This window comes from Copadichromis virginalis, linkage group LG14 (genome assembly GCF_057382275.1).
Source record: "Copadichromis virginalis isolate Kocher_CV1m ecotype Utaka linkage group LG14, C_Virginalis_male_GT1.1, whole genome shotgun sequence".
NCBI classification, from domain to species: domain Eukaryota; kingdom Metazoa; phylum Chordata; class Actinopteri; order Cichliformes; family Cichlidae; genus Copadichromis; species Copadichromis virginalis.
This window is the reverse complement of record NC_140631.1, coordinates 16938641-17455940: the sequence shown is the minus strand read 5'-3', so window position 1 is coordinate 17455940 and position 517300 is coordinate 16938641. Positions and strand designations below refer to the sequence as shown.

Below are 517300 nucleotides of genomic sequence, written 5' to 3'. Positions count from 1 at the left end.
AAGCACTCTATAAAGGCCGCTCAACAACCATTTTTACAATTTTTAACCTGGTATTATTTTGTTTTCCTGAGCTATTATATTCTTAATTTGTCATTTGCCACACATAGATGCCATCTAACTATGTGAAGCACGTTTGGACAGCTGCTGACAATGACCAGAGAACCTAGCTCTCCGCACTTGAAGACATTTGTGCTGTCTGTGGAAAAGTAACACAGTTGTGAGGGCAACTGGTGGGGAGCTGTATCAAATGACCAGAGGGGTTGGGGCTTATAAGCATAAAGGATGCTTCAGGCCCATGTTGGAAATAAAGTATTTCAACTGTCACCTGACAAGAAGTTTGGACAGTCAGTGCACTGCTGTGAAAGCAGCTGCGACGAGCGATGGCCAAAATCTGATCTGGTATGTAGTCAGCTCATAACTTTGCAGCCTGCAGTACTTCACCGAAAGCAGTTTCATATTTATACCGAACACAGATTCCATCTTGATCATTTAACAACAAAAGGGCTTTTCGCAGTCTTAGAGATAGTACGTGAATAAAGAAAGCTCAGCTGCTAGCGCCAAGTTTTAAGATCCATAAACAGAAAATATATCTCGAGAGACGCGTGTGTGGAGGGTGAAAAGCCTCACACTTGGTGCTCTTGGCTTTAAGTCTCTTTCAAGTCGGGTGTCAGATGTGTTGTTTACGATGCTCATGAAATAGATATCAAGATGTCAGAAAAGTGTGGAAAGTATGCAGCGTGGTGTCATTACAGCGGTGTGTCTGTTGTTTGCAGATGATTCTCATAAGACTGTGAAATAAGCTGGAGCGATTGGTTCGTCTCCAAAGTTCCCGATCAGGTTTGGAGTGTGGAACCAAAGCAAAGGAGTGGTGGCTACAGTAAAAAAGGCCTGTAAAACTGTTTAGACCTGTAAAAGGTGAACTGTACACTTTAACCAAGCAGAGAGTTCACCTTTGTGGGCAACATATTAAAAAGGGGCAACCTCAGACAAGGCCCAGACTAGAGTCTCTTGATATGGTCCTGAGTTCATCACTAAAATCAGCTTACGACTAAGTGACGGCTGGTTGGTCTTGTCTACTTCCAAAGACATGAGAAATGTTTGAATCAAGGCTTAAATCAGGAATGGGTAAACCTTGATTTATTTAACTTGTGTGTGTACTGCAGGCTATGGTGTGCACAAGCACCATATGTCGAGTGATCAGACGTGGCTGGAGAACATATGTGAGATAACAGGAATTCTTCTTGGATACACTGTGTGTCTAAACGACTTCATATAAAAGCCAGGATCAAAGCTGCAGGATCGCTGCTGCAGACTGGCTGTCTGATTCAACTACAGTTACCGACCATTTCGAAATCTGTTAAAGGCCCAATTTTTTACCTCGAGTTTGTGTCCCGGCCCGTCACTTCTTAGAAATTGTTTGTAAATATTTTTTGGTTTCCTGTCCCTTGTTTTATGTATGTTTTATGTCTATTATGAATTATTGAGGTGGGTGTAGCTCAAGAGGTAGAGCAGGCCATCTACTAATCTAGAAGCCTGGTGGTTAAATCCCTGGCTCCTCCAGCCTGCCTGCCACAATATCCTTGAACAAGTACAATATATTGAACCCTGGGCTGTTCCCAGTACATTCATCGGAGTCTCACTGTTCGATAGAAATCATTTAGAAAAAAAGTGAATGGGTGAACAAGGCATGTTGTGTAAAGCGCTGCTCAACATAGAGTAGAAAAGCATTTTTTAGCATCATACTTGTAAATGCTTCAGTCTCACACAACAAATATTCCTTAGTAGCACTAATTTGTGGACATTTTTATCTGACCTAAGCCTCCACATTGTTTTTAGCACATAGGAAGCTGTATGTTTTTTGGCCTGACAGACTTTAAAGAGTTGTCATGCTTTCTATACTGGGCTATATTGGCTTTGTGTTTATGCAGCAGGCAGCAGTCCTGTAAAAAAAACAACTAAGTGCATCCCGGGTAAGTAGCAAGGATGTGCTACTAATCAATTGTATTTGATTAGCTGGTCATCAGAAAGTGTGAGCACCTCTATGAAAGCACAGGTCTTGGCAGTGTGCTTGTCTAGAGCGATAAGGTGTATGTAAACATGATGTCACGATCTTCCAAGGAGTGAATTTTCCCGCAGATTCATCCAAATGGATGCTTAGAGAAACTGCAAGAAACGCCAAGAGCTGCATGTCATACGCTACAGAACTCAGTTACCATGTTAAAGTGCGTAAAGCTACAATCGAAAAAGACTGAAAATTTATGGCATCTTCTTTTTATAAAGGAGCGGCTTAATAATGGATTGCATTTATATAGCGCTTTTCTAGGCACCCAAAGTGCTTTACAATTCCACTATTCATTCACTCTCACATTCACACACTCTCACATTGGTGCAGGCAAAGCACAGTTGTAGCCACAGCTGCCCTGGGGCAGACTGACAGCTTCTTAATAAAAAGAAAAGCTTATCATGCTCAGGTTTTCAAAGTTGCATCTGAGCAAACCACAAGACTTGAATAATCCTTTTGACATAGGAGACCAAAGTGGAATTTTATGTCTTTTCATTTTTATTTTCCATCTTATTTCTTGTCTTAAAACTTTAGATTACGTGTTGCAGGATTGTACAGAATTTAACCATAATGCACAGCACCAAGTTTGGAGAAAACCAAACAACTCATCAGCACAAACACTTCATGCCAACTGTCAAGCACGGTGGTGGAGGGGTGATGACTTGGGTTTGTTTTGCAACCCCTGCAGTCTCTGAGTCAATCATGAACTCCTCAAAACACCAAAGTATTTTAGGGTCAGATGTGAGGTTGTATGACTGGCAATGATGCCAAGCACAGCAACTCTACAACAGAAACGCTGAAAAAGAAAAGAATTAAGGTTTTACAATGATCCAAAGTCCAGACCTCAACCTAATTGAAATGCAGAACCATAAGAGAGCTGTGAATAAACGAATGCCTGCAAACCTCAAAGAACTGAAGCAGCATTGTAAAGAAGAGTGGGACAAAACTCCTCCACAACAATGTGAGAGGCTGATAAAGTCATGCAGAAAATGATTACTTCAAGTTATTCCTGCTGAAAATGTTTCTACAAGCTATTGAAACATGGGGTGTTTTTTTTAAACTCCCAGTGTACATGGAGCATAAAAAATGGCGTACCTTGTTTTTTATATAATATTTTAGATCATGACACTTTGTTAAACTTGCTAGACTATAACATGAAGGATCTGAGCATAATTGTTTTAAAGCATTTTGTAAAATAAACCCATTAAAATGTTTGTAATTTGTTTCTTCTTCCCTCAGGTTCAAACCTTTTGCCAGGGTTGCACAGCTAGCTCCGCATCCGCCTGTTTGTCCATCCAGCCTGTCTGCATTTCTGTCCACGCAAGATCAAAGACATTCCCTCCAAATGAAATCCAGGTTCTGTTACATGCAACTGCCGTGCACCGTTTGCATTCACATTTGTGAGGTCTGCATATTAAACACCACTGGTAGCTAACATCCGTGTCGAAAAGGAAGAGTGTGCCGAGGCTACTAATGGCGTGGTAATAAAAAACACATTTGCATGATACGGCATGTGTGTATCTATCATGCAAAAATATGGAAGCACTTTTCTGGTGTAATCACATGTTCAGCATTGACATATTTGCACAGGATCGTACAAATGCGTGAGTATTTGTGTGCGACTACTTGAGGCAGCGCCCAGGTCTCGTGAGGAAAAGCGCTGTGCATGTGGATGTGTAGGAAGAGCGTATAAACAAGCTAGTGAATCAGAGGCTCAGTGAGGAGTGGAAGAGGTGAATGTTGTGTGAGGACTTGTGAGCGTGTGTTTACGTGTGTGAACCGCAGTGCTAAGGAAATCTGAAATCCCTCCAAGTCACCTCTGTCCTCCTCCTCCTGCACTGAATCCAGTCCGCCCCATCTCTCTCTCTTTCGCACACATTAACAGACATGCTTGCAGTCCCGTGTTAACACGGGACTGTTAGTGTGGAAAGAGGTCGGTCACGTCTCCTTTTTGTTTTCTCCATCCTGTGACGCAATGGCTCTCCCTGGGCATGTTGATAATACAGCTGGCAGTCAGGGAGCCTCCAAGCACACACAAATACACACACACACATGCATTCATGCATGCATGCAGACAAAGGCACGCTAAGCAGGAGGCCATGAAGCTGATGGCGTGAAGGACAGACACCAGCGTCTGATATTAGAAAAGCAGGGAGCCTTGCTGACATGCACTGGGAACCATTGTCAGGATAACAATGGCTTGTTTTACTATTAGTGTCTGTGTGGATAGGTTTAGGCACTATAATATGACAGTATCATGTTCCAGAGTGTGCATATGTGAAGGTATATTTTTTTAATAATTGGTCATTAGCCAAATCTATCCCGAGAAATTGTCTCGTAGGCTTGACATAGCTGTATACCCGCAGATTATTGCTCACGTTAACACAGCAGTATTGGGCAGCAGTGACAGCTACAGTCTCTATTTTATTTTTCTCATCAAAATAAAAACACTGGAGTGAAAAAGTAAGGTAGAAACTGTAAGCAATCTGTTCTAGAGCAAGTTTCATTGTTAGCTCATATGGCTATCGAGACCAAGAGAGCAGACACATTATTTTGTGGGTCTACAAATTGTGCTAAAAATACCCAGAACATGAGTACATACAACCACTGGATGGCAAGGCATCACTTATTAGGCTAACATGAGTAATGCTATAATTAGCAGACTGATACTATTACTCACTCCTTTGTCCCATGTGGAAGCATCCAAAGGTTATTATTAGCTAAAACTAAACAAAAAACTACACGTGGAAAAACATTTCAGTAACTAAAGTAAAAATAAAAACCTTAAGAATTAAATGAATTAATCAAAACTCACTGAAACAATTTTGTGAACATGGAATATGTTATTATAATTTATTCATTTCTGTACAGAAATTGGTATATAAATTTGCTAGTGTGGTCAGAATGTTATTACAGCTTGCCTCTGTGTCAACTGCTTTCAAACATATCTCAGTTTTTATACTTGATTTTCCTCAATCTGACATTTGCCTTCCGTAACATAATAATTACAAAGACTAAAAATAAATCTGAAAACTAATAAAAATTTAACTAAAACTGAACATTTTCAGATGTAAAAACAAAACTGAAAATGAAGATAAAAGTGAAACATAAATGAAAACCTATAATATAATAAATGATATAATAATCTGGCAAACCGTCAGACGTCTCAGGAGGGGAAAGCGGTGCTCTACCTGCACTGTGTATAGTGCTGGCGGAGCGCTGCTGACGTCGACTGAGAAAATTGTCAGGCGGTGGAAGGAATACTTCGAGGACCTCCTTAATCCCACTGACACGTCTTCCGAGGAGGAAGCAGAGTCTGGGGATGAGGGGAATGACCCGCCAATTTCCGGGGGCGAGGTCACTGAGGCAGTTAAACAACTCCTTGGTGGCAGAGCCCCTGGTGTTGATGAGGTCCGCCCCGAGTTCCTGAAGGCTCTGGACGTTGTAGGGCTGTCCTGGTTGACACGCCTCTGCAATGTTGCGTGGAGATCAGGGGCAGTACCTGTGGACTGGCAGACCGGGGTGGTGGTCCCCATCTTTAAGAAAGGGGACCGGAGGGTGTGTTCCAACTACAGGGGGATCACACTCCTCAGCCTCCCTGGGAAAGTCTATGCCAGGGTGCTGGAAAGGAGAGTTCGTCCGTTAGTCGAACCTCGGATACAGGAGGAACAATGCGGTTTCCGTCCTGGTCGCGGAACACTGGACCAGCTCTTTATCCTCTCCAGGATACTTGAGGGTGCATGGGAGTTTGCCCAACCAGTCTACATGTGTTTTGTGGACTTGGAGAAGGCATTCGACCGTGTCCCTCGGGGTGTCCTGTGGGAGGTGTTGCGGGAATATGGGGTGTCTGGCCCATTGCTACGGGCCATTCGATCCCTATACAACCGTTGCAAGAGCTTGGTTCGCATTGCCGGCAATAAGTCGGACTCGTTCCCGGTGGGTGATGGGCTCCGCCAGGGCTGCCCTTTGTCACCGGTTCTGTTCATAATTTTTATGGACAGGATTTCTAGGCGCAGCCAAGTGGCGGAGGGCTTTCGCTTTGGTGGCCTCAGAATCTCATCTCTGATTTTTGCAGATGATGTGGTTCTGTTGGCTTCATCGGGTGAGGGCCTCCAGCTCGCACTGGAACGGTTCGCAGCCGAATGTGAAGCAGCGGGAATGAGGATCAGCACCTCCAAATCTGAGGCCATGGTTCTCAGCCGGAAAAGGGTGGAGTGCCCACTCCGGGTCGGGGATGAGTTCCTGCCCCAAGTGGAGGAGTTCAAGTATCTCGGGGTCTTGTTCGCAAGTGATGGGAGAAGGGAGCCGGAGATCGACAGACGGATTGGGGCTGCAGCTGCAGTAATGCGGACGCTGCACCGGTCCGTCGTGGTGAAGAGGGAGCTGAGTGTAAAAGCGAAGCTCTCAATTTACCGGTCGGTCTACGTCCCTACCCTCACCTATGGCCACGAGCTGTGGGTAGTGACCGAAAGAACGAGATCGCGGATACAAGCGGCAGAAATGAGCTTCCTCTGAAGGGTGGCTGGCCTCTCCCTTAGAGATAGGGTGAGAAGTTCGGCCATCCGGGAGGGGCTCAGAGTAGAGCAGCTGCTGCTCCACATCGAAAGGAGCCAGCTGAGGTGGTTCGGGCATCTGACAAGGATGCCCCCTGGGCGCCTCCTGGGTGAGGTGTTCCAGGCATGTCCCACCGGGAGGAGGCCCCGGGGCAGACCCAGGACACGCTGGAGAGATTATATCTCTCGGCTGGCCTGGGAACGCCTTGGTATTCCCCCGGATAAGCTGGAGGAGGTGGCTGGGGAGAGGGAGGTCTGGGCCTCTTTGCTTAGGCTGCTGCCCCCGCGACCCGGCCCCGGACAAAGCGGATGAGGATGGATGGATGGATGGATAATCTGGTCCAGATGAATGTTCTCACCATCTTGGTGTTTTCAAACGAACGTGGGAGGCTAGTGGCAGAGCTGAATGTGAAACCACACTTCCTTGGCTCACCAATGAGCAAAATTGACAAAAAACAAATTACTGTTTCGTTTAGTATGAACTGAAAGCAACTGAGTCCATAAACTCATAGGACAAGTGTTTACAGAGCTAAAACCAGAGGGACATTTTTTAATAGGATCATAAGTGTCTTTGGTAGCCATGTTGGTTTCATGTTTCAGACATGGAAGATATGTCCAACTCTAATGCTTTACATCAGGGATGCCAAATTTTCAATTCATTTTAAATTGTGGACCAACCAATTTTTTATTTTTCTGTCAGTGTACAGACGTGTATCTAAACTATGGATGTTCCTGATGACTAATTTTTTAGTCGATTCACTGTGTAAAAAAATGTGACTAAATGCATCATTATAAATGATTCACGCTGTTTGAAATTTCTGAAGTCAGGTCAGGCAGGGAGAGCAGCAAGGAAGCCCAAACCTCCCTCTCACCACCTCCTCCAGCTTTTCTCAGGAAACATCAAGTCTTTTCCAGGCCGGCCGATAGATTTAATCTCTCCAGTCTGGCCTGCCAGAACATTTTACCAAGGAGCCTTAGCTGTCTCTTTTCCCACATGACTGAACTCCTCACCCTATCGCTAAAGGAGAGTCCATCAACCTTTAAGAGAAACCTGATTTCCGCCACTTGTATCGCTAAGTCGTTCTCATAGTATTAACATAATGATCAGACCAAGATTAACAAATTTGACGTTTCTCAACAATGATGCGCCATCTGGTGGCAGATGGCTGCATAACATTTAGGACACAATAATTTACCAGCACTGGGCATGAAATAACATTTTAACAATTAGATTAGATGACTAGTAAGTCTGATACTGACTAGTGGCAACAGCAACGATTAGTGAGATGTTTAGTAAGAAGTGCAATATTAACAATATTTTCTATTTCAAACTTTACAGAAATGGTTCTGGCAGCTGATCACCCAGACTCACCAGAGTGTATGTATAAAACATAATTTTGATTAATTGATTATCTTTCTTTCCAACACTGTGAACCCTCTATAAAAACTAGAAATTTCTATATTAGATATTGAAAAACAGGAACTGCTCTGTCATTAATTGTTTATATATTACTTAACTAGTTTGATTTTATATGAATGGGAATGGGGGACGTCTTGATCAGAAGGAAAAGCTTTAAAACGTATGAAAATATGTTTAAAAGTTCAAAATCTATGCCTCCCTATACATTTTCCAAAGCCTTCCAGTGGGCTGGACTGCAGTCTTTGCCAGGCCAATTCTGGGCCCCAGGCCTTATGTCTGACATCCCTGCTGTGTATGAACACGCTACTTTAAATTACAGTAATAAAGCATGAATAAAATGTGCCTTTCTCGTCAAAGTTAGCATGCTGAGCAGGTAAACAGGATTAGTCTGGGATAGCATTGCAATTACACAAGCGCTAGCAAATGGATGGGTAATGCTAAGTGGCAGCATGTGTGACCATCTCTCTTAAAATACCCAGTTTTAGTCACAGCCTTTAAACACGATATTATGTAAGTAGCTACCATGCTAAGACTCTCAGATGACACAACAGTTGCCTGAGTCAGAAACTTGGAGGAGGCCAACTGCTGTTATTTTTAGCTAATGTTTTAGCTCAGTTAGCTAGCTTAACTTGACATAATTTTCTTTGTTTTTATCACTGTTGCGTTTAGTTTTTTCTCCATTGTCTCACATTACAAGTCTTTTGTTATGGGCCTGTCGTACCTTTACTTTTACATTGTTGCTTTTATTATTGATTTTAGTATTTTTATTCTTTACCCTGCTGCTGCAACACGCAGTGTTTGAATTTTATCTGACAAAAGCGATAGCCATTAGCAAGAAATTTGTTCTTGGAAATTATTAAGAACTTCAGGCATATCAATACTGTGCAAGTAGAGAAAGCCTGGTGAACCATTCAAGTAACTGAGTGCGGATTTGTCATCTCTCAGTTTACAACACAAATGCTGGTTCGTGAATATTAGAAAAATCAGCAGCCCAGTAATAATAATTTATATTTCCTGTCAGGCCTTTAAATATTAGTCAGGTTGGTTTCCTGTGAACTGATCTAGTGTATTTACTGTAGATGACTGGTGTGAGATGGTTGTCTGAGATAAATCCTTTTTCTCAAGAAAGCTTAAAACCTTTTGCATGTGGTGGCTTTTTTTTCCACACGTAGCTGCACAGACGCTCACATGTGCGCAGGCACGTGTACACAAACGCACACACGCACACACATATGCAGTATACGTGCATCTGTGTTCCAGATGGGTCAGCACTCCTCTAGTGAATCATACAACCTCTATGACTTAACCATTGCACAAAGACAGTAGTAAGGAGCACATTTTCCATATTACCACCTCCTCCCCTTTGCTTCTTTCCTTCCCACCACTATCTGTGTTTTAGTTTTGCTCTCTAATGTTTGCTCCCCTCTATCTGCCTGACTGTTTAATACTTTCTTTGTCTTCCTCCCTATCTTTCTCTGGTTTCTATTAGTCTCCTCAGTGTTTTTTTTCTATCCCACTGTGCGCTGTGTTTATCTTTCCAGTGATGTGTCATCCTTTTACTTCAACAGCCAAAACTTTTGGGTACTTTATTTCTAATTTGTCCTTTTCCCCCCTCACTGATGTTAAGACAATTTTCATTTACTGTAATCCCCTTCTCTTGTCTGAAGTTGGAGCCAAGGTGTGGGAGCATCAGTAAACATATACCCTGTTAGTGCAAAAAGGGAAGAAAATGCACGTATTAGTGTGTTTAAATGTAACTTTTTTGAAACAGTAATAAGCACATTAATTCCTATTTGCATGCAAAGGTTGTTGTTTTACATGACGGATCAGGAAATGTCCTTAACCCTCTCAAGCATTCTTTCAGTAGATCTCATGCGGGACAGCTGAGCAATTTTCAATATCTGCAAAAAGACATTTTTAAGGAGAACCTAGTCGTCCCAAAATCTGAGCACAGATGAGCTTTTTGTGCTCAGATTGTGATCTTAGTGTTCTTAGAAAGTACAGGCCCTTTTGTTCTTTCTTGATGACCCTCCATGTCACGGTCCTGGGTCTCCTGACCCAGCGTTTTTAGTTCTTTGTGATTTTTGTATTATTGTACTTGTGTGTGATTTATTCTATGGCTTCTAGTTTTGATCCCTTGCCCTTCATGTCTCTCTGTGTCCCCTCTGTTCTGTGTAATTGTGTGTCTTTGCATGTTTGAGTTTCTTGTTTCTGTCACTCTGCATTGTGCATTATGTTCTCATGGTTGGTTTTTTGTTACTCTCTCTAGTCTAGTCTCTTGTGTTCCCAGCTGAGTATTTCCCTGTGTATTTTGGTTCTTAGACCTCTGCCTTATGGTTTATGTCTCTGTATTTCTTAGTTGCTGTCTCCACTGTGTCAAGTTCGCGTCTCTGTGTGATACTTCCTGTTTTACTTTGATGGTCCGTGTCTCATGTGAATGCGTCCTGCTTTGCTTGTCTCGTCAGTCCTGATTTCTCCCAGCTGTGCCCTCCTTCTGTGTCTCATTCCCCTCGTTACTTCCCAGTGTATTTAAACCCTGTGTTTCTCTGAGTCAGTGTCGCGTCGTCCCTCATGCTGTGTGTGGATCTCCCTGTGTCTCCCTGTGAGTTCTTAGTTTATGGTTTCCCAGTTTAGTCTAGTTTTGTATGTTTGTTCTACCAGCAAATAAAGCTGTGTTTTGAGTTCACCTCCCCGAGTCTGTGAGTCCTGCATTTTGGGTCCAAGTCCTGCATTTTGGGTCCAACTCCTGCCTGCCGCACAGCGATTCATGACAGTACGACGCGACCAGACATGGACCCAGCAGGCTCCTCCCGGGAAAGCGATTTGGCCCGCATCTTCAGCCTGTGGGAGCGAGTTTCCCATGCCTCGGACATTAAAGCAATGTCCATTGGGATAAACGCCATTGAGGCAATTCTCAAGGGGAATCCCCATCTTCGCGAGCTCTCAGGATTTTCGGGCCTACTGTCCAATCTGCAGAAAGCCAAGGAGACAGTACAAGCTCGCGAGCTCGTCATACCGCAACAGCGACCGCCACAATCGGGAAACGTTTCCACGCCGCTGCCACTGGACTCCTCTCCATCCACCCTCCACTCTGACTGTCACTCACCCGCTGCTTTTCTCGCAGCAATGTGGTCGGAGGATGAGGAGCCGGCCGTGATCTCTCCGTCGTTGCCAGTTTCCTCCATCACCGCACCTCCGGCTTCCCGAAGAAAACGGCATTCACGCCGCCGACACCCACCGCCACAGCCAGACCCCGAGACGTCTGAGTTGCCAGCTGTGGTGAGTGGAAGGGACAATCAAGAGTTTCCTGACTTTGGGACTGTTTATTCCGGGGCTGTGTTTTTTTTCACTTAGCTGCCCAGCCAGAAGCGCTAGCTCCATCTCCTGTGTCCCCGCTAGCACAGCCATTAACTCCACCACACGCTCCATTTTCACCTCTACCATCGCTTCAGTCATCAGTTCGGTCTGCCACTCAGTCGCCCTTAGTTCCGTCATCCACACTACCACCTGTTTCCCTTCCACCACCACCATCACTACACCCAGCCATTCAGGCTGCTACTCAGTCAGACATTCAACCCATAGCCCTGCCGTTAATATGCTCTATAGCTGAGCCACTAGCCGCCCGACCCGCAGCCACTTCAGCCACTCCTCCACCCGTCACACCTCCACTACAACCATCACTGCAATCCCCAGTGCAGTCTCCAGTGTCCCCAGTGCAGCCTCCTGCAGCCCTGCTTTCCCCAGTGCAGTCTCCAGTGTCCCCAGTGCAGTCTCCAGTGTCCCCAGTGCAGTCTCCAGTGTCCCCAGTGCAGCATCCCTTAGCACAGTCATCCACTCAATCACCAGCTCCACTTTCCCCTCAACTATCACTACCACCTCTAGCTCAGTCTCCTGTGCACTCACCTCTGGTTCATTCTCCTGTGAAGTCATCAACTCCCCTGCCTACTCCGCTCTCACCACCTCCGTTACAACAGACATCAGTTCAGTCCCCTGTGCCAGTGCAGACGCCCTCAGTTCAGTCTCCCGTGCAGTTATCTACTTCACCACCATCAGTAGCTCAGCTCCCACTCTCACCCGTGTCGCCAGTAGCTCAGCTCCCACTCTCACCCGTGTCGCCAGTAGCTCAGCTCCCACTCTCACCCGTGTCGCCAGTAGCTCAGCTCCCACTCTCACCCGTGTCGCCAGTAGCTCAGCTCCCACTCTCACCCGTGTCGCCAGTAGCTCAGTTAGCTGCCCAGCAGCCTCTCTCTGCTCAGTCTCCTGTGTCGCCAGTTTTGCTCATTCACTCCATGCAGAGAGGTAACTTGATTTCTACTCAGGGTACTTTTCATGGTTTAGCCGCCGTTGGCACAGTTGGCCACTCCAGGGCTTCCCCAGAGGCTAGGTCTCAGTCCCCAGCTGATTCTGGACCCCTGAAGTTTAAGCAGCCCCCTAAGAACTGCACCATGTTCGCATTGCCTGGGCAGAGTCAGTGCTCAGTGCAGCGCCAGTTGTCCTCATGTCCGCCAGAGGACTTCATGCCTGTTGGCTTTGTTTTAGCCTCCGCTGGAGGGTCCGAGGGGCCCGTTCAGCCTCCCGTCTCCGCTGGAGGGTCCGAGGGGCCCGTTCAGCCTCCCGTCTCCGCTGGAGGGTCCGAGGGACCCGTTCAGCCTCACGCCGCATCAGCTGGAGGGCCCGAGGAGCCTGTCCAGCCGCCACCTGCGACCGCCTCGTCGTCGCCTGGTCCGGCTGCATCTGCCTGTGCTTCTGCTCCGCCTGGTCCGGTCTCAGCCTCTGCAGTTCCGCCTGGTCCAGCCTCAGAGTCTGCGTCCTCGTCTGGCCCGGCCTCAGAGTCTTCGTCCTCGTCTGGCCCGGCCTCAGAGTCTTCGTCCTCGTCTGGCCCGGCCTCAGAGTCTTCGTCCTCGTCTGGCCCGGCCTCAGAGTCTTCGTCCTCGTCTGGCCCGGCCTCAGAGTCTTCGTCCTCGTCTGGCCCGGCCTCAGAGTCTTCGTCCTCGGCTTCTGTTTCGCTTGCTGCAGCCCCGTCGTCGCCTGGTCCTGCCTCGACTGGTCCTGTGCCCACCGGGCCATGGCCAGCACGCCTAACACTGGAGAGCCGCCGCTGCCTTCCGCGCGGTCGGCCTCCTGAACTGCTCCGTTGTCTCCTTCGCCGCCGCCGTTGCCTTGCGCACGGCCGGCCTCCTGAACTGTTTCCACGTCGCCGCCGTTGCCTTGCGCACGGCCGGCCTCCTGAACTGTTTCCACGTCGCCGCCGTTGCCTTGCGCACGGCCGGCCCCCTGAACTGCTCTGTGTTTGGGTTGTTTTCTTGGGCTCCGGTGTTTGCTGTGCTCTTTTGTTTTCTGTTCCGAGCCCTCCGTCCTGGGCCCCTGCCGCCCGCCCTGGGTTGTTTTCTGTTTGGTTTTGTTTTTCTGTGTTTGGGCTGTCTGGAGCCAGCCCTTGAGGGGGGGGGTACTGTCACGGTCCTGGGTCTCCTGACCCAGCGTTTTTAGTTCTTTGTGATTTTTTTTGTATTATTGTACTTGTGTGTGATTTATTCTATGGCTTCTAGTTTTGATCCCTTGCCCTTCATGTCTCTCTGTGTCCCCTCTGTTCTGTGTAATTGTGTGTCTTTGCATGTTTGAGTTTCTTGTTTCTGTCACTCTGCATTGTGCATTATGTTCTCATGGTTGGTTTTTTGTTACTCTCTCTAGTCTAGTCTCTTGTGTTCCCAGCTGAGTATTTCCCTGTGTATTTTGGTTCTTAGACCTCTGCCTTATGGTTTATGTCTCTGTATTTCTTAGTTGCTGTCTCCACTGTGTCAAGTTCGCATCTCTGTGTGATACTTCCTGTTTTACTTTGATGGTCCGTGTCTCATGTGAATGCGTCCTGCTTTGCTTGTCTCGTCAGTCCTGATTTCTCCCAGCTGTGCCCTCCTTCTGTGTCTCATTCCCCTCGTTACTTCCCAGTGTATTTAAACCCTGTGTTTCTCTGAGTCAGTGTCGCGTCGTCCCTCATGCTGTGTGTGGATCTCCCTGTGAGTTCTTAGTTTATGGTTTCCCAGTTTAGTCTAGTTTTGTATGTTTGTTCTACCAGCAAATAAAGCTGTGTTTTGAGTTCACCTCCCCGAGTCTGTGAGTCCTGCATTTTGGGTCCAACTCCTGCCTGCCGCACAGCGATTCATGACACTCCATGAGCTGATGGAATGAGAAATCGTCTATTACCCTCAGGAAAATGAAGCTTCTGTAGGCCACAACATGTTCTCCTCAACTGAGAAAGACAGTCCTCATATTGTAGTGGTCAAAGTCTGCCAGCGCCAATACAAAGCATCTTCCAGGTAGGATGTTCATCTGTTGGGTAGCATCTGGTGATATACAGACAGAAGCTACAATGTCCGTTGTAAACTCCCTGGAGTTATGAAGGGATCTGGACCTTATCATCTGAATTTTCAATGAAGTATAGCAGTGACTGGCAACAACAGTAACACAGTACACCAAGGTTAACTTACATACTAGAGACCAGTTATTGGCCGATGTTAGCTGTTTGCATTGGCATTTATAGCAGTTGATAAAATGGTTAGCAGCATGTTTGTGATACATACAATAATCTGTACTGGTTTTAAAAACTCTGTATCTGTCAGGCTCTGCCATATATATTTACACTGCCTAGTAGAAATTTTCTATATGCTCATTTTGTTGTTGTTTCTCGTTTTTGTTTTGATTTTAAAGTTTTGCTTTTCCAGCCAGCCGCTGATGTGTCATCTTTTGTGTGAGCTATGTTTAAACCAAAATTCCACCAGTTCTTGATGTCCACTGGAATTTTCCAGCTGTATGAAGTATTCCCATTGGTGATCCAACAGAAAATTTATCAACCAGGTAATTTAAATGAATCATTCTTCTAGCCTTGGGAGGATATTCTGTATAGAAACTGTTGCACATTTGTTTATATACTACATTTCATTACATGTAAACTCAATGGGCATTGCGTAAGAAATCAGCTTGCCTTGATTTTATCATACTCGTGTAAAGAAAGTGAATAGGCATTTTTTCCAAAACTTGTTTCCAAAACAAGACACATACACCATCTGCACAGGTGTATGTGTCTCTATGTGAACAAAGAGAATTAAAGAGGCCATCACAATACCTGCACAGATATGTGCACTGTTGATGGCAAAGCTGGGTTTAGATGCAAAAGTCTGGACATTCATATGATTTTTGTCTGGTATTTGGACATTTTACATGTAAAATAAATCTAATAAAGTTATTAGATTGCATATGTAGTATTGATCTTGAAAGTGTCAGATATGGGATAGTGTTCTTAGATCAGACATTAGAAGAGCCATCTGTGTAATGTTTTGCTCGTGTTTAGTCTGCTGCAGCAAATGAGTGTGAGATATCTGTAATGAGAAACCCCATGCACATGAATGTTATAGGAAATGGGATTTGTTCCAGACAGAATATCATTATGAATATCTATAATTTCAACTGTGAACAGGTAACATTTGACTGATGATACCTGACTAGGAAGAATTATATCACAGCAATGTGCAAAATCCATCTAGTCCATTTTAAAAATGTTAACAGCTTGCACAGACTCCAACCTTTGATTTCCTGTTACGACAGACATTGTTCACACAGAGATCGAGTCATAATGTCACTAAGAAGACTCCTTTCTTAAGCCCTCTTTGCTTTTTCAGTGTAAGGCATAATGTTTAAAACAGAAGAATCTGTGTCTATCGCCTGTTCCACCATGTTGGCTTTAGTTCTCGCAGGGACCGTGATTTTGCTCCGTAAAAATGTGCTACCTTAAATCTGGACTGAAAATGCACTCCCATTTTGTCTCTACCTTTCACAGAAAACTTTGAACAGGCAGTGTGGAAAAAAAAAAGTAGAAGATGGGGCCAACCCCTGAGGCCTTCAGGCTGGGAGGACTGAGCGGCCTCATAGCCACGTTTCAGCTAAACGTTTGTAAGGCATTTTTAAAAGCTGATCCTTCCTTAACAGTAACTGAGTCACCTAAATCAGGTTTGTTTGTTTTTTTCATTTTCCTTCTTCCTGCCCTGGCATGCAGTGTGTGTATGAAAACAGCAGTCCAGGAGGTGGAGCTAAAGTCTTCATATTTTATTATTTGTTTTGTTTTTTTTATTAGGAGACAAATTAGTTTTGTCATATTATTCACAAAGTGGATTTGGTAGTTAGTGACGCCCTGTGAAGAGACTGTTACAAGGTCTGCTTCCTTTAAAGGAAAGGGTTAGACATAGAGCACGTCCTCTAGAGACCTGGTAGGGATTGAGCTTGTTGCTCAAGGACACTTCAGCAGGGAGTGTGCTTATCCTCAGAAAGTCATGAACTGTGGACAGAGGACAACTTGTTGTTCATTACACCACCTGTTGCAAACACTTCCTGGACTTTTTCACACAAAAAATTGTTTCTGTGTTTTTCCTGTGTATTTTTCAACTCATCCTCTCACTACTCCTCTCCTCTCCTCTCGTGCCACACTGCCCTCTTGCCAGGAAATGAGGTGATTGATTCAGTTTCAAAACCTGCCGCAAAACAAAGGCAACTGCTGCACATATGCTTCCTGTGTAAAATGCACAGGGGATAAAGTTCAGGCCCTGTATGACTCAGTTGTCCTCCAGCGAACACCCACATCCACCAGTGGACTTTCAATTACAGTGCTCCCTTAAAAAAAGCCCCCCCCCCCCCCCCCCAAACAACCCAAACATGTACACACATGCACGTACGACACACACCAACCTTTCACCTTTTACTCAATTACCCACAGCTCATCTCTTACACTTATTGCTGGTACTTGTTGCACAACTGTTAACTGTGGTTGACGTGCAAGCTCGAACACACACAATGTACAGAACATAGCGCATGCGTGTTTGTGTGTGTGTGTGTGCACGCTGTGGAGCTCGCTCGGGGACAGAGGGGAAGCAATAACTGAATACTCCCTCCTTGGCAACAGCTGTTTTCCTGTCAACACTGCTGTATCTGTGCATCAGTGTATGAGCGTCTAACTGACCATTCTGCCAAACTGTTTTTCCATTCAGGAAATGGTGGAGTGTCATTCCTCTATCATCCTCCACCACCCCTCCGGTGAATTTTAACACAAGCTGAGAGCTATCTACCTCTCTTATTCATGTGTTTTCCCCCTACTGCTTCTCTTTTTATTCCTCTGATGTCTTTGTGTAGCTGTCATTGGGGTAATGAAGAGCCGGTGAGGGAGGAGGAAAAGGAAACATAATATGACAGTAAAAGCAGAAGGTAGGAGTGCAGATTAGTAAGAGAGTGAGGAAACAGGAGAAAGGTTAGAACTGAGAAAAGAAATCCTTCTCTTTTTTAAAAAAAAAAAATCTCTGTAACTGAGCAGTGAGTGGGAATTTAAATGGGATGTTGTAGAACAAAGATCAAGGATGCTAAAAATTTCAGAGCCTGCAATGCTTATCCCATCTTATATAATGATATCATCATAAGCGAATGCGCAATCGGCTCTTTGGATCGATTTATAGATCCACCTTGGGAGCTCAAATGTGTCCAGTCATGTTCGCTGTAATTTAATCATAGATTATGGGATATGTTGCTGTGAAAAGCCGATGTTATGGCATTACCTAAAAGAGTCCAAAGTAGAAGATTTCTTAGATGAGACCATGAGCAGGAAGATGAGTAGGTCAGGAAAATCACTGGGAATGACGCTTTGGGGTGTTTGTGCAGTAGGCTTTTCATTTCTTTCTCAGGAACAACATTTCTCGGGAGCGCAGGGATAGACAGATGGACCAAATGATTAATACTGAAACCCTGAGTCTAACGGTCACATAAATAAACATTGAGATTCTGAGGAACATAAACATGTCTGAGGGAGAAAAAAAGACCAAAAGCTTCCTCTTTTCTAACTGATTTCATGTCATATAGATAAGCAAATATATTCATTTTACAGTTAGTGGTTACTACTACAAGTAGAATGTGGCGAATACCGCAGTTAAAACAACTACGACCATAGTGTTGAAAAAAATGCAAGAAAAGCAGTTGTAGCCACTTCCTAAAAAGAATTTGATGTGTATGTTCTCATTTTCTGACTGTTGACTGAAGCCTCGGGTTTCGGTGCTTGAATCCTATATGCCGGGGGTGGCACCAGGCGGTCACTGTGTCAAAAAAATGGCACTGCACAGTCCTTGTTTAACAGGTGCAGCAGTGTTTCAGGCACAGGCATGGCGGAGACTACTGACAGTGAGGCAGACATCAGGACAGATTCAGAGAGAGGTTGGTATTAATGTCCAAAGCTGTTATCTTAAGCTGCGTTTGACCCAGTCTGCAGATGAGTCTGTGCAGGCGATGATCACATTTAAGGGAAGTAGAAAAATCAAATGCTAATAGCGATCCTGTGAGCTGGCAATGATAATATATACAAAGACATAGGGGAAAGGCTTAATGAAGGAAAGAAGTTGTGCACAAGCATTTGAGAATTGAGTAAATAAAGTGATAAATTTGAATAATTCTGCCTCGAAGGTGATCAGATATCATTCGCTATTCGCAACTCAAGTGGTATGGCAGTGAGTAATATACAAAACAAGCTACAGATAAGCTTAGGACTAAAGCAGAGGCAGAGAATGAAAAGCAAAACTAACCCTCCACCCCACGCTGAAACAGTCACGTGCACAAGAGCCAGTAACGCTACAGCAGGCCCAGGGACTGATTAGAGGGAGACGGCGTCCAGAGGCTTCGGCTTGTGAAACTGAAGGTGGGGTCTAGCAGAGAAAGGAAAACGGGAGTCACACCATTCTGCCACGGTGTGACTCACACATCACACACGGGGTTAAAGGTAAGATTGGGATATTTACTGAACTGTGAAAAGGGAAAGGTAACACGAGCTCTCGTAAACAGAAACTCAGAGTAATCATTACCCATCTCTGGGTTTCAAAACATGCAGAGCCACAAAAAAGACAAGCACCATCATAAAGGGTAACCGCACGTTCTGAAAAACATGCTGTTGCTGCAAATAATGTGTCTGATATTTAACTTAAGAAGAGGCAGGGGTCCTTCTCTCCTGTGCGAGGAAGAAGTCGAAGAGGAAGACAAGGGAACTATCTGTGGCATTCAACCCCTCCAGACCTGCTGGGCTGGTTTCTGGGTCATTAAAATTCCTCCTCTCCTCACTTCTCCTCTCCGAAGCCACAGTTTGTGCCCCAAGCGACAAGTTGGCTCATGTCCACCTGCTCGGCCTTGCCTTCCTCTCCTCTACCTCTCTCTTTCTCTCTCTCTGTTATCTCACTGCTGCAGACCACACTGCTTTGTCTGTGAGTCAGGAAGACGTTTCTCCAGAAATTTTCTTTGGCTTTCTCTCTGGCTGTCTCGTGCTTCCGTCTCTGTCACTCTTTCTCCCCTTGCTTTTTCTTTTCCGTACCCCGACGTGATCGCAACAAATCCACCTAGACGGCACAGATCTAGAAAGTCATCCCTCATCTTTGTCTTCTTTCGCTTCCTTCCAAATTCCCCCCTCGTTACCTCACCTTTCTCTCTTCGGTGCCTGCTCCCTCTCTCTCCAGCGAAGCGTGTAAGGCGGTATTCTCTGGAGTGTCACTTCTGCTCAAATCTGAGATGATGAAGCAAACAAAGTAAACGCCAGACCTGCCCAGACTCCTTACCACTAGTGTAAGTATCCCCTGCAACAACAACCGCCACAAAAACAGCCATGACCTGACTAAAATATGTCATGGTAACTTGAGCTTCCCAGCACTTCCAAATGTCACCTACACGGGAAAGAACATGATGACAACAAGTCTTGCAGAAACAGCGATGGCTCGACTAGAGAGGCTTTACGTGATTAAATTAAATTGGAAAACATTCTGTGTGTCTGACGCTGACTGAGGACTGCTGTTTATCTGTCATAAAACAGGCTCGTTGTCCCTGCATACCAAGTGCAGATACCAAAGTAGCTATGCTTTTTAATCCAAGTCATATGGGTTGCCATATATGAGATACTTTGTTGTAGTTGCCTTCAAGCTATTTGAAGTTTCCATATAGAGAACTAAACAGCATATAAGCGGATGTCTTAATTTTGAATGCTTGCGACAGTATGGATCTATATACTCGGTCATACTTTTTTTTATCCTCTTGCATGTAAGGAAGCAAATGCAAGGCATCCTTGTATACAAGGCTGCAAAGACTATTTAGATTAACTTTTAGATTAAGCGTGATCTTAAAAGTTGAGATAGTGTCTGTCTCCCGAATTCAAACTGAAAACTGGGTCAACAGAACAGAGGCCTAGAGGCTAACAGCACTGCCTTTAAATACTCTAGGAACCACAAGTCCAAGAGCAAAGTGCTCTAATGGGGTGATATGATACGATCAGGTCGTTAAGATAAGATGCGGCCTGATTATTCAAGACCTTGTATGTGATTAGCAGGAATTTAAATTTGATTCTGGATTTAACAGGGAGCTGATGAAGAGAAGTCAGTATGGGAGAAATATATTGATTTTTTTCTAGTCCTTGTCATTGATCTCCCTGCACTAGTTTGGGATCACCTGAAGGCTTTTCGGGGTGTTTTAAGACATCCTGATAATAGTGAATTACAATAATCCAGTCTAGAAGTAATAAATGCATCAACTAGTTTTTCAGCGTCATATGTGCGAGTGTGTGTCTTTTATCACGTCTTCCTCCAATCATAACAAACCGGTGGTGGCAGATTTCTGCCCCTCCCCTGCCAGAGTTGTCTTCCTGTTAAAAGGGAGTTTTTCCTTCCCATCATTGCCAAGTGCTTGCTCATAGTTGGTTATCTAATTGTTGTTGGTTTCTCTGTAATTTTGTAGGGTGTTTATTTTACAATATAAAATAGCTTGGAGTGACTGTTGTTGTGATTTGGCGCTATATAAATAAAACTGAATTGAAATGAATTGATGGGTGCATCACTATGAACACTGTTTCCATTTACTTGTTTCCTGTAAATAGACACATTTTCAGAAACAGAATCCATCACGATTAGCATGTCCCTCAACAGATTTTTGGTAAGCTTTTTCAGCTGCTTCTCTATTCACAGTGTGTCACCACAGCCAGTAACTGCACATGTTTATTTTGGCAGACTTCTTATACACCACATGCTATTCCTGATGCAACACCTAAGGGATTTGTGTCCCCTCCTGGGATCAAGCTGGGGATCTTTTTGCTTGTTAGGTGAAGGTGTAAACTGCTACACTGTGGAGCTACTACCCTACACTGTATTTTACATGCCTTTAATCATTTAAGGAAGTTTCAGAGGAGAATAATTTCCTTCACAGTCAAACAGTAATTATTTTCTCTGGCTCTAGTGTAGCCGCTCCAAGTCTGACTCAAAAATAACCCTGATAATGCCACAATGACGTTGTTTGTATTATCAGGGTCTGGAGTTTATGAGTGAGCTCATTCAGTCATCACAACAGACACTCTGTGTTTCACCAAATAGTGAGCAAGCAAATGGGAATCGTCATTAACTGACACAAAATTCAGTTTTGTATCTACAAGATACATATACATTATTTCATGAATGTACCAACCAAAACCTGTGAAACAACCCAACTGGAAAGATATTTATAAATCTTATAAAGTTTGTATCTGTCTTGTGTGAAACTTGAATGAAAAGCATACACGAGTGAAAACAGATATAAGTGAATATAAATGAAACTTGTGTGTTTTGGATACTTACTAAAACAATATATGAAAGTCATGAGAAAGTGGCCACTTTCATGAGTAAATCACATAAGCCTTATATGATTCACTATATGAAGTAGGCCACATCTGATGCAAGTCTTTTGTAAGTTTTTTCTATTTCTTTTCCATATGGGAAAGTGGATCCTGAAATGCAATGTAAACCACCTGGTGGAAATTTCGGAGATAAAAGAAAACTATATGGACAAAAGTACTGGGTTACCTACAGCTTATCAGCCATGGAAACCCATGCAGTGAACCTCCCAGCATACAGTTTATGAGCTGATGTTAATGCCAGAGGAGCTTTGAAACGCTGCAGTTACAGAGTCAGCAGTGTTGGGCATATATGTGCCTCAGCACTCGCTTACATTTGATACAGCACCACCCTCAAATTCAGTAAGAGCTTTAGAGCGACCCATCCTTTCACAAATGTTTGTAAAGGCAGACTGCAAGGTGGGGTGTTTACCTGTGCCAATGAGACTGAAGATATTTGCCCATGTGGTGTATGTGAGCTATCTTTGAGTCAGCTGCTGGAATTTCTGTCATTTTTAAAAATCCGTCTCTTCTTGCCGACTTCCATTTATGAAATACTAAGAAGTCCAGCAGTTGAGGGAGAATAGCATTTATCACTTGCCACCTGTGTTAACTGAAAATAGTTATAATTGTAATGACTCACTTTCCGTGCCAGTCCTTTTGTGATATGATGGCACTTTGACCAGCAAGCCAAAGACCGAAACGTTCAATAAAGCTCTGCTTTATAACAATATGTGGACTCGACAAGTCGGCAAGGTGTTGGCCTCAGGCAACAAATCACATTTGTTGTCATTACACTTTCTTTCTCTCTCTCTCTCTTTTTTAAATAAATGTATTTATTTAATAACACAAGGCACCTCAGTTTTCAGTCAAATGCGGAGTAAAATAGGGTTTGACCTTTAACCTGGGGGTGGAGCAATGCTTTCAAGAACCAAATCCACATGGGACACAGTGCTAGCTAGTGCTAAAAAAATCTGTTTGCATGTACATGCATATCTGAAGAAGGGTTGTTGATTGTTTTGTATGCATCTGGGCAACTTTTCTAAGGTGAATAATGGTTAACCAATGCCTCTAAACTCTGGTCCTTGAGACTGATTGTTTAAGGCTTTCAGGTTTTTGCTATACCCAGCTGATCATTTAAATCGAGTGTGTTGGAGCAGAGATTGAGGTCTCATTTTGAGAGCATTGACTGGTGGGATGTATAACCAATCAAACCACACACTAATAGGAACTTGCACTTCACTTACAGGAAATTGGAACAAAAGGTTTTATGGGAGGAAGACATGCCATTGGACAGTTGCAGATCAGGGGTCAGTTAAGGACCACGTATGATATGTGAAGGTAGGAAATAGTGTGTGCATGCAAATTATGATGTGCGTACACGTGTGTGTGTGTGTGCTATTCGCTTGGAGAGAGCTTTGTGAAGGGAGATGTAAGGTACCAAGATGCAACGGTGCTGCAAAAGTCAGATGACAGAAATGTGATCTCCGCGTGTGATGTATGACGTTCCACAGATTCAGATACACAGAAACATGTGCGATTGGACCTACGTGCTAACCCACGGGCATGAACACACACAGTTATTTGACTGATATTTGACTTATATGAAAATTAACTTGATACTTATTAAAAGAAAAAAAGGATAAACAGCTTTTTAACTCCTGTACACACAGAAAACCGTGACATTTTGGTACCCTTATAGGACATTGTTGCCCTGAGAAAGTGAACCAATTCCTGCTGAGTGGGGGTGGGTGGGGGACTAATTTATCGATTAGTCCCCAAAAAGTAGGTGAAAATATTTTTTTTTCTCCCAAAAAAAAAAAATTCACCCATAGAGGGCTAAGTAAAATTGAATGTGTGACTGATCGCTGTATTTTTTATGGCAGTCACATTGCTTTCTAACATTGTGTATCTATCACTAAACTATTCTGTAACTGCCAAAGAAAAAAATGTTCCTTCCTTCCTTACTTGAGTGTTCTTTATGTGTAATCATAAAAGCTGCCCACCACTCTACACTTTGATGAATGGCACACTGTTTTTTTGGGAAATAACCTAAGACCTGCTGACCCACACATTACCACACACACAGTACTCCCTCCTGGGCTAATCTCCTACACTGCTCCCCGACCCTCCAGCTCCGTCCCCGGGAGCCAGAGCTTGCCTTTGATCAACACACATTGTCAAAGAGCACTAGGTGACCTGTGTGTGTGTGTGTGTGTGTGTGTGTGTGTGTGTGTGTGTGTGTGTGTGTGTGTGTGTGTGTGTTCATGCGTGCGTGCATCTGTTTGAGGGAGAAATACTTCAGACCGGTGGGGCTGGGAGGTCCTAACCTGAAGTGCTGGATATTGTTCCGCTACTTCCTGCCCTTAAGCCTTGACCCGGAGAACCCGAGCCGAAGGGCCTTTTGTTTGACTGACCCTGAACCTCTCCTGTGCTCCTCCCTGAACAGCTCACGTCCTCCTTCTTTCTTCTTGTCTTCTCTACCCCCTCTCTCTCTCTCCTTGAACCTCAAACGTACACTAATGCCAAACTCTTGGAATCGATCATCAAAGAGACCACCAGAGCGCCCTCATACAAACACACACATACATTCCTGTTATGTTGCCATAGCAGCAGAGAGCCCTGATAGCCTGGTGCTTTGAACCTGTGTGCGAGTAGGTCATTCTCACCTTTAGGGGTCTGCTGAGACAGATTGGATATGACACTGAGAAAGGTTAATGTACGGTTAGAAGCCTCAAATGTCTAAGGAGAAGATATCATGTATTATACACTGTCACGATCAGCACTGAGAGAATAGACACAGCGATGTGGGAAAAACACATGGACACATTAGCATGGCAACCACCTGCCATTTCACTGAGTCCGTGTTGACCAGATCTGAGGCAGATTGAGCCACCATGCAAGCAAAAATGAAGTCTTTTGTTATCCCGTGGAGAGCCTACAGCTCATTGACGTAAGAAAGGTAATACATTCATGGTGATAGACTTGCATGTGTAGAGGAATTGTAAGCACAAGATGCACACGCATAAAAACATTAAAGCTAGATGGTATTTTAGGAGCTTAGTCCACTTAAACTAACATGCTTGCCATAGCTGTGCTATTTTGGATTACATACAGCTGCCAGACAGAAAGAGAGAGCAAGGAAGACATTTACAGGTAGCCTGACTGGTTAGATCACAAAGAGAGGGATGTCTTTGTGTTTTGTAGCTCAACGTGAGAGGATAATGCGAGTTAACGTAACACAATTAGCATGCAGTACAATCTTGATCCCCGTTGAAAGACGGTTCAAAAGATGAGAGAAATTTCCTTCATGCTTCAGCAGGGAAGGAAACCTTGTGATAGGTCACAGCAGCACAGGGTTTCCCTCAGCACCTTTGGTCATTAGTTGCCCCATTCAGCCTCTCCCAGTTACATCATCTGGTATATGGACTGCTTCTTATATAGTGCTTTTCTACTCTACTGGAGCACACAGAGATCTTTATACAACATAGCAACATTCACACACATTCATCTATCGGAAAGCAACCTGGTGTTCAATATTTTGCCCAGACTGCAGACTGGAGCAGCAAGGACCTGAACTACCAGCCCTCCAATTAGTAGATGACCTGCTCTACCTGCTGAGCTACAGCCACTCTCTACTCAGAAAAACGCACACATCTCTGACAGATGATCATGTATCAAAGCCTTCCTGCAAATAAGATATTATCAGTGCATCTTTTTAACATGAGAGGAAAACCAAGAAGCAATATTTTAGCGCGGATCAGCTGTGCGCGTGGGTGGATGCAGGCTGCAGGTAGCTCGCTGGTGACACTACCCTCCTCTCTTACAGGCTGGTTGCATTTAAAAATCATCAGTTCACTTTGTTTGACAGGTTGTTGACTAGATATGGTTCACGGAGCAGGCAGACACAAGGCAGATGTTTCATGCAGATGATAAAAATGAATTAATTTCAGATGGAAGTATCATGTGGGCATTATTTTTTTTCTATCGCTTAGACCTGTAATAACCTCACTGTGACTTTTACACACCTTTCATTTTCTTGTTGGCACTAAACACAATTTGCTGTCTGCCGTGTTGTGTCTTTGGCTGGATTAAAAGACTAGCTAATAAAAAATAGGTTACACTATACACAACATATGTAGAAGTACTGACAAGATATTCCAAGTATCTTTAAGTGCAGTTAAAAACCCACCCACAACCTCGTCTGTCGCAAGAAAACAATTAGACATATGAAACAGAGATCAGGTAGTATCAGACACGCAAAACCAGTTTCAGTCTGAAAGAATGGCATAAGCTGAGTCACTGAATCAAAAAAATAAGGCACCTGTTTTGGGCGTTGGAGGTCAGAAATATGTGGAACTTTACTCATATAGAGCACAAACAGTCCTGAGTTCCTCGTCTCTGTCACATCATAGAAACTTATCAGGGTGTAGGAATTATTCAGATCCCCAAGAATAAAGCCAGAACAGCTCATTAAGAGTCCCGCGTTGAGGAGCTTTGTTTCAGCAAAAGTAATGAGCAACAGAACTGGAATAACTCATTATGCAGACGTGTAAAATCACTAAAAAGTGATCCATTGTGATTCACATGAAAGACACCGAATTACTGCCCGTAATCACAGCGATTACAAAGTGAGACTTTCATCGTTGTTTATGGCTCCCATTGGTTCCACTGCCAGTCAAATTGCCTCAATAAAATGGATTTCTGCGTTTCCATGACACGAAACAGGCGTGTCGAGGCTGAGACGCTGGCCCCAGTGTTAACTGATCTGCCTCCAGTAATCGTGTTGTGTGCAGGCATGTGAACAGATAAGACTAAGGGTGGAGGGTGAAACATCACCTGTACCCTGTTTGTATGTAGAATTTCTTTTTTTTCCTACACTTTATTTCAGACAGAGTGTTTAGCCACCACAGGTTTTAAAACAGATTCAGGTCTGTGTTGTTGCTCCTGACAGACTCCAAACTGCAGCTATGACCTTTCACCTCATTTTTCAGGGAGCCGAGTGTACGTGTATTTATCCGCAGGGACTGATCAAGAGTCAGAGCAGGAACAATTTCACTTCAAGTCAGAAAGACACTGTACACGTGAACGTAGCCAAATCTGTTTTTTTCCCATACAGTACTCTGTGGTACATTGTGTTATTCTTTTAATCCATGATTATATAACATGCCTGCAATGTTTCTTTAGGCTATTGAGTTATTTCTTAAGAGCATTGCTTCCCAGATGTATTAAACGACCCTCCCTGTGTTTGTTGTTGCATTTGTTCAGTTCACTTGCTGACTTTCTTGAGACAACAAGCAAGACGGATTAGGCAAGCAGGTATCTCCTTTATAGGGCGTCCTCAGAGGCAAGTCGGTACTTGAACAACAGGCCGTCGTTGCGCATGTCAGCCAAGGAGGAATGCTCAAGATCTGTCGGTATGCAGCCAGGCAATTATTCTCATATACGTCAGTTGTTAAGTGCCTTCAGAGACAAGCCTATAATTTCCCAATTACTAACCCTCATTGGAATTACTTCGACACATCTGTGTTTATCCTGAAGCTGTTGATCTCTTTTTGAACCACAACCTGTGGGACACACACATAACCTCATGGAAAAATCAATAATTGAACAACTTTCCAGGAAGGGTTGACCTTTGACATTTAAGTTCAGGAAGTTAATAAAGGAAGAAGATGAAAGATAAGCAGGTTTGAATGTTGTTGAGTGAGTCATTAATAGTTAATTTCAAAAAGAGCTCCTAAAGGGGATATGATGCTTCATTTACTATTATTTAGAGCAATTAAAAAAACAGATGTGTGAGACGTAATGTTCCACCTCACTGTTACTGTCAGTGAGGCGAAACATGGCGGAGCATTTAGATTTATGGAAATGATCACCCTCTCCATTGTCTGCATTCTGACACGCACAGATACGTTGGCAGTTTGAATTTTGTGGTTATTGAATAGCTCCTATTGAGAAATGCACCCTTTAGAAACCAAAGACGGTTTGGCTGAGCAAGCTGGAAGGATGAAACTGAGGCAGGAAGGCAGTGTCACACAGCAGGTTCCTAAAAAACTACTTCTGGTAAAACAGCACAGAGAGGGAAGCTGACTCAATGCACAGTCAGTAAACATTACACTCCCTTATGGAAACATGACAGATTAGCCACACAGGGTGGCCAAATTTTTCCTGCAATACTTAAAGGGAAACAATATATTCTAGGTAATCATAAAAAAGTGACTCACCCTTCATATGCGGGTGAATTACATATGCCTCAGCAGGTTTCACACTTAGTCTCATGCGAAAGAAGACAGGATGATAAAATATTTACATAAGACAGGCCTGACAAAATATTGACTTAGCAAATTTCTTGTATGTAAAATCGATTACCATTCAGGCAGTGTTCTTAAAGCATGTAATCTTTACTGACTGCGTCATTTATGCAGCTGTCATGTGGCTGCTTCTTCTTCATTTTCATATGTGGCAGCATTGTGCATCTTTACTGTATTACTTTTTTTGGCAGTCCGTCCAACACATATCAGGAACACGCTAAACCCAGGTTCACTGTGTCTCAGTGTGTTTATATGATACTACTTCACGTCCTTTACTTTCTAATCTTTTGGACTTCTTGTGCATTTTCACTGTTCCTCTGTCTAGTTTTAAGATCATCTCTAACAGTCATTACACTGCTGTAAGTTGTCACATTTGCATGTTTCACATCATCACACAATATTAAACAGAGATGACCCGAGCGGTTAAACACTTTATTTGGAAAACTGAGTTCAGTTTCACTAACCACATCAAGGCCTGATTACTAGCAGACCTGTTGAATCAAGAACTCTCTGAACCTGAATCAGATAAAGTGAAGTAGGCTAAAAGATCTCAAAAATTAGCACATCATGCCCTGATTAAAAAAAAAAGAAAAGAAAAAGAAATGAGAAACAAATTAATTGAAATCTATCACTTTGGAAAATGTTACAAAGGTTTGTTTAAGGCTTTGGGTCTCCAGTGAACCACGGTGAGAACTAGAGCTGGGCGATATATCGAGTTTTTAAAACATATCGATATATTTTTATACGAGATATAAGATGTGACAATATCCTTTATATCGATATAGTCTATGTTACGTTATAATTATAGTTGTGGAGCCACAAGTTTGCCTCTCTTTCGTCCACTTTTGTCTCTACGCAACGTTACTCCGCCTCGCCTTCACTGAAGACAACTCCCCCTCCTACCCCATCGCTTCACGTGCAGGCAGCGACAAGACGGACACGGCAAATCTCCGTTAACGAGTTACTGCGCATCGCCCCATGCGTGGGGCTGGACGGCGTCAACGTGCTAACGAGCTAAACATGCTAACGAGCTAACCGCGCTAACGAGCTAACAGCGCTAACCCTAAAATCCTTTCATTCTCTCAAAAGTTGATAGCGCGCCTTATGTATGAATTCTGGTTGTGCTTGGTGGCCGCGAACCGATTTTATGTGGTACACGGCGTTCAGCAATCTGTCAAAAATGTTTGAGTACGACTTTGGTAAGCTACGGAGCTGCACCGCTTGATAGGTTGTCGGCGCATTACGGCTACCGAGGAGCTTCGCGGAGTGATACGTACTGTGCATCAACGTAATATTACCGTATTGTGTGTGTATAAGGACCATAAATGGCACCTGTAAGAGACGTGGTTATGAAGCGGATTTCAAACTCCAGGCTATCAGTCACACAGTAAAACTTGGGAACAGAGCAGCTGTAAAATCTGTCTGTCTTTGTTATTACGCTCAGCGTCTTTTAGTTTACATTTTGACTGCACAATTGTGAGCTCTTTGTTTAGCACAAAAACAACCTTGTTTTCTTTTATTTATGGAGCATTATTATTTAATGAATGCTCATAATTTAATTTTGAGTAATTTTTCATGTACATCTGTGCTGTATGTTAATAAAAGTGCCTGTGTGACATCTGGGACACAGCTTTGACTAAGAACTCTTTTTGTTCTTACTTTATGGCTTAAAAAAATATCGAGATATACATCTTATATCGCCATCCAGCTAAAAAATATCGAGATATGAATTTTGGGTCATATCGCCCAGCCCTAGTGAGAACCATTATACACAAATAAAGAAAAATCAGAACAGTGGTGAACCTCTTCAAGAGTGTCTGGCTGACCAAAATCACTCCAAGAGCGCATCAACAACTCTTCCAGAAGGTCACAAAAGAACTCAGAACAACATCTAAAGACCCGCAGGCCTCACTTGTCTCAGTTTCTGTTATGTAAAATTGATTACTATTCTAGTGCATGTCAGTTATGAAATGAGTAGGCTGTGTTCTCTCAGCCAGTGTTGTTAAAGCATGTAATCTTTACTGACTGTGTCCTTTATAAAGCCATCGTGTGGCTTCTTCTTCTTCAATTTATGTTGATCTCTTCTTAAACCACAAGATTTCCATCATCTAAAGACCTTAAGACTTCACTTACCTCAGTTAAGGTCAGAGTTCAAGATTTAATAATAAGAAAGAGACTGGACAAAAATGGTATCCATGGGAGAGGTCCGAGGAAAAATTCACCGCTGACCAAAAAGAACACAAGGGGAACCATCATGATGTTTGCCAACAAACATATTGATGGTTCCCAAGACTTTTGGACCTACTCTGTGGACGGATGAGACACAAACTGAAGTTTCTGGAAGGTTGAGTCCCATTTCATCTGTTGTAAAACTGTATCATATCATCAGTCAAACATGGTTCTGGTAGTGTGATGGTCTGGGGCTGCCATAGTTGAAGGAACTATGAATTCTGCTCTCCAGAAAATCCTGAAAGAGAATCTCTGCTCATCGGTTCACACCTTGAAACTCAAGTACACTTGGGTTATTTAGCAGGACAATGATTCAAAACAGCAACACAGCAGTCCATCTCTGAATATTTTTTTTAAAAAGGGGAAGGGGGAGGGGGGTGAGTGGCCCATTACGATGCTTTCGCACTTACTCAAACGGGCTGTTCATGCTCAAAAACCCTCCAATGAGTCTGATCAATTCTACAAAGATGAGTGGGCCAAAAAGATGTGAAAGACTCATTGCCAGTTATCACAGTTCTTGCTGTGAAAGTTATTGCTGACACAACCAGTTATTAGGTTTATGGGGCCAGGTTAGTTTGGATACCTTTTTTTCTCTTAATAAATTTGTTTGTTGATCTAAAACATGTAAGGGTGATAAATGTGAAGAAAAGAGACAGACAAGACAGACAGAAAGACACACACTGTAAGAAAGAATGAAATCAGTGAAATCAGCAAGAGGGAGAATACTATTTCACAGCTGTGGTAATTAAAACAACCGCAAAATAAGGAGAAATAGAAATGTTTTGGTTTGTGGGTTTAGAATATAGCTCCAAAACTCACTACAGCAACCTACCAAAGCACTTTTCATATAGTATATAGTTTTTTTTTTTACCTAAACCATTAATCTACTAGTTTTACTTGGAATGGATACATCTAAATTATTTAATTATTTTTCCATCAAAGAGCTGCAATTAACTTTAACAGTATGTTAATGCTTGTTTGTTTTTAGAAACCTACTTCCGGGGTCGCTGAGGTTTCCCCACACTCTCATGCTGCGTTTCCGGCCCCGCCTCCCTTCGAGCCGAAGCCCAGCCTTCCTTTGAGGAGACCCCGCCTCTGACAGGTTACGGGGGCGGGGCCAGGTTGTGCAAAGATGGGAGAGAGGGCAGTCAGTTAGAGCGTCTCTCGCCACAGCTGTGCGTTCCTCTCTTCTGTTCTCAGTCGTCTTTTCCTATCCGGCAGAAGGATACAAAGAAAGGGAGACACCATGAAATAGAGACGTAGTATGAACGCGTCGGGGACAACAGAAGGACGAGAGCAACCGAACCGGACAACAGTCTAGCCCCGGACACGGATACTATTATCCCCGGAGCTTCTCCGATGAGTGCACTGGATTTTACCCACCAAAGAGCGTCGAGACCGGGGGGGAGTGGGGCGGACATTATCGCGCAGGTAGGGTTTTGTCGCCTCGGTGTGAGAGACCCGGGGCTCTGCGGGCTGTCCTGTGGGGAAGCTGGGCATGCTGCAGTGCTTCTCTGTGTGTTTCTCTCACACGGACAGCCCGCAGAGCCCCTGGTCTGCTGATCAAGTGTTTCTGCTTAAAGAACGACGAGAGCTGCCGTTTGTGTAGCGGAGCGCTGAAACAAGTCTCCGGGGTGTCCCGCTTGTCTTTTGTCGCTGCTCGGCATTTGCGGTGCCGTGTGTGTCTCTGTGTGTATATATGGGACTGTGTGTGTATTTGTCAGCTGTAAAGCGTACGTGCAAAGTTGCTCGAGCAGCGACGTGTGAGCGGCACGTAGACGGCAGGGGCCGCGTATCGGACTCCCGTGATCAAAATACACCGTCCCGGGAGAGGGAGGTTTTGTTACAATTGATGATTTTATCGCTCCCGTTCGGATACGCAGCTGTAATTGCAGGAATGACGTTAGCAGCACACCAAAGAAAGGCACAAGAAGGAGGAGGAGGAAAAAGCATAAGACACTGCAATTATATGTTCTCGTTTTTTTTTTATGATTAATCTGAGGCTGGAGCCCAAGTTCCCTGCTGTAGGATTAGGTAATATTTTTCCGCTTCAGTTGGCCTGTTGACTGCACTAAGCTGCTTCACTAACGAGACTCTGTATAACAGGCTGTTGCTGTAATATTCCTATAAGGACGGGTTTATAATGACCGCAGATGATGATGATGATGGTGGTGTAACATGTGCTGGGTCATTCTGGGACCAGAGCAGTTTTGGTCTGCGGAGGGAGGGGGGTGAACTGGTTTCGTTTCGGTATATAGAGGGTGAGGGTTTTCCTTTCCAGGAAAGAAAAGATGAGTTTATGATATGGGCTAATACCTCGTCCGAGCGACACAGACTATTAATCATTTCTTTATGCGCTTGCTAGGATGACTTCACCTTGGAAACTAGGCTTAAAGGATTATAGGTGTTGTCTTTGATGACTACCTCTTTCTCTTCTCTTTCTCCTTCTCCCAGGACTGACGGGCTTTCACAGAAGCTCATGGACAAAACTTTGCACATTCTCCAGAAATCCACAGATGGTGTGCCGACCGGGATCACCCTGGATGTGAGTTTGAATATGGACGAAGGGGAAGATTTCACGGAGCAACAGATTGTGGGGCTCTCGGACAAAATATCTCTGGTGAAACCTTATTTCAAGAAGAAACAAAGGAAATTGGATGCCAAATGCCTCCACCGAGCCCTGGAGGATCCTATACTGACTACTTTGCTGAGCACAGATACGCTGGTCTCCGGGGATGGGGTGTTTGTTCCCCGGAACCAGCCGGGCCGGACTCCGGGGAATTTGTGCGCAGCGGCTGTAGTGAAACAGAACTGCCTGGGCCAGGTGTGCCTCAAAGACCGGGGCACCGCTGACAATGCCACCGCTGGGGCCGGTGTGCCTGGGTTGATCACCCAGGACGTTGATGTGGAAATAGCCGATACTACTACGGAGCTGGATGAGACTGTTCGGCGAGGGGAGCAACCTAAGATCAGCGATTCTTCCCCCAACTGCTTCCAGCTGAAACCGGGCCTCAGGGAGTCTGGTAGCGCGGTGACAATAACAGCTCCCAGCAGGGATATACCTCCCATAGTTGCACCCCAGGTTCCTCCACACCAGGAGGGGGCAATCAAAAGCAACGACCTCCTAACCTCTGGGGCAACAAATCCTCCAGTCAAAGACTGCACTGGAATCTCGGACCCCCTCCTCCTGCAGCCTGACAAAGGAGTGCTATTTCAGGACAAAAGTGAAGAGGCCTCACTGGATCTGGTTTTTGAGCTGCTCACTCAGCTCCAATATCACACACACCAGTCAGACTCAGTGGACATTTGTGTGGATTTCCTCCAGGGACTGTGCGTTTATGGCAATGACTGTGCCCACCACCACACCGTCCTGCCCTACCACTGGCAGATCCGCAAGAGCAGCAGCCAGACCTGGCAGAGCATAGCAGATGACTCCCAGGAACAGCTGGAGAGACTGTACTGCAACCCTGACAATGAGCAAGTCAGGCTAAAGTATCAGTAAGTATCCCGCTGTAGTGCAACCTGTACTCTGTGTTAATCAGTAGCATGTGTGCTACAAACTCCCTGGTTAGATACAGGACCCCTGCTACAGAGGGAAGCAGCATCAAAGTATTTCTGTTTTGTTTTTGGTTTTTTTTGGTTGGATCTTTGCCATCTGTGTCTGTGGGTGATGGGACAATTCACTTTGCATTCAGTCAATTGAAAGTAGGAAGTGAAACCACAATTCATGCCCCAAGAGTATCACCCTTCAGCATTTCTCTTTATTCCTGACAATTGTTTTCATATAAATTATAATATTTCCAATATAAGTGGACAATTAAACCGTTTCAAGTTTTAACCCAAATCCTCATTCTGTATAAGCGGGGCTGAAATTGGAGAATACTGCCACCACCCCAGTCCATTTGGTGTTGAACATGCTGCTGAAAGGACTGTTTGTTAGATCGATGGGTATTTGTGACATAGCAACAATGGTGCAGTAATCTGATAGGCTGCATGCAAGTGATAGTCTAAGCCACTTCTGGTTCAGAGTGTTGGAAACTGTAGACCTGAGTTTCCTCTTTGGTTTTGCCACCGGTGACAAACTGAAAACACTGCACAGCTGTTCTGTACATGCGTGGATGATGGACTGCAGACAAGTGACTGCTCCTCCCAATGCTGACTGTTGCTTTCACAGCTTTATAATGCACATGGTCCGTGTGTCCTTCTAGTTAATGTGTCACCTGCATTTACTGTATCTCTTTATTTGAACAGCTATCACGCCCTTGTGTAGGCATGGCCCTGATATCGGTTATCTATTTCCTGCACTTCCCTTCTTCCAAACCCAGATCTGTGATTGGCCAGAAAGCCGTCAAAAGCGAGGCTTTTTCTTTTCTTTCTTTCTTTTTTTTTTTTATAGCACTCGTTGCAGAAAGCCGTGAACTTGCGTGACCCCCAGCGGCCTTGTGCGGTCAGTGACACAAACGCACTTGGCAGCTCTCTTCTTCCCTCGGTCATAAGCGTGCGTGTCACTGTGTACACTCGCACCCACACTCACACACGCACTGCTTGGCACGCAAACACACTCGCACGAATAAACTGCACAGGGAAGCAAAGTGACTCGCAGTGCTCTCACGCTCGCCTTTTAGCAGACGGAGATAAACGTCTTTTTCTCCCTCGCCCCCATTGGGGTGACACAAAGGAGCATCTACTGCTTCCTGTGAAACTGTACTGTATGCAAGTACATTCACACTGTCACACACACAAAGGGTACTTGTACACATGTTTGACCCTAAGCTTTCAATCTCTTCTGCAGTGTTTGCGAGTTAGAGGCCTCCCCTCATTTTCATGTCATTATGTGGATCTAATTACAAGTGCACTTTATGTCAGTATAGTGTAATCTTAAGGCATTAACCCTATCCACACCCCCACTCACATTTAAAGCCCTTTAAGCACCTATGTGTTTGAGGTGTGCACCAACTTTTGTGTGTGTGTGTTTGACTTGTTGACTCATGTTTTCAGCTGAAACTATGCAAAGAGCATATTGCTCCACAAACAGGATATGCACCTGGTGGTGTCAACCCAGATTCTTCAGAGGCCTTTTGAGTGTGTCTCATACAGTAAGACAGGACCATCTGGCTCACTTGACTGAAACTGCAGTGGAAACCAGAAACGACAGAAACTTTTTACCAGCACATTTTCAATGTGTATATGTGGAAATTCTGTATCATATGAATAATCCTGTAATGACTGTTTTTGTTTTTCTTTACATAAAAAAAAAAAACTTTGAGGCATTTCAGTCAGTTTTCTTTTTTAGTCTGATGCTGGTGTATCTTCTGATGACTGGAGTTTTGTTAAAAGCTAATTTATTAATATATCTTTGCCATTTTTTAAGTGAATATACCCAAGTAGCAGAGGATACATTTTTAGTTTGGCTAAAAAGGAATTCTCCAACCCTGACCCTTAAAACAGGTTTGACTGTTTGTGGATGGTTGAATGAAAACACAACGTAAAACATTTTCACATGATCCCAGATAAGTCATTTTCTTGCGTGTTTAGCTTTTTATCGGCAAGAAGTAAACAGTGGCCAGTTTCTGGGTTTTTGGTTTTTTGGGGTTTTTTTTGTTTTGTTTTGATCTTTTTATTTTTCTAAGGTGGGCCATTATAGATTTTATTTACACCACAGGTAAGGACCGTAAATAAGCTCGTCTCTGGCAGATTCGATTATGTGCACTATGGGCAAACTTTAATATCGGTCGGGGGCTCTGAAAGCGGAGCAGCCTGCCGAGTGATGACACACAAACTGGGGGAAAGTCGGTTAGCCGTGCAGCGTCGACACAAATCAGCTCATTCAGCCAACTGCTCAAAGCTTTGTGTAGCATTGGGTGTGTGTGAGAGCTCTTTTGATCGTCTTTCTTTAGAGATGCAACCCAGCTTGTCTTTTCATGCACGCAAGCAGCCACACGCACACACAGGGTGGAAGGCGTCACCGTGGTTACGGCAGCCAAATGATAACATCGTTAGCAGTATAAAGAGGAGCAGATGACTTAACAAGCTCTGCCGTCGGTATGGAGACACAGGCCCGTTCGGCCTTTGGCCGCGCGCGCGTGTGTGTGGCAGGAAAGAAAATGCACGACTGCTTTTGTATATCTCCATCTGATTATGTTTTGCATGGCCTACTACAGGGCGTGTGAGTGTGTGTTCTGTGCTGAGCTGTTCCCGTGTGTGTGTGTGTGTGTGTGTGTGTGTGTGTGTGTGTGTGATCCATAACACAGGTTAATCCCATCCATATGATAAGCAGGAATGGAAGTCCGGTTAATCCGTTTTAGTCATGAACTCAGCAGTGAGGAGGAATGTCACAGTCATCGCTTCTAAAACTTATACTGTAATAATCCTGCACCGTACAGTTGTTCATTTGTGCTGCCGTGTGTGTGTGTGTGTGAGAGAGAGTGAGGAATAGTGTTCACTTTACAAGCTGATTGTGTGACAACTGTTACTTACAACAAAATACAAACTTTTTCCTGTAATATCTGTTTAAGGAGGAACTTTAGCACTTGACATCTTGCTGTGTGTGTGTGTGTGTGTGTGTGTGTGCGCGTCAGTCATGAAGACAGGCCTTTTTTTGATTAACCATGTGATAAAAGCTTTGCTTGTCATTAACTGGCATAAAGAGTCACTGAGCGCCAAGGACAGAGCAACCTGACACCAAGGTGTGTGTGAGTGTGTCTTTGTGTTTCTATCACAGGGGATTCTGTGTTACCTAGATGTGTTTCATGAATCTCAGAAAATCAAGGATGATTGTGTCTAAGTGAGCTGTGTTTGTTTGTGAGAGTAGAGGCAGTATCAAGATAGTCAGACTGGATGTGTGTTTGTGTGGATATAATGTGTCAGACAGATCACGCCATGAATCAGAGGGGCGAGGTCTGTGTCACTCTGCCTCTCATTACTCAAGAGTCTGCCTCCATTTTTTTTTTTTTTTAAATTCCAGCTCCACCTCCTTTTATTTAATTTAATTATTTTTTGTTCATAATAATTCCACACCAGATTTAATTTTTTTGTCTTCTACATTTCCTTGACGTGCCCATTTTCTTCCCTTTTATTCCTCTGTCTCGCTCCTTTTCTTTATTCCTTACTTTTCCCTGAAGGGCCCCAAAGAGGTGGGAGAGATGTCCCAGTGCTCTCAAGCAGAATCCTTTTCCCCGTGATTTCAAACAGTTTTTCTTTCTCTGGTCTTCTCTCCTCCCTCAAGTGTTAATTAAGTGTTGATTTAAATTCCAAACTCATTTGCTTATCTTCCCCCTTTTTCATCTTTTTTTAAAGCCTCACATTCTTTATAGGCTGGGCACCTTTAATATTTTCAAAAGAGAGGCTTAAAGGACTGAGAGAGGACACCCTGAGCTATGAGCTCAATTATGTGGACAGATACACTCATACTGGAAAAATCCAGGACGTGCAGGTGACGCGAGTGTGCACTTCTTCCTGTTCTGTGTGTGCGTGTGTGTGACTTTGTTGTGTGTTCACTGCCTGTAAAGCTAAAAAACAGGAACAAATGAAGCCTATTTAAATAGATAACTGGATTGTGAATACAAGGAAATAACACTAGTACGTGACATCAAGGGTGTGTGTGTGTGTGTGTGTGTGTGTGTGTGTGTGTGTGTGTGTGTGTGTGTGTGTGTGTGTGTGTGTGTGTGAAAGAAGTGTTCGTCAGCAGATTTGCTTGACTGACTGAGTTATCTGGGCGTGACTGGATGAAGTTTTGCGTGTACGTACATGAATCTGTCCAAAGAATGTGTGTGTGTGTACGTACATAGACGAGTGTTCCTCCAGTGTGTGATGTTCACAATAGCATGACTGATGTTGGAATGTGGGTCCTTTGGTGTGTAGTCATGAGAAAGTTTGAAGGTGTGTGTGCTATAGGCATATTCCTTAGGAGCCGCTGTCCTTTTTCCATCGCCTTGCCTGCTTGTAGTGTTGGGAGCTGCTCGGTACAAGTTCCTTTCCTTTTGGGTGCACCTTGGGAGAAAAGTGGGAGAAGCCCCGCATTTCCAGCATGGTCTTTGACTCTGCTAGAGTGGGCGTGCTTTGGGTCACTATCCAACTCTTGATTGGCCATCTTACCAAATCTCAGTTCACTTAATTTAACTGCTGGAATTTTATTTTTAAAATGGGGCAAACTAGATGGGGAGGAAGGGGCTATATGAAAGGAATTGGAAATAATCAACTCCGGAGACTCCAGTATTTGTCTGAATGTGCAGCGGGGAGGGAGAGAGTAGGATGTGTGAGAGGTAGATACAGAGGCTACATCCTTTTTTAAAATTTCCAATCACTGTTTTATGTTGAAATGATAAGGTTGAAAAAGCAAGGCTGAGGTGGTTTGTGGAGATGGTGGAAATACTGGTCGGAGGAGGAAAATAAGACCTCACAGGAGGTTCATGGATGTAGTGAAGTAGGACACATGGTTGGAAGGGGTAGAGTGAGATGGAGGCAGAACTGGGTCAGAGGCTTTTCAAACAGTCTTTTTAGAGGTCCTACTAGACCAGAGTAGAGCAGACCTGAGGCGTAAATATAACAAGCATGCTTTTAAATGAAAACATATCGGTAACGACACTGTGGTAATGAGTGAGGTAGGATGGAAAGCTCAAGTTCATTTTCTCATAACACTTGTGCATGGTTTGTTAGTCAGCCACACACACACACACACACACGTGTCATCATTACATACCGTCACAGGCGAAAAACATTCTGTTCCGATACCATGAAAACATGTCACAGGAGAGCGCACAGGTGCAGGACAGAGTGAAACTAAAGATCAGCATCAGTGAAAATCAGATTTATTTATTTTTGTATCATCACTCCCTTGCACCTTTTTTCATTGTTGTTCTGTTTTTCTCTTCCATTTCTGCCTTTCATTTTCACATTAATACAGCTATTCATTTTTTTTGTTTTGTTTTTTTCCCATTTTAAACTGAAATGCGTCTGCGTTAGTTGAGAAGAATTCAGAAAGTCGCAGGGATTATCTGCACCTTCTCTCTGTGTGTTTCTGGTAATCAGGTGATCTGATTATCAGTGACTCACTCTTCAGTTACTGTTTTGTTTTTGCACGTGCTCTCTAAATGAACTCTCATTTCACTTCCTATTCCAGAGATGTGTTCGCGGTATGACTTTGCAGAAATACAGATGTAAATTTAGGGTATGTAACTACCATTTGAGTCAGTGTTTATGCGAGTTTTCAAAAAACGAGACGGGACCTCTCATTATCACCTTCCTGTGAGACACTGGTGTGTTTGCCAGTAACCCCAGCAGCCAGTACCTGCACTTAGTGGATGAAACTGAAGACTTGTTTTCTCTTCGGCCATTATAATACGAGGTTTCACCGCTTCAGGCTGTTGAACTTATAAGGAGGTTTCAGCGCTACTGCTGCTGCTGCTGCTCCACTTCTCTGTTTTTCAGTGGGAAACCTCTAAACTGTGTAGTGTACTTTTTTTAAAGTAACACACACACAGTCTAACATTTTCACGTTACATTCACTTAGCTTCTCACTAATATCAATGAGACCATTAACATCATCATGCAATGTGCCCGCTTCTATGGCTGTAGTGTCATGTGCATGTTTAGTGTGTTAAATATTTGTATAGATCGTGTATATGTGTGTCCTTGCCATAGCACGCCAGTGTGTTTGGCCACATTTATGTAAGTGGTATGTCTGACCCAGAAAGGATTTGCCGGAGGCTCGAGGGAGGACTAATGCAGCGCGACTGATGCACATGCACACACTCAGACATGCACGCAACAGTGTTTTTGACCCGCGTGTGTTGGGACAGAGAGGGGTTAAGGCGAGGTTGTATGGGCGTGAAAAGATTATGTGTTTCCCCTATTTATTTTTTTGGCAGATGGTAACTCTACTGTACTATGCTGAAGTGCATTCGCTGACCACCTACAGCTACTAGATCATTATTCTGTAGGTTAACCTGATTGTTTGCTACTCGAAATAGCAAGGCTTTAGAGCAGGGGCTGGAGTATTATCATTATTATCATCATGTCTAGATTATTGTAATTCATTGTTCACTTGTCAAAGCAAAAACTCCCCGAATCGTCTGCAGCTGCACTAACTCCCCACTGAATGCAGAATTCATTTTAAGACTGTGGTTCTGACTTTTAGAGCTGTAGATGGACAAGCACCAGCTTACATCAGTGAACTTTTACATTCTTATGTCCCCAGCAGGTCCCTGAGGTCATGTGATCAGGGCCTGCTGGCTGCTTATCATATGAGGCTGAAAAGGACACAGCTTTTTCAACATTGGCTCTCAGACTCTGTAGCTCTCTCCCTCTGAGAGAGCTACAGAGTCTGAGAGCCTTAGATCTGTGGACTCGGTGATCTCTTTAAAAAACACACACACACAGAACAAAACAACTAAAAACTCACATTTTTTAATTTGTTTGGTTAACTTTTTTTTTTTTTAATGTTCTGGTATTTTCTTTGTTGATGTTTACTGATGTTTTGATTTGGAAGGGCTAACCTATCTTTTTATATAATATAAAATTTGCTAGGCAGCTATTTGGTTACTTACTGTAAAGATTTGAGAGCAATGTCAGCCATCGTTGTACATAATGAGAGAGCTGTTCCCATGAGCTGGTTCCATGGGGAAGTCAAAGTAAAGTTAATCCTAGTAACTTGCTCAAGGGCACTTTGAAGCACAGTTGTCATGTATGGCTTTCTGTTTTTCATTTGTAAGTCATTTACTTTAAATTTACACCCTATGCAGCTCAGTATAAGTGACTAAGTAGAGGTTTGATCATCCTGCTCCAGGGCTCACGGATTAAGTTAACGTTCCATCAACAGCTTCGTGCTTTGTAGCACAGCTTCTAATGGAAATATAAACTGTGACTATTTAACAACAAGGTCATCACTCCACAGCCCTGCGTGCTAGCCGTCCGGGTTAATGTGCATTGCTGACTGCAGCGCTTAGCTACGTAGTTATTCTAATGACTTCAAACCTTGTGTTGCAGGGGTCGAGTGTTTGCCCTAGACTTTGGGACGATGCGAGTGTGCGACCTCGAGTTTGACTGCGTCCGACGACTGAGCACCCCCCCCAGCCCTCTACCCCTGCCTGCGATGAACCCAAACCCCACCCCCAGCTGTCACACAGTGTGGAAGTACTACTGCAGAGACAATTTTGGCTGGAGGGAATACTCCGAGGTGAGCCATTCGGTGCATTTATTTGTGTGTGTTCGGGTGCATTCAGGCTCTGCGAACAAGATGCCAGACACATTAGCTTCGCCCACATTAATCAATTGTCCAGTGATGGGGTGGATTTAGAAAAACAGCTCTCATGTACACAAACTACTTGCTTTTGTAACACAGCTTTTTATCCATGTGTGACCTTTTATTTATCGTCTTTGCAATGGCCACATTTGATTTACAGGTAAAATGGAAAAATGCAGAAGTTACCTGCAGAAAATGGTAAACAAATGTGTTTTCCCTCCCTTTCCTTCTGCTCCACAGCCTGTGGTTAAGCTCATAGAGGAGGCGAGTTCGAGAGGTCTTAAGGAGGTGAGGTTCATTACGCTCCAGAACCAGTATATCCTCAACATCAGGGAGGGCTTCCAGCAGAACGCAGTCTTCGGGTTCCGACGTCAGATCAAGAAGCGGCCCATGTTCATGTCCTCCGTGATTCTCACACCACACCTACAGTAAGTAAACATGGCTGATATTAGATCTTTGCTTTTGTGGTTAGGAGGTGAGCACTAATAGAGCTAAAGCTGGATCCAGAGGTTGAGGTTTTGGCCATGGTGAAGACATGGCTCGAGTAGATAAACAACAACACAGCTGAGATGTCTCCACAGTGACTTAGTGGATTTGCTCTCAGAGCATCGCTTGCAGTAATGTAAGCAGAGACTCGTTTTTGTGAACGTGTTACTGTATTCATAGGAACTGTATTGTACTCTGCGCGGGCATTAGGCTTAGTTTAGATTGGGCGGAGTGATACACCCAGTATGGTGGCTGTTCTGAACTACCTAATGTGACGGTTGTTGTGATGCAGACTTTAAATAAAGGACTGCATCTGAGGCCAAAGCTGTTAATCACATAATGACTATTGCCAAGATACACCCAGCCTTATAGTAAGTAATGCCAGAAAACGACTTTTTCCAGAGCTTAGTATTGGTACTAATTAACAGTAGCAGTTCTCGTTTGAAAGGTAGCAGTCATTAACTAGATTAATAGCCTTGCTTTTCTGTTTTTCCCTGCTGGCTTGCCTTTGTACTTTCCAGCAGAGCTGTCTAAATCGTTTAGCACTTAGATCAGAGAACATTTAGTATTTTTGCACATGAAGCAACACTGATTTCTAGAACAAAGTTCTGCATTCAACACAAAAAAAGTCCCTGGCAACATGTGCAAAGTCACTCGCACACAAAGTTGATTCTTGAGTATCTGACACGCCATCTTCTTGTGGCTCTCTGTGTTCTCTGAGCATCCTGAATTTGTAGTTTGGAGACGCTGCAGGCACACAGAGGTCGGTACATGATGTTAATGTCACAGTCAGCGTTGAATACTGAACACTGTATTCACATTTTATCTTTTCTGCTGCACACTGGCAGCCTGAGCTAAACTCAAACCCCATCTTTACCACGGCACAGATTTTTGGCACGTCAAACAGAGTCACTGGGACACGGGGAGATGTCCTGTGCAGAGCGAAGCAGATGGACGGGAAAATGAGATAAAGGAGGCAAACGAGAACAGACGAGTCAAGTCGAGAGACGGGGCAGAGGCAGAAATCAAGGAAAGGGTGAAAAGAAGCAAAACATTAGCGCTCCAGATCTAGCGAACCTTTTCTAATGCGTTTCTTTCCCCTCTTTTCTTTTTAAAAAAAAAATAAATTCTTTCTTTAGCTCAGTCAACTTCCTGTCCTTATAGCAGTGAAGTGATCTGGCTTGCAGCACTCGGGTCTTATTTTTGAAACAAGTAATACCAGATTGGAAACAAGTGGAGTCATTTCACCCCATTTGCAGAATCTTTCACTTCCTTTGCCGAGCAGGCTGCTGTAGCGGTGTCCTGCCAGTTTCCCACACAGAGCGAACGCTAGAACGAGCTGTTCCTACCGGGGCCCTGACAGGCAGGGGAAGACAAAATGGAGAGCAGGAGATGGAGGGAGAAAAGGAGAGAAGGAAAAGAGAGAGAGAGGGAGAAGGAGGGAGACGCAGAGCACAGCTGAGGAAGTGAATGAGGTCTAAATGGTTTCCAGACTGGGTGCACAGCAGAGTGGAGTTGGTGAGTGAAGGAGTGTGAAATGTTCCTGTGGGGAGCTGGAATTTGGATTGAGTGACTTGTTATGGGACGTTGTCATCCATTTGGTGTGTGTGTGAGCTTCAGTTAATTACTTTATCTGATCACAGTCACACAATGGGCACCAAAAAAGAAAAAAAAAAAGCTTCTAGCCAGGCGATCCAATAAAATGGGAATTTTATTTGTGCAAAGGAATGGCTGTCAGTCCGTCCGGTGTCCTTTCGAGTGACCTGAAACAGTTTGTTGGCGTGTGTGTGTGTCTGTGTGTGTGTCTATCAGGAACAATCTGTGCTTGGGCTTGGAGGTTGAGGTCATTAGCTTGATTGGCACTCTCCCCCCTCACTCCCCTCCCCACCGCTCTCCCCCCGCCTTCCTTCTGTCATCTCTTTCTGCTCTGCCGGTGTTATTTTCAGCCATCTCCTCCCCTCTCTCCCCCCCTTGTTATCTGCCCCTAATCTTCCTCCTTTTCTTTTTTTCCTCACTCTTTTCTCTCCCCCAAGTCCATCATTCTCGTGTTATCTGTCCCTTTTCATTTCACACTTGTTTTCTGCAGCAGGCTGTCTGTGATCTCTTCAAAGCACACAGGGAATAGAGACATCGATTTCAGGGAGGAGGGGGGAGAGATCGAGACCGGACAGACAAGATAAGCGAGAGAGAGAGAGAGAAAGGAGATGAGAAAAACTGTCGCACCGACTTAGAGTCACTCTGATCACAGTCTCCTGACAACGCGCGCACACACACACACACTCACTTTCTTATGGCTGATAGCACTAACAGCATTTACACTTGGAGGGCGATAACTTGACAGCCAAACTACTGTTACCGACTCAAATGCCAGACGTAATAGTTTTCTTTTTTTGTCACTTTTTGACAGCTCCACAATGGGCATTTTATTTCCCCCCCCTCGTGTCTTGTTCTCGCTCCTGTCTCTGCTTCACTTCGCCTCCCTGTTGTCTTGTTTGGTGTCTGGGTTTCATTTTCGCGCAGTCCTGTTGTTTTGTTTGGTCGGTGATGGCTGACGGCTGCTGAGGAGCTGCTCCGCTCCCCTGTGCGGTGATGTCATTGTTGACAGTCAGTGGCAGATGATTTTTAGAGAGCGCGCTCGTGGAAATGCTAGTCCACTGCGGCAGGCAGGCGGGCAGTTTTGTTTCACTCTTGGGGATTTTTGGGTGTGTGTATGGGGGGAGGGGGGGGGGGGTATTGATTGTAGGCATATGGGAGCACAGCTATAGGAAGGTGGAGAGATGGGGAGTGTGCTGGGGTGCCATTAGGTGATGGTTTGGTTGCTGTAAATTCCTCCAAAGCTGCTCTCACTGACCTTCAGCAGGCATGGATAAAGGCAGATGAAAAGAGATGAGGTTTCAATAAAGGGCAGCAGCTATCATCCCTCTGTGAAGCACACTTGATCAGAGTAATCGGCGCTTCTGATCCAGTCACAGTTGTCCGGTCTTTCTGAGCATCGTGTGGAGGCCTTTTCATAATGCGGATTCTCAACTATGAGCAGTTTATTGATATTTTTTGTTGTCTTTTTTTTTTTGTAAACAGACCATACTTCAAAACAATTGAAGTTGGTGAGAGCCCCTCCTGTGTCACACATTCCTCAGTGGCTTAGGGGCTAAGTTACCTCTCACTCTGTCCCTTGTATGTTGAAGGTCGAGGGTTCAAGTACAGTGTGGGGTGTTTTTCAGGGTGACACTTTTTTTGTCTATATTATGTAATCCTCATCAACACACTTTTCAGAAATCATTTTTATATTTTATTTTTTTTAACTGTAAATATTTTCCCACGCACAAAATAATTGTGTACTGCGGAGGGACAGCTTTACTACAGCAAGGTAAATGTCCCTGAACAGTGAGGGTGACTACACTTTGAATACAAAACCAGTATGGCAGAAATTATTATGATCACTCAGAGTAATCCCATTATGTACCAGGTAGCTGCTATCTCAGGTACAGTACACTTGTGTTTATGAGCCATCTCTCTTCAACTCTGTTAGCCAACCCCTTTATCTCTGGCTTTTTAGCTGCACTGAAGTCAAGCTACAGATTGAGTCCACTCATAGCAACAATCCCACCACAGTTTCTCCAGAAATTGCGTAGTCTAGTTATTTATAAGATTGCATGCGAGTAAGATCATCTCACTGCCCTCTAATTAGACGTAACTTACATAATACTTCCTAGTACCATTTTTAATGACTTTATATTGCATGTAAAATGAAATGAATCATACTTTATTCAAGGTGACAGAATTAGCACACAGCTACAGCTGCTTTCTTATATGTGATTGGTCGGTAGTACTCAGGCTACAAACCGAAAACGTCCCTTTGCCTGCAGATCTGAGTATAGAAATTCGAGCTGCACTGAATATTTTTCATGTAAACCTCATCACAACTTCCCAGAACCAAAACTGATGTGTATAAATGTTTGTTTTGTCTGATCAAGCAACTTGCAAATTCATAAAATGTCTTTTATCCCATTCAGTTTGATAATCAAACAGCCTATTGTCAGTAGCTTGGTTTGTCCTGAATATAAATATATTTGTCTATATAATGTGCAGTATATGCCCTAAATATGCTATTAACATAGGAAATAAGTAACCATTAATGATATTTCTTACACTACTGTCAGAAATCTAACGCTTCATTTTCTTTCTTTCGTTTTAGGACTTTGAGCGGCCTCTCTCTATCTCCTCTCAGCTGTTCGTCGTCCTCTTCCTCATCCTGCTCATCATCCTCTTCCTCCTCCTCATTATCATCATCCTCCTCCTCTTTGTCCATGGACCTTCCTGCGTCATATCCCCTCTCGCCAACTACCACCAACCCACCCAGCCTTTTTCCTGAAACGTGGTTGCCAATGACCATGAGCCAGGACTTCCTTCAGGTGCCGGTTTCCCGCGAAGACCGCAGCTACAGGACGGTGTACAGCCTGTTCCACAAGACGGTTTCGGAGACCAAGTTCAGGATCATCAAGATCCTACGTGTGCAGAACCCCTTCCTATGGGAGAAGTATAAGAGGTGAGAGGAGAAGCAGATTATTATAGAGATGTCTTTTAATCATGTATAATTCCTACAAACTTTAACCATGACACCAGGAAACTTTTCTGTCAGTAAGTGTGCTGGCAGGGTTGCATGTATTAATTTCTTTTGCATGTAGCTTCTTTTTTTTCATGCTTTGTGGGAAAGCTGTGGCATTCGAATTTGATGCATGTGTGGTTGTGTTGTCAAGCACAGCTCTGCTGAAATAATCAACATCTACGATGTCATGAGAAAGGCACGAGTTTCAAAACTTGTTTTGACAGTCGAGAGATTTGACCTCACTTGAGGACGTAAAATAAGTATTGATGTTAACAGCAACGATCTGTGTTTTATATAATGAACCCATAGTGTTGCTGAAGTTGCACCAGAGTACGGTGGTAGTTTCACAGACTTTGCTGTTGCGGTGCAGACTGGGTGTTAATCCTTTTTATTCAGATATCTGTTATTGAAGTCTAAAACGTTTAAGACTGAAACGATAATCAAAAAAAGGTTTAATGTAAAAAAATGTAAAGAGTGGGGAGGTAAGAAAGAAAGAAAGAAAATAGGCCAAATGGGAGCAGCTGTGTGGGACTTCGTGAGAACGAGTCAGCAGTGGTGTGTGAAAACAGCAGATGGAGAGATGTTTGGTGATGATGATGTTCCTGTCTTCAACACACAGGGCTAACCGCTGTGATTAGTGCAGGGCAAGGCCTATCAGCTGTGACAGTTATACTCTCCCACACGGGTACCACACGGTTTCAAAATGACTGAAGGTGTGTGTTTCTGTGCGTGCGTGTCACTGAATTTGAAAGTGTTGCCCCCCCCCTCTGAATGTCGGTAGAGTTCCTCTTCCCACACTCTGGTTATGACAGGAAACCCATAACTGCTTGTTTGCTTGTCTGTTTGTCCGTGTGTGTGTATTTGCACGCAAATGACTTGTGAAATGTTCATGTGAAAAGAAAGCGTTTATCACCTCTTTTCTAAATTTGGAAATTAAGTGTGTGTGTGTGTGTGTGTGTGTGTGTGTGTGTGTGTGTGTGTGTGTGTGTGTGTGTGTGTGTGTGTGTGTGTGTGTCACTAACAAGCTGAGAGATCATGGGAGGTCATGCCAGGGTCACAGCCTTTCTGGCCTGAAACACTTTCAAAATGAGCAGCGCGTTACAGTGTCACTGTACCGATCGTTGCGCAAGAACCAGATTCAGGGCTGCGTTTTTCCACAGTTTCAGTGTACGCAAGGTTGTGGTCACAGTTAGTGTTAAGTCGTATTTTCTCATCAATACAGTCTGTGTGTTATTTTCTGAAATGAATGAATCGCTGACAAATCCCCTTTCGCCTCCTCTGCTCCAACAGGAAGAAGGAGTACATGTCGCGGCGCATGTCGGAGAGGGACCGGCAGCTGAGCGAGCGTCACCTCTTCCACGGCACCTCGGCCGACGTGGTGGAGGGCATCTGCAAGCACAACTTCGACCCCCGAGTCTGTGGCAAACACGCCACCATGTTCGGACAGGGATCCTACTTTGCCCGTAAAGCTGTCTACTCGCACAACTTCTCCAAACGCTCGCCGAAAGGAGTCCACTGCATGTTCCTGGCCAAAGTCCTCACTGGAAGGTAGGTGTGTGCGTGCATGCTTGTGTGGACACTGATAAGGAAACATCTCCAGTTATGGGTGGAGTTTTATTTATCTGGAGGGGGAAAAATAACATGTCATTTGGGTTAAATTGCTGGGAATATATTGGCTTAATCGTGTGATTTGTGTGCCTCTAAAGCAATGGCCCCCACTTATACCACTCACAGTGCTTTGCTTTGTTTAATTGTTCCCCGTTTACATCTTAGCTAGATGTAAATCTGCTTTGGTTTAGAGGAGGTCGGAAAGAACATAGTTTGGTAAATGCTAAATCAAGGCCTTATGTGTCCTGGGTTTATCGCTGGCTTGCGCGGTTTAGCGTCCCTAATGAACCGTTTGCAGTGTTTGACAAGTATGTTCCCTCCAGTGCACGGCTCTGCATAAACAACTTTTCCTTTTTGACCCCCGTCTCTCGCAAACGCTCGAGTACTTCTACATTTCGATTTACAGAACACATCGGCATCAATCTGGATCGTGAGAAACCGGAGGTTCTTTTCCATAAACCATCTTTCATGTCATACTATCGTCATGCTACACAAATTCCTTTTAAAATGCAAGTCAAATGTAGAGCCACACATGTAAAACAGCTGATTTGGCTGTGCCCATCATACGTTGCCGGCTTTGTTTTGCTGCAGCAGAGTGTGTGGTGCACCCAGGGGATTGTGTGGCGGTTTAGGAACAACACTCTGTCTGTAAACCTGGGTCCAATCTGTTCCACGGCATAAGCGTCAGACCCGAACAGCAACACAGACTCCACGTCTCTACCCGCTGCCTTTGTCTTATTTATGATCCCCGAATAAGCAGCACAGAGACTGATGGATGACGGGTCTTTGGGGATTGACATGAATATTTAAGCGAGGAAAAACAACCCGCCTACAGTGCACAGTTTCATTTCATACAGTCGCTACATGCTGTATTATATGAAGTGTGGCGAAAGATACGGCAGTCTTGTAATCTTGAAATTTAGATTTCTGTGTGGTAAATTATTATCTTGTATCTCCAGAGTCCCAGCTCCTTAACTGAGCTTTTCTGTTTTCCTCTTTGTTTTCACACAGGTATACTGTAGGAAATCCCTCTATGCGACGGCCTCCACCTATCAACCCTCGTGACGCCTCTAGCGACCTCTATGACTCCTGCGTGGACAACTGGATGGACCCCCAGATCTTTGTCATCTTCAATGATGACCAGAGCTACCCTTACTTCATCATTCACTATGAGGAGGTGCCCAGTACAGTCGCTGTCTGAGCCAAGATTGCAACGCGGTGTCTGTATTTGCAAACACTTAATGTGCAGAGTCTGTTCAGGTTGTAGATGAGTGGATCTACTCATCTACAGCCACTTTAAAATAACAATTAAGACGAATTAAAAAGAAAGTATATGTCCACTTTGGTTTAACAGACTCTATTGTAATCGGTTTGTTACACTAAATTTAATCCAACTGAAGGTGAAACCAGTCGAAACAGACTAAAAAATGTTTGCAAATACTCGGTGTTCCCGGTCTGTAGTCAGCTGGATCCACCTAGCCTGGACTGCATCAAGGAATAACAGACCGGATTCATCTGGACGAAACTGGACTAGCAAAGGACACACCTGTTTTAATCTACTGTTCAGAGGTGGATGACAACTGAAAACAGCTGCAACAGACTTGAGTGGACTCGTATAGCACACTTTGTCTGCTGTGGACAAGTGATTATCGTCACTTTGGAAAAAGACGAAATGTACTTATTTGGAGCAGATGCAGGTAAAACCCAATCTAGCCCGCACCCCCACACTTAGCCTAGCCTGGCTGCCCCTCCTTGAGCCTGCTTCTGATGGAGGTCCCTTCCTGTTAAAAGGGAGTTCTTCCACCCCGCTGTTGCCAAGTGCTTGCTGACGAGAGCCTGTTGGGTTTCTCTCTGTAATACTGTGGGGTCCTTACCTTACATTATAAAGCGCCTTTGGGATGACTGTTGTTCTGAACCTGCGCTTATATAAATAAATAAATTTAATTGGGTAATTTTGACTTGTACATGATCGTGGTTCCCACTGGACAAACGCTGTAGTAGACAGTTGGCGTCCTCTCAGTACTGTGAATGACCACCTGGCCACATTATTATTTTGAGGAAGCTGCAACAGACCAATCAGAGGCTTCCACAGAGAAGCTGTTGGAAACCCTGACCCTCCTGTTAAAGTGTTTACCCAGCCTCCGGCCCATTTTCAAGTATATGTGCTGCGTGTATGAATCTTTTAAGTTTAACAGACATTTATTTTGTGGCCTCTTCTTACCAGAGGTGGATGTGAGTTTCAGAGGGACTTTCCACATACTGTTAACCTCATGGCAGAGGATTCACGTGAAGCTAGTGCTGCTCCCGGATGCCGTTTTAGCTGTTGTGCCCACCGCTTAGGCTCCTTTGAGGGGCTGAGGCGTGTACGTCATGCTGAGACATAATGCTGCTGCAACGGCGGCAGCGCTGTAGCGTTCTGTCAACAAACCCCCTTGAAACTCATCTCTCTCGGATTGCTCTGTCGCTCAGAGACGGTAGAATTTCTTTTTGTTTTTGAGACAAGGTGTACAGGCGTTCTTTGTTTATATTTGAACTGTGTGCCTTTTGTTCATAAAAATGTTTATTTATGTTAGTTTAATGTAACATTGGTTAAATAAAAGAATCTAAAAGAGAAAATGACTGACTGGTCAACCTGTGCTTTATTCAAATCGCATCATTCATTAGTAACTTGTGCTAATGGTGTTTTTATTGGATATTTCTGTATATCAGTTTTAACAAGCGCTCCAACACCCCTGACAGAAATGTAGCCCCAAACCATGACAGAGCCTCCACCGTGTTTTACAGATGGCTCTATCGCTGTCCTGACCTCCGCCCTACATATTGAGGATAAAACCCCAAAGTTTCACATTTAAAGGCATCATTGCATCACATCTTTTGCTACTGATTTTCAGTCCAGTCCAGTTCCAGTTTTTCATAGATTCAACTAAAGAAATGGGGGAGAAATGATGTTTGTGTGACAGCTGCTAGTAACAAAGTGTCTCAAGATATCATTTAAAACTGGTTCTTTGCGAAGTTACACCTAACTCAACATTCTTCTAAAAATGTCTAAACTGCTCTTCTGGGAGCGATGGGAACGTCGCTCGATCAGTTCAGCTCAGAAGACGACTGCTGACACTTTCACCAAACTCAGATCTATTCTAAAGTCTAAAGAAAAGAAAATAAGATACAAAGACAGTCAAGTGCAGTTGCTGGATTTACTATAAATACACTAAAATCCAGTAAACAAAGTGTGGCTCATTAATAGTGCGCTGTATCTTAAGTCAGAATGCATTGCTTTATATCCACGATGCTTCAGCTTCTTTTCAGTTCAGTGAAGTCAACAATAATCCTTCTAACTGCCACGGAGAAACACTGGCTTGATGTATTGAGACAAAAGCATTTGTTTTATCTTCTAAAGATACAACATGGCCTGTGCAGCTTTTATTCTGTTATATTTATACAGTTGTACGCTGGTGGATGCGCTTTTAAACATGGCAACAATTTGAAGTAATCCCTGTGAGCCACAAGCTAACTGTTTAGTTTCAGACCATTATTTTTCTACTGTCGGCTCGATAAAATATGAATGTAGTTATGTTCATCTGGTCAGTGGCGGTCCTAGCCAGTTTGGCGCCCTGGGCGAACACTCCCTCTGGCGCCCTCACCCCACACACACACACAAAGCATATTAAGGATTGTACATTAACATAAAATTGTTGTACACACACACACACACACACACACACACACACACACACACACATATGAAGAGAGAGAGAGTATGCATAGTATGCAAACGGCTACCAAACAACCATCATAATTCGTCATACAATGAGAACAGTACGAATCAACAACTGACAATGACTAATTAATATTAAAATCTGTAACATAATGTATTGTTTGGAGTTTAGTCTGTTACTGTTGCTATTTTTACCATTTCTTCTGTAACTCACATAATTTCCTTAGGGATTAATAAAGTATTCTGATTCTGATTGTTTCAGGATGACCTGCCATTATCCAATGACACATCTGCTTACCTGCATCTTTTGCTCGTTTCTCCTCCTCTTCTTTTCTCTTTTTCTAAACTTCTGTAGTCTGTATCATAATGTCTGGTGTTTTCGTGTTTGTTGGTTTATTTTTATTTTGTTTTACTTTGCGAGTTGGTTATTAGATGCTGCCCCCGCCGCCCCGCCCTCTCCTCTCTGCGCCGCAATCAGCAGGCGCACCTCGCAAACGAAGGGCGTCCTTACTCCCAGCAAATGGGCGATAGAAAACCGATCGGTGCCAATGCCATTCCCAATATGCGCTGGCTGACGTCCGGGCAGCATGAGTACAAGCTTTTTTTTTTTTTTTTTTTTTTTTTTTTTGCTGATGCCCGTGATGCCGCCCCCCACCACGATGCCGCCCCGGGCAACCGCCCGTGTCGCCCGTATCTAAAACCGCTACTGCATCTGGTCCACAGCATCCACATCTATTTGCTTTTCAAACCTGCCAATGAGGGGCAGCCGATCACAAAAGAGGAGGAGCTGGAACAGCTTGCTTCAGTCAGACAAGTAGCAAAGGCTCTGCACAAAGGTGCCCTATAAGATCAATAAGGTTTGTTTTGAACTTGGAACCACAGCTAATCTAGCAAATAAAAATATGGAGCTGGAAATGAACATAATTAGTCCTCCTTAAGGGCACGTCTACTTGAGATTGTAGCTGAAGCAGACTGCCAAGTGTTTTCTATTATGCAACTGGTCAGAAGTCTGCATTAAAGTTTAACCGACAGTGTATGAACTCCAGGTGAAAAATTTAATTGGCCACTATCATTAAATTATAGATGAACATTTAATTGTGTAGTTGTAAATCATTTATTATAAACCGCAGAGGCGGTTTATAATAAAGTAAGTCAGAGTTTTCAGTGTCCTCAATGGTGGATTCTGTTGGTGCAGTAACTCAGAAAACAAAAATCTCCTATGCTCAGGTCTCTCTGTCTCCACCTTCCCTGAATCTCCTTCCCCTCATCCCCACAAGTGTATTATCTAAGCACCATGTCTAATGCAGTCCAGAAGGAGGTTGGCAGAGGCGAGGATCAATCCCCTAGAAATCGCTCACAGAATATCTCTCCATATCTATTTATCTCATCTGTTGGTGTTTCGGACTTGTTTGTGAGTTGTATTTGTTTCCAGTGCTACCATTTAGGCCATTGGTGGACATTTATACTGTATATATATCCAGTGTCTTTCTGTTCAGCACATTAAACCTGAAGAGTGTTTGAAAGTGTGTGTTTCAACATATAGCAAACACAATCAGTGCTGGTATTTTGCCAGTCAGGATCTAGATACGATCTCTGGGTAATATGGGGCAGGACGGTGGTGCAGAGGTCAGTAATCAGAAGTCCTGGGTTTGAATCCAGCATCCTCCCAGGCCCTTTCTGTGTGGAGTTAGGTTAATTGGTGCCAGATTGGCAACCTGTCCAGGATGCACCCTGCCTCTCGTCGTGTGACAGCTGGGATAGGCTCCCATCTATCTGTCAGTAACATTTGATACGCAGTAATTGACAGGCTATCTGCAAGCGTCCCAGCTATCCTGATGTGGCTATCCTCATCTATCAGCAGCAACCTTTACCTTTCATCTGCTTTGTCTCTCTCTAAATGCATCCTTCTGTCTCGGGTTCAGGCAGCTCATGTAAGACTGTCGTGCTGGGCTTCACTTTTTGGCAGAAGAGAGATCAATTGGAGAGACTGAGTGAAAGGAGGGGACGTGGAGAGAGAGAGGTGGGGGGAGGAGGAGAAGGACTTCTTTTACGCGCTCTCTTCGAGCCTCCTCGCTGAGCTGCGTGCCCGCTCTTCTCATGTGCATGCGAGATCGCGCAGGTTGCCCTCCATTTGCCCCCATCTCCCACTCTCTCTACGTGTCTTTCCTCTCCCACTCTTAATCTCCCTTACCGCCTTTTGCACTCTCAACACTTTTTTTTTTTACCCCCAATCTCCTTCTGTTCCCTCTCATCGCCTCTTAACAGCTTCATATCTTTTTGCTCTCTCATCTTAATGATTCTACCCCTTTCCTCTCGCTCTGTCTCTGTATCTCTGTGAGTCATGCAGTGGGCACTGCCTGGGTTTGTTTGCCTGACTGCCCTCCAGGAATTGCTGCTGGCACACAGAGAGCACTACTCTGTAGACCTGCTGGCTGCTGGGGTTAGGAGAGGACAGACGAAAGGAGGGGGAGTGCAGGAGTAGATGAAGATAGGGGATGAGAGGAGAGACGAGATGAGAGAGACAAGGGATGTGTGAGAGCAGAATAAAAAAAAATGGAAGAGGGACAGAGGAGAGATGAGGCTGCGGAAACACAAACAGGACTCGGTCTGTGTGAGAGAAAGATAAAGTATAGCCATCATAAGAACAACGACAGAACTTTGAATTATTCAAAGGAGTGTGTTGCTTCATGCTGTGTGTGTGTTTATGTCTTAATGTTGCTTGCTCATTTAAAGTAAGACTCTGAATGGAGACTGGGCTTCTAAAACAGATCCAAATCAATTTGGATGGATTTATAATTCATTTGGGTCTCATTGTACATTAGCTTCAAATGTGCACCTACACACACACACACAAGCAGACATACACAAAGACACACACACACATGCATCAGTTTGATTCCAGCTCATTAAATTTTCCAGTCTAAATTATTCAGTGGGCAAAAAGGGCTTTTCTTTGTAAAGAAATGAGACAGTAAACACTCCCAAACTGATTTGTAACATGTAGCAGTGTGCATGTAAAATTGCCTTTGCTGGTTTTACAGTCGGGGCTTGCATTTTACTCGTTGTGTTATTTTATCATCTTACAGACGACAATGTAACCAAGACAAGCAGCAGAACAATGGCACGTTTGATCTGCTGCGGGCTGTGTAACAAAGCAGGCAGTTATTTCTTCGTGTGAGATGCAGTTTCACACATAACATCTGCATTTGACTCAAGAATTTTAGAGCTGAAACTCTGTATTTTGCTTTCTCGCAGCACTCAATAACTGTCACAGCCATTTTTTATTCTATTCAGTTTTATTTATATAGTGTCATAGTACAAGAACAGTTGTCTCTGGTAGCTTTATACTGTAAAGTAAAGACCGTACAGTAAGACAGAGCAAATAAAGAAAACCCAAACAGCCAGATGATGATATGAGCACGAGCTGGTCCAACTAAACACAAACTGGATGTGACCGCAGGATGCTGTGGTAACCATAGTATGCCTTCAATATGCCTTCAATTTTGAATAAATTCCAAACAGGTCACCAGCAAAGCACCCCTACACCATCACAGGTCCATGCTTCAAGGTGGAAACCATGCATGTAGAGACCATCCGTTCACCTTTTCTGCATCACACAAAGACACGGTGGGTGGAACCAAAGATCTCAAATTTGGACTAATCTAACCAAAGCACAGATTCCCACTGGTCTATTCCTTGTGTTTCTTGGCCCAAATAAATCTCTTCTGTTTGTTGTTTTTCCTTAATAGTGGTTTCTTAGCAGCTATTTGACCATAAAGGTGTGATTCACACACTCTCCTCTGAACAGTTGATGTAGAGATGTGTCTGCTACTCGGGCTCTGTGTGGTATTTTTCCTGGGCTCTAATCTGAGGTGGTGTTAACTTGTGATTTCTGAGGCTGGTGACTCAGATGAATTTATCCTCAGCAGCAGAGGTGACTCTTGGTCTTCCAGTTTCTCCCACTGAAAACACTACGTTCAGATGAACAGAATCAGCTTTTGGGGATTTACTTACCTGGATGATTGAGCATGCTTCCAGTTTTGTCGTGGCTTGATGGTTTTTAACATGTTTTTCTGAAAACCTTCAAAGTTTTAGCAATTTTCTGGACTGACTGACCTTCAGTTCTTAAAGTAATGATGGACTGTCGTATCTTTTTACTTATCTGATTGGTTCTTGCCATAATATGAATTCTGACAGTTGATAAATAGGGCTGTCAGCTTTGTACCAACCTGACTTCTGCACAACACAACTGATGGTTCCAATCTGTGAAGTGAAAACCATTTCAAGTGACTACATCATGAAGCTCATTGAGAGAAGGCAGCACTGTCAACAAAGCAAAGGGTGGCTACTTTCAGGAATATAAAATATGATATATTTAGAGTTATCTATCTTTTTTTTCTTTGCTACATAATTCCATATATGTCGCTTCATATATTTGATATCTTCTGTGTGTACCTACAATGTAGAAAGTAGTAAAATTAAAGAAAAAACACTGAATGACAAAAGTGGTCTAAAATGATCAGTGATCGAGTCACTGGTGAGGTCAAAACAACACTCGGGTGGGTAAAGCGTTACTATGCCTATAAGAGTCCCTTTGTCTCTTGTCTAGCTTTCTGGTATCCACAGCAAAAACCATGGACCTGTAACCTCATACTTCTGGCTTAAGCTTTGTTATATTGCTCTAATATCTCAGTCATCCGCACACATGCTGCCATGCGTGCAGACACGCAGCCATGTTTCTTTCACACAGACTGTATGTATTTGCAAAAGTCTACTTTTCGCGCCGTATTAGCACGATATCTCATAACTCTTCTTTCACACGCATGCTGCACAAACATGCTGACATGCGTGCGCATATGTATGCACACAGATCTGCAGACGCACAGACGTGCACGCTCTCACTTCCTGCTTTAAACCCAGGTTCATATTGCTCCAGCGATGCCCAGCTGCAACCAATGAACATTCCAGCTTTCCAGATTTTTTTTCTTCCTCCTCCCTCCCTCTCTATCATTTCAAATTTCACTTCTAAGCCTTTAAGAGAGCGAGCAGCCAAATATGGTCGAGCCTGTGTCATGAACTTTGTGCGACCTTCGAGAGCAGCATAGAGATCGTGACCTTTATGGCCCAGCCTGAGGCTGAGCTTTAGGCAGCATTTTACACGACCGCAGAAAGAATTTGGATGTGCATGTGTAGATGTATGCTGTCGTGGTTAAATCAGAGGGGGAGTTCATTGACTCAGTAATCATTTCTGTCTTTTTAGTGCCTCTTTTTCTCTGTTTTAAGCGTTTTTATAATTATCTCCACCACTTGTTTTCTTTGCTCATTTTTTCTCTGTTATGTTACTTCCTTTTAGTGTACAACATTTAATAAGTGGAGCTGCTATACAAACCATCTTCTCTCATAAGAGTGAAGATGAAACTTTCTCAAAGACTCAAAAACAAAACAAGAAGTAGCAGTAAACACTTTTGATTATGCCGAGAAGTGGCCTTTTAGGTATATGCTATAATGTCAGCCGTCTTTCCTGTGCGAATTGACGATGATGCACAAAAGGGCCAAACAAATGCAAAAAAAGCCACCTGACCTAAATAAAGTTACTGCCTCTTCAGCTTCTTCGCTGTTAATCAGAGCAGATACAACATCAAGGCTTGCTCCTTTTCTGTCCGACTCTATCTGCCTTTTCCCTTTTCCTTCTTTTATCATCCTCCGCCGTATCTCACTGGCTCCACCAGTCCTGCTGTCAGCTCCCGTTTATCTAATTGGGGTTCAGTCCAGCGAGGAGGAGGGGCAGGAGGCGACATGTGGGCTCCAGGAACAAGCCCTTTTTAGGAACCCGAGCAGGCGGGAAGACTCACATTGAAGTGATCTAATTTTGCTCCGGAGCTCTGAAGTGCACTTCTCAGAGAGCTTGGACACGGAGGACAAAGACTGACTACAGCCTGGTTCATAGTTTACACAGATCAATCAAGTTGCTAATGTTAATTTCCTCACTCGCTGTTCTTTAGATGTGACTGATACCACTACAAATATACTATTTTATGCAACTAAATGTGCTCTCTTTAGAGTGTTTTGCTAAAAATGTTCCAAGGTTAAACAGGTAGAGTGGGTAAAGCATCTATCCTCACTACATTATGCCTGCTTTGCTCATTCACAGAGGCCTCTACTCTCCCTCTCTCTCTCGCCGCTATGCTTTAGCGTTAAAATTTAAGAAACATGACAAAACTTTTATTTGTTGATACTATTAGTTTTAGTGCTATTAATGCTTTTAATTCAGGGGAAACTGTTTGGAGTTATACCACATTTACAGTATTATGCCTTTCTTTTGCTCAGCCAAAGCGCGCCTGACATGCACAACTACTAACTGTAAAACTTACATGTTTTTCATTAATTGTGCATGATTTTCTTCCTTTACCAAGGAGGGACTTTAGATGAGCTATTACCACTGCCATGCTAGCTCTGAATGGAACAGAGCTCCTCGCTACTGTCCGGGACATTGTGCCCTATTTCACTGAAATAACGCCAGTTGTGTAATGGGTCAGACGTGCAGTGGATCCGTTGAAATACCAGTTTAAACCCTATAAATCAAGGAAAACTCAGGAGACTCAAACTCAACAGGAGAGCAACAGTGCATTTACAGGCTGTAACTGTGTGCAACCAAGTGTGTTGTTACGATGTGTTTTAGCGACTTTTTTGCCTTCATAAATTGTGCTTCTATGAAAAACTTACAATGAAACAATTATTGAAATGTTAAATGCAACGGGCCTCGGGTGTAGTCCGCATTAGTTTAATTTTGTTACACTGTTTCTAAAAGTGGTGCAAATTTTGCAACAATGTATATGATGAAAAGGTTAATTCCTTCAAAGACATCCTGTCAGGTGCGCCACAAGCTTTGAAGAGGTGATTGAAAGCACAGAAAAAAAGGTCAGTGCCACTCCCAAGAACACGTCAGTCTTTTGTCTCTGCAGCAGCGCATGCGTCTTTATATTTATATAAGTCTATAGGAGAATTAGGTAGCTTCTGCTCTCTTATTAGGAGAACGTATCCGAGACCCAGTTCTCACACAAGGTTGCATGCCTAAGGATGTTCATTTATGACCATGTGGGCCTGTCTGCCTCTTTCTGTTGAAGGTTCAAAAGGTTAATCGTGCCATATGGAGCGTGCGTGCGTGCATGCACGTGTGCGTATGTATGCCAGCATGCACGCAAACCAAGCTCGTCTGTGCCGAGTTCAAAAGGTTATTCATGTCACAGTGCTGTGGATCCTTCCTTAGTTATTGAGGCTTAACAACATCGCGATTCTCCCCTCACAAACAGTCGTGGCTCAGACATGAGAGCAAGTAAAAGAGCTTGTTTGTCCAAGCTGTATTATTCACCAGTTCATGTGTCCGATGTGAACCCGGAGTGGGCCTCTGTCGTGTCATTACTGGGCACTTTTTGTGATTTTACTGTCTGTTTTGTGTACTTTGTATAGATCTTTATAACTGCCAGAGAGGTACCTTATTGGACCAATTCACTCAGAAAAATGAAAACACCTAATGTACAGTCATATTAATCACAAACTGTCTGCGTGGATGACAAACTGCTGTATTAAAGGCAAAGGCGAAGGTAGATATGAAAGCATAATCACTTTACATTGAAGGATTGTGTTTAAAAAGGTTGCACAGGAACAAACATACCCACTCATTTATTAGTCATCCACAAAAAAACAAAAACATTAATATTATTACATCTTCTTTCAGAGAGAAGGTGTTATATTTCTCATGCTGAGCTCACTTCCAGTGCATGATTACATGATTTTTATCAGCAAGTGTTCATATCATGATTAATGGAGCACCTGATTACTGTATAGTCTGCTTAACAGTGATTCACCAACCTGCAGTCTGAGACTCAGACAGACTTAAGAAGGAGCCTTGGCAGTATTAACACTTCAAATCTCTCCAGTTCTTTTTTTAGGAAGTGACCATATTAGGTATGATTAGATATAATGATATCGTCAAAGTATTTTGTCCTCACTGGACTATATCCACTAAATAATCTTAAAGAGAATCAATCTAGACATATCCTAAAAGGTGTGTGACACCCAAAACCTTATTCCTGATTTTCCCTGCATTTGTGCCAAACTCACTTCAGGTTAAAATAGTTGTAGGTGTTTCACCCCTTCTTGTGTCTTCTTTGTGGCACATTAGGCATCTGAAAAGGCCTTTAAAGTTCCCATTACCTGAGAAAAAGGAGTCCACATTTTACCAATTACACTTCTGAAGACATAACCATCCAAATGTGAGGGAAAGTATCCAAAAGAGACCTGCCCAGTCCTCGTTTTCATCAAAATGAAAAGATTACTTGGCAGCTGAGTGTTTGTGTTTGTGTGTGTGTGTTTGTTGTGGCGAACAAAAGTAGTTTTTGACACTGATATGAAGACATTTTAGCATGTGTGTGCTTAAGATCAGGGCCTCAAAGGTCAAGGTGATGGTTAAGATCAGGGTTGGGGTTAGGCATTTACACGTGATGGTTAAGTTTAAAGTAAGCGGCTCTGCAAAACCCCTAGTCCTCATAAACATAGCTATTTAAACGTGTGTGTGTGTGTGTGTATGAGGGGGCACTGCAGATACACACAATCCAAATGTTCACAGCTGGCAAAACCTCAGCTCTGTGAGCCTCACGCACTGTGCCAGTGCCCATTCCCATGGCAACATTATCAAAAGTTCAGCAGCCATGTGGCAGCTGTCGTATGTGTTCCAGCAAAAATGGCTATTCAGATGTTGATTTGAATAAATATGCTCATCCTATCCATTCAAACTAGGGTAGAGCTGTGGCTGAGAACACAGTGTGCAGCGAGGAACAATGTGGATCAGGAGAGTGCAGACCGGGGAATTTCAGTTAGGGAGGGAGGGAGGCGGCAAGAGCAAGAGCTCACTCCCAGTGTATACAGGTGGAATTAATGGGAAGCTACAGGAAAAGACTGAATGTGTCTGCACCTTCCTAAGGCCTGAAGGATTACGGCTTGTGTGTACACGCTTACACACACACACACACGCCAGTCGACTGAGTTTTGCATCTGTCATTCACTCAGACGTGTGCACTCCTTTAATAATCGAAGTACACACTGACTTAACTTAGTGGTTGCCAAACAAGGACAGGTTATGAATCAGCATACCCATCCCATTTTCATGTTCAGTGCTGCAGTGTTTGTTAATAGGATGGGCTGGGACGCTAGCTGCTCCAGACATGATAGATGAACTTGCATTTGTCGTTCATTCATTCAAGTCTGCGACTAAGGCTAAAGGTATTAGTGCCTATTTTTGTCTCGGTTCCTCATATGAAAGACTGATTGTGTTCATGTTGACAATTTTACTTCAAGGACATTAAAAACAATAACTGCTTTTTTGACATGTTGCTGTTTCCTTGATATCCTAACAGCTATCTGTCCGGTTTATTTATATAGCGCCAAATCACAACAGCAGTCACCTCAAGATGCTTTACATTGTAAAATAAAGACCTACAATAATACAGAGGAAATCCCAACATTTAGATGACTTCTAAACAAGCACTTGGTGACAATGGGAAGGAAAATCTCCGTTTTAACACGAAGAAACCTCTTGGACAAGACCATGTAACCAGCATTAGAGCTCATTATTCATCAGACTTTAAAGCTTAGACCTAAACGTCACAGCGTCTCGTGGAAGATAACCGTGACAATTCAAGTTTGGTGAGCTCACTGCTGTTTAACAAGAGAAATATGTTTTCTATGTGAGCGCAAAGTTATGATTGGTTTTAATTTGTCCTCACCTTTGCCTCTCACTGCAGATACTCGCGTGATTGCTGCCTCTGTGATTGCTCACCCTACCCTAACGTCTTCCCTCTTGCTGTGTTTTCCCCCTCGCTCTTTGCTCGTATTCATACCGTGTATAAAAGACTGCAGCTGTATTTCTCCCATGTGCCTGACCTCGTCTTTTTTTCAGTATTTCTTTTTTCTTTCTTTCTTTCTTTGTCCGATTGACCTCCTGTTTCTGATCTGGGTGCTGTAAAACTCCTGTGGTAGTTCAGCTTATCGTCTGTGCGCAAGAATAATTAGACGTTGCAGAAAATCCATCATGTGGATGATAAATTGAACCAGAGACATTTTGATGTGACCCATTTGTTAAGAAGGATGATCAAAACCCAGCGTTCATTATTCCTTGTTGGAGTGTTTCCTTTAAATGTCCATTACACATGGATTAGTATGAATTCATAAGTTCTTTAGTTTCTTGTCCCAGCTGCTGCTGTACTCTGTTATCAAGTGGCTCGGTGATGGAGAAGAGGATGCAAGCAGGAAAGAAAGAAAGAAAGAAAGAAAGAAAGAAAGAAAGAAAGAAAGAAAGAAAGAAAGAAAGAAAGAAAGAAAGAAAGTCACCATTTCCTGTTCTAGGGAGTGTGCTGGAGGAAGAGTGGGCACTAGTGTGGGCGGCGGGACTTGTGGTGGGTGCGTGTTTGAGCTTTGCGAGTCGTGCGTACGTGCAGCATGGTGTGTGAGCCTCGATGGAGGTGGGGATGAAAGAACAGGATGCACAGCCCTTGAGGAATTTGTGCAGCCTGGTGGCAGGTCTGCAAAACTCATCCCTCCTCGCCTTCTCGCAGTCTCCTCTCCGCTGTCCCTTCCCTCTCTGTCCGGGACATCAGTCACACAGGGGGAGATCCGTAAACTCAGATAGTGAGGAAAATTAGAGGAGAGAGGATGAGAATGAAAGAGCTTGTGAGTGGCAGAGTGGAGAGAAAGGACCCTTGGGATATGGGACTTGGCTTTGAAAGGGGAGAGAGAGAAGTGGAAGCAAATGCAATGAAAGGGACAAAATACATTATCCCAAAGCCCCTGCAGTGACTCAGGGTGGGCGATTCCACAGTTTAGTAAGTCACGTCTTGCTGCCACAGCGTGAGTCACGTATACCCTGGGATATCCGGGGAGCTCTGAACGACTGCAGCTTGCAGCTCACGATTCGTGACGTGTCGACCTTTCGGCCCGGCTCTCCTCACAGTGCGCAGACACAAGAATCCCTGAAAGTGTAAAAGTCATGTAAATTCTCTTTAAAAGAAACCACAGCCATTAAACGTCTGACTGTAGGTTACACTTTTACTTTTACCTCCTATATCGCTTCTGCTCCAATGTGCCAGGCCCGATCCTCTTTTTCTTTTTTTTTCCTTCCAAGTAGCCTCGGGCATGTTCTCTTCCCATTCATTTCATCCACATTCTTTTCCCATGTAAAATCTCGGCGCTTTGTCTTTTTGCTCTCGTACACCCCTTCTCTGCACTGCCACCCCCTTCTCAAAAAAGCAGCTGCTCTCCATTTGCCCTGATTATCCTGGAGACCAGAACAGAACACACCATGTAGCAGAAAGGCGCAGAGTGCACTTTATTCGCTGTGCTGCACGCTGCTTAGCTCTGGATGGCTAACTAGCCACAGCAGGCCTGCATTCCAGGCCTCTGCTGTCAGCCTGCAAACTCTGAACCATCTGCAGCTCGTGACTAAATTGGCTCACCTTTCACAGATCCAACCACGGATTGTGCCTGGGTTTTCAGCTAAATTACCTACTGACCAACAGAATAGCAAACTTATAATCACTGCTTAAAGCAGGGATGTTAGTCATTTTACATCGTGGGACACATACGGCACACTTTGATCTTAAGTTTGTTGGACCGGACCAATAAAATGATGTGATAAATGTGTGAAATTATAGAAAACCTTTCTTTTGATTATAAAATATACATTTTTAATTTCTTTAATTCACACAAAATTCAAGAAACGGTGGACTCACTGATAAAAAAAAAAATGCATGACTAAAAATAAACAGACATTTTTATAGCAGATGGAAAAAAAAACTTTTTTAAGCAGGTTTCTCAGAGCTTTTATGTTTGCTTTGTGCTGTCGGCTTTGTGGTCATCCTGAAGGGAAGAGATCATATGTGTCTCCTCGTTAGGCTAGGGATTTGTGTTTGTGTGTGCGACTGTGAGACAATGTGTTTAAGGTCATCTCAACACTGATCACAACAAAGAGGGGAAACAGCTCCAAAATGCACAAACATTTGACCTCACAGCATGCAGTTCATTTGCATGGATGTAATGTCTTTGACATCTTGATTAGTGATGGTGATGACTCTCAAAGCGGAACCAATGAAAACCCAATGAGAATTGATAATTCATATTTCTAACAATCGACCGGTCCAGGGTGCACCTGGCCTGTTGACTTACCTGGGGGAGGCTCTAAACATGAGTATTTTTTTGGTATGCCGTGGTAATATAATCAATATAGTTGGGTCTGAGGCTCAGACAAAGTACAAGAATGGAATTTGCATTAAGATCTGTCATTGAATTTATTTTTCTACTTACAGCATTTTCTCCTGGCAATAAGGACTGTGATAGCGGGTGATATTTTGCATTCAGGCCTTTCTCTTTAAATTATTTGGAGTTTCAATTTCTTAGCTCAGCTGGGCTTAGGCAACAAAATAGGTTTAGGTCTTACAGTAGCCTGAGGTAAACTAGACCCTTTTAAAATGTTAACCACCTCTTACTAATTCTATTAATGCTTTAATAGAAAGTACTAAAGACAGTCTTCTCCCATGAGCCACGCATTCACAACAGTGCTGACCTTAAATGACATTAGATCCAGGTGCAGTGCTCTCCGATTGGTGCAGGGAAATGGAAACTGTTTAGAGTGGAAGCAGTGCCAAGCTGGCGATATAAATGGAGATGACATTTCTGTCTGATTTGAGATAAGCAAGTTGGAAGACAAGTTTGCACTGTGCACATGGGATTTTTTTAGTACTGAAAGAGAAAAAAAAAAAGATATGCATAACGCAGGATGCATCGTTCAACCAGGACGATCAGCACAGGTGAACGTGAGTTTGTAAACACAGGAAAATCTGTGTCACACTGACGTAGTTCATATTCAAACTTCAATGGAAAACTTCACTGCCCTACAAAAATAGTAACAATATACATTCAAGAGTGTTTCATTACACAAAACAGGCTGTTTGGCATCACTTTATGTTCAGCTAATTGTCTTCAATGTAAATGTAGCAGATGGACATAATATTCCATGAAAACACGGTTTATTTCAGATTAAAATAATCAATGGAAGACCTTAAAATTTCCACAGTGTGTGTAGTTAGTATGATCAACGCTGTGAGTGCAGTCTATGACGTAGCAGTTTAGTGGACGAAAACAAACCAACAGGGTGTTCATGGAGGAGAACCACACAGCAACTAAGCTCTAAGGGCTTTTGTAGAGCTGCGGCGCACTGGGCACAGGTGTTGCCAGTGCTGCTGATTGGAAACAAGCCACGCCTCCTCCTCCCAGATGCCTGCGGAAAAGAACTGCCATACAAACAGAATGAAAGGCGGGCAGGGTGGAGTGGGTCGTCGCACTTTGAACAAAAAAAAGTGTGTTACTGTAACTCACAGAGGCTACGGTGTAGATGTGTCATTTGTCTGTAATGTGTTTGGTAAATGTTTGTTGTTATCTTTCCTTCGGTATCCCCGGCAACAAGCCTTGGGGGCGTCATGGTCCCCAATCATCTGAAATTGTTTTGGCAGTCACAATGTCCTGCTTGATTAAACTGCACATATGTGTGTGCAGACACACACACACAGTTTGACAAGGTGCTGAAGGGGGGCTGCAGGGTATTGGTGGCTCAGAGCTATGGGGTCTGGTCCTCTGGTAAATATCCTACACACACACTAAACAACGGGGATGGTGAAAGAGAAACAGCAGACCTCGAGGAACAGATCCTCGTATTCACAGGGCCTGGCGGGTTTACCTGTTCTGCTCTGTTTCTGTTCCAAACTCGGTACATTTGTGTTGTGGAGGACGCTGGGTGTTTCGGGTCGTTTTCACTGACTCAATCTTTAAGCTGTTTGAACTTACTAGCCAGCTAATGTTTACTGCCAAACACAGCTGCTCGCTGAGATAGGGACTGTGAACCACAGTGCAAAGTAGCGTAAATGGTAGGATTGATATCTTCGTTAGTATCTAATCTAGTTATATTGTTGGACTGCGTGACAACGAAACTGAATGAAAACAGCTTTTCATGTTACGTTCATGGGAACTCTGCTGAGGGAAATGCATCTGAAAGCAAGGGCTCAACATTTTTGGAAATAAGCCCATTTCCATTCCTAATATTAATATCACTCCCCACACCTGTGCAGTAGATGTAAGGCTCAAACCAAATCATTTATACTTATCTAAGTTTAAAGACTGGAAACAGTTAGCTGACTAGTTTCCAGAACGGAAATAATGTCTTAGTCTAATGTCTTAGTATTTGCGGACAACAGTCAATATTTAGGATAGCTGGGACAAGATTTCTTATTCTGTGTGCATATATTTACTTATGAATGCTGACAATTTTTTAACAATCTATAAAAAGAAAAAAGATCCTGTTATCCCTCTTAAATGTTTAACTGTTAGCCTGTTGTTAGATATATTTAGAACACCAAAGCAATGAAGTATGATTGGTCTGTACTATTTGGCCTAAAAGTGGACTACAGACATAAACAGTACCAAAAACAGATTGTATCCAGATACCTGTTGGCCTGGCTGTGTGTTAAGGTATCACAAGTGCATTAAATTTGCCAGGAAAGCAACAGAAACTCATAACCAACCAGTCTGGAGTGATGCTGCAACTTATGATTCCTAAATGTTTGTGTTTGCATAGCATAGCTGTTTAAAATTGTAATAATATTAACACTTAGCAACAAATTAGGAATGAAAACAGAAATGTAAAAATAAAATATGTAGCTATATTTTTACATTTTTAGCCCTTGAGTCACCTTAGATTCCACAACTATTTACTTGAAGGCTGTAAAACTTTGTGAACAGAGCAAGTTGATGAGTCATTCAAGCTCACTTCTGTCTGATGTCAGTGATACTGAGGTGAGCTGTTGACGATTTCAAAAACAGTAAGCACTGCTGTTTTTGCCACTGTTAGCTGCTATTAGCTACTATTACTGAAACTTTCCCTGAAGTTAATCTCAGACACTTGTGTCAGCTGTCCAGAAATGAGAGATTCACTTGTCTGGTATGCTAAAAATCAATAACTGCCACAATATTTGGAAGAAATATGCATGTTTACGTACGTATTTGTATAGCGCTTTACTTAGTCCCTAAGGACCCTAAAGTGCTTTACACTACATTCAGTCATTCACCCATTCACACACACATTCACACACTGGTGATGGCCAGCTACGTTGTAGCCACAGCTGCTCTGGGGCGCACTGACAGAGGTGATATGATATGTCTAAAGATGGAAGAAAGAGAGATTCTGGGTTCATGCGGTTCACACCAGCAAGCAGCAACAGGGACAATCTGGTTTAAACCTGTATCATGGCCACTTTCATTTCAGGATGTCTGTGGGCAGTTTGAGTTCTTGCTGGCCAAACCAGTATCAAGGCAAAGCATGCAACAGACCCGACGATCCACTGTGTCCATTCCATGCTTTGCCTCTCAAAAGTGTCTCACCATGTATCATTGCGTATCATATCATTGTATATTCAGTACCAGTGTGTGTTTTGCGCTGCAAATGCCCTTGTTGCCAAATGCCATGTTCTGGTCCGATCTGTTTATCTGCACGCAAAAACCTGATTTGAGCATGTTCCAGAAAAGTAAATGCTGCAAATTCATTCTGCAAAGAGAGAATGGCTACATCAGGTATATTTTTAAAGCATGAATTTTGTCTGGCCTTTAGAGCCCGGACTTATGGAGATGTGAGGCCTGAGGTGAGCAGGAAGAAGGTGAGGTAGAGGAGCGAGAGCAGCGGTGGTGGAGGCAGATTTAGAAGAGGAAGAGGACAAAGACATAATGAGAAATAGATGATGAAATGTACAAATCTTAAAGCTAGAGCTATTTGTGAAAACTAACAAATACCTGACACTTTACAACAATTTTCAGCTATATTTAGGTGTTTATAATGTTCATTAGATTTCCCCTTTCTTTCAAAATTCTTTGAATTTCTAATAGATTTCTACTGGGGTATAGAGGGTTATCCTAAGCTAAGCTAACCAGGGGCTGGCTGCATTCTTCTAGTCAACGGACAGATAAAAGAGCGGTGTTTATCTTCTCATCCAACTCTTGGCAAGAAAGTGGCTAAAGCTGGATACAAGACGTGACCTCAATGCTGACCCTCACAGATGAGACATGTTTCTCTCTTCCCTCCCTGTAGACATATCAACACGATCGGCCTACATTTGCTGCTTGACAGGTGAGAGCAGGTGGGAGAGCCGTGGGTGTTGTTAACTCAGAGGTGAAAAGAAAGGCCCGGACTGATGTCGTTCTCCGTCCTCCCTCTGTTCTGATTTCTGCTCCTGCGTTGGCGTGAGTCTGCTCTCGGCTCCAAGGGCAAACAAAAAGGGAAACGGCAGCAGGTTGTCACGGCAACACAGGAGCTACTCATACACACAGGTGAAGTGTTTGCGTGTGTGTGTGGATAGCTGAGACGTGTGGTAAATACGTCATCATTCTGCAGCGTGAGGAAGAGCGTCAGTGAGCTGGAGCTGAGGAACCTTTCACGACTTCAGCTGATGAGTGGGCATCTAAACATGGGAGCATGTCACGAGCTTTATTTATAGCGGGCTGTATCTTTAGTAGCTGGTGGCCTATTTTAACACAGACAGTGATCTATAAGTCTCAGCATGCACCACAACATGCAAAAAATAGAACTTAGAGATTGTACTATTAAATCAACCTCGTTCCTGAAAAGCATGAATGACGTACAACATAGAAATTAAAACAGGTTGTATTTATTTGCAAAGCATTTAAATATAACACTGGTTTTGAATGCAGTATCTCGAGAACAAGGCAACATAGGATTTTCAAATTCATCCTATAGATGCATCTACCAAAAATCACAAGTTCAAATCCTGGGGATCTGGACTTCAAGGTCAGAGGTCATCACATTTATACCAAAAGCACATCTACTAGGCGGCTGGGGCATAGCAGTGGCAACTGCCAGTATTTTTTGCATTTGCTGTCAGGAACATGCAGGCTGCTGATGGTAATGTAACGATGTGGGGAATATTTTAATAAGCCTCTAGTACCTAGAGAGAGAGAGCTGAATAGGTCTATAGCTTTTTGTCAAACTCGGGGACCACAATGCTGGTTTTTGTGTAGCCATTTCCCTCATTGCAGAATTTCAAAGATGGTGGTTTTGATTTTTGTGAAGGAGTCGCTCTCATGACTCGTCAAGTGATGCCATTGACTGGCCAGTCGGTGCCATGCAGTCTTTTGATGTCCCATTGACTCAGCTTGCTTGGAACCGCCAGACAGGTCCTACCTGATACAAGATGCTACCATGAAAAAGCCAAAAACCCAAGTCCAGCCAAGTATTGACTAGTGAAAAAGGTCAGTGCCCGAGTATTGTTATACAACTTATCTGAAGTTTGTTCTTATGGTCTCATGTTATTATCTTTATATACTCCTGCATTCTCTGTTGTTTCATCTGCTCTTCTGTCTGCTAACAGCCTTTGAGTTTCAGTAAGGATGCACCCATAGATTGGCAAACCTTTTTTGAGGCATATCTGACAACCTTTGCTTTGCATTTTTACTCAGTTATGACGCATGCTTACTGTGTTTCTTCACACCACATATTCTCTAATGTGAATCTCAAAAATACCTCCAGCCCCCCCAAAACAAAGAAAAAAACACTATTTCTTAGAAAACACTGCCACTTCATCTTCTTTCTTGTAGTTTACATCACTAATATGTGCAAAGCTTATGACTTTTTGGTTACCTTTAATCTAGGTGTCTAATATCTATTTAAATGTAAATGTGCTAGTAATATCTGTTTAAATGTTTTCCTGTGATTATTTTCATGTTCGCTTCAAATAAAATATCTTCCTCTGCTGGTACTTCTGCATGTGTGTACATTCTACGTTTTGGAGAGGCGAAGCATGAAGTGGACACGGTGGACCGGCGTGTCTATTACACGCCTTGGGGTGATATCGCGTTGAAATGTGGGACATTGCCTAAAGATGTGGAATAGAGAGACAAGAGACAAAAAATGCCCATTTAAAGAAGGATATCTGATTACCCTTGGTGGAACGGGAGATTTGCATCACAGGTGTGCAGCAAACCAATCAGCATGATCTGCACTCATTATGGCAATATGGATCAAAATCTCAGAGAATGTTTCCAGTACCTGTTTTTATTCGGAGCAACACATCCTGCCATCAACGCAATGGCTTTTCGTTTCAGGGAAGTGTTTCTTGTGTCAGGAAGACAATTACTGCCGAACACACATATTCTAAAAGCATGGCACTGTAGAAAAAGAGTCCAGCTCAGGCTGGAAACCTCAAACTGCTGAGCATCTAAAAATCATGTAAGAATCTGCTTGTTAAGTAAATATCAGCACTATTAGTTTATATATCTTCAACTAAAAACACAACTTCCAAATGGTCAGAATCAACTTTCTCAATATTTACCCTGCTTGTGGCTCAAGCATCTATTCTGTTGATTGAGTATGTCGCCTTTTGCATTTGTAATGCTTTGTGTTTTCTTTTACCTAATAGAAACAAGTCACCCAGAAATAATCAGTGCTTACCCTCAGCCTCTCTGACGTTTTGTCAGCACCAGTTATTATGGGTAGCACATCTTTAAGCTAAACTCACAGTGTAACTACAACCCATGTGCACACAGTGTCCTTGACACCAGATATTTGGAGCTTAGGAAAAGATCACTGTGGAAATTAAGGTTTGGATCAGGACTTTTTCCTAGCAAGTAATCCCAACTAGGCAGCATATTAATGACTAACTTTATGCTGTGCTGTTGTTTGATAATCTCACATTTTTTGGCTGAAGTTGGGTCCATTTACGGCCTCTCGTTTCTGCCTATCAGGACTCTCATCATGAACTTTACTTGAGAACAGTATAAACTTCATCTTACATCTGTTTTGTGCTAATGCGTTTATATTCGCCTAACCATACTGCTATGGCTAGCCACCAGGTAGCACATCAGTAGGGATGGGTATCGTTTAGGTTTTATCCGATACCGGTGCCAAATCGGTACTTTTGAAACGGTGCCGGTGCTTAAACGGTGCTCGAACCGGTGCTTAAAGAATGGAGAACACAAACTTTGTCCAAAAACCTCTCATGTTCAGCTGTTTTTTTTTGTAAAAAGATAACAATGTGTGCCTTTTCTGCATCTATGTGGCATATATGGCATCACTCTTGGCTGGAAGCAGTGCTTAAACAATGGAAAAAACACAAACTTTGTCCAAAACCTCTCATGTTTAGCTGTTTCCCACTTTTTCTTTGGTCATTTTAGCCTTTTTGGCCAGGGTGAAGGGAGTATCTGCCATCAAACAAGAAGACAGCCGCATGTAGCTATGATGATGTTTGCTAGTTCACCTTACATGCATTAATGTAATAACGTGGTTAGCCTACTCAACGTAAATTACACACGAACAACATGAAGCTACTCATGCAGAGAAGAATGGCTGCTGCTGCCATCATCATCCGTCATCATTTCTGCTACACTGGCAGGGCTAGGGGCCAGGACTCTATTCTTTGGGTTTTTGGGGGATGTTGCTCCGGGTCCGATAACTGGCAACCCACCCGACGTGCACGGTGTGAGGTCTCGCAGCAAGCTATCAAATACGGCGCATTTCTCGGCTTTTAAAAAAAACGCTATGCGTCGCCAGCTGTTTAATCGGATTCTTGGTGTTACCTCCTTTGACAGTATCACAGTATCAGCTTAAAGCACTTGTTGCAGGCTGCTGAGTTTGCATATTTTGCTGTGAAGTACAGCCAGACTTTTGACCGCTTCGCCTTGGACATTTTTAATCTGTAGCTCTGCTCTAACCTGGCCCCGCCTACTATCCTCGGAAACGTAAAATGATTGGCTAGAAGTGTATCACAGCTCAGGAAAAAAAAGCACCGAAATAAAGCACCGAAATGTGAGCTGCTTTTCGGTCTGGTTACTACCGTTTATGTCAGAACCGGTGCCATCATGGCACCGGACACCGGTACCCATCCCTACACATCAGTATATTTCAATTACCTTCCAGACATTACTGCTATTTTGTTTTGCTTTCTTTTTTCTTTTTTTATTGTTTTTTTAATTGTTTGTCTATGTCCAAAGTGATTGCAGAGACATATGTTTTAGTTTAGTTTAGTTTCTTTAGAAACATCTTTACGTAGAAACTAGCGTGCTAACGTCTTGCTAACCTCTAGCTTGGCTAAACCATTAAACTGTCCTTTTTTTGTGGCCACCTTGACGTTAAACATTATTGTAACCTTGACGGGAAAGCCACAGCTTTCGTTTTATTAAAACTGAAAGAATTTTTACAGTTTTCAACTCTCAGTGATGCCGCAGTGTTTGATTATGGGAACTGAAGGAGCGTTTGGACCCAGAAATGGCTAATGGTGTCAGACTTACCAGAATTGCAACAGATTTTGCTTTCGACACCACAACAGTACATTTTCTCAGTTCCCTAATGCTTTAGGAGTAACATTAAAAGAGGTGATGATGCAGTACAGTGGTAAAAATGACCATGTCCTAACATTTTTGAAAGCTGTTGCTGACATAATGTAAATTAATGTGAATTATATATAGGCTTCAGATGATTTGGAAATCATTTTATTCTGTTTTTAATTACATTTTACAGTCCCAACTGTATGCTCCCTGTTTGTTCATGCAGATTACTAGTATGTGTTATTCCATAAATGCTTCTCCTGCTTCCCATTAAGACAACAAGACATTTATCATTAGGATGCTCCTCCTCTTAACCACTCACGAATGTGGCTTTGATAATCTGCCATCTCTCTAGTTTCTTCTTTCTGTCTCGCTTTCTCATGTGTCATTCATGTGTCATTCTCCCCAAGAGCCCAGAGATAGTTTTAATGGCTGGGCGTGTCCATGCTTCACATGCAAATGTGGGTAAAGTAACGACCAGGCAAAATTAAGAGAAAAAAAAAATTCAAAACAAATGCCTAATTAGTAGCTGGGGATTCAAATGGAGCCAAAAGCACCGCAGCCAATATAGCAAACACTTTTGAGAGGGGGAGTAAAGGGGGGGAGGTGATGTAAATGTCAGGTTTAAAGATGTGTTAATGTGCACTTTCTGGTACAGAGAAAGCATTCATTGGCTGGCTTAGGGGGCTTTGTGTGTGGAAGCAAATGCTCATATCAATGTGTGCCGTGTCAGCTCCTTCTTATGTGTGTCTAGCAGTATGTGTTAATTAAAAACGAAATGCAGAAAGCATTACCAAAGGGGAAAAGGATGTGGAATGGCTTAAATGCAAACACCTTGCTTAGCCATGCAAAAGATCAGACTGACACTGTCAAGTTCAGCTTTCACTGGTAGAATTCATGATCAAAGGATTATAATCTGATCCTGGATCGCAGCCTGGCATGAATTACAGATTAATTTGCCCAACGTTAGATACAAAGAATGAATTGGCGAGGTATAGCTGTGCAAACATACAGAAACAGAGGGATGTGCTTAAACTCAGCCCAGAACAGCTTCTTACACTTTCCAGCGCTGTGCCGAGAACGGAAATTCTATGCCTGCATGTTGGTAGCCCCACCAAAGTCAGTAACAAAACAATATGAGAAGCAAAATTAAAATGGGTGTTTTTTTTCTCCTTTTTTTTTTTTTTTACGTAAGCAGGGGGCAAATCCCTGAATGCCTTCCAAGATCCCAGTCCTAATAAACTCTCCTCCGGTCCATGCCAAGTCTAATTTGTCCTCTGCTTGTGTTTCTGTACAGCAGGATCTTGATTAGGACACACACACCCCTCCACGGGGCCACACCAACCTTATCTTACAGCACGGAAGTGAGGAAGGAACCGTCAACACTGACATAATGGGTGGGCCACTTGCAACAAGCACTTTTCCATTAGCTGTGAGGTTTAAAGACTTTGTTTTATTTATGTATTTGGAGAATAGACATTACAACACTGATACAAATTTAGCTAGTGAGAGAGGGATGGTATTAAAACTACTTCTGTCTTAAGACTGTACAAAAGACTGTGAATGTGGGCATCGATTGTAGTGTCACCCAGTGGTTTGTGTTGGACCATTTTCATTTGGTCATCGCCATCTCAGCCAGAAGTGGATATCTGGATAATTCTATTCAATCAAATTAAATTTTATTTAAATAACACCAAATCACAGCAACGGTCACTTTAACTCACTTTATTTGTTAAGGTAATGAGCAAACTTCAACTATCAGCAAGCACTTGGCGACAGTGGGAAGGAAAAAGACAATTTTTAACAGAAATAAACGTGCAGGAAAACCAGGCTCAGGGAGGGGCAGACATCTGCCGCGACCGGCTGTGGGTGAGGGGAGGGAGACGGGACAAAAGACAGACTGTGGAAGAGATAAGAGTGTGTAACTGGTGTGTGTCACTGATTTGAGACACATGCCTCTATTTGAGGCCTTATATCTACCATTAGCATGCTGATCAGACAAACTGAATTCATTCAATAAAAACATAACAATGTGTGGAAAAAGTAAATAGTAGCTATGAGAGGAATTGGTGCTTTTTGAATGGGAGCATATTGGAGGCAGAGTGGGGAAACAGCCTGCTCAGTCCACTGGTAAAACAAAATGTTTTATAGTTCATCAGATTAAATAAAGAAGATAACGTGTTAATCAGCAAGCTTCCCCTTGTTTTGAGTCGTTATCTTACACTAAACTAACTTCCCCTGGCTTTAACTGTGGCATGTGAGAATATTATCAGGCTTCTCATCAGTGGCTGAAGACTTCAAGAGAATGGGTCAGGTGTAATCGAGTGATGAAGGAGAAATAAGAGGTAGGAGGATGTGGGCAGAAGGATGTAAAACGTGTGGAGGATGAGAAGTGCTCCTCTGCTGCATGCCTCTTCCTTTCAGCAGGGGTGGTCCTCCTGGTTAGATAACCCCGGGCAGACAGCCGTGGATGATAGAGATCAGATTGAGATGACAGACTGGAGTGCTGCCTAGATACACACACACAGATGCACACAAAGTAATGAGGTGAAAGTTAAAAAGACATTGTGCAGGAAGAAAAAGTGTGCTCTATTAATGTTTTTTGAGTAAAATTGAGGAAATGAGTTTTCTTTTCTGTCCTCCAGTGCAGGAGCCTTTACCCGCTTTCATTGCTTTCCACTGCGAGTTGAGAAAACATAAGCAAATCAAGAAAAACACTTTTTTAATGCTGTCACAATCGCAGCACCAATGCCAAAGGATACATTGTGTCTATGTATAAGGCACCATCAGCTACGACAAAATGAAACTCAAATTATAGAAGTTCTTTTGTCCTTTTTTGCATAATCTGGCTTTTCTCCAAGGGGAAGCTGACTCTGCTCTGGCATAAAATCCAGTGGAGTGCTGCTGTGTTTGGTGTCCTTGAAGTTTCTCCCATCTCAGTAGCTCAGTCAGTGTCATGGTTCTGGGCCATGTTGGCCCAGTATTCTTAGTTTTCATGTATTTTTGTATTTTGTTCCTTATTTAGGCCATGCTTCCTGGGTTGCTCTGTTACGTTGTTCCTTATGTGTTTTCCCCTTGTGACTCTTACCCCCTGTGTGCCCCTCTGTGTATCTGTGAGCCCTCGTCTCTCCTTGTGTTTTATTCCATGTTTTCCCCAGCCCGTTATGTCTGTGTTCTCCCCGTGCTCTCTCTCCTCCTGTCTGAACCTCTGTGTACTTCCTGTTTTACTTTGACAGTCTCCCGTCAGTGTTGCATTTACTCCTGCTGTGTCTTGTTATGATTATCAGTGTCACCTGTGTTCCCCGTGTGTTCCCACTTCCCTCGTTAACCCTCTGTGTATTTATGTCTGCGTCTCCCTCAGTTTGGTGTCGTGTTCTCCCTCATGACGGTGTGCGCCTCCGTGTGTTTCCTCGTAAGTCAGTTCCTTAGTACTTCCCAGTTTAGTTTCATGTTATTTTATATTGCTGTTATCTTTTGTCAGCAATAAAGCTGTATTTTGAGTTCAGTCCTGTTTTCCCGTGAGTTTGCGTTTGGGTCCTATTTCCTGCCTGCCACACAGCCTGATCATGACAGTCAGAGTAACAATCCATCCATCCATCTTAGTCATCTCTTACTAGACGGGCTAGTTGTTGCTTTTGGGTGGTTGATCAGGAAAAGTGTTGATTGTTTTTCATTTTTTTGCCAATAATGTACTCGTGGTGACCCTTCAGCCCCGATCTAATTGATTTTTACTGCAGCTGAACTCCACTCAAAAATGTGCAAAAGAAAAGAGAGGCAGATGGGTTAAATTTCAAGTAATGCAGCAAAGGTTCTAAAAAGTTATATAAACGAGATTTTTTTCTTTAATGGATTTGTAAAAACATTCTGAAGAAACTTAAACTTGTTGATTATGTGGCGATCCCTTATGAGAAGATATTGCTAGTTAACTAACCACAGTGATCTATCTGGATACATGGTGGTGTTTTTAATATATCTGTAGTTTTACATGCTTCACCTGTTGTAAAATTGGTCAATTTATGTTTTGTTTTGTTTTTTACAACTTCCTTTTCATGCTGTGCATTTATTTATAGACATATAAAGTAGACAGAAACCAAAATGAATGGTTCATATTATAGAACATTCAGGTGTAATTTTGTAGAACAGACGTTGTTGTTTTCCTTGTTCTTTGCTGACTAGAAAAAGAACATCCCGGTGCCCCTCAGGGCTCCATCTTGGGACCCTTTCTTTTCTGCCTGTACATGTTGCATATTTGGTTTAAGTAACACCAGATGCTGGAATTCACAATTTGATGTGAATTTTTGTCTAGCTTTTGCATACCCATGACTTAAGAATGGATCTCTGCTTTTTCAAACTGTGTATAAAGAATAATAATGTGAAGCTCACTGTAGATGTTATGATTTGAAAACTGTGACATAACTCAATCTGTGAAGTTTGATTTTTATTGCAGGCTCACTGTCAAACTAGATTTACTTCATATTCATTTAAAAACCACATTTATGTCAAAACAGTACTCCATCTGTTAAAATGTACGTTAGGTGTGTGGATGACAGGTTCCGTTAATCTAAATAGTCATCACAGTGGCCTAACATCTTTTTGTTGCTTCACTGATACTTGAACTTTTGTATTCCTCAGGGGTTTGTGAGCTGACACAAGTGACAACAGACTAAAAAAATGTATTGTTCCGACTGGAATTTAGAAGCCATTTAAAATGTTAAGTAGTAAAAAAAAACAAAAAAACATGGTATTTAACTCAAGCAGGATAGCTACACATTTGTAGTGTAATGTGTGAGTGCCTCTCTCTCCCAGAGGTCATTGTCTCTGGGCTCCGAGGGCTCGGACTCGGCTTCTCAGTGTGTCTTCACTAATCTGTGTTAATTGTGTCTCGCCGCCAGCTCACTCACAGCCACATATACATGCATACACTCCTCATCTCCCCTACTTGCTCTCTGTTTTCTCAGGCGACCATAATCGTAGCCGCCTCAGGGTTGCTGGCTGTGCATGTGTGTTACACGGTGTTACCCATGCTGCTGAGAAAGAGCTCCAAGGACTCCCTTTACAGCTACAGCGCAAACAAAAAAAACGTCTTCGTGACTTGCAGCAAAAGGGTTTTCCAAAGCGAGAGCCATCTGCCACACTCATCACACACTTCTCCCAGTTCTACAACTATGACACATATCTTCCTCGTGTTTCATCTGTCGTCACACGTCAGGGTCTGCAGCGATGAATCCTGAATCCACACTACTTGAACAGGCTCGTAGCGGTTTAGTTTAAAGGTATGGCTGGTCGATTTAACCTTGATCCTTTTTTCTTTTTTTTTCTTCTTCTTCTTCTTCTTTTGTAGTACGCATTTGGCAACAGTGGGAAGGAAAAACTCCCTTTTAACAGGAAAAACCTCCAGCAGAATTAGGCTCAGGGAGGGAGGAGCAGCCATCTGCTGACCAGTTGGGGGTCAGGAGAGGGATAAAATCTTACATTGCCAAAGCACACTCCATCCATGCATCTTTCCATCCATTTTATGTGGCTTATCTGAGTGCTGCCTGTCCTCATGTCTTCATGAAACATAGCCTTATGCCACTCCTTTGGCCCAAAAATGACTTGACAGTACATGAAACACTTATTTTTGGTTAAGCTTCAAAATAAGCATTTTTCACAGCACTGTAAATCTAAAGTAGTAACAGTACCACACGGGCAAAAACTGTAATCACAAAGCACGTTAGTGCACATTTATATGGAGCTTTTCCCACAGCTGCAATGCATGGTAAACAACAGTTATGTCACACACACACGACAACCTCAAAAGAAAACTGTCAGCACAGTGGTTCGTTCTTGTGGTAGATTTAAAAATGTCCACTGCAGACTTGTAAGCAGTCATAGGTAGATATGGCATTCACCTTAAATATGTACAGTGGGGCAAAAAAGTATTTAGTCAGCCACCGATTGTGCAAGTTCCCCCACTTAAAATGATGACAGAGGTCAGTAATTTGCACCAGAGGTACACTTCAACTGTGAGAGACAGAATGTGAAAAAAAAATCCATGAATTCACATGGTAGGATTTGTAAAGAATTTATTCGTAAATCAGGGTGGAAAATAAGTATTTGGTCACCTTAAACATGGAAAATCTCTGGCTCTCACAGACCTGTAACGTCTTCTGTAAGAAGCTTTTCTGTCCCCCACTCGTTACCTGTATGAATGGCACCTGTTTGAACTCATCATCTGTATAAAAGACACCTGTCCACAGCCTCAAACAGTCAGACTCCAAACTCCGCCATGGCCAAGACCAAAGAGCTTTCGAAGGACACCAGGAAAAGTATTGTAGACCTGCACCAGACTGGGAAGAGTGAATCTACAATAGGCAAGCAGCTTGGTGTGAAAAAATCAACTGTGGGAGCAATCATCAGAAAATGGAAGACATACAAGACCACTGATAATCTCCCTCGATCTGGGGCTCCACGCAAGATCTCATCCCGTGGGGTCAAAATGATCATGAGAACGGTGAGCAAAGATCCCAGAACCACACGGGGGGACCTGGTGAATGACCTGCAGAGAGCTGGGACCAAAGTAACAAAGGTCACCATCAGTAACACACTACAACGGCAGGGAATCAAATCCCGCAGTGCCAGACGTGTTCCGCTGCTGAAGCCAGTGCATGTCCAGGCCCGTCTGAAGTTTGCCAGAGAGCACATGGATGATACAGCAGAGGATTGGGAGAATGTCATGTGGTCAGATGAAACCAAAGTAGAACTTTTTGGTATAAACTCAACTCGTCGTGTTTGGAGGACGAAGAATACTGAGTTGCATCCCAAGAACACCATACCTACTGTGAAGCATGGGGGTGGAAACATCATGCTATGGGGCTGTTTTTCTGCCAAGGGGACAGGACGACTGATCCGTGTTAAGGACAGAATGAATGGGGCCATGTATCGAGAGATTTTGAGCCAAAACCTCCTTCCATCAGTGAGAACTTTGAAGATAAAACGAGGCTGGGTCTTCCAACATGACAATGATCCAAAACACACTGCCCGGGCAACAAAGGAGTGGCTCCGTAAGAAGCATTTGAAAGTCCTGGAGTGGCCTAGCCAGTCTCCAGGCCTCAACCCCATAGAAAATCTGTGGCGGGAGTTGAAAGTCCGTGTTGCTCGGCGACAGCCCCAAAACATCACTGCTCTCGAGAAGATCTGCATGGAGGAATGGGCCAAAATACCAGCTACTGTGTGTGCAAACCTGGTAAAGACCTATAGTAAACGTTTGACCTCTGTTATTGCCAACAAAGGTTATGTTACAAAGTATTGAGTTGTATTTTTGTTATTGACCAAATACTTATTTTCCACCCTGATTTACGAATAAATTCTTTACAAATCCTACCATGTGGATTCATGGATTTTTTTTTTTTTTTCACATTCTGTCTCTCACAGTTGAAGTGTACCTCTGGTGCAAATTACTGACCTCTGTCATCATTTTAAGTGGGGGAACTTGCACAATCGGTGGCTGACTAAATACTTTTTTGCCCCACTGTACCTTAGGTTGGCTATTTTTTAAGTGCACTAGAATAGATGGTGTTTGTATCGGTGTGGGCGCTGCATTGCACTCTGTTCATTGTCACTCACTAGAAACGTCTACTCCAGAAAATAATCTCCTACAGACATGACAATTTTTTTTTTTTTTTTTTTTTTTTATAAAAATAAACTTTATTTCCTTTTGTCTTTTCAAGCTTATTAAGAAAATCAATTTAACATGCGTTTTTAAAGACTGTAGATGATGGTTATAAAATATGCAGTAGCTGTTGGAAATACACAAGAAAATGAAAGGAAATATCAATCTGAATGACCGAATGGGAGCAGGAAGCAAATGAAACAGGCGTAAAAACGAACCTTTTGTTTAAGCAAACAATCCAAAAATAATTAACTTAATTAAGATCCAGTGTTTAGCTGCCCCCGCCTGCACCCTCTAAAATAACACGTCTATTTTAAATCTCAGGCATCACGACTAAGTGTTTTAAATGACAATTGTGGTCAGTAGTCATTATAATTGCAGTGATGTATGTCAAAGTGAACTCTGTTTAACCCCACAATGGCGTTCATTTATTCAGAAGGCAGGCTGGCCTTACAGGATGAACCTGTTCCTGCCGAAAGGAACTCCGTGGAGTGTTTTGGCCCGTGTGTCACTCTGTGCAAACCCCACTGAGCTCATTAAACTGTTAATATCTGTCTTCCTCCTCACGAAACCTCAAACCTCACAAGATACTGTGCACCACCCTGGACACACACACACACACACACACACACACACACACACACACACACACACACACACATATACAGAAGCACTCACTCCTACTCACATACAAAGCCCAGCAAAGCCTTTTCTGGTTAAATGCGTGCCTGGCTGTTTGCTTCAACGCACACACACTCACACACAGAGACGCAAACATGCACGACTGCAGCACAGGCGCTCTTATTTAAACTCATGTGAGTGCTGTCACGACATCCGACCAGTCCTATTTGTTCCACACAAGCCTTGGCGTGAGAGAGCAGGGTCACCCTACTGGCTCGCATGCAAATCCATTCAGCACACACGCAGACACACACACATACAGTGAGACGGTCACTTAATAGATCCACAAATAAGCAAAAAGACAGAGAGAAAGACAGGCAAGCTACCAGAAATTCAAGCAGAAAGGGAGCAGTAGAGAACCCATTAGGGTGAGAAAGAGCGAGAAACATGCAGGAAGGGCCAAAGACAGACAGACACAGAGGCAAATCAGAATCACACACAGTGAAACTGGTAGATATATAGCTGGACAGATATGTCTACAGCAAACAATGGCTGAGGTAGTCCTTAAAAGATATCCCAAGCTGCTTCTCTCACTGGTGGCTTCAAATGGTAGGATGAGGTACTGCAAGCATCTTTATTAGACTCCTGTGACTTTCAGGAAACTGCCTCGTGACCCGTGCAGGTTGAGTTGGGTAAAAGGTTCAGCCATTTTTGTCAAAGATATGCTCATGCATGTGTGCCAGTGATGAACCATATCTGAAAGCAAAAGTGTTTATTGTTCTAAGTGGCCAAAAACTCACTCTAGGTGACTTGTGACTATAATATAAATATGGGTAAACGGATATTCACCTTTGGCCAATCTCTCACAAAAGGTGTTCACAGTGTTGTCATTTAAATGTTTGAATAAGTGAAAAAGGACAGTTTTCTAATAAAGTTCATATCCGTGCGCCAAAGCGGAACATGGGAGCCATGGAACCTGAACAGTTTGCCATATGGACAGACACATAGAGCGATACCTGCATTTAAATTTAGATGGAGGTGACTCGTTATGTCTCATATGGATTGCAAATGGTGCCGGGTGCAAAGATGTTGGAGTCAATTATGGAATAAATAAGGAATGGATTACTAATTACTATATATACAGTATATACATGATGTTAGACTATAAATATATATAAATATAGGGTATAAGGATTTGTACAACAGAACAGTATAAGGAGCATGCTTTGATTCAACATACCTCTCTGAGTTTTAAAGACTGTGTGTGTGTGTGTGTGTGTGTGTGTGTGTGTGTGTGTGTGTGTGTGTGTGTGTGTGAGTGAGAGAGAGAGAGAGAGAGAGAGAGAGAGAGACTGACTCTAGGCCTATATCTGGGCCAGCATCTGTCAAGGTTTTGGGATTTTAAGGGACATCATCACCAAATATGAAACTGGTATACAATGTAATATCACCTGAGTTATAAACAGCAAGTCAACCAAATGTGAGCCTCTGACTGACAATGGAAGCATCAACTGCCTTAGCTTACAGTAACGCCACAGCAAAGACAAAACTATACCCATCTAACAAAGAAGATGATTTGTTTTCTCTATTACTTTTTGGTAATGTTTTAGTATGATGTTCGCCCACTCAGAGTGGGCTTGCTAAAGGAAGATTATTTAAATCAAAACTGGGCTTTAACTACGATTTTCTTTCCGGGTCTCCTATGTGGGAAAGTTAACAAATAAGTATTCTGCAGATCTTTCGTGAATCACACATGGGGGTTTCTTCTCTTACTCAAAGAGGAAACAAGTGAGTGGATGGTTGACAAAACTGGGCAGGAGAGCCAGCCACAATGACGCAAGATAACAGGTGGACATGTCTTATGTTTGCACGGAGCTGACAATGCGTGATGAGGAGGAACAAAAAAAACCCAAAACAAACAAAGCTGCTCACGTATCCACTGAAAAAAGTGTCTGGGATGGGAATGTTTGGCTTATTTCACAAAAGTTATATCCCAAAACATGAAAATAAAAGCCTGTGGTTATGTCTGTGGCACATTTGGCCATTTGGCAAGGTCTTTTGGTGAGTTCCACCTGCGTATTTGGCCTCGACATTTAATTTAATTTATTTATTTATTTGTTGCTGCCTAGCCTAAATATGTCAGGCGTGACAATATTAGTCATTTCGTGCCAAAAAAAGAAGAGTGGGTCATATTCACCCCTCCTCCCTTCTTTACTTGCACGCACAGATAGACGCACACACACGCACTTTCTCCTGTAGCCCCTCCCCTCTCCTTCCTCCCTCACTGCACACACACACACACACACACACACACGTACGCACGCAAGCAAGCAGACACTCAGCATGCTTCGTTATACACTTGCCCACACAGCATAGCGTGCCGGAAACAGACTCAATAGACGCCAAGCTCCCGGTCCCTGCAGGCTCAGAGCCCCTAAAAACACTGGAAGCACCTTACCGAAGTAGGTTAATTTGCCACAGAGACCGCCTCAAATGCGGTTCAAGGGTAAGCCAGGCAGTTATGACAGGGAATGATTATTAGTCTTATTGTTAATATATTATAAATTACAGCTCTGGCCAGTTAACTTTGGCTGGGTTCAGAATCAGAATCAGAATACTTTATTAATCCCGAAGGAAATTAGGGGTTCAATTAGCAGATCAGCTCCTGTAGATGGACAGTTATGGCAGAGTTTAAATATACGTGAAGCAATAACTCGTGACGTGACAAAGGACTCAGCTGTGGTCACTTTGTGCTCTTGTGCTTATTTTCATGCCCTTGCCATGGGGGGGGGGGGATTTGGGGATTTGGTCAGTAGCAGAGACAAAGAGGAGGTGCGTCTTCTGTCTCCTCATTTTTGTTACGGTAGGGTGAGAGGTTTATTGTCTCTGCTTGAGTGCATCCTTTCCCGCTTTTGTCACGATCACCACTCGCCCCCCCGCCCACTTTCTTTCTGCTGCCGAGGCAGATAAACAGGCACGGAAGGGAGGTAGGCTAGACTTAAGTGGGCGAATGCAATTTGCATCAGAGCGACTGAGTCTGCACGATTCATTGATGGGTCCATAAATAGTGCGGCACGCATCCCAAATAAAATCAGACCAGAGATCTCACCCTGCCTCACGCTCTCAATCTCTATTAGGAAAGACGGCATTCACAATTTTCCATCAGTCACGGGGAAAAATACAAAGATGACAGCAATGATGTCACAGGATAAGGCGCAAATGTAGGTCCAATGACATTTGTTAACCATTTACTACTATGAAACAATGTGTCCTGTAAAAGCCGACCCCCTGCGGGAATGTCTGGCCGCTATTTCGCATTAGTTCTGAGGCAATGAACTACATGCACACATCCCAAACAGCGCATGGAGTGTGTGACCTGTGCATGCGAGCAGGAAAAGCTCGGATAATGTGACTTCACGGCACTGTGCGTGTCGCTGTTTTACACACAACTCAAGTATGTCCTTTAAAAGTGACCCATTACTTCTATGGTCTCAGATTAGGCCTACATGAGGGGATCAACGCCAGTGTCGCCTTCCTGTGTGGTGCTAATGAGTGAAGGCAGCTTCGTGTGGTAACTAGGTTAAAGTTTGTAATTGAATCACACAGAGTATCAGTAGTTTTGCTTCTTTTCTTTTTTTCTTTTTTTGCCAAACTTGCCCATGTGAAACATGACACAGCTGGTCTGTTTATGCATTTAATATTTGTGGTTTTTTTTTTATTGTAGTCATACTTGCTTTAGTAATAAACTTATGTATTATGCTGATATTATTTTATTTCAAAATATACCCATGTATACATAATAAGTATGGTTATGGTTAAAACTAACTTAAAGTACCCTATGTGCCTTCAGCACACTCCAGCTGCCCAAAACATGGAATAAGCAGTTGTCTTAAGTGTTGCTCAAGAGGTTAAAACAAAGCTGCTATAGCAACAAAGCAAACGGTTTCACAAATAAGTAACCGCTTTAAACGTGGTAGTGCGTGTCAAATGAAACAAAGGTCTCCAAGGTGGCTGCTTTTATTTTGGTAGACAATCAAGTATCCGGTGCTCGCGCTGGCTAACGTCGTGGTGATCTTTGGACGTTCTACGTGTAGTTACGTCGTAGCCATAGCAACAGCCAGCGCGTGGCTCGCGCAAGTTAAACTTGTTAATGCCTTGTTGTTATTTTTACCTATTTTTCAGGCCAGATAATGGGTAGGTAGCAGTTTGTTCTTTACTTCTTTACATAGTCGACACATAAAAAAGTAACAAGGCTGTACATTCGTTTAACCCCAGTTAACTAGACCGAAGAAGAAGCGCACTGATTTGTTTCTAGTGTTAAGAGTTTATTTTTCTTTTTTTTAATATTAGCCTTAGTTAGTTATTCTCTTTGACTCGTGTCCTTATGTTTTGTTTTGTTTTTAATTACACTTTGTGACATACTGAAATTAAAAAGTAGCTGGCTGCATTCTGTACACAGCGGCTAAACACATCGCTAAGCTGATCCAGCGTTTAGATATGTGTCTGCCTTCATTGGTAATGCATGCTCAGTGCTGTCCAGTTTTTAATATTTTATTCAGATTCATTATATTATAGACGTTTCTTCGCGCCAGCTGCTGCAGGAATACAACATGGTGTTGTGTTTTGGAGGGTGGTCGTGGGAAAGCTGCAGAAAGTTTTAGGTCTATGAAAACCTCTGAAATCTCATTCAAAACCTTCTCACACCTCTGCAGATTTGGATGTTTTTCAATCATGTACACATGCAGTTTGACGCTGTATTTATTTACCAGACAGTACGGGCATATATTTGTCATACAGGGAGTGCAGAATTATTAGGCAAATGAGTATTTTGTCCACATCATCCTCTTCATGCATGTTGTCTTACTCCAAGCTGTATAGGCTCCAAAGCCTACTACCAATTAAGCATATTAGGTGATGTGCATCTCTGTAATGAGAAGGGGTGTGGTCTAATGACATCAACACCCTATATCAGGTGTGCATAATTATTAGGCAACGTCCTTTCCTTTGGCAAAATGGGTCAAAAGAAGGACTTGACAGGCTCAGAAAAGTCAAAAATAGTGAGATATCTTACAGAGGGATGCAGCAGTCTCAAAATTGCAAAGCTTCTGAAGCGTGATCATCGAACAATCAAGCGTTTCATTCAAAATAGTCAACAGGGTCGCAAGAAGCATGTGGAAAAACCAAAGCGCAAAATAACTGCCCATGAACTGAGAAAAGTCAAGCGTGCAGTTGCCAAGATGCCACTTGCCACCAGTTTGGCCATATTTCAGAGCTGCAACATCACTGGAGTGCCCAAAAGCACAAGGTGTGCAATACTCAGAGACATGGGCAAGGTAAGAAAGGCTGAAAGACGACCACCACTGAACAAGACACACAAGCTGAAACGTCAAGACTGGGCCAAGAAATATCTCAAGACTGGTTTTTCTAAGGTTTTATGGACTGATGAAATGAGAGTGAGTCTTGATGGGCCAGATGGATGGGCCCGTGGCTGGATTGGTAAAGGGCAGAGAGCTCCAGTCCCACTCAGACGCCAGCAAGGTGGAGGTGGAGTACTGGTTTGGGCTGGTATCATCAAAGATGAGCTTGTGGGGCCTTTTCGGGTTGAGGATGGAGTCAAGCTCAACTCCCAGTCCTACTGCCAGTTTCTGGAAGACACCTTCTTCAAGCAGTGGCACAGGAAGAAGTCTGCATCCTTCAAGAAAAACATGATTTTCATGCAGGACAATGCTCCATCACACGCGTCCAAGTACTCCACAGCGTGGCTGGCAAGAAAGGGTATAAAAGAAGAAAAACTAATGACATGGCCACCTTGTTCACCTGATCTGAACCCCATCATGTGGTCCATCATCAAATGTGAGATTTACAAGGAAGGAAAACAGTACACCTCTCTGAACAGTGTCTGGGAGGCTGTGGTTGCTGCTGCACGCAATGTTGATGGTGAACAGATCAAAACACTGACAGAATCCATGGATGGCAGGCTTTTGAGTGTCCTTGCAAAGAAAGGTGGCTATATTGGTCGCTGATTTGTTTTTGTTTTGTTTTTGAATGTCAGAAATGTATATTTGTGAATGTGGAGATGTTATATTGGTTTCACTGGTAAAAATAAATAATTGAAATGGGTATATATTGTTTTTTGTTAAGTTGCCTAATAATTATGCACAGTAATAGTCACCTGCACACACAGATATCCCCCTAAAATAGCTAAAACTAAGAACAAACTAAAAACTACTTCCAAAAACATTCAGCTTTGATATTAATGAGTTTTTTGGGTTCATTGAGAACATGGTTGTTGTTCAATAATAAAATTATTCCTCAAAAATACAACTTGCCTAATAATTCTGCACTCCCTGTATATTGTACAACTATTACAGACTTCATGCTGCTATACTTCTTAAGCAGACAGTAGTCTTGGTGGATTATTAAAACACAGTTATATAATCTGACTGTGCATCCTTCATGATGATGATGGCTGAAGGCAAATTTTCTTTCGCAGTAAAATCCTTTTTTTTAATGGCCTTCGATGCTTATCTTTGTGTTATTTAAGCCCCCTGTGAGCCCTGTTGACTTTTTGTGTTGTTGTGTATGTTTCCTCTCACGATTCAAGGCTTACACCCGTGCTGAATAGATGAGTTTATGAACAGCTTGCCTCTCTCACATTAGATTGATTAATAGTCCAATCAGGGCTAAAGCAGGCAAAATGTCACAGGGGAACGGTTGTCATGCAAAATCGGCCTTTTATATCTGTGTCCACGAAAAAGGGTAGGCTGGCTTAATGCTGTCACAGGGCGTCACTAATTTATCTGTGTTGTGTGAGCCAGTGATTGAGGATCTCTGCTGTGTTTTAAATGCAAAGCCTAAAGCCAGTAGGGGGGCAATCAGGATATTAGCGTGCGTGAGCATGAAGCCTGGTCTTTGATTGGATTGGGTTTATGTGTCTGCATTGCCGTGAGAGTGTGAAAGACACAGAGGGAGTACTCGTGCTTGTTTACATGCGAATTCTTGAAGGTTTTAGCGGGTGCATTGGGGCCAAACTGCCTGTCTTTGCATGACTTCATGGATTACTTGCAGTTGTTGATGTTTGTCTGTCTGTTTGCATTGTGCTGCTGGCCAAATCCTTTGTGTCTGTGCTGTACGTTTTCCCATACGTCTTCTCATTCAATATCTGCCAATGACCCGCAAAGTGCATTTAATGTGTGGCACATAGCAGGTCATCTGATGGGAGTGACCTCTGGGTCTGAGTTAGCCAGAGGTATCTAATTTGAGGTCAAGTGTTGGATTGGTGTGTTCCGTTCCCCTCACTAATGGCAAGCCGATAGATAAATGCCCTAAAAGCGTGCACTCGCACATAGACAGAGGCCTGGTTACGCTTGTGTTGCTGTTCTCCTCATGCGACCTTCTGCATCCATTCCCGCATGACTGACTTTATCTCAGGGAAAAGACCTTATCTGGGACTGTAGCAATTACACAAACTGAGAGCACAAGGCAGACAAATAATTGTTCTCTTGCATTACACCTATATATCACCTTCATCCTTAATAAACCATGACACACAGCACAGAAAGTTATTAGAGCCTTGCTTTTTTGCAAAGTCCCCAGGCTTGAAAATTGAAACAGTTTGCAGTCGAGGACAGGCAAGTGTTTGGCTGTGAAGTCAAAATACCTCCAGCAGCAAAAAGCTGCTACGGTCTCTTAGCTTAATGCTGTAATCTGAACTGATTAATCTACTGAATAGAGTGTACCACAAATGGGTTTAATATGGTGGACATCACGCTAAGGGATTTGCCCTTACATTAACCTTAGAGGCAAAGTGCTATTCATCAGTTTAAAAGTACCACCCACTTTTATGCTGAAAACAGCAGCCAAAATGCAGAAGCAGTGTATGAAAAACTAACTACACCCCATGATTCAGTGACTTTTAGAACCACTTTTATCAGCAATACCTTAAAATACTTTTTTTCTGTATGATTTTCTCACTTTCTCACAGCTTTGTGCAGAAATTTTGGTCCACTTTTCTGTATAACATTGCTTCAGTTAATTGTTCATCTGAGGTTGTACTCACCTAATTTTAAGACCTGATTTTTATGCCCCAATACATAAAAAACAGAAGTGAAAGAAGGTGTACTTTCTTTTCACTTTGCCTGCAATAGCCCCATAAAAAAAACTCCAAAAAACTATCTTTCCATTAAAAGCTTTACCTGACCAACAAAATTGCTCACAAACAATTTTTAAAATCTATTAGTCATTCAGAAATGTATTCTTATGTACCAATTTGCTGCTGTTCTCTGTTGAATCTCAGCTTGCATTGATTATTTTGGACGGCTGGTCAAAAGAAGCAATTTCAAAATGCCATCTATCCGATGTTATATAAATGGTTTGATTACTTTATTCTCTTGAAAGTGAAAGACTAACTAAGCTAATTCTGCTTGTTTCTAGGAGACCAGGAGGTGGAGGAGAAAGACATAAGCGCGGACCTTCACAGTCCTCTGATCTACCCTTTGCCTGAAGAGATTCAAAAGGTTAGCACTACTTTGAAAGTTCCTGATTATTTTGGTTAGAATTATATCTGAACACATAGATTCTAGTCTTAACAAAGCAAAATTAAGTCATTTTCATTCTATACATGTGTTTGGACCGTACTGTACCTTTTAAAGCACCATGTTAATGAAACACCATCTTGAAACCACATATGTTGTTAACAAACGTGCTTCTTTTTACAACTCAAAAATGTAAATGTGTTGAAATTACATTTGTTGCAATGTGAGGTGTGCTTCGTCGCTGCACCCACTCCATATGCTGCACTAATCCATATAATTTGAATAAGAAATGGAACAATGCTTCCTCTTGTAATCTTCCATCTGTTTTAACGTAAAGCTCGCTCTCAGTAACACGGCAACGGCAGCGTGTTGCTTTGTCTCCGTGTCAATGTGAGGTAGCGGTTGCATTTTCCCATATGATATGCCATATGGTATGAATATTAATGATCAGGGAATCTTGCTTGTTTTTCCTTTTTAACCACGAATCACATTACAGTGGGGGAAATAATTATTTGACCCGCTGCTGAATTTGTGAATTCTGCAGGGGAAAGAAATGAAAGAAATCTCTTCCAAAGAAATCAAGAGTTTCTAAATTCTATGGCACTTTCATTTTAATGGAGAGAGACAGAATATCAAACAAAGATTTGGAAAAAAACCCAAACATCAAAGTTATAAAGTGATTAGCATGTCATTTAGAGAAAAGTGTATTTGATACCCAAGTAAAAAAAAACTTAGTACTTGATGGAGAAACCCTTGTTGGCAAGCACAGTGGTAAGATTTTCCTTGTTGTTGGTCACCAGGTTTGCACATGTCTCAGGAGGGATTTTAGGTTTCTTGGCTACTGCTTGGCAACTCGAAACTTCAGCTCCTTCCACAGATTTTCTATAGGATTGAGGTCTGGAGACTGCTAGGCCACTCCATGACCTTGATGTGCTTCTTCTTTAGCCACTCCTTTGTTGCCTCAGATCATTGTCATACCGGAAGACACATCCACGACTCCACGACATGTCTTCAATGTTTTGGTTGAGGGAAGGAGGATTTCAACCAAGATTTTATGTACACGGCCCCATCCATTGGCCCAGATGCAGGGAGGTCATCCTGTACCCGTAGCAGAAAAACAGCCTCAAAGCATAACGTTTCCACCTCCGTGCTTGACTGTGGGGATGGTGTTCTTTTGGTCACACTCAGGATTTCTCTTCTTTCTCCCAATCCTTTTCTGATCCTATAACCTCATCATTTAGATGTTCACTGGCAAACTTAAGACAGGCCTGTACTTGTGCCTTATCTAGAAGGGGACCTTGTGGGTCGATGCGTCTCTAACAGCATTACCATCAACACAGGAGCATCACAGGGATGTGTCCTCTCGCCACTGCTCTACTCCCTCTACACTTCAGACTGTGTGGCCACCCATGGCTCCAACACCATTGTGAAGTTTGCTGACGACACAGTGGTGTTGGGCGCCATCTCCGACAACGATGAGGCGGCCTACATGGATGAAGTGAAGAATCTGGCATCATGATGCCAGGACAACCACCTCCAGCTGAACGTTGGCAAGACCAAGGAGCTGGTGGTGGACTTCAGAAGGAGTCAGCACAGAGACTACAAGCCCATCATCATCAATGGAGCTCCAGTGGAGAGGGTGCAGTCCTTCAAGTATCTTGATGTCCACATCTCCTCAGACCTGACATGGGCTGCCCACATTCAGGTCCAGACCAAAAAGGCTAGGCAGCGCCTGTACTACCTACGACAACTGAGGAAGTTCAGGGTCTCTCCAGAGATCCTCAGGATTTTCTATAGAGGCGCTGTGGAGAGCATCCTCACACAGAACATCACATCCTGGTTTGGGAACAGCTGTGTTAAGGACCAAAAAGCCCTTCAGAGATTGATCCATACAGCAGAACGCTGCTGCAGGATTGCTCTCCCCCTGCTTCAGGACACCTACACCAGGAGATGCCGGACTACTGTAGAGCAGCGCAGATACTGAAGGACCCGTCCCATCCTGGCAACAAACTGTTCCAACTTCTGCAATCTGGTAGAAGGTTCCGCATCATCCGGGCAAGGACAGAGAGACTCAAGAGGGGCTTCTATCCCCAAGCCATCCGGGCCCAAAACCAAACATTTCACTGTGTGTTATACTTGTATAACTATGCATGTGATGAATAAAGAACCTTGAACCTTGAACACCATGAGGCAAGTCTTGTATGAAGCCAAATTTTCCAGTGACAATAGTATCGTTAGTATCCTTACAGCCAGCAGGTGGTTAATAATGATGGGGACCTTTGAAACTGTCTTTCTGTATCTGTAGATCTCAAAAGGCTATGGAGCTTGACAATACACCCTTGTCTTTGCCTGTCTGCGTGTGTACTATACCCTTGCTTTCGCTGCCTAGGGTTGGGTGTATAATCTTAAGACACTATCATGATTTTGATTAAAACTGTCATGATCCTGGGTCCTTTTGACCCAGCGTTTTGTGTTTTCTCTTCGCGATTTTGGTTCTGTTCTCTAATTGGTGTTTACCCTGTTCCCCCCCGTGTGTTCCTGTTTTATTGTGAAGGTCTGCGTCTTATGTGAGTGTTTTCAGTTTGCCTCCCTGGTCTCGTCATGTTAATCACTCCCAGCTGTGTCTCCCACCTGTGTGTAATCTCCCTGTGTTCTCTGAGTGTATTTAAGTTGTATTTTCTGTCTTGGTAATCGCTGGTTCGTCTGTGTTGTTTCCCCTCGCTCTCCCTGTATGTATTTCTCCGGACCTCCCTGCATCCTCATTCTGGTTTGTCTTATTAGTTTATCCAGTTTAGGTTTCCGGTTTCATGTTTTGTCGCCACCGCTGTTTGTACTCACACCCCTGTAAATAAACACTCATCTGCACCAGAGCTGCCGCATTTTGGGTCCTATTTCATATTCCACACGGCTTGCCCCGGCAAACCGTGACAGTACGAACCAGCCACCATGGACCCAGCGGCAGTGAATCCGTCCGAGGAGCTCCAGGACGACATTGCGTACAATGTGGAGATTCTCCTCGGGCTATGGCTGGAGAACCCTCCAGAGGAGCTTCGTCGTGCCGTGGAAAGTCGGCTACAACGGCTCTTTTCTGGCCTGCCATGGCTTCTGCAGTCGCTTCCTCCGACCATGCAGGCTTTTCTCCGGCTCACACCGCACCTTCTCTCAGCCACTCCTGCCTCGCTGCCCGACTCGCCGGATCTGATCTTGCCCGGCCCGTCGGAGCCGTCTGCGGGGAGGAAACGCCGATCGCGCCGCAAGCGCGCCACCCCACAGCCGGACGTTCGGGCTTCTAAATCACCGGCTGTGGTGAGTGAGGACTCTTTTTCATTTTCGGACTGCATGACTGTTCATTCAGGGGCTGCGTTTTGTGTGGCGGATGTCAACGCGAGCTGCTTATCGCCTGTGCAGCTACCGGCAGCTAAGTTAGCTCCCCCGCAGCCACTCTCAGCTCGGTTAGCTCCCCCGCAGCCACTCTCAGCTCGGTTAGCTCCCCCGCAGCCACTCTCAGCTCGGTTAGCTCCCCCGCAGCCAGTGCTCCTCTCAGCTCAGTCTCCTGTGCCTCCTTCAGTTCAGTCTCCAGTGTCCCCTTCGGTTCAGTCTCCAGTGTCCCCTTCGGTTCAGTCTCCAGTGTCCCCTTCAGTTCAGTCTCCAGTGCCACCCTCAGTTCAGTCTCCAGTGCCACCCTCAGTTCAGTCTCCAGTGCCGCCTGTAGCGCAGGCCCCAGTAGCTCCAGTGCCGCCTGTAGCGCAGGCCCCAGTAGCTCCAGTGCCGCCTGTAGCGCAGGCCCCAGTAGCTCCAGTGCCGCCTGTAGCGCCTCGCCTGGTCCAGCCTCAGAGCCTTCAGCCTCGCCTGGTCCGGCCTCTGCCTGTGCTTCGCCTGGTCCGGCCTCTGCCTGTGCTTCGCCTGGTCCGGCTTCAGCCTGTGCTTCGCCTGGTCCGGCTTCAGCCTGTGCTTCGCCTAGTCCGGCCTCTGCTGCCTCACCTGGTCCGGATCGCCATCGCCTGAGTCGCCGCCGTTGCCTTCCACGCGGTCGGCCCCCTGAACTGCTCCGTCGTCTCCCTCGTCGCCGCCGTTGCCTTCCGCACGGCCGGCCCCCGGACCCTCTTCGCCTGAGTGGCCGCCATTGCCTTCTGCACGGCCGGCCCCCGGACCGCCATCGCCTGAGTGGCCGCCGTTGCCTTCCGCACGGCCAGCCCCCGGACCGCCATCGCCTGAATGGCCGCCGTTGCCTTCCGCACGGCCGGCCCCCCCGAACTGTGTCCACGTCGCCGCCGTTGCCGTCCGCACGGTCGGCCCCCTGAACTGTTTTGGACTCCTGTGCTGTCGGCCCCCTGGCCGGCCCCCTGAACTGTTTTGGACTCCTGTGCTGTCGGCCCCCTGAACTCTTCTGTTTTGGACTCTGTTTTTTCCTGTGTTCTGGTGTGCTTCGTTTCTTTTGGTTTTGGACTCGTTTTTTGTTTTTGTCTTTTGGCCTTCTGGTGCTCCGGTTTTGTTTTGCTTCGAGCCCTCCTTCCTGGGCCCCCGCCGCCCGCCCTGGTCGGGTTGTTTTCTGTTTTTTCTGGCTGTTTTGTTTCTTGTTGGGCTGTCTGGGGCCAGCCTTTGAGGGGTGGGTACTGTCATGATCCTGGGTCCTGGGTCCACACGGCTTGCCCCGGCAAACCGTGACAAAAACTGTATTCCTGGCATATAAGGTTTTTCTTTTTCCCATTTGCATTTGTATCCATTGAATGCATTAATTATCACTTCATCAAACAGATTCTGATGTGACTCATCATGCGAACGGTTTAGTTAGGTGATGGTGGGGTACGTGGGATGTTGCGCCTCTGCTCTTTCTCTCTGAAATAACTGAGACACTCAGTTTTTTTAGGTAATACTTCCACATTAAACTTAACAGTGCAGTTTCATATTTGGGGATGTGGACTATTTTTGTTAATGTTGTTTTTAATATGAAACTTTAAACACACACTAAAACTTAAAAGGTGCCATATGATATGCTTCATCCCTGTTTGTTTTTCTTATTATCTCACACTCTTGTTGCAATAAATCTGGATTATCTTTCAGTATGTTACATTTGTCATTTATGACCCATTTATGTAGGCTGATCCAGTGTGGCAAGCGCAAAGTAGTAAAAAGTCCCTGTGTGTGTGCACTTCTCTCTGCTGTTGCTTTGCTTCTTCTTTGCTGTTGCACTTCCTCTGTCTGCTGCTGTCTAGTAATTACTGGAATATGCTATGGCTTAGAACAATACACTCCCTGGTTTAATGTAATGGTGGCCGTTCCATCCCCGAGTTCATAAAAAGGTCCCATAGTCTCCCCCAGCAGACTCCCATAAACACCTTCATTCATTCACATCCCCCGTCTATCTCTCTGCTTGCTGAGAGTCAAATGGGAATCCGTTCTGTTATTGATTTCTGTGGCAGGTACCTACCATCCATTTCTGTCCTTCTGTGTATGATTTGTCACAGGGGGCATGTGATAACCAGACATGGAGCAAAGGCCTGAAAGAAAGGGGCATTAACATAATCTAATGCATGACTGGAGAAGGAGACTCATTTTTGCCCCTTTGATTTAGTCAGGGTCTGTCTTCCTCCTTTCCTGTGTTCCTGCCTCTGTCATGTACTCAGATTCTAATAGATCTGTGAAATAGAGGACATTCTGGGCTTAGCCCCCCACCCCGCACACCCTCCGATGGGTGCACTTCAGTACCATTTATTGGAGGCTTAGGCAGCCAGGGTCGAGCGAAGAGCACAAAAACCACAGAGGTCGTGTGTGTTGCATGAGCAAAGCTGTGGGCAGCACCATGTGTACTGGTTGGCGTGGGAGGCAAAGAGGAGGTGGTGTACTAACAGGAACATTTAAGTGCTGTTAATCCTGGTGTGCTGGGAGAGGGCTGGCTGTGAGCTTTAATGGTGGGCTGCTGTTTTACAAACACACACACACACACCTACGTCATGCCTCTCACCCACGCACTCAGGCACTGAAACAAATACTTTCACTTAACTTTCATGCCAACAGTATGTTTATTGTGAGGGATGCAGGTGATTAACTGCAGCCACAGGATCACAGTCATTAACAAAAAGCCTCACATTTCAGGACAGGACATAGTGCAACATCACCAACTATCAATACAGTTTTCATGCACATGTAGGCTTTCTCCTGCTCTCTTATTTTATTATTTTTTATTTAAGCTGTTCATTCTTTTAACTTTGTGCTTTCCTCTGTATTGATTATTTTAGTGAGCCTCATTGAATACCAAGGCAACAGTACCAGCCATCCTTTAAACAAAGCAGAACCTTTGTTAACCGATTTATGTCTCTGCGGTTGGCAGTTTTTTTTCAAGAGAAACTAAAATTTGGTATTTGTACTTTCACTCAAACATGCTGAGAACGCATGCTGCTGCTTTGCAGTTTCACCCTGTGTCATGTGAAAGCAGTCACACTTCCCTTCAGTCTCGTTCTTTGTCTTTCTCAAGGACACATCAGTAATCATTATTCATGGAGCAGATAACACTGCCCCCTTTTTCCATTGCTGGTCATAGAATTGAAAATCAATTCACACCTAACTGTCTAAGCTGATGATCAGACTGCTGGCATGTTTCTACAGGTACCAGTGAAAACATTATTCAATTTGAGGACTCAGATGGTAAAACTCTAAAATGCAATGGTATCATCCTTTTAGTCTGTCATAAGATATATACATTTCTGACCAAAATTATATTTTTTGCAAATTAAAAAAACAACCAAAAAAGTAAAAAACAAATAAGCAAACTACCACGCCTTACTGTGCAGTTCTTTAAATGAGTGCTTGAGGCTGACACTATAAACTATGATAGAGGAAAACAATGATTATATGCTATATAAATGCATATAATCATGCATTTATATAGCAAAATGGTTATGCCACAGTCGCACTGAACAAACAGTGGCTGGAGATCACAGCAAGGCCAAAATTAGTGTCACTGTGTGCAATGGATTTTGTGACGCTTACCTATGAAGTGTTTTTGCCAACTTATTACTGTGATGCCTGTATATAAGTTGGGAAAAATGCAAACATGTTGCTGCTTGCACACACAGAAATTTATATAAAGAACAATTGCAATCACAAATCTCCCTGCTTTCCTGGGTGTTCTGTCCTTCACATCTTCCCTGCCACCAGCGTCTAGACCCTGGGAAGTCCTGTCCTAAATCCTATCACCGCTTGGAGTCTAATTGCCTGATACATTAATTGATTTCTCTATCTCAATAAGACATGTCCATTTCTTCCAAATGATTAACCCTCATCGAATTATTTACAAAAGTCCAGCTGGAACCTGATTTGAAATAGAAATTCAGAAAGTCCCCCGCAAATAGTGGCATCATTGCTGCAGGATGGCAGCTTAACTCTATAATGACATAGGTGCTCAGCAACCTTACTATTATATAGAAATATAACTAGAATGCAACTATTTGGTAGCCAGTTGACTTGAGTCCCTGTTGCAAAGAAATGTGTCGTAGATGAGTTCCTCTCTTCATCGCAGACTGACTCAGATCGATTACAACATGTTGGCAATCTGTCTGTGTTTTTAAATTTAAAGCAATTATTTGCAAACCTTCACAAATCTGTCTGAGAGTGATTGCAATCACTCTGAGACACATTGTTGCTGTTTAGAGACAGGTTGCCTCTAGAGCTGGGTGATATAAGATTTTTTCATATCACGATACGTTTTTTTCATTTCAGGCGATAACGATATCTATCATGATATAAGCCAAATAACTATATTTGTGAGATTTAAATGCGCCGTTGCTCACAAGTAAAATGTGAAATAATCAGCAGTTTGTTTTTATTTAAATATTTATTTCCCATAATAAGTTCAACAGGGTAGATGTACTTAAGGAACATGAGACTTTTTCAGATAAATAAAGGCAAATATTGCAAACTACACAAAAGGCAGCCGCTAAAGTGTTTAAGTTTCAAAATAGAACAAACAAAACAGACTAAATTGTCAATTCCACTTAGAAACAAAATATTAATTCTAAAAATAAATCTTAGTTTGTTTTACAGAAGAACAGACAAAACTGACTAACTTTTGTCAATATCAAATAAACTGAGAACTAAAAGGAAATTCTCAATCTCTCCTTGTTGTATAGCTGAGCTTTTCAAACACTTTTAACAGTTACTTTAGTCTGACAAAAGCCGAATGACGAATTAGCGCTTCCAGTCAGAGACTGAGGCTACGTCCTAACGTACACGGGTATTTTTGAAAACGGAGATTTTCCATTTTCGTTTTAAAAAATAATCCCGTCCACACAATAAAGGCAGAAATGAAGGAAAACGCTGCTATGAACATGCCAAAGCAGCAGGTGGCGCTAGATTCCTAACCGTGCAGAAATGTTGGCCAATCAGAAGTCTAGAAGCCTCGGTGGGAAAAAGTAAACAAAGCTGGGGCATAGAAGCAGAACAGAGTCGTATGTGTGGAGGGACAGTAACTGTGTGTATATGTAAGCATTTAAACACTGCAGAGAGTAGAATTAACAGTAACAGTATTGTAGAAATTCATTTCACCGAAACAATAACGTGGCGCACAGTGTGACGTCAAAAAATGCTTTGACGCTGCGTTTTCTCCGTTTTTCTAGTTCACACGTAAATGCAAAAACGCAGTTTTCAAAAATCTTCGTTTTCAGTGACCAAAAACGCCGTTTACGTGTGGACGAAAGGTGCAAGCAAACGCATAGAAAAATCTGCGTTTTCAAAAATACCCGGGTACGTGTGGACGTAGCGCATGCACCAGTTTATTGTATTTCCAGACTTGCTTTCGGCACAATTTACAGTGCACGCTACTCTGTTTTTTGTCAGACTTGAAATAGCCGAAATACCTTCACACTACGGAACTTCTATGGCTCTTCTGTTCGACAATCTCTCCGGCATTGGAACCATCATCTGTTTTCTCTTCGGTAACCTTCGGTCACGCTCGGTTGATTTTTCTAGTCGGCACACTCATTTCCTTCATTACCCGGGCGGAACGGTGGCTGGCTGCTTCCCAAACAAATACACATGTGCGGCTTGGCACTTGTGCTGTACGTAACAAGTAACGTGACGTGACGCTGCGGCTGTGATTGGTTCGGCTTTGCGCTACGTAATTTGGATTGGCTGTTCTTTTTTTTCTTTTTTTTAAGAGCGGCGAGGTCTATCGCGATAGTTTAATTTTTCTATCGAGAAAAAGTTATATCGCGATACATATCGTTATCGTTCTATCGCCCAGCTCTAGTTGCCTCCCACAAGGCAATCATCTATCAACTGAAAATCAGCACCCAGAGGCTAACGCCCAACACTCTCTATGTGTTTTCAAGATGGCGGCGCACGTAGTTGCAGCAGCTCAGTGTTCTACCGATCGATGCTATGTTTGGATAATTTTGTACGCCTTATGTTTGTTTTTGTGTTCTACCAGCCAAGCGAATAACATCTATAGCCGACATGATCTCCTCAAGATTGGAGTAAGCTACCGCGAGAGCGTGACTAGCAAATTTGTCCGCTTACACAAGATACCGGTGGAAATAGCGAGGAGTCCGGGCTCCCCATGGATTGTTATCCCTTCGGGGTGGAGGCGCAGGCGGCGTCGAGAGAGAAGGAGACGGCGAGGCTGCAGGGCCGGCGCGCTAGCCAGGCTACGGAGGCAGCCACTCAAACCACCGCTCCCCAGCCTATTCATCACAAATGCCAGATCCCTCGCGAACAAGTTGGACGAATTGAGATTGCAAATAGCAGCGAATAACTTCATCAAAGACTCATGCATCCTTCTTATCACTGAATCCTGGCTACATCAATCCATTCCAGACTCTGCTATTGAGCTAGCAGGCTATACCACACAGCGACATGACCGAACAGTGGACTCCGGTAAGCGCAAAGGAGGGGGGCTCTGTATGTATGTGAACAACAGCTGGTGTACCAACACAGTGATAATAGACCGTCACTGTTCACCGGACATTGAATATCTGACTGTTAAATGCAGGCCCATCTACCTACCTAGGGAGTTCACCGTTGTCATAATAACAGCTGTTTACATACCACCAGATGCTAATGCTAACTCTGCGATCGCACTCCTGCATACAAACATCAATAATAAACAGAGCACTTACCCTGACGCTGTACATATCGTAGCAGGGGACTTCAATCACGCAGACTTAAAAAGAGCAATCCCCAAATTCCACCAGCACGTCAAGTGTGCCACTAGGGGTGACAAGATTCTGGACAAAGTTTATTCCAACATCAAAATGGGCTACAGGGCCAGACCTTTGCCACATCTGGGTCAGTCTGACCACTTGTCACTGTTTCTAATCCCTGCATATGCCCCCCTCAAGAAAACTGCTCTTACCATCACAAAGAATATTACCATATGGCCAGAGGGTGCCTCTCAGCAGCTGCAGGACTGTTTTGACAGGACTAACTGGGATATCTTTGAACATCAGGACTTGGAAATGTTCACAGACGGTGTCCTCTGCTATATAAAACACTGCATAGACACTGTTACAGCAGTCAAACGGATCCGGGCTTATCCCAACCAAAAGCCCTGGATGACCCGGGAGGTCAGGCAGCTGCTGAAGGAGAGGAACATTGCGTTCAGGTCTGGCAACAGGGATTACTACACCACAGCCCGATCCAACCTGAAGAGAGGCATCAGAGAGGCAAAGGGGGACTATAGGAGGAGGATCGAGGACCATTTGAAGAGTAATACCAGCCGGCAGGTGTGGCAAGGCATCCAGCACCTAACCAACTATAAGATCAATCTCGGAGCTGCGGACGGTGACCTGGAGCTGGCAGAGGAGCTGAATATCTTCTTTGCCCGCTTTGAGACCAGGGTACCGGAGGTATTGGAGCCACAGCAGCAACACGCCACCCATAGCAGCACCACCCTCACCCTGGAAGAGCACGAGGTGAGGCGCATGCTGCAGGCTGTTAACCCGAGGAAGGCGGCGGGTCCTGATGGTGTGCCAGGTCGAATATTGAGGGATTGTGCAGGACAGCTGGCTGGGATCTTCACCAGGATTTTCAACAAATCCCTCGCACAGGCGACTGTCCCACTCTGCCTGAAGTCCTCCACCATAGTCCCCTTGCCTAAGAAGCCCCACATCACCGGCCTGAATGACTACAGACCGGTGGCACTCACCCCAGTGGTAATGAAATGCTTTGAGAAGCTGGTCCGCAGACACATCACAGCAGCCCTGCCCCGCAGCCTGGATCCACACCAGTTTGCCTACAGAGCAAACCGATCCACGGAAGACGCTGTAGCCACAGCACTCCATGCTGCATTAACTCACCTGGAAGAGCATGGTAGCTATGTGCGGATGCTCTTCATGGATTACTGCTCAGCTTTTAACACCATCCTTCCACACAAACTGGTGGCCAAGCTACAAGACCTGGGGCTTCCATACAGCACCTGCATGTGGATCAATAGCTTCCTCTCGGGCCGTAGACAGAGAGTCAGAGTTGGCCATCACACATCCTCAGCCCTGAGTCTCAGCACTGGCTCACCCCAGGGCTGTGTGCTCAGTCCACTGCTCTACTCTCTCTACACACACGACTGCACTCCTCGCCACCACAGCAACATCTTTGTGAAATTTGCAGATGACACCACAGTGGTGGGGCTCATTTCCAAGGGAGACGAGTCTACGTACAGAGACGAGGTGGAGCAGCTGACGTCATGGTGTAAGGCCAATAACCTCCTCCTCAACACTTCAAAAACCAAAGAACTCATAATAGACTTCAGAAGGAAAAAGGCAGAGATCCAACCACTATTCATAAATGGGGATTGTGTAGAAAGGGTGGCAAGCTTCCGCTTCCTGGGAGTCAATATAGAGGAGAACCTTTCCTGGAGTGTGAACACCTCCGAGCTGCTGAAAAAGGCCCAACAGAGACTGTACTTCCTGAGAATTCTCAGGAGGAATAACATCACACAGAGACTGCTGGTGTCCTTCTACAGAGCCACCATTGAGAGTGTTCTAACTTACTGCATATGCATCTGGTACACTAGCTGCACAGGGGCTCAGAGGAAAGCACTCCAAGGGATCATTAACACCGCCCAAAAGATCACTGGCTGCCCTCTCCCCACACTGGAAGTTCTACACAACGCCCACTGTTTTAAAAAGGCCCAAAACATCATAAAAGACACCTCACATCCTGGCCACTCCCTGTTCGAACTGTTGCCCTCAGGCAGATGGTACAGGGCAATCAGAGCAAGGACTAATAGACTCAAACACAGCTGTTATCCAACTGCAATAACACATCTGAATACTACAAAAAAAATGTCCATCACGCCACTCTTGTGTTAATCTATGCACGGTCTGAAGCATGTGTGTGGGAATGTATGTGAATGTTTTACTGTTATATCTTATTAGTATTTTAAGTATTCTATCTATTTTATTTATTGAATTTTATTGATTTATTTATATTTTGATATTGCTAGGGATGATGCAATGATCGGGGACCATTCTTAATTTCGTTGTTCTCATGACAATGACAATAAAGTTTCTGATGATCTGATGATGAACAGTGTTGTACGATGAACTTGTGGGGGACCAGCTGCTTACAGCCACTAATTAAAATCAGTTATGAATTTTAAAAAAATCAGTTCAATCACTAATCATCAGTTTTCTTAGTTTATCTTATTTTTAGTTCAGTGTGCCATTAACTAGCTTCTTTAACTTCTTCATGACCAATGATGGTTTTTTTTTAAATAAGTTGCTTTTTTAAATTGTATTAAGACTTAAAGTTATAAGGGGGAGGAACTCTGAGAGGTGGATGGTGACATATGCAGCTATAGTTGATAGCTATCTGTAAGCTAATTTGAGCCACTGAACCGGACCTCTGAACAGCATTTGCCACATTTTCGTTGTTATTATCTCTTAAATGTCATGGATTGTCGTGTGGTTAAATGCCACAGACTGTGCCCAAGTCTTATTAAAGTAAATTCTAGTATAAGTATTAATTACAGCTGACAGATCTGTACCATGCACCCATATTATGAATGGTTGTTGTGTTAGCTGATGACTCAGCACTTTACTCTCTTGTCTAATTGCAGTTGCTTCTTGACTGCAGCCAAAATGCTTAAAACTGGGTTAAAAATGGCATATGGGTATTTTATAGACAGTCTTTATTTTTATTGGGCCCTTTTGCTTCAGGATCTTCTCCTTTGTTAACACAGTGACACAGCATAATTCTTTGTCCCGCACTGCCCCCAAAACAAAGTCTTTTCACTCTCTCCTTGCTTGTCAGGACTTTTCTTTATTCTCCAAGATGCCAAAGTGACACTTTAACTTAGAAAAGTGCTCCTTGTTTCTTGGCATAGTTTTCAGACACATTTGGCCTAGAAGGATGAGCTGTTTTCAGCGCAGCATCCGGCAGAGTACACCACAGTCTTTTTATGCAACAGCAGAGCACCTCTTGTTCTCCATTAGCTGCTTACACCACCTATTTACTTCTCTGAGACGACCTCAAACACACACAGTGTAACAGGACAAGACGTTCATCTTCTGAAGAGAGGGAAGCGTAGTGAGAAAGAGATACAGAGAGGAAGCAAAAAAAAAAAAAAAAACAATTAGAGAAGCAAGGGACATTACTTGGTGTTAACTTCAGAAATGTTGTGGTCTGTGAAGCAAAAACAGGTCGAGTCGTTCACTTTATGTGAGCAAGTGAGATGAGCGAAAGACGGTCTTTTTGTCTTTTCATCAGAGGAAGTCAGTGCAGAGAGTGACATCAGAAAGATGCAAAGTTCAAAACTCTTTCGCTCATATATTTATATAGACAGAGACCCACATATCTGCATGTATGTTGATTCCTTTCAAACCACAACACACACTTTCTCAACAAAACAGGAGATCCTAAACAAAACATTGGTGCTTAAAAGTGCAAAGCTAGTGACACATCATTATATCCGGGTCCAGAGCAAAGATCTAATGTAAACACAAAAGTAACTTAGGCAGTTTTTCTCCTGGAAAATGTAATTATAAAATAACTGCTTTAAACTTTTTTTTTGAATGATAACTAAAGTAACTTATCCCTATAACTCTTATCAAATAGTAATACCAAAAAGTAATACCTGGGATGTTGTATTTTGGGTCAAGATTTTTAACCAGCAACTTAACGTTCTACTTTTCCACCATGTGACCCCATCAGTTATTTCCATCTACTGTCCCTGTTGTATGGAGCACAATTAGTGAATGCTAGTGGAGTCATTAGTTTACTTGGTTTGCACATCACTGGCTGCTAGTATCTCCTCCTCTGTAGCCTGGTTTTCCTCGTTGCTGGTTGCTGAAGTAGGTCCTCTTTAGGTGCTAAATAATGGGAAGCTGAAATGTGGCTCCTGCTCCCAGATATGCCCAGTGCTGTTGCAGGCAACATAAATGTGGGTCGTCATAGCAATGATATCACCAAATAACATTTTTATATCACATACAAATTTATGTGCCATATCGTGATATATGCATATATATCCTATTGCAAAGATGGGAGGGTCCTGTGGCTGCAACGCAACCCCAAATCACCAACCCTCCACCACCAGGCTTGATAGTTGTTATGAGGTGTTTGTGCTGACATGGATTATTTCATAGTGCTGTGCATTAAAGCCAAATATTGACATTGTTCCAGGAGTCTTGTGTGAGAAGTGCAAATGAACCATACTTGTTCAGTTTTTTCTAATTCTACCTTCACGAACTTTCACATTTAACACACTAATTGACATCTGTAGAGTCTGAGATGTAGTTTTGGGGTTTTTTACAGTTTCTCTGGGTATTGCACAGTTTAATCTTGAGGGTGAATTTGCTGGGTCATCGTCGGCTGCTGGAAAGATTGAAATGTGTCTTGACTGTTTTCCACTTAGAATGTCAGGCTACAGATTGTTTGGAGATGGACTTGTAACCCTTCCCAGATTGATGGGGAACAGCAATTGCCTCTCTAGGTTTCCTGCCTTTTCTTGTTAACATTGCGTTAACACACGCATGAATGCTTCAGGCCAGCAAAGTGATCAATCAAGTGCATTTGATTAGCAGCAGCCGGGTTCTGCTTACTCTCTTAATTCCTATGTAATCAGTGAGGGTTTACTTAGTTATTCACATGACTGGATAGAGTCATGTGAATAACTTTGTTTTTCATATGACTATTCTTAAATAAGACAGTAACAGTGGTTTTTTTTTTACACATTAATGTACAAGTAAATGTAAAAATGATGGTAATTTTTTCTTATTTTAATCATTTGGGACAAAGTGTTTTCCTCAATCACTTTTTCACTCTTTATTTTTTTTTGTTTAAATGTTTTCCTGCATTCACATTGTGTAATTGATGAAGCCCCTGTTTCCCATGTAGGATTACTAGTCTGCAGATACAGAGCTGCTGATGTCATTAACTGTAATCAGAGTCCATGTTACAGGAAAAACTGTTAAGACTGTTAAGACTGCTTAGATTTTAGGCAATGAAAAATACAAGTTGTTATCTTCTTAATTCTAAAAGTGCAAATTTGCTACATTTAATTGTTTTTTTTATGGCCTGAGTAATGAAAATTTTTAACATCCAAGTGCTTTCATCCAACATCTTTCTCTGGGTTTATTGTTATAGATGCCCAGGTTCAGATCAAAGTCATAAAGCCTCTGCCTTGTCCTATCCTTTGACTGTCCTGCTGAGGGCTTTCAGCTGCTCTTGTTCTGCTTCCACTCAGCCATCCATATTTAATGTGAGCATGGCAAAGTATTCCAGACAAAAAGGAGGAGAGGAGACACAGTCCCCATGTCTGAGTAAATTACACCATGCTACACATCACTCCTCTTTTGTGTTGTTCTCTGTCTGTCTTTTCTTTTTCACGTATCCTCCCTCCGAATAAATGGTAGCTTCAACCCCAAAACACTCCTCTCTCAATAATATTTCAGGAGGTCATTGGGTAATGGTAGCACATGTGTTGTCTGTTCGCTATAATCATTATAACCAACCAACCCCCCCCCCCCCCCCAATAACAAAATTCCTCCTTCCTTCTCCTTCTGGCTGTTTTTTTGTTCTTGTTCCACCCTCACCTCTCATGCCCCCTTTTCAGTCTGTTTTTGTAAATCTAGGAGAAGACGGAAAGATTAAGACAAAAAGACAGAGGGGGGAGAGGGAAATGTTTCATCAGTTCAATGCTTATCTGCTGTAATGACTGAGAAACAGCAGGGGGATTATTGTGCAATATTGTCACGGGTGTTGTCAGGGTAATACAAAGTGACAATATTGCATGATAACCTGCAGTTCATTACGAGGTCACTGCTGCTATTAGGAAGTAGTTGGTGGTGAAGGATGCGCACACATTATTGGACATTATTAATTGTTGTATATGTTTGTATTTTCTTGCGTCTTTATTCCTGTTTGGTAAAACAACCCAACTTCCTTGGAGGTCAAGTCACGATGTCAAGTTGCATCTGAGCATAGGGGTGACAGGATCAAAGACTTCTTTTGCACCGATTTTTCAACAGAGAAGTTTGCTCGTATAAAAAATTATTTTCTCTATGTTTGCCGACTATTTTCGCCGCTTACAGTTAATTAATAGCGTGTTTTCTGGGTGCTTTCAACTAAATAATTATGGCAGATCCCATTAACTGAGGGATTTTCTCGTGAACATTCATTAACTTCGACATTCTGCTTTTCTCAGAAGGCGATGGTGATCCAGCCAAGCTCAGAACCTCTCTGTCTCAGTCATTCACGCGCATAGATTTTCTTTTTCGGATTCACTGAAGTGCTAAACGCTGCAGACAAAACACTTGTTTTCACTGGCTGGAGAAGGTGAAATGAGGCTGCATTTGCTGCGCTCCGCTGACTGCCATCGGTTCAGACAGACAGCCATTCAACCCAGTTTAAACTGCAAATGAAGGACACAAAATTAGGATAAGTAGGAAGACGACACGGATTCACCGACAAGCTGCACGTCAACAAAAAAAAATTGAAAACAGATACACAGGAAGGGCAGACACACACAGCTCAGTCGGCGTTACCTCCTTTAGCCCCTCTCCGCTGACTGCGCCCTGCCATGTCGTGCCGAGCCGTGTGTTGTGATGTGTGGCCTAGTGGGGCTAATGGAAGCACATGTGTTGTCTGCTAACTCTGATTAACGTAACAGACTACAATGCCTCTTCTCTCTCTGGCTTGCCCGGCTGTCCTGTCTCCACCTCCTGTGTCTGGACTGTGTCTGGGTTTCAAAACTCTCAGAAGACAAACCAAATCATCAGATCCTCTTGGCTTGATTGTACTGGTGTCATATAATTACAGTGCACTGTAGTCTATAGTGTAAGCAATCAAAAGGTTAAATCATACAATAGTTATAAAGTGCAGGGCCTAGGACAGTTTTTGGAGTTATTATCACTCTCAGGAGATTTCCTGTCTCACAATCAGCTCTTGAAAGGCTCAACTTGTTGTAAAGGCAACAGGTCTGTATGTGCAACAATGTAATATTTATGACCGTTTGATGTGCAAGAATGTCCATTATGGAATGGTAAATGAAACTCAAATATAAAAGCTGATAAAAACTTTGAGTTACAGACCTTCTTCTTATCATTATTTTTTGGTCTTCAACCTGCACATGTTACATGTTAGTAAGCTCATAATACTGTAATTAGTTTGACAGTCGTTAAACCACTTCATCAGGTGATGACCTCCATCTTGGACTGGTGTGAAACAGCGAAAGTGAGAATTAGTACCAAGTGTGTGTGAGGCCATGCTTCAGGAAAAAAGCAGGAAAAAAGTGGAGTTCCCACTCCAGGTCGGGAATGAGTGGTTGCCCCCAGGTGGAGGAGTTTAACTGTTTCACAAGTGAGGGGAGAGTGCCGGACGGATTGGTGCTTCATTGACACTGTTCTGTGTTCCTGCACCTTGAAAAGAGCCAACTGAGGTGATTCTGGCATCTAATCAGGGCGCTATATAAATAAAATTGAATTGAATTGAATTAATCAGGATGCCTTCTGGGCTTGGGTGAGATGTTTTGGGTGTGTCCTACCAGAATGGGGCCCCAGGATTGAATCATTCAGCTGTTCCGGGAACACCTTGATCCAACGGCCAAGGTGGAGGAGGCTTAACTTTTCTAGAAGTGTTAGAAGATGGATGGAAAGCCACCTAGCTACACTGAAAGCTAAGCACTGAGTCACTTCAAAAAAAGCAGAGTGATTAACTCCCACACAGCCAAAGTCTTCAAACAGGCACACAAGCAGAGCAAAATGAACACAGCTAGACCTCTGCCCGCTGTCTGCTCCTCGAGCTATGGGTTTTGTTGTGTGCCGTGCCATGCCATGCCATGCCGTGCTGTGCCTCACCCAGTGTTTGTATGTGACGTGATGCGTGGCCGAGCGCCGGTCGAGGGGAGCCATAGGTGATTCTTTCCCTGCCGCTGCCCTTTCCCTGCCTCCACCCAATGGAACACGTGAGATAGTCAGCTAGGCGGACAGGAAAAGGAGGGTCAGGAAGGAGAAGACATGCAATCCTAGACAGCATCCCCCTGTGAGCCCCACTATATTATCTTTCCTCTGTATTTATTTTTACAACCTGAGAAGTACCCCTCCAGCACACATTTCAAACCTCTCCTTCCTTCCTTTGTCTCCTCTACTGACTTTTCCCTGATGCATTTGTGACCGTTGCTGATCATTTCAACCTCTCTTGCCTATGTACACACATCTGTGTGTGTAGGGGTGAGTGATGGATTCCTCAATGTTAATCTTCCATATAGGCACACACAATCCAGATACTGACCCCTAATCTTTGACCCTATTTAGTGAGGGGATTCAGCATTTCTGATTTGCTGTGGTGCACATTTTACTGAAGTGATCACAGTTATCCTGTGATGGAATATTTTTATCCTGATGGGAATCGTCTCATCCAGGTTTACAGTGTCCTCGCGTTACTGATTGCTTTTCAAAGTAGGAAAATGATGGGAATCATGTGCTATGGCCTTTGAGGTCACCAGGTCTTCGATTTATTTTAATTTGTCCCTTGCTGTGCTTTCATTCATCCACTCTGCAGATCCCGCCTCCCCCCCTTCCCTGGTCCTTCTGGTCACTCTCTTTTCTCCTCTCTGCTATTCACAGCTCCCAACCCCCCTTTGTGCCTTGTGACTGCAACCACCCCTCCCTTCTTGCTTTTCCACACACATACAAACACACACACACACACACACACACATGCACACACACGTAAGCTGAAATAGAAGAAGATATTCATTCACCGAGGCATGCACATGAGTGCGATGGTCGAAGAAGTAGGAAATATTCATGCACATGTCCACATCTACACTCACACTCACTTAAAAACACACACGCACTCCTCATGTGATGTGTACCGTGCGCCACGGGGTCCAGATGAGTGGAATCTCAGTGTTGGCTCTCGCTACACTGAGCGCCACAGGGGGTCTTTATCGTCGCGAAAATCAACAAAGCTGCAGTCACGAAGTGCCGCCTTGATCCCACTCGCACACAATCAGGAACACCATGCACACCAGCGACGGACAAACAAAAAAATAAAAAGGAAAAAAAGAATAATCCGAAACACAGAAAAACAAAAAAACAAAAAACACGCTCACACGCACGAAAAAAGTGACATAGCTCTGAAATCCCCCCAAACATTCTCATATTGTCATGTGAAAAAAGAAGAGCACAGCAGGGCAGTGTTTTCTTTAAAGTGCACACACTCCACAAGCACCTTCATAATGTCACAGCCCAAAAAAGAAAATCATTAAAAAAAATTAGGAATAAAAAACCCACAAAAAAAACCCCACAGGTAAGTCCCTTAACTACTTAATCCCTTCTTTAAATGCTTGCGTGATCTGCCATGTCTGTGATTTCACAGACGGACAGAGGCAGAAGCACGATGAAGTGCCAGATTAGCAGATAGCCGAGAGAAAGCATTTGTTAGATTGAAAGAGCGAGAGAGAGAATTGGAAAGCGAAAGCGTTTTGAAGGATACAGGTACACTTGCCTTTGTTTTTTTCCTCTAAATCCACTGCCCTTCATCATAACACTTGATTAAATCTAATCCTAATGCCTCTAATCCCCTGGGCACCCCCCCCCCCCCCCCAGCCCACCCTCCAAAAAATGCTTAAGTGCCTTGTACCCCAAAATGACATTTCTAGCATGACATCTCTTTCACTATTCCCTATTTCTGCCCCTTTATGTATGTGCATGTGGGTTATATATTACCTTCCAAAATTACACAACAGGGTACGTGGCTTTCAAGTACCGAGGATTAGTGGAAAATAAACTGTTTAGTCTGTCTGTCTGTGAATATCTGCAGTGGCCTGCTACAAATCTCTGTTTCTGTGCACTGTGAGCAACCTGCACGCTGCACCAAAAGTGTTGGCCTTACTTGACAAATATAAAAATAGGAAAAAAACATGATTTTTTTTTTCTTTCTTGGGTCAGATTTTGGCTAAGATGATATGGAATGGTATTAGTGTCTGTCTAAGTACTATGAAATTGCAGTACGACAGCTAAAGTTATATTTAAGGTTTAAGAAGACCAAAACAAGCTCGTCTAAGCCTTTTGAAGAGTCTGTTGTCTGCTGCTTATGAGACAGATTACATTCTAGGTTTCCTAAAAACTAAATTTCAAAATACATGAAAAAGGTATGTTTTTGTGTTAATTATTGTGGAACGTAAAAATCAGAGTAATCTAGTGATCGTTAAAACGTGTTCAAAATTTAAAACTGACGATCATTCATCTCATAAATTACGACTGTTGCATCAATATCAAAATTTGCAGTATTTCACGGCGCTATTATGTGTGACAGCAGACGGAGGTACATACTGCTGTGTATGTGTGTTCAGTGCATGGGGCTTTTTTGTGTGTTAGTAGCTGCATGCCTGTTGGGCCAGTTTTGGTCACGGAAAGCATGCTTGGGTGTGTGAATGAACATGAGGGGGTATGCTGTGTCCATGTGTGCGTATCTGATGTCTGCATATGTGTACGTGCGCAACATGAAGGGTCTGTGTTCGTGGCAGTGACCCACTTCCGGTGTTTTGACGAGCCAGATGGGTCACGGCAGCTGTAGCTTAGGAAGCAGAGTTGGCCTAGGGAGATGAGCAGGAAGAGAGGGAGGGAAAGGACAGTTGTTTGGGAGGAGGAAGAAAGAGGCAAGGACAAAGTGGAAGGAAAACTGGAGTAAAATGTCAGGAAAAGGAATGCCGGAGTGGCTGTAAAAGGAGAAAGGATTTGTGAAATATTTGACAATATATGCAGTGAAAAAGTAAAATTATTAACAAGATAGAAGAAAGGAGAAGACGGGAGTTTTTCCTTCCCACTGTCGCCATGTGCTTGCTCGTCGGGGTCACATGATTGTGCTAATGTAAGATTTTTTACCTTACAATATAAAACACCTTAAAGCCACTATTTTTGTGATTTGGTGCCATATAAATAAAACTGAATTGAATTGAATTTATGTTTCTGCTGTCTGCATGATTACAATGACAACTGCACAGAAACACACGCATGCAGACAGTCAAAAAGTCATCACGTACATTAATTATGCTTCTTGTCCTGGAAAGACACTAACCACACACACAAAACGACCCCCACCCTGTTGTTTCCACTGGAACCCCAGCCCAACTAAGTGTTGCACATCAGGGGAGAAGTAATAGCACCATGTTTAATTGATGGAATATAGAGGAATTCTGGTGATAACAGGGACTGTAAACGTGTTGCAAGTCACATAACACAGGCTACAGTTTTCATACCTAATAGTTGTGGAGACAACCCGTACATTCAGTTAAAGTATAAGTGATCAGTCAGTAGTTACTGACTGAGGACTGAGACAGACACACAAACACTTACATAGCTACAGCTTTGCCAATGCACCCTGAGGCAGTAATGCATGGTTTGCATAATTTTGAACGTTATGTAGGCTGACTAACAATCTCTCTCAGAGCAGATATGTATTAAACATACATATAAAACACAGGGTTCATTGCCTGAGTAATTAAACCAATGTGGTAGAAGTTTAAGAGCCTTATGTGGTCTGAAATCTAATGTTTTAAACCACTTTGGCAACAGTCCAGCATGCTAATGGAGTCAATCAAGGGACAGAATGAAAGGGAGATAAGAGCGAGAGAGAGAGGGAGCTGTGTTGTGTGCACTGGAGGACAAAGAGGTCTGGTGTGTAGAAGAGAAGCATCGGCTGCTGGCATGAAACATTCAAAGGGCAACACGACCTTTCTCCCCTTCCCCCTCACTCCCTCACTTTTCCCTTTCTTTTTCTGTCACTCCGCAGTTTTAATGTGTCGCCTTTCTTTCTTTCTCTCCTCCTGTCAGGTGTTTCTCCAGGCGTCTGTGCCCATGCCCCGCGTAGTAGTCATGTGCGAGCGTGTGGAGAGGTTAGGTTTGGGTTTTTTTTTGCCATTTGAGCACTAAGTGAACGTGTCAGTGCCCAGGGCAAGGGGTCTCCCCGCGGGCTTGAACTCAGTCACGGGAGCACACAACCCACTGGTGGTGCAGACATTCTGCCCTCAGGGTGTGTATAAATGTGTGTGTGTGTGCTTGTTAATGGCGAGTGATTGTGTAAGTTTCCTGTTGGCCTGTAAATGCTTATATGACTAAATTTGCCTTTGTATGTGCCGGCCTATCTCTGCATCCTTTGTGTATACCATGTACATGTTTGTGCTTGTATCAGGGTCGGTTTTAACGTGTCCGTTTGTTTTGTCAATGTCTGCCACCGCCTTTCATCTGCCTCCGTGCGTGCAGAATGTGTTTTAGGCTGTTTGAGCAGTGTGAGAAAGCGTCTGTGTGTGTGTTTGTGTACGTGTGTGTGTGTCTGAAACCATGGAGGAGGCACAATTCAGCCCTCAGGTCACTTAAACAGTGTGTATTGCCCCCTTGTTGTCTGTCTTCATGGCTACGTCATCATGGCTGGCATAAAGAACTCTCTCACCACACCCACCCTCCCACATGCACGCTCAAACGCACACAAATTTACATGCATAAGCATTTTCCAACAAAATATAAACCGTACTCTCTCTCTCACACACACACACACTTAGTAGTCTTTGCTGTATCTATGCCTGAAGGAACCACAAGGACATCTGCACAGTAAACACTAAACCCCCCTGAGTCTCAGTCCCAAATATTGCTCACAGTTGCACGCTCTAACTCTCCCCGGATCTCCCTGTCTCTCTCGCTCTAACAAATACACTCACAAATAGATAATAGGCCTGATTCTCCAGAGTGCATTCTGTGGCAATATAATGTAATAGGTTGTCATCTTGTGGAGCTTTTTCTCCATCCACCCGCACAATACACTCCCCCCCCTCTCTCTTTCTTTTCTGCCTTCTTTGTTTCTTTTCCCCCCCGTCAGCCTGTTTGTAGACCTTGATCAGGCCAAACATCCAACAATAGGAACTTTAAAATAACATTTAGTGAGCCCATTAGGAGCACTCCTTAGTCATTTCAAGCATCCAAAAGCACGGGGGATCGTGTGAAGCTAAGACGTGAACATACTTTGCTTAAAATATTTAGGAGTGGGAATTAACAAGTGTGTGTGTATAGCAATGTAATACTGCTAGATGGTGAATATTGCAAACATTATACCAACTATATGTCAGCTGATTTAAATTTCTGGATCAGCTTCAGTAGTAACAGTAGAGCCGTGCCCTCAGCCTTCAGGATTGCTGTGTTATTAATCGCTGAGCATAATGAGCGCATACAAAGTGATCTTCTAATTGTCTGTCTGTGTGTCGTGGCTGCTGAAAGACCGACTCCCGCTGTCTTGATGACATGAGGCAGATGCAATCTGCACCTTTACCTGATATGGATTGACAAGGTGCTAACACAGAGCAGGAGCACTCTGATAGGGGGGCACAGAAAGAGAAAGTTGATTGTGGCGGCTGCAGAGACAGAGAAACAGGGCCTATCTTGATTAACCTGTCACCTGTCAATCATTTGTCATGTGACAAGCACTTTGCCACGATGGTGTGTTTTCTTTCAATCATGCCGATTACCCTCGTATTCCCTTTGACTTCTGTCTTAACTGTAAAGAAGAAAGAAACACAAGGCACAGAGGAAGCAAGAGATAACAGGACTGGAGATCATTTAATTAAACCCTTCTCAGTGTCTTTCAGGACTTTGAAGCAATGGCTTTTGATCTCTGTCCTATTGACTGTCTTTTCATGTTTAGTATCTTTGCATGTCTTTAGACGTGTTTGTAGATCATCTCAAAGGACAAGTAATGGAATTTCTAGACACTATTTGAAAGCTGTCTATAGTCATGTGAAGAAGACAGTTTTTGGCAGGACTCTGTACAGTCCTGCTAAAAACTAAGCACACTTTTAAGCTTGTAGAAGCTTCTTTATTGGCAAAAACTTTTTTATCAGCCTCTCACATTCTTCTTTAAAATGCAGCTTTAGTTCAATGAGGTTTCTGCATATTTGTTGATGCACAGCTCTCTTAAGGTCCTACAAAGGTATTTTAATCAGGTTGATGCCTGGACTATGGGCCATTGCAACATCTTGATTCTTTTCTTTTTCAGTCATTTTGCTGTAGATTTTTTGCCGTGCTTGGGATATTTGTCTTGATGCATCACCCAGTTTCAGGCCAGTCTTTAGCTCTTGGACAGATGGCATCATATTTGACTCTAAAATACTTTGGTCTACATAGGAGTTCGTGGTTGCATCAATGACTGCAAGGTTTCGAGGTCCTGTGGCTGCAAAACAAGCCCAAATCATCATCCCTCCACCTCTTAACAGTTGGTGTGAGGCCATCCCTGCTGATGCATCGAACTCTGCGGTGGTTGGATGCATCAGCAGGGATGATGAGACAGAGTACCGGGCTGTGGTCGACTCCTTTGTCACGTGGTGTGAGCAGAATCATCTGCAGCTCAACGTGGCAAAGACCAAGGAACTGATCGTGGACTTCAGGAAGACCAGGAAACACTTGACCCCTGTTTCAATCCAGGGGGTCAGTGTTGACATTGTGGAGGACTATAAATACCTTGGAGTACACATTGACAATAAACTGGACTGGGCTAAAAACACCACAGCACTTTACAGGAAGGGCCAGAGTCGTCTCTATTTTTTGAGGCGACTGAGGTCCTTCAACATCTGCCAGAAAATGCTGAGGATTTTCTATGAGTCTGTTGTGGCCAGTGCGATCCTCTATGCTGTTGCATGCTGGGGGAGCAGGCTGAGGGTCGCAGATGCCAACAGACTTAATAAACTGATCCGTAAGGCCAGCAATGTTGTGGGGATGGAGCTGGACTCCCTCAAGGTGGTGTCGGAGAGGCGGATGCTGTCCAAGATAAAGACAATGTTGGATAACACCTCCCACCCACTCCATGACATGTTGGTCAGTCACAGGAGCTCGTTCAGTGAGAGACTGAGATTACCGAAAAGCACCACTGAACGACACAGGAAATCATTCCTGCCTGTGGCCATCTCCCTGTACAACGCATCCACTTAACACACTGTTTGCTGCTACAACTACACACGTTTCTTTTCCAACTATTTATTTATGAGTGACTTATGTATGTATGTATGTATATATATGTATATATTGTACTATTCTTAGTTAGCGTATTGTCTGTCTTGTCTTAATGTTGGTTTAAAATGGAGCACTGTAACAAAAAATAATTTCCCCCAGGGATCAATAAAGTATTCTGATTCTGATTCTGATATTTTATGAACACCTTTGTGAACTTTAACATTTAACTTGCTAACTGAGGTCTGTAGAGTCTGCAGTGTAGCTCTTTGTTTTTGCAATTTCTATGAGCATTCCAGGGTCTGATCTTGGGGAGAATTCGCTGTGGTGTTCACAACTAAGAAGATTGCAGGATTATGTTAACAAACACCCGAATACACCAGAGCAACAAATTACCAAAACCTCTGCTTCTACAGAGGTCCTCACACTTGCTTCTATGTACCCTCTTTATTCCTGTGCAAGAATTAAGGTTGTACTTAATGTTTCACACAACCTTATAGAGCTCAGTGAAAGCTCTCTTTATCACATGCTCAAATGTTATTCTCAAAGTAAATTAGTGTGTATTTATTATGGAAATAATGTAAATGATGAATTTATATATATATATATATATATATATATATATATACGGACAGACAATTGGGGAAAGGTCACTGGGTTCTTAAAACAAATGGGTTAGTTCACTTGTGAAGCAAGAATCTCCACAGTAATCCCTGTGAACGATAGATGTCTAAATGTGTCATTGCAATCACAAAACCACTAAAATATCACAAATAAATGTGAACACCAAATTTCATGGTCATTACTTCTAGATAGTGAAAGTACTCTCGAACTAATAGATCGTCAAATGGGTAAAAGCAATTACTTAACCTTTGAGACTTGACCAAAATAATCTGTTTTGTACGCTGTTGTACTCTCAAGCATACCAGCTTTGTCTGCAAGTTTATTTCATCTTGTTTACATCATGTAGCAATTTATTTGGAGCTTTCTGACATGGGAGCTGACAGCATGCCATCCAAATATCTGTTGCCTCGCTGTAACATGTCATCATGAAGATGAAAGCTCTAGGGATACAATCTTATCCCTCATAAGCCTGAAAAAAGCTTGGAGAGAGTACATTGACATGTACAGAGAAAGCAGGAATTATTTAGGAGAGAGGACAGACATCGGTGAAGACAAAATCTGAAGGAGGGATCAGAGTATCTGTGCATCCACAACTTTGAACTGCTGACAGATAGAGTAAAAATACATTTTTGATACAGTGGTTAAAGCAGATTGTGATCAATAACAGGACCTGCAGTTCACAGTCTGAATGTGTTAGCTATCTTTAGTCTCCCCATACATGATTTAACCCATTAAAATCATATTCTAAACTCATCCTTAGTTTGATATCAGACAAAAAATGATAGATTGTCAATTTATTTGCATAATATATGCTATATACAGGGTGTATCAAAAAGAATCATCTGGTTTCAAAGTGGTTTAATCTCGCAGTTGTTAACGATTGACATGGGTAGAAAGAGGAGATTCATGAGTTTCAGTGGTTCCTGGTAGTTTCAGTGACAGTAGACACGCCCCAAGAACTATAGGATTAGTTTGACTCTCGGTATGGACATTAAGTACTTATGATCAGAGCAGAGCAGGCTGTACCTGCTGCGGAGACTCAGGTCGTTTGGAGTGGAGGGCCCACTCCTGAAGAAATTCTATGACTCTGTTGTGGCTTCTGCTATCTTTTATGGCGTGGTCTGCTGGGGCGGCAGCATCTCTGCTGGGGACAGGAAGAGACTGAACAGGGTGATCCGAAGGGCCAGCTCTGTTCTAGGATGCCCTCTGGACCCAGTGGAGGTGGTGAGTGACAGGAGAACGGCGGCTAAGCTGTCATCCCTGATGGACAACATCTCCCACCCCATGCAGCAGACTGTGACAGCACTGAGCAGCTCCTTCAGTGGGAGACTGCGGCACCCACGGTGTGGGACGGAGAGATTTCGCAGGTCTTTCCTCCCCACTGCTGTCAGACTCCATAATAAAGACTTTAACTGATCAAGCACACACATCCATACATATGCAATAACACTAAGTGCAATAATCCTTTCTGTCATCGTTGTATTTTTACTCAGTTGTATATAGTATTTGTATTTGTATTCTATTTTTATCTTATTGTATATTTATTTTATTTTATTCTACTGTATATAGTATTTTATTTTATTCTATTCTGTACAGTTGTGTACTGTATTTATTCTTATTGTATTCTAATTTTTGCCTCATAACTTTTGCACTGTCCACTTCCTGCTGTGACAAAACAAATTTCCCACGTGTGGGACTAATAAAGGTTATCTTATCTTATCTTATCTTATCTTATCAAAAGTTTTGTATGTAAATTTTATATTCAACCATATATTTTGAAATTTACGCCATCTTACATGTCCATTACTTTAAAAAGTGTAGTGTGAAGTAAAAACGACTTGTAGACTTATAAAACTTGACTTACAAAGCAAGAGGAAGCCAGTTCACCTTCACTTAAGAGAAGGACAGCCATCCATTTTCTTAATTGTTTATTCAATTCAGGGATGTGAAGGGGCAAACCCAGCTGTAACAGGGCAACTTTCTCCCATATCTGATATAATAATGATATACCTAAAGGGCAATTAAATAATGTGATCCTGCAGAATTTACTGTCCATTTAGTGTGAAAGTGATCAGTGATGCAGCTAGTTGTATCAACTGTTGTTACGTCCTTTGCTTTAAAATAAAAATTGTGGATTTTCTTCTTTTCTTTTAGACATGCCACCAAAGTGGTTTGGTTGTGCTTTCGTGCTGCTATCAATTAGATTCAAAGCACAATCAATTCTTCTGGTCACGTCTTTGTTTTTTAAGTTAGTGTTAATACTCTAAATAGATAACCACTTGTTTCAAATGAAGACTCAGCTATAGAGAGGTGCGGGTGTGAAAATGTTTCTCTAAATAGTTGCACTTCATTTAGTATTTTTAACACCTTGTTTGTTTTTGCCCTCAGATGGAGCGCACTGAGACGGTGTGCTGCTACTGCGGCGTAAGCTACCTCATCTTCCACGAGTTTCAGCAGCTCCGCACCGAGCTGACTCAGTTAGAAGCTGAGCTCCAGGACCTGAGAGAGACTGCCCAAAAAGAGAAGGCCCAGCGTGAAGCACTGGAGCTGGGCCGGTTGGAGTGGGAGAGGGCACTTCGGCTGGAGATGCAGAGACAAGCAGAAATCAGAGAGAGAAACACACGAGAAGAGCTAGAAGAGAGGAACCAAAATGCAGTGAGAGCTCTGAGAGATGAGTTTGAAGCAGAATCTGAGAGTACAAGGAAAGAGGTGGAAGAGGAGCGTCGGAAAATATATAACGAAAAAGAGAGTCGAGTTAGAGGAGAGCTGGAGAGGAGGAGCGACGAGAGAGAGAAAGTTCTGCGTGACGCACTTCAAAAGGCCAATAAAAATTCAGACGAGCTGAGAAAAGAACTCCAACAGCTGGAAGAGAGGTGAGGTTTGGAGGTGTCTGTACTTCCCATCACTGGTGTGAAATGATCGCCGTTGCCAGGTTTCGTGTGGGCAATTATCCCGTGAGTCATGTTATTCACACAAAAACACAAAAACTCGACTCTCAGGCACATCAGCTACCCCGCAGGCCCACATGAATATGTACATCTTGAAATATAGTTTGCTCTGTAATTATAACTTCTGCAGTCATCTTCCACACCGTCATCATAGCCCAGTGCCTGTTTTGGGCGCTGTTACAATGTGAGGATAATGAGCCAAAAGGAAAGTGAGCTTTTTTTTAAAAAACTTGTGTTAAGTAAAAACATACCGCCTTTCACTTTGGATCAGCAAAGATGCAAGGGAGGGCAGAGGCTATTTCTGGATCAGGATGTGTGGAGGTGTTTGTTGGACAAAAGATATCCCTGCAGGTTTTGGAGCTTTGCAGTGTTGCTGCTTGACTGACAGCTTTTATCTAATTACCCTGTGAGCACTGATGAAATTTCTCCTTTTTTCTGTAGTAGAAGAAAAGCAGTTTGCTCTAAAGCATGCTCTACCAGTGCAAAATGCTTACAGGTGGCTGCCCAAGACCCTCAGTTTTAAAGAGGAAAGATGATATTCAGTACTCACTGTCATGCGTTGGCACTGAACACTCACACGGAAGGAAGTTGATAGACAGCTTTTTCCATTAAAACCAGCTTTCTCGGCCCATCATTTATTGCTGTGCCTCTACCCGCCTACACATGTACTGTATCAGCTGCATGCAACAGGCTCCGGCATGTTTCCAGAGGGCTGTTGACAGCTATTCTGGGAAATGTAAGTGCACACCAGTAGTGGAGTTGCTTATGCTGCTCATAAAATGTATAGCAGAGGGATCATAGTTTGCAATTATTATAAACACATACTGTATATTAGTTTTAGCTAATATTAATCCCTAGTGCGTATGTGTGTGTGTGTGTCTGTGCTGCAGAATCATGAAGACGATGGTAAATTTGCTGTTGCCATTTAATTTTTTTTCCCACTTAGTATGCTCAAGTTCAGGAAAAGTTGACATCATGGAGTTAGGGAAAGTCGGTTTTTGTGTGTGTTTGCACTTATCCGTAATATGGTGCACACACACACTCACTCACACACAAACAAACAAACAGGTGGTTAAGACTCCTGCTGGCTTACTTACATCAGCCTTCACATTTTTGGTAATCAAATAGCAGGCGTCCGCGAACAAACAACCATCAAAGGCTTGCTTACGTTGCTGCGTTTATGGGGAATATGTAGGAAATGCATTTAATGTTGTGACTCATGAGAAAGCTACGAACAGCCCAAACTATTAGAAGTCTGTGCTGTTATAAAACAAAACAAAAAAAATTACACAGTTCTAAAGCAACTCGCCCTGTAAGTGACTGACACACACACCTGCACGTACACCTTGCAAACCACAAATTACCGGTTTACACCATTAAATTTGAGAGGATATTGTGGATCAACAGATTTAAAGGGTCGTTCATTAAAACACACGCTGACAATAAAAAAATTCTACATTAGCTCATTTGGAAGCCATTCAAATAAAGGCCCTCGCAGGAGTTTTCCCTTGATTGACATTTTTCTCTTTGTTGGCCTGTTTGGATGAGACATCTTGTACCTATTACTCCAGCATGAGTTTTGATGACTTCATGTAGTTCTTGGTAATAATGCTGTAGCGTTTCTCCACCAGCCTTCTGCATGATCAGATGCAGAAAGTGGAAATGTGTGGTTGTTCTGCAAGAGCCTCTTTCGAGCCAAGATCTACTTTTAAAGTCTCCCAGTATCTGTCAGCCCAAACCACTTTTTTCATGTGTACACAACACACAAGATAGTTCTTTAAATGAGAAAAGTGGAAACCTGTTTATCTCCTAGTCAGTAGGAGCTGACTGGAAGCCTTGGGCAAGCCATGAGGTGGCTTGGTCACAAGGTCACACACAGCACAAATAGGATGATCTATATTACTACAGTCACACCAGAGGAAATAGTGACACAGCAGCCTGACGAAAGTCATTGTGACTGTGCGCAATGAATTTGCAAATTTGCTGCATTTGAAATGCTTGCATCAAAGGCGGGGGCAAGATTTGCGACCACTTTCAGTTAGTTGCCGTATTTAAAGTTAATCTGTCAAGATGGTGAAGTTGGCAATTACATGTAATCTGTGATAATACCCAGTTAACTGTGATAAATCCATGAAAGTTGCAAATCTGTTGCCGTCTACAACAGATTTTTAGATGGAAAGTCTGTAACATTAAACAGAAGTTTAAAATTGACTATATACATTCATTGTTCAGCCAGAATCTCATAGACCTGAAACAGAAAGTCCTCCACGAATAGTTGCTGCAGGACGGCAATTTAGGGCTGACTCCGACTGATTGCAGTGTCTCAGCTGTCTGTCAACAATCACCTTGAAAAGTTTCAATCGCAGGACCAATTGGACACAGCTACATGTGATCATTTGCAGAATAGAAAAAAAATGAGTACCATCACCTGGCAACCAAAGGTTTATCCTAGTAACAAGGAGGTTATCATGCTGTTTTTGCTGTAGTGTGACTGAACCACAAAGTGGTGTCAAGTTTATTTTCTGAAGGGGGATGGTTTTGTTCCTGAACTCTCCATTCAAAAAGGTGTTGCCCTAGATTTGATGGTATTGTCCTTTAGCAGCGTAAGAATATCTGTGTCAGCAGCAGAGATAACAAAATGGAAAAGTGATATTACTTTGGAAGCAATGCAACCTACAGTTTCACCAAATGACAAACAAACACACCTAGCTGGTCACAGTGTTGGATGAAAAGTCAGTAAAGCACTTATCAGATTCTGACTAAATGATGTCAGAGCTCTGCCTGCATGTGAAGAAAGTTTCTGAGATCACACCGTTCCAGCCTTCTTGACATCAGATGTAGCTCGCTTTTAAGCTTGTTGACTAAACCAATCACTGTGATTACATATTTATCATTGCCTTGCAGCTCTAAATTAAACTCCTTGAGCAGGTCATTGAGATCTGTCAGGAACACTAAATCCAAAAGCTACAGCTGAATATTCTACGTTTGGAAAGCTTCAGAAGATTTAGGATTTCAGGCAGTAATTTGGTGAATCTTGCCAGAAATTTAACTCTGCTTAGCCGCGTAATGCCTGTGTGCTGCAAAATAACCTTCTCTGGATGGCTCCTGGCCTGAATGGAATACATAATCTTTGCTACAACATCCATCATCTCTGTCATATTTAAAATGTTTACCCTAAAGTCTTTACTTGTGAATTATACAATGATAATTAGGGAAGTCTGGAAAACATTCACTTTGTTTATACAAAGAATTGAACCCACCAGTGCAACATGGCATCACTGATGGAGATTAGCTTAAACTGAAGAGAAAAACCACTCGGTGGATTTCTCCTCAGCATCCTTTGCCTTTCCCTCATTTGTTTGTAATACTTTCTCAAGATGGTTGTATGTCTTTGGAACCACGATTTCCCTTTTGTTGTCAAACTAACAGAAGAGCATGTTTATTCTACATTCTTTTAAACAGCTTTAACATCCTTGAAAGCCTTTTTGTCCGTTTGAAAAAATGTGACTGATGCAATAAAATGTCATCATGTCAGCCTGACCCTTGGCAGTGGGTCAGGTAAAAACTGAGTGTTGCTTACGAAGCTTTTCATTCCTATACTTTTGGAGTGCATAGAGTTGTTTTGCACTTTTTAGAAATGCCAAACCTACTTTCCTTCCATTGCTATGCCAAGCTGGCATTGCATATAAAACATTTGAGCTTTGAAAGTTTTACATTTATTTTTTTGGATTCCATATTTGTTTGCCTACTTAGTTACCTAAATAGTTGACTGTGGACATCAATCAACCTGTCAAATTTAACACCGTGAATGAACTAAAGTGTACACACAGAAAACCACTAATAACTTTTTATCTTGTAGCTCTGGGTGGAGTACACTGTTCATGAAATCTGAGAATCAATACCGTGTTTTTTGGACTATATGGCGCACTAGCCTCGTGGAGTAATCTGGGTCCATCCGCTTCAGGTCCCAAAGTCACTGCGACATCACTGAGAGTTAAAAACTGTCTAAATTATTTCATCTTTAACAAAATGATCAGCGTTGCTTTACCATGTGTAACAATTAAGTTTAACATCCAGGCATCCATGAAAACAGAATTTATTACATTTCACAGAGTTAGAAGTTAGCAGGAAGTTAGCTCGCTAGTTTCCACCTAAACATGATATAGCATGTTCTGACTGAGAGATTTCTGAAACAAATTAAAATATACAGCTCTGCTATGACTTCCAACATAAATGAAGGCAGAAAACTAAACAGCAGTGACGTTTGTAGGGTTACTGAAGTTGCACTAGCTGTTAAATAAAGCGACCCACCTATGTTAGTATAACATAAACACAGTGAAGCTGGAGGATGAATGCTAACCTTTTTCCACTCGGGAGGGTTCCCGATGGTTAGGGACAAATGCAATCGCATGGCAGGATGCTGTAAACGGAGCAAACTTCAGTCAGGAGAACAACTGAGATGATCCATCCACAATACGAGGTTAGTCATTAATATACTGCAACAACATGGGAATAGAGCAGCTGCGAGAGAATTCAACATTAATGAATCAATTGTACGGAAGTGGAGTAAGCAGGAAGAATGAGTTGAGTAAAATTTATGTTATCTGACTGTTTTGTTTCGCTTAATGCGCCTTATGTATGAAAACAGACCCGTTCATTGACAGTGCACCTTATAATCCACTGCGCCTTACCGAAAAATACGGTACTTGTACTGACCAGTAGAGCACCTTTGGGATGTGAAGGAACGAGAGACTGTCATCATGGATGTGCAGCTGACAAATCTGTAGCAGCTCTGTGATGCTATCATGTCCATATGGACCAAAATGGCTGATTTCTAGGACCTTGCTAAATTTGTGCCACAAAGAACTGAGGCAGTTCTGGAGGCAAAAGAGGGTTAAACTCAGTGCTAACACCGTGTACATAACAAAATGCCCAGTGAGTGTAGGCTGAACTGATTGGGACCAAAGCACACTGGGAATTTATTATACCAAACGATTTCATTTTAAACGTTCAGATCATATAATGGATAGTGACTGTATATACTGTATATACTGTAGTACTGTATAGTGTAAACAGAGTGTAGTACATGAGTGAAGTACATGTTCTCCCTGGTACTCTGGCTTCCGCCCACAGTTCAAATACATGCTTGTTAGGTTAACTGGTCATTCTAAATTGGCCTTAGGTGAATGTGAATGCTTGATTTACTGCTCACTACCTATTAAGTACCCACTGGGAACATTGTAAATACTATCTGGCAAAAACAATAATTAGTATATTAGAATAATATAAGGAAATACCAAGAAATTACAATATACAGTAGGAATGCCAAAGTCTGGTTTAAGCTTCCAATATGGGTTGGTTAATGATGGATATTTTACTGTAATTTACAGTTTGTGTGTGTATGTGTGTGTGTGTGTGTGTATGTGTGTGTGTGTATACATCAAAGCCGTTGTGCTCATATGGCAAGCTGGGTTTTAGGGTGTCCGTATGTTGTTATTTGTGTGATAGACTGGTGAGCCAATCCCCAATCTGGTGTAAAGCTGATTATCTCTCTCTCTCATACGGCGTCTCTTCATGGAGCCAAAAACACATGTACACAACACACACAAACAAAAGCACACACAGTCGGAGTCTAAGGGCCAAGGGCAGGTCAGGACGTCAAAGTTCAGACAGAGGTAATGACTCAGTGAGAGGCCAGCATGGGCCGACAGCAATGGAGTCTCTTTCTTTTTATACAGATATGAATGAATGTTTCATGCCAGGAGGGTACTGCCTCTGTTTTAATACTGTTTTTCTTCTTGAGCCAGAACATAGACACGATCAGACCTCCCTGAACTGGCCTTCCTACTCCCACATACACACAAACTGAAACCAAACCCTCACACAGGTTTTTCTTTGCTTCTTTTGATAATCTGTTAGCTGTCTGATCTTGTGTTGATCTGACAGGATAGGAGATTTCTGTGTGTGTGTGTGTGTGTGTGTGTGTGTGTGTGTGTGTGTGTGTGTGTGTGTGCACATTCAGTGGGAGAACCTGACTGGTAACGTTACAAAAATAACCAAAAAAGAAACCCCACCCCTTTACACAAGCTAAACCTAACCGAAAATGTCACCTGTCTGACCTCGAGTGTTTTTTGACGACACGTGTGTTTGAATGCGTGCGTGTGTCTGTGTAACAAGCGTGTGACAGAAAAAAGAAAGGTGAGAAAAACCGTCATGTGCGCAGTGCAATTAAACCTGGTTTTAAAATGTCACCTGCTACGCAAGTTCAAGCACAAACAAGCTGGAGACGTTTTGGTGTTGATGAGTAAAGATTAAAAAGATAGAAAGGGAAAGAGATAAGTGCCGTTTTTAGTTCATATTAGAAACCAGAAAAGCACGTCATATCCAGCTTTCGCCCAACGATGTCTCACATCATCTGTGGACTTCTACTTTTCATGTTCCTACAATCTACTTCTATCATTCAGATGAAGCCTGCAGCATTTTTATCGCTTGTCCTTGGGATCACATGCTGAGGCAATGTTCCACATTTTTATTGGCTCTAGTTTAAAAAAATAAACACATTTCGGTCTCACAATAAAAAGTAGCTCAAAGAGATCTACAGATGCATCACCAACAAAACCCAAAGCTGATTACAGTCAAAAGCCTTAAAAACAAACTTCAGCTTCTGTTACGTGCGATGTGCTTACTTAGTGACTGAGTTGGGGAAACTGCTACCGTGCATCGTTTGTGTTAGTCTTTATTTAGTTTAGTTGTGCTTGCCACACAAGCATACTCTTTGCCCCACATTTAGTGTGTTAAAGCTCACCTTAAGCACCTTATTTCAGTTGTAAGGTTTTTATCAGGACATGATAATGAAAAGATCATCTGGAACTACAATCTCAGATGATCAACAACAAGTGAGATTTATTAGTTTTAATTAATCGGCCCCAAAATGCAGAATCAATGGAGTCAGTCGGTTACCTTTAGCAGCAATAACGACGTAATTCTTTTCTGTGTGACTCAATCAGTGTCTTACATTGTTGTGGTGAGTGTTTTGTTTCGGACAGCTTTTCTTCATTGAAATTTTGTTAATGCGGTGCTCTGCTGGGTTGCTGGAAACCCTTCCACAAAAGCTATACTGGTCTTTTTCCAGTTGTACCTTTAAGAACTTTAACATTTAGCGTGATAGCTGAGCATTGTAGAGTCTGAGATGTAGCTCTTGGGTTGTTGCAGTTTCTCTGAGCATTGCACGGTTTGACTTTGAGATGAGTTTGCTGGGACCTCAATTCCTGGTAACTGTCTAGAGTGTTTTCCACTTGTGGATAATCTCTCACTGTAGAACGTGCTCACAAATGCTGATGATTAGTTAATCAAGTTACATTTGATTAACATCGCTTTGCTATTAATTCTTGTGGAAGCGTTTCTTTTTAAGAGTTATTAACAACCAGTTGATTTTTCACTATGTCCTGATATGTAGAGCCTTAGAATTGAAAGAGTGTTTACTTTCTCTAATTCAGATTACAAACAGCTGATTGCAGCTTTATTAATGTTCAAAATTGAACCTTTAAGGGCAGTCTTATAGTCCAGAACACGTCCTTGATAGTCAGGAATGCTGAGCGGGCAGTCAAGGAGGCTATGTACGTGAAAAGACAATGACCATCTCTGAATCGAGGAGGGAGGCTAAGGGTACATCTTACACCATCTTACAATGCTATGATTGCAGCCATTCCCCAATTCTCTGTGAATGGTACTCATGGCCCCTGATTAATGATCAGTAGTCTTTGATCAATGGGCTTTGATCAGTGGTTGTCGATCAGTGGTCATGACAATTTGCATATTAATGATCAAGAAACTGACATTAAGTCATTATGCAATCAATGTACTGTTTATAAGATTGGGGAAACCTGCAGTCAGCTGAGAATGACGAAGTCACTTGGATGAGTGACAAAACGTTTCTCCCACGGAAAATGCTACGTCGAGATGAACAGAAGCTTTTCCTTAACTGGATGACTGAGCATGCATCAAGACTTATAGTTGTTACATATGATTTCTAAAGCAGATGCAAACCTTTTTATGTAACAAAGTTAATTCTTGTTGAAGTTTAGATTAAAATCACCATCTGGTGCCTGACTTCTGCGCAAAGCAACTGCAGTTCTACAAAAGAAACATTTACACTCTGTGATTGTTTGCCTAAAGAAAATCTAGCATTTTCAAGTCTGTTTGTACAGGGGGTTATGAAGAGAGGTTGGACCCAGTCAGGTGGTACACTAGTTTGTGTCACTTTGCTGATCTGAAAGAGTTAAGAGAACATAAGGGAACTGAAAAGTTCATCGCTATATTTGAGGCAAAAATAGATTTGAGGATGGCTCATACAAAGGGGTTCCCTTTGTATGAGTCACTGATGAATAGGTATGGACGGACAAAGGTTACTTCACTGAAGACAGGTTGATATTGCTTGTGTGCGAGCATTGAAAGGACTGTCTGGGGTTTTTTATGCTCTGCTTGCTTCTTCCTGGCTGACTTTTCTCATTCTTGATTCAAATACAGTGTTTTGATGTGAGTCTGTGTATACAGGGAGTGCAGAATTATTAGGCAAGTTGTATTTTTGAGGAATAATTTTATTATTGAACAACAACCATGTTCTCAATGAACCCAAAAAACTCATTAATATCAAAGCTGAATGTTTTTGGAAGTAGTTTTTAGTTTGTTTTTAGTTTTAGCTATTTTAGGGGATATCTGTGTGTGCAGGTGAGTATTACTGTGCATAATTATTAGGCAACTTAACAAAAAACAAATATATACCCATTTCAATTATTTATTTTTACCAGTGACACCAATATAACATCTCCACATTCACAAATATACATTTCTGACATTCAAAAACAAAACAAAAACAAATCAGCGACCAATATAGCCACCTTTCTTTGCAAGGACACTCAAAAGCCTGCCATCCATGGATTCTGTCAGTGTTTTGATCTGTTCACCATCAACATTGCGTGCAGCAGCAACCACAGCCTCCCAGACACTGTTCAGAGAGGTGTACTGTTTTCCCTCCTTGTAAATCTCACATTTGATGATGGACCACAGGTTCTCAATGGGGTTCAGACCAGGTGAACAAGGAGGCCATGTCATTAGTTTTTCTTCTTTTATACCCTTTCTTGCCAGCCACGCTGTGGAGTACTTGGACGCGTGTGATGGAGCATTGTCCTGCATGAAAATCATGTTTTTCTTGAAGGATGCAGACTTCTTCCTGTACCACTGCTTGAAGAAGGTGTCTTCCAGAAACTGGCAGTAGGACTGGGAGTTGAGCTTGACTCCATCCTCAACCCGAAAAGGCCCCACAAGCTCGTCTTTGATGATTTCAGCCCAAACCAGTACTCCACCTGCACCTTGCTGGCGTCTGAGTCGGACTGGAGCTCTCTGCCCTTTACCAATCCAGCCACGGGCCCATCCATCTGGCCCATCAAGACTCACTCTCATTTCATCAGTCCATAAAACCTTAGAAAAACCAGTCTTGAGATATTTCTTGGCCCAGTCTTGACGTTTCAGCTTGTGTGTCTTGTTCAGTGGTGGTCGTCTTTCAGCCTTTCTTACCTTGGCCATGTCTCTGAGTATTGCACACCTTGTGCTTTTGGGCACTCCAGTGATGTTGCAGCTCTGAAATATGGCCAAACTGGTGGCAAGTGGCATCTTGGCAGCTGCACGCTTGACTTTTCTCAGTTCATGGGCAGTTATTTTGCGCCTTGGTTTTTCCACACGCTTCTTGCGACCCTGTTGACTATTTTGAATGAAACGCTTGATTGTTCGATGATCACGCTTCAGAAGCTTTGCAATTTTGAGACTGCTGCATCCCTCTGCAAGATATCTCACTATTTTTGACTTTTCTGAGCCTGTCAAGTCCTTCTTTTGACCCATTTTGCCAAAGGAAAGGACGTTGCCTAATAATTATGCACACCTGATATAGGGTGTTGATGTCATTAGACCACACCCCTTCTCATTACAGAGATGCACATCACCTAATATGCTTAATTGGTAGTAGGCTTTGGAGCCTATACAGCTTGGAGTAAGACAACATGCATGAAGAGGATGATGTGGACAAAATACTCATTTGCCTAATAATTCTGCACTCCCTGTATGTCAGTGCCCAACTGCGTGTACAATGTATTTACCTTCCCCTGAGCTGCGTGTATGCGGACAAGCCTGCATATACTTGTATGTACCTGCAATTGAGAGAATAATTACACTTCCACTCAGTAACAAAAATTAGACTTGGCAGTTATGAAGAATGAATCATAAACATGTGGGAGACGTGCACGCACACACATATTCTGTCTCACACATACACTCACTCTCTCCTCTCTCACACTCACTCACTCACTCACACACACAGACACACACACACACACACACACAAACACACACACACACATATATACACACACACACACACACACACACACACACACACACACACACACACACACACACATATATATATATATATATATATATATATATACACACACACACACACACACACACACACACACACACACACACACACACACACACACACACACACACTCCTGGGGCTGGATTGCAATAATGATAAGACGACTTGCAGGTGGCAGAATGGGAGTGACGGGGAGACAAATGATGGATGGCAAATAAAAAAGGAATCCATTTGTAACGAGGAAGTATTTTGTGGTAAATTAGTTATGTGCTCACTCATGTGGTTTTATTTCAATTCCTTGTTTCCAGTGGCAACCACAGAAACAATACACAAATCCACCGTTTGCCCACACATATGTGTTAGGTAATATGCCGAGCCGTAATGTACAGAGTCGAGAAGCGCTCGCAGCCAGCATGTGAGGTATTAGCAGCGATCCAAGCTGAGGTTCACATTACCACATCAAACAGTCTCTCTGTGTCTCTGCTTTGTCTGTGCTGTGTACATATTAGTTACACATTAGAGCTCTCAACTTTAGAGGACCTTTGTGCGGTTCTAATGTGGGCTTCAATTTATTGTGGGGCTCATGACAACATGATAAACAAAAAACAACTATATTACTGTGCGTTTCCTTGTGTCTGCGGCGTAGCCTCCTTCGCACAGACACACAATATGACAAGTTTATCTGGTAATCAACAAATCCTTGTTGAAGCAGTAGCATAGCAACACACACACACAAGTGAAACAAAGGGATGCTGTTTTGTAGAACTGAAATATACAAGCTGGAAAAACAAATGCATTTTCATTTCCTATGAGTTAATTCTATTAGCTTCAAAATGATGTACTTGATTTGTGATTTCTACTTGTGTGTTTGTGCGTGTGTGAGAGACTGTGTGTGTGACTCAATGTGTGAGTGCATATGAGAGTGTTTTGATGATAGCAATCACTGTTATGGCGTCCCTGACATGGTTACCAGATAAACGGAAAGCAAAATATATACGGACAGGTGTTCACACACATACATACACACAGCCTTTTCCAGTAAGGGATTATGGTTAGCTGATAAAGTATTGATAGAAGCTGATTGACAGACCTTATTAAAGAGCTGTTAGTTATTACTGAAGCATTTACCTGGCTGCTGACAGGACACTGTTGTGTTTTTTAGCTTTAAAAACGTGGAAAAGCTGAAAATGAATTGCGTGTGTGACTTTGTGTGTGTTACACTCCTTTTTTGCTCAAAGTAAAATGGCTTTGTGCTTTGAATGTCCTGCCATGCTGTTGATCAAAACAGTCTTTCAACTCACAAAAACACACAGTCACACACACACACAGACATGCAAACGCACACAGTGGGTGAACAGATGACACTTTGATATGGGAAAGCTTTTATGTCACTTTCAGTGAGAACAGAAAATACCACTTACGCAGATAAAGTAAATATGAGGCCAAATCCACTCTGACATGCACTCATTTCACCTCGGCCGCTGTCACAAGGCCTGCAGCCCTAAGTTCTGGAAAATTCATTTGAAAATTATGGCTCTAATCTGATTAACTCTTGTGGTTAAACAGGGGATCACACCAGATTATTTTGTCTTTTTTTATTCCGTTGTGAGGACATCAGTGATGATTAGCTTGAAAACAAAGGTTGAGCTTGTAGAAAAAGGACAGCAGATAAAACAGCAAATGTAATAATCACACAATTCACCCATCAAACAAAAGAGGCAGTGAAAAATGATAAAGTCTGGCCAAAGGTCATAGATATCGCAATTACACGTTTCACTGAAATCAGGGTTGAAAAGACAAAGTGACTGTGAACATTTTGTACAGTCAGCCGCTGAAAATAAGCCTGCTGGATTATAAGTTTAGCTTTGTGATGTTGCCCTTCAAACAAACCTCCAAAAACACAGAGGAGCGCAAACTTGTAAACTGTCTGACACATACACGCCCCAAAACGGAAAACATTTGATTTGGTTGGACACGGTAACGCTGCGGCTGAGATCAGCATTGTTGATGTGCGTGGCTGACTGACTGTGTTTGGCGTGTCCTGTGAGTGTGCGTGACACGTCTCGATGATGCGCTTGATTTAGTCTGCCGGTTTGGGGTACTCTAATCCGCCACGCACTCGCTGGTACTACCTAGTTATTCCACTGACAGCTACTGCCTTGGGAACAGGAGCTGGAGCTCACGCATGCAAAGCACTCACAAATTTGTACACACAGGCAAAATTGGGACACACACACACACTTCTTGAGGCACCGTTCATTCTGATCTCGCTTTGGGACTACTGGAGACAGATGGGTGAACAGTGGGAGTCTGGGCTGCCATCACTCCAAGAGCAAAGGCACGCAGGCATAAATACACACATTTTATATAGAAAGGATCACAGACTTGGTCAGAAAGTGGCACACATACAAACAGACGGGCTAAAATGCTCAAGGAAACGACTAACTCACACAATCTCACATACACACGCAACACGCTGGCTAAGCCACAGTCACACGCATACTTATTTACTTGTAAACACTGTCTCAGAATTAAACACTGCTTCTTCTTCTTCAAACACACACACACACACACACACACACACACACACACACACGGGAAGAAACATGCATAGCTTCATCTATTCTCACACATCGAGAGAACAGTTAGCTTTTATTTGAAGAATTTTAAGCAGATATGTTACACAAGAGAATCAGAGCTGGTTTAATTGTGCGAGCAAAACATGAGCTTTCAGTTAGGTGATAACTGATTGCCTTTTTGATCAGAATCAGAATCGGCTTTATTGGCCAAGCAAGAGTGTATACAAGGAATTGGGCTCTGATTTTGTTGAGCTAAACACAATAAACAAACGTTCTCGTGTGTTTGCTGTCACAGGGGTGTTATCCTGGGCCAATCTGTACAATATGTACAGCACATCGGTACAAGCACATGTAGGGCTAACAATTCAATTACTTACAGAGTTTGATATATTTCAGATCAGTCTCCACCACAGATATCAGACAGTCCACATACAGCATACCTCATAACATATAGACATTTTAATAAGGAGAGATCATTATCCTTTTTCTTTTTTCTTCTTCTATGTGTTACTCCATTTCACCACTTAGAGAATCATGAGTATTGACGTGTCTTTCTCATCTAGTTCACCTCATAAAGAAAATTTTCCCACCAAAGCACAAAAGCATGGAAGAGGATTAGGGCCTATTATTACTGTATTATGCATTACTCACTATAAGTGTATAATTCAAAGGTTGTCCAAATAAATTGGGTGGGGTTCACCTTTCATGATGCACTGCTCAAAGTTTGACCCTGCGTGCCTGTATATTATCAATAGCACTCACTCTTTCCCATTACCACACCCATAGCTTGGTAATAAACAATAAAGCAAGTAAAGGTCATTATATTACTGTAAAAGACATACTGGGCAGTATGTAGTTGCTTACTTTTACTTCTAATAGCGGTAAATGTCCCCTAAACAAAGATAATGTTGATGTATAAATTCATCTCTTCCCAGAGATTTTCTTTGCACAGGGTCTCTAAACAGCTTATTTCACCTTTGTTTCTAGAGTAGAAAAATCCCCTGCCGAGTTCATAACATGTCACTCAAATTGCACTTCTTGATTAAGCTTCATGATTATTGTCTGTCTGGTTTTGTCTAGTCTGCCATGCATAACTCTGAGTGCTTATTATGTTTATTCTTCCTGCTCTCAGTGGTTATTTGCGGTGTTTTAGGAAAGAACAGGATGTTTTGTTCCTGCTTCCTAACTGTCCAGGTCACACAGTCTCACTCATTATGGGTCTCTGATTGGGGTTGATTACAGAAACATGTCAGATTTGATTGCTTCTGTCTGGGAAATGTACGATGAGAGACGTTTTCAGGAGTAGTCGAGAACATATCATAACCTTTAGCTTCCTCGTGTCTTTTTTTTTTTAACCAAACTGTGGAAGCATTACTGATAACAGAGCAGATTTTTTTTGATGTTGTTGTTTTTTTTTTTACTTTTTTAATGTGTAAATACAAAGTTGTTCAAGTGCAGCCATTGTTAGACGTGTAAAACTATTCATTCCACTCAGCACAGCGCGTTCACTGAGTACCTGCTTCAGCTAAAGAACGGGTATCCACATATGCACATACTTTGGCAAGTTCTTGCAAATGTTACGTTTACACATTTCATCTTACACTTTGATAGATATCTATGCATGTGTATAGGCATGCATTATAAGTGAAGGTATAAGCGGCGCCCTGCAGCAAATGCTTTTAACCTTGGCTAATATCTGTCTGCAGCAGCTTATTGGCAGTAAAATGTGTTAGCATTTTACCTTAATACTGTGAAATAGAAGACTTTACATAATGTAAAATGACAGGGACATATTTTTGATCAGTAAACAATCAGCCTCTTACTCAGTAAAATAAACAAGTCCCAACAGCTGGGTTACACCTCACAGGACTGTTGCTAATAATCCAAAAATTATTAGATGTCAGCTTACAAACTTGTGCGTGACAGCTCACCTGTAGAAAAGTACACAATGTCATCTACTCTCATATCCTGATTGATCCCATCTCCATGTCATCAGTAAATTATAGTTGTAAGCCATTAATGAAGTGGCTCTTCTCACTTTAAAAGGAGATGGATGCTGCCTTTGTTTGACGCTGTTACTGTCTATCACAGCCGTTCATCCATCCATTCTCACAGGCCACACTGGGAGCGTTGCCACGGCTAAAATAGAGACACAGACAACCACAAACTCACATCCTAGCACAGGCCAGCTCCACCTACAGAAACACAGGACACTGACCGAGAGATAAACCAAAGCTGCTGGAAGTTTATGCATGAAAGGCACTTGTAGTTAGTCATTTTTAAAGAATTCTTGGGAGGTAATTAGATGAATCACCATGATCACACCAAAAACACACCTGGAGCTGTGGCTAGAAGTTCCTCATGGGATAATATTTCATCTAATCCAACTGTCCCTTGGTCGTATTTCTGTATATGATATGGCCTACTTTCACTTCACTGTTAATGGCTCTGTCACAGTTTGAGTAAAAGTAGGACAGGAACCTGCTTGTGAGTACCTGCGACTTTTTGCTGCTGGAGACTGATTGCAAGTAGTTGCAGATTGAGGTTGCAACACCCTCAACCTCTGGACAACCACTTTTGATTGCAAGGTTATTGCACAGGTTGTCTGGTGGGAGGCAATTGGTCTGCTTACTATTGTGACACACAATAGTATACCTACAAAGGCAGATTTCTAACACATCAGATTGCACTCAGTTTGAGCCAGTTTGTACCACTGAGCACAATTCATGTGCAGTTCCTCTTTTTAATAAGGTACTTGATTCAACTGGTTGTGTTTTGTTTATATTTTTATATAAAATGAAGGTTGCCAATCGCCTATAACATTTTGCAGTTAAATCATTATCCTGCAGCAACTTTGTTACTATTGTGAAGGAATTTTTGTTTAAGTCTATGAGGCTCTGAGCGTAAGAAGATAGTCTGAGTTTCAGTTCACATGTGAATTTCTGTGTGTGTTAACACCAACAGAATTGCAATTTTTTTAACTTATCTCAGTTAACCATGAATCATCAACAAGTTACATATAATTGCGAACTTGACCCCATGCAGTTACAAACTGATAGCAGACTGCCATTTTATTGTAATTTTATTGCGATCTTGGTGCACAGTCTTTTTGAAGATAGCAATAATACACCAATAAGTTCATTGCACATAGTCACAATAATTGTTGCCATCGATCACTACTTGAATGGGAACATTTTTCAGGGAAGTCTCATTAAAATGACAGATTTTCTGTAATTCTGTACTTTTTCTTCTTCCTCTACAGACTGGCAATAACAGCTGCCAAGAAAGAGGAGGCAGAGCAGATACTTGGGAAAGAGAAGCAGCAAGTTGAAATTCACAGGTAAATTTATGACCAGGAAAAAGTAAAATGGCATGCGCATGGGGGAATACAGTTATGTGTTAAGGATTTTGTAAAGAAGCCAAAAACAGCTTGAAAGTTTCATTTTCACCCTGTTGGCGTGCGCCACCCAGCTTGGCTGTTTAGTTCTGGACAAATTTCATGACAGGGAAGTCCAGGGTAGATGGGAAACAACTGTGTGAGATGATAGCAGGAGGACAATAAAATAGAGAGTGGGAAAACAGAAGAGAGAAGGTTAATTCAGTTGACCCAGTGGTTAATTCCAGGAAATAGAAAAAGAGGATGGAAAAGACATGAGCAGCTAATACCAGGACAGAAGCAGATGAAAGAGGTGAAGAGGTAGAGAGTAGGAGAAAGGATATGAGAAATACCGAAAGCTGCTAAATGAGTAAACCAGTATGGGGAACGAACATGTGCAGTCTCTTTCTCTGAGTCTCAAGTTTTCCACTGTTTTAGGACTTATCACCAATGACAGATCTGGCTCATATCTGTTCCTCCATTCGGTCCTGTCAGCTTCGTGATTTATGTCATCTGACATTATAAAACTGGCTCTCGTGACAAGCAGTGCCCGTACTCCCCTCACCCTGCACGCACACATGAACACTCTGAGGCACTGCCGACCAGCTCAAGGTCTGCCCTCTCGTCCCGTCTTGTCTCGTTTCGTCAGAGACTCTGTTCATTTTTTTTATCACCTTAAACCACAAACCCCAAATAAGCAAAAACAACCACTCAGCCCCGCAGAGCTCTCAAAAACAGTCCCATCATATTGCTCGTAAAACCCAGCCATGCTCATAATGTTAGCTTGTTACTGTGTATGTCTACCTGTGTGCGCCTCCATGTGTGTTCCTGTGTCTGGATTGTGTGCTTCCACATCTATGAGTATGCAGGAAAATAGGAAACTGTCCGGCGTCCTCTCACCCACAAAAGTGGGCTCGGAATAACAGAATGTTCTATTCCATTGCTCTAGTTTTCCATGCTTTACATTGGTCTGTGTGTCTGCCTGAGTTTGTGTGCGCATGTGTGTGTTTGTATCCGAATGCAGATGTGAGTGAGGGCTAGTGATCTTTCATGTTTCTCAAATTGCTTTTCGTCTGAACATATTTCTTTAAGAGTGAGAGAGATTTTGGTGAGGAAGAAGGCAGAACACCAAAAAACACTTTGTTTTTTTGTGGTTTTTATCCTCAGTCGCCTGCTGTCATTTATTTAGCTTCTGATTTTTGAAACTTTTACATTTCTCCATTATTTTCCTACTAATTTATTACCTGCCCTACATTGCCTACATCTGTAGTGACAAAGCGAGACCAAAGAATTTAAGCAATGTTCAGTCCATGAGTCAAAATTTAGGAGAAATCTATTTGCACTCTGCCTCGATTTCCACCTTTCTGTATATATTGTCTGCATCTCCTTCTATTCTTTGTCGTGTCCTCACTTGTTATGGGTGTAGCTTCTGTCTTTCTAGTTTCCAGACAGACTGCCAGCCCTGTTATACTTTTGCTTTTGTTTTCATGATATTTTACCAGCAAAAAAGCTGCAATTCTAAGTTTATCTCTGTCTGCTGAATCCTGCACTCTGGGTCCACTTTCTGCCTGTCACACGCTCCATTTCACATGACACTTTAAGATAAACGTAGCTCTTTTTTTCACACAAATTATTGTTTTATCCTATCAAATTAAGAATGCCCACATGTGCCCACATGTGCTGCCTAGCTCTTAGTGGGAGCTAGGCAGCACCAGCCAGGTTAACATTTGGTGTGAGCTTTACTGACCTCTCAAAGTTCCTCGTAAAGTGTTGGTAAGTGTCGTTAGCAGTGTGCCAACTAGAGGGGGTGAAAATGGTACTATTGTTATTGATACTGCTGCAATTGAGTGTCTTGACTTGTATAATAGCAATTTTTAGTATTGATTAGTATCTTTTTTTTTTTAATCCCTACCAGTCAGCCTAAATAGTATCTCCCTGGAGCAAGTGTAGAAGGTTTCTAGTAACTGATAGCATACAGTATTGTTAGGAATATCAGATGAATGAGAGAAGAAGATTTAGCTAAGATCTCTTACTGAACTGGAACAGACAAAGTTGCTAATAATGGACTAACATCACTTTAACTTTACCTCTAAGACATCACCCCAATGTTCAAAGGCATCTGAATAGTTGTTTTAAACACTTTAAAAATGAAACTAGAATTTCTTAGTTTCAACATTTGTTTTGCTGTTTTATACTATTTTCAATAAAAATTAATGTTTACATAATGTGTAATTGATATTTTCTTTTACAGTTTTCTTTCAAAAATTTTACATCTGGTTTTCACAGTATGTTATTTGTTTCACACCAGAACAACGCCACACTTTGCTTCTCTCTTCATCACATTGATAAACTCCAGTGGAGTAACAGCCTTAGTATTTGTAAAGGAGAGGGAGAAAGAATTTCCACTCTTAGTTTGCAATACAAAACAATGATCTTTCCAGGCGGCACCATTAAAAGTTAATGTGTGATTCGCACACAGTACTCTATTTAGAGGTTCAGATATTATAACCAAATGTGTCAAAGCAATGAAGTATTGTAAATTTATTTTTTAAAAATCAAAGGCTTTTCTGGAAATTGTAAAATCTAAACTATTTCAAGCTGTCAGTTTGTGTGTGTTTGTGTGTTTCAGAGGTGCTTGTGTGCAGCAGCATCAGGCCCTGCGAGCAACTCTGTCTTTGCTCCGCTCCTCTGGCAGCGCGCTCACAGATGTACGGGGTTTCCTCAGCCAACTGACAAGGGCCTGGCAGGCCTTCAGGTCTCAGATAATGCAGCACAACACACAGGTGTACTCAGGTAATACAGACTGCGCATGCACACACACACAACACACACACACTAGTTCAAAGGAGTGTAAGAGAAACAAAGGTTTATATATATGAGAGTCATTTACAGCACAGTAAAGCAGTGCATGTGTTTTTGTAGAGTGCTAAAGTGGACATGAAAGAGGCAGAAAGAGTTGAGCAAATAATCTCTCAACAGGAATAAATATTAGTTTAACTGTGCCGTCAACTCTTTTAGTTCTGAGAGCAGCTCCCACAATGAATGGATTGCAATATGTGTGCGTGTCTGTGTGTTTATAGTTAATACACAAACTCTAACAATCTTTAAAGAGAGGTTAGACAGGATGAAATGTGTGTGCACGTCTTTATGGGTTCATGTGCCTAAAGTCTGTAAACCGATGAACCTCCTACGATAAAATTTAAATAGATGTAAGCAAGTGAAGCAAGACTGCAGGCAGGCATGTGTTTGTGCGTTTTGTGTGTGTTCTGCACTGACAGTAAATGCCTGAAGGAGAGTTAACCTCCGGCTCACCTCATGGGTGGGTCGTTTTCTCTGTGCTGCACGTTCCAAACAGCTGCGAAGTGTAAGCGTGTATGTGTGTGTTTATAGCGGAGAGCAAAAAGAGAGAAGGGGTTTGATGCAGGAAGTCAAAGAAAGTGGTCTACTGTCTGTATTGATGTCGTGTGAGTGTGTTTGCTCAGTGACGTGTTCGTGAAAACAGCTGCTGCACGAACCAACGGATATAATAAACTACACACTGAAGAATGCACGCACTGAGACACAAACACCCCCATGTGGGCTCGTATACACAGTACATATGTTCAATGAAAGCAAATCTTCTGTAAAACAAATATAGAAACCTAATGTCGACGAGGCATTCTCTATTTGTTTTTCTCATCTTTAAAAACAATTCGGCATCTGGGTTTCTGAATATACCAATGCTGCAATTTTATACTTTGTACACAGGCTTACAGACGGGCCGGCCCCTCCCAGGGAAACTTTGTTTGCTAGGCAAAGACATGCGTATTTACTAGCTGGTTGCTGGAGGTTGTTGAATGTCGTCATGTGAAATCAGCTGCAAAGAAGGTGCTGCACCAAAAACATCCTTGTGTTTGTTTTGGTCAAAAACATATTACTGCATAGTCCGCAATAGTTTGGATGGAAGTTTGGATGGAAGACGCGAACTTGAAAATTAGCCACCAAGCAGTAGTGAAACTACTACATTTGCCTTCAAAGTAAAGTTGCTCCTTTTGAAACGTGTTGGTTGCCTTTTACTTTAAAGGCAAACATTCATCTACTTCAGGGCCACTTTTCATAGTTTCACTACTGCTTGGCGAGAAGTGTGTTCTTCTACAAAAAGTACGAGCAGCCTGCTAGTAAAGCAGGAAGCGCTGTATACCACTTTAAAAGCAATTTCCCTCCCTTCCCTCACCCCCAACCAATGATAGCAGATGGCTCCCCCTCCCTGAGTCTTGTACTGCCGGATGGTTCTTGCTGTAAAAAGGGAGGTTTTTCTTCCCAAGTGCTTTCTCATAAGGGGTCATCTGATTGTTGGTGTTTTCTCTTAACTTATCAAATAAAGTGGCTTGAGGCAACTGTTGTGGTGATTTGGCGCTATATAAATAAAACTGAATTGAAAGTAGTTGCTGTACCAGTAATTGGCAACTCTATTTCTCCAAGCAGCCAGTGGTCGTCAGGGGATGCCCAACTGGTCTCTAGACCTGTATGACTGCGACTTCAGCAATCGATTTCACAGACAGTCAGCAACAAATCAGCAACTGGTATGGGGGGGGGGGTGTAGTTATACATATGAGTGTCGGTTCAGTTTACTGACTAAAGTTCACCAGTTGCTGTATGTTTTGGTTTTGTGTAGTTTAAATTTAAGACTAGTATTGTGTCTTTTGTGTGTTGTTACGAAAGCTCAAAATAGGTTACCATGCTGCGCATTATAGTCAAGCTGATAATGTGCATAAGAAAGGCTTTTAACATCTTTATCTGCAACATTTGATTGACAAGCAAAAATCCCATAATTATTCAGCTAGTTCTGGCTCGTTCCAACACCAGCTGGTTAATCAGTGACATGTTTTTAGCCCTACTGTGATACAATTACTGTAATTTCAAAACTGAACCACAAACCCTTTGCCAGTCACCTGAATGCGACTGCAAACTGATATGGGCGTTTGTCGGCTTTTAAACTGTGCTACTTGTCTGTCAGCATTCTGTGGTTAGCGCCGAACAGCAGACGAGCGGAGCAGGTGAGGTGGGGAAGAAGGAGCAGAGGGAAACATAAGGAGGTTGCCCAATGTGAATAGATAAATGTGGTTTATGGTTAGGTGGAAGAGAGGAGGGAGGAGAAGCCTTGAGGGGTGTGGAATTTTACAGAGAAACCAAGATAGAGACACACGGTGAGATTGGAGGAAGAGGAAGACGCGATTAATCCAACTTTACTTTTGTGCAAATGTCAGCAGTTGACTTGTATGACTTGACAGTTAGAGGCGATGGACCCAGAGGTTTGAATGTGTGGGATTTTGGTGGAAACAGACTCGAGTGTCATGTGACTAAGCGTGACTAAAGCCACACAAATGTGCGTGCGTGCTTGTGAGCATGTGTGCGGGTGTGTGTGACCGATCCGTGAACCACATATATCTGCCAACACCGTGGGCCATCCCAACACTCTATAGTATCTATTTCCCTGGGAGCCAACTTTCTACGTGTGTGAGTTGATACCGATAGGAGGAATATAAAAATATCAAATATATGTTCACACAGCTTAGCAAATACTGCCTCCACATCTCTCTGTTTCCATTTCTCAGTCGCTCCAAAGCATTTTAATGTAAACATGGATAAGAATTGTATTGGGGTATAATCAGCTAAAAGTTTATGAATTCCTGTAGGGAGGTATTCAGGTATAGCAGGTTTCTAAAAGACAACTGCAATGCAGTAATAAGCCGTTATTACTGAGCAATTTTCACTTCATAGCACTTACTTTCTCTGAGAACATGTAGTACGCTCCTTGGTGTTCTAGTTAGGTAAAAACAATTTCGAGGTAGGAACAGTAAACTCCTTCAGGGGTCTGCTGTGCAGCACTTCAATCAGATTTTTTCCCCTGAAGCTGCTGTGGTTCAGAAGGTGGTATGCTTTCATTATGCATAATAAACTAGGCAGACACACAAAAATGCATGTGGTATGCTTGAGAATGTGATGTTATAGTAATGTAGACTCCAGTGTGTAAAAATTCCAGTGTGTGCGTGTGTAACTGTAAAGGTAGCTCCAATTTTGCAGGGTCTTAATGTTGCCTTGGCTCCAGTAGTGTAGGTTACTGTAACCTAGCTACGTTATGGGAGTCGGCTAGAGTTATTAGTGGCGTTGCTTGTTTCAGTCCATCCACAGCTTTAGCCTCAGGCTGCGGAAGTTGCTGCGTGTTTGCAAAAGCAGTTGTAAACTGCTGTTTATGTAAATCACATGTAAAAGATGTTGATGCTTTGCCAAAGATAATCTGTAGTTTGAAACATCCTTAGTGTGAACCCCCCCCTTTTATCTCCCTCTGAAGGAGGGAGATAAAACCCTAACCCTAACCCTAACCCTTGCAATCGGTTTCATTTGGTTGCTTGTCTGCCTGTTTGTTAGCAGTCGAGCATTTTAAGATATCATTTGTCAAATTGCTGATTTAATTTTGGTGAAAATCGCTTCCAGGTCAAGATCACAACAAATGTCTAAATCAGTTAAAACTTACTATGTTGCCCACATTTTTTTATGGATTGTTTTCAAAGTTCACAACAATATACTCGGCCTTGGGAGACTAATTTCAAAAAACCATAATCAAGCAATATGTCATGTGGCATGGAGAGATGTGGGTAACGTGCATACGATGCCTTATGACCCACAAAGCAAACTGAAATCATCATATTGCCATAAAAACATCATAAATAAAAATCAAAGTTTTAGTTTAGCCCCTGCACTCTCTCAGTGATTTACCACATCAGTTTATTCTGCAGTTAGATTAGTCAAACTGTAGCTTTGTTTTTTGTCCTGTAACATATTTTTCCCTCCATGGAGTAAATCTTATTCTTGGTGTTTTTAGAGTGCTTTGAGTTCATAGCGTTGTGTTTGTGGTCATAAGAGTTCTTATGTTTTCTGGACTGACTTTCTGATCTCCCCTGGTATTGGGTTTGAATTATTTGCAGAGCTGTACTCACTCAAAGAAAATCTTGGTCAGCTGAAATGTCCCAACACTTCAACCAATGCGTTTTTCACAGGGAGGCGTTACCTCAACATTAAAGCTACCGCAGTGTGTGGTGCGCACTCTACCTCCAAGCCATATTACAGCAAATGAATAATAATTAGGTATAAAAAGCCAGTATACGCTCACTGAATGATTTGACCTCATCACTTTATACTTAAATGTTAGCAGCAGACTCCGAAGTGACCCGTGCCCACCTGCCAATATTGATGCAATTTTCTGAAATTAGAAATATATCAGCTGTTGATCTGAACAGGACAGTTGAGTGTAATGTTGACAGGCCTCATGTCCCAGGGGGAAAAACAGAATCACGATATCATTTTTCCATTTAAATCAGAAGAGGCTTCAGATCCAGCTTGGTCTAAGGGTGGAGCTGCTGCTTCTCACAGAAGCTGTAGCTGGATGCAAATGTCATCTAAACCTATAATTAAACCAAACATATTGACATATGCCAATTCCATCATGTTGACACTCAAGCCCTAAACACAGCCTAACAAAGACAAGTTAGTTCACTGCTCTTGGATGCTCTTCCTTGTTGGTTGTTGAGCTGTTATATGCAAACCGCCGCAAAGTTTCCAGTTGACTACTTGGCCATCTTACTTAACAGAATGGAGCCACATTAACGACTTCTTTGACATTGTTGTTTGCAGCCAAGCAAATGTCGAGAACACATAAACACTAAATACACTGGACCTGGCAGTTTGCGTTAGGTTGGCCGAGTCCAAAGTTGCTGAGGACTGAGGAGTTCTCACATCTTGTCTCGTCCTCCCTTTGCCAAAAATAACAAAACAAATGCTTTTCTTCCTAAACAAAACATCAATGATCGTCCAATCTGGAAGGATGTGGTCAGATGAGAACATATCGACCCAGCCCCACATAACTGGTCAATATGTCAAAGGGAAGAAGTTGTTTATTAAAGTATTGGCGTTCAAAAGCAGTCATGTACTGCTCTGTGGTGTATTATAGAGTAAATAAAATGTTCTGTGACTGCAGCACAGCACAAAGTAAAGAAGCCCCAGTGACAATACAGCGAGGCTATTCTAAAATGTCTGTGGCCAGCTGCTAGTAAGTTGCTGTAATTTTTACAGCCACCTTGTTACACTGTGTGTGTCTTTTTGTTAGCAGCGAGGACACAATAGAAGGGCTGCGGAGAAAGTCAGACCAGCTGGTTCGCTGTCATCGCAAAACCTTTCTGCTCCATCAAGTATTTATACAGCTATTGCTGTTTGGACACGACTGCTGCTGCAGTGTTTATTTGCGAGTCTTTCTGTGCGAGCCTTTTGTCGGGGCTCGTGTTTCAGTGTGTTTGCTGCTTTTCACGCACGCACTTCTTGCCTTTGCTGTGTGTGTGCGCGCGCGTGTCCTTCTGAGCGTGTAGCTGTGCCGCTTTAGCCTGGCAGACCTTGTCATGTCACAGTGACCAGAAAGCAATTACCAGTGTATTGCCAGTTGGAGAAGGACCTCCTACATTCCCCTTTTCCTGCTGAAAGAGCGAGCGAAAGAAAGGGGGAATGGAAGTTAGAGCCAAGATAAGAAACAAAGAGAAAAGGGTGAGAGGGAGAAAACGGAGACACAGAAAGAGAGGAAGCTGGATGAAAAAAAAAGACTGAGAGAAGAGAGACGGTGAAGTGAAAAGAGAGAAAACAAGAGAGGGAGAGAGCAAAGAAAACAAAGACGGGAGCAGGAGAATGTCAGGCTGACATTGGTTTGAGAGCTCTCCAGGCCTGCAGCCACGATACCCTGCCGTACAACGCATTATGTGGCAACGCAACAAAAATGCTATAGAGCTCCACTTCTCCGGCATGATTTCAAAACATCATAAATAACTTGAACTCGATTATGTTTCTACACATTTCTTCATACTGCAGCAGTTATTACAACCTGCAGGAGTTGCTTTTTCATTTTTAAATTTTTGAATATGTAGTACTTATGTAATGTACTAAATTTCCTAATATTAAATTAGCTTTGCTTTAAAGGTGACTCTCATTGTTAACAATAAATAGCCACACACCACAAAAGAAATAACAATATAAGCTTTTTTATCATAGTTATCTGACAAATGTCAGAATTCATGTTTCTAGACAACCATAAAATTTCAGTTTATGCTTTTATTTCCAATTGATTATTGCAGAGCCACAGAACCTAACAGTAGTTCATGCTAATAGTCCTCACGGTTTAACTTGGTGAACAAAGCATTAAAAATCTACAGTTAAGTCCCAAAGTTTTGGTACAGTAACATTTCTTTTGTAGTTTTGAATAAATGGACAATTGACTGACAAGCAGTTTGTATTAGTTTAGACAACCTAACGTTACTTTAAATATAAAGATCATTTTTGACAGTTTTATGGAAGTCTTTTACAGTCAATTACTCCTTAAAGTCTTGAACTCATGATCACCAAATGCTGTGTTTCCTCCCTTGAGATGCTCTGCCAGGCCTTTACTTCAGCCGCCTCCTGTTACTGCTTGTTTGGGTGTCTCTCTGCGTTCAGTTTTGTCTTCGGTAATTCAAAAACATGCGCTATCTGGAGCTAAAATGACTGACTTGGCCAATGAAGAATATCCCGTCTTTGCCTCGAGAAATTCTCGGGTTGCTTTTGCGGTACGCTTTGGATCATTATCCATTTGCACCGTGAAACTGAGTCTGATCAGTTTTGTAGCATTTCTCTGAATATGAGCTGAGAGTATTGCTCTATACACTTTACAGTTCATCCTGCTGCTTCTATCAGCAGAACCATCATCGATAAACACCGGTGGCCCACTTCCACTGGCAGCTGTACATGCCCGTGCTTGCCGATTATGCAATTTATGATTGCAAGCCTTTGTCATTTTATACATATTTAGCTGAAGACGAGGGCTGGTATGCAAATATTTACACTTATGACAGCTACATGCACAGGGATTTTCCAGTGAAAACAGTGGCATGTTATTCACTATTCAGACTCGAAGCATAAATGCTTTTCTCTTGCATGAGAGCCACTCTTGCATGGAGAAAGAAGTCCAGCGCTGCAGTGTTACAAGCTGTTGGCCTGACAAAAGTCTAAATATCTCAGTCAGCCATTTCCTCCATGTCCGTTTTTAATACATGTATTCAGTGGCCTGGAAACCGGCAGAATAATGATTGCCCCCCATACCTGTGCAGCACACATCTAGATTAAGCCTTTGTTTAAAGATCCTTTCAAGATTCACGTTTCTCTGCTATTTTATTCTTGTTTTATTTTTTTAATCTAGTGATTTGGTTTTGTCTACATGCTGTATCGAACCACCAAGGTGGCAGTGAAGTAAAGAAGCAGCAGCAATACAGCAGCTCCTTGGCGTCAGACACACAACAACACAGGCTGCCCTACCATATCACTGTTTTACCACCCGAGTCCCAGCTTTCCTGTCAACACGTTCCCGTCTTTCGGCTCTCCCTCTCTTCCTCATGTTCAGCTCGTGGCTATGACTTTTTATTTTAACCAACCCTCGTGTATTTCTCACATCAGCTCTTGTTTATGATACACTACGAGCTTTATTTTGTGTTCTTCCTCCTCCACTTGTGTTTTTTCCTCATTATTACAAATGTCACATTTGCACAGTGTTTTATTTAATGTGAGCCGTCCTCCTTTGCTCAAGTCCAATGAACCATCTGATAGAAAACACGGCCCACTCCGTCGCTCTCATGTACCCCCGGATTGTCTTTATGCAGGATGACTTTTGTAAGCTTTTACCGCATCTTCATCGGATGAAGTAATCGTTTGTGTGTCTGTCTGTGTAAACAGCACTGAGTGAGGAGTTGAAGAATTCCAGCGTGGCGCTTCAGAACACGAGAGAAGAGAAAGAGTGCCTAAGTCAGCAGCTGATGTAAGTGTCTGCAGTATGTGGTAAAACAAACAAAACACACACACACAAACACGCACGCAAACACGTGCACCGATGTGGACGCAGGTGATCCGTGGTATTTGAAATATGCCGGGTAAAGAGCAGGTCACTGCAAGGCTTTTACTCTACACATAACTTCCCTCAGCCAAGTGCAGCCTCACTGACTCCACCCAGACCAGGAAATGCTCACTGTCTGCATACCAGGCTTGTCAGGTTGCAACACCAGAGGATTTTACTGTAAAGACTAAAACAAAGGTCTGCTCAGAGGATAAATACATGATATGTAGAAAATAGCTTTCTCAGGAGTGACTGTTTTTTTGTTTTTGTAGTCCATCCAGAAACTGGGTGTTGGTGTTTTATTTTAGTAACACAATCCATAGACGTCATTGACATAATGCTGTAGTTGTTACATTCTGACACTTTAAAATATGTCATATTGTACATTTATTTATTTTTTATTGCCATCACATATTTCTGTCTGTTTGCACATACACATACCTCAATTCCTCCACTTTCCTTTAGGAAAGCACTTTATTAATTGTGACTGTAGTTTTTAGCTTGTCTTTTTTAATAAATAAAAAAAATGCAACATTTTAATCAGACAAATAGCTAAAGCTGTACGTAATGTTATTATGTGGTGCTGTTGGAGGAGCTTTTTGATGAGCAGATGAGAACAAGTTGTGATTTTATGACTCAGGATGATAGTTGGCTCATATGCCGCTTTAGGCTTTCAAAAGTTGTTTTCTTTAAGAACATGAGGAACTGGGTCCAACTGTGCCAAACCCAGAGAAACTATGCAGTTCCTGCCAGTCTTCAGGTTTTGACAACTCTTGGGTTTATTGCGCTTCAGAGGAGTGTGAGTAAGATTGTTAATTTAGGTGAGATATATCATGTTCATCGTTTTACAGACAAAGTAAAGCAATTTATTGCACTCGCATTGTAAAAAAGAGCAGCTCGGGATGATAGAATAGTGTTTATAACATGACGGCAAATTTATTTTTTCAGGGTGGAAATCTTTTGTGGTGCTCAAATAGTTTTGAGAAATAAAGAGGTTATACACACACAATACGGTAATATTATGTTGAAGCACAGTACGTATCACTCCGCGAGGCTCCTGCCTACGGTAGCCGTAATGCTCCGACAATCCATCAAGCAGTCCGGGTTCGTAGCTTAGCAAAGTCGTACTAAAACATTTGACAGATTTTTGAGCGCCGTGTACCACATAAAATCGTTTCGAGGTCAGTAAACACAACCAGAATTCATACATAAGGGGCACTGTCGATTTTCAGGAAAATCAATGGATTGATTTTAAGTGTGCCGTATTTTCCAAAAAAACACGGTAATAACGACGTCCCGCTAGCATGCGCTAACAAAAATAGTGCTTTGTTGTGTATCTGAGTACACCACTGAAGTTGCAGCATTTTTACAAACCAATTCTAACAATCTGCTTTCGCCGCCATGCTTTTTCCGCTGTGTGCGTATGACAACAAAGGCACTGCGCATGCGCGTTTTACCCATATTCTTTCGCAATATTTCATTTTTCTATCGTTGCCCAACATTTTACCGGTATTACCGTGAACAGTATGATACTGCCCAGCCCTACCACTTACCATGCCAGAAGTCAGCCAGCAGTGCCGGCTTGATACCAGATCTGGGCCAGACCTGCTTGCTATGTGGGAACTAGAGGATTGTGAATAGCTGTGGTTGTTATATTGTGCATTGGTTCAATTGATGTTCCTAACGAAAGGTGGCTGTGTTTATGAGCATTTAAGTCTAGATTATGAAATAAGGTAGAAAAGGTGTGCCCGAGTTTTTTTGTTTGGCATCTTTTCCAGTTATATCAGGCAAAACATTTTCCCGCTCCGTTAATTCTGTTGCAGTGTTGTCAGTGTTATGAATGATATCTGTCTGATTTCCATAAAGCTGCCCGTGTGTGGTGGAGAGCGGTACAGACCTGCAGCAGCATATTTTCCTTTTGCAGATTCACCTGTGCTCTGGAATCATGTTCAATAAAATCTTGTATAAGAACCTCCGTGAGAGCACTCGAAATGGGTCATGGAAGAGGCTTTCTTTCAGCGTGACAGTAACCGGAGACATCCCAACAAGGCAACAAAGGAGTGGCTAAAGAAGAAGCACTTAAGGTCATGGAGTGGCCTAGCCAGTCTCCAGACCTCAGTCCTGTAGAAGATCTGTAGACGGAGTTGTAGATTTCAGTTGTCAGCCAAGAAACCTAAAGGTTTTAGAGAGTTTCTGTGAGGAGTGGGCTAAAAGATGTGTGCAAACCTGGCGACCAACTACAAGAAACATCTTATCGCTGTGCTCGTCAACAAGGGTTTCTCCACCAATGAATGAATGAATGAATGAATGAATGAAGTCATGTTTTGCTTGGAGAACAATACTTTTTTCTCACAATAATATGGAAATTTATAACATTTATATAATGCGTTTTTCTGGATTTTTGGTTAATATTGTGTCTCTCTCTATTACATTGAAAGTAAAATTATAGATTAACAGTAGAGGAGCTTGTTTCAGACAGGGGCTAGACTGAGGGGCTGGGACCAGTGTGGGAGAAATAAGGAACTCTCCAAAGTCCCAGGATATGGAACTAAAAACGAGTACAATATGTCTGCTTTAATTACATGTTTTATTAAAATTCAGTCTGTTTACTAAAATGATCAGTCCACCGAATTTCACCTTGGCTAATGTTTTCCAGCTCATGAGTGTTTAGCTCTTGGATAAAGGAACAGTTGCCGGCCATCCTGCTGTCGACAGGCTTTCCACTTCTGCCACTGAGTTGACAGCCTCAGTCATTCTCTGCTCTGCTCGTGATTCCAGATCTGAGATAACCATGTTTCAGTTTCGCATTCAGTGAAATGGCACTTCTTCTTTACAGGTGTTTTATTGCCATGTTTGACAAGTTCTGCCATAAGCCACAGGTGTATAAATAGAACATACACACATGCAGCTGTGTAAATTGGACAACAAAAAGAAACATTTGCATCCCTTTGTAAAACCTCACAGAGCTTTTTGCTTCCTGCCTTTAGCCTTAAAGATAAAGATACGCAACAAAATGGAGCAGGATGTTCGGTTAAAATTAATAATTTCTCAAACCCTCATGAGTCCCACGAGGATGTGTTCAGGAACATCAGTCTTTTTCTTCCCAGCAGGAGGACGACATTTATTGCTGTGGTAAAATGTCTTTTTACAGCTGTTTGATAAGCTGTGACTTGGCAGCGACGTTTCATCAAGCACAAACAGTGTTTTCACATGCACACTTTAACTGCTCACTGCAGGTCAAATTTTCCCATCGATTACCTTTTTTAACCCTCGAAAAAATATTCACTACAACATGTTCTCCAATACTTCATGAAGAAAAATACAGAATTACCATTATTTACAAAGCAAAGGACAAAAACAATGAAATTGAGGATAAGAAACAAGAACAGGAGAAAAGATGCACAGAAATTCAGAGTAAAATCCAAGCAATGGTGAGCAAAAATACCAATTTGAAAGGACTATATAACAAAGCACAGTAAACACTGAAATGCAAGAGGAGAAGTGACGACAAGAGAAAAAACAAACTATCCAGTCTACACTTCAAGAACTGCAGAGGAGACATCAAGAGTTGCTGGGCATCCAAGACAAAGTACAACAAACAAACCACAACATGCATGAGGATAAGAAAGTTCAAGAAGAAAAATATAAAGAGCTGCAAGAGAAACAGTAAGAACTCCAAGAAAAGCATGAAAAAATCATGAAAAATTAAAGGGCTGGAGAAAATTTGAGTTACAACACAAAGAACTTATTATTGAGATGACAAATCTCATAGCACAGAACAAAAGTCTACAGGAAAAGTGCCTGAAAAAGAAGAAGCACTTCAGGTTTTTCAGAAGAAGGACTCTGCTGCTTCTTCACTTCAGCCTGGACAAGAGAAACCTCATCTTCCTCCAACAGGAGCAAACTTTACAATAAATGATGCAAATAAATTCACCGTGCTTCAGGATTTATTCAATGCTAATCGGGTTTAGAAACATTACTGATGGTACTGAATGTAATATATGCAGAATGATTGAGATTGTGGAATTAATTCATAATTATTCTGTAGCGTGTGGGTCTGTGAAACACGTATCATGTGCATAAGAAAACCCCAAACACACAAAAAGGAAGGATCATCTTCAGAAAGCCTGGAGAACTATTGCTCATTGCGGTTCAAGACTTTTGCACTGCACTGTACACAGCAGTGTGAATATAATTCAAAGTTAACATTCACTGATGTCACTGGTGCGTATTTAGAATTAAAAACATGCTTAGATACTGGTCCCCAGTTACAAGTCTGTTTGCAATCAATCGCAAAGAATATTATATTTCTTCAGGGAAACTGAAGAAAGCAAACAGTTTACTGTGGTGCACAAATAATAGTTTTCCTGTGTTTCTTTCCATGTCCGTGTCCTCTTCTCTTCGACTGCTTTTGCATGAAACGGATCGTTCTCATTCTGTACTTTTGTGTTTTATTTTTAAGCTAATTCCATCTGACCCGCTGCCCTCTTTCTTGCCATAAAAACTGCTCACGCCTCTGCATGCTTGCATGTGCCCAACCTTAATTTGACTTTGTGGCCACGCATGTGGAACGTGCACATCCATCTAACACAGGGATGAATGCAGAGACAGAGATGACGGAGGCGAGGTTTGCAATCTGACGCGACCTGACATATGGAGATAGAATGCTACAGGGAGAATCAGCCTTAAGGACATGTTGCATAATGAGTTAGGTGAGAAGGATCAGGCAAATATGTTCAAGTCTAAGACTTTATTGCATGATAAAGGGTGTGTGTGGAGATGATGACAGAGAAACAGGGGCTGACATGTAGGTATCTGAGCAGTTCCTCACTGTTGTCAATTACAATGGTAGCTGTAGGCCAGTTTGGCACGTCAACTGTCTGAACATGTTTTGTAAATTTGCTTGAATATTTATCAAAACTGGGTATATTTATTTTTGTATCTTGGTATCATATTTCTTGCTTTAATCTTTTTTTTTTTTACCTGGAAATCAAATGAAGTGCTTCTCGAATAAAAGTACAAAGTGCCTTAAGTGTAATATTGAGTAAACGTTACGTCAGTTAATTCAGGAATAATTGTGTTAGTCTTGATAAAAATTCATCTTGCTTTGCTTAAAAAAGTGCCAGTGTTAAAAAACAAAACCAAACAAGTTATATTCATTCATAAATAATGTTATTATTACTAATGCTGCCGATTTTGTTATTAAGTAAGTATTATAAGAAAGTGCAATAGAGAATATTTTTCAGTTTTATTAATTTAAATCCCGATGCATAAATATAACAGCTGATTTTAACTGCTGTGTGGTTTGCATGTTCTAAACAAGTTGTTAAACACTGCATGGGTGTGCCACAGATTTGTGCTCTACTTGAACGAATGTCGCTGGTTAGAAATAACAATGAGCACAAGGGAGTGATTAATCTGTTTCGTGTGTGGCAGACAGTCAGCCGAGGTCAAGACTGAGGTCCAGATGGGACGTCTGAGTCGACCCTCCTTTCACTGTCCGCTTGACGCTGACTAAAATGCCCACAGACGCTGTTTTGTGGGAGTTTATGGGCGTCTCTGTGCATCCTGAATCCTTTTAGTCTCAACTTGTATCTTCACATCTCCAGAGCATGTTGGACCCTCGATTCACTCTTGATATTTAAGAGCAAAAAAATAATAATCTGTGTGTAAAAGCCATCGCCATGACAACTCCCCAACCTTTGACGCACACCTCAATCAGACATCCACACCTGTTTTGCTTCTGTGGCACTATCTGGTTGCTTTGGAAACACACATATCTGAGGACAGTCCACAGCTGTGGAATGTTTTTTTGATCTTGCTGTGCATTCTGACCAGCCAAGGGCAGCTTGTTCTCTCATTTGCAAACAAAGTGACTTACAGACTTTTAGGATACTTTTATCACCTTCCTTTCATCCAAAAATAACGCTAATTTATAATACACTGTGCATGCAAACTCTGCTCCTTGTGTGGATTAACTTTTATTAATCTGATTTATGACTCACGCTACTGGCTATGTATCATCTGTCAGCATTTGTCAGTGCATCACAGAGAGCTTCACAAACCTCCGCCTATATCTCAGGATGAGTCGTTTAGAAGAGGTGTTGGGAAGAGTCCTGCTGCTTTCTGATTGGCAGGAGACACCGAGCTCGTCCTTTCATCAGAGGACGAACACATGGCTCATCCAACGCAGACGCAGGCCCGGTTAAAAGGATGGATTAGTTGGAAGAGAGGGTTAGATGAAAGATGGGATAGGACGCATGGAGCACGAGAGGAAAGATGAAAGAGTGGTTGGTGAAATGAGTGAAGGTCAAGAGAGAAAGAGCAAAGGATTGATGTGATTGATGTGAAACAGCTTGTTTTCATAAGGATGATGCACGCTGGCTGCCCTGTGTATGTGTGTGCCCGCATGTGTGCATTAAAGCCAGTGTGTGTGCATTATGTCATATGTCTGTGTGGTTATTGGCAGTAGTATAGCGACTGCTCTCAGGATGCCCCGTTTCCCACGAGTTCTCTGACACAGAAACAGATTTTTTTCTGTCTTTTTTTTCCACCCTCACCACACTCTGCTGTTTATCACATGCTAGATAAAAATCAGCCACAGCCCTTTGAGAAAGAAGACTTTTTTTTCTTTCCTCTTCCCTTTTCAAATTCAAAAGAAATCTCACTCTTTTGTAAGCACACACCACAAAAATAAATGCATTTCCCTAATGTTGCAAGTGTCTGCTTTCCTGTGACCGGTTGCCAAGAACAACACCACTCTGAGTCAGCATTTCAGTTTTGGTGTTGCGATTCACCACATCCTCCACTGACTGCCACCTGTCCTGCTTCAGGCCCGATCGGCAGCAAACCGTGCGCATATATTTTCCTGGTCTGCTTCACTTTTACGAGGCATTCCTGAACTGTGTGACACATCTAATTACGCAGGGGAACGAAATGTGGCCACGAAGGACGGGCGAAGATTAATGTGATTCCATCAGTCATCCAGCTGAAGCCTGCAAACATGTGACGGCTCTGATCTGAATGCTACGTGCTGTCAGGCTGTGATTGCGCATGCCACATCTGCTGTGGTTACTTTGATTAAATCTTGCACAACCAGGAAGCTTTTTCACCTCGTTTCAAGTTCGTGCAGGGTTTACCGATAGTGACATAACTCGGTCCACTCAGTGGGAAAAACTATTAAGGGATTTTGTTGTTTTTATTCTGAACCCATCTCCCCTCCCCTGGAGGAACTTTCCTGGAATCCTCATGTTGTGATCGTAACCTGCTTCTGACACATCTACTGATAATATGTGATAATAGATTCTTCTGACTCTCACTTTGTTTCCATGTGCAAACTGTGTGCACCACATGCCTGTAGCCACAAATGTGCCCAAAGTCCTCCAGCGCTCTCACGGAGCACTGTGGACTTGACTGCACTTTGAAGCCTGCAAAGTCACAAAGAAAACACCACCGACCACCATTTTACTCTCTCTCTCTCTCTCTCAGTCATCCTTCTCTCCTTCAAAGGCCCTTTTCACCTCAGAGGAAAAAGAGTCAGGAACAGGAGACCGGGAGATAAAGAATAGAAAGAACGGAAACAGCAGTTGAGAGTAAGATATTGTGAGATAGATATCATGTCATCTCTGACCTTGAAAACACAAAGGGAGGGAGAGTGAGAGGGTCAAGGCATAGTAGTTTGTAAAGTATGAATTGTATTATGCTGTAGCTGAATAGAAAGAATGCAGGAGGTCTGTTCCAAATCATCGGTAGATGCCCGGGAAGAAAAGAAGGTTAAGAAAAAAAAAGAGCAAGCGAGAGAGAGAATGGGATGGAGATGTGTGAGTGTGATAGAAGGTACAAAGAGCGGGAGGCTGATAACTGGAGCCAGACAGCTGCGAGTGTTACTCTCATTATGTGTCTGTATTTGTGCTTCTGTCTGTGACTAACATTCGCATACTTTCACTGGCTGCTATCACATTCACACCTTACGTGTCACCCTGAACTCATCTCTCCGCCATGGATTTAATGTGGTTGTCTGGCATTAGCTGCCGTTACTGTGTTGCCTTTGCTTGTCTTTTCTTTTTTTTTATATAGTTTTAGACGTACATCTCAGGGGGAAAGCTGCCATTTTTGCAGGGTCAGAGCTGTTAGTCCCCAAGCATTGGCTTGACAAATAATCAGAAAGGTCAGGCTAAAGCCACACTTTTAAAACTTTGCTGAAATTACAGTTGGTTTAGGCCTGCACATTCTCATTCAGGTGTCTGTGCGAAGCATTTAGACATATTTCATGTTGCTTTTAGAGCTTGAACTGTTACTAAAAAGCAATCAAATCACTCATGAAATGCAGATTACAGAACTTATAGAGTGAGGAGCTGCTCCGGCTGTGAATCCACTTTTGTTGAAATGTACAAATAATTCCAAAGTGTTTGTCAGGGGAAAAAAACAAAATCTGTCTCACTGGAAGTGAAAACAGGCCGCCTCCCTCTGAGCTCAGACATGCAGGCCTTCTCAGTCTATATCCTCGTTGCGTGTGTTTGCAAGGTCACAGGGCTAGACGGCCGAAAACATACTGGCACGCACGCATACACCCAAACAAATTAACTGATCATGCCGCCAGAGAGGGGATTAGACTGAGAAGCCGGCAGGGTTAGGGGGGTTAGGGTAAAGTATGTGTGTGTCTGTGTATGTGTATGCATGGAAGGTAGGAGTATCACACACTGTCATGGCACGCACTATTAGAATTAAAGCCGATTTACTTTCTCGAGAAGAGGCAGCAGCTGCCCATAGAACAAGAGGTGATCTAAAAAACACCATCTAAATTTTTTTTTACATTAAAATCACAACATAGCAACTCAATTTAGTTGCAAACTGACAGACAGCAGCACTTTTTTGAGCTCGAAGAGTTACAATATGCTTGAACTTTTGCTGATCCCAGAGGGAGGATTCATTGTTAAGCTTGGCTTCTTCCACATGGAGATTCAAGTCAAGGAGTGCGCAGAATAGCAGCTGTATTGATTTGGCATCTTGCTCAAGTACTCTACAGTGACACTCGAGATTGTAAAAAAACATACCCAGGGAATATGGATTTCCTTCTGGCTGAATGTGAACTGTGGGTATGGGAGTTAATGCTTGCTATATTAGATCTATGCTCATAAATTGGTCATAAATGTATTTACTCAACAAATGGTGGAAATGATCACCTGTGCCATGTGCTTTTCGTCTCCAGAGAGCAGAAGAGACGGAGTGAGGAGCAGCTGTCCCAGCTAGAAGACTCTGAAAAGGAACACAGAGGAAAGCTCCTCAGGTTTGCTCCTCTTTCTGTTTCTCCACGCTCCAACTTTCCCACAACCACAACTCTCATCCCACTCATTCTTCTCCAATTATTCTCTTCCTGTGCTCCATCTCCTTCCTCCCAAAGAGAGGTGGCTGTATAACTGTTGGCCCTTGGATCATTTGTGGAGATCTTAGGCTCCATAAAGTGCCGGCGACACAGCCAAAGCTCGTGTGAGGCTGGCACGACAGATGGAAGCACTTCTTAGTTGCCGGGGAATCACGTTTCACACACACACACGCGCGCATCCGTAGACATACTGTACTGTAGCTATGCCGAGGTAAAGCAGTAGTCCGTCACACTAACACACATGTGTGTCACACTCACACAACCCACAAGGCCTCTCATCTTTCCATGCAGGCGATAAATGTAGGGTGTGTATTTTTTCACATGGTATTTGCTGGTATTCCCGTTCTAAGATGCTGGCAGCCTGATGCGTTCAATTACACCGTCGATTTATTTCCCCTCCCACACTGAAGCCTCTGATCTAACCCTCTGGCTCCTATACGGCTCAACATAAAGCGGTGCTCCGCTAGGGGAGGTGGAAGCTATTTTAGAAGGATGAGAGATTGAAGAAACATCCCCCCATACCTGAAAATGTAACAGGAGACAGCAATTTACTAAACTGCCCCAAAAATGGAGACCATAGGTACCAAAAGACAATGTTTATCTGGTCAAAACACTTTGGCTTCTGCAGGGAAACCAATGAGTGCCTGCTTTCTAACGCTGCAGGTACTGATTTCGAAATTGAACTTCAATCTGTGAATCTGTCCAGTTACGCTTGCTTCACGTAGTTTGAAATAGGTTTATTTGAATGTCCCTGCAATTTCCTTTAATATGTTCCTTTAAAGCAGATAAAAGCGAGAACAGACAAGAGAATCCATATCTTTCTGTGTTTGACACCACTTTAGAGCTCTGTTTTTCTTTGTCAGCCCATCTCATTCTCTGTTTTCTCAAAAACACTTGATCCTGCTTGTCTGCCTCCTAATAAAGCATCGAGATCTGTGACCAACGTAGATAGTGCACCTGCCCGTTCATTATTTTTCTCCTGTGTTTTTTCATGAATGAACAGTCAAGTAAATTTGGTACTCTGGACCAGAGATGGATACGGTAATCTGATTACTTTTTTCAAGTAACCAGTAAAGCAATGGATTACTATTGCAAAAAAGTAATTGGATTACTGTTACTCTCCCGTAAGCAAGCTGTGTTACTGCATTGCTAAACCGTGATTTTGTTTGTGAGAGTGTCTCATGACAATGACGTACGAGCGTGCGACGTCCGTGACAACAACAGACGTGTGTAGAACAACAATGGATAATCTGGAGTGTGGGGGAGAGTACGACCATGCAGTGCTTAAAGCTTGAAAGTACTGACATTACTTTGAGTTTGATTCTGTGAAAGGTGACAAAAACATTAGTGTCTGCTTTTTAACTGTCTGCGGGAAGCAAAAGATTTAACTTCAAATCTGAGCGAGCACCGAGCACGCTGCTACGGGAATGTGAAATTCACAGAGAGACACCCGGATCTCCCCACTGACATGACCGCTCCTGCTTAACAGGTGAAGATGGATTTAACAGTGACAGGACTTAGTGCTGTTGAATCTTTGATTTTATTTATTTTTTCTGTGTTTTACTTGCATCTATTTGAAAGAGCGAGTGTAAACACAAAAAAGTATTTTATTTTATATGCTGGAGAATGCAGAAAATAGGTTTAAATGGTAAACAAATTTCCCCCAGTCAGAGAATGTTGCATATAATTGAATTTTTGCTTGATGCAATGTGCATAAAGTTAAAAGATTAAAACTAATAAAGGAGGAAACATCATTTTCTAATTGGTGCATGGAAACGTTCTTACCCTGCACAAAGGACAAGGAAGACGTGATCTGTCAGCCCCGAATAGAAACTCCTCATATGAAATTGAAAAAAAAAAACCTGACTCTCCAGCACCCATAGCACAGTGCCAAGAAATTAGACTCGGAGTGATGACATCTGGCAATGATTGAAGTCCTTTTTAATGGAAGATGATAACATTTAAGATATGATAAGAGGTAATGGAATATGTACGTTTGCAGTTATGTGGGCGTTGCACCAGTCTCTTGAGTTGAAGACAGAGCTGAGTGTGAAGCTCATCGATCTACGTCCCCACCTGCACCCATGGTCACGAGCCAAAAGAATGGCGCAAATGAGCTTCCTCCATAGCGTGGCTATGCTTTCCCTCAGCTGTAGTATTTATTTCCTTTACATGCCTGCTTTTGTAGTCATGAACACAGTGTTTTAGACAGCTGTATATACTGTCCAAAAGGCAATAATAATAATCAGATTGATTATTGTTGTTATTAGTAGCAGTAGTAGTAGTAGGCTTAGACTTGTGTTTAAATTCCAGCCGCTGGTATTTGTTCGTACGCACAAAAAGGTAACTTATAAATTTGTTCCTAAAGTACGAACAAATTCATAGCCAAAAATATTGATAAATCGTAGATTTGTGTATACACACTGTTAGTAAATGAGGCCCAATGAACTTTAAAAGTCCCAGTTTTTTTTCACCTGCTGGATTCCTGACTTTTGGAAGTCTGATAAGGTTGGAGAATGAACGGCTTCTCTCTTATCTAACAGACTGTCCTTGGTGCTTACACAGACCGGTTGACCTGTCAGTACAGAGTTGAAAAGCAAACCTTGCCATGTGTGCACGCTCATCTTATGTGTCTTTTTCATAGGTTACAAGTGGAGCTGGAGGAGAAACATGAGAGGTGGTTGTCATGCCAACAGAGATGTGATGCAATGCAGAAGCAGCTGTTGTCTTGCAGTCAGAGAGAGGAGCAGATGAACCGGAAGTACTTTGCAGCTGCAGAGGAAGTGACACAACTAAGGAGAGCTCTGGAGAATACAGAGCAGGAAACAAGAGAGCTGAAGAAAGAAAGGTGATGACTGTGACTTCTGTTCTATTCTGTTCTATTCTGTAGTTCATCATTTTGCAGCATAGGTGCTAACTTTGATCTATAAAAGTGCTGCCAGTGAAACAAACAGCAGTAATTTAATCTTATCAGAGTTTGTAACAGAGACACATGTGGAGAAAAAGCAACCAATTTTAGGAGTTACAGATACACAAAAAATTAAGACAATTGTGGGACAGGGGCGTGGGAAGGAGACATGGGGCCCCATAGCTCGGATGGTATACTGTCGCATTTTTCATCTTCACACCTGTAAAGTTTCATGACTCACACAGACACAGATTCACCCTCTCTGTGGCTGCTGGTGAAATGTCGTGAAACAAAAGCCCTTTATTTTTTTCTTGCTGCAGACAACTTAACCACCTCCACCGACCTCCAGCGACCCATGAAAGGACTCGCAGTTCTCTGGTCTTTCTCACCCTTTTCACATTACAGACTTTTGCTACACATCTGCAGCATCTGTCTTATCACCACTCCTTCTGTGCTTCCACTTAGAGCGCTACCTGGGTCCAGCTTTATCCCCTGTTGACGCACACCCACAGGCACACATTCCTCTCTACAGTATGTGCTGCACATTATCCCCTTCCAGCACTTTTATTGCCTGATTTGAGCAGAAACACTCGTCGTAGTTCTGTGCTCAGCGTCCTCTTTAGAGCAAGTATCATTCACCCAAACACACGTGTATCCATCTATCCAACTCATTTATTTTATCTAACATTCACATGGATGCCTTGAAAGTAACTTGAGGTTCACTCTGGCCCAAGGAGAGATTGACCATCTGATTGGTAGATAGCCTGCTGTACCACATGAGCCACAGGCTGTGCTTGCTAGTTTACTAGTTTACTATGTAATAATCCTTGGTCTGCTTGTAAGGATTCAAATCATCTTTAATATATATCACTTTTCTATTCTTACTGACCGCTCAGAGCAGCCTACACTACATGTAGTAGTACAGTAGAGGAACTATAGGTACTTTATTTATGCTTTATGGTATATGCAAAGCCATTTAGTGAGCATATGTGAAAAAGGACTAAAAAACAAGATTGAAAGTAAAAGTGGCAGCTGTGTAATAAAGACAGCCAAATTACTGCTACTACTCAGTCGCAGCAGCAAGGATAATTCACCCCATCATCTCTACGTTAACTCGGAACGGCAGCTCTTTAAATAGCTGCCGATGAAAAGCAGTTGTGAAGTGACAGTGAAAGGGCAATCTTAACAGCTGGCAGGCAAAATTTTCCCCAGGCCAAATTGCAGGGATGGACAAGAAGGTCAGTACAGAGGGACGGTGAAGAGAGCAGAAGGAGGCAGGAAAAAGGAGAACAAATTATGGAGAAAGTGAGGATAGAAAGTAGGAAAGGAGAGTGAAAGAGAGAGGGAGGTAGAAGGCTAGGAGTGTTTCAGGGAGGAGGGATGGAGACTGTGACTGTGGTTTCGGTGGTTACTTCACACACTGTCTGGCTTTCGCATGCACACAGCATGGGTCACAGGGGCCGCACACAATCTACACACTCACTCATACACTCACACACACACGAAACTTGACAGCGTGCCTTTGATTCAGTCTAACTGACACAAAGTTTAAAACAGAGAGACGGAGCGGAAAGAAAAAGTGGCAGAAAGCGGGTTCAGAGTGAAAGATTTAAAAGTCAAGAGAGGTCAGGAGTATCCGTGTGCTTCCTCATCCAAAAATGGGTGAGGGCTTGTTTCCAGTGGTTTCAAGCTGCAGAGTTTTCGTGACAAATATGAACTCAAGAGCAAACTCGATCTAGCCCCACAGAGAAGCAGTTTTAATGCCTCTGGCTTTTCTTATATAGGCTAATAAAAGATTAGAGGAGATTTATTTCAACCACACATCTAAGATATCGCCTTCATCTGTGTTTACCCTTCTCTCTCGCTGTCGTTTTTTTTTAAGCTCGTCTCTTGGTGTTCTCTTGATCTTCTCACTGTTTTCTTGGGTGGAAAGTATTATATCATCCTTGTCTGGTTCTTGACTTTTATTATGGCTCTCCCTCCTTTTTTTTTATTAACAGTTCATAAATTGCTATTGCTGTAAATTTATGTCAATTTTTTCTTTACAAGGCAGCCCATTTGTGCTTTGAAAGCTCGAAAGCTTTGAAAGTGTGTGTGAGTGTGGGAAGATTCTCGCCTTTGAAATCTTCATCATCTTTCCAGGTGGAGAGTGGTGTCCCTGAGGATGTATTATGTCAGCAGAGATTTGTGTTAGCTGTTGATCCGCTTTGTTTATTCACAAACACGCAAAAAAAAGGGGAAAAAAAGTGGAAATTGCCTTTGTGATGTGCGGACAGTTTAATTTCTTTGTCTGTGTGTGCGCACACAGATTTTATCAGCAGAAGTAGGCAAATAGAGTGTGCCTTTTGATGAGGCAGCACCCGCTGCACACAGCCACTCACACACACACACACACACACACACGCACGCACACACACACACACACACACACACACACACACACACACACACACACACACACTCTGCACAAAAACACATTTGCCTGTCCTTAAAAGCAGCCTGGCGTGTGAGTGAACGAGAGAGTGTTCCCGGATTTTCCCATCATTCCTCCCTGTAATCCCCCGAGACCTCCTTCTGAGGGCTGAACTTGCACGCTCACGCTTCCCAGGGGGTCACACATGCCAACACACACACACACACGCACTCACTGCAAATTTAAAAGGTCTGATACACTGCATAGCTGCGGGGGTCTACTTATTTGATAATCAGAGGGGAATTATATCTGACTGTGAAACACATGCACACGCTGTTGAAAACACTCACATAAAGGCATACACAAATATTGTATGCATCAGCAGTTTCTCACATATTAAGTCTTCAGCTTCATGAAACTGTCAGATCCTAACTTGGAGGGTTCTTCGTCTTCACCAGCTGAACTGAAAAACATCTGCAGGCTCTGTGCTTTAGAAAACACACATACTCAGAACAGGCAAGAAAAAGTCCTTTTCTCAATATACTGAGTGTGCAATGAAATGTACTTCTCTAAGCAGTTGAATGCAAGCAGCATGGACAAATGACACCAATCCTTGCTTCTCAGTCAGTTATCAGTCAGCGAACATTTAAACTGACACCAGGAATATGCTTTGATTAGATTAACAGTATTTAAGCTGTTTGAAATATGACTGCCTAGTCACTGCTGCCCAGAGCGCTGCAGCGACGCTGAAACGACCAACTGATGGATCATTTGCTAGAAATATAACTTAATCTGCACTTGGTTTCCTAATTTATTGGACAAACACACAGTTTTTCTCTCTGTTCAATTATGATGTGACTGAATGCTGACCTTTAGCAGTCCTTTCATTTTTCATGTGGAGGCTTAAAGATAATTGAAGTCTAGGACCAATTTTCATCACCGAATGCTGTGTTTCCTACCTTGAGATGCTCTTCTAGACTTTTACAGCAACAACCTTCAGCTGCTCTCTTAATTCAGTTTTGTACTTAATAATTGAAAAGCTGCTCTACTGAGGGGAGATCAGGTGACTGACTTGGCCATTGGCATGTCTTTGCCTTGAGAAACTCTTGGGTTGCTTTTGCAGCATGATTTGAGTCATTATTCATTCATACTGTGAAGTCCTGCCCAGTCAGTTTTGCAGCATTTGGCTGAACCTGAGCAGAGAGTACAGCCCTGTACACTTCACACTTCCTTCTGCTCTTTCTATCAGCACTCATATCATCAATAAACACTGGTGACCCGATTCAGGCTCTTTTAGATGTTTGGTAAAGTCTAATCTGACCTTTTTGTAATTGAGTGTAATCAGTGGTTTGCACCTTGTAAATTTCTCTTTCCTGTAAACTCTGACAGTGACATTCCTGCCTCCTCGTGCACCGTATTGACTTTGCTAGAAGTTGTGAAGTTGTTTTTCTTACTCATGGAAATAATTTTGTCATCATCCACTTTAGTCTTCTGGTCTTTTAGGCCTTTTGGTGATGCTGAGCTTCACAGAGAATTCATTCTTTTTAAAAAAATGAACCTGATTGTTGTTTTTTCCTAAAGTTTCTGTCTGACAGGTTTATTTAGTTTTTTCAGCCTAATGATAGCCTCACTTGCACTGACATCTCTTTGGGTCTCGGTGAGATGCTCTAAAATACTGATTCAACACTTTGAATTATCTAAAGATATTTTATCTGCATCATTCGTCATGAAATACCACGGCCATGAAACTGTGTCAGATGTCCAGTTACCTTTGACCCTTTGACAGTGTATAAAAGATGACTGTAATTCCTAAACACTCAGCATTTTTGTAAACCGCACTTCAGCCACAGTCCTTATTTTTTGGTTTAATATCCACTGTGGTGGTGTACAGAGGCAAAACAGCAAAACTCTGTTTTTGTCCAACAAATAATGGACCTGACTGTAATTAGCTCTCACCATTGTTTCGACAACAAAGGCTTTCTACTGATCAAAGATTTATATGATTACATTTATGTAATTATTGACCCAAACCAAGAGGCTGTTGAGCTCTGGGTTCTTCTTAGGAATTAAAGTGCCTCAGTGGGTGTTGTATGTGGATTACAAATATCTTATTCTTAACATTTGTGACTTTACACAGTTCAGTTCAATAAGGAGAAATCATTAGAAGGAACTGAACAGGATTTATTGATTTACAGAATTCAGTTGTGCTGTTTGGCGATTACACTCCGATGGCCCATCACAGCAGAATGAAATCTCCTACACGCACCCAAGAGTCTGCATCTATTTTTATGCTTCATTGTATGTGTGTGTGTGTGGGGGTGGTGAGTAGGCTGATGCGATTAGCCAGACCCAGTGGAGTGAATAATATTGTGTCTGGCCCGAGCAGGAAGAGATGGAATATAGCTGTTGCTCTTTATTATTATACTGTAGTTCGTCTACTCCACAATCAGATATGCACAGAGTCATCTGTGTGCGTGCTTCTACGCACACCCATCATACAAGACTGTTCCTTGCCCGATGATGCCTCTTACATGCATGAGACACTTTGTTAATCTCTGTTACACATGCATGAGTTCTCATGCCACTTTGTGTGTGTGTGTGTGTGTGTGTGTGTGTGTGTGTGTGTGTGTGTGTGTGTGTGTGTGTGTGTGTGTGTGTGTGTGTGTGTGTTTTTGAGTGTATGTGAATGTGCGACAGCATGCTTGATGTTATTGATATGATTTATGTTTTATGCCATTTTGACCAGTGTTTTGAATTTTCGTGCATTTTTGATCGTTCTGTGTTATTTTTGAGTTCTCTTGTATCCTATGGTTCCTAGGTTATTCTGGTCAGCATGGTTTATTAGATTTCCCCTCACGTCGCCCTCTGTGTATCTGTGAGTTCTTGTGCCTCGTTTCCCTTCCTGTTTTATTCTATGTTTCCCCAGCCCGTCATGTCTGTGCTCTCCCTTCTGCTCCTCCGTGTTCTCTCTCCCCCTCCAGCCTGCGTCTCAGTGTACTTCCTGTTTTACTTTGATAGTCTCGATAATCAGTGTAGGTCGTGTTGTGTTTGGTCCTGCCCCGTCTAGTTATGATTATTCGTGTCAGCTGCGTTCCTTGTGTGCTCCCACGTCCCTCGTTATCTTTCTGTGTGTTTATGTCCGCGTCTCCCTCAGTCCTTTGTCGCGTCTCCTTGTGTGCCTCCCCGTGTGATTAGTTATGTATTTTCCCTGTTTAGATTTGTACCGTTTTGCCTTTTTTCCCAGCAATAAAGCTGTGTTTTTGAGTTCACGTCCCGCTCCTGTGAGTTTTGCATTTGGGTCCTCACCTTCCTGCACACAGCCAGTTAATGACAATTCAATATTCATATGTGTCTACAGGATCTCTGCTTTTTGTTTGGTATTAGTTTCTAAGCCTTAATGTTGCTCCGGGTTCCCTCAGTGAGCCTTTTCTACAAATTACTCTGTATAAACATTTGCAAGAAAAAAAAAAGAAGGGAAAAAAAGCTCAGCTTGTCTCACTGTGGCCTTGAATTTATGCTCCTTCACATCTTATCAGGCAGACCAGCTGCTGAAGTGACATATAATATTTGGACACAAGATCAACAAATCAATGAGGTTTACCCTTTCTAGCTGACTCCGCTTTATCTCCCACACTGTCTTTCTTTCTTAGACTTCACACAGACAATTTTTGAGCTTTTATGTCTTTAGCATGTCTGTGGTATGTGGGCTGTAGGTGGTTTATGTGTGTATTTTGTTTTTTCATTTACGCAGTGGGCAGGGGAGTCTTTGTTAAAGTCAAAAGCAGCCAGGGACTGTGAGTGCATTATTTGGTCTCAGACAGTTGGTCAAATTTTTGTCACTACAGTCTGGTTTTACAAACAGATGGCTGCTATTTCTGCTGTATCGAGTAAGGAAAGGAGTTATCTTGTCCTAGGGCTGCAGTTGAACTGATGATATGTTGTCTCCCCCACAGTGGATGCTTGTTTAATGTTGCCCTATTTACATCAAAGGGAGAAAAATTGTATCACATGTGCAGTAGATTGTTTTTATTGCAAGGCAGGATATTTTTAATGAGTGAACTGTGCGTGTTTGCAGGGATGTTATGCTAGAATCTCATGGCAGAGCCCTTAATATGATGAAGGAAGACTTCACTAAGCAGCTGGCCACAAAGGTAAGTCTTTATCAGTATGAACAATAAATCTTTAAATACTGATACACAGCAATAAAGAATATGTTACTAAGCCAGTTTGTGTAGTCATTCAGTTTTTTGGGGTTTTTTAAGCAGATTTTTATTTATTCCACCGTCTATTTTCCAAAAATGCCCCATTTGTCTCCTTTCAAATGCTTGCACTGCACAGCGCCCTGAGCAGCCTGGCATCTTAAGATCATTTTGACGTGGTCAAGCATTTACATGAACACGGTGCAGCTGAATTACGTGGAAGAAAGATTAATACCAGTCCTATAAAATAAACACCATCCTAGACACATTGTCAGCAGCAGATGACTAGCGGTGTAATTTGTACAATGCATTGTTTTAATTTTGTATGCTGAAATGAGTGCATCAGTTTACCGATGTCAGACATTCAGTTCCCGAGTGCTGAAGTAAACAAACGTTTAGGAGAGCGTCCAAGCTGTTGTCACAGTTCAGAGGAGTCTAATAGGGAGAATCCTGACTCACACAATGTGGACAACATTACAAGACACCAGGACCACCAGTCTGTTTAACACCAGATAAATTGAACACACAAACACACATGCACACAAAACCAATCTGCCTTTTATTAGTCAAACAGTACACTGTCTGCCTGTCTGGCGGCAAAAGTCACTGAGGTTTTGCTGTGTGTCACAACAAAGAGGCCATTTCACCAGAAAAAAGAAGGAAATTAAGCTGCTTTCTGTCTCGCTTCTTTCTTTTTTGCTTATGCTGATTAATGTTTATATGAGAAAATACGGATGCTTTGCTCGAGAGCCATAACAAGCAAGATATTTGTGGACAAGAATTCAAAGAAGCATGTTTGACTTGACGTATGCACATCTCCATCACTACCTCAGGTCTTCTACACCCTTAAAACACATTTAACCCCAGAAATCGCATTATAGAAATCTTAGTCTTGAAGAAATCTGCTTGCAGCAATCAGAGAGAAACAGTATGACAGAACTGACTAAACAGGTTGCCATACTCTAAAGTTATATTAAAAGCGATTTATAATGCTGCTGAAGTGTTCTCTCTGTTCAGTCCATAAAGACTCCGCCCTCCCGTCAGCCATTTCTCTCGTTAGAGCCATCTGTCTGTCTGTCAGAGGCACATCTGTTAAGGAGCTGAACGGAGAGTGCACGGACAATCTGTTTTCGCTAGGCTGACTAACAGCAGAAAATTACTAGACAAAAATAGTTTTCACGTAGGCTCGGCAGGAAGAAATCAGTGTTGTTGTTATGTATTGATTAACCGATCTTACAGCAAAGGCCTGCGGTGAAACCAAAAAGCTTGTAAAGTTGCAGGTTGCCTTTGGAGAGCCTTGTTCAGTCATTACAGAGCATGTTGAAAAGGTGTTTATTCAGAAAACCACTCAAGATAGACAATTGGCAATTGACTGGCAAGCAGTTTCAAGGCAAGGTGAGGCCTGTTCCCTGATTATTTTATGAAAAATAAAGCAGGTATAATATCTATACTTGACTCAAAGTGTTACATTTTTTAATAGCTTTTCAGCTAACCCTGTCAGAGAGAGAAAAAGCTTTAGAAGGGACTAAATCAACAATCTGGTTTATTCTTAAAATGAATTAATGCACTGAGCAGCTCAGCAACATCAAGAAGGTCAGAAAGACCACAGAAGATGACTAAAGTGCATGATGACAGAATTATTTCCGTTATTAAGAAAAACAGCTGCAAACCAAATCAAGAACACACCTAAAAGAGGTAGTAGTGTCATTGCCACCGTCTGTAATCAACAGACACCCTGTGAATGAAAATACAGCGAGTTTACAGCAAGGTGCAAACCACTGGTTAGACTTAAGAGCAAGAGGGCCAGATTAGACTTTACTAGAAAACATCTGAAAGAGGCTGCACAGCTCTGGGAAACATTCTTTGTACCGATGAAACCAAGATGAGGTCAAACAGCAAAGAATGGAAAAGAAGAAAAACATCGTATCATCTGTCAAACATGATGGAGTCATGTTATGTGCCCCTGCCAGTAGAACTGGGTCACTAGTGTTTATTGATAATGCGAGTGCTAATAGGATCATTTCTGAAGTATACTCTCCACTCAGATTCAGCCAAATGCTGCAAAACTGACAGACAGTGCTTCACAGTACAAGTAATATGATGACTCAAAGCATACTGCAAAAACAACCCACGAGTTTCTCAACATAAGGAAATGGTTTCTGATCTTAACCCATCAAGCGTGGCTTTTAAGTTACTCAGCGTGGCTGCAGTACAGTCCTGACATCAGGACATCAGGACACAGTCATTGACTGGCCAAAGATTAACCTTCCAAGTATTAAAAACAATCCCTATATTTAAAACTATATTACTTTGTCTAATTAATTTTGAACCCTTGAACATGGGGGGCTGTGTATAAAAATGTCTTAAGAAATTAATAAAGTCTTAATGCAAATTCCCAAACCCCTAGAATTAAAGCTAAAAGCCTCCACTTCAATCATATATAGATTATTTGACTTTAATCTATTGTGGTGTACAAACCACCAGCTGTATCTAGGCTGTCAATTTAAAATTAATCATTTAAAATAATTACAGAATTGCTTTAGGCATTGTACTCCTAAGCCTGGACAAGTGCCGGGCACAAATATAACACTGGAACACACACAGCACAAATACACATAGATGTGAAGACATTGACACATACTTTATTTGGACTAAAATACTTACAAACACACACAAACACACACATCCATATGGGTTATTGTTCATTCTGGGCTTCCTGATTTCACATGAATTTATACCCATGAAAAGGAAGCGGCCACTCTGGTGCGCTTTTTAAATACAAACGACAGCTGTGTACATACACACACACATACACTCGCTCACAAAAGGATATACACATACAAACCATCCATGCTCTTCACACGTACATTCAGCCAGCAAAGAGGAAGTGGTGTTTTCTCATTTCATCCAACACACGCAATCTTAGTCTCTCATACAGTTCAACAAACCAAAACCATAATATGCATGCACGCACAAGGTCAAATACACACATTTTCACACGCCAATCTGCCCTTTATTTTCGTCTCTGACACCCACAGGCACTATTTTTCTTGCACTTGAAGGCAAAAATGCACAAAGACACATGCACCAGATAAACACATACAAAATCACAATGGTCCCAGTCCCGGGCGCTGGTGCACACTTTGTCTGATCTCTTTGCTGGTGGAAAGAAAACAAGGTGGCCTTGGCCAAGCCGGGCTAAAAATATGTTGCATGCAACTTTGGCCCCCGCTCTGAAAGCTGGTGTTTTATGTCCCAACAGTTCTTTTTTGGACTGCAACAGCATTGTGACAAGGCCAGTCACACTGCTATCATTGTAACACACTCTAACAAAGCGTTCCTCTCACATAGTGTGAAAGGAGTTAGGACATTGTTTCTGTTTTGAGCTTGCATCACCACTGAGCTGCAACACAGCATGGAACAATACAGCGTTTGTCAAAGTGTTTTATAAGATATTAGAAATTTAGTAGTAAAGAGGCAAATAAGAATCAAGGGAAACCACAGAGGAATTAAACACAACTTTGTGTGGGGTTTGGTGGCCAGACATCTTGATGTTGTATAAATATTTTTTACCCAGCTGTTTGATAACACCACTTTTATTATTTTCTGTGTGTCTCGAGCTTTTTCTTTCTTTTTTTTTTGCACTGACAAAGCTGACAAAGCCTTGTGTGACGTTCCTCCTTCCTGTTTATATGATGAAGAACGCCACACTTGGTCTGAATCAGAGACCAGCCTGAGGATGTTCTTTGTCTCAATGACAAAGTCTCTTTCTGTTTTAATTAGCTTTGCTGTTGTGCAAGTGCAGTGCTGTTGTCATTATTGTATGCAAGAATAAACATATGTAGGCTGGTCTTGTGTAAATGTTTTTGTGTGTGTGTGTTTGGCTTTAATTCTGTAGCTGACTGCTGCCCTAGAAGAGCAAAGATCCCAGAGTTCATTGCACCTGAGGGAGCAGATGGAGAAGCTTCGCCAGGAGATGGACCTAGAGCTGACAGTGGACAGGGAGAAGAGCCAGTTCATGCTTCTACAGTGTCAGCAAGACAGGTCCCAGCTTCAGCAGAAGGTGCATAGGTGTTAGGTGAACATGAGTGTTGTACACATCAAATTCCATTACATAAATAGGAGCAAAATGCATGCAGTTCTTAAAGCCTTTGTTCACAATATCAAGCTTTTGTGGTTGTCCTTTTCAATTTTGCCCCCCTTTATATCTCATCTTTCATTCACTGTATTATGAGAAAGAAATCTGAACAGATGGCAAGCAGACAGATTATTCTGAAATTGCAGATAAGAGGACAGAGCATGTGCTTCGCCGAGTACATCCATTCTTGTGTTCTCTTTTGTAATTTGCCATCTGTCAACTTTTTCCTTTCTCTTTTGGCCATTTTACTTCCCTGTGTGTCTGTCTTTGTTTGTTTTCTCTCTGCGACTTTGTGGCCTCTAGAAATGTAAGACCAGGATCTGCTTGCACCAGCTTTTTGTAAAACTTTCAGTTTCTGGGTAAAGTTCTTCCTGAGTTCTTTGTGAGTAGTAACTCTTTTCAAAGTAGGGAATTTAGTACTCACTATGCATCAAATTCAAGTTTTCACAGGACTTGGTAGCTTGTAGAACAAATTTTAGCAATAATAACTTGAAGTAATCTGTATGACTTCATCAGTCTCTCACGTCATTGTGGAGGAATTTTGGTCCAGTCTTCTTTTCAGTTCTTTGAGGTTTGCTGGCATTTGTTTATGCACAGCTCTCTTAAGGTCCCTCACCAGCATTTCAGTCAGGCTGAGGCCTGGACTTTGACTGGGCCATTGCAACACCTTGATTATTTTCTTTTTCAGTCATCCTGCTGTAGAGTTGCTGCTGTCCATGGGATCTTTGTCCTGTTTATGACCCAGTTTCAGCCAAACTTTAGCTCAGACAGACGGCCTCACATTTGACTCTAGAATACTTTGGTATACAGAGGAGTTTGTGATTGACTAAGACAGGGGACCAGTTCCTGTGGTCGTCACGTCTCCACTACTCTTCTTGATAGTTGATATGAGGTGTTTGTGCTGATATGTTCGCTCTGTGTTTGTTTTTCTCCAAACAAGGTGCTGTGCATTATGGCCAAACATCTCCACTTTGGTCTCATATGTCCAAAGGACATTGTTGACATTCAAGTCTCGAGATTTGTTTGGATGAACTTTGTAAAAGTAAGCGGTGGTGCCATGCTCTTTTTAGAGAGAAGAGGCTTTCTCCTGGCAATACTTCCAAACAAGCCATGGTTGTTCATCTTTTCAAGTGTATTTGATTATTGGCACCTGGCTGTTACTTTCCCTCTTAGGTCCCAGTCAGTCAAGTCTACAAACCGGTTCACTGAGAAATAATGTGTATTCCCTAACCAGTCAGCAAGTGGTTGTTGGAAGTTGCTGACTTTGACGTGGTAAAAACGTCCTTGCAGCTGCTTTGGTCACTAGCAGATTATCTGCTGACTTGTCTGCAAACACACGCCAACTACTTACCCTAGCAAGAGTTAAACTTGAAGAAGTGTGACACAAACCAGAAACAGAGAAACTTGGCCTTTAAAGTAAAAGGTGTGCCTTTTGAAATTTGTTGTTTGCAGATTTAAGGCACAACTTTTACTTTGAAAGTGAATGACTGCTTGGTCAGTAGTTGGCGAGTATTAGCAGACACTCTCCTGCGCAAACTTTGGGCGAGTGCAGTAAGCTGCTGGTAATTGCAAGAATGTTTTCAGTGCAGTGGTATTTACCTCTTTGCAACCAATTTTACCTAGTGACTGCCGGGAACGTCCAACAACCACTCATCAGCTTGTCACTGACTGATCTCTAGGCCTTTGAGGATGAGGCTTTTGCAATTGATTTCACAGCAACTGCTGGTAAACACTTACAAACCATCTGAGAATATGGTTTTTGTTTACCAAGGTCTCTAGGCCTGTGTGACTCAGGCTGTAAATCATGAAAAGAATTAAGGGTATACTTCGTTTTTCACACAGTGCTTCTGAATTTTGTCTTATTTTTGTAAATAAATACTGATGTAGTGTAATAGATCATGTGTTGTTGTCTGAGGTTTTGTATTTAAATTTACCTCATTTTAAGGACCTGATAGCTTATGTAAAACCTTAGAAAGATGGTGTACTTTCTTTTTGACATGGCCTTAATTGACTGCAAAAATTTGAAGAAAATATTTGCAGACATTTGTGCATTAATTAGTAATTAATTCTTAATCTAGTCAAGTTATAGTAACAGTGTGACTAAACTAATGTTTCAAAATAGTGGTAACTTTTTCTAGTGTGGGCTGAAAAGAAGCAAATTAACCACTAAATTTGGGAACTTGTAGAAGTTCCTCTAGCTATTTATGAGGCTTGCATAACAATAACGAGTAAAAATAAAGAGTCTTAAAGCATTTCTGTATTGGGACTGTATCAGTTCCTTAATAGCTTGTAGGACGTCTTCATTGAATAGCTCGCTTCAGTTCATGCCACAGCTTGCATGTCATTTTCATGCAAGTCTCAGTTAGTCTTTGAAAACATGAGTTTTCTTCATTGTGACGTTGATTTACTTTTGCGATGGTTGTTATAGGTGATTGACTGCAGAACACTCACCTGTTGTGTTACCTCTCCCTTTTTTTCCCTTCCTGGTGGCCCTCAATTAATACCATCTGTACCACGCCGGACAGTGAAATTTATGGAGATGGATATACTGCTTGTCCACATATTTTAGAAAAAGTATCAAAAATGCAATTCCAACCTCTATGTAGCATTGGACATAGGCACAAACATATCCAACAGTGTGTGCTGCAGCCCCTGTGAGTCAATCACAAGTAGGAACCAGGTCTGTCTGAATTGTTGATAAGTTGTTTTTAGACCAAGAAGACAGTGTACAATGTTAAACTGTATTACAGAATATCTAGGGCACACTGAGGAAGCGTAAATCCACCTCTTAATTTTTTTTTTTAAAAAAACCAAATTTTCCATATAAAGCTTGATACCTGACTGTTAATGTTGGAAAGGAAAGATTCTGTTGATTTTCTGTGTCAGATTTTAAATCCAGATGTTGGATATGTGATAACAGTAGATGATGACGTGCGGGTTAGCAGGTTTCCCACACCCAAAATATATATCCGCCCACATTTAAACTGCTGATGGTAGGAGACAACAATAAAAGAGAAAGCAAAACACAAACCAGTGTCAAGATCACAAATTTGACAAGCAGTGAATATGCCCAGTGTAGTAAAATGCTAAATTCCCCCCTCAAGCCCTTCAGCTCCTACTGTGTCTGTCACTGCTAATTCCCTTCCTGCCCACTTCTGGAACAAAGTCTAGATGAGGTCAAAGAAAACATGTTGTCCCCAATATATGAAGCAGAAACGCTTGAAGCTTTTGCATTTTTATGTCACCTCGATTTCCCCGTAGTCCCTGAAAGACATTTTAATGAGTCCGTTTGAAATCCACAAAATGCCAGACAGCATCATTTAAAGAGATCCACATCTCAAAACCGTCCTGTCCTGTTTAAACAGTCTTTTGTTTACTATAAGTAACTGTTTTTATTCATGGATTAAAACATGTCTTCTTTTGCAGTTGGAGAAGAGTGAAATGAAACTGCGGGAACTGCAAGAGGTACTGCAGCAAGAGTGGAGGAGCAGGGAGGACAAGAGGAGAACCCAATGTGAGGAGAGGAGGAGAAAAGAGGAGGAGACACACCGACAGGCGATGGCGAATCTGGTCCAGGCTAAAGCAGCGATAAAGCTAATGACTGAGAAGAATGCTGAACTACAGGAAGAGGTGTGCGCATGGTTTGTCTAACCATGGGTGGAACCGTGGAAGGTTTCTCAGTTTTTTTGTTCTTCAGGTGAATTTAAAACAGAAAGTGTGCATTTGCGAACAAAGACATTTGCCTTAGCTTCACTTGTTCGTGTGCAATCCCTACTCACACAGGGCCGGATCGCATTAATTAAGCGCATATTTACATTAGCTTGATCACAGCCAGAGGCAGTGAGCGAGAAAGTTTAAGATGAAGAGAGAGCGAGAGAAGCGAGAGACAGACAGAGTTCATATTTGCTTTGGCAGCAGAGCGCGCAGTGTTGGATTTCTGTGCCAGTACGTTTCAAAATGGAGTCGAATTAAATTGCGAAGCAGCACATAAAGAGATGGAAGCGGCGCAAAGAGGAAGCAGGATGGGGCGTGCATATAAAAAGTTCAAATGGAGGAATGAATAAAAGAAGGCCAGTGTGTGCACGTGTTTGAGGGAATGAATGAACGATAGCGCGGGAGCAAACTTTATGAACAAGAACAAAGACGGGACAGGAAAGAGAGCTTCCTGTAGTGATGAGCTTGACTTTGCCAAACATTCTGTGTGTGTGTGTGTGTGTGTGTGTGTGTGTGTGTGTGTGTGTGTGTGTGTGTGTGTGTGTGTGTGTGTGTGTGTGTGTGTGACTTTATTTTTTATATGTTTTTGGTAGCTTTGGTATCTGTGTGTTATTCTTTTCTGTCTGTAAACACCATAGCTGAGAGTTCTGAGTGAGTGGGGGTGGGGTCCTGTTAATAGTCCACCAAAATTTGGCCTGAATCCACCAAGGTCTTAAAGGTCAACTTCATGATTTACTGGCCAAAATTGACAATAACATTGATTCTTACAGTGTGGTCTATATTGTCATAGATAGTAATGTATACAGATTTAAAATATTTGATATCTGACCTCCAAGGTTCATAGATCGATCTGATGGTCAAAGTGATAATAAAGCCATATAGAGATTTTTAAAATTATGTTTCTTGACCTCTGACCTCTTCTTCAAGGTCAAATAAGGTCAAATTTTCATACTTTTAAAAATCTGCTGCCTTATTTTGTATTGGCAACATTTAGGAAATGATACTGTTACATGGGTATTCTAAATATCACATTATAGCTGACCTCTGACCTCAATTTTACACTCCAGAAATATACTGCAGTGTAATATTATATAACAAGCTCGTGTTATTCATGTCTAGTTATTTACAAATCAATGCTTATTATCCATTACCTACTCCTACACAACGAATGTGTAATCAAAGTAAACATCTGTCATGCTGCCCTTATCTGATTTTTAATGCACAACAAACTTTTTAAATTAAGTTTGAAAAGAACAAAGAAAACTAAATGAATCCATAATACACCACAGTTCCCTTAAAAGTAAATGCTGCCCAGAGATTTAGCTGCCTTGGTTAAAGTTTGTGCTCTCAGAGTGCTTTTCTTTAATATTGCTTTGGCAATATGCTTTTTGGAAATTTAGTTTCAGAAGCCTGTAATTAAAATGTGTACCAGGTATGTAAGAACTTTTAAATCATTTGTGGCGAGCCGGCCAGAGATAAAATCCAGAACCCTAAAGTTTTATTTCAGACAAAGGTCATACACACAGAGACAAAGGGGGAGGCAAAAGAGAGTCCAAAAAAACGGTGTAAAAGTAAGCGATGAAGAAGCCAAGCAGGAACACAGGGAAGTTAAAAAGAAAAAGAAAATGAAAAAGGGAATACAATCTGGGAAATGTCTGGAAAGCTATGCTGTGTAAAGTACAAGTTCTGGCAACTGTAAAGTGAACAGTGGTTTGTGTATATACTGAAGAGACTGACTGGCTAATTGAACACAGGCAGCATGTAAAAAGCAGAAATATCGAGCAAAGGGCAGAAGTAAACCAACAGACGAATACAATTCTCCAAATTAAAGTGGAACAACCAAAAACAGAACCAGAAACGGGGGAATTTTCTGTCCTTTCACATTACTAGAAGTAATTAGAGCCACAGTTAGTATTTACATTTAGGTCCTTATATATTTGGACCTAACTAAACATAGTTTACTGAAATCTATTCCAATTATAGTTATATATTGGACATGGACATAATTACTAGACTCTCAGCTTTCCTTTGACTGCATCCATATTTAAATTAGATCAAGGGTTTAGGAGTTTCAGCTCCTTAACATGTGTCACTTTTTAAAGGGACCAAAAGGTAATTGATTCAAAGGCTATTTCATGGACAGCTGTGGGCAATTCCTTCATTGTATCACTATCAATTGAGCAGATAAAAGACCTGGGCTTGATTTGAGGTGTCGTGCTTTCATCAGGAACATTTTGCTTTGAACAGACAACGTGCAGTCAAAGGAGCTAAAAGCTATCCTTAAGCTGCAAAAACAGAAAAAAAAAGATCTGAGAAATTGCTACAATAATAGTAGTGGCAAAATCTACAGTTTGGTACATCCTGAGAAAGAAAGAAAGAAAGAAAGAAAGAAAGAAAGAAAGAAAGAAAGAAAGAAAGAAAGAAAGAAAGAAAGAAAGAAAGCAAGTGTGGAATACACCAGGCACAGACACACGCACACACAGGTATGTACTGCCAACTTCCACATTTATTGAAGCTTTGAGTGTTGAGTTTTGACAGCTGACTCAGTCGTACAGTCTGACAGCTCACGAGCCCAGCTGATCTCTCCTCTGGCCGCCCCTCCCCGTCTCACTATAAACACAGCGGAGGGAGACCATCATCAGTACATAAACACCATCAGCTGTTCTTACCGGCCTCGCAGCGCCGCCCTGTTGAGCCTTCTGCTGCACTCCTCCCCTGCAGCTGCGCCCGGGGCCACGCCTCCGCCACACACCCCCACCGCCCGTTCGAGGCCGGGGAGCCGTCCGGCCGAGCCAACTCCCCCCCGCGAGCGAGAGAGGAAATCGGCCACCGCCATCTGCGCCCCCGGCCTATGGATCACCTTGAACTTAAAGGGCTGCAACGCCAGATACCACCGGGTGATCCGGGCGTTGGCATCCTTCATGCGGTGGAGCCACTGCAGCGGGGCGTGGTCCGAACAGAGGGTGAATGAGCGTCCCAGGAGGTAATAGCGCAGGGAGCCGACCGCCCACCGGATGGCCAGGCACTCCTTCTCCACGATGCTGTACCAGCGCTCGCGCTCCGCTAGCTTCCGGCTGATGTACAGGACAGGGCGGTCAGCCCCCCTCACCTGCTGGGACAAAACGGCTCCCAGCCCTCTGTCCGAGGCGTCAGTCTGCAGAACAAAAGGGAGGGAAAAGTTAGGAGTGTGAAGCAGCGGCTCCCCACAGAGAGCCTTTTTCACCTGCACAAACGCCGCCTGGCACGGCCCCGTCCACTGGACCAGATCCGGGGCACCCTTTCGAGTGAGATCGGTCAGGGGGCTGGTTAGCTGCGCAAACCCCGGCACAAAGCGACGATAGTAACCCGCCAACCCCAAGAACCGTCTCACCTCCTTTTTCGTCCTGGGGCGCGGGCAGGATGCGATAGCCGCCGTCTTCTCCACCTGTGGACGCACCTGCCCGCCCCCCAGGTGGTACCCCAGATACTGCACCTCCCTCCGTCCAACCGCGCACTTCTTCGGATTGGCCGTGAGCCCCGCCCCCCTCAGGGACTCCAGGACCGCGGCCACCCGCAGCACATGCTCCGCCCAGGTGTCGCTGTGGATGATCACGTCATCCAGGTAGGCGGCAGCATACGCTGCGTGCGGACGCAGTACCCGGTCCATGAGACGCTGGAAAGTGGCCGGGGCCCCGAACAGGCCGAACGGAAGTGTCACGAACTGGTACAAACCGTACGGAGTGGAGAAGGCCGTTTTCTCCCTGGCCTCGGCAGACAAGGGAATCTGCCAATAGCCCTTGGTTAAGTCCAGTGTCGTGAAAAAGCGGGCCGTGCCTAACCGGTCCAAGAGCTCGTCGACCCGAGGCATGGGGTAGGCATCAAAGCGTGACACTTCGTTCACCCTGCGATAGTCGACACAGAACCGTATAGACCCATCCTTCTTCGCCACCAGAACGATGGGGCTACACCAGGCGCTGTGCGACTCTTCTATTACTCCCATCCTCAGCATTTCCGCCAATTCCCTCTGCACGATTTTTCGCTTGTGCTCCGGGAGCCTGTAGGGCCGTGAACGCACCGTCACGCCAGGCTGCGTCACGAAATGGTGCTCGATGAGGGACGTCCGGCCGGGCAGGGGGGAGAACACGTCCGCAAAACGCTGTTGCAACGCGACAACATCCGCTCTCTGGGCCTGTGTGAGATGGTCATCACAAGGGAGGGAGGCGGGAATGATAGAATTTGGCACCTCAGGCCCCAACTCATCTCTCTCCTTCACCAAGCTCACCAGAGAAGCGGTTTCAACCTCTCGCCACAGTTTGAGGAGATTGAGGTGATAAATCTGCGTGGCTCCTCCCCTGTCCGACCGAGCGACCTCATAGTCCACGTCCCCGACTCGCCGTGTGACCACAAAGGGTCCTTGCCACTTGGCGAGCAACTTCGAGCTGGAAGTAGGGAGTAACACAAGCACTTTATCTCCCGGTGAGAATTGCCTGAGCCTAGCCCCTCTGTCATACAGGCGTTGCTGACGCTGCTGAGCCTGGAGCAAATTCTCCCGTGACAACCTCCCCAAAGTGTGGAGTTTTGCTCTCAGGTCCAACACGTACTGAATCTCATTTTTGGCGGGGCTCGGACCGTCCTCCCAGCTTTCTTTAATCAGGTCGAGCACCCCACGTGGCCTCCTGCCGAACAGCAGTTCAAAGGGAGAAAATCCCGTGGAGGCCTGGGGCACCTCCCGCACTGCGAATAACAGAGGGTCTAGCCAGTGATCCCAATTGCGTTCATCCTCGTTAATGAACTTCCGAATCATGGACTTTAAAGTCTTATTCAGCCGCTCCACCAGCCCGTCAGTCTGAGGGTGGTAGACGCTGGTCCGAATAGATTTAATGCCCAGTAATTCGTACAGTTCCCGCAGTGTACGAGACATAAACGACGTGCCCTGGTCAGTCAGTATCTCTTTCGGGATTCCGACTTGGGAGATGACCTGAAACAGTGCCTGCGCCACACTCTTTGCAGAGATGGTGCGCAGCGGAACTGCTTCCGGGTACCGCGTTGCGTAATCCACCAGGACTAACACAAAGCGGTAGCCGCGTGCACTCCGGTGAAACGGCCCGATGAGGTCCATGCCGATGCGCTCAAACGGGACCTCAATGAGGGGGAGAGGGCGCAGCGGCGCCTTCGGTATGGCCGGCTGGTTAACAAGTTGGCAGTCCCGGCAGGACGCGCACCAGCGGCGCACATCCGCTCGGATGCCCGGCCAATAAAATCGGGCCGTTATTCGCTCCAGAGTTTTCTCGTAGCCCATATGCCCTGCCATGGGGTTATAGTGGGCCGCCTGGAAAAGCGTTTCCCGGCGGCCCTGCGGCACCAACAACTGGGTGTGTGTTTCCTCGGTCTGAGTGTCACGACTCACTCGATATAACCGGTCGTTTAATAAGACGAAACGCGGGTAGGTCTGCGCGGCCTCAGGGCGCACCACGTGACCATCAATAGCCATCACTTGGTCAAAGGCTGAGCGTAGGGTGCCGTCACGAGACTGCTCCAGTGGGAAATCACCCATGGGGGACACTTCCGGGGCCGGCGGGACGTCCCGTGAGGGACCCGCCGGCTCCTCCCCCCCGGAGTCGGTGTCGGACGACCCCGCGTCACCGCTGAATGCCGCGCACACGCTACACCCCGCTTCCGGTCGTGATCGCACCCCCGCGTACTGCCCCAGTAGCTGATGAAACCCCGGCCAATTGGTACCCAGAATCAGGGGGTGCGACAGGCGCGGGCTAACCGCCGCCGTTACTCTATGCATTTTGCCCTTATACTTTAATAACAGCGGCACTATGGGATACCTGTGAACGTCACCATGCACACACCTCACCTCCACCCATTCTGCCTCCAGCAATGCCCCGGGGCGAACCAAGCTTTGGTGTACGAGGGTCTGCGTGCAGCCCGTGTCCACCAACGCCTGGCGTATACCCCCTCGAGTCCTTACCGGAATACTGTATGTCCCTCCTGGACCGGGGGAGGGTGCTGGGGCGCCAGCAACGCGGAACACCTGCCCCACTTCCATAAGCGGACAATCCCTCCTCAGGTGCCCCGGCTGCCCGCACTTCCAACACTCCGGCCCCGGCGTCTGTGCTGCTCTCCGTGGCTCGGGGGCGGCTCCACTTGGCTCGGCTCCCCTGGACGGCACCAACGCCGCGAAAGGGTTAGTGGGGCTCAGCGCCGGCAGCCGCTCGGCCTGCCCTGGTGCCGGCACACGGCGCCTCGGGGCCGGCACTGGGGCCTGTCTGTTCGGCCTCCGTCCGGCGTCCCCGGGTTCCCCTGCTCCAGCGGCAAGGTGGTCCTCCGCCAGCGTCACTGCTACCTCCAAGCTTGCGGGCCGGTGGCACCGGACCCATCTCGCCGTCTCCGCTGGCAACCCCTCCGTGAACTGCTCCAGCACCACCTTGTCCACCAGCTTCGTCTCGCCCTCCGATGCCCCCGGTTGCAGCCAGCGCACCGCCGCGTCGCGCAGCTGCCGGGCCCAGGCGAATGGTCGGTCCGTTGTAGCCAGCCGACAGGCCCGGAACCGCCGGCGATGGTCTTCGGCGGTGAGCCCCAGCCTGTCCACCACCGCCCGGCTCACGTCCGGGAAGCTGCTCCTCGACGCCGGAGGCAGACTCAGGGCCGCTGTTTGTGCCTCCCTAGACAGCAGGGGGAGCAGCCGCGGAGCCCACTCCTCCCGCGGCCATTGGCAAGCCTCCGCCGTGGCACGGAAGGTCCCCAAAAAAATTTGTGGGTCGTCCCCGTCCCCCATCCGGGGCACCGCCACCGACAGTGGCGAGGGCTTCGGCGTGGCAGCGGCCCCGACCAGCCGTTCCAGAATTTGCGTCTGTCGGTCCGTCTGCTCCTGCAGCGCGGCCAGGTGGGCATGCTGGTCGGCCGCCTGATCCCGGCTCATCGTCGCCATCTCCGCTAGCATCTGCGCCAAGAATTGCAGAGGCTGGGCGGGTGGCGCGGCCTGTGGGTCGGACATTCCCCCACCGGCACTTTCCTGGGATTCGGCACCACTTGTGGACTACACCAGGCACAGACACACGCACACACAGGTATGTACTGCCAACTTCCACATTTATTGAAGCTTTGAGTGTTGAGTTTTGACAGCTGACTCAGTCGTACAGTCTGACAGCTCACGAGCCCAGCTGATCTCTCCTCTGGCCGCCCCTCCCCGTCTCACTATAAACACAGCGGAGGGAGACCATCATCAGTACATAAACACCATCAGCTGTTCTTACCGGCCTCGCAGCGCCGCCCTGTTGAGCCTTCTGCTGCACTCCTCCCCTGCAGCTGCGCCCGGGGCCACGCCTCCGCCACAGCAAGCAAGCAAGCAAGCAAGCACTGGTGAACTCAGCAATGCAAAAAAAACCTGGACGTCCACAGAAGACAACAGTGATGGATGATTGCAGAATCATTTATATGGTGATGAGAAACCTCTTTACAACAGCCAGCCAGGTGAACAACACTCTCCAGGACGTAGGCGTATCATTATCCAAGTCTACCATAAAGTGGAGACTGAATGAACGTAAATACAGAGGGTTCACTATAATCTGCAAGCCACTCATAAGCCTCAAGAATAAAAAGGCTAGATCGGTCTTTGAACTGTCAACCTCTACCAGAGTGAAGTAAGAAAACAGTATGGAGAATGCGTGGAACAGCTCATGATCCAAAGCATACCACATCATCTGTAAAACCGCGGAGGCAGTGTGATGGCCTGGTTGTGCATGGCTGCCAGTGGCACTGGGACACTAGTGTTTATTGATGATGTGACACAGGACAGAAGCAGCCGAATGAATTCTGAGGTGTTCAGAGACATACTGTCTGCTCAAGTCCAGCTAAATGCAGTCAGATTGGACAGTGTTTCATAATACAGATGGACAATGACACAAAATATACAGCCAAAGCAACCCAGGAGTTTTAAGCAAAGAGGTTGTATTCTTGTATGGCCAAGTCAGTCACCTGATCTTAACCCAACTAAGCATGCATTTCACTTGTTAAAACTTTGGACAGAAAGGCCAACAAACAAACAGCAACTGAAAGCCGCTGCAGTGAAGGCCTGGCAGAGCATTAAAAAGGAGGAAACCCAACACGTTGTGATGTCCATGAGTTCAAGACTTCAGGCTGTCATTGCCAGCAAAGGGTTTTCAACCAAGTATTAGAAATAAACACTTTATTTTCAGTTATTTAATTTGTCCAAGTACTTTTGTTCCCCTGGAATGACGGTATTGCGTTAAAAAAATGCTTTAGTTTCTGAAAGTTTTATTCAATCTTTTTGCTTAACACACTGAATTAAAGCTACATCTGAGTTGTTTCATTTAAAATTCATTGTAATGTACAAAACCAAAATTATTTTAAAAAGTCTCTGTCCAAGGTAAGTCCAGCTTTAAATGTTTAATCTTCAGTTGAAACACATTGTGAAGACATCCCACTATATGAGCTGCAATAGTTTAAGCAACAGTGAAATAATAAATTATGAAGAAAAAGTGCTTTAGGATCATTTATGTTGCATTTTTATTTGAACTGTACACAGCCACATAAAAGCATCACAGGCAAAATCTTTGTGTATTTTTTAAGTTGTTTCTGTTAAAAGAAATGTTCAGTTTGAACTTGAAAGTAAAAGCAAAACTCACAGAAGACTCATCAGAGGAGACGATCCATCCCTAATCTACAAAGGTCGTTATAGTCAAGTCATCTTCTTCTCATCACTGCTTAATCACCTTGGTTTCCTCTGCATGACTGTCTCAGTCATGCAGCTGAGCTTTGTATCGCTACAATCTGTCAGCCCTCTAACGACCCTCCCCCTTTCTGTCCGCCCACCGTCTCATCAGCGGTCTCCCGTTCGAAGCGCCCGTCCAAATAGGTTAAGCCAGTTCAAGGTGTCCTGATGCCAATTTCACAGCTGACACGCTCTTTTAATGTCATTCATGGACCTTCAGCACAGCGGCTTCTCCCCCATCACCACCCCGCCTTTCTGTTCTTTGTCACCATATTTGACTGCGCTGTGACTGTAGTTAGAGAAGATCAATCAGTATAACGCTTCTAGATTATCTTTCCTATTCAAATGCGAGCTTTCACCGCCCTTTCCTCTATGAAAAATGGTCACTGGATTTCGACTATGAACTTGTTATGTCATTATGCCATTTCGTTGGTCAGATACTGTTGCAGCATCTTGGACACTTCCTTCAAATGACCTCTCACCAGCAGTCACGTCAGGTCCAGAATGTGATGAACTAAGCCTGTCCATTGTCGATTCAGCTTCCTTATTAAAGCAGTTTATTGAGGTTCAGCAAAAAAAGTCATAAACATATGCACCAACAGCAGAAAAATCAGACAAAGAGGGACTAACTTTGGTTCTTGTGGTTCTCCAGTGTATTCTGGAGGTGAGTTTGGCAGGTTAAGAGGGAGAATACATGCTCATAATTCATTAGTACAGCCATGATTCAGTTTTTCATTTCTAAGGACATACTGTCCTGAAGAAGAAGGAGAAGAAGAAGAAAAAATCCAAAAGGCAAAATTATTTTAGTGCAGTGTCCATAATTACCTGAACCACAAAGTCTAAAAGCTTGTTAGAAGTTACATTTTTATTTTTATTAAGCGTTACATTGCATCACATGCTTTTATTTATTCTATTTCTGTTTCTGTTGCTCTGCACAGACCTCTTTCTGAAAGAGGCGGGTGTAGCTGCAGCTCCAGTTTGATTTAAAGTTGCACATGCTGAAACCGAGCTCAAAACTGTGCAGGCGTGGAAGAAATAATGAGCTGTGTGTTATTTTAAGCTGAAACATACACACTCTGGGGACATGTGGTACTTGCATTAACTGGTTAAAAAGGGGTATAATGTGGAGCCTTTAGTAACTGTAAAAAAGTGATATTCAAACAATAGCATTGCAGATGCTGTGGCCTCTTTAGCGTGTCACTCTGTGGCTGGAGCAGTATGGAGATCAAGCCAGCAATAACTGCATAATCTTCTCCTATTCGGCTTGAATCTCTCCCCTCTCGCTGCTTTGCTTTGTTTTTTTCTTTCTTGCCCGTCCCCTGAACTCTGTCTCTATTCCTTTATGTTGTCTGTTTCTGTGTCCCGGACTCTCCTTGTCTCCCTCCCCCTCCTGTCTGTCTGTGGCTTTGTTGCAGCTGACCAGGAGAAGAGGGAAAGGTCACACTGTGTCTGAGGGATCAAATGGCTAACCTTTAACCCCCCCCCACTAACCACTGAAGTCACACAACAGAGAGAACACACACCACATGCAACGTTGCGTGTGCAAACATGCACTCCACAGTAGATCTGCATCACTAAATACAGTATGTATATGCTGATGAGGGTCTTAAACTGTATTTTATGTGCATTTGAGTGTGTGTGTGTGTTGCCAGTGGAATGTGGTTTACTGTGTAAGATTAAAAGCAGGGGCTCTGTAAGTTTGCGTGTGACTTCTTTCTAATAGCCCTGTAATCCTGCTCTCACTAGGAGCCCCTAATGATTGCAGCTAGACTGGCATGCATGACATCACACACACGCACACGCGCACGTTTACATGATCTAACACATGGCTGCATATAAACATACAGGATGGAGACTCACATACACACACTTAGGAAGTGGCCCAACGTGTGCAAACAGTTTCACACACACACACACACACTCTCACAATAATAGCGTGAGGTGCGACACAGCACACAAAGCTGGAAAAGTGTGTCACAGGCATCTGTTAACACGTGTACATATGCTGACAATTGTAGACAGATAATTATATATAAAATATGAATGTGAAAAGCCGGTATACACGCATTTACTGTATGTCCTCCATGATGGGCCTGTCTGAGAAGCAGATGTGGATGTACACCCTGGGGCCAGGGCAGTATTTACACACAGAGACAATCTCACAGTCACATTCTCAAGTCAAGAAGTGCGTTTATGTTTCACGCACACACACACACGCACACACACACACACACACTTTAAAAACACACGCAAAACTCACATTAAAGCATTTTTTGATGATGGCTTTGTGAGTGTTTGATGTATAGTGTGGCTAGTGAGAATATTAAAGGCTTAAAATTTACATCCAATGCTTACTCAGACAAATCTGAAAGCAACATATTTCATTTTATTCTGGATTAAATTCATTCATCTTCAGGGTGCCTAAATCATCGGTTTTAGCTGACACGCCTGTGAAAGCATTAGCATTTAAGAGTCCAGACACAAACACAGGAGCAGCGCATTTTTGCTTAGCCTAGTTCCGAGATGTAGTTGATTGACCCATTTCGGTTCTTCACATTTGTTTCAGTTTCTAGTGCTGTTAGCAAACTGATGAACCTCATCACACTGATAAAAGTAACAAAAACAAGTAAAAGATTTAACAATTTTTTTCAAACAAATGTAAATTTATAATCAATACCTCCCAATGGCTTAATTTATCAGACTTTAGGTGGATATTAGTGTGTCTCTGTTTTTATTATTCCTTGTATGAATGCTCTTAAGCAACTGCACATCTACCAAATACCACACAGTCAGCTAGCTGTCTGTGCACTGCCCTGGTTTTGTAAATATTGGAATAAAAGCACTGTTTTGCAGCCAGTCTGCGACAGTGGTATTCCTGCTTACACACAGGCCTGGGGAGAAGGTAGACTGGGCAAACAAAACACTGCATCTAAGAGTGAAAGTGAATGTGGTGCATGCTAACATGCTAAACAACACAATATAAACACATTGCAAGGAGAAATAAACAGACCAGATGGCCAGTAGAGCAAAATCTGAAAAAGAAGGATGCCTCACTCAACCTTTAAAGTGTTATTTTCTTCATGCAAGTCAAGTAGCCTTTTTTTAGCCTTAAAATTCATAATTAGAGTGTAAAAAATCCATTATGGAAGCTGTGCAGTCTATACATCACCCCGCTCTTGTGCTAAAAGCATGTGGGAGTGATTGCCGTAAGATTTGTGTGGTGTTAATTGTTTTGAGTCCACACAGACTGCTTACAAAGATCCGCCTTTTAGTATCTGTTAAATTTTGGTGATTAGGTTTGTCACTTCACCATTTTTGGGCTGCAAGCAACACGTGTGTGTTATCAAACAGCAGATGGCCATAATGATGCAAACCATTGAAATGGCACATGCTTGTAATTAAATGAGCCAATAAGCAGTCTTTATTGCCATGTGCCATATTGGTGGGAAATGCGTGTAAAATTAGGACAAAGCTATGGAGGGCTTTAAAAGAATGCCTATTTAATTTTTAAATGTTTGCCTGTGAGTTAAACCCAGCCCTTTACTTCCTGTTCCTGGGGCCCTGGTGCGTTGTGCATCCTGTGTAGTGAAAAGGTGATTTTTGCACTGGTTTGTCTCATTTACACACACCATAGCTCAAAAGTTTGCACATTAGTCAGGTAGAAGCCGGATGCCTAATGCAGCTTGGGATATTTGGTGAGGAGGTGAATGCAGTAAGCATGTTTTACAGAAAAATAAAACTTGCACAGGGCCCTGGTTAATCACTTTATCCATATTTGCCATTTATGGTCTCAAACAGTCACAACCCCTCCTTTAAACTGTAAATATTTAGCCATTTTTGCCAGTCATGCAGAGATTTAACAAATGAAGTACAGAGTGTATTTTATTTGTTAAATCTCTGCACGACTGAGTCAGCTTTGAACTACTGCTTTGAACTTGAGCTAAGCTTGGTTCAAAGCTGATTAGCTCATAAAAAATAGGTTAATATTAATATGTGTGCATGAGAAACTGAAACAGAGGTGAATTGTTCCTTCTTTATTTGAAAATAAAACAAAAGTTGTTGATGAGATCCTCTGAACGATTCATTTTTTGTTCATATCCAGGTAACGTTACTCGAGGACACAGTAAGGCGGGAGTGTCAAGAGAGGGAAGAGCTAACTGCTGCGCTGTCTCAGGCTCGCCAGGAGCTCCTCGGGCTGCGATCCCAGGCATCTCATCAGGACACCTTAAAGCTTTCACTTCCAGACCACTTGGAGAGACACACACCAACAGGGAACAAAAATGTACACAAACACGGTCAAGCCCGGGCACCGCTCACTCGCTCTTTGGCCTCCCCAAGCAGACTCCGGCCTTCGCCCGCCTGCACAGACAAAGGCAGAGGCCAGGGCACGGGTGGAGAACAAGTGGGATTGGGGAATTTGGAGTCCTGGAGCAGTGGGAGAGTGCTAGGTGGAGAAAAACAGAAAGAGGTGACACTGCCCAAACTGAAAACAAGCTACACAGTGAGTGAAGTCAAACGTAAGGTCAATTTAGTGATGGAGAGGAAGGAGACGCTCTGAAAAGCAAGCCAAACAGGCCTGTACGTGTGTTAATCAGTTACTGAACGAAGCAGATATCAATAGTAGTTTAATTATGTTTTTTACATTCGTTTTAATAGCATCTTATTTTTCTTTTAAACTAATTATCTGACTGACTACTTTAAAAGTTGCACACACACACACTCAGATAAGGCACTGCGCCTGAGTCCTTGTTTGCACACTAGTAAACTCTCAGTACACACACTCAGCAACAGATATGCACTTGTTTTCTCACAACCTGACTCACGCAGACTCACTGGCACGCACAGGATTTCACAAACAACGCACACTCAAATACACACACACACACAGCTTTAAGGAGCATGACAGCATGTCCCTTGCCACCCGTGGACACAAACAAAAGGCAGGCAAACACAAAAGAAACTGTATGGTAAGCATCCCCAGACACACAAACACACACACACACACACACGCACACAACAACAATTACCCAGCCTTCTCCCCTGAGGCTTTGTGTGTTATTGACATCATTCACTCTGTGGAAGGTCTTTCCATCCCCTCCTCCTCCTCTCTTTTCCTCTTCCCCTACATTTGGGATAAATTGGCATGATGGGAGAGATGTGTGTGTGTGTGTGTGTGTGTGTGTGTGTGTGTGTGTGTGTGTGTGTGTGTGTGTGTTTGTGTGGCATGGAACTATTTTCCCTGCTTACTGGCACACATGCACACAAGCCTTCGCTCACCCCGTGTCCCTCTTTCCAATCCATCTGCGAGACAATGCACACGTGCACTTCATTCACTTAAAAAAGGTGGGGGGGGAAAATTATTATATCCTGCCAACATTTCCTGTTTGCCAGAACACACACATATGGTTTATCTGCTAAAAAACCTTTGTCGGCGTGGAGAGGATGTTCTCAAACAAAGACTGTGTGCCAGTAAAACCTGCACATATGTTCTTCGAAGGGTTAATAAGACATTTACCACAACACGTAAAGGGGGGAAAGTTTACCTCAAGTTGACTGTCATCATTGTAGTAATAAATTTGCTACTGGTTAATTGCATTTTTCAATTAGGTTGTCACTTACTTCAGAGGCTTCCACTTGCTGTAAGCTTTGGTGATTCTATTGACTTCCTTATAATAAAAACAACAAGATACTGGTTCTTAGTGTGATTTAAGTGCATTTTTTGTGCTTTGTAACAAGCACAGTGTTGGCTTCCTGTGTTTCAGTGTGTGGCCTTGTGTGTGTTTTATACACTGCCTGTGACTTTGCCGTGTGTGAGTTTTCAGAGAGTGATTATTTATATCCTAACTCTACCATCACTCACCTTAAGTCACAGAAAGTTCTTACTTGTATAATTGTGTCCATAGTGTACTGTCCATTTAGGTGTAAGAGGAAGACTTGGCTTACTTCTTCAAATTTGAGCTACATTTCTTCTTCTTCTTCTTCTTTTGTTCTATATTAGTTTTTTATATACATAACTGCTTGTGTGAGTGAGAAAATAGGCTTCACAGTGGAATCTTGACCTTGATCTGGAATTGTTGTTAACAAAGCAATCCCAGATTAAGCTCTGTGTACTCACTTATCGCAAATCTTCTTGCCTTATCACATGACCTTCATCACATGGAGTTTGTTCAGTTGTTATGGAATTGTAGAATTTTACTCTTTAATATTGTGAGCGCTTCTCATGCACGTGGGCTCTCAACTGCTAAGGTGAAACTGGATAATTCACAATTTAATTAATCTTTTAATCAACAAATTATCATGGACTATGTGTAAATGATGTGTAAAAAGTGTAAAACAAAATATCTGCAAAATCAAACATTTTATTATTAATCTCACAGGAACATTTTAATTCGATAAAGAGGAAATTCAAGTTTCCAGCTAACAGTTGCAAGCTTGATTAGCAGCTGCTAACTAACATAGGAACAATATGCTGGTTCACTCGCTAAAACCAGAGTGATGACTTTAGCCCATTATTAGCCAAATTATTGCATTAAAAACACCACAAACACCATCAGGAGTACAAGTTCAGTGATGTGAATTCGCTCATGTGACATCTAGCACATAGCTAACTGTTACACTGTTAGCTGTCTCAGTGTGGCCGTGCCCCTAATAATGCAAACTTTAAGCATTAATATCCTTTAAATGTGTCAATGATTAAAAGAAATCAGAGCCATTGAATGGAAGACTTGCGCCATCTCCATTCACTTCAATGGACCTTTTTTGTTTTTTTACAGGAAGGGCAGAGTCTTACAATAGCTATGAAAGTTAGCAACATATGCTAGCCATGCTAGAGATATAGCAGCACAGAAGTTTAAAATGCATTTTTAAATTTAAGAAGTTAAAAAACAACCTTGTATGTTACCGGCACATATTTAAACATCCAGGAACTATTTGATAGTGATGTGCGGTACCACAGATTTTCTTTCCGGTCCGATACCAAGTAATATTCAGGGTGGTATCGACGATACTGATCCGATACCGATACTTTGTACAAAAACTTATTGTATTTATTGTATCTCAAATTATAGCATCATAATGATTACAGGACATCAGATTACTTGTTCTTATCACTTAATAATGCAGAGTTCATCATATAGAAATAAAAAAAACTGAAGTTGTGCGCTATTTGAACACCTTGCCTGCCTGCTGGACTAAAGGACTCCGTGAAAGACGTCTGTCTCGCCCTAGCAGCACCTGTCCCTGTCCTCCTCTTCAGCCTCAACATTAGGGATGGGTATTGATAAGATTTTCATGATTCCGATTCCATTTTCAATTCTGTTTAACGATTTGATTCTTTATCGATTCTCTTATCGATTCTTTTTTTTTTTTTTTTTTTTAAAGAGAACACTAAGGTCGATTAGCTTAGAACTTTGTTTTATATCTTCTCTTTGAACAAGATAGAAATTTAGGAGTAACATGGCCTTACAATCATTTGCAAAATTGGCAAACAATTCCAAGGAATTGAAACAGGTCGAACCGGTTCTCAACAAGAACCGGTTTTCGATACCCATCCCTACTCAACATACGCTCGTCATATTCTGTGATATGATTTTCTCTGAGGTGTTTGACAAGGTTAGTGATGTTGCCACAACCATACATGCCAACCCTCCCGATTTTTCCGGGAGAATACCGAATTTCAGTACCCCTCCCGAAAATCTCCCTTAGCCACCATTCTCTCGAATTTCTCCCAATTTTCCACCCGGACAACAAAATTGAAAAACCATATCGCAGAATTCATAGCGCGGCCCAGCCAATTCCAGTTTCCAACAATGGCGGCAGTGACTTAGTTTTAATATTACTCTCATTTCTCTTTCTGGGTCGCAAAAAAACTTTTAACATATTTTCAGGTGAGAATGTAGCTGTGTAAACTTCAAATATCTGAGCCGACCGACACATCGTCTTCAAACCCCCGCGGTCTTTCGCTACTCGGGTTAAACATGATATATAAGTCACTTTGATAACTGAGATTAAAGTTATTAGATTAGATTCAATTAAATTTAACTTTATTAATCCCTCGGGAGGGTTCCTCCGGGGTTTTCACACAGCTGAATAAACGTCAAACAGAAAATGATTAAACAGAAGAGTTTATGCCAGCGCCCGGTTATATTTTAGATTTGTGAGTGCGCACGCCAAGGGGCTGCGAGACATTTATACAGCCGTATTTCGCACATGACTATGAAAGGCGGAAGAGGAAGTAGTTCCTTTGAATGTAGACAATCCGAATGTTATCGTTTCTTTCCACTGTGTTCCTGTTAATGATAAACTACAAATTTACTCTAAATTACTAAAATATCAATATTTTAATGTGAGAATTGATTCTAGAGCATAAATGATTGGTATTGGAGGAATCGATATTTCAGGATCGATACGCACATCACTACTATTTGAGGGCTACATGACCCGACACAACTCTGACTTACTCAGGGGCTCTGATAGAAATAAAGGGGGTTTTCTATGTAGACCAAACCTATTCTTGTGTCAGTATATATGATATATTAGGCTTCTGATTGGCCATCATTTCTAATTAAAGCTACATAACTACCTGCTGCTCTTGACCGCACATAAGATTGTTTTTTTGCATTTTGATGCAGACAGAGATTTAAAAATAGTGCTTTTGTGGATGTGAAATGTCAGTTTGAAAAAACACCTGTGCACCTGTGCGTGTAGCCTGAGATGTTTTTGGAGTCGCTGGTTTTTTGGCCGTATTCACTGCCGCTTGAGGCTAGCTAATCGTGACAAACAATATGATTAGAAATCTGTTTAGTATATGACAGAAAACTACTAGGTGATTTACAATAAATCAAGGGTCATTTTCTCAAGTGTATGGAGGTTTGGTTACCAAACCCCGTGAGCCCATTTCACGGTGTACATTTTCATTTGCCAAAACAGAAAAAATAACGTTGGATTTAATAACGTCAAATAAAGGCTGGTAGTACACAGTACACGCTGCCTCTGTGATAGTGATTTCCTGTGGCACTGAATAAAATAGAGCCATCATTATCGTTATTACTTGCACTGTGGTTTTCCTGCTTTGCAGAGACAAAATGTCCACCATGAAAGGCATCTGTTCCAAACATGTGCTGCTCAAATTCTGACTTTTGACCTTTGTTTTATCTCTGTTATGCATCTTACCTTCATGACCGGCATATCTGCTGACTATATGAGGAGCTAACCCCTTTTTTTAGAGATGTTAAAATGGTCTCCCCACCCCTCGTCTGTAACTGCCACACTCACGCTATCTGCTGTGACTGCACACAGTTTCTCTCTTCCTTTCACCCTCAACACAAACACCCATCTCTCTCGCTCTCCCTGTACCTCTGACATACACACATATACACACACACACACACACATAAATCTGCCTCCATGTCAATACTCTTAATCGCTTCGGCCTTCTTTTGGTATTCAACCCTTGTGACCCTGATGCTCAAAAGCAATTCTTTCTTCACTTTATTTTTGATCCAGTCAGCTCTCTCTCTTCTAGTCCCCTCTGTTCTCATACTGGGGACTATTTCTTTGCTCTTGCCCTTGCTTTGTAGCCCTTGACCTGGTGTCCTTCCTGGTGTGTGTGTTTGAAAACGACCCACGGGGCATGTGTGTGTGAAAAAAAGATGGTCTGAGTAGATACAACTGAAGTCCTTCTTGTAACATCACTGATATGACTCCTTGAAACTCCTTCTAGATCTCGATGCAGGCCCACAGCATGAAGTTGGCACAAACGACGCTCTTAAACTCTCAGATTTGTCCATACACACAAACATTTGTACATACACTCACTTATGTCACACACACACACACTGGGAGTGTGATCTCCTCAAGGTAATTATCATAGCAGGGCAGGCATGCACACGTGTCTCTGGGGAATCTGTGCAAGTTCCTCGTAAACACACACACGCTCCAGGGAGTGGCGTGTGTGTATAACTAAGCCCTTGTTCGTCACTGGGTGTCCCTGAACGCCTTTGTCCTACGTCGATATGGTCGTTTCGGAATTCGGATGCCCCGTGAGCCCTCCCACACCCCATAATTAGTGTCACCAAGGCAACCAGAGAAAGAATGCTGGTATTCTTGTCGTGGTGGCAACTGCGTAAGCGCTGGGGGCCGGAGGTGCTAGTTGTAGGTGTTGGGAGTGGGAGGGTGGGGGGTGAGAGACCTCAGTCTGTCACTTCATGTGGTGTCCCATGGATGCTTCACAGACCTGCAGACAGGTTGTGATACCGTGGATGGATCAAACTTTAAGCCTGGGTGATAATTTCCTTGTCAGTTCAGCTAACGTTTGCATTTTTTTCCCTCTGAGTTGAACATGTAACCTGTTACCTGGTATAGGTGCCCTGTGTGAAAATGTAATTACTCCCTAAACCTACTGACTGGTTGCGCCACCCTTGGCAGCAAGAACTGCCGTCAAGCGTTTGTGATAATGAACAATGAGTCTTTTATGAGGCTGTGGAGGAATTTTGGCCCACTCTTCTTTGCAGTATCCATGGTTCCAGTAATTATGGCAAGCAACAAAGCAGCCTCAGACATCACACCACCACCACCATGTTTGCCTGTCTGTCATGTATGTCATGAAATGCTGTGTTAGTTCTACGTCAGATGTAACAGGACTCAAACCATCCAAAAACTTTAGCTTTTGTCTCGTCAGTCCACAGAATATTTTCCCAAAAGTCTTGGGGATCATCAAGATATTTTTTGACAAAGAATTTTTCTATGGGTGTTGTTTTTGCCCAGTGTCTTTCTTATTCTCGTTAGCTGGGTATCAGGATCTCCACCCTTGGTCACCGCCTGGCACACATTGCACCTGACCCCTATGGTGCCCCCTGCAGGTGGTGGGCCTACAGGAATGTGAGTCCATGTCCCTTCTTTGGGCTATAACCAGCACGGCCCCGTGGCCTAAGGCCCAGTCACCAGGCACTTGACCTCAGGCACCCTCTCCAAGCCTGGCTCCTTGTCATTTGTGAGCTGTGGTGAGGCCAGCTGCTGCTGAACTTCATCGGTAACAAGCGGATGAGCAGTCAGGTTGCAGCCTACCTGGTCGTGTTTCTACAGTAGAATAACTGTTGCCATCACTTTGAAGTGTATTTGTGCTGAATTTCATCGTTGTTTTGTGTTGTTTGTGTTCATACCCAAATGCTAAGAGAAAGATGTGTCCTCATTAGGATAGGGATTTGTGTTGGTGTTTGGGATTGTAGCCTCAGGTGTTCGATTGTTAAGTAATAATTTTGATACAGTGTGTTTCAGGTCATTTTAGAGAGTAAGATGAAAGTAATGTAATGGGTGGTATAATGAATGATTTTCTCCTTGGAGTAATTAAGTAATGTACTGCATTACTTCTAATAAATGTGTTATGTCTAATGTGTGTAATACATTACCTTTTTGAGTAATGACTCAACACTGATCACAACATTAGACCACACAACATACAATTAATTTGCATAAATGTAATGTGGTGCTTAGTAATGGTGGTAACTCTCAGAGCGGAGCTAGTGAGAACCCAATAAGAATCGCTAAGAGAACTGATAAGGAATTGAATCAATAAGTAAAATGTATCATAGAATCAGAATGGCTAAGTTCTTATCAATTCCCATCCCTAGCCAATATTCCTTAACATCAAAAGGAGCCAGTTCAGGTGGTTCGGGCATCTGACAGGGGTACCTCCTGGGAGCCTTCTGGGTGAGGTGTTCCCAGCATGTCCCATCAGAACAATGCCCCGGAGCAGACCCAGCACAACTGAAGAGATTATATCTCTTGGCTGGCCTGGGGACGCCTTGGTGTTCCCCTGGATAACCCTGAGGTGGGTAGGGAGAGGAAGGTCTGAGCTTCTCTGCTTAGGCTGTTGCTCCCACCACCTGGCCTGAATAAGCAGAAGAAAACTGATGGATGGATCTTTCTTATTGTCATTCATGAACTCTGACTTTAACCAGTGCGCCCCAGGGCAGCTGTGGCTACAATGTAGCTTGCCATCACCAGTGTGTGAATGTGTGCGTGAATGGGTGAATGACTGAATGTAGTGTAAGCACTTTGGGGTCCTTAGGGACTAAGTAAAGCGCTATACAAATGCAGGCCATTTACCATTTAACTGTAACAAGTGAGGCCTACGGGTCTTTAGATATTGCTCTGAGTTCTTTTGTGACCTCCTGGATGAGTTGATGCCCTTTTGGAATAATTTTGGTAGGGTGGCCACTCCTGGGAAGGTCTGCCACTGTTCCAGTCTTTCTCCATTTTTGGATAAGGCTTAGAAATAGCTATGTATCCCTTTTCATACTGATAGATGTCAATGATTTTGTGTTTCAGCTGTTCTTGAACTTGTTTAGATCATGGCACGATGCATTTCTCTTTTAGCCTGCTTCACATTGTCAGACAGGTTAAGTGATTTCTTGATTCAACAGGTCTGGCAGTTATCAGGCCTGGGTGTGGCTCAGGAAATTTAACTCAGTTTTCTAAAAAAAAAACAAAAAACTTGTTTAATTGCAGTTAATCCATGATGATTTAACAAGAGGGAGCAGGGAGCTTTTCACACAGGGCAAGGTAGGTTTTAATGGCTTTCCCCCCCAGCTTACTAAAACAAATCATTGATTAAGAACTGCACTTTATATTTACTCCGTTTATTGTTGACTAAGTTGACTAACTTTTGGTAGATTAGACAAGTAGTAGTTTTATTTCCATCAAATGCTCACATTAAACAGTCTGACAGCCTGGACAAGACGGCACCACGATGATTACAACCTCAAAAACTAACAGTACAAACTAAAAACAGCTACTACACACTTCAAGCAAGTGAACACAATGTTTTGCTCATTTGGAATGAAAGATCAATAAAACTCCTACAGGAATAAAAAAATGTAAAAAAAAAAAAAAAAAAAAAGCTACATTGAAAGTCTCTGTGTCATATACTGGCAGAGAACCACAGGTAAACCAGCAAAGACATATTTGTGAGTAAAGATTAAACATTTTATGACATTTACTCTGGTCATCAGTTAACTGTAGTGCCTGTGGGTTTGTTGAAGGAGAAAGGGGACAAGATGAGCATGATGAGCATGCAAGTCCTCACAGAACAAACTGAATGACCCCAGGAGCCACAGAGCTTCTCTTGTAGCAACTGGTGGGTCTCTACTTTCCTCTGCTGACTGCTTTTGGTAACTACAAGGCTTCAGGCAATAAAATCCTGTGAGCTGAGCTGTCACTGAACAAAGTGTTCCCTGCATTAAATACTGTGTTGTTGCCATCTTTGACATGATCAAAGACATTCTGTAAGTAAGTGCCACTTCACAGCAATCTTGGTAACACTTCTGGTCAATTTTTGAGGATTTATTTTGAAATTGTATCTTACTTTAATGGATATAAAACCTGCAAACAGAATCGCAAAGTCAAAACTGCTCTCCAGGCATGTCTTAAAATTAAGTTTAACAGTTATCACAATTCATTCTACCTAATTTTTTAGTTTTTTGAAGATGAAATATAACAACACCCGTAGTCTGTGACTAGTCCATACAAACAGTTACTTATTTATTAAACGAAATATTTAAACGGGTCTTTTAAAAATACATTTCACTAATATTTTCTTCCTTTATTTTAAATTGGCGGATGGATATGTTCTAGCGGTAATAGTGACAAGTCCGGACTTTCCCGTAAATCACATCACAGAAACCGTTGGTGGCGACCAGTGGCGATGTGTTCTCTTCTGCTGCCTTTGGGTGACGTCGGAAATGTAGCAGGCATTACCGGCAGTGACGTTTATTGAGTAATACGTAGAAAACTGTCACTAGTAGTGCTACAGTGAATGTTAATGTAGTGCCAGTAATAAAACTGATTTGATTCATGCGTCAAGTACATTTTGTTTTCGGGATTAAATTGTTTATGGTGTTTATCTGAAGTATTTTGACACAGGATTTTTAAGGTGAAATTGAAGCAAAGAGTTGACTAGTTTAAAACGGAAAGCAATGAAACATTATATACCAGGTGAAATGTTTTGCTTATTATTAAAATATTTGTAACTTATATTTAGAATATTTAAATACATTCAGGTTACGTGCACTTGTGAAATTTAACGAGTCAGCGTTGCGAGACTATTTACCACCGCGGATGTACACAGCGTTTCCATCGAACAGCATGTTGACGTCACGCACTTCGCCAGTCACCCTGCTCCGCTGTTACCGTGTGGAGGCTGTGTTCGCTGTAGCTGCTAAACGTTGTTTTTCAGGTGAAGATGGCAGCAGGTCCTCTCTCTGTATCTTCCAATGCCTCCACTAACAATGATGGGATTCTCATTGGCGACAAATTTTACTCAGAAGTGTACCTTACAATCGACAACTCGCTTGTACCGGAGGAAAGGCTCTCAACGACGCCGTCGATGTTCGACGGCCTCGACCTGAACACAGAGGCCGATCTTCGTATTCTTGGCTGTGAGCTGATTCAGTCAGCGGGTATTCTCCTCCGGTTGCCACAGGTAAGCGCTCTTGACTGCAGTGCATTAGTGTTGGGTGTTTAATAATAATAGGCGAAAGTTGATGTGGCTTGTAGTTTCTGCGGCCTAGTTGTCAGCAGTGTGCTAAATGTTAGCTCTTGACGTTGGCGTGGTGGAATTAAAATGGCGGCGATCCATTGTGCAAGGTTAGGCCAGTTTACACAAGACGATGTACAATTATGCTCTTTTTTTTCGCCCCCGTTCGACAGGTCGCAATGGCAACAGCTCAAGTACTTTTCCATCGTTTTTTCTACTCCAAGTCCTTCGTCAAGCACAGTTTCGAGGTAAGTGTGTTAAGAGTTTCCGGAGTGTTGCCGGGCCGCTGTCGGCCGGTATTGTTAGCATAGCATTGCATAACGTTGTACCTACGTTAGTGGCAGCCATATTGTCGAGTCTAACTCCACCAGTTAAAGAACTCAACGATGAAGTGAGATCTCCTATGAGTGTGAAACTGAGCACAGACTCGAAGTACACAATAGCACTGCATTAAAACACTTGCACTATTGTAGTGTCAGCATTGGTTTCAGTACATCATTACGTTTGTAGAGTGGATTGATAGGTATGTAAAGAGTACACATCACCCCCCACAACAAAACAGGATAGGGTTTATATTGTTGCCTCTTTTTTTTGTCTCGTGTTTGTGTTCTGATCACTTGAGCTCAGTTTTCTGTAGTAAACATTCCTGTTTGCTTATCATTTTATTTTCCAGATTGTTGCCATGGCTTGCATCAACTTGGCCTCCAAGATAGAAGAAGCACCACGGCGAATACGAGATGTCATTAATGTTTTCCATCACCTGAAGCAGCTCAGAGGAAAAAAGTAAGCACTCCAAATGAATCCAATGTTCTCCTCTTGAAAATAATTATTTAACATGTAAAAAATGCTGCATTGCAATGTTTTTTTTCCTGTTTTTGTTTTCTTATTTTTGTATTATGTAATGTTTGATGCTGATCTGTGTTTTTGCTGTGAAAGTGCCCTTTTGTTTATCCATGTACTCTAAACCATTTTAAAACTTTTCAGTTTCCGCTTCACTGGTAGTTTTGCAGTGTAATTGTCTACATTTAACATCAGTTTGACATTGCACTGAAATTAATGCCTCAAACAACTGGCTTCAAAAATTCAAGTCTATTATTTGTAAGACACAGTCACAGACAAAGCAGCTGTACCTGTGTCTTCATACAAATCTGTTGATGTCAATATTACAGATTTTGGCATTAACTTGACTTCTTTTTTCCCTTGCAACCAACTAACAGCGACCAGCTACATTTACCAAAGCCTGGGTGATGTGGAATGGTACGTAAGATGAAGCTGTCGGCATGAACCATGATGCGAGGGGGGTCTCCCTCCTCCCCCAGGCCCACCCCACCCCCTCCTGCGGGAGACTCCCGTGGTCTGAGCCACCGCGGGGCACTGGGATCGGGGATGACAGGTTGGCCGAAGGTCCTTGGCCCCCGGGGCGCCTTGAGGACTCCTGTGGTTCAGTCTTAAGCTTTGGGTATCTGTCCGTCATTCTGCGGACCCTTGGGTAATGTAGTTTTCTTCTCTGACTGCTCCTCACCATGCATTTTAATTGTGCTTAAAGAGCAACACCCCATCCACCACCAGCTGCAACCATGGCTTTTAAAGAAGTATCATCTTGTATGTTAGAATTAGAATGATTAGTTGGTTACTGTGAGTCTGTCGGTTTTGTGAGGGTCAGTGCATGTTCTCTAGCTTCAACAGTTTGCCATTATATGCTGTTAATTTGATATTGCATTTCTTAAGTGTAGCTGTGAGGTATATATAAAAGAGGTGTAATGTTAGGTTGGGATTTGTGCTTGTTGTATTGTCTTTAGTCCTCAGAGGTTATTTTTGTTTTCGCTTTTTTTCCATGCATGTGGTTTGTAGTGTAACATTCACATTAGAATATATTTCAGACATTAGAATTGCAGACTCGGAACTTTATATTGAAGTTTACTGGTTTGTCAGGGGTCGTGCTATATAATGAATGACTCTCACAAATCATTGTGGTTTAATTCCATTCCAGATTTTAATTCCATCTTGTGGGCACGATGACAGGCAACTTGAGCAGACGTTGGTGTATCAGCTTTGTTCGTTCGTGTTTTTTTTTGTTTGTTTGTTTGTTTTTTGTGGATTTTCTTTCCACGAGTTTGTCTTCATCAGTGGAATGTTTTGGGGGTCAGTGAAGCGTAACTTGACTCAAAAAATCTCTGCTCTGAATGTTTTCCTTCAAAGTCTGGATTGCCTGCATCCAGACAGTGGTTTTGGTCAATTAATTTGCAGTATACTGACATACAGTATAAGAATATAGATGAGAATGAGTTGTGATGGAGTACAGTAATGGCGGCTTTCCATTTTTATTTTAAATTGGCGTTAAGATTGAGGTTCAAAACGTCTGTTGTGAAATCGTAATGTTAGCACCAAGTTGATATTTCTGTTAAGGCTGTGGCACAGGGTGTGTTTTTTGGGTTGAGGGCTGTCTTTGAATCTCACAAGCTTTCACTGGAACCACAGGAGTCCACAAACCCCAGCAAACTGTCAGGCATGCAAACAGTTAACTGTTGCTTTGAGTTGGTTGAAATGGGAAAAACGAAGGGGCGCAGGAATTCAGAAGGGCACTGTCTTTTTTTCTTTTTTAAATTTTGTTTTGTTTTTTTTTTTCTTTTAAATGCAAGAGGGAACCAATATTTTATTTTGATTCCTTTGCAAACTAGGACTCCAAGTCCATTGATACTTGATCAGAACTACATAAATACCAAAAATCAAGTCATCAAAGCGGAAAGGCGGGTCCTGAAGGAGCTTGGATTTTGTGTGCATGTCAAGCACCCTCACAAGGTGAGTTTCTTTTCTTTCTTTTTTTGGGTAATAACATTTTAAATGTAATAAGCAGCTAATGCAGCTGTACAGGAGACGGGGTTAAAATATTATTCTTACTTAACAGAACAGGTTTGATCTTGGAGACGCTCCAGGGGCTATTGAGCAGGGTATTTTTTTAACTTCAGTGTATGATTACAGATCGTTGTCCTGTATCTTCAAGTCCTGGAATGCGAGAAGAACCAGACATTGGTGCAGACAGCCTGGTAAGTTAATAGTTTTTCACAGACAACCCCCCCCCCCCCCCCCCCACAGCAGCAACCTGTGTCATGTCTGCAAGAAGTGCTACCAGACCTGGGCTAAAGATGAAGTTGAACGAGTTTCAAATGGTTGAATTTCAGAAGAGCACTTGATTTATCTGCCAGGAACTTGGGACTGACCCATATGTGGACCACCTGTCAGATAAGTAATGTTCAAGTGCCTACCAATTTACAGGCACGCATTTGAAAAACATTCAACAGCCATTTTGCCCAGGTCTGAGGACGACATTTCCTCACTCCATTTGAACCCTTCCACTTTTTTTTTCTTCTTTTCCCTGATGGAGCAATTTGTGTTATTACAAATTTACTACTTGTCTCACTCTCTTATCAGCCCTTACATGGCTTACTGTAAAGTCTTTTTTTTTTTTTTTTTTTTAAATTTGCGGTGCCCGGGGGACTTGGTTTAACTTTGTCCTTTCTCTCTACTCTTTGATTAAAGGGTAGTCCATGCTGGTAAGTCACATAAAGAACCTCTGAACTCTGCCTCCTCCAACCACATGACCTCAGGAAGCTCCCCCCATTGGCTGGCTGCCCCTCTCCAGACAGCCAGTCCCAATGCCGAGATTCACTGAAGGGGGCGGGCGGGACTTTACCCAACAGCCAGCATCGTCTTGTTTTCTCTTGGGTGTCCAAAAGGATTTGTATTTTTTGGTCTTGCTATAAAGGTTTTCATCTGTAATAACTATTTTTGCCAAGTAGCTACAGATAGATGTATATTCTAACTTTTTTTCGTTTACTTGCATTTATCAGTGAAGTAAACTTAGCCAGAACAGACTTTTTTAACTAGTTTACCTGCCTTTTTTTTTTTTTTTAAATTTACAGTAGGTATTGTGTCTTGTCCCCAACTGACGTGGTGTCCAGACATGTGTCTGTCTTACAGGCTGATCGAGTTCTCAGGTTTTGCCTCCATGGACCTGTCTCACCCACGCAGCACTCAGAATCCAACATCCATGTGTTATCTATAGCAGAGTTGGCATGCTAGTTTTGTTCTAGGCAGTTTGGACTGAAGACACTTTATCTGAATGGCAGGTTTTCAGCATTTGCAGCAAACTTTTAACTGGAGCAGTCCAAAATTTTATGTATGGTTGGAAATTGGTATTGACAAGGTAATCCCAGTGCCACTGCAATGCAGAGGAAGTTTGACTGTGTTAGATGTAGTTTTTTTCTTTCTTTCCCCTAATGGTGGGTTTCTTGTGTGAGCTTTCTGGGATTAGTGTTTGGGTACTTTAAGGAGTCTCACCACCATGTTTCTGTTATCACACTTCTGTTTTTGTCTTTGTGACATCTATTTCTTAAGGACATAGATGTGACACTACCCCGTAACTTGCCTGATTCACAACCTGGCCATCATGCCATTCCTAATACTCTCCCAATGTCTAATCTCATTTATTCATTGTCCTAGACAACCCTCTGACACATAATCTGTTTTTAGCTAATCATCACCTGATGTCTTCTAGAGAAGACCTCTAATGAGTCTTACTAGAAGGGAGTTTCACTCAAGTGGACTTTGTGGTCATTTCAGTTTGCATTATACAGTTTTTACCTAAAGTGGTAAATGTTCTGTGGCTGAACCTTGAATAAATGTTAAAATCCGTTTTTACTTTGAGCATATCAGCATACCACTGACTTCAAGAACCACCAGTTGCATGCTACATGACATGCTGTGCTACCCAGTTCCCCTCAGATTTGTGGCAGCTGCATCTTAGATAAATATTCTACATCTGCGAGCCTGCATGTTCCCCACCTTGTATGGCATGTGCCCTTGTCTTAATCGTCATTAGAGCGTAACCTTGTTGGCCTCCGGGCACAATTAGATGAGGTGGAGTTGGCAGGTTACCAGTAGATAATTATTTTTTCACCATCCGTGTCTTCATGCTTTATTTGTGATGTGATGCGCTCTCATGGATGCCCCAGAGAGAAATGGACAAAGTTAAACCTGAGTTTATCTCACTTGAGCACTGTGTCAAATCCAACAGTCCAGGGGTCCAGTTAACTGTGCTTGTTCAAAGAAAATTAAAAAAGTTAAATCCCTGGTTAGGAGCTTGTACTGTAGAGAAATGTTACAGATTATTAACCTGCAGTACTGGGTTATAGTCAATGGGTGTAATATTGAAAGATGGATTTAAGGTTTTGTGTGGAGAAGATGCTATGTTTTTGTTCGTTCTTTTGTCTCCATAGGAACTACATGAACGATAGCCTGAGGACAGATGTGTTTGTGAGGTTTCAAGCTGAGACGATTGCCTGCGCTTGCATATACCTTGCTGCCCGAGCACTGCAGGTGAGAGGAAATAGTGAAAATCTGAAACGTTTTCCTGTTGATAGTCCCACATTGGCACATCAAAATGTCTTTGTCTAATAAGAGCAATTTGATAAATAACTCTGCCTTTTCTTTTTCAGATACCGCTGCCAACCAGACCCCATTGGTTCCTGCTGTTTGGAGCCACGGAAGAAGAGATCAAAGATATCTGCATCACCACCCTGAAACTTTACACCAGGAAGAAGGTAAATATGAGTGCAGCGCTTTCCTATGCTTTGCATTAACTATAATCCATCCACAATGAGTGTGTTTTGTGACTATTGCTAAATAGATTACGCTCAAGTCCTGAATGATAAAACATGTCTAGAACACACTGAAGCATGGGCCGTCTTTAGTCGATTTTAAAAAGCACTGGGTCAAGTCTTGGTCAGACCCTTTGAACTCACATGTTGGATCAATGGATCAACTACTGTGATTGGCCTGTTCCAATTCCTCAGTGCTTTTTACGGCTACTTCCCCCCCAGTTTTTAAATTTATTAGTGAGAGAATAACAATCATGATTCCAGTATAAGGAATAATAATCATCGAGAGCAGGACTCTCAAATGTGAACACGTTTCTGGAGGGAGATTTCTGAAACTATCAGGATTCATGTGAGGGAATGTACAAACAAGTGGGAAAATAGAGAGCTCGACATGCTCCTGATTCTTCATTAAATGCTGGTAGTCCAGAAGCAGGACATCATCAGTTACCTGAATGGCTCACATAGCACTGTAATGTAGTAGCATAATTGTTGATAAACCATCAATTTATCTGCTAATAGTTACATTAGGCTGCGCACATTCCTTCTGGGCATTTAAAATGTGATTATAGCAGAAATCAGCCAAGCATTTTGATGTGACTGGAGACTAAAGCAGACAACTTACCCATTAGACTTGAGCTGGGACATGAAGCAAGCAGAGGCTTCACTGTAACTGAGAGCTTTTCTGTGTTCAGACAGTGTAGAGTCTAAAAATTCAGATGAAATCCCAAATTGTACAGCTCAGCAGGCTGATCCAGCAGCTGTGGAGGCAAAACTTTATTTGTCAGTTTATTTTCCATTTGTTCAAAACTGAGCTTGAGATTCTCAAATAAAATAAAAAATACATGAAGTTAAAAAATGTTTTAAATTTAGGTAGGCCTTAAAAACAATTGAAAAAAAATCACGAGTAGTAGAGTTAGTTCAAAGGCTGATGTCATTTTTCTGCAATCTCGTCAACATATTGTGACAGATTACATCGATCCAAGGTTAAAATAAACTAGCATACACTCCTGCACTGTATGGCTCAGGGGAAGGTGCCTCAATGAAAGTAAGAGCTCTTGGCAGACTTGGTGTAAACTTTTTTTTTTTCTTCCCTTAGCCTAACTATGAGCAGCTGGAGAAGGAGGTGGAGCGAAGGAAAGTGTTCTTGGCAGAGGCTAGGATAAAGGCTAAGGGTCTGAATCCTGATGGTACTCCTGCACTGTCCACGCTGGGTGGCTTCTCACCTGCTTCCAAACCGTCCTCCCCTGTGGTCAAGGTGGAAGAGAAGTCCCCGAACCCCCAGACTGTCAAACCAGTTAAAAAGGAACCAGACAACCGTACCCAGGTCAACAAGAGTCCACATAATGGGTAAGAAACGCATTTTAAGTCAATATTTTGCCGTCATTTGTAACAAGGTAATAGTTGTGATCTCTTACTTGCCTGATAGTCTGTTTTCAAGTTCAAAATGTTTGTCTTCAGGTTAAGGAAGGAGGTAAAGATTGGGAGGAACAGTAGGAGTGGAAGTCGCTCTCGTTCAAGAACGCGTTCGCGGTCAAGATCGCGCTCCTTTCGCAGACAGTAAGCTCTACAGTTTTGTGTTTTAATGTGTGTGAATGTGTAGCTCTACCTTCCTAATGTTTAAAAAGATCTGATTTTCATAGTCTGGTTGTTTCTCATGTCCATTTTTCCCACCTGTTGTTTTCGCAGTTACAACAGCAGACGCAGCCACTCAGGGACCTACAGTTCTCGTTCACATTCTCGCTCTCACAGCCGTAGCCCATCACCACAGCGGCATCCGCCGTCACCACTCCTCCCCCACCTTAAATCCAAGTCCAGTCACCACAGTAATAGCGACTCCAAGCCCAGCGGTCGTCACAGCAACAGCGGAGGTGGAGGCTCCGGTCATAAAAGGAAGCGCTCGCACTCTCGGTCGCGGTCCCGCAGTCCAGTCAAAGTAGAAAGGGACCGTGACAGAGAGAGGGAACGCGAGAGAGACAGAGACCGCAGCTCCTTCGATCTGTCGTCAAAGAAACACAAACATGACCGAGGAAGTGGCCATCGAGACCGGAGGGACAGGGAGCGGTCCCGATCCTACGACAGGGACAGAGAGAGGGAGCGTAGCCACAAGAGCAAACACCACAGCAGTAGTGGGCACTCGGGACACAGCCGCCACCGTCGCTGAGACCCAAACCGACCCACTCAGGCTCTGGGGCTGATGGTCACATGAGTACTTTGAGTATATGCAAATCAAATTAGACGCGCCCTCTGAACATTGACTGACAGATTGATGTTTAAATTTAATATTTGTGCAGAAGGTAAAACAGAAGTTAACCAAACATCCATGTAACAGAAAAGATTCTTGTACCTTGCTTTATTGAAGACCAAAAATTTTCAAAAACCTTGTCGAAGCTGCCGTGACTGAAAACACGTTTAATTGGATTTGCCATTTTGTGTACCAGCAGGGGTCCTTCCTCTGAATTTGCTGGGTTTCTCATACACATCTGGCGTCAGACCATCAGCGTATACAAGTTGATTTTAATTTTTCAAATTTTGTTGAAGTCACAAAACATCTGCCCAGCATTATGATTCATCTCAGTGGAAACAGTGGAGCCAGATATGTCACCACGTGTCTCATGTACAAATGTCTTTGATGGAATCAGGTTGCTTTGAGTCTCCTACAGAGCAGCAGATCTGTAGCTGACATTTATCTTGGGTGGTTGATGGTTTTGCGTCTACATGCACACTGCAGCTGTGACCACCACCATGAGGTGCTCTACAATTACCTTTAAACATTTGCCCAGACTGGCAAAGGCAAGGTTGTAGTGTGACATCAGCTCCAGACCCAACCATATATCCTGACAAACCATCTAGCCTACCCAACCCAGCCCCCTCTTGTTGTTGTTCCCCCCCCTTTTTTTTTTTTTAGTTTTACATATAATGTTATGGACATTTGGGGGGGAAATTATTTACAGTGTAAAGACGGAATGATGACCACTGACAAAATGTGAATGCTTTGATTTATAAAAGCAAATGGCTCAGTGGACGTACTGAAGAATAAATGTAAAATAAACATTCAGGAAAGATCAAAATGTTTGCACAGTCTTTGTTTTCTTTTTTTTTATTGAACAGATATGTGGCTGATGCTGTATTTTGTACAGTTTCAAGAGTACTGTCTATTTGACTTTTTATTTTATTTTTTATTTTTTGACCTCCCAGCAGGGAGTGCAGACTTGCTGCAAAAAGATTTTAGGGTTGTCAGTTTTGTTACACTGGTTTTTAGTCTGCACGTGTTCATGTCCAATTTTTATTCAGTAATAAATGAGCTATGCCACTGACCTGTACACTCCTTTATTGAATTTGTGCCTGGTGTAAAAAAAAAAAAACAAAAACAAAGAAGCATTGGTTCTAGTGGCAGGAGCCGTTGTTTGATTTGTATTGTTGCCTTAAGTGGAGACAGTGAAGTCTCAGCTGATCGGAGGGTAAACTGAAGCTATGATCTGAAATGCATGGACTCAAACAGTTGGGAATACATCTGATGCAAACGGTTTAATCCTGCTAGTTTGAGTTGGAGGCACGGTACACATGAAGGTTAAAAAGAAACTGGGAGGAAAAGTGACATTTATGGCAGCCAGGGGGTGCTGTAGGCCTTAAGTTTCAGTGTTATACAGCTTTCCATGTGTCCTCACTTGAATATCCTAAAACACTGATTAAGAGATTTAATGTAAGAAGGCCAAACGAGTTTAATTGTAGCCACAGCTGATACTTCAAACTCAAACAAAAAGGGATTCCAGAAGGTTTTGCTATGTATGTTTGTCATAGTTGCCATGATTGAGCAAAGTTTAACTATTTAGGGTCTGTTTTTAGGCAGGATTAATGATGAGTCATTGTAGAGAGTCAGCAGGTGGTATTCAGTCACCATTAATGGTTTTAAATACATTTTTTCCTGCTAGGACAGCAGCTCTCTGCATGTGTTATCAGTCACATTATGGTGATTTGTAAAACGTGCAGGTATTCGTTGAAGAGATAGCTGATGGAGACTACCGAGTATGTCAGAATTCCTGATGATGGACGTTAGTGGTGCTCCATGGAGATGGATGGTGAGAAAGGCAGTATTTTTCCACCAGCCCCGCAGAAAAATCGCTATGAAGCGAGATAAGGTGTTGGAGGTCACTTACAGGACTGACATGATATTCTCTGTGATTCACAGATAGTCCTGTAACACGCTGTACTCCAAGCAAAGAGGCTTCAGATCAGTAGTCACTGTGGTTACTTATGTGTTTATAGTACGAATAAACAACTGAAAGAGTGCATCACAAGCTGAGCCCGGCTCACTCAAAACGTCCAGCTGTCAGAAATGATTTGTTGCAGTTTAACTGAGCTTGATCTGAATTTGATTATTATATGTAACTGCTACCAGCTCTGACATGCACTGTGCTGTGTCAGATCCTACAGCCACGCTGCAAAGTGCTCCCTAACGCTTCACACCGAGTCATCTCCAAAGCTCGTGATTGAGGTGGTCCAGTTTCGTTCCTGCATGAGAAATGTGTCTCGAGGAATGAAGATTATGGAATAACTTTGGTAATTATCCTATTTTCTCCCCACGTGTTTCTTTCTGCACGTACTGAGGGTCTTACTAAAGTTACAGCATCTTTAAAGTGAGAGCCCGAGTGTAATTTACACTGATAATGTAATGACATCCAGGAGTTTGGACGGTGTTTCTGTAAAGGAAACCTTTAACTTCTTTCCTGACTGAAGAGCAAAAAAAACCAAACAAACAAAAATTCAGCGACGATCACGGCGTTCAGTTATTGTAAAGATTTATTACAGCGCTCTGTCTGATAGGCAGGCATGCAGAAGGTGCAGCAGGCAAAATATGACAATCACAACAATAACTGTTGAATTTTCAAATAGAATACAGCTTTCATTTGTTTGCAGTGTTAATTCAGAGTAATATAAAACAAGAGAAGAGGAAGACGAGGAGGAGACAAAGTAAAATCTGGCATTTGTAGTTTCAGTCGTCTTTCCAGACACGATAAAAGTGTTAAATGCCTGTAAAAATAAATACTGACATTATATAAAAACAATCAAATGCAATCGAACAACATGCTAAAGGTTAAAAGCAAGAAAAAACAACAGCAAACATCTATGATTCGCCACACGAGGCTGATATTAATGCTAATGTTTTTATACATTCACTGGAATACTTATAATCATCTTCACAGTTTGTGTGATTGTTAAAAATCTACAGCAGTTTCCATCCTGCTTCATAGATAGATAGTTAGTAGGGGTGCAACGATACACAAAATTCACGGTTCGGTTCGATACTTTGGTGTCGCGGTTCGATATTTTTTCGATACAAAAAAATGTTCATGCCTTTTTAATTTGTCATTTATTAAAATTATAAATATATATTTCAACTCAAAAGTACAGTTTTTAAATTTAATGTTGCTGAAACAAAATAAAAAAAATAAATCTATCTGATCGAGAAATCGCTCATCTTTGGAAAAGAGAGTTTATTACAGAGAAATGGCTCTTTTCAAAATAAAAGCTATACTATACGCTTCTTCTGGGCTATATTCTCAGCAGCATATTAAACATATCAGGTCCCCATGAGGAGAATCATGTGCTAACGGCTGTCTAAATGACGGGTAAAGTTTGTAGCATGCATGCTTGTTGTTTTTGTCTGCTTCCACTTGTCTTTGCACTAGGATGTCTGTGTAAATGTGCAGTCATATTTGTTGTGTTCACACTAGTGCTGTCAGCGTTAATCTCATTGAAATGACGTTAACGCCACAACACGGCAAATCTCCGTTAACAAGTTACCGCGGATCGCCCCATGAGTGGGGCTGGACGCCCCGTTAACGGGCTAATTGCGCTAACGCACTAGTTCCCACAAATTGAGCATTGCGTGGCACATCCGACATACTGTTTTACTTTTGTCCATGACGCGCTTACCTTCAGGGTCATGCTTCACATGAAGACCAAGATGGTTCCAAAGGCCAGATCTGAATGAGGGTGGGGGAGGTTCAATTTGCCATGTTGCAACGAGCTTAGCTTCTGTCTTGCTAGCTTGCGCTGCGCTCAGTGGATCTGCACTCGACAGTGCAGCCTAGGCGGAGTAGTCGAACGCAGATCCACTGAACGCTCAACACAGACAGCATCGTCAGAAGAAAAGTTGATAAAATAACTAAAAAATTTTGTATTGTTCGATACATATGCGTACCAAACCGAAAGCACTGTATCAAACGGTTCAATATCAATACAAGTATCGTTGCACCCCTAATAGATAGATAGATAGATAGAATAGAGATTTGGAAACTAAGCCACCTTGGCAGCACTGACAGCTGATATTGCTACTTTAACACAACTCTGGCATTCATGTTATAACACATTCACTTTAAACACAAATCAACACTGTTCAACTAAAAAGAGCAAGAGCTTTATGAAACCTTTACAATACAGCAGGTCAGCAGAGGTGCTGAATATAATAATGATATCTAATAGCATAAAACTTTGTCTCAAATGTAGTCAGGAAAAACTTTTATATAGCACCAAATCACAACAGCCGCCTCAAGACACTTTATACTGTAAAGTATAAAGCAACCCTACAATAATAGAGAGAAAACCCCAACAATCAGACAACCCCCTATTGACCCTGTGCACGAGAAAATGCTAACTTCCTGGTTTGAGACCGGATGTGGGGTTGTACATTTCCGGTAGCTTTACTTTGCGGTCAATCGCTACTGCAAAGATATACTCCAAAATCATGTCCAAAACTCGAAAACGGAAAGATCGCGTTAAGTTACAAAGAGCAGAAGGTGGGAACGCTCACCACTGTTGTGTCACAAAAAATCTAATGATCAATTTTGACGTTTAAAGAGTTTAGATCGATCAGTTGTTTACATCACTCAACACAAGCAGAACTGCATCACTGCAGCAGAAGACACATCGTCCACATTCAGAAGCACATCTCTGTATAGTGACTGGTCTCATGATTTAAACAGGCAAATGTTCAGCATTCAAACTACAGGTGAAGAATAGTCAAACCAGATGTTTCCCCCATTATGTTGATATCAGCTAGTCAAGTACACACCTACACAGCATGTTAACAAACCGTGAAAAAAGCCACACAAAAAATGAATGATTGCTGGTAACGGTTTCTATACATTAGTATGTACGAAGGGTATGTTGTGACTTACCTTCAAAATTACAGCGGTCCCTCACTAATAACGCGGTTCACCTTTCACCTCGCTGTTTCGCAGATTTTTTAGTGCAAGTTTGCATGCTTATTTTTTTTACGTCACATTGTGTCCTGCGTCCCGATCGCTGCAGACGATCTCCTCCGTGACGTCTCTCCTGTACAGTACAGAATCGCTGCATCGATCGCTAGCAGTGTGACTCTGAAGAGCAGTACTGTATGTCCAGGAAAAGTTTTGCACCGTCAAAAAATAAAATTGGCTTTCTTGATTTCACCTATCGCTGGTTATTTTTAGAACATAACACCCGCGATAAACGAGGGACAGCTGAGAAATATAACATTTGAATCCCTTTTCTCTTTTGCTCTGAGGCCCGGGGAAAAAATATCGACAAGTCAATGAACATCATTTACAGACATATTGGGTAAATGCCCAAGACATCTATAGAAATGTAAATCGCCGCTTGATTCATTCACTTGATTAACGTGTTTTGGATCGTAAACCAGGCGCGAATAGGACACCGGAAACAAAGCTCCCCACAGGAGTTTCCGCACCGGAAGTAGCATATCCTAACGTGCACACAGTCAATTGAGCAAGCTCATGGCAACGATTGGAAGGAAAAACTCCCTTTTAACAGGAAGAACGCCCCAACAGGACCAGGCTCAAAGAAGGCCAGGCATCTGCAGCTACTGGTTGGGGGTGATTGGTGGGAGATGGGACAAAAAGGCAAACTATCGGTGTGAAAGCCAGAGTTTAATAATTATTAGTGATTAAATGTGAAGATAGTGGTCAGAAACAAGATGGTAGGCTGTATCCATCCTGATTGTCAGCAATCGGAATCAGTAGGTTTCATTCATCTAGGACCAAGATTATCCAATTCCTTTCTGTCCACAGTTTCTTGAGATGCTGCCGTACCCCAATGAATGTAAATATTAATTTTTATAAAAACTTAAGTGCAGTCATGGGGGAATACCCCACTGGCTTTAGGGCCCAAAGTCATGTGTGTAAGTAGGTCATAAGGAAGGAAGGAAGGAAGGAAGGAAGGAAGGAATAAAAATGTGAGGGAGAGACATGATGTAAATAATATGATTTGTAAGCAGATGCAGGTCAGCTCTGCTGTGTGTGTGGTGGTGGGGGTAACAGGGACAGCTAAAAGTACAAACGGGTAACCTGACCTGGTGGGAAAGGCTGTGTTATGGCTGCATTTACACAGCTGACAGGGGTTTAGCCAAAAGACCGACGAGAGAGAGCTCGTCTGTCAAACGAGTTCAAATTAAGACCACCTTTAGCAGCTTTAATGTTACATATAACTTCAAAAAGTGCTAAGGCAGCATTCACCTGTGGGTAGAGAGAGTGAATACCTGTCTGTCAAAGTTCAACTGGTGCACACTATCAGTTAGAGCCAATTTAAACACTCACATCTTCACTCTTTCTTCATCCATCCGTCTCAATTTTCAGGGAGAAAAATAAAAATCTAATGACACATTTCCCCCCAAAATAAAATAATAAAATCACACAAGCTTTTAAACCCAAACCCGAGGAACAGGCCTGTTCTAAAGTAAGCCAGCTCACCTCCACTCTCTCTCTCGCAGAGTCATTGAAAATCAGTGTGACTCAACTGGCAACCTTTCTAAATCCACAAGGAAACCACTCATTTGCTTCAGTGATTTCTTAGAAACCTGTGATCCAAACTCCACTATTAGGCAACAGCTGTGCTGACGCTGCTCCCGACCCGTTTAAGCTAGGAAAAACCCGGTTAGTGATGAAAAAAACAGAATACAGCAGGATACATGACACAAAATGAGTTAAACATATCCTATTATTGGCCCTGTTTGACATTTGAGGAAATATGCTGTCCCCGGCTGCCACCCCCTTACCAGGAGTTAGTCATAGCCAGACTAGTCAAACTCAAATTCCAGTCTTTACACTAAGCTTTAGCTTCATTTCACTTGACCCACACAGCTACATGAAAGCAGCCTGAATCATCTCTTCCAGTTCTTGGCAGGAAGGTGACTGCATATATCGCAAAGTGCTGAACTATTCCTTTAAGATCACTCACTCTCTCTTTCACACACACACACACACACACACACACACACACACACACACACACACACACACACACACACACACACACACACACACACACACACACACACACAATTCCAGTATCCAATGTGCTCCCCATCTGCTGTCCATTAGGCTCGTTTTTCATCCTTCCTGCTTTCCAGAGGAACTGTTCAGTCTCATTATTGCTACAACTCCTTATGAGGTCTTTGCTTTGATGAAGTCTTTATTGTTGAATACTACTCTGGACTCTAAATGTGTCATTAAACGGAGAAATCCCAACTTCCCACTGATGCCTGCTTCGTTTGCTTGTAGGAGCAAAGCGGAAAAGTCAGGTGACATCTGAACACGTAAAGCAAACATTTGCTATCGCTGATGGCGGCCTACGTGCCGAGAAGCATGGCACACGGGCAGGTTGGTTAAACGTAATGGTAAATACAGGGAGTCGTGTTTTTGATACGTAACCATCCTTCATTAGTCTTTTATTGCTGGTTTAATGTCTAAAAATCCTTTTTCTTATTTGCGCTCCATCATTACTACGACTGAAGACAGAGCTGGTGGTGCTATTGACAAGTTACTAGCAGTGCGCTTAGTTTTTCTTCTCAGAGTCACCTGCTGGGGTTTTTTTTATCCCCCCGTCTTGTAAATGCTTACAAGAAACAAATATCCTACATGTGGAAGTCAGCGTATGTTTGGCTGCGCGTTCGCGTCCCCGCCGCCGTCTCGGTCGGTGCCGCTCTCACAGGTAGGTGGTGGTCTCTCTGTTCTCCCTCTCTTTGGCCTGAGCCACAGCCACGTTGATGCACTGCAGCCACTCTTCAGCGTGTTTCTCATCCTGAGCCTTCAGCACGTACGTTTTACTGTCGGTGAAGATCTCGAAGGCGCGCGGCAGACCCCGGTCCCGACGCTTCTTGGCTACCACCTGCAAACAGAACAAGTGGGTGGGGAAGATTAATAGACAAGACGACTTCATCATCTAGCTCGTTTGGAGGAGAGCTGCTGTCTTTTTAAAAAAAATGTGTTTTGGCTTCATGTTGGTTTCTTCTATCATATTTATAGTAGCTTATTTATCCTTGTCAAGCTGATCTGCTTAGCTCTGAATCCTGGGAAGAGTTTAGACCTTTAGGTCAGATGATATATTAGCTTCAAACTGACAGAGGTGTAAGTAGCGCTGATGGTGATCAGTGGTGAGGATATGGGTAAGTGATGGAAGCGTTCTGAGGGATGATGGCAGTCACCTTGACGCTTTGCACCTTGCTCAGCTCAATCGGGATGTCATCCAGCTCATCCTTCTGTGGGGAGGACACACAGTGACTTTAAATACTTTACTAGGAGATAAAAGAATCACAAAGAATCAGAAACTGATTTCAAAGTGCTTTAATTCATCTGTAACGATCAAACACATCCTGCTAGTAAGAGGTGATTCGCGAGGTTGCCGGTAGGTAGAAGTGGCCAGCTCTCCTCCTACAACAGAAAGCACTGGAATTTCTACAGTCCTCCCACTCCTCAGTCCCCTCCTTTCTGTATTTTACCCACCTACCGTAAGGGCCATTTGAATTGTATGAGCTGGTAAGTTTGTGTGCATATTGCAACACAGCCATGTCTTCTTACCCCCATATTTGGTTAAGCGGTTACAACCACTTAACCAAATATGGGTGCAGACTCATGGTAAGTTACCACATCCTTTCTTTAGTGTGTGTGTGTGTGTGTGAGAGAGAGCTGAAAAGCTATTGGGGTCGACATGTTCACAGGCTGTGTTTTCTGCTGGGGATTCAAACAGACATTTGATTGATCTGAGCCATACGGAGGAATTTAAAATCAACTAAATCTGGAAAAAAGTTCACATCTGACCTCAGAATCAGCAGATTTTAAACATTGCATTAGGTTTACTCTATTTCAAGAAGCCATGTATCTTCATGCTATAAATATCTAGTACATAGGTGTAGTGTTAAGTTAAGAAGGCAGCCACGTGACATGTTTTTCCAGATTAGGAAATACTGCCGACTGTGAGCTGTAAGCATGAATGAAACTTACTTCACAATTTTTTTCTCTGTATCAGCAGAAATGTCGTTGTTGCAAAATTGAGGCTGTACCTAATTTTTACCTACATTTTCATCTCGCAGCTGTTTTTGGAGGTATATAGACATGTTAATTTGTGCAACAACGTCAGCTTTCACATGATCAGTCTGGCTTACAGAGAGACTCGGGATCAGTGGATGATCAGAGTACCAGGTGACACATGAGGAACTGGAGGTTCTGTTCTAAAAGGTTGATGTGGACTTCATATAAAACACGACTGATGAATTTTGGCTGCAGAAAAGACGGCAAAAGGTAAACTGGATGAGGTGTGAGATACACGAACCTATGTGCTTAACCTCCACACATCCCAGCTGTTGGGCCATGAATGCATTTTAGGATGTGACAGAGTATGCACACTTCAAATCCACTATAACCAGTTTCTTCCTTCTGGCTGCTTCCTTTTCGTTGCCACAGATTTCCTGATGCAATTTATGCCTTCACCCCAGTTTCAAAATAGGGGTTTTTCACGTGTCAACCACTACACTGTGGAGCCACAGACTCACACATAACCTATATGTAAAAATGTTGGCGGGGTTTCTTGTTCCTTTTACTTGTGCACCAGAGTACGATGCATGTCTGACAGTCAAAGCTGCCTGATCGTTCAGTACGAAGGAAATATTTTTTGGTTCTCGTCAGGAAAAAACGTCTTTCACAACATGCCAACCACCTCCAGAACCTGCTGGCAGAGACAGACAGGGCTCTGAGAACAAAGACACAAAACCTTCCCAATCTGCGGTGGCTGCAAAACAGCAGACTCCATTACCATCTGGATCCGAGCACAAAGACTTTTGTTTAAAGTTAGGGAAAAAACAAAAAGAAGCAGGAGAGAGATGAATATTCCCCTGTTTCCATAAACTCCTCTATGCTGTCCTCTAATTTGGAGAGCTGCTATTTTAGACACAACACTGACTAAAGTCCAGATGACACTCGATCCCTATAACAGTTTCTCCTGTGCAGATGACTGCCATAAACTGTGTTTGATAAAGCAAGGAGGGAGAGATCACGTTTACTCAGATGAGAGTCAGTATTTCACGTTCAAGGCTCTTTCTCCTTGAGCTACTTGTGCATAACCATTTCTGCAAGTAAGTCATGTTTTTGTAGCATCACACTTTGTCTTTGCGAGTCCCGCCCCTCCCCCAAGAGTCCTTAGCAGGGCCAAGATTTGTTATAGCTGGATTCATCAGATGCTCCTGCTGAGGTGCCATTTCCGCTGTTTTATACAGTTTCATCATGATTTAAATCACACGAGACATAGTAAGATTACTGACAGCTTTATAAGCGAGAGGACGGGACCATGCGTAGGTGTATGTTTATGTGTTAGGGTTCATTTTCAGTGTCTACCTACCGATTTGCCTCTCCGGAAAAGGAGCTGATTTCCCGCCAAGGTGAAGTAGCGGGTTTTCCAGCGCTTAATGAACTTCCAGCGAACCTGTTTCTCTTTCAGCTTCCCCTCGATCAAAGGCTGTCCCTCCTGGTTTACGACTATAGATAGCACACAAACACATGACAAACGTAAAGGAAAGAATGAAAAAAATTAATTAATTAATTAACAAGATATTATACTTATTATACTTTGCAATTAACCTAACATGTCGGTCACTCTGATGTCCTCACAAGCTGGTAAAGCAGAATCAATGCTTCAATCAGGTAAAAAAAAAAGCACCAAGTTCGTGACCTATGCTGTCAGCAGGTAAGAGATGTTAGAGAAAGCTTGTCCGTCTAATAAGTCATGCAGAGGTCGGTATGGGTTACCAGCCAGCTGCTACAGCTGATGGAGTCCACACATTCAAGCTAAAATCCAACTGATTTCTTTCTTTCTGTTTCTGTCTCCATCTTCTATGACTCTCAAGTACTGTGCAAAAGGATTTGGGTGTGCAAACATACATGGAATTGCATTATATAAGGCATAAACACAGTGTACAATTCTAACAAGCTTAAAAGTCAATATTTGATGTGACTTCAGCAAAGTCTGAACTCTCTTAGGTGTGGTTTCTTGTAAGCAGTCTTCACGAATAGTTCTTTAGACTTCTTGAAGGACATTCAAAGCTTTTCTTTAGACGCTGGCTGCTTTTTGTTCTGTTAAGATGGTCCCACACTGCTTCAACAATGTTGAGGTCCGGGCTCTGGGGAGGCCTGTTTATGACTGATCGTGTTTTTCTATTAAGGTATGTTTTTATCACATTGTCAGTACGTTTGGGATCATTATCATGCTGAAAAATGAAGCTGTTACCAATCAAACATTTTCTAGATGGTATTAGACAGTGGATCAGAATCTGATGGTGCTTTTCAGCATTCTTAATTTCAAGAGTTTTGACACGATCCCAAACACCACTGGCTGAAATGCAGCCGCAAACCATGATAGAGCCTCCACCATGCATTTTAATCACGAGTTCAGCTTCCCACTATTAAATGAGCATTATAATAGTGCAACAGGAAGTGCTCCCGAATCAAGTGCCTTCAAATACCAATCACAACCGTTCCCTGCATCGTGCAGCTTTCCTGCAGGTTTCCAGGAAGTTAAATTGGAACTGACACATAACGGATATTGTGTTGCTGTGAGAAAATGACCTGGCAGGTTAAAGACCGTTTCAATCCCAACCTGACTAAATCAGACATCAGTGTCATAATGCACTGCATAATGTCTCGAAGTGTTCGCGCCTGCAGCGCATGTGTGCAAACAGTTCCTGTGTACTCTAAGCGCTCCGTGGGCATGTTTTGGCATGTTCAGGTTTGGCGCCAGTTTAGAGAGAAAGAGGAGCGAACAGAGCAGCCCTTTGTATCCGCCATATCGTGGTTAAAAACAGATTAGGCAATCTGATCAGTGTTTGGAGTGTGGCCTCCATGCTGAGCAGATGACTCCCAAAGGGGTTTGAAACCAAACCAAACACACCACGAAAGGTCATGGCAACCCCAAATCAGAAGAGAGGAGAGCAGAAAGAGGGGCTTCTTTGCTGCTTTTCTGTTTCCACATTATTTCCTTTCCTTTTATGGACAACAGAGAAACCAAAGACAGCATTTTAAACACATTATTTCAGGCGTGATAACTTTTTACTGGTATTTAATAGTATGTTTTGACAATTTATAAACAAAATAATGAAAATGATTTATGACAGCACAACAATATAGAAACACACTGTTACGCAGGGCTGTGGAACACCGATTACTGCAGTCCTGCCACTGTGGGCAACTAGGCTGAGTGCTTCATCTAACAAACATTTTGATTTTTAAAAAGTCCTTTGATGCATAAATCCTCGTGTCTCATCACTTCGCTTTGATGTAGACACCTGGAATGGTAACCTTTGTTGTCCGCCCCAGGCGTGCGCAGTGGCTTTCAGTCTTTCATCGGAGACACGCTGATGTCAAACGAGCAAAGACACAGCTAATAAAACACACACACACATACACTAAATCATAAGCAAATACAAAAGGTCCACAGTAATGTGCAGAAACAGGAAGGTTTTGCATGGAGCTGTTGTTTAGTTTGCTTTCCATGTGTGGTCAGATCACCCATTTTAGTGCCAAACCTGACAAGACCCCCTCTGCATATGGCTCTTGATCAATGACTGCAATGTTATGGGAGTGACAGGATTTCAAAAATGGGAAATGAGTCATGTCTCCAACCCAAATGATTTCCAGAAACATCTCCTACAAACAACCCTAATTTCTCCCTCAGGCCTAGACATATATATTAAAAGAAACCCTCTACAAGCTCTGGAGTTAGCTTTTATAACGTGTAACTGCTTGATACTTTGATGGTTTGCTGTTCTTGGCTTCACGACCACACGATCAACTCAATATTAGGTGTGAGTAGAGCAGGGACACGTATCCTGAACACAAACGCAAAATCTCAAATTACTCACTGTGATGTTAGCAATTCAGTCTCCATGTAAGTGACCCTATTAGAAGGCTTTAAATTATTATATATTATTACTAACTTATTGTATAATAATTTAAAGCTGTATCACCAACCACAAATGTCTTCTTATGGTTTAAATATAATTTCCATGGAAAATGATATCACTAGTGGTTCCTGGAAATTCGAGCAAGGGTGAGTTAAAAAAAAAAAGAGAGAAAAGAAAACAACAACAATGGTGCAAGTAGAGACAAAACTTTCAGCACGTTCTATTCTCGTGAAGCAACCAGGCATTACACAAACTGTAAACACAGAGGTGGTTACAGAGTCCAGAGACAAACGCTACGTGGCACACAGAGAAAAATAAAGATTTCACAGGACTCAGTGCGGTCAAGTGAAAAATGTCCTGTGATTCGGTAGCTTGTAGAACCACTTTTAGCAACGATGACTTGAGTAATCGTTTTCTGTAAGAGTTTATCGGTCTCTTGCATTGTTGTGGAGCAATTTTGTCCAGCTTCTCTTTACAGCGTCGCTTCAGTTTATTGAAGTCTGGGTGCATTGGTTTATGCGCAGCTCTCTTACTGGAGCTTTATATTTTGGTGTTAAATCTAGATTATACCCCAAATCCCCCTACAATGTGACCTGCACCATAATCTGACGTGCACCTGCCTACAGATGTATCTACATGTCATGTGGACATTGCAATTCCTCTTTTCAGTACCATCGATTCCTCCCTTGCATTTCCAGCTACATTTTCGCCACAGTTTTTGAATGGATCGGTAGAAGAAGAAGAATCATTTAGTCAAAATGAGGACTATTCCTAAGGTCATGTCTCCAGGCCATGTCCCATGATTTTCTTACATCTCAGGGATGTAAGAAAATCCCTGGAAAAGATGCACAAAGAAGTGGATTTTTTATTTATTTATTTTTTAAAAGTCAACAACAAAGCTGAGCCCAGCATTTGTATTTGTTTCTATCGGTCATGGTCATGTCAGTCGTGATCATTAACATGTAAAATGCAAGCATGAATGCTAGCAGTGATGGCACCTTGGTGGCAGTTATGAATAGGTTAATGCACAGACTCACTGCAGAAGTTCGATTCAGCTATTATCCGGTTGTTCAGTCTGACGTCACTAGCCATGTCTGGGCCTAAACTCCGCTGCAGGTCCATATATCAAGCGATCACTGTGGCATTACTGAGAGTTGAAAAACTGTCTAAAGTCTTTCATCTTTAATAAAATGATCAGCGTTCTGCTCTACCAGGTGTAACAATTGAGTTTAACATCCAGGCATCCATGAAAACGGAATTTATGACATTTAACGGAGTTAGAAGTTAGCAGGGAGTTAGCTCGCTAGCTTCTATCTAAATACAATATAGCATGTCCTGACTGCGTGGTTTTGGAAACAAATTAAAACGTACAGCTCTGTTATCACTTCCAGCATAAATGAAGGCAGAAAACTAAACAGCAGTGACGTTTGTAGGGTTACTGAAGTTTGGCTAGCTGGTATATAATGATGTGCTACGTGACCGCTAGCGACACAGCTATGTTAGCATAATATAAGCAAGCTAACTTTTTTTCCACTCGATAAAAGTTAATGTGAGTGTTGTCGGTGGTCAGGAACAAATGTAATCGCATGGCAGGATGCTGTAAAAGGACCAAACTTCAGCCAGGAGAACAACTGAGATAATCCATCCACAATACGAGGTTAGTCATTCATATACTGCTGCATGGGCTGGGCTGTAGTTACATCATAAGGTTTTAAAAATTGAGCTTAAATAAATCATTAGTGGTAATAAAAGCCAAGGGAGGTCAACAATGATCACCGACTGTTTTAGGAGATTTTTGAGATTAAATAGAAGAAAATACATAACATTAAACATGTTAACAACACAAAAGCCATATTAAACGCAGACTACTTTAGGCCCGGAAGTAGGATTCGTCACATCATCAGTTAACGACCGGATTGTCCCAGTCGGGTTGACGTCTGCACATTGACTTGATTCTTTTCTTTCTCAGTCATTCTGTTGTAGATTTGCTGACGTCCTTGGAATCACTGCATGATTGCATGACGCATCAAAGCTTTATCTGTCAGACAGATGGCCTCACATTTGAGTTTAGAATACTTTGGTACACAGAGGAGTTCGTGGTCGATTCAATGACAGCAAGGTGCCCGGGTCCTGTGGCTACAGAACATCATCACCTCTCCACCACAGTGTATGACAGTTGTTGTGAGGTTTTTGTGCTGACATGATGTGTTTGGTTTTTCCAAACATGTTGCTGTGTGTAACTGTCAAACATCTCCACTTTGATCTTATCTGTCTAAAGAACTGTGGTCCAGAAGTCTCCCAGCCTCCTAATGATACTGTCATGAACTTTAATATTTAACAGTGAACTGAGGCCTGTAGAGTCTGAGATGTAGCTCTTGGGTTTTTGCAGTTTTTCTGATCACTGTATGGTCGAATTTTACCTTTTTAAATTCCTGTGGAAGCAGTAAGTGTGTACTTAGTTATTCACAGGACTGCATATAACATAATGTAGTATATACATGCACCACTAGCACCGTTTCCAAATCAGGCTTCACCAAACCTAATGCCATACCCTACCTACAAGTGTCCTGTTACACATAGATCGTACTTCATTTTGTTCTGATGTGCCATTGTCATTGATTCTGCTGCCAAATCCAATTGATGGTTTCAAAACTGCTTCCAGAAAAAATCTCGGTGACTGACTCAACCTTTACTGGAAACCTTAGGGACAACATTAAAAAAGAGCAAGATTAAATTCCAAAAATAATAATAATAATGGATTGGATTTATAAAGCGCTTTTCAAGGCACCCAAAGCGCTTTACAATACCACTATTCATTCACTCTCACATTCACACACTGGTGGAGGCAAGCTACGGTTGTAGCCACAGCTGCCCTGGGGCAGACTGACAGAAGCGAGGCTGCCATATCGCGCCATCGGCCCCCTCTGGCCAACACCAGTAGGCGGTAGGGTAAAGTGTCTTGCCCAAGGACACAACGACCACGACAGAGAGCCCGGGGATCGAACCGGCGACCTTCCGGTTACAGATACGCTTCCCAACCCCCTGAGCCACGGTCGCCAAAAATATATTCTTATGTAGTAAAGTTTTAAATAAGAGAAGAAACATAAGCTGGAAAGTGTTGCAGTAGAGCTGCATAAATGATGCCACACATGTACAAAGGCCATGACAGCCACATATGTATTAGCTAACATGCTTCCCTAATCTCGCCCTATGATGTCACCAGAACCTCCAGTTGCACCCTTGAGAAATGCTGCCTTGATTTGACAAACTTTCACTAAGCCTCAAAATTCCATTTATAGCAATGACACTCAAAATTTCACAGTGTGATGAACGTCTCTCTTTTCCAGAAAATGAGATGAAAATTTCTGTCTTCGCTGATTGAATGTGGGAGGATGACACTTAGATGGGGCTTTCCATATTTTTGAAAGAAGTCGATTTGTCTTCCCGAGATTACCAAATGTGCTCAAATCCACACGTGGAGAGAAAACTGATGTAATCACCATATATTTTTATTTCCTTTTCTCTTCTGCTGCTTGCCAGTTAAGTGAGTGCAACAGCATGTTGTCCAAGTGAAAATACTGAACAGCCCAGGGAGCGCAGGATAAGAGGACACACTTGGTATGTGCCGTATTCAGGCATGTCCACACATACACGCACACACACACACTGAACTGGTCATTAACGCACACTTCAAAGACATTCCAGTAGTTGAACTCAACAGTATATCATAAAGTATTATGGAGTTGTACCAACCACGGGCTGCACTCCATAATAAGTTGAAGTGAAAAGCGCTTTTCCTTTTTAGCTTTAAAAAATGAAACAAGTTCTCTCTGTGTGTGTGTGTGTGTGTGTGTGTCAGGTTCTTCTGACCTCCTTTTGTTCTTGGAATAGTCTAAGTACTTCTTCTCTGTTCATCCCCTCCTTTCACTTTCACTCTGTGATGTATGAAAAGACCCTATTGTGAAATTTGCAGACATATTAATTGCTAATTTGTTTTTGGGCAAAAACTGAATGTCCACCTAAGCTTCAGTCTGTTTTGCAGGATGCTTCCAGCAGGCTGTGTGTGTTTGTGTACAGTTAAAGCTTTGTATTTATATGTGTCAGTTTGTCTATTCGTGCATTCCTCGTGTTTTTCAGGATAGTTTAGCATAATTGTGCAGAGGCCTCAGAATGCCAGCTTAGTAAAATGGTTGGGAACCTCTCGGCTCCTGGGAGTGTATGTGTGTGTTTGTGTATGACTGAGGCTCTGTTATACAGGAGCTGGAAGCTGAAGCCCATCAGGTGGAGCGGATCGAATATCGGAGTGCTGATTGGAAGTCTGTATGTGTGTGTTTGTGTGAGTTTGTGTCTGGAGACAGATCATAATTAGCTTAATAGTGAAATGGCTCAGCTAAATCCTGTTAGTATCCCTGTGAAAATAACAAAATTGAAGGCACACAAATGTGCAGTGATACAAGCTCTACTTTCTAAATAATATCATGCTGTTTCCATTTAAAAATATAATGAGCAAGAGGCCAGTGGACAATCAGCTTTAATCACAGTCATCATCCTCATCATCATTATCTTATGCTTACCTGTTTTATATTTCTCCTTGCCTGCTTGTTACTTCATTCAGCCCCTTCTCTCTTGTTTCACTTAATATTCTGTGTATTTGTAGATGCTGCTGTAATGTTTTTGATTATTAATTCCTGATCAAATTCCAAACCATAGTCAGCATAAAAGATGGACGTATTGTAAGCCTTAAGATGAGTATTTGTGCTATCACCAAGCAAGGACTGTGAAACCACACACTCACTGGCTAGCGAGTTGTCAGGTACAAGTGAATAGCTAATAAATTTATACTGGATAATCCTCCTTTTTGAAGTTCTGATTGTGAAAAAATTACAAAATTGATTTGTTCCTTTGTTAATTAGGACTTGAAATGAAGGACAAAGGCCATAAGCATACTAAAGATAATCATGGAGTTCCACTGGGTTCCGTGCTGGGACCAATAATATTTACATTGCAAAGGCTTTGTTGAATTTTTATTAGCAAGTATCACATACATTTTCCATGCCATGGAGACCCAGCTTTCCAACTAAACCCGTCTTCCAGAAAAATGGTAGGACAGAGGGAGGAAAGAAAAGATGAGATATTGTCTGGGCCATTACAGACTCTGTGTATGGAAACTCCACCAGTTTGTAATTTTAGTCACATTTTGCACAGCAGAACGTTGCCCTTTAGCTACATGCCAACTTACTCAGATTTACAAAAATTAAAGATGTATGCATTAAAAGAGATTTTATGCCTTTAGTATTTCTTTTGTAGAAACACTGGACTTTTTTCCAATTGATATTAATTCTTATCTTTATTTCCAGAAATGCATCTGTGGAACATTTCCCATTTAACCTTTTTACACTGTTTTCTTCTCATTGTTTAAATGGGCCTGTGTTCCGACAAATGTGTCATCAACAGTGTTGGTCAAGTTACTTGAAAAAAGTAATCAGTAACTAATTACTGATTACTTCCCCAAAAAAGTCATCCCGTTACTTTACTGATTACTTATTTTCAAGAGTAATTAATTACTTAGTTACTTAGTTACTTTTTAAAAACACGATTTACAACCTGAATAGGTGATAAAGCGATAGATCTTTCAGCCCAATTCTACTTTATCTACATAATCCATCATACAAAATGTAATCAAATGGAAAAGTCCTTTTTTAAATCTTGTTTTATTAGTTTTAATCTTTTAACTCTATGCATCAAGCAAAAATTTAATTATATGCAACATTCTCTGACTGGAAGAAATTTGTTTTAAACCTATTTTCTGCACATTCCAGCACATGAAATATATATATATTTTTGGTGTTTACACTCAGTCTTTCAAATAGATGCAAGTAAAACACAGCAGAAAATAAATAAAGTCAAAGACTAGCTGTCCTGTTGCTCTATTTTCACCTGTAAAGCAGGAGTGGCGTAGGCGGAGGTTTACCCTGGTGCAGGTGTGCCGCAGCGGTCAGTGGAAGAATCCGCGAGTTTCTCTGTGAGTTTCCCATTACGTCGTAGCGCACTCAGTGCTTGCTTGGAAGTTTAGGGATTTTTTTCGCTGTAAAAAGAAGTTTTCTTCCCACGCACGATGGACGCTAATGTTTTTGTCACTTTTTATGGAATCAAACTCAAAGTAAGGTCAGTACTTCCACACTTTAAACGCTGCACGCTCATACTCTCTCCCGCACTCGATCCATTGTTGATCTGCACACAGCTGTTGTCACGAACGTCGCACTTGCTTACGTCACTGTCATGAGACATTCTCGCAAAAAAATCACGGTTTTAGTAATGCAGCATTCCTACGGGAAAGTAACGGTAATCTAATTACCGTTTTTGCAAAAGTAATCCCTTACTTTACTCGTTACTTGAAAAAAGTAATCAGATTACAGTAACGCGTTACAAGTAACGCGTTGCTGCCCATCTCTGGTCATCAGCCTCCTTAAATATTTAACGTGCTTCCCTCATATCACACACACACACACGTACTGTAAACACACACCTCTTAGCAGTTCGCTTTGAACACTCGCTCCTCTCTCCATCATCTTGTAGCAATTAGCGTAAATTGAAAACTTACATCGTCAGGGTTTGTTGTAGAGCACGGCTTCCAACATTCAGGTCATACCCTCTTCAACACTTTCATTTTCTCTATCTCTGTCATTTTATCCTCCCGTCATTTCATTCCATTCATTTTCCCATGTGCTTTTTAATGGCACAACATGTCTCAACACCAAGTGCTCCTTCTACAAATTGTAAACACATTCAGCTTGAACAAAGGAGCTGCTATTAATGGCATGGTTTCTCTCATCTTTTAGTTGAAAAAATAAAGTCTATGTCATATGTTATTAGTGCATGATGTTCTTCGAGTTCCTTTAGACTTGGACATTGTTTCCACCACCAACCTAGCCATTTCACTTGTGAAGGTAAATAGATACCTGCTTCATGCTTACAGTAGATTCTGTGAGAATCTGTGAAGGGAGAGACACCAGTTTCAACTTCTTTGAAGCCAGGTTCAAAGAAAAAGAAGATAATTTACACAGAAAAGTAAAAGTTCCAAAATAAATGTGATGTATTTTGTGGTTAGTCTTGCACAAAAGTGTCCATTCCACATTAGCTACACCCATGGCAAATGGTTCTTGCATATCAAATGTGTTTTAGGGCATCTTCAAATGGCCAGCTGTTTCCGCATTAAGTCACATCATTCATAGGGACGCAGTAGAGTTTAAAGAAAACTGGAAACGAGCCACTGGATCTGGTCGACAACAAGTTGGCGCCTGTTAAAAGCTTCTCGTCTGAAGGCACCTTAAGAGTGACGGATCACGCTGGCCTTTTGTGTGCGGAACACAGGAGCTCTTCTCTGGAGAAACACTTGCTCAGAAACTTAGTTTAGATGGTCTGACAAAGATAAACTATGGCTGGCACACAGTAAGTCTTCAGATGTTCAGTCAACATCATCATCTTACAACCCTGATTCCAAAAACAGTGTGATGCTGAGCAAAATGTAAATAGCAGAATGCGAGAATTTGCACATCATTTAACCCTCTAAGCCCCAAAGGAATTCTTCTGGAAAGGAGAATCTCATGAACTTACACAGATTTAACTGTAAAACTACAGAAACATGTCAAAAATAGGTTAGTATCAGTTGTTGTGTCACTTTAGCTCTCCTTATTTTGAAGAGCTAGACTTTAAAAATACTTGAGAATAAATATTAGTGAGTTGAGCCATGATGTGTGCAACACAGAGTCTTTCCCCTTCGTAAAGATGGAGCTTCCACAAAAACAGGCAATGCCTCTTTCCAGCCATTGTCGAGTTTAAGGAAAAATAACTTTTGTTTACTGCAAACTTTGAGAGTGCAGGGATCTTCTACAAAGAGTAACAATCTAAAAAAAAAATGAGATACTGCAAAATAAAAAAATATTTTATGCAAAATTATATCAAATCATTTCACACATTACTAGTCTGGTTAACCAGTTTCCTATTTTTTCTTTTATCTTTAGAGCCCTGAAGCTACATTGTCTGGATGCCCCTGGTAGGATTTCAGAAGGCAAAGTGGTTTTGGGCAAGGATGATTAAAAGCCCAGGGGGCCTAGTTACCCTGCTCATGACAGTGTGCCTCAGTCAGGTCTGAGTTAGAGGTGTGAGGGCACGTGCCCGGTGGGCGGGCCCTGCCTAGAAGAGACACCCTACCTGCCCTCCTGTAGGAGGGGTCGAAGAATGGGTTAAATCTGTTGTTACTTTGCCCAAGTGGTGTTTCTATCATTGAACGTCTGTGCAAATCATAGTTTTTCCCTAATAAAATACCATTTTAAGTCATAAGGGTGTTCATAAGTGACGCTTAGGCAGGTACATGTACTTCTTTAAAGTAAAACAAAAACAGAGACTGGACAATCCTGAAGTAAGCTCTAAACAGATAAGCACCTTGACAGCAAGTCAGTTTTTAAAACAAAAAGCACTTGGTGCACTTTATTTTGTAGAAACTGTCTTCACAACATAAATACTCTGTATTATAGTTCACCCTAAAAATTACACAGTGGTTCGTCTTGGTTTCATATCAAGCAGCCAGACTTTGAAAATTTCTGTAAAAAAAACAAAACAAAAAAAGCATCTTCAGTGTTTTTACTGCATATTCAAAATGACAGATTGAAATAAAGCTACTGTTGACTTCAGGTGACCTTTGTGCCGACCACCTCTCAAAACACTTTTAATGCTGTGGTCACTGAAGCAACACTGATGTCATAAAAGCCACACATGGAATCAACTTTTCCTCACTCAAACATTTAAGTTCCCATAAAACTGAGCGGATGGAAGCGCAGTTCTTTTCTCTCATTCTGTCCATCCCTCTTGTTTAGTCTTTGATTGCATCTTTGATTATTGTGGAAAAATACACATGCACACACAAACACACACAAATACACACTCGTCTCTGGGGAAGGGACCACAGCCTTGTTTGTCTCTGCATATGGACGGGGGAGCAAACTGGAACGTACATTGTTTTCAGACCAGCCGCTCCCCACAAATATCTCCCCCTCAGAGCTCAATGGGTGGGAGTTGATGTATTTTAGAATTTGGGGGATGTGTGTGTGTGTGTGTGTGTGTAACCTCTGAGTCTACTCTGGCCAAGTCAGCAAGTTCTTTTAATTAATTAATTTTTTAATCATTGTAGCACAACCATATAAAGTATTATAAAGTCAAATCTTGGCTGGGTGCCGCTTGCTATATGAACAGCATGCATACATGTAAATATGTGAACGGACATGTGGAAAAAAAAAGCCATCTAAAAGTAAAATATTCCAGTTTTTTCAGGGAGATGAGTTGAGTGTATTTCTGTCATTTACTGTAACTTCAGCTAAAAAACTGGACAGCTTTCAGTTGGACAACTAAGTTCCCAGGGGATGGTTCTGAGTTTCCGTCTTGGCCTTGAATACGTTATTGCAGTCTTGTTTTATGACCACGTTCCTTTACGTGAAAACATGTTCATGTGCCATGAACTGTACTGCCATGACTAAAGCCGCGAAATACATTTCCTGTAAATCCAGTCTGGCTGCATAAATGCAATCATTTCCAGTACAGAACAAGTGCAATAAATCTTGCATTTGTTCCATACTGAATGAAGCAATTCAGGTCATTTTCTGCTAAAATGACCTGAATTGGGCAACAGTTTGGCTTTTCAAAAAAACTATTTCAGTAGCTACATATTACAACCCATATTGAAAAAAATGGTAACACTGCATTAAGTATAAACAACAGAATACAATAATTTCTTAATTACTTCATTACTAAAAATTCTATATTTACCTAAAAATTAGAGAATAAATATCAAAAAAGCCACTTTGAATTTGTTGCCAGCGACATGCTTTGAACATACTGAAGCACATGGCATGCAACGTGGACATCTATGAAGGCACCATCATTGGTGAATGATATGATGCATACAGGTTTAGGAGCGGGAAATTCTGCCAATCAGATTGCACCTTCTTTTGGGAATTCCTTTCCGAATTCTGCAAGACAGATCAAAACTCCATGCTTTGTGTATTCCAACAACAGTGCTCTGGATTAAAAGATTTGTGGTATTAAACTGGAAAAGAAATATAAGGCAAAGAATGTCCTAAATCAGCGGTCCCCAACCCCCAGGCCTCGGACCGGTACCAGTCCGAGGCTCAAAACTCAAAATGAGGATCTAGTTTTGTTTTGTTTTTAATGCTATTCTCATTATACATGCTCCCCCTAGGCTTAATTTAAAAAATATAAGATTTCTCGTCACATCTATGCCGACGATATAAAAATATATTTTCAGTTAGATCATGACGACATTGCTCCGTCGTTGCACTGCTTCCTCGAGTGCATGGGAGAAGTCAGAGAATGGCTTTCGGGCAACTCCCTTATTCTGAATGAAAAGAAAACGGAAATTGTGGTGTTTGGCAACCATATCCCCCGGGGCCTATTAGCTGATACCCTTGGTTCCTTTGCCACTTCTCTCTCTGACTCGGTTGTTTTAAATTTAACAAACAAGTGTCCTCAGTAATCAGTAATGTACATGTTCTGATTTTTATCTGTTGTGTGTTTTAATCAGAGCCAGGTGCCATAATAATGTGCTGGGTTAACTGAACTGTTTAAATACAAAAGAGTCATTTGGGCAGATTTGTACTCATCAGGTAGATGTAATACCGCTTTGACAACAAACTAAATTATCTGAAATAAATGCAAGGTGCAAAAAATCTGTAAAGGTGGTGTCTATCATCCATCCATCCATCCTCTTCCGCTTATCCTTTTCAGGATCTCAAGGGTGCTGGAGCCTATCCCAGCTGTCTTAGGGCGAGAAGCAGAGCTCCCCCTGGACAGGTCGCCAATCTGCCGCAGGGCTTGGTGTCAATCATTTTATTTAAAAAATGTACTTTTATTCAACGTAATATACTCTTTCTAAAAGGACTGTTAGAAAACAAAAACTATAACATCTGTCCAAGTCTGATCAAGACAGCCATGCATAGAAGAAACATGTATATATATACACAGTATGGTGTAGTCCAAAAGTCTTGTTATACACCTCACTTCTTTATATTTTGTCAGGGGAATGTGACACAGGTGCAGCGATTTATTGAATCATGTGCAAATATTCATCAAAATACAGACTGAAAGACAAAAAACAGAGTCCATACAATTCAAACAGGACTGAAAGTATGTATGACCACCTTTACTCTTCAACACAGTCTGAATATTTCTTTAAGCAGTCTTCAGGAATATTTCTCCAGGCTCCTTGAAGGACATTCAAAGCTCTTCTCTGGATGTTGGCTGCATTTATGTTCTCTGTCGACATGAGATTAATGTGCATGCTACAGTAATGTTGAGGTCCAGACTCTGGGAGGCCGATCCATGACTGATAAGTGCCATTGTGTGTTTTCAACTCAATTCAATTCATATAGTGCCAATAGTCACCTCAAGGTCCTTTATATTGGAACATAAAGACCCTACAATCATATAAAGATATGCTTTTACTGCATTGGCAGTGCATTTGGGATCACTGTTGTGCTGGAAAATGAAGCTGTTAGATATCAGATGTTTTCCAGCTGGTATCGTATGGTGGATCAAAATCTGATGGTACTTTTCTGCATTCATAATTCTATCAGTTTCGATAAGATATCGATGAGGATTTGAACCAAGAATTTTAAATCTGGATTCATCAGACTTGCTGCTACTGATTTTCAGTCCAGTTCTTGTCTAATTTGCTGTACTTCAGACTTTTCTCCCTTTTTCCTCACAGCCACCCTGCCACTGAGTCCAATTCTGGTGGTCTTTGTTGGATTTTTCCCCCTATTTCTTAAGGACATAAAGACATTTAACAGTATCTTAATATCTTATGGACACTTAAGTAGGGATAGGTATCGTTTAGGTTTTATCCGATACCGGTGCCAAATCGGTACTTTTGAAACGGTGCCGGTGCTCAAACGGTGCTCAAACCGGTGCTTAAAGAATGGAGAACACAAAATTGGTCCAAAAACCTCTCATGTTCAGCTGGTTTTTTGTAAAAAGATAACAATGTTAGCCTTTTCTGCAGCTATAGGGCATATATGGTATCACTCTTGGCTGGAAGCAGTGCTTAAACAATGGAAAAAACACAAACTTTGTCCAAAAACCTCTCATGTTTAACTGTTTCCCTCTTTTTCTTTGGTCATTTTAGCCTTTTTGGCCAGGGTGAAGGGAGTATCTGCCATCAAACAAGAGGACAGCCGCATGTAGCTATGATGATGTTTGCTAGTTCACCTTACATGCATTAATGTAATAACATGGTTAGCCTACTCAACGTAAATTACACACGAACAACATTAAGCTACTCACGCAGAGAAGAACGGCTGCTGCTGCATCATCATCCGTCATCATTTCTGCTACACTGGCAGGGCTAGGGGCCAGGACTCTCCTCTTCGGGTTTTTGGGGATGTTGCTAACTCCGGGTCCGATAACAGGCATCACACCCGCAGCAGATGTGCTCGATGTGAGGTCTCACAGCAAGCTATCAAATACGGCGCATTTCTCGGCTTTTAAAAAAACGCTATGCGTCGCCAGGTGTTTCATCGGATTTGAGGTGTTGCCTCCTTTGACAGTATCACAGTATCAGCTTAAAGCACTTGTTGCTGCTGAGTTTGCATATTTTGCTGTGAAGTACAGCCAGACTTTTGACCGCTTCGCCTTGGACATTTTTAATCTGTAGCTCTGCTCTAAAAGAACGTACGTACCTGGACCCGCCTACTATCCTCGGAAACGTAAAATGATTGGCTAGAAGTGTATCACAGCTCAGGAAAAAAAAGCACCGAAATAAAGCACCGAAATGTGCGCTGCTTTTCGGTCTGGTTACTACCGTTTATATGGCACCGGACACCGGTACCCATCCCTACACCTAAGATACTTCTGCTACTATCTGCCATAGATAATTTTTTAGGCCTTCTACCTCTTGTTCTGTCTTCCACTTCTCTGGTTTCCTTAGTTTTTGTAAGGACACCCTGAAAATACTATTTTGACAGACATAAAACACTATTTTATGTCTGCTAAATTGTGCAGAGTTGACAAAGTACAGACTCTCTTTACTTAGAAAGTCCAGATATTTGTTTAAAAATGTAGGAAGTAAAAGTAAAAAGTTGTCAGAAAAAATCTTCTTCAGTACAGCAGCACAGTGTTTGCGCTTGGTCATTTGTTATCGTTGGCATTTTATGTAGATTCAACTTAATAAATGAGGACATGTGTTATATGTTGTTGTGACAGGCCGCTGGTAACAAAGTGCCTAAAGATACCATTTGAAAATGGGTTGTTGCTAAGTTATCTGTTATGTGTAGACAACACTGCTTCATCCTGTGAGTTTTTTTATGATGATTCATAGGGCAGTGCTAAGTGGCTAAAAAAAACCAAAAAAACATTTCTCTGCAAATGCTACAACGACTGGACTGAATCAAAGTGAAAAAGCAGCCAATGTCCTAAGAAAAAGTTCGAAACACATGGAGAACAGCTGCTCAAGAGCACTTGAAAAATGAGAACAAACTCTGGCAAAATACAAAGACGTTGGGAGTAGGGCTGGGTATCGTCACTGATTTCTAGAATCGATTCAATTCCAATTCACAAGGTCCCGAATCGATTCGATCCACGATTCGATTTAATTCGATTTAATTCGATTCGATTCGATTTAAATCTGGGAAATTTTGACAGTCAGAAATATTATAATTCAAATCAGTACATTTACATATTTTTGTATCAATAAAAAGGAAGCTGACACTCGCAAGACTTTATCAAAGGTGTAAGCATCACAGCAGATGCCTTTGTGTCAAAGTAGCTGAAGATAAAACACAGAAAAACATGAAGGTGGTTTTCCTGGCCTGGGATTTTATAAAAATATTCTGCAGTACATCAAAAACGAAAGAAAACCATTAATCAACATATGAACATTACCTCTGAAGTTACAGCGGTTTTATTAGAGACACGGTTAAGCGTTTTGCATTTTGAATAATTTTAAAAAGTTTAAATTTGTTCAGTATTGAACAGCAGAAATGAGGTTTTCTTTTCGGAAGAATGTAAAAGGGAAAAAAACAGCGGCTGACAGCGCTGTAAACAACAGTAGACTTGTGCGTAACAAGCAAGCGAATAATGAAGAAAGGGAAACTGTTCTTGAAGTACAGAGAGAGAGGGGGGGGAGGGAGAGAGAGAGAGAGAGAGAGAGAGAGCTGTGCATCGCGGTGGAAGCAAAACAGTAAAAGTCAGAGTGAATTCATGACGATTTTACGTTTGGATCTTCTTTTGCTGCTGGTTCGGTCAATATTGTTTGGAGAGAGATCAAACTAACAGCTTTAGAATCGGCGCAAAAAGGGCGTAAACACAAAGCGCGGACCCGCCGAAACATCAGGATCAGCGAGCTGTCGGCTTTCAGCCCCAACCGTGAGAAAGGCACATCTCACTGATTCTGATCCGCGGGTCGCACTGTGTGTTTAAGTCTATGTGCAGAATCCGTGTACCTGCTCTCATTTACTGTCTTAACTGTTTGGTGGTTCTTCAAATTTTGTGAGATGTCACCAAAGATTCTGGCATTTCAAGCAAAATAAATTTATATTAAAAAAATCGATTCAGGATTTAAATGAATCGATTTTACGTTATCCAAGCCAGAATCGATTTTAATCGATGAATCGATTATAAAAACCCACCCCTAGTTGGGAGTGGCTCTGGACTTTTGCACAGTACTGTAGGCACACACAGAGCCCCACAGGGACACAGGGTATCACTGTTCCCCTTCTAAATCCTCCTGTAATGAAGAGAAACTGGCACGAGTCTAAAAAGGTAACCATCCATTCCTTGCAGTCATTCAGCCAGGTCAGTGAATGCACCGGTTAGCAGCAGAGCGCAAAGAATGGAGTTCAATTGGCTTCTGTATTGTTTATATCAAGGAGTCTTGAAATGAGCCATATAAATGTCAATACCACTTAAATGTATGAAGATCATTTGTTTAAACAGACTTCTCATTAATCTCATCTGATTTCTGATTATTATAAAGAGCCACATCCAAGTGGACTGTGATCTGTGTGTTATTCCAAGTATCCACAGCTGGCCTGAACATTAGGGTTAGCCAATCTAGACCTGTAGTCCATCTATTTGAGATGTTGCCACACACACACAGACAGAGGCAGCGTCTTTAGTTATACCTGCCTTTTATAAGAATTTTCTCATTAGATAAAGCGAAAGAAAACCTCACAAAACTTGAATATGGCTTTCTGCTGATTCTCTAATTATTTATTTAACGCTACAATACAACAGTAAATGTCCTAGTGATCTCTCATGTATGCATGGCACAAAGTAAAAGTTCCTCAGTATTTTTAATAAATGATATTTAAACATCTACAAAAATGCGAAGAAATGTTTAGCTTAAAACACGTTTCATGCTCTGTCTGATTGATGGCTCCTACCCGTTTAGCCTGGTTCATAGCTCGTTACTTGCTTTCATATCTGGGCCAACTTGGACTTCATTCCATTAAGATGAAGTGAACACACTTCACTTAAGCACATTCTGTGCGCTGCAGCTACATCTATCGCCACGCTCTCACAGACGGATGAGGCTACATACCACTGATGTTACTCTCACTCACTCGCGCACACATGGAGCATCTTACAGTTAAACTTTATTACACGACTACTATTACGTGACTAGATTACATGCCTCGCTCCTGGAGGGATCTCTGCTTGAGCACTCCAGGAGAGGTTAGCAATGGTCCCGAATCTCTTTCATTAAATCCTGATCGTAGAATGAGTTTAGCTTTAAACTGGCTTCTCTTTATTTGATTTTGGGACTTTCTGGTAGTATTTATGCAGAAATGTAGCAAACTATGAATGGTTTATACATTTTTAAGCACTGCAATTTTCAAACCAACAGTGATTTAAGAATGGATCTTTATTCCAAGTCTTACTTCATCAGCACAAAGCACTCACCGAAAGGTCACCAGTCCAAAGTAAAGCAATCACATCTGAGTCATGGTGGAAGTGACTGACTGCTTATAGTGACTTTAAAAATGCTTAAATCAGGGTGGCAGCTGTTTTGTAAGAGCTGCTCTCTGCTGCACTTTCCTTGACTTTTCCGGGGAAAGGTCATGTGCCTCGAAGGCATTCTGAGGGAAAACATCCCATGGAGCTCCCCAGAGAGAGAAAACTGTGCCCAAGAGAGCTGGTGAGATGACATGAAATGAGAAAGCAATCTTTTAAAATCCCACTTTAGTTGTTGTTCATTCCTCTGAAGACAGAAAAGGATGGGAGCCATTCAGGGGAAACCGCAGGAGGACAAAGTGTGTGAGGCAAAGTGTGTAATTTCAATGTTTGACGATATGCAAGAGCGGAAATGTACAGTGAAGTGTTTATAAAGGTGGAGGGCTTCAATTTTCAGATAAGAAGAGCTCATTTCTTCATTCCTTCTATTCTCAGTGCACGTCTTAGCGTGCATATATGTGTGCGTGTGTGTACCTGTAGCTTTCTCAGGGTTGTTACACATGAAGCAGAGCCAGCCTCCTTCCTCCTCACTGTATCCAAACAAGTCGAAGAAGCGCACCTCTTCTAGCTGGATCTGAAGGTTGTCCAGGTCCTGAAGGCAAACGGAAAGGAAACAAATACATGGAACAACTGAGCATCTCAAATACTAAACTGTCCTATTTAAACTTTCTATCTGCTGTGATCAATAGTGACTGCCTCCATCCAAAGCAGCGGACAGTGCACAAGAGAGAGTAAGAACAGGATGCGGGCAGGGTGGAGCGGGTGGAGAGGAGTGTGAGGGATGATTTGTAACATAGAGATACCAGCAAGTGAGAAAGGGTAGATTTACAAGATGGCATGCTATGATGCATTGTTTGAGGTGTTGGCAATACCAAAAAGACAGGAGGCAGAGCTGTAGGTGCATATGTTCATACTGGGAGTGACCAGGATGGATAAGATAAGGAATGAGTACATCAGCGGGACAGCTCAGCTCCCATTTCTCTATGTAATGAGAAATATCACGGAGAGATCAGGCATCTGTGCTGAAGCAGAAGAATTTAACATTAGAGAAAACTGAGTGGTGTCCAAGATGGATCATTGGAAGCTTTGGAATCTGCATGAAAAAGGCAAAAAAACACGTACAAAAATTAGGCTCGGGCTGAATTAAAAAGAAGAAAGCAGGTAAAGGACGAGGACCAGCTGAGGACCATAAGATGACTTAGCCAAAACAGGAAGGTGAAAGTTACAACATCATTCTTAGATTTATAGTCTACATAGTAATTATTAATGCATTTAATTAATCAATTTTCACTTCTTTGTTTTTCTCACTGTTGTATATATACCTGTTTATACTCTCTCGTGTTATAAAACCCCTCGTGATTGAGCGAGTGAAAGAAAGTCAGGCACAGGTTAAAGTCCCGAAAAAAAGTTTTTTTATTTAACCCAAAAACAAAGGTGGTTAAATTATACAAAAAATCAAAATCTTGTGCCCATAAAAGAGGTCAAAGTAACAGAAATCTACTCAAAGTTAACAACAAACAATACTGGCAACTCAAACAAACTGACCTCCCTAAATGAGACAAAGAAACTTAAACAGGGCTGATCAGCCCACAAAAACACACAAAACCTAACTGAAACTAACATAACGAACTCCATTTCCCCCCCATGATCCAGAGCTATGGAATGAGCCAATTTGCAGTTCTCCATCTAGTTCACCTCTTGGCTCATCAATCAAGGGACCGGAGCAGCTGTAACTGAGGTAACTCAAAAACAAAGAGATTAAATCATACATAACAGTGTAACTTTAACTTTATTGTAGACTGTACTATTTTCATCCTTTATCATGCTGCTATAAAACAACAATTTCTTTTGTGGGATCCATAAAGTATCTACTTATCTAACTATCTGTCATAAATGTTAAATATATTCTTTTTAATAAAAAAGAATAAAAAACATTTCATTAAAAGATGTGTTTAAGTGGGTTAAAACAATCATGATCAAGTTCATGGAAGAATTCTTGCACTGATTGCTGCACTTTTCCGGAGCTTTTCCTGAGCTGCTGGCGTAGCTCCGGATTGCTGTTATTATTATACTCGTCACTTTGTGGTTTACATGCAACACACAGACCCTTGCACGAAAAGCACTAAAAGACCTTTCAAAGAGTTTACAGAATTACCGAATGACAGCAACGTCAGGAAGAAGGAACACGAGAAGCTCGAGAAATACCAAGGGCTCACAGAAGAACTCGAGAAGATGTGGAAGGTGAAGGCAACAGTGGTCCCAGTGGTAACCGGAGCACTCGGTGCAGTCACCCCCAGGCTGGGAAGAGTGGTTCCCACTCCCAGGAACAACATTTGAGATCTCTGTCTAGAAGAGCGCCGTCCTAGGAACAGCTAAGACACTGCGCAGGCCCCTCAAGCCCCCGGGCCCCTGGGAGAGCACCCGAGCTTGAAGGATGAACCACCCGCAGGGGCGAGCGGGGGATTTTTATATATATCTATGTTTTATTTAGATTATACTAACATTCCTGTGGTTGTTAAACAGCTCAGGGCATAAGCAAATACAAAATCACACATGCATAAGGGATTCTTAACTCTAAGAAGTAGCTACTTAACAAAAATCCTGAAAATATCAACTTTGCATCTGTGTCAGAAGAGCAAACAATGGAAGACTAGACCCCCACCAGAAATCCCACAAGACCTCCTGCACATGGTAAGAGTTATACTTCACTTTGAATTCACACAAACACACTTCAGTGACACTTGACATATTTCTTTTTTTCTTCCTTGGAGAAAAACATGAAAATGATCGATCACTACCATTAGTTTTGTTTTGTTTTTTTACATATACCGTACATTTACCATAAATTTACATTATCTTTAACTAAAACCATGTTTCTGCAGTGCTGTTATGTGGTTTCCCAGATCTCTTTTATCATGATTGCACAGTTCAAATACCCCAGAAACAAACCTACCACATACACGCGGCTCCAGGATTTCTCTAAAAACAGCTCTTGCACACTGATCATCAGTAAAACTTCTGACTTCAGCAAGCAGGCTAACAAATGCAGATGGATTTAAATGACTATAAGAAAAAACTGAATGTAGCTACACTGTGCTGAGCTACTAGTGTGTTTTAATTTATCCCCCTTGATGTTAAAAAGGAAAGATGTCACATCTGATTTTTTATGTTATTACTACTTAAATGACTAAAAATGAAGGGGATTTGCCTGCAGATACAGATAAACCCAGACCATATGTGGTTTGGGAGAGACCGAACATCTGTGGGTTTACGCCAACATTAATATACTCATAACGTGCAGTGGACCGAGTGGTCTTCAGGAGATGTAAGCTTCAAAATGAACAAATGCAGAAAAAGATTTGCAAAAGAAAAGCAGGAGCGAAAGACAAGAAAGTTAGTGAAAGGATAAAAGAGAAGACGAGGAGATGAGAGTCGAATGGTATGACAAATATGTTACCCGACTGTTTTCGCAATATACTGTTTTATACTTGTACTCTACTACACTGCAGAGGTACCAAATATGTTAGAAAATACAGTGCACATCTTCCCCCCACACGTAGTTCCACTGTGTTTCATAATTACGCTAATACGTTCCTAATATGTTGCTATCTGGAAATATAGGAGAGCGTTTATTGTTTTAACTGATTATAATATGTTAGCAGGATTTAGCTAAAGTATCTAACGTTGGCCATCTGCAGCTCCAGGCAGTATTTCCAGGAAATGTCAGTAAGCTGCACCTCTGAGCTTCAAACTGGCTCCAATGTAAACCCACAGAGGGTGTCACGACTTTTTACAGCCGTCTTTAAATAGCGTCAAAGGTGGGGTTATCTACCAAATGTTAATATAGTTAAAGAACCACTCCACCCGTTTTAAAAGGAGTGCTTATCAGGCTGTGGTAGCATTTGATTATATATTAAAAATATATGTTCATGCATTACAATTACAAATCAAATCTTGCTCTATCAGCAGTCACATCATCCATAAACACTAGTGACCTCCTTCTACTGGCAGCCATACATGCCTGTTTTCTCTTCCCATCATTCACCATTTGTCTTGGTTTTGTTTGTCTTTTCTATGTCTTTCAGATCTGCGCAGGCTTTTTAAAAGTGTTTTCTGTCTAATTTGTCCTTCTTGTTCTTGAGTGTAATCAGTGGTTTGCAGCTTGTTGTAAATCCACTGTTTTCACATTCATGAAGGCATCTCTTAATTATAGACCTTGACACTCTTACCTCCCCGAGAGTGTTCTTGACTTGGTTTGATGTTGTGAAGCTGTTTTTCCATGGGAATAATCCTGTCGGCCACTTCGGTCGCGTTTTGTGGTACTTGAGGCATTTTTTGGTGTTGCTGAGCTGCTCAGTGAATTTATTGTTTTTAGATTTAGTCAGTCTGGATTTTTTTGTTCTCACTCTCTATCACACTGACAGGTTTATTTTGTTTTTTTTCCGGCCTAACGATGGCCTGCCTCACTTGCACTGACATCTCTCTTTGGACCTCATATTTAAAATTATAGTTAAAATATATTAAACACTTTGAATCATATCAAATATCCTGAACAGCAAATGCAAAAAAAACCCCAACAAATTGTAAAATTCCTTGAATTGAAGTTGGAAGTCTGCACTTCAATCACAAATTGGTGATGTACAAAGACAAAAATACACAAACCGCCTTTGTCCAGCAAATTATGAAACTGACCTGACCTGACGGTGTTGTTCTGTGGATGGATGAGAAACCAGAACGACTCATGAATCGTGTCGTAGTTTAGACTCACCTGAATCTCGTCTTTGTTGGCTTTACAAGTGAAAAAGAAAAAGCAGAAACAGCTTTTCTACGGACCTTCAAGGAGCCAATTACTGAAATAGCTTTAACATCGTTTACCGATGACACAGCAAACCTCTGAAAAGCAGCAACTGGAGACAGAAGCAGAGAGAAGATAAAAGGACCGGCTGTGAGTCAGAGGTTGAGCAACAGTGTCTAACAGTGAATGCAAACCCGACATCTGCTGCAAAATACAAGAAGAAATGAATGACCAACAAAGAAAAATGAGTAAGATCAGATGTATTTGCTTCCAGAGCCCATTACAAGAATGCCTTAAACTCCAGCGTATGTGTCTAATCAAATTATCGCAACTGAAAGGCCGTAATGCACGGAACAAACATCCAGTATGTGTTTTCAAATGTGAGCTTTGATGCTGCTGAGGTTGGAGAGATGAATTTGCAGCCGGGCAACAGCTTGTGTGGACAAACATGGCCATGTTTGATTCATCAAGCCCCCAAAGGTGGATTCAATAAAGAGATGAAGAAACAAAGGCTGGATTATGTGCGTCTGAATGTAATCTGTCTGTCCTCGCAGAGATTTCACTAAACCCCCTTTGTGCACCTCTCTCTATCATTCCTTTCTCTCCTTTCATCATTTTGTTTAAGTTTACAATTATATTTTCATCAAGATTCGAGATTGCCAGTGCACATGGCTGACGGCAACTGCAACAATGCTCAATGTACCAAATCTGCAAAATGCGTCCTTAAGGTTGTTTTTGCCATTTAAAATCTTATCTTATTCATTTTTTTCTAACATAAATCCAGATATTCTAATAAACTGGGAATGATAAAAGATTTTTTAAGAAGCCAAACTGTTATTAACTCCAGAAATGGAGGGAAAAAATGTGGTTGATGAGGTTGTAAGAATAAAGGTGAAATTTCCGCAGAGAAAACTGAATGAGACTGAAGCAGGAAGGAGGAGGAGGGAGGGGAGTGTACGTCTGGAGAAAGGTGAGTGGATAAGAAGAGGGAGTGTTGGGAAGGGGGAGTGGAGGAGAGGCGGACTGAAGCAATAAACAGGGACGTGCTTTATTTCTGTTCCTGCGGACTTTCATCTGCGGCTCTGTCTGGCAGGCCGGGGTCCTGACTATAAAACTCCTTTCACACGGGCACACGCAGAGGTCAGCTGTCTCCTCTACCCTTGTTTCGTCCCCGAGCATCTTTATCTAATCACAGCCTCGGCCCCATCTTTATCTTCGAGTACCCCGCCTTCCTCCCTCCTCTCCCTCCATCAAAAGTTATCTTCACCACAGTTGTATCAACAAACTCTCACGCGCTGGGCAAACTGAGTGAAACAATACTTTTCAATCACCTCCTTCCACGGACTTTGCTCTGTCTCCTTTCGTATCTTGTGCCATGTCTTCCTCTCACTATGTAAGATAATCCCCACTCCTTAAGTTTTCTCCTCGGCAAAGTTTACTCCTTGCTAACCGCCCCTTCAGTTCCTCTCAGTTTCCTTTTCTCTTCATCTGCATCCCATCTGACCATCTTTGCTCCTCCCCACCCTTTCTGCTCCTCATTTCCTTCACTTTTATCCTTTTACATCTTTATTCTTTTAACCTTTTACTATTTTCCAACTTTATGTATTTGTAACTTGTAAAGCAAGTGTTATTAACTTGTTTAAGGTCCCCCCCCCCCTCTTGCCCTTAGGCCCTCCATCCCCCCATTTTTGCTTCCACCAGCTTTTCTCTGTGTCATAAAACTACTAACCCAAAATGTCAGAAGCTAAACACAAGCCCCTCTTAAATCACCGAAGCCTTGTAAAGCCCTACGGTCTCCCTTTAAATCTTCCTGTCAGTACGGATGTAACTGGTAACCTTTTCTGTCTCACACATATAACAGCTTTCCTTGTCCCGCGGCTCTTCTCCTTGCTGTCAAATCATGTGCGATGCTGTTTGGCTGACAGTGACAGGAGAGAAGCTGTAGATCTCATTGAGGCGGAAAGAAAGCAAAGAGGCAGTGTGATGAATGTGGATGGAGAAAAGAGTAGTGGCTCTCTTTCTCCTCCTTACTCCTCTTAAATTACACCTTTGTTTTTTTTCTTTCACCTCAACACTAATTTTGCTTGTTTTGTGTTTCCGGATCACCAAAATCGAAGCTGTCAGCATCAGCATGTTTTTACATTCTGCTAAGATAATTTAGTAGTGGTGAGCAAACTTATTTAAGTCTACCGGTGCAGTATTTGCCACTCCCCATCAATACTTTGCACTAAGTGCATTTTAATGTGAAGGCAGTGATCTTAACCGTAACAATTAACAGTCCATTTACACAGTATAATTTCTTTCACAGACATTTGCACTTATGCATTGTTGGAATATTGTGCTGAAACTTTGCAGACCCTTTTCTAAATTCCCAGGCCAACAAATACAGCTGTTTAATCAACGTCCACGGTGTTGTAGCTGTTCTTGGTGTTTAGTATCCTCGCCAAGAAGGCTTCAACATGCAGACTGGAGGAGTTGGGGACTGAGACACCAACTTTCTAATTGCACGCAATCTGATCTGCCTCCTGAGCCTCAACTAACTACTACCAAGATACGCAGTATACAGTAATGCACCAACTTTAGGCAGTGGTGATTATAATTGTCATTGCCACATGTAAATCGTTCTAAAGCCCAGCAGTCACAGTCACTGGGTAAGCTGGTTTTCAGAGGGTGAATGCTGTGATCCATGACCTTTTCTAAAAACTTAACCATCTCATTTTTTCTATTGCTTTTTTAAAAAGCGAGTGAAAAGGAAAGACTCAGTGTGTCGAAACAAAGAGCAAAGCACAAAGATTCAGGGTCCATGTCAGGATACGCTGTGTGGAGTATGGTGGACGTTAGCGGAAATTAACCTACGGCAAAGATTTAATGCTGGAACAATCAAAGAAAAACACAGTCCAGGCGCCATGAGGAAAAGCAAACTACAGTGGGTAGCACTAGGGAACACATTAGGGAACAATAAATACAAAAGGTAATGAAGCTACAGTGGAACAGGGAACAGATCAGGGATAACGTGACAAGCACAAAGTACAAAAGTCTACAAAAGTAAAACAGGATAAATACAACAAAATAAAATGACACGATCAAGACAAAAAATGTGGTATTTTGTAAATATAATAATAAACACAAATTCACTGTGTAATTGTGTAACTTTATTAGCAGCGTCCTCCTGAAATGCGCCAACAACATTGAGAGTAACGTCCTCCTCTCTGCCCCTTAATGCTCTCTGGTTGCTATGGTAACACATAAATATTTCTTTCAAAATAAGACACACAAATACAACACGGGAAAAGACCCAGGGAAACCGAGTTAACGTAAAAATCCTGAAAACCATCAATTTCGCACCCGAGCCTCAACTCTCGCGGCCCGGTACCAAACGACTCATGGACGGCCCGGGGGTTGGGGACCGCTGTACTAAGGTGATACACAGGGGCACAAGCGGGGAAGATTACAGGTTATACAAAACAAACATCAGGCAGAATGATCATGAACAAAACCAGAAACTGAAGCAAGGAACTAGGACTCAGTGACAGTAATAAATGTGGCACACAAGAAAATACGCTTTTAAAAGAGGGCCATAATCTGACAGGCACCTGATAAAACAGCAGTAATTGAGTGGGAAAGAGAGCTTACAGTTTTACTAACATGAAATAGTGAAAGTGAATGATCATCGTAAGTTGTAAAGTCACTGTTGTTGTTGGCACGTACAAGGGATTTCTCTGACCAAACACAACAACGAGCGTGTCAGCTGAAGCACTGTGTTATCAGCATGGCTATATGGCCCATAAATGTAAAAAATCACTGCATGTGTAGCTTCAGGGTCTGTGTTTTTATAGGCCTCCAGCTAAAACAAACAAGAGTTTAATGTGATCTAATTTAGGACTATTGAGATCATCAGGAAAGTAATTCGCTCGTGGATAATCAAATCAGACAGTGAGAGAGTGAGGTTGTTTACCCTATGGGTATGTATGTGACGCAGGTGTATAAGTGCTAAGCGCAGCTGTTTTAACATGTGGCGACATAAACGTGTCCACACACACTCCCAATTAAGTTTCCGTGATTGAACAACAAGAAAGCGACTGGGCAAAAACCGGAGAGTTCAAGGAGAAAAACCTGTTGACAAAAGAGAAAACAAAAGTTCGTCTCACGTGTGATGATTCCCAAGACTTTTGGAAAAAGATTCTGTGGACTCATAAGACAAAAACTGAACTTAGTAGAAGGTTTGAGTCCCGTTACAGCTACCATAAAACTAACACAGCAATTAAGTCAAATGTGGTGCTGGCAGTGTGATGATCTGGCGCCGACTTCCTGTAACTGATGGAACCATGAATTCTGCTCTCTACCAGAAAATCCAGAAGGAGAATGACCGACCGTCAGTTCATGACCTGAAGCTCAATCACACAGGGGTTATGCACCAAGACAATGATCCAAAACACACCAGCAAGTCCACCTCTGAATGGTTAAAACAAACAAAATGAAGGTTTTGGAGTGGCCTACTCAAAGTCTGGACTTAAATCAGATTGAGATGCTTTGGCACGACCTTAAACAGGCTGTTTATGTTGGAAAACCCTCCAGTGTGGCTGAATTAAAACAATTCTGCAAAGAAGAATTCCTCCACAGTGATGCAAAAGATGCATTGCCAGTTATCACAAACACTTGAGTGCAGCTTTTGCTGCTGCGAGTGGCACACCAAGTTATTAACGTTTAGAGGGCAGACAGGTTTGATTAAATAAATAAAATCATCATTTAAAACCTGCACTTTCTTTTTACTCAGCTTATCTTTGTCTAATGTTAAAATTTGACATGTAAGTGTGCAAAATATGCAAACAAACTAAGAACACAGGAAGAAGCCAAACACTTTTTCTCAGCACTGTAAGTGTACTTGTGTTTTTTTCTGTAAGGGCTCCATATGGGAACCACAGCTGGTTGCAACCACAACACACGTTTAGAGAAAGACAAATAACAGCTGTATTTTCTTTGTGAGCCTAATTATTTCCTAATGAGCACTTAGCTTGTCACACATAAGAAGCGACAGCACGAAGAACACCACCCATTTCCACGTTCTCACCAAACCAGACGCACATATTCACCCCCCACACCATTCCCACCCAACCCCCCTCTCGTTCAATTGCTTTTTCTCAGTGTTTCAAATCTGCAAACACACAAACAGACATGATAAAGATGAGAAGACAGGGCGAACGGAGGTCCTGTATACAAACACGTCCATTCAGTGCCTTCCATATCTAAACAAAGTGGGTGCTGACGCTTCCCTATCTTTATTTCTTTCTTTTACGCAAGTGATGACTTCATCTTCTCTGGTGGAAACAGATAGCTTTTATGAGGAAGCTGCATGATTGCGCACACACACACACACCCACACTGCGGTGGTCCAGTACCTTCTTGTGTGGGGTAGTCTGCTGTGTCATGGCCATAGAAAAGCTGTGAGCTCCTTTAAGCTGCGTCTTTTCCCAAAGAGAACCCAGTTTTTGGACACACTCGTCCCTGGTGCTGAGAGGTACGCTGGACTTACTCTAAGAGACAAAATACAAGAGCAGGAGAACAAAAACAAATTTAAAAACTGAGATATGGTTCAGATAAAGACACAAAAGACTGCGCAAGAGCGTGAAACTATCCTAGTCAGTGAAGGTTCTCAATTATTCTCCAATACGAAATGTTTAAGAAACAACATATTTCAGACCTTCAGGCAACCAAAGACCAATGACATCAGATGCACGTCTTACACTTACTAACACATTTGTGTGCTTTTACAGCGGGACATTTGGGTGCACCTGTAAATGTAACAACATGATGTGAATCCATAGATGCGGCTGTTGGCTGGTCAGGTTGAAGCAGGATTTGGCGTACAGACAGTAGTGACCCTTCAAAGGACAGGAGAACGAAAGCTTGGCCGCACAACCTCGACTGGAATCTGCATCACGAAAAGAGCAAAAATGATAAAATATTAATATTTACCAAATCATTCAAAATGATTCTCCGCATTTGCACGTGGTCTTGTGTATTTTCTTCGCTGCCTTTGGCAAACTTCGCTCAACAAACTGACGATACCAGTAATAATGGAAAATTGACAGTCTTGGTATTGGGATCAGTCTGCCAGGGCCTCCACTCCTGGCTGCCTCCCAGCACACAATGCAGGCGACCCCTACGGCACCTACGGCAGGTGCTGCGGCTGCAGTGATGCAGACGCTGTACCGGTCCCTCGTGGTGAAGAGCTAACTCTGAAGGGTGGCTGGCCTCTACCTTAGAGATAGGGTGAGAAGTTTAGCCATCCGGGAGGGGCTCAGAGGACAGCCGCTGCTCCTCCACATTGAAAGGAGCCAGTTGAAGTGGTTCGGGCATCTGAAAAGGATGCCTGCTGGGGGGGTGTTCCGGGCATGTCCCACCGAGAGGAGGCCCCCGAGCAAACCCAGGACATGCTGGAGAGATTATATCACTCGTCCAGCTTCGGATTAGCAGAAGAAGATGGATGGATGGAAGATGGAAATGGAGTTTGTACAATTCTAATGAGTTTAAAAGTCATATTTGGTATGGACAGCTTTATTCTTCAACACAGCCTGAACTCTCTTACATTAGCTTTCTTATCATTTCTTTTTAGGAATCGTTTAAGATATTCAAAGCTCTTCCTTGGATGCTGGCTTTTCTGTTCTCTGTCAACATGGTCCCACACTGCTTCAATAGTGTTGGGGTCCAGACTCTGGGGAGGCCAATCCATGACATTGTGTGTTTGCTATCTAGGTATGCTTTCACTTCACTGCCAATAAGATACGTTCCAGATGGTATTGCATGGTGGCTCAAAATCTGATTTACATTCATAATTCCACCAGTTTTGACAAGATCCCCAACACCACTGCATGACAGAGCCTCCATCACGTTTTACAGATGAATGTAGACACTCACTGTTGTATCTCTCTCCTGACCTTTTTCTCTGCACAGTGACAAACCAGAAATTTCACATCTGGATTCATCACTCTATCAGACCTGTTGTCACTGATTTTCAGTCCAGCTCTTGTGTGAGTTGGCATACCTCAGCCTTTTCTCCCCGTCTCCCTTCCTTAACACTGGCTTCTTGCTTCCACTGAGACACGTCTGACATTTCTGATGAGGCTCTAGCAAACTGTAGATAGATCAACTGAAAGGCCAGATTTCATTTCAGATACTGTTCATCCTCTTCTGCCACTTGTTCTTTGTACTCCACTTATTCAGTTTCCCCAAATTATTTTAAGGACACACTTCATACTGCGCTCAGATCTGCCAAGTTTTCGGCTCATAGCTCTTTTTGAATCATATTGTTGGTGCAAAGATGATATTTTGTGCTTTTTCATAACTTCAGTGACAAAGAGCCTAACGATTCAATTTAAAATTGGTTGTTTGTCTGATCAGGTACAAAATCTAGTGTGAAACACAAGCCAGAAACACTTGTTTTTCAGACAAAGCCTGAAGGACTGATTAAAAATTAGTAAAAAAAAACAAAACTTTTGCACAGTGCCGTACACGAGCTCCAGTTTAGAAAGTCCTGCATTATACTAATGTACCCAGCTTTCAAACAAAAGAAAGAGAACGAGTAAGACTGACGATAACAACAGAATCCCACCCAAAAGGCATCATCTACAAACCAAGAGCAGCTCATGATGAAATCAGCAGAAAAACTCCGAGCAGCAAAGAGGCACCCTGTGAGTGCGGCATCAACAAAAAAGCATGTGGACGCAGCGTGTTTTTACTGTGTCCATGTGCATGTGCAGACATGCAGAATATATGTTTGGACTGAGCGCTCAAGCGCACTCTTCTGTGTAATCCTCATCCTGTGAGATGAAGGGTCAGCAGCTCGTGGGAAGGTCAGCCAGGAGCATGATGACATCATCCAGCTGAGACCACCCGTGACATCATAGGCTGCGAGCCTTTGGGTGGATTCTCATTGCCAGCAGGACCAAATACTAAGCCATCAAACTCAAAGTACACAACTGCTGGTTATATTTACATTCACCTTCAGATTTAATCAATTAACCAGAGGCCAAAGGAGGAGTTTGTTATTTTCTGTCTTCTTTCCTGTTTTCATGTGTGTGTAATGTGTGGGTGCCGTTTGACTCTTGGCTGCCTCTCAGATAAAATGACATTAAGGCCAAAGGCGGAGCAATAACATCCTCACGTGTCAATCAAAATATCACCACCTCCTGTGCTGTATCGGGTACGCATCTGGTTTTCTGTGTTTTTCATCATGAATATGGTGAAAAGAATAATGCCTCACTACAACCTTGTGTCTGTGGTTGGCTCAGAGAAAGGAGTACACACTGGAATATCATGTCTAACTGTTTACTTAAACTGCAGTAATATGCATATGATAACATGTATTGTTGAATGTGCTGTGTAGGCTCTGGGAGCTCTCGTTGTCCAGCTAAATGCGTTTCTTTCTAAATGTGCTCATTTTGTAAAACAAGTCCACATGATGCGTTTTTATTACTTACGTCACATTAGGATTTATCATCGTAGGAGGGGCTGGGTCGAGTTAAAAAACGTTTGGATATGCAAAAGGTGATGACAAGAGCCGCTAAAAGATGGCAGTGAAGGCTTAATCCAAGTGAACCGAATCGAATTGGAAAACTGAAAATAAGCAGAAATGATCTGAACTGAATGAAAATAAAGCACCAAATCCCTAAATATGAGAAGAAGGTGTGCGGAATTGTGAAAATGGATTGGAAAGTTTCAGAAAATGGATTAGATTAGTTTAAGCGGTTTCTTGTTTCTTGCTTATTTGAACTGGTTGAACTGGTGTTTTGATTCTACCTGAACTCCAAGCACAAAAGTAGGAAAGTGCTCATCATTCACGCTCACCAAAACTGCTCCCATGCATACGTGTGCTTCTTGCAAACATCCTACATATGCATACCATTCATCTGTTTCTACTTAGCTTTGCAGATTTTGCCTGTGTGATTCTTTCTGGTTGCCTGTTTTTCCCCACACTGCCTCTTCTGTCATTTCACACTCAGCCGCTCCGGCCTGTCCCGTTTCCCACCGCCAGTCACCTGACCCTCAGTGCCTCTCTGCTCACTTAAACATATTGCCCTAATCAACTCCCTCTGTATTTATAACCCTAGTTCACTGTGCCTTATCTGCCAGATTGCCATTGGCTACCTGTACACCCCAAACAGAATAAAAATGCCTCAAATAAACATCCCAATCAGAATAAGCAGGCCTGAAAGGGTTGGAATAAACCCTTTTGTAAACTGATTACAAGACAAATTGATTACTGATTGCTTTCTGGCTGTGTTTCTTCAGTGCATGCCCTCCGTCTTGATGCAGGTGCTTGGAGATGTGCATGTTTCTTCTTTTTCCAATTACGGCAGCTTCCTATATGAACTGTCACACTGTCACGCTGCTCCAATTTGGACATGGGCGCGCACACAAGTCTGTATTAGATCCAAAATCTTTAGCTGAACAACTGTTACTGCAACCTTAATGCAAGGAAATCTGAAAGTAGTGACACACACACACACACACACACACACACACACACACACACACTGCTGGTTTGTTTTTATAATTGAATCATCAGCCTTTCTTCAAGGCCCGATTTAATGCTAACAACCATTTTCAGTTCCCATTAAAAATAATGATATTTTGATCCTATTACGTTGATGTGATTTTGAACCTGAACTGCAAAGATTGGATGTCATCCAAAAGTTTTCCTTGTTTCTGTTATTCCTTTGTGGGGTCCATATACCGCAAGCCCAGATCAGCAGCTCAGCTGAAACACTGGCTATTTTTTCACTGTGTAGTGTGTGTGTGTGTGTGTGTGTGTGTGTGTGCTGTTTCCCCTCTCATGCTTAATGTCAAATAACCCCTAACAAGTCCCATTTAGAAATGATTAATAGGAGATATTAGGCACGATTAGACATTAGGCACCTCACTAACTAGATTGATGTCATCTGGAGTTTTAGCCACTGCTAAATTATACGAGGCGGTTGAAAATTCCACAGGAAAATCACATGAACCTCATCACCTCACGGGCTGCTGATTCTCAGCGACTGGAAAGCCTTTAGCACACAAATAATCAGTCTACAGTATTTGTTCAGACAGCATAGAAATTTTGGGAAGACCAAAGAAAACGGCATTCAGGGGCGTGGTAGGGGTGAGGGTGTGGGTAAATTACAGTCTGGATAGGATTAAAATCAGTAATCAGTGAGCGCATAACTAAAATCAAATTAGTGCTCCTGGAGAAACAAATCCCTCTCAATTTGGAGCTTTGGAGGCAAAAATCAACCCTCAGCTGAGCGTTGCATCTGTGTCAGTGTGTTAGAGACACACAGTGGGAATGAAAGACAGGAGAAGATGAGGTATATTCATACCACATCCCATTAATACCCATTAATCACCAAGTCTGATTGTAATCTCATTCAGGTTCAGCAGGTTAAATGAACCCTGCCTTTGACAGTCTCCATGGAACCTACGTTTATTGATCAACTTCTGCTTAAATACTTGTGGATTAATACTGAAGACCAGCTTCTACCAGCATGCATTACCTTCTATCACACACTGCTCTGGGATGGGGATCTGCTGCACCATTACTTTACAGAAATCTCCGATCATCTCCATATTGTCTCTTAAATGGATGTAAAGTCTGTCAGGCTCCGCCCACTCTCCTTTCTGTCCATCCTTCTCTCTGTTTTGATTTTTCTCCACCTCTTTAGCCGCTCTGTCTAGCGGAGTGACGCCGACCAGAGAGCCATCTGTCAATTTCCTCTCAGCAGGTGAGACTTCGTGGTTTTCTGAATGGTGATTAGGCAAAGTGTTGGAAAAGGCGCTATCTGTGCTGAGCTCCACCCCTTCACCGTCCTCCCCTTCGTCTGAGTTAATGGACCGAGAACGCACGGCATGGAGAGCCAGGCTCTTTGACCTAGGAGAGAGAGCATGAAGAAATTAACAGTTAAAGCAATAAAAATGTTTCTGGTACCTCTTCATCAATATTTGTTGACTGTTCTACTTTTTTCTACTTTGAGAAATGATGTAATATCCTTAAGCCACAAAGAAATTACAACTTCCAGAGTAGTAGGACATCTCACCAAGCGAGCATTTTGTACTACAAAGATGATAATGAAAAAATTTTATATATATATATATATATATATATATATATTGGTCGGTAGTATATATTGGCCCTCCAACTACCGACCAATAACCTGCCTCAGTACTACATGGAAGCTCCTGTCAGGCATCATATCGGCTAAGATGAACAGGCACATGGGTCAATACATGAGCGGGACACAGAAAGGAATTGGCAAGAATACCAGAGGCGCAAAACACCAGCTACTGGTAGACAGAACAATCAGCCGAGACTGCAAGACCAGACTGACCAACCTGTGCACTGCCTGGATTGATTACAAGAAGGCCTATGACTCAATGCCCCACAGCTGGATACTGGAATGCCTAGAATTGTACAAGATCAATGGGACCCTAAGAGCCTTCATCAGGAACTCAATGGGGATGTGGCGTACAACATTAGAGGCCGACTCCAAGCCCATAGCACAAGTCACCATCAAGTGCGGGATCTACCAAGGAGATGCTCTGTCCCCACTGCTGTTCTGCATAGGCCTGAACCCCCTCAGTGAGATCATTAACAAGACTGGCTACGGATACCGACTACGGAACGGAGCAGTTGTCAGCCACCTCCTGTACATGGATGACATCAAGCTGTATGCCAAGAGTGAACGAGACATCGATTCACTGATCCACACTACCAGGCTATACAGCAATGACATTGGAATGTCGTTCGGACTGGAGAAGTGTAGTCGGATGGTATCAAAGAGAGGGAAGGTAGTCAGAACTGAGGGGATTGAACTACCAGAAGGCAACATTGCAGACATAGAGGACAGTTACAAGTACCTGGGGATCCCGCAGGCAAATGGGAACCATGAAGAGGCCGCTAGAAAGGCTGCAACCACCAAGTACCTGCAGAGGGTCAGGCAAGTCCTGAGGAGTCAGCTGAATGGTAAGAACAAGATCCGGGCCATCAACACGTACGCCCTGCCCGTGATCAGGTACCCTGCTGGGATAATAGGCTGGCCAAAGGAGGAGATAGAAGCCACTGACATAAAGACAAGAAAGCTCCTTACCATGCATGGAGGGTTTCACCCCAAGTCCAGCACCCTGAGGCTGTATGCTAAGCGGAAGGAAGGGGGCCGGGGACTGGTGAGTGTCAGCACCACAGTCCAGGATGAGACAAGGAACATCCAAGAATACATTGGGAAGATGGCCCCAACTGACAGAGTGCTCAGTGAATACCTCAGGCAGCAGAAACCCAAGAAAGAGGAGGGAGACGAGGAACCATCATGGAAGGACAGGCCCCTGCACGGTATGTACCACCGGCAGATAGAGGAGGTGGCTGATATCCAGAAATCCTACCAGTGGCTGGACAAAGCTGGACTGAAAGACAGCACAGAGGCACTAATCATGGCAGCACAAGAACAAGCTCTGAGTACAAGATCCATAGAGGCTGGGGTCTATCACACCAGGCAAGACCCCAGGTGCAGGCTGTGTAAAGATGCCCCAGAGACAATCCAGCACATAACAGCAGGGTGCAAGATGCTAGCAGGCAAGGCATACATGGAACGCCATAACCAAGTGGCCGGCATAGTGTACAGGAACATCTGTGCCGAGTATAACCTGGAAGTCCCGAGGTCAAAATGGGAGATGCCCCCAAGGGTGGTGGAGAATGACCGAGCTAAGATCCTGTGGGACTTCCAGATACAGACGGACAAAATGGTGGTGGCTAACAAACCGGACATAGTGGTGGTAGACAAACAGAAGAAGACGGCCGTAGTGATCGATGTAGCGGTTCCGAATGACAGCAATATCAGGAAGAAGGAACACGAGAAGCTGGAGAAATACCAAGGGCTCAGAGAAGAGCTCGAGAGGATGTGGAGGGTGAAGGTAACGGTGGTCCCCGTGGTAATCGGAGCACTAGGTGCGGTGACTCCCAAGCTAGGCGAGTGGCTCCAGCAGATCCCGGGAACAACATCGGAGATCTCTGTCCAGAAGAGCGCAGTCCTGGGAACAGCTAAGATACTGCGCAGGACCCTCAAGCTCCCAGGCCTCTGGTAGAGGACCCGAGCTTGAAGGATAAACCGCCCGCAGGGGCGTTCTGGGTGTTTTTTTATTTATATATATATATATATATATATATATATATATATATATATATATATATATATATATACACACACACACACACACACACGCACACACACACATACAGGTATGACATGTGAGTAACTGTATAAACTGCAACCTGACAACCAGGTATACTCCAGGACATTCTAAGTACAGTTTTATCCCACTAACAAAACACAGCAACATAAACCCCCCAAGACATAAAATGTCTAAATTTTAGAGGACAATATACAGAAGAATTAAAGACATGTGCTTGTTTTTGCGAAAACATGGCTAATGTTTAATTTCTTTCTATGCCAGCACTCAGTGTCTGCTGGCTCAGCTGATACCATCCCATTGGTATATCTCATAAAGGAAGCCCTATTGTAATTGCTTTAGCCTGCTACAGATGCAGTTGCTGCTGCAAGCCACTTTGCAACACACCTCCAACACAGTCTTTAACTTTTGAGGCAGTGATGTACCTGGTCACTGTTTTATATGTAAATTTGTGTCATTTCGATTTCATAAAATAAACAAAATTTTCCAAGTGTGGCAGTGTTTACATTCTTCAACAAACACACATATAGAAACGTCTTCTTGGCTCAAGGCATCTCTTCAAATCCACCAGATTCTTCATAAAAATATGTTTTTTCTATCCAGTCAGATTTCAGAGGACACTGAGCAGAAGCATGTTCTTACTAACTGACCTGTTGAATCTCATCTCACGCCTCTCCTCCCTGACTGTTTGGCTTAGGCTGTAGCGTCGCTGCGGGGCAGGAGAGTCCTCCCCTGCTGCCTCCTCCTCCTCATCTTCCACCGTGTCTCCCAGTTTCTCCTCAAAGGCCTGGATCTTCACCTGCAGCTGCTGCTCTGGTGCTCCTCCTCCTCCATCTGATTGGAACGCCTCATCCACCCTGAATGCACACAGAGCCAGAGTTCACATTATAGTTGCTATACGTGTGACCTGAAGCTGACGGTGTCACAAGTTTCTCCCCCTCTGGCAAACGTTGGCTTAATTTGCTTCTTTCTTACATTAATTGGTTCAAATTGTGTTGAACCCTCTTTCGCTCTTTTCTGTTTTTCATTCCTTACTTGTGTTTTTATACACATATCCTTCAAAACTTCTACTTGTTTGAAAGAGGGCTTCCTTTCCACTCCCTCCTGCTCTTTCACTAATAAACTGCCTTTGCCTCCCTCCAATCCTTTTCCCCTTCTATCTCTCTTCCAAAAGACCCCAAGCAAAGTCTTTCGAAGCCTCAAACTCTGCACACAATGTTCTTATTTAGAAGAGAGCTGTGTGTGTGTCATTTCCACAGGGCAGCCAGATGACTCTTGGCCAGCGTATGCACGGTATGTTCACTTCTTGTGCACGCAGATTGTTTTGAAGGCAAAACCAAAAAGAAAAATATTTTAATGACCTTAAATAACAGTGCGCTGTAACAGACCCAGATTTGATTTTAGCGTCACGATCAAAGTAACACAGCTCAATGTGTCGAGTCAGTATGTGTATTCTCTTTATGACTCAGTCTCTGACACAAAAAAAATCCCCCACTCGCCCTGTGGGGCAGCCTTCATCCTTCAAGCTCGGGTGCTCTATCAAAGGCCTGGGAGCTTGAGGGCTCTGTGCAGTATCTTAGCTGTTCCTAGAACTGTGCTCTTCTGGACAGAGATGTCAGATGTTGTTACTGGGATCTGCTGGAGCCACTCGCCCAGTTTGGGGGTCACTGTCCCGAGACCACTTCTGCCTTTACCCTCCACATCTTCTCGAGTTGTTCTCGCAGCTCTTGGTATTTCTTGAGCTTCTCGTGGTCCTTCTTCCTAATGTTGTTATCACTTGGTATAGCTACATCCGTCACTACGGTCGCCTTTCTCTACTTGACCATCACTAGTTTGTCCGCCTGTATCTGGAAGTCCCACAGGATCGTAGCTCAGTCATTCTCGACCACCCTGGGGGTCCTCTGCTATCAACAGAATAGCAGAATATGTATTTTCAGACCGTTCTCTGTAAACCCTGGATATGATTGTGTGGGAAAGTCCCATCAGATCAGCAGTTTCTGAAATCCTCAGACCAAACCATCTGGCACCAAAAAAACCATGCCACATTCAAAGTCATATAAATTCTTCCTCATTCTGATGCTCGGTTTGAACTTCAGCAGGCCGTATTGACCATATCCACATGCCAAAATGCACTGAGCTGCTGCCACATGGGTGGCTGATTAGATTTTTTTTTTTTATATTAACATGCAGTTGACCAGGTGAACCTAATAAACTGGCCAGTGAGTGCACAAATCCCTTTTTAAATAAAAGGAAGAAACAGAGCATTGTAGTTGCTTAGTCTGCACAAACTCGAATTTTATTAAAGTGACTCCTGAGCGAATGCAAAACATAACAAGAATATAATCAGCAACACTTGAATATCAATCTCTAGTTGTCTCTAGCTACTCTCCATAGTAGCTGCTGCAATCCATAGAGGCTGTAGAGACACTATTTAAGATTTTAGGTGACCACCGCTAAGAGATTTCATGCAGCCCATGTTAACAGGTGTTTCCTAACCTGCAGTGTGACGTTGATTTCTCCTCCAGTCGTCTTCCCAGAAGCCTGGCTATTGCAGTGAAAGAGTTGCTCATCCTGTAGATGTCTTTACCGCAGCCGCCCAGTAAAGATGGGTAACGGTCGGTCAGCGCTCTGACCTCCAGCAGAAGGGTGTGGTGAAAGCTGTGCTCCATGCTGCCCAGAAGGGACACCAGGTAGACCAGCGAGCTGTGAGCATGAGTCTGGAGAAAGGAGACCACACATAATATCAGCCCTGGCCGACACTGGTCTTGGTATAAAATTAAACAGAAAAATAACCGAGGACTTTGAGGAAGATTTTTTACTGCTTAATGGTTTATTTCTCATTTAAAATGGGGCCAGTGTTGTGTTTTGCAGCAGTTTGGGAATATTGTTGAGTTACATGTGTTTTGGTGAAGAAAGCGTGAATTTTAGCTATGGTAATTCAACACACATGAGTTTTCCTCTTCCCGTCTGTTTGGGAGGGTTTGGTGTAACTTCTTTTGTTACTAAATCATAGCAAACAATAATAAATACAAACACATGCAGGCTGGCTCCCAGCAAACTTTTTAAAATACAAACTTGTTCTTTTCCCAAATGTAATAGCTTCCCAACTGAACTGCCGTAATAACCACATTTCATCATTCCCAGCATGTTTCTGTACAAATGAAATCCAGCACATATACAGTCTTGTGACTGTTGAGAGAGTAATACTTAACCAGGAATATGACCTGTGCAATACCCCCTCAATAGACGCCCCATGCCTCTCTTGTATATATATTTCTGTATACAAAATTGTGTAACGTATACTTTAATGTAATCAGCTTTATTTAACAGGAGCAGCCGCATTTTAAACAGAGCGCAGAAATCGGCGTGACAGGAGATGATTAAAGGTGAGTGAGAGCTCTCTTGTGGTGTTTTAGGGCAGAACTAAAGCCAAAAAATCCCCATCTGTGGTCAAAAACCTTTTTTTAAACACTTGCGTCTTATAAAACTCACATTGCAGAACTAAAAACTCAAAACACTCTCCTTCCTTCTCGAATTCTCAGATAAGAAGTGATTGATTGATGGCGGGCAGAGCCAACCTCTGTTTCCAGCCCTCTAGAACACCTTGTAACGAGGAGAGAACAACGCAGTTACAGCATCGTTCAGGCATGCCTCAAAAACACTCTCTGTAGGATACTTCGTTTCTATTATGTGGATCCCAAAACTACCACAAAAGGAAGAACTTGACTTTTAAAAAAAATTTAAACCTAACAACATGCCAAGCAGGTATTTAGGAGTTTCCACGGCTCTGCACAAAAAGGACTCCGGAGCGTGGCTGGAGCTCAGGCTTTGGCTACGTCTGAACTAAAGTTCAGGCTTTTCCAGAAGATTTTACTTTTTAAGGATTTACTAAAATTCTTCCAAATATTGCAGCATACGCAGAGGCTCGCATCATTTTCACTTTGGAACTGAGAGTAATAGCATAAAATTTAAAAATCTGCCGGACATATGAAGATCTCTTCAATCGTCAAATTACGTTTAATTATTTGGAGACAGCACTTGGCCTTGATTTCGTATTCTGAACACATTACGGCTTTAAAAGCTAAACCCTTTTGTAAAGCTCTGCCAAAAAGGACAATAACAGGAAGGTCTTAAAAAAGAACTACTAGCTGTTTTTAATTATGAGCTTCCATGTTTTCCAGAAAATGATGGCAGGGGGGAGCAGATCTTCTTCCAAACTGCCAATCTGCAGAAGACTGACACAGATCTAGAGATTTATGGTTTTTCAGCCTTGCGTCTGAACAAATAAATTTCCAAATGCCTCCCTGGGAAACAAACTGTGGCCCATTCTGTTTCAGTCACTGACAATAATTTGAGCCAAGCTCCTCTGGCAATAGCACCTGCGCTGGTGTGTACAAAACATTAAATACCGGGGGATTCAAACCAAAAGAGAAAAAGCAAAGAAAGAAAACATTGCATCGGAACAGTGACAAGCCAAATCCTCTCGCTGCTTACCACCCAGTTATTTTCTTTTCCCTTCTTCCCTTGCTTCTTTGCATTAGCTTCAATTGGAGCTGCATTCTGGCACAGTCACTCTACAGTCTCTTCATTTATTAAATAAAAACAACAGCAAACAAATACGATTATATTTATCTTTCAGGTATATAGAATTTGTGTAACACTGCCTAAAATCAACTGACAATCTTAATCATAATCATCTCAAAGACTTTAAGTTAGTGTGGAGATCAATTTATTTAGAAGAAGTTTGTTAATTCACAGAGTCAGATGCAGCATGCAAAGGTGGAGCGGGGTAGGGTGTGGGTGGGTTGCAAAGTGGCTTGGAGAGGCAGCTACAACTGTTGCAGGCTAAAGAAACTGCAATGATGCACATTATCCGAGATTTGCCAGCTGGCTCCACAGTCACCATCCGATATGAGCAGGGACTGTGATCAGCTGCTGGGTGAGTTTGACTTTGTGGCCTCCCTGATGTAAAGCTAAGTTTACAAGTTTAAAGCTAAGCTTTCAAACAAATATATATATCTTTTATTGTTCTGTCGAATTGAATTTATATATATATATATATATATATATATATATATATATATACGGTATATATATATATATAGCACCAATCTACACTGAACAAAAATATAAACGCAACACTTTTGTTTTTGCTCCCATTCCCCATGGGATGGACGTAGAGACCTAAAATTCATTCCAGATACACAATATAACCATCCCTCCCAAACAGTGGTCACAAATCAGTCCAAATGTGTGGTAGTGGGCACATCTGCTATATTGAGATAATCCATCCCACCTCACAGGTGTGCCACATCAGGATGCTGATCTGACATCATGAGTAGTGCACAGGTGTACCTCAGACTGCCCACAACAAAAGGCCACCCTGGAATGTACAGTTTTGTCTCACAGCAAAATGCCACAGATGCCACAAGCAATGAGGGAGCGTGCAATTGGCATGCTGACAGCAGGAATGTCAACCAGATCTGTCGCCCGTGCATTGAATGTTCATTTCTCAACCATAAGCCGTCTCCACAGGCGTTTCAGAGAATATGGCAGCACATCCAACCGGCCTCACAACCGCAGACCTCGTGTAACCACACCAGCCCAGGACCTCCACATCCAGCAAGTTCACCTCCAAGATCGTCTGAGACCAGCCACCCAGACAGCTGCTGGAACAATTGGTTTGCACAACCAAACCATTTCTGCCCAAACTGTCAGAAACCGTCTCAGGGACGCTCAACTGCATGCCCGTCGTCCTCATCGGGGTCTTGACCTGACTCCAGCTCGTCGCCGTAACAGACTTGTGTGGGCAAATGCTCACATTCGATGGCGTCTGGCACGTTGGAGAGGTGTGCGCTTCACGGATGAATCATGGTTCACATTGTTCAGGGCAGATGGCAGCTGAGAATGTCCCAGTTCTTGCATGGCCAGCATACTCACCGGACATGTCACCCATTGAGCATGTTCGGGATGTGCTTGACCGGCGTATACGACAGCGTGTACCAGTTCCCACGAATATCCAACAACCTCGCACAGCCATTGAAGTGGAGTGGACCAACATTCCACAGGCCACAATTGACAATCTGATAGACTCCATGCGACGATGTGTTGCACTGCATGAGGCAAATGGTGGTCACACCAGATACTGACCGGTTCTGGGTCCCCAGACCCCCAATAGCGCAAAAAACTGCACATTCCAGGGTGGCCTTTTGTTGTGGGCAGTCTGAGGTACACCTGTGCACTACTCATGATGTCAGATCAGCATCCTGATGTGGCACACCTGTGAGGTGGGATGGATTATCTCAATATAGCAGATGTACCCACTACCACACATTTGGACTGATTTGTGACCACTGTTTGGGAGGGATGGTTATATTGTGTATCTGGAATGAATTTTAGGTCTCTACGTCCATCCCATGGGGTATGGGAGCAAAAACAAAAGTCTTGCGTTTATATTTTTGTTCAGTGTATAACATCAGCTGTCTCAGAGAGAAATTCTCTAGCCATCAGATGAAGCCCTACAAGCAAGCACTTGGTGATAGTGGGAAGAAAGAACTCCATGTTAACACTAAGATATCTCTAGTAGAACCAGGTACAGGGAGAAGTGAGAACTGCACACGCTGGTTTCTCAGCATTGCTTTGAGATGTTGCTAATACTACGCACATTATAGTTCATTTACCCTAGTTTGAATCAGTTGATGAGTTTGTAAATTTGTAGCTTTGGTTTGGGTTTTTTCCCCACAGAAAATCTCAAAGTGAACCAAAATACATCACTACAATAGCTTATAGCTTATAGGCCAGATGTAAATACAGGAAGAAGGTTGTTCTGTTCTGCATAACATAGAGAATTTACATTACTGTTACGGCTAGTTGCTAACCTGTACTGACCGTTTGGTATGCACACCTATGATACGCTGCTGCACCCCAGAAAACAAAGCATACTTGGCTAAGGGAAGGTGTTTAGCTCAAATTTGCAGCATATACAGTAGCTGGTTGTTGGTTCAGATCACGTTCACACCATAAACAAAGCCACCTCCTCCAAAAGGTTTCGTGAATCGAAGGGTAAAAAAGTACCAGAGTTCAGTTTAAACGGACTAAACACCAAAGGTGTGAAAATAGCCTTTGTTCATCACCAAGCCCCATCTTGTGATCCTATATAGCAGTCGCAACTATACTGTCTAAATTTCTTTCCAAATAATAACAAACTGGGTATTTTAAATGCATAGGATTAGCACTAAATGCAGAACGACTTCAGAGTTGAATGAAGTCCTCATCAATCAAATGCACACAAGCAGATTCTGGAGAAACTGCAGTGGGATTGTTGCTAATGCCAGATTTGGCCTGATGCTTTCTGCTACCATGTTTTATGCAAACAGATTAGTGTTCCTACAACAACAAAGATTTTCTTGCAGGAAACCCCCTCCAAAACTTTAAACACAAGTGGATTGTGGCCCATGAGGGTTCAAATTAATTGTTGTTGCTCCTCAATTGGTCACACCTGCATCCAGCTAAGCAGCAGTTAAAGTTAGCATGATGATGACGTTCCTTGTAACTGAAGGAAAATGACTCTTATCAGAGTGGTTTAAAAACTGTGAGTGCCGCATGAAGCTGACGCACAGCTTTTTGTGTTCCTAGTGTTAAAAAACGCACTTGTGGGAGCGAGATAGAAGAATAGGTAGTTGCTGTTTTACTCCAGTAATCTTTGATGAAATTATAATGGACACACATTTGAGAAAACTAATGGCAGTAGTCACAAAGCGGTCATCTGGCTGTTTCAACACTGAGTGGGACTAGGTTTGATTAGTCTTATTTTTGTATAGCAACGTAGAGCAAGACTGTTTGCAATTCCATCAGTTTCTTTTTTCATATTTTCCTGCAGGGCTGCTTGAATAAAAAGCAGTCCACAGCAGTCCACAGTGTGCAAGGGTTTCTTTTACCAGTGACATATTCTGATCCAACACGCAATAAGTCCAGAAACACAGTATAGACTAACTCCCTTCAGGTGGCTGAGGGAAGCCAGCGAAAGACTTGTGCAATCAAGAACAAATGCATCCCAGTGTGAAAGGTTGTGTGTATGTGTGTGTGCGTGCTTGCAGGGCACAAACACGAACCCACAGGAGGGTCTCTCCACTGCCATCATCAGGAGGCCTCAGCAGGGGCATTTCCCAGAAAACACTGGTTATTTTCCAAATGGTTCCAATGTGAAGAAAGGCAGGACACCGAGGTCCAACAATCTGTGTATCTGAACGTGTATGAGTATTTGTGAGTGTGTTAAAATTGTGCTGGCAGGTTTTTTGACAAGAAGATTGAGGAGGAAGGGAACTTTCAGAGGGAAACTTTGCCCTGGAGTAATAGAAAGCCTATTATGGGTTCCAGCTTTGAGATTTCAGTGTACATCCGTTTCTGTTTCTGCATGTGTGTTTGTATATGAGTATAGGTGGAGGGGGAACACTTCATGTAGAGACAGTCATAATGGTTTTTTTTTTTTTTGCTAATTTCCCCTAAATTGTTGTTAAACTGCCCAAAATGCACCCAGAGGAAAAGAGAAAAAGAAAGTGGGAGCTCTCACCTGTCTTGCTGTCAGTCTAAACCCTCCAAACACACACACAGGCATCACAGACTGACTATAAAGTGGGTCTTTATCACATGTATGATTACACAGTGCTGCATAAATACTTAACAGGGTTAGAACAAGACTAGCAATAGAGCTGTAAACCTACAAGGTCTACACTGAACGCTTTTAGATGACGATGACATGATAATAATAACAATAATAGTATTTTCTGTCGTCATTTTAAAACCTGAAAGAACACAACATAAGATAACACAACTTATAAAGCCGTATTAGGGGCTCTGTGAGAGCGTGCTGTGTATGCATGCTGATCATTAGCAGGAATCTTTTTTTTTTCTTCTTCTGTATTAATTCATTTTATGAACTTTTGTTTATTAGTATTGAACTTGTGTACAGCAGCAGGTTTAAGAACTGAACTCATTTGTTTAAACCCATTAAATAGTCATTGGACAAATAAAACACTGAAATTGGGGCTTAATATTGCTTTATCAAAGACAGACTTCATCGTCAAGACAATCTTTTATTGTTGTCCATCAGTTTATATATCATTGCATTTTGCTCTTTTAAAAGGCTATTTGTTGAGTAACATCTGATGGCAGCCATATGTGTGACCCATAGGTTAAAAGATGCACATGGAACAAATTGTGTCTCTTTCAAAACAAATTTTGATATTCTTAATCTCTACAAAAAGTGAACTCATTGGATGTAACAGGAGCTGTCATGCTGTATTAGCAGTATTCAAAGCCATGAATGCTTTTAAATCTGTGCAAAAGTCAATACAGACACAAATAACGTGTGTCTGTTTTTGGTTTTAAAGAGAGGGGTGTCACACTCTTGGTGTCAGGTGATTCATTGAGTCAGCCAGTCCATGAATTGCCAACTCATGGTGGCAGTGGGGTTTGGATTTTTGAGTGCTCCTGAGATCTGTGTTGTCAGGGGCAATTTTCCCCTGGTAGGGTCTTTCAAGGCAAACTGGCTTTGGTTGAGGGGCCAGAGAAAGTGAAGCGTTGTTTACCCCAGGACAGGGTCGCTCGGGCTTCACCTTGGAGGTGGGCCTGTGGGAGGGGCTCACTGCAAAGCGCTTTGTGACCAGGTTATGGGTTAAATGAGCCACATGGGCCCAGCCCTCCAGTGAGGCTACCGGGAGCAGGAGCGGCTAGTTCACAGGGAGGTACTATGTGGATTTGGTGGCAGTCAGAGGCAGAGAACTGGCTCTATAGACATGAAATATCATCTCTGTGGTGGGGAAGGAGAACAAGCTTGTTAGTCAGCCTCACCTGGGTTCACTCGTGATGCGAGGCATCCAGTTAGGGTGGGTATACTTGTATTCCCAACCTGGTGTGGTGCATGTTTGTCCCAGAGGATGCAAGGCTTATGGTGAACTAGCAAGTCAGGAGGGGGGGTGTAGCTTATTAAGGATATAGTGTGACAATAGAAGAAATACTCAGAGGATCTGCCGATACCCTCTGACACGCCTCATCAGACGAAAGGGGGTCTTGGGAAAAGGAGATGACTTGCTCATTGCTGTTGCTGAGGTTGCCAAGGTGCCTAACAAACTCCCTTGCGGTCGGCCCCTTGGGTTGATGAGTTGAGCCCTGAGTTAAGGCTCTGAATTTTACTGGTCCCTCATGGTTTATATGCCTCTGTGAAACTACATGGGAGTCAGGGACAGCTACCTTTGAACTGAAAAACTCAGGTGGTCGTCTTCCTTTTAACCAAATTGACAGCTTGATTCACATTGATACAATAACTCAGACTTGTTCATGGTGGGGGTTAGACTTTGCAAGGTCTGTCTTTTGTCACCAAATCTGCTGATAATTTTTGTGAACAGCAGGATATGGTGAGGTAGGCAATTTTAAAAACAAAATTTCACACATACTGAGCTAAGATTTCAAAATACATTTTCCAGTATAGCCGATTTTCCCTTTTCAGCACACAAAGGACCAACTGTTTTCTGAGGTTAATGTTCCCTAAAATTGTGTTATGTTTGCAACAATAGGGTAAGGCTTAGAACATTGCTCCTTCATTGTTACTTCAAATTAAATCTTCACCTGCCAGAATACCAGACTCTGACCTTTCTAAGCCCTAAGGGCTTTCGGCACGTGTTGGGAAAGACAGTTCCACCGAACACTGATGTATGCAGGTGTCAGACAGCCGTCCAAACCTCCGGATCTGCCCGGCCTATCCGGTCTGTGTGTGTTTTATACTTGGCAGAGCATGAGAGAACAAGTCATATGAGTGCCCGTTATTTCCTACTCATTAAAATAATCACTCCTGCCTGTTTACAGTAAGTGTGTGTTTCAATGACCTCTACTTGTTTCTATTATTTCCTTCAGACTTGCTCCTCTTTATATCCTCAGTTGGGTTAATTGAGGTAATATGCTTGAACGAACAGTAAATATGAATTTATGTCATGCAGTTAAAGTGTTTAAAATGTATCCACTTATTCCATTCACACAATGATGCAAAGTGATGGTCTAATCATATCCGGTGTGTAAAAGCCTTTACAGTTAAGCCTCTTCAACTTGAGTTTCATTTTGTAGAAGATAGTCAAAAAATGGTAACTCTGGTGTGGAGGGCAGGTTTAGTGTGTTATGCTAGAGTGGCCAAAAAGCTGCCACATTTTCAGTGTGCTGCTGCATATGAAAAAAAGAGAGCATACTCCTGAGCTTCCAGAGAGCTACAGATCATGCACAAATCATCTACTTTGACCTCCAGTGGTCAAAAGATCATCTCCGGGAAGCAATCTAAAAATAGCTGCAACTGGAGCGGCCCAGAGGTGTACCAGAAGTTGAACTTGAAGGTGAGATCACCAAAATTTGAAATGAGGTAAGGCTCTTTTTTGAGTGTGTGTGTTTTTTTTGTTTTTTTTACCTCACTGATAATGCCCACAGCACCGTGGATTTTGGCCACATGAGCCAGGAAAGCAGGGCACTGCTGTCCCAAGATCCTGAGCGGTGAAAGAAAGCTGACCAGCGAGGAAGGACTTGCTTGAGACACATCGACAAGTGCTCCTAAAAGAGCCTCGGTGAGAGACTGGTTCCCTAGGTAACCGACCAACGTTGGAACCTGAGGGCTCAACATCTGCATGGATGAGGAAAAAAAAGAAAGAAGCAGAGAATTAGAGAGGGGGAAATAAAATAAAATAAAAACAGAGCATTATTCATGACAAATAACAACTACCAAAAGGAGCCCTGATCTTTCCAGTGAAGGCCGTAGGTGAGAGGAGTGACCTCGGAGTGAGATGAAGATACTCGTGACTAATAATAAACAAAAGCTTGGCTGTAGGGATGTCTGGAAAAACTGAGTGAATAAAAAGCTCCTGCTCATAATCTGTAAGGGTCATAGTAGACTGCACTAGACTGGAATGGTCTAACAATATCCACCATTGCCAGCTCTTTTAGTTGATGTGAAAGGTTATCAAGCCATATATGTCCTGTTAACAATTCTGTCTGACAAATGAAAAATAGGTTATGCAGTTCAAAAGTTCCACATGAGTGCCATTTTAATGCCGCATCACTTACGAAAAGTGAATCTCAAGATGCCAAACATTTGGTAACTGCTGTGACGAACACAGCTACAATATTTTCCTGTGTGCCTGTGTGGGGGGTTCACATTAGAATAACTCCAGATGGCTGCTTTTGTTTCTCAACTGAGGCTGCGTTTTACCACCATGTGCTCTGCTTGGTATGTGGTACTTCCCCGCCCACCCCCTCCTTCACGTTGAACATCAGCAGCTCTGGTCCAAAATATCCAGGATTAAGGGAATTCCTGCACACCACATGCAAAGTCCCAATTCTCCCAGTGCTTTCTCTTTTTTTTTCTCCAGTGCATTTTCCACATGCATTCATTTGCATACATTTCAGTCACAGATAGAAACGACATAATCACAGACATGCTGGATTTCGCAACTTCTTCACGAGTGTTTTTGTTTCTAGATACTGGATTACTTTCACATGGGCCATCAGTTCTGACTGTAATGCATTTACCTCGTTTTAGTTTTTATTAATACTAGATATAACATGTATATACTATGTTTAGGTGTCACTTGACTATGGATTCCTGAAACAGTCAGATCAAGGGCACTGAAGGAAGAGACCGGCAAAGCTTCAAGAAACCCAAAACACATTATAAAAATGACACAGGCACTTAAATAAGCCTCACCAAGCACACAACTGAGGTTTCTACACGGTCTGAACTATGTGGTGGGAGGCATTTAAATGATGTAGAGCGCTGAACAAATTTATAATGCCACCTGTCGTAAAAACAAGAAAATAGAAACATTTTAGAAGTCTGTCATAACATTTTATATGTATTATTATTGTAATTTTCACCGTGTTGGCTGCAAAGCGGTGACACAATGACTGAAATTTTAATATAAATTGGCGGTGAAGTAATAGTGGTATGCGCAGCCATAACTTAACAGAAAAAATAATCCAAATAATCCAAATGAAAGTGGATAGTTTGAATAGTTGGTTTCAAACACAGTAAATTGTTAATTCGTCAGCACAAAAACTCACAAGTGGATGTTGCTCGGCAACCATTTGAATAAGCCTGATCAGGTGTTGTTGCTCGGTGGATTCCAGCTGTGGCATCATGGCGGTGAGGTTGCCTAGGTGGTGGTGAATGGTGTCTGGTTGTTTGGGGTAGACTGAGGGCAGAACTCTCAACAGCATGTGGTTACCTGGCGGGGAAAGAGAAACACAGATGTTTTATTGAGCCCCAGAGACAACTTCAAAGCCTTTTACAAACAGATTCCACACAAAGTGGTCATTGTGTGAAAAAAAAGGTCACTTTAAAAAAACTGCACTGAGCACCTGACCTTCTTTTTAACATTTCCATGCATTTAAAGCGTGCTGAATTTGTGTTTTATCTTCACTAATCCCACAAACCTGAAAAGGATAGGTGGAAGAAAATGGATGGAAGGATCTTCTGTGGTTGGGTACCAGTACCCAAAATGTTCAGACCAGCTAAACACCATCAAATTACACACATATATCTTGACAACGAACGAGCAGCTAAGCATTAAGGGGTCAGCTGCTCCTTTGCTTTTCCTAGTAATCAAAATGTTAAGAAAACTTTTCAGGAAGAGAAAGAAGGTGAGAGAGAAGCAAAAGGCATTCTTTTGTTTACTTAGGAAAATAACACTGTGACAACGTTTCTTTTGTCCCTTTCTCGCTCCTTGCTGTTTGCAGCAGGATGACCCAAACAGGGTCATTACAGAGTTAGAGGAGGCTGTTAGCTCGGGCTGGTCAGTGTCGCATTGGCACATTTATTACAGGAGGTGAAAAAGGTCACGTTTGCATTTTGTCATCCTCTCTGCAGAGATTTAGGTCTGACATATTGCATCCGAGCCTGTTTTATGTGCTTATTTCTGTGTTTGGAGAAGCAAAGATGTTGAGATTGATCAAAAAAAGAAGAAAAAGCATATTGTTTAAAACCTTTCTTTTTTAAGTTGCCTTTGGCATAGCTCTAATGCTATTCTCAGAAGACACACATCAGATTACCAGTCATGAGACAACATCTCTGTTCGGGAATGAAATTTTCATTCGTTGTCAGTACTCATGCAGTGATGCTGAGACAGCCAGTACTGACGCATGACTGGCAAAAAGGCATTTGCTGATCAGCAAAGAGCCCAAGAAAACCCACAGTATTACCCAACAGCCTTTGACTAACATATAAAACATCTTAAAATGATTCACATCAGTGAACAAAGACTCTTGTTTACAAATGGTAAACATTATGGGACCTCTCAGGGTTCTGTACTACGGTTCTTGAGTATTACATAAAGCCAAAAGCCCTGTCACGTTATGTTTAACTGTTGCAATTGATATAAATTGTATAAACTGCTTTAAAGGACTAGTATTTATAGTATTTGCAGAGCAGGTGAAATGGTCAGATTGGAGGAATAACTACTGGAGGAGGGCTTTAAGAAGTACTTTAACACTCCCGAGCTTAGCTAGCCTTAGCACACACACCAAACAAACAGTGGCACTGCACAAACACGACAAAATTAATCTAACTTAAGTTCATTAAAGCTCAGGTAAGCAAATCAAGACTCCTGCACCTCCTCTGGGCCCCATCAGGAGGCTTTGGCCAATCACAGGCGGTGTCAGATCAAATCAGGTGAGATTTGCTGTTGGAGGTAAGATGTAAAGGAGCAGTGGCATAAGATGATTCCTCTTACCTGGCAGAGGTGTTTTTGAATGATGGGAGGGGCTTAGAACAGACGAGGCAGAGCCACAGGAAAATTGCACATTACACTAAAACCAGTATTAACCTATAAATCACTGTAACCACAGGCTGTCCACTCAAAAATGTTCAGCAGGTTTGATGTTGGAACAGACCAACAGAGAGGTCTGACTGTTCTGTGCAAATGGAAGATAATATTTATAAGACGGTCATTGGCTCTATTTATGCTCACTTCTCTTGCTTTAAATGTTGCCTGCAATGTCCACTAATGTACACTAATGTAGACTATCAGGCACCACCCCCTGTACTTTAAACACAAATCACCATAAAAAGAGACTGACACAGTTAGTGCACAGAAAGAGAGAGAGAGCTGGTAATAACCATAAAGCCGAGGTTGCAGCTTTTACGGGTCTTTTACAGGAATGTTAAAAGGCTGGAGGAGACAAGAGTCTGCCCAGAAACAGAGAATTTACACAGCTTACGTATTTGAGCCCCTTATACTGTCAGACACACTTGCATTTATAAAAAGTAATTTGAAAAATAAAATGAGTGTTACTGTAAATTGTTGGATTTTTATGAAATATTTGGACAAGTTCGGATCTGTTTGAACGACATCAGAAGAAAAATGAGCTTTGTCAGTAATTGTTTCCAATAAATAAGTATTTTTCTCCGGTGAATGCGAGTACACGCTTAGCATCAGAAGCTAGTGTTTCTAACTTTAGTAGAAAGAACTTTTGGTAGGCAATTTTGCACAATTACAATTACAATTTGTAGCATAGTCTCTGAAGCCCTGCTTCAGCATGTTGCAGGGGTTTCTTGTATATGTTGGCTGTTTGCTTCTATAGGGTGGCTGTAGCTCAGGAGGTAGAGCAGGTCATTCAATAACTGGAAGGTTGGTGGTTTAATCGCTGGCTGCTTCAGTCTCCATGCCAAAGAATCCTTGGGCAAGAAGCTGAACCCCAAGTCACACTCCACATCGGAGTAGGAATGTTAGCTAGAAAGCACTTAGGTGTAGAAAAAGGTGATTGTGTGAATGAGACAAGTTATATAAAGTGTGTTATGTCCTCAAGTAGATTTGATTCGAAGCCACATGTTTTAGCTTTTTTGACTAAGACATTGATAACTCTTCATCTCTCTTAAAACAAAATCTTAATAGATTTTCTAGTATGCTTAGCAGGTCAACTTCCACTTTAACTTTGATTTGTGTGTGTGTGTGTGTGTGTGTGTGTGTGTGTGTGTGTGTGTGTGTGTGAGAGAGAGTGCTGGCATGTTTGCATACAATATCTGACCTTCATACTTTCATTCCAAACAACAGCTGACGTGACACTGTGACAAGCGCTCATGCACTGACCTTTGTTTTTTGTCTTTAGCAAACAAAGGTAACAGTTTTCTCTGACATTTTCACTGTGAAGTGTCATGTTTTCTAAATGTCACATCAGAATTACAAAACCCGTCCCTCAAAAAATTTTGTGTCCAAATCTACAGAGACATTCAACTTTGATTAAAAAGAAAGTAAAAAACAATAATAAATCAGCCATTGTTTTTATGCATATTCTTTCTTGGGTTACTAAAATATAATACAGACAGTATTTAAGTACTACTAAAACAAGGGCACCCCAAATACCTGTCTTTTTTTTAAAGCTCCAGAGCTTCAGTTGCAGTCTGGATGTCTCTGGTTTCTCTGCAGTCAGAGAGGACACAACACTGAGCATTACAGCTACATGTGACAGACTTGAAAAACGTTGCCTGGTTTGATGAGTGTCAGTTTCTGCTTTGACACTAAGATTGTAAAGCTGGCGTAAACATCACGACAACCCTTTGCAGAGCTTAAACACCACCAAAGGGTCTTGTTGTATTGTTGCTTACCATGTCTATCCTTTTCTGACCACATCTTCTGATGGCTGATTCCAGTAGGATAACACACCATGTCACAAAGCTCAGAACATCTCAGACTGGTTTCTTGAACATGACAATGAGGTCACTGTACTCAAATGGTCTCCACAGTGATCAGGGCAACAGAAAATTCAATAGAGCACGTTTGGGATAGGGGAACGGGGATTCTCATCATGGATGTGCAGCCAATGAATCTGCAGCAACTGTGTGATGCTGTCATATCAATAAGGTCCAAAAAGGAATGTTTCCAGCACCTTGGTGAATCTGTGCCATCAAGAATTAAGACAGCCATTAGTACTGGGTACCTAAGACATTGGTTGGAAAGTCCAAATGGATGGACAGGGCTCCATCAAGCTCACGTTCATAAGAGCAGCTGCTTGTGACACCACAGTAAACTGCTAGGTGCATTTTTAGAGGAAAAAGCATTTAACAGGGGTATGAAAAAGTGCTAAATTTAGTTACAAAGTTTCTAAATTGGCATCAATAAGGTTAAATAATGTGTCATGCTCACTGCTTCAAGAGAGAGGGATGTCAGGTGCACAAGTTCATATACAGAAAAATATCTAAATTAAAACTGAAAATTAAGCGGTGGTCTGGAGAGGTGTAAAGAAACTTGGATATAGAGCAAAACAACAGCACAGAAACCCTTTAGAGGAAACGGTCTCAGTCTGGTCTTAAGCTAATTCAGGAGCAGTTCGTTTGTGGCTGTGACGCGACCTGACCTCAGTCTGACTCAAAGCCTGAGCTAAATGGCCCTTGCAGCAAACTGTTTTATTTTCGGGGACACGTCAGACCATGCAAACTGAAACAGCTTGGGTAGTTGTAGCCAGTGTTGGTCAAGTTACTTGAAAAAAGTAATCAGTAACTAATTACTGATTACTTCCCAAAAAAAGTAATCCCGTTACTTTACTGATTACTTATTTTCAAAAGTAATTAATTACTTAGTTACTTTTTAAAAACACGATTTACAACCTGAAGAGGTGATAAAGCGATAGATCTTTCAGCCCAATTCTACTTTTTCTGCATAATCCATCATACAAAATGTAATCAAATGGAAAAGTCTGTTTTTTTTAACTTGTTTTATCAGTTTTAATCTTTTAACTTTATGCATCAAGCAAAAATTTTATTATATGCAACATTCTCTGACTTGAATAAATTAGTTAACATTTAAACCTATTTTCTACACATTCCAGCACATAAAATAAAATATTTTTTGTGTTTACACTCAGTCTTTCAAATAGATGCAAGTAAAACACAGCAGAAAATAAATAAAGTCAAAGACTCAGCGGTCCTGTTGCTCTATTTTCACCTGTAAAGCAGGAGTAGGGTAGGCGGAGGTTTACCCTGGTGCAGGTGTGCCGCGGTCAGTTGAAGAATCCGCGAGTTTCTCTGTGAGTTTCCCATTACGTCGTAGCGCACTCGGTGCTTGCTTGGAAGTTTAGGGGTTTTTTTCACTGTAAAAAGAAGTTTTCTTCCCACGCACGATGGACGCTAATGTTTTTGTCACTTTTTATGGAATCAAACTCAAAGTAAGGTCAGTACTTCCACGCTTTAAACGCTGCACGCTCATACTCTCTCCCACACTGGATATGTGAACCATTGTTGATCTGCACACAGCTGTTGTCACTAACGGCGCACTCGCTTACGTCACTGTCATGAGACATTCTCGCAAAAAATCACGGTTTTAGTAACGCAGTAACGCAGCGTTCCTACGGGAAAGTAACGGTAATCTAATTACCGTTTTTGCAATAGTAATCCCTTACTTTACTCATTACTTGAAAAAAGTAATCAGATTACAGTAACGCGTTACAAGTAACGCGTTACTGCCCATCTCTGGTTGTAGCAGAGGCTTATAAGAGTATGGGTTTTCTCACAACTATGGATTTAGTAGAAACGTTCCTCCACTGTTTACTTTCTGGCCCCGGACACATCTAGCCGGTGAGGAAAGTAAACATTCTCTCGTGTTTTTGCAGAGATGTTTTTTGGTTCTTTTGGATTTTTCTCTATGTGAAAATGAGCAAAATCATCAAGAAAATGTTATAAGTTTACAAAAACACGCAAACTCAGATGTGAATTATGCTGCAGAAAACAATTTGACTAAAAAAACAATACCCTGACACTTCAAGACCAAAACCTCAAGAAGATCAAGAAGCATTCACATGAAAATGTGGGTTTAAATGAGCTGAAGATGCGCCAGAAGTTCTGTGTTACATTTAAAAAGCTAGAAGGAGGTTTTCATTGTCAGCTGGCCTGCCGATTTATCTTAAGTATTGTGGATGAGTACATTCTCCACACATTAAACAATGCACATAATCTGACAAAGAAAAAAAACAGAAAAGAAGAAAACCCCCAGAACCTTTACAACAGGGAGGTTACTGCAGGGAGAAAACTGCAGAGACCAACGCAAACGATATCCAGAGGGATGTTTTTGGAGAGCTTTACGACTTTAACGTGTTTTCTGCAGCTTCCAAAGCACATTCCATGTACACATGTCCAGCCTGTCATATTTCATGCTAATCGAACACTCTGAGGTGGGTGACGGGGGTGAGAATCTGACAAATCAAAATGCAAGAGAAATCAGATGAACTTCTCCCAGAAAGCCCATACATTTGAGAATGTGTATGTTTTTGTTGGATGAGCCAATACCACCCACCCCCATTACCCCCCAGCAGGGAAGGAAAAAAAACACAGTTTAAAATATTCAAGCTCATATGACACGACTGCACAGATGTCTGGAAGGGATTCGGTTACCCGAAATTAAAGAAAAGACTGCGAAGGATTTTCATTACGTGTGCACAATGAATAAAAATGTTCAGTAGATACAATTGTTTTTATATCTAAATCATAAATGCTGATAGATACTAGCACAGCTGATAGACCGATTCTCACTTTGAACTCTTTCTGTGGTATCGAGTGAAGCTTTCAGGCTGTTAAGACCCAAACTGCAATGTTTCTCAGCACTTCTTTCTGCTGAGTCAGCGCTTAATGAAGTGCAGCGGGAAACACGTTGAACACATCTGTGTGGCTGATATTAAATATTCCCTTGGTGTAAAAGCTGTGTAACTAAGTCATACATAAACTATAAGTAAGTCATTTGTCACTGCAAGGATACAACTCATGCACGAGCACACCGTGAAGTCATTTCTTTGCTCGACTGTTAGACAAGCCTGTAAGATGTGTTTCCAGCTGGCTGAATTCCCACTTGACGTTGCAGCTGTGAGGCAAAACATGGAAACATTTACAATACAAACACCCCCGAAACACAATAGAGCCTATATGAAGGCTTCTTTTCTGAGTATAGAAGCATTCTGAAACATTAATTCGTTCTAAATTTTACTTAGTTTAATGATGCATTTGTTGAAGTTGAAGTCATTTAGTGTCAAACTACAGCAGGCATGTTAAAAGGGCGTGATACTGATCACTTTTGCGGTCTTTGTCCTGGTGGAAGAGAGGACCAGCTCTTTATCCTCTTGAGAGCGTTTGCCTGACCAGTCTGGATGTGCTATGTGACCACATCACCGAGTGTCCTATGAGGATGCAAGACTTCCTGTTCGGTCACTCTTGGGATAACCTCTCTGTCTTTTTGTGGATGATGTGGTTCTAAGCTTCATCATGAAATGACCTCTAGCTAGCACTGGATGACTTGGTAACTGAGTGTGAAGCAGCGGGAAGGAGAATCAGCACCTCCGAGCCTCAGGCCATGCTTCCTAAGTTCCTCTCCACACGAGCTGTGGTTAGTGACCGAAAGAATGAGATCAAGGATACCAGCAGCTGAAATGAGTTTCCTCTGTAGGGTGGAGGGCTCTCCTGTAGAGAGAGGAATAAGAAGCTGAATCATTAGCAAAGGGCTCAGAGTAGAGGACTTCTGGGCGCCTCCTAGGTGAGGCGTTTCAGGCATACCCCGGGGCAGACCCAAGACATGCTGGGGTGATTCATATCTCTCAGCTGGCTTGGGAATGCCTCAGTGTCCACCCTGGAAGTGCTGGAGTAAGTTGCAGATTTCAATAAGAATCCACACTGTAACCAGCTTTTCTCTGCTCTTTTCCATGTTTTGAGTTAGAAGAGACCCACGCTGTCCTCTCATTTTCTATACTCCAAGTTTTCACCGAAAATTATAGCAAATACACCCTTCAATCGTGTTCACATCGTCTTTATAGAAACAATCATTTCACCATTTTTAAAAAAGCAATTGAACACAATGTTGGGAAACAGTGTTTCACAGGTACAACAAACAGTGATATCACACTGTACTCAAGCTGAGCACACTTCAGCATAAATGAAAAAGAAGAGTGGAACTTAAAACTGAACGATCACCAGCGAACAGTCTTTCGGACTGCATGATCACCTTCTGTGGCATGAATTAGCAAATCATGGACAAGTATATGGGAAAGACGACATCCAAAGTGTTCTAGAGGAAGCTTAAAAAACACGATAATGGACTCAACAGTTTCAGCCATCGAGTGGAAATACAGAACTAATGAAGAGAGCCAGCTTTCACTAATCCTTTCCCACGCACCTCTCTCTGCGTTTCAGTGCACGAAGAGGCTGTTCCACCCTGATAACAAGTGGCCAAGTGTGCGTTTCAGCGGGCAATTTAGGGAAAGCAAACTAACACAATGGAAGAGAGGAACGGGCAGACAGAAAGTCGGAGGGAGGGGACCAGGATGAGAGTGAGATTATCCTAAAATCCCGTGAGGAAGTCATTGTTTCCATCCTCTTAAAAATACACAAGCAAGCACAAACACACACACACATGCATGCACACACCAGCATGAGTATCTTCTATCACACGGATGCACAGACAGTATATAAACACAAGTACAGGCGCACAGAAGCAGCGAGGCTCACAAATAAATAAATAAATGGAGAGAAGCTGGAGAACAATAAACCCATTTAGAAACTTCTCCTGTCTGGGTTCCATTTAAACTTCACCCACTCACACCCACTCACAGCATCCCTGCATGGGGCAAATATCAGAAAGCTCTGTGTTCCCTGCTTCCTCCTCAACCCCTCTCCTTCCCTCTCCCTTAGTCACAGAAGCTCCCGTTATATCTCATTATGACACACACACAACCTCCAACGACGCATTACTCATCGTCTCACTGCAGTGCTTTCAGACTCCCTTTTGTACTTACGAAAGCCAAATCTTTTCACGAGTACGGAGATTTAGAGAAACTTTCAGACGTCTCTTCACTCGCTCGGTGGATTTTCCCCATGTGTTTGATTGTTTATTTCGGCATTATGACCCTGATTAAGGGCCACAGGGCTTTAAATGTAAACTTACAATAGCAATTAGATTCAAAACAGTTAAAAGCTTGGGTTTAGACTTAGGTTAGTATGAAGGAGTAGACTGAATTGGCTTTTTTTAATGGCGATTAGACACTCATCAAATGAAACGCTCACATTGATGAAACTGAAAAGTTTCACTCGTTTAAAACCTGCCTGATCAACTGTGAGACTCGTCCACGATTAAGTACGGGTCAAGGTCAGCAGGTCAGAGTTTATGTCCCTAAGTTCTCATTCTCAGAGAAATAGAAATGAGTACATGTGTGCCCAAGCAGCACCTTTCTCTCTATCTCCATAGCAGTGGGCTTCCTGCCAAAGGATTGCTCAGCATTTACAAGACAGAATGAGAGAAGAGGTGGAGAGTCAGGGAGGGAGGAGGGGCAACATACAGTATGGGACTGTGGGGCTTAAAAAAGAGCAAAGGACCATGCAGCTCATGAAGAACGTGAGACAGACAGAAAGCAGCAGGACAGGCAGAGAAAGCAGACACACGCAGCTTATCTCTAATTGCCCCATACAACACACACACACTTAGAGGAAAAAGCAGATAGGAAAACAGCACACACATTTATTGACTTTCACAGGCAAACAGACATTTTCTCTCTCACACACATTCAGGAAGAAGCAGCAGCAGCATGTTTCTGAGGTTCCTTCGGGCAGCGAGCCTGCTGTCGATGTGTTTGTGTCTGCCTTCGGACTACGAGGATGCTATCGAGTTCAACTACGGTCCCTCCTACTACAATGAAATCGCAGAGGAAGAGACGCCAGCACGTAAGTGTGGAAATGTGTGTGCATGTGTGAGTGCTGGGCCTGCACCTTTATCAAATCAAGGCTCTCGGATGTATCGACCGTATTAATTGTCAAAAGCATGAAATTGAGTTTCTTTTTTTAGATTCATGTATGGATGAGTAAGACTGGGACACTAGTTTCCACAACACTTTTGTCTTTTGATGTATTGTGCATCAGCAACAAAAAAAATGGGAAGAAACTGTAGAATCGGATCGATATGATAATCGAGGAGGAGGGTGAAAGAAGGTCTGATGAAGAAGAGGGTAAAAAAGCAAATCTTTCACAGCTTGAGAAAAAACTGAAAATCCTCCACAAGTTGGTGTCTTTAAATAAATAAAGAAGGAAAAAGAAAAGAAGAGCAGAGATTAGAGATTAACATGTATGTGGTTTGTATAGTGTACAGGCAGCTGGCAGAGACAGAGTTTCTGTAGGAGTTTACAGCCACAATCAGCGGTCACCAACAGCAGAAACACTTTGGTATATCTTTAAGAAATTCTCTCTCAGCTGTCGTTTAGACCTGTATGTGTGGGATGAAAAGAGCGATGAATGAAAGGGAGAAAGTGAGAGTGAGTGTTTGTGTTTTTTAAGTGTCCAACTGGCCCTCCGCAGCTCGAATTTTGCATTTGTTAGCTGTTTAAAACCTGGCAGGAGGTGTAATTGTGGCACTAGCGGTTAACAGGCAGAAAATAGTCTGGGATATGATTAAAGAGGTAAATATTATACTGGGCGAAACAAATGACTGAGAATAGTAAAACAAACAAACACAGTTTACAGCAGCAGAGGTGGGGGGTTGTTTCGGCCCCCCAGAGAGGGTGCAAGAAGGAGAAAATCACGTGAGTTTGAGTGCAGGTCTGTGAGAGGTCAAAAAGCTCGAAGGAGACACAGATCACTGCTTCTGACCTGCTCAAATCTCCGAATCTCTGAGAGGAATTTGAATTAATGAGGCCACATGACAGGGGTCATGACACGGCAAATTTCAAAATGAATGACAGGCTAGAAAAATAACATGTAGCAGACGAGTGGACCAATTTGTTGAGTTATGCTTTGCTCAAACACACAGACACTGACTAGTTGTAAAAGGAGCATACTGCTGAGTACTGCCACTCAATATAGAAGCTATTCAGTGCTTATTTCCTGTTGAATACTGCTTAAATGTGCAGTAATTTGGAGATTATTTCATTTTAAAAATTTACTCAATTTACTCAAGTTCACACAAGCTCAAGTTAGAGCTTTAACAAATGAAAACATACATAAAAATTCTTATTTATTTTCAATATTGTCAAGTTACTTATTGTCAGCAGATTAGACATGTGACCCACAGAGCTGACAATGAGCCTTCTAAACAAAAAAGAGGCTAGTTTTAAGCTAATATTATGCTAGCTAATTTGAAGCTTGAGTGTCCTGAAAAGAAATAAATCATATTTTCCATTGATAATCATCTCGATTACATTCTCACATCATATGAGAGTTTATTCGCTAAGTATCCAGTGTCCCACAATGTTTGAATCACTTCAAAGAAGCTTTCACTAACGCCAGCTAACAGCAGCTATCAGAGACTAATAGCAGCTAACAGTGGCTAGCACTGGCAAAAACAGCAGTGCTTACCAACAGAAAAGTTCAGGATATCCTTAACAACACACCTCACTGTTATCAAACAGAAGTGAGCTTTAATTACTTACTGACGCATATTGAAATCCTTTCACAAACTTTAACAGCCTCCTCCAGAGTAAATAGACATGGACACCTAGCATATTGACAGCTGAGGTAAACAGCAAACTCACAGCCTTCACTCTATGGATGAACAGCAGCTAGAGTTGTTTGTCCTACACTGGCTACCGTAGCTAGGATTTTGCACTTGAATCGGGAGTGGTAAGAAAACTGAATTCAGCTAAATGCAATCTGCAATCTACTGGCATCTAGTGGTGAGATTTTGCACATCGTACCTTTAAACAATTTTAAATATACATTTAGAGTAGATCATCGAAGTAACCACTGACATCTTTAAAAACTAGGGTCTATGCATCTAAAAGTTATTATTTTCACCCACTTACACTCTCTTCTACTAAAATCACTCAAAAACCAAGCTCAGCTCCCTTAGATTGAGAAGCCCCAGGGTCCAAAGTGCATGACCCTTATGTCTAATTGACTTTGAGCACTGAGAACAGGAAGCCAAAACAAACTGTGTAGGTCTGTAATAGTACCCCTCTGGAATATGTCTGCAGGTATAAACAGAGGTCGAAAAGGCTCAACAGTTAACCAGAACAGCGTGTCTGATACAGTGACCTACATATTCTTACTCCTGGATTGTTTTATCCCCCTTTTCCATATGTTTCGGAATACTCATGCTATCTCTCCCAATGTTGTCAGCAGGTCTTGACCTTCCTTTTCAACCCCCCACACCGCCCATCTGTCTCCTCATTCACAGCAGAAAACCCAATAAGCTCACAGGAAAAGCTCCTGCTTTGTGAGCTATTTGTCAGATTTCATTCTCACCCTCTTTCTCCCAACAACTTAACATCCTCTTCTGCGCTTTTACCATCTTCCTCCAACTATGCCCACTAATGCCTTTGTGGCAGTCAGCTATTCAAGCAGAATTAAATCCATTTCCTTCTTAAGATTGAAGTTGACCTTAAAGTTTCTGTTAAAGCTGGAAGAAAATTGGAAATGAATTTAAACATATCCTGCATGCACACTTTCAAGCTACAGCCGCAACTCCATCTGGCAAATAACTGCAGAAAGTAAAAGCTCAATTTTTTTCAGCTAAACAAACACTTTTTCTAAATAAAAGTCTGATACGTTGGTGATCTTTTTTCATATATTCAGCACTTTTCCTATATTGATACATAACTGATAATGGAGTAACTGAATTCCGTATTCTTATTTTTTTTCCTGTCTTAGTGGCCTTACATATACATTAAGTATAAATGCACAATTTAAGAACAAGACGTGCAATTTCTCTGGACCTGTTCAATGACAAAGTTAATGAATCTTGATATGATTTCAGTAGAGTTCCTGAGGAGTAACTCTTAGATTCTTTTTGCAGGAAAAGTCCATCTGGATCTCTGGGGAGGTGCAGGAGATAGGGGTGTGGCTAGCTCTAGAAGCTGTAGAAACCTGAATGAGTTCATCGTCTGTTGGATGTTTAAACTTTTCTCTTTTTCTTCTTTTTACCTTCTCTCTTTGCAGCCACACCAACTTCAGCCCCCTGCCGTTCTTCAGAACTGACCAAATGGGACAAGATGTTCTCCATGTTGGAGAACAGTCAAATGAGGGAGAACATGCTGCTTCAGTATGCCGATGATATCATCAAGGTGGAGATGGGGTCACTGCGCAGTGAAATGTTAAGGTCGGTTGTAAGACTGAGAAGTCATGCAATCAGCATCAGGTCATTATGGTTGAAGATGAGCAGCAGAGAAATGAGTGTTTGTGATTAAGCCAAAGACAATTCAAGGTCTCAGCAACCTAGACAGGACTAAAAATAAAATGGTAAACGGCCTGTATAAAAGTGTAATCAGATTTAATCATTTCATCACTTTGCTTAAAAAAGCAAAGTGATGAAATGCCCATCGCCTCATTAATGTAGCTCTGCTTCAGAACAAAATCCTGAACTGATCTGCTTCAAATTAATTTAGCAGATTTCTCAGCAACTATAGCAAATTCCTTGTCTGCACATGTTTAAACCTCTTCAGCTGAAAGGGTTCAAATCACTCATATTGATTCTTGGTTCTATATTGTCAGGTTTGTAGCTCAGTATGGTGGGTCCTGTGGGGCGGCGGTGGAGAATGCAGGAAGAAGGATGGAAATCCAGCTGAACAGCCGTCTCAGAGAGACTCTGGAGCTCCTCAAACTCAGACATCGGGATTCTCCTGCGGCTGCTGCGGGGAATTCCAACCAGCTGGAGACAATGCTACAAGAGCTCCTCTCTGCAGCACAAACACAAGCATCCAGACTTTCCAAGCTGGAGACCAGCTGCTTTAGCAGCCCAGGAGGGATGAATACCAAGGCAGGATTTCATCCTCTGAGGGGTGGAGAGCAGGGGCACCATGAGCAAGAAGTCACAACAACAGAGGCCACTTTAGAAATGGTGCTGGCTGCACTGCAAGAAGTGAAGGTGGAGATGGAGGAAGCCCTGAGATCTTCGAGGCAAAGATTCTTGCCTGCAGGTATAACACTGACCTTACTATCAACCATCCCTATTTGTCTTAAACTGTGATTTCCTGTTATTTCTATTTGTGTTCATAGCTCTGAAACAACACCCTGCTTAATTTTTTTCTGTATTAATTCATTCTGGAAATAAGAGATTCAGCTAAAGCTGTTTGCACCGGCAGATACTTACAAGTATTTGTAGAAATTTACAAGTAGGATTAGACTCAAGTAAAAACATGAAAAGATGATAACAAAGAAAAGCTTTGGACAAAACTCCTCATGGGTAATGAACCCTTATTGTAAATTGTTAGCAGAGTTAACTGGGTTCCCTGAAATTAACACTGACTAATAAATATAAGATTAGGCTCAGCAAATTTAACTGAGGAAACTTGCAGCAGAGCATCACTGATATCAGTACAACAACTTTATTTCCTAGAATAAATCAAATGAAAGCCACAAAAGGGCTAAATTATACTCTTCATCTTATGCGTGCACTTATACACAAAATTATAAATCTGGCCTAAACAGTGAACAGAGGGAGGTGTAATCATTAGCCAGTTGCCGCAAAAACCACACCAAAAGAACCCTGGGAAAGTAGGACCAGATGGAAACCATCATGAGCGCACACAAACACAGAATGGATTTTTCACTATTATATTCTGAGTGGCAGGAACCTGAAACGAGATCTCCGGTTTTAAGTAGGGAGCGTGTCTGCTAACTGGAGGGAGAAAAAAAGCGAGTGAAAGAAAGAGGGCTGGAGAGAGAGAGAAAAATCTTGAGTTAAAACTCAATACTTAAAAATGCATGACAAAGAATGGAAAATGAGAGATGTTACGCTGTGTAATGTGCAAAATGTGCACAGTTCAGAACACGTTTCCTCTCGCACACAATCAGGGCTGCAGAGTATCAAGCTCATCCTGATCAAACACCTGTGAGCTCTTCCTTTATGGAATAACTGTGAGCTTAAACAGGATTATTTTATGCACACAGGATATACCGGGAACATTATGCAAACAACAGGAAATGATCCATAAACACAACTAAGAGTTTATATGCTTAAGCAGCAGGCAGAGCAAACACTGACTTGTATATTAGGGGTTATTAATGGGACTTACCTGATTGTTAGACAAAACTTTACCAGGATGTTTTCTTTGTTGTTCACAGCTGATTGTTGGGAGTATTTTTAAACAGTGTGTATTTAGTTACTTATTCCCCAACTCAGAGACTTATCTGGATTTATCAGGACCAAATTAGAAAACCCAATCTTAATTTTCTACAAGTTGGACAGGCGATACAGAGACACTAAGTCTGTAAGCCAGTTAAATCATTATTGCACATAAACAGTGATGATTTAGTTTCAAAGCGATGAAAATCAGAAAATCATAAACGGTTAATTTTATGATTACATATAAGCGAAATAACTATAAATGGCTATTTCTAAAAAACACTCGGATGCTAGACTGGATCTAGCCACCCTGCTACACCCCCACCTCACACCAGCTCCAATAATTCAGAGCTGACAATGCTGACAATGTGCAGTTACACTCCATTATGTAACGCAGACCAAATTGCCTAAAAGGCTTCAGTCAAAGGTGGTATACACATATGCCACACACATTTTTCTCTATTTCACATGCCAAAAAACTAACCAACAAAAGTTGGTTTGACATTACAGTGTCAAACAGTGAGAGAGTGACTTTGAGACAGTGTGTGTTTGAATGAGTAAAAACAGAGAGGAATAAGGGGAAAAGGCGACGACACAAAGTATAAAAAATCCACGAACCAGATGACCCAGAGAGGTGTGTGTCTGTGCGTGAGGTGGTGGGACAGGAAAAAACTGCCAGTGATTCATGATCTCATCACCTGACCAGTAACTGAACTCTGACTGTGTCACATTCAATCACGCTCACGCTGCCACCTATTTCAGCCTTCACTTCATATACCGTGGTACAACAACAGTAGAGGCAGCCCCAGTAAAACCACAGGGGCCCAGTAACCACAAGATAGTAATCTGACTTAATTAATCTAGCTTTAGATTTCAATTTATTTTTATTGTAGATTTATCTCTTTAGGACTCCATTAGTCTGTGTAGGAGATCAAGTCTTATGATGTAAAGTGGAACTCTGCAAGGGTAAATTTCAGGCCATTATTCTCCTTTTTTCCCCATCATACCAAATCACACATGGACAGAGCCCTGAGGGTCATCTGTTTGTTGTGCTTCATTTCATGTTCTTTCCCCTCTTTTGCTCCGTTTCTGCTCCTTCAAACATGTTCTCCTGCAAACACTTTCAACCTGCTTTTGTTGGGTAATTTTGTGGAACGCACCCTCGCAACGGCCTCTGGGAATTTAAACCGATCCAGATCGGCACCAAATTGTAGCGGTTTCCTCGCTTCTCTGCCAAGTTCAGTCAAATTTGGCTTCAAATTCTGCGTGTAATCCTGCCAAAAGACAGACAAACAATAAAAATGTAATGCCGCTTGCTGAGCTACCATTGTCTTTTCATTGTCATCATAGGTTATGCCCAACAAAATCTTTTTTTCATGAGTAACAACAAATTGACGTCCAATTTTGGGCCGTCACAGTTAAATGAAAAAGAAAACTTTGTAATGATCATATTAAATTCTCTAAACTGAACCACTATTACCACTGCAGCCGGGGGTAAAATATCTAGAATTTATTGTAATTTGTAGATTTTACCACAAATTACAGGCATCCTTTCTTACAAAATTTAAAATTATACTATTTCTGTGCAAACAGGAGGATTTATTATTGCTGGATGAGTGCTTGAGTACTATATATGGCATAACTTCAGCCCTGATCCTCTTATCTTCCTGTTGGCTAGGTTGTGAGATGGCCCTCCTCTTCCCAATGCGTTCCAGTCGAATCTACACCTCTATCATACCAGATGTCCCCGTCTCCCTGTCCTCCTTCACTGTCTGCATGTGGTTCAAACCAACCAGCATCGCCAACAAAACCGTGCTGTTCACCTATGGAAACCGCCGCAATCCATATGAGATCCAGCTGCTGCTCAAGCGGAATGCTGCCCTCTTCACCATCGGAGGAGAAGCTCACCTGGTGGAGGCACGGGGAGTAGTGAACCCAGGGCGGTGGACCCACTTGTGTGGGGCTTGGTCCTCAGAGCAGGGCCTGGCCTCCCTATGGGCGGATGGCGTGAAGGTAGCGTCCACTCCCGGAGTGGCCGAAGGACACGTCTTACCCGACGGCGGCTCCCTCCAGCTGGGTCAGGAAAGGAACGGCTGCTGTCCTCCGTCCTTAAGCAGCGGGAGCAGCGTGGCAGGGTTTGAGGCGGGATTCGATTCTAAGTTGGCATTTGCGGGGAAGATGACGGGGGTGAACATGTGGGACAAAGTACTGTCAGAGGACAAGATTTCCCAGCTGTCTTTGCGGGAAGGCCATGGCTGTGAGCAGAGCGGGAACATAGTGGCGTGGGGTGTAACGGAGATGGTGCCGCACGGAGGCGCTCAGTTCATCTAATAGTGCATACTCTTCACTATGATCATCATTTCCACAACATTGTAAGAGTTAAATGCTCAAAGTGAAAAGACTTACAGCTGCTTTTATCATCTTTCTTCCTATAATTAAACATTTTCATTGTTTCATTGTAGCAGAGACCACAATTTTCCTCCTCATCTCACTTTTTATTACTGTAACTGCTAATACTGCAGTTTTGAACTTTGGGCATGTTCAAATAAGACAAAATCAATGCTGTGAGAGACTTAAGTTTACTTTTTTTCACCAAGCCTTTTGAACTGAGACAGTAATACACACACACAAAAAACACACTGATGCACAGTCGTCTTAGAAAACGTGTAGTTTCGCCGAGAACGTGCTGCAAGCAGTTTTGACCAAAGACTCAATTAGAGTGCAAGAAAGACAAAGAGTCTATTGTGAAAGTAAACGGGTTCTGAGCCAGTAAACAGAGTAATCACCAGACAGCCACGCAGCACAAGTAAAAGAGGGGTCTCTGACTATTACAAGTGATTATCTTGTATTGCACAACATGTGTTTTTTAGAGTACCAAAGCATTTTTCATCTTTCTGTTGAGATGGCGAGTGCAGTTCATCAAAACATGCAAAAAAAAAAAAAAATAGAAACCCAAACAGAGGAAAATGTTCTCCTTTTTTTTTTAGCATTTTAACTATTAATGTAACAGAAAAGACATTTGCTTTTATACCTTTTAAGTTTTGTGGGTACAATTAGCCATGTAATCCAACCCCATTACAACCAAAAGCACAGGCATCATACTGTTACCTGTGACTGAAAACTGCTGTACTTGTTATCATTTTAAGCATGACTGACTGTTAACTACAAATGTGCTTTTTTAACTAGCTTACCATTTTTTTTATTGCCATGAACTTTTCTTTGAAAGCTTTGAAAGAATTTCCAAACAATATATTTCTAAATTTGTACTCAGTGTTTACATTCATACGAGTTACGTAACTCCTGTTTTGCTTTCGGTTTCTTTGTCAGTGCATAGTTGTCATTTAAGTAGAAGGTAAAGTTTTCTTTTGATCCTGCATAAAGTAAGAAGAGTAAAACTGTTGAATTTGCCATGTGAGGTTTGATAAAAGAAAGTGAGGATAATGTTTACACAGTCTTTTATGAACTAACTTGTCTTGTATTATACTGTAAATTGTTTTTATTATTGTGAAAATGTAAAACTGAATGTATTTTGTACATAAATATAGTTTTTCATAACAGGACTAGATTAAATAAGTGAGGTATGAATAAAAAAGTATCCACTGTCCAAATTAGGAGTGTTTATGTATTTTTTCAAAATTTAAAATATTCAATTTTGACAAGATTTCCAACACCACTCCGTACCACGACAAACCCTCCACCGTGTTTTACAGATGGCTGTAGACACTAACTGTTGTATTTATCTCCTGAACTCCTCTTTACATACTGACAATGACTTGAATCAGAAATTTTAAATCTGGAACAGAACTGTTGAGTGATTTTCAGTCCAGTTCTTGAGTAATGTGGCATATTTCAGCATTTCCTTCCTGTTTCCCTTCCGTAAGAACTACTTCTTGACAGCCGTCCTTCCACTGAGATGATGTCTGATGAGGCTTCAGCGAACAGTAGACAATCAGCTGAAGGGCAGATCCACCTCTGAGGGTCTGTGTCAGGACTTTGCTGGATTTATTTCTATTTTTGTAAGTACATGGATTTCAGATACTGTTCACCTGCTATAGATAGTTTTTCTTAGATCTGCCACTTCCCCTTTAGTGTTCCACTTCTTCAGTTTCCTCAAACTTTTTATGTACACACTGCACAACGTGCTGAGATGTGCCAAAGTTAACAGCTGTTTGGGAATCTCTTTATATCTGGTCACTGTTGGCATTGTTCACATATTCAGCTAAAGAAATGGGAACAAATTAAATGTTTTTGTAACAAAGTTATTGAGGATACTGTTTAAATTTGGTTCTTTGCTATGTTGTTTGAATGAAACTCAAAGCCGTTTTTTTTTAACTTATCTGGTGCAAAATCACAACAAAAGTTGCATCAAGGCATTTTATAGTGTAAGGTACACACACTGGTTCATCCCTTGAGTTAGGTGTCTTTTTATGCTTTTTAGGTCAGTGTGAAGCGGCTTGAAAAATATTCCTCTGAAAAGTGTGAGGTACAAGGAAAAAACAACAATTAAAATTTTAAAAGGCTTCACAAAGCCCGGAGAAGTATCGCTCAAGATCACTTAAAAAATTACAAGACAATCTGCCTCCTTGGAAGCAAAACATAAAGAAATAAGGAGCGTCCCAAAACCTTTGCACAGCACTCGATGTCACAACCACACTTTTGCAAATTATACTGTATTTAATCTCTTGGTGATTAAAATTGATTCAGTGATGTCTGCGACTGTGGGGAAATTGCCTGCAGACTTTCTGCAGCTCACATATGCTTACAGTTTACTGCTGCACATCCTGCTTGGACCCAGTTTCTTCCCGCAGCTACAACCTCCGTGTAACTGTGACCTGTTACAGAATCACCTTCCACATTCACTCACATACATTTCACCGAGTCTTCACTCACTTTTCTCGCCCTGCCATGTATTAACCTTACAGTCCAAGGAAGAGCCAAAACGGACACGCAGCTTTGATAGATAGACGACAGATTCCAAGCCTCTCTGCTAACTTAAGGTTTTACTCAGAGATTGAAAGAACCCTTGGCTCTAAACCCCTGTGGGGCCAAACGGTGAGTGCGTGTGAGACTGCTGTAGCTATAAAACCTTCACCCAGTATCCTGCTGTTGGTTTCCTGTAACTAGGAATCACACACACATGCTTATTAAGCACGGAACTCACTATTCTCCTATAAGACCGAAACTCAACACGCACCACCAAGGACAAGACGAAGGAGAAGAAGAAAATATCGCATGTGGCAACAGACGCACACGCATGTTAGGTTTCAGAACAAAGGTTCGCAGGCTTCTGGCTTGTTAAAGACGTCACCATGAGGTTTAAATGGTTACAGTACAGCACATTTAGAAGGTGCTCAAACTTGGAAACCGTCATGGTTACATTAAAAAGTGCAGAATGAAAGATAAATGTGAACTTGCTACAAATTTTTTAAAAAGCCTTCGAGCAGGACTTGCTCACTTTCATCTGGTTTCTCATTCCAGATTCAATATCAGTCGGTCGATCCCTGTCGAGCTGGATTACAGCCACCGGACTACTTAAGTGTACAGAACTTTCAAACTATCGCGTTTTCTGTCTCTTTTATTTCCCTTTTCTCTGCTTCTTTCTGAGCCCACAAGAAGGCTAGGTATTCGTGTGCACTTTCATGTCCAGTAGTCTAGTAAAAGGTGATGACTTTGAGGGTGTCGTGTATCTAGTGGAAAGAAATGTTAGAGCTATATTTTTAAAACAGCCGTTACATACATGCATCTCTGGAGGAGCCGGCAATCAGGAACTCGATACGTGCGGAGACTACAGAGTGCAAATGTTGAAGTGAAAAAGCATTACAGTGACACTGAGGTATTATTATTACCTTCCCTAATTTATCAGATTCATAAGTCTGACTGTGATGTAAAACTCTGCGAGGGCCAACGACTCAAACAGCCAGAATCCTGGGATGATATGTAGAAAAATCCAAATGTGAGTAAACCACACTTTAGTGTAATAGCACATTGAGCATATTGTTTGTAGCATGAATCCTTGTATTTTTCACTATTTTCAATTGCGTAACAGTGCACGTCTGTATTTGCAAGTTGTTGCTTTTATTCCATTCCTTTGTGCTTTGGCTGATTGAATGTGGTGAAAGCATTTTGTAGGGAAAAGTTGTTTATTTAGTCATCATTTAGCAGCAGTTACTTCAACCTTAAGTCTTTTTGGCAGCTTCTCTTTTCTTCCCCCTCGTATTTCATGTATCCAAATGAAAATAAAAAGACATCCCTTTTTTTCTCTTTTTGTTAAGAAACCAGTAACACATTTATGGACTATGGGTGCTAATTGTCTTGCATCTATAATCAAAGCCCAAGTCTGGCAAAAACTCACCTGGAAAACCAGACAGTGAGGAGATAATCTGTTTCATGTGCCGAGCTGCTGGCAGAACAGTGGGAGCATCGAGCACCACTTTGGTGGGCATCCCACTGTGGTACAGTGTGAGGTAATTAGTGTGTGTGTCTGCACATGAGGTTATAGGTTCAACATGTTCCCAGAGGCACTGACTGATTCACATAAAAAAACATAACAGCACATCCAAATACATATACTCAGGCCCTCCCTGTATTATCCTATGATCATGTGTGCGTGTGAGGGAGCATGTGTGCCTCAGGGTAAACAGATCTCCATTAAGCAGGGCTGACTATGGACCCTGGACCTTTAGGGACCTCACTAATGAGCAACATGTATGTTAAAAAGGGGTTAAAATGGCTTCAAAAAAACATAGTGGGCGTAGCCTTCTGTAACCACTGACTGGAGGTCAGCTCAGTTACCCTCTCTGACCTGAGCTGTTAAGTAGGGAAGTTGAAGAAAACAGTAATGAGATCAATGCCTGAGGACAATGTCACCTTATACTCCTCCCCAGTCCTCCCTTCCCTCACATTAGTTCTGCCTCCAGAGCATGTAGGTATTATCGGGCCTTCAGGAGAGATATTTAAAAAGAATGACATGAAAGCGATTAATAGGCAAAAACAACCACCCTGCATTAGATGTCTTGATCAAAAAAGAGAGAAAGTAGAAGCATTTACAAAGACTTTCTGTAGCATCCACAGGGGCTACGGCAAGAAACACTGTGCAAACAAAAAAGGTAGCAGTTCTCCTTCCTCCAAACTAATTCTTATACATCAAAGCTCCACGAGGGACACAATGACGTATGTGACATGCATTGTATGACCACATTGGTTAGCTACAACTGCAGATTACAATAATAATTCCATTTTCCACTCCAGTAAAAACAGCTGATCCTATTGTTTCAGATCTACTAGGATCCCTCGTGGTACAAACGTGCTGTTCCTACAAGCCAAGACAACAACTACATTAAAAGACATTAAGTCCTGTAACACCCCTGTTACAATTTCAGTTCTTCTCCAAAGCTCTTACAGTCTCAAACCACCCACACACGTACTCGTTGTAGTTTCTCTACAAAATTAAGGTAACCAGTTTCCTTTCTTGTGTGCGAGCATTTGTACGTGTATCCTACCTCCCAGCACGCTGATTGTTATGGCCTCTGTGTGTTCAGCCAGCAGATCGGCCTTGGCTATAGCGGCCAGAGAGAGGTAACTGGACATGTTCCTGCTCAGCTCCCTGTTGCCCCTCTGCAGGAACCGCACGGCCACCGGGACAGCTAGCACCATGACCGAAGGACAACTGTAGTTCTGCAGAGACATGTTATAGGAGAGGAGACACTCTGTTCAAGACGACATTCTCACAGTAAATATTTGTTTTCTAACATTTTAAGAGACATGCCAGCGACTGGTCAAAGCAGCACACGTCCACAGATAAAATGCTTTTGTTTTTGTAAAGTGAGCATGATTGGCAATCACTGTAACTTTGAACAAGGGGACACAGAGCGAGCGCATTCACAGAGAAATCAGTCTGACTTGAATTAAGCTCACTTCTTAAAAGGAAAGGGCAGCAAAGCAGGCTTAATTTTACAGTCCTGACCTTTACTTCTCATTATCTATAAAGGAGAGTAACAAGATCAGATGCCTGTCCTTTGCTGTTTCTGATCTTTCTGAACAACATGTGCATGGTGTTAACGCTCATTAGAACAGACAGTACAGCCTAAAGATCCTCATTAACAGCAAGCCACGCATCAAATATATTTAGTAACTTGAAACAAAGAGCGCCAGCAGTACTTTCCTCAACCCATGTGATAAGTGCCACAGAGATTAAAACGGGCTATAAGAATGAAGAACAGGGGGAGAGACGGCATTGTATTGAAAGACATATGCACAAGTTTGTGCTCTGAACGCTCACGGACCGCGGGATGGGGATTCAAAATGCGCCAGCACCCTCCAGAGGACAGTTTGATACGAACGTCGTGTTCACTGCCGCTCACATATATTTATTTAACACTTGTGAACCCACATCTAAAACATCTGCTTCACGTTTGTTTCTATTCACACACCTAAGGCCTCTAAGTCTTTACTATATATATCTATTTTCAAGATTTATCTTTTATGTCTATCATCAAAAACTGCTCAATCAATGATTTGGGGAGTGTAGTCTCTCGCTGTCATGCCTCTGGTTTTCCACATGATGGCAGTGCAGGCACTGCAAAAACTATTTTACCCACTAATATAAACTGTGTAAACACCTTCACTTCCTTTATTATCAGGCACCAAAATATAGAAGAATCACCATGAAATGCAGTGTTGGCACTGGAGCTGAGACGTTTTAGAGCACAAACTGTTTTTAGTCTGTCTAAAGAGGGACGATCTGAACACTCAGTGTGAAGCCTGTCATGTTTGACAGCTACAGGCAGCAGGCATGAGGTGCCAGTAGTGTTCTTCTTTTGGCACATGAATTAATGTATTGATTTATTAATCTTTCCTGTCATCTTGTACTACACTACAATGACAACGCACGTCAAAGAGCTCATATGACATGAATCGTCTCTCCTTTTCTCTGAGGGAGTTTCTGTGGGAAAATAAGACAAGTGTCTATAATTCAAAATGACAGGGAGGGAAAGAGAGAACGGAAGGGGTCAGAGATAAAGGTGGATGGAGGGCAAGAGAGGAAGGAAAGAGATGTGGAAAAATGACATGAAGAGAAACAGATTTTTAGAGATAAAGAAAAAGAGAAAAGGAATGGCTGTCCTGATAAGTGCAGGAGCTCGGACATCGGAGCCAGAAGGCGCCGTCAGAGCTGTCAGAACTTTTAACCTCACTTTTGTGTGTGTGTGGGTGTGTGTGTGTGTGTGTCTTTCCTGAGGAGTCAGTCTCATTATGGTGGTATTAACCACATTCCCTTTCCCAAGAAAAAAGTGGGAGGGAGAGAAAGAAGGTGGAGGGGAGTCACTCTGCTTTTATACCTTTCAGCACTGGAGGTCTGAAAATGGGGAAGGTAAGTGAGTTTTAAATGTACATTTTCATGCCTCCCCCCCCAGCAGTGATTACATAAAGTATATTTGCTCTGAAAGGGAAACTTCCCTGCTGGAGATCATGTATTATTAATTTTTATTTTAACTCTTCTGCTTGTACCATTTTGTGAGGGTTTTCTTCCGCTTGTGCACCAACGTTGCCTTCCTTCACTTGTTTTCCCCGCGAAGCCTTTACACCCTCGTGTTTACCACCAATGCTTTAAAGAGCTTTAGCATAGCATTGCTCACGTGCATTAAAAAAAAAAACATGCAACCAGCCCCAAAACTATAACCTGTCAAAGGTCACATGACAAAGAGGAAGACGAAAGAAGTGCTTTTTTCTGTTTTCTTTACATTTTTCTACTCAAATTTGATTATGCCCGTTTTCTGATGAGCTTGACAGTTTTACTTCTTAGAGAAGAAAACTATTACCAAACCCTTAATACAACAGCTATTGATGAAGTTTAATGTAGTGCATATCAATGCATCAGTAAAATATGTTATAGCCAAGTGCTCCCAATGGCCTTTTTCCATTCTGTACAAGCTATAGGTGTGTGGCTGAGATGAAAGGGAATGTTTGAGTACTTTGCAAAAGTCTGAGCCCACTCCTCATTTTTTTACGTTTTGTTAGGAAAATGGAAAATATGTGCAATGAATTATTAAAACTCGTACAAATATATATGGAAATCCAGTATACAAGCCAAAAACAGAGTTTGAGCAATTTTAAAGATGAGTGAATATTTGCAGCGACCACCTTTATTATTCAACACAGCCTGAACTCTCTTTGGCAGCTCTCTTGTCATTTTTTTAAGTAGTCTTCAGGAAAAGTTCTCCAGATTTCTTCAAGGAGACTTAAAGCTCTTCTAAGGATGTTTTCCTGGTGGTATTAAATGGTGAATCAAAATCTGACGGCACTTTTCTGCGTTCGTCAATTTTGACAAGATCTCTGACACCACTGACTGAAATGCAGCTGCAAACCATGACAGAGCCTCCACGGTGTTTTGCTGATGCTTGGAGACGCTCACTGTTGTATCTCTCTCCTGACCTCCTCTGCACATACTGACAATGATTTGAATCAGAAATTTGAGATTTGGATTAATCCCTCAATCAGACCTGTTGCCACTGATTTTCAGTCCAGTTGTTGTATAATCCAAAGAAAACTTTTGAAAGACTTTCAGAAACACTAAAAAACTATCGCTCAAGACCACTGACAACAAAGTCTGGCCCCTCAGAAAGAAAATTTTAAAAAAGAGGGATGGCTTGGGACTTTTGCACCGTACTGTAAATTTTAAGTTTCATCCCATGAGCACTAAAAGTATCTTGGAGCTAAATACCCTAAGCACACATAATATCCTGAGAGGTTTCTGAGTATGTGTGTCCTTTATGTGCTTCAGGTAAAACAAACAATGATGTGTGCATGCGAGCGTGTGTGTATACCTGCAGGATACAGCTGGTGATGTCAGACGCTATCTTAGCATGCGGAGTGTCCTCTGTGTTTTCACCTTGCGGGGTGAGGTTATGCTCCAGACAGGACTCCCACAGTCCCACCAGAGCCGTGCTGTGTCGCTCGATGGAGCCCGTCTCCCTTATGGCTGTGGTGATGCGTGTTATGCAAATCTCCACCACTGCCTGGTCATTGTCATTGGTCAAATAGTCCTGTCAGCCAGCAACAGGATGCAAAATTAGGAATACAATGATAAAGTAAGGACAAAAGCAATGAATTATGCATAAGGGCATAAATAATTAATGGCATCTGCTTTGTAATTTTTGAATAAATACCAACTGTGTGTGTTGGTTGCACTGATCTAAACACATCAACTTACCGGTGAGCAGGAGATTGCCTTAATCTGGTCCAGAGCTTGAGACAGACAGTCTTCAATGTCTGCGTCCTCCAGAGAGAACAGATCACCTGCTCTGGACAGATCCCTCTGGCCGAGCACTTGGCTAAACAGCTGGTGCATCCTTGTCCTGGTTTAGGACCTTGAGACGAGCCTGGGACGGCCTCCGCACAGTTTAAGATCACTTAACTGAGAAAGTCGCTGACATAATGTCTTGAATACCATAGCAACTTTTCCTTCACCTCCTGGTTTTAGAAAGATATTTAAATAGAAGACTCTTTTCTGCCAGGGATGGGAGAAAGCAAGTCTTTCTAAAATGCAATAAAGCTGAAATATATGAAGATTTTCAGGCACACACTTTTATACAGAAAGAAATATCGAATGCATCATATTAGGACTTGATAGTTTTATAATTTTTGTTAAAATCCTCTCCGGCGCAGTCCAGAATCAGGTAAGTTTGACGGGTTTGGCCCAACATTTTTCTGGGTCTGCCTGAGGCCTGTTACCATGGAGACAGGGCAGTCCTTCTGCAGCTGAGTCCTGAAGGAGAAAGGACAAAAAAAGAGAGAGTGAAGGATTAAATTAACTAAAGAGAAGGAAATGCTGGGATCGTCATTTTGCACACAAAATCGTCTTCCAGGAAGAGATCATTTGAAAAGCTGGGAAAATTAATTCGGAGCAAGTCAGAGATACTGTCGAGCATCGGATATTTAATTTTGCATGTGATTTTTGCTCTCCAAAACATCTCAATTAAAGGAGTAGTCGTGCATAAGAAACAAAATTTCATTGCAAGACATAGACATGAAGATTGATACAACTCTTATCTGTTAAAAATACTGCTTATTTTAGCTTAGTCTAAATCCTGGAAACAAAAAGGTTCAGATGAATTTCACATTCTGTTTGTCGTACCGATTAAACAAATAAGATGTGCATTAGTTAGCTGCAGGTTAATTGTGTTTTCTTTTAAAAGGACCTAATAGTCCAACCAGTTGAATCCTGTTCCTAACCATTTTATTACAGTTAAAGCGCAGGATTCCCAGTGTAGAGGGTTCAGTTGGGGGCAGTGGGCGTAGTCCTTTAACTAGCTTGTGTATTTATGGCCCCAAGTCCCATAACAACACAACGGTGCAGTAAAAATGTCCATACAGCTGTGACAGAGCTTTGAACCTCAAAATGGCCACTGTGCTAGAGATGCAACTGTGTGTGAAAGCTCACCTGTGTGAGATGTAGAAAACTACAGACTGAAATTCACCATTCTGCCTGTCTCTGGTAAATGGACTGGTTCTTATATAGTGCACTTCTACTCTACAACATGCCTCTCATTTGGAGAAAAGTTGCTGGGGCAGCATGTGAATGTGGGACTGAAGGTAAAAGCATGTGCTCCACTCCAGAGACCTGTGTGTTGGCATCGCTAAGTTATAGTAAATAAATAATCTTACATCGAAATCTTAGTCAGACAGCATTTAATCATATCGCACATATTTAGAAAATGATAGCAGGGAGCATAGCACAAAAGTTAAAAGGGAGTCCCTGGCCCGCTGCCCAAATCAGAGTCTAACCACAAGTTCTCAGTTAAAGCCCGTTATTTATTAATGCATACCAATATCTGAGAGCAAATTACTCCAGGGTGAACCAAGGCCAGAACAACAAACACAAACACACACACTTCCACTTTTTTCCCATCACAGTCTGACTAAAACCGAAATAAGGAATAACTAAAATACACACAAAGTCAATGTATTCAGTTTAATACACATTTGGATGCACTATATATATATATATATATATATATATATATATATATATATATATATATATATATATATATATATATATATATATATATATATACACATAATATATATATATATATATATATACACACATAATATATATATATATATGCACACATTTCTCATTGGCAAATATTTTTCAATATATATCTTTTCCACAGTCATTTAAGTGCAATAAAGGAACTATTGTTCTACACTTGAAATTACTTGACATTTTTTTTCTTCATCTTTGTCTGTTTAAAAAAGAAACCTGACTTCACCTCTAAATGCACTTTGTTTATCTGTGTGTGTATTTATTTGACTCTGACTCTAAGCGCTATGCACTCAGACCTAGCTCATATGTACAAATGGCAAATAAAAGTTTTAATCTTTATCTATTGTATTTACATAAATGAAAACAAAACTGAATGAAAGGCACGTGGTAAGCCTAACACCCTAAAATAAGCAAAGCAGAAGAAAACTGTGCAAAAGATAAATGCAGTTCACGCCCTCTGCTTCACTGACATAAACAACATGTGGGTTAATCGTTTGCAAAGAGCTGCAAAGGTCTCTAAACAAGAAACACGCATTTTCACAGAGGTTTACCGGTCGAGGATGGAACCAGGGCTTTTAAAATGGCCAGATGTTGACCCGCAGGTACACTCAAAGATCCTCAAAGCTAGAGGCGTCACACCGGTACACAAAGAATAAAAAAAAAGAAATAACTTACTAAACTGCAAGAAATGCAATAACAGCCATAACACTGACGTCTTCCAAAAGACCAAGAGAGCGCGTCTGCCATCACATTCTCTCTGTCTTTCTTGAAAATCCTGCACAAGGAGCGACCACCTCACGAATCTGGATGGAGTATTTGGAGTAAAAAAAACAAGAGGTTTATGATCGGTGTACACAAAACATTTTTTTTGTGTAAAAACTGGGTGATCCACAGCACGCTTATCGTCCTGCAGCAACACAGCACCAGCACCGCTGACCCCCAGCAAAATCCAGTTTAAAAGGACGAGTAAAGTCAGGATGTGTGCTGCAGAGGAGAGCTTTGGCAGACTGTATCTCTGCCCTCTTTTCAGCGGCATGAGTAAGTTAAAACATGATAATAATATGTTGCATATCTGGTGCAACTCTAACTGTTATACTCTACACTATAGCACAAATAATGTATTATAATGATTGGTAAAGTAAATAAAGGTAATGAGTCGAACAGAATACACAGTGTCCTGGTGTTATGAATGGAGTTCAAAGTTGTGGTAACTGAAAAGTAGCATGTTAACCATTTACTTGCATTACTGTTACTCTTGTCAGCTTCAATTAAACATTAAATCATTCACACCGGAGCGACGCCGGAAGGGCAAAGGATTACATATGCACACGCACACATATACACACTCACTGAGACTGCTTCTAAAAGTGTGACATATCACTGGCTTAGCGCTCCTTATTTTCTATACAGAAATCTAAACACGTAAACGCGCTGCTGTTCTCGCCGTTGTCGCTGCTTTCTGGGCGGTTTGAAGTATTCGCGCACGCCTTCTTTCTGAAGCAGCCACCCGGCGTGTCTGCTGCCTGTGATCACGATGACTTTGCTCACAGCAGAACTCTGCCTCCTTTGAGAGGACGAGCAGCTAAACATATGTATCTGTGTCATTTTCTGCTTCCTGCACCAGCTTCCCTCTACAATCAGACATCGTCTCATCCTCGCACCGTTTCACTGAAAGCCACACTGGAGCGAGCCCAAGCCAGACCAAAAGGAACGCACAAAGCTGACCACTTGGGAGGCCGTTATCTGTCCTGCCAAGCCAGCGACGGCCATGGAAACCCAACCATTGCCAGGATACCACATCGGGAATTCTTACTGGTCCGAGCTGTGGCTTTGGGACCGAAACACCAAAACAGCCATAAACACAGAGCAAAGAGGTTTATCTGTCACACAAAGACAGGCCAACACACAGCTGTGAAGGTGAATAATCACAAGCTCTCTCTGTGCAAGGAGTTCCCAAAAATACAGTATGAGTGTGTTGTTATTTACACTGCGAACATATACTCCTGTACACTGTGTATTTCTTAACTTTTTGATAAGGATGTACTGTATGACATACACACTTTCCTGGGAGTGTGTACAGCCATTCAAAACTAATCCCACCAAGCACCAGACATCAATGGATGACATTTTCTGGGCTAAATCTGGTCAGCTAGTCAAAGCCTTTAAAAATATGCCACTTCACATATAAATTTGTTCAAAAAGTGAAAGCTGAAGAGTCCTCTTTGCAGCGTATTGGAAAGACTAATATTTAACAAATGTGCTTGTGCTATTTGTATACATGTGGCTACAAATTAGGGCATCTGAGAAAGAAGGTATAAACCCCCCCGGTTGGTTGGTTGTAGGCTTTCTGTGTGGATTTGCATGTTTTCCTTGGGCTTGTGTGAGTACTCAGGTTTCCTCCTACAGTTCAAAGACATACCAAATGTCAACATTGCTTAGAGGTCTTTTCGGTAAGTTTTTGCTCAGTGGGTTATGGTCTAATACACCAGTCATAATAAATAAATTGTAGCTTCATTTGGACTAAAATGTTTTGTGTTTTAAAGACATGATGATCATTCAGAGCTGTAGAAACTGAATTATACTGCAATATCATGTGTATCTAGCACAAACTGTATATAATAGGTGAATGTAAGCTGTGCATCTGAACAGCATTCCTGCATTCCTTTTAATGGCCAGTAGGGGATGATTATTCAGTTTGCGAATAAAAAAAACAAAACACAGTTTTAGTGAGAAAATTAAATGACTCATCACTTAAATTATGAACTCAGTTAACAATTTCTTAACTGTTTTTGTGTTTGCATTGCTAACTTGATGTTGTATTTAATACAACATCGCAGTTATTTTGTAACTAATGTCCAACGTGGAGAAAGATGTTTCATCAAACAAACTTTAATGCGTAGCTAGCGCTCACTACGGTTTGGGCATGCAGGTTCCTCAGTCAAATCTTCAATCTTTACATCTGGTTTACGGATGTTACCAGAAATGATTTCTACAGTGCCATTTGGCATCATAATTGTGGAAACACAACAGCAGGCAAGGGGGCGGCATACGGCTGTAAGTGTTGTAGTCTAGCATTAGCTCTGCTCCAACTCATCGATATGAAAGGCAGAGTCAGCTATGGAAATACTGGTGGGGTGATTGGGGGATGATAACTGACTCACAAACTATATAAAAATTATGTTATTGTGTTTTATTTAGAGTAAGAGAGAGAAAATACTACAAATTTAATAAGTTGGCTATAAGACCAGCACCCAGAATTCAATTTTCTGTTCACAGTAACAACATTCACAATGTTATCCTTCTTATGGTATTCTGAAATGCACTCTAACGTTTTGTTTGAGACAGCTGGCACTACCGGTGTGAAATCAATTTTGTTCCATGGGCTAAAATAGCTAAAATAGTGCCAACATAATGACACTGTAACGTTAGCATCCTGCTCGGCAACCATCCTAACATTTCAGTCTGTGTGTGGTCAACAAAATGTAAAGTTAACATTTTAAATAAATAATCTGCCACCCCATTGATGTGTCAGTATATGGGATGATCATTTAGGCATCAAAGTGGGAGTCAAGAATCATGTAATACTACTAGTGTTGGTACCGACTGCTAAATTTCTGGTATCCCTATCTGGAAACCAAACACGGAGGTAGCCAAAATCTTGGATTCAAGTTTTTACAAATGAATGGTGGATAAGTCCAGCTTTAAAACAGAGTCAGCTTACTTTCCCCAATAATAACTAAGACTGAAAAAGAAAAGAGGCATGGGAAAGAGATGGAAACGACCAAAGAACACCAAGGGGAGGAAAGAATGAGGAATGGAGGAGCCACCAGACCGAGTCCCAGACTGAGAGAAAGCTGGAGATGGATTATGTTTCCAACACTTGCATTCACCTTTACATACAGCATACGTATGCTTCTGTCTCTCCTTACTAGTGAAATGCTGTGTTATGTAATGTATCCTTTCCTACTCTTACTATGTCACAGCCCGCCTGAGTAACTGAGTAGCAGTGTGCGTGTGTGTGTGTGTGTGTGTGTGTGTGTGTGTGTGTACAAGCAGAGAAAAAAAAATGGGCCTCAGGAATTTCAGTTCTTTAATAATCAGCTAGTTACTATTAATCACCAAGCTACGGCTCAACAAGCTTAGGAATGCAGCCTTTGAGCACGCACACACACACACACACACACACACACACACACACACACACACACACACACACACACACACACACATGCAGTCATATTTCTTTCACAGGACATTACATTACCTTAAATTTATTAACCTCACACTTAACCGTCACCCTAAAAGTTTACAGTGCAGGAATAGATGCGTCTGCACATGTGAAGAACACAAATTGCAGTTCCACAGTTAACAACACACAGTGAGTTGTGTCTGTAAGCTTACAGACACAACTAGTGTCTTGTCGTTGGTGTGTTGTCAGTCTTCCCCAAACCCGTTCTGATAAGATAAATGATTCCAGGGAAATTCAAAGAAATAGCGCTCTAGCAGGTACCCACATGTTGAAGGCAAGCTGGGTGCCACTGGGTGAGGGGTACCAGAGGGTGCGTGCTTGGGGAGGGCAATACGAATGTTAGGGGGTTATGTGAGGACAATGGGCCTCTCCTTCTTCCTTGCCTCCACCACTGGCACTACTGTCTTGATTCAGCACACTGCGAGGGGGAGAGAAAACACTGCCTCTTTTGTATGGCCTATGAAGACAGACCAGCCCTCCCTCTTTTCCCTCCTCTCTCCCTCTGCTCAGTCAGCCCTGTCTTTCTGTGTAATGTGCACCTGCTCGGCCTGCAAGACATCGCACACACTCACAAAAAGACTTGAGAAAGGAGCTGTGGGGAGACAGAAGAGACTATAGAAGAAAGAGCCTGCGTTGTGCATTCCCTGCATTCATATCAGGCTGAGCGTGAATTCAGAAGCTTCATGAAGAGGAAGAAAGAAAGATTTGGTTCGTCAACCAAAGTTGAACTATCTCAATAACGACATTGAGTTGTACGTGTTCATGTTTACTTCATTTGCAAAGCACAAGTCAATGTTTGCTGCTTACGGTGGTTGTTGACGGTCTCCTCGTAACTCAGAGCGTATCCTGACGAATTTGGCCAACTCATTGAATGAACACATTTTTATTTATACAGCAAAACCCAGAGCCTACAGCCTCAGAGGTGTAGACAGACTATTTTTCTATGAAATGTATTCAAATGAAATGTATTTTATTGATTGGTATGCGTTGAATTTAAGCTTGATTTAGACTTCTAAGGAAAATCTACCTCCTAATTTACAACATAAAGAAGCAAGCAGGAAACTCTTTTGAACCCTACACCACAACCTTCCACGCCATTCAGGTCGTCGCGGTCCGGGTCGACCCGACACAGATGCATTTCTCGGGAGGTGCACAGTCATCATTTGTTTATGCAGATATGAGTTCCAGTGCAAAGGTACAGAATGAGGACTCGCATAACCAAAATGTACATAAATAGATACAAATTTATATTAAAAAAATTGGCCATGGTTGCTAAAATTATTATTGTTTTGGCTTACAATAAAACTACTATGTCAATGGGTGAATTGTGTTAGTGTGGAACAACTGCCATAGAAAAATGTTATCCCTCAAAAAGTTGTGGTGGAAAATGTAAATCCAGTTCTAAGAATGTGTGTGTGGCCCACACTCATACAACCTGATGCATGGGGTGTTTGGAGGGGGGGGGGGGGGGGGGCAGTCTTTAATCCGTGCTGGCTGTGGCCACTTTTGGTGATCTACTGCAATCTACTCCTGTCTGGCTGGACCAGTGACCGCTCAACCAACGAGTGACTACGGTGAATTTCATTTATACAATTAAAGCAAACAAATATCTATTCAGCAAATCTGAACATCTCAAGTCTCCAGCAGTTAAAAGGAGTCATTTTATATTCTCAGTTTTATTTACATTTTTACTTTTTATACTTTAAATGGTGAGAATACGGCTTTTTTTGTCCTCAAAAATCATTCTGCCGTATCCGTAAAAGACTGCACCTTCCATATTGATTACTTGATTAAAGTCTGGTTAGTTAAGTAGCTGTTCTATAACTGGGCCAATCAGTTATGTAACTGATGCCTTGGATTGAATGAATAAGTACGATGAAGGCTCCCCGAAGACATCTGTGGAAATAGGTCCACACTGCCGCGGAGAACTGAGTTAAGACTTGAAAGATAGACCCCCGTGGAGCCTACTGTAGAGGTATTGTATTATATGTGAATCTGTGTGTGTGTGTGTGTGTGTGTGTGTGTGTGTGTGTGTGCATTTGTGCTTGTGTGGGACAAAGGGGAAAGTTCTCCATAATTTATGTCCTGCAGTTACGCAGCTGTGGAGCAACGATTGGGAATTACAGTATGATATGAGCAGGAGAAAGCTGCTACAGTGAAACCCTGATGAAAGAAAAGATAAAGAAAAACAGAGAGTGAGCGAGCGAGGAAAACACGGGAGTGAATATCTTACCATCCCTACAGAGAGCGGTCACTATGGGTGTGATAAGACAAAGGAGACCACAGGAACACTTAATGTGACACTGATGGATGTCACACCAACTAAAGCAAGGAGAGCAGATAAAGATAAAATCATTTCTGCTTTATGTGCCCTTCACAATTTACCCACGTTGGCACCAATCTACTTTAAAGGCGGTGTTATACTTTACACATCTATGAGGATGCCATTGTCTGAATCCACACCCACATTAACTACATTTTGTCACCAGAGTATGAATGTGACACTCTCCGTGGCTGTCCACGTGCCCTTCGATGTCTGTGAACCACGCAGACATCACACTACAACTACTCATCTATGTGCCACGTATGAGTGAGTGAAATCCCAGCGGCTGCAGGATGATCTGTGAGCTCAACGGTTTCAGAGTCATTGTAGATTGTGTCCTGGGGCCGTGGCAATGAGGAGGGAATATATATCTAATCAGCACTTGATCATAATGTCAGCTGAAATAACCATCATACCATGCCACTGAGTATTTCAGAAACTGCTGATCTGATGGGAATTTCCCACACAACCATCTTTAGGGTTAAGATAGTCTCAAAAAGAGGAAACACCCAGAGAGCAGGAGTTCTCTGGATGAAAATGCCTGATAGGAAGGCGACAGTAATTCCATTAACCACTTGTTACAACAAAGGTGTGCAGAAGAGCATCTCTGAACACACAGCAGAAGACCACACCCGAGTGCCACTGCTGTCAACTAAGAACAGGAAACTGAGACTACAGACTGAAAAAGTGCTGCCTGGTCTAATGAGTCTTGGTTTCTGTCATCATCATGTCAATATGAACCAAAAGCTAAGACGAATGTTTCCAGCACCTTCTTTAGGCCAATTAAGATAGCTCTGAAGGTGAAAGTGGCACAACCAACTACAAACAACCTGTACCTAACAATCCTGTGTGTCACTGATGTCAATAATGCACTGGGAAAAAAAATATTTACACCCAAAATGATTACATGTAAATTCCCATTTAATTTTGTTACATAAGTGCAATGTAAATATTCAATATGATGGAATCTGGTCAAATGAAATGTACTTTTTTGGCGTACATTCAGTTTATGCCAAGCATATTTTCCTTACTGATTAATTATTTGAACAAATAAAACTTTGATTTTTATACATTTCATTTGCATTTTACTTCAAAAAAATATTGTGTCATGTCTAAAAAGTACAAGACATTTTTTTTGAGTATAATCATTTCAGATATTGTTGTTTGTGTATCTTGTTTATGTTCGTGACCTCACAAACTCGTTTCTCTAGCCTCATAGTGAGCAGTTGAGATAACACAGTTCAAACAATAAACCTCAACTGATAGTAACAAATACCTTTTATTGATTCTAACATTTCGACGAAATGGGCCACTACACTACTTATTGATTGTGCTGACAATTATAAAAAATAATGGCTCCTCTGATAATTAAATAAATGGATATTAGTAATACTCATCATGCTGTTGCTACATTATGCCAAAAACACATAATCTGTGATTAAAAGTTAGTTTTCTGCTTTTGAGTAATCACTTAAACTCTCATTTTCAGCCTAGAAACTTATTTTAGGACTCACTGTGCTACATTCTGAAAGTGAAAATAATTTAACTTCTAGACAGGTTGAAAAAATGAACACATCAAAGAGAACAAAGAGCCTCTATAGACTAATCTGAGTTGAGCTCATTCCTCCTTCCATTTTGTGTGTTTGTAGTCGTGTGTGTGTGTGTGTGTGTGTGTGTGAGCCCGAAATGTTTTCTGCAGGCATAACTGTGTCAAATAGCACTGAATCCACCCTAAAGAGTGCACGTTTGGGTTGGGGGCTTCTCTTTTTTCTCTGATTTGGCTCTGCTGTGCTGCGAGACTCTTAACTGCTGAGAGGATTTCCACAGCAGAGGGGGAGCAGTGCTGGTTGAAAATGTGCATTACCGCCACACTCAGCCAACTAACACTCATGCACACTTTCAAGACCATTCATTATTCATTACTCCCCGCTGCCTTCCACAGCCCGAACTCGGTCTCGTGCTCCGAGCTGAGCGGAAGCGTGCTCCGGATTCAGCGTACGGGCCTGACTCAGGAGTACCGACTGAACGCTTTCACAGCATCATCAGGACGTGATTCTTATTAGAAAGCGATTGTTTAATGTGTTTCTAAACTTGGAAGTGTTCTCATAACCTGCATCCTGCATGTTATCCAGGCTTCCTGTTTCCTGAGTGAGCAGAATGAATCGCAGAAATGAGCAATGAAAGTTGGCTTTTACTGTCATATATAATCACCTACAGTATGATTTACAAATGAGGAGCAAGGAAATGTTTTTAAATCAGCTTTTCCAAACAACCTAGTCTTATTTTATTTACTTACATTATTTTACTTTGCACATAGAAACAAAATCAGCAATCCCGGTTTATTCTTGTTTGGCAAATTTCTCCAGCTCCTCCAGATTTGATGGTCTTCTGGCATGGATCTTGGTCTTCAGGTCAGGGCTTTGTGCAGGCCAGTGAGCTATGTTAACTTTGGTCAGCAGGAGCGACGTATGTTTTGGCTCGTTGTTGTGCTGAAGACAAAGGGATGACTCAGATCCAGTTTTGCTACTGACTGCTGGAGTTTGTCACACGTCCTTCTTTCTTCATGATTCCTTCCACCTTAATGAGATTCCCAGTTTCAGATACACTGGAGCATCTTCACAGCATTTTGCTCCCATCACCGTGCTTCACCGCGGGGATGGTGATCTCTGGATTGTACGGCTCTCCCTTCTTTCTCCAAACAGCTGTGGTTTCATCTCATCTGACCAAAGGATGTGTCTCCAGTAAGCATAATCTTTCTCCAGGTCGTCTTTGACATAAGTAAGAAGTGGAATTTTTCTTGGCCTGTACCCCCTCCTTTGCAGGGTTCTAGTGATTTTCTTCTTTGAGACTACAATTCCTGAAAAAGTCATTCACTAATGCCCTGGCAGTGGTTCTGTGGCCTTTAGACACATCTCTCACAAGTTTTCTTTCCAAAGTCTTGGAAATCTTCCTATTTCTGACAGGCTTGTTGTATACGACGTGGCTCTCGTTGAATTTTTTTGATGACACTTTTGGAAACTGTGATGTTGTATAGCCATCTCCTGCTTTGTGAGCATCAACAACTTTTTCTCACAAGTCTAAATTGATGTGTTGTGTTTTTGGCATGATGCTTTCTCAGTGACAGCTCAAACCCTCGCTAAAGTTTTTATACTTTGTGCAAATAGCATGCTAACCCTGAATTCTAATTAGATTATACAGGCATTGTGCATTACACAGTTAAAGCACATCATAGTACAGCAGTGGTTTGTGCTGTAGCTCAATGAAAAGGTTGGGTTTTCAGGTGGAGAAATATTTTTTTAATGACATATTTGTTATTTTGCACAAATTGAAATAATTGATTCTTTCTAAAGAACTGTATCATGTTCAGAAATGCTATGTTAAAATTACTCGCTCTAGTAAAAAAAAACAGTTGGGAAAATTTCTAATAAAAAGCTTTTTCATAGCAAGGACTAATAATTTTGTCCCGTAATTTGCACTCTGTAATTAGTTTCCTAAAAATATCCAAGGTAATGCAAAGCTGTTGAGCAATATAACTCCAAATAATCTAAGGTCTGCCATCATGAACTTAAAATAAAAGAGTGTACCTTAAATTCTTTTCTTTTTTTTTGGCCTGTCCCGTTTGGCTCTTTTGCCATCAGAATTGTTGTCTAAAGGCAAAGAAAGATGCCCAACGGATTTAAGTGTACCTTAAATTCTAAATAATAAGCAATATAAGTGTCATGAATAAATGCTAAATCACACAAATACAAATATGTATTTCTTTGTTATTATATACACGTTATTTTATTTTAGAAATCTTATGCACAAAAATACTAAGAGGTTATTTCAAGTTCATACAGTGAACGATAATCTCCTTCCTTCCTGGGACATCAACATCTGTCTGAAGTCTGTGACCTTGAAGAGTCCCCACCACCACACACATACACACAAACACACACACACACACACACACACACACACACCGTCTGTATTCTCACACAAATACAAGTGAAGCAACAGTATAGATCTGGATTTGAGCGCGGGATTAGGGGAAGAAATGCACAGACTAAATGTGAGTAATGCCACTGAACTTGCCTTTCAAGCTCCGGGAGCACATTCCTTTGCATGTTACCCTGAGAAACAGAGAGGCACAGATGACTACTCTGTGACATCAAAAAATTTTCAAAATGTTCAAAAGATGAGGTGCCACGCGTCCTTCCAGGATACACTACCTCCCCCCAAAATGACCACGCATTTAGCCCGGAATTACTGTGAGTGTTTACGCGCGACAGCCCAGGAAAACACCTCTCATATCCACTTGCGCGCTCCCCCGGGTTTAGTAGTAGGCTATCTTTATCTGTGGCGTCATGGATTCTGGGGTATCCTCAGTAAAGACAGGAAAAAAGTCGGCTTAGTGGGCGACCAGAAAGTGTGTGGTGCATCCACTGCTTTCAACTCGTGCAGTCAACTTTCCCGACATCAAGGAATGTGGGTGACATATTCCCGTCTCTTATGACAGAGAGCATGCAACAAGAAACCCCCCTCCCAGCAGCCCGCTTCGTTTCCAAACACCCACGGACTCGGACAGCTTACCTGCTCCACGCAGCACGTCGACAGCACGCGGACGCTGAATGTGGATCCTCGCTCAGTATCTTCAAACCGCGCTCCAAAGCCTCACATAGCAACACAAATAAAAAAAGCCCTGCGCAGATCCAGGTCCTCTCTCAGAGCAACCCTCACTGTCGTCCTCCTCGGTCACCATGGGAAAGCGCGCCATCTTGCGGCCGATCGGATTGCGCGGAGCAACAGGTGTATGGAGGGAGGGACAGGTGAGGACGCTGCGTTCAGAAGCCCTCGGAAAAATATGGAGATTATTTCAAACTCAGCTTCAGTGGTTAAAGCGATCTTTAAACAGGACTCGCTTTTTGTGACACGATTAGTTAACCCAATGGTTCATTTAAAAAATTTTTTAAAATAAAATAATGCAAAAACGAAACAAAACAAAACAAAGAAATCATATGGTTTTCAAGCGTCAGGCGTGGCCAAGGTTATTATAGTTAACTAAAACTAAACACTAAAACTAAATGTGAACAAATCTTTTCAGTTAACTAAAATAAAGATAAAAACTAGACTTTTGAAAAAAATAAAACTAATAAAATTATTTAGTGAACTTGGAAAACTAACTATAAAAAATATAGAGGACACATCAGTTAGTTTGGCTAAAAAAATAAATAAATAAAATCTTGTAACACCTGTACTGATTCTGATTCTGATTCATACAATAAAAGTAAATACTAAAATTGAGACTGAAAATAACAGAAACTAAACTACAATTCAACACTTTCAAGCAATAAAAACTAATCTGAAATGCCCATATCGGATTAGAAATTAAGTGCCAAATTGTACTTCAACTGAAACATATTACAGCATATTATTGCTGTTATTACAGGTGGGTTATTATTAGTTGTGTGATGATGGTTGTATTGTATATGCTGGTGTTTACATTAGTTTTTGATAATATAAAAATGTAATAAGGAAGAAAAGTACGGAAGCGTAGAGCTGCCACCCAGGCAAAAGAAAAATACAAGTGTATCACGTTTAACGTGAAAAGTTTATTGTTCTAACAAGATACTTTTCCTGTTTGTACAATATTCTATCATGTTTGTACAATATACTTTTCACGTTTGAACAACATAATATCATGTTATTGTTGATATTATGTTGTTCAAACGTGAAAAGTATATTGTTCAAACGTGAAAAGTATATTGTACAAACATGATAGAATATTGTACAAACAGGAAAAGTATCTTGTTAGAACAATAAACTTTTCACGTTATAAAAACTTTCACGTTTGCCTGGGTGGCAGCTCTACGCTTCCGTAGGAAAAGGCTTGTAGCAAAGGCGATATAGTTTTTCACTGTATTGACGTCATTCATTCATTGCTCTGGTCAGTAGATGGTGGTATTTTCCCAGGCATCGCGTCCGGCGTGAGACTTCATTTTGCGGTGCCTTCAAAATAAAAGCACATGATTTTGTCTACTTCATGGAGCGATACGTGAATGAAGTACATGAGAAATGAATGGGAACTATTAACGTCAAAAATATGTATTTGTATATTATACACGAAAATACATTCTACTGTGGCATTGAAATAAAAACACACATGACTTTTGCTATAGCGTATGCTGTTTTCGTAAATACGTACCTGGGTACAACTTTGAAAAAATGTTTTCTACATAAATATATACAAATTAAGTATCCCAGTTTACAAAAAAAGAGATATTATTTTTAAATTAATAAATAGCCTGGCATTATATTGTAAATTTCTCAAGCAGTATTAAATTGTCCTCAAAGAGGATTTTACTTTGAATACGCACCGGATGTTGCATCTTATCCTGGCCCGCTTCACACAGGAGACCGCTGATGGTGGACGGAGAAGCTATCCGTAATCTTTTTCAAAGGGCTTGAACGTGTGAGGATGCTGGTGAAGTTTGTACAAACTAGCAAACAGCCTGGAGTCTTTTACGAGTCCGTTTTAGTCAGGTGAGCGGTCACTGAACTTAATTATGTTTTTTGTATGTTTGTTTGTTTGTTAGCATCTCTTCCAAATCCATTTAAATTAGCCTGAAGCATGATTGCGTCCACATAAACACCACAAGTGGCTCTCTGGACAGCTGTGAGCGTGGGTAGGCCAGACTGAGCGTGCACCATGAGCAAACTTATCGCTTACTGACGTATTTTTTAAAATGTAGACGTAATTACTGATTTGGGATGGACCTAACACTTTATGTTCTTTCCTCTGTACCTTCCACAGTTTTCTTTGTTCGTTTTGCTCACTGTCTGTTTTATTTTTCTGTCTTTCAGACTCGAGAAATGACATAAGAAGTCTGTTTGTACAGGCAGGTAGTGGTGCCACATAAATCTGCTTTCTCCAGGCTTTAGCTTTGTTGACAAAACAAAAACACACCCAGGCTACTTAGAAAGTTGAAGTAGGAGGAAAAGGAGGAGGAGGTAGAGGAAATCAGTCTCTCCTCATGGCCAGCGGGCGTTTTCCAGGCAAGAGTGCAGATGTGGCCATCAACAACTGGACTGCTCCATCTCAGGGCAGACCGCTGTGTGTCAACGGGACACCATGGATCCTTTACCTGCTTGAGGAATGTGTGGACAACATCTGGGAGTACTGCAGTGTTGTGATAGGACTCATATCCATGTTCTGTTTTTTGTTGTCCACGATACCGTGAGTAATTACTTTGATTATTGTCGGCTTATCGTGCAACCAGCTCAGCCAGTCAGAAATGTTAATGTCTTATATTTGTCTTTAATCTGACTTGCTGGGTCTTTCCAGGCAGGTCTATGAGGCCTATCGGAATGGAAAAGTGGAGGAGGCCATGTCTTTTGGGTTTCTCGTCTTCCTCCTCAGTGGAGACCTGACCAGCTTCGCTGGATGCTATCTCACTAGCCAGCTGCCCATTCAGGTGAACACAGACAACTCAGCCTGGCTGGTTGAGGTCTGCTGGCTGTGCAGTGTGAATCTCTATCAAGCTTTTGAAGGGATAGTCATTATCCTGATACTGATTTTCTTTTTTTCATTTTACTTGACATTTCTCTCTCTTGATTTGTCCCACTCTCAGGTTGTCACAGTGGTGTTTTACATCTTCACTGACTTGATTCTCGTCTCCCAGTTTCTCTACTATAAGATCAAAAACAGCTCCAGCAGAAGTGAGTCCTGACACCGTCTCTGCTCTTAGGTTAAACCTCTGGCAAAGCATGATGTCTGGTTTAAATACAGCACTGTGCAAAAGTCTTATAACATAAAGAAGTGATGGGTAACGCAAGACTTTTGTGCACTTGTTATGTAGCATTTTTCCATCACAACCATCTCAGGGGTTTATAGAGAATGGTCCAAAAAACAGAAAGTATCCAGTGAGCAGCAGATGAATGGATAAAAGAGATTGTTTCGAGTACATAAGAAGACAAATAAAATAACCACATTACAAACAACACATGCAGAAGAGCATCTCTGAATGCACAGCACATTTCACCTTGACGCACATGTGCTGCAGCAGCAGAAGACCACACCGAGTACAGAGCTAAGAACAGGAAACCGAGGATACAGTTTACATAGGCTCAATAAAACTGGACAATCGCATCGTGGTCATGCAGCAGACAAATCTTCAGCAACTGTGTGATCCTATAGTGTCTAACAATGTGTAAGAATTCAGGCAGTGCTAATGGAAAAATGGGGTGAATGTCTAATTACCTCCACCAAGGAGGTTGTGTTTTTGGTAATGTTTCCGTGTGTCTTATTTATAGCTCCAAAAGTTTTGAATGAGTTGTGATAAAACCTTGCAGGGGTGTAGAGTAGGGTTTAATATTATACAATAGTTATTCAAGTTATTTATATCCAGTTATCATCCTACTCCTACATAATGTTTGTGTAGTCAGTGTAAACATCTGTCGTGCTGCCCTTATCTGATTTGCACTGCTCTGCAAACTTCCTTGGGTAGTAATCTTAATTATACTGTTGCCTAAGCAAGACTGAACCTACAGGTACTGTTTTTGTTGTTGCTGGATACGTTTGTTACTGAGTTTGTGTGTGTTTGTCGTTTAGAAAATCCCGCGCTGAAGTGGGTGTGCTTCATGTGGTGTGGCGCTGGGACATTAGCACTCCTGGCTTTACCCAAGCTCATTATAGACAACGGTTCACATTTAAACACTCAGGTAAGACGCAAACACCTTTCCACTTGAGATTACCCACTCTTCCGTAGGTGCAGCATTAACTCTTTTCTCTTTATTTCACTGTTATCTTACCCAGAGTCCAGCCAGCTCCAAGTCAGTGGAAATCACTGGTTATGTATGTGGATATTTGGCATCTGTTTTCTACCTCTGCTCCCGTTTTCCACAAATCCATAAAAATGTAAGTAACTTTTTTTTTTTTGACTCACTTTATTCTCAGAAACATGGTTTGTGTGTTTGGATTGGAGGTTTGTGGAAAGCTCAAATTACTATGTATGAGTTGGTCATAAATGGGGATGGAGAAGATGGTGAAGTATGGATATTTGTGAATACTGCATGTGTGTCAAAATGAAAGCCAGGCGTTGAAGACAATGGCGCTGTTGTGCTGAAGAAACACATTGGCTCGATTGCAGCGATTAATCACCAGAGGGGATTGTCTCAGTAGCGTGCTAGTGCCAGAGAGACTTCTGGGCACAAAACATGGACTCCCATGATGTTGTAAATCATTTAGGTCGCTTTTGCCCCTGTGGAAATGTAAACATGTTAGAGCACGTCCAAAATGTCATTCCAAGTCTACAAAACAATTAAAACTGTTGCTGTTTAGGATTCCCTTCAGAGTTTCTCTCACATACGCTCACTTGTTGCCTGACATTGTGGGGGAATAATCAGCAGGATATTCATACTCTGCTGCTAAACACTTCTTCAGGGACGGACTGAATTTAGCAGCGACAGCAGAGTGTAAAACTCCATTTTATCTTTCAAGGTTGAAATGTGTCTTTGGTTTCTTAATATCGGATGGATACTGCCTTTCCTCATCCTTTCAGTGATAGATGCGATGAACAAAGCCAGCCTGTTTATGTGAAGCACACATGCTTCCTGCTGTTTGTTAGTAGGATGAATTCGCTGTTGGCTGTTATCTCTTTTGGGGATTTGTTGATACCAATAAAGCAATTCAATAAATCTAGTCTTATCCTTTAATCTTGTTGAGGTTCTCTGTGTCTGTTTGTTTGGAGTGCAAGTCCACTGAATTGAGATTAATGTAAGTGAAACAACATGTACTTAACTCTCTTTTTCATTGACAGTGACTCTGGGTTTTTGTGTGTGGGGGGGCTTCATGAAACCAGGAGTTGTTGTCACAGGTGGTGCTATAAAGAGGCCAGGAAAAATCCAACTCCACCAAATTAGCACTAAATTACGCTTGTTGTTTAGTTGTTTAAATTCCTTTTTTCTTCTTTTGTGGTGAGGTATCCCAGCAGACATCGAGGCAAAGTTTAAACCTTCACATAAGACATCGTTACAGGGAAAGTTGCCATTTTTATCCGGCTGTAGCTGTGGGAGACCAATCAGACAAATGTTTCTGGCCATCCCTGCTAACAATAAGAGTCGCTATAAGCCCAGTGTAAGACTGCTGTGGTGCTTCTTGTTTGTCTGTTAATTATCTGTTAACTATTCTAGTTCCAGCGACAGTCTACAGAGGGCACCTCCTACCTGCTGTTCGCCCTGGCCATGATGGGTAATGGGACGTATGGGCTGAGCGTCATAGTTGTCCTTCCGGCATTGAAGGGCTCCAAACAGAACTTCATCGTCAAACATCTGGCCTGGCTCATCGGCAGCCTGGGAGTCCTCATACTCGACTGTTTTGTATCCTTCAAATAATAATAATAAGCCCAACTGTACAAACTTAATGCAAAATCTGACCCGATAAATCATAATAGGGTAATATTGCTTGTAATGTTTTTGCATGTGCAGTAAATTTAAAGCATTCAGCATGCTGATTTTGTCCCAACTTGTGTACAACCCCAATTAGAAAACAGCTGTCTGAAATGTAAATAAAATAAATGCAGTGATTTGCAAATTTGATAGTAGAACATGTCAAATGTTTAAATGGTTTATTATTTACAGGAAAAAATAAGCTGAATTTAGAGTTTAATGTCCATGTTTACCACTGTGTACCGTCCCACTTCAGCACCAGGGGCCCGTTCTTCGTACGTCGCTCACTACATCCAAGATCAAATGACACATCCAAGACCAAACCATCGCGCTAACCGTGAGCTCGCTAATCCGGTTCCCCGAACACACCTGCTGTTGACGATTACTACAGCTGGACGCAGTAATGTGACATCACTGGGTGTCGTAAAAGGGGCTACGCATCGATAGTGGAAACATTGATCGGCAACCCTCTGATTGGTCGGCGAAAATGTCGACGGAGCGCGCTCGGCTCGGTATTTTTCGGCAGCAGAGCAAGAACTCTTGAGTGAGGGATTTCAGGAGTTTCAGAGTTTAATCAGAACGCAAGGGAACACTGCAAAGGCTGCAAAAGCAAGGAGCGAGGGCTGGCAGGAAGTTGCTGACAAATTAAACTCGTAAGTAATTTAATAATAACAATAATAATGGAGTGGATTTATATAGCGCTTTTCAAGGCACCCAAAGCGCTTTACATTGCCACTATTCAGTCACTCTCACATTCACACACTGGTGGAGGCAGCTACAGTTGTAGCCACAGCTGCCCTGGGGCAGACTGACAGAAGCCAGGCTGCCATATCGTGCCATCGGCCCCTCTGGCCAACACCAGTAGGCGGTAGGGTAGATTTATCATATCACACCATATTATCCAATATTATATTACATTATATTATATTATAATATGTTATATTATATCCCCTTTCACATTAGAGCCACAACAGGACCCACTAGAACATGGGAACAAGTAAAAGTGAAATATAAGAATATTCTACAGAATGGTAATATTTATCTCTTATATTGCTTGTCGTCTCTTGGAAAGAGACCCTGGAATGATCTGTTTGTTTATAACAGCAACCAAGAAAAGGGCAGAGCAAAAAAAAGACAGGTGGTGGTCCTGCACCCCCTCGTCAACAAGTTGGTTAAGTAAATAATATCCTCACGGGAAAATCGATATCTCTCTATGAGGACACTGTCGCGCTGAGCTAACGGATCCTGTCTGTCCCGCAATATACGCTGAATTCTGAGGACTCTCCTTATCAATCTTGCACCTTCCGCAATGGGTGGCTCGCGTATACGGACAGGACATGGCTGCGACAGGCTTCCCAAATCCACCTTCGCTTTTATAGCCGTGGTCTCTCATCTTGATTACACAAAGTAATTTGCAATTGCTACTCTGAAATATGAATTACATCTGTAATAATCACATACATGTGATAGAATGTTAATAGTACATTTCCCTTTTTTAGGAAATGACCTGTATGTATCTGTGTGAAATCAATAAAAGGATCAAGTGCTGCATTATCTTTAGTTACATTAATGTTATTTATTTATGGTGAAACAGTGGTGGAATATCGCTGTTGCTTTTGTATAAATGAAGCGGACATACCTGCGTGGCCGCGATCTAATCCTGTTTACATAAAGTAAACCTGCTCCCGAGCAGGTTTACGCTTACGACTCTGTTGCTATGGCAGCAAGTCCCGGATGAGCTTCGGGGAACCGAACGATCCAAGATCACGCGAAATCGTCAACAATCAAATCCAGCTAACTTACTTAGCGAGGTACGAAGAACGGGCCCCTGGACTCTTCTACTGTGAAACTGCTGTTGTGATGGCAGCAGCATGTGGTTTAGCATTTGCTGAAATCTGCTAGGACTTCCCTGAAAAAGACGTTGGTCCCTCTACTCCATGTTTTCCCAAACAAATTTGAAATCTTCTGACCACAGAACTGTTTTCCACTTTGCTTTAGACCATTTAAATGAGCCTTGGCTCAGAGAAGACGGTGTTCATATAAGTCTTCTTCTTTGCATGACAGAGCTACAATCTTTATTCATGAATATCATGGTGAACTGTGGTCAGACAGTGATTTGTGCAAGTGTTCCTGAGCCCATGCAGTGATTTCCATCACAGAATCATGTTTTTAATGCAGTGCTGCCTGAGGGCCCAAAGATCAAAAGCATCCAGTGTTGATTTTCAGCCTTGTCTCTTGCACACAGAGATTTCTCCAGATTCTCTGAATCTTTTGATGATGATACTTAGACGATAAGATATTCCAAGTCTTCACTATTTTACACTGAGTAACATTATTCTAAAATTCTCTCATAATTTAAAGACAGATTTTAGTAGGTTGGTAGGTTTTCAGTGACTTCAGCCTTAAGGTCAAGGTCAGAGGGAGGAAAATCATGTGAGTGCGATAACTTGAGAACAAGGCGACGTAGGATTTTAACATTCATACCATAGGTGCGTCTGCCAAGAGGCTGAGGGGTAGCACTGGCTGCTGCCAGTCTTTTCATTTCTGAGAAACACCAGTCTCTTAGATGTTCTTTTTATACCCAGTCACGTTGCTATTCAACAGGTTTTCATCCCAATGTGTAACATACCAACGACTGTGACAAATCGTTACTATGTTACGCGTTCGGATGCGTGAGAGCAGGTTGGAATGAACCTACACGTGTGGAGGCATGACAGCGGGCTGACATGAATCTATAAATGTGTTAAGGTTAGGAATAGAAAGCTGCTAAGTCATTGCTTCGAAATGACCTCAAATTTACTTAACATGCTAAATTTTCTCAGTTTCAACATTTGCTATGTTTTCCACGTTGTGTTGTGAATAAAATATGGGTTTATTAGATTTGCAAATCATTGCTTTCTGATTTTATTTCAATTTTACACAGTGTCCCAACCTTTTTGATATTGCAGTTGTAAAATGTCTGAACTTACAGTGTCCGTACAACCCTTGACCGAATCAGGTAACTGCCCAGTTCATCATGTACAGGAAGAACATTTCTGCCAAAAGCAGTGCGCTACGCCATATCCCAGAGGTGGAACCTCTTCTGAGTGAGGAAGAGGAGCTGACAGTGTTGTAGGACAGAGATCAAACACCAGCAGCGATTGGACTATCAGTCTTTGTTTGGAGCTCTCAGGGGTTGCTGAACATGAGTCTCATTTTCTTTGCACACAAGAGGACAATCTCCTGTTTAGTGTGTTAATAAAGAAAGAAAGAGGAGGTAACAGTTTCCTTAACACTGGAGATTAACTACCAGTTTAGAAGCTCTTCCATAGTTTCTCTTTAGTCTGGCTTGCCTGCATGACTTGGGTCATTTTTGCACTTGGACCTCTTGATTTTGTTTATGGATGGAAAAACTATATTTAAAAGCAATCAGTGAGCTTCCATGTTTAAAATAGGGCTCTTAAAACCAATTAGCCATTTCTAAAATGAAACCTTTGCCAGTATCTGCGGAACCTGATGTATTAATATATTTTTTAAGATAGTAGGTATCAGCACCAAAAGCCAACGAAAGCAAATTTTCCAAATACTCCCCTAGTAAGCACAGAAGTGTGGAATTACATTGGTCTTATCTCACTTTGTGGCCCTGTAGCTAACCCTTTACAGCCATACGAGACAACGCTGGGATAAAAAGAACCAACTCTGATGTTTTAATGTGAATCTGATAGTGTTATATAATGTGAAAAGGATTTTTCGTGTTTAATGTTTAAGGACTAGTGGATTTCTTTGCTTTGCGTTCTCTTTGTTGTCCACCAGGAGAAACAGTGTGTACCCTTTAAAACTGTTAATAGTCTTAATATAAATGCATTGCATAAACACATCACTGTTTTTAAGCTAATGTGAATCAGATTGTTAAAGTAGATAATAACTTAAGAAACTGTATTTCTTAAAAACAGCAGTTGAACTGTTTGTCCTTCCAAGTCCCTGATTATGACCTCCCTGCAGATGTCCTCTCTTAAGTTTCCGTGTGCTGGCATTGTCTTTTTAAAAATGTTATAACGTTTATTAAAAAAGAAAGAAGACGCGTTCAATGACGTTATCTAAAAATAGGAGCATTATAAAATTAGTCCACGTGTCTAATCTGTCATCGGGTTTGTGGGAGAGAGTATGCTCTTGTCAAGCCAAATTTATTTGCATTATTTCGTAGCGTGTCCTTATTAGCTTCTTTACAGTTGTTCCCAGAACTAATGCTAATTGAATAGATGACAACAGAGGAGAGAAAGGAAAAAAATGGTGTACTAATAGATGAGTGGTTTCATCTTATGATTATATTTTTTTGTAAGTATTGATTTAGACTAATGCTAATAATAATAATAATAGTCTTAATAATATTAGTTAATTCATAGTAAATTAGTTACTAGTGAATTATATTCTTTCTTCTGACAGATGGTTTTCTCATACAACATGTATGTGGCATAGTCACTTTTAACCTGATCATCTGTTTAACTTCAGTTCTGCAGATTTCTCTACCTCAGGCAAGTGTGGGCATCTTTTTGTGTTAAAAAACAAACAAACCATTAGTCATTAGTCCCAGTACTAGCCCGAGAAAATTCATTTGCAAATATGCAATAATAACTTCTTCACTAATAATTCAGTACTTCTAGTGATTTATTGTATTTTCAAAATGTTCCTGTTTCTCTGATTGTTTTTGTATTGAATATATTATTAGGACCTTTTGCTGCTACAGACTGTGGAGCATATATATAAGTTGTTGAGATGGGTTTATTTTATTTCCTTTTTTAATCTTCCATTGTGTTGCCTTTTAATAAATGTGTATTATGCCAAGTTTAAATAACTCCATTGTATCTTTCTAAAATATACTATGTACTGTTTTGATTGAAAGAAATCAAGAATTTGGTCTCAAATTTCACATCAAAGTTTGAAGGTTCTGTCTTTGAGTCACAGAAATGTACAAGTTTACAATGTCTTCTCAGTCATGTCCGTAGTTTGCTGAACGAAACTGTGCACCTCCACAGTGGATTTTAAATCCAAAACTCGAGATGCGATTGAAATGCAGGCTTTCAGCTCTACTTCAAGGGGTTTTATCAAAATGTTGCATTAACTGTTTATGAATTACAGCCAATTTTATGCACAGTCCTCCATTTTCACTGACTCAAGCAGACTTTGCTAGAAAACATCCAAAATATCCTGAAGTAGCAGTTCTGGGAGAAAAAGACTAAAAAAATATTTGGACAGAATAACAACATAAATTTATACCAGAATTATGGAAAGAGGCAAGTATGGAGGAAAAATTGGCTCATAGTGGAGGCAGTTTTATGGCATAGCTTTGTATAGCTGCTATTGGAAGCTGGGCACTAGTGTCTAAGGGTGACGTAAAGTAGCAGGCTGAATTGTGAAGTGTACAGGCTATACTCATACAAAATGCCACAGAGTCGATCAGACAGCTACAGTAACCATGAGCGCTCAAACTCCATGCGCGACTTCTGAAAACAATGCTGCAAAAGCACATATAACACAAACAGAAGGACATGCAGCAAAAGGTCATAATAAGACCCCTGGAAGCGACAAGCCAACAGTCTAATACCAAACATGTACAGTATTGTATGGCTCAATTAAAACACATTACTCTTCCAGCTTGCCTCAGCTGTTATAGCAGAAACACTTCCGTTGTATTTTATTGAACTTCCGTTGTGTTCTGTATTTCTGCAGTATTCCCATATTAAATGTTGGTGTTTTTGTAAGTCGGGCCTCTCAGGACCACCGCATACAGCGCTCCACGGTGCAAATAATACTGACGCAAAGCATCCAAGAGTTTCTCAATGCAGCGAAATTGGATATTTTTCAATGGCCGAGCCAATCACCTGATCCCAACCCAACAGAGCAGGCTTCTCAATTATTAAATACAAAACTGAAGGCAGAGAGACCCAGAAACGAGCAGCAACTGTGAAGGTCTGGCAGAGCAACTCCAGGAAAGAAACAGCATTTGGTGATGTTCTGTTTTATAGACTCACAGTTAACTTTAAGCCTCATTAAACGCTACATTTTTTTTTGGGGGGGGGGGTCCTATCTTTCCTCCTTCACATTCCTCGTTGCTTTTTTGAGTGAGCTCTCTGGCGACCAATATAATAAAAGCAGCACTTACGGGGCGGGAGCAGGGAACTTTACCATTATTTCGGAGGAGGGACTTCCTATAGCGCTGCAGTTGGATGGCAGGGAGCCGCTCGGCTGACACGTAACTGAAGTTAAAGGTGCTATGAAGGCCTCGTCGTGGACCCAACTTTTAACTTCTCTGTAAGCTTGCCCGAGTCACGTCAGAAACTCTGCAAGAGAGGAAGAGAGACCCACGCAGGACTCGCCCGTCTTATTTATTTTGTTGCTTTTAGAGCTAAAAAGAAGGCAGAGCCAGAGTTTGGCTGTAAGTCAGGCGAAAATCTGAGCGGCTACTTTGAAGTTGCAGAGGGGGGAGAGGGTCGAGATTTGGATGCAGCTCTGCTAAAAAAGACAATAATGTGCCCGAAAGCGAGTATTAGCACGTAGCTTGTGTTTTCTGCGTGGAAATGCTCGGGGTGTGAGGGGAGGGGGAGGTTTCCTCAGTTTCCTCAGTTCTCACCGGGAGGGGGAAAAAGTTGAGTCGGAACTTTCCAGCGGCAGAGACGGGGCTTTCGCGCATAGAAGGCGGGGAGGGGTGCGGGTCCAACATGGGAAACGGGGTGTGCTCCCGGAGGCAGCGGAGGATCTTCCAATGTCTCCTTCTGGTCACCGTGGTCTGCGGGGTGATGTACGGGGGCATGATGTCGTACGAGATGCACAAACAGCTCAAGAGGACGGAGGCGATGGCACTGAAGTATCAGCAACACCAAGAGTCGCTGTCGGCACAGCTCCAAGGTAAACACGGGGGCGGAGAGGTGATCGAATGTTTGTCCACAGCTGACACGACGTTACGTGTCACGCCAGACTCCGTGGATAAAACTGCATTGTCATTATTGTCGAACATGCTGAAACACCCTTACATCTTTTAAAACAAATTGGAGGACTTGATATTACTTTACTTAACAAACTTAAGTTCGGCGTTCATTTAGCACCTTAAAAACCAGACTGGGTTACAAAATGTTTGTATAGACGTGTTTAAGGTTTTAAATAAAAAAAAATTAAAAAAAAGTTCCGTCTTCAACATTCCTGGCTTTATTGTAAAGACTGTGTGCTTTACTGGTAATGTTAATAGTCAATTAAATATTTGGATCTTTGGCACACAGCAAAACTGAGAAATTTGATCAATCTGAGATAGTTAATGATAAAAGCGTCCTGTAGACAAACGAATCACTATATTAATCAGTAATAACAGTACTCATTAGCTGAGACCCCATGAAAACCAGTTGTAAACTGAAAAGAGACAGATTTCCCAGAAACATCCTAACTTTCCTGCCACATCTGATCTAGCTGGATTAGAGAAATGATACTTCAGTAAAGCCGCCAATAAACTGGTGATGGCTCCTGATCTCCTGACAATGAGATGAGCATATTTGCCTTTTAAAAAAATGTTTTAAAAGCATATTTGCCTTTAACGAGAGTTCATTTGTTTTTCCAGAGGTGCAGTCAAAGTGAAATTAGCCCCGTCACTTCCTGCAGCTGTGGTCAACTGAGGCTATTACAACACAAGCGCTGGTTGCAGTCACTGTATTTTAGCTGTATTCCTAGAAGTCTTAGAGCTCATTTTGTCTTTGTTTTTGTTTTTCTTGATGTTTAGCCACCATGGTGCAGGATGTTGTTGCCATGCTGGCATCCTTGACTCTCAGGTAATCGCTGAAACTAAAAAGCATTACGTTGGAGAAAATTCCCAATTGTGCCCCAGTTATTCCAGAGGATCACATCAGATTCGATTTTGCCTTAAACTTGTACGTTCATGAGCAATAAGGAGTAATTTCCCACAGATTGCCGGAACTTCTAAACACTGTAATGAGCAACATAGTGATACTCAAGTTCCTGCTATAAACGTGGCCTTTAAGACAATGCGCTCATCAGCACAGTTTGTTAGCCTACTTGACAGAAATCCATACATTTTCTTGTCATTTCTGATCATTTGAGTAAAGAGCACCCATATTAACAAAAGTGCCCAAAACCTTATGGAAGACTGGGAGTTCCCCTATCTTGATACCAGATACAGTATACCTATTATATCTAGATGGTCACAGTATATCGCCACTCTGTTTCTGGTTATACCAGTATTACAGGGGGGTGGATGTATTTCCACAGACCTGAACTGAAGAATGACTAAAGGGATCTTCTTATGTCAGCGAAAGCATCAAAACTTAACACAAAGCAGTTCTCTTTACCTTGAAGACAAAACACCCCCTGGACCATATTCAAATGCATGCAGACTTCTAGAACTGACCGGTGAAAGATTTAGGGCAGCTTCACGGTATGGCAAACCGATGGGTAATAGGGAAAAATGGCTTACCGGTACTTGTTTATTGTTGGATTAAAGGCTGGATTACATTGTCAGGTTCTGAGTCTGAGCTGAAAGCCTGACACACTTCTTTGCTTCCTGATGTGGGCGCAAACAAACCTTGTTCTGAAAAGCCATGTAGGAGCGGGCTCTTTGCCCATCGGCTAATTTTAAACTCATGGCATAATGGCAAGGCCCGAAACCTCACATCCTGTCAGCACAGCAGCATGTTCACGCACGCTTATATGGAGGAAGCACTCAGGGTACTGCCGAACAAGATTGTTAAAATGTTGTGAAAGTGGGGTGAAGTTCCTGAAGTTGGGCCTTTTAATAAAACCCTTCTGCTGCTAGTAGATTAAGATGCAATGAAGGTCTTTTAATGTGAACGTATTTGTGTGTCTCTATTTACTGGAAAGCAGATATAGTCCATATCTACTGATTTTCAGGACCACACATTGAAGCTTTTACTGCTATTTTTTATGCTTAAGGTGTTTCCAAATAATTGCTGGATTTGTGCCAATAAAGCCTTGCTCTACTGGCAAATCAATTTGCAACAGGAGACTGTTTAGAGGTATAGACCTTGCTAATTCTTCTGTAGTGTCATGACAGTATAGGGTGCTGTATGAGGAATCCACTAAGTTTTTTAACAAGGTATATTTACAAGGCCTAGGCTAAAAGTTCATCGTTGAGAATGCAAAAGCTTAAAAGAAAAAAAAAAATTCAGGCAACAGATTACATCACATCCAGTGATGTCATCCATAACAGGGTCCTGCAGTGTACCAGCATACATTATGTAGATTTCAACTTCCTGTAGCTCAGCTCTCTCCTGCTTGTGCACCACACCCATAACTATCATTGTGAAACAGTGCATCGTTCAGCCAATCACAAAGCCACTTGACAACCACAGCTGACTACAGATTGCTGTTTTTCTGGCCCTATATTTAGAGGTTGGTTATAGCTTGAGGGGTGGGGGCAATGTGAGGGTTGTGAGCCAGGCACATTGATTCCCTGTTATCCACTGCAGCCACAGGCTGGCAGTCATCAGTCATTTAAAGCACTTTAAGTCTTTAACAGGCACTTTGTGGTTATGCGTGCACGCTGACAAATGTGTCACTGTGATTTAACAACCGGCCCTATTTCCAAAGAAGTTGGGATGGCGTGTAAAAGCGTCAGTAGAAACAGAGAGCTGTTATTTACTAATCACCTACATCCTGTATTTAATTGAGAGCAGTGCAAATGGGAGCTCATGAAATATTTAAGATTTAAAATTTAATGTTTGTTTTGATGCTCATTTTGATGAGCGCGAGCTTCGATGGCACTGACACGTTTCGAGAAATTGCGTGTTTGTCGCAACACGTCGTCTTTTAACAACACGTGGTGAGCTTTTGGGAGCTGAGAAGCTGCAGTTTTGAAACCAAAATGTTTCAACATTCTTGCTTAACATCTACAGTTTGAGGCCTTGATAGTGACAATGGGTGACATGCAATATTTAGCTCTTTGGCTTTTGATGTTGTAAATTTGCAGCCGATCGAGGGCCTGTATATACTGTGTACACCATTTTACTCTGTTTACAAGTAGCTCAAGAACATTAATGTGAACTGTAGATATCAACATATTTTACATCCTTTCAATGTTACCTGTAGACTCAAAAAACAAACTTGATGAAAAAGAAAATCTTGTGGGGAGTAAATACGCAAACATGCCGTGTTTCTTTGACCTAATATCACTTCCTGGATCAGGTCATGTGTCTCACAGTCTTTCTGAGTTCCTGCCCCTGTAAGGCCTGACCTGATTGTAACAAAGAGTGACTTGTAAAATAGGTTACCCGTCAAAGACATTAGTCTTGAAGTTTGCAAAACTTAGTAGCAGACAGTTAGTTCCAGCGCACATAAAATATTCAATCAACACTTTTTAGATTCTTGGGACATGCATCTGTGTTGAACTTCACTCCTAAACCTAATTGGTCTGTTGTGTTTGTATGTCTGGTGTGTATGTGTGTATACACAATGGAAGTAGGAATGTGAACCAACAAAAACGCCACAGAAAAAATTTTTCCTGGCCCACATTTCCTTTTCAACACCCTGAGCCAAATCTAACTGATCTTATCCTCGCCACATCTAAACCAGTAGGTCAATAAATGTCACCACCATAGAAGGCCCCCTTGTTCTTATCTACGCTCAAACCACACTGTGTTTCATCGGTCTGATGGGGAGATGCCCCGATCTGATGTTTGGATCAAATATCGGATTGATCGTAAGTCAAAAAGCTGTATCTGTGACAGTGGCCTGAACTGTGAGGTCGGTGAATTCAGTTCTGAGTTGTTCTCCGTTTACTACGCCACGTGCCACCAACACTGCCAACAGCAGAGCTAATGTAGCATGGAGACAGCTAACAACAAAAGAGTCAACAGTCTGTGGCCATTTCACACTTGTAGCACACACCAGCAGCTCTTTGTATGTTTGCGTTATTGGCCCTCCTCCTGTAGCTGCTCTCTCTTTGCTGTAAGCCTGTTGCATGTATATATGTACATGCTAAGTGAAAGGCCCACGATAGCAGTGAAGTGTGTAGATGCTAAGCAGAGCTTTGCAGACTCACCTGTACATGTTGTAACTGTGCGCTACAACCACTTAGAGTATTAAAAAGTGTGGAACAGCCAGTTATGTGGCCTGCTCTGGTTTTTATTTGTGCTGTTGCTTATTCTTTAGCCCCCCCCCCCGTGGCAGAGAAGACAGAAGTCATATTATACAAAGAAGTTCTTTGTAGTGGATCCAGGTTTTCAAAAGCAATGAAAACTCTCCATTGTGCTGTCTTTGCTTTCCTTGTATGCTTTTATGACATTTGGTTTTTGACTTTTGACAGCTGAAGTTGTTTTTTGTGTGTTTATATTCTGGACCTACAGCACTATTTGTTTTTAGGTGGCTAAGGTTCAGGCCTATGTGATACTCATTGCTTCTTTGAATGTAAATTCATCTGCACATTGCTCGATCACTCTTCTATTACAGTACATAATATTCTGCCAGTAGATATAAGGCACTTTTCATGCCCCTGACAGTACGTGTAGTGAGTCTGTTTTGAAATCTTTTCTCTGTACCGTGTTTCAGTACAGTTAGCAATTGTTTGAGATCTATTAGCTCTGAGTTGACCACAAACAATTTAGTTTCTCTCGTGATGGGAAACCAAGTATAAATGCAAACCACAACATCACTCATTATGGCCTGAGCTCTACAGGGAATCAGTACAGTGCTATAAATTAAGCTTTAGACTCCAGTTGTTTGTCGCTCTAGCCCAGCCCAGTTGGCCCACAGTGAGAGTGTAGCCTAGCTGAGCTCATCTAAGAAAAACATAGCCTCATCTTTGGCACTGCTGAGGAGGTTCAACGCCTCAGAGGAGCGAAATAAAATCCAATCTGGTGAGGTTTTAGACAACCACCTGATCAGGCGTTGATGAAAGAAACTTCGGGAAAGTTTGTTCACTTCTGCTTTACTGCCATTAAGCGTTATATGCTACTTATTCAGAACTGATCCCGGCAGCATTATAACATGCGAGTCACAACTTAAACTTATTGTATTCTAAAATCCGATGAGGAAAGACCAGAGAGTCTGTTGGGAAACAGATGGGATTACTTTAACTTCTGCATGAAAAAAAACAGCAAGTGGTGCAGCATGAACTGTTTATCTAAATGGAATCAAATGAGCACACTGTACAGAATCATAAAAGGTATTTTCTTTTTATACACCAGTGCCATAAAAAATGTTCTCACAACGCATAATGAAAAAAGTGGATATAACCACTTTAAAGCAACATTGAGAGTAAAAACGTGGTGAGCTGAATTGTGCGGGTGACTTTTGTTGTCATTACATTGGCTTTTCATATGATAGAAGCAGGTTTTTTTGTCCTCTTGATAGTTAGGTACCTTTATTTACACTAGCGCTGGTCTGTTAGGATCAGCTTTCCAGTTTCTTTGAGCTTCGTTTTACTCTCTTGTTAATTTCCTGTCCCTTCTTCTTTTACCCCTATCCTTCTTTCCTTTTGCTGCCCTCATGATATTAAAACTAAATATAGATGTAGCGAACAGTTATCTTGGAATCTGTTGAGGTGGCACTCAGAGGGAAGAATAGCCACATCATCAGTTTCACTGCCCAGCCCCCAGTGGAAAGGAATAAGTGAAGATTTAATGTTCAGAGTTCTTGTTTTAACAGTTAAATCACATGCTGCCTGAAGACCAGAACAAATGGGGTTTTTTTTTGCCTGTCCCGTTTGGCTCTTTTGCCATCAGAATTATTGTCTAAAGGCAAAGAAAGATGCCCAACGGAATAACTTTACCAAATCGACCAACCCAGCCTTGCCGTATTGGTCTATTTGATTCGCCTTTTATTGTTTATTTTATTTTAACCTGCTAAATACGGGACAGACTTGACTGGGGAAAAGAAAGGGGAGAAAGAAAGAGGGAAAGAAAAACAGCGGGGAAGAGGAACGGTGATAAAGGGCAAAAAACCCAAAAAACAACAAAATAAGCAGACAAAAAATACATGTATCAATCACCTGGATCACCTGTTGAGAAAGAAAAAAGAGAAAACAAGCAGGAAAAAAAGAGCAATAGAATAAACAACATCACGATGATCTATGGGAATGTAACGGTAAATACTAAATATTAAACATTATTGTGCAGCACGTCAGATCGACAGCGCACAGTGTGCTTTGAGGTAGGAGCCAAAAAGGGTGTAGTTTGTGTGTGTGAGCACCCGTGTGTACACCTGTGAGCATGTAATGATCTGTTAGAGGGTGTGGGGGGGCCACAGCCCCGTCCTCCAGGGCTTGAAGCAGGTATGGAGGAGATCAAGGCTCCAGACATCCAGAGGCCCCCAGAACACAAGAGACTCAGGAAGACCAACAGAGGGGCAGCCGCACCACTGTCCCAGAAAGAGCTGACGAGAGTCCCAGATGAGGGCTCACTCAGCAGCCGCGGAGCAGAAGCCAGGGGGAGTTGCAGTGACGCGCCCGTGAGCTCCGCCGGCAGCCAGCTGTGCCAGAGTGACCGAGCCCCAGGCCGAGGGCACCTCACCCCTGAAGTGGCCCGAGCGAGCTCCAGGCCCCGACAAGCAGCCCCGGAGTGAGCCGGTGGGTACCCAGACGCCCATCCCCGGACACAAAGAACCACCAATGCACCGATGTCTGAGGGCGTCTGCCACTGGCAGGGGGAGTGGTGGGGGGAGATAGGCCTCCATACCTTGAAGGGCCTGAGATGTCCCTAGAGAGGTGGCGTCTGATACCCGACCTGACATATAGACACAGACATACAGGCACACACAGATACAAACATCCATTCCCACCCTCATGCTCTCATATGCAATTACATGCAATATATATATGCAATCACCCAACGTGGAGACAGACATAAAGAGACGCTGTACACACAATCACACTCCCCAAGCGTACTCTAAGCCCCGGGTCTAGGTACCCTTGCCCCTGGAAGGGGAAACTGCACCCAGACCCAGGTAGTGTTACCCTTTTCCCTGGGGTGGAGAGAAGCAGACTGCCCCGGCTCGGCAGCAGCAGGGAGGCCCCACATTCCAGACCCCAATCAGACGGCCAACTCCTCCTCCTAGCCCCCCCGCTCCAACAGGCAGCAGAGAACAGGGGTGTGTGAAGACTCCAAACCTGACCAGAACAAATTAATAGCGGTACAGTCAGATTCCAACGTGAGACGCTGTCCAGTTGTCAGTACCTTCCTACTGAAATGTGTTAAATAGATGTAATGCATTTAGTGAAAAAATAAACTGAGGTTAATGGCAAGTTAGAAAATGTGTCCAAGTTAGAAAATGCCTTCACGAGTTGCCTCAAGAACTGACCAAAGCTGACTCGCAAGAAATAAACCTGACATTTCTCAGTATGTTGCACTGCTAACAGTGATCGAGGACTACTTATGCTGCTTTGTTCACAGTCGGGTTGCTTTTTGTTTCTCTGATTTAGAAAAGATGAGGATCATGAAATGGGGAGGAATAGGGAGATTATGGAGAGTTCAGAGCAGCGGTCCCCAACCCCCGGGCCTCGGACCGGTACCGGGCCGCGAGAGTTGAGGCTCAGGTGTGAAATGTATAGTTTTCAGGGTTTTTATCGGTTTTCAGCTTTATTTTGTTATCGTTTTTATCGTTTACTCGGTTTTCCTGGGTCTTTTCACGTGTGTTATGAATAAATTTTCTTTTTTTCGGTACCGGTACTAGTTTTATTTTGTTGTATTTATCCGCGACACCTTAAAGGCCGGCCCATGAAAATATTGTCGGGCATAAACCGGTCCGTGGCGCAAAAAAGGTTGGGGACCGCTGGTTTAGAGGATAGCTGGAGAGGTAAGAAGTGAATCTAAACAGGTACTCAAGCTTTTAGAGCATGAAGAGGATAAGACTTTTATAAGACTATTCTTTTCATATTCTTTTAACAAATACAGCTGAGGTCAGGAGTTTACATACACTTATCAAGGACATGAATGGCATGGTAATTTGGGACTTTTAATAATTTCCTTGAACAAAAAAAACAAGTGTGACTTCATTTAGGATTTTCTCTAATCCACACAATGTCAAAATTATACATACTGTCTTAAATATATACATATACTCAAAGTGCTGACAGTTCTACAGTATATTTGCCATGGTCAAGCGCTAACTCCTCAGTAGTGATCACAATTGACTACTGGTAATTTCTCTCTGCAGCATAGAACAGATTTGTTTGACACCTTATTGGTTTGACCAATATTCAGAACAATGAGAAAGTCCAAAGAACTCACTGAAGATCTAAAATTGTATTGTAGAAACAACCCAGGAACCAGCAAGGCTCAAGCCTGCCATGAACTAGAAATTGCCAAATTGCCATAGACTGAGAGTATGGGAAGAAATAAAGAAACTGCTGAGAAAAGTTTTATGATGAGACAAGACAAAGACCTAGGAATGCTGTATCAGCTTTCAAGCATGGTGGTGGTAGCATTATGCTGTGCGGCTGCTTTGCTGCCTGTGGTAATGGTATTTTGCAGAAAGTGGATGGGATAATGAGGAAGTTTGACAACATCTAAATTCTTCAACTTCACCTCAGATCAACAGCTAGGAAGTAGAGATGGACCGATCCGATATTACGTATCGGTCCGATACTGACCTAAATTACTGGATCGGATATCAGAGAAAAATAAAAAATGTAATCCGATCCATTAAATATCACGAAAGCACCTCACAAAACTTGCAACACGCCGTAACTCACCTCAGAACGTTAGCACGTCGGAGCAGTATGCATCACGTGATAGAGCGGCTGTGGCATGCGGGACCTGTCGGTGGTCTGGATAGCATTTGGAGCTTCGCTAGCAACCCGGCATTTCATCTCCGACAAAGTTATCCCCGAGAGAAGTAAAGCAAGTGTGTAAGTCCATCTCTGAATGTTTGTAAAGCATTCCTGCGTTAAGCTTAACAACTAATATATGGAGCGACTGCCTCTTCTTGCTGCTACTTCAATCATGAAACTGCTTAACGATCAGCTGATCGGCTTTTCTGTCGCGAGTCCGTGTCTCTAGTTTACTTTTGGCCCACTTTGCACCAGAAAGAGGAAACCAGCGGCTGAACAACAGCAGCACGTTTAAGCTTGATAAGCTGTTGTTAGAATTTATTTAATATTACTTTCTACTCGAGGATCTTTTTCTACGTAGCTGACGCTGGTAACTGTGCAGGGGCGGATCTAGCAAAGTTTAGCCAGGGGGGCCGATAGGGCATGAACAGGGAAAAGGGGCACAAAGACATACTTTTCTTTCTTATTCTCATTTAAAATGTCTAGCTTTTAATAAATAATTATCTGACACCCAAAGTTTTAATTTGATGTAAAATGAATAGAAGTCAATTACTGTATATAGTGACTATGAAGTCTAATATATATACCCTAGTAAGATATAGTACTTTTTCCTTTGGGAAGGTACCATCTGTGCAGTCTGCAATTTTGTTGAAGAAAGATGTTGAATCTATTTAATATTGAGGGGTGGTTTCCTATTTTTTATTTATTTATTTTTGTTGTTGCTGGGAGTTGGAACCCTATTAGTTAGGTTGCTTAATATTTATGCTAAGTACTCTTTAAAATACCAGAATAGGGAGGATGGTGTAGGTTTAAGTTTATTAGATTGATCAGTATTGCTGAACTATGAAATTTTTTTTTTTTGCATACAGGTATAACAGAATAGCTTTAGTGTAGTTGTTGTTTTAAACTTGAGTATGAACTTATACAAAATGCAGCAAGATATTTAAAAAACAGTTTTGTTGATTAAAAAACACTATATCGGATTCATATCGGTATCGGCAGATATCCAAATTTATGATATCTGTATCGGTATCGGACATAAAAAAGTGGTATCGTGCCATCTCTACTAGGAAGTTTAAATTTTGAGGGAATATTGTGTTCCAACAGGACAATCATCCCAAACATGCATCAAAACTGTTTTTGTAAGGGATAAAGCTTCTACAATGGCCTTACCAAAGCCCCAACCTCATTGTTTTTTGTCGACTACACTTAAAAGCCCCTTAAAAAGTTAAAGATATGTGCTGGGAAAAGAAGAGTTCAAAGAAATCACCGAAAGACCAAAATTATCAGACATTCGTGCTCATGAATGTATGTAAACCTCTATTTGCAAATGTATTCTCAGTATATCTGCATACTTAGCAGCAATAGAATGACGGTGTGTATGTAGTCAAATTTTACCCAGAATACTTTGCTCCTGCACTGACCTACTTCCCCATGCTTTGAATATTGCTTGATGTAGACTGTAGATATCTACGTCAAGCTAGTTTGCTAAGAAAATTGCCAAAAGGATCTTCACTTCACTTCACTTGACTAATGTTGAGGTTGTTTTTGCAGTCCAAGTGTTGGTATTGGAGCTTTGTGTTTGGTTTGCTGGTCCAGATAGATGTCAAAGCACTCACTAATCCTTCCCTTAATTCATCCCCTCCATGTTTCCTGTAGTGGTGTATGAGCATCGCTCCAGGTTGGAGAAGAGTCTTCAGAAGGAGAGGTTGGAGCACAAAAAGGCCAAAGACGGTGAGAAAAGTAGCATGTACACTCAGTCTCGACTTAAGGAATTTGTCCGTATTGAGGAGTTTGTGCTAAAGTAAATATTAGACTGCAGTAGAGTCAGTTTTTAAGACAACATAATTATTGAGTTTAAATTTAAGAAAAAATTTCTGCAAAATAGTGCATCTATTTAAATTGTAATCTCAAGTGTAAATTTGGTTTCAATTAGCTTCTTTTCTGTTGTTTTTGTCTTTTTCAGATTATCTGGTTTATAAGATCGAAGCGCAGCAATCATTGAACAGAGAGAAGGTATCTTTTGTACACTACAGTGTTGCTTTTTTATTTGTTAGTTGGCTTCTTTATTTTGTCTGCTTGAGATATCTGTGCAGAACTTGTGTGCAAACAATTATCTCTCTTTTTTTTTTTTTTTTTTTAAATCCTCTAACAGCAAGAATCAAACGGCAAATACAACTCCTTACAAGTCCAACATCAGATGTTAAAGGTCAGAAGCCCAAAACACACATAGATACACTCACTTATCCTCTGGTTTTCTTCTTCCTTTTAACACAGACATCCTCATATTTAACCTTTCTTCCTCTTATCCAAACAGACAAATTCTTCCTGGCCTTTTGTCCCTTTTTTGTAGTTTTTGATGTTATGTTTGTAACAAGAGCTTTCCTTCAGAATCAGCACGAGGACCTGAAGAGGCAGTATTATGATCTGCACGAGCAGCACCAAGTCCAGGGCAAGGATCACAGCCGGCTGCTGGGTGAACACAAGGAGCGCTACGATAAACTTCAGGAGGCCAAAGAGATAGAAGTCTCCCAGCTCAAAGGTAATGACTTGTGCCAGGTTTCTGCAAACAAACACTGAATGAAACAATGTAAATATGAGTGTAAGAAAGTTAGCTTTTATTATTAGCTCATCCGGATGATGAACTGATGAGCTAATGCCGCAGCGGGGTGGACGAACTTTTTTCAGTATTTAGCAAAGTCATTAACATCAGAGTCTGTGTGACATCATAACTGCACAGAATGATAAAGAACTTTTATGAATTAGATTTCCACATTAGCAGGGCATGGTTTGGGCCTTCTTATCACCATAGTGCTAACATCAGTTATATGGTCAAATGCAATGACCTGCTGTTCACATATTGTCATGCTTTTTATGGTGACCCATGTAGTCACACTGTACTCCTGAACTCAAACCCTTTAATGTGCTGGTGAACAAGAGTGATTTCTCCTGGATGTGACCGTTTTTCAGCCTTCTTCACTTTACATTGGATTTTAATTCTCGTTAATTTATATAGCTGCCTTTTACTGTAAAATTGATCTTTTCTAGCTCGACAAATGACATCACGTCTCTGAGCCTAGGATACGACTATAACAGAGATGCAAAAGAGAAAAATTTGTATTGCAGAGAAATGATCTTCAGGGGAACAAGTGGAACCACAAATAATAGCAATGAAAAAGCCCACATTCATCCAGGTCCCTGAACCTTACGCGTGTTCCTGAAGGAGCAGTCTAAAACCTGTGCAGGTTACAGCAGGAATAAAACATCTGCCATGACATCTGTCACATTGGTCCATTAATACATTTTGGACAACTGTATGAGAACCTGGGTGTAGTTTATGACTGAGGACAGCTTTTTCCCACCATTGATCCGTCAGCATGATTCCAAGCTCGCACTCTCTGGCAGTTTTGTCTAGTATCCAGGGCCGTCAGCGTGTCATATTTTGAGTATAAGTGATTTTTTTCCACTTTTACTCTGTCTCCATCTCCTGACTTAATGACATACTGCATGTAAAATTGCTTTTATTTTCACATTTCTGGACTGCAAAATGATTTTGTCATATTTTACAGTTGAATGGTGTGAAAACAAACGTGGATTTAATTTGCTTTTATAAAATATTCAAATGTTGGTAATATGGAGTATAAGGACAGACAAGTAAGAGTTAATATGACTGGTTGTAATAATTGGAAAGTTATTGCAGGAGAAGTTGTTTGACATGTTTGGTTTTTTTTTCTTCTCTTTATTTCTGATTTGTTGCGGTGGCAGAGAGTGTTGTTAACCTAAGAGAGGAAAATAAACAACTGAGGAAAGCCCATCATGACATTCACGTGCAGCTACAGGACGCCCAGGTGAGAAAGACTCTGGACATTTCTTACTTTTCCTCCTCCTGTATGTCTGCACAGATATATTTTTTCTTTCTTGTCATAAATGTGAATGGCTCCTTGGCTCACTTTTGTCAGATTTGCTTGTTCAGATCCACCATCAGGACCTGAAGGCAGCCCACGATCACCTCGCACTGACGCTGGAAGACCACAAGAGTGCGCTGGCTGCAGCTCAGGTAAGGGTTCAGCCTCCTGGTTTACTGCAGTCACTGAGTACAGCAGCTGATTGATGCCGTAGGCAGGGGGGGTTTGTGTGTTTTTTGGCAAATCTATAATTGTCTTTCTCCTTAAGAGTGACCTCTGAACTGCCTGAACAGTTTACTGAATACACTGAGCTCTGCTGATAGATACTCACTTTCATTTCTCTCAATTCCCCCACCTCTCTCTCTCTTTCTGTCTGCATTTACTAATTTGTTTTAAAGCCTGGCCTGCTTTCCATCAGTGCGTTTGCTTGGACACACACACACACACACACACACACACACACACACACACACACGCATACACGCTCTTTCCTTCACTCCAGGGGGTTTGATTTAGTCAGGGCTGTCAGCGCAGTGCATCTAAAGCACACTGCAGCCAATCAGCCAGAAAGCTATAATGGAGGGAGTGGAGCGAGACGAAGGGACGAGGGAGGAATTTAGCAAGAATTTTTAGAATTTAACCCTCTGGCCTGTTCTGAAAGTATGCGCGTATAAAAGGATTTAACGGTACGAGGGCCAAAACTGAACGGACAGTTTGAAAGAAAGTATCTGTATCGCCGCAGGGAAAGCTTCATTTATTTCTTTCCTTTTTAAAAAAAAAAAAGATGGAAGCTAATTAATGGCTGTACAGGAGGTTGTTTTTGCTATATTTTTTTAATTTATTTTTATTAATATAGCACCTTTCGTAAATCAAAAACTGCTTTACAATAAAGACAAGCATAAAAAATACAGAAAATAAAAACATAGCATCATAAAACCCAAAACTGGTTAAAAACCAGTCTGAATAAATGAGTTTTCAGCTGCTTCTTAAAAGAATCAAGACGGCGCAAAGATGGAGGCCACAGCTCTAAATGATTTATCATGGAAGAAGAGGTTTAGGCTTCTGTGTTGCATAAATATATACACACTCACTAGCCACTTCATTAGATACACTTTGCTAGTACAGGGTTGCACCACCTTAATGCTTTGTCATTAATTCAACAAGGTGCTGGAAACACTCCTCAGAGACAGCATCACACAGTTGCTGCAGATCCCGTTCACTACATCCCAAATGTGTAGATGTTGCAGCGTTAATTAAGACCTGTGAGACCAGACGGTGTTTTTCCAGTTTTCTATTGTCAAGTTTTGGTGAGCCTGTGTGAGCTGTAGCCTCAGTTTCCTATTTTTAGCTGACAGGAGTGAAACCTGGTGTGGTCTTCTGCAGCTGTAGAACACATTCAGAGATGCTCTTCTGCATACCTTGGTTGTAATGAGTAGTTGTTTGAGTTACTGTTGCCTTCCAGTCACCTCGTGTTTTGCCAACTGTCAGTTGTCAGTCACTGAATATTTTCTCTTTTTCGGACTGTTGAGTTGCTGCCATGTGATTGGCTGTTTAGATATTTTTGTTAGCGAGTAGTTAAACAGGTTTACTTAATTTTGTAATGGTAAAAATGTGTTCTTAATCTTTGCCTTTCTCTTCTCTTGTTCACTTTAGGCACAGGTGAATGAATACAAACAGCTCAAGGAGACCCTGCAAAAGGCGCCCAGCATGGCACAACATGCACAAGCCAACGCACATGAAGATCAGCAGGCTCACTGGAATACTGATTCAAGGGTAATCTGGGATTCTTTGGGATGAAGTAATAATACTGTTTTATTGAGAAAGACAAAAAGTTTACTGTAAATATCAAAAGATCTCAAGATTTCTCTCATGGCTCTCTACTCGGTTGGCTCACCAGGCCAATGAAGCGCACGCCCACTCTGAGGTCCAGTCCCACTCCACTGTAACCCAGCACGCCCCGTCTGAGAAAGACGAGGACAGAGAGGGAGAGGCAGAGAGGAGGAGGGAGCTGGCAGAGGAGGAGATGGCCCAAGCTGGACAGCCTCAGAAGCTGGAGGAGGACCCAGACCAGCTACAGGATGAGCAGCAGGAGGAAGAGCAGGAGCCAGAACATGAAGAAGAGAATGAGAACGCATTGGACCGACGGAAACGCCAGCCACAGATGGTCAGCAGTGGTTTAGACTAAAAGATCTTATCCAAACAGGGTTTAAACAGATCCTGAAGTGGACGTCTGTTTCCTGCTGGTATTAGTTAGTTCAGTGTGACTCTGCCTATGCAGTGTTTTTTTTTTTTTTTGTTTTTTTTTTTAGCTTTATTGAGGAAACATGGAGAACCCCCCCCCCCACACACACACACACACACACACACACACACACACACACAAAGATTGCTTTATATTTATATCTAAACTTGGCATCAATTCAGTGCGTTTGATGAGCTCTAATTCACTTTTTTCATGCTCTACATGATATTTCCTCTCTCTTGTATTTATAACTCTCTCAGGATCCTCCTGTGAATCTGCATCCGGAGGACCAGCTGCAGCACAAGGTGCCCCCCCAGGTTCAGCATCTAAAGTCAGCCTATGAGCAGCAGCAGGAGCAGCAGCGGCTGCAGGCTCAGAGGGCAGAGGAGGGCAGGCAGATCCAGAGGCGGCAGGAGGCCCTCCAGGCCGAGAGGGAGAGGGTGCTGAAGGACAGGGAGCAGAGGCTGAAGGTGGAGCAGGAACGTGAGCAGCAGCAGCACAGGGAGGCCGACAGACGGGAGCAGATCCTGAGAGAAGAACACGAGAGGTCAGGTTTTAAGGAAACAGAGCAGTCGCAGCGAGTAGTAAACTTTGAACCGCGGCATATTTTCTTATTACATTTCTCCAAATGAATTAATAAAATAGCTTTACAGAAGAACACGTGCCTGTACTTACTTGCACTGTACTCGTCTCGGTTATTAGGAAGAGGACTGAATACGAGAATGTGGACAATGATATTCGAGAAGACGACGGTCACGCTGAGGTTGATGAAGGTGAGATTTGCAGGAAAACGTCTTCCATATTTCTCACTGCACAAATATTCCCTTCAATCATTAGAGCTCACAGAAGCAGCCGGTTGATGGTAGTGGATTTAGTTTGTGTGTTGCGTCTGTGTGTTAACAGAGAGAGACGTTCATATGTTGCACGAGCAGGAGGCGGAGGAGAATCGAGAGACGGATAACAGAGTGCCGCCACATCAGCAGGTGGATGTCTGTCTGTCTGTCTTGCCGTCTTGCTCGCTCCATCTGTTAAAACATCCTCGGGCTCTCTCTGTCCTCCCAGCTCATTCGCTTGCTTAAGATTCACACCGGTCTATCATACGCCATACACTCATTCAGCCATCCATCAGAACATCGATTCTTTAATCACCCCAGCCCACTTCCATATTCATCTGTTCCCTCTCTATCCGCACTTGTCTGTCAACCTACTGAGCTGGTAAATCTTCTGAATACTAGCCAGAGAATTAATAAAACATTACAGGAAACTGACAGGTTGACAGTTTTATTTCCAGCAAAAACATACTCATTTTATCATATCCACAGCTCTTATTCTAAATTTGTTATTTTGCTATAGGGTGACATAGACGGTGACTTGAACCCTGAGGACGACCCCAACAACCAGGGAGAGGATGAGTTTGACGAGGCCGAGGACGCCCGGCTGCCGCACCGCGCTGCCGAAGCAGATGAAAATGCGGCTGAAGAGGAAGAGGAGCCTGCAGCGCCGGCCCAGCACATTCAAATGCATCAAAACCTCAAACCGACTGTGGAGGAGGAACTGGTGGTGAGTCAGGGGAGGCGACAGTGTATTCAGCATCTGCACACGCAGCTACTGACATTACAGCAACATTACGGGCTGAACAGGAAGATGATTAGAGGTTTTGAAAATGCCAACAATGGAAGAGGAGGGGCTTGTTGGCAGCTTCAGACTAAATTCGTGCACACACACACATACAGAGCTCAGAATGGCATACTGAAGCAAGCCATGAAAGTTTGAGAACTAGAGATGCACTATACAGTATAAAGTGCTGAGCTTTGTGCGGATGTTAATCATTCAGTGAGCTCTTCAGAGAGACCCATTGTTTCAAAAATGTTTATAGCCAGACTGCATGGCGAGGTGCACCTTAATATAAATATATATTAAGTGAGAGAGAGAAACCGCAGGATCTATGATGAAAAGTAAACTTTATATCCTGTTTTAACTTGTTCTGTGATTTGTGTGCATTCAGATAGCTGGAAATCCAGACCAGCAAGAGGACACACTGGATGACCAGTACCAGGAGGAAGCGGAAGATGAGGTAACGTGCATGCTCACACACATGCCTTTCGTACTGAGTGATAGTAGAGTGGTGCAAAACACTTGAATGTAAGACTATCAAAACTAAATGAATATGGTTTAGTATAATATAATGCTGCAATACATTTGCATCTCAGTGTCGTGACTAAAGTTTCATGTTGCAATTCGTAAATGTGGTTTTTCTTGTCCTGAAGGCCCAGGAGGACATAGCTGGTGGACAGAAGAGAGATGAGGAGGGAGAGGATCAATATAAAAAAGAGAACAGAGACCAGGTATGTTCTGTGGGAAAGCAGTCAATCCTCCTTTTCTCAATTCCGAGATTTCCTTGATTCCTCTCCCATCAAATATCGGAGGCGGTGAGGAAAAGTCACAAGGGGAAAGAAGTCAAAGTAACAGGCCAAGTACATGAGCTTTTTTTTAAACTAGGCCATTTTTGATGAAATTCTGAACATGGAGTAATGTTACTACATGTGACATGTAGTCATGCACATGGTTTAATCGTCTTAAATAACTGAAACGTGTGATTTTAAAAGGTCAAACGTTTAAAGAGTCATCCCCTGCTGTTTGCCATAAAGGTTAAAAGACCTGTGTATCCTGGGTTATAGCTCCTTTCTCCTCTGCCCTCCTCATCTAGGCATGATTTCCAGGAGGGCCGAGGAGACAAGGAGGCACAAATAAGAGAAATAAGAAAAACGTAATGGGTTTCCTGCTTTCAAACAAAGTCCCTTCTGGAAGCAAGTCTAGTCACTCGCTAACCATTTTGGTACTGCGACTATGTAGATTATCTTTAAATTCAGCTATTGCCTGGACATTAAACCTACACCTTAATGTGATGGATCTAAAAATACAGTCTCTTTTTAAAAAAGAAAATCGGAGGCTTTGTTGATGTCAGTGCTTACTTTTTTTTGAAATCAGGATCTACTGGTCATTAGAAGTACTGCACTCCCGTTAAAGCTGCTGCTTGGTTAAGACAGAAAAGTATCGTCCTTAGATCAAAGAATTACGACACACTGTCTGTTAAATAACAATTTCAATGGCTTTACTATTACAGGATGGTTATTTTAAAACTAAAAAATACTCTAAGGTGTTTCCACTGGTCAAGGAGTTAAAGATTTTTCTTCACATCGCTTGAAGTTTACTCTCTGCTCATGCAGTCTTCCCTGCAGCTGAAACCACCAACCTCACAATCCGCTTTACTTCCTAGGCCTCCCGTTTCCCATTTAACCTGCACAAATGTGGAATTCATTTTTATTCCCAGCATCATCACATCAGGTTCCGTTCCACCTCACAAGTAACATCACACCCTGAAACCTTTCCTGGAGGAAAACGGTCGAGGTGCACACAGCGAAATGTTCTGGGTTCACATCCAGAAATATATTCACCTGTGCAGGGATTCACTGGTGTGTAGCTCGAGTGTGTCAGAGCACACTGTGCTGTCTCTGTAATGTAAACCCTGGCCCATGTGACTCACGGTAAATGAGAAAGATAGGATGTCGAGTCAGTCGGAGTGTCGTGTGTTCGCCTGCATTTGATTTAATTTGGCATATAAGGAAGTCTCAATATATGACAAAGTCTATAAGCCTTAATACTCCTGTTATGTGGTATTTTAATTGGTTTGAGATATTTATTCAGTCTTTATAAAGTCTGCAAAACATTGAAACCTTTTGAAAACCAGCCGTCCACAGAGCTGAAATATCCTTGAGAAAGACATCTGACTCCTCACTGTCAGCTGGTCTGTAACTTCTGACCTTGGAGACCGATTAGAGCGATTATCATTTATCATCTTTAATGTTTAATATATTCAAAAAAAAAAGACTTCATTAAAAAAAATCACATTGATAGACTTATAGTTCATACTGCCACTTACCTCCTCTGCAACAGGAGCTCAGCGGATCTAAGCTTCATTCATGCATCGCTGCACAGGAGGCAAACACTAACTGTAAATGTCTGAAATGATCGTGTTTACATGACTCCTGGTCATTAAATCAGGTTGTGTGCTTGTAATTCGCTTCCAGGATAAAGGTAAAAACCATGAAGGGCCAAGAATGGACGGGGATCACAGAAATGATGCCAAGAATAACGAGGACGTGAATTACGAGGAGGAAGAGGAGGAGGATGCAGACAAGGGAAACGATCAAAGGGCAGAAATGTAGAAGTGCCTTTTTGTTTTGTTTTTTAAAGCTTGCCTATAGTACCAATCAGGGCATTCTTTCCCTTGAATCCCAAAGGAATAGCACCAGCCATCCAGTGAGAGAAAACTGGGATATTATGCTCAGAAGATGGGGGACAATATTTCAAACACTTCTGAGATTTGAAAGGATCAGCTGACACTGTGGAAATGGACAAAATTTGGTGGGTGTAAATGAGATCTATACTGTATAGTTTTTATATAATTTTTATTCATTTAATTTTCCGTCTACTTTCTCGTCTGCCTGACTGCCTGGTAGTTCTTGTTTTTAAGAGCAGGCAGAGAATGTATTTTGTTTATCAAAGTGCTTTGTTTGAGCGTGTGTGTGTGTGTGTGTAAAGGATGCATGTTTATTCTGATGTCATGATCAGGCCTTCATACATATATATATGTTTCATGCAGACAGTTGTAATCACGGTAGAACTCAAATGTCATTTTCTGTTATTTATTTTTCAATAGGACGAACTCTGACAATCATAAAAAGTGCAAAATTTTGATTTTTAAAAGTCTGTGTTATCGTGATCCTTACCAGTTTTGTAAAGCTGATACATTGGTGCATTAAAAAAAATATCCTGGATATTATTACAGATGCCAATCGGTAAGCCACTTCTGGTGAAGCTGCTCACTGTGACATGTGCCTTTCCGTTCTCCTAAGTCTTTTTAGGTCATTTTACATTTGGAAAATCATTTTTGATGAGGTGGGAGCGAGAAGAGCACACCAGTTGGTGATCCTTAAGCTTCATTCAGCATGGCCTTTAATGGAGAACTATTTCATGTCCACTGCTGATGGGAATTTACTCTTAATTTACTGCAGCTTCTCTAGTCTGCTGGGCAATGTATAGTAAAATAAATGCTGAATATTTGTACATTTGTACACCAGTTATATTTGATACAGAAAAGTGCGGGTTTCATTGTACTGAATTGCTGCCTGTGTGGAATAAAGAAGATTTCACATAATTGTGATTTGTGTAGTCTGATTCTGTATATTCACCTCTTTGAAAATGCGCTTTAAGGTTGCTAATAAGTCGTCAGTGGTGGTTGAGCAATTTTAATACTCTGAGTGAGTGTGAGGAAGGTGGTGGAGGTGTGAGGGTCAATCAGCTTGTTGCAATCATCTAAGACTTCATCTTAAGAGTCTTTCTGAATATTCTGGTAAAAAATTTGTATTATTTTTAAACAAAATTAAAATATAGAAACTACATAAATGATCTAAATTATTATTATTTTATCCATTTGTTAACTTTTGGGTTATTTCAGCTTTGGCTACTCTCACCTACCCTGTTTTCCCATCAGTAGGTCACTTAGGATTTGCACCTTTGATCGATTATCTAACACACAGCTGTCAAACTCCAGGCCTCGACGGCCGGTGTCCTGCAGGTTTTAGATGTGTCCTTGATACAACACAGCTGATTTAAATGGCTAAATTGCCTCCTCAACATGTCTTGAAGTTCCCCAGAAACCTTGTAATGAACTAATCATTTGATTCAGGTGTGTTGACCCAGGGTGATGTCTAAAACCTGCAGGACACCGGCCCTCAAGGCCTGGAGTTCGACACCTCTGATCTAACAGCTTAGTCACACTTGAGTGAAAAAAAGATGCCAACCTTGCAAGTTGGAAAAAATCTGATTGCATTAATCACTTTGCTGTTGGAGACTGATTGGAAGTAGTAGCGACCACTTTCACTTGCAAGGAAATTGCACGGGTCAACTGGTGGGAGGCAGGCTTTCTCTAAACAATCAGTCCGACTTGGACTGAATGCAGTCACTCAGCCAGAAATAACTGTTGTCTAATTTATAAACACACAGATTGCCAACATGTTGAATTTACTCTGAATTACTACGTGACTGAGGGCAAGTCGTCTGTTACACATCAGGGGGTTTGAGTCAACTTGCTGCCAAGTGGTTCTATTGTTGTGTTCCAACATAAAAGCACAGTCACTGAGTGCCTATGCTATTTTGCAGTTAAATCGCAGTTCTGCAGCAACTATATCAGCTGACTTGCACCAAAATTACTCTGAAGATGGCAGCTGACTGCGAGTGGTCACAGACCTGGTCCCCGCCATTTCAAAGGCGATGAGTTTGTTAGTGACCCCATTCACACACACATACAAGCATTTTTTTTTCAATATAACTCGGGGTTCAGTATCTTAACATTCGAGCCACCCCAAATGGCACAAACATTTTGGTTGTGGTGTGGTCTCCCACTACAGTGTGTATAACCATTACCCCTAGAAATTGTGGGTTGTGTATAAAATGGGTGTAATTCTTAAATACGTAATGCAATACTTTTCTTAAAGGCCTTGAATTAAAGCTGAGTGTCTGTACTTCATTCACATCTTGATTGCTCGATCTTAAAAATCTATTATGGTGGTGCACAGAGCAAAATAAACTGCAACACTGTCCAAACTGTGCCAGTCAGTCTGTATGACACGGCACAAATGTTCCCAAATGTTCTAGCCCTGCTCCTTATCTACCACTCTGAGCTGAGAGGTAAGAAGGCCATGTGTATGTGAGCTCACTCACATGGGAAATGAACCGGCAAATCAGGACGAAATGAAAATCAAACGAGAGGGGGTCGACGGAGAAAGGCAATTATCTCTAATGAACAACGTTTGTCCCTAGCACACAGTCTCAATCAGATCAACCCTCCTCCCCTCAGTCTCTATTTACGCTCTCTGTTCCCATCTCCATTACAGTACTTGTTCCTCTGCCTCTCGCTGTGCCCTCCCTTCCTTTTCCTGTCATCACCCCATCCACTCCACGGAGGGACTGCAGGATGCTGGAGGAGTACAACGGTAACAGGTGTCTCATCATTGCGCTAATAACAGGCCACAGGAAGATGTCCACACATATATTTTTATAAGAACCAATGCAGAGATGACAACTCCTCCATCATTCCCTTATATTCAGTCATTTCACGGGTGAATCACCAGGCATAAATAATTCTTGAGACGAATGCCCACACAGTTGCCACAAATGACCAAATCTTCCATTTAACACCAGTTCAAAACTTACATAAAGCTAAAGCTCGAAGCAATATGTGTTCTTTTTCTACCCTCACACTGCAAAAGAAGTCCTGGCATCGAATACTGTCTGCAGAGATTATCGATAATACCTTAACTTTTCCTCTTAACCCGTATCCAGCTTGCAGTACATATACAGATGCATCGAGCAGATCACACTGTCTCCTTACACCAGTAACGAACTCTCATTCATCAGCTGGAGACTTCGGCGCGCATAACACACAATTGCACAAACAATCTTCCACACTTAAACAAACCCCAATGAAGCATGTAACTGGTAGCTTGTGCCTGGCTGTACGCTTGTTAGAGAGATATCAGCTTCTGTTTCTCTGTATTACTGTGAGCAAAGAGAATGCAGCTGCTTCCCATTATGTGCATAGGTGGCTGCTCGGGATGCGTGTGCGGCGGTATTCATAATCATGTTCTGCAGTATCACATGGCAAAATGTGTTTATGTTGCAGGTGCAGACTGAAAGTGAATCCATTATTACAAGAGAACAGGCTCCCATGATGTATGAATAAATCAATATCTAAGCCGTAACCCCTGCAGCACCGTTTATCTAGAACAGTGCACGTGTCATTGACTTCACCCTTTTATCCAAACCGCTTTACAATGTCAAGAGCACACATACTTTTAGCAGGTATTAAATCCTGTCAGTGTGAGTGCTTTTCAAGCCACCGATTTCTTTTTATCTACTTTTTTGTGTGTGCAAGTTGTACGTGGGTGTGTGTTTGTTGGGTCATTACCCAGTCAGCCTGAGGACACAAGAAGCCATTATCCGAGGGAGTCTGCACACTAAATGTTTGATAAGCCTCTAAAGCGGATGTCCTGTTTCTCCTCTCATATAATACACATGTCATGCAAACATGTGTAATCTAAAGTCGCAGCTACAGTTTAAAAAGAAATAAAAGTTCCCCAGAATTGCTTTTTTTCATAGTTAAGACAGTAGGATGATAATAATAATAATAATAATAATAATAATAATAATAATATTAATAAAATCCTCCCCTGTATGTTTCTGCTGCAGCAGAAGCAGGAGTGTAAGCGTGTCGGCTCAGCAAAGCACTGAGAGATGCCGAGCAATGAGTCATGCAGCAGTCTGATTAGCTTGCTTTCCTTCCCTTCAAATCCAGAGTTTGTTAGAATCACCCGTCTGTATATCTGTAAAAATTAATATAAAAAATAAACACTTGAAAGTCTTGATGGTATTTTCTGTTTATTATCAAAATAGCTGTAAATTGTATATAAATCAAAATTTAAAAATATCAGTAATATACTGGTAGTTGTTACTTGGTACTAAAAGCATTACCTTACGATTATTCTTCTTAATGCCTCAACCCGTGACCTTAACGGCAGTAAGTATGACAGTTTGTGTAAATATTAAGTCCTTCATTTAAATGTTACCTGGCCACTTTCCCTCAGAGGAGATCTCTGAAAGCTGACATTTTCAAAGTGCAGGCTACCACGGAGGAATGTCACAAAATATTACACATCCTGCTGGTTTCTGGGAGCAGTAAACTGGGGGGCAGCAAGTCTTCTGGCAGCTTGGGGATTCCATCCAGGACCTCGAGATTTGGCAAACAGGAGAAAACACTGAATATGAAGAGAGACAGAAAATGAGTATAAATTAGTTTATAGATACACAGACATTATCCTCTAGAGCAGACCTGGGCATTGTATGGCCTACAGGAAATATCCGGCCCTTTGGTTGTCTCCAGGTCGATGGGAAATTAGGATGCACACATAAAAAAGTACACATCACACAGTTTGTCCCACTTCAGTCACCAAACACTCTTTGAATAACTCCCCGTTAGAGACCAACTTAATGTTTTTTTGCAAAATCCCAATACAACTGATGCTTTTATTTTGAAACTGCAGTTTTTTTGTTTTGTTTTTTTAAACAATAAACTTGGCATTACAGTGTTAGGGACTGCATTTTGAACTTCATTACGAAACTGAACAAGAATGTGACAGATGAAGAGCGGGAACAGACATCTGAATCTTTTATCCAGGGATGGACCAGTCAAGACCAAGATTGACCCCCCACTAAGTCATTCTCTGATGGGGAGTTCATAAAGACTTTGGTAGACTCTACTGTATTAAGGTAAACAACATGAATTGAGGAAGTTGTGGGAAATCTGGAGCTTCAGTCTGAGCTTTTTCCTGCTGGGCTTAATACGAGAGCTGTGATGTCCAACACAGCCACTGGGACAACATAAATGTTGGCGATTATAGAGGAACTGGCAGCAATGCACTCAGTTAAAGGGACTACAACAGGGAGTGATTTGTTTGTGGAAGTGAGTGGATGTTTGGATAGGCGGGGGCTGAAATGGGACAAAATGATCAAAACGTGATAAATGTTGGTGTTTTTACTTTGCCTGTTTCACATATTCACACTCTATTTGTAACCAGTAGTGGTTTAATTAATACTAAGCAGAACTGAGTTCAGCCTCTGGTACAGTCTGATTACCGTGCACGGTAGTCCTGAGTGAAGGTCACTGGGTTGCGGGTCAGGTTCAGGGAACGGAGTGGGCTGTTCCCCAGAGCTCCCAGTCCCCCCAGGGAACCAATGGCGTTCTCAGACAGACAAAGGTGCTCCACTGCGGGGAGCTTTGGCAGCTGACGCAGACACACCAGGTGGTTACGGTGCAGGTTTAACACTCTGCACCTGCTCATGGCAAACACAAATACTGCTTAACTTTTTGTTTCGTGCCAAACAGTACAGCACAGACAAGCATACTCAGAAAGAAACAAAAGAAAAAAGGTAAGAAAACACTAATTAGCACACAAACAGTCCCATCACAGGCTGAACAGAAGAAATATTACATAACCTTCACTTATTTGTTCAAAAGCACTGAGCTACTATCTTTAAATAACATAATTTTAAAAAGTGCAATGTGAGTTTCAGAAGCTGACTTCAACACTAAACCCACGTGGCCAACGTTATAAAAACAATGATGATTAATTATAGAATATAATATTGTTTGACAGGACATTTGTCTTCATTTTTAACAGCTAAATGGATTTAATAAAGCTATAATGAATGCTGTAGTAATGTCAGTCAGATAAATTTCAGTCTATCATATATGTATATATATATATATATATATATGTGTGTGTGTGTGTGTAACCATTTGGAATTTCACAGTATGTAATATTCATAGTTCCTCCAGGGAGCTGTTCCAGATGAGGGCGTTGTGCTGCACCTTGGGTGTCATTTCATACCTTGGCAGACGTACAGAACTCAGGCTGGTGAGGGAGTTGTCAATCAGTTGAAGTTTCTCCACTCGGATCAACCGGCGGAGGATTCGGAGGAAATTTTCTTGCTGGAAGGGATCACCCAAGTCCTGATAGGACAAATTTAACTCCTGAGAAGAGACAGGTGGTAGAGGTGTCAGAAGCAATCTTTGTTGCCCTCTCCTCCTCTTCTTCTCAGTTTGCACCTTCACTTCTTTCCTTTCCGCAGCTATGTCTTTGCTCTTCTGTGCTATATATGACATCTTTAACATCACACACCCACACATATCCTGCATGCTAGCTTACCAGACAGTTTTCCCAGTTCTCTTGAAGCCTCTCCTCCCATCTCTGTCCTTGTTCCTCTCTTCTCCTGCTCCTCCCTCTCTCCAAACAGATGCCACCCCTCTCTTTTAGATGTAACTCATCTTCTGATGGCCCTTTGATTATAATGTAAAAATTTTTTTAAAAGTCTTTAACAATCTTCACATTATTATTCATCTGGTGAAGAAGCTAAATTAAGAGACTCGAAAGTAATGAAAGCAACACAAAAATGGCAGCGACACAGCTTCTTTAGAGGTTTTCTAAAACGGTTCATGAGCTAGAAAACTACAATTTCTTTTCTATTGCTCTGGTTAGGTTACAGAGGTGGTTTTCTCACATCAGCCACACACCTTCTCTAACCCTGGGGCACGTCAGCTGGTCACCTGTGACATCACACTGCTCCAGGCCATGCCACAATGCAAACTGGAACCGACTTGATGGAAGCTGATGAGAAAAGATGAAGAGGAGAACAGGGTGACAGACGAGATACACAAGAAATGTGTTACTATCTGACCACTTCATTAGGTACACCTGTTCATCTGCTTGTTAATGCAAATAGCTAATCAGCCAATCACATGGCAGCATTTAGTTATGTAGAAATGGTCGAGACAACCTGCAGAAGTTCAAACAGAGCATCAGAATTACAAAGAAAGGTGATTTATTTGACTTTAAAAGTGGCATAGTTGTTGGTACCAAATGGGCTGCTCTGGGATTTTCAACACAACCATCTCTAGTTTACAGAGAATGAACTGATAATTAATACATATCCAGTTAGCACCATTTCTTTGCCTTGCTGATTTCAGAATTAAGAAGAGAATAGCCAGGCTGCTTTGAGCTGATAGAAAGGCAACAGTAACTCAAATAACCACTTTTTAAAGCCAAAATACTGAAACTGAAACTGAGGCAGATACTGATGTTGACATGGGTTCACCAAAACGGGACAGCAGCAGATTGTCAAAATGTTGCCTGACAAGTCTTAATTTCTGCTTCAACGTCAAGATCATAGAACCACAATTTGGTGTGAATGATGTAGAAGCATGGAACCATCATGCATTGTATCAACAACTCAGGCTCCTGTTGCTGGTGGTGTAATGTGGGAAATACTTTATTAGCACACTTTAGGCCCCTTAAACTGAGCATCATTTAAACATCACAACCTACCTGACCATTGTTGTTGACCATGCCTTTGTAACCATTGTGTACCAATCTTCTGATGGCTGCTCACTGTACTCACATGGCCTCCATAATCTCCACATCTCACTCCAACAGAGCACCACTGGGCTATGATAGAATGGGAGATTCTCATCATGGATACGCGGCCGACAAATCTGCAGAAACTCTCAGAAAATTTGGTCAATATGTACCAAATTCTCCGAGGAGTGTTTCCAGCACCTTGTTGAATCTGCGCCACGAAGGGAAAAGTCCAACCTGGTACGAGCAGGGTGTAACGCGGGTGTGGGGAACTCCAGGCCTCAAGGGCTGGTGTCCTGCAGGTTTTAGATCTCACCCTGGGTCAACACACCTGAATCAAATGATTAGTTCATTACCAGGCCTCTGGAGAACTTCAAGACATGTTGAGGAGGTAATTTAGCCATTTGAATCAGCTGTGTTGGATCAAGGACACATCTAAAACCTGCAGGACACCGGCCCTTGAGGCCTGGAGTTCCCCCACCCCTGGTGTAATGCATGAAGTGGCCAGCGAGTGTAGATTTCCTTCCTTGATTAAATACGTAAATAAGTGCCATTCGTGAATGCACCATTCTGCCAAGTTTCAAAGCTATGATATCATCTGTGACACATATGCAGTCACAAATCTGCAGACACCTTTCAGTGAGGTGTGTTGTGCAAATGACACCAGTTATGAGCCATATTCTCCCCCCAAGTTTAATCACATTCCCCTAATTGATAGTCAAATTAATTTCAGCTTCAAGATCAGGACAGTCAAATAACTGACATGTCAATGGGCAAAAAGAGAGCGATACATGGGAATCGTTTAGAAGAACAGGAGACACAATTAAGTTTAATCTACCATGGTTGCCCATTATTCCAACATAAACTTTATTCCCCGAGCATACAGAGAGCATGAAGCTAAAATCAGTGGCTCATTTATAAGACTATTAACCAATACTGCTACCTGTGAAGGTCGACAAGAGCCGCTACAGTTTTATTATCCTGTAATGACACCTTGTCTTGCTGACATCATCCTTCTCTTTCCTCTCTTTACGTATCAGCGCATGCATTCTTTCCCCAGTTTAGCCCTACCCCCCGTCTACAGGGCTGTGTATCACATCAACTGTATAAAATCAAATAGCAGCTGTTGCTCATAGTTTCATTAGTGAGTTTGTGAATCTCCTTTCATCTTCTAATGATAAACATTAAAATATTTTCCATTTATGCATTTTTTTCCTCAAATGAAGACTATTTAAAAGTCGTCTTGGGATATTTATGCAAATATTTATCATATCAAATGAAAAGTTATGATCCTATGTTGACTGTTTTTGGGATGCAGCAGCCTTGACCTTATCAACCCTTTTATACTCATCCTGTTCACTCTTACTGTGTAACTCTCCACTCCCTCCGCCTGGTAATCTAGACACAGGAATGACCCAAATCCAGCTAACTGTTGCTCCTCCTTTTCCAGACTCTCCAGTGTAAATGTTTTCTTAAAGGTTTCTGAACAGTGTGGGAGACAATAATGGATGTAATCTAAATGGGAAGTGCGTATGATTCATTCCCTTATACAGTCTTTATATCACAATATCTGACAACATCTAAATACATTAATAATTTTAAAAAAAAAGCATCCCTGTCTCTACTAAAACAGGAGCATTAGTCAGTCATGCACGCAGCTCCAACCAGAAGGCCTTTTTCTTTTGCAAATAATTATTTAGAGATGCTATTTTGCTGCAGGATTTTAAGCAAAACACTTTGAAGTTGTTTAAGACATGACATACAGAGGGGTTTCTTTTTTTTTCAGCCCAAGTGGGAGAACTCTGCATGGAACATAAGAAGGATTAGGTGAGGAGTGATTTCCCCCCCCCCCCACCCCCCCACCCCCCCACCATCTTTCTTAAATCACATATCAGCGAGAGTAAGAGAGTGAGTGAGAAAACACTCTGCACAGTAGTCTAGGCGAGAGGCCAGTGGCTCGAGGGTAAAAGAGCGAGTGCAGAGAACAGACTGAGAATATTATTCAGCTCAGAGATGGCTAAAAGAGAGAGGGAGACGGGATGAAGGCTGTTTAAGATGAAGGAAGGAGGAGGCAAAGGAGAATTTGTGAGGGAAGGGTAATCACAGGTTTATCCAGTGTGTGCGTGTCACTTACGGGTGTAGATACTAGTCCAGAGTCAGGACTTTGGTCCACAGACAGAGGTGTGCCTGTAACCCTGAATTCAGAGCCATGGGATGAGTGGGATTTGGGGAAACTGCCAGTGAGTGTGTTCACACCTGAAGAGCTGAGAAAAGGGGGAGAAAAAAAAATAAAAAGAGAGACAATAATTATCCCATCTTCCATCCCTGTTTGAAGTGGAGCTGTTCTTTGGTAATGTAATCCCTGGTGTGTGCTAAAACCCTGACCACCGACCGAGTGGTTAGGGTTACACTGAACTGGGCCCGACAATGCAGATTAGGACCCGTTGCCATAGCTCCAGAGGACACCTGAGCAGGTGCTATTAGGTTATCATAATCTGTGTCGGCAGGGGGTAGCTGGACCCTCTATAATTGATACTGCATGCCCTGTGGCGGTGTGCTAAATAGTTATCATACAAAAGAACTGCGTAGATGATACAATATTTATTTATTTATATTTAATTAAATATATATAAATTAAAGGATTTTTAAATGTTATACCTACGTTTTAAGCTAAACTGGCTTCGTTTTTTTTCGTACATATTCGAGGTCCAATAAAAAATATAGAGAGCAAATAAACCGACTATTACTGTGATGAACTAAATGAAATGCCAGGCAGAGGTAAGACGACTGTTAAGGATATTATCTCAAATTTTCGAGTTACTGACTTCAGTCTAAATTTCAACGACTTTTTCAATTTTATTGTTATTATATTTTATTTTTTCAGAAGAAACAAGCTTCCACATTTCATTGTAGCCATTTGGCTATGTCACTGAGGGCTAAAGCCAAGTGTTAGCAATGGCATTAATGAAGGTTTCTCCCTATTTAGGTAGAAAACCTTAATTAATGGGCAAATTATTTCACATCGCACAAGGTGCACTGGATGAAAAAGCTACACTGACGGGCGTCACAGAGTGAAGCTGGTGTCTGTCATGCAGACATAGCTGATTCGCCTTACCTTTCTGACATGTCCCAAGAGCCTTGTGATGAATTTTCCCGGCCTTCTTTAGCACATTGCGGACGGCTCGCTGTAGCCCTGCAGCCCCGTGGCTGTTACCCATGGAGCCCGCCGTGTTTGTTAGGATTCACCCAGCGAGAGTTGACCGTCCTGCTGGCCGGCTGTGGCTCTGCAGAGAGAGACTGACAGCAGTGTGGGCCCAGAGCCGGAGTTGCCAAGGGCGCTGCTCAGGCTTATCACTCAGGACAGGTAGAAATTAGAGCAGAGTGCGCGTGAGGGCCGCACCACGCGCTCGTGAAGCTGTTATTCAAAGTTCAAATGGATTGTGACAGCTAGTATAACGAAGGCTTTTCAAAAGTGACAAAGTCACAAATGAGCCTGCTGAAACGCAAGTTTTTGTCAGAAAAATGTGACCTAGTGATCTCTAGTTCTTTCTTTCTTTCGTCTTTCTTTGCCACAGAGTCTCCTCCTCTCGTTTTCTCGAGCAAATGCCTGCCCAAGCAATACCTCGACATATAACTATTTACAAAGTGTGTCAACTCTAAGGCAGTTTACATATGTGTGTAAATTACTGTTAATGTTCACTCGGTATTGTAAACCTTTTGGAAGGCTGACCATGCATTGCATTTTGTGAGTTAAATTGTAGCTACAAACATGATTATCTCTCCTGCTGCTGGCACACATCAGTGGAATAAATCTATAAAGCCAGACCAAACAATAAAACGGAAATTCTTAAAAACAAATTACTGCAAATATTTAACCAGCAGCTGTCCAAATAGACAGCAGCTAGAGAAAAGTCTTTGTATTTTCTTGTAGTTTCTGTACACTATGGGGCAGAAGAGGTAAGAGAGGAGCACACAATGAAGGTATATGGAGCAGATATCATCGCTGCTCGTTTAAGACGTTTAGATTAAGAATACCTTCTTAAACCTTATTGTTTCTCCATAGTTTAGCTTATTGAGTTTAACATTTAATAGTGAATCTCACTTCTCACAGTTAAGTGAAAACACTAGGAACTGCACAGCAGTGTGGAAATGAGTCCTTGTAACTTTGCATAGAGCTTTGGCTTATTGTTAGCTGATTTAGTGCTTCCGATGGACAGACTCATTATATGATAATCTTCCTTAATAACTTTAAGAAAGCCAACTTCATTTTGTGTGGCAAACGTAACAAAAGATGTGCACATAAATGTTACATATAAACACATTACATATAAACAAAAGGAAAATATTTTTTAATCAGGATTCTTTTATTCTATTTAAGATATATTAAAATACCGACAGTTTCCTGAGTACCTGATAGTGATCATGACCAGCAGCATGACCAGAGCACAGGTCTCACTCCCTTCACCAGCTACATGATCTGCGTGCATGTGTGTTCAGGAGGGTTATGCAGGCTTGAAATAATTCCAAGATGCCTTTGGTGGAAAATGACTGGCTAAACTCCAAAGGCTTCAATAGCTAAAGCATTGCGTGTTTATCATTCACTCACTCGTTTCTTAAAAGACACAGCTGGAGCTGGTTTGGCGCATTAGTGGTTATGCAGCTTTAGAATTAGGGAAAGGCCTGTTGTTTACAATCCGCATAAGCTGTCGTGTCCTTGAATTAAAAGTGCGTTTAACTTTTGGTAACACTTTATAACACCGCCCACGATGAAAGTCGTAATTCCCCAGCACCTAAATCAGATTTCAACATTTTTAATATAATGTAGTTATATTTACATGCAAGTACTTAAAGTCAGGGACATTCGAATAAGGGGCTAAGAAATCATGTTTTTGCTGGAAACAAATAAACAATTATACTGTAAGTAAATTTAAGCACTGCATAATTTCCTGGTAATTTAGTGGAAATTAAAATACATATGTACATTGCACATTTTGGGGTGTGGGCTGTATCATGGAGTGGCTTAACCTGCTTAACTATTATTACAGGAGAGGAGACACACATTATACTCCAAGTAATTTTATTACACCTTGAGTAAAAATGGACAATTGAATAATAGAGAAATCAATTATGCACATCAATTTAATAAATATCAAATAAGAATATATAGAATAAGCCACTCCAAGGTAACAAGGGGAAACTGTTTGTTTTTCCACAAAATTACCAAGAAAATAGACAGTACTTAAAATTATTGATGCAGTCCTTAAAATGACTCCTTAAATTTACTTACAGTATTATTATTTAAACCTTTAAAAAAAGCATGTTAATATATTTACATTTCATTTTAAAATTAAAATGGACTAAAATTCCATTTAATTACAGGGAAATTACACCCTTAGTTGCATGATGTATTATAAAGTGGTACCTACCTTTAAAAAAAAACAAGACAGCAAACAACCTCTACACACAAAGAAAGTGGTACATTTTGATGGGAACACATTCATGTTTTTATTGAATAAAATACTCAATACAGCTGGTGTTACTGTTTCTCCCTGTATGTACATCCAAAGCAGTGCAGCAGATCTTGTTCAGCGCACCTGCATGCTCCAGTCACTCTCTAAAGCAACCGCTTTAGCAAGCTTTAAGACGCCCAGCTGGGTCTTAATCAACCACTCTGATGTGATAAGGCATATTAGTTCATTAGCAGTGTAGCCATGTGCCTACAGTGTAAAAATGTCTCAATACTGTCTGGAACAGATATATTACTAAGATTTATCATATAAGGACAAAGTGTTTGCACATGTTTATTCTGCAATAAATATTGAGCATATATATGTATATAGAACACAATGTCAAATGTACAGGGATGTAAGTTAAAGTAAATATTTCCAAAGAGGAAGGGTTTTGTGCATTTTGTGGGCATGAGTGTGAGTGAGTATTAAGCTGCTGAACTTAAAAGGGTTGTGCACGAATTACATCCCAGGTGTACTTCCAGCTCACATACATACAAACCCTACTTTACTAGAGAATATTTACAGCTTCCTCTTTCTGCACGTCTCTATCCAGGAATTTAAAGCTCCCAGTATCAAAACACAGCCACGTAACGTGTCAAATGTCATGTTTCAATATATAATATATCATATAATATTCAGCTTATAGATCTATTTTTTTTCCATAAAGAGTATAAAACACAGCTGAAGATGGTGACACAAGATAGGTAGCATTTATGACGTCAGGATCTGATTGGCTGAGACTGTGTGACCTCATGTCACAGTTACATGGAGTCAAAGTCATGGTCGTTGGGATCGATGATCTCAGGAGTCATGACTCTGCCCATGAAGAGGATGGACCCTGGAGGAAGACAAAAACAAAAACGTATCCCTTATATGTACCAGCTTACTTAAAATATGTATTTTGTAGGTGATGCATAGACGCACAAACCACAGATTACTCGTATTTTCCACACAGAGATTAACGCACCTGTTCTCCTGTTTCTGATAATGAAGAAGAATGGGTGATCAGCCATGACCTGTGGGTACAGGACCAGAGTCCTGGTCAGGGCAATCATTCCTAAGACACGGGGAAATAAAAAAAAAAAAAAACATCAACATTTATACACAACAAAATGCCATGCATTTAGTCATGTGTGGACTAAAACACAAAAATATACCTGAACCAACAGCTCCCTCTGCCCCCTCCTCTGTCACCTCCAGGTAGGCCTTCTGCACCGCTTTCCCAATGTACAGATCCTCAACATCTGGATAATGTACACAGAAAAAACACAGCACATCGCCTTTTCTTTATAAGATGTATGCATATCTATGCTGAGGTCTAGAATATATCCTGTTACTGACTGAATCAGGATTGCAAGCCAAACATATGGGTCACATCAAGTCACAAGCATTGGTTAGAAACTATTCTTTAGCCAATGATTGCTTTTTAACATTGCCCCCAGTTATCTACCAGCCTGTCTGAACAGAGCGTGTCCTCTGAGTAGATATTTGGCTGAGGAAGTGTTAGCAAGTGCAAGATGTGCCCGAATTCAGTACTGCCTACTCTGTTTCACTATACATCACCAACTCCACCTGATAAGAACAAGCGGTCTTGAGCTAGATTGATAATCCTGAGGGAAACTGACATTATAAAGTTGTTTCAAATATTAAGTAGTTATCAATTTAGCTGAATATTACTTATGTGTCCACGTTATTTACCCTGACATATTTATGTCCCTATTTCTTTGCCTCTGTGGATCTACCTGTCTCACTCTGTGCATCTATTTTTAACAGATGACGTGACAGCTCTGACCTGCCCACTCAGTGCCAGTTACCTTGGTTACCTTGGAAAGTACTGAAGGCTATTTCACTGCTCCCCAGAAGAACAAGTATTAAATGTTACATACTGAAGCGTTTTAGAAGTTTATGCGCTTCATTTTTATGCCTCACCTGTCATGGCAGAGAGATCAGCATTGTTGGTGAAGATGTTCTTTATTCCCAGTTCCTGCAGAGTGTCCTTCAGATCGATCTTCTGCTCCACCTTAAACCTGAACAGGTGAGGTTTGACTTAGAGTTGAGTTTGGGATTCAAAAAGGGGACTATATAATGTAAATGGTCTAAAGGCGCAAAGGTGACAGATGAAGCTAGCGAAACATACCACAACATAAGTGAGAGGTGGTGAGTGGACTTGCACATATATAAAAGTCTCACCTCGGTAGGTAGACTTCCACCTTCTGTCGTTTGACATTGTTAGCCCACTCCTCCAGCAGCGGCGCTTTAATGATGGGCTCCAGGGAGGCCAGAGGTACTTCCTGCCGAGGAAGAACGATCATCATGGACGTGTCCTCTCCCTCGTAGGGCATTTCCAACACCTGGTACACACCGCCGGCCTCCTGTGAGCCGTCACTGAATTCGCCTGATAGGGAGGAAACATACAAATCTGTGGGTATTGATGGATATATGAAAAAAGCTTGCACGCTCATATTGTATGTGCTGGTGGCCCCCTGTAATGGGTTTGTGAAGTTCACTGAGGAGGAACATTTACAAATGGAAGCACGCTGAGGCGCAATGATTGGCTGTATTGATTACAGAGTGCGTGTGGTCATTTCCCCCAATGCTTTAATTAAAAACCACTGATGCTTAACTTCAAAGGCTTTGCTTACACTTTGTGTGAAAATGGATTACATCCATTGTATACTGTATGTAGTCGCCTAGTACTAACAGCACCCTGTTGAAAGCCCAAGAAAAATTCAGTTATGCAGTGAAAGTGAGTGTGTTTGACTATGTCTTTCAGTTAAATGCCCCCCCCCCGCCGCACAAATATGATCATGACTTTCTGCAGGTGGAAATTAAACCAAGTAAGCCTGTAAAGTATAGCGGTAAAAAACAATAGTGAAACAAAAACACCTCAGTTTATATCAATAAAGATGTGTAGCTGCATAGCAGAGACCACCCTCACTAACTTCTAATGCACACCCAGTCATTTTGTTTTATAAGGCTGAAATATGACAGAAATTGGCTTCAGGGGTAATTCCTAGTAGGCTTTTAAGGGGTAAAGAGTTCAATCTGAACATGCTGCTTAGATTTTGGAGTATAAGATAAAGTCTATGAAGAATTTGATCCCATTCTTTGCACACAAATCTTCTTTTGAAGCTGCTTTAAAGGGGAAAATTACAACAAAAAGACTGAACACCCTTCATTAAGTGAGCATTCTTGCTGTTAGGGAAGCAGCCACGCAGCAGATAATGTGGCCTCCCGAAACATTTTACTTAACCAATATGATTTCGCTTCATAATGCACAATCACACTCTGTGGATCGTGCTGCAGAAAGCAACCATTTCCCTAAGGACCTGTCCTTGTTTTGCAGCTCTCAAATACGCCATATCCACACCCATTCACACATGCACAAATTTCCTTGATCCTGTGTATGTGAGCATGTGTGAATGTAGGTGTGCGCGAGCATCCTCGCTGCAGTCGTACACAGACGGGACCAAAATAACTGAAATGCACCAGCGTTTGCAGCAGAGCCATAAGACTGTGATGCGACTGTTTTTGGCAGTACGGCACATTAAGAAGGATGCGGAAGAAACAGACGAGAGTCAGTCACATGTAACAGCACAGCAGACAAACTGCAGGGTTCTGTGCAGTATTGCATCTCCCAGCAAAACAGAAATTTACCGTGTACAGTACATCTAAGCTCTGGAACTTAAAGACAGCATAGATCCAGAGAATAAACCAATGGCACCTACGTCGATTTAGTTACATAATAACTAAACTGTAACATCACAACTTGGTTACAAAAAAATTACTACTGCATTGTGCAAAACAGTGTGCATGTTGCAACTTAATGACAAAGACTTAATAACAGAAGTCAAAAAGTCTAATCAGATTTCTGCAGATCATTACATTTAAGCAAAAAAAAAAAAAAAAAAAAAAAAGGAATATAAAAGTTTGGGTTACTTTAATGGTATTAGAACTAGACACAGATAAAACATCCTCCAGAGGCTAACAGAAAAGAAAAAAGGACATATGCTGAACAACAAAAAAAAAAAGAAAAGAAATCAACACACTTAAAAAGAAAACAAAGCAAAAGCCTCCCTTTATTTGTACCTTCAAAACTAATATAGTAGCGCACAGCTTAGCACAGACTGTGACAATTAAGTGCTGATATTTCTGACACGAAAAGCTTTCAAAACCTCCACTAAGTTGAAAAGACATACCAGCGGTGTCTGTGCGAGTGAACAGAATTTTAACCAAGCTGAAAATAGGAGCCTATTTCAGGGAATAACACTCGACATGACATATGAATATTTTACAACAAAGATTAACATTTTACATAACCTCAGGAAATATGAGCTGAAAATCAAGGCCTGCGGAGAAAATGCCACGAGTACAAATCTAAAACTGCAAACACACACACATACACTGTTCTTTCCTACCATAGTAGAAGTCTCCCTGCTGGTACATCATGAGTGTCTGGACTTCAGAGCCGTCATCTCTGCTGAAGGAAAAGGTCCTGGTGTTCTCCGGCCTGAACTGGTTTTTCCAGGAGCCTCTGAAATAAACTGCGTTCACCAGGGTCAGACGGGTCACGCTGCTGAAGTCATCGGCTGAGAGCAGAGCCCGGATTTTACCTGGAGGGAGCGATTTGTACGCTTTGTTTAAAACACCTTGGTTTCCATTAGCGCTAAGATAGCCCCCTACTGAGGTGGTTTTTAGCATGTGGATGCAATTACACAAAAACCAAGGTGTTGCAACTGCTTTGACAATGTACCATGTCAGCAGCTCATAATCGGATTGTTGTTGTCTGAAGAAGAAGGTGCACGCATACACCATGCTCTTGGTTAGCAACGTGCATGGAGGCTACTACCATTGCTGTATGTTTAAATCCATTACTCCAGACTCCTAAACATCAGGCAGATTTTAACAGAGGATAGCTGTATATCTATCAGTATGCATTCATTCAGTCTCTTTAACAGCATCCCCACTTTTTCCCTCTCTCTGTAACTTACTGTCGGTGTGATTCTCCACCCATTTGTTGATCTGCTCAGCCACGGCAGACGATTCGCTGAAGTCAACCGTTTCCACGTCAGCTCGGAAGTACTTCTTCATCAAATGCAGAAACTCTGGGTTAAAGGTGACATCTTCCTGCAAAAACAGGCTGTTGGCAAATCGGATCACATAGTGGCTGTCATCATCCAACAGGGCCGCTGTCAGGTTCTGGAGCAAGGAGAACTCGACACCTGGAGAACAAAAGGACAGACACACGTTCTTACTTTAGACATTATTTAAAAGCTTTGAGCATCACATGTGCTGTTATACAAGATCATTTGAAAAAATACATATTCTAAAAATCCAAGATTTTTTAAAATTTGTCCGACCCATAGAGGGCAGTTTTCCTCTTTGCACCAGTCCATCTTAAAAACGCTTCATCACAGAGAAAATGGAGGCATTTTAAAAATCTTTTTACCAACAACGGTTCCTGTGAGTTACACTACAAAACCTTATTTATTTTAAATGCGATGTCTGAAGGTCCACAGATCATAGCCTATCAATATCACTTCATCTCTTGTGTCCAGGTCCTCTGAATCTTTTAATTCTATTATGTACTATAACGAATAAAACCCCCAAATTATTTTATCTTATTTTGACAAATTTTCTCCTTAAATTATTGATCCAATCTTTCCGGTGAACCTCTCCCCATCCCCCACCCAGGGGAGGCTATGACTCAGTCGGTGGAGCGGGTCGTCCACTATTTGGAGGGTCAGTGGTTTGATCCATGCCTTCTCCAGCAACGCGATAGATTAGCGACCTGTCCAGGGTGTACCCCGCCTCTCGCCCTATGACAGGTGGGACAGGCTCCAGCCTTCCCCTGTGACCCTGAATTGGATAAGCGGAAGAAAATGGATGGATGGACGGGAAGACACTGAACCCAGAGTTACCTCCGATCCATCCATCAGAGTGTAAATGAATGTTAGTCAACGCATAAATGGTTGACTGAGGCTTGTAGTAAGAGCTTTGAGTGGTAACATAGAGTAAAAAAACAACTTCAGCTTATAAATAATATTCTATTCTATAATATATTATTTTTGCACCATAGCAATAGATATACAATACAATATATAACTGTTTCAATCGTTCATGTGTATAAAGGTGTATAAGAGAAGGAGAGCCCCTGAATCCTACTCCTCTTGTGTAAAGAAATACATTTGCATTTGTTGTGTCAAAGACTCATCTCCACTCACTTACTCCTGACCTTGACGTGTGTGTGAACTGCTGCTTATAAACACGTTTCACCTGGCAGCAGATGGCTGAATCCGACAGCCTGTCGTATCTCCTCTAGTGAAGCCCCCCTGGCTCCCAGCTCCACCATGCCCAGGGCCACGGCCACGCTCAGCGGGGAGAAAATGATGTTGTCTTGACCCCCTGCTGCCTGCAGCCTTTGGTACAGTCTGACCGAGAACTCTGATGTAGTGTCCTCTGGAATGTCAGCCGCACGGCAACCGTAGCCCGGCAACAGGATGGAGAGGAGGAGGAGCGGGGACAAAACGTCCAGGATCAACATCGCAGCACAGACCACAGAGGGCTGAGTGAAAGAGGGCGGGTATGCAGTGGATTGAAAGAAAAAGAAAGATGAGAAATTTATTATGAAGATTGAGAGAACGGTGGGATAAGAGGAGCAAGGTAGAAGGAAAAAAGAAGGAGAGGTAATTAAGTTGAACAATATGTTTGAAATATAGATGGAGAGAGCCAAAGATATATGGAAGGATGGAAAAAAGGAGGATGCAGACATATAGATGAGAGAAAATTATTAGGAATAAGAAATGTGGTCAAAAGTAGAGTTTAGATGGGACAGAGAGGCAAAGGTAGAGACAACAACACGCAGGAGAGATAATGTGATAAAGCAAAAAAGATTACTGAGCGGGGGAGATGAAGGACAAGAGGATTTTTGGAAGAGACAGACAGAGATGAAAGACACAGTAGAGATGTAGGATGATGAATAGGACGAGAGAGAGTTAGAAAACATCTGTCAATCAACCAGTCTGCCCATTTTAATTTTACAGGGGAATAAAAAAAAATACATGTATACAAATACTCACTGTGCCAAATTCCCTCCTCCTTAAATCACAGTAAAGTACTGTCAGCTAGACATCGCATGCACTGTAATCTACAAAAACACTTCCTTACTCGAGAAAAATGTTTTATACTATGATGTTACTGTAACATTCAGTGTAACAGTCAGAGCTGAGGTGCTACAGGAAGTTTATACCTGCTTCTAAATTAAATCGACCAAAAGCAGTAGGACTCTTGCAAAGGTAATGTATCATTATCCTAAGATGTACAGTAGATATCATGATGTTCAGTGTTACATGGTAGCAGAAGTCATCCGAGAAATGGAAAAATACTGTTAAAATGTATGAAAAAGAACAAAAGAGGCCATGACACATACAGTACATGTGTGAAGCTGACTACAGCGAGTACTGCTATTCAGAGCACATCCGCTAAATGAACTTCTAAATATTTCATGGCCATTCTTATCATCTTGAGTAAAATCAGCTTCTTTCCTTTAAAACATGCTTTGCTCTGTGCGTTTTGAAGGTTTCTGATGTGAACGGGCAATTTTCTTTCCGTTTGTGGAGAGTAAGTGACTTGGAAAAAGGCCTTTACCTTCCCCTCATCCTCCATCCTTCCCCTTATCTTGCCATGCCAACAGTTCTGGCCCTCTTTTCCCCTCTTGCTCTTATCCATATTTAATCCTGTCCTCACCACTCCTTTCCTCTCTCCCTCTCTCTTTACATCCCCAGATTGATGGGGAGTATGCGCGCACACACACACACACAAACTGTGGCGCTCTTGTTGCCAAGCAACATTGTTTTTTGCTGGCCAAACAGAAAAAAAAAATCGAGTGATCATTTCCATAAACATGGAGGAAGTTATCAGGTGCAGGGCGCGTGAGATAGAGAGCATTTGTTTTGCTGTTTGTCTCTCTGTTGTGCTGTTACTATTATAGGTTGTATAAAGGGTTCAATTAGCAGCCCGGCTGGAATCTGCTGGCTGCACGTGCGAGATGGCAGGTGTTGGTGGTGACAATGTACCTGAGTGTCAACAGCATAAACAATGGGCAGCAGCCAGAAAATTAGTGCCCCACTCTGCTGCATCCTGTTCTTTCCTCTGCTCTGCTCTGGCATGTGGCAAACAATCTACCTTCCTGAAATGAACCGGTCCAGCCCTGCTACACTGTTATATGCACTTTACTGTATCTGCTGCATGCTTCATGTACCACAGTCCTCCACTGTGATCCAACAGCTACCTGATCACAGTGGATCAACATGTTCCTGTAATACTATTTCTTTTACTCACAATCTGACGGTAAAAACAGCTCACAGAGGGGGGAAAAGGAAAAAAGAGTAACTTTTCTTTGGTTTAGAAAAATAAAAAGAACACAAGCGTTCTTTTAAAAGATTTAAACCATCAAAAGAAGAAAGAGGCAGAGAAGAGAGTGAGTTTCACAGAAAAGGAAAATCAGAGAGTACTGAAAGACTTAAATAATGGAAATAAATGAACAAAAATCGCTAGCCTCAACCTTCAAGTAACACCCCAGATTAAACCAGTACAGTTGAACGTGCCTGCTTATATTTTACACCGTACTGTTGCTCTCATTCCTGTTGCAAATTGCACACCACCACATGTCACTTCCTTCTCAGGTGACAGTCGAGAACTTGTCTTGTACTCTGGCATTGCAGGGACCATGAAGCCTGGTGGATTTGCATCCATCAGTCTGAGCAAATGGAAATTTATTTGACTTTCCAATTTTCCTTCACACGCAGTCACCTCCAGAATCCCTTGTCACTTACACTTTGCTCTCCATGTAACCAAGTAATACACTCAGAGGAGACTTTATTAGGTACACCTGTTCAGCCAATCACATGGCAGCAACTCAATGCATTTAGGCATGCAGACACAATATTAATTGGTTAGGTGTTTGCAGTTTTAGTATACAATCTGATTGCCTTGATCATATTTAAAATATCACAGTTGCCAGCTGAGAGTCAATGAATTAACCATTAGCTGACCCTAAAAAGACACTGCTGATTGCCTGTGTAACCAAAGCCTAATACAGCTCATTATAGTGTCCCAACGCTCCCAAACCTATTAAAAACCCATCAACGAGCCACACAATCATATCCAGTAACATGCTGCTTCACTAAAGTCAACATGGACACTGTTGTTTACTTATTTTGTCTCAATACCACACACACTGTCACCCTAGAGCAAGAAACACATATTAGTCCACAGCTAAAAATAGTCCCCAGCCGATTCACAATTTACTCCTATTTAAGCAACCTTTGCCCAGCGGGTTTGAAGAATGTGACTTTTTGCTTTTTGTTTTACATTTTCAGTTAAAACGAATGTGCTCCAGGCCGACATGCACACTGACAGGCTGTTGGTTTGTGTGCTTTCATTGGATTTGGTGACAGTGACTCTACCATTATCCTTTAATGTTTTCATTCATTATGGTCAACAAATGCAGAGTGAAAACACCAAAATGTGAAAAGAAATAAATGCATTAAACTAGCTGTATATAAACGGTGGGTACGGCCTTGAACATCAACTTCAAATAGACTTAAAAAAAAAAAAAAAAAGATTAAATGACTCCTTGAAGGCTCGACGCTGATGTATTTGTTAATTACACCATTCGTTACATGCACACCTCTTCTCAGATATCATGCTGTAAGTCTGACACTACAGAGAGCAGAGAAGTCCAGAGAAAGTATAAGGGGCCGAGGGAAAGGAGGGGGCGGCTGGCACAGATGTAAGTGGAGATAATGTTCCTGACCTTCTGAGCTGTGGGAGCTGAACTTTCCTCAGACAGTCAGCCTTGTTTTCTGTAAGGAAAGATCCAGCCATGCAGTAAAGTCGGGGAAAGCAGTGTAGAGTGCAATTGTGCGCGCACCTCATTGTGTGTGTGTCTGCATACAAGTGTGCATGTGTGAGTGGATAATAACACCATGGGTGGCTGGCTTTTTACTTGTAACATCGACACCATTCTGACCTTTTTCGGCTGAGGATCCCACACTCTTCCATTTTAACCACTGACGACTATGAGACCAACTTCGGCGCTGATCTTCTCAAGTGGGTCTCCCAGCATGCCACCCAGGTAATCCAGGAAAGACAACACCCAGCTACACATAATGTCCTCTCGTGACTGAAAGAACCTAATATGTCAGAAAATCCTTTATGGTTTAAGTTGCAAGACTTTAATCCTGATAACTGAATTAATTCTGTGCAATTAAACTCTGTGGCCTTTAAAGGCAGCCTTTAATCTCTCAGTGTAATCCTAATTCTCAGACAAAACAGATCGGCAGTTGACATTTCCACAATTAAAGCATGACGTCACCCAAAATCACAGCACGTAGGTTAATCCTTACTGCCATTTAAACCCAACACCTTGAGGTGGCACGCTTCGGAGACCGGAGGAATTTATTAAACATGAACATCCTCATTCACTGTTCAAATCCACACACACACACACGTTTCCACATGCAATTCCAAGACAAGGTTTCTACGGCAACTACAAGTGATGGACATTTTTCATTTTGCCAGGAGACAAGTCCTCAGATTTTTTTTCCCTCTACCCTCTCTTTCTCCTTCTGTTTAGGCAGATATACATTTTATGAATCTGTTCAGCAATTTCGGTCTTCACTAACCTCGTCTCTTTGCAAGAACTCTGCGCACCAGTTACAGTTCTGTCACGTAAAACTGTTTGGTACAAACACACACACACACACGCACGCACGCACACACGCACTGACTGCAGCTGGTTATTTTGCAAAAACAAGGAAAACTTCTGCTGTTTTTCTCCACTTTTCCCTGGAAACAAGGAGCTGCAGCAAAGTCCTCCAACTGTGCCTCCTGCTTAGGCACGCTTCAAATCTCAGCACTCTACTTCACTTTGGCTCCAAGTACACTCCAAACTGCTGAAGCTTTGACAAGTTCTGTGAAAATGCTAACAACCCGTTTCATCAAGGCCTATTCCTTGGGGGGGGACTGCAGAGAATGATGTCTATGATCATCTGTGGCCCAGAAAAACCTTGAATTTCTGCAACGGATGATCTGTTTAGACTGGCAGGGGCGATCTGGTGTGATTTGGGGCGATCGTGGCTCAAGAGTTGGGAGTTTGCCTTGTAATCGGAAGGTTGCCGGTTCGAGCCCCGGCTTGGACAGTCTCGGTCGTTGTGTCCTTGGGCGAGACACTTCACCCGTTGCCTACTGGTGGTGGTCAGTGGGCCCGGTGGCGCCAGTGTCCGGCAGCCTCGCCTCTGTCAGTGCGCCCCAGTGTGGCTGTGGTTACAATGTAGCTTGCCATCACCAGTGTGTGAATGTGTGTGTGAATGGGTGGATGACTGGTTGTGTAAAGCACTTTGGGGTCCTTAGGGACTAGTAAAAGCGCTATACAAATACAGGCCATTTACCATTTCACCATGAATATGTTTAGCTTATAAAGGCCTTTGCAGTATGGAGATAATGGCGTCTGATTATCATTCATGAATTTAAACTTTTCCCTAGAGGTGCCATAGAAGCTGCAGTTTACATGGATTTGAATTAAGCCAGATGCCAAAAGAAGCATGCATGCCCGCATTAAAAACAATTACACTTCCATAGAACGGGCATCATTAATCTTAAACCGCTCGTGTCTCTGTGAGCGTCTATTTTGCCAGCTTAATGAGTACCTGTTGCTCAACCGCTCATGTGAAGAATCCCAAGGACAAGGAAATATTTACATAGGGAGGGCTGCAATAAAGCCCACTGCTGGTGGAGCCCATTGCAGTCAAAGAGCACTAAACTCCTGTGGTGAGGGAAGAGACTTCCATTACAGCGCACAATAAATTTCATCCAATTCATCAATCAAACTGTCTGGTCTGCTCACGCCCCCTGCTCCCATCTAACCAAGCAGCTAACTGCAGCTAAATGGCTGCAAAGATGTTATCTAAAGAAGCCCTTTCAGGGACCCAACCCTTCAAACCACAATCATCTTCCTTGCAAAAGTACATGCTCACCTCTGTTTACTTAAAATGAATGCAGCAGAAAATGTTAAAGCACTCACAAAAGAATAATGTGCAATGGATGAAACAAAACAGCAAAAATTTTATATGATGGGAGTTATTTAATATTCAAAGGAATGATAACACAAAAAGCTGCTACAATTTAATGACTCAGACTTCTTTTATCACCAGGTGGTATACATTAGTGGCAACATGATGCTAAAATGGGGTAAAGTAAAAGACAGTGACACGAACCAAATCACAAAAATCCCAGCTAACGTGCACAATATTTTAAATTAGTTAGGATTTAGCTCAAATTAACAGGAACACTAAAATCCAAATAGCAGCTCGGTTCTATTCTGTGCAATTCTTTCGTTTAGCTTTTGAAAGGGAGTGAAAAAAAAAAAAATCATCTTCTCTCCAACAACTTTGGGATTAACTCGTTTATAGCTTTTAATTTGGAAAGGGGCCATTTTAATGAATTAAGTTTTAATCGAGCGTGAAATGTGTTACAGATTGTTATTCTTTCTGTAACTAAGAAGTGAACAGAAGATTTGTGCTGTATTACACAGGGATACAGAGGAGAGGAAAACTCTGTTTCCACAGGCTCAGGACTGATTACCTAAATCTGTCTGCTGCTTTTATAGCATTATTATTAGTGAAGGATGGGTTATGTATGATTGAGAGTGCAAGCCACAATGATGACACAGCAGTCGGTGCTGTAGCAACACCTTATTAGTCACTGTTATTTAGTAACTGTTAAACAAAGCTGATTGCACCTACTTATGCTTAAGTTTGGTTAAGCACCACTCTAATTCTGGCCCTGCAGTTCACAACCAGTCCCGTGGTACTTTTGTTTGCCATGTGATTGAATGTAGCCTGTGCATGGCTAATGTCAGAACATTAGCTTATCCAGTGCCTTGTTAGTAATGACACACTGTGCTATTGAAGCTGCCTGGAGTCCCAAGATGCTCACTGCACACTCCACAGAGGGCAAACAGAGGTTAACAACTCTTTATTAATCCCTGCTAACAGAGACATCCAGAGGGAGAAGCACATACACAGACACACACAGACACACACTCACAGAGAGGTACAAGGACTGTTTTTTGGTAGAAAATTAGCAAAAGAGGAGAAGACACAAATAAAAACAGACAGACAAATATGATTGTGGCAGGAGGTGTACTGAGGAGCTGCATGGAGGTAGCTTAGCAGCACTGACTCTGAGCCAGTCATATCTCACGGCCCCCTGCACGGCATGGCAAGATGGTTGACTGCTCCCCACGCTCTGTCCTGGCACACCAAACAGTGTCTCTTTTTCTTCGTCCATATCAGGAAACACACACACACACACACACACCCCACCCCCACCCCCCTCTGGTGCTGTGGGAGCACATTTAGAAGGTTTGAGTTGTAATTGGATCGGCCTTTATTTGGGGTCAGCGGTAAAAGTGAAAAGACTGGAGGCTTTTTCAAATGGTCTACAGCATAGGAAAGGTCACTATCAACTAGTCCTGTGGGGGAAGCGTACACATACAGTCACGTTCGTAAGTGTTTGGACAACGACACGATTTTTGTGCAGCTTTGGGACTGTGCATTGCTACAGTGTATTTTAAATAAAACGTTCAGGATGTAAGTGAAGGTCAGACTTTCAACAAAAATACTCTATTAGCTGTTTATGGATTACAGCCGTTCTTATCCACCGTCGCCGATTTTCAGGGAGTCCAAAGTAAATTGGACAATTTCCTGACAAGCAGTTTCATGGTTAGGTGAGGCGTGCTCCCTAATTATTTTATTACAAATTAAGAAAATGAGAAATCTAGAGTTGATTCAATAGCATTTGGTAGCTTTTCAGTGGAATATTAAATATAATAAACAATGAATGCACTGAGCAGCTCAGCAGCATTAAAAGGTCTGAAAGACCACAGAAGACAACTATGATGACAGATTTATTTCTATGGTTAGGTTAAGCATCTTCACAACATCTAACCAAGTCAAGAACATTCTTGAAGAGGTCGGACTGTCACTGTCAAAGTCTACAATCAAGAGACTCCTTTAAGAATGTAAATACAGAGTTTACAACAACCTGCAAACCTCTGGTTACACTGAAGAACAAGAGGGCCAGACTGGACTTTACCAGAAAATATCTGAAACAGCCTACACAGCTCTGGAGATTATTCTTTGGACAGATGAAACCGAGATGAACTTGTACCAGAATGATGAGAAGAGAATGGTATGGAGAAGGAAGGAAATGCATATTATCTGTCAAACAACGCAATGTTATGACATGGGTCTATATGGCTTCCAGTGGAGCTGGGCAGCTATTGTTTATTGATGAGGTGACGCTATACTCTCTGCTCAGATTCAGCTAAATGCTGCAAAACTGATTGGACAGCGCTTCACAATATAAATTGATAATGATCCAAAGCAAAAGCAGTCCAGGGGTTTTTTTTAAGGCAGTGAAACTGGATATTCTTCAATGGTCAGGTCAGGCACAACAGTGCAGCTTTTAGTTACTGAAGGCGGTACAGGCCTGGCATCTCAAGGGAAACTGAAGCATTTGATGACTGCAAGGGATTTTTACAATTATATTAGTTTGTCTTATTATCATCTTGTAATCTCTGGAAAAAAAAAAGTCGAAATTTCAACACATTTAATGCAACTTAAAAAAAAAAATGCTTTGAAAGTCTGCACTTTAATCCCATATTGATGGCTTGATTTACAAAACAAGGCAAAACTACAAAAAAAACATGCGTCGTTGTCCAAATACTTACAGACCTAGCAGTGCCCGTATATCTGGGGTGGTAACAGAGATAAGAAAAAAGAGACAAGGCAGGTGATCCTCAATAAAAAGCTGTGACGAGGCTGCCGAGAGGCAGAGTGATAATGAAGGTTTCGAAACTGTTAGCTTGCAGGTGTAAACATTTAGGGAATAAATTAAACTGATTTTGAGTTAAAGTCTTCTGACTACAGATGTAAAAAAAAAAAAGAAAAGAAGCTGGGCAATGCGAAAAGCTTGTTTTTTTTTTTTTTTGTTTTTTTTTTCCAGAGGAGACACATGATAGCAGGAAATGCACAGGTGCATTCATGACGGCTGCATTCAAGCCAGGTGAGGTCATGCATCCTGTGTCTACACTTAGTACCTGCTGAACAGCTAGTGGTGCAAAAGCAGCAGTCTACTTTGTGAGTAGTATGTGTTTTGCATATAGATTGGGTTATCAAATGACTGTCACCATTTTATTTTCCTCCTCAGATAGATCTTCTACTTGCACTCATCCTCTCTCCTCTACACTTTGCATCACAAATCAATCAACAGATCAGTTCCAGGGTACAAGTGTATAAACACAGGTACGTATTACACTTGTTAAATGAAACAAAATAATTTTTTAAAAACCCTTTAATTGTATGCAATACTCACACTTGCAGATAAACACACAATTTTTAAACCGTTTACAAATTTTTAAAAGCATACCTCAGTATTTTAGGTAGCTTTAGGTGTTAAGATCCTCTATGTTTTCAATGCTTTCCAACATGGATGCATTTAATTTGGGATGCCAGCTTTTGGCAGCTTTGCTACCTAAATCTAAGATGAGCTATTTCCGTTGTTTTGACGTCTTCCCCTCACCTGACCGCTTTCTCTTGGAATATTTCTGCTCCCTCATCCTCAGATCTGTCCAAATATAAGCTAAATATCCTGTGTATTTGCTGCCGCTGAGCACACTCGGGACAAACCTGCGGCTTGAAAGCGTATATGCAGGTAGCGTGCTTCGGTTTGTGAGTTTATTTTACGCAGAACAAAAAAGGCAGAAGAAAGACCACACAAGTGCACTGCATGCACAGTGTGCTCAGTAACTGTGGGGCGAAGACACGTACTGCAGAACACAGATGTTAAACTTCTTCTTATGGTTCACACGGCAGCACATAGCAAGCTTGGTCCCAGCTTGAGGAAACAGAGTATCTTACTTACTGCTCCTTATTCTCGCAGCCACACGTGTAGCTGACAGATGCACGTCAGCAGTCCTGCACACATACAGATTTGTAAGGTTCTTGTTAGCATTCGCACACACAAGCAATCACAGCTCGGCGTGCTGTGCCGTTCAAACCCAGGCACTTACTTTTCCCTCCTCTCTCATTTTGTTTCGCTAGGACGATTTGAAAGACATTTAATTATTGAAATGCAATTAATGCAGTACTCTGTGGGAAAAGAGAGAACACACACGCACACACACATGTATGCTAGCGCTGAAACCGTAGGCAGGCACAGGGGGGCAAACAGCAGGCTATCAGCGGGGATTAACCAGTGATTCAAATCCATATGGGATTAATACATTGAGATGATGACCTAAAAGGATACTCTGTTTTCCTGTTTCCCTAAATGAGGATTTAGAAAAGTCACTGTTTTAGTGGCAGAGATAAGCAGATGTGAGAGGTGGATTGAGAGAATGAGACATGAGAGAGGAACGCTGAAATATTTATTGCGGACTTTTGCTTTGCTACTCACATAAATGCCACATAGAATAGGTGATATCATGAGAAAAATAACCAAAAAAAAAAATAAAATCATAAATGTTTTAGTGCAATCTAATCATACTGCAATAATTCCATCTTTTACTGCAATGTTTGACCAGATTTTTCCGTCTTTCTTTTGTCCACTGCTATTTAACATAAATAAAACAGACAGTAGGTATACATTTGACTTATCGATGGCCATCAAAGCCATCATGTACACACACATTCATATACAGAGATCTGCATTAAAGGAATAACAAGTGGTGTGTATGTGTGTTACTGTGGGGTAGGGATAAGGCAGGACCAAGCTACTACAATCTGCCTCGTTATTTCACACACATTCACTCAATGCGCCTTTGCCTATATTTCAAGGACAAGAGCCCCAACACATCGACTGAAGCTGATTTCAGTTCAAAAACAAAAAACAAAAAACAAACAAACAAACAAAAAAAACCATACAAGAACTACAACAATTTAACCATGCACCACCGATGAAAATTAAATAGCCCTGGGTAGTGGACACACGGGTAACGGCTTTAATCAGTGTGGGCTTGGGAAAAAATACGTTTGGCTCCAATGTGCGTCTCCACCCGCCCCCCCTATTAAAAGCCCACACATGTTGATTACAGCAATCATAATCCTTTTACACTCGTCCATAAAATGCCCCATTACACCTACTCATTCCTGACAGCTTAATAAACAGAAATTCCAGTGGAAAAACTCAGAAATATCACATTCTTCTGTTATCGTGCAAAAGCTGAGCACTTACGGTTTTCTTATCTCAATATGGTTCACATAAATCAGCACCGGCGTTGTGACTGAACCATAGATATGTATTTATATGTATTATTGCCAGAAACGGTTCTTACCGATAAAGGGCGTACGGTTGGTTGGGATGGAAGGATGAATAAGTGCGGTCTCTCTCTTTGCTGCTCTCCTCCGCAGCTCACTGTTTCTTCGTTTGCCGCAGACCCCGCCCACTCCACGCCGATTGGTCCAATGAGCGTTGATCAAAGAGTTTAGGCGTGAGGTGAAATAGTAACTGTCTCCAGCTTCCTTGTATGTCTGTGAATCCGTAAAGCTTCAAGTTACTCTCATTCCAAACATATTTTTTGACCATTCTGACGACAGCCTCTTGATTATTTTATGAAATAGCAAAGATGTATCACATCTCTCTCTCTCTCTGTTTTGTTTCTTTGTTTGTAAAAGCTAACCTCCAGCTTAATAATGGTCCTGGAGGTTAGCGGTTAGCACAGTTTCCCTAGCAAACAACGTTCTGCAGTAACGCACAATGCTAATAATTGTTAACAGCCGCATCCTGTCAGTATTAACGTACCTTTAATTAAGCCTGGTATTTCTGCGCAACTGACGATATTTTAGCTTTTTGGCAGCGAACTCTCTTGACCGTCGTGAAAACCGTTAATTTTGTTCTTCTGATAGCTAGCTACCTTATCATTCGTGTCATGTTAATTGTAGACACAAATCTTAACTGTAGACGCATATACACATTCATATCAATATTATATTATGTTTTCTTAAACATGGTTAAAATGTGTGCGCTCATACCGCAGATAATATTCGTCTCATACTCGACTTAAGGGTTAAAAATCCATTACCTGGGAATTGAAGTCTATTTCGGTGTCCCCGGCAATAACGAAACATTGAGGGCGTCCATAGAAAGAACTACAAACAGCCTGGAGCGACGCCAACGGGCAGCTCCCAACACCGCCCAACCTGGCTCTCGTCTGCACTTTTATTAGACAATAAAACTTCCTGAACGAGACGTAACCCAAAACAAGACGGGAAGATAACTCAACAACACGTCCCCGCCTTCATTCAGCTTTATTTAGTCGCACTTCATAAGGAGGCAACTGGAGTGCTAACAGAACAGATTGAATCACCTGCTCTCGAAGCTGCTGTTCTAACGTTAGTTCGTTACCTATAGACGTGATTTGCTGTTTTCCGGTCAACGGTCCGCCGCTTCTCTCATCACTGGCAGCCATCTTTTATCAGGTAAGGCTGGTACCGAAAGTTTGAGCTCTTTGGATTTTATTTTTAATGTAGTTTGGCGTGCCTGCTAACCACCACATAAACTGGTAAAAGACCTGTGATGGAGCTGAGAAGCAGGGCAACCTCAAATATAGTGACTACTACAGCGAGGTCGGTACCCTTTCAGAAAAGGGCAAAATAAGGGAGTTCAAAACAAACAAAAAAAATTATAATACTTTGATTTATAAATGTCAATAGTGAGTTATGACCGTAACCTTTTCAGAGCAATACGCCTCTCTTTGATCCAAGGGTCATTTCACAGAGAACTCTAAAAAAAACAAACCACCCCGGTGGTTTTAAACGGCCCCAGATATTCATGCTGCTCTGAACACTTTTTTGTTATTCTCCCCCCTTTTTTATTTCCAGGAAGAGCTACATTAGTCTATGCAAATGACTCAGAAGGGGCTGTAATAACCTTTTGTCCTGGCATACACTGAATGATTGGTCTGCATTCCATATATCTGTGCCAAATGCTACCATTACCTCTCTGTCTTGGCCTGCACTAAGATTTGCCACACCTTAGTCATTTATGGTTCAGGGAAGTAACAGAGTCTGCAGTGTTACCTTTTTTGGCACATGTAATTGTATATGACGTATCCCTTATAACTAGAAACCAGTGCAATCCTTCCTGTAACCATGGCTGTTGTAAACACTGATTAAACCTCCGTTTAAAATCCTTATCAGATATAATAATGTCACACTGGACCTGTTTACAGTTTTACTCTCTATGCACGAGAGAGTGCCAAAGGGCAGAACCAAGCATCTGATAAACCTAAGAGCACTCTCAGTTATGGCAGAAAGTCACAGGGTGACGACTTGTCTCGCTCTTGTTTCATTCACCCGTGTGAATAGTGAGCTCGTATAAAAAGGCCTTATTTAATTAGGGATTTGTTGTACGAATGGAGATTGTCACATAGAGCCAATGTAGGTGAGCAAAAACTGGTCCTGTGAATTCCTGTGTCACCAACAGTAAAAGAGACAGAATACAGGCCTGCAAAAGAGGATGTGCTGGATCTTCCTCTTGTTATTATTTATGACTAACCTGGTCTGGGGGGGAAAACAAGCTTAAAAACCAATACCAAGGTCGTATATTTATCACACCGCCTTGCTTTATTGCGGCAGTCATTTTCAGAAGAGCGTGGTTTTCTGGTACAGGTGTGACTCGTGCCTGTTTTGTCGGCATTGCACCCAGTGGAGCAGTAAAGCACAGTCTTTTAAGTGGTGTGGCTGTTATGGAATGATCATATCTGTGACTGAAAGACTTTCTTGGAAGAAGTAAACATGGGGTTTGATCTTGTTTAATTGCACAAAAATTTATAGAATTAGAGTGCTCCAGTTGAAATTTTGTGGAACCAGTTCTCTACCTCCTCACTACAATAGAGACATGTTTAAACAGGATAAATTTAGCCTGGTTGTAAACATGGATCATTTTATTTATTTATCTAGTTTTTTTTTTTTTTTTTAATCCCTTACACAGTTGTTTTTGTCAACTACCATCCATCTTTCCCTGCTTGTTCTCCCATCGTGCTCTTTTCTTCTTTAGATCCTTGTCTGCTCCCATTCTGTCAGTCTTCATGACTGATTGAATGCAGTGAAACCGGCATCAGTGGACGAGTGCACGCACAGGGGTCCATCGATTGGTCAAGGATGACCATGGGAGACATGAAGAATGATGCAGCTGCTGCCTCGCTGGCTCCGATGGCTCTCTACACCGTGATGTTTCCTGTTTTTAAGGAGGTAAAGAATAAAAAAAAAAAAAAAAAAAAAAAAAAAAAGAGAGTTTGTGACCTTAGAAGAAAATTGGAATGAGACTTTCGGTAAATAGTCAGTTCAAGCTGGGGTTGTATTTAACTGTGGAAAGGCTTTTGTGTGAGGTTGCAGAGTTGATGGTGTAGCCGAATAGAAATACGGAAACAGTAGTGTTAACAAGAACAAGTGGTGGAGAATGAGCGGTAATGAGGAGTGAGCAGGCTGCTACTATTCATGTTGTTCAGCTGATGGTAAATCTGAGTGACTGTCAGTATCTCTGAAGGGTTTTTTTTATCCATGTGAAGCATCTCTGTGTATCACACCTGCACGATTACAGGTTACACTTTTCCATTGTCTTTTTTTCTTTTCTTTTGTTATCATTAAAGACCCAGAAAAGGAGTTGAAAACAGTTTTTAAAATGGGGAATTTATCTGTTTCCCAACAGCCATTTTGTCTTGATATTCACTCACCAGATAATTCATCAGATACACTTTGACACAAAGAATTAAGGCAGTTCTGAAGACATAGATTCAACAAGATCATGGAAACACCCATAAGGGGAATCTCCCATTGCAGCACCTCCCGAAGGTGTTCTATTTGATTAACTTCTATTTCTTGTGGAGGCCATTCAAGTACAGAGAACTTATGGTCATGTTCAAGTAACATGGTGTGCTATCCTGGTGGAAGTAACTATCAGAAGATGGGTACACTGTGGTTACAAAGAGATGGACCTGGGCACCAACAATACTCAGGTAGGCTGTAGGCTGTGGGGTTTAAACAATGTTAGTTGGGACATGGAGACAAACTTTTTTGGTTGTATACCGCAGAACTGGTCTAAAAATGATACATGTCTGTTAAGAGCTTTAATTGTTGCAAGTAAGAAAGGTATAACTAAGAAAGGGTCCTTGCAAGATATACCGACCTTGTCATTATGGTAGAGATTTATAGGATGGAGGAGGTAACAGCTTATGTCAGTGACAGAGTGTGTTGGTTCCGTTTGTGTTGGGATAAGTGGGTCCTATATGCCAATACTCATAAGCCGGATCTTCTCCTCAAAGCTTGAAACCACCAACCTAGCTAATTGGTCACTCCCGACTGTTTTTTGTTGTTGTTGTTGTTGTTGTTGTTTTTTTCTTTTTCTCTTTTTCTTTTTCTTTCATTTTGTTTTTCCCTTGTAAATTGTGTTAATTAATGCCTGTAATCACCTTCGTGAAGTAATAGTTTAGAAATAAAGAATAAAAAAAAACAAAAAAACAATGTTAGTTGGTACCAAGGGTGCTAATATCCACCAGCCTGAACTGTTGATACAGGGGAGGGTGGATCCATGCTTTCATGTTGTTCTGACCCTACCATCCAAATGTGGTAGCAGAAATTGAGACTCATCAAAGCAGGCAACATTTTTTCTCCAATCTGATGTTGACCAGTTTTGTGTGAACTGGAGCCTCAGTTTCCTGTTCTTAGCTGACAGGAGTAGTACCCAGTGTGGTCTTCTGCTGTGTAGCACATCTGCTTCAAGGTTTGTTGTTTTGCTCTTCTGCACACCTTTTAATAAGTGCTTATGAGTTATTGTTGAGTTCCCTTTAGCTCAAAGCAATCTGGTCAGTGTCCTCTGACACAAACAAGGCAGTTTTTGCCCAGAAACTGCCACTCACTGGATATGTCTTATTTCTTTCTTTTTTTGGCGTGGGAGCTGGGGAGGGGGGGGAATTTTCTGTAAACCTTAGAGATGGTTGTTTGGGAAAATGTCAGTAGATCAGCAGTTTCTGAAATACTTAGACCGCCTTTTCTGGGAACAATTATCATGCTATAGTCAAAGTCTCCTAAATTACCTTTCTTTCCTCATTCTGATGCTCAGTTTGAACTTCAGCAAGTCATCTTGGCCAAGTCTTCATGTCTCAATGCAATGAGTTGCTGTTATGTGATTGGCTGATTAGACACTTGCATTATCGAGCAGTTTAATGAGAGTATCTAATAAAGTGGCTGGTAAGCGTTTAAGGTCGTTTAATGAAGGTTCTGTTTTGTTTAAGGCAAGGTCAGTAACACCTGTATTTACCTGCACCTTTAAGCTAGCTCAAAATTAATGCTGTCCATCCCACGGACTTTTCTCAAATCTCGTGGTGATAGATCCTTCTCTGTGGCAGGTCCCAGACTTTGGAATAGTCTCCCCCTAATTATTAAATCTGCACAAACACAATTTAAATCATTACTAAAGACACATTTTTATGCCCTGGCTTTTAACACACTATGACCCAAGCATTATTGTCTTATTTGAAATAGTTTTAGTTATTGTTTTAATTCTTTTATTGTCCTATTATTGTTTTATAATGTTATTATTGTATTACATTGTTGCTTTTTAATGCCATTTTTATATTGTTAAGCACTTTGTGCAGCATCGACTGTTTGAAATGTGCTATATAAATAAACTTGACCTTGACCTTAAGCCCAAAAAGGCTGCTTTTGTTTGCAAAAAATAATCAAACATATTAAATAAAATCTTTCAGCTCTTTACATTATTTTTCAGTCGTTGAACTGAAAAAAAAGCAGTCAAAAGCCCCAATATCAGCTAATAGCTATGTTTCACTGATATATTGGTGCGCTGCTGTTTTTTATTTGCCCATTATCATGTCTTTCATTTATGTCTTTTGTTATTTAGCATTTGCTTGTGGACTTCTGAGTATTAAGGGGAGGAATTTGTGGTAAATAAAGAGGAATTAAAACAATGTACATGTAAACATAACAAAAATTTAAAACCCATTTTGTTTTTTGGGGTTTTTTAAAAAAAAAAATTATTATTATTATTATTTTTTAAGCAAATTACTGGGTAACACAAACCTACTCGGCAGTTATCCCCTGGCTTAAATTGGTTTCTGCAACTTGCTAATTTCAGCTTTTGTCACTCCTGATTGCTCTCATTGTTTTTCTGCTGTGCTTTCAAGGTGTTATTGTTTACAGTATGAAATTATCTTATTGAAAAACTATCGATTTCACGGTGCGCAAACCAACAAGCAGCGATCTGGAGCTGAAGAAGCAAAGACCTGCCTAATGCCAAAATATCAGCTCAGAGAAACTGAATGTACTTCGATTCTTTCGAGGTTAACAATAGAATCCAATTCAGTCCACACGGATTTTCACATCTCAGCATCACGGTGTCCTCTTTTAACACGGTGGGATCCTTAGCTTTCATGTACTTTTTACAGAATTACATTTCAGCACAGACAAAAGGCCATGGTAAGAGCTAAGCTGTGTGAGTGTTAGTTTTACCGCTGGCTTATTCTTGTGTGTTTGTGTATTACAACTTGCAGTTGGAGAAGATCAATTTATCAGCAGCGCAGACCTTGAGAACAGCTTTTATAAAGGTAAAGTTTTCTCTTAAAGTTTGTTTGCTTGCATTTCATGGACAAAACTGCCATCCTTCTTGTATCGACTCTGCCTGTACCCTTCACTTTGTAAATCCTCTTTACAGCAGCTTAGTGATTTATAACTTTGATTATAGTTTTATTTTGGCAAAACACCAAGGGTGACTGTGAGTCCTCAGCAGCTGCATGTTTGTGTGTCTCAAGGCAGAGAAGGAGACCCCGGGCCTTACCCAGGACGTTGTTGTCAAAATATTGGAAAAGAAGAAGTTAAAAATTAACTATAACGAGTCTCTGCTTCGCATGGCTGGAGATGATATGCAGGGTAGGTTTGGTTTCTTTTATTTGGTGTTTTTTTTTTTTTTTTTTTTTTTTTGTACTCTGCTGTAGACCAGACTGTGCACTTAAAGATGAAAGCTGTGGGAATACCAACTTGGTTTTTCTTTGGTTTCTGTGACGGCCCAGTCCTGTGCTGCTGCAGCACAGATATCCACTGGGGGGAGCTGTTTCCACACAAATCAACCCCTCTGTCTGCTTTCAGTTGTTCCCTTGTTTCTGTCTGTAATTGAATTCCTTGTGCCGAGTGTACAGTGATTGATGGTAGTAATGAATTCACTCTCTCTCTCACACACACACACACACACACACACACACACTCTGGATGAATTTTAAATGTACCTCCTGCATGGCACATCCCAAGTTCTACCTTAATCCGGCTTTTCACTTAACAAACTCAACACGTTACTGTCCCTAACATGTGTGTGTTTTTGTGTGTGTGTGAGTGCACACGCATGTACACATACTCCTGATGCTGTGTTCATTTTTCACACTTGCACTGTAGACATAGGTTTTTAACACGTCACCAATATTAATTTCATGAGTTCTGCCGACTGCTGACGTGCCCATTGCTGCGAGGAGTTTGAGCTCTGTCTTTTGTTCTCTTCCTCTCGGTGTTTTTCAGAGTTGATGATTGACAGGAAAGAGCCAGAGTTCCAGGAGCTGAACGAGAGGGCCCGAGCTCTGAAACACATCCTAAGCACCCTGCCTGATGAGATCAATGACCGAATGGGCTTGCTACATACCATCAAGTAAGACAGCTGTGTGTGTGAATGTGCACGTGTGTTGCAGTGTGACGTAAATCAGGTTCACTACTACGTGCAAAATTTCGATCAGATTAAGTGATTAAAGTAGCAGAAAGCAAGCCCTTTTGACTTACAACATCTCGATGGTTGATTAAAAGTGAAAGAGTTGGCTTTTAGTAACTGTTCTCCAATTAATATTTCATTATATGCACTAAGACGCTGCCTGGCATTACATAGCTCTCATTTCTTTTATTCCAACTGGCCAACCGGAGCATGTCTTTGTTTCTAAGCCGTAAGATTCCTTTCAAAGGTTGAGCAGTGTGCACAGCAGTGATGGCGAAACTATTAACGTCCCTGTCCGCCGCGCTGCACGCACGCTATAGAGAGAAAGTGAGAGATGTTTCATCTTCTTGGCCCACTTTGCCATTATTTTGATGGAATTCAATACTCTTAGTGAGTCAGTGCTTAAGTTACTTACCCAGCGGAGGGCTTAGAAATAAAATCAATTCAAAGGGAATGCTAAGAAATTAAAGTTATGAAACGGCAGATTTCAAGTGCATGCGAGGGGAGAGGGAGAGAGAAAGAGAGTTGAAGGTGAGAGCGTGTTTGTGAGAACAGGGGGAAGAAAGGGGAGACAACGAGCTGGATCAAAGGACTGTAGTTTCAGGGTATCAGTGCCTGATAAAAACAGACAGATTTGAAGATTTCTCTATATTTTTTTTTTTTTCTTTCTAACATGGACTCACTTGTGCGTGTCATCCGCAGAGATGTTGCCAGTGCCATCAAGGAGCTGCTAAACACTGTTAATACTGTCTTAAGGAAATACCAACATCAGAACAGACGGGTAAGTGGATACATTAGTAAGTTTAAGAAAAAAAAAAAAAGTGCCTGTGCACACAAACACAGTTGCTGTGAAATAAGTGGAGCTGAAAGGCTGTCTGTATTTATTGGTTAGGTAGTGGAACAGCAGAAGAAAGAGTTTGTGAAATACTCCAAGAGCTTCAGTGACACTCTCAAAACCTACTTCAAAGATGGAAAGTAAGACACTGTTTCTAGTGTATTTTTTACCCCTTTTCTTTTTTTTTTTCTCCATCACATCTTCAACCTTTTCTCATTCGTGTCTGCACACATAGCCACCAACGCATTCACTAGTCGTACACACCCACCCACGCCTGCACGCCTTGCCTGTTTGCATAGACGCTCACGCGCACACCCACTGTCACCCATGTAAATGGTGGTTGTTTGATCACAGGCCCGCTACCATCAAATCCACCAATGCTGAATAATTCCCTTGACCCACTTCCTGTGGATCCATCCTGGCTTGTGTTCTCTGAAGCCTGACATTCTCTATTCCAGCCAGATCAAAGTGTTCCCCGGATCAATCCTAATATTGTTGCCACGCTTTTCGGGGTTTTTTTTCTCCCCGTGTGAGTGACACGTGTGTCCTTGTCTTTCTGTTCCGGTTGTTTCCAGAGCAGTAAATGTGTTTGTCAGCGCCAACCAGCTCACCCACCAAATCAACATGATAATGCGGGCCTTCAAGACTGGCGGCCCAGCGGCGGCGGCCCGAGAAGACGCGAAGAACAGACGCGCGCAGACACAGGAGAAGCGTTTTCATTAGAGGACAGGCGAAACAAGGCTTTTTATTTGTAAAGGTGTTTTATTATTTTTTTTGGGGGGGGCTGTATAATTTATAATTCTGTGGCTCTGAGGGGAGATCAGGTAGTTTCGAGTTTCAAAGCACGTCAGGCTGACAGTAATTGCTGGGGATTTTTTTTACTCTTTAATGTTGTTCTTTTATCAGATTCTTAAGTCAATATTTTCTACGCTCCCCTCTGCATTTTCCACTCTGTTCAGATCATGTCAGTGTTTCCCTTGTCCTTAAAAGTTTGGCAATTGCATATAAGTCCTTAAAAGTTATCATTTTGGCAATTACTAATATCCAGCCAATACGGTTTGTAGTCATTTGTAATTTGATTGATTTGCCAAAGACCAAGATGCCATCTTTAAATGTTTTGTTTTTTGTTATTTTGTTCTGACCAAAAGCCCACTGATTCTAACCCTTTTTCTTTAGCTCCCCATAGGTATTATCTATATGTGCCATGTGTATATACATGTATACTTAACTGGACTTCTCTCGCTGTCTTGTATTTTAATGTTTCCAGCTAGAGCGTTACTGCTCCAAAGCTGCAGATTTCAATTCATTTCAAATGAGTGACGACTTAACCTTCACATGTTTACGCAGATGTCTCTGATTATGAACATATTGTCTCTTTGTCACCTTCTGTTCAACTCCTACTCTGTAGTTTTCATGACGTTTTCAAGGCCAGTGAAAATAAAATGAAGGGACCTGAACTTCTTTGAGAACTCTTAAAGAAGTCATGACGAGTTAAACCACTTTTCTTCTTCTTCTTCCTCTTGCAAATTAAAGAGTTCTGACGTGTGAGAAAGATTTTTCCAAAAGTGGGTCTCTCTTCAGATTTGTATTGTTGTATGAGAGTGCTTCATTTTCGCTCAGTTGCCCTTGCGTTCTCTTTTCTTCGACTGCGCCTCTTTCCTCCCAGAACTAAGAGCCGTACCAATTTTTTTTTTTTTTTTCTTTCTCCTTCCCATTCCAGCAACTTCATTCTTCTCCCTGTATAATAGTGGATTTTCCATGGTGGATTTGTGGAGGGCTATTTTGGGCTCTCTGCTGGCTCCTACATGCACCACTGTAATCCAATTGTGATAGTGTTAATTTTTAAAGCTTTATTATTGAAATTGCTGAGACCTAATTTTCCGATCCTGTCACTGTTGACGGCCGCCATAATCAGCTAATTCGAGTTATTGAAGACCATTAAGTCACACACGGAGATTGGCCATGGTCACTGGAGCAGCAGGAAGGAAGGGCGGTGATTACATCTTTGTTGGATTTACTGTTTGATGCTTTCCACCATGCGAGCTATCGATTTGTTTGAGTTAAACAAATCCCTGAGATACTTTGTTCTCTGTGTGTGTGTGTGTGTATGCGCGTCTGTGTGTGCATAGCAACAATTGACCTGCAGGATGCCCTCTAACAGGCATTTGAATGATGCTGTAAAGCTGTTTTGTGTGTATTTTATCTTTCTTCAGGTTCACGTCAGTATTTTTCTTTTATTATCAGTCGCCGTGGAATCTTTGTGTGAATCGTGTTGTTGTATGTGGCGTTGTTGCACCTCACTCTCACACACATTATGTTCGCTCCTGTGCCTAATCTGAGAATAGAAAGGATACACGCGCACGCATACTGACAATAGGCCTGGACTCACAAACTCTCACAACTCTTTTTGACTGCTCGGTTGCCAGGAAACTTAGCCCGAGTCTTTAAGAGTGAAGGATAATAAAAGATTTGTTGTGTGTGTGTGGCCTCTGCCACTGTCTGGGCTACTGGGGGGCAGTTCGTTAACTCTCTGTGGGTGTGTGTGCCTGCAGTCAGGGCTGTTGGCGTTGATTGCTTCTTACACGTTGCCAGCTTAGAATAACCTCTGGACACAAACTTCAGCCACAAATCGGCCGAGTCTCCTGTAGACGAGAGGCAGCCATTGCTAAGACGGAATAGCCAGAAGGTGAGGATTTGTTTGAAATGTCACACATTTGAAAGTGGTGTTTCCAACACCTCAGAGCTGGACTCTTGGGACAACATACTACAGACACCCATGACAGAATGAGAGGTGAAATTGAATGGTAAGTTTGAATTTGTTATTAAGTGTAAAGTTGTGTTTGGTTTCACTGTTTGAACTTTGTGATTGAAAAGAAAACATGCTTGACTTGAGGTATGTGTATACTGGAAGGCCAGGTCTGCCATTACACAGTTAGGAGCTGAGATGCTTTGTTGACGGACAAGTTAACTGCATGTTCTTTTAAAAACTCAGAAGTACTACAGTGACAGTTTTGAGAGGACTAACTGGAGCAAAAGTGACCATCCAGGAAGAGGAGAGGCAACCCTGATAAGTGTGTTTGCTAAAAGATTGCAAAAGGAGTCTTTCCCAGAGGTGGATGCATTCATAAGAAATGCCTCTTACCTTTCAAGCAGCAGCAATTTGGACGGCACATCAAGCTTTCTGTGTTCATTTTTCTTTATAGAGTTGCGTCTTTGCAGTCGCATGCAGACTGAAGCCAGCGGCGTGCCACAAAACAAGTCAGGATGTGGTTGATTAGAAGTTATCACGCTCACAAACAAGATGTGAAGAAATTGTCCCATGAGTATCGGTGTTCTTTTAAATATTACAGTAGTCTAAAGTCATCTTGCAGTCTACTGCGAACCTGTTGTCTGGTTTAACTATCATGTCAAGATCACACTGCAGTTCATCACTGTTATAAAAAAAAAAGATAATAGCTGCAGCAAAGCATTGATTTATTTATTTATTTTCCCTTTGCTTTCATTACACAGCCTGTCATCTAAATCTCTGTTCAGTTTGATGCCACATCCAGTGAATTTGTCTCATAAACGTTTATGCCATGCTAAAAATGAAACAGTGTTTGCCGCCCCGCTGCCCCTTGGAGTGTTTTGTAGGAGAGTTGGAGTTAAAAAGAAACTTTCTCCCTTTGACTTCAAATGCGCTTTTAATTTCAGCACAGAGCAATTTCAGAAATCATTCCCTTTTATTGACACTTTTATTCTCTCCATCTATCTGACTGTATTTTATTTCACACTAACGGATATGACAGACTCGACATGCTTTGGCAACCCGCTGCCTTTCTGAGAAATTATCTTTTGGGGGGGGGGCTTGTTTGACTACTTCCTAAAGTCTTGCAGTTCGGAAAATAGCGGAAACCTTTGCACGCTATCCAACAGTGAAAAGAGGCAAGAATAAGCTGCTGCTGTGACCTTGCTGTACGATCACGGTGGCATGACGACCCATGTGAAATAGATATGGCAGGTTATTGAGGGATTATTCTGAGTGCATCTTGTTTTGTCATGTAACACATAGACGTTGGGAAATCTATTTTATTCAGTGATGTATGTGTGTGTGTGTGTGTGTGTGTGTGTGTGTGTGTATTCCCTATTCCACACCAACCTGCAAGCAGACACACATTTTACCTCCTTGACCTCACCTGGTTTATTGCTGATTGATTGACAGGTCTGAGCTGTAACCATGGGAACGAGAATGGAGGTGGCACAGCTTGAAAGCAGAATGAACGCTGAGGATTATAGAAAGTTACAGAACCTTTTCCTTGTGAGTCTTTGATTTCAAGTCAGTCTATTGACAGCCTTGTATTACAGCACCTTTATTTCACATTTAAAGAACAGGGTTAAATTATTTCTCTCCAATTTTGACAGTATAGAACCATACCTTTAGATCTGATAAGAAGTGCTATACAAACAAGGGAATCTTCAGGGATTTACTAAGAAATCATAGGGTTTGGGTATGTTCTACTTACTTTTAGTTTACTGGAGTATATACAGCTTGTCAAGTTAATTTGTTCAAGTACTGCCCTAATTTTTGGGTTCTTCTCATAACTGATGTATAAAAGATGGAGGTAGCCACCTAGAAGTAAGTCGCTTATTTGTGATGCCCTGAACTGCACCAATTTCCTGTCACAGTGTAGCCACAGTCTTAAACACACCTTGATTTATTGTGTGTTCCATTCTAAATGGAACACCTTGCTACAACAGCTACGACTTGAAGCTAATCTTAGCTATTAGCCTTACACCATACTACAATAGCTCAAACTTGAAACTAGTCTTAGCTGTCAGTCTTATACTTTGCTTCAATAACTGAGACTTGAAACTAACCTTAGGTATTAGTCTTATACCTTACTATAATAGCTAAGAGATGCACTAGTTTTAGCTAACAGTTTCAAAGAGATTGGAGACATTGTTTACTGAGGTTAAAGTGCTCATGGACTTCTTTAAAGTGGGGGTACTTTGGAGGCAAAAAAGGGAGGCTTTAAATAGCCTGAAGCTATTTCCATCTTTTACATAGTCCACACTCATGATTGACCAACTTTGCTGATGCTGGGAGTGCACTAGTTGGCTGTATTCAGCTGTGTGCCAAGATTGTGCAATATCTCACAATCCTGTTGCTGTTGAATGCAGGACTTCTCAGGTGCATCCCGCTCCTTGTCCCGAATTCAGTTCATCGATCTTGCTTGGTCATCAGTTGGCCACGGGTCCGAGGAGGAATATGGCTTCTTGTTTGACAGCGTGGTTCTCAGTCAGCAGCGCAGTGGCCTCCTCCTGGACAGCGACACCTCAAAGGAGAAAGAGTGCATTGACTGGGGAGGCCTGTGCTCATTTCTGCTGATGGAGCTTTCCAATAAATTAAAGAACAGCAAAACTGTTAGTGCGCCTTGCTGGAAGCCACCACGCACCCTCACCTGTCCACATCGAGACCCTGTTCAAAAGGTAAAAGGTCCTTTAACCTAGTAGAGACTTACACGAAGAAAAGTCATAGCATGTTGCCTTTTCCCCCTTTTCTTCCCCCCCCCCAAACCAATGACCCTCTGCATGTTATCTGAAAACATTTTGACATTGGCAGTCTAGGGAATCCAAAACTCTGCTGACTGGATGGAATTGCACATTATTAAACATTGTGGAAGGAAACGTTCAAAAAGTATTAGGGTCTTGCTCATCAAAATGGCTGACTCCTTTGGAGATAAATGGCTCTGGACTCCTTTAACATCTATCAATTAATATGTAAATGAAGCAGCCGGTATGAAGTCCCCACCGCTTTGGATAAAGTGACGGCTCATCACTTTAATCTTTCAATCCCGAGGATGTCGAAATGTCAGACTGTTGTGTCAGTTGTTCTCCAAGTGCCTGGAAGGTTTGACAGCCTTAAAGAGGCAGAGTATTGTTGCTTAGATAGCTTTCATTTCTGACCATTACTCCACTAGTTAAGTATCAAATAGAGAATATGGAAACAATGTACTGTATCTATAACCCTGGCAAATTTGTAGCAAAGCAGGAAGTGGTTACTAATGGTGACAAATCCACCAACAGCTTGCAGCTTTTGCATTTTTTTTGTACACATTTCACTCAGGGCTTGTTGAAGACCAAAACTGAGCTAAAAGGAGTGAATTAAATGGTAACACCAAATATTAATATTTGCTTTATGTCTGCTACAATTGTAGACCAAACTGTTGGGCAGTGCAACTTAAGAAAACACAAGCAAATAGAAAAATGCTGCAAAAGAACATTAAATGTTAAATAAAATACAGCAGAAGCTCTCTATCTGTGAGCTTCTGCTATCTATGTCTGTCTGTCTATAATGGAAGTGATTTTGAGGAGACGATAATGTGATGGAAGAGCCTCAGTAAACATGTAATATTATTTTCATGTTACATTACATTACATTGGTAAATGGCCTGTATTTATATAGCGCTTTTACTAGTCCCTAAGGACCCCAAAGCACTTTACATATCCAGTCATCCATCCACCCATTCACGCACCCATTCACACACTGGTGATGGCAAGCTACATTGTAGCCACAGCCACCCTGGGGCGCACTGACAGAGGCGAGGCTGCCGGACACTGGCGCCACCGGGCCCTCTGACCACCACCAGTAGGCAATGGGTGAAGTGTCTTGCCCAAGGACACAACGACCGAGACTGTCCGAGCCGGGGCTCGAACCGGCAACCTTCCGATTACAAGGCGAACTCCCAACTCCCAACTCTTGAGCCACGATCGCCCCGCCCCATTGCAGTATTACATGGATCATACAGTTAGAACACACATTATCTTGCATCTTTTTCTTCCTCAAAGTCACTTCTAGAGCTGCTCTGTCATGTAATTGTCTCCCAAAATCACTTCTGGTGTTTGATATTTCACATAACTCTGATGAGCCAGAGCAACACAACAGCTTTAATAGCAAAGATACCTGCCTATAGCATGGTTCTAAGACTATAAGTACCCCTTGGTGCCAGTATTGTGAGGTTTTAGTAATACAAGCACATCCCCGAGACCTTGTGGACAGTCTGTCCCTCATTTGACCACTCAGTGCTGCTAACCAGCAGCACCCCACAGAACATGCTATTTCTGAAATGCTTGTCCTCATCAGAGTTCCCCAGGGATTTGCACCTGCCCATTTTACATGGTCCTATATTATTTGTTTCATCTACCACCATTTCTTCCTGAACGTTGCTTTTCCCTATTACAAGCTAAATGGGAATCTATTGCATACACTGAAATACTTACTAAAGTATACCATATACTGTTAAGTATAAAAGTTATTTTGTTGCCATTTAGCAGTTACAGGTTCACCGACACTTCATTGGGTACATACTTCAAATTGAATAACAGTTTTTGTCTTCCAGCTTTTAAAGCAACGAAAAAGCTGCTAAAAGAGCCCCAAAATGATAGCCCTTCGCTCGCACTACAGATAAACGCATTGTATCAGTTACTCACCAGCTGTATATCAATATGTAATTATAATAATTATGGAAAAATGACATGCGAATCTGGGAGATCTTACAAAGGTACACTGTGAAAAGGGAGAAGACAGCAATTACGTTGCAGAACATCTGACCTCTTACCTCTGCGGTGAAATTTTAATAAACTACCTTTCATCAAAGATCTACTTTGTCTCTTGCTCATTAGATGCAGTCAGCTTCAAGCTTTTTAAAATGAATTAATTTATTTTTTGCAGCTCCAAGTTTTGTTCACCCAATAACTCCTGTAATGATTAATTCTCAATTTTATTAGATTCAGCACAGAACGGCTCCTTTTATTCACCTGTATCCAATGAGTGGAAGATTTAGTAGGGGCTCATTTTTAGAGAACTTATATTAGGGTAGTTCTGCGGTTATAAAGTAGCTAGCAAGAAGAGGAAAATTCAAGCCATAATTAATATTTTAAATTGGTTTTTAAAAGCTGTCTCCTCAGGTTTTAATAAATAACGCCACTCTCTAATGTAGCAAACTTCATTGGGGCATAAAGCTAAAGGCTGGTGTTACGGGGAAGTGTGAATTGTAGTCTTTCTGTGGATATTTTCTTTAAATGTTTTGCTTGTAATAACCTCTGGCCTCCTCAGGTGCTGTACCTGCAGAGTTCAGGTCAGTATCTCACTGTGAGTAAAGGAGGAAACGTAGGACTGCGGGATGCGGAGGACATGTCCCTTCTGCACACTCATCGACTGCAGAACAGCACAGTCGCACCCAAGGACCTCTGGGTCACAGATATGGTGCTGATGCAAAACGTCGACAAGGTGAACCTATCAACATACTGAGAGATGCATACCTAACTATTAATCAGTCCTCTCATCGATTACTGCTGCATCGTGGCTCCTGAAGCGTAGTTCAAGAAATATTATTCAAAGAAATGGATTTATAATTTAATAACTGATAAGTAGCCTCATTTAATGGAGCAGATATTGTATGGCACAGAGATAAACAAATACTCCACTCAATTAATGAATTATTGATCTGTGGCTTTGGTTAATTGCGTTTCAGACACGAAGCTGGTGCATAAAGATCAGAAAGTAAACATACATTTTTTAGTAATAACACCATCAATAATTGATTGTAAGTTTTAATTGGCATTTCTTTAAACTACAGATTTATGGATGCCATATTCTGTATTGTATAACCGCGTTGAATAATACATGAGGATTTTTTTCCCCCCATTGTGCATTAATTAACAGTTTGGCAAACTGCTAAATCCTTGTTATATAATAGGGACAGGTTGCATGTCTCCATGTTTCTGTGTTTTCTAACAAACTCCATTTTCTTTAGTCTCAGATAGCTGTGGCTTTCACAAGTAAAGAGGTGTGTTTCTATGACTTCGTGTGTGAAAAGACCTTCAGCTGCAAGTGTAAACTCCAGGTAACAAGGAGATTTTTTTTAGTGTTTTGTGTTATTTTCATTTTACCATCAGCTTGATTCCATTGCATTATTAAGAACATAAGAACTGGCAATATATCTCATATATTCTTATCTACTCTAGGGCTTGAACTTTACTCCTTGGTGTCTAGACTACTGGGTAGATCCCTGTAACCCTGACCAGGCTGTTCTCACTATAGGAGACATTGGAGGACGGGTAATACACACATACAAAGAAAAGCAAATGATTGAGAAGAAAAAGAACTTAATTCAGTTTTATTTATATGCCACCAAATCGCAAGCAGTCGCTTCAAGTTACTTTATATTGTAAGGCAAAGACCCTACAATAATCCACAGAAGATATGAGCAAGAACTTGGCGTCAGTGGGAAGCAAAAAAAACCCCCCTTTTAACAGGAAGAAACCACCAGCAGAACCAGGCCCAGGGAGGGGCACCCATCTGCTGCAACGGAGGAGAAATTTATAACTAATGAGTAAATGCAGAGTGTTGTAGAAACACATGGAGCGTGAAAAAGAAACACCCCAGCCGCTTATAGCAGCATAGCTAGTGGAAGATTCAGGGTCCAGCTCTAACTGTATGCTTTATTAAAAATGAAAGTTTTAAGCCTAATCTCAAATGTAGAAAGGGTGTCTGTCTCCCAAATCCAAACCGGGATCTGGTTCCACAGAAGAGGGGCCTTAAAGCTGAAGGCTCTGGCTCCCATTCTACTTTTACATATCCTGCTGTCTGAGAGAAAAAGTGCTCTAATGGGGTGATTCAGGCACCAGGCCTTTCACATAAGATGGGGGCTGATTATTCAAGACCTTGTATGTGATGAGAAGGATTTGAAATTTGATTCTGGATTTAACAGCGAGCCAATGAAGAGAAACCAATATGGTAGAAATATGTTTCTTTCTTTTTAGTCCCTGCCAGTACTCTTTAGATCAACTGAAGGCTTTTTTAGGGAGTTTTTAGGACATCTTGATAATAATGAATTACAGTAGTCTAGCCTAGAAGTAGTAAATGCATGAACTAGTTTACTAAAGAACAAGAGAGGAAGGCGTTATCCTCATTATCCACATATGTGTTCATTATGTTACTATAGGTTCAGGCTGCTATGGGACTTTGTGTGATGCAATGAGCACTTATGCTCCACTTGCCTCTTTTCTCTCCCTATTTATAAACCACTGCAGCATGTCATTAAATCCTTGTCTTGTCTCTCCCTTAGTCTGTTTTGTCCTGCCTCCATATGCTCTCTTTCTTCTCTTTCTCTTTCCCCTCACCCCCAACCGCTGATGGCAGATGGCTGATCCTCTGCGAGCCTGGTTCTGCTGGAGGCTTCTTCCTGTTAAAAAGTCATTTTTCCTCCCCACTGTCGCAAAGTGACCCCCTATGAGCTAAAGAATGTAAGGTGAATGTAAGCGCCTGTTGTTGTGATTTGGCGCTACATAAATAAATCTGAATCGAACAGGTCCACTGCTCAACGACTGTGAGTGTCTGTGTATATTCCCAGGTCAGCGCTTTATATTTCACCTCAGCCCAGATCTTCCTGTTTGAGAGATTCAGTCTGAGGACAGACTCTGACTCAGCAGACATCATCCTTTGGGATGATCTGGCCAAAGGCAAGCATCGCTCCTGTTACACCGTGACACACCAAGCACACGCACCTGGCTGGGTTAGAAAAGGTAGAAAGTACACACACACACACACACGCGCGCGCACACGCACGCACGCGCACACACACACACACACACACACAAACCATCAAAGAGACATAAGCATACTAACAAACCCCTCTCTCTTTAATTATAGCCTAACATTCTTGTAAAAGTTCATGTCTTTCTTGCAGCTGTAGTTTCTCTTTTGTTGTCTTGTCCCAGTGAAAACTCCTCTGTTTGCACATCTGCTATTTCATATGGTATGCAAAAGAAGGAGCCAGCTGAAATAGCCTGCATGAGCAGCGATAATCAGAACCCAAATGCTTCTGTTTGTCATTCCTGTGCACAACTGTATTCAGCCTCAGGTTAAAAAAAAAAAAAAGCAGCTCTCCAGTATCAGGTCAGAATGAAATCAGGAGTATATCCGATAGAAACAACACATTCTGGGTGTCAGACCTACTTAACACACCCACGCAAACACAGACACACACACTTTACCCTTCACACCTGGGATGAGAGCCACAGGCTTGCTTGGTCACCTCTCCGGTGTCGTTGCAATAACAGCTTATGCAACACAATGAAAACGCCTGGGTGTGTCCCGGTCACTGATGCAGGCACGCTGACACACATGCAGTGAGTCCTGAGTCATTCTCTTCATAGCCAGACTTTTTACTGTTGATATAAAGTCAGGAACTTGAGGTCTGGCTTGCTGAGATCCCCCCACCCCCCCCACCCCCACCCCACTGCAGCTCAGCGTGGGTAACAAAGAGGTCGCTTAGTTTTATCTCGATTGCATCATTTGGACAGAGGCTCTCTGAAGAGTTATTGGGCTGTTTGATAATGATTCAGCCGAGACAACGCTCTGAGGCTGGATTCGCTGAAAAGGGGGGGGGGAATCCTGATAAAAGCGAAAACAAGAATAAAGCACGTATAAATAAGCTCAATAAATGGGGAAAAAGGAATAACAAAGAATGGGGAAACAAAGGATACAATGGCGAAACATTAAAAGCTTTAGTTAAATGAAAATTTTACAATCTGTGTGTGCACATGCACGTGAATCGGCAAGAGCACGCTTGTTTGTGTGTGGGCGTGTGTGTCGTCATTTCTGACTGTAAATAAAGGCAGCCCGCGTGAATGCATGTGCGTGTGTGTTTGCATACCTCTGGGGTGCTGGTGCTTTTTCTTTTGAAGTTTCCCACCCTGCAGTATGAGTGGGCTGTGTACCATTAGACATGCCTGGTTATCCAGACCTCCAAACCTTCAGGCTCATGGGCCACCAGAGAGAGGAGGAGAGGAAGGAGAAAGAGACAGCGGTGGATCAGTGAGGGGAAATTGAGAGCAAATTAGGAGGAAATTGGGATGGACAACAGTCCTATAAGGACAAAGAATGAGAGGTGCAAGGAAGGGGTGTGTTAGTGATGGAGAGAGCGTGTAGGTAACATAAAAATCTCCCATAACGTGCAGCGATTTATTGCACAACACGAGAGGTTTGCTTTGATATAAACACACAATGACTCCTGCTGTTTCTGTGTTATTTCCAATCTCAGCAGTGAAAGTGCGAGAATAGCTGCAGCACCGGCTAAGGAAGCAGATGTTCTGTATCTGAGTCTGCATCACAACTAGTTTGATGAGCTGTGCTTGTCAATGAATAAGAGAAGGGATCATTAATCAATGATGAGTCACAACGCGCTGTCTGAAAATCCACTAATCTCTTAAATTCACGGAGCGGAGCAAAGATGGGAATGCGTGAAGTGTATTCAGATATAATTATTTGCCCCAAGCTCTCCAGCCAGTGTTTGACCTACGACTTGTCACATGCCATCTCAAAACCAGCCCTTAGCTTGTGCAGGCTTTGAAAGTTAAGCAGCCTCTAATAGAGACATGTGGCAACCAATTTAGCTGGTCTCAATCAAAGTCTTAATTGAGATAGATGGTGATGCAAGATCCATTACGTTTTCTGTAATACCAGTGAGCAAATCATAACCGCCTAATTCTATGCTATATTGAGCTCCTGAGAATTGGTCGGTTTACTATACGGCTGCGGTCATTGCACATTTAGCGCAACCGTTTCAGAGAGTGGATGGATATCCTTTGGAGCCGTGCTAGTGAGAGCATTTTGGCATCAGCAAGGAGAAGGATATAATTTGAGGAAATGAAAGAAGATGAGCAGTGTGTCATCATCAAAATATGTTGCAATGTTGTTTTTATATTGAATTTGTCAAGTTTGAAACTAATTTAGTCACTCTGCCAGTAACTTTTGCTGTTTACACAGGAAGGCAGCAGCTATTGTTTAGGATTATTTTCTTCTCTTGAAATTAGCTTGTAGATAAAAAGCCTATTGCTGTGTTTGTACAAGCCATACAGCTTTTCCTTTATGATGAAACCAGTTGTAGTTATTGTGGATTGGAAGACGATGACAAATAAGCAGCTCCTAATGCTAAAGCAGAAATTTACAATGACATAAACTGCAGAAATGTTAATATAATGTTATACTATCTACTTGCTTTTTTCTGGATGGAGTCAAGCTAACTACAGTATGCCACTTCTGATTTACTTTCACTTTTCTGACTATTATGCCTCTTGCAGTGCGTTACCTGGGCTCACTTGAGGCCTTTGTGTCGTGCAGCATCGCACCACAGAGCAGCATCGTGATTGGCTGGAGGGAAAAGGAAAGCACGAGCCTACGAATCACTTCTTACTCTACAAAGGACGGTGTGTGGGACGTCGACTTCCATATTGGACTCGGCCTGTTAGGTGGGTCCAAACGAAGTGGCTGTACAACATAAAGTATGATGACATAGAGTCATGGTAAAATGTAATTTTCAAGGTTTTAGGTATTACGACATGATAAAAATAATTTGGTCCTTACTACGAATTGAAATTTGGCAAATGCAACCTCAGATGAAGACTCTGACATTATTTATTTCACAAAAACTGAGATAAAATGCAGAAGTATGTAAAAAAAACTATGTGCTCCTCATGATTCAAAACATCACTGTTCTGGATGACGAGCTTTAGCTGTCAGACAGATGGCCTCACATGTGACTCTAATATGTTAGTATTCAGTTCATTGTCCACTCAATGATCCTAAGGTCCTGTGACTGCAAAACAAGCTCAGATCATCAGCTCTCCACCACCGTGCTCGACATTAAGTATGCTTGCGTTCATGGCGCTGTGCATTATGGCCAAAACCTTCTGCTTTTACATGCAAATGGTCACTTAATCAAGTACATTTGATTATTAGCACCTGGCTGCTAATTACCTTCTTAATTCCTATGGAAGCAGTAAGGTTGTACACAGTGTAATATGTCATATTTTGTCGTTTTGTCTGTTGTTGTTCATTTAAGGCTGTATTAACCTCAGATTATATTTAGCTACCTTTTTATTATGTCTGATAGAACCTTGAATGAAAGAGGCTGCACTTTGTTTTTACCATGAGTGTATATGAATCATATTTATTCACTTGAAGGTTTTCATTTCAGGTTTAACTTAGAGGTTTTACATAAAAAAAACATAAAAAAAACAAAAAAAACTCTAATGATTGTACACTATCTATTAAATGTCTAATGTACCATACCATGTGTTTCTAAATAATTGCAAAAACGTGAATGCTTTTACAGTTCTCAATCAATCAACTTAAATTTACTAACAATGCATCATCAAAACTGTCAAATGCCTCATTGAACAGTAAATTGGTTGTGGTGGTGGAGGGGGCTGGGAGCGGTATTGTTCCCTGGAAATAACTGCAATTAATCTCTCCGCTAATTTGGGAGCTGTTCAGACCTGGCACTGAAATGTCTCTTTTGATGATCAGTCAGTTCACCCTTGGGATTAAAATGCATCTTGAATGACCACCTGTAATTGGATCTCACTACCCCGCTCTGTATGCGAGTGAGCTTTACATAATTTCGATTTGCGAAGACTCGAGATCAAAGTCCGGCACAAGTCCATTTCTGAAACCTACGTTTGACCGGACCTGCTACCAGAATCAACATGCAGTTATCTCCAAGTCGGAATGCGCTGAGATCTGACAGATTTTTGCATAAGGCTGTTGGCCAACTGTGCATGTAAATAAATAAATAGTGAGTAAACCTGTTTGTTTAATCACAGGTGGGCTCATGGTGGGGTGGATTTGACTTGGAGGGGACCCGTGCGGGCATTTGATCTTCATTTGCAAACAGAAGTCATGTAAATGATTATCTCCATATAGAGAGGAAAAGTCACCGGAAGACACTGGACATGCATTCTTATGCCAGGTGTGAACTAACATGCCTGGAGCTGTCCGCTTGTGTTAGGATCACAAAGAAGCCTGTTACTTCCAGGTCTGAATGGTGCCTCTGATTGGTTGTAGCCACAGCAGGTGTGGATCATCACGTCTTGCTGTGGAATCCTTACGTGACCTCTGAGCCGGTGTGCGCCCTTGGTGGACACACAAGCCCCGTCATTGCTGTCTGCTTCCTGCAGACCAAGCAACAACTCCTCAGCTACTCCAAAGATAAGGTAGGAGTGCCCTTCAGTGGGTGCGCAGACCCGCTACTAGTGCAGATAATGTAGAGATGAAGAGCCCCGTAATTGTAATATTAATTGTTATTCCTTGCTTTAATTACTGCAGACGAACGAGGTGTTGGGGACGAGCCTGTTTCACATTTTTCTTGCCACTGTCAGCTGGTGTTTCGTTTAAAGCCTTGTTTTATTTTCTGATGCAAAGAGGATGTTGGTGCTTCTGTTGCTTTTCCTCTCCCTGTTGTAGCACCGTGCATGTTTGCCTTCTCTTTGGCTTTTCTGAAGAGAATGAATATTTTAGAAGTGATTTATGTTCCATCTGCCTCTGCTCAAACACCATCTGCCACTGCAAGAAACTCTGAAGGCTTTACCTCAGTTCACTCTGAAAGAATTTCTGGAGCAGCGACAGGCATGTTGTTGCCGTTAGAAGCAATATGGCCACTAAAACTGCAACCAGAGGAGCAGTTCTTCATGGTGCAACGATGTATTTGCTTGGTAATCACTGAATAAAAGTTTTTTTGTAGGAGCGATAGCTTTTAGTGGCACTTTTCTTTTTTAGGAACATGTGGATATGTACCAAAATATCTGCCCTGAAGCACAGACACATAAGAGCCCTTATTATCCTTCCAGGTGCTCTGTCTGTGGGATGTGTCCAGCCAGCTGTGCACACACCGTCTGGCCGGTGTCTTTCCAAACATACAGGGGGACACACACCCCTTCCTGTTTCTCAATGAGGAGCGCCAGCACCTTGTGCTTTCATTCAACAGCCTGCTTCTCCTGCTGGAATCCAAGAGGGAGGAGAAGAAAACCAGTAGCCATGAACATCCTGTTACCTGTGTGCTGTATAACAGTCGGTTCAGACAGGTATGCCAGTGACATGGTCTTCTGTGACCTGCTGTTTTATTTCTTTGTGTTTCCACATGTACAATTAATACAATAGGTAAGTTCTCCAGTTCTTCTCACTCCTCTTAACAAGCTGTTTCCCACTGACGCGGCAGCAGACACCAAACATGTGAAAATGAGCACCTATTGTGCGACACTCGTGTTTTTCTTCCTCCTCTTGTTCCCATTATGTATTCTTCAGCGGTGGCTTAGCGCTAAAATAAGCGTGGAGAATGGATTGGTTATGTGAGCATCATTAAAGAATGCATTAGCGCCTTTGCTGTAGCATAACATGGATCAAACTCTCTCTGCAGGTAGTCAGCAGCGACTCTGCCTCCTCTGTGATCTTCTGGCTGACTGACACAGGACAAAAGGTCAAGCAGTTCCACCGTTGCCATGGTGATGCTGAGATCTCCACCATGGCCCTAGACGTTACGCAGACCCGACTGTTTACCGCGGGCGCCGACGGAGAGGTCAAAGTAGGTGGACAGGCGTACGCGCACACACACACACACACACACACACACACACACACACACACACACACACACACACGGATTTGTACGGATATGAAGATGCACAGTACAGCTGCCGGCTAGTCCTCATGGAAATGTTAAAGCCTGAGTGAAATGCAAAATTAAAGTGTGAATTAATGTGGAGTAGCAGCTTTTTAGGACAATGTTTCTAGGAAATTGTTGTATTTACTCCTGATATGGGCACTACAAAATAGATGTGTGCAGCTGCAAACCAGCATGGTTACATTTACATCAGCTGCGACTCACTGTGTTAGATTATTGTGTGATTAACTGTTGGCTAATGGCCAAACGTGGATTTGAAGGGACAACACCAGCTTTTTGACAAACTGGCACAAATTTCCCCCCGAAAATGGTAAAATGGTTGGTGTTTGTGTCTAATGGGTCTAAAGGTACTTGCCAATTTCCCCACTGGATCACTGTGAATTCAAATAGTGTTTTTTCTCAGGTGCTGGAGACTATCAGAGGTGATTATCAGATGATATATGTTGTAAGACAAACAATATTCCTAAGAATTTAGATTTAGCAATATCATTTAGTGTTCCCATTTGTATCTCTAGCTGTGTCAAGCTGATGTGGGTGCTTTATGGCAATGCTGAATATTTTTCAGTGTGAGGAAGAATATTTTTTGTTTGCTGTATTGTTATTTTATCACTTTACAATATTAATTTTTTTTTTACAAGTTTATATCTTCATTAATATGAAATAATACTTTATTTTGTATCGCCTTAACTTCCGTCAGCAATAACATTGTGTTTTGAGTTCATTCCTGCCTCCGTGAGCTTGCGTTTGGGTCCTCATCCTGCCTGCACACAGCCTAATCATGACAGAATCAAATCTTACTGATCTCATTTACATTTTTCAGGGTTTGCAGGATATGCTATAATGTGTAATCCTGCCTCTGTACACCGCCACAGTGAATAAAACATCAAAAAAATCCAGATGTGATTGAAATTCAAGGGGTTTGACCAACATTTTGTTTTACCAATTTGGGACAGTTAATGCTGTTAATACATAAACAGTAGCTCGAAGGTAACTGGACAATCTAACGTAATTTTAACTGGAAGTATTATTTTTAAGAGTTGGATGAAAATCCTTTGCAGTCGATGACTGCCTGATGTCTAGAACGTGGACGTGAACAAATGCTACGTTTGCTCCCTTGAGTCGCTCTGCCGGTCCACCTTCAGTTGCTGCTTGTTTGTGGGTCTCTCTGCATTCACGTTTTTATTCAGTAACTGAAAAGCTGCATTGCTGGGTTTAGATCAGGTGACTGATATATCCTGTTTCTTTTGTCTTGAGAAACTCTTGGGTGACTTTCAAGGTATGCAATGAGTCATTATCCATTTACACTGTGAAACTCTGATCAGTTATACAGTGTTTGGCTGAATCTGAGCAGAAAGTATAGTCCTGTACACTTCACACAGTTAACACTCACATCAATAAACACTAGTGACTGGGTTCCACTGGCAGCCGACATCTTAACAGAGCTGACAGGCAGTCGTGCCTCTCTGAGAGAGATCACAACTTGGTTAAATGCTGTGAAATTGTTTTATTTAACCATGGAAATAATTCTGTCATCATGCACTTTATGTGTCTTCTGTGGTCTGTCAGGCCTTTTTGGTGTTGCTGAGCATTCTTCCACTTAAGAATGAACCATGTTGTTGATTTAATCCTTCCTAAAGTTTTTGCTGAACGATTTTTTGGGCCCTGCGACAGACTGGCAACCTGTCCAGGGTGTACCCCGCCTCTTGCCCTGTGACAGCTGGGATAGGCTCCAGCGCCCCCCGCGACCCTGAAAAGGATAAGCGGAAGCGCCAGCCGGACATAAGAATTATTAATGAGGGCTGGGGAATCAAGTTTGCTCAGACCCGAGAGCAGATTGTGCACCTCATTAAAGAAAACAGGCAAAAAAGTGCAGAACTAAAAGAAATGACCAACCAGCTCCACGACAAGAAAACGATGAGTGATAAGATACAACGGGATCTCCAATACATGGACCGAAAAAATCGGCTCCTCCAAAGACAGCTCCATGAAGCTGTGGAAGAAAAGAATAAATTCCTCCAACAGAAGGAAGAGCATGACAAAAAGCAACGAGACATGCAGCACGAACTGAAGAGCATGCAGGAAAAATACCGAATGCTGAAAGAAAGCCTGGATGAAACACTGTGCCAAAATAAAGACCTTCTTCAACAGAAAGAGCAACAACAAGAAAGACTGAAAGAAGGAAAACGCATCGTCCAGGACTTTGAGTCTAAAAATCTAAAACTGCAAGAGTTTTGTAATCAGCTGGAGGACAGCAACTAAAGTGGAAGAAGAAAAGGACAAACTGGAGAAACGGTGGGTGCTCACAGATGCAGAAAAGGATCGATCAGATAGCGAGAAACAATTCTGAGCTCGTTAAGGGGATTTTGGTGGAATTCAATAACTTGAAGCGTGAAAACACTCAAATGCAGGCGCAAAAACAACAACAAGACAAAATACATGAAGACCTGCAGCTCACGCTCCAAGAAACCCAGAAAAGAAACGAGCAGTTAGAAGACAAGCACAAAGAGGTCCAACAGAGAAATGCAGACATGCACAAGGACAAGCTGATACAGGAGGCAACATCCAAACAACTCAAAGACAAGCTTGAAGAAGAACAAGCAACATTGGAAGAGGTGGAACAAAGATGTGAGAAACTTGAAGAACAAAACGCAGTAACCATCGATGAGCTGAGAAATCTCATCCTGGGAAAAAAAGCGCTCGTGGAAAAGTGCATGAAAAAAAAGAAAAATGGTTCCGCTTGTTCCAGAGGAGAGACGCTACTGCTTCCTCACCTGATGCAGCCTCGTCTTGCTCCACCTCTGTTAACCCCCCCAACCAGTCCCGGCAGTTGACTGTCCCCTCCTGAGCCTGGTTCTGCCGGAGGTTTCTGCCCGTTTAAAGACAGTTTTTCCTCCCCACTGTCGCCAAGTGCTTGCTCAGAGGGGATTGTTGGGGTTTTCTCTCCTCTACCTTTTTTCTTCATTTACTTGCTTGTTTAACTTTTTTTCAACTTATCTAAATAATAAACCAATTAAATTTATCCTTCGAGTATTTTTCATCTCATCTTTACAGAATTTTTCCAAAACATTTTCAAACATTCAGATCTGTCTTTTATTTTCTTCTTGAAACCTCATAAATGTTGAACTTAAAAACCCGGAATATGGTTTGAAACATTGTTTCAGCTGAAAGTGGCACAACATGCTTGAGTGTGTGTGTGTCAGGGTATCACTAGTTAGGTCATCATGTTTAGACTCATTCACTCCAAAATTATTTAGGCCAAATCTTTAAAACAGTGTCATTTCATACACATTTTCAATTGACTTCAATCACACAAATGCAGAAATAATTATTTGCAGTATCTTATTTATTATGAGAATGTCATGACTGATCATTTGTACCTACACCACCAAAAATGGGGGCAAAAGGAAGGAGATCATGTTTAATCGGTTATAAGAAAAGGTTAGAAATATAAGTGCTGACATGAGCAGTGTCCACAGAAACCTCTGAATCTCAGCTCAAAGCTCAAATAAACCATTTCTAATAATAATATGAAACTAAACTGGGAAGTCATAAAGGAACTGACTCACGAGGAAACACATGGAGGGGCACACAGTCATGAGCGAGAACGCGACACAGAACTGAGGGAGACGCGGACATAAATACACAGAGGGTTAACGAAGGAAGTGGGAGCACACGGGGAACACAGCTGAAACAGATAATCGTAACGAGACAGGGAAGGAGTGAACACAACATGACGCATACTGACGAGAGACTGTCAAAGTAAAACAGGAAGTACACAGAGGTTCAGACAGGAGAGAGAGAGCACAGACATAACAGGCTGGGGAAAACATTGAATGAAACACAAGGAGGGGAGACGAGGGCTCACAGATACAGAGGGGCACACAGGGGGTAAAAGTCACAAGGGGAAATCAAATAAGGAACAACTTAACAGAGCAACCCAGGAACCATGGCCTAAATAAAGAACAAAATACAAAATTACATGAAAACTAACATTCTGGGCCAACATGGCCCAGGACAGATTCGTTAGATCTAAATATTCATTTATGAGAAAAATCTGTTTTCTTACACTGTCGTTTGTCACTAGATCTCCTCAGGGCAGAATCCCGTCTTGCACAGTTTCTTCTTTGTTGGTAGTTTAAAGATCTTTTAGCTGGCAAGCCATTTCCTCATTTAGTAAGCTCTAGTTAAGTTTCAGTGTCTGGAAATAATGTTACAAATATTAATGTTGATATTTTACCAAATTGTAGTGGAATCATTTCAGTCAGACTAATCAGACTAGCACATATGTTTGCAATCCAGTTTTTACTACAAAAATAACAGCTGTGAGAATCTCAAACATAATAACAAGTTTTAATCATTACTGAACATGTAATAAAAAGAGCTTATCATCCAGGAGTTTGAAGCACTTGTGAGCTTTGTTCAGTAGATTTCGCTCGTAGGAATTTCCGTTTTCTAAGTTATTTGCTTCCAGATGTTTGCAGTGGCATTATGTTTGGATCCCAAGCTGCCCCTGCTTCACACACAAAGGAGCTTCTGACTGAATTACAGCTATTTCTCATGTAATTTCAACTAATGGAAACTCTAATTGAAGATATCCATAATTACATTTCAGCTATAGAAAAGGAAACTCTGAGATATCATTAACATCATTTTGAATAGTTAGAATTACAGCTCAAGATGTCTACAACCTCATTCTGACTAGTTAACCCCTCATTTAAAACGTATAATGAGGAGAAGGCAGTTATCTCGAATTGAGGGGAATTAAATATATCTTCAGTCGGAATTGTAATTAATCAGAAATTAATTTTAGATATCCAAAATGGGAGTTTTTCCAAGTAGTAATTCCACTGCAGATTCAGCCCATATTCATTTTGGATTTGAAAAATGCAATTAAGAATATCTGAAAGAGAATGTGCAGTGCACTTAAATGGACACCATTTCTCCGAGAGACAACGACCTTTTTGATATCTGAAATGTTCTTTTTGGGCTCCGAAGAATTGAATGACAGATTTCTGCAATACACATCCAGTGTAGGTATTAAATGTGAAAACAGCTTGCCATATGTAGCATTCTGAGACTGTTTTTAATGACTTTGAGCTTACTGCAGTAGTTCTCTGCGAATAAATAAAATAATTATGCATTTTTGCAATCAATATAATCAACCACATCAGCTCTCTGACCCCATGAGACCTTGTGAGAATGCATCCATGTGCAAGTAGCGTCAGAAATACTTGCACCGCTGCTTGAAACAACCACACAAGTCATTCTCAGCAGAAGAAGCAGGGCCCCCCCTGGGCCAATTAGTAACACGATGCATCATCGCTCCAATTTTCATCAACAATGAACCCGTTGTGTAGCAGTTAGGGCCATTCCAAATGTGAAATTTTGACCTTTTAATTACAGTGTCCCCATTGAGCCAATCAGTGTTTCTTTGTGAAATTGCACAAACAAAGACGCAAAGTGCGTCATCGTGTAAAATTGGACACAGAAGAAGAAATGGTGCCTGAGCTGTGATGGGGGATTAAAGCCCTAATGTCATGTTGCCTTATCCCTCCTTGGGGGGAAAAATGACACTTTCAAAAGTAGAAAAACACACATTGGTTTTATTTATTTTTTTAAATCCTTTTTTTAGACAAGAAAATAAAGCTGTAATTCCATTTCTAGTAAATTTCCTTAAGCAACATACACCCACTGGGCGCTTTGTTAGCTGCAGCTTCCCAGTACTGGGTTGCCTTCAGAGCTGCTTCAATGGCACAGATTCTGCAAGGTCCTGAAAACAGTCCTCAGGGATTTTGGTCCATGGACATGACAGCATCACACAGCTCATCCATGATGAGAATCTATTGTTCCATCACATCCCAAAAGTGCTCTATTGGATTAATCAGAATGCAGGATCAGAGGATCAGAAGATGGGTATGCTGTGGTCATAAAGGGCTGAACATGGTCACCAACAATATTCAGGTAGGCTGTGGTGTTTAAATTATGCCCAGCTGGTACTAAGGGGTGCAAAAATAAAATATCCCCACATGATTACATCACCACCCCCCACCTGAAGAGTTAAAACAAGGCAAGACGGAGCCATGGTTTCCTGTTGTTTACGGTAAATTCTGACTATACCATCGTAATTTTTCAGAAGAAATTGAAACTCTTCCCACCGGGCAATGTTTATCCAATCTTCTGTTTCGGTGAGCCCGAGTTAACTGTAGCCTCGGTTTCCTACTCCTAGTTGTCAGGAGTGGCACCCGGTGTGATCTTCTGCTGCTGTAGCCCATCTGGTTCAAGGCTCAGCATGTTGTGCATTCAGAAATATACTAACTGGTTGTAACAAGTGGTTACAACAAGTATTTCTACCCAAAGCTGCCACTCACTGGATATTTTCTCATTTTGGGACCATTCTTTTTAAACTCTAGAGGTGGTTTTGCAGTTTCTGAAATACTCAGACCAGCCCACCTGGCATCAACAACAATGCTACATTCAGAGCCACTTAAATCCCCTTTCTTCCTCATTCTGATTCTCAGTTTGAACTCCTGCAGCTTGTCTTGACCATGGCTATATGTCTAAATGCACCGACTTGCTGTCTTGTGATTACATATTTGCATTAATGAGCAGTTGAGGGTGTACCAAAGACTTTAAAAACATTTCGTGTTGTCCAAATGCATTTAAGTGTTATTTTGGCTTCTTTTCAGGTGTGGGACTTTAACGGCCGCTGCCTTCACAGAATGAATGCCGGCCTGGGTCGTGCTGTCAGACTCTCTCAGGTGTTGTTGCTGAAGAGAAGCATACTGGTGATGGGCTGGGAAAGGTAGTCGTGTATATATTTAAGAGATGTTATTATTTTGATTATTGTTGTTTTGCTCATTTGTGTTTCATTTTAAACACTAAATCCATAATGTACAACACTGAACAACTGTGTGTGAAAGCATCTGCGTGTGTGTTTGTGTGTTTCTGTCCTTTCTTGCTCTGTCTGGCTGCCAAAAGCTCAGAGCCAACCAGACATCTGGACCCTAACAAGTCAAAACGCTCCAGGGCGCTCATATTTGCTTTACTATCACTACCTCATATTTGTGTGATAGTGTGTGTGTGTGTGTCTATTCTTTTTATACTCACATCACATCTGCTCTTCATCATCATCATCATTTCACACCCAGTGAGCTGAACTCAGCAGTGTGCTGTCATCAAGTTATACGACTCGCTCTCTTTCTGTCTTTCCGTCTCATCGCCACATGCGCGCACACATCCCGACGCGCGCACGCACGCAGACACACTCTTTCTCGCTCTCTGGGGAGTCACAGTGGTAAAGAGAACATAGACGACAGATCAGCAGCAGTAAAAGAAAATGGTGCAGTTATGACTTTCATTACTCATATAATTTCCTGTTTCTTCGCATCAGCCTAGACCGCAGTTTAATCCATATAGCGCTGTGTCACATGGCATCCAATTCAAAGTCCTATCAGCTTCGGCTGCTCAAGCGATCTCACGCGGGTTGAAATGTCCACATCCCACTGCTAGACATACTTCTCAGTTTGAAACCAAAGTGCATCATTATTTCATTTCACATGCAGCAGCAGCTCAACAATAAAAAGCAAAAGTTCTGTGATGAGAGAACAAAAGAGTAAAGAAGAACTCATTGCAGGTGTGCTAAAAGAGATGATGAGTATTAAAGTGTTGCATATTCATGATATCCCCTGTGGCGCTGTAGTGTAAAGGAACTGCTTCCATGTTCATTACCAACACTGCCTTGATGCATTGCAGGTGTAAAGCAAAGTTTGAATGTGTTGCAGAGGAGGTATAATTTATGGAATAAATAGCTGATTAATGCAATGTTTCTTCAGACTACGGGGGGAAAAAAGCAATTTGATGGGGGCAGCATGGATGGCGAGGTTCAAAATTTGTAGTGAAATTAAATGAATATGATTTTTGTTGGGAAAATAAACAAATGAGTCTGCTAATGCTATAATGATTACCTTTAATGCACTCAAATTCAAGTTATTTCTTTTTTTAAATGAGCAAAATAAAACTTTTTTCTTTGGGGGGTGGGGGTGGGACATAAGCCTGCTACAGTTCTGTGTAAAAGTCTTCGACCAATCGTCATATCTTTATATTTTGCTTCCAAGGAGTCACGCCTTATTGTAGCATTTTTAACGTGCGCAGTAGGTCTCCAGGTTAAGCCTCTTAACACTGACCTATGAATCATGCAATCATAAAAAGGGCACCGATCTCGAATACATGAACCACATAACAGACAACTTAGCAGAGGATACATTTTAAATGGTGTCTTTTGGCACTTTGTTGTTAGCAGCCTGTCGTAGAAGCACATTATTTGTTCCAATTTCCTTTGTTGAATCTATAGAAAATCCCAAAGATAACACAGTTCAACAGGCATAAAATAGGATTTTTGCACCAACGAGGTGATTCCCAAAGGACTATTAGCTGAAAATGACATATCTCAGCATGCTGTGATCTACACATGGCCCCGCATTGCACTGCTCCCTTCACCTCCAATTTAATCCATGCTGAGATTCTTTCCTTAAGTAATTTAAAGAAACTGGACAAGTAGAGGACAAAAGGAAGGCCTAGAGGGCCTAAAAATACTATGTACAGCAGATGAATATTATCTGAAAGTCATGTCTTTAAGAAATAGGAAAAAAAAAATCTGACAAAGGCCCAAAGAGATGCATTTGACCCTTTAGTTGATCCATTAACTGTTCACTGAAGCCTCATCAGAAACTATCTGGGTAGCTGTCAACAAGCCGTCTTAAGGAAGGGAAATGGGGACACAATGAAACACTGTCAGTCATGGATTGGCCTCTCCTGGAGCTGGACCTCAACATGACTGAAGCAGTGTGGATTCATCTTGACAGAGAGCAGAACAACAGGTAGCCGACATTCAAAGAAGACCTTCGAATGTCCTTCAAGAAGCCTGGAGAACTAGTCCTGAAGACTACAAGCTACAAGAAACCTGTCTATAAGAGTTCAGGTTGTGTTAAAGAATAAACGTTGTCATAACAAATACAGACTTTCAACATCTGAGATTTGTAAATTTGATTATTTTTTGCCTTATTTACTGTATTTCCATGTGTATTTGCTGCACCTATTTCCCAGCATAATATAAAAAAATGAGAGGTGACTGTTGGGTCTGCGCTTCTACAGGCCCTGCTGGTTTAGAGACTTATTCCCGTTAACAAAGCAAGACGATGAGCCCTCATCTGGGACTCTCCTCAGCTCTTTCTGGGACAGTGGCGCGGCTGCCCCTCTGTTGGTCTTCCTTGGTCTCTTGTGTTCTGGGGGCCTCTGGATGTCTGGAGTTTTGATCTCCTCCACACCTGCTTCATGCCCTGGAGGACGGGGCTGTGGCCCCCCCACACCCTCTAGCAGATCATTACATGAAGGAACCTTTTTAAAAAACAAAAAACAAACGCATCCATGCTCACAGGTGTACACACGGGTGATCACACCCACAAACTACACCCTTTTTGGCTCCTACCTCAAAGCACACTGTGTTCTGTTGATCTTATGTGCTGCACAATAATGTTTAATATTTAGTATTTACTGTCATATTCCCATATATCATTGTGATGTTGTTTATTCTATTACTCTTGTTGTCTTCTGCTTGTTTTGTTTTTTCTTTCTCAGCAGGTGACCCAGGTGATTGATATATGCATTTCTTTTTTCTTTTTTTCTTCTTTTTTTTCTTTCTGCTCATTCTGTTGGTTTTTGTTTTTTGCCCTTCTCCCCCATCCCTCTTCTCAGCTGTTTCTCTTTCCCTCTTTCTTTCTCCCCTTCTTTCCCCCAGTCAAGTCTGTCCCATATTCAGTAAGTGAAAATAAAATAAACAATGAAAGGTGAATCAAATGGACCACTATGGCAAGGCTGGGATGGTCAATTTGGTAAAGTAAATCCGTTGGGCATCTTTCTTTGCCTTTAGACAACAATTCTGATGGCAAAAGAGCCAAACGGGACAGGCAAAAAAAAACAAAAACAAAAAAAAACAAAACAAAAAAACAAAACAAAGCAAGACGAACAGCTCAACCGGTTTTCACATGCTAGCAAGGGGAATGGACGGCAGCAGTCCTCTGCCGTTGGTGTCAAGCGAGTCCAAAGAACCAGCTTCCCCTACAGCCTTTTATTTCTGTGACACACAGTTTACACAAACACTCATTGTAAACCCCCCTATAAAAGGTTAAAACACTGTGTGTGTGTGTGTGTGTGTGTGTGTGTGTGTGTGTGTGTGTGTGTGTGTGTGTGTGTTTGTGTTTGGGGGTGCGTTTGTGTGACCTCCTGCTCACCAAAATGGTCATAAAGGCAGGAAGTTTACTAAACAAGAAAACAGAACCTTCATGTGCCTATAATAAAACACTACAGCCTCCCCACCATTCAACAGGCTGGGGAGGGCAATAGAAACAGGAGAATGTCTTTGATCATACAGTTTGAACCAAGACTTACAAATTTAAGTACAATAATGGCAACATTTAACAATTTGACTCCAACAGTGACTCTATACTTTTACACAGTACTGTAACTACTGTGTAACTAACTAGCAAGTACTGTTGCTAGGGCTGCTCCGAACTGCCAGTGATACTGATGATCATTATAATAATAATTTAATATAACATGTATCCTGATTAACACATATGTTGCCTAAAGAAAGAGAATTAATAATGATGGTCCAGTGTGCAGCTTATCTTAAAACTGTGTTGGAGTCAGTTTTACACCATTTCCTTCCCTCTGTGTTTGTCCCTCTGTAGGAAGTTAACAGTTTTCCGCCTGCATTCCTTCTGGCAGTCTACTGTTGAGCCCTGTGAGTGGAAGGGGGGACTCCAGCATCGCGGTGCTGTACTGTGTGCCGCATTCCAGCCCCCACAGACTCTAGTGACAGGTGTGTGTTTGTACATGCAACGTAAATGTTTCTTTTACTCAGTAAAGTTTTGCAGTAACAGAAGCGTCATTAACAATGCATGTGTGCATTCATGCCTGTAGCTTTTGTGTGCACCTTTCCTTTTCGATTACGCTTTCACAGCTTATAAGAACGAGAGCTTGTGCAGAAGAGAGAGTTGGAAGAAAGGGGGAAAAAAACAAACACAGGCTAGGAAATTAAAATGAATCTGAGAAAACAGACTTTAGTTAACTGAAAAATAACTGGCTGCAGTTATCTGCTGATAAAAGTAAGTGGTGTTGTTATCAAAGGACTCAAGCTTCACGCTTCTCTGTCTCTGCTGGAAATGGCTGTGTGTGTGTTTTTTGTGTGTTTGTGCACATGTGAAGGTAGAAAGAGACTTAATAGAGCTCAGAATTCACAATCAAAGAACTGTACTCTCTCTCTCTCTCTCTCACAGTATAAACACAACAAAACTCTACAATATAAGTAAAAAATGAAAAAGTGAAGTGAAAATACCCTAATTAGAAACTCCCCATGTGGCAGATACAGTAGACCTGCCAGGCCCTTTTAAGTCGGTGTTCTCCCCTGTTGGCCTTTGTTGGTGCAAACCACATTACTCAACAACAAGCACAACAGCTTCCATTTTCTCTGTTGTGGGCTGACATTTGCCTCCACCACAGACCGAAACCTTTAAATGTGAGAATGCCTTAATTTGCCATTTCCATCTTAATTAAATTTGCAATTAGAAGCAAGTAAACTGGAAAGGTCGTCAAGTATAATGAGGACAAAAAACCCTCACACGTGTTCCTGTCAGTACCGCAACTCACTAGAAAGTGAAGAAATCCCTGTATGTCTGTCTGCGCTCTGAGTGTGGAGGGGAGGGGCTTCAAACACAGACAGGTGACACAGGGACTCATAAACTGAGATGAAATGAAAGAAGTGTGTTTGTTTTTTTTAAGTGAAAAAACTAGAAATGCACAGATTGCACTTTTGATTGGCTGATTATGATTTTGTTTCACAAGTTTTTTCCACTTCAGATTGTCATATGAGACTGGCAGAGACTGACATCTAGCAGTTTGGAGGACCACATAATTTTACAAGCATAACCCTTTTTTCCCCTCGTGTGTGCTTTTCACTCGAGTGTTTCTCATAAAAAAACAGAAACTATCTTTTGAAAGCAGTTTTCCTTTATTGGTTAAATTGATCCTTTGCCCAATAAATCGCAATCTTCCAGGTTTGTGTCAGCAGATTGGGTGGGGTCTTTTCCTTTCCAGCATGACTATGCCCCAGTGCACAAAGGTAGATCCATAAAGGCATGGTTGAATGAGCCTGGTGTAGAAGAACTTGACTGGCTCGCACAAAGCCCTGATCTCAACCCCATCAAACACCTCTGAGATGAACTAGAATTACTGCAAGCCAAGCACTTCCCCTCCAGCAGCTGTCTGATCTCACAAATGATCTGGATAAATGGGCTGAGATTCCCACAGATACACTCCAAAATCTTGCGGAAAACCTCCCCAGAAGAGTGGAAGCTATTAAAGCTCCAAAGGTGGGACGGACTCCACATTAATGCCTATGAATTTAGAATGGAACGCCATCAAAGCTCATACTGATGTCAGTGTGTAGGTGGTCAAAAGCTTTTGCCCCTGTCTCTCGCCAAACAAATGCAGGTGCAACAGATTTACAGTTTATAAATAAACTAAGCAACTAACAGTGAACGAAAAAGATACTAGAATGTTGACTAGTGACCAACAGTCAGCTATGATGCTTTTTTTCTGCGACATGCAGTAATTAAACAACTTTTTTTTGTATTTGAACACTGATATTTTTCTGATAAGACACCTAAAACATACATTCACAATTATTAATGGCATAACGTGTGGGTTATACAAAGCTGAACCTGCAAAGGGCAGAGGTAGTGAAGGTGGATGAGTTTCTAACCATCCAAAGCCACTCAGTGCACTCACAGAGCAGTAAAGAAGACAGTGCAGACAGGGTGGAGTGAGTGGAGGGTGGATGCAGGGTTTGGAGATGGTGTCACTGCCAAAAAGACAAGAGGATGTGAGCCAGTGGTGACAGATGTTAAGAATTTCACTCTGAATTCTCATTATTAATTAATTAATAAAAATCATTAACCATCTAATCAGTGAATGAATGTTTTTAAAACTAACAATCAGCAGGAGCCACATTAAAACCCACCGTAATGTAACAGTCTGGTTATACCTAATAAGGGCGACAGCTAATTTAAGTTTGTAGTTTTCTAAATCTGCAGAATTGGTGTTTGGATGAAATGGTTAGATGACGACATTAAGAAAACTCAAGTGTTAATACTGGAGGCTACGCAATCAACCTGTTCTTACAGGCACTGTTTAAACAGGCTCTGCACTGGTTCATCCAATAAGCTCAAGATCTATTCCCAATAAAAAAGTTACAAGCAGTTCTCTTTTCACATTCTGTTTCTATACTCGTATTTTCTAATTCTGATTCTCTCTGCCTCTCCCTCCCTGAGTCCTTGGAGAAACAATTACTCAGTACCTCACTGAGGGTAGAACTGTTACACAAAACGTGAAAAAACAAAACAAAAACCTGAACACTGAAGAACATTTTCCGGCGTTACCATCAAAATGATTTGGCAGCTGATTAGTGCATGGACTCAGCGGCGTGAGCTGCAAATGACTCGTGTCCTAAAATCACACCAGCGCTTATTAAAATGCAGAAACACTGGGCGCCTCTGGCTAATGGAAGAGCAGACGAGAAGCGTTCGTCTTCCAATCACTTTATTTTTCATCCCACTTCTTCGAGTTCATGTGAACTTTTCAAAAACATTTTTTCCAACGTTTTTATGCATGATTTAAAAAAAGAAAAGAAAAAAAGAAGCTTCTAAGCTTCTTGTGGACCTTGCAATCCCCCCTCCCTCCTTGGCACTTGATCACATCTGCCAAGCTGTCACACTGAGTATCAGCCATCATTAACAGAGAAACCAAGTAGCTGCTCTTTACATGGACAAATACATAGAATTAACGGCTCTGTCATGGTTTTTAGCATGTGAAGACGGCTTGCTTTGAAATGTCGGCATGACCCCTCAGTACTCATCACTTTCTAAGATTTTTTTTCCTTTTGCCTGGGGGATTGAACTGGCAATCCTCCAGCCACTGGTCCACTTGTATAACCCTCAAACTGCAAACACCCTGCACCCAATTTGCCCCAGTATGCTCTTCACTTTGTAAAGTTGTATCACTTTGGCTCACGTATTGAAAGTTCAGCTGCAGTTTACCAGTCTGTGTGAGCAGCGTGCAGACACAAACTGCAGGGCCCCTCTCTGGCCTTCTGAGACAGATCAAGCCCACAGATAAGTACTGAGAGCGATAAAGTGAGGGATGGAGGTGGAAAGGTAGATAAGAGGGGTATTCTCAAAGCTGGAGGGAGAAATGGTTTGGAAGGAAATGAATAGTTGGAGCTAGAACAAAAAGCACGATTCAGGAGCTACTTTAGAAACTTGGAAACTTCTTCAAAGTTCGCTGTGCAATTTCTTTCCCCGTGCTCAGCCCCCCGCCATCAATTTATTTATCCATTTTTATCTAATCTCTGTACTTTAGACTGCCCACCCCCCTCCATCTACACATAACCCCGCATTGCACTGCTCCCTCCACCTCCAATTTAATCCAAAATGCCCAATTTGAATTATGTTTATTAGAACTCTCGCAGTGGAAGCAAGGGTGAAATGAATGTGTTTCTGCCTTTCGAGCATCTATGTGTCTGTCTGTGCGTGCATGTTGTACGGCTGCAGGGAGGGTGCTTGTATATTTTAAGAAAAAACTTTGGAAATGTGCAGGCTGAATGCAAATGAGTCACCTCATAAATCACATTTTTTATATTTTGAGCTTCAGTGCTTTAACGTCTAGAAGGAGAAAGCGTTAAGCTGGGGGGAAGATTCAAAAACATAACCTTTGCGACAGCTTTTCGTCATCAGAGGTGCTGGGATATCCACATCTGCTAACATCTTGTCCAAAAAATTCAGAAAATGGTGTAATTCATTCCTAACTCCTCCTACATTTGAATATCCTGTGTGTTACTCTCCTCCCCTGGCCTTTGGGCATATGAAAGGGATGGAAAAAAATGAATGAAAGGGAGGGGGTAAAGAAAAAAAAAAAGGGTGAATCGCATTCGCATTGCTATTTCCTGCATTTCCACCCTTATCTTCTCGCACATTAAAGTAAAAGGTGCATGAGAACTGTGCGCTATTTTCTACATTAACTTTTGTTTTTTTTGGAGTTGCAAATTCTTTCTTTGACAAATCCACCGAGCAAAAAGGCGGCATCTAAAAGCGATGACGCATTAGTTTCAGTTGGCTGCATATTTCTTCGGGGTTGTAGTGAGTAATGCTCTTTTCACATCAAAGCATCGGTGCTGCCAAGTTATGCGCTTGTGCCGCCGAGTGAAGGCAGTGGTGGCATCATGGCCACCAGTGAGAAAAGTCAATTTAAAGTTCTATTTGGCCTCGCACCTGCTTAGGAGACGGTGCACGTGTCTGTGTTTGTGTATATTATTTTTGTGAGTGTGTGTGTATGTGTGTGTGCGCACGCATCTGTTAGTTTGGGTCTCGAGTTGAATCAAGTTGTAGCAGGAACATTGGGTTGATGGGGGACTGAGGCCTCCTCATCCATATTCAGTGTTTGCTAGGTTCTGCTTGACTTCTCACTCACACACACACACACACATGCACGCGCGCGCGCACACACACACACGTGCATTTCGGTGCACACAAACACAGCAGGATATATGGGTTCTGTGTATCTCCTTCAGTCTAACCCCCCTTTTCACTTTTCCTTCCTTCCTTGAATCCCTTAATCCTTTGTGAATGAAAAACTTCCAAGCAACCAGTCACCAACTAATCTGAAGTTTGATGAATGGCCAAAATGTTTTGCAACAAATAGAAATAGCAAGCGCAGAAATCAAAGGACGTGATGACAACAATGAAATTTTTTTTTTTTTTGAGCAGAGGGGGCTCTTTTTGTGTATATATAAATCTGTTGGGGGAAAAATGGTAAACAATATTTAATATCATTGATATTAAATCAAGTGATGCCGCTTGAGTTGGCATTAACTGAGGCAGAGGAATGGAAGTTCAAAAATGACTCGGTGGAGTCAGAACTTTTTACCACAGACATTGTGCTGGTGGGTTAACTGGAACAGGTTCCATGGACTTCCACCAAAAAAAAAAAAAGCTGGCACCACAAATTTGCTGGGCCCAAAGCTGATTTTAATAAACATGGGAGGCGCTGCCGCGAGAAATTCACTAATGACTGGCTGATGTACCAGACAGATTCTGTCTGCAATGATTTTCATATCAAGGAAATTACTTGTCAAACCTGTCAAAATGTGAGATCGCTCTCACAAGGCATCCAAGGCAAACTGGCTCCATGCTGGCACTGACAGCAGTAGCACAGGCTCTGTAATGGTAAAAACTAGCTAAAAACTCATCTGACCTCTGTAGCCATTTGTGGGCTTGAGCGTATTCGCCAAAAATACAATGAGTATAACATCTTTGTTTCTGCCAAATCAATCAATCTTTTTAAAAACAAAATCATGTTTTACAAAACTGAACAAAAGTTTCGGGCAACCCCTCATTTCTTTATATTTTTGCTCCAAGGACCAAGACTTTCTTGTAAATGTTTAAAGTGGTCTTGAGCAATAGTTGTCCAGGATTTCTGAGGATCTTTTAAAAATTTTCTTTAGACTTTGGCTGCTTTTTCATTCATTTTTAGTCCCGTCCTTGTGCCCGACCACATTCAGAGGACTGTTTTGTTTTTTGATCTGATCTATGAATCACTCAAGCCTAAAAAGGCATCAAACCTAAGAGAACCGGTGTTGTGTCTACACTTAGACCACTTAACAAAGAATCATTTTAAAATTGTCTTTTGTCTTTGTTACTAGCAACCTGTCACAAAAACACGTTTTCCTCTGGTTTCTTTAGTTATATCTACAAAGACAAATAATCATCAGTATGTTTGGGAAAGTTCAGGGGAGACGTAGCACAGTGAGTGCCTACAGCCATCTGTGACACATGTTCTGGGCTCTTTCATGAACGGTTTAGGTAATTAACACCAGCATTAACTTTGACAGCTATTTCTGATTTTGTTTTAGTCAACCAAATACCATGAATCAACTGTAGACTAAATCTACAGTTCACTCAATCAACTAAAATGTAACGTATAACAGTTGTTGTGTTTTTACCGGTGAGAGTTTCTCCACACACTTTACAAAGCTTTACACTTTATCCGGGAGCTTCCCCCTTCCTGTTTTTTGGCGGCAGATCAAATGTGCGCATCTAACCATACTGCAGATTACTACCGATCAGTTCACTCACTTCCAAACTCATTTTAATGCAAAACTTATTTAGTTCTGATTAGTTCTCATTTTTATTTGCTGACAATGAGTTTCAATACATTTCAAAGTATTAAAAGCATTCCTGGATAGAAAAGGACACAGTTAAGCTCTATCAGTCTCCCCAGAGCCTGAACCTCAACATTAGCGAAGCAGTGTAGATCATGTGGACAGAGAGCGGAACAAAAGGCAGGTGACGTCCAAAGAAGAGCTTTGAATGTCCGTTAAGAAGCCTGGAGAACTATTCCTGAAGACACCTTAAAGAAATGACAAGAAAGCTGCCTAAGAGATTTAGGGTTGTGTTGAAGAATAAAGGTGGTCATAACAAATACTGACTTTCAGCATTTGACAGTTTGCATACATTTTAATAAATCACCACCCATTTCCCATTTTCTGAGCAAAATATAAGCAACGAAGGGTGACTAGAAGTTTTTGCACAGAATTGTACGTCTGCCAGTCACTGCTGCTGTTACTAACTCTGACACTGCAGTCAGAAGTATAATAGTACTAAAGTATAGAGCTGCAGTTCAGACTACAGGTGTTAGAGCTATTCTTGACACTACGGTACATCTACTACCATCACTGCTGCTCCCATTGACGCTATTCTGCTGCTAATGGAGCGAAGCCTGTAAGCAACATTAGACAGACAACCCATTCTCCTCCAGTAATATCCCAAACACAGCCCTTCCATTTGATGATCCATTTAAGCAAACTCTTTCTGCCACCACTGGGAGTTCAGGCTGTGTTGCAGAATAAAGGTGGTCATACCAAATACTGACTTTTGAGTTTGTTAGAATGACAAACCGTGCAAACGCTTTTCTTATTATATGTTGTCAAAGGAGCTTGCAAAGAAAAGCGTCTGGACTTCTTTAAGTTGCTTGAAGACGTTTCACCTCTCATCCAAGAAGCTTCTTCAGTTTTAAGGTCAAATGGTGGAGAGTCCCAGATATAAACCTAGTGGGAGTGACCCCCCACAGAGGGACAAAAGGACCCCCTGATGATCCTCTAATCGCCTGAGCCAAGGTGTGAAACTGGGCGTGGGTCCCAATCAGCCAGAGTTTCGGGTGTGTTCATTGTGAAACCTGGCCCCACCTTATCATGCGAATTCCTGAGGTCAGATGGCCCAGGATGTGAGTGGGCGTTAAGGCGTCTGGGAAGGGATCTCAAAACTGGATTATAGATGGCAGACAGTTGGTGTCGTAAACCACCGCCTCTGTTCAAAGATGGTCGCTCACAGTGGAGATAGATGGCTTCTTTCACTCCTCTTTCAAACCATCTGTCCTCTCTGTCCAAAATGTGAACATTGGCATCCTCGAAAGAGTGACCTTTATCCTTAAGATGCAGATGGACTGCTGAGTCTTGTCCTGTGGAGGTGGCTCTTCTGTGTTGTGCCATGCGCTTGTGAAGTGGCTGTTTGGTCTCTCCAATGTAGAGGTCTGAGCATTCCTCGCTGCACTGTACAGCATACACCACATTGTTAAGTTTGTGTTTTGGCGTTTTGTCTTTCGGGTGAACCAGTTTTTGTCTGAGCGTGTTGCTGGGTCTGAAATGCAGCGGGATGTCATGCTTGGAAAAATTTTTCCTGAGTTTCTCTGATACACCGGCTACATAGGGGATGACAATGTTGTTGCGTCTGTCCTTCGGCTCAAGACTTTTGCACATTGCTGTGCAGCGATAAATCTGTGTAGTACTATTTTGTGTACGTACGTCTTTGTATTTCTTGTTATTATCCCCTGTTTAAATATGCACTGTGATGTGTACTCTATGTATGTTGTCAAAATTGTGCAGGCTAAGTGCATCAAAGTGATTTTAAAAATTAATGAGGGGGATTAAAGCATCTACATCTTAAAGCTCAACATTGTGTAGATGATGCAGAAATCTGCTCTCATTCTCTCTGACCCTCTCTGTCTCAGCCGTACACACACACACACACACACACACACACACACACACACACACACACACACACACACACACACACACACACACAGGACATGATAAAAGTCACTTGAAATACAGAAGCTGGCCCTGGGCTGCATGAATAATGCAGCAGACTGGCACTCTCATAAACTTTATACCTCCTATTGCTCACACAAACTCACCTCCCATAGCCAACACACTCCTCACACATCTCATTAAGTCCTGCTGTTGGACTGTTGAGCGACCTGATGAGATTCCTGCCGTTTTTGACAAACACATTGCCATGCATGTGCTCTTGCTTATATATAATGTAGATTACTTCAAAAGCACTTCTTCTTGCAGTAAAAGTTAGGGGTTGAGTGTTGGAACAGATGGTAGCTGGGGACAGATGTTGAACTTTATCTTTAGAGAAGTTTTTAGTGGCCAGCTTGCATGATTCAGCAGCAAGATAAGAAAGTAAGTGTGTGTTGATAAAAAGTTTTCTTTTGTGTGTGTGTGTGTATAGTCTTTGTATTTCTTTTACTGTGAAGACACTTGGTAAGCACAAGAGCTTGTAAAGCACAGGCGGTGAAGTTTACTATATACTGCCATGAAGCAAAGTACAGTTTTTAGAAGGTTTTTTTTTTTTTGTTGTTGCCAAGTTCTTCCTCTGTGTTTTGTCCCTCTTCTGATGTGAGTAGGAAGCTACCATGGCGAGATCATAGTGTGGAACAGCAGCACAGAAAAAGCTTTGAGGAAACTCCGGCCACATGACGAAGGGGAAGACTGCAAGAAGCAGCAAGGTGCCACTTTCAACGACAGCAGCTGCAAACACATTCAAACCGTCGTTTCTGTAATTATTATTAGACGTTAATTCTTCCAAAAATCTTTAAAACAAGGAGAAATTAAGTTAATTTTTTTGCCTGTTTCTGTTTGCTTTTTCTTCTGTTCCTCATTCTCAACTCTGACACTGTGGGTCGTTTCCCCACTTCTCACTTCTCAACGTGCTTTTGAATGACAGAGGACTCGGAGAGCTGCGATGCCATCACCAGACTGTTCTTCATTCCAGGACGCACATCTGTAACAACTGCAGGTATAGATTGTGGACTCTTTAAAGTGTTATTTAAAGTAAGTCCTAAAAGATGTGGGAGGCTGTATGTTTGTGTAACGCTGTGGGGCAGCCTCAGCTCAGTATTAAATGTCAGCTGAGAGAGAGTGGAGAGAAAACTATTTTCACCCAAACAAATTCCGTATTTTGACTTTTCTAACTTTTCTCCTAACAATAAAGCCATCGCATTTGCAAATCAGCTAATTTCACCTACTTGCTGTGAGCCTCTTTAAGCATGCTTGCTGTAAAAGTGTTGTAGTTTGACGTGCCTGCAAAACCAAGAGCGGAAGCTGATGCAAACAATGAAGTAACTTTAAAGGCGTTCTACATTTTAAAATGCCAGATCTGCTGAATATATGGCCTTGCATTTATTATTATTTTTTATTTTTTTAAGGATGTTTTACACAGATTGTGTGTCTGGTGTTTACATATTTCAAATACAGTAAGGCTGTGTGGAAATACTGTACAGCATTTGCACATCACTGATCCTTTGATGTAGCAAGTTTTCGATATTTGTAACTACTTTCCTGCCAAAGTTTACTTTCCTGTATTTATTTAAAAAATTCCCTGGTCCCTTGACTTTTTAAATCCATTTAGATTTATTCTTGCTGTTAAGTAGCTGCTGCTGCTTTGAGCTGTAGCTGTTAGGTGCTTTAAAAACAAAAAAAACATGATCGGCCTCTGTGCCTGCTGCTGCTGCTCGGGTTTGCTGTAGCAATGAGGTATGTGGCTCTGTTGATGATGTTAGTGGAGCAGTTTTTTCTATGGGTTGCCAGATCCAGGGAGAACTAAACAAAGGAAGCCCTGGCCATGTTTATTGTTGACCAAAAAAATCTCATTGTCAGTCAGAACTTGTACAGATTTCTTACTAATTCGACTATTTCAGTGCTTAATGAAATATGTTGCTGATCTTTTTTCTTTTTTCTTTTTTCAGTATCATGGATGTTTGAGATTCCCACTTAGCAACAATATGAGCATTTTTAATCCATAATTGATTTTGATTACATTTTAGACCACATGGGTACACTCTAACTGACTTATTGTAACTCTGTTTGACTTTCTCCTATTGGTACTTGTGGTGTTGCTACCACAGCATGCGTTTTCTTTTTCAAATCTAGTCCAAACACACGTCTAAAATAACCGATGCCTCTGGTTATTGCAGCCATTTCTATTTCTGCATTTCCATCAGGCGCTGCAGATTTGGTGTCCTGCGGGGGTTCAGGTACGGTCAGGCTCTGGAGCACCCAGCACGCCCGTCTGGTAGGACAGTTCACGGCCCACGAAGGGGACCTGGGATCTATTGTAATAGCTGTCAGTCCCTGTGGAGAATATTTAACCACAGCTGACAGGGAAGGGACAGTCAAGATATGGGACGTGAAGGTGGGTTTGTGCACAATTTTGTATATTGTGGTGTTAAAAAAAAGGAGTAAAAAAGAGAAAATGACGGAAACTGATGAAAACAGAGCCCGAGGGTGGGACAGAGATCAAGAGGCAGACTTTAATAGACAGTGAAGAAAGAGTGGACCCTGAATATTTCCATTAAATCAAAGCGTGTTGTTCACTCTGAAAATGACAGCCCTGCCTGTCATTGTGATGTCTCAGCAGCTTGCTGGAGTACAGTGAAGACAGTCAATCATTTAGAAAATCTCCCCTGATGGATTAGTGGAGAGAGGTAATGCCTCCATCCTCTTTATTTTTTTTAAAAAAATATTATTTTAAAGCAGTAGAGGCCATTAGAAATGGATGAGATTTGTAATTGATTCCTTTTTTAAACAAAAGATATTGTTTTTGTAGACCACCTCGATTAAAAGAGGAGTGATGAGGAGTCATCACATCATCAGTAATGTCATCCACGTCCACTGAGATTCAGTTCATCACACGAGAATGTCCCACGCGTTTGGTCACTGAAGAGTTTTCATACCTCAGAGAGGCCTTTCGACTTTTTGACTCTTGTTATGAAGACTTGGATCGTGCCGTCAGTATGAAGCATAGCTGCATCACTGTCATGCTCATAATCACAGTAAAAGAACACCCTCTCGGGTATTATTGCCACAATATTCAGAGCTCAACTCTCTGTCACAGTTTATAAGGGGATGAATTCAGATGGGTACGTCTCAATTGGCTTCCAGTTTAATTTATGGAGATTTATGTATATATAGTTGAAGCTGGGCAATCTCAGTGCTCTGGTGGAAATTCTGTCCCTTCGGCTAGTATTGAGCGCACCTCAGAATCAGCTGGATAACTAACATGATTGCACAGTACAGAGTTGTGCGCCCAGACATTTCTCAGGTCAGTCGCAGGTGTCACCTTAAAATGATGTGCAACTTAGTTAAATAAGTTTAAAGTATTTAAAGTAACTGAAAATAAATGTTTTGTGCTTAAATTGTAACTCTTAACACTGAACTTAAATCTTGTAGTTATTAGGTACCCTCAGTGTTATCTTATTGTAACACATGAAACTCCTCCTATCTGAAAAGGTTCTATAAATAATAATGTAATTATAATGTTGCCTAGCAACCACCTAAGAATGGATAAAATGATCCATTTGTAGCCTTTATGCAATATCATCACTTTATAAAAGCATTTCATTTCAGTTTCAACAGACCAACTATAAATGATTAAAATACCAAACTATGATTCACCAGGTGTATAAACTGTAACTTATACAGTGGGGCAAAAAAGTATTTAGTCAGCCACCGATTGTGCAAGTTCCCCCACTTAAAATGATGACAGAGGTCAGTAATTTGCACCAGAGGTACACTTCAACTGTGAGAGACAGAATGTGAAAAAAAAAAATCCATGAATTCACATGGTAGGATTTGTAAAGAATTTATTCGTAAATTAGGGTGGAAAATAAGTATTTGGTCACCTCAAACAAGGAAAATCTCTGGCTCTCACAGACCTGTAACGTCTTCTGTAAGAAGCTTTTCTGTCCCCCACTCGTTACCTGTATGAATGGCACCTGTTTGAACTCATCATCTGTATAAAAGACACCTGTCCACAGCCTCAAACAGTCAGACTCCAAACTCCGCCATGGCCAAGACCAAAGAGCTTTCGAAGGACACCAGGAAAAGTATTGTAGACCTGCACCAGACTGGGAAGAGTGAATCTACAATAGGCAAGCAGCTTGGTGTGAAAAAATCAACTGTGGGAGCAATCATCAGAAAATGGAAGACATACAAGACCACTGATAATCTCCCTCGATCTGGGGCTCCACACAAGATCTCATCCCGTGGGGTCAAAATGATCATGAGAACGGTAAGCAAAGATCCCAGAACCACACGGGGGGACCTGGTGAATGACCTGCAGAGAGCTGGGACCAAAGTAACAAAGGTCACCATCAGTAACACACTACAACGGCAGGGAATCAAATCCCGCAGTGCCAGACGTGTTCCGCTGCTGAAGCCAGTGCATGTCCAGGCCCGTCTGAAGTTTGCCAGAGAGCACATGGATGATACAGCAGAGGATTGGGAGAATGTCATGTGGTCAGATGAAACCAAAGTAGAACTTTTTGGTATAAACTCAACTCGTCGTGTTTGGAGGAAGAAGAATACTGAGTTGCATCCCAAGAACACCATACCTACTGTGAAGCATGGGGGTGGAAACATCATGCTATGGGGCTGTTTTTCTGCCAAGGGGACAGGACGACTGATCCGTGTTAAGGACAGAATGAATGGGGCCATGTATCGTGAGATTTTGAGCCAAAACCTCCTTCCATCAGTGAGAACTTTGAAGATGAAACGAGGCTGGGTCTTCCAACATGACAATGATCTAAAACACACCGCCCGGGCAACAAAGGAGTGGCTCAGTAAGAAGCATTTGAAAGTCCTGGAGTGGCCTAGCCAGTCTCCAGACCTCAACCCCATAGAAAATCTGTGGCGGGAGTTGAAAGTCCGTGTTGCTCGGCGACAGCCCCAAAACATCACTGCTCTCGAGAAGATCTGCATGGAGGAATGGGCCAAAATACCAGCTACTGTGTGTGCAAACCTGGTAAAGACCTATAGTAAACGTTTGACCTCTGTTATTGCCAACAAAGGTTATGTTACAAAGTATTGAGTTGTATTTTTGTTATTGACCAAATACTTATTTTCCACCCTGATTTACGAATAAATTCTTTACAAATCCTACCATGTGGATTCATGGATTTTTTTTTCACATTCTGTCTCTCACAGTTGAAGTGTACCTCTGGTGCAAATTACTGACCTCTGTCATCATTTTAGGTGGGGGAACTTGCACAATCGGTGGCTGACTAAATACTTTTTTGCCCCACTGTAAGTTACAGTTAACAGGTTATAAGTTTAGAGGTTTTATTTACTCTGCAAAACTAACAAGCCAAAGCAGTAAATGTCAGACATTGATTAAAAATGTACTTCATCTGCTTTAAGATGCCAATAGAGGCATTCATGGCCAGTTAGGTTACTACCAACCTTGGAAATGCTATCTGGGCCAAAGAGGACATCATTAGCTAATATGATTTTGTGGGTTATACAGGTTATCGTGGAAAAGTCACCTTTTACAGTGGGATCTCACTTTCATTGTACACTCCAGCTGCGGCAGCTCTGTCATTAAAAAGTTTACTCTTCAGGAGCCCCAGCTAAACATAGCCCTAAGTCTTTCTTTGAAAAAAGCATTCATCTCACTCTGTTATCTATGTTAAGCAAAAATATTCACAACACAAATCATCTCCAAAAAGTCAGATCTTTCCAGAATTTTACTGCACTGTAATATTAGCACTAACTAGCTTTTCTGCAGTGCAATATCAAGGATCTTCCTTTATTTCAGGCTTCTACATAAATCATCAGCTCGTGAGGTTTCATTCCATAGAATGCACAACACACTTCTCGCTCAGTCTTTTGGCATACCATAATCACCTATTATGTACTACATACAGTTTTATATGAATTAAGTACCTCAGTCTTTTAGTCATTTTTTATGTCTGCCTGCAAAATCTATGGTCACCAATAAAACACACAAGAAGTGGTAATGAGAGTGGTAAATCTGCCACTGTTGCCATTGTAACCTGCTGTGTGATTTGAGAAAACAGAAAGCTTAGCAACGGTAACTATGGGTGGCAAAGCTCAGCGGTTGTGTAATGATCTGTTCCTCTGTCCCTCAGTATTATTGCCTCACACCAGGTGAAGGAGTCAACAAAGAACTCCCAAAACTGCTATCTAGTTTCCATCCACACCTCGACCACGTGACTCACCTGGAGATGTGTTTACATGGCGATAAGCTCCTCCTCCTCTCGGCATCGTCAGACTGCAGTCTGGCTCTCAGTTACCTGCCTGGAGAGACCGTCGGTTTTTTCGGACAGGTAAACAAATGCACACAAGTGCAGCGTCTTGGGTTACGCAACACAACCTGCAAGTGTGTAATAAAGAGCTGGTCGGATGAAGATATTGTTCGGTGACACAGTGGCAGGCTAACGGCCTTATATCCTCACACTTGAAATGTAGAGATGTTCAGAAGGGCTCTGATAAAGCCTAACCTCCCTCTCTGCAGCATGCTGGTGGTTGTTAGCTTCCAGTTGACAAAATGAATGTGAAACCTACCATCAAGCCATGGTTAGGCGTGTGTGTGTCAAAAGAGACTCATGTGAAGTTAGCCTGCGGCGGTGTCTGCTGAGTGTTGCTTCATTTGAGTTTGCCTCAGGCCCACACACTCATTCAGTCGCACACACATTCACACAAATTCACTCCTATGATTTCATAAGAATACAAAGAACTGCACAGATGCATGAAAGCTAATACATTTACAGGCTCTCTACATTAAATTTCATGGTATGGAAATACGCTGCTTTCCCTAATATAATGTTTTTGAGGCAATAGAAAAAATTCAGTGCATAGTTCGTGTTGCTTTTTATACTTTAAGAAGTATTGTGCTACATTTTATTAATTCACGAAGCCTCATTAGATAACATTGTTCAGTATTTCTCAGGTTCTGCAAATAATACATATAATTTTACAGCCATGAGAAAATACAGACAATAACACAATTAATAATAATCCTGCAAACTCTAGTGTCAAAATCCAGAATACTCTTATCAATTCAGTGGAAAAGTCTTGGGGCTGCAAGGTCATCTTGCAACACAACACACTCGAATATTCTGCTCATCAGTGCTGTGCATGATCTGTAGAGTGATCCTTGGTGTTTGGAGAGACCTGGAACGCAACAGCCGCAACAGGAAGCGGAGCAGGACCAGAGTGACCGAGGAAGGCAAGAAAACACCGGACTAGAGATCACCTCTGGCAAGCAGCGAGACTAATGTTAACCAAGGACACGACTCTCCTGCAGAGCGAGGACAACTGGGGATAAAGGATCAGAAAAAGGCCAAAAGAGACAAAAGAGAAACTAAAGTGGTTGCAAGAGGAACTTTATTTAGCTGATTTGAGTTCTACATGATTACAGTTGTTTTATTCCTGGACTGAATAAGTACTTGAAAGAATGAATAGTTTGCTTACTTTAAAAAAATACACTGTAATGGTTTCGCTAAAGAAACTACAACATGTGTGCCAAATGAGTAGAAGAAAAATAAAAACACTACTGAATTGTAGCGTTTGGGCATTTTATTTTTATCCCTTAGGATTGTGTAGTGTGTGACAGTAAGTCGTCATGAATGTGTTTCATATCTGCAAAGAATGAAAACATTTAGATTGCTCCCAGTTCTGTGATTTTTATCACCAATAATGCTTAGAAAAAGATACTTCGTGAGATTACAGTAATTATTTTTTTGAGGTTGTTCTGTGTTCTAATACAAAAGTCAGTAAGAGTCGAGACAGCATTTACTGGTGTTCTCAGAGTCACTCTTCCATTCATTGCCAATGCAGATTTTTAGGCTTTATGTATTTGACACCATACTTTGATTTTGCTGTTGTTCTGTGTCTTGTAATCAAAAGTTCATGCCACTAATGCAGATGGGACTGACCTGGGAATGACTGCTTGTGTGAAATCAGAAAATCCATCCATCAGTCCATGCATCGATAACTGATGATGTAACCGCTGAACTAAACCTTAAAGAGGTTGCTGAGTGGATGCGTTTTTTTTTTGTTTTTTTTTGCCTCATTTTGCAGTGCATCTGACTGTATATTAATCATGTTCGTGTGTACAGTTTTTCACCCAGAAGCAGGCAGTTCATTAGTAACTGGCAGTAAACAAGGATAGAAGAGATGGCTCCCATCCTTTGCCTGACTGGCCTTTCTCTGGGGCACTTGTTCTTCTACAGCTTTTTACTTCTTTGTTCCAGAGTTTTGGGAAATTTTGCAGGGCAGCACAGCACATAGTACTGTCACTTCACAACAAGAAGGGGCCTTTCTGAGTGGAGTTGTGCATTGCATTGGCCTATGACAAGCCCCCCAACCCTGAACTGGATAAGTGGAAGAGGATGGATGGAAAGAAAGAAGAAATTAATTGTGCAGTTTTTTTGTTGTGGATGTATCTTGCACCTTAAAGCCTTTGCACGACCACCAGACTGAAGGCCTGTGTGCTTGAGATGCAGGCGCATAACAGAACAGAACCAGTCTTTAAGCTTGTTTTAAGGTAAATGCTCATCCCACATTGCTTTATTACTGAAGGTCAATCACCAGCAGACAGTCCAGACTCCGGGTACCTAAATATCCCTCTAATGAAATTACCATGCTGTCATATGTGAATCAGTGGTATTCTTTGCTCTCTGGTATGTGCTTTAGTAGCTTGCACTGAAGTAGAGAAAATTAAACCTGGGACATTGCCCACTCTGTGCCAGCTGTTATTTCACCCATCATCGAATCTCATTGACTTCCATTGCTCTCTGGCTGCCATGAAATACTTCCTGTGTGGACGCACCTTAAGAATCCTTTAGATGCTGCTCTTTAAGTCACAAAATAGCATCAGCAGGTAACAGTGTGTCTGACCAAAAGTATAAGGCTCTGTTAAAGCCATGGTTAGTACAATTTATATGGTTTCTGTGAATCAATCCATCCACCCATTCATCTTCTTCCACTTATCCAATTTAGGTAGCCTATCACGGCTGTCATTGAGTGAGAGGAGGCATACACCCTGGACAGGTCGCCAGTCTGTAACCGGGCTAACACAAAGAGACAGACAACCATTTACACCGATTCACATCAATTTATAGCAACCAGTTAACCTAAAAAGCTTTGGCCTTTGGACTGCAGGAGAAAGCTGGAGTACACGGAGAGAACCCACAAAGGTGCAGGGAGACAGAGAGGCCTCAGGCGGCTGGTGGATTAAAACCCAGGTGCTGTGAGGTGACTATTGTTGAGAGTTTATTAGAGGTCAGCTGAAGCAGTTTCACAGGGACATGTGTAATATTTAGATCTAATGAGAGAATGAAACCGATTACAATGTTTTTAATTCTTATAAGTTCGCAATTGATAATTTTATGACCAAGAGAATGTAAGCAATCAGAGGAATGATATATTATTAATCCACAGTGGAATAGTTTCTGCAGGATAATTAAAAGGTGGAGATGAGAGAATTTAAGGGTCTGCCTAAGCTCAAGGGCAAGTCAAATGACAAAGGACGCCACATTTTAAAAGGATGAGAACGCCCCCCCTCAAAAACCAAAAAACTTGAAAAGTGTGAAACTGTAGGAAAAGTGTCCAGTATGACTCTACAGGGGGAATCAATACTTGCCGTTTGAAGCTGCGTGTTTGTGAGAAAGTGTGTGTGTGTGTGTGTGTGTGTACAGTACTGAGCTCATCAGAAAAGTTTGTGTGGTTGATTTGGCGGAAGAGCCAATTGGCAAGTCTTAACTGGGCTACCATCCAGCTACTGGGCATGAGGTGAGGAGAGGGAATGGCTTCACTCCATCACCAGCTGAGTGTGTGCGTGTGTGCGCGTGACTAAATAGCCTCAGTCCATCAGAGAACCCATTCAGCAGTGAGCGAGCGTGTCAGGTCTGTTCCGCTCACTCCATCACCGCGTGCATGTGTGTGTTTGTGAGCAATACAGGAGTCATGGATATTGATGGAGTTGGGCGCTCAGTCTAATCTTTGCAGCAACACAAAGTACTCGGGTATCCACAGGAGAAATAAAACACCGACACACACTCAAGGAGGAAAGTGCAGGATTTATTCTTTGACTTTTACGTAGCCATAAAGATCACTTGAAATTATAACAAACCGGATTAAAAGAGTCAATATTCGGAGCCAGTCTAATAGCCAAACCAGGCTGTGAAATTTCAGTGTCGTTAAATTTAGTACCAACTTCGCAAACGTCCACGCGCGGGCAAACATGTGCACACGCGCCGTACACACACAATGCGAAGGTGGAAAAGCAATTACAAGCAGGAAGGTTGATTTTGATTTTAATTGGGAGCCCTCGCTGTGAGTTCCACCTGTTATTGTCGGTAGCCAGCAACCATAAATGTGGCGCTGTCAGTCCTGCATAACTCGTTCACTGAGTTTAATCGAAATTACTGTGGCCTAATCACCAGTTCCACCTCCAACTTTTTTTTAATGAATTAGTTGACCAGTTTTAGTGTGAGATTAATGGTAGTATCACGAGTTTTAGTATGAGCATGGCTGAATATCGATACTTCACCGTTAAGCTAATATACAGCTAATATACAACAAAAATAGTTTAAGTGTTTCCACAGTTAAACTGGAGGCTGCCAGCTTCATTTCATGTCCACTGTCCATATTTACATTAGCATCATCTTCCTCATCCTTGTCATTACCCCCCCCCCCCCCCCCCCCCCAAACTCACCACCTCTCTAACTGATGATTGATTCTAATAAAGGAGCGCGAGGTCATTATTATTCCTGCTAGCTCTACAGAACACACATACACACACGCGTTCACGCATTTTGGATAGTCGGAAATAGAAACAAAATGCACCCGAATGCAGTCACGCACTTAAAGACGGCGTGCTACATTACAGCCACCCCCCTTCGTCTTCATCTGCAATTCAAAGTAGGTCCAGCGTGCAAATGATGTGTGCTCAAAAAAATTCCCAATTAATTTTACTCAGTGTGTGTAAAATATGGGGCCACTGCACAAGTGTTCTGCGTTGAAAGAGTGGAGTTAAATTACTAGAAAGTGCGCTGATGATGCTGGCCTGCCACTGCATACCCCTGAGCGTATGGCAGTGTTAGCATTTCAAATTGAGTTACACGCTAAACAAGCAAAGCAGTGTGCGAGTGCTAACTCATCTGTTTATAGCAGGGCCTGCCTTGTTTGTTCTCTTTATGTCTGTGTGTGTTTGGGTACAGATGAGTGTGTATGTGTGTATCTGCTTCTGATTCTTTGTCTTAGTAATATGAAATCAAATTACATTCTTCTATATACGTGTGTGTGTGTATTAGAGAAAGTGTGTGGAGGTTTCTGTGTGTCCTTTTCTCTGTTCCCCTTTTTCAGGAGTTTGTCTATGGGGCTAAACACTCATCATGTAAATCAGTGAGCTATTAGGGGAGCTGGCTCCTCTTTCCTCTGCTTTCTTATGAAGATGAATAAGAACCAAGCCAGTGATAAAGGAGAGGAGAGGAAATGAAATGAACTCTGTGATTAAAGTGCTCTGCTATTTGGGCCTCTTGGTGCAGTATTCTTATCTTACGTGTGTGTGTATGTGTGTGTGTGCGTATTCACATAATTTGCATGCCTTTCAGCTCCAGCTTATTTTAATTTAGTAGTTTCAGTCATTTGGTTGTTTTTTCCCCCTTTTTTAAAGCTGACGTTTAAGTTGTGAAGACATCAGGCGTGAATCTTCATACATTGTGCCGTCATGCAAAAGTTCCTGCAAGTTGTGAAACCATTAAACTGCTATTCTGCAAGATCCATCATATATTGGCTTCAGAGAATGAACTTCACTTATATGAGGTTATACGTGACTTATGGTTATTGCAAATGTACAGTTTATCATATGCACGAGTGCACGTGCACATGCATGTATATGACTTTAATTGGCCTGAAGCACCCAGGCTTGTAATATTGCCCTATCTGTTTCATGCTGCCTAAATCTCTGTTCATATACTTTTTTTTTTTTAAAGATAACTTCATTTGTATGTATGAGTTTAGTGGCAGGTGAATTAGTTTGGTGCTGCTTGCACATTGCAGCTCAGGTTGCCTGATTGCAGCATAATTACCATAAATCAAATTTACATTTGTCATGTAATTAAGTTCTCATTTTGGTATTGCCTAGTTAATTTTAGCGTCCACCATGAATAAAATTTATTGTCATACAGATTAATAATTGGAACGCACACTCGCGTGTTGGTCCCCTGAATGTGTCAGGGGAGTTATCATAATAATTGTGAGTGTAACTATTTAACAATTAAGATGCAGTATACAGTATCACTCCTCATTTTTCTTTATACAGCTCCACACTCCTTCATCAGTTTGTGTCGCACTTTCCACAGTTTCGCAACTTGCAGTCATTTGCTGCCGTTTGCAGCCAAGTGTGTGTAAGTTTTCCATACAAACTATGAGCAAGCAAGCAAAACAGTCATGTGGAGGTTATCAGTGCAGCACCGAATAACTCATTTCACATTAGCGACAGCCAGCAATCTCCTGAAACCACTCCTCACCAACTGGTCGGGGAATACACACTTTCCTGTAGCGACCAGCCGTTGCCTCTGCCTGGTCTCTAGGCCTGCGTGAGTGTGTCTTCAGCGTGTTAGGGAATGCACATTTTCCCAGTGGTTGCCAGATGGTCGCTAACTGGTCTCGAGGCCCATGTGACTGAGGCCTTACTAAAAGTTAACATGAGCGTGTTGGTCGTGTCTCATTTGTATTGTTTTTGTTTTGTTTAATTGGCTTCAAAATTTGAGGAAAGAACAACAAACAAAGCACCTGTTATTGAAGCAGGCAATAAGATGATTAGATTGCCGTAACTGGCTATGGATGCATTCTGAGCTGTGAAATTATGAAGTCAGACAACCCGTAGCTCATTTGAATGTGACCTTTTGGGAAAGTGGGAGGAACATGGGGAGAACATGCAAACTCCACTCAGGGCAGATGGTGGATTCAAACCCTGCACATTCTCGCTGTGAGGGAGCAGTGCTAACCAGCTTGCCACTGCGCTGCCCTGATTCAAGCTCATTATTGTCATTTTTAATAATTATTGCTGCTATTTTTTATTTGTTTATTTATTTATTTTTTACATCAGCCGACCTTTGATAAAACCAGCTGTGGGGTCCTGAGGTGCACAGCACAATATTAGCAAAATATATTTGTGACTGTGACACCTCAAGATGCCACTAATAACCCACTCGCCTCCCTTGTCGGGTTCCTCGTAACATTTATTGAGGATGTTGCCTGAGTGCGTTTTTAATTGCATTTTAAGCACCGCCGCACTTGTAAAGATGCAAATGGCTGGATATCGTTTTTTTATGAGAGCGAACCGAGTGAAGGAAATGGCAAAAAAACAGAGAGTGAAGTTTTACCGCGCTACAGGCTATTCAGCCCGTTCTAGCATGTTGTGTGCAAGAATGACAGCATCATGAATTATTCAAAATGCCGTTGTGTGCTGCCTTACTGTCCTCTTGAGAGGAGAAAGGCATGGGGCTGTGGTCAGTGTGTCTATACATGCTTCATGTTTAGTGCTGCAAATGAAAGCTGAGCCATTCTTCGAAGACAGGAAGCCAAAACGCAAGATTTAGATGAAAACCATCTATCACTGTGCTTTAGAAAACTCAGCCCAAAGGAGCCGGATTTAAGTGTTTTCTGTGCATACTTGTGCATCTGTGCATCTTGACTAAATCAGTGCAGGAACATTTGACTTGGAGCAGGATGATGCATGCTATCAGAATGCTAAGCAGCACTTTTAAACAGTCTTAATGTTGCGAAGTTGTACAGCAATAAATTCAGTTTGACACTGTGCACTGCTTCCCTGGGCTAAGGCTGCCACTGATGATCAGGTATACGCAGACTTTGGGTGTAAATACTGATGCCCTCGCTTGCAAATGCAGGTTTCTTCTCCACTTTATCTCCCCTGCTCTGTCCATCTGTAGCAGAGGGAAGGGATATGGAGAGAGGACGATGAAAGAAAGTAACGAGAGAATTTGTGTAGAATGGGGGGGGGGAAGGACAAAGGAAATTAAAAAAAAAGAAATCGAAGGAAACAAGTAAAGGAGAGGCCAACGCGAAGGGAAGCAAGGGGCGAAAGAACTGACAAGAGGATGAAAAGAAGAGTAGACAGAATCAGTAGATGAAGAGAGGAAGCGGGCAAGAGTTCAGTGGTGATAGAAATGGATAAAATATAGAGGTAAAGGAGATGTGAAAGTGCAAGGTTTGGACAGAAGTGTAAAAGAGAAATTGAAGATAAACAGCAGGAAAGATATGGAACAGGTGAGGGAAGTGTGAGGCGGTGAGATGACTAGACAACGGAGTATAAGAACAGTAAAGGTGAAGAGGAGAAATCTGTCACATCCACTTGAAGTTCATATCATGCTCCCGGTTTCTGGGTTAACCTAATCCACATCAGCTCGAAAACCTCCACAGCAACCTTCACATGTCTGTTGTCTTCATCTCATTTTTCCTTCTCTTTTTCCCTCTTTATTTTTGTCTCTCCACAAGACACGGCTTTGAGCTTCTTATCTAGCATGCTGAAACACTTTCAAACATCTTTCCAGTTGGTGCGAATGCTAAATTGGTCCCAATGGTTGCAGATGATCAAAAATATAAAAGATTCAAAGTTCTTAAAAAACTGCGGTTACATAGCCTGGAAGCTGCTGCGTTTGATGCTGATGTCTGTGCTCACATCACCGAGCAGTCTATATAATATTAATCCTGATAAGCTGCACAATGTAAAGGTAAGGAGCTGCGTGCACGTAGTGTAACTGTAGTGCCTGAATTCTTTGCACACACCTGCATGCAAACAGCCAGCAGTAAAGGTGTCACACAGTTTAGGCAGTTCAGAGGGGAGAATATGACATTAATATTCATATATAACTATTCTAGTACCACAGCAATACGGCACAGTTCTCCTTAAGGTCACAGCAAGCTCTTCAAAGCAAATGGATTTGTAAGTACTTTAACATATTTCATAAAGCTCTTTAAAAAGCCTGTTTGTGTGTGTGTGTGTGCGTGTGTGTGCACTCACGCAGTCCATATTGTCCTTTCTGAATAATAAAACCCTTTAACCGAGCCCCTCCCGTGTGGATATCTATAGAATACCTCATCTGAAACTGGAGAAACAGACATGCTCTACGCACATTTAAACTGCTGTGGGCTGCTGGCTTAACTCCCTTCCTTTGCTAGAGGCTCTTCCAGCACGGTCGCTCCCTTGTGTGTTAGCCCAGAACCTGGTGTGACAGTTTGGCCCCATGGTTACGTCCCCATAGCTGATATCCCCTAATAATCTTCCATTCAGCCATTAACTGGAAGCACGTGGCTGTCATGAATGTGTGCGCTTGTGGATCTCTGTGTGTGTGTGTGTGTGTGTGTGTAGCGATACAGATAAGAGGAACGACGTGTTGTGTGACGGCACGTAAGACTAATCACAAATATGCAGTATTCACAGATTTTAACTGGGATTTAAATTTTTTATATGACTGAAATATTGAAGCACCTCCACCTGCCTGCAGCATATATATTCTCCAACCTCTCCTCACCTCCTGTTCAAGGGTTTTTTTTGTTTTTTAAAAATTCTGGACAGGTCTTCAGATTTCTCTTTATATATCTCTTTAACCCCCCACCCCCACCCCATCTCCTTCCTCCTGTGCCTTCACTCTTCCCTGTCCTCTTTCTTCCCTCCATATCCCGTCTATCATTGCTGCCTTCCGTGACTTAAGTAATCTCTCTCTTTACTGTGTCCACCCATTCTCTCTCATCTTCTATCCATCATTTCAATCTATTCTCCTGCTGCAGCTTGTTTCATTCTCTCTGTTCCTATCAGCCCCCCTACCCGGCACCTTTTTTCTCCTCCTCTCTCCCTTGTCCATACATCTGTTGCCCTCTCTCTCTCTCTCTCTCTCTCTCTCTCTCTCTCACAAACACACACACCTTCTTTTTGTCTCTCTCCATCGCGCCCTCTCTCGCTGTCTGTTCTTCCATGAAATTAAAGCGCTCTAAGCTGCTGTTTAATCAGAGCCTGTTTGGGAAAGTGCTGCGATGACAGAAACCGTCCATCCCCAAGTGCTGTGTCTATGTATGCATGTGTGTGCTATATACTGTATGTGTGTGTGTGTGCGCGCACGCGTCTTCGTGAACATAATTCCAGATAATAAATAAAGATGAAAAGCAGAAGGATGCGTGTGTCTGAATTCCAGCCGGGTTTGTTTGGGTGAACGTGTATGTGTGGTGAAAGATATGTGCTAGATGGCCGTTAATCCATAAATAATCAGCATTAGCAGGTGGTGTAGCCTGATAAAGGGATGATTAACTAAAAATCAGGTAGTATGTTTACTGTGTGGGTTGAATAAATGATCAACAAAGCCAATTAAATACAGTTCCACAGTGCAAAACAGCAGTTAACAGTAGTTGACTGATTTACATGGATGATATGAGGAGGGGAAAAAAAAGAGGGGGGGGGGGGTCTGATACCACTGTTGACTGTTAATTGTAACCAGGAGGTAACCGGCACAGCTTAGCATGGCGATTGGTAGGCGGCAGCAGCTATCCACAAACAAAATCCTTACCACTTCTTCAAAGTGCAAAAAGGTTTGCAGGTTTTTTGGAACTTGCAGTTGTGCATTTTGCAACTTTTACTGCAATTAATTATAAGCAGTCAACGCATAAATAATGAACCTTGTCAGCCAAGAAATACTTCCACTATGCAGTTCTATCCTAAATTCAAAAAATGTTGTTTTTACAGTTTTGTTTCCTTATATCTTAAACTTACAGGGTAAAATGTGTAAAACAGTGGGGCCAAAGGCACTAGTAGGTGGATTTGGAGACTCTGAAGAGTGCCAGGATAGCTATTTCCCCCTGCTTTCAGTCTTTGCATTAATCTTAGCTAAAGCCTTCTGTGCTGTTGGCTCAGATAAACTGCAGGGATGGGTTAGGTGTGTATTCACATTGTGTTCATGCAAGTCTTTGCATTTCAAAAAAATATCTTTAAATGCATCTACAGTGGAGCGAATGTTCAAGAGCATTACAAAATGTGCAAAACCGGTAAAAAAATGGATGGGAACAAACAGCTGCATCAAACAGATAGACAATACATTAGTTACATGCTGTTGCTATGTGGACACAGCATATGGTCTGACCATAGTTATGCAAAGGGGCATACCTAGCCACCGAGGCGTGGAAGCAGGCGTACATGATCAACGTTTCTTGCTGGTCACCCACATCATCTGAGATTTCTTTCTTTCCAAAACAGAGTTCTGCACCTTTCCTCTCAACGAAGCACTTTGCAAGACGGGACGAAATGAAACATTATCAACGTGATTACGACAAACACATTTTGGCAAACAAATGTCATGTCGTTTGTAATATATACGCAGCCCCCTTTCCCAGAACAATCTGTGTGTGCTTCCTGAGAGTGGTGAACACTCCCCTCCCCGGCCCGCAGTCAACACGCTCAGTGCATAAAATCACAATGATAGCTGTGATAGAGCCAACAGCCATTCTTCATCACTATGTTCCAATCAATCCGGGATGTGTTCCACACACGACCTGGAGATGGCAGTGGAGTTACAGCTCAGTGATGGACTGCTAGTACTGTGTGCGCGTGCTTATGCTCAGGTGTGTATTTGTGGCTGCAAAAAAATACGCTGGTGTGTGTGATAAAGAGAGAGAGAAGGTGCACAGGAGCGATCAAGAAGGAAAAAAAAAACACCAGTGAAAGGAATTTTACCTGTGCTCCCACGCACATTGTTTTACAGACATTGGAGAGGAAAAATTGTCTATTCTAAATCTTGTTCATGCCACCATTTGTCTCTATAATCCATGGCAGAACAATAGGCTGATGTGAGCAAACAGTATCAGCTTGTTCCCTGGTTATTAAACGTCATGTCTGACCCAGATTTCCACACAGCAGTTACTGTCACACTCACTCTTTCCTCGAGTTGGATAGCTATAATAAAATTGAGTAACATAAAAAAGGAATGACACGCAATTTTATTTCGCTGTGGCTTTAACAAGGCAGCCAGTGTTACTGTCAAACCTTCTACTCAAACCAAAATGAGCAATTTATCATTGTCCAATAGGGGATTGTGGTTCACTCCATTCGTTCTACTGGCTTTCTAAGCACATTCTACCTGGTTGTCTTTGTTTTTTGCCTGCCTGCCTCCTGTTATCACCAGTTGCTTTTGATCTTTTTCAGCAGATGTGACTCTTGCTTTTTCCTGACATATCTCTTCTTTTACAGCCTTGCTTTCACTCATGCGGCTCACTTTGACTGCACAGTATCCATACTTTCTGTGCAGAAAACGTGCGAACGTGACCGTCTGAATATGTGACACACAGCCATCGGCTTTAAGCGGCTTCACGTGATAAAGAGCCACTCACGTGCGTTCCTTGGTGCTCTTCTCTTTTCTGTGCCTTCAGGTCCCGCACCTCATCCATCTCCCCCCCTCTCTTCCTCCTTTCCACACTCAACCTCTCAATTTCTCAGTTGGCCTTTGCGTCCAGCCCTCTGGCCTCTCTCCCCTCTGCCACGGCTCTCATTACCTCTCTGTGTCTTCCTCAATGACATCTAGTGACTAGCTATCAGATCTTGACACTTTGATACCCTCCTACTGCTCTGTTGTGCTCTTCTTGCTTTCACTCTTTGTCACTCACTCTGTCTCCTCCCCTTTTGTTCTTCCTTTCTAATTTCCTATCGATCTTTCAATCCATACATCCCATCACTGTATGTTGGTAAAGCTATGCAAGACAAATAGTCTTATCACCTGTTATGGTCACTGAATGTTCATGATTCTTAGATAGATACAGCACACTGGTCTAGAGCACGCATGCCACATACTTTACCATATTCATATTTCTGAGAGAGAGAGACAGTCATTTTCCCATGCACATGCACACACACACACTGCATGGACACTAATCACTCACCCACTGGGACCTTCAGCCGCAAGTCACAAGAGGATGAAGACCTCATTATATTCAATATACTGGACTCTCTTTATGATGTCAAGGATCTGCACATGTACTGTATTCCTGTCCATGCTTCTCATATCACTGTGGCTTATAGTGATGGTGCTAATCCTCTTCTGCTGCTCTTGCCTATCTGCCTCCTCCTCATCTAGCCCACGTCTCTTAGATTGGCATGTCCACCGAGTAAGTCTCTTTACAGCCGTGGCCTAAAAGGGGTTTTTTTCTCCCAGTGATGAGAACCTCAGAAAGAAGGAATATCATTATTTTCAGAAGGACCTGCTTTTGGATGTTCCACACAACTGTGAGAATAAATGATTGTTTCAGCCCTTGAAATAGCTCTTACCAGATGTTAACAATATCTTGGGTTTTAATGATGGAGCTGTGAGATGATGTGAGTTTTATCATAAAATGCAGGATCCTGTCTGCACTTTTGATTGGCTTTGTTTTAAAGTGCAAAATCTCTAAACGAATAGCATCATTGGCATGTGCAGTCAAATATATATATGAGTAAACAGTTACTTTAATACTTGTGTATTCACTGAGAATAACAGGCTGAAGAGTACTTCCCTGCAGAGAAATCCTGGCGTGTTACTGAGAGAATCTGTTGTGGAAAAAGAAGATCCTGAACCAGCTTGTTTGTGATCCCAAACCTTGAATTCCAACACTTCTACAACCTTTGCCTCAAGATTATGTTACTCATCCAGTTGTAAAAACACCTGTGAACATTCAATAGTAATAGTATTGAGTCCAACGCATTTCATAGTCCATGACAGAATATAATACATTCTGTGGACAGACGAGACAATAGTTGGACTTTTATAAAAGGTTTGAGTCCTGTTACATCTGATGACCTCATGAAGTGACTTTGAATGTGGCATGGTTTAGTTAGTATTTCAGAAACTGCTACTGGGATTTTACCAACAGCTATCTCTGTGGTTTACAGACAACAGTCCGAAAATGAGTGAGTCCAGTGAGTGGCAGTTCTCCAAAGAGTTGCGAAACTGCTTTAACCCGATAGCAAGGCAACAGTAACTCAAATAACCACTTGTTACAATTGAGATATGCAGAACGGCATCTCAGAATGCACAAGTCTTGAAATATACATAGCACAGGAGCAGAAGACCACTCCTGTCAGCTAAAAACAGAAAACTGAGGCTTAAACTCACTCACCAAATCTGGAAATTAGCAAGAAATTGGAAAACTACTGCCTGGCCTGATGAGCCTTGATTTTTTCTGGGACATTTCAATGGCAGGGTCCAAAGTTTTTGTAAACAACATGAAATCATGGATTCATACTGCTTTGCATGAATGGTTGGTGTTGTAATGATCTGGGGGATATTTTTTGGGCATAATTTAGGCCACAGCCTACCTGACCAAGTCCATCCCTTTATCACCACAGTGTACCCATTGTCTGATTGCAGCATCCAGCAGAATAATTAATCATAGCACAAAGTTCATCTGAAATTTTTTCTCGAGTTCACCGCACTGTGGTGGAACTTTAAGACTCACATGATGGATGTGCAGGTGACAGATCTGTGTGATGCAGGTGTGTGATGCTGTCATGTCATGGACCCAAATCTCTGAGGAATGTTTCCAGCACCTTGCTGAATCTATGCTGCAACAAGCAAAAGATGATCCAACCGGGTTAGGAGGTTAGTTGAATCAATCTTGGTTGACTTAAGGTAATACACCCTATATTCTTTTCAGTTTTGAGACTGCTGCGCTGATTTGGTCAGACAATTTCAGGTCAGGATTGAGCGAGCATAAGGCTAAAGTTTTCTATACTGTAAATTTTTTAGTGAGGGGCAACACAGGGACTTAGTTATTGAGGCCGACAGCGTCCGAGTGTTACAGCAAGAAAGTCCTACGGATGTTCTCCTGTGATCTGGTTTCCTCCCACAGTTCAAAAACATGCAGATCAGGTAAAACAGAAGATGTGCCTGGTGTTAATCCTATGATAGACTGGTGACCTTCTTTCCATTTGTGAATACAGGGATAGTCTTCATCCCTCTGTGACTCTGAATAGGAATAGGCAGGTATAGAAGATGAATGGATGAAAGCTGCCAAACACTTTTTCAAGGTTATTTAACAATTTCTCCATTATTTCATCAATATACTTGTAGGATTATCTACAAACCTCCTGTGCATGCCAGGAGCCCCACACAAAAAAGTGTGTGTTGGTTCTGGCTGGCTGGCTGACTACATTCTTTCTCTCCATGTTTCCAACCATAGCCAAACATTCAATATATATATCCAGCATGGGCCTGCTGAGGAAGGTTTAACCCAGCAGATGACATTCAGTACAGTGCCATAATCATTGCCTCCTAATGAATTAAATAGCCCTGACATTTCACAGCACAGTGCTTGTCCCTTTCCTGCAACTGCTCTGGTGTTGTAGCCCTCCTTGCATTCATTCTGTTGCTCTCTCATTACTTCTCCTGCATTGCTTTTCCATGTGCCTTTTGGCCTCTTGCTTTGTCCCCTTCTCTACCTGCTCCCTTCAGCTCTATGCACCTCACCCCCCACTCCTGCTTTCTCTTCCTCTCATCCGTCCACTCATCGGTATGCTACTGCACACCCTGCTGTCTGTGCCGGCAGAGCTGAGAGAGAACGGGAGAGGGAGGGAGTCACTGTTTAGCAGCCGAGACAGGATCCAGCTGGAGGGTCACGACCCTAAATGACCATCCCCTCACACACACACAAAGGCACGTGTACAATAAGTCATACACCCACACTTTCCTGATGGCAGGAGCAATAGGTCATATGCCAACAATGTAGGAAGAGGGAAACAGACAAAAGGAGGGAGTACAAGCAAACGAGAGAGAAAGGATTTAGGAATGAGGTGGAGGTGTGCTAAACCATAATTGTCCTGTGGTTTGGAAAAGGACGGCATGGTAGGATAAAGACGCAAGGAAAAAAGAAAAAGTAAAGGTGGAGGAATTGCTTGCTGTAGACGAGTCAAATATTTTCTATTGTCCTGGAATACAAATGAGGCTGGATGAATGCCTGGCTGTACTGTTACGGGCAAGAGCATCTCAAAGGCATATAATGATAATGACAATCAATAATACAGTTATTATTTTAAAAAGGCAGACGCATCACATGTAGAATTTCACTTTATTAATACAAGATTTTTCTGTTCTGATGCACAGTTGGTGCTGCTGATCCTTTATAGGCTACACATATATTACCTGTGGTATGTATGCTGTAATATGTACTCTATTTTTAAAGTTGCAAAAGCACTAAAACTCCGTGTTTTTAACCTGGCATTTAACCTTCTTGTTAGTAACATTGTAATGTTAGAACTCCATCAGGTTTGTATTTTACATGTAGCAATGTAATAAGTGGCTACATAGTGACTTATGTTTCTTGCTTACAAATAAGCACTCTTGCGGGGACACAAACTATATTCCTCACTTTGGTCTTACCAAATTCAACCCAGCACATTTATCTTATGGGCTAATGGGAAATTATTTTGCTTCTGATCTCTAATGCTTGTCAACATGAAATATTTAAACATCATCGTCTTTGGATTACTAAAGACAACTCCAAAGTCAGCTAAAAAAAAAAAATAAAAAAAATAACGAGGGTTCAAAGCTCTAATCAGTGCTATAAAATTTTATCTTGATGCTTTAAGGATTTTAATTAGACGGGAATTCCCACTACCCATGATTATCAAAGCAATAGGGGAATTTGCTGCCTTTGAATCCAATGCTTATTCCCGGAACAAACAAAAGCACATACACACGGCCTAATTCATTTTTTTTAAATATATCAAACGGGGAAAAAGTTAACCAAAACACAAACAAACACGGATATACGGAGCAAAAGCGCCTCCAGGAAACTCACCCGCCGTCAACCTATCGCGAGACAGGCGTAAGTTGCTATAGTAACCTAACAGAAACATTTCGACTACAGAAGAGAAGCGCTCCTGACGAAAACCTGCAATAAATGTCATGTAAATGTGACCTTTTGGCTTAACAACTAAAAAAAAAAGGTTGATAAATTATCAGAAGCAGATTACTCTAAAAAGAACCGCGGAGCGATTTGGGTAAGTTTCATATTCTCAGCAGCCTGTGAAGTTTAAGTTAGCCTGTTCTACAGTTACCGTCACATGCCACATGAGCTTCACGGTTACTGTCTTAATATTAAATAAACCGGTCTCACAGTAGACATTTTGTCTCGTAGGAAAAGCACAGGGGGGATTAAAAACATTAAGAGTTCCATTAATGACCCAGTAAGTTGTTCCGGTGAGCCAGCATGAAAAATACCAGAAGCTAATCTAATTAATGGGATTTAGTACACCTGCGCTTTTGCTGACACTACAAGAGAAAATGTGTGGTGTGAACAAATGCATTACTGTGTGTGCGTGTGTGTGTCATCTTTACTATACGGCTCGGAGGAGACAGTAAATTTAGCTTCATCCAGTCAAATGTCTCTCTCTAGACCAGCTACTCTCTGTTAAACCCTTTGTAAAAACTGTCGCTGTCTAACATGAGCTTACAGGAGCATACGTCATACCCTCGTAATGGTGACTGGATTGTTCCCCCCGCCTGCTGTCAAAATCCTATATGACTTCAACATTTTTTGCGAAGTGTTCAACACCTTTTTATTTATTTTTTATTATTATTATTACTATTATTATTATTGGTATTGAATTTACAGTCAAATCACATTTAACGTTAATTAATTTTGTCTGTCCGTGAACATATGTCATTGGTTTGTGGCAGATGTGGGATTCACTGAATACACTCCATACTCTGGAGGCAAATTGGATCATTGTGCTGGTGTGTCCTCAGTGGGCGTTTGATTTAACTCAGCTTCGTTATAGCTCCTTGCAGTTGCTCCCTTATTTACAAGAGGTCACTGCATGTTTTATCCATTCACATATCCATGCTTTTCCACTTATCCGGCTCAGGATTACAGGAGTAGGGGCTGGACCCTATCCCAGCTGTTAAAGAGTGAGAGGGAGGGTACACCCTAGACAGGTCGCCAGCCTGTCGCAGAACTAACACAGAGAGACAGACAACCATTCACACTCACATACATATTGACGCCTATGGTCAATTTAGAATCACCAGTTAACCTAACCCCACTAACTGCAGCCACAGTGAGGCAACAGTGCTAACCACTGTACATGTTTTATGTGGCAGATCTTTACACCCGATGTCCTTCCTGATGCAACCCTGAAGGGATTTGTGTCTCCTCCTGGCATTGAATCTTTTACAAATTTGCTTCAAGTGAAAAAGCAAACCCCCCCCCCCCCCCAAAAAAAAAACCCCAAATCCCCAAAAACCATCTGTTCTGGGATAGGTGTGTTTGTGGCTTTTCATCAATGTTCTAATTTTACCCTATGGATATACGATTATGTTTTTAAAATTGCCTGTGAAATGTCAGTGTTTTCGCTAAGAGACTACCCACCTTGAACAAAATGGCTCGTCTAATGTTACTTTTTCTACCTACTGAGTTTCTAGCAGGTGTGGCTGTATTGCTTTTATCAAACCTGCCTTATCGGCTAATTTTCTTAGTCGTCTTTTACTGCCCCCAAACCATTTATCATCCATTTAGATCCGTCAGATGCAATTTAAATATACGTGATTGCTTGTTTTAACTTCCTATGCATCCCTGCTATTTTGCTCATTCCACTGTGGCAGTATTCATTTATGGCTGTGTGTGATTTAACTTGGGCCCTGCATGAGATCCAGTTTTATGCCATTACTGTGGGTTTTTATTGCAGCAGAGACTCTTTGTAAAAAGCACAGCGAAAGACTGGAGAAGAATACGTGAGCCACCAGAAAGAAGAGCCATGAATTTAAATGACTTTGTGGTGCTTCCTAACAACAAGGCCAAATCGGTCAAGCTCAATGCCAGGTAAGATGAGATAAGATCAATGATGTGATTTAAGGCATTCGGTAGAAGCCCATTATTGTTCCTTGGCTCCCATCCTATTTTCATCTGTAACCATTCAAATTCTATCCAGAGAATCGCTATTTCACAAAATGGACTTTCAAGCAAGGTAACTGTTGTGAGGTGGTGCCTGTGTTTCTTGGTAGACTCTATTCTTTTTTTTTTTTGCTCTGTTTTTTACTAATATTGCTCAATACTCCTACTCTAGTTTCTCATTTGCCAACCGGTAATTGAATAAATTACTTGAATAAATTAATGCCTGACTTGGTGATGCCCTGATCCAGTAACTAATTGATTGCATGTATTGATTATTCAGAGATCTGCTAGTGGTGAAAATAAATTGAAGTTATTGATGAAAGCCTTGCTCTCCAATCTGACGGAGGAGGCCCTTTGTATGATTGATTGTTGTTAATTGATTGCTTATATGTGGGTGTGTTTGTGTTAACATAGGAACTTGCAAGAATTGCAAATGGAGACCACGACTCTGGCCAGTGAGAGCAGGGAGATAGAGGAGAAACTGCAACGGCTGAAAGACAGCATCAGTAAAGAGAAGGCGGAAAGAGGGTGAGTATTAATGTTACAGTCTGTATCCTAGAAGAGCAGTGATTTGGAGAAATCGAAAAGTGAAAATGCAAGTGAGACGCCAGGGAAAACACAGGAGAGGTCGAGAGAGGGGGACGGAAGATAGTGTAGTGAATAAGCATGAGCTGTAGCACAAAACACAGAAGAGGGAATTTTGTTTTCCTGAATCAAGTTTCAGCTTACTGAAGAGAGACTTCTCCTTATGTTGTCTGTGGAGTATTTTCTTTACTTGACATAGGTTTTTTTCTGGGTGTTTTCAGCTGTTTAGATAAAGGTGAATAAATAACTATGGGAAACCACATGAACAACCTTCATTCATCATCCCATTTAGCAATTTAACACATTATTGTAACAAGTACTACGGCAGCCTGGTTCCATTCACATTTAGTCTTGAAAAGTCCTCTAGCCATATTATTAGGTACAAATATGGCCCACACTATTACGAATGTTGCAGAAGTAGTTGAGACTCGTAAAAATTGATAATGGTTTACAGTTTGGAATTGGAATGGGAATGCCACCCAGTGTGGTTTTCTGCAGCTGTATCCCATCTGCTTCAAGGTCCTATGTGTTATGTGTTCAGAGATGCTGTTCCGCATACTTTAGTTGTAACAAGTGGTTATTTGAGTTCATCCCATCAGATCAAAGCAGTCTAGTCATTCTGCTTGGACCTCTGACATCAACAAGGAATTTTTTCCCAGCGAACTGCTGCCAATTGGATATTTTCTCTTTTTTTGGACAATTCTTTGTAAACCCCGAAAATGGATGTGTGGGAAAATCCCAGTTACTTAAAGCATCTCTTTTCCTCATTCTCATGCTCAGTTTGAACTTCAACAGGTTGTCTTGACCATATCTACATGCTTAAATGATTAGATTGCATTATTTGCATTAACAAGTAGTTCAAAAGGTATACATAAAAAAAGAGGACTGAGTATTTTTCACATGCTATTATTTACTCATATAACTGAAAATATATTTTTTCTTTTCTTTCTAACAAAGTGACCAGTAGTACAACGAAACCTTGAGTAAAACACAGACAAAACATCAATAAAATCTCCTGTCAGCTATGTGGATGTGAAACAGCTATATATCAAAGATGGTGCTAAATTTATTTGGCGAAATAGCTTTCAGTACATAACTTAGGTGTATGTACTGAAAATGTTAGATGAGTTTGAATCTCAGTGACCTTGACCTAAAGCTTTTGGAATTGACACCATAGGTGTATCCACTAGTAGGCTGAGGGGTAGCACTGGTGGATGCCAGTATTTTATTTTTGGGATGGCAACTTTCTTAACTTATATTGGGTAAGATTTACAGAGTCAGGATGAGGGCACAAAGGGAATGCAGAGATTAGATAGTGAAATGGTTGGAGCATATGTGAAAAATGCACCAGTTCAACTCGACTGCATGTCATTCCCCTGCACTTTTTCCCACACTTGCTGTCTATCTCCACTGCCACTATGCAATAAAAGCAAAAGTGTAAAAATGTCAAAATGTCACAAGAAAGCATCCTGAAAAAATGGAAGAGGGAAACTAGAAAAAGGGGAATAAATATAGCAACTTCGTAGACACAGCAGGTGACTAATGGAGAGACATGAGGTAGTGCAAGAGGCAGAGAAGTTGCAGCAGCTGTAAAGGAGCAGGCAACACAGAAAGTAGAGACACTGAGTAATAGAGACAGATAGAGGTAGACACCAAATGAGAGAGTGGGAGGTCTGCGACTTCTCTAACTATAAAGGTCAAGAAAAGGTTGCTATGGAAGGAATAAAGAAGCAGTCAGGGAACTGAAAAAGCCAGTCATAGATGAAGTTAGCTCATGCCCATGCAAAAGGTCAGTGGAGCAACCTTTGCTGGTTCACATTCCCGACATCAGAGAGACGATGCACAAGACATAAGAATGAGCAACAGTAAAATGAAGGAGAAAAAAATACAGTGGGAACATTTTTGATGTTAAAATTAGCTTTGAAAGAGATAAATCACTGGCCATTAGCCCCATTTATATTTTCGCCTTACTTTGATTATAATCAAAGTCCTGATGTTGTCTGTCCTTGATGGATTTATCTTGATGGGATGTTGTTGAACCCATTATTTATGTAATATTTTTAGTTAGGTCTATATTTGTTTCCACCATGTCATTAACTGTCACAACTACTTAGATTAACTGAAAGTGGATATAGAGAGTCACTGGCAGCATATACAACGCTATTTGCACCCTTTCATTTCTTTCTATAAATAAGTTTCTTATATTCTTATTTAATTTTAATTGGACAGGGCAGTGAGAAAGTGGTAACAGTGAAAAAGAACTTTAGTGTCTCTGAAAATCACTCTTTAAAGAGATGGAAGCAGCTGCCTGCTAGTCAGAAATGCTAAGTTATTATCTGTCATGTTAAAAGAAAAAAAAAGAGCTCCAAAATATCAGGTTTATATAGATGATAATTAAATATATTTTGTTTGAGGTTTTTTGTTTATAGGGTTTAATTTTCAGTATTGGTTTACCAAAGTCACAGTCTCTCTTAAAAATGAGATGTAAGTGTACAGTTGTATTCCCATCGAAGGCAACTCAGATCTCGCTAGACACAGGAAATCACAATTTTTGGCTAAAAAGTCTTCCAACAAAGAAAGAGATAAAAGCAGAGTCAACATTGGTCTGGGCTTTTAAGATCGAGAGCCCTGTGAGCTGCTAAAAGGCTTCAGTTTGACTATTTTTGTTTTGCTTCACTTTGTTTTGGTGTGAGATTCTTCTCTAGTGCAACATCCATTGGTTCTGAATGTTGCATAATACCTTTAAACATTTAAAACCTAAATATTCTAGATTTTTTATTTACCAAAAATCCAGCTGAGTTTGGTTATGTTATTCATGTGTTCTTGACAACGAGACCTTTTTAGTCACACAAACACCTTTAAATTATATATACTGTACATACCTGGCTCATTATTGTGAGCCATTCCTACTTTTATGAACAGAAAATTAATTTATAGCCTGAAAACAAACACTGGATATTAATGAGATGTTCATTAATACCTCTCAGTTGTGTTACCTATGTATAGTTATGGAGAACCGTGTAATATTATTAGTATATTATACAGCTCAGGGAAAGCCCTAGTGAGAGCAAAATATGGATTTTATGCACTGAATCCTTTAAATAATATCCACTCAAAAACTATACACACACACACACACATGTGAAAATACACTTAAAAAGCAGCAGAGCTAATTACACTATCAGTGATTAAGAGTATGACGAGAGGCACTCATTTCTCATGATGGATTGCTATTGGTTTGATTCATACATCACCACCTGGAAGTGCAACGTGTTTATCGCTTCAGGAAAGGTGTTGCATGGTTTTTTTTTTTTGGTTTTTTTTTCTTACTGGAAGTCTAGGTCTAATTAAGAAGCTATCAGTATGGGAAGAGGGCCCTCTTGCCCAGGCTTTTCAAATGATAAGCACATAAACACAGTGTTTTCTGTCAGGCTGAAATACTGCAACATTTACCACTCCACCAGCCCTAGGATACAACAAGATGTGCGAGCGTCAGCTTGGGTGTGTTTCTGATACCTGGCCGGCTATAAATAATGTTATTCATGTGTTTCAACACTGTGGATTACAGACTTTTCTCTTTCTTTTATCCCTTTCTTTTTTCTTGGTTTTTTTTGTACTTTCTGGTTTGTGTTCCTTAATCAGACACACAACTGTGCCACAAAAATTCTGTTCAAGCTCTGTGCTTCTGACATATTACAGCATACTCTATAAGTAAGTTCAGAAAGATTTTTGATTTGTGTGTGAGCAAGCTGTAAAAAAGTACATGAAGTAAGAGGTTGTTTATTGTATGGGGAATAGTGTGAAGGTAGGAGAGCAACTGCTTGCCTAACTATAGTGTGAAAATGAATAGTTTATTCTGGGTGTCTTTGTTTAGAGGTATCTCATGATCTCTTTAAAAAACATAATATTCAGACATATTTTCTAATTTTAATTTAGATCGGAAGTAGTTAATTTTCAGAAAGACCACTGATGATTAGCAATTATTTGCAATGTGTTGTCCTTGTGCAGGGGTTCCATTAAGCAGTTTTCTCTGTGCTGACTCCTGTTGTTAGAGTAAAACACCTTTGTTCTGATCACCTTTGGCTTTTGTATACTGGAAACGATGGGAAGCAAGAACTCTGCCACTTAGGATCAGTTAGAAAGTTAATTTTCTTACCATATATTGGTCACAGAACCCAGGTTCCTTGATGCACTGTATAAGGTTGTCATGATACTAGCATTTCAAACTCAATAACGATACCTAAGAAAAGGCATTTTGATACTATGGAGAAAAAAAGTATCAAAAAAAAGTAGTAATAAAATAAAATAAAAGAAATATAAATCCTGGCCCATGTAAATGTATTCACCTACAGGTCTGTTTGTTTTCTGTGCTTCTCATGACTTGGCACCATATTTCATTGCTGATCAAACAGAGTTAGTAAGGTAGACTCCCACTGTTTCTGTCCTGTGGCTGGTAGACTTTTCTGAGCTTCAGTCTGGGTTATAAGAGAAACATAACATTTTTTTTAATAATAATGGATTGCATTTATATAGTGCTTTTCGGGACCCCTCAAAGCACTTTACAATACATTCAGTCACTCTCACATTCATACACTGGTGAAGGCAAACTACAGTTGTAGCCACAGCTGCCCTGGGGCAGACTGACAGAGGCGAGGCTGCCATATCGCGCCATCGGCCCCTCTGGCCAACACCAGTAGGCGGTAGGTGAAGTGTCTTGCCCAAGGACACAACGACCGAGACTGTCCGAGCCGGGGCTCGAACCGGCAACCTTCCGATTACAAGACGAACACCCAACTCTTGAGCCACGATCACCCCACAAGTATTTTTTAGACACTAATACTTGTGTCTGATAACATCTGCTGCCTAGCTGCCACATTAATGTTACCATTTCATTATTAACCGCTACCTTAATGTTAAATTAAGAGACGGGTAATCTGACTGTCAGGTGCTAATAGTTAAACGGCGAAAGTTAATGCTGTCTGTTAAATATTTCAATAGGAGCTTCACTGACCCCAATGAAATTCCTCCGACACTGTTTGTCAATGTTGTGAACATCACTACTTCAACTACTAGTGAGGGGAGTGGCTGTGTGCCTGCCTGTCTGCAGCACTGCTGTATATATTTGTGTTTCAGATGGAGGAGGCAAAGATGACACTGTTGGTATCAGTAGTAAATAGGTACCTAAGCCGATAGCAAGGTTTTTCATGGTAATTAGTATCTCTAGTGTGTAGTGTAGAGTTTTTTGTTTTTTTTTTGATGGGTGAAAAAACTATAAGCCGTCTGTTAGTCTGCAGTCTCGACAAGCAGAGGTTTGTAGAAGTTTTTGAAAAGACATTACTGTAGACTAACAGTCATTTAATAAGTGCCTTTATTGAGTACTACAGTGAAACACAGTCATTTCCCGCTCAGTTTTTATGATTGAACGTCACATTAATTTAACTTTATTTCCCTCCTACTTTTTCTCTGAAAGCTGTGTGCAATGATACAGCAGTGGCTTCGATGTGAGACCCAGCTTGACAATTTGAATCAATTAATTAGTGCACCTCTAATGAAAAAGATGAAATGGTTTCTCATTAGTTTGTCTCTCACTGACATAAAGCAGAACGCAGACAAAAATGGGTTTGGCTAATTTGTTTAATTAGTTGTTTTCAGGTATGATGTGAAGGTTACCCGAATTTTCCCAACTTCCTTCCTTACCTGTCTTTCCCCCCCCCCTTTTTTTTCCACCAAAACATCCAAGTGTATCTTTGACAACACTTTATTATAGATATCAAGCTGTGATTTATTTGTAACTCTGTTTTTCTCTCTCTGTCTGTTAGATCGCAAAGCTCCAGGAGTAGATGAATTGTTCATCTTTGTCTCAGAGTCTTCCTACTCTCTCTCTCTCTTTCTCTTTCTCGCTTGCTCCCTTTTTCTCTCTTGTATGCACCCAGAGAATAGGCGAACAAATTCAGTTTGCTGAGAGGAGGTGTGGTATAATCAGTTTGTGAAGGGTACACAGGCGATAATAAAGCCAGAGCAGCAGCTTGGGGCAAACGTAGTACATCATTCTCTGTTGTGGCCTGCCCGAGCCACAGATTTAATGTAGCTTTGTCTTTAGGCCGTACGGCTCACAGACACAAGCTCTCATCTTATCTAAAAGTATGGTTGAGGTTTCTTTTTTCCGGTTTCCTCCGCTCTCTCTTTGCTCTGCTTCTCGCCCTATCTGCTGCCTATTCCATTATGTTGTCTCTCCGTCTTTTATCTCTTTTCTTTTTTGTTTCATTTGGCTCCCCAGTTTGTGTGATACGTACATGTGCATTGACCTCCTGACCTGATACTACTCATCCCGGGCTGAAATCCATTATTTCTTTCTTTTTCTCTCTCTCTGTTCTCTCATGTCACACAATTACTTTGGCATTGGACTTCAAAGAGAGTTTGCCCCACATGTATGTGTGTGCAAGAGGGGCACATATGTTGTCATTTCTCACTTTGGCTGAGATGGGTCAGATAAAGGTGATAGCTGGGTGTGTTTGAGTATATGTCAGTCTATTTTCCCCAGAATCATCTTAATTAAATTGAACTAACCCTAAATTTTACAGCTTAACCTAACCTTTATGACGTTCTTATCTTCAAACAACTCTGAAGGTATTTAGAAGAGTGAGGACTGGCCAAGCAACAAGCAAGCAAACAAACAATTAATCTGTTAGCTACAAGACTTGGGTTGGGTTGCTTCTGAAACTGTGTTATACTATTATTATTTTGAAGTGTGTTCTTCCAGGTTTAGTTCAGCTTCTCTCTCTCTCTCTCTCTCTCACACACACACACACACACACACACACACACACACACACACACACACACACACACACACACACACACACACACACACACACACACACTTGTTTCTCTCAGGTTGATTGTCCTGAAGGGGACACCCTGTCATCCTGCACTGACAGGGGTGTGCCTCAACTGTCTCCCTTAGCGACAGTCCAGTTGCCTAGGTGATGTCTTGAGGATGATTACCTGACGCCTACCCTCAGTGTCAGCACAGCACAGCAACGGCATCAGGGTTGCTGGCAACTCTTGCCATCACACGCACATATATTTTCAGACTCTGACTTCCTGTGCCTTGACAGGCTGCCAGCTCAATCCAAAATAAACTTCTTTCAAAGACAGCCTGACATCACAATAGCATAAATAGCATAAATAATTCAACAACATGAGCATGAATAACTCACATCTAAATGAGGATCCCTCTTTTCTTCACTTTCTCAAACTGACAGGCGTGTCCTGTTAGTGTGTGTATGTAAACTGTATCCACATGCTTATGTGCATCTGTATGAACACACGTGCTCATTTTTAATTTTGTATTTGCAACTGTGTCCATGCTTGTGTGCAAAAACTTGTAACCTTTCATGTTATGTGATCCCAGCATGTGAATTTTGCAACTAAAGGAGACAAGACAATAGATTTTGTTCACAGCACTGTGCATGGCGATGACATATATCGTAAGTTCATAAATGTTCATTTGTCTTACACTGCAGTTCTGAAATAGACATAGCTGCCAGAGAATTGTAGGGAAGTCTGAGAGAGCCCTAGAAACACTACCCAACTGCTTTAAGAATGCTGGAACATGTTTAGTTTTACAGCCACTTTAGTATTGATACTAAGGAATATACAGATACCATGACCCTCTACTAAATTTGTGGAGGCAATGTCACATTTGCTTATAGCAGATGTGCACTTACTTATTGAAAATAAGGGACAGTGCCTTTACACAGGTAATAAATTAAGACTGCTAATTTTTGGTGATAAGCAAGACAAATTCTACCTGTGGATAGACAAATGGCATTTTTTTCCTCAATGATTAAAACTGTGTATTCACTTTGTTTGAACAAAGAAAAACATCCCTGTTTAATTGTATGCACTTCCTCAGCCATTAATAGCTGCTAGCAGTCATAGCAGTGACTTCCTTGCTTTGTTATTTGTATATATGTTTGAACCACAATTTATTAGACTAAGTATTGATAAGAATAGCAAAGTTGCTCAGTTTCACTGTATGTAGCTAAGACACGCACCTGAGAAAAGGAGGAAAGTAGATTATTACACATGATAGAAAAATTACATGTATCTATAAACAGAAAAAATTATATCAATAAGAAACGCAGCCAACCACCAGCCAACCTTGCAAAATTACAACAGCCATAGAATCCTCTCTTATAGACCCAGAAACCTTCATACATACTGTGATTATCTCATCATCGCAGAAAGATGAACAGGCCCCCTGCCTAATCACAGATGAAGTGAAGCATCACAAGGCAATGGGTGGTGAAGACATTCTATTTTGTGGTCTATGGGAATGCACAAACCAGCTGGAGGATGTGCTAACAATCTTAACATCTCCCTGTGCAGGCTCACCCTTATGTCCACAGCTATCATTCAAGAATTCACTGGTGACGTGTCTGAATGATTACTACCCAATAGTACTGACTTCAGCTGTCATGAATTGCCTAAAGCGAGATAAAATCAAGCTCAGCTCCCTCCAGTTTGCATATGAACCTAACTGATCCCTAAAGAATGTAATCTGCACTCTACATCGTTTTGATTTTACCTGGACAGAAGGAAAAAGTATACACTTTGGGGGGAAAAAAGAAAAGAGAATCTACTTGGCTCCATGGGGTGAGAGAGTAGCTTGAGAATCTAACCTGGGGCTGCCATGTTATAGCCATTCACAAAAAAAGATGCAACAATGGCTTTACTTTCCACAACCTCTTCAACCCCCTCCCGTTACACAAGAGGTTTCACATTTTGAGATCCAGAACTTCCAACGCCAGAAACAGCTTTTTCCCGGAAGCTGTGAGACTCCTCAACACCCAACAGACACTTTTATAAAAACTCTGTGCACCACACGCACAACTGCCTCATGCCCTCAACCCTTGGTCATGCGCACACACACTCTCTCTCTCTCTCTCTCTCTCTCTCACACTCACACACACACACACACACACACACACACACACACGCACACAAAAATCCAAATGCACAGCTTCCCACAGTGTGACCTGATACACAGTGCCTGCAAGTAGCATCTGGTTAAGCCGCCTTCCCCAGCTTACTAGCGGAAGATGGCTGAAATAAGCTTATACACATATGTAACATTTATTTATTCATGAATTCATTCATTAAACTTCCTTCTGTGCTGTAATATTGTAGGCAAATATCCTTTTGCATTTGACCAAATCATGCAATATAAAGCCAAGCATGAGGCATGAGCCACTACTTTCTCTTTCTCTCTAAAAATAAAAAAAGATTCTTAAAATATAAAATTTTTAAAATTGAATAAAACTAATCTGCATCTATATTTCTTTAAAAAATATTGAGAGATTTAAGGTATGAAACTTCAGGTTTTATACCCTTTTCCGTATTTTGCTGACATTTTTTTCTACATTTCTTCTCATCTTAATGCCTGACAATATTATTAAATACTCACGCCCCATGGGGAAACTTCAACAGATTAAAATACATTAGCTTTGAGTGTTGTTACATCCAGCCTGCTGTTCACATCCACCTTGATAAAAATACAGGAATAGCAAGATGTGTCAGTTGTTTCTGTGAAATCGAATCAGGTATAATACAATCTGAGAACGGTGTTCAGACTTCTTTTAAAGTAAATTTGCACATGTAAAGATATCTGTGCATTCATTGTTACTTATTGGTATTTACTCTGTGCTGCATGAACAGGTATACTGAATCCCCAAGACACTGCATAAGGGAATTTCTGTTGGATTTTACTTTTCAGCTGCAGACACAGATCTTGTGTAGAACAAATGTCATCAGAGTCTGTCTTTTTGGATATAAAGCATAAACAAGACAAATCAAGGACTCAGGCAGTTTTTTTCTGTCATTTTTGAGAAATCAGTGCTATGTAACTGTTGATGAGATATGCATGGTCAAATTAATAGGATTGTTTGATTTACAAAGAAAAATCGACCTCTCCCTCTGTTAAGACATTCACAAAGGATTAAATGGGCATCTGGAGAATGTGGTTCCATGACAAGCAATTCTCTCTCATATGGCTCCAAGAAAGACAAAGAGAGCAAGCTCCAAAAGGTACCGTCAAGATAAAAAATATATTTATATGTCTTTAATTTTCATTCTAATTTTTCCTATGTGAGTTAGAGTGACAGAATAAAACACATTTAACTCTTAAACATCATGCCACATTTGTTTGCATGCTAATTACAGCTGAAAACTAACATACAGTATAAGCATTATTGTCCAAAAGCTGTTTTTCAGTTTGTGACGTTAGGATTATGAATGTGTCTTGAATCCTGTTTTCATGTGTATTTGGGATGTACGCTAGATCTTTGGGCTGCAATGCAGATGTCTTTAAATCTAAAGCAGAAAAACAGTCTTCTCCAAATTTTAAAGCCACTTTTAATTGTTCAGCTGTAAAAGAGTGTGGTTGTGGAACACGTCTGGGGAAAAAAGAGATGCTAGAGGCAGTAACCATAATCTAGACTGATATTCCTAATACTAATGTGGAAACTTGGTTTCTGGACAAAGACACTGTGTTCAAGTCAGTTCTCAACAGCAGAGTAATGAGGTAACTTATTAATTTATTTGCTCACACATTATAAAATACAGCAATGTAAACACTAACGCTGCATACTACTGTATGAACATACAGTAGTTTATACCTACAAATACACACAAAACTGAACACTGCGTAGGATTGTTGGTAAACTGAGAGCTGATTTGTTTCTCTATGCTGCCTCAACAGCTGTCAGCAGGTAAACTGAAGATCCGAGTGCTGAAGGATGAAGAACTGACAGGTGAGAAGTTTACAGTCACAACTTGAGTTTCAGAAGTAAAATATCTGCACCAGGTAGGCTTGACATGCAGGCGTACTCTTGGCACTATATTGAACTTCCTTCTACCGTCCAATTGGACGTTAATATGCAAGAGCATTCTTCACAGTTAGTTCAGTACGAGGGATACTTGAAAAGGCAGGTACCAAACTCTGGAGTTTTTCCGTTAAACACTGATCTGTCTAACAAATGTTTAGCTTTGGCATACTTATGTTAAACATGATGGAAAGAAAATCATGAGGCGCAATAGTTAAATGTCTCTGCGTCATGTATTAATTATAAACAGCTAAGAAAACGTTTTAAAGGACTGTCTTTGGTGTGCACAATATGTTGTAACAGGCAATATAACCTTTGGTTTTGTTGTTACATTTCACAGCAGTGTGTGAACTAGTTGTACAAGCAGGCTAACTGCTTTAACAACTTTTTGCACCAATAACAGACGCACTTTTGATACTTGTGTAAAACTTTGCTGTACATGCTAAACTGTATCTCTCTGTGTTTTTCTGTTGGTCATGGTCGTCAGTTGCATAATATCCCTTAAATGTCAGGAATATTAAATTAAATACCCTTACCAAGAGTTAATAACAGTGCACTTGCTCTTTTTAGCCCCGCCTCAACCACCACCTCCACTTCCTACCCAGACGGCAAGAAAAAGCAGACTGAGGGGAACAGTATGTGGACAATGTGAAGTCAAGACTGCTGGAATAGTATGCACGCAAAAACTGTCACACCTGAACAAATGCAAACAACACTGTATGGCAAAAGTCACTTTAACTGTCATGGATGCAGGGTTTGTTTGGCTCTGTCACAAAGCAAAAATTGTGTGTTTGAAAGATCAGATTTTACTAATTGCCAAGTGATTTTGCCCTTTCTCATTGGATTCAGGTAAAGGTTTTGTGTGTTAATAAGGCAGGCACACACACACATACACACACACACACACACACACACACACACACACACCAAACACTTACACGTGCAGCACTAGGAGCCAATTCACTTGATCTGTTTTCAAAGTTTAAATGTTGAATGTCATATTTTCAGTCCCCCCCCTTTCATTTTTCTTTGGAGTCCCCTCTTCTCACCCATATATCTTACTGCAGTTATTATATAGATTTGTTTCTCTTCTTCCTGCATCAGCTGTTAGCTCGTCTGTCATTCAGATGCTCATTTTCACCTGCTCACCTCCCTCTTTTGTCATTATGTGTTTACCCATCCTTCTTTCTTCCTCGTGTTTTCTCGTCACTCCTCCTTTTCAGTTTTTCCATCTGCCATATTCTGACCTGTTTCTCTCTTTCTTTCTGCACTCGCTTATTCATGTCTGTCTTTTTCTTTCTTCTGCCTTCCTCTCTCTCGCTGTGCCTCAACTGTCCAATCTGTTGGTCTATCTGTGTGTTTGTGTTTGCACTGATAACAGTTTAGTTGGATCCATTCATCGATACTTGAGACCTCTGAGGGCACCATTGTTTATTCTTTCTCGCTCTTCATCCACTGCTGCTCAGGAGGAGGGATGACGGCCTGAAACTGTATGTGTGAATAAGAGGGAGAAGGAGAGAAATGAAGCCTTACCGTCTGTGTGTGTGTGTGTGTGTGTGTGTGTGTGTGTGTGTGTGTGTGTGTGTGTGTGTGTGTGTGTGTGTGTGTGTGTGTGTAATGGACTGAGCTGAGTAATGCATGTTTGATGACCAGTTGCTCCCACCTCCTAAATCCTCAGCTCCCTGTGTAAATCCTATTCTGTGTTTCACTATGAAGCCAGCAGACTTTAGTATTGAATAAGTGATGCTTCTATGAGAACGAGAACAAGAACAATGATGGTAAGAGCGAGGGAGACTTAAAGAGGAATTGAAGGAGAGGCAGGGGTTGAACTGATTGAGCTGACATCTACAATTTTCCCCCCTTTTTGTTGTGGAATAACTTATTTAAGTGCAGCACACACAGTGTGTTAAAATATAATGTGATGTGATTTGCTTGATAGTGCGTTTGATGATGATGATGGCTCTGAACTGTCCAATGAAGGGCCGGATGCCCCCAGTGTCCCATAGTTATGGGCTTAATGGTTGTGCTTATGGTAGTCTGGGCAAGCACATAGGCTAAATGCATCCACAAATACACACAATACCCTCATGCGCACACACATTTTGGATAGCCCTCGTACCCTATAATGATGGCAATAATGGGAAGCGTTACAACTGTCTGTGCCATTCTGTCTGGAACTGCACTTATGCACACAAATGCTCACACACTCACATATGCACTCATAAACGCACAATCACACATCTGTCCTTTTTTCTTTCTTTTTAAAAAAAAAAAAAAAAAAATGACTCATTGTAATAAAAATGCTGAAATCTCATGTGCAACACACACTGCACACCTAGCCTCATGCTTTATTCCAGAGTCATCCAGGCAAAGAAGAAAAAAAAAAAAAAGCTACCTCATTTCTCCCTGTGTAGTAGGAAGAGTGCAGTGATATGCTGCTTGCAGTCTGATAGGGATGCCTAGTCCCAGAGGAGTGGTTGTAATTTATCCTCAGGCCTGAGAGGGGAAATGAGGCCCTGCTTTATGGGACCATTAAAGGGCAATGTCGCAGCTGCAGGTTTGCGTGTACACACACTCACACACATACTTCCATGTATGGATAAAAAAAGAAAAAAAAAAGAATGAACACACAGCATCACCCATAAAGACATTAATTACAGAAATACATAATATGTATCTAAATAAATTTTTTTTTTACTGGATTAATGTTTGAATCAGCTGGTATAAATTTACACTGTAAGGTTATTCATCCAGAAATCAGCATGGAACTGTGAATCATTGTGTTTGTTGTACTGCTTTATTTATTATAATTATCTATTATTCATCTATGAATAAACAGGTGTAGACATAGCAAATATGCAAGTGAGGAAGAAACAGAAAGCTTCCAAGTCATTAGATCGGGAACTGCATCACACTGTCACAAAATAAATAAATGAAATAGTTAAGTTCCTCCAAGGATAAAAAGAATTGGTAGTGTTTCTTGAAAGAGTGCACTAAACTACACTATTTTAAGTGATGGTGTTGGTAATAAAACCTTGATCTATTGAAAAAGAAACTTGCATGCATAGTGAAGGAAACCAAACACAGGCTAGTTGTTGCTTGACTGTTTGCTTTTTCTCCACCCTAGCCTCCGTGTCTCCATTGCACTTGCCCTTTCTTGTGTGCTCTGTCCAAAGCCTGTTTCCCAAACCTGCTGATGCAATGACTTTTTCCCACTAACAAGACCTGATTCTTACAGATAGAAATTATAATGACCTCCCTTAAGAGGCATTCACTCAACCACACTCACAACACACATGTGCCAAGCACAAATGCACCAATGTGCACACAGCTAGCACACACACAAACACACACACGTGCATCTTGCAGCACCACGCCAGTTTATAAGGAAAGGTTGAGGTTACATCTTTAGCAAAAGAGCGCTTTACCTACCAGTGCAACCACTTGCATGAATTAATATATATGCATACAGTACACAGACATGCACAGGCAGTGACCATTGTTTTTTAAACTGAAAGACATAGAAACACACTAAAGGTGGGTGTTTTTATATGCAGACAGACTGATGGCACTTGGTCTATGTGTTGCAGATGTGTGCTGAATGCACTGAAAACTACTGCGTTGGCTGTTTTGCCAGATTTCACCATAAGGGGGCACTGAAGTTCCATAAAATGATTCCCATTCAAGTGAGTGTTGTTTGCATATGTATCAAATCTATTTTCTCTGTGTCCAACTCTCTTTTTTTCTTTGTCTTCCACTTATGCTTTCAGTAATAAATGTTATGATCCTATTCTTCTTCAGCTTTACTCATTTTTGTCTTTTTCGTTTCTTAGATAGCTGATCATTATTATATCTTCATAACTATCTCTCATCTTTTTTGTCATTTCTCTTCTTCAGAACATCATACCAGTTTAGTATACACAAGAACACACACAAACAGTACACAGGGCTGGGCAATTACACGAATAAAATCATGAATTGACTTTCTAACTGACCCAATGTCACTTGAGTCAATATGTTCAATAAATGAATTTTCTCACACTAGCAGCTAACCTAGACTTATTGCTCTGAAGACTAATTTACTTGTGTTTAACATGAACAAGTCAAAACTTAACTTGCTAACAAACAGCTGACCATTCTTTGTTGCCATGCTTCTGTGTCCATTCTAACTGTGGTAGCTAGCAGCCAACCTGTTTCACTGACGCTGATCCCTCACCAATGAATGACAATGAGGAAAGTAAAACTTAGCTCAAATTTGGAGAAACAGAAACAGAGAGAGCAATCCAGCATGACCGGTTTTGGGTGAGGGGAAAAAAGACAAAGGCTACCTATAGGAGAGCGAAACAAAGTTTAACAATTAATGATTAAATCAGTTATGATGTATAAACACACATAGAATGAAAAGTATTGAGTGAACAAGAAAGTTTTTGTTTATCCTTTAAAGTCTAATCTATAATAAAAAATTACAGAGAGTGCCTGGTACTATGAAATCTTTAACAGAGCCGGATTAATCGAGGTTTTGTATGTGAGGAGAAGAGCTTTAAATTCATTCAATTTCATTTGTATAGCGCCAAATCACAACAAATCACCATTTATTTATGGCTGTCGTTTGTTTTGTTCTATGTCAAGTACATCCCAGACTGCTTCAATAACGTTGAAACCGTGGCATCAGAAGTCCACGCTCTGGGTAGTTCCTAACTGGTGGTGCTCCATTGTGTGTTTGTCTATCAGATATGCTTTTAGTACATTGTTAGTGTGTTTGTGATCATTGTCAAACTGAAAAATGTAGCAGTTGAGATGGTTGATCAAAATCTGATCCTTTTCTGTGTTCATAATTCCACCGATTTTGTCAAGATCCACAACTCCACCAGTCTAAATACAGCACCAACCCATCACAGAGCCTCTGCTGTGTTTTACAGATGGCTGTAGACACTCACTGTTGTACCTCTCTCCTGACCTCCTCTGTACATATTCTGATGAAGACTTGAAGGATTTGAAGCTAAAATTTCAAATTTGCATTCATTACTCCATAAGACCTGGTGCCACTGGTCCAGTCCAGTTCTTGTGTAATTTGACATACTAAAGCCTTTTCTCCTTGTTTCCCCTCCTTAAGAATGGCTTCTTGAGAGCCACCCTTCCATTGAGATTATTTCTGATCAGGCTTTAGTCAACAACTGATGAATCTACTGAGGGATCAGGTCCATCCCTCAGGTCCTGTGTCAGGTCTTTGCTGGATTTTTTCCTATTTTCTCCAGGCATGACTTTCAGATACTGTTCATCAGCTAGGGATACCGTTAAGCCACTTGTCCAGTTTGCTCAGGCACAGGGACTGGACCTGACCAAAGCAGTCAATCTATAAAGAAAAGCTTTGAAAGGTGTTCAGAAAGCCTGCAGAACTATTGCTCAAGACCACATTAAAATTTACAACAAAGTTTGGGTTCTTGCAAGAAAAATATAAAGAAACAGTTGGCTCAAGACTTTTAAAGAGCACTGCATCTTCACTCTTCAGAGATGATTTTCTATATATCAAGAGCTTAATTTTCAGGTTAAATAAGTGTTTAAAAAAACAGATTACTGAAGGCTACTCATAGATGTACAAAACACATTTCATGGCCCTACCACACTCTTTTAAAGACAGAAAACACTCCTCAACAGCAGTCAATTAAACAGTGCTAACAGCAGTCTTCAGTCAAAGACAGAAAGACAAGACAGCAGGTCAATGTCACAGTTTAATTACAGTAAGCCAATGCTGTTTGCACAGCAGAGGAAAGATTCTATAGATAATGTCTATTAATCTGAGTAGTTGTAAATACCAATTAAAAGTCATGTAGAACAATTGTTTATTAAGTCACAATATAAACAGAAGCAGACAGTGGATGTGCATAGGTACAACAGAGTAACACTATTATTTAACATATTGTCTAAAAGTTGTCCAAGACCTGAGATTAGATACTCAGACACAAGCCTGCACTTCTCAGACACCTTCAGTGTGTACTTTTGGAAATAGATAACAAGCATACAGATTATATTTTTTGTACTCATATAAACAATGCTCACTGCAGTATACAATAGTTGAGACCACATGCAAATACACACTCACACGTAGACACACAAAGGCTTGTTTTTGTTAATCAGCAGCCTATTAAGCCAAATTAGTATGGAAAGCATATCTAAAAGGGAAAGCTAATTTATCCAAGGATGTACAGAATAATCAAAAGATACAATATGTCATATGGATATACGCTACTATTCTGTTTCTCGACAAGATGTGTTTCTATGGGTTTCAGCTCTAAGCGTTTTGTGTATTAACAATTAACAATTATTAACAAGCTGTCATGCACTGTTGCTCAGCTTATATGGATACCCTTTTTTGCTTTAATAGGGATGGGTATTGTTAGGATTTTATATCAATGCTCTTATTGATGCTCCATGCCATGTGATAGTGAAAAAGAGTGTTTGACACAGTGGTAAAAGTTTTTTTTTGTCTCAGCTTTATGTAAAGGAAGTGTTTGGTAGTCCACCTCCACCACCCAGAGCTGTGGTAATCACCCTGGAATTCAAAATATTAACAAACATAAATTATTTCAGGTCGCCACTGAATTCAAATTAAGCCAAGTTTATATGATCAAACCTAGTGGGGTTTGACCCCACACCCACCTTGATCTAGATCTGTCTGTCTGAAATGTCTGTTGTCTGAGATTGTAGCCAAGTTTACAAATTTGAAGATAGAACAAATGATGGCACAGCGTCTGCCTGCATTAAGACATTTCAATCAGCCTAAGAAGCCACTGTTACAACATGGACTTTTATTTGCTTTTTAGTTGCACAAGCTTTGATTGTGCTTTCATTTAGAAGGCTCAAAAAACAAAACAAAACATCTTTTAATCCACCTTGGTTTTCTCTACCAATATTTCACCCCTTTGCTATCTTTTGTATCAGCCCAAGAGGATGGGGTGCAGCTCCACATACACTTTCAACACTGAAGCCCCTCGCACCATTGAGCATTGGAATTTTTTTTTAACTTGGCAACAGCCCTCTGACACTCTTTGTTCCTTAGCTCATGTTCCCTTATGTAGTTGTTGAGAGAGGATTTGATTTTAGCATCTGACTACGGTCCACTGACGAAGCTTTGGCTACTGCTTGGAACTATTTGCATTTACAAAATTGCTAAAATCCATGCCAACTGTATTCCAAGGTTCATAACTACAGTTAGCTCCATATATATTTGGACTCTGACACAAGTTTTTTTTTTAAAACTTGTTTATTGAAACATATTCCAATTATAGTTATATATTGGATATGGACATGATTTTAGACTCTCAGCTTTCATTTGGGGTTACCTACATTCAAATTGGATGAAGGGATTAGGAGTTTCAGCTCCTTAACACGTTTTTAAAGGGTCCAAAAGTAATTGGACAATTGACTAAAAGGCTATTTCATGGGCAGTTGTGTGTATGATGATTTGATTTGAGGTGTGGTGCTTTTATCTGGAAGATGCAGTCAAAGGAGCTGAAAGCTATCCTTAAGCTGCAAAAACAAAACAAAACAAAAAACGATCTGAGAAATTGCTACAATATCAGGAGTGGCAAAATCTACAGTTTGGTACATCCTGAGAAAGAAAAAACGCACTGAGCACTCAGCAACGCAAAAAAGACCTGGAAAGAAGACAACAGTAATGGATGATCGCAGAATAATTCTGCAGGAGGTAGGCGTAGTGATATCCAAGTCTACCATAAAGAGAAGACTAAATGAAAGTAAATACAGAGGGTTCACTGTAATGTGCAAGCCACTCATAAGCCTCAAGAATAGAAAGACTAGGTTGAACTTTGCTAAAACACATCTTAAAAAAAGTCAGCACTGTTCAGGAAAAACATTCTTTGGACAGATGAAACCAAGATCAACCTCTACCAGTATGATGGTAAGAAAAAAGTATGGAGAAGGCGTGGAACAGCTCACATTCCAAAGCATCATCTGTAAAACATGGCGGAGGCAGTGCGATGGCCTGGTTGTGCATGGCTGCCAGTGGCACTGGGACACTAGTGTTTATTGATGACGTGACACAGGACAGAAGCTGCTGAATTCTGAGGTGTTCAGAGTCATACTGTCTGCTCAAATCCAGGCAAATGCAGTCAAATTGATGGGGAGGCATTTCATAATAGACATAATTGACAATGACCCAAAATATACAGTCAAAGCAACCCAGAAGTTTATTAGGCAAGTTTATTTGTATAGCACAATTCAACAACAAGGTGATTCAAAGTGCTTTACAGAGACATTAGAAACAAGAACAAATAAAAAGCATGATTTAAAATTGATTAAAACAAGCAAATAAACTAACAAAAAAACAAACAAACAAACAAACAAACAAAACAGTATATAAAATCAAAACAGATAAAATCAGAACAGTAGATAAAATCAGTAGTTAAATGTAAGTTTTGAAATTTAAGCTTAAAGTGTGGATTTGGTGCTTTATTCAAATGCAGCTGAGAACAGGTGAGTCTTCAACCTGGATTTAAATAAACTGAGTGTTTCAGCTGATCTGAGGCTTTCTGGGAGTTTGTTCCAGATATAAGGAGCATAAAAGCTGAATGCAGCTTCTCCGTGTCTGGTTCTGACTCTGGGAACTGATAAAAGACCGGATCCAGATGACCTGAGGGATCTGGATGGTTCATACTGGGTCAGGAGGTCATTGATGTATTTTGGTCCTAAACCATTCAGAGCTTTATAGGCCAGCATCAGAACTTTAAAGTCTATCCTCTGACGGACAGGCAGCCAGTGTAAGGACCTCAGAGCTGGACTGATGTGGTCCACTTTTTTGGTCTTAGTGAGGACTCGAGCAGCAGAGTTCTGAATGAGCTGTAGTTGTCTGACTGATTTTTTAGGTAGACCTGTAAAGATGCTGTTACAGTAATCAAGCCTACTAAAGATGAATGCATGGACTAGTTTTTCCAGGTCCTGTTGAGACATCAGATCTTTTATCCTTGATATATTCTTGAGGTGATAGTAAGCTGACTTTGTTATTGTCTTAATGTGTTTTTCTAAGTTTAGGTCTGCATCCATCACTACACCCAAATTTCTCGCCTGGTTTGTGGTTTTTAGATGTATAGATTGAAGTTCTCTGGTGACCTGTAATCGTTTTTCTTTGGCGCCAAAGACTATTACCTCAGTTTTGTTTTTGTTTAGCTGGAGAAAATTGTGGCACAACCAGTCATTGATTTCCTCAATGCATTTACCAAGAGCCTGTACAGGGCCTCGGTCTCCTGGTGACATTGTGATATATATTTGTGTGTCATCTGCATAGCTGTGATAGTTTATTTTGTTGTTGTTTATAATCTGTGCCAGTGGGAGCATGTAGATGTTAAACAGAAGGGGTCCCAAGATGGAACCTTGGGGAACTCCACATGTGATACTTGTCTGCTCAGATGTGAAGTTACCTATTGATACAAAGTATTTCCTGTTTTCTACGTATGTTTTGAACCAGTTTAGTACAGTTCCTGAAAGACCTGTCCAGTTCTCCAGTCGTTTGAGTAATACGTTGTGGTCAACTGTATCAAATGCTGCACTGAGATCCAGTAAAACTAGGACTGACATTTTTCCACTGTCTGTATTCAGACATATGTCATTAAACACTTTGGTCAGAGCGGTTTCAGTGCTGTGGTTCTGTCTAAAACCTGACTGGAAGGCATCGTAGCAATTATTCTGTTTTAAGAAGTAACTGAGCTGTTGAGAAACTGCTTTTTCAATGATCTTACTTAAAAACGGGAGATTTGAGATCGGCCTGTAGTTGTTCATTTGTGTCTTGTCAAGATTGTCCTTTTTCAGTATAGGTTTGATTACAGCAGTTTTTAGTGATTCTGGAAACACACCTGATAATAAAGAAAAGTTGACGATCTGTAACAGGTCTGACTCTAAAGTCTTTGAGACCTTTTTGAAAAAACTTGTTGGCAGGACATCTAAACAGCAGGAGGAGGAGTTCAGTTGACCTAAGATGTCCTCCAGGTCTTTGCTGTTAATAGGTTGAAACTGTTTCATGGTGTTTAAACAGTTTTTTGGTGGACACAGTACATATCCTGGATCTGCTGTTGATGTACCAATTGCTTGTCTAATTTTTTGGATTTTTTCAGTGAAGAATTTGGCAAAGTCATTGCAGGCCATGGTCGAATGAAGTTCAGCTGCCACTGACACAGGAGGGTTTGTTAGCCTGTCAACTGTAGAAAATAAGACCCGAGCATTATGGCTGTTTTTAGTGATGATGTCAGAGAAGTAGGACCTCCTTGCATTCCTCAGTTGTAAATTATAATTGTGAAGTTTCTCTTTATAAATGTCATAATGAACCTGGAGGTTTGTTTTTCTCCATCTGCGCTCAGCAAAGAAGTAGAATATTCTTCAATGGCCAAGGTAGTCACCTGATCTTAATCTAATTGAGCATGCGTTTCACTTGTTGAAGACTAAACTTTGGACAGAAAGGCCAACAAACAAACAGCAACTGAAAGCCACTGCAGTGAAGGCCTGGCAGAGCATTTAAAAGTAGGAAACCCAACATGTGGTGATGTCCATGAGTTCAAGACTTCAGGCTGTCATTGCCAGCAAAGGGTTTTCAACCAAGTATTAGAAATAAACATTTTATTTACAGTTATTTAATTTGTCCAATTACTTTTGTTCCCCTGAAATGAAGGAACTGTGTTGTCTCTGTCCAAAATTGTATGAATGCAACTGTTCATCCTGTTAATCCTGTAAATCTTTCTAAATTTTCCAGTTCAACTTTGTTTTTACACCTGGCCTTTGAATATTCTGCCTTTTTGCTGTATCCAGGCAGAGCAAAAGCAAACATGATATCATGACACTGTCAGCTTAATCTTTTTTGGGCAATTTTCTGACAGTTACATTATTCTTCCACAGCATGTCTTTTATCCTGTCTTCCTTCTCTCACCCCAACCGGTCGCAGCAGATGGCCTCCCCTCCCTGAGCCTGGTTCTGCCGGAGGTTTCTTCCCGTTAAAAGGGAGTTTTTCCTTCCCACTGTCGCCAAAGTGCTTGCTCACAGGGGGTCATATGATTGTTGGGTTTTTCTCTGTACCTATGAAGTGCCTTGAGGCGACTTTTGTTGTGATTTGGCGCTATATAAATAAAATTGAATTGAATTGAATAAAAGAATTAACACATAAATAAACACTGTTTATACAGGCACTTTGGTACTGACCGGTCAGGTACCGACCCCACTTTATTTATGTTTCTTTGTACTTATCCTGTGTGCTACCTGACTTCTCATTGGCTGGAGACACTGATGTGTATACAGTAGCCACCACAGTGAAACAAAGCCATGGATACTGACAAAGAGAAAAACTGCACACACTGAAGTAGCTCTATGAAACCACACAAGACAACTGTCCATCTACATCTCCTCAGTGTTCATCTCTGTTTCTATCCTCACTTTAGTCCCTTGTAATGCAAAACTGTGTATTTTGGCAGGACATAAAGACTGAGGATTATACACATGCAGCTGACGCAGGCATATCTCTTTCTCTCTTCTGCTAATCCTGTTTTATTTGCCTTGGAAAGAATGAGGGAGGAAGAGAGACAAAAAGACAAAATGAATATTAAGTTCATCACTATGCTGTTTTGGGGCTTTCATCGGTGCCTCATCAGCTCCTGTGTCCAGCCGCACACACACACTCCCAAACGTGGTTCAATTAATGTTTGCAGAGCATTTTCAGTATTTGATTTAGCCTAACCTGTAGGGAGTACCAAATGAATATGGTATGCGATGATATATCAAGAAACTTAATAGCTAAGTTTAAGCTTTACAGCATTAATTATAATTGACAATAGTGTGCCTAATTTAGCAAATGTAAATGTTATGAAAATGTTATATTCTCAGACTACCCTCACCCCCTCACTCTTTCTTTCTGATGCTTAGAAAACTTACAGCACTGTAAAACTTAGCAGAACTCTGGTGGTTTTAGAAACTAAAAACTATGGTTAAGTAATTGATTGATGCGACTGAGCGAGTTTACTTTTCATTGTTGTGCGCAAAGTCTTCCCTACATCACTTGTCTGTTTCCAAAGGGAAAGTTAAAATTACTCTCTTGACCTTAATAACATACTCTCTTGAAGGCAAGTTCAGTGATCCTGGTTTCACAGCTAAACAACATCCTGGAAAAATTATAGATGGTATTATCTCACTTACAATAAATGATACTATGTGTTGGACAGATTTTCCAAGTGAACGAGAATCTGTGTGCACAATTAAGAGCCAATATTAATGACGAAAACATCATGATTGTTTTACCATTTTAAGCCGTTGTGTAAACTTTAAACTGCATTATTTTTGATGTCAGATTTGAAGGATGGCTTTCAGAATCTTAACAGTTAAACCCAGTGTAGAAGAAAGCTTTGATAATCCCAAAAGACTGGCAAAAACACTTGAACAAAACTTTTCACCCTTAGATATGAGGCTGAATTAACTTTAAAAAGTGTCTATGAATTCTTGACAGTGCATTATGATACGGTATGATGATGTGAGTGCATACTTTCGGACAGTTTCTCCTTGAAGGCATTTATTGTATTACAATTAGCTGTACAAACGAAAAGTGACAGAAGTTGTCTGAAGAAGGAAAAAAGAAGAAAGGAGAAGTTCAAAGCTGTACCCACTCTATGCAGTCTAGGGCTGTCCCAAATACCGTCTTTGAGGATTTGAGGCTTTAGTGATTGTCTGACAAAAATTCAAAGAGAAGACGGCTGCACTTACAGTTACATAACGACTTGCCATGGTTTATATTCTGACCTGTTAAACATTATTATTATGTAGATTGCAGTTTGAAATTGATTAAAGGGGTACAAGCACATATATGAGTTCATTTGAGGTCATTTGTGAACAACTTTTAGGAGGCCATCTTTGAAAGTTTTGGTGTTATTGCGAACCAAAGACAGAATTTGGATGCTTGACATTTTTTGACAACTTGCTTGTCAGTGCAGCTTATGTAAAATGAGAGCTAGTACAAAGATTAAAGGTAATGAATACAATTATCTGAAAAAGAGAGTTTGTCACAGAACTCCATGCAGTCCTGTGACAAACTAGACACTCCCCATTGTTCAGTAGTTTGTAGAACCACCTTTAGTTACAAGTTTACTTTCTCAGCCTCTCACATTGTTTTCGAGGAATATGGTCTGATTCTTTATTTTACAATGTTGCTTCGTTTATACACAGCTTTCTTAGTGTCCCACTACAACATTTTGACCAGGTTGAGGTCTGGACTTTGCCTGGGCATTTATAACACTTTATTTCATTTTAAATCATTCTGTTGTAGATCTCCTGTTGTGCTGGGGATACTTTCCTGTTTGATGCATGATTTTGGTGATATGATATTGTGACAATACTTCACTCACAAAGTATTGCAGTTTATCACCTGCAAACTTTATTTTATCCAGTAAGATAATAATCTCGCTTCAATTTTTTTTTTTTTTACTTCAGGCATTCCAACACTGTCACAAAAAACTGCCATAAATGTTTCCATAACACCGAGTCAGTCTGTCTTTGATTGAATGGGGTCAAGTTAGCAATTGCATGCAATTTGTTTCTGATAATGCAGCAATTAAGGGTGATAGATTTTTGAAAATCACTAATTTGTTGCTATCAAAAAGTGGTTGTAATAACCCTTAAGCTCTAAGCAACCATTTAGTCATCACAAGTTGTGATCGGTCGCAGGATGTGAAATGATTCAGTACAACCAAAAGGCAGCTGCTGTGTTTTTTTGTTGTGATAAACACAGGGAGGTTACCTTGCTATTTTTCTCGTGTTACATGAACTTTAACATTTAACATGCTAACTAAAGTCCGTAAAGTCTGAGCTGCATCTGAGATGCTCCTAGGTTGTTGGGGTTTTTTTGGAATTTTTTTTATAATTTTTGGGCTTTTTGGAGTTTCTCTGAGCATTGCATGGTCTGACCTTAGGGTGAATTTACTGGGACGTCCATTTGATTGTGACATTGTGTTACCTGAATGCTCTTGATTAGTAAAGTGCCAAAACCTCTGCCTTTATAGCTGTGCTCACACTTCATGGTGATCAATAGTCAAGTGCATTTATTAACATCACCTGGCTGCCATTTACTCTCTTAATTCTCATGAAAGCATCAGTGAACATTAGGAATATACTCCGTTTTTCACAGGACTCCACACATTTCTATGAAAACCTTTTCTTTCACATGATATTATTTTTTATTTTATTGGTGGTTTATATATTTATGCTAAAGAATCAGAATCAGAATCAGAATACTTTATTGATCCCTGGGGGAAATTATTTAAAGCGTATCGGATTAAGAAATTAATATATTGGGAGTTACCTTGTCAGTTACCTTGGCAAAGATCAAAGCTTTGAAGCATTTGTGTCAGCCAAAGGTTTGTATGGTTTTTAGATCATACGTTTCTAAAGGTTGCTACCAGACTCAGCTCATTGTCTCCATGCCGTCAAAATTTGGTATCAGAAGCACTTAGATAATCTTGATAACAACCACAGTTCATACCTGTAAATAAGGCTATCTGATTACCAGAAAGAGAACCAGAACAATTGCTTCAGCAGTTGCACTGTTTAAAATTTCTTGCGATGCAAAGATTGCAGTCAAAAAAAAAAAAGTGTCCCCAGGTTTGTTGGATTATGTTTCGAGACATTCGCTCTCACAAGATACTAAATTCAGCACTTAGAGTGTATCACCAAATTAGCTGGCCTTTGCTTCTATCACTGATGAGACCAGCGATATTTCAGACTGAGTGCATGTTTCTGTCTAGTTGGGCGAATGCAAATCCATTCATCTATACGACATTATTACACTGTGTTACTGTGGAAGACCAGATGTAGAATCCTTTACAGAACAAGAGGGTCTGACTAGGAACTCTATATCGTCGTACTTTTTGCTTTCAGGAGCTAGTGTTGCCAACAGAAACAAATCTTCTGCTAAAAAATGCCTGCTTTCATGGTGGCATAGTTGTGCATAGTTTATTGAGAGCCATCCTACCCACAATTAAAAAATGTATGAGTTAAAAGTCTTATGTCATCTCTATCTCTGTGTCTAGTAAATTGCCTGTGCCTTATCTGAATCTTGTAAGGCAGTGTGAATCTCTGAGGTTGCTACAGGTCTGGTTTCGAGGCTAGCAATAACAAAGTTACCATAATATACAGTACATGCTGCAAAACTTGTTCACGTGTCACCTGAATGACAGCAGCTCCACAAAAACAGGAAAATTGTAAAGTGAACTCGACGATGATGAAGTTGCTCATATGAGAGATCAGTTAAGCTGCTGTTTTAAACAGCTGTCTGTCACGTTTATAAGTGCTGCTGATTTTCTGCCACTTAATGCCACCAGATTCTTTTCTTTTCATATTTCCAGCTTGGTTACAATGTGAACTCTGGGAATTAATACACATATGTTCACGGCCCAGCTCTACTGCCAAGATAAAGACAGGAGAAAAAGGTTTAACTAAAATAACATACGGTACATTGGGGCCTGACTTACTTAGTGGTACAAATTAGGATGAGGCTGTGTTCTTAAAAATGTGCCAGTGAGTACAGAGAACAGTACAGTGAGAACAGTTCTGTAAGTGATCTATGAACAGTGCACTAATTTATAAATAAAGACACAACCAGTTCATTTCAGTCGTGACCATCACCAGAATTGAAGTGTTGTCTGCTAACCAAAAAAATATGCTGTGCAGGATTTACAGATGTGTTTCAGATTAATTAGAGGCAGCTGAAGGTGTTTTTAATATAAAGGCAATTTTTTTTCTGTCTGAAATTGCTGGGAACTTTGCGTGTGGGATCCCTGCAGACATCTGTTCCCTGGATAAATCTTGTGGTTTCGATTACAGCAGAACTCAAAAAGAAGATCTGTGTTATTACAATCCCACCATTAAAAACCTGAAATCTGTATGTAACAGATGTAGAAAAAGACACCACATTAATTACATCAGATCCTGATCCATCCCTGTGTTAATAAAGGGGTGAGGGATGAACTGTTACATTGCCGGGTGCTTAAGTACATGTGTTATTCATTTTTTTCCAACAGGCTGTGTGGCAGTGTAGGTAATATGAAGCCGGTTTGTAACATTCAGACATTAATCTGTCACACTTCACGCCTGTCTGTCAATAAACTGCCAGTTTGAAGGGGAAAAAAGCAGTTGCTCTGGGTGTGAAGACTACTGGGAAAAGACAGATTGACACAAGACATTTTCAATGTGTGCTAATCTGTGTGAGAATGTGACTGAAAACCTGAAACACTGCAAATCACTCTGGTTACTGTAAAAGGTAAATTGGTTACTTGTAAAACAAGAAAAATCCTTGTATGTGTCTTGTATTGGGATTCTTGCACTCTAAAGCTGTGCTCTATTTCATCAAAATACCAATACTACTGAGGAGGAAGTAATATTTGGAGCTTGACCCTAAACATTTGGGGCAAGGGTGTAGTGAAACCTATATAACAGAGCCAAAGCTTGGGTCCAGTCACACAGGTCTGGAGACCAGTTGGCAAGCTCCTGGAAATTACCTACTGGACATTTTTCACTAGGGAAAGTGTGCTGGCAGTTTCTCTTAGCCCCAGTTACGCACGCCTTAGAGACCAGTAAGCAACCCCTGGCAAGCAGTGATTGGTCAGTGAAAAATGGGTATTCCCTGACTAGTTGTTGTCAGTGTAGGAAGTTACTTGCTGTTGCTAGCTAAAATTGGTTTCAAAAAGCTATATGGTGCTGCAACCTGCCTGTGATCACTTGGACCACTAGTGGATTGCAGCGTTTGCCTGAAGTTTATATGGAAAATTTCGATTTTTCTGCAAACCCTTGCAAAGTACTCTCTAAGCAGCAACTATGAAAAGAGTGATGCAAACCAAAAATGGAGTATGTCTGCTTTCAGTTAAAGTTGGGCTTTTGGAAGTGTGTTGTTTGAGCAATAAGATAAAAAATTTTTTACCTTGAAGATGATGCCTTTTCTTTTATGATTTAGTTTTACTGCTCAGCTAGTATTGAGTAAGTGAATAGTTGCATATTACAGGGTCCTGTTGCAGTCTGCTAGAAACCAAAGAAACCACTACAAGCTTTTTAGTGTAGCACCCTCTTTGTGACTGATTTCATCCAACGACAGCCTGCAAACTCCGGAAACCAGTCAACATGTGGTTGGGGAATACAGATTTTCCCCTGAGGATATATGCATCACATTTACAGCTTTGAGCGATACACCCACCCAATTACACACTTGTTCTGATATCGTCTCTGTCTCTGACTCCAAATAAATTAACATTCCTAGCAACAACTATCACAACCATGTTAGGTGCAAAATAAAACATGTTTTTTTGTGTTTTTAAGTCGATACAATTCGCAGTAAATTGTATGCTGTGAACATTTTGTAAATTAAGTTTATGTGATTCACTTAATGACTCTCCTCCCAAAATCTTGTGTTCTACAAGCAAAACGCCAATGAATACATCTAAAATATGGCTTCCATAAAAATACCCATATCCATGCCCTTTAGTCACAAAATTGACACTGAGCTTCTTTAGTAAATACAGCAGCTTTGGTCTTGCACAGACCATTTGGCGCAGACCATTAGTAAATCTGGCCCTAGGTGTGCTTTCTGTCAAAATATGACTTTATCTCTTTATCTGGACTCACAATATTAGATACTACAGCAGAGTTAGTGGGAATATAGTTATTGAAAAGAGATTTAATCACCTAATTGTTTGTCCACATATAAACAAAAACAAATAAACAAAAAAAAAACAGATTACAGAACAATTTGGTGCATAAACCATGGTCTTTTTGTAAGGAAAGTAAATCTTTCATCTTTCCAGTTCACACAGCTTTTGATAGAGCCGAAATACTCTTAGCCAGTTTCCTTTTTGTGTCACCCACTGACCAAAAAAATGGATATGCATTTTTTTTTTTACAAAATGCTCTACATCAGGGGTCCTTGAGGGCTGGTGTCCTGCAACTTTTCCATGTGTCCCTGTTGCAACACCGCTGAATACAATTAGTAGGTCATTAGCAAGACTCTATAAAACTTGACTGCATGCTGAGGTGGCAATTCAGCCATTTGATTCATGTTACAGCAGCGCATAAGTGAATGAACATGGTGCAATAGAAGTACTTTAAGAAGTACATTTTTCCAAACACTTAAATTTACTTAAATTTACTCGAGTATGGTTAGGGGTTGCCACTTCATCATGCAGTCAAGTTCTATACTCATGCCAATGACCTACTAATTTTATTCAGGTGTGGTGCAACAGGGACACATGGAAAAGTTTCCTTACATCTTGTCAGTCTACCACCTTTTCTAAATTCCGAAAATGCAGCAAAACCATAGCTCACAAACGAAATTGCACATAATGAACACAGTTGAAATTTGTGGTTACATCTCCATTAAAAAAGTCAGTGATGAAAAATGTCAACAGAACGAGTGTGAGCAATATCTCCAATATGAGTTGTTGTCCATAATTGCCAGAAAAGATGATCAAAATGACTAAAACTCTTATGTAGCTTTAACAAAACTTTCAGTTCCTCAATGTTTTCTTGACTCCACATTTGTTGGTGTATTACTTAAGGACAAAATGTAAGTCTATAGTCTTCGCACCCTTGGTTAGTCATGGAATACAATATTGAATGAAGAGGTGACATACATTCCATGTTTCTAAAGCAAGATTCGTCAGGACCTTTGCCCCTGATTTGTGCCTGATACACAGAGCACCTAAACCCTATACCACCTTCTGGCTTTGCCAGCCACTGGGCTCCCTCCTGTGAGCACCATGCACAGATCTGGCTCCAGGGTGAGACCAATTTAACCCTGTCACAGGCAGGGTAGTCATGTTCCTTACTTATTGTTTAATCATAGGGGTGTTTCTGATTTGTTTCACGCTGGATCCCAGGTTATTACATTCACTGCCTCAAACGGAGCATTTTGGCCATCGCCATCTTGTTTTGGCTGTGACATCAGTGGAAATACTATGATGTCCACTAATCTCAGTGGACAAGCATTTCATTTCAATTTAAAGCCTATATATTCTTTTTTTCTATAATCCTAAATGTAGTAGTGAAGACACATTTTTGACCAAACATGGTGAATAAACATAGCGAGAGTGAGCCAGTGTATTTAAAATAGACTTTTTTAGTCCATCTTTACAACATTGTAGTTTCTCTAAAGCAGTCCAATATCAACAATATCTACCACCACATAGTTGAGCAGCCTAGCACCAAGTCAGACGATCTTTTTTTATTTCCTTAAGAATTCTCCTTCATATCTTTCTTTGACCTGATAGTATTTCCACTGATGTCACAGCAAAAACAAGATAGCGATGGCCACAATGCTCAGTTTGAGGCTCCATGTCCTTCTCCAGTCTATACATGTCGCCCTTTCTGCCCAGGCTCTTTGTGGATTAATTTACATAAAATAAAGATGCACACATTAACTATATAAAATGGAGTTCATTGTTGTGACTTTCAAGGTTATGCCAGTGATGTAAGTATGAGCACTTAAAATGATTAGGTTGTAACCGCTAAATGGGGTTCGTGGCAGTTGTCGAAAGAGCCCTCATCTCATTGACTTTTTGTCATTACTGTGTATCAAATTTGTTCAACACCTTTTTCATTTCTGGAAAATTTGTCACTCTGTTGTCTGCAGTTTGACTTTTAGGACATTCATTGTAAAGAAAGTACAACCTTTATTTATTAATAAATTTCTGTTCATTGTTATTGCTGATCAACATTTCTTATCTTTGTGATAATAGCATTGTTGAAGAGTCTACCTCTGCACTCCTGTGGCTTTTTTACAACAAAATGCACAGCTTTGCCTCTGATCTTGTTTTTCCCGCAAGTGGGATCGAGCTATTTATAAACAAACATTTCAGAGAAACGCAGGTTAGCTAAACATACTTTCATAGGATTGCCTTGTGCAGAAATTAATAACCTTGACATTTACTTTTAATTTATAAATACACAGCAAAATCTCCAGTGTTAATTTAACACTGGAGATTTTGCTGTGTACCTCTTTTATGATTTTATGCTATAGCTTATGTATCAATTCGTCCCCATTTGTCCTAATGCAGTATTTTTTTTTCATCTGCTATATTATTTGCAGTATTTAGTTTCTATCATTTTTATGAGTAACAACATAGTGATCTAGTCTCACATGCTATGGCCTTCTGTTACAGACAGACTTACAGACCCGTGTGAGCACTCGAGATGTTGTCAACAGCTTCAAGAAACAGACTGACCCTAGCTCCGACTATAGCACTAGTCCTAATCCCAATCCTGGTACTACCCCCAGTTCCAGACAGCAAAATGAGAGTCCAGAAAAAAGAACAGAAGCTGAGGAAAATCCTGACTGCGGCAAGGTAAGTAATAACTACCATTTAATACTTATTGATATATAAATATTCAGTGTTTATGAAGTCTTCTAAACTACTCAGTTAGTTGTACACATGATCAAAGTGGAGATGCATTGACTTGTTTAATACGTTAAATATTGTACAGTATGCATGTGCTTAACTGTGCTAAGCACTGTGCTAAACAAACCAATATACAGCATTAAAGACTTGAACTGCTACGGCAGTCCATTGAGTAATTTTGCTTACTTGAGTTTTTGATGACAAAAAATTAAGCAGAGCTTAAATGGATGTTGAAATGTTGCAGTAAGATGAGCTATGACACTTACAAAAATGTAATATTGGACTAGATAACAAGGCCAGGGCTTTAAAACGAGAAGTATAAGAAAAGCCATGTTTTCTTTAAAACAAAGCTTCTGTCTTTCACACATAATTTTTGAGGTTTGTCATTTTTATTCATTATTTATTTAATTAGGGAATAATAAAAACTAATTAAATTATACTAAACGTGTTTTCCATCCATTTTATCTAAAGAAAATCTAAATATGAGATTAAATGATATTCTTAATAATGGGGCTTTGCCAATTGTTATACCAACAATTATTTATTTACTTTTTACGTATGTAAAAAAATTTCAAATGGTCATTGATTACTGAATACATTTTCTTCTCTACTGCAGTTAACCGGCTGTGAAAATTGAATTCAGACATACCAGACAAGCCTTAACACTGTTAAATTTTACCCCTGCACACTGTGAGTCAATTGAAAAGACTTCAAACAAACTCTAATTGACGCTATATCCACAGGCTGTATCTACAGGCAGGCTGGTGAACTGCATGCACCTTTGGACTAAAAAATGCCCTCCAGCTGTGTAGGTCTGGCAAGAACAGTTAGATTGACATTTCAGACTTTTTATACCACCGAGCTCAGTTGACCTTATTCAAACAGCAGTCATTTTGAACAGCTGGGGTCAGAAGGTACTGAGGAAATGTCTTTGAATGTCAAACTAGTGTTCAACTTATATGTTAAAACTTCATATACAGGCATTAAATTTTCACCAGTCTGAGCAGCAACAGACATAGAAACCTCCCTGCTTAACACATAACTTAATATGTTTTTAATTCTGGTAATAGGCTGAATATTTAAAATTGATGTGTCATTTTTATTAAAAGGAACTCAACATTTGACCCTCAAGGTGTAAATTTACTCTCCTGAAACTCATCTAGGCTGTTATAAACACATATTTTCATTGTTTGAAAAATCCTGAATTTATAATCCTCATTTTGACCTATGAAAGACACCATTACTTTGTGCGTGCAGTGCACTTAGGGTAAATTAATGGCACTCCAGAGCGATCATTACAAGGTCGCCATTATAAATTATGAAAAAGAAATGTCACATTGTGCTGCTTTTGATTGTGATTACCAGTCCAAAGGAAAGAAGAGGGTTGATTTTAGTCTCCACAGCTTTCTTGTCAATAGGAAGAGGAGAAAGAAGCAGGAAAGTCCTGGTGGAGTAAGGCTTGTTGTATTTGATGCATTAGTTTAGTTAAAGCCATAAAGATGTGATAACCAAAACCAAGTGTGCCTAAAATGCACTTTGATAAGGAGTCTAAATGCTGTCAGAGAGCAAGTAAAGGTCAGTTAATTTGTGTAGTTCTATGAAAGCTAATTTCCATTACTGAAAAGAAAACAAAAAACAAAAAACAAAACTCAGAATTGAAAAAAAATAACAACATGAAAATGTTGACTTATGGACTTTTTTTTCAGTGGTGGAAACAAGTTTTGATACATCCAACACACAGGGTGCTTTACACAGGCATAGAAAGGAGTACGGCGACACGTTTAACTATCCTTGCTGAAGTACCACGACCACAATTTATGGACACCTGCAGTTGTTCCGGTGTTGTGTTCAATAACAGAAGAAGAAGGAAACAAAAACAAAACACCAGCCCACTGTAATCTCCAACTAGCTACACAGTTTTGCCTCATTAATCTCTTTTATGTGACATCCCTCTGGTGATAAATACATGAACACGATAGCCTTTCATGCTGTACTGTTTAGGCCCAAATCGGCCTGATGTTTGATGGCCTGCAGTGACGTGAAAAATTAAACCTAACGTAATGAGCCTGCTTTGAAAAGGAGTAGAAAGTGCAAATATTTGTTTAAAAATGGGTATAGTACAGATACCTTAAAATTCTACTTAACTACAGTAGTGAAGTATTTGTACTTGTTACTTCCCACCTCTGTTTTCCACTAAGCAGCAAACTGTTCATTATGGTGGTCGCTTTGTCTGAAAGTGAACCAACAGTCAGCAGGAACCTGACAACCAACAGTGTCACCAGCTCAGCAAAAAAGTGCATGTTGTTCTTCAGCTAAGAGTGATGCAGCTACTTAGCTGGATACAGACATAGTGGATGAAGGTAGACAGTGGCCAGGCGAAGTGTGTGAGTCAATATTATGGATTGTGTTTGTGTGTGAAAACAACACTGACTTGGATTAAAAAGTCAGACAGCTGCCTCGTCCCTTCTATCATAGTTGTCATTTTAATGCACATCTCTGATAATGGCAGTTAAGCTTTCCTGCTCAGTTAGGTTGTGCTTGGGCATAAATAGAGGTTCTTGGAGACATTACATGTTTGTCTTCCTAGAGGATCCAGAGACTGTGACCAAGACTGGTACAAATATTTGACATCATTACCCAGAATGCAGTATGATTTAAAAACAGCAACAACTGCAACAAAATAAAAACGACGGCTGCCTTTGTGTGCAAAATTTATTAAACATTTTATCCCCGCCAAAAGACAGCTACTGTTTATTTTTTTTAATATCACATCTAAGGGGCTGGTTGTAGGCTGCAATTGTATTAACTACTCATTAAATGATCCACTAAATTGTAAGCTAATGTCCAAATCCCCCCCCCCCCCGCCCCATTTCAGATGTAAATATAAGTATCTCTTAATAGAAAAAATAAGAGCACTCATTAAACAATTTTTATGCTTATAGTTCAGTGCAGCCATTTCGCATAAGAGCATAAGAATAGAAAGAATGGCAATAAAAAATAATAACACACATCAAGGAAACAGTTAATACCCACTTAAACAAGGACACAAACACGGTGTCAGGCTTGCTTTCAGCACCACAAAGCTATTCAGAAAAGATGGAAGTGAATGAAAATCTCCAACAGATTAAACAAAAGTAACCACACATTTTTTCCAAGCAAAACCATGGCAACACCTTCAGTAATGATTTTTTTCTTTGTTTTAACTATGTTTATTACATTTTTTCCCCGAAACATTAGGCCATTTACAAAAATAAAGTAGAAATAAAATATTCCAACATCAGTGACGATTAAAAAAAGATAAGTTAAGCAAGACTCAATAAAACATAATAAAACAAAAACAGTCCCTTAAGCCCAGTCCCACTCCCACTCACTACCAGACAAGAACTATACTGGAATCAATAATTTCTGAGGCAGGAGAAAAACTAAAAACAGTCAAATATACGTACTGTATGCGAATGAATAAATAAATGTTACATCACCAACACAGAAAAGAGTACAGTTATTCAGCTATAAAAAGTTAGATAGATTTAACTCATGAATTTGACAATACTTACACAGAAATTTACATTTGTAGAAAACAAACATATAAACCCAACAAAGACAGCAATCTATTATGAATGTAGTGCCTGAAATCAGACCAGCATTTGTCAAAAAGATGTCTTTTTCTTTGGAGATTAAATGAAGCGACATGGAGATGAAGGTGGGATCTGAACTTTTTCATAAGAGAGAAATACGAATATTGCCAGCAGTCATGGCTGGTTTGATATACTGTGCCTGGTTTCTTTTGACAGGGGGGGACATCAGATATGTCCTCTAAAAGGGCTAATCTAGGTGAAGAGGGTATCTCACATCTGACAGTCCTGTATATCCTCTCTTATTGAGCACCAGTAATCTTTTAGTTTATTGCGTGTCTAAAACATGTGGATAAAGCCATCTGTTTCTTTTTTACACCTAGAGCAAAGATCAGAAGTTGATTCAGGAATGATAAGTTGAACATGTTGCATCTTACCAGCACAAAAGCTGCTGTGTCAGGGAAATCAGAGCTACACAGGAAATAAGATTTCATGGCAGAGAACAAAAACAAAAGCAAAAAAATATCTACCAACTCATCTATGGGAGTTTAAGCAGATTTGTTTTGTTTGGTTTCCAACTGCCGAACGCTTACTGACTTTTGTTAGTCACTGTGATATGTGTGTACAACAATCATTGTTCTTTTACCTCAAATGAACTTTACTATGAGGAACAGTTTCTATTTTCAGCCTTATTTCAGTTGACTTTATATTTAGAGGTCTAATATAAAGATAGATAAAGAGTTCCTGTTGCCACTAAAATGATGCATCAACAAGGGTATTGCCAAGGTTACAGCCACGCTCGTACATATGCATATTTTAGGTTTTGCTTGTCTTTGCCTTTAGAATATGAATACAGGTCAGTTCCTGCAGCACACAAAAACTCATTAACTGACCCCCTTCATTAAATTGCAGTCATCAAAAAAACCTGAAAGGTTTAGCACCATCATTCTGATTATATTTGCTATGTTAGGATATCAGAAAAACAGTTTTTTGTGAGTAGTATTTGATTTGTGCTAACACTAACACTAACCTTTATCAGTAGGAGTCTTATCATGCACAAGGGTGCTTCTTACCCTTACATCACACTGTTTGCCATCAATCCCTGTAAGTACACTGATGAAACAACTCTTCTATTGCAGATGTTAGTTAGGAGTCATGGAGAGGAGAAAAAGGTGGGAATTACTGAAGATGATAACAAAGGATTTCTACCCTCACTCCTTAAAGGAGAGTACAATGAGGAGGAGTCTGCAAGATCTTTCCAGGAGGCGCTCAAATTATGGAGGGGGAAGAATGATGGAGTCTGGATACCTGCCAGACCAGGTACACTAAATTGAACTGATTAAATTTACCCAGTGTTTTGACACTAATGATAATGAGAACATAATATTTATCTTTTATTGTTTGTTTGTTTTTCAATTTCAAAGCAGTTTTTGTTTGTAATTCACAGTCTTGGAATGGCTGCCACTGACTAGCACTCTCACCTTTCAGCAAGGTCGTCTCTGGTTCCTTTCTGTGTGGAGTTAGTATATGCTCCCTGTACCTGTGGATTTACTTTGGGTGTATCAGCTTCCACCCAAGGTCCGAATGCTTGTTAGACTAATGTTAGGTCAACTGGTGACTGTAAATTCAAAAAGTGGTATTTTGACTTGGACAGACTGCAGTGACTCTCAAACAGACTGTTAAGGGTTTGCAAATAATTGCCATCTAATTCATACAGTCTGTATTCACATTGCAGTCAACTGGATTCAGTCTTGGAAACAAAGTGAATGGACTTCTTTAACTTTGGACTTCCAGGCACCTTGTTTCCAAGCTCTTTGTACCACCATGCCCTGAATGACTGAGAACCTACACAGACAAATTGGGAAAGATGTTGGTTGTAAAATATTGTACACATCACCTGCATATCAAAAATTATGCTTACCTTTTATGTGAATGTGACATCTTGGGTATAACTGGGAAACACTAGGAGCTTTAACTAATGGGTGCAGCGTTCCACTGCTCCTATGTTTTGATTGCTTCCTATTTGCTTTTGTACTAGTTTTGTTTTCTAAAACTGCATCTCATTAGCGTTAGATTCACAACAGGTTGTTCATCCAGCATCAGCGTCAACTGTAAAATACCACTTTAGAAGGGGACTTGAATTTCTAGAAATAAATGACATTTTACAGCTCCTTAAAGATATTTGAAGTGGATTTGAATGAGTATTTTTATTCTCAGTTATTATTTTTGGGACCCAAGATTTTACTTTAGCCCTGGCTTGAACCTCTCTCCACGGATGAAAAAACAATCCTTTACGTTATTAAAACTCTGTTGTACCAGAGGATAGGTGATCTGCTGGAGGGCATTTGAGTTGGTTTGCACTGGACCATACCCTGTATCTATTCTATTTCTTCTTCTCTAGTACCACCTCCTCACTTTCCACTCTTGTCAATCTATTGCTGGGCTCGAATACTGTGCTGAAAGTTAGTTGAGGATTGAAAAGTAGCAAACTTCATTTCTGCATTAATTTAAAAGCCAGAGTGCTCTTTAAAAGTGCTTAAATGCTAAAGAAAATTATGTGGGTTTTTTTTATCATGAAAAGTGGTTGTTTGAAGATTAATGCCATGTTCATCCTATCTGCCTTCACTGCTGAGCTTGTGTGTGTGTGTGTGTGTGTGTGTGTGTGTGTGTGTGTGTGTGTGTGTGTGTGTGTGTGTGTATGAACATGGAAGCATATGATGTTTGGTGCTTGATGGAAAAAAGTTGAGACCAGCTCAGTTTTGATTTGTCATCTGTCACACCCATGGCACACCATCTGTCGGTATCAAACTTCCAGCCTCCATTCCGTCGCAGTGACTTGTAGCTAGTTGCTCCTGCAACACACACTTCCTGCAGTGGAGTGGAATAGAATGTATGTGGAGCACTGTATAGCTTCACTACCAAGCTGCAGTGTCTAACTACGGCTATCAGATTAAAACACTAGGAGTCCCAGGCTTCTACCTTTCTACCTTTAAAACCCACCACCAGCCAAATGGCTGGTAGGCTTTTAGCTAGGCTTTAGCTTCAGCCAAGTGGAAGCTAAATTGGCTAGTCATTCATATGTAAATTAGGTTGTTAGCTGGGAATTCTGGAGGGAGGGGAGTGGGGGTGTGTGGATGAGGGGGTGGGGGAGCTGCTAAAAGCTGTGAACTTCCTTTTGTGTTTCATCCTGATGCATTCTCAATCATCCAGGGAAATAAATCTCCAAAAGTCACCAACTTGGAGTGTTTCAGTTTGCCATCTTAGGGAGAAATCAACACACATGGGTGTAGGTCCTTTGTTGCTGAGATTTATTGATAAAAACAGTACAAAAAACCAACCATTTGTATACACTTACATTTGTATTCAGCTTTTACCAACAAATATATTTTTTTCTCAGCTCTTTCTCTTTGCATTTTCACCTACTTCTCAGTTTTCCTGCTTTCCCTCTCCCTGTATCTGCTCTGATCTGGTCTTACAGAAAGTGCTTACCACTGCAGTAGGAGGGTAATCCATGGCTGTTGCATATTGAGATAATGAGAGGAGTGTTAGGGGTGCCCTACTCCACACCACAGCACTAATCGCCTCAGCTTTGTGTATGCGTATGTGCACGCGCAAGTGTTCCAGGCAATTTTGTGTCTTTTCGCAGATATTGTGTATCTGCATCTGCAATAATGTTTGTGCGCTCAGGTTTATGCGGGTGTGTATTATTAGCACTATTATTCCAGGTTCTGTATATGTGTCTAGGTGTTTGTGCTTTTTATTAGACCTCCTATTTTCTCTGCTTTACTGCGTGAACAGACTCTGCTCCTCTCTCCTTTCGCTCTGCTCTGCAAATTGCTACTAGCCCCTCCAGCCCTAATTATTTCTGTCAGGCCAATGGCACCCAGGCCCAATTTAAAGCTTCCACTGAGGACTGCCAAAGTGTCTGGAGTACAATCATAACATGTCTCCTTCTTATTTTTATCTTTTATTTTCTCTCATGCGCTCACTATGTTCCTTTAGTATTTCATACATCTTTTTTCTTATTCCCACAGGGCTCTCTCCTGTCTGTTTGTGTTTTGGCACTTTTGGCATGGTGACAAGGTGTTTTCTCACTTTTTGAGGGGAGTGTGTTGAGAAGCTGCCGGATTATGTTTTCCTGCTACCTATTCTACCTTTCTGAATCTTTTTTCCTTTGGGGCATTTTTTTCCACCTCTTACATCTTAACTTTATTTTTGTTTGATGTCCCTCTCCCCATTTCCCTCCAGTATCAGTGTCAGCTATGGCGACCCAGACTGCCCTCCCTCCAGACAGAGAAGCTGAAGGACAAAGAAGAGGAGGGGGGGGAGAGAGGGTTCCTGTCAAGGTGAAGTTCACAAAAAACAGCCTTACCTACATGGACAGATTGCTGCTCAAGAAGCACCGGAGGTACAGATAGAAATGTGCATGCATCACACATATAGTTAATATTCAAAACCATGTTGAGGCTTCTGTCATGAGCTTCAGGCAGTAGGTTCAGTGAAAAGTTATGCTTCTCCCCTGTTCGTTATTCCTTGCAAATGTTTTATTGTTAAGAATGATTAAGAGCTTTAAAAGCAGTATCAGCTCAAAGTTTTGGTTTTGATTTATTTATGTTATCGTGTATTTGGCAACAACTTTTAATGCTATAACCAACTGCTGTGACTTTTCCTTAAATAATGGCTAAATAAATTATAAATTTATTTAGAGTATAAATTTTATAACTAAGCTACTTGGTACATGTGCTGCCTATGATACCTATGGTACCGACGTATCATTGTCACCAGATAGATGTCTCACATGTATCTGATGACATCTCTGTTACGCAGATACAACCACACGATCGAGTTTTTACGTCAACTTGTCCTTGTAGCATCATATACACCCTTAGTTTCTTGCTGCCTCCAGTAAGGGGTCAGAGGTATACCACGCTGTGCACAAACACACACATACATAGATTTGTTATGATACTTTTTGTTACCACGGAACTTGTTTCTCTTGCTTCTCTGTGGTCTTCATAACCAGCCGATATCAGTCACCAGTGTATAAAGCAGTTTCTTACTACTTATTGTGCAGTACACCGCCTGCAGGCTTGGCTTCAGCAGGTCCCATTATTACAGCCTTTATTTAACCAGCTTCTTTTTGGGCTGAGTAGTCCACTGGAGAGCAGGTCAGGGATGAGGCAAGAAGAGTGCAGTTTCGGGCCCTCCGACTGCCTGAGCAGGAACGCTCTAAGTCCCCAGCTGTAGCAGCCTTTAACTGTGGAATAGACCAGAGAGCCAATCTAGAGTGCAATAAGCCTGCAGCGGTGATGGTGGCAGAGCTTAATGGAGAGACAAAGAGACTGGCTGGTAGAAAGAAAGTCGAGGTTGAATTTTAACAAGCTTCAATAATAATGGGAAAAAGACTGAAGGAAGGAAGGAGTTTAGTGGTGGAAAGAGCTTTAAAGAATTCACTAGAAGTGCTCAGCTATATTAGAGTCATAACTCTACCATCTTGGTAGATTTGTGCATGGCCTGCAGGTTACAGAAAGCAAGCTTGTGACCGGGGGGGTGTGTCAGTTTGATTTCCTGAGCTGGCTAGGCGGTGTGGTCAGGGTAAGTGAATGCTCGTTCTTCCATCAGCTGCCAGAGTCAAAGTATCTGTGATCAAAGCACTGAACCCTGAAATAAAAGTCTGCACAGACTTATATAGAACTGACATCTGAACTGACCCTCACCTGCACAGCAAAATCTCCAGTGTTAAATTAACACTGGAGAGTGTCTATATGGGTCCACACCTCTGAGTGTTAAATACAACACTGTTGAGTGTTAAATTAACACTTTTGACAGTGTTATATGTTTAAAAGTAACCTAGTCAGTTTTGAAGATTAACAAAGACTAACACTGAGCAGTGCTGATTTTCTAACACTGGAATATTTCTAACATTTTGAGTTATTTTCCAGTGTTAGAAAATCTGCACTGCTCAGTGTTAGCCATTGTTAATCTTCAAAACTGACTAGGTTACTTTTAAACATATAACACTGTCAAAAGTGTTAATTTAACACTCAACAGTGTTGTATTTAACACTCAGAGGTGTGGACCCATATAGACACTCTCCAGTGTTAATTTAACACTGGAGATTTTGCTGTGTGCATTTACTGGCTGGTTTAACTGTGCTAGATGATTGCAAAATTTAAGACCTGAGCCTGGCTTGATGTAAGATTTATTGCAATCCCAAAAAGTAGCTTTAAAGCACTTTTACATTGTCAAAGTACAAAAGAAAAAGAAATATTTCATACACCATATTATCTTTATGCACCATCAGGCAGTTTGGTCCAGGCTTTCTTATTTTGTATAATTTAAAATAGGGTGATAATGACAAAACCATTAGATTATTAGTTCATACATAAAAAAAGAGAAAATCATTTTTAGAGATCATCTGCAGGAACACTTTATCAGGGCTGGTCACTGCTGATCACTTGGTTGAAGGCTTTCTCCTCTATCTTTATTTTTATTTTTTTACTGCTCTCTAGCGAAAGCTTAAATGTGCAAACAGCCTAAGGCTAGTAAGTGAGGCTACATCATGTGAAGTACTGTACTGTTTGCAAGAAGAAGAGAGCTAGCTTGGTCCATGGAGGACTAAGGAGAGGCAAACAGTGTTCAGGATTAAATAAAGTAATCTACAAAGTCTGCCGCACATTTCCTGCAGTGGGAAGTTGGGGTATTAGTGTGTGTTTTTTCCTTTTTTAAAAAAAATCAGAATGCAGCAGGCTGATTTCACAAAACATAAGGGAATAGTGTGTTGGACATATGTAGGTATGCATCTGTCAATCATTCAGCAACAGAATGAGGTGATAAAGGGAAAGAGGAAAACATGACACTTAATAAGTTACTTAAATTGTTACTTAAATTACTTTTTCTGGCTGGGGTCTATCCTTATTCACTGTTCTAAATATGATTTCTGTGTTTTCAGAACACCAGTTGAAATATACCCATCATCTCAGGCCGTCTCTGCAGATCAAAAATGTCTGCCTGCTACAACCGCTGAGGAGACTCCAAGCAGTATTAATGGTAATAAACATGCTAATATGTAACTGCATAAAGAAGTACATCTGTAAGCCTATGAACATCTTTTGACAAACAAATGAGGGACACAATCATACTATGTTCAGAATTGTGTATTTTCTGCTGTACACATCACTTTTCTGAAATACATCCCAGAACCAGGCTCTCTACCAAACAAATAAACAGCTCAGGACTGAGTAGTTTGACAGATAACACAAGTGCAAATCTACACACACTCCAAACACACACTTATACAGAAACACACAATGGCAAAATCTTTCCCTCTCAATGGGTCAGACGTATCAGTACCTGCCCATCCAACTGTGGCACTGTGACGGGTAATCACTGGCTGTGATTGTGTGGGCAGAGGGCTGTTAGAGGTGGCTCAAGCCTGACAGGGTAAGGAATGGGGTGAGGGGGAAGTCAGCCTGTAGTGTGGAGCACACGATCTGGAGCTCATCAGTTAGTACTAGTGTCCTGACTTTTTGCCCCCAGCTGAGGCTGAAAGGAGACATATACCAAGATTAACTCTCCCCTTCCAAACCTCTGGACTCGGAGGCTGTCAACTGCCTCTCATCATATCAATCAAGATTCACTCTAAACCTGACCTGGTTAGGATCCGCTAGTCCTTGCTTTCCCCCCTTTCCGAATAGCTGTCTATCTCAAATCTTTCTTCAGTCAAAATTTCCTGTGTTTACAGCAGTAATGATTGATAAGAAAAAGTGACTCAAATTCTCTTTAAATGTGTTTAATAACAAGAGTGCATTTCAGAAATAAATATGTCAGCATCTCTCTGCTGTGCCCACATAGTGATTCTTACAACAACGTACATTCTTACTATCAAAATAACCCAGAACAATTTATTTTGAAGGAGAACCTGATTGCACACCTTATTTGTTGCTAGACAGGAACTGCCCTTACTTTATAATGCTTAGAAAGCTATTAGAGGACCAGGTCAGGTCTTGGTGTTTATGACCCTGAGAGTTTAGTTGTTTATTTTAAAGGGGATTACACCACTGTATCCAAGTGGTTTTAACTGTGGCTACAAATTGTCTATTTGACAATGCCCTGCCCTTGAATAAACTTCCCAAACAGAAGGTTTCTTAACCTCCTTTATCCCAGAGCTCACTTTTTTGTGCTTTTTTAATCAAAAATGAAGCCAAATAGTTGATAATTTTCATATAAAAGAATAGCATTGACTGCATATCCCTTTATTGAATGTATGAAATCATAATAAACCAATACAAACTCAGTTATGCCTCAACAAAACTGCACATTAAAGCCAAAGACCTTCTAGAAACATGTCTGGCAGCCTTTTAGCCATCTTGATATGATTCTAGGACTTTTGAAACAGCGTATATACATTTTACTTTAGATAAGCTTTAACCCGTTCACGCATAGTGGTCACTACAGTGGACAGCTATTCAAAGGCTGTTCTTGTATTTGTGTCAGTGTTGATAGTAAACATGCACAAAAACCACTACATCTGACACTGATGTATCACTCCATACCCTGCCGCCCACTCAAAATGTATGTTGTCCACCTAAGTGGACATGTAAAAAACTCTTTGAAAAGTCCATGTTTAAAAAATGAAGTTCAAAAATCTTTTTTGTTCATGCCTAAAGATGAATAAAAAGTCCTAATTGAGGTTGCCATAATTCACGCATGAAAGGGTTAATTTCAGTGGTCGTTTCGACCACAAGTATTTTGTAGCCTTTGCCCAAAATGACGTTTTAAAAAGCTTTTTCTTCCTGAATGTCTTTGCCCTCAGATTTCAATTGAATGCCATGTAAATGTTAGTCAACTGGAGTTATTGATGTGAAAATACATGCACTTATTTTACAGGACTGTTCTTATGTAAACTTTATTTTGTTTTGATGCGCTGTTGTAGGAAATGATACAGAGCTTTCAAGATCTACACTTACATATTGATAGACTTAGATTTGCACATTTATTTACAGCTCTTACCTGCTTGTAATAGAGAGTCAAACAACTCATTATTCCTTCATCATTTCCATACTCTCAAATCAGTGAAGTGCTAATTATATTCTAACTCCTTTTATAATATAAAACAGTTATTAAAATAATAAAACAGTTATTCATACTACAGCTTTCATTTCTCTACTCACAATTTAATAATTAATACTTTGTTTCGGTTATATGCAGATGTGAGGAAGACAGCAGTGTTTTTTCTCCTTTTCTTTTTGGGAAATGTCGAGCTGTTTAGCAGCTGATAAACTATTCCTTCCACCTGCTTCAAACTTTTCTAATGCATGCAAATTACAACAGGTTGCAGAATCTCTCCTCCTCTCCTGTCTTTGAATATAAAAGGGAGGACATTGTGTGTGTCCATGAATAATAAAAGCTGTTTTCTGGCGGCATGTTGGGAGCGCCCCCTTCTTTTAAATTCTCATTTTCGTGAGCTGTCAAACCCATGTGGTGATGTGATAGAAGAATTGTTAGTGAGGGAGAGAAGAAGAATTCAGAACAGCATCATTAGCAAGAGTGAAAGAATGGCAAATTAACTGATAGAAAAGGAAATTTCATGTATATTCATGTGCCAATTGTGTTGGTCATGATAGGATAACAGTATAACATGGTATACTGTTTTGTATGTTGCATAAATAGCCATATAAACGGTAATAGCTTGTAAATATTTGCTTGACATTAAAACCTGTCCCAGAGATAGTAGACTATTACAAATGTCTGGTGTAATTTTTTGAATGGGAAAGTAGTTTCCTTAGCAGTGAGAGCATTACTCAGCTCCTGCTGTGTCAGCAACATAGGAAGACCTAAGTGTTCACCTGTATCACTGGGGCCTCCTTTACATGTAGGAAGAGATTAGAAATGAATTGCTGGTATCATGTTATCATGGCACGTTCATCAACACGTTGCTGATGATACTTCTTCATGCCTATGGCTATATGTTTATGGTTGTAGCCATTCTGCCAAAATCAGACAGTCAGATACTTTCTGCTCTTTGCAGTTGACAGAAAGAACACTTTGTATCCATCATTAGTCATTCTCTAGCTCACTTGCATGACTGCCAAAGCCAAACTTTAGGAGACAAGCTAACTGCCAAAAACTGAGAGTTAACCTGGGAGTTGAGTTTTGGCCTGGTCTGTAACCGATGCTTAAGACAATCTGTACATTTAATAGTAAATTCTCTGTCAGTGCAAATGATGAATAATAAATGGCTTGCACTTTAAGTGACTAGAAATCTACTAGTACAGAAAAAAATCACCTTTTATATTTATGTTCATCTAGAAGTAGCTTTATAAGTAAAAAGTATAAGCTGTAACAAAGCAGAAAGAAAAGCAACTGATTCTTCAGGTCACACCATCAACAACATATCAGAAAGCACGGCTCTGTCTCTTTTTGTTTTCTTTTGATTGTGTGTGTGTGCGTAGCTGAGGAGGAGGATTTTCGCCACTACTGTGCATCACTGTTTGCTGTCCCTGTCAGCATGGGTGGACCTGAGCCACAGGTTACTACACCTGAGTCATGCCTCCGCATTGAAGTCCTGGATGAGGTGAGAATAACTGGAGTATTTTATTTTAAAGGATTACACCTCAGTGACCACATGTCTACACATGACAAACAAGGAAAAATAAAGACAAAAACTTAACACCTGTGCACATGACTTTACAACACTAACATATTTGTTCTTTCTCTTTTTTTCCCGTCTAAATCATGTGTCACAACACTGATCTCATTTGTTGTCCACAGACAAGCAGAGACAGGAGGGGACTCAGTGCTGCTGAAAAGAAGGCAGACAACAGCCCAGAGTAAGGCTCAAAGAAAAAAAAGAAAATGTAACATTCTACAGGAACCATCATCACTAAATAATAGTTGTTTAAGCTTACTAATTATTTTGTAAATGTTATTGGTCGGTTAGTTATCAACTTGTTGTAAATGTTTATTAAATACATTGTAGTACAGAAGCATTGTTTGGATGGCTAAAAATGAAAATGTTGTGGAAGCTGATAGAAGTCATCAAAGATTGTGACAGTAAAGGTCGTTACACATCTACTGTAGCGCGTTTTGCGAAAAAACAACACGAAATTCTGAATTTTCTGGAGCCGAGCTTACCTTGTAACGTGTATCAGAGTTTTTACAGCAAATTCGTCCTCAGAAAACACACGGAAAGAAAATGAAACCAACATCAAGCGATGATGAGCTGGTCCTGATGTTTCTAAACTAGAAAAGGAAGAAAAAGAGATACTGGGTTCATACAATTCTCAGGAGAAGGCAGCAGCGGGCAGAATTTCATGGTTTGATCCAGGAGTTGAAGCTGTATCACTGCTGCATTCAAGATTTTCAGGATGTCAGTGGTGCAGTTTGAACTCTTGTTAGTTAGAGTTGTGTGCAGGTCTGAGGGAGAGAAAGCATTTAAGAGAGCCGATTGACCTGGAGCATGTCCTGCTGTGTGTCTGAGGTAAAATAGTATATTTTTTACTTCTATATTATTCTATATGCAGTACTGTTGTGTGTTTTAAAGTCAAATGCAGTAGTCTGATTGTTCAGATCTGATTGTTTTGATCAGAAAAATACAAAAAACAGAAATGGTACAGATTCGTCAAGTGAATTTATGTGCTTGCTGTGAACAGCTGCATTTAACGCATGAAATATTTATTTCATGAAATATTTTTACAGATTTTACACGTCTGGTGTGTAAAGGCCTTAACTGTTAATTTACTAGCAGGAATATCATTACACAACATGTAACAGGAAACACTGGAGCAAAGTCAATTAAGGTTTTTGCAAAAATGTTAATTATTTAATTATTAAAACATATGAGTGCTGTTTGTGTCTCTCTGATTGACTTTTAAAAATGGACATAGATTCACAAATTTTCTCTATTCATCACTCAGGGTCCATACTGTTCAGTGGATTTCACAGAAAGGAAACTCGGTGGTGCCCAAAACAGCCCTACTAAATGATGGATCCTTAAGAGTCGGCCCTTCTTCGCCTGTTGCACCACTACAGTCCAGACTAGTTCAGAAGCTCAAACCATCTAAGCCTCAGACATCACAAGCTGGGCCCTCGATTAAATGTGAGCTCTCTATTTTGCAGCGAAAGAGTAAATGACATGCTTTTTTAATCTGTATCAGACTGTAGAAGCCAGCAAGTTTTCTTTTAGATGTAGGTCACTTTTACATTAATATTTCTCACTTTATTCAGTTCTGACACACATACATAGACATACATAGAAAGGAAAGCATAGTACATCTGCAATTCCCCAGGTATTAGGCAGTAGGGGATTGCAGTGACACTCTGTTGTGTTGAAATGTGGCTGTGAAGGCAGAGAAAAAAAGGACATCTGTTTCAAAACTGCACTGAGGTTTTTCACAGCCTCCTGTATATTCCCTCATATTGTCATATGCGTGGCCCGCTGCTGTCTGTGATACTCTTTCTCTCTCTGCAAACCCTCTCCACACATTCCCTGCGCTCCTGGATGTGGACAGGGTCTCTCTTGTTAAAATCTTTGTCCATGTCAGCCAAAAGCCTGTGCAGATTATTGGAATTCTGTTTTCTCAGGTGTTTCTTTGTTTGTATATGTCCATTAATGCTGCAGTTCAGACTTGTGCAATTTGGAAGTGGTGCATAAATATTAATACACTGATCTAGTAAAGTAAGGAGACTGGAGCTCTGCATTCAAGCATAGTGATGCTGTTCTGTCTGAAAATCCTGAACAACAACCTTTTTTTCTTTAAGCCATGCTTATGAAACATTATCTGAACTCATGCTTACAAAAGCAACCAATGCACTGAATGTTATTTGTATCTTTTACACAGCACATCTATCTAAAAACAAGCTGTCAACATGCCCCACTGCTGAGAATCCAACAGTTTCAGAGTCGTCAATCAAGACATCACCTGCAAAGTCACCTCGCCAATCTCCCCAATCAACAGCTGACTGTGGAGCACCACAACATATCTCCTTGTTACCACATTCCCAGCTTAAAGCTCCCAAATCTTCAGCTGATGTTTCAGTTACGACTAGTAGCAGGTCGCCAATCTCAGATGAGCATCTCTCCCCTCCTCCATCCATATCATTTCCCCTTAGGTCTACTTTCACAGTTTCATCATCCAGCTCTACTGACTCAACCTTATTGCCCAAAGTGAACCATCTGGCCCCATTAGAGAAATGCTCGGACTCAGCTCTCTTGCCAGATCAACCCCAATCTTCCCGGTTATTTGTAGAGCCTATTTCCTCCCCAAAGATTTGTGAATCACCAAGAAGCAATCTGATGTCCCCAAAGGAATCCCAGTATTTCTTATGTGACCCAGAATCTCTTCTATCAGATAATCAACTCCAGTTGCCTTTGTCCCCTAAGACTACAAGTGCACACTCACCAGCAAAATACTTGGAACCAGCTCAATCACAAATAAGTGCTGTGGCTTCAGAAACCCTGTCAAAGTTATCTCTATTTGATGCGACCCCTCCAGATGAACACTCTACATATAGGTCAACTCAAACATTTGAGGACGCTCCAGTTATTAGGTCTGTTGAAACAGAGTCAACTCAGTCACAGGATACAAATTATATCCCATCATCATCTCTCTTAAAAGTCACCCAAAATAACGTTCTTCCTGTTAAAGTGGATGAAGAAGAGAGGTTATCAGTAGGTAAGTGAAGTGCAGTAATGTGCCCACTCTGGTATTTATCTTTGTGTGTGCCTGTGGGCGTACTGATGGTGATGAGCAACAATTAGACCCAATATTTACTTTGTTTTTGTAATGAAAGTCTTGTTAATGGGTGCTAAATTAACTATTTATTAAGAGTGGTTTGTCTTAAACTGCTTTTGTGTGATTACATTACATTGTTAGAAATCTTTGTTACAAATAGATGGACTCACAATGTGACTGATAAAAGCTTCTTTGTTACTGTCAAAGACAAAACAGTTGGTGAAAACAGTCTTTGTGTGGTTTCAGCTCATCTTCAGTTCTCTCACATGCTTATCATGTCATGTCACTTTTGTTTTTATTCTTGCAGCTATAAATTAACTTGGCAAACTACTCCGCGGTGATCTGTCTGGCTTTAACTACAGATCTACTCTAGATTCACTCTAACAAAATGCAGATGAGATGAGAGATTTAATTGTTACCTTATCTTGTGAAGAAGAATTGCCAATTTACACCTCATACAATTAACAACTCTTAGATCATATGATATGACATTTCCACCTCAGCTTTAATGGCCAAGGAGGGTTTGGTACAAGGTCACTCGCTAACAAGGTTGAAAAGCAGAGGTAAAGGGCATGCGTAACAAATACTTTCCAAATAACCGGGTAATAGAGGTTAGAAACTGTTTCGAGCAAGTAATAATTACATAGTCTGATATTTCTGTTAGTAGTTTAAAGTCTGCCTGAATGCAAAGGCAAATACATCTCTATATGCCCTACTTCCTAAATATTCTTTCCACTGCATAGCTACAATTTGTACATAGAGAATACTTCTATTATGAAGTCTATTTCTCATAAATTGATTTGATACATTTTGCATTTCAAGGCATTTGCTGAGATTTCTCGAGACCAGACAATAATGTCTGGGGAGTCAAATTTGGATCACAAATAGGAGAAAGAAAATAGGAGAAAGAAATGTCCATGTTTATGGATGGGGAAGCACAGGTCTTTGCAGTAAAGTGATTCCTAATAGAACACTTTGTCATGCCACAGTTTGAACACAATTCTCACTGGTCAGGCAGTTTATATGAATAAACTGCTTGTGGATCTTAGCAGTAATGGCTTTCTTTTATTCCACTGGGCTGTCAAAGCCAATTTAGATCCAGCCATAAAAAGTGTTCTTTTTCTTTTTATTAGTATTGATTAATGTTTAGTTTTTAAGTAAATACCTGACATAAAGCTAGAACAGACAGGAAGGTAATTACGCAGCAGAGAATTGCCCTTCCCTCTTAGAGTACTTTCAGTGAACTTCATAGTTAATGTCATGCATCTCAATGTGTACAGATGTATGCCCAAAACAAATGGTTGGAAAGATAGGAACAGACTTTATTTGCTGTGTACATTTATATGAATATCACTAAACATTTAGTACTACTAGCCAATTAACTCTTGTAACTGAACAATCAAAGATTTGTGCTCAAAGGAGTATTTTGAGCTGTGTGGGAGTATTTACACAGCTCAAAAGTAAAGTATTTATTTGAGTTTTTTCCTTACTCTTTTTGTTTGGGTCTATTTGCGTACACATTACGGTCCCAGTCCTGAATGTGTATGTAATGGTTATGGTTTGCTAAGTGCAGTTTTATTCAGAAAAAAACATTACTAAAAGACTTTGAATTTGACTAAAGTCTGGGCTGTAAGTTCATAATGGCTTGTTCTGTCAGATCTGTTCCTGGTATTACTTTTAGTTTTCACACCTGCTTGTTCATCCATCTCCTCTGTGCTTTCCTCTTGGATCCTTCTGCCACTTACTGTAGCTTCTCAGCTGGTGTAACTCTAAAAGCTTGCTTCTTCAGCTTATTAAAGCTTTAAGGCCCTTTCATATGAAACATGATAAAGGCACCCTTGTGTTCTGAGACCCATTCTTTTCTATGGTTTGCACCATACATAGCCAAGTTTCCTGCTGCATGGAACAAAGTACAGTTCAAGTGCACCAGCTGGGCACATGTGCATGCCGTTGTCACCGCAACATAGCGTGACATACGTTCATGTGGCCCATAGAAATGCAAAATTAATGTATACGTAAAGACTATGAGTGCTCTTAAAAATGACATATTACAACCAGAATGCAGCAGCCAGAGCAGTGCCATGTGAAAGGGCTGTTGTAGTTTTCATTGCATCATAGAGATGAAAATCCTGCTGCTGTGGTTTGAGTCATAATAAACAGTTTTTAGTCCAACATTGTTTGGATGACAATAATTCTGTAATAATAATAATAATAATAATGCCATAGCATTTTAGATCAAAGTCAACAATCATAGTCTATGAAACAACAAACAACTTATTGTAATCATAACTTAAAATAAACCTTTCATTCTCTAAACATGTATTCCTGGATTTTCGCCTGAAGACAGTGGCGATGATATGTCCAGTGATAGCCTGGGTCTGGATCCACTTGAAGAAGATACTTCAGATGAAGATTCACAGATGCAAGGGCGTTTAATGAGAGGGAGCTCCAGAGAAGAGAATCCTGCCATATCTCATCTAGAAGATTCCTTTGTTCCTGCAGAGACAGAAACAACAAAAGACATGCAGACTGATAAGTCAGAAGAGCTGCCAGAACTATCCATGGTAACATATTACTGTATTCCCAGTTGCTTTTGGTTCTTGAAAGAGGGAGCCTTGGATTACAGAGCTGTCATTGCATTATTTTCTCTGAATCAGTCTTCTCCTAATGAAGGAATATTATGCAAATTGCAAATGGCTGAACTTCGTAAGTGGCTGCCAAATTGACAATCAGGAACGAATACAAAAGAGATTTGTCTTTATTGCTGGTGTAACTTGAACCTTAACCTATTAACTTTTTAACCATTCTATTTGCGACCATTGTTTCTGTGTGACTCATTTAAATTGTCCAATAATGACCTTAACTGAGACATTTTTCAGCCACAATATTAAGTGAGAAGTTTTTGATGCAGAGGTGCATATCTCTCATTTTAGCCGCACAGAGATTTTTACTGCACAAAATGAGTAATCTTGTATGACCTCCTTTGCTTCGCATAAGTGGTTCATTGCTGACAAATAACTGATTGAATTAACAAATGAGTCATTCTAGTCATCCACTGAACTTTATCTGGGAAATATCTTGAAGCTGAGTAATAAAACTTTTTGAAGTTCATTACACTAGACATAATCACTGCACTGAATGAGAAGGCTTCAGCGACATACAGTTAGAGTTTCTTATTGTAGCTGACCTGATCTATTAGATAACATTTGTATCACACTAATTACTTTACATTATTCATCTATAGCTCAGAGACATCTAAAGCTGTGGTGTTAAAGGTGCAAACCATTGAGGGAAGAAAAGAGTAACAGAGTGGATTAAAAAGGCAGTGCTTGAATGGTCCCAAATGACTTATCAGCCATTTAATGGTATGAATCCTTTATACTGTGACAGAGGAATGAAAAAAAAATAAGGAGGGTAGTGCTTTATTAAAAAGCTGGAATAAAATGAGGCTCATGATTGTAAAGGTGGTGGTTATCTGTGGCCTCTGGACCTGAATCAAACTGCTCATAAAATGATTAGATGGTATTTCTGTCTTTTTCTCACTCCCTCTCTCTGGACCCACCTCTTTGGTCCTCTGTGTATGTTTTTCTCTCTGTCTCTTTCCTTTGTTCAATCTTTTTCTTTCCTTCTGCCCTTTTCTTTTATTTTAACTTTACTAACAGTTGGCTAGTTTTATAGTTCAGGCAGCTAGTCATCATCCTTCTTATTATGAGGAGCTATTGGTCTGCACAAAGAGATCTCAAGGTTTTTTTCTTCCTTTTTTGCAGCACACTATCATTGTATTTGGTCTCTTGCTGTTTCTTTGTGTTGTGTTGCCTCTCCTTTCTTTTACCCCGTCTTCCTCTTGTCATTCTCCATCCTTGCTCATTTCTTGCTCTGTGTGGCACTATTCCCACATGCCTTTCTTTCTATACTCTCCCAGCCCATCTGCAATGTCTTGCAAGGCTAGCATGCTAATGCATCAGATCTAATCTTATCTAAACAGAGCTTCCACATTTTCTTCTGTCTCACAGGACGACACTTGCAAAGGGACGACAGCGAACCCACCACACTATTGTGAGATGCTCTCGCCAGCTCCAAGGGTTAATTAAAAATCAATTCATCAAGTTTGGATGAGAGAGGGAACAGTAGCTAGCTCATTTATATGTATTTGCACATTCTAAACAGAAAAATACAAATTTAACATGCTTACCTAGCTTGAAGTTAAATTAATATTGTTTGCTCTCTTGTTTTATCTTTTTGGACTGATTCAGGAAGGACTGTATTCACAGATAGTTTTAAGAGCAAGCTTTTATTTTGTATTCCACTGTACGTTACTCTCTTTCCATGTCTCTGCGTGTATCAACTTACTATCTCATCCTAACATGACCTGTTTTTTCTCACTGTTTTCATTTTGTCATTCCCCTTTTTACTGCTTCCCCCCTTCCTCCTTCCATCCCCCCTTCTCCTGTGTTCCTCCATCTGTTTGTGTATACCCTCAGGTAATGCACAACCAGAGTGCTGGGTCTGGATCAGAGCATTTCTGTGATCTGCATGGGTTTTCGCCTCTAGGTTTGGATATGATTGCCGGTCAACCAGAGACACCAGAACATGCACACTGTGACCCACTTCACACATGCCAGTCTCCACTGCGTGATTCAGACCCAACAGGTAGGTTAAAAAGGGAAAGTCTTTTAATGTGTATGAATAGTGTGCTTGAGATTTTATGCTTCAATTTCTTCAATTGCCATCCTGTTTTTCCTTTAAACGACATCAGAAAGTGTGGTTGCTGCTATTGTGCTTCATGAGATTAGATTGTGAAGATTACCTCTGTGTCCAGCTTTTGCCTGGAGATACTTTCCAATTTGCGAGTGTTATTCATGTCACTAAGGCCTCATAATAGGATTTAGAACAAATATGTAAAAATGTAGAGCTTACAAGACACACGAAAATGAGTTTTAAACCCAGAGGAGTGCTGGCTGCTTGGTGAAAAACGAGAGATTGGGGACAACACTGATAATTTACTGCTGGTGGGTCCAAAGGGAGCTTTCCTGTGATGCCGTTTTGTTTTGTGTTGTATGTGAGTGTGTGCAAGCCTTTGCTTTCAAATGCTTTGTAACCTCTGTGCTTCTTTCTACCTATATTTAGCTCCTCACTTTTCTTAACTTTAGGAAAACACAGGCTCACGCCTAATTCTACCTGCCTAAAATGTCGATATTTCATCACAAAAGACTCACAAGTCACAAAGTAGTAATAAAGCCTGCATCCTTGACACATCACAGAAATTTTACTTTAGTTTAAGAGGAACTTTAAAACACAGAAAGCTAAAAAAGGTTACGTATTGTGATAATGTTACATCCAAATGAAATTAAAGTGTATGATCCTGTTCAAATACACACATCAGCCACAATATTAAAACTACTGACAAGTGAAGTGATCATCTCTTGTATTTTTTGACAATGTATTTTCCTGCTGGGGTACTATGGAACTGGGTATTTATGTAGTTGTTACTGTAACATGTATCCCACCCACCTTAGAACTGTTGGGCCCCTCACAATGACATCAATACACACCGGCATTGGCCTCCAGCAGGACAATGTGGCTCATCACACTAGAAAAACTCTCCCATAATCACTCAAGGAACACAGTGAAATGGTCATGGCATTGATTCATCAGATTCTACACCAACAGAGGTAACAAACCACAACCCAGAGGAACCAAATTATCGTCTGCCAGTGTAATGATGCAAGACTCTGTAGGATACCCCAAGACCTCCCCTTAACAGGACAGAGGTGTTTTGGTGGAACCAAGACAATCTACTGAGTATTAATCAGGTGGTTTTAATATTGTGGCTAACTAGTTATGGTTGCATAGTCATGGTATGCAGTAAGGTTTGTATGTAATAGTATATTACTTATTACCTATCGCTGTCATTTGCCTTTGGGAGACGATGTGGACTTTTATCTCCTGCTTTTGGTGTTTATTTCTTGTTTGTTACACCTTCCCTTCTGTAACAAAATGGCTTTAAGAATGTTGCACATTAACTGCAGGTGGTAGACCATGCTGTAGCCACTGAGAAAACTGCCTTCTGAGCGTAGCATTAATGTTCTATTTGTGATTGCAAAATGGACATTTGAAATGCTTCAAAACTAATAATTTGTAAATTGGATATGTGTTTATGCCCCTCGCACTGAACATCATAACATATGGAAGTCTAGCAGCCACATACAGTACTTGAATGCCATTTATCAAATCACATAGTTCTTAGTATAGCGTTAAATGAATAGGGTTGACGGTGAGAGACTCCCACAAGGGCACCGCTAGCCTCCTCGCACCATGCAGCCAACCTCTCGTCAAATCCCGCTCTGTCTCTGCCACCATCGTTAAACCTCCAAAGTTAATGAGAGAGAAAGGTTAGAAAGGAGGAATATCACCTTGACAACACTTCACACTCATTTATGTCCTTCCATCCCTCCATCTGTCTATTCTGTTTTTATCTTCTTTCCTTTTTTTCGTTGGCAAGACTGCAATCCAACAGGTTTTATATGTCTGCTGCTCTACAGTTTCACCCTGCTGTCCCTTTTTCCGTACTCCCTGTCACCTCATCAGTCAGAAAATTAGGTTGTTAGTGTGCAGTTTCTGTCAAAATGTGCATCGAGTCCAACAAAAGGAAAGACAGAGAGAGTCAGGCAGGCAAATAGGAAGGATAATGACCCACACACATATGCGCGCACACACGCACGCACACCACACATGTAGAATGGTCCCTTTAAATCTATGTGTGTTTTCCAAACTAGCTTCAGCCTTTTCCATTTTCTTTCGAGATGACAAACTGTTATGCGACTGCTCGCCCTTTCCCTCTTATTTATTTTCAGCTGATTTTGAGTAGTAAGTATGTTCTCCAGTCAGTAGTATTAATCAATTAATTAATTAGCTGACCACAGGAGAGAGAGCTGAAAACAGCAGTAATTGCATTGCAGGTGTCAGGACTGGTTGAGCAGCTTGTTAAGCAATATTTGTTTAGTACAGTTTCTGCTGATAAATAGACAAATGGATTATTTTATCAAATTAATTTACTTGAATTAATCTATATAAGTCACTTAGGCTAATAGATTATGTTATCTCCTTACAGCCGTGTGTGTGTGTTTCTTTTTACCTTGTTTTGTCAGCTCTGTTAACTTGAATGAGTATTTAAATCTGCAGAAGCCTTTGAAGGGGCTCATTCGTGTGTATGTGACAATATTTGTGGAATAACATCTCATAAAAATCCTAAAATTGATTCAGCATCCTTTTGTTATTATGAACTACTATTAAGTACCTTTGAAATACCACATTTTATGAACTATTGATGATTACAGTGATTTGTATACTTAACAAATACAGTGTAAAATAGTTTTACTTTAATTATCAAACAAAAATGAAATAAATATTTGTATTTTGTTTTGTCATCTTGCAAGTTTTATAGTCTGCTGCATTCATATTCAGTCATAGCCAAAATGTTTTTCCATGTGGTAGTGCTGTAGAAAGGTCACAAACTAGACTTAGATAGCGAAGAAAATCCATTGCAGTTTCCAATTGCCTGCTATATGTCCAACTGATAGCAGCGTGACAGTGAATGATCTGTCTCTTTGTATTTTGTACATTTTGGATCCAGATATTCTGAGTCCTGCATGTAAAGGACAATATCAGAATGTGAAAGTGTGAGATGATATATTTTTTTAAAGAGCAACTGCAAGAGAACAAGATGTATGCATTTTTATGAATCCAATATACAGGGAGTGCAGAATTATTAGGCAAGTTGTATTTTTGAGGATTAATGTTATTATTGAACAACAACCATGTTCTCAGTGAACCCAAAAAACTCATTAATATCAAAGCTGAATGTTTTTGGAAGTAGTTTTTAGTTTGTTTTTAGTTTTAGCTATTTTAGGGGGATATCTGTGTGTGCAGGTGACTATTACTCTGCATAATTATTAGGCAACTTAACAAAAAACAAATATATACCCATTTCAATTATTTATTTTCACCAGTGAAACCAATATAACATCTCCACATTCACAAATATACATTTCTGACATTCAAAAACAAAACAAAAACAAATCAGCGACCAATATAGCCACCTTTCTTTGCAAGGACACTCAAAAGCCTGCCATCCATGGATTCTGTCAGTGTTTTGATCTGTTCACCATCAACATTGTGTGCAGCAGCAACCACAGCCTCCCAGACACTGTTCAGAGAGGTGTACTGTTTTCCCTCCTTGTAAATCTCACATTTGATGATGGACCACAGGTTCTCAATGGGGTTCAGATCAGGTGAACAAGGTGGCCATGTCATTAGTTTTTCTTCTTTTATACCCTTTCTTGCCAGCCACGCTGTGGAGTACTTGGACGCGTGTGATGGAGCATTGTCCTGCATGAAAATCATGTTTTTCTTGAAGGATGCAGACTTCTTCCTGTACCACTGCTTGAAGAAGGTGTCTTCCAGAAACTGGCAGTAGGACTGGGAGTTGAGCTTGACTCCATCCTCAACCCGAAAAGGCCCCACAAGCTCATCTTTGATGATACCAGCCCAAACCAGTACTCCACCTCCACCTTGCTGGCGTCTGAGTCGGAATGGAGTTCTCTGCCCTTTACCAATCCAGCCACGGGCCCATCCATCTGGCCCATCAAGACTCACTCTCATTTCATCAGTCCATAAAACCTTAGAAAAACCAGTCTTGAGATATTTCTTGCCCCAGTCTTGACGTTTCAGCTTGTGTGTCTTGTTCAGTGGTGGTCGTCTTTCAGCCTTTCTTACCTTGGCCATGTCTCTGAGTATTGCACACCTTGTGCTTTTGGGCACTCCAGTGATGTTGCAGCTCTGAAATATGGCCAAACTGGTGGCAAGTGGCATCTTGGCAACTGCACGCTTGACTTTTCTCAGTTCATGGGCAGTTATTTTGCGGCTTGGTTTTTCCACATGCTTCTTGCGACCCTGTTGACTATTTTGAATGAAACGCTTGATTGTTCGATGATCAAGCTTCAGAAGCTGCTGCATCCCTCTGCAAGATATCTCACTATTTTTGACTTTTCTGAGCCTGTCAAGTCCTTCTTTTGACCCATTTTGCCAAAGGAAAGGACGTTGCCTAATAATTATGCACACCTGATATAGGGTGTTGATGTCATTAGACCACACCCCTTCTCATTACAGAGATGCACATCACCTAATATGCTTAATTGGTAGTAGGCTTTCGAGCCTATACAGCTTGGAGTAAGACAACATGCATGAAGAGGATGATGTGGACAAAATACTCATTTGCCTAATAATTCTGCACTCCCTGTATGCATGGCTGTTCTGGGTGAGGTGTGCTATGACCCGTCTTTAACTTTTCCTTTAACTCATTTAGGGTTACAAAGTTATGGATTAAGCAGCAGCTTCAGAGCTTTAAATGAGGAACACCTGGTTTTCGGTGTGATGAAGGACAACCACAGGCAGCCAACTGGAATTCAGATTCACTCATCCAGGACAGGAGAAGTATCAGCAGATGAACTGGGAACATCTGGTGAGTGGAAGTGTATTTGCGCTGTCATGAGTGCTTGTGAGTATTTTGTTTGTGTCTATGTGAAGATTTTCAGGTACACAGAGTTCTTTGTGCTTTTTATTTATTTACACACACAGAATTCTATTGTGGACACAATTAATACACTATATCTCTGCATATAGAAACACTATTTCAATGTTTGTGCTGGTTGTGAACAGACATATTATCCACTTATACTGAACACGTACACATGCAGGACTGTGGGTTGATCCAGGAATACATCCTTTCATACAGATACACGAAACAGTGCATTAATCTCTTTATGCTGATGCATATTTGCACACATAGAAACCTGAAAGACCAGAGAGTAAATTGTTTTATTCAGTGAGATTTCTAATTCCCTCTCGGTGTTGATCAGTTCTCTGTATTATTTTGCCTAACTCACTTCTTTCCATGTTGTCAAAGTATTTAAACCTGCTTTCATAAGTCTTTTTTTAAATTAATCTTATCCAAGAGTTCCAACTCTTGAGGCCCACATAAGCTACACTCAATTAATAGTCTTGTCAGATTGAATGCTTAAACTTAAGTTGGAGGAGTACGTTAGTTAAAAACAATAAATAAAAACAACTTTGAAACATATTTAACTATTCTATCAAAATGAGTGTGCAACATTTTTTCTGTATTTTTAATTCACAAGGGAACCTAAGCACTGATGTTTCGGCAAGTTCCCTCTCAGAGTGCTTCCTTGTGCTGTTTTGTCAGTGTGCCGCTCCAATGTGCTGTCTGACAGCACACAGAAGAAGGCTTCTCGCCAAAACATCTGTGCTTTGGCTCCCTTGTGCCATTAATTAATGTTTTAAAATAGCATTGTGCCCCTGAGCATGTTTGTAAGTGGGGAACTCTTTTTAAAGTTCACAGCATTTGGTTTCCTTTTTTCCCCCTCCATACTTTACTGTAGTGTGTTCCATACAGCAGTTATACCTACAGTACAATTATAATAATATATCACATGAAAAAGATGCATATGTTAGGTATTACATCTCAATTTGTCTTAAGGCTATTAACATATCCCACATACAGTCCATGCAGAATGGAATTATTCAAATCTGACCTTCCAAAGGAACGCTTGAGTGATATCAAAGTTCAGTCTTCTTCATTTTACACTTCATACATTTTAAATCTGGCACAGAGATTTATCAGTAGCAGAAATCTAAATATGTGTGCGCCATCTGCTTTAAAATTGAAATAAATCGAGTCTAGAGGTATGTGTGTGTCCACATGCGTTAGAAGCACTCCCCTGCATGCATCATTCTTCCCATGCTGCTTAGTTTGACAGTGCAGGTGGTTGTGAAGCACTAAGTGGAGGTTCTGTGCCAGTTGAAAGACAGAGGCAGGCACTGAGAGTGGGTGGAGGGAGGGCTAGGTGAGGAGACAATGGAAGATTGAAAGACTGAAAGATTTAACACTGAAGCTGAAACTGGTTAGACAGCACGCAGCATGAGGAATCAGTGTGCTGCAGCAGGGCTGCAGCCACACATACACACCCACACTATCATAGCTTCTCAGTGGGGGCCTCAATGTAATTTACTGTGAGCAGGTGGAGATGGATGTTCAATCTGATTCAATTTGATGTGGCTCACACAGGAGTGGGATGAGACACCACTCATTCCACTGACAGTTGTGATCGACCCTTTTTTCTTGAATCCTGAGCAACATACCATCTTCTTCTTACCTTCTCCATTCTTCCTCTACACCTGTTCTTATCTACTTCTTACACTCACTCTCTCTGTAGCTGTTTTCAGAAAATACCTTTTACTGTACAGCCTCATGATCATCATTCCATCCTTCCTTATTCACAGCTTATGCGTTTCTCTACCCATTTCCCTGTTTGGCTTTTATTCCATATCTGCTTTCAGGCTATCTACCAAGTATGCATTAACTATTTCGCACTGTCCGTTGCCAAACCTCTCATTCCTTGTCCCCTCCTTTTTCTCGCTGTTTCTTTATTCCCACAGTGGACTCAGAATTCTCGCCAGTATTTTGTCCATTGTCCCAAGCAGCCAGAGAGATCATGGAGATCTGTAATGTGGACCAGATGGGCTGTGAGGACCCTGACCTGGAGATAGACACAACTGCACATGCTCTGAGCAGCCTGGAGCAGGAGCTAAGACTCATGGTCAAGAGCGCAGACCAAAAACCTTCATGTATGCAATCACATATACATGATATAGCTATCTGTGATCAGTATATTATTTTACAGATCATGATCATAGAAAATAATACAGTAAGTGTTTGAATGAATTATGAATTACAAGAGTGATTTAAACCATTAATTCTTAACCTTTCTTAAATATTCCATCCCAAGCAGGCACTCCAGGTACTGGTACAGAACACAGTGGAAGTCAGGATGAATGCAGTAATCCCGCTTCCAAACGGTTTGTAACACACATCCTTAAATTTGATTACCCTCATGCCTTTCAATTGTATTTGTGCGAGGATCACATCAAGGATGAGCTTATCATAAAGAGGGTATATGTTTTTGTTGTTAGTTGACCTAGAAATGCTTAGGCAGTTGTTCAAATGTCCATTTGATGTTGATATCCTGAAAGGCAAATGTGAGTTTCTCCAGTGTGCGAATCAAACAGTGAAGTGTCGTACCTTCCCGTTTTCATACTGTGTGTCTGTGTCTTTTCACCATGGCCACCTTAGAATCTCACCCCTTACACTTTCTCACACACCACTACCAATCCAGTGGCCACGACAGGGGGTAATCCCTCTTTTTTTTTGGTACTGCATCAATGCCTCTCGCTGTCGGATATGTGGAGTGTGTAATGGATCGTTAGCAGCAGAACGACTTTAGCTTTGACAGCATGTTGGGTATCCAGCCTTAATGTGCTGCTTAATGTGAGTATGCGTGTGAAAAGAAAGAGGAAGTGTGTCAGTGTGGTTTTGTATATCAGAAACTGACTCTGAGTGTGTGTGCCTGTGCATTATTGATGTTTTTTTGTGTTTGTGGAGCGGGCATAATCTGCGCTAGAGGCCTTGTGCTGAGCGGAGCACTGTGAATATCACTTTGAGACGTGTAATAAACGGATTAACGCATACTACAGTGAGAGCTCCCAAAACAGCTCCTTACATCCTAAAACATACACAAACACACACTTAGGATGGACTTAATCTGGCTACTTTGGTTCAGCTTCACAGGTATCATGTTGTTTTTGTTTTTTATAGGCAGCTCTTGTGCTTCCACCCTCACCTGGTTTTCCTCCTAATATGCAGATTGGACTCTTGTGACATTGTCCAATTTATTGAGTATGCAGAAACACTGGATTTTCATGATGACAGGATCTTGTCATGCAGTTAGTTGACACAGCTGTAACATTATTGTTTTATTAGGTACAGTGTGTTTTGCCAGTTCAACTCAGCAAGTTTTTTTGTATAGGGTCAATGAACCGTCTTCATGAGATGCTGTTCTTTCAGACCCCGTTGACTTCAGAGTAAATGTATGTAAATGGATTTCAGCTGTAATGTAGATTCTGCTGCAAAACATATTGAATAATGGTATAATCAGGAAAACTTGAGTGCATTTTTGCATATAAAATATGCATTTGTTTTAGTGAATATTCCAGTAATAGTATACAGTATGTACACTCCAAGGTACACCCACACAACACAATAGCGAATGCTGTCACAGCATATTATGGGCGGTCTGTGTGCATAGACAACTATTTATCATCTGCGCTGCTTTTACTCAGCTGTCTCTGGTTGCTTGGCAGACGTGCACCACAGTTGGTGGATTGTGAGAACTGAATATCTGCTTTTGCTTTATTAGTAGTTACACTATATGAGTCCAAACCAAAAAACTACTTCACGTTTTGCAGCTGTATGAGGATGCAGCAGCATGTACGAGTCATGCTCGTCTTTGAGAGCAGCTTTAGGTTGTGAAACAGTCTGTGTTAGTGCTGTGCCATATCATAGCCATGAGAATACCAGTATGCATTTTGGCACGATATAAAAGTGTCATATGGTAATATCTTTGCTATAGCGACACCTTACATTTATGTTCCCTCGTGTGCACTACAATGAAACAAACCCATATGTGTCTAAGAGCAAGAGCAGGGTGTGCGCCTCTGATGACAATATACTGCATAAAAAGGGAGCTACATAAAAAGAACCACTGACAAAACACAGTGCTTTGCAAAACATGCATGAAATATAATAATTTTTGATAACTGTTGAGTACAATCAGGCTATGAAAGCACTCTAACGGAGATACTAGCAGTTGGTGAAGTGCGACCCAAAAGTAAACAACTGAGAGTCACTGTAGCCCTCGATAGCTGTGCTTCATATGACAGGAAGAGCTAAAGGTGAAAGGAAATTACTGGTGGGTTACATGGTTATAAAGGAGGGCTTAAGTGGTTAAAAGCTCGACCCAAGATACAACATCCCAGGCAATGTTCCCTCTGAGCTGCGCGCGTGCGCAATTGCGCACTGCTGGCACGGTCTCTGCGCACAGAAAATCTGCGTTGCGCGCAAAAAAAATCTAACCTGAATTGCAATTAAAATTAAAACTTTAACAATTCTGTTTTGCAGTGTTAGTCAGTAAGTGACTGGCTGCTGGGATTAGAACGATGCCACCTTATCCCATAGTGCAGCCAATGATGCGATTCACAATCGTATATACGCAGCTAATCAACGTCATTGACAGGCTATGACAGCGTCCTTATGCACGTCAATGACAACGTGTACAACCATTGGAGATGTGAGCAGGACAGACGGAACAATTGACGGAAAAAGTGTGGACTTTATACTAGTTTTTAAATTGTGTTGACAGGCCACGTAAAACCAGAGTTATCATAAAAAAATATATGCAATGTTTGTTTTTGCTGAATACTATCGTTGTTTATATTTACTTCGGGAAGAAACGGTTAAACGGCGTTTTATAAGGAAAACGCTCGAAGGCGCTCTCCGCCTGGGCGGGGGGAGGGCGGGGGAGTGACGGCGGTGTTTTGAGATGTGAGAGATTTGCGACGTTTAGTATGGGCAGAAATCTGTGCCATCAGAAACTGAATTTGAATAAGTTAAATTTGAATTTGAATTGCTCAGATTGAATCTGAATTGTAACTTGAATAAATGCTTTTAAAAACTGAATATGAATTAGCCTAATTTGAAATTCAATTTATTGGTTTGAAAATGATCATCACTAAACTGAAATTGAATTTTATAGTTTGAAAATGAATTCATTTGCTTTGAAACCGTATTTTATCCTTTAAAAATTTAGCTCTTGAATAATTTCAGATTCACTTCTCACCATTCAGTTTCAGTTCTACAATTGACCCTGTGCACGAGAAAATGCTAACTTCCTGGTTTGAGACCGGATGTGGGGTTGTACATTTCCGGTAGCTTTACTTTGCGGTCAATCGCTACTGCAAAGATATCCTCCAAAATCATGTCCAAAACTCGAAAATGGAAAGATCGTGTTAAGTTACAAAGAGCAGAAGGTGGGAACACTCACCACTGTTGTGTCACAGAAAATCTAATGATCACTTTTGACGTTTAAAGAGTTTAGATCGATCAGTTGTTTACATCACTCAACACAAGCAGAACTGCATCACTGCAGCAGAAGACACATTTCACATTCAGAAGCACATCTCTGTATAGTGACTGGTCTTATGATTTAAACAGGCAAATGTTCAGCATTCAAACTACAGGTGAAGAATAGTCAAACCAGATGTTTCCCCCATTATGTTGATATCAGCTAGTCAAGTACACACCTACACAGCATGTTAACAAACCGTGAAAAAAGCCACACAAAAAATGAATGATTGCTGGTAACGGTTTCTATACATTAGTATGTACGAAGGGTATGTTGTGACTTACCTTAAAAATTACAGTGGTCCCTCGCTAATAACGCGGTTCACCTTTCACCTCGCTGTTTCGCAGATTTTTTAGTGCAAGTTTGCATGCTTTTTTTTTTTTTACGTCACATTGTGTCCTGCGTCCTGATCGCTGCAGACGATCTCCTCTGTGACGTCTCTCATGTACAGTACAGAATCGCTGCATCGATCGCTAGCAGTGTGACTCTGAAGTGCAGTACTGTATGTCCACAATGTCCAGGAAACGTTTTGCACCGTCAAAAAATTAAATTGGCTACTTGATTTCACCTATCGCTGGTTATTTTTAGAACATAACACCCGCGATAAACGAGGGACAGCTGAGAAATATAACATTTGAATCCCTTTTCTCTTTTGCCCTGAGGTGCAGGGAAAAAATATCAACAAGTCGATGAACATCATTTACAGATATATTGGGTAAATGCCCAAGACATCTATAGAAATGTAAATCGCCGCTTGATTCATTCATTTGCTTAACTTGTTTTGGACCATAAACCAGGCACGAATAGGACAATGGAAACAAAGCTCCCCACAGGAGTTTCCGCACCGGAAGTAGCATATCCTAACGTGCACACAGTCAATTCAATTTTAGTTCTAAAATTCAGTTTTTTGGGACTTACATCCGGTTCTGGTTCAAGAGTAATCAAGTGCAGATTAATAGAACTGTTAATAGTAATGCTGCACTAATGAATTAGACTAACTATTCACTTTAGCTAAAGTTATTAAGTTAGCTAAAGAGTTGGGATGCTGTGTAAGACATAAATAAAGCTGAAATACAAAGGTTTGGACATCGTTTTGCATGTTTCCCTACTGTAGGGGTCTCTGCAAGCATACAGGGCTCTGACAGGGTACAAGATGACAACTTTGGAATTCTACTAGAAACAGTCGATCATATTTGTTGTCAAAGCTGAATTCAGGGCAAACTACGCTAAATTAGCGTTTTGAGCTAACAGCTACAATAAGCATAAAAGTTACTGTACGGCTATCATTTGTTAACATGACGCTTGTTCTTATACATGTAATACATTTATTACCAACCTGAGAGTTTATCCGCTGGTCATTCCACATGACGAATGACTTCTGAAGTCTTAATTCAGCTCAAGACGCTGTAGATTCCCGTCAGTAACACTTTCGGTCCGCTAGTAAAACGTAGTTCTATTAATCTGCACTTGAACCAGAACCGGATGTAAGTCCCAAAAAACTGAATTTTGGAACTAAAACTGAATGGTGAGAAGTGAATCTGAAATTATTCGAGAGCTAAATTTTTAAAGGATAAAATACAGTTTCAAAGCAAATGAATTCATTTTCAAACTATAAAATTCAATTTCAGTTTAGTGATGATCATTTTCAAACCAATAAATTGAATTTCAAATTAGGCTAATTCATATTCAGTTTTTAAAAGCATTTATTCAAGTTACAATTCAGATTCAATCTGAGCAATTCAAATTCAAATTTAACTTATTCAAATTCAGTTCCTGATGGCACAGATTTCTGCCCATAGTTTAGCACAAATCTTATGTAGTTAGTGTGTAGTGTAGTCAATAGTTTTGTTGTGTGTGTCAGAACAATGAGGCGACTGCTGAATGTTACAGGTGTTACAGGAGTGATACATCTCCTGTTGTCAGGTCTGCAGGTGTTGTTCTCCTTTATCTCATAGTGGACAGAAATTATTTTTTGGAGTGGCACAAATAATCAGGTGTGGCATCAAATTTGATGCAGAACACCTGATTGTTCTGTAAATAGTTTGAAATTTTTATTTAAAAAAACGCCTTGGCTGCATTTTTAGGTAAACAGCTGCAAAAAACGTTGTTGTTTGCAAAACTCAGTTACTTTTTTGAAGAAGTAACTAAATAATCAATTGCGCAACATTGGTCATTATATACTGTATTTTGCAGTCAGAGTTACAGGACTCTCTCCCAGACCACAGACTCATACTCATAATAGTCAGAGCTTTATAAAAAAAAAAATGAAAGAAAGTTGTTTTTTCAAAATTGGAGTTCAAGTTATTTTTACTTCCAATAGTGTTACCATACTACACAGGTCATGAACAAGATTTTCTTTAAATGCCATTGTAAGTGGGCTAAAGCAGCTAATTAAAAGTAGTCTAACATAAATGTAAATGCTGTAATTTGATTATTTTAATTAACCATGTAACTTGGATGGATTCGATGCTGGCGTGACCACAGTGCACACGTCTGCTGTTGCTCACAGTGGTTCAAGGGATCACTCAGGGAGTTTGTGCATTCGCTCAGACACATGAAAAATTAGAGGGAACATCGATCCCAGGTAGAAAATATTTTTCAGTTTTGTTATGTGACAATACTGCACAGCCTCTACTAGAGTTACAAAGTTGTTGTAAAACTAAAGTGTGAAGCACATTTTTGTATAATTCATACAGCTTAATGGCTGTTTTTCTCTAATTCTACACAGGGTCAAAAGTATATAAACAGGCTCAAATATATACATATATCCAAAGTTTCAATGATCTTACTGTTGATGTGAAGTAGAAGAATTTAGGTGTCATCCTCCTTCCTCATTATTCCATTCTCTTTGTGGAATGTACCAGTGCCACTGATGAAAAACAGCACCCAAACATGCTTGACAACTGGTACAGTGTTCTTTGGTTTGAAAACTTCATCTTTACTCCTCCAAACATACCTCTTGCTATTATGGTGAAATAGCTCAAATGTTATCTTGTCTGACCATAAAATTTTTCTCCAGAAGAAATTTTGTGATGCTGGTGTTCCAGTTCATGGCAGGCTTGAGCCTTGTGGTGATTTCTGGACTTTTCTGGAACATACAAATCCATTTCCTGTCATTCAAGTGACTTCTTCCATGTGTTGGCAAAATTATGAAACATCTGAATGACTTGTATTTACGCACGTGAAGTAACTGTGTGCTTTAAAAAGTGCTGTACAGTCAAAGATATCATAATTATTACTCAAACTTTTTAGAGAAAACAGTACCTAGGCTACTTTTGCGCTTACATTTAACTGATGCTGTAACTGGATATAATGCTATGTCACAACTATTTTGCTATATTATTCGAAGTTTGAAGTTAGCTAATACAATAAAATCAAGAACACTGCACATGCTGGCTGAGATGGCATCAATAGAGTGACTCGTTCTTATTTGGAGGTGGGCGGTGTTTTTTATGACTCCCAAGGTAATTTGGTGTCGTCGTAGCTGAATACAGGCGGGAAACGCTTCTCCTAAATGCCTGAAGCAAAAAAAAGGAAGAGTGTACGGACAGTTGGAGGGGTTAATTGTATCACTTTAGTATGAGTGTTTAAAAAAATGGCCAGCAACTTCTTAATCAAAATATTTACTCCTTGGTCCTGGTTTTCTTTTATTTGTTTTATTTCTATTACCACGGTAGCCATTTATTCACTTGATAATTAGTAAGTTTCACACAAATCAAACAACTTAGATTTTTAAATGACTAGACTGGATTCAGATTTAATCAGATTTGATCAAACTCCACCTTGGCAATGACAGATGCCTGTTAACACACAAGCTACACTTTCAGCTGTCCATCTGTTACATTTTCCAAATCTTATCTGGCAGAGGAGAATTTTTGATATCCACATCTGAAAGTAGTTAGAAAAAGAATAGCACATCTGTTCTTTGATCATAGGCAGGTATTTGAGTTTTATGAGTATAACACGTTCTCCCCTTGATTGGTGGATTTTGTCTTGCAGAGGCGGGGTCACTGCTGAACAAGAAGAGGAGGAAGAAGATGAGGAGGAGGTGAAGAGAGATCGACAGAGTGTCCTCTTGCTACCCTGACGGACACATGTGCGTGACAGTCATGCAAGCGAAATCCCACAGTGGATGCATTTTTAAATTGTGTTCATTACACTTAAAGGTTGGTGTAGACACCCTTAAACGCATAAGTCTAAACTTTTCTGCAATAATATGAAAAAATATAAATGTAATGCTTGTTGAGCAATGAATAAATGCTGTTTGATTTATTGTTTGTCTCTTTTTGTATGCCCTTGTTTGCCATACACCATGTTTATGTTAGTTCTTATACTGAACAGCAGCTGTGAGATGCATTCCTGTGGATGGATTAGCTAAAGGTACAAAAACAATGCGACTGGCAACAGAAGGGGAGCTGACATGAAGATAAATGGTGACTTTGGCTTTATTCTCAGCAGGAGTCTTCTTGGATCCCTTTGATGGCGTGTTTGTCAGAGTGTGTGCGTGTGCTGTCTGAGATGTGCATTAAAGGACCGACATTGAGGGACAGTTTGCTGCGGTGCCAATTTTACCTGCAGGGGTTAGGAAGAACATTTTTCTCTGTTGTCATCACTTTGTTTCTTAATAAGGTTAGGGTGGCACTAGATCAGGTCAGACTGTCTGCACATGGACACACACAGAGGAGACTCCTGCAGGTGATAAATAATGTCTGTAAGGCAGGGAATAAGGAACTGTGTCAATGCCCACTGCTGCCATGTTTCTGCATGTGTGTGCAGGAGTGGGAGAAGATAAACACGAGTTGCTGGAACTGGTTTGTTGTCTCCATGGTGAATGTGTACATGTGACGTTGGTGTTTGTTAGTATGTATGTTTGTGTTTTTCTGCAGCTCTGCTGTTTTCTATTATTCCCCACAGCCAGTCCCAATCTATCACGACTGCCACTGTCCTCAGCTGAGTTCACAACCCACCATTGACTACTTCCTCTCCAGCCGATATTTGTGTGAGGTTCAAACAAGGACAAACAGGTAGATACAGCAGAAGATCACGCCTGTATAATACTACCAAATACATTCTGTAACTGAGAAGCAGAATGTCAGTCGATGTTAAAGCTTTTTTTAGCCTGCTGTATGAGCTTGTAGAAATGTTATGGAGGACACGCATGGCCAAAACCCTGATGATTGGTGGCTTGATGCCAGATGCTGGATTACAATTTTCTGTATCCCCGACTAAAAATAGGCGTAATACAGCAAAACGTTAACCAAAGTTGTTTGTTCTAATATTTAGAACACTCAACACTTCTGTTTCATACACGAGTGGAGCAGGTTATCCATTTGAGCGTGGGATTTTTGACAAGCAGTCAGACTGTGTGGATAATCACAACCATCAGAGTTCATTATGTGCAGCGGAGTGGTTTGCCTGCCTAGCTCTGTGTTTCCAAAAGAAAGGGTGGGCAGTCAGCATCTCTGGAAGCAGGCTGTAGGTAGCTTAGCCCAGCAGAGGAGTTATTTTATTTTCCTTTTAATTGTGTTTGCAAGATGTACGTTTGAATGAATGCACACACCTAGTGAGATCTATAGCCGCTGTGGATAGATGCTAACTTTGATGGCATTTAGGATGAAGGGTAATTTTTGCACTGCATGTTATTTTGTGTGTGTGTGTGTGTGTGTGTGTGTGTGTGTGTGTGTGTGTGTGTGTGTGTGTGTGTGTGTGTGTGTGTGTGTGTGCGCAAATGCGTTTCTCTGTGCACACGGCTCTAGTCTTAACTCCAGTCACTATGGTGGGATATAGGGCTATTTTATTTGTCCTGACGTTAATCGCTGGGAGCAGACAGCAAAAGCCCTGTAATCCAACAGCAATCACCGCAAGGCTGATTGATAGCACAGGGACAGAGAGAGAAAGACAGAGAGACCAAGAGATAGACAAGGAGAGAGAGGTGAAGAGGTAGATCTTTGTTATTGTGTCCTTCACTGAGTTTATCACTTACTGTTTAGGAGAGGAAAATAACAGAGACATAAATCTGATGGATATCGAACTGCTAGGCTGGGTTTAAACAACTCTGAGATCTCTGCACTCCTTTCCTCTCGATCCTCTTTCTCTTCCTCCTCTCCCTCGCACACAGACACACACATGCATGCAAACAGGAAGACGAAAAAGAGAGCTGACCTTTGTAAGATTTGGAGTTGTGTGTGATGTTGATGCTGTCAGAAAGACAGTGAAACTGGAGGAGTTGACATTTAACTCCACTATATTAACTGACCCTTCTCAGGAACTGGAGTTCAGACTGGGTGCATTACAAAAAACAGGAATACCAAAATGCCAGAATATGAAAGTAACTCATCATTTAAATAATTCTTAGGGGTAAATTCACAAGTTTTGTTTTTTCTTTTGTTTTCACGTTGACTTCTGATACATTATTTTAATACTAATTTCAATCTTTAGCTCTAACCCAAAAAACAGTTGAAACTGGTCACTGGTTCAGCTACAGCTCTCCCTCCCCGTCTTTAACTGTCTCTTCTTCTTCTTTAAGTGTACATGTTTTTGTTGTTTTAGTGGCTATTTTCATTGGGTTGTACCGTGGAAGAATTTTGATCCGCTTCCAGATATCTTCCTCGCTTGTCTTCTGATGAAAACCCACTCCAATTTCCTCACCCAGAATGCCCTGAAAAGATTTTCTTGTTTACAGAGTCTCACAAGTCACCTTTATTGTGCCACGAAGGATGGCAGCTGCATACGCAAGCAACATTTTGAGTCCACAAAGAAACTGAGAAATGGGCAAAATTGCAGAAAAGGCACTAATATTTAAGAGTGTTATTTACTCTACTCATTCGCCACTTTTTATGAAGTGTTAGTGGACGCATTTGTAATATTAAATGCTGACGTATGTAGTCTTTAATTTCTTTTTAATTGTTCTGTGGTCATCTAGATTGGGGTTGGGAAGAGTCAGCAAGGAAGGATGAAAAAGAAGTATACAATCAGGGAAATGACAGTTAGGAAGAAAAAAAAAATTAGAATGTGTTCAGCGTTTAAAGTTTTTAAAAAGCTATTGACAATAAATTAGTTATATTGATAAAATAAACTTGCCCTATTGCCAAAATGTCATGGGCAGACAAAATGCTGTTAGCAGTGGTAGTGAAGAATTGCCTCGAAGTAGCGCATTGGCATGTAAACAAATTAAGGTGATACTTGTCTGTGTTTACCACTTAGGATGTTGCAGCTAAATAGCCAATTAAAGGACTAGTGACATTACCAGTGTTCCCTGAATGTTATTTTGAACAGTCATTGAACAAACTAATAAGGAGGCGTGAGCCCAGATTTAAAAGTGAGATAAGAGTAAACTGGTGTGAGCCACACGTGCAGCCCTTTGGTGTCACGGATGCTACTTTTGTACAAAATGAGACGTTTGGCAGATTAAAGCAAAAAACAGCAGAAACTGATATATTAAGGTGTTGGCTCACCACCAGAGCTGCTACCAAAACTGCTTCGTTGCACATTGACATTGATTGTCTGAAACTCTACTGCAGGGAAGAAAGCACCCTCTAAATGATAGTCCATCATCTGGTGTTTTGATGATTGTAGTGGAGAGTGCTGTCAAACACATCAGTCGAAAATCTCCTGTAGGTGTAGATGATTATGCATTTAGAGGAGGCCTCTCCATTTTGCTGAAAGCCTTAAAGGTGTCAAACTGACAGAATATCCTCTGAGATTAGTTTCTTAATCTGTACCTGAAATGGTGTCTCTCCTATCTGATCTTGAGAATATGTGTTGGAGAGTTACATCAGACTTACCGAAGATAGATGGCTAGGCACGGTGAATTTTTATAAAGATGCCCTTCCTCGTAAGAATAAACTTAGGGACTGGGCGACAGGATGGCAGCAACACATCCTTACCATCTATGAGGTTTTGTTCCATAAAATTTATGATCCCAGAAGAAACTTAGAAGGGTCTTCAGCAATCTTGTCTGAAAGCATCCAAATTGGTGCCAGGACCCATGTTTCCCAACAATGCAGCGTATTTGTATGAGTCCTCTTCACTTCACCCCTCAGTGGATTTAATGTGGATGATTAGTGACTAGATTAAAGGAAGACAAAAAAAACAAAAGCATGTTACTGTGGTTATAAAACACTCCTACATTACGTAATATTAAAATAACAGTATGACTATATCCTGTTAACCCCCAGGTCTGGCACTGTGTCTGTGTATGTATGTATTGATGCAGAGAGTGCTTAACCACCACGGTCACCTTTGACCCCCCCGAAAAAAGAAATGAAGCGCACTCATTTATATTTCAAGTATGCTGTGTAGCTTGCAGCTGTATGAACAAGCAGCTTGTTTTACTTTTGTGCTTGTCAGGCCGTAGGCATATTTGCCATCTAATCCTGTCCTATGTTGTTGGTTGCAGTCGTGCCACCTCATTACAGGTGAAGGAGAATATGTGTTGTCATTGTGAAACATAAAAAATGCCTCATAGCTTGTAAGTTGTATCGATGGCTGTATGTGCCTACGCTATTAGTCCCGGGCTGTGAATGGATGTCACATAGCACAGGTATGGAATAACTTTGCAGGCAAATAGCAGAATATAATAAATCTTGTTTATGCTCATATTTTCTTTAACCCAAACCCTGCTTCTTCTTTGGATAGTGTTATTATTTCTCCGTGGCCATGTCCTCACATGTCGCCCAGCTTTAACTTAGTTGTGCCTTGATATAACTTTCAAGGTTATGGGCCTCATCTATACTTAAATGACCCCATATGCTAGAGATGGAAGTACAGTGTGCCCTGGACAAAAGGTTCAGCCAGAGGAAGTTATAATGGAGGGGAGGAGAGAGGGAGATGAAGTGAGAAAATATAAAGAACAGAGGGGTTGAGAAGGTAGAGGATAGAAATTAAGGAAAGGTCAACAGAGGACATGAAAGAAATGGGGGTTGCAGTAGGAGGGAGAGGGCCATCCAGTTTGATAAGGAAATGTATTTTCAACTCTTCTCTTCCTCCCTCTGTCTGTCTCTAGCTCCGCCTGGCCCTTGTCTTCTTACACTTATTCCATCACTCCATGAACAGCCATTTCTCCCTAACTACTGCCAGTCAGACCTCCCCACCCATCGCCATGGTTTCTTCTTCCATCTCTCCCTCCTTTATTTCTCTTTTCCTTAGGCTGGTTTCTATTGCTTCCACTTGTTTTCCCACATCATCTTTCTTTTTTACTTTTAATCCTTCCATTTGTCCCCCCCCCCCCTAGTTCGGTGGCAGTCTCCCGGTGCAGTGGTTGAGCCACAGGGACCCGCTGACAAATCGATACATCACTGTAATTAATTCTGCCGACCCTCAAAGTGTTTAACGAGCAGTTCCAACCCCCTCCTCCCTTCTCTCCTCCGCCTTGCACGTGGGTTTTGGTGCAGTCCAGTTCAGTGGTTAATGGTGAGGAGGCATCCATGTGCAGCGAAGTGCTGCCACTGTTAGGTGAGGGACAGGAGATGATACAGTTGAAATGTGTGGGTTTGGAGGATGAAGGCAGATTGAAGGTGTTTGGGGTTAATCTGAGAAGCTCTCTGGGTGAAGGATTGGTCCAGCTGGTTAATTAGAATGGGTAAAGGGTAGATGTTAAACTGTGTGGCCTTGAGAGAAAAGAACCATGTGCCAGACAGAAGTTAGAAATGTATGTGTGTGTGAGTGCTTGTGTGCAAACTGTCTGTATGTGCTGTTAGTTACAGCTTTTCTTTGACTCAACATCACTCAGTTCTGTCTTCAGCCTGGTCCTGCGCTAGAAAAAAGGGGTGCTCGTCCATCACAGATGGTGGGAATCACATTAAGCAAAAGTGAAACAAAGGAATTGATGTTCAGAAAGATTCCATTAGCAGAGTATTGGCAGGAGGATCTTTAAAAAAATATCAGATGTAAGTAAGGTGAAATGATAATGAAGTAAAGACCAAGTTCAAGGTCAAGTTCAAGTTCAAATTTTATTCGCCACATGCAGGTTGCCCTGCAGTGAAATGAACCCGCCCCCCGACCTTACACACACAACACAGACATCACATGGGGATACAAGTCAGAGAACGGTTGCATCACAGAAAAACCACTGAAATGTACACTACAATGGGAAAAGTACAAGAGGAAAAAAAGAGACCTCTACTCATGCTGGGCTACAGGAGGACAGCATGAGAACAGGAAACAAAAAAAACTCCTCTGCACAGAAAGCACATAAATGTCCACAGTACAACATTATAGAGCACGTGACCAGCAACAGGGTTGGGTAGGGGATAAGGAGTAATCCCAGGCAACACAGCGGCCATCCTGCCACTGCGCCGACTCTCCAGCGCGGGCCCAGACCCGCCTCGTGTTCCCAGGAGGCAACAAGCAACAAGACCAGAGGGCAGAAAGACAACTACACTCTCTCACTACTTCATTAGGTACACCGGGTTGGACCCAGTTTTGCCTTCAGAAACGCTTGAATTCTTTGTGCAACACATTCAACAAGGTGCTGAAAACATTCCTTGGAGACCCTCAGAGATGTTGGTATATTAACATATTATTAACAGATTAACATAATAGCCTCGTGTTGATGAAGATTTTTTATTTCATCATTGTCGAGGCCATTTGAGTACAGTGAACTCTTTGTCATGTTCAAGAAACCAGTCTGAGATGATCTGAGCTTTGTGACATTTGCACGCTATCCTGTTGGAGGCAGCCATCACTTCAGCAGGTCATCTTGACCGCGTCTAAAGTAGAGTTTAGAGTTTTCTGCCATGTGATTGGCTGAATAGCTATTTACGTTAATGAGCAGGTATACCTAATGAAGAGGACGGTGAGTGTATGTTAAGAGAGTACAGAAGGCCAGAGAGCAAAGGAGAGATGAGGTGATACTGGGTGATATAATGTGTTTATGAGCCCGGGCTTGGTTTTTGTGTGTGTATGTGGTGAGTATGGGAGATATTATGGATAGTGAATCATTAATATCAGCAGCATAAGACACTAATGAATAACACGGGGATATATTGCTTCTCTCTCCTCCTCTCTCTCTCTCCTGCAGTGGATTTGTTTCTTCTGGCTTTAATGAGAAACACCTGTTAGAGCTCCTCGTTAGGCATCCCTTGCTCAGACCCCATTAGACTAGTTTCTCTCTGCAAAGTCTGTCTGCGTACGTGTATGTGTGTTAATGTAAGCTGATAAATTATAATGCATTCATTTATAAAATGATCCAGTTTTGAGGATGACATTGCCAAGTGTAGAATACAAAAGGTAAAAAAGTTTTAGTTTATAATGTTAAATTAAAAATGTCAAGAGGAAAAAGGGGGGATGTGCATATGCATGAGATTTTGCAGTAGAGGAAGCTTTAAGTGTATTTGCTGTTGTTTTTATTTATGTGAGAGGGGAAATGGGAAATGTATCAGCGTTTTAATGCATGTAATTGCTTTCCCTACATGTACAGCTGTGTATTTAAACAGTGATTATATTTTCCAGCAGTGTTGGGGATTAAAGTTTGAAATTCAGCAATTATACCACAGTTATGAATCCAAAGAACATTATGTTGCTTTGCTATTTTGAGTGAAGCTTCAAGTTTGATGGAGGGTTTAGTTTAGCCTCTGCATTAAGTGGACAGGCTGATTTTACCTTGGCAACAGGACTAGATGTGTGGGGAGACAGGTTCCACAAAAACAAGAGAGAATGTGGACTCCTGGTGTCAAGTCCAATGCAGACATTACCTGTATTGAAAAGACATTTCACTCCTATCCAGACTGTGTAGGACATGACTTTCAGGCTTTTTCACGTCTCCAAGAGAATGCAGGACACCTTCTATGTGCCACTCATTCGTCCAATATTTGGTTAAATGAATAACTACTATGTTCAGCAAATAAATAAATATTTCACCCAATCAAAACACAATAAGAATATTCTGCAGAATGGGAAATGCTTACATTTCAGCCATTGTACCTCTGTAGAACAATGATGATGATGTTCCTTTCAGCTCTGCAGCCTGGTCAAGTATCATTGTCTCCACACTCACACAGAAATATCAACATGCATCCTTTTTATTAGATTTATAAAGCTGCAGATATGCCTCATTGTGTTCAATCAGACTCTCATTCTTTGTGGAAATGGGTACATGTGCAGAAGCTTAAGTTCCACTGCCACAATTATCCACGAATGGATGTGAGATTGACTAACAAGGGTCTGTTATGCACAGCTGCGGCTATTTTTAGCATATGTTCAACTAATTCATCATGTGTACCTGTAAGCCATCACAGTGGTGTCTCATCATCATTACTAAATGTCAAAAAGATGATTAGTCTGTAGCGCTCATATTGGAAAAAGAGAAGTAATGGCTTAAATGTTAATAAAAAGCATGAGAACATCCATCCATCCATGTTCCTAACTGCTTATCCAATTCAGGGTTGTGGGGTGGGGGCAGTAGAGCCCTTCAAAAATAATAACAGAATCATTGAAATTGGCAACAACAACCACCTAAGGTATTACTTTTTCAATGAGAAATTTGTAATGGGTAATTGCTTCATTCTTTCCAAGTCACTGTTTGTGTTATTATGAGTGTGTCAAGACTGAAACAGTGGGGTGTGTGACTGACTGATATATTGGGTATGATGTTCCATATCCCTCCCAAAGCCAGTTGGGTTCATTAACTTCAGCGTGATGATGCTGCTGAATGCTGGTCTGTATGACACAAACAAGAGCTGTAGCATATTACCAAAGAAAATGGTCCTTTCTGGGGAAACTGGTATTACCAGTGTTGAGTGTTGTATATGAAAGATGGGACTTATGGTCTGAAAAGTTAAATATAAGCATTCATTTCTTTAAAAATGCATTATTTCTAATAGCAAGTGGGGCAAGAAGCTGAAGAAATCAGATTGTGTAAAAGTCTATAGGAATATGACCCTTGGTTTAGTTGTTTTGTGACATCAGTTAACAATTTCCTGATGAGCTTATGGTCTCAGTTGCTAGTTTGAATTCTTAGGCAGGGTTCACAGGAGCACGTCTGAGGCTTCAGCAGCCTTGCTTCTCATTAATTTTAAACAGAGCCTGTTGCTGAACTAAATTATGGATCGACTGCTTTGCTTGCGCTGAAAATCAAGAGGAATTAAACTTCTGAGCACCTAGTCAAATCATGTTTATTCAGATGATCTAGCACGGCTGTTGGCCAGTGAAATCCTGTTATGTGAATATTCTTGGAGGAGGGGGATCAAACTCATTTAATGTCATGTGCCACATGCAGCCCATTTTGATTTTAAACGTGCTGGACTAGTGAAACTCCTCTCTCTGTCAGTGTAAAGAAGTTTAGTGACATATTTAAAATCCCTGAGATATGTTAATACTGACTAGCTTGCATTGTGGTGATTGGTTATTATTGCTACGACAGTCGTGCCAGCAAAGATGGTGCCAAAGAAGCAACACATGTTCCGCCTCAATCCTACCTTACTGAATATAATGTTCTTTTAAAAAAACATTATCCTTTTAATTTATTAATGTACATAGTATAAGGTAGGCTTACCCTCAATATTGTATGAGCCTATTGTGTGATGTCCAATACATTACATCTGATTTCAAAATACCAAGATGGTGATGACCAGATCCACATTGGAAGTCTTCATTGACCTGAGTGCGATGCCATGTTGGCCATGTCCATCTCTGATAAAAATGACAACACTGAGGGTTGTGTAATATAATCAGACACAATACTGATATGATGGATTCAGTTGTATTTTTTCCATTTTATTTTATTTTCCGATTTGCTTTTTTTTAAAAAGACAAAAAAACAACAACATTTCTCAGTTTTCCTGTTGTTCTTCACACCATTTCACTTGTTGTTTTGTTTTTTTTACCAGTTATCCCAAAATCATGTATTTTAATCTTCATTTGGTCTTTAGTCCCTCAGATTCCTTCATTTGTGGCCTTTAAAAAATGTGTTCTCTTGCATTGCTTCACTGTTATGGTCCAGATTTGTCTCCAATTGCTCGTTTTGCCTTTCTGACTCTTTCCTAGTCCATACCCACAAACACACACACACACATTCCTCTAGTCTGCCACTTAGAATTATGTGTGTGTGAGACTGCCAATGAGGTGATTAATGACTTGTTTGTTTGTCGTTCTTACTATATCCATTCCCTTCATCTTAATTAAAGATATAGCTGCTGATTTGGCAGGACCCACCCGTGTAGTGCTGTTTATACAGCTGATACTTACAATACAGTCTATGCTGTTCACTGTTCAGCTGAAATTCTACAGTAATTTGATGATTTGATGTTTTGCAACTCACTTTTTAATGATTACTTTTGTGTAGTTCAGACCTTCCCAGAGTTTTAACAAAGCTCCCTGTGAATATACATCGTCTCTCTGTGTGCAGAGTAGCGTTTGTGATAGTTCACATGAGTATTTGTGTACCTGTATGTGTTTGTTGCCTTTATTATCTTTCCTTGATATTCTTGCAGATGTTTTAGCATAGTTGGATCCACCTGGATTTGACAAACTTTCAGGAAACTTTTGGGAGATTTTGAAGAAGAAGAAACTAAAAATGTCGTTGAAATCTAAACCATAAAGAAATCTCTGCTGTATCCAAAATATAAAAGTGACACTGAATATTTAAGGCCATTTTGATTTTGATTTTTTCATTTATGATGCTTCTCAGAAAAACGTGCATATTATAGTTGGTCAAATTCATTGTAGCATAATCATTACAAAAGCCTTAGAAATGGGTCAGTGAGCTGACTGTTGTGTGCATGGTGCTAATGCATCTAAAAAGAAAAGAAAAGTTTACGATACAGAAATGTCCAACTTCTGAGAAATATGTATGTTTATTTAAACACCTGATACTTAGTAGGGACTCCTTTACCTCAGCTTACCTGTATCATTGTGGTGTAGCATGGCAGTGATCAAGTGATCAGCTTGTGGCATTGCTGATGTGTTACTGAAGCATAGCAAGCTTTAAGAGCAGCTTACCTCTCGGTAATACCCCATAGATTCTATTTGAGGTTCAGGTTAGGTTAGGTGAGTTGGCTGGCCGATCAGTCAGCAAACTGCTTGAATGCAGTTTTGAGACTGTGGGTAGGCGTGAAGTTCCTTTTGGAAAAGGAAACCAGCAACTCCATAGAGCTTGTCAGCAGATAGAAACATGAAGTGCTTTGACATCTCGTGTTTGAAGGCTGCGTTGACTCGGACAGTGCACCAACCATCACCAATACCAGCAAAAAAACTTCATGCTGAATTTCTCTTTGGATTCTCCACAGACCGGACTTTAATTTCCAAATACACTTTGGACCACTGAGAAACAGCTATTCTTCTCTTTAGCCCAGGTAAGATGCATCTGACAGTGGTTCAAGAGTGCTTTGATATTAGGAATGAATTCCCTTTCCTGAAGATGTCTCTGTGTAGTAGCTCTTGATACACTGACACCAGCTTCAGTTCACTCTTTATGAAGTTCTCTCAAGTTCTTCACTTTACTTTTCTTGATGATCCTCCAAAGGCAGTCATGCCTGTTGCTTCTACACCTTTTTCTAATGAACATCTTCCTTCCAGTCAGCTCTCTAGTAATACACTTAAATACAACATGTCAGCTAACTGCCAACCTTTTCAGTAGAAGTGGGCGAATTAATCTAAATATTCGTACCAACGCTGCCATTGGTATGTGACTGGATTGATACTTTGTTTTTATCCTCCAAGTTCAGTATGTGGCCCACTGAATTAAGGTTAAATCAGTTTCGTTTAGTTTTAGTATACCTCAAACATCCACTATGAAAAATGTACTTATTGTTTTGGTTGTCACTTTTTAAAACTTTTTAATAGACGATAGTCGTAGCCCTAAACAACATAAGTTGACCCAAAGTCTTAACTAATTTAGAAGTGATTAAAATGTGTTCAGAATTTGGCATTTGTATGAGATTAATCTTGTAAATTATGACACACTGCTCTCCCATGCATAAGCTCCCTTTATAAGCATGCAGATATTGGATACTGGCGCTATATTTACTTGGTATCGAATCTCTATCCAAAATTGGCAGTATTGCACACAACTGCTTTTTACCTTCTGTGTCGAGGGCGTCGATTATTGTCATTTGTAAAACCTGCCAGATCAAAAGTCTTCGCCATAATTTTAGTTGAGTGTGCCAAAGCCCACCAAGAGACACTGTTTGAATGTAAGATACTAGATTTCTGATTTTCACAAGCTATAAACTATAATCAAAACAGTTCAACATCTAAACCTAAACATGGGTTGAAATATTTTGCTTTCTGTCCAATTAATACAAAACATATGAAAGTTAATCTTTGTGAATGAAATTAAGAACAAAGTAAGATTTATTTATTTATTTATTTTACTTTTTTACATGTACTAGTATTTTGGTGAAATCTGGGGCAAAGTTTACAGTCATGGTATTCATTGCAGCATTCACCAAAAAGTTCTGAAGGATGCATTTTGTATTTACCGCTGCTGAAGAGAAACGTTGAGACGGGCTTGAGAATGACCTTTTATTTTCCATCATGTTTTAGTACAAGTCTCAGCTGTTTTGAAATACTCCTGTTTGCTTTGTACATTTGCACGCACCGCTTCCTTTTAATGTAATTTCAACTTTCCCTTCATGTTGTTATGAAACATTCAGCTCCATTCAGTGGGTGTGATAGTTCAGAGAGAATACAGGAAGTAGTGTGCCCTTAATGTAGCAAGGCAGACAGAGAGAGGTGGTGGAGGTAGTGAATGGGTATGCAGTGTATCTGATGTTCTCGCAGAAGTTTTGTTTGCTGGATTCCCAGATATTGGAGAGGGTGAAAATTTGAAATCCTGCCGCTGAATTGCTTTGTTTGGCCCTTTTGGCATGCTAACAGGCACAAAAACATTCACACCTTTGGTTCTTTTACTTAAAATGCTTTGTTTGGGCCTTTAGAAACACACAGAGAACATGTAGTCCATGTAGGACAAGCAAGCCCCTCGCTAGCTGATTTTAACTAACCGATGAACCACCATACCCAAAAACTTCAAAACACAGGAGTAAAAATGAACCCCATGGCAGTAATGCAACTGTGTTTTAAACAGAACACAGTGTTTCTGTCTCCCTGACTGAACTATACTTAAACATAAAAAGACTTTTTGTGTTTTTCTACAAGCTTGTATGCAAGCTGCTGGGTCCCCATGTGGGAAGACCATGTGGAACTCAGTGTGTGTGTGTGTATACAAGCGTGTTTGGTGCAGCGCTGTGTTAAGGCTAAACACACTTAAGGCTAAGCAATCAGTGAGTAAAGTTTCCCCGCCGCTGTCATTAAAGCTCCACATAAAAGCTTAAGCTGCTTTTATCCTTCCAAGGAAGAAAGGGAGAATGTCAGCACATAATTAAATTAGATGAAAGGAGGGGAATTAGAGGCTTCCTCCTCTTTAAACACAAACGACTTAATCAGAACCTTGGGCTAAATGAGAGACAGACGGCTACATGATCACGGGGAGGATAAACATCCATCTCCTTGTCTACATCGTTTTTGCTGTTTCACTTTTCTTCCCCCGCCCTGTCTTTATTATCTCTCTTACCTGCCGTATATGTAACAGAGGCAAACGTACAGAACATTTGCCGGTCGACATCTCTGGATTTTGCTTCCTCTCACTGCATTCTGTAACTGCCATCCCTGTGTTCGTACAATCGGTTCAGCTGTTTGTTCTAAAGCATACATATGGATTCTTTGCATCTTCCACTTTTTCTTTCTCATCCCACAAATTCTACTCTGCTGCAGTGTTTTCAAATTCATTTTGAAGAAAAAAAAATTGACCTTGAATTCTCCATCCACAGCATGCAGAATTTCAAGAGTAAGAAGCTGTTGGACCCTGATGTATAAGCCCTTATTGATTTTGGAATATGAATTTCATCATACTAGACATTGATTTGTTTCAGAGAATGGCAGTTTATTTTGTGTGATGCTTATAACCACTGATTGAAGGACAGGATGATGCAATGGAGTGCATCAGAGTTTAAAAAAAGAAGCTTCAGTGAATTTGTTTGTTAGACTGAGCTCTGCCTTTAATGTCTGCCAAGGCTTTCACTCTGAAATGAGATCCACTGACACTAATTGATGCTAATGAAGTTATCAGGAGGAAAGTCTTATATTTTGCATGGTGGTACCATCTGTAAACTCTAAGTATTTAACAGACAGAGGAATTGCAATGCAAATTAGTATTTGCAGGACTACCAGCTTTTAACATATAGTATTTCTGTGTTTTAGTTAGCTACAGTTGTGGTCAGAAGTTTACATCCACTCATCATGGGCATGATCATCGCAATAATAAATGTTTTAATGAGTTCTTTGAACTGTTCTTTTTCCAGGGTGGAATGATTGTACAGCATTCATCTTTAATGGAAAAACAAACAAACATGAATTGGATGCAGCCTGTTGCTTTTACAGTATAATACTTGTAATAAAAGTACAGTAACAGGAATTAGTGACTGAGTAGCCCGGAGCGTTTCTCTTGATTTCTTTAGTCAGGGTAAATTCATTCACCTGCACAGATTAGCTAAACGAACCCTGACAGCCGAGTGATAATAGTTGGTTAAATGTTCCTTAGTAAGTTTCACCTTGACCAGGTGTTTTTGGTAGCCGTCAAGAAGCTTTTCACAAATACGTTCTGGCTGGATATTAGACCGATCATGTTGGGAGAATTAGTAGAGTTCATTTAAATTAGTTAGTTTCCTGCCATGGATCTGACGGAGTAAAGGTCGGGGCTTTTGGATGGCCACTCCAGAAGCTCAATATTAG

The 517300-nt window shown here is 41.5% G+C and overlaps 12 protein-coding genes and 1 long non-coding RNA gene across 23 annotated transcripts; 10 read left to right on the top strand and 3 right to left on the bottom strand.

Moving 5' to 3' along the window:
* Nucleotides 1-31371: 31371 nt before the first annotated feature.
* Nucleotides 31372-50820, top strand: tiparp (TCDD-inducible poly(ADP-ribose) polymerase). The gene is made up of 7 exons (XM_085429627.1): nucleotides 31372-31693; nucleotides 32717-33760; nucleotides 41246-41435; nucleotides 41742-41929; nucleotides 46183-46533; nucleotides 47884-48141; nucleotides 49213-50820. The coding sequence occupies exons 2-7, from the start codon at nucleotides 32742-32744 to the stop codon at nucleotides 49400-49402; spliced, it is 2196 nt and encodes a 731-aa protein (XP_085285753.1). The 5' UTR covers nucleotides 31372-31693; nucleotides 32717-32741; the 3' UTR covers nucleotides 49403-50820.
* A 33815-nt stretch (nucleotides 50821-84635) lies between these two features.
* Nucleotides 84636-186630, top strand: lekr1 (Leucine-, glutamate- and lysine-rich protein 1). The gene is made up of 12 exons (XM_085429622.1): nucleotides 84636-84809; nucleotides 89049-89131; nucleotides 117589-118073; nucleotides 134422-134499; nucleotides 137165-137328; nucleotides 145315-145396; nucleotides 154680-154757; nucleotides 157498-157701; nucleotides 164250-164325; nucleotides 168272-168436; nucleotides 171938-172141; nucleotides 185047-186630. Exons 1-12 carry the CDS (start codon nucleotides 84806-84808, stop codon nucleotides 185500-185502), a joined length of 2079 nt encoding a protein of 692 aa, XP_085285748.1. The 5' UTR covers nucleotides 84636-84805; the 3' UTR covers nucleotides 185503-186630.
* Nucleotides 186631-195103: 8473 nt separating this feature from the next.
* Nucleotides 195104-204448, top strand: ccnl1a (cyclin L1a). Of its 2 annotated transcripts, XM_085429623.1 has the most exons (10): nucleotides 195104-195423; nucleotides 195651-195725; nucleotides 196151-196260; nucleotides 198156-198276; nucleotides 198457-198521; nucleotides 200754-200853; nucleotides 200973-201077; nucleotides 202231-202481; nucleotides 202593-202691; nucleotides 202821-204448. In XM_085429623.1, the coding sequence occupies exons 1-10, from the start codon at nucleotides 195184-195186 to the stop codon at nucleotides 203293-203295; spliced, it is 1641 nt and encodes a 546-aa protein (XP_085285749.1). In that variant the 5' UTR covers nucleotides 195104-195183; the 3' UTR covers nucleotides 203296-204448. The 2 variants fall into 2 exon arrangements, with proteins under 2 accessions (XP_085285749.1, XP_085285750.1); XM_085429624.1 differs by lacking the exons at nucleotides 195104-195423; nucleotides 195651-195725 and adding an exon at nucleotides 196695-196870 and having other exon boundaries at nucleotides 196193-196260.
* Nucleotides 204449-205919: 1471 nt separating this feature from the next.
* veph1 (ventricular zone expressed PH domain-containing 1) lies at nucleotides 205920-302808 on the bottom strand. Of its 2 annotated transcripts, XM_085429616.1 has the most exons (15): nucleotides 302626-302808; nucleotides 289640-290194; nucleotides 289254-289472; nucleotides 285933-286107; nucleotides 263483-263646; nucleotides 261837-262046; nucleotides 252887-253107; nucleotides 251041-251247; nucleotides 247708-248081; nucleotides 242965-243104; nucleotides 242572-242706; nucleotides 232855-232972; nucleotides 213801-213937; nucleotides 211615-211668; nucleotides 205920-211298 (listed from the first exon to the last, which is right to left on the bottom strand). In XM_085429616.1, exons 2-15 carry the CDS (start codon nucleotides 289775-289777, stop codon nucleotides 211116-211118), a joined length of 2475 nt encoding a protein of 824 aa, XP_085285742.1. In that variant the 5' UTR covers nucleotides 289778-290194; nucleotides 302626-302808; the 3' UTR covers nucleotides 205920-211115. The 2 variants fall into 2 exon arrangements, with proteins under 2 accessions (XP_085285742.1, XP_085285743.1); XM_085429617.1 differs by lacking the exons at nucleotides 205920-211298; nucleotides 211615-211668; nucleotides 213801-213937 and adding an exon at nucleotides 232296-232561.
* ptx3a (pentraxin 3, long a) lies at nucleotides 272725-282041 on the top strand. The gene is made up of 4 exons (XM_085429618.1): nucleotides 272725-273104; nucleotides 276309-276468; nucleotides 276861-277285; nucleotides 280112-282041. The coding sequence occupies exons 1-4, from the start codon at nucleotides 272969-272971 to the stop codon at nucleotides 280762-280764; spliced, it is 1374 nt and encodes a 457-aa protein (XP_085285744.1). The 5' UTR covers nucleotides 272725-272968; the 3' UTR covers nucleotides 280765-282041.
* Nucleotides 302809-304427: 1619 nt separating the features above from the next.
* On the top strand, nucleotides 304428-313300 carry LOC146693752 (lysosomal amino acid transporter 1 homolog). Of its 2 annotated transcripts, XM_085429613.1 has the most exons (8): nucleotides 304428-304575; nucleotides 304897-305269; nucleotides 305378-305507; nucleotides 305664-305751; nucleotides 306644-306753; nucleotides 306848-306949; nucleotides 308224-308409; nucleotides 311477-313300. In XM_085429613.1, the coding sequence occupies exons 2-8, from the start codon at nucleotides 305067-305069 to the stop codon at nucleotides 311591-311593; spliced, it is 936 nt and encodes a 311-aa protein (XP_085285739.1). In that variant the 5' UTR covers nucleotides 304428-304575; nucleotides 304897-305066; the 3' UTR covers nucleotides 311594-313300. The 2 variants fall into 2 exon arrangements, with proteins under 2 accessions (XP_085285739.1, XP_085285740.1); XM_085429614.1 differs by lacking the exon at nucleotides 304428-304575 and having other exon boundaries at nucleotides 305118-305269; nucleotides 305382-305507.
* LOC146693753 (uncharacterized) lies at nucleotides 308417-310032 on the top strand. Its single transcript, XR_014914800.1, has 2 exons — nucleotides 308417-309131; nucleotides 309442-310032. It is a non-coding gene; the product is annotated as an uncharacterized LOC146693753 (long non-coding RNA).
* A 1375-nt stretch (nucleotides 313301-314675) lies between the features above and the next one.
* On the top strand, nucleotides 314676-335605 carry golim4a (golgi integral membrane protein 4a). The gene is made up of 16 exons (XM_085429611.1): nucleotides 314676-315360; nucleotides 325898-325972; nucleotides 326205-326254; nucleotides 326394-326447; nucleotides 326630-326780; nucleotides 328004-328086; nucleotides 328212-328295; nucleotides 329797-329916; nucleotides 330041-330307; nucleotides 330646-330932; nucleotides 331088-331158; nucleotides 331289-331368; nucleotides 331739-331945; nucleotides 332391-332459; nucleotides 332653-332730; nucleotides 334474-335605. The coding sequence occupies exons 1-16, from the start codon at nucleotides 315174-315176 to the stop codon at nucleotides 334609-334611; spliced, it is 2001 nt and encodes a 666-aa protein (XP_085285737.1). The 5' UTR covers nucleotides 314676-315173; the 3' UTR covers nucleotides 334612-335605.
* Nucleotides 335606-338883: 3278 nt separating this feature from the next.
* LOC146693750 (acidic leucine-rich nuclear phosphoprotein 32 family member B) lies at nucleotides 338884-345741 on the bottom strand. Of its 3 annotated transcripts, XM_085478809.1 has the most exons (7): nucleotides 345533-345741; nucleotides 344552-344681; nucleotides 341577-341670; nucleotides 341212-341342; nucleotides 340894-341036; nucleotides 340139-340336; nucleotides 338884-339261 (listed from the first exon to the last, which is right to left on the bottom strand). In XM_085478809.1, exons 1-7 carry the CDS (start codon nucleotides 345541-345543, stop codon nucleotides 339144-339146), a joined length of 825 nt encoding a protein of 274 aa, XP_085334935.1. In that variant the 5' UTR covers nucleotides 345544-345741; the 3' UTR covers nucleotides 338884-339143. The 3 variants fall into 3 exon arrangements, with proteins under 3 accessions (XP_085334935.1, XP_085334934.1, XP_085334937.1); XM_085478808.1 differs by lacking the exon at nucleotides 345533-345741 and having other exon boundaries at nucleotides 344552-344827; XM_085478811.1 differs by lacking the exons at nucleotides 344552-344681; nucleotides 345533-345741 and adding an exon at nucleotides 342388-342634.
* Nucleotides 345742-347893: 2152 nt separating this feature from the next.
* serpini1 (serpin peptidase inhibitor, clade I (neuroserpin), member 1) lies at nucleotides 347894-366070 on the bottom strand. Of its 2 annotated transcripts, none has more exons than XM_085429608.1 (9): nucleotides 366026-366070; nucleotides 365329-365524; nucleotides 352919-353149; nucleotides 352346-352540; nucleotides 350118-350322; nucleotides 349857-349954; nucleotides 349085-349171; nucleotides 348895-348984; nucleotides 347894-348765 (listed from the first exon to the last, which is right to left on the bottom strand). In XM_085429608.1, exons 1-9 carry the CDS (start codon nucleotides 366044-366046, stop codon nucleotides 348689-348691), a joined length of 1200 nt encoding a protein of 399 aa, XP_085285734.1. In that variant the 5' UTR covers nucleotides 366047-366070; the 3' UTR covers nucleotides 347894-348688. The 2 variants fall into 2 exon arrangements, with proteins under 2 accessions (XP_085285734.1, XP_085285735.1); XM_085429609.1 differs by lacking the exon at nucleotides 366026-366070 and adding an exon at nucleotides 354204-354492 and having other exon boundaries at nucleotides 365329-365468.
* On the top strand, nucleotides 365784-375089 carry pdcd10a (programmed cell death 10a). The gene is made up of 8 exons (XM_085429610.1): nucleotides 365784-366472; nucleotides 368052-368245; nucleotides 371560-371613; nucleotides 371818-371935; nucleotides 372572-372698; nucleotides 373458-373536; nucleotides 373648-373730; nucleotides 374166-375089. The coding sequence occupies exons 2-8, from the start codon at nucleotides 368156-368158 to the stop codon at nucleotides 374311-374313; spliced, it is 699 nt and encodes a 232-aa protein (XP_085285736.1). The 5' UTR covers nucleotides 365784-366472; nucleotides 368052-368155; the 3' UTR covers nucleotides 374314-375089.
* Nucleotides 375090-376296: 1207 nt separating this feature from the next.
* LOC146693747 (cilia- and flagella-associated protein 337-like) lies at nucleotides 376297-416717 on the top strand. The gene is made up of 18 exons (XM_085429606.1): nucleotides 376297-376394; nucleotides 377792-377887; nucleotides 378751-379059; nucleotides 381686-381859; nucleotides 382386-382475; nucleotides 382597-382689; nucleotides 383985-384156; nucleotides 386716-386883; nucleotides 388481-388629; nucleotides 389263-389496; nucleotides 389829-389993; nucleotides 396779-396894; nucleotides 400838-400968; nucleotides 409953-410054; nucleotides 410273-410344; nucleotides 411549-411739; nucleotides 415476-415673; nucleotides 416496-416717. The coding sequence occupies exons 2-18, from the start codon at nucleotides 377807-377809 to the stop codon at nucleotides 416622-416624; spliced, it is 2574 nt and encodes an 857-aa protein (XP_085285732.1). The 5' UTR covers nucleotides 376297-376394; nucleotides 377792-377806; the 3' UTR covers nucleotides 416625-416717.
* A 15506-nt stretch (nucleotides 416718-432223) lies between these two features.
* zbbx (zinc finger, B-box domain containing) lies at nucleotides 432224-502847 on the top strand. Of its 5 annotated transcripts, none has more exons than XM_085429601.1 (22): nucleotides 432224-432388; nucleotides 434075-434208; nucleotides 434695-434808; nucleotides 444855-444957; nucleotides 445631-445682; nucleotides 446325-446425; nucleotides 449345-449440; nucleotides 465935-466117; nucleotides 470883-471063; nucleotides 473992-474151; nucleotides 476696-476793; nucleotides 480198-480319; nucleotides 480517-480575; nucleotides 481662-481843; nucleotides 482586-483419; nucleotides 485823-486043; nucleotides 487493-487561; nucleotides 487961-488129; nucleotides 492844-492999; nucleotides 494994-495182; nucleotides 495347-495413; nucleotides 502574-502847. In XM_085429601.1, the coding sequence occupies exons 2-22, from the start codon at nucleotides 434144-434146 to the stop codon at nucleotides 502659-502661; spliced, it is 3309 nt and encodes a 1102-aa protein (XP_085285727.1). In that variant the 5' UTR covers nucleotides 432224-432388; nucleotides 434075-434143; the 3' UTR covers nucleotides 502662-502847. The 5 variants fall into 5 exon arrangements, with proteins under 5 accessions (XP_085285727.1, XP_085285726.1, XP_085285729.1 ...); XM_085429600.1 differs by having other exon boundaries at nucleotides 495344-495413; XM_085429603.1 differs by lacking the exon at nucleotides 449345-449440 and having other exon boundaries at nucleotides 495344-495413.
* The last annotated feature ends 14453 nt before the right edge of the window (nucleotides 502848-517300 follow it).

What these genes read in the sequence shown, in the direction of transcription:
- LOC146693747 (XM_085429606.1), top strand. Translation starts at nt 377,807, where the DNA reads ATGGGAACGAGAATGGAGGTGGCACAGCTTGAAAGCAGAATGAACGCT. An exon ending in GCGCCGACGGAGAGGTCAAA is followed by an intron (nt 389,994 to 396,778) that starts GTAGGTGGACAG and finishes GCTTCTTTTCAG; the next exon opens with GTGTGGGACTTTAACGGCCG. An exon ending in CCCACAGACTCTAGTGACAG is followed by an intron (nt 400,969 to 409,952) that starts GTGTGTGTTTGT and finishes TGATGTGAGTAG; the next exon opens with GAAGCTACCATGGCGAGATC.
- pdcd10a (XM_085429610.1), top strand. Translation starts at nt 368,156, where the DNA reads ATGACCATGGGAGACATGAAGAATGATGCAGCTGCTGCCTCGCTGGCT. An exon ending in TGTTTCCTGTTTTTAAGGAG is followed by an intron (nt 368,246 to 371,559) that starts GTAAAGAATAAA and finishes TACAACTTGCAG; the next exon opens with TTGGAGAAGATCAATTTATC. An exon ending in ACCAACATCAGAACAGACGG is followed by an intron (nt 373,537 to 373,647) that starts GTAAGTGGATAC and finishes TTTATTGGTTAG; the next exon opens with GTAGTGGAACAGCAGAAGAA.
- lekr1 (XM_085429622.1), top strand. An exon ending in CAACACACAGGTGTACTCAG is followed by an intron (nt 137,329 to 145,314) that starts GTAATACAGACT and finishes CTGTGTAAACAG; the next exon opens with CACTGAGTGAGGAGTTGAAG. An exon ending in AGAGAGCTGAAGAAAGAAAG is followed by an intron (nt 157,702 to 164,249) that starts GTGATGACTGTG and finishes GCGTGTTTGCAG; the next exon opens with GGATGTTATGCTAGAATCTC.
- veph1 (XM_085429616.1), bottom strand. Translation starts at nt 289,777, where the DNA reads ATGCACCAGCTGTTTAGCCAAGTGCTCGGCCAGAGGGATCTGTCCAGA. An exon ending in TCACCAGCTGTATCCTGCAG is followed by an intron (nt 286,108 to 289,253) that starts GTATACACACAC and finishes ATGTCTCTGCAG; the next exon opens with AACTACAGTTGTCCTTCGGT. An exon ending in TTTTCCGGAGAGGCAAATCG is followed by an intron (nt 211,669 to 213,800) that starts GTAGGTAGACAC and finishes TCCTCCCCACAG; the next exon opens with AAGGATGAGCTGGATGACAT.
- ccnl1a (XM_085429623.1), top strand. Translation starts at nt 195,184, where the DNA reads ATGGCAGCAGGTCCTCTCTCTGTATCTTCCAATGCCTCCACTAACAAT. An exon ending in TTCTCCTCCGGTTGCCACAG is followed by an intron (nt 195,424 to 195,650) that starts GTAAGCGCTCTT and finishes CCCGTTCGACAG; the next exon opens with GTCGCAATGGCAACAGCTCA. An exon ending in AAGCAGCTCAGAGGAAAAAA is followed by an intron (nt 196,261 to 198,155) that starts GTAAGCACTCCA and finishes TTTGCAAACTAG; the next exon opens with GACTCCAAGTCCATTGATAC.
- LOC146693752 (XM_085429613.1), top strand. Translation starts at nt 305,067, where the DNA reads ATGGCCAGCGGGCGTTTTCCAGGCAAGAGTGCAGATGTGGCCATCAAC. An exon ending in CAAAAACAGCTCCAGCAGAA is followed by an intron (nt 305,752 to 306,643) that starts GTGAGTCCTGAC and finishes TTTGTCGTTTAG; the next exon opens with AAAATCCCGCGCTGAAGTGG. An exon ending in TTCCACAAATCCATAAAAAT is followed by an intron (nt 306,950 to 308,223) that starts GTAAGTAACTTT and finishes TAACTATTCTAG; the next exon opens with TTCCAGCGACAGTCTACAGA.
- serpini1 (XM_085429609.1), bottom strand. Translation starts at nt 354,471, where the DNA reads ATGTTGATCCTGGACGTTTTGTCCCCGCTCCTCCTCCTCTCCATCCTG. An exon ending in AGAGGGAGCTGTTGGTTCAG is followed by an intron (nt 348,985 to 349,084) that starts GTATATTTTTGT and finishes CCCGTGTCTTAG; the next exon opens with GAATGATTGCCCTGACCAGG. An exon ending in TATCAGAAACAGGAGAACAG is followed by an intron (nt 348,766 to 348,894) that starts GTGCGTTAATCT and finishes GTCTTCCTCCAG; the next exon opens with GGTCCATCCTCTTCATGGGC.
- LOC146693750 (XM_085478808.1), bottom strand. Translation starts at nt 344,740, where the DNA reads ATGGAAGATGGGATAATTATTGTCTCTCTTTTTATTTTTTTTTCTCCC. An exon ending in CTGGACTAGTATCTACACCC is followed by an intron (nt 341,671 to 344,551) that starts GTAAGTGACACG and finishes TTTTCTCATCAG; the next exon opens with CTTCCATCAAGTCGGTTCCA. An exon ending in ACTCAGGACTACCGTGCACG is followed by an intron (nt 339,262 to 340,138) that starts GTAATCAGACTG and finishes CTTCATATTCAG; the next exon opens with TGTTTTCTCCTGTTTGCCAA.
- tiparp (XM_085429627.1), top strand. Translation starts at nt 32,742, where the DNA reads ATGGACAAAACTTTGCACATTCTCCAGAAATCCACAGATGGTGTGCCG. An exon ending in ATTCTCACACCACACCTACA is followed by an intron (nt 41,930 to 46,182) that starts GTAAGTAAACAT and finishes CTTTCGTTTTAG; the next exon opens with GACTTTGAGCGGCCTCTCTC. An exon ending in GCCAAAGTCCTCACTGGAAG is followed by an intron (nt 48,142 to 49,212) that starts GTAGGTGTGTGC and finishes GTTTTCACACAG; the next exon opens with GTATACTGTAGGAAATCCCT.
- zbbx (XM_085429600.1), top strand. Translation starts at nt 434,144, where the DNA reads ATGAATTTAAATGACTTTGTGGTGCTTCCTAACAACAAGGCCAAATCG. An exon ending in AAAGAGAAGGCGGAAAGAGG is followed by an intron (nt 434,809 to 444,854) that starts GTGAGTATTAAT and finishes CCCTCTGTTAAG; the next exon opens with ACATTCACAAAGGATTAAAT. An exon ending in GACTCCAAGCAGTATTAATG is followed by an intron (nt 476,794 to 480,197) that starts GTAATAAACATG and finishes GTGTGTGCGTAG; the next exon opens with CTGAGGAGGAGGATTTTCGC.
- golim4a (XM_085429611.1), top strand. Translation starts at nt 315,174, where the DNA reads ATGGGAAACGGGGTGTGCTCCCGGAGGCAGCGGAGGATCTTCCAATGT. An exon ending in GCTGTCGGCACAGCTCCAAG is followed by an intron (nt 315,361 to 325,897) that starts GTAAACACGGGG and finishes TGTTTCCTGTAG; the next exon opens with TGGTGTATGAGCATCGCTCC. An exon ending in GCACAAAAAGGCCAAAGACG is followed by an intron (nt 325,973 to 326,204) that starts GTGAGAAAAGTA and finishes TGTCTTTTTCAG; the next exon opens with ATTATCTGGTTTATAAGATC.
- ptx3a (XM_085429618.1), top strand. Translation starts at nt 272,969, where the DNA reads ATGTTTCTGAGGTTCCTTCGGGCAGCGAGCCTGCTGTCGATGTGTTTG. An exon ending in AGAGGAAGAGACGCCAGCAC is followed by an intron (nt 273,105 to 276,308) that starts GTAAGTGTGGAA and finishes CTCTCTTTGCAG; the next exon opens with CCACACCAACTTCAGCCCCC. An exon ending in CTGCGCAGTGAAATGTTAAG is followed by an intron (nt 276,469 to 276,860) that starts GTCGGTTGTAAG and finishes CTATATTGTCAG; the next exon opens with GTTTGTAGCTCAGTATGGTG.